The 455,631-nt window shown below is 55.3% G+C and overlaps 35 protein-coding genes, 1 long non-coding RNA gene and 1 other non-coding gene across 63 annotated transcripts; 20 read left to right on the forward strand and 17 right to left on the reverse strand.

Annotated features, from left to right (window-relative positions):
* Window positions 1-7,247: 7,247 nt before the first annotated feature.
* On the reverse strand, window positions 7,248-11,155 carry LOC104055688 (prolactin-releasing peptide receptor-like). Its single transcript, XM_054068104.1, has one exon. It carries the CDS (start codon window positions 10,558-10,560, stop codon window positions 9,469-9,471), a length of 1,092 nt encoding a protein of 363 aa, XP_053924079.1. The 5' UTR covers window positions 10,561-11,155; the 3' UTR covers window positions 7,248-9,468.
* A 3,921-nt stretch (window positions 11,156-15,076) lies between these two features.
* Window positions 15,077-19,015, reverse strand: CCDC32 (coiled-coil domain containing 32). Its single transcript, XM_054068264.1, has 4 exons — window positions 18,917-19,015; window positions 18,093-18,345; window positions 17,461-17,617; window positions 15,077-16,341 (listed from the first exon to the last, which is right to left on the reverse strand). Exons 2-4 carry the CDS (start codon window positions 18,334-18,336, stop codon window positions 16,203-16,205), a joined length of 540 nt encoding a protein of 179 aa, XP_053924239.1. The 5' UTR covers window positions 18,337-18,345; window positions 18,917-19,015; the 3' UTR covers window positions 15,077-16,202.
* A 15-nt stretch (window positions 19,016-19,030) lies between these two features.
* On the forward strand, window positions 19,031-24,908 carry LOC104055681 (protein-L-isoaspartate(D-aspartate) O-methyltransferase). The gene is made up of 9 exons (XM_009556845.2): window positions 19,031-19,102; window positions 19,471-19,598; window positions 21,008-21,112; window positions 21,584-21,615; window positions 22,062-22,166; window positions 23,007-23,127; window positions 23,706-23,791; window positions 23,981-24,150; window positions 24,440-24,908. The coding sequence occupies exons 2-9, from the start codon at window positions 19,484-19,486 to the stop codon at window positions 24,450-24,452; spliced, it is 747 nt and encodes a 248-aa protein (XP_009555140.2). The 5' UTR covers window positions 19,031-19,102; window positions 19,471-19,483; the 3' UTR covers window positions 24,453-24,908.
* Window positions 24,909-25,714: 806 nt separating this feature from the next.
* Window positions 25,715-31,139, forward strand: RPUSD2 (RNA pseudouridine synthase domain containing 2). Its single transcript, XM_054068265.1, has 3 exons — window positions 25,715-26,656; window positions 27,286-27,582; window positions 28,200-31,139. Exons 1-3 carry the CDS (start codon window positions 25,865-25,867, stop codon window positions 29,064-29,066), a joined length of 1,956 nt encoding a protein of 651 aa, XP_053924240.1. The 5' UTR covers window positions 25,715-25,864; the 3' UTR covers window positions 29,067-31,139.
* TRNAS-GCU (transfer RNA serine (anticodon GCU)) lies at window positions 30,430-30,511 on the reverse strand. The gene has a single exon. It is a non-coding gene; the product is annotated as a tRNA-Ser (tRNA).
* Window positions 31,140-31,403: 264 nt separating the features above from the next.
* KNL1 (kinetochore scaffold 1) lies at window positions 31,404-55,866 on the forward strand. Its single transcript, XM_054068722.1, has 26 exons — window positions 31,404-31,822; window positions 33,128-33,182; window positions 33,516-33,555; window positions 33,783-33,842; window positions 34,023-34,084; window positions 34,549-34,604; window positions 35,075-35,114; window positions 36,171-36,208; window positions 36,805-36,857; window positions 37,637-42,700; window positions 43,154-43,298; window positions 44,247-44,314; window positions 44,440-44,538; window positions 45,551-45,666; window positions 46,930-47,020; window positions 48,019-48,135; window positions 48,739-48,826; window positions 50,427-50,489; window positions 50,903-50,942; window positions 51,060-51,161; window positions 51,592-51,692; window positions 52,394-52,462; window positions 52,596-52,705; window positions 53,234-53,352; window positions 54,563-54,685; window positions 54,799-55,866. The coding sequence occupies exons 2-26, from the start codon at window positions 33,148-33,150 to the stop codon at window positions 54,902-54,904; spliced, it is 7,005 nt and encodes a 2,334-aa protein (XP_053924697.1). The 5' UTR covers window positions 31,404-31,822; window positions 33,128-33,147; the 3' UTR covers window positions 54,905-55,866.
* Window positions 55,867-57,409: 1,543 nt separating this feature from the next.
* Window positions 57,410-66,374, forward strand: RAD51 (RAD51 recombinase). Of its 4 annotated transcripts, none has more exons than XM_054068821.1 (10): window positions 57,410-57,658; window positions 58,284-58,396; window positions 59,036-59,173; window positions 60,160-60,277; window positions 60,790-60,881; window positions 61,193-61,287; window positions 61,897-62,010; window positions 62,945-63,074; window positions 63,322-63,443; window positions 64,270-66,374. In XM_054068821.1, the coding sequence occupies exons 2-10, from the start codon at window positions 58,310-58,312 to the stop codon at window positions 64,391-64,393; spliced, it is 1,020 nt and encodes a 339-aa protein (XP_053924796.1). In that variant the 5' UTR covers window positions 57,410-57,658; window positions 58,284-58,309; the 3' UTR covers window positions 64,394-66,374. The 4 variants fall into 4 exon arrangements, with proteins under 4 accessions (XP_053924796.1, XP_053924795.1, XP_053924797.1 ...); XM_054068820.1 differs by having other exon boundaries at window positions 57,410-57,623; XM_054068822.1 differs by having other exon boundaries at window positions 57,416-57,547.
* A 3,104-nt stretch (window positions 66,375-69,478) lies between these two features.
* On the forward strand, window positions 69,479-71,319 carry LOC128852312 (cytochrome P450 1B1-like). The gene has a single exon (XM_054068173.1). The coding sequence runs from the start codon at window positions 69,612-69,614 to the stop codon at window positions 71,154-71,156; it is 1,545 nt and encodes a 514-aa protein (XP_053924148.1). The 5' UTR covers window positions 69,479-69,611; the 3' UTR covers window positions 71,157-71,319.
* A 1,538-nt stretch (window positions 71,320-72,857) lies between these two features.
* Window positions 72,858-95,721, reverse strand: RMDN3 (regulator of microtubule dynamics 3). Its single transcript, XM_054068438.1, has 12 exons — window positions 95,556-95,721; window positions 93,984-94,179; window positions 92,910-93,056; window positions 89,416-89,683; window positions 87,813-87,915; window positions 87,004-87,064; window positions 81,454-81,529; window positions 80,410-80,487; window positions 78,158-78,256; window positions 75,879-75,932; window positions 74,895-74,975; window positions 72,858-73,960 (listed from the first exon to the last, which is right to left on the reverse strand). Exons 1-12 carry the CDS (start codon window positions 95,680-95,682, stop codon window positions 73,907-73,909), a joined length of 1,344 nt encoding a protein of 447 aa, XP_053924413.1. The 5' UTR covers window positions 95,683-95,721; the 3' UTR covers window positions 72,858-73,906.
* A 2,819-nt stretch (window positions 95,722-98,540) lies between these two features.
* GCHFR (GTP cyclohydrolase I feedback regulator) lies at window positions 98,541-105,959 on the forward strand. Its single transcript, XM_009558566.2, has 3 exons — window positions 98,541-98,943; window positions 101,413-101,507; window positions 104,985-105,959. The coding sequence occupies exons 1-3, from the start codon at window positions 98,908-98,910 to the stop codon at window positions 105,109-105,111; spliced, it is 258 nt and encodes an 85-aa protein (XP_009556861.1). The 5' UTR covers window positions 98,541-98,907; the 3' UTR covers window positions 105,112-105,959.
* Window positions 105,960-106,107: 148 nt separating this feature from the next.
* DNAJC17 (DnaJ heat shock protein family (Hsp40) member C17) lies at window positions 106,108-123,876 on the reverse strand. 2 transcript variants are annotated; one of them, XM_054066848.1, is made up of 11 exons: window positions 123,294-123,868; window positions 121,405-121,474; window positions 120,211-120,269; window positions 118,798-118,885; window positions 118,260-118,342; window positions 117,715-117,811; window positions 117,005-117,054; window positions 116,430-116,507; window positions 115,680-115,760; window positions 114,318-114,446; window positions 106,108-106,322 (listed from the first exon to the last, which is right to left on the reverse strand). In XM_054066848.1, exons 1-11 carry the CDS (start codon window positions 123,369-123,371, stop codon window positions 106,200-106,202), a joined length of 936 nt encoding a protein of 311 aa, XP_053922823.1. In that variant the 5' UTR covers window positions 123,372-123,868; the 3' UTR covers window positions 106,108-106,199. The 2 variants fall into 2 exon arrangements, with proteins under 2 accessions (XP_053922823.1, XP_053922824.1); XM_054066849.1 differs by lacking the exon at window positions 106,108-106,322 and adding an exon at window positions 106,340-109,565 and having other exon boundaries at window positions 123,294-123,876.
* Window positions 123,877-124,514: 638 nt separating this feature from the next.
* LOC128852226 (uncharacterized) lies at window positions 124,515-130,079 on the reverse strand. Its single transcript, XM_054066845.1, has 2 exons — window positions 129,396-130,079; window positions 124,515-127,311 (listed from the first exon to the last, which is right to left on the reverse strand). The coding sequence occupies exons 1-2, from the start codon at window positions 129,471-129,473 to the stop codon at window positions 126,172-126,174; spliced, it is 1,218 nt and encodes a 405-aa protein (XP_053922820.1). The 5' UTR covers window positions 129,474-130,079; the 3' UTR covers window positions 124,515-126,171.
* A 159-nt stretch (window positions 130,080-130,238) lies between these two features.
* Window positions 130,239-134,327, forward strand: LOC128852227 (arginine/serine-rich coiled-coil protein 2-like). Its single transcript, XM_054066846.1, has one exon. The coding sequence runs from the start codon at window positions 132,002-132,004 to the stop codon at window positions 133,019-133,021; it is 1,020 nt and encodes a 339-aa protein (XP_053922821.1). The 5' UTR covers window positions 130,239-132,001; the 3' UTR covers window positions 133,022-134,327.
* Window positions 134,328-134,915: 588 nt separating this feature from the next.
* LOC104057231 (SITS-binding protein) lies at window positions 134,916-146,709 on the reverse strand. Its single transcript, XM_054066850.1, has 10 exons — window positions 146,193-146,709; window positions 143,840-144,011; window positions 142,663-142,870; window positions 142,407-142,557; window positions 141,098-141,286; window positions 139,941-140,209; window positions 138,422-138,558; window positions 136,609-136,730; window positions 135,645-135,824; window positions 134,916-135,160 (listed from the first exon to the last, which is right to left on the reverse strand). Exons 1-10 carry the CDS (start codon window positions 146,649-146,651, stop codon window positions 134,987-134,989), a joined length of 2,061 nt encoding a protein of 686 aa, XP_053922825.1. The 5' UTR covers window positions 146,652-146,709; the 3' UTR covers window positions 134,916-134,986.
* A 5,843-nt stretch (window positions 146,710-152,552) lies between these two features.
* LOC104057233 (ras-related and estrogen-regulated growth inhibitor) lies at window positions 152,553-164,346 on the reverse strand. The gene is made up of 4 exons (XM_054068260.1): window positions 164,186-164,346; window positions 159,544-159,600; window positions 157,940-158,013; window positions 152,553-154,739 (listed from the first exon to the last, which is right to left on the reverse strand). Exons 1-4 carry the CDS (start codon window positions 164,280-164,282, stop codon window positions 154,254-154,256), a joined length of 714 nt encoding a protein of 237 aa, XP_053924235.1. The 5' UTR covers window positions 164,283-164,346; the 3' UTR covers window positions 152,553-154,253.
* Window positions 164,347-171,320: 6,974 nt separating this feature from the next.
* MRPL21 (mitochondrial ribosomal protein L21) lies at window positions 171,321-187,383 on the reverse strand. 2 transcript variants are annotated; one of them, XM_054066790.1, is made up of 7 exons: window positions 187,286-187,383; window positions 186,938-186,998; window positions 182,392-182,477; window positions 178,553-178,716; window positions 176,368-176,420; window positions 172,269-172,372; window positions 171,321-171,553 (listed from the first exon to the last, which is right to left on the reverse strand). In XM_054066790.1, the coding sequence occupies exons 1-7, from the start codon at window positions 187,326-187,328 to the stop codon at window positions 171,489-171,491; spliced, it is 576 nt and encodes a 191-aa protein (XP_053922765.1). In that variant the 5' UTR covers window positions 187,329-187,383; the 3' UTR covers window positions 171,321-171,488. The 2 variants fall into 2 exon arrangements, with proteins under 2 accessions (XP_053922765.1, XP_053922766.1); XM_054066791.1 differs by having other exon boundaries at window positions 182,342-182,477.
* Window positions 187,364-219,469, forward strand: IGHMBP2 (immunoglobulin mu DNA binding protein 2). Its single transcript, XM_054066786.1, has 15 exons — window positions 187,364-187,496; window positions 188,713-188,882; window positions 189,032-189,224; window positions 190,216-190,313; window positions 196,834-196,997; window positions 197,360-197,560; window positions 200,513-200,660; window positions 202,992-203,166; window positions 208,982-209,164; window positions 212,662-212,780; window positions 213,166-213,260; window positions 214,051-214,174; window positions 215,471-216,289; window positions 216,603-216,787; window positions 218,990-219,469. Exons 1-15 carry the CDS (start codon window positions 187,423-187,425, stop codon window positions 219,185-219,187), a joined length of 2,946 nt encoding a protein of 981 aa, XP_053922761.1. The 5' UTR covers window positions 187,364-187,422; the 3' UTR covers window positions 219,188-219,469.
* A 1,916-nt stretch (window positions 219,470-221,385) lies between these two features.
* Window positions 221,386-231,403, reverse strand: SYT12 (synaptotagmin 12). Of its 2 annotated transcripts, XM_054066787.1 has the most exons (8): window positions 231,299-231,403; window positions 228,041-228,105; window positions 226,372-226,568; window positions 225,212-225,604; window positions 223,055-223,270; window positions 222,861-222,981; window positions 222,201-222,334; window positions 221,386-221,922 (listed from the first exon to the last, which is right to left on the reverse strand). In XM_054066787.1, exons 1-8 carry the CDS (start codon window positions 231,322-231,324, stop codon window positions 221,749-221,751), a joined length of 1,326 nt encoding a protein of 441 aa, XP_053922762.1. In that variant the 5' UTR covers window positions 231,325-231,403; the 3' UTR covers window positions 221,386-221,748. The 2 variants fall into 2 exon arrangements, with proteins under 2 accessions (XP_053922762.1, XP_053922763.1); XM_054066788.1 differs by lacking the exons at window positions 228,041-228,105; window positions 231,299-231,403 and adding an exon at window positions 227,100-227,452 and having other exon boundaries at window positions 221,390-221,922.
* A 4,147-nt stretch (window positions 231,404-235,550) lies between these two features.
* PTDSS2 (phosphatidylserine synthase 2) lies at window positions 235,551-262,524 on the reverse strand. Its single transcript, XM_054068023.1, has 12 exons — window positions 262,294-262,524; window positions 255,440-255,541; window positions 251,936-252,018; window positions 249,047-249,114; window positions 246,898-247,032; window positions 245,944-245,994; window positions 244,514-244,627; window positions 243,035-243,153; window positions 242,356-242,470; window positions 240,231-240,376; window positions 235,880-236,065; window positions 235,551-235,697 (listed from the first exon to the last, which is right to left on the reverse strand). The coding sequence occupies exons 1-12, from the start codon at window positions 262,461-262,463 to the stop codon at window positions 235,553-235,555; spliced, it is 1,434 nt and encodes a 477-aa protein (XP_053923998.1). The 5' UTR covers window positions 262,464-262,524; the 3' UTR covers window positions 235,551-235,552.
* Window positions 262,525-262,675: 151 nt separating this feature from the next.
* ANO9 (anoctamin 9) lies at window positions 262,676-285,211 on the forward strand. Of its 3 annotated transcripts, none has more exons than XM_054068936.1 (24): window positions 262,676-262,765; window positions 272,629-272,694; window positions 272,918-273,034; window positions 273,312-273,448; window positions 273,750-273,799; window positions 274,353-274,411; window positions 274,951-275,033; window positions 276,578-276,712; window positions 276,824-276,920; window positions 277,628-277,688; window positions 278,725-278,807; window positions 279,217-279,321; window positions 279,822-279,986; window positions 280,075-280,111; window positions 280,575-280,686; window positions 280,900-280,957; window positions 281,142-281,239; window positions 281,443-281,594; window positions 282,079-282,231; window positions 282,513-282,660; window positions 283,408-283,521; window positions 283,713-283,806; window positions 283,917-284,029; window positions 284,567-285,211. In XM_054068936.1, the coding sequence occupies exons 3-24, from the start codon at window positions 272,981-272,983 to the stop codon at window positions 284,592-284,594; spliced, it is 2,136 nt and encodes a 711-aa protein (XP_053924911.1). In that variant the 5' UTR covers window positions 262,676-262,765; window positions 272,629-272,694; window positions 272,918-272,980; the 3' UTR covers window positions 284,595-285,211. The 3 variants fall into 3 exon arrangements, 2 of the variants coding, with proteins under 2 accessions (XP_053924911.1, XP_053924910.1); XM_054068935.1 differs by lacking the exon at window positions 262,676-262,765 and adding an exon at window positions 267,197-268,102; XR_008450215.1 differs by lacking the exons at window positions 262,676-262,765; window positions 283,917-284,029; window positions 284,567-285,211 and adding an exon at window positions 267,197-268,102 and having other exon boundaries at window positions 282,608-282,660; window positions 283,713-283,738.
* A 2,370-nt stretch (window positions 285,212-287,581) lies between these two features.
* On the forward strand, window positions 287,582-293,044 carry SIGIRR (single Ig and TIR domain containing). Its single transcript, XM_054067994.1, has 11 exons — window positions 287,582-287,716; window positions 288,874-288,981; window positions 289,895-290,012; window positions 290,302-290,488; window positions 290,581-290,711; window positions 290,895-291,035; window positions 291,149-291,292; window positions 291,364-291,466; window positions 291,546-291,696; window positions 292,207-292,387; window positions 292,464-293,044. The coding sequence occupies exons 3-11, from the start codon at window positions 290,006-290,008 to the stop codon at window positions 292,661-292,663; spliced, it is 1,245 nt and encodes a 414-aa protein (XP_053923969.1). The 5' UTR covers window positions 287,582-287,716; window positions 288,874-288,981; window positions 289,895-290,005; the 3' UTR covers window positions 292,664-293,044.
* A 975-nt stretch (window positions 293,045-294,019) lies between these two features.
* Window positions 294,020-305,583, reverse strand: PKP3 (plakophilin 3). The gene is made up of 14 exons (XM_054069170.1): window positions 305,273-305,583; window positions 301,492-301,672; window positions 300,464-300,540; window positions 299,547-300,268; window positions 299,022-299,145; window positions 298,666-298,870; window positions 298,246-298,420; window positions 297,864-297,981; window positions 297,504-297,671; window positions 296,983-297,168; window positions 296,534-296,687; window positions 295,909-296,101; window positions 295,386-295,473; window positions 294,020-295,006 (listed from the first exon to the last, which is right to left on the reverse strand). The coding sequence occupies exons 1-14, from the start codon at window positions 305,468-305,470 to the stop codon at window positions 294,971-294,973; spliced, it is 2,625 nt and encodes an 874-aa protein (XP_053925145.1). The 5' UTR covers window positions 305,471-305,583; the 3' UTR covers window positions 294,020-294,970.
* A 2,197-nt stretch (window positions 305,584-307,780) lies between these two features.
* On the reverse strand, window positions 307,781-332,746 carry B4GALNT4 (beta-1,4-N-acetyl-galactosaminyltransferase 4). Of its 2 annotated transcripts, none has more exons than XM_054068697.1 (20): window positions 332,416-332,746; window positions 322,352-322,461; window positions 320,562-320,672; window positions 319,873-319,968; window positions 319,486-319,576; window positions 319,038-319,138; window positions 318,459-318,526; window positions 317,916-317,994; window positions 315,839-315,905; window positions 314,277-314,420; window positions 313,938-314,047; window positions 313,502-313,602; window positions 313,057-313,139; window positions 311,166-312,426; window positions 310,695-311,002; window positions 310,283-310,436; window positions 309,878-309,950; window positions 309,637-309,790; window positions 309,154-309,280; window positions 307,781-308,630 (listed from the first exon to the last, which is right to left on the reverse strand). In XM_054068697.1, the coding sequence occupies exons 1-20, from the start codon at window positions 332,564-332,566 to the stop codon at window positions 308,516-308,518; spliced, it is 3,504 nt and encodes a 1,167-aa protein (XP_053924672.1). In that variant the 5' UTR covers window positions 332,567-332,746; the 3' UTR covers window positions 307,781-308,515. The 2 variants fall into 2 exon arrangements, with proteins under 2 accessions (XP_053924672.1, XP_053924673.1); XM_054068698.1 differs by lacking the exon at window positions 332,416-332,746 and adding an exon at window positions 327,713-328,592.
* A 5,572-nt stretch (window positions 332,747-338,318) lies between these two features.
* LOC128852366 (dispanin subfamily A member 2b-like) lies at window positions 338,319-339,668 on the forward strand. Its single transcript, XM_054068747.1, has 2 exons — window positions 338,319-338,600; window positions 339,193-339,668. Exons 1-2 carry the CDS (start codon window positions 338,385-338,387, stop codon window positions 339,379-339,381), a joined length of 405 nt encoding a protein of 134 aa, XP_053924722.1. The 5' UTR covers window positions 338,319-338,384; the 3' UTR covers window positions 339,382-339,668.
* A 6,858-nt stretch (window positions 339,669-346,526) lies between these two features.
* On the forward strand, window positions 346,527-348,254 carry LOC104057241 (interferon-induced transmembrane protein 1). The gene is made up of 2 exons (XM_009558577.2): window positions 346,527-346,835; window positions 347,979-348,254. Exons 1-2 carry the CDS (start codon window positions 346,527-346,529, stop codon window positions 348,144-348,146), a joined length of 477 nt encoding a protein of 158 aa, XP_009556872.2. The 3' UTR covers window positions 348,147-348,254.
* Window positions 348,255-349,014: 760 nt separating this feature from the next.
* Window positions 349,015-350,712, forward strand: LOC128852281 (dispanin subfamily A member 2b-like). Its single transcript, XM_054067972.1, has 2 exons — window positions 349,015-349,273; window positions 350,269-350,712. The coding sequence occupies exons 1-2, from the start codon at window positions 349,097-349,099 to the stop codon at window positions 350,419-350,421; spliced, it is 330 nt and encodes a 109-aa protein (XP_053923947.1). The 5' UTR covers window positions 349,015-349,096; the 3' UTR covers window positions 350,422-350,712.
* Window positions 350,713-350,906: 194 nt separating this feature from the next.
* On the forward strand, window positions 350,907-353,065 carry LOC104057226 (interferon-induced transmembrane protein 5). Its single transcript, XM_009558563.2, has 2 exons — window positions 350,907-351,716; window positions 352,410-353,065. The coding sequence occupies exons 1-2, from the start codon at window positions 351,540-351,542 to the stop codon at window positions 352,626-352,628; spliced, it is 396 nt and encodes a 131-aa protein (XP_009556858.2). The 5' UTR covers window positions 350,907-351,539; the 3' UTR covers window positions 352,629-353,065.
* Window positions 353,066-354,115: 1,050 nt separating this feature from the next.
* PGGHG (protein-glucosylgalactosylhydroxylysine glucosidase) lies at window positions 354,116-371,751 on the reverse strand. Of its 6 annotated transcripts, XM_054067617.1 has the most exons (15): window positions 366,956-367,450; window positions 366,695-366,786; window positions 365,143-365,340; window positions 364,234-364,444; window positions 363,340-363,775; window positions 362,117-362,236; window positions 361,821-361,952; window positions 361,383-361,494; window positions 360,761-360,833; window positions 360,072-360,208; window positions 358,728-358,861; window positions 358,284-358,379; window positions 357,381-357,478; window positions 354,720-354,934; window positions 354,116-354,592 (listed from the first exon to the last, which is right to left on the reverse strand). In XM_054067617.1, exons 2-15 carry the CDS (start codon window positions 366,750-366,752, stop codon window positions 354,528-354,530), a joined length of 2,085 nt encoding a protein of 694 aa, XP_053923592.1. In that variant the 5' UTR covers window positions 366,753-366,786; window positions 366,956-367,450; the 3' UTR covers window positions 354,116-354,527. The 6 variants fall into 6 exon arrangements, with proteins under 6 accessions (XP_053923592.1, XP_053923591.1, XP_053923595.1 ...); XM_054067616.1 differs by lacking the exons at window positions 366,695-366,786; window positions 366,956-367,450 and adding an exon at window positions 371,651-371,751; XM_054067620.1 differs by lacking the exon at window positions 366,695-366,786 and having other exon boundaries at window positions 366,956-367,093.
* On the forward strand, window positions 368,058-369,470 carry LOC128852263 (uncharacterized). The gene is made up of 2 exons (XR_008449996.1): window positions 368,058-368,209; window positions 369,242-369,470. It is a non-coding gene; the product is annotated as an uncharacterized LOC128852263 (long non-coding RNA).
* An 83-nt stretch (window positions 371,752-371,834) lies between the features above and the next one.
* On the reverse strand, window positions 371,835-382,751 carry PSMD13 (proteasome 26S subunit, non-ATPase 13). The gene is made up of 13 exons (XM_054067621.1): window positions 382,593-382,751; window positions 381,526-381,604; window positions 380,456-380,490; window positions 380,329-380,384; window positions 379,402-379,445; window positions 378,813-378,899; window positions 377,247-377,418; window positions 376,741-376,820; window positions 376,535-376,660; window positions 375,911-375,973; window positions 374,563-374,643; window positions 373,199-373,315; window positions 371,835-372,541 (listed from the first exon to the last, which is right to left on the reverse strand). The coding sequence occupies exons 1-13, from the start codon at window positions 382,685-382,687 to the stop codon at window positions 372,446-372,448; spliced, it is 1,131 nt and encodes a 376-aa protein (XP_053923596.1). The 5' UTR covers window positions 382,688-382,751; the 3' UTR covers window positions 371,835-372,445.
* Window positions 382,752-382,996: 245 nt separating this feature from the next.
* Window positions 382,997-388,912, forward strand: SIRT3 (sirtuin 3). Of its 8 annotated transcripts, none has more exons than XM_054067807.1 (9): window positions 382,998-383,145; window positions 383,515-383,638; window positions 384,825-385,025; window positions 385,195-385,230; window positions 385,313-385,427; window positions 385,893-385,993; window positions 386,263-386,424; window positions 386,815-387,024; window positions 388,125-388,279. In XM_054067807.1, exons 2-9 carry the CDS (start codon window positions 383,516-383,518, stop codon window positions 388,143-388,145), a joined length of 969 nt encoding a protein of 322 aa, XP_053923782.1. In that variant the 5' UTR covers window positions 382,998-383,145; window position 383,515; the 3' UTR covers window positions 388,146-388,279. The 8 variants fall into 8 exon arrangements, 7 of the variants coding, with proteins under 7 accessions (XP_053923785.1, XP_053923782.1, XP_053923783.1 ...); XM_054067808.1 differs by having other exon boundaries at window positions 384,828-385,025; XR_008450020.1 differs by having other exon boundaries at window positions 382,997-383,145; window positions 385,195-385,427; window positions 386,263-386,338; window positions 388,125-388,261.
* Window positions 388,913-389,172: 260 nt separating this feature from the next.
* RIC8A (RIC8 guanine nucleotide exchange factor A) lies at window positions 389,173-400,936 on the reverse strand. The gene is made up of 11 exons (XM_009558564.2): window positions 400,797-400,936; window positions 400,186-400,370; window positions 397,411-397,458; window positions 396,102-396,716; window positions 395,073-395,167; window positions 393,750-393,900; window positions 393,275-393,370; window positions 392,673-392,817; window positions 392,081-392,225; window positions 391,074-391,193; window positions 389,173-390,325 (listed from the first exon to the last, which is right to left on the reverse strand). Exons 2-11 carry the CDS (start codon window positions 400,267-400,269, stop codon window positions 390,205-390,207), a joined length of 1,620 nt encoding a protein of 539 aa, XP_009556859.2. The 5' UTR covers window positions 400,270-400,370; window positions 400,797-400,936; the 3' UTR covers window positions 389,173-390,204.
* BET1L (Bet1 golgi vesicular membrane trafficking protein like) lies at window positions 400,934-404,537 on the forward strand. Its single transcript, XM_054067791.1, has 4 exons — window positions 400,934-401,859; window positions 402,491-402,582; window positions 403,201-403,257; window positions 404,224-404,537. The coding sequence occupies exons 1-4, from the start codon at window positions 401,388-401,390 to the stop codon at window positions 404,389-404,391; spliced, it is 789 nt and encodes a 262-aa protein (XP_053923766.1). The 5' UTR covers window positions 400,934-401,387; the 3' UTR covers window positions 404,392-404,537.
* Window positions 404,538-404,559: 22 nt separating this feature from the next.
* VPS51 (VPS51 subunit of GARP complex) lies at window positions 404,560-412,501 on the forward strand. The gene is made up of 10 exons (XM_054067789.1): window positions 404,560-406,057; window positions 406,517-406,646; window positions 407,137-407,283; window positions 407,689-407,911; window positions 408,400-409,150; window positions 409,563-409,781; window positions 410,381-410,602; window positions 411,094-411,215; window positions 411,483-411,570; window positions 411,960-412,501. The coding sequence occupies exons 1-10, from the start codon at window positions 405,866-405,868 to the stop codon at window positions 412,218-412,220; spliced, it is 2,355 nt and encodes a 784-aa protein (XP_053923764.1). The 5' UTR covers window positions 404,560-405,865; the 3' UTR covers window positions 412,221-412,501.
* Window positions 412,502-413,915: 1,414 nt separating this feature from the next.
* On the reverse strand, window positions 413,916-426,818 carry INCENP (inner centromere protein). The gene is made up of 17 exons (XM_009558584.2): window positions 426,612-426,818; window positions 426,408-426,521; window positions 425,130-425,809; window positions 424,640-424,691; window positions 424,450-424,483; window positions 422,879-422,951; window positions 422,390-422,441; window positions 421,966-422,083; window positions 421,744-421,878; window positions 420,101-420,210; window positions 419,613-419,730; window positions 418,727-418,846; window positions 418,086-418,258; window positions 417,720-417,807; window positions 416,173-416,274; window positions 414,694-414,853; window positions 413,916-414,241 (listed from the first exon to the last, which is right to left on the reverse strand). The coding sequence occupies exons 1-17, from the start codon at window positions 426,794-426,796 to the stop codon at window positions 414,027-414,029; spliced, it is 2,529 nt and encodes an 842-aa protein (XP_009556879.2). The 5' UTR covers window positions 426,797-426,818; the 3' UTR covers window positions 413,916-414,026.
* A 372-nt stretch (window positions 426,819-427,190) lies between these two features.
* LOC104057248 (inner centromere protein-like) lies at window positions 427,191-446,749 on the forward strand. Of its 4 annotated transcripts, none has more exons than XM_054069178.1 (19): window positions 427,191-427,715; window positions 428,004-428,117; window positions 430,252-430,952; window positions 431,947-431,998; window positions 432,582-432,615; window positions 433,667-433,766; window positions 434,424-434,514; window positions 434,597-434,729; window positions 434,803-434,937; window positions 435,365-435,376; window positions 435,956-436,065; window positions 436,397-436,511; window positions 437,241-437,351; window positions 437,690-437,823; window positions 438,297-438,372; window positions 439,276-439,380; window positions 439,587-439,694; window positions 441,310-441,466; window positions 445,875-446,749. In XM_054069178.1, the coding sequence occupies exons 1-19, from the start codon at window positions 427,408-427,410 to the stop codon at window positions 445,940-445,942; spliced, it is 2,664 nt and encodes an 887-aa protein (XP_053925153.1). In that variant the 5' UTR covers window positions 427,191-427,407; the 3' UTR covers window positions 445,943-446,749. The 4 variants fall into 4 exon arrangements, with proteins under 4 accessions (XP_053925153.1, XP_053925150.1, XP_053925152.1 ...); XM_054069175.1 differs by lacking the exon at window positions 445,875-446,749 and adding an exon at window positions 442,135-442,451; XM_054069177.1 differs by lacking the exon at window positions 445,875-446,749 and adding an exon at window positions 442,135-442,451 and having other exon boundaries at window positions 437,241-437,348.
* A 1,674-nt stretch (window positions 446,750-448,423) lies between these two features.
* LRRC55 (leucine rich repeat containing 55) lies at window positions 448,424-451,505 on the forward strand. 3 transcript variants are annotated; one of them, XM_054068221.1, is made up of 3 exons: window positions 448,424-448,669; window positions 449,165-450,033; window positions 450,520-451,505. In XM_054068221.1, the coding sequence occupies exons 2-3, from the start codon at window positions 449,421-449,423 to the stop codon at window positions 450,753-450,755; spliced, it is 849 nt and encodes a 282-aa protein (XP_053924196.1). In that variant the 5' UTR covers window positions 448,424-448,669; window positions 449,165-449,420; the 3' UTR covers window positions 450,756-451,505. The 3 variants fall into 3 exon arrangements, with proteins under 3 accessions (XP_053924196.1, XP_053924195.1, XP_053924194.1); XM_054068220.1 differs by lacking the exon at window positions 448,424-448,669 and having other exon boundaries at window positions 449,285-450,033; window positions 450,520-450,755; window positions 451,119-451,505; XM_054068219.1 differs by lacking the exon at window positions 448,424-448,669 and having other exon boundaries at window positions 449,285-450,033; window positions 450,520-450,755; window positions 451,122-451,505.
* The last annotated feature ends 4,126 nt before the right edge of the window (window positions 451,506-455,631 follow it).

Raw genomic sequence — 455,631 nt, forward strand, 5'->3', positions numbered from 1 at the left:
TATTGTGAGAGGACATAGTGACTGTGGAGGGTAATTAAGGATCTGCTTGCCATCTGCTAGGGGAGCAGAATGAAGGGTAAACCGACTGAATGAAAAGTAAATGGGGGTTTAAGACATCTTCGGTAATTTGCTGCAGCGAGAGCTTGTTCTGCTTAAAGAAATTAAAATGCGAGCGCTCAAAACCATCTTGTGGTGAGCCGAGGAGGAGGAGGTACCGGGGGAATATGAGTACATTCATCAGCTGCGGCTCTGTCAATAATTCACCACCGCTAACGGATGCAGCAGTTCACGGAGAGGCAACATCCACATGGAGATCTTCAGTTTGTTCGATCCAACGAGATCCAGGGCATTTTCCTGCTGCCCTTTGTGTGTTGAGGAGGGAAAGTGGTATCCAGGTGGTCCCAGGCGAGTGGTAAAGCAAGCAGTGATGCCCGATGCCAGGAACGGACCACGCGCCTGCTGGAAACTGCCGCCCACCGAGTCACCAGTGCTGATCTTGGATTCGGCCCTCAGAGGGTTCATCATCACAGGATTGTAGCTTTGAGTTAAACAAAACAATTTGTTTGAGTTAAGCAGAATAATTACCCCAGCTCTCTGGCAATCGGGTTTTAAGCGTCTGCAGAGGCAGCAGGGGTGGGGAGGAGCACGGGCTGGAAGAAGAAGTCCATTTTGCAAGGCAGCAGCAGGAGTACAAGGAATAAAAGTAGGCTATTCTATATATTACATAGGTTATCTACATCCATTATCAACCCAAGGTGACTATCTGGATGCTGGGTAGGTGCTTTGCCTGCAAGCGATAGGTTGGGTTTCAAAGATGCTTCTCCTCCACAAGCCCTGCGTGAGCCCTGCCGAAGGCTGTGGAGGTGCCCGAGGCATTTCCCAAGCCCTAAATTCACCAGGTGAAGTAATGAGGGAAGAGAAGAGAAGGTGGTGCTTCAAACGACTCCTTGTTAGAATGCTGCTGTGTTCCCTTCTGAATGTTGTGGGTTTCATTCTCCGCCTGTAGAAGCTGCACTTTTAACGTTGGTAGAGGGACTCTCTCCATGCAGCATCAGAACTCTCCTTCGGTGCTGCTGGTGCTGCCGGGAGAAGCGATAGCTCATAGTTCTCACCTGGAGCCCTGCGTGTAGGGGGCCTGCAAGAAAGCTGGGGGGACTTTTTACGAGGGCATGGAGTGACGGGATGAGGGGAAGTGGCTTTGAATTGAAAGGGGAGAGGTTTAGATGAGACATTAGGAAGAAATTCTTCATGATGAGGGTGGGGAGGCCCTGGCCCAGGTTGCCCAGAGCAGTGGTGGCTGCCCCATCCCTGGAGGGGTTCCAGGCCAGGTTGGATGGGGCTTGGAGCCCCTGATCCAGTGGGAGGTGTCTCTGCCCAGGGCAGGGGTGGGACTGGATGGGCTTGGAGGTCCCTTCCAACCTGAACCATCCCAGAATTCTATGAATTCTACGATTTTAAGCAGCTGAGAATTGAGATTTGTGTGTGATTCCATTGCCATCCCGGAGTTGCCCCATGTGGAAGGTGTTGCCTACCACGGGTTTCCCTGGATCCCCTTCCCTCCCCAGCCTCGAGCTCTAAAATCCCAGCTGTGTCTGAAGCTTTGCTGGGTCACAGGTACGAGAGGGAGATGCTGTTACAGTTGGCGTTCCGCAGACTGCAGAAGCGGCGCTGGTCCTTTCACAGCTCGCCCTGACGGTATCGGTTTGCCACCGAAGGGATGACACTGATAATAGTATTGATGAGGAAAACTGAGGTCTGAGATTGGGAGGGAAGATGTGTTGGCATTGATTCCCTAAGCGCTTTGCTTGGTCTGCGGCTTGTTTCTTGTCATCCTGCGGCCACTTAGGGAGAGCAGAGCTGGATCAGTGACAGCTCGGATGTTTAGCAGCTGTTTGGAGAACACCAGCAGTGGTGGCTCCCAGAGGAAAAGCTGTGACTCCAAGGAGCACCAGGGCAGCTACAGACGATGGGGCAATCACTGATGCAGTGCCTGTTGAGCGTGTTCATCCATCTACATCCCTGTTCTACTGCCACAGGCCGTGTAACAGCATCTCATCAAAGGCTTTGTAATTCAATTAACCGAGAGCTCGCGCCTGGAGGGGACAACCAGGCCAGGTGGCTGGGGGGCACCAGCCTGGCCGTGTGGGTCTGGGGGCTGGCAGGGAGCTCAGCAGCTTGCCCAGCAGCTTTTCCCAGGCAGGAGGTGCGTGGTGCCGAGCGGTTGGACGGCAGCTGGAGCTGGCGGAGGCAGCCCGTGCGCTGCCTGACCCAGCCAGCATCCTGCACCAAACACAATGACTCATTTTTTTCCCCCCAGGGTAAATGACTCGTTATTTCTGGAGAAGTCGGAGCGCTCTGGGCTGCCAAACCCCACGGGCTTTGGCAGGGAGCGAATCGCTGGAAGAGGAGCTCGACTGCGTGAGGTGGTTCAAAGCCAATTTGGCGGATGATGACAGCTGAGCAGAAATGGGGCCAATTGGCTGCTTTAGGGGTGTTCTCCTGGAAGCTCCAGCCCTTTTGCTGCCTGAGCCTCTTGCTCAGGGCCCTCCCAGCCCTTAGCAACCGGCGACTGTGGAGAGGGGCAAAGTGATATTGGTTTTATGTGACTCCTTCCTCCTCGCCTGTGCTGGATCATGGAATGGTTTGGGTTGGAAGGGACCTCAAAGCCCATCCAGTCCCCGCCCCTGCCATGGACAGGGACACCTCCCCCTGGATCAGGTTCCTCAAAGCCCCATTTCAACTCAAACCATTCTATGATTTCCCTTCCGCTGCTCATCCTGGTGATCCTTTTCTATTTTAAAATGGTTAGGTTTGGGGGTAAAGAAGAGCCCCCTTGGGAAGGCAACTGGCGAGAAGAGCCAGGAATGTAATCCTTACTGGAAGGCTGACTTCTAGTAGCTCCATTTTTAGCTGAAAGAAGTGAAAATCAGCCTATTTTACTCTCATCCATGTTGCAAATCTTCCTTTTTGGCTTGAACCAAGACCTGAGAAGAGAGAGATGGGCATGGTTTGTTTGGCCCATGAAACCTCTGCTTGCAAAGAAATGCAAAAGCTATTTTGCAAGACCTGTTCAGGAAACCAGACATGAAGGGATTCCCGACTCGAGCCATGGAAACGTTAATAAAAGTAAATTAATAAAGTAAATTAATAAAGTAAAATAGATCAACATTTCCCAAGCATTCTCTAGGCAGGATCCTCCATGAACAAGGTTTGTCTGATGATGCCAGTGGAACGGAGGAGGTTCTTGTTTACTGGCTTTTGTGTCAACAGCAATCGTCTTCGTCACCGATGACAACAAGACAAGACAAACATAGCAGGGAGGGGGCTAAAACCAGTGGAAAATTACTGAGCTAATTTTGTTTGCTGGGCCTGATTGGAAGACAAAGGAGGAAATTTCCAAGAGGCAATTCAGTACACATGAAAAAAAAAATCTGAGATCCTTCATGTACATTTATAGCTAATGCCGCATCTCCATTTATTCGGAAAGGCAGGACAAAGGATTTCATCATTTGCAGCTCTGGGAGAAATGGGAACGGTAATCAAATAATGGTGGTAATACCTCACATATAGGTAAGCTCTTTGAAATTATAATTTCTCAAGTGCTTTCGAAAGAACAGCAGCATAATAAATCATATTATCTTCCTCTTAGAGCTGTAGATGTTGGAACAGCCCAAGGCCAACAGCCTGAGTCCTGCCTGCTGTGAAACCTCTAGGGTGGTCCCTGAGCTTTTTGCTTTTGAAGATCTCTGGTACAACCCTGTTGGTGGTACCAACCTGCTTAAAGAAGGTATGGGGCAAGACAGAGAAAGGTGGGATCAGCCTGGGGAGAAGGGCTGGGGGCGCTGGGGAAGCAGAAGCTCAACAGGAGCCGGGAACGTGCGCTCCCAGCCCAGAAACCACCCGTGTCCTGGGCTGCATCCAGAGCAGTGGGACCAGCAGGGAGGGAGGGGATCCTGCCCCTCTGCTCCGCTCTGAGAGACCCACCTGGAGCCTGTGTCCAGCTCTGGAGTCCTCAGCACAGGGAGCACACGGAGATGATCCGAGGGCTGAGCAGCTCCTGTCCGAGGCCAGGCTGGGAGAGTTGGGGTTGTTCAGCCTGGAGAAGGGAAGGCTGTGGGGAGAGCTTAGAGCAGCTTCCAGGGCTGAAAGGGGCTCTGGATCAGGGAGGGCAGGGATGGGATGAGGGGAATGGTTTTGAGCTGAAAGAGAGGAGACTGAGATGAGATCTTAGGCAGAACTGTTTTGGTGTTCAGGTGGGGAGGCCCTGGCCCAGGTTGCCCAGAGCAGTGGTGGCTGCCCCATCCCTGGAGGGGTTCCAGGCCAGGTTGGATGGGGCTCAGAGCCCCTGATCCAGTGGGAGATGTCCCTGCCCATGGCATGGGGTGAGACTGAATGAGATTTGAGGTCACTTTCTTCACAAACAGTTCCATGGTTCTAAGATTCCATGAAAATCTGCAATGGTCCTACTGAGAAGGAGAATCATCTCCTACCTCATCCTGACAGTTAAAAAGCCATTGATCCCAGTATTAGGAATAACTGAGACACACGCAATACAGAACTGAGTGGACAGCTGCAATGTGAGGCTGAAAACCATCCCATGCATCCATCCTGGTGGTACCAGGGGCCGTAACCAGCCAGAAAGCCACTGATGTCCTCCTGCCAGCGCTGCTGGATGCTGGTGTGCGTGTTCACAGATCTGGGTGTGTTGGCAGCAGTGACCAAGGCTTTTACTGGGAAGCTCCTGCTGATTGAGCTGGAACTTGGCCTCCCCACCCTCACAGCAAAACATTTCTCCCTAAGATCTCATCTCAATCTCCCCTCTTGCAGCTGAAAACCATTCCCCTTGTCCACTCCCTGATCCAGAGCCCCTCCCCAGCTTTCCCAGAGCCCCTTTCAGCCCTGGAAGCTGCTCTAAGGTCTTCCTGCAGCCTTCTCTTCTCCAGGCTGAACAACCCCAACTCTCTGATGGCAGAGGTGCTCCAGCCCTCTGGCTTTGAGCCTGATTTTGCCTTGTGTAGCAGAAAGCTTTCAATCCATGTGGTGAATTAAAATGAGCGACGCAATGGATGAATAAGGATGCAAGGAGCTCCACGTTTCTTTTTAAAACAGAGGTCAGAAAATCGAAGATGAAAGGATGCTTTTGATTTCCCGTTTGAGCTGTGTTGGCTGCCAAATACAATGGAACAGGCGATTTTTTTAACAATCTAGGAGAAAACCTCATCTCTTTGGGCTTTATTCTTGTTGTTGATTTGTAGGCAGTGGTGAAACTGCGCTTGCTGTGTCCCCAAAAGCTCAGCTTTGCAGAGCAGTGGAAACCACCGCCTGGAGAAGGTGAGCTCCGTGACTAACCTGTCCGTCTGTCTGTCCTCCTCCCGGCTGCCCACAGGGCTCCCATCAGGACAAACAGCCTCGTATTGCCTGTGCCGCTTCAGCGATTCCAAATCTCAGGGCAGGAACCTGTTTGGTTTGAAATGCCTCAATTTAAAGAAGCAAACCTGAGCGTTTTGCTGATTCTGACCCGACTCACCTTCTTCTGGATTTAACGGTGTGAGTGAACCTCGGCTGGGAAACGCGAGCCTCGCGTCCCTGACAGGGATTGGGTGACTGCATCACCTGTGCTTATCGCTTTTCCCAGCTAATTAAAGGTAGGAATTATCACGTCAAGCAGGAGCTGCTCGGTGCCGCTGGCGCTGGCCGTGTCCAGCCCTCGGCTGAGCAATTCCCACCGGGTTTGTGCCTTCGCCAGCACTCAGCCCCAGATTAGAGGGAATTTATCACCCAGGTCCATTTTCCCTGCTGCGGCTGCAAGAGGTGGAAATGCTTTTAGTACCTCTGGGCAATTCCGTTCCTTCCCAGGGCCTCCATCAAAATGCTAAATGGAGAAAAAGCCTGATTTTGCTCAGGGGAAGATGGGGTGATGGTTCCCATCCTTAGACGCTCCGAGCTACTCTTGATGCCGCGGAGGCTCGGGGGTAATGCTGCTGCGGAGAAACTGGCTGGAATTTGTGTATTGAATAAGAAACCCTCATAGTTTGATGCTGAAAAACTCCAGCTTGAGTGTAGCAGTGCTAAAAATGGCTTTTAAATGTTTTTACCGATTTCTTTGCTAGCTTTTAGCATTGACTGCTGACTTTCTGCTATCAGCTTGGGCTTTATCTCATTAATGGACAACCCTATTGCAGGAGAATGTGCCCCAAGGTCTGGGGTCATCCCTTTTCCTGCTATGCCAGTGCCTCTCGCTTCACCTCGCAGCTCATGGGATGAGCTCTGGCTCGCTGGCAATATCCTGACCTTGTGTCTGAACGTTGCTTTTCTGGTGGGACATGTTGGTGTCACCCATCCCAAGCCAAGGCTGCGAGGTTAAAGCAGCTGCTGCTGGAAGCAGAGCCCCGGGCAGGACGTGCAGCAGGAGGAGCCTTAATGATGCTAAAATCCAGGGGCAATCAGGACATCCCAACCTTCCCTTCCATCCGCAGGCGGCTCGGGGAGCCCACCCACTGAGAAGTGCTACCTCAAGTGTGGCCTAAACCAAGGCCAAAATGAGGTTGGAATAAATACCATCAGGGTTCAACCAGCCATGCCTGCTTGGTAAACCTCCTTCAGCTCCAGACTGAGCTTCACTTGAGGAATTATAGAGTCATTAAGGCTGGAAAAGCCCTCTAAGCTTATCCAATCCAACCACCAGCCCAACTCTACCGTGCCTGCTGTGTCCTGAAGTGCCACATCTGCATGGGTTTTGAACCCCTCCAGGGATGGAAGCTCCACCACTGCCCTGGGCAGCCTCTGCCAGGGTTTCACCACTTTGTTAGTAAGGAAATCTTTCCTATTATCCAATCTAACCCTCCCCTGGCACAACTTGAGGCCATTACCTCTCATCCTACCACTTGTCACTTGGGACAAGAGACCAGAAACGCTTTGGGTTCGGGGTTTATTGATGCAGGTGAGGGTGTGACACCCAGTGCAGAAGAGACCACGAGGGCTATGCGAGAGCCCATGAGGATATCCCAGTCACGTACCCCCAGATCCGACCCTTCAGCTGGGGCAGGGCTGGAGGGCAGCGGCTCGGGGTCTATCCCGGCTCCGCAGCCCCCTCGTTTGCCTCTGCAGGTTTCAGATGGATATTTTTGCTGGTATTTGTAGCGCTGTAGTGAGAAATCAAAGTAAATGAAAGCACATCTTGAGTCATTACCTTGTTAAAAAGAAAAGCGCATCCAACCATTTTTTTTTTTTCCTCAGGCAGAGCTGTTTGATGGCAAAGCTCTCCCGGAGCCCCAGCGGCCTCATCTCTCCAGCCTGTCCCCCAAGGATCTGCCACCACCGCTGACAGCGACAGAGACAAACGTGACCGGATCGATAGGCTTCTTGGGATGTGGTTAAGCTGCAGTCAAGAATCGCTTATTTTGGTTGGATTCGAATCAATACCAACACGCAGCCTGAGCTTTTGAAGCCTTTATTAGAGGGAAGGACAAGCCACGCGCCTCCTGGTGTGCTTTGCTCCTCCAGGATGAGCGATCCAGCCTCTGGCCCGAGCACAACCCTGTGTGGCTGAGAGAAAGCTGCGAGAAGCAAACAAAAGTTAGCGGCTTTGTACACAACAGAGGTCACGAGCGTCCATGTAGCATTGCATTTGATGGCCCCCATCTCTGCTGGTTGCACCACAGGAGATAACATGGTCCTTCTAGGACCGTTCTGAAGGTCTCAGCAGGAAGGCAAAGGGCAGCAGCTCATGCCTGGGCATAACAAGAGAGGATTAGGGGTCCTCTTAGCATCCATCCGGCTGTCGCTGCACCAGAGGATGCCAAGCTCCTCACCGAGAGCATGAGTGAGGGCCAACCCCCTGGACAGCCTTCAAGCAGCGGTGAGGACATGCCATCTGGGGCTTTAAAGTCCTGTCCTCAGGCATGAAGAGTGGTGGGAGATATGTGGCTCAGCCCCACGGAGCACAGCAGCAGATGTTGGATTAAAGGCATGGCTGGGGGGGGGGCAGAAGCTGTCATGATTTGGTGCTTATGGTGACTCTGGTGCCTGTGGGCTGTCCCCAAAGGCTTCTTCCTGGGAAAATCAAGAGGTTAAAATTGAGATGGGCATCTGGGTGCAAGGAGATGTTGCCTTCTCAGTGTGCTGCTTGTGTGGACCTGGCTGATGGGCCACAGATGCAGGAGATGCCAAGCAGCATCCGACAAGCAAACCCAGCCTTTATGCGGCAGTTTCGGGGTTACAGCAGGATTCCCACCTCCACCCAAGGAGCGTGACCAAGGATGTATACAATCTTAAACTACCCTAAGAGCAAAGATTGAGACATCTTCTCCGGCAAACCCATCACTGGGCACCCCATCCTCTTGAGTCCTGCTTGGCTATGAAGAATGCGATGGTTTCACCGATGTGCCCAGCTGCATCTGCTCTCTTTTGCTGCGCACTATGGGCTGGAGAAGCTGGGAACAGATTGTTACAGAGGTGGCTTCTTCAGCAAGTCAAGAAGGTAATAGAAGTTGCCCCCATTCAAAACAAGCCGTCTGCCGCGTGCTCCCACACTGTCTCTGACTGAAGAATGCACATTTCTGGGTGTTTATTGTCCTTTCACCAATGAACCGCGATTGAAAAACACGCAGCAATTCAACTGCTACCTGAGAACCAGTGTTCTTCCAGAGGCAGAAAATGATATCTGTTGCTTAGGAACGATCTTTATCCTACAAAATGAAGACGCATGCTCTCCAAAGAGTTCTTTAAACACACCCGATGTGTGTTTGCTTGTCTTGTTTAGAGGCTGACCCGCCTTCTAAATGAACTGCAGGAGAGGACTTTGTGCATTAAAGACAGCCCTGGCTGCCTGGTATACCCAGCCATGAGGTGGGATACGGGGACTACATCCCATAATCAGCTGTGAGGTGGGATATGGGGTGTCCACTCCATACCCAGCTGTGAGGTGGGATATAGGCTACATACTCCACACCCAGATGTGATGTGAGGTAAGGGCTGTAAAAGCCCAGTGAGAAACTTTCTCGTCCCAGGCAGCGCCTGTCTTCCCACCGCCCGACACGCGGCTCTTGCTCCACGAGCCTTGCAGGGATGTGGCTCAGGCATTCCCCTTCCATTGTTCCATTTCCATGAGCCACCAAACGGTTGTTTCATTGATGCTCACGTGTTCCCAGCAATCTCTGCAATTGGGTCAGGTGGAAACACCCACCGCTGCTTCTGCATGTGGGCCAGCAGGGACGTCCTGCTCCGAGTTGCTCTGTCTTCAGTGGCTGTAGCAGTTTGTTCTCCCCAAGGAACAAAACATCCTGGAGTTGCCCCTCGGGGACACAAAACACATCAATTTTTTGCCTGGTGTTCACTCTCCTTGGCAGGCAGAAGAGACTTCTGGGAACAGCAACTTGCCACCACAATCAGCCACCAGCTCCTGCGTCCAGTCTAAAGGAAAGCGCACACCAGGTCCAAAAGCAAAACTGATCGCTTGGAGTCCTTCAGTTAAGATAATCTGGTTTGCAAAGCTATCTTATCTGAGACCCCAGCAGGAGCATCTGCCAGGGTGGAGCAGGTATTGAACCGAGAAGCCTTGCAGGACATTACACTGGAGCTCTTCTTCTTGCGGTAGAAGTAGCTGCTGAGGTGGAACCAGAACTTGTCATGGAGGGAGGCGTAGATGAAGGGGTTGTAGCAGGCAGAACTCATGGCAATCAGGTGGCATGAGACCTGGATAACATTGATATACCGCTTGTCCAGGATGATGAAATCCTCGTCGATGTCTCTGATGAAGTTCACCACCTGGAGTGGCAGCCAGCAGACAGCAAAGCACACCACCGAGATGGTGAGCACCCGGAAGGTCTTCTGCTTTGTCTTGGTCCATTTATCCTGGCAGGGATAGGCAACACCTGGGACGTTCCTCCTCCGCAGGTGGTAGGTGATGGCACAGAAGGAGGCCGATACCGCCAAAAGTGGGAGCATGTAGGACAAGAGGAGCATCAAGCACGAGTACAGCAGCCGCTCTCTCTCTTCGTGCTTCCAAAACTCTTCGCAGATGATCATGTCATGGCCAATGCTGTTGAGATCCAAATAGTGGGTGTGCAGCGACGTGGGAACAGAGGCCATGATGGAAAGCAACCAGATGCAGGCAACGAGGCAGATGCAGGACCTGCAGCTTATCCTCCTGCGGATGGGGTACGCCACCACGACGTAGCGGTCAATGGCAATGGCAGTGAGGGACAGCACCGAGACAAAGACGGTGGCCGCCTGCATCAAGGTGACAAAGTAGCACATGAACATCCCGAAGAGCCAGCCCCGCACCTCGAAGGCGTAGGAGACCGTGAGGGGGACGCAGGCGAGGCACATGATGAAGTCGGCTGCCGCCAGGTTCCCGATCAAGAAATTGGTGGTGCAGTGCAACTTCTTGGTGAGAGCGATGAGAAGGATGAGGAAGAGGTTCCCTGTGCATGCCACCGCCACCAGCATGGTGTAGAGTGGGATGAAGAGGGGTTTCAGCTCCAGGAGGAGGTCCAGGCCAGTGAAGAGAGGGGCTGAGCTGTTCTGCCAGGAGTCATTGGGCAGCTGACTGTGAGCCATGCCGTGTCTCTCCCGCAGCCCACGCTGCTTCTCCACACCTTGAAGTCAAGCAGAGATGAGACCGTTAATCCCAAAGGGAACAGAAATGCGCTCTCATTGTACTTTTGGGCAGAAGAACCCATCCCCTGGGTCTGCGTCATCTCCCCGAGCCCCGTGGTGATGCAGCTCTGGCTCAAAAGATGCTGTGACTTTTAAGCATGACCGTGTCCCGTGGCAGACGCAGCGGAGCTTCCGCACAGAGAAAACAGGGAACACGGCTACGAAATGGTTAACCAGCAGAGATCCGCCAGGAGCAGCCGGACAGGCTGAGCAGTTTGGGTGCTTCGTGGAAAGCAACCCGGGAGCTGTGCTGGCAGAAAGCAGAAATCAAAGGCATTCCTGCAGTTTTCCTTCCCGTTTTCCCCCACCAGCCCTGCCGCTGCCCTCTGGCCGCCCCGCTCGGCACAAGGGTCACCCCGTGTCCACCTCCATCCCATGCCCCTCTCCATCCCAGCCCACCCCAACATTCCCCATCCCACGGGGTTATTCTACCCCGGCGGTTGTTTCTCCAACACCTCTCCCCATTCCTTTGGCTGATTACCTTGGAGCTTGGGCTTCTGCCTGGAGTGGTTTTCTCTTGCTTGGAGTGTTTTTTCTCCTGCTCGGGTTGGTTTTCTCCTGCCTGGAGTGGGTTTTCTCCTTCCCTCGTAGCGACGGCGTCGGAGGGCGTGCGTGGCTCCCTGGACACATCCACACAACCGCGAGCAGTGCGAGGCGGGTGATGTCAGCGGGAACCCAACGGATACGGCGAGGCACGAAGCGTCACCCCGGGGGTCCCGCGGCCCCCACTCTCAGACCCACCGCTCCAGCCCCTCTCCAGGCCCCGGACCACCGGATCCCACCCGGGCAGAGTCAAACCGGCGTTAACCAAGCAGCTCTTGTAATGAACGGAGAGAAACCCCGGGAAAACACCCTCGGGATGGGGCTGTGATGAAGCCCTGGATCCCTGGGGTGGGGCTGGGATGGGGTTCTGGGATCTCCCCGGGATGGGGATGGAATGGGGTCCTGGGATCCCGGGATGAGGTTGGGATGTGGTGCTGGATCCCCGGGATGGGGCTGGGATGCGGTGCTGGATCCCCGGGATGGGGCTGGGATGCGGTGCCGGGATTCCCCCGGGATGGGTCTGGGATGCGGTGCCGGGATCCCCTCGGGATGGGGCTGGGATGCGGTGTCGGGATCCCCTCGGGATGGGTCTGGGATGCGGTGTCGGGATTCCTCCGGGATGGGGCTGGGATGCGGTGTTGGATCCCCGGGATGGGGCTGGGATGCAGTGTTGGATCCCCGGGATGGGGCTGGGATGCGGTGCCGGGATCCCCCCGGGATGAGGCTGGGATGCGGTGCCGGGATCCCCCCGGGATGGGGCTGGGATGCGGTGCCGGGATTCCCCCGGGATGGGGCTGGGATGCGGTGCCGGGATTCCCCCGGGATGGGTCTGGGATTCGGTGCTGGATCCACCCGGGATGGGTCTGAGATGCGGTGCCGGGATCCCCCCGGGATGGGGCTGGGATGCGGTGCCGGGATCCCCCCGGGACGGGGCTGGGATGCGGTGTTGGATCCCCGGGATGGGGCTGGGATGCGGTGCCGGGATCCCCCCGGGACGGGGCTGGGATGCGGTGCCGGGATCCCCGGGATGGGGCTGGGATGCGGTGCCGCCCCCGCCCCTGCCCGGGGGCGCGGTGGGGCTGTGCCGGTCCCGCAGCCCCGGGAAGGCGCCGCGGAGCGCTCCGTTCCGTCCCTCGGTCGCTGCGGAGGTTCGGGTCGGTCCCGCCCCGCCGCGGGGTGTCGGGGGGGCCCCAAAACGCCCTGGGGAGGGAGGGGCGGAGCTGTGGAGGGAGGGGAGAGTGGGACGAGGAGGGTAACGGGGTGCGGGCAGACACGGTGATGGTGCTGTGGGGCGAGGGGAGAGTGGGACAGAGGGACGATGGGGGGGAGGCAGCCGTGGGGCGAGGGGGCAGTGGGTGGGCATGAGGGGAGTGTGGGGTGAGGGGAGTGTGGGACACGGGGAATGTGGGGTGCGAGCAGCCACGGGTGATGCCCGGAGCAGGGGTGGCTGCCCCATCCCTGGAGGGGTTCCAGGCCAGGTTGGATGGGGCTCGGAGCCCCTGATCCAGTGGGAGGTGTCCCTGCCCATAGCAGGGGTGGGACTGGGTGGGCTTGGAGGTCCCCCCTCTCATTTCAAGCTTTCAGCCCGAGGAAAGCCCTCTTGCCGCTCTCCTGCACCCACCCCACGGGCACGCTGCTTTTGAGGTTCCTCAGGTCCCAGTGGGGCGAGGAAGGGGATGCAGTGGCTCTGCCCTCAGGCGAAGGTGGGCAAAGCCTTGTGGGGAAGCCCTGGCAGAGGCTGCCCAGGTGGAGTCTCCATCCCTGGAGGGGTCCAAACAGTGCTTAGATGTGACCTTGGGGACGTGGTTTAGCTGTCGCAGTGGGGTTGGACTGGATGAGTTGAGAGGGCTTTTCCAACCCTGGCCTTGGACACCCCCAGGGATGGGGCAGCCACAGCTTCCCTGGACACCGGGTGTTATCCCTGCACTGGAGGATGCACACCCTGAGGTGTCGGAGCAGTTTGTGCCGCTGCAGGTTGTGTCTTCCCTTCCACAGGATCCACTTGGAGCGTGCACAAGCTCAATTCCTTTCCCATCCTCTTCCCACCTTTTCTTTCCACCTCTGCCACATCACAGATGCTTTTTTTCACTCTAATTTTCCTTTTGGAAACGATTCACCACTTATTTGAAGTCAATAGTTGCTGCACCATCGATTGATGCTCAGATAAGGACTTGGAAACGGGGGCTTGGGAGAAATTACCCTTAATTGGGCTTTTATTACTGTAAGGCGGTGGCATCAGGTGATTAAGAGGAACTGAGTGTTATTCTGGTATCAATTTTGGTGGCCGGATGAAGTTAACGTACAGCTCCTAACAAGATTTGTGTGGCAAACAATTATATTGGTGTCCGGTGACTGCGGTAATTACTTGGTTTCCATTCCATTATGTGAGAGTGTTTATGGCCAGCTTGGTGGCAACGAGAGGTGCAATTAAAGGTGGGCTAATTGCCACGCTGACCCAGGCACAGGGCATAACAATAAAAGCTTTGCACCCTTTGGTGTGGAGGGAGCTCGTGGAGATCAAGCCGTGGAAAACCTTCCTTTTCCTGGGCTAAAAAAGCTCCCAGATGAGCTGGGAGGTTGTTGGTTCCACAAGTGTGGAGCTCCTGGCTCTTCCTAGGGAGAGGTTCTGGCTGTGCCGGGCTCTTTGCACCCATGGGTGCAGCCTGGTGCGTTGCCCTCGGGGTCATAATGGGATCGTCAGGACTCCACAAATCTTTTGATTTGCCTCGAGAAGGGCAGGATTTGTGGTTCCTTGGTAGGACTTAGATGCTGGTCCCAGCTGGACAGGGAAGGAGTTGGAGCCCTATCCAAACTGGCCTTGGACACCTCCAGGGATGAGGCAGCCACCACTGCTCTGGGCAACCTGGGCCAGGGCCTCACCACTCTCCCAGCAAAACAGTTCTGCCTAAGATCTCATTTCAATCTCCCTTCTTTCAGCTCTAAACTGTTCCCCTGGTCCTCTCCCTGATCACAAGCCCCTCCCCAGCTTCCCTGGAGCCCCTTTCCGTACTGGAAGCTGCTCTACGGTCTCCCCAGAGGAAGATGTCCCTGCCCATGGCAGGGGGTAGAACTGGATGGGCTTTGAGGTCCTCTCCAACCCAAACCAGCCCACGATTCTATGATCCTCCAGCACAAGACGCTACTCAGAGTAGCTGGTGTTTCGGACTGCCCTCCTCGGTCAGCTGTTCAGAGGTACCTGTAACTGAAGGACACGAGTTCCAACGCTGACACCAAGAGCTCGGGTAATTCCGTATGTGCCCAGCTCTGCCCAGGCCCTCTCCTTGAATTCTGAGCTATTAAAGACAAAATAGTAGAAGCTGCTCTCTGAAGTCCATCCTCTCCATTCGGTGGACTCAGAGCTGGAGATGTTTCAGGGCGATTATTGTTAGCAAGTTTCTTTCTCAGCTGTAATGGGAACAGGGAAAATAACACAGAATGTCTTCGCAGTCACAGCTAATCACAAGAAGGGAATGTTCTGACTGCGAAATAGCCCTGGTACGGACAGGAACAGCTCCTCGCTCTCTGCACGCACCACTTCTGGGAAACACTCAGCGGCGTCTTTGTATCACAGCCGAGAGACTTGCAGCATTATTGGAAAGCTGACTTATTTTTAGAGATCAGTTCAAAGGGGCACTTAAAGATGACCAAACCCACCCTGCGGTGAGGCAGGAGACCTGCCAGTCTCCTGTCACTGACGCACACGTGAGTCCCCTTGTGTTTCAAGCCTTAAACCAGTGTTTGTTCTGACGGAGAATAATGACCGTGAGCTTTGTGACCGCTGAACCTGGGCATTATCCCAGTAACGGCAATGTTGGAACCAAACACGGGATGGAGGGAACAGCCCCGTTTGAGACGGGGCGCAAAGAGAAGGTCACACAAAGCTACTTTAAAATGTATTTTCATACAGGTACAGAGCGAACGTGGTGTGAATCCAGTGTTAGCAAACTAAAGCTGCCCTCACAATCGCTGTCTCGGAGAGCTTTATCCCACTGATGGCGTACGCTGCTTCCCTCTATCGACCTCTGGAGTCAGCGTCACAGAGGAGGCACAGGTTAGAGGAGCTTCTGCCTTCACACGAGTACACAACTATGGGTTCTTTGACTAGATGTGGGAAATGACCCTTCGCAGAGCAACAAAGGGTGGAAAACAATGAACTGCTAGAAGACATTTAACATCAGATAATTCTACGCAAGCCTGTGATGGAAAAATGTTATTTGTAGCCTCCCTGGTCACCACTCTTGCTTTCCCCATAGACAATCATACCTGACCCTCTTTTGGAGAGGCTGAAGGAGATAAAGAACGGATTAAAAATGACCAACAAGACAGAAAATGTATTTTTTTTTCCTGCTCCTCCCCCCATTCTGTAATACTGTTTGGCCAATGAAGGGGACATTGTAGGAGGGAACTACACAGCAAGGAATGTGAAATAGTTACAATGACACCATTGATTTAAGATCACAATGACAGCTTCCTTTAAGGTGCCAGATCCACGTAGGTGAAAAATCTGTCCTCCTCCAGGCGCAGCTGAAACAAATAGGAAACATCTCCAGAAAACAGCACGGGGGACCTTGCAGGAAAGGGAAACAATGTCCATGCGGAACAAAATGGGGCAGGACAGGGAGGAAACCAGGTTCGGTGGCTTTATCAGTTCTATTCTTGATCATCACGGTTGCTGATGCTTCCAAAGAACTGCTTTTCTTTTGTCACTGGTGTCTCCTGATGAACTGCAGACAATCCATGTTCAGACTGGAATGGTTGGGTTGCTACAAGCTGGGAGAAGGCAGAAGTGAGATTTCAGTTCAGCACGCGCCGCCGTGGGCATTCCGCTCTTGCCCCTAATTCCATTTGCTGTCAGTTCAGAGCTGGGTTTGTGTGTTGGGGTTCTTTCATGACTGATAACCGGCACTTCTGCCTCCCCTACCCCCTATTATTGTTGTCAGCGGTACGACTCCGTCAGAGCTGGGACAAGAGGCAGCTCTGCGGCGGGGCTGGCGCGCGTCTCACTGCTCTGCGGCCGGAGGTTCCTCCTCCGCCTCCTGCTTCTCCTGCTGAGACTCCGGAGGGATGAGGTACTGCACCTCCTCGGTGTTGATTGCCACTTTATCAGGTTGCAGCCACCGCTTCAGATGCTCCAGCGTGCTGAGGGAAGGAAAAGACACCAAGTGAAACAAGGGATTCCTCACAGGATTGTATGAAAAAAGAATCACAAAAATCCCCCACATGTATTTCTTCCACCCATGCGGGTATTCCTGCTGCCACAGAGAAGCTCTAGCACAAGACTAATCTGTGTGTCAGAGAAGCATGCGGAATCATTCATTCCACAAAGCCATTATGCTGTCGTTGGGCTCTTCCAGCTCTTGGAAGACAGGTTTTGTGCTCAGATTCCTCTCAATGAAAAGAATCCCTAGCAGGTACATCAGCCTTTGTGTTCCTGAGGCACCAGTCTGCCTCAGTAGCCAAAGACTACCCTTACAATTCCAGCTTTCGGGGCTGGAAGTAAGAAAACTAGCGTTTAACCAACGCAACCCACCCCAAAACTGCCTCGTGATGATTAGGAAATATCAGAAGGGAAGGAAGATAACAAAACCAAAACAGGACACGCATATAGATATATGTGACCATTAATAAAAGCAAAAGCCTAAAGAAGGAAAAGGCACTGTGGATTCTACACGTGTTTATAATTCTACGCTAGCACAGAATCATGGAGCGGTTTGGGTTGGAAGGGACGTCAAAACCCATCCAGTCCCACCCCCTGCCATGGGCAGGGACACCTCCCACTGGATCAGAGGCTCCAAGCCCCATCCAACCTGGCCTGGAACCCCTCCAGGGATGGGGCAGCCACCACTGCTCTGGGCAACCTGGGCCAGGGCCTCCCCACCTGAACAGGGAAGAATTTCTTCCTCATGTCCAATCTAAATCTTCCCCCTTCCAATTTAAAGCCATTCCCCTTGTCCTATCGCTCCAGGCCCTTGTAAAAAGCCCCTCCCCAGCTTTCCTGGAGCCCCTTTCAGCCCTAGAAGCTGCTCTAAGGTCTCCCCGCAGCCTTCTTTTCTCCAGGCTGAACACCCCCAACTCTCTCAGCCTGGCCTCGTACAGGAGGTGCTCCAGCCCTCGGATCATCTCTGTGGCCTCCTCTGCCCTCGCTCCAACAGCTCCATGTCCTTGTTACATTGGGGATTCCAGAACTCGGGACACAGGGTTCCAGGTGGGGTCTCACGAGAGCAGAAGGGAAGGTCTCTTCTCATCGCCTGCTCTTACCTCTCGTCAGAGTCGTGCCCCTCTACATACAACTCGGACTCAAACTTCTCCTGCAGGAACCGGTCCCAGCATTCCTTCTTGGCCTGGGAAAGCGTGCGCAGCATGTCCTTGGAAGTCACCTCCTGCGACAAGCCTTTGATTCGCATCAGTCTTCTCTCTGTGAAGGAAAAGGAAGCATCTTTATCTCTAATTTGATTTTCTAAAAGGGAAGAAAAGAATCCGGACTTCTGTTTCAAAGAAGCTAAATGAACTTATCAAGGCTAAGTCTTATTTTAGCAGTAATTTCCCCCCTTTATTCCAAGTTCATGTGACTATCTCTGGCATGGGCATCAGATTATATTTTTCAGGTGATGCTTCTGAAGGAAATGAGGTTTCTGCCATTGGCCAACTCTGCCCACTTTTGAGTTTGAAGAACTTTTGCAGTTCTGTTTCCATTAAATCACACAGGAAGGTTCAGATCTCATTTCCACTCAAGCATTTGCGGTAAATGAGCGAGATGCTCCATTAAAGAGTCACAAGACCCTTTCCCAGGCAGAGTGGTGAGCACTGTCACCTCAGCCACATAAATGGAGCCACAACTGTCACCAGACACTTCAGCGAGTGGAGAAATCAAAGCCTCCCCCAACACTCACCCAGAGACGCCAAATACAACTCGGAATCATGCAGGGGTGCCCAGGGCTTCAGATTTACTTGAGAAGAGCTGTCTGATCCGCTGCCCTGGCCTTCTCCTCCATTGGTGCAGAAATCCAGGAAGGAGTCTGTGAAAGCGTTGCCAGCATCCTTCTGGTCAGGGTGTGGCAGGCAGGAGCAGATTTCAGCCCAGAGGTCTTCGCTGGGCCTAGTGACAACGGAGTCGACGCTCTCAACCATTCTCATGGTGAAGTCCTGAGGCGAGGGGATTAAATGGTGAACACTGAACAGAAAGCCCTCTCTCCCAGGCCTCTCCGTCCACCCTAGCCACATCCCCAGGGGTTTCAGGGAGCCCTCAGCCCCCCAAGGATGCGTGGCCTCCCTCCAGAGCGTGGTGAGGGAACCCCTGAGCCACCAGTGAGGGCCACCTTAGAGACCCTAATGAAGGACCTCTGAGATGGATGCCTGAGAGACCCCTGAGGGACCCTAAAGAGGGACCCTGAGGGACCTCTGAGTGATCCCCCTGTGGGCCCCCCCCAAGGGAACCACAAGAGCCCATCAGGGAACCCCAATGACGGAACCATGACGGATCCCCCTGAGGTTCCCCCGTGAGGGCCCAAGAAGGGACTCCAAACCACCCCTGAGACTCCAATGAGAGACCCTCGAGGGTCCCGTCAGACCCTAAAGAGGGACCCTCGAGGGAGCCCCCCAGCGGACCCCTGAAACCCCAGTGAGGGGCCCTTGAGGAAGCCCTGAGGTTCCCCCCGAGGGATCCCCTAATGGACCCCAATGACGGCCCCCCCGCCACCGCCACCGCTCGCCGCACCTGGGCCTCCTCCGCCCCGTAACACGGAAGTGGCGACCGCTTCCTCCCATTGTTTGGCGTCGGGCCTGGCCAATCGCCGCGCTGCTCCGCGAGCGGTGGGCGGGGCATCGGCCGGAAGCACGGGGCGCCGGTGCAGCCATGTTTGGGGAGGGCAGAAGTGTCGCTGCGCGGGGCTGGGGCTGCGCGGTGAGGGATGGGGCGTCTCGGACCTGCGTCGCTCGGCCTCACCGTGGCCTTTCCTTCCCGGAAGCCCCGTCCCCTTTCCAGAGTCACTCCTATACTGGAGCTCTGTCCCTTCCCTGCGGCCGCTTCTTCCCGAGCTCCCTCTTCGTCACCGCGAGCCCCGTCCCCTCCCGAGCTCCCGTCCCCTTCTTGGCGGCTGCTCCTTCCCAGGAGCCGGACCCCCCTGTCCCCTCCGTTCCCGGGCTCCCCGCCCTCTCCCGGCGCCTGCCCGTGATCCCAAGGGCTGCACCCCCGCCCGGTGTCGGGCTCTGTCCCGTTCAGACGGTGGCGGCGAGGGGAGGCGAAAGGCTCTGAGCTCCCTGTCTCGGCAGGCGGCTCCGTGGGATGCGCTCGCTGCCGCCCTGCGCCGCGCTGGCACTCATGGGCCTGCTCTTCGCCAGGACCATGGCCTGGACTTCCAGCGGGAAGACTCACCCGGAGCTGGTCAACAACCTCTACAGTGAGTACCGGCACACGTGAGAGCTGCCGACGGGACCTGCTGCCACGCGTGGGTGCTTCGTGTTGGGTGGGACACGCTGTGATGCTGCTTTTGCTGAAAAACTGGATAGGTATTGCCTGAATTTCAGTATTTGTTTCCACCTGGCCTTGTTCCACCCTGGCTGCATCCAGAGCAGTGGGACCAGCAGGGAGGGAGGGGATACTGCCCCTCTGCTCCCCTCTGGGAGACCCACCTGAAGCCTGTGTCCAGCTCTGCAGCCCCAAACATAAGAAAGACATGGAACTATTGGAGTGGGGGCAGAGGATGCCACAGAGGTGATCCGAGGGCTGGAGCACCTCTCATACGAGGCCAGGCTGGGGGAGTTGAGGTTGTTGAGGCTGGAGAAGGGAAGGCTGTGGGGAGACCTTAGAGCAGCTTCCAGGGCTGAAAGGGGCTCCAGGAAAGCTGGGGAGGGTCTCTGGATCAGGAAGGGCAGGGATGGGACGAGGGGAATGGTTTTCAGCTGCAAGAGGGGAGATTGAGTTGAGATTTTAGGAAGAAATGTCTTCCTGTTCAGGTGGGGAGGCCCTGGCCCAGGTTGCCCAGAGCAGTGGTGGCTGCCCCATCCCTGGAGGGGTTCCAGGCCAGGTTGGATGGGGCTTGGAGCCCCTGATCCAGTGGGAGGTGTCCCTGCCCATGGCAAGGGGTGGGACTGGATGGACTTTGAGGTCCCTTCTGATACAAACCATTCCATGATTCGAGTTATAATTGTAAACAAGATGCTATGCCAGAGGTAGTGGGGAAGGCTCTCCACAGCCACCGGATGAGGAGGATGTGTGGCACCTTTTAAAGGACTGACATTGTGCTGGGCAACTTGGCAGCCAATACGTGGCCTCTAGCGAGATGCCTTGGGATGGAGCAGTTCTTGGTGCCACCGCTCCACCCTCAGCTGCCGCTGGGACACGCTTAAAATCTCTCTGAGTTTCCCCTTCTGCTAAAGCTGCCTCCCCCCTGTGAACTCCCCTAGAGACAAGGCGTGAGGGCACGTCAGATGTTCAGTCGGCGCTCCAAACTTGAACCTGCTCACCCTGCCAGCGCTCCCGAAACCTGACCCGGAGTCTCCATTTCCAGGAGGGAGGGCGAGACTCTGTTGGTCTTTCCATGATGTCTGACAGCCCTGGGAGCACTGGAGGTGGAAGACTTTGTTCTCTGAGAGAGACCAGGCTGATGGCTGGGATGTGATTTCCTTGGGAAGGGATGTATCCTGCTTCCATGTGTGGCTCTGTTCCCTTTCCTTTCTTGGATAATGTTCTTATGTTGAACTCTCCTGGTTCCACTCAAACTTCCCGACTGTACTCCCCCTTCCAAACCTCTTCTTGCAGGGCTGAGAATTTAAGTCCTTCCTGTCTTTGTTTTCCTTCTTCTCCTAGAAAAAGGGATAATTAAATCCCAGCGAGTCTTTGATGTGTTGCTGGCTACTGACAGAGGTCACTACATCAAATATTTCCCATACATGGATTCTCCTCAGTCTATTGGTGAGTAATTACGGCAAATTATCACCACGTTACTGTGATTACACTGGCACGCGGTGGCTCGGCAATCGGAGCTCTCCCCGCTGGGCCCTCTGCCCAGAAGAGCGTCTGAGTGCTAGGATAGGTCAAGCAGAGCAAATCCCATCCGTATTAGCTGTGGGATGCAGAGGAAAGAATGATATGGCTTTTCCATGTCCAAATACCTGCTGGTTGCTACAAGTCCAGCATCAGGAGTGGGTGTGGACTTGGGGAGCTACAGAGTGGTTTGATGAAGGACCTGGGGCTGGAATGCTGGGGGACGGCAATGCTGCTCTCCTTAGTAATCGCACAGGAGGAGATTTTAAGTTAATTATGTGCTTTAGTAAGGCAAAATAGAATGTTTTCATAATTTTAGGGATGGGTGAGAATAAAAACCATTGGCCCTGGTAACTTTAACTGACTTTTTTATCACTTTTGTTGCTTGTTTCCTTTTAGGCTACAAGGCTACAATCAGCGCACCGCACATGGTGAGGAGAAACCTTCCCCTTTTAGCACAAATGGACAAATTTGCTTATTTGCCGCTTTTTATTTTACTAAATCCTGAAGTAGAGAGGTGAAAAGGATCCCATGGATGTGATTATCTACTTGTTTCATTAGGCACTCTGTGTGTGAAGCTTTTTTCTTTCCAGAGTGTTTGTCCTATGCCCTTTAAGTTATTTTAGAAGTTTGCTAACCATTAATGTTGTCCAGTTTTTGCATGAGGCCTCTTTTCCTGCTGCTTCCCATCTTGTTTCTACCCCCCTCCATGAATCCTGTTGTGCAATAAGAAGCCCAGATCCAGCACTTGGGTTTCACTGCAAACATACGAGACAAAATGCCAGGTGTGCTGTGTTTGGATGGGAGCAGACAGGAAGGTTTTAGGAGAGCAAACTGAAACGGGATGTTTCACCCCTACTTGTACTTGTTCTCACAGCACGCCCACGCGCTGGAGTTGCTGAAGGATCAGCTTGTGGAAGGTGCAAAAGCGCTGGATGTTGGCTCTGGCAGTGGATATCTTACTGCGTGCTTCGCCAGGATGGTGAGAACTCACAGGACTCCCTTTCAAGCTAGCAAGAGGCATCGTTTGCCCAGAGCAGCGGTAACTGCTCCATCCCTGAAGGAGTTCCAGGCCAGGTTGGATGGGGCTTGGAGCCCCTGATCCAGTGGGAGGTGTCCCTGCCCATGGCAGGAGTGGGACTGGGTGGGCTTTGAGGTCCCTTCCTGCCCAAACTATCCCGTGATTCTAGGCTCAGGATGAGTAGCCTGCTATAGCTGCCTGTATTTGTGGGGAGTGCAGGGATTTGGGGAAGGGACAAACTCTTCCCAGAGCACCTTGTAGTAAAAAGAACTACAGTTCTTTTGGGGATCCACATGGATGCTGCAGCTGCTGCGAGATGCTTAGTGTGTTGACTCTGTTAAGATTGTGAGGAGTGTGTTAATCTGCTGTGCAAGTCCAGCGTAGGTGCTTTAGTTTGCTTACCGAGGAGTCACTGTCCATTTCTCTGGTTTCTAAACTCCTAAAAGTCTTTCCTGTGAAGTGCTGGAAAGCTGGTCAAGTTGCTCTTCTCAGGAGGTTTGTCAGTCAAGAACTGGCCCTGCCACGGATGCTGCTTTTTCTACCAAACAATTATTTCCTTGGCAAGGAAGGATTTGTGGGATTCCCTGTGGGCAGTGCCTGTCTGTCCCTCAAGTAGCAAATATTACTGAGATAACTTGGCCTTAAAATCAAGGGGGCAGAGCATTTGCACCTCCTGTTCAGAAACTCTGCTCCTAAGTTTCTTTCTGGACATTTTCTAATCCCCGCGGTATCTTGCCCTGTTAACCACCCTGCTCAAACATTTGGGAGGCATGAGGTGTTTGTCTGCTCTTTCTCTTTTAGATTGGGCCAACAGGGAGAGCCGTGGGCGTGGAGCATATTAAAGAGCTGGTACACGAATCCATCAGAAACGTCCAAGAGGACGATCCCACTTTGCTCAGCTCTGGCCGTGTCAAGCTTGTGGGTGAGCTCGCTGGGATCGCAGTGCCCGTTCTCTCCTGTGCATGAGCTCTGCCTCTCTGCACCGTTGTCCCAGTTTGTGTTGATCCTTGCAGCCTCTGTCTAGGGAGGCACTGTGCCGCGCTGACCCAAACTGGGGTAAACCAGCAATGTTTAACGTTACAGCATGTCTTATCGCACCATCCAGGTGTGTAGTGACCACCTTAATTGTGTTAGAGGCGCTCTTGGAAGAGGGTGGTGGAATCACATCTGGGGTTTAGTTGATTGGGATGGGTCTGCACACACCGTTGAGGGTTTTGGGGAGGATAGCTTGGGTCAGCTCTTCTTATATCTGGAATCTCAAGCCTGCCCAAGGCCCCTGTGGTACTGAAAGGTTCTCCTGGCTTTGACCGCTCCATCTCATGTGGGTCAGCTCCACAACTGTCCCTTCCTTTTTAAACTAACAGAATTCAAATTCCCATCACAATCTCGTTACAAGGTTTTCATCATCAGGATTTGAGTTGTGAATATATAGGAAGAATTATTTTTGTGTGGAGCCATCTGAACTAAAAAGTCTTTTCTGTGTGCTCTTTCCTCCTGTAGTTGGGGATGGCAGGCAGGGATACCCCGAAGAGGCTCCTTACGATGCCATTCATGTCGGAGCAGCGGCAGCGACTGTACCCAAGGAGGTAAGAGTGATCGTGCTGGATGTGTGCTGCAAAAGAACTCATAACTAGGGAACCACTGGATTGTTTTTTCCTGCCTGTTTCATAGCTACCAAGACTGCGCTTTTCAAGGTGTCATGACTCTCGCAGTTTGGCTTATTTCTGTTGTCTTTTCTTTCTGGCTCCACTGATTCCGATTTCTCTGCTTGGCAGCTGCTGAATGAGTTGAAGCCGGGAGGTCGGCTGATCCTGCCTGTTGGCCCCGAAGGTGCAAACCAGGTTCTGATGCAGTATGACAAAACCAGCGACGGGCAGATCATCGAGACGCAGCTGATGGGCGTGATCTATGTCCCTCTGACAGATAAGGAAAAGCAGTGGCCTCGGTAAACCTTTGCTTTCCTCAAGGAATGCTTCTTTCCTCACAGCTGTCCCTGTGAGCTTGCTCTCCTTGACTGCTGGCTTTCCTGACGGAGCTCTGGATTTGTAAGAGAGAAGAGAGGCTTGGCTGGTGAGGCTCAAGAGGAGAGCGGGATCTGTTTGCTGTTAGATAGGACTTGAGCTTTTCTTTTTCCTGCTTCTGGAGCCTGGCACTTCCATGAACACCGCGGCCGTGTTGATTCTGCACTGAACTGAACGCCGCATGTAGTAACTGTTGGTTTTTCTTTGCCTCAGGGATGAATTCTGACAGACGGATGGATGGATATCTCTAAAGTGACCTCAGAAAGCTCCTGAATGGGACTTGTGACTGTAGCTGGTCTGTATAGTTTCGGTTTTCGGACAGAAGCTTTGCCAGCGGACATGCTTGCAAAGGCAGGTTCTGCTTTAGCTGAGCTTGTATGGAGCAATGGAGAACAGGCAGTTCTCCCAGCATAGGAGAAGAGGGAAGCTCTGGGGGCCCACGTCCGCTTCCTGACAGCTAGTGGGTCCAGCTAACTCCAGCCGTCCTCTCTGATAAGCTATAGGTAACATCTGTGCACAGAGAATTCCCAAGGCAGATGGGAATACTTACACCCTCACTAAGAATGCTCTTTAATATTGACTACTCTGCCTAATGCTTGAAAAAAATAAGGTGCAGTTACTGTGTCAGAGCAGCAACCTATCCTGATTTGTCGAAGTTTAATTACAAGAGTGTGTTCTCTTCCTCTTCTGCATCAACTAATTTAATTTCTGGTAGAAATACTGAAGCTTTTGGCTTAAAATCCCCATTTTGTGGCTTTTCCGTGATGCGCCCTTCCCTCTCTCACAGGCACTTGGCTGCATGGGCAGCTGAGCCAGGAGCGTGATGTGGGAGAGATGTCAAGGGCTCTTTTGGGACAGCTGAAACCATGTCCTGGGCTGCATCCAAAGCAGTTTGACGAACAGGGCGACGGAGGGCCTTCTGCCCCTCTTCTTTGCTACAGGCTTAGGCAAGTGTAGCTGGAAAGCTGCTTAGTGAGAAAGGACATGGGAATGCTGATTGACAGCGGCTGAACGTGAGCCGGGGTGGCCCAGGTGGGCAACAGCATCCTGGCTTGGGTCAGAAACAGCCTGGCCAGCAGGAGCAGGGAAGGGGTTGTGTTCCTGGACTTGGGGCTGGTGAGGCTGCGCCTCGAATCCTGGGTTTGGTTTTGGGTTCCTCACTCCAAGAAGGACCTTGAGGGGCTGAAGTGCATCTGGAGAAGGGAGCGGAGCTGGGGGAAGGGTCTGGAGAACAGGGGTTATGAGGGACCTGGGGCTGTTTATCCTGGAGAAAACGAGGCTGAGGAGAGACCTCAACAGTGTCTATAACTGCCTGAAAGGAGGTTGTGGTGAGGTGAGTGCTGGGCTCTTCTCCCAAGTCACAGGCAATAGGACAAAAGGAAATGGCCTCAAGTTGCACCAGGGCAGGTTCAGATTGGATATAAGGGAAAATTTATTGACAGAAGGGGTTCTCAGGCCCTGGCAGAGGCTGCCCAAGGTGGTGGTGGAGTGTCCCTGTCCCTGAAGGGGTTTAAAAACCGGGCAGATGAGGTTCAGGGGTGTGGTTCAGTTGTGGGCAGTGACGGTTGGACTCAAAAGATCTCAAAGGTCTTTTCCAACCAAACGATTCTGTGAATTCATGATGAAATTTCAGTGCCTATGGGAAAACTGGGGAGGGGCTCTGGATCAGGGAGGGCAGGGATGGGACGAGGGGAATGGTTTTCTGCTGCAAGAGGGGAGATTGAGATGAGATCTCAGGGAGAAATGTTTTGCTGTTCAGGTGGGGAGGCCCTGGCCCAGGTTGCCCAGAGCAGTGGTGGCTGCCCCATCCCTGGAGGGGTTCCAGGCCAGGTTGGATGGGGCTTGGAGCCCCTGATCCAGTGGGAGGTGCCCCTGCCCATGGCAGGGGGTGGGTCTGGATGGGCTGTGAGGTCCCTTCCCACCCGCCTTGCAGGCGCTGAGGACACGAAAAGGGCGGGAAGCGACGTTGGGGGCGTGGCTTCGGACGGAGGGGCGTGCTCTCGCGTCGTCGGCCCGCGCGGAGTAATGACGTCACTGGGCGCGCCGCTGTCCGCGCGGCTCCGCGCGGTGTCCGGTGCGCGGTGTGTGCTCCGCTGCTTCCCCATGGCCGAACCCGCCCCCAAGAAACGGCGCCTGGCGGGCGGCGAGCGCTTCGTGCCGCCCCCGCGGAAGCTGAACGCGGGGGTGAGCTTCGGCGCCGAGCATTTCGCCGAGACCTCCTACTACTTCGAGCGTGGGCTGCGCAAGGTGCGCCCCTACTACTTCGATTTCCGCACCTACTGCAAGGGCCGCTGGGTCGGCCGCAGCCTCGGGCACGTCTTTAGCACCGAGTTCCGAGCGCAGCCCATCGCCTACTACCGCGCCGCAGCCCGAGCCGGCCGCCTGCGCCTCAACGAGGAGCCCGTGCGGGACCTGGAGGTCGTTCTCAAGGTGGGGATCCTCGGGGAGGGGCGCCCCGGGCACCGGAGGAGGCGGGGGGGAACGCGCCGGGGGAGGCTAGAGGGGGCGTTCCGGGCACCAGGACCTCGCCCTGGGCACCAGGAAAGGCGGGAAGGGGCGCACCGGGAGCTGCAGGGGGAGGCGTTCCGGGCACCGGGACCTCGCCCCAGGGCATCGGGAGCGGCAGGAGGAGGCAACCCGGCACCAGGACTTCACCCCGGGCACAAGGAGAGGCGCCACAGGCACCCGGAGCCATGCCCCGGGATTCCCCGCTACAGGGCAGCCCCCAAAGGTTGTGCTGGTGTCCCTGGTGTTCGTTCGGGGCTGTCGGGTCCCCCAGGGAAGCCCCAGCTGGCCTGAGAGGATGTGGATCCTGCATGGAGCCAGTGTTGCCCCACAGGCTCTGCTCAGCCCCCTGAGAGCAGGCCACATGTGGCGAGATCGCTTAACACACATTATTGAACTGGAACGTCGATGAGCAGGGTTGCTGGGCTAAATCCCAGATTCCAGGAGAAAGGGGCTTCCGTATTACCCCCAAAATGTCAAGTCCCCATTTGCGAGTGGCCCAATGGGGTAGTTGTGCTGGCTGCATCCATACTTGTTCTCCATCTTTTTTCCAGAATAATGACTTCCTCAGGAACACGGTGCATCGCCACGAGCCGCCAGTCACCGCCCAGCCTATCCAGATCTTGGTGGAGGACGATGAGGTGGTGGTTGTGGACAAACCCTCCTCCCTGCCAGTGCATCCCTGTGGCAGGTTTCGGCACAACACGGTTATCTTCATCCTGGGTAAAGAGCACAACCTGAAAGAGTTGCACACCATCCACCGCCTGGATCGCATGACCTCAGGAGTGCTGATGTTTGCCAAGACCGTAGAGGTGTCCAAGAGGATCGACGAGCAGGTTCGGGAAAGGCAGGTGAGAGCTGAGAGGTGAAAGCAGAAGTTTTTTGGAGTCTCTTGCATGATATTGTCTTGAAACGAGTTAACTGAGGGTGGAACTGGATGGGCTTTGAAGTTTCTTCCAACCCAAACCATTCTAGGATTCTATGATTCCTTCCCTAAGGGCTGGGGTTGTGCAGATGAGGTAGAGAACACGTTTATTTATCAGTAGATACACCAATCATCTCACACCTCGTCAGCTTTAGAAGGCTTTCTCATTTTTCTTATGACTCTCGACCCAAGCAGAGCTGTAGCTGCAAGGCACTGGCTTCTAAGATTCATTGAGGCATCGAAGTGAAGTTTGCAAGCAAAAGCATTGAGACTACACTCTTGAATGTAACACAAGGAAGACAGATGAGCTCCTTATGTGCTTGATTTCTCAGTGAGTTGGAGAAATCCTGAGTGGAACTGGGCTTTAAATAACTGGGGTTGTTTAATTTTCTTCCCCATTCTTGTTCAGTTGTAGTGAATTTTGAGTATATTGCCTGTAAGTGTACTTCGTTGAAGAGAAAGAGAGGAGCCGCTCGGGTGTCACGGGGACAGAGAGGGTTTTCTGCTGTGTTTTCTGAGCACTGCTCCTGTGTTTCCCTGCAGCTGGAAAAGGAATACGTCTGCCGTGTGGTGGGGGAGTTCCCGGAGCATGAGGTGGTCTGCGAAGAGCCCATCCTGGTGGTTTCCTACAAAGTAGGAGTGTGCCGTGTGGATCCCAAAGGGAAACCCTGCAAAACCATCTTCCAGAGGCTCAGTTACAATGGCAAAAGCAGCGTGGTCAAGTGTCTGCCGCGTACGGGCCGCACGCACCAGATCCGGGTCCATCTCCAGTATCTGGGACATCCCATTGTCAATGATCCCATCTATAACATGGAAGCGTGGGGCCCCGACAAGGGAAAAGGGGGCAAGATCGATAAAACAGATGAGGAACTCCTGAAAGCACTGGTAGAGGAGCATCGTTCCAAACAAAGCCTGGATGTCTTGGGTATTGTGGAGGAGGACTTGAACTCCAGTGCTGAAAACAAAGACCGTGGTGATTCCAGTGACTGCACCTCTGCACAGGCTGATCCAGGAAATGAGAGTTCCTGTCCTGCCAAGGAAACTGTGGAACCCGGGAGGGACACTGGAGATCCCAAGGGAAATGACATAGGAGCTTGTCTGCTGAACTCTGATACCAACATGGAAACACTTGAACACAGTAAAGAACTTGGTTTGTGTGAGGATCAGAGCGCGGAAATGGAAGAGAAGAGCTCGGGAGGGCAGAGCTCGGAGGAGAAGAGCTCGGGAGGGCAGAGCTCGGAGGAGAAGGACCCTTTATGCATGGAGTGTAAAATTAGCAGGCGGGACCCGTCTCCCAAGGAGCTGGTGATGTTCCTCCATGCCCTGCGCTACAAGGGAGTGGGGTTCGAGTACTGCTCCAAGATGCCCGAGTGGGCAATGGAAGACTGGGAGGAGGATGAGGACACCTGACCCCTACGGACACTGCTGGCCTGAAAAGCATCTTGTGGAGACCCGAGATGGGCTTTGTCAGTGTGGCTGAGGTGAACAGGCTGCCCGGGGCTTGAGGTGGGGTGGGATTGCTGGGCTGGAGGCCTGTCCCAGAGATTCTTTTGCTGTTTAGTGAACTTCAGGACAACAACCATCGCTCACACAGGCGTCTTTGCCTGTTCTGGGTCTGCTGTTGATTGTCCCCACGGGTAATTAAGCGCGCTCATAAAGCCAGCGCCTGACCTTCTGGCCCGCTGTGTGAAGTTCTTGTACCTTACCATAAGAGCTGCGGGGGTGCCGTTCGCTGTGCTGGGTGCCACACACACAACTCTTCTGCCTCTGCGTTGTTGTCAGGCTGATTTCAAACCTCAACATTGCCACTGCAGACGCTGCTGGGGGCAATCTGGGCACAGTGTTGCCGGTCTGTTTGCTGCTCTCTGCTTGTCGGCAAAGCAAGCTTGGCTTTGAAATTGCCCTGTCGGAATTGGTTCAATTAATTACTTAATTTAAAGTTAGGAACTCTAGGGACACATCATAAAATGGGTTGGGTTGGAAGGGACCTTAAAGATCACCTGGTTGCAATCCAGCCTCTTCATGCTGGGCCTGATTCTGGAGGTCCTGCTGCCCAGGTTTTGTGTTTATGGGATTTATGAGGGAGGTGATGGAGCAGATTTTTGCCTCTTGTGCTGCCTCCTCTGTACCTTGCGCATCCCCAGAACCTCTGGCTTCTCTTTGGAGAACCTCCTGACCTCTAACCCTTGTGCCTCACTGGAGATGGCTTTGTACTTCAGCAGGAACCCAAAGCCAAAGTTGCTTTCCTTCTGTTGGTTACGTTTACTTCCAGCTGTGCTGTGGGCGGGTCGGTTCCAATTTGTGTGGAATTGTTTTTAATTGGCCAATCCTGTGATGATTGGCTCTAAAGAAAAACTAAAGCTCTTCTATCAACCATGAGAGTTTTAAAGCACATTTTATATCACTGAGTTCCCAGGTGCAGATCCAGGGCAGGATCCCCTCCCTCTCTGCTGGTCCCACTGCTCTGGATGCAGTCGAGGACACGGGAGGGCACGTTGTGGCTCCTGTGGAGCTTCTCCTCCCCAGTGCCCCCAGTCCTTCTCCCAGGGCTGCTCCCACTCCATTCTCTGCCCAGTCCATGAAAACATTAACCAGCCCTGGTCCCAGAAAGTAACAAGTTCCTGATGGCAACACTGGGAATGAGCTCGCCAAGGCTGTCGGTCCAGCGGAACCGGCAGCGAGGGGTCAGTTCCCCGTGGAAATGGGATTAGAAAAAGCAGCAACAAAAAAAAAAATATTTATTGAAGACACTGGAGGCAAAAGGACTATTTGCCGACGAGGATGGGATTCGAACCCACGCGTGCAGAGCACAATGGATTAGCAGTCCATCGCCTTAACCACTCGGCCACCTCGTCGCGATGGCGCTACGGTAGGCAGAGCACATAAGATAGTAACGAAAGCGCCCCCTGCTGCTCTGTACTGTGTGCGGGACGGGGCAGGCGGAACAAGGGACAGGCGGCATCCCCCGGACCCACACTGCCACCAGCGCTGGTTAACGTCTTCATCAACGACACGGACAGTCAGAGCACAGAATCGTTTAGTTGCAACAGATCTTTGAGATCATCGAGGCTAAACATCCCCGTCACTACCGAACCATCCCTGAGCACCTCATCTGCCCGGCTTGTAAATCCCTCGGAGCTCGCAGTCCAGAATCCTCACTGTGGATACAGATTAGGAGATAAAGAGGTGGGAGCAGCCCGGGGAGATGGGCTGGGGAAGGAGAAGCTCCACAGGAGCCACAACGAGTCCTCCCAGCCCAGAAACCACCCGTGTCCTGGGCTGCATCCAGATCAGTGGGACCAGCAGGGAGGGAGGGGATCCTGCCCCTCTGCTCCGCTCTGAGAGACCCACCTGGAGCCCTGTGTCCAGCTCTGGAGTCCTCAGCACAGGGAGCACATGGAGATGATCCGAGGGCTGAGCAGCTCCTGTCCGAGGCCAGGCTGGGAGAGTTGGGGCTGTTCAGCCTGGAGAAGGGAAGGCTGTGGGGAGAGCTTAGAGCAGCTTCCAGGTCTGGAAGGGGCTCCAGGAAAGCTGGGGAGGAGCTCTGGATCAGGGAGTGCAAGGATGGGATGAGAGGGAACAGTTTTGAGCTGAAAGAGGGGAGACTGAGATGAGATCTTAGGGAGAAATGTTTTGCTGTTCAGGCGGGGAGGCCGTTGCCCAGAGCAGTGGTGGCTGCCCCATCCCTGGAGGGGTTCCAGGCCAGGTTGGATGGGGCTTGGAGCCCCTGATCCAGTGGGAGGTGTCCCTGCCCATGGCATGGGGTGGGACTGGATGGGCTTGGAGGTCTCCTCCCACCGAGACGATTCCCTGACTCTATGGCAAGCAACGGGCTGCCAAGGGGTCTGTGTTGTACGGAGCCCTGGGGGCCGCCATGTTGCACGGAACGCCGCGGAGTGCACTGTGTGTTGTGCGGAGCCCTGGGGGCCGCCATGCTGTGAGGCTACGGCTGCCGTAAAGCGCGGCGACGTTGTCGTGAGGAGGGCGGTTTGGCGCGCGGCGGTTGAGTTTGAAAGGGAAGCGACGTCGGGGGCGCAGCTCGGCCCCAGCCCTGCCCGGGAGGGCCCTGCCCGGGGACGCGGCGGGACAGCGGCGGGACTACCCGGTGACGTCGCGGGACGGCCCGGGGCAGTGGCTGGTGCTCGTGTTTGCGGCGGATCCTGCGGGTAAGGGCGGACAAAGGCGGGAGGGGATCAGAGGCTTCCCCGCTTCAGGCCGGGAGCCTGGAGGAGGGGGCGGGAAAGAGGAGTGAGGGACGCTGGGACCGGCCCTGAGGAGAGGTCACTGCGAGGGGATCTGGGGCAAACGTGAGGGGGATCTCCTGAGGAATTGAAGGGGCAGATGGATCCAGAGGGGTGTGAGGTGGATCCAGAAGGGAGGGGAATTTTCTCTCTGGTGACCAGTGACAGGACCCTAGGGAGTGGCAGGAAGATGCGCCAGGGGAGGATTAGGTTGCACAGTAGGAGAAGGGTTTTCCCCAAGAGGGTGGTGGAGCACTGGAACAGCTCCCAGGGAAGCAGCCGCGGTGTCAAGCCTGACAGTATTCCAGAAGCATTTGGTCAACGCCCTCAGAGCCACGGTGTGAGTCTTGGGGGTTTTCTGTGCAGGGACATGAGCTGGACTCAATGATCCTTGTGAGTCCCTTCCAAATCGGGACGTTCTGTGATTCTGCCCGGAGGGAAGGGGATGGCATCCAGAGGGACCTGGACAAGCTGAAGAAGTGGGCTTGTGAAAACTTCATGAGGTTCAACAAGGCCAAGTGCAAGGTTCTACACCTGGGTCAGGACAATGCTCACTGTGGATACAATTAGGAGATAAAGAGGTTGGGAGCAGCCCTGAGGAGAAGACTTAGGGTACTGGGGGATGAGAAACTCCATGTGAGCAGGCAGCATGCGCTCGCAGCCCAGAAACCACCCGTGTCCTGGGCTGCATCCAGAGCAGTGGGACCAGCAGGGAGGGAGGGGATCCTGCCCCTCTGCTCCGCTCTGGGAGACTCACCTGGAGCCTGGGTCGAGTTCTCAAGTCCTCAACATAAGAAGGATGTAGAAGTGTTGAAGCAAGTCCAGAGGAGGCCACGGAGATGACCTGAGGGCTGGAGCACCTCTGCTGTGAGAACAGGCTGAGAGTTGAGGTTGTTCAGCCTGGAGAACAGAAGGCTCTAGGCTGACCTTAGAGCAGCTTCATGTATGGAAAGGGGGCTGATAAAAGGGATGGGGAAAAAGTTTTTAGCAGGGCCTGTAGCAATAGGACAAGCAGTAATGGTTTTAAACTAGAAGAGGGGAGGTTGAGATGAGATCCTAGGAATAAATGTGACTCGAGAGGACTTGAGCGGCCTCTTGAAGTTCAGCGTGCTCCTGTTAATAGAGAAAGATGGAGAGAGAACTTGCAGCATTGAAGGTATTGTTGGGGTTGGATGCTGTTTCCTTACTGAGATCATTAATGGTTTTGGATTTCGGTGCTGTATTTTATAGGAGAAGCACCTCCTGCAGAAATGGAGAAGATTTATGCAGACCCTAATGTGGAAAAGTAAGTTGAAACCTTCAAAGAGTTTTATTGTGGTGTAAATGTTATCATTCGGAGGTAAAACTTTTTTTCATCCCTGCATGCTCTACAGTGTCTCTGGAATGAAATGTGCTCTCTATTGCACGGGAGGGCAATTGGCTGGGTTTTCTGAAGCTTAGATTTGGGGACTGGTGCTGGAGTAACTGATTGATTCCAAGCTAGCTTGTTTATTTAATTTCACATTGGTAAAAATAAGGGAGAAATCAGTTTATTTACCTTAAAACCAGCAGTGCTTTCAAGAAATAGGTCTTGGTTCAAGTGTACTCCCTAATACCTGTTTCCCTCTTTCCCCTGCAGTGACAACACAGAGCACATCAAAGGGAAGCGGCTCTCCTCTGTGAGTACCTTACAGCATTTCTCTAATGAGAACCCTGGGAGGGGAGGCTGTGAAGGGGAACTCATTTTGTGCTCATGGTGGAAGAGAAGCATTCCCAAAGCCCACAAAGACCCTGTTGGTTTGATACAATTGACTGAGGCATTGGTGGCTCTTAGAAACTCTCTCCAGCTGAGTAATCGGTTCTTGTAGTTGCAGCTGATCTTCTCAACTATTTTATTTCCTTTTAGATTTTAAAGGCTCCGCGAAATCCTCTGGATGATCTGGGAAACGGGAATGAGATGACGCAGGTAAGTCTAGTAAGGCCTTTCTTGACGATACTTTTAACATATTCAGTTTGCTCCCATGTTATTATTTTGAGGGCTCTGGCGTTTCATTTGGGTTTGTGTTCCATGAAAGCTGCGTTTATTGTATCTTATGGAATCAGAACAGTTCTTTGGATATCAAAGGGTCGTGTTCTTTGTTGCCAGGATAACAACGTAGAAAAACGTAGGAAGAACTCTCGCCGTGTCAGTTTTGCGAACACCATCAAGTAAGTGGGAGCTGAAGGGTGCGAATCTACATCCTTTAATTAAACTTTCAGTTAAGTTAGCATGAACTGCAGGGTGTGGTAAGAATCTGCCCCCCCTAAAATTGCCATTCACACACGTTTGTGAGTATTCAGCAAGGGCAGACTGCTGATTGTTATGTTGAGTTCATTCTGAGCGCTAAAGGAACCGTTGTTCATTTTCTTTTTTATCTACGTTAAAAAAGGGGTTTTGTTTCCCATTACATTTTTCAGTGATTTTCATGTTAAGTGTGACAATGACATCTTCCTGTTGGAAAATATGGTTGAGTTCAGCACGCTTCTGGCTCTCGATATCTCATTTCAGAGCAAACCACATGGAAAAGACTGAAATTAGGGCTGATTCTTGTTAACTCCTTTTTTAATTAGCTTCACGATTGATGTTCTCGTGCTTTTCAAAAACTCGGTTGTTCTGTTTTGTTTTTCCTTAGCTGCAGAGTCTTCCAGCGAGATCTTAAGAATAACAGGGCAGAAGAAGAAAGCACAGGTAAAACTCCTTTCTCTCCTGATAGGATCACAGACTGTCAACGACAAGATTTTAGCCTGAATTTAAAGCGTCAGGCCTGTCACTCACAGCTAAGGAACAACATGCTCACGGGCTGGCTGAAAACTTGTTTGTTACTGCTGATGTGGGCCTGGTCGCTCAGCAAAGGAATTATTCTTTTAGACAACATGCCCCTAGAACAGATTCTAGGGAATTTCGATCAAGAGGAGGCTGAGTAGGATGCCATAATCACTCTTAGAGGTGACCTAGAAAGGATCCTTCAGATCCTTACCTTGAAGATCAGCTCTTCAGGCTAATGCATTCCTAAGTACTTTGCTTCTCTGGGGTTTTGCCAGAAGGCACGACTAGAGTGAGAGCTTCAGAACATTGATTTCCATGCAGTTTGCTCTCATTTCTGGATGTTTTGATCCTGCGTCTCACATTGTAATCTCTGATGTTATTGCTCTTTTTAGGGTGCGCAGCAGATACAAGGAATGATGTCCTGCTTAATCAGTAAGTTTGGAAACAGTTCCCATGACTCCAGAGCTCTGTCCTGCAGATACCTTTCTTCATGTGGTGTGCAGCCATCAAAATATTGCTCCTCAAAGAAACACAGGATGCGTATTTAGTCTAGCTGTGTTGGTCACTCACAAAAAGATAGCGGTTCCTGAAATTTGAACCATTATGGCTTGAAACTGCCTTCTTCCAAAGCTGGCGGCAAGGGAATGGTTTCCAGGGGAGACCTACTGCTTTCCAGCCCTGACAGAGAAGGTCTTTACTATTTCTTACTATAACTTTGTCCCTCAGAGGCAGATAAAGTGTTGATCTGGCCTCACTGTTGTTGTCTAGATAAAACACGATGATGGGATTCTTAAAATTAAATTGAACTGGTAAGGAAAATAATAGATTTAGATAATTTCTGTGTGTGAAGGGAAATGTCTTGCATTTAAAATATCCAGCAAGGGAACAGCTTATGTACAACTGTGGTTAACTCCTGCTTTTAAATTATCAGCCCAGTACAGTAACACGTACAAACACATGTGTGCGCGCGCACACACACATATATATATATAAATGTAAAAATCAGTGGTCTACCTAAGGTTTCTTGATCTTGAAAACACAATCAAAAAAGCAGTGGAGAGCAGAAGGCATTAAAAGTTAGACAGAAACCCACATGAGCTGGGCATTGCATCCAGCTTTTTGTTTTACAGAGGAATGCTTTGGGGCGTTAGGAATGCAGCTTCGGTTCCCAGAGAAAGAAAGAACTAAAAGCGGACAGGCTGAGTTAAAAATAACAAATTAATCTTTTCTCATTATTAACTTGATGGGGAATTAAAATACTATCTGTGTGTTGAACGATGGCTTGTGGTGAGCTAAGGTGAAAGAATCTTGTGGGGAAATAAGATTGCAGCTGGAATTCAAATATATTGGAGAACTTTAAGCGGTGTCTGGTGTTGCTGCCTGGTCTGTATGAGCGATGCCACGAAATCCCCTGCCTCCTCAGTACATGGCTGAAGCTTTCTGTTTGAAATCTCTTAACAAACTGTTTACTTCACCCACCTTTTGTAGAAATGAAGACCCTGAAGCTGTTCCATGCGAGATCACTGGTGAGTTTGGAATTAGATTTAATAACAAAATGACTCTCTTTACTGAAAGCTATTCATTCTGTTTGAATAATTTAAAGACACTTAGAACAATCGCCCTGACCAAGACGGCCACTGCAGAAACAGGCATTCTCCCCTAAAGCTGTTTACAATCCCTGTATTGTAGAGGGATGGGTCGTTCTTCCACGTGCTGAAGGGAGTTCTGCAAATACATAATGGCTTTAAATTGGAATGGAGAAGATTTAGATTATGCATTAGGAAGAAATTCTTGACACTGAGGGTGGGGAGGCCCTGGCCCAGGTTGCCCAGAGCAGCCGTGGCTGCCCCATCCCTGAAGGGGTTCCAGGCCAGGTTGGATGGGGCTTGGAGCCCCTGATCCAGTGGGAGGTGTCCCTGTCCATGGCAGGGGGTGGAACTGTATGGGCTTGGAAGTCCCTTCTGATACAAACCATTCCATGATTCTACATTTCAGGATAGATTTGGTTTGCATTGTACTTACTCGGTCATATTTGTAAATGGAGCACCTGGATCTTCAGCTTGGTGCACAAAATAATAAGAAACTAGTGCAACAAATGGAGTGTTTCCTTTTCTTTTGACAGGGATGAACACTTTGCTTCATGCCCCCATCCAGGCAGTTTTGCAACAGACTGAGGTATGTGAATCCTTCTTTATTTTTTTGGTGCTGAAACTATCAGTGTCCCAAATATATTCCAGTAATTTGTGGAGAAAAGATGAGAAATATAACTCAGTTGCCTAAACTCAAATCTATTCTCATAAAATTCTTCATAGATTTGGAAGCATTTTTCTAATATGAAAGTTGTTATTCTGCAGTAGTCATAGAATCACAGAATTGTTTGGTTGGAAAAGACCTTGGAGAGTCCAACCATCCCTGTCCTCTGCTGACCTGGATCCCTGAGCACCTCATGTGCCTGGTTTTAAACCTCTCCGGGGCTGGGGACTCCACCACAGCTCTGGGCAGCCTCTGCCAGAGAACCCTTTCTGTGAAGAAATGTTTCCGGATATCCTATCTAAACCTGTCCTGGTGCAACTTGAGGCCGTTTCCTCTTGTCCTGTCACTTGGGAGAAGAGCCCAGTCCCCACCTCACCACAACCTCCTTTCTGGGAGCTGCAGAGAGCGATGAGGTAACCATCTAGGCAAACAGCTTCAGGTCCCTCACTGCTCCCAGAACCCCTGTTCTCCAGCCCCTTCCCTCAAAGCTCATTTCCAACCAAATGATTCTATGATTCTTTGTGTCATTGCTTATCCAGGAGTACTGAAATCAATAATTGCTTTATCAAATAAAAAAGATGAAAGGATAAGCTATACCTTAGGGCTGTGTTAGTTGATGTATGTTTTAGATAGACTAAACCGCTGTATTATTTGTTTGCCATATCAGTAACTGTAGTTTCTCCCCTTTGTCTGATTTTCAGTGGCACGACATGGACAACGCCACTCAGAGAACAAACAGGCATGACACCACCCTCATCTTCTCAGATGAAAACGAAATGGATATGACAGCCAGTCACACTGCCGTGATTGCACGCAACCAGGCCAGCAGCCAGGCCGACAACACCGAGAAGATAGATATCACATCATTTCTGACGGGGTTAAACTCTAACAGTGGAAAGGCAGAAATGGGCAAAGAATTTCATTTTTTCTCTGACCGCCCACACCCATCTTTGGAACAGAAGGAACATGCAACTACTGTCAAAAAAATAGATTTCAATGAATTTTTGATGAGCTTGAACTCAAATGAGAAGGCACCCATTCCTGCTGAGGGGCCTGAGAAGGAGAACGTGTTCTTTGACCCTTCACAAGTCACAGAAGACGTGGCACAATCGTCGGCACAATTTGTGTATTCCCATGAACCACTGGACACCTGCAATGTAACAAAAGTCTTCAGAGGGCACAACGATGGGATGGAAATGACAAAATGCCAGACGTCTGATGTTAAAGCGGTGTTTTCTGGTGTTTGTGATGTTCTGCCAGAGCATTTCCTGCATGCTGATGTTACCGAGGCGTTTGTAGATGACGGAATGGATATGACAGTAAGTCACACTGCAAAGATGTCTTTTCCCTTCTCTAGTGTTGGGAATCAAAGTCTCAACTTCAAAAAGAGTTTCCCAGCTGCAGAGTCGGATAAGTTGATATTAAAGACAGCACCTAATCAGCTCTTAACTGTTCAGCAAGACCCTCAGCTTTGTACAAACAAGAAACCAGTAACTGTTGAAGACAGACAGGATCTGACAGCAGTGCGGACTGTTAAACCGGAGGCTGGAGCAATGTCTACCATCCCGGGTTCTGTGCGTTCGGAGACCGTCTTCCGAGGTGATCAAACTGTCATGCTTTCTATGTGTGATGACATGGAAATCACTGGGAATTACACTGACATAATCCGTAATGACAGAACCAAAGAAATTAGCATTTCATGTCCTAAACCGTCTGAAAAGCCAGTTAATACAAACTCTTCACTAGCAGAAAACAGGCACCCAGCGCTTGGTGATGAGGATGTTACAAGGAGTCTGATGTCTTTAGATAATCAAGCGTCTGTGTCTTATAGAAATAGTGCTCTCAAAGCACCTTCGGGCTCAGATGAGCAAATGGAGAAGGTGACCCGTGATCACAGCGCTGCTGGGTTCGATTCGCGTACCAATGCTCCTAAGATGAGAGCTCAGCACAGAGCAGCCAACTCTCACCTTCTGTCTCTGCCAGGTGACAAGACACTAGTCTTCTCTGGAGAAGATATGGACTTGACCAAAACCTGGGTTGTCAAGTATGATGGGAAGGATGCTGAAAATGAATCTCCTCCTGGAGTGTTCACCTCCATCACCTGCAAACCTCATTTTCTTGACAACAGAGCTACATCACGCACTTTAAATGAACAGGAAGAGATGGAAATAACAAAATGCCATGCTGTTGTCATCGATGACCAAAGCAATGGGACGACTGCAAAACAAATGCACTGTAACACAATTCCAAGGAAGAACCAGAGCAAAGATGTCAGTGAAGATGCAAATTCTTTAGATATGGACAAGGAAAACCTTGAGGTGATTGGTATCAATGGGAATACTAAAAGCAGCCAGGCTAGAGAAATGAATGCTAAAGGTCTTGAGATGATGATGGTTGATCAAAAGCTTGGAAAAACAAACTTCCAGACAAGTGGTCCAAGTTCCGGCACAAAGAGTTTGTATGCATTGCCAGAGAAAAAGAGAGATGTCCCTGAGAGTACTGTCACTGTCACCCGCTCGTTTGTATCTCTGCAAAACCAAAAAGCTGTTGCATCTCAGCCGCTGGGAAAAAACTTTCCAAATACTTCCGTTTCCTGCACAAATGACAGAAGGGACAGGTTTGCAGATGATGAAAACGTGGACATAACCAGTACTCATCTGGTTGCCTTTGATGTTGCTCCTGTTGATGCGGTGCAAAAATACGAGAGTAAAGATCAAAATAAAGTGATATCCAAGCAGCTGCAAATCCAGACCTCCCAGTTTCCTGGTAGTTCTTGCGTAGACATCACGAGTCAGAGCACAGCAACAGAGTGTGGGGACTTGAAAATGAGCACAAAGCAGCAAACTCTTCCTCCTGGGGCTCCGAGTGGTTCACTTCTTTCCAGTAATGACCCTGCTCCCTCTGGGATGAAAGGAAAGCAACAACTTGGAATAAGTGCAGGTTGGCAAAGCGCTGACAGGCAAGAGGCAACCCACACTGTGAAGGCAGTACACAAGGTATTGACAACTCACATAGATTCTGAGGGGAATTTTTCAGTTGACAGAACAGTTTCTTCAGAAGAGGGGTTTCCAGATCCCCTCTCAGTTCATGGCCTGCGCTCCAGAGATGCCCAAGAGCTGTTGGCGGCCAATCTGTCAGAGCCACATAAGGGAAGTTCCCAATTGCCTCTGTTTTTAGAGAAGTCAGTTGTGTTTCCTTCTGGTGAAAACATGGACTTGACTAGAAGCTGTGGGGTAGTGGTTCCTGATCACAACATCAATCCTATTTTATCGGAGAGAAAAGCAGTTCCTGCATATCTGGTTCAAGGTGACAATAAAACAATGCCCCTAAAAACAGGGGTCGTAGTGATCACGAATAGTCAGGAGCAGCCTGCGTGTGACATGTCCTCCTTTGCTGCTGGCAAGAAAACATCTGGTTTAAAACATTTGCCTTTTGCAGATGAGAAAACGGTGGTGTTTTCAACAGATGCTGATATGGACATCACCAGGAGTCACACCGTGTCAGCCGACAACAAAATCATTCTGCAGCAGAGAGGTCCAAGCAATGATGTAGCCTCAGCATCTGGAGATAAAACTTGTGTCTTTACCCACAACAATGATATGGAAATAAGCAGAGTCAGTGCCGTCACACTTGATAAACCTATGGAGGAGGCTGGGTCTCAAAAGATGCTTAGCATCGCCAAAAAGACTGGAAGGAAGAGCTTGAGAGGACCATCAGGGGAAAGGACTGTATTATTTTCATTGAATGATGAGAATAATGACATGGAGATCACAGAGAGCCACACAGCCGCGATAGGCCATGAAATGGCCTTGCAAAGTGAGGGCGGGCTTCACTCTGTCCCAGATAACAAGGCTGGACAGCAGGCGCTGCCAAACAGTGAAATGACTGTGTTTGCTCTGGATGATATGGAAATCACCAAAACCCACAACACAGCTCCAGAAGGAAATTCCCTGCAAGGCAGGCAACCCAACCAGCCCGTTCCGTTCACCTCCACAATTCTGTTTACGAGTTACCAGGCTGACATGGAAATGACTGAGTCTCCCTCTCTGGATGAAAGTAATGAAGTCTTCCATGAGGGTGGATTAAACCAGGCTGAGCAGGTTGGACAGAAGGCTGGTTCCTGTAGCAGAACCATTGTTTTTCCTTTGGCTGAGAATATGGAGCTCACTAAAACTCACGCAGCTGCGTTGGGTGAGAAGACGGATGTGCAGGACAGAGGGGCCACTCCAGCCCTTCTTGTTGACAGAACCATTGTGTTCACCCACAACCAAGACGATATGGAAATAACTGCATCTCACACCACTGCTCTTAACAACAATGTGAATGGGTTTGAAAACCAAGAAGGGTCACATCAAAGCATTCGGCAACCAGACGTGCCTAGAGTGTTGTCTTCTTGCAGCAAGGAAATGGATTCCCTGCACACAAAAAAACTGAATGGAGAACATCACACAGAATCTGAGGATAAGCCCAGTGTTCCCTCTTCTGCTTCATCAGCCTCAGCATTTCCCAGTGAGAAAGGAGCTGTTGAGATCCACAGTGACACAACAGCAGATCCCATTTATTCTCTTCCACTTCCAGAAGAGAAGATGGATGTGCAGGCACCACAGGACCTTGACCTTCCTATGGATGATTCTGTCCCTGTAACCAGTCAGCAGGATCCAATACCTCCTGAAAACCTGCAATCCCAGAGAGTATCTTTCAAGCTGCTGAGTAATGAGCCTACAGATTGCAGTGAACAAGGCGGTGATGTGGAATCCTGCGTGTCGCTTGCCATCCAGCAACCGGATCCTTTGGCAGGTCCTCCAGATGCGCACGCTACTCGGAGAAATCAAATGCTGAAAGAGGATACCTCTGGATGCAAAGGCTTATCTACACATGGAGGTGTGGCTGGAGCCAGCCTTGGTCCAGTTCCCAGTGAGGGATTGAAGGAAACTGCGGGGCTGTTGGCTGCAGCAGAAACCCCTCCAAATGACCTGCAAATAAACTCGGAACCAAGCAAGCAGCTCTCAGCTGGTAAGAGCCCAAGAGATAAAACACACCCCACTCTCGCACCAGAATTATCAGGAATTTTAAACGTTTGTTCAAAACTGAAAAATATGAGAAGGAAATCTATAGTTCTCTCCATTTCTGAAACCGCTTTGTCTGACTCGGTGCCCAGTTCATCCACTCAGCCAGGAGACCCCTTGAGGTTGGGAACAAGCACTGCAAGTGAACCAAACAATGTATTTTATCCCAAAGAGCAGGAGGATGCGTGTCTCGAATCCAGAGCTGCTCATGTAGATGCAAATTTGGGTGTGGCACTGAGCGATAAATATCAAGGACTAAATGTCCCTCTAGGTATCTTCCAGCCAAAATTACCAAGCAGAAGAACTCCCTCTGTCTCTAGTGTACAGGACACACGTGACAAACCTTCAGACAAAGCTGAGGCAGCAGTTTCAGAAGTCGGTGTCAATGCTGCTGAGATGCCAGGTAACAAGAAGCCCCGTTGGCAGAATTTCAGCCCTTCTCAGTCCATAGCAGATGAATTTCTTCCCATCTGCCTAGAAGAAATGGATTCAAATGAATCAGTCAGCTCTGAATTCATCGAAAATGCTTGCAATGAGATAAGCAAACCCCACATCTCCCACAACGAGAAGAATCAATTGGAAGAGACGAAAGCTTGTAAAAACACAAAACGAGCTTTGGAACAAGAGGACAAGGTTCAAAGCCCAAAGAAGCTCAAGAGGGATGAAAACTTGGATGGAAAGGACCCTCGAGACTTGCAGGTGAGACCATCGCTCATAAGGACATAATCTAAATCTTCCCTCTTCTAGTTTAAAGCCATTCCCCCTCGTCCTCTCCCTGCCCTCCCTGATCCAGAGCCCCTCCCCAGCTATCCTGCAGCCCCTTTCAGTCCTGGAAGCTGCTCTAAGGTCTCCCCGCAGCCTTCTCTTCTCCAGGCTGAACAACCCCAGCTCTCAGCCTGTCCTCATGCAGGAGGTGCTCCAGCCCTCCCTCCCTGCTGGTCCCACTGCTCTGGATGCAGCCCAGGACATGGGTGGTTTCTGGGCTGGGAGCGCATGTTGCCGGGTCCTGTTGAGCTTCTCCCCCAGCACCCTCAAGTTTGTATCGGTAGAAACAACTTTGAATGTCAAGAAATAGCTACAACAAACCACTGACCGACTTCTTTTATTGTTTCATATAACTCTTAATATTGTTTCCAAACTCACTGATATTAGGTTGCTTTTGACGCTGTGTCCCAAAGCCAAGTAGAAGTTTGTGAAAGCGAAAATCCTCCAAACCTGTCAACTAAAAGCCCTGACTCCGCTCATGCCAGCACCAGCAGCTCCCTGGATTCTGTTAAGGTTGACACAGAATTAACAAGTAAGTTTTCCACTGTGGGAACGGTCTCAAGCGCTCTTGTTCGTTACGCTGAATCAAAGCCGAGCCCACCCATGGTTTGTGTTTCACATGGAAGAGGTTTGGAATGCCTGTTTCACAGCTTCCTACCCAATCAGTGCTTTTACCTTCTGACTGAGTCCGAGCTCTTCGAGGACAACTTGGATGGGAAGAAGGAGTAGAATTTAAGCAGGACTTTGTTTCCCGGGACAGGTTGGGCCAGTGCGGTCACAGAGCGGAGGCTCAGGTTGAACTCTGCTGGCCCAAGGCAGATTTAAGGTCGTTCCAGTTAGAATGAGTCTGCACGTCTCAGCGCCGTGCTCTTGGAAAAGACTCCTCACAGGGATGCTCTCTAAGCAGATTCTGTCTCCAGGTTTAATGAGCTCTTGCTAATTAGCTGATACCTAACAACGAGGCAGAAATCTGCCAGTCATCTAATAAGGAATATCTTCCCTGTCATTACAAAACCAATTCCAGTTATGGATGTGAAAGCACGTGCCTCATCCAGCAGAAGCTGAGCTCTTTCCTCTGAGTGCAGAACTGACCCTTGTGGCCTCAGAACTCAAATGCCATGGTTTTACCTCAAAAGCCACTGGCTCTTTGGTCTCAGTCTATGCAGATGCCCTCTGGGGAGTGGCTGGAATCTCCTGCTCAGTTTTATTATCTGTCAGTATGTTTGATATGGCTTTTCTCCCCTTAAGAAGTCATTTCATGACCACTCTGACACAGATTTTATTGTATTTTAAATTAGATTCTTAATCCAGTCCTCCTTATGTGTCCCATTGCTTCCTCAGTTCCTTCATTCAGCCCTGGAAATGCACGTAAAAATCAAACTACATTAAAACTGCTTTTTTTTCTGGAGGTGACAAGCTTAGGTTCATATTTCCATAAGAGTATTATTAACCTCAGTAATATCCCCTTCTTTTTGCCTAGTTCAGCCAAGCAGTCAACTCGAGTCTCAGCTCCTCACGGACAGCATCTGTGAAGACACCTTGCGGGAGGTGCGTAAGTGGCTAAACAATGCCAGCTTCTTCTCCTAACAGGAAAAATACCTGTGCGTGTGTACACAAGTAAGAGTTCTTGCGTGAAGAATGCACTAATCTGTACATTTTCCTCATCTTTACAGAAATTTCAGAGCGGCACTATCACTGTCGGAGAGTTTTTCACGCTTCTTCAAGTCCATGTTCCGATTCAGAAGCCCCGGCATAGCCATGTGCCAGCCAATGTGAGTGTCTGCCCTTTGATACGCATAATATCATTGACTTTAAATTAGATTCCTTTGTCTCTTTTTAATTTCCATCAGCTAACCGATCTGTATTCAGGGCTCTTAGATGCGTTCACCCAGAGCTTGGTTCCACCTTGACAAGCGTGTTAGATGCTGCATGCTTCCTCTCGCCTTGCTCACTCACCTCCAAGCCTGATTCTCTTTTTCCCTCAGTACTGAAAACCAGAATGGGTTTCAGTCTTTTCGTGAAACACTATCTCTTCAGAGTGATCTGCTCTTGTTGACTTTGAAATCTCTTCCGTTGTTTTTTGAAATGCTGAGCTCTCTTAGTTACTGCTCAGTTTATGCTTCCGATACACAGTTGTTCACACCGAGCTGTCTCTAAATATTCATCGGGCTTACAAAACCCTGGTACCATTCACTACTGACTCATCTCTGATAAAAACCAAATACCATCACTACCCCCTGACAGCTTTCTTGGAAGGGATGGAATTAACATCAGTTATTTACGTGCTCTGCTCTGTAGGCAGCTGGCTGAAATCCCCCAATCGTGTTTACTTGACGTGCTCAGACTTGTTAAAAATCAGGAACTTCGATTCCAAATCAAGCACGGCTGCCTTGTTTATTCCAGAGCACTCTTGTTCCCTGGGTAATGTACCATGTTTTTCAAGGCTTCATCTAAAAGGACATTAATCTCTTCCAATCATATCTAGGTTTTGAGATGTAGTGATGAATTCTATGCTCCGAAGGGAGGAAACATGAGTTGAAAAAGCGGGATGAGCTGCCTAAGGTTCTATGACTGACTTTTGTCAGAATCGAACCGGACAAGTCCATAGTGGAAACCAGCATCGAGGTATCTCAGGCTGCCTCTGTGAGGGTTTATTTGCCCCGATTTGCAGATATAAAGCATCTGGGCCCTTGTTTTCTGCACATGAACTGATAGGACTTACTGTCTTGGAAAAACACACTGCTTCTTTTCTTTTCCTTCATGCTCTCCCCTCTCTTTCCACAGGGTGGGATCAGTGCACCGCCAACACCAGAAGACCTCATTTACAGCCAGTACATTTATCGTCCCAAGCTGCGTATTTATGAGGAAGACTGCCAGGCCCTCTCTGAGAAGATAGAGGAGTAAGTGGGTTTTCAGTCACAGAGTGTATTAGTAAATCTAATTTTCAGCCCTGGTTGCATGTAAAGCGGCCTGGAGAAACTTAACACATTACATACGTGAACCGACAACGTGTGATATCGAGCCAGGAATGTGCGCTCCCAGCCCAGAAGCCACCTGTGTCCTGGACTGCATCCAGAGCAGTGGGACCAGCAGAGAGGGAGGGGATCCTGCCCCTATGCTCCGCTCTGGGAGACCCACCTGGAGCCTATGTCCAGCTCTGGAGTCCTCAGCACAGGGAGGACACGGAGCTGTTGGAGCGAGGGCAGAGGAGGCCACGGAGACGATCTGAGGGCTGGATCAGCTCCTGTCCGAGGCCAGGCTGGGAGAGTTGGGGCTGTTCAGCCTGGAGAAGGGAAAGCTATGGGGAGACCTTACAACAACTTCCAGGGCTGGAAGGGGCTCCAGGAAAGCTGGGGAGGAGCTTTTTACAAGGGTCTGTAGTGAAAGGATGAGGGAAATGGCTTTAAATTGGAAAGGGGAAGATTTAGATTAGACATTAGGAAGAAATTCTTCACGATGAGGTGTCCCTGCCCATGGCAGGGGGTGGAACTGAAAGGACTTTGAGGCCCCTTCCAAGCCAACCCATTCCATGATTTAATGATATGGGGAAAATAAGAAATGACAGTTAATCCACTTTCTGCTGGTCGTTGGCTCATTACAGATTTAGACAGTGTTAGACCAGCTCCTAGGGGAGGAGTGATGGATTTGGACATAATTCAAGGTTGATTTTCCTCAGGTAATTAATCTTAGAGGGTTTCAGCTGCATGTCAGAAGAGAGAGTAAAACATTTCAAATTGAATCAGAAATTATGAAATATAGAATCATAACAGGTTGCTGTCTGTTTGTTCCAATTTTCCAGAGTTTATTAGATTGAAATACAGGTATCGTCGTTTATTTTCTTGTCCAAAGGCCACTTCTATCTGACTCGTTGTGCCTCTTACAATTTATTTCTGTGCAAAATGAAGTTTTATGGCAAAATTCAGAATCAGCAGTGAGATTTCCCCAGCCTCATTAGCACAGCTTTCAATTTCTTTAGCTCTCCAGCTCCCCACCTCTTGTCCAAGGGTCTCTCCAAGATGTCATACCCAGCTAAACAGAGAGATTTCCATTTCCTTGTTTTAATTAGAAAAGAGGAATGAATTGTGTATGTGCCAATGTGCTTCTTCACACGCTCATCACAGTTGCAACAAGACTTATAACCTTTTCTTTTTTCCCCATTTCAGGTTAAAAGAGTACACAACTATCCAGGACCAGCTCCTGGTGAATGTGAACAGGAGTTTGTGGGAAGTGATGCGGACCTGCTCTGATGAAGAGGTAATAAGGCGTGGAAAGATAATGTTTCGTACATAACAAAGCAGTAAGGTTAATTTATGTATTCAAATATAATAAACCAGAATGGACACAGAATAACAGTAGGAAGATAGGTGATACACAGCAAAATATCTTCTGAATGGAAAACTGCTATGAGAGCTTCCAACACGTCAGAAGAATGCAAGGGTATTTCCCCTTTAAAATGTATCAAAGGGAAAGTCCTGCGTTCAGTTCTGGAGTCCTCAGCACAGGGAGGACATGGAGCTGTTGCAGTGGGTCCAGAGGAGATGATCCGAGAGCTGGAGCACCTCCCATATGAGGCCAAGCTGAGAGAGTTGGGATTGTTCACCGTGGAGAAAAGAAGGCTGCAGGGAGCCCTTGGAGCAGGTTCCAATGCTGATAGGGGCTCCAGGAAAGCTGGGGATGGGCTCTGGATCAGAGAAGGCAGGGATGGGACGAGGAGGAATGAATTTGATCTGCAAGAGGGGAGATTGAGATGATATCTTAGGGAGAACTGTTTTGCTGTTCAGGTGGGGAGGCCCTGGCCCAGGTTGCCCAGAGCAGTGGTGGCTGCCCCATCCCTGGAGGGGTTCCAGGCCAGGTTGGATGGGGCTCGGAGCCCCTGATCCAGTGGGAGGTGTCCCTGCCCATGGCAGGGGGTGGGACTGGGTGGGCTCTGCAGTCCTTTCTAACGCAAACACTTCTCAGACGAGTGGGGTGAGAGATGTCTGATGTGCTTCATGAAGGTGCTTTGAGTAAAGTCTTGCTGTGTCTTTGCAAAGAAAACCAATTAATTTAGGAGGCGACTGTGCTTGAATCAACAGGGATTGTCCAGGTTTAAAACTGATCGGATTTGCAGGTGTGGTGTAACACTGCTGCTAGGGAATGGGATGCTGGGAGGAGCAGAGAAGGGAGAAAGAGGCAGAAGAGTTGATGGATGGACCAGTCTTTTGTTGCATATTCCCATTCACTTCCTATTCTGTCTTTTCCATTCGTTGCAGCTCAAGAATTTTGGAGTAGAACTGAACAAAATGAAATCCTATTTCACCAAGGAGAGCAAGATCTTGGCGCACAATGAAAAGGCAACGTTGTACAGCAAATTGCTGCAGAGCGCACAGGTAACGTGCCACCAGGCTGCAGAGGTAAAAAAGGAACCTCTACCATATTTCATCTGTCTTCGCCTGTCAAGGGTAGGAGCAATTATTGTGTGAAGCGTGCATTTGCTCCAAAGTTTCCTTCCTATAAAAGTAGTTTCCTTTTATTTATACGCAAATATAAACCACATTGAGACATTGACTTTCTTGCACTTACACTGTAGGAACCTTAGAATCCTGGAATAGTTTGGGTTGGAAGGGACCCAAAGCCCATCCAGTCCCACCCCATGGCAGGGACACCTCCCACTGGATCAGGGGCTCCAAGCCCCCTTCAACCTGGCCTTGGACACCTCCAGGGATGGGGCAGACACCACTGAATGAATTTATTTCCGTGTCTTCTCTCATCCCTTCGTCAGAAAAGTGATTAGGAAGATGCTTTGTTCAGTATTTAGTACTTTCTCCCACGCCGCTACTGCCTCAATGTTTGTCAGGCTGCCTCTTCATTCAGTGATGGGTTATATCCACCTCTTTAGTTTCTTGGCAAGCAAAGACCCTCGTGGTGGGCCCAGCAGACAATTCAGCTTCTTAAAACGTGTCATTGACTTGAGTACAATTTTCTCATCGCAGGAACAACATGAAAAGCTGAAGTCCAGAATGGAGAAGCTGGATGAATTGATCGAGGAGGCAGAGAGTTGCCTGGCTGCTCTGGAGTCAGGTATGTGTTTCCAAAGCGGTGACCTAAATGCTTTCATTTGTGTCTGCAAACCTGTCTTGTGGGAATCACTTTAACATCACGTGAAGAGTAGGAGCATATCTGCACCAAAATCATGGAATCATGGAATGGTTTGGGTGGGAAGGGACCTTAAAGCCCACCTAGTCCCACCCCCTGCCATGGGCAGGAACACCTCCCACTGGATCAGGGGCTCCAAGCCCCATCCAACCTGGCCTTGAACCCCTCCAGGGATGGGGCAGCCGCCACTGCTCTGGGCAACCTGGGCCAGGGCCTCCCCACCTGAGCCATAACAAATTTCTTCTGTAGCCTATGAACATGGAACTAAGCTGGGTAAATCTAGTGATAACGGCATAGTGCTGGCAGCACGCAGCTCACAACAGCTGCAAAACCTGCCAGCCAGCCTGCAGGCAGGCGAACCTGAGCTTTGTGCTCCAGGTCTGTACTATTTCAGCATCCTAACTTGGTGCTTTAAAACTCGTGCTGCTGTAGGGGTGTTGGTTGACAGTGACTGAACATGAGCCAGCAGTGTGCCCAGGGGGCCAAGAAGGCCAATGGCATCTTGGCTTGGATCAGAAACAGCGTGATCAGCAGGGCCAGGGAGGGGATTCTCGCCCTGGACTTAGCACTGGTGAGGCCGCACCTTGAATCCTGTATTCAGTTCTGGGCCCCTCACCACAAGAAGGATGTTGATGCTCTGGAGTGTCCAGAGAAGAGCAACAAAGCTGGTGAGGAGGCTGGAGAACAAGTCTTACGAGGAGTGGCTGAGGGACCTGGGGTTGTTTAGCCTTGAGAAGAGGAGGCTGAGGGGAGACCTTATTGCTCTCTACAACTACCTGAAAAGGGGTTGTGGAGAGGAGGGAGCTGAGCTCTTCTCCCAAGTGACAGAGGACAGGACAAGGGGGAATGGCCTGAAGCTCCACCAGGGGAGGGTCAGGCTGGACATCAGAAAAAAAATTTTCACAGAAAGGGTCACCGGGCACTGGCAGAGGTTGCCCACCTGGTGACAGGTGGATGAGATGCTCAGGGACATGGTTTAGTGGTTGAGGGGAATGCTTGGACTCAATGATGCTGGAGGTCTTTTCCAACCTAGTGATTCTGTTATTCTGTAATCAGTGATTGGCATTGCTGCATCACAATGCTCTGGGTATTTTCACTTCTTCCAACTGCGTTTCCTTCCAGTGCTGTAAGTAGAAATCAAATCATAGAATCATAGACTTGTTAAGGTTGGAAAAGCCGTCTCGGCTCATCCAGTCCAACCGTCAGCCCAACCCCTTTATGCTGACTAAACCATGTCCCATAGTGCCACATCCAGACGTTTTGAACCCCTCCAGGGACAGTGATTCCACCACTGCCCTGAGCAACCTCTTCCAAATTGCCCAGCAGTAGTTTTGAAACAATGCAATAAAAGGCGTTTCCTTCTTGTCTGTTAGTTTTTGAGGTTTTTCGTAGATGCTTTTCCAGCTTTTTGTATGTTTTTTAGTTCAATTTATAATACTAAGACTTACAGAACCCACAGGCAAATGAAATAGGATCTCAGCGTTGACTCTGGGCGTTCTGCAGGCCTGATTCTTCTTTCCCACAGATTCCGACGACTGGGAAGCAGACTGCAGTGCTGGAATGACTGAAGGGAAAAACCTGAAGAAAGGTAACAGCAGCGGCCGAATGCACTTTGGAGTTGTCTTTTAAATTCTGGGGAGGGCGGTACTCAACCGCCACCCTGATTTATTAACTGTGATGTGGATGCGAACACTGTGCCTTTCATTTCCACATTGGATGTAGCTAATGACATACATGTTAAATTATGAAAAGGACTGCTTTTCCTTGGCAAAATGGGGTTTAGAACTCCGTACAGTGTGACTTGAAGAGTGTGTGCTGGCTATCGTATTCAGCACTTTAATTGTTCAATATTTACCAGCCTTTTCTGACCACGTATCTGTATCCAGGCAGGAGGAACAGCCATCAACCTGAGACCTTTCATATTGCTAAGAGCAGTGAATGTGCAGCAGGTTAGGGCTTGCTTTGCTCTTTTCTCTCATCACTTCTTTCCTTTTCTCTCAGAATTGAAAATCCTCGAAGCCGAAGAAGAGGAACTCCAAAGGTGAGGGGTCAGAGAGGATCTGCATACCTTAAACAACACGCGTTCATTCTGGTTTTGGAGGGTTGGTGGTGCTTTAACCAGTGTGCTTCATTCCATGGGGTTGGTTTGTCTTTGCAGAGAGCTGTTGGATCTGGAGACTCAGAATGAGCAAATGCTTGCTGAGATGGACCAGCTAAGGGAGGAAGAAAAAAGATACCGGGACCTCTTGGAGAGCTATAAGTAAGGAAAAGACTCAGGTTTTATTTTTACCAGCTACTTCTGGGGCATTCGTATGTAACTGTTTCTGCGGTTGGTTTTCCTTGTTTGATTTGGGAAGCTTTTGGATGCCCATCTCTTCGCAGATAAGCAATAAAGCCTTGGTGAGCTTCCGTGTGTGATGCACTGCTGTTCTGTCAACAACTTTGCAGTGACACTGCGTTCAGTCTTTTTAAATCCAACTCTCCTCAATTCCAAAATGAATGATTTATGTGAAATGAGTAGTTTTATGCTTGCATTCCCAACAGATTCTTACATTCTATTGGGAAGTGGAAATTGCTTTGGTAATTATATGGTAATATCTGTGTATACACTCAAGCCCCTGCTCTTTGTCCTTCAGGTAGCTGTGTTGGTTGGAATTTAGGGTGATGGTGTCTTTTTTTCCCCTTTTTAGCTTCACCGAGTGGGAGATCATAGAATGGAGCGAACAGCAGGCAGTCTTCACTTTTCTTTACGACTCAATTGAACTCACAGTTGTGTTTGGACCTCCAATAGGTAAAAGCGCACAGCTGGTAGCTATCCTTTTTCTGAACTTGAAAGGTGAAATAGTTACCTGATAGACATCTAAAGTGTCTGCTAGAAGGAAACAGAAACCATACTATAGTGGGAGCCTGTGAGCTGAGAGGCACTTCTGGATGTGTTTATCGGTGCTATCTATGAATAATCAGAAAAGAACGTAATCATAGAATCATATAACATCCTGAGCTGGAAGAGACTCAGAAGGATCACTGAGTCCAGCTCCTGTCCCTGCACAGGACACCCCAACACTCACACTGGGGGGCTGTTTGGCCAAACGCTTCTGGAATGTTGTCAGGCTTGGCACCGCAACCGCTTCCCTGGGAGCTGTTCCAGTGCTTCACCACCCTCTGGGGGAAGGGCCTTCTCCTAATGTCCAACGTAATCCTCCCCTGTCATCTTCCTGCCATTCCCTGGGGTCCAGAGAAAATAGCTCAGCACCAGCTCCTCCTCCCTGTGTGAGGGAGCACTAAACTGCAATGAAATCTCCACTCAGTCTCCTCTTCTCCAGGCTGAACAGACCAAGTGGATTCATCCACTCCTCCTATGGCTTCCCCTCTAAACCCCTGACCAACTTTGTGGTCTCCTCTGGACACTCCCTTTCTGGAAAGGAAGAGCTGTGACTCCAGAACTAATATGGAAATAACTACTGTCTATTTTTTATTCCTTTTCCTTCCCAGACGGTGACACTTTTGGTGAAGATCCTTCCAGAAATATAGTTAGCCTGAGCTTTGAATCCCTCTTGGATGGTAAGGTTTTACCAGTGGCTTCAAAGTAGCTGCCCTGATGTTCTTGGGAAGATTTCTGTAGATTTGGGCTTTATCTGCTCATGCTTTAGCTTCTAAAAACTTTCTGGCAATGTGTTTTCCTTTTGTGTTACAGAGGAAGAAGCTCCACCCTCCTCCTGTTTGGTCCAAAGACTCATCTTCCAGTTTATTGAAAGTCAGGGGTGCTGGCAGGAGAAGTGTCCCATGCTGCAGTACCTGCCCCAGGTAAGGGAGGCTCTGGGAGGAAATTTAATCTCTTCTGTCACAGAGAGTGGGGCTTATACTGAGAGGAAAGCATCTGAATGGATGCTTCATCGATGCAAACAAAAATCTGTCTCAGGTGCGAGGGGTGGTACCTGTTCCTGAAGGCAAGAGGCCTAAACCCCATGGTTTCCTCTTTGTTTGCTGTGTTAACATCTGAGGGATTTCTTAAAATACCATTTTTCCTGCTAGTAGAGATTAAGAGAATAGAGCTGCATACCCCTCTGCTGCCTAACGAATTCCTGCTGTGGATCACCAAGCCAGGCTTGGTGTTCCTGCGTCCGTGTACGCCTGTCAGCAGAGGGGAAGGGAGAAATTAGGGCAAAGAATGTGCATCTGTTATGCTTGTACAGTTTCATTTCCACATCCAACCTGAGAGAGCAGTTAAACTACTCGAGTTTTGTGTACTTTCTAAAATAAACTGCATTTTTAAGCGTGGCACAGTTTACCAGCCTGAGGGCCCGGGTGATTGCTTTCTGCTTGCCCACTTAGGTTCTTCACGACGTCTCCTTGGTGGTGAGCCATTGCAGGACCCTGGGAGAGGAGATTGAATTTCTGGAGAGATGGGGTGGAAAATTTAACCTTCTGAAAACGGATATCGATGACACCAAGTGAGTAACTCAGGTGGAGTCCAAGCCCTCAGAAAGTGTCACTGCATAATGAGGAACAAAACAATACAATATTGTCAGTCAAGTTTGCTTGAAATTTAGATTTTATGCAACAATTTTAACAACAATCTTAATTTATTTTAATGCAATTGCACTCTAATACCCAGAGGTATTGAAATTAAACTGCTCTTGGGTTCAGCCACCTTCCATACTATGACATTAACTCTCCTTCCTCGCTGTTCCCATTTACTTGTCTGACTTAAAACTTGAGGCCGGAATGCAGCAAAGCAAAGGAAGCAGAGCCCAGAGCTCACCTGCAGCTTTGTGCTTCATTGCTTTTAATCTTCTGTTTGCTTCAGCCAAGCAGAATCACTGAAAGATGAATGCACTTCAACCTTAGTTTATTTTTTTCAGTTTTCATTTTCCCATACAACTTCCCAATTTTGTGGTGTGTCCCGGTGGAACAAGATAAATACTTCAGCTTGGGATTATAGAATCGTTCAGTTGGGAAAGACCTTTGAGATCAAGCCCAACTGTCCCTGTCCACTACTGAATGAGATCCTTGAGCAACCTGGCTTTTAAACCCCTCCAGGGATAGGGACTCCACCACCGCCCTGGGCAGCCTCTGCCAGGGCCTGAAAACACTTTCTGTGAAGTATTTTGTCCTGATATCCAATCTGAATCTTCCCTGGTGTAATTTGAGGTCATTTCCTTTCATCCCATCCCTTGTTACTTGGGAGAAGAGCCCAGCACCCACCTCACCACAACCTCCTTTCCGGGAGCTGCAGAGAGTGATGAGGCCCTTCCCCAGCTCCATTCCCTTCTCCTGCTACCGATGGGTTCTTAACGAAGCAGTGCACGTTGCCACAGACAAGAGCCATGTGCTGAAATTTGGCCTGATTTAAATAGGATTGGATTCATGAAATAATCTTAGAATTCTGGAATTGGAATCAGTCCTACTTGGAACTCCAGAACACTTGAGCTACCTGGGAATATTTTGTGTTGACTAGAAAACAGAGTTTTGATTTTTACTTTATATTTTCCCCTAAAAGAGGTTCTTTTACCCTTATTTCTGAAGTTCTACATACTGGAACCCTTTAAAAGTTACTATTGCATCAATTACAGTGCTTGTTTTCACTCTGGACACTGATTTGAGGCAGCAGTGATACATTAGAATGTTTTATGTTCACTTTTGTGTTTATTTCCCTTGCAGGGTGAAGCTTTTGTTCTCCTCCTCCACGGTGTTTGCAAAGTTCGAGGTGACGCTGTCCCTCTCTGCCAGCTACCCATCTGCCTCGCTGCCTTTTGCTGTCCAGAAACGGATTGGGAATATTGGGTGAGTGAAACAGAAAGAATCACTCCATACAACTTCAGTTTCCAAGTTGGGGATGGGGAATTGGCTGCTCCGCATCCTCTCAAATACACGTGTGGTAATTCTGCCTTTCCCAGGGAGGAGGAGGTCTCTGCTGTGCTCGCCGATGTTCCGACTGGGCACCACTACCTGCGAAGAATAGTCAGCTCAATCCATCAGACCCTGCTGCAGGATCCCCGATGATCCACTGGATCCACCTGCAGGACCAAAGAAATCGCATCGGATGTTATTTGAGTTTAGTCTTGCGAGAATTCAAGCTGTTTCTCACCAGAAAGGGAAAGCCGTTGGCTCCTCGGTGACCTTGTCCAAGAACTGGTTGCTATCCAGGATGTTTGGCCACAAGCAGAGGGCTCTGAAGAGGAGGAGGAGGAGGAGTATCTTAGGTCTTATCCTTCTAATCTGCCTCTTGTCGTCTTCCAGTCACCAGTGGTCTTGGCCTCCTTATCTTTCCTGGTATGGATATTCTGATGTAGCATGTTGATTTTGTTTGGGGTTGATTCACAGAGCTCTTGTTTAAAACGAGAAGCACTTCCTACGTTAACGTGGCTGGAATTTGCTTTCGCTCTCCTCACTTCTCTACATCATGGCGTTAGAACAGATCACATCACGTTTGATTTTTATCTGTTCCCTGGAACCCTCCCAATTCACGCAAACTTACAATCCTGCTTCCAATTAACCGAACACCCTGCCATAATTAACCAGGTGAGAAGCCAGCAATACTTTTCTTCCAAAGATGAGAATCCCTGTTCCGTAGACTCCACAGTGTGATGGACTCCAGGTCATCGGGTTCTGTCTGGGATCCTCTCCAACCAGCCTGTTCTGACATTCAGTGCCTTTGTCCCGTACGATCCCTTTCTCAGTTCCAGCACATTGTTTGAGGTTGTGATGCGTTAGGACTTTAGTGAGGAGGCCAAGCTGTTTAGCTCTAGGAGGTGTCTGTGGTGTTGGCGCGGCCTGGGAGGCGTTTGTAAATGTCCTGTACATTCGTAGACCGAGCTGACCCAACTCGAGGTCACATGCAGGTGTGTCCACCATCTCTCGTCTCTCCCTCCCATAGGCAGAGGCAAATCTTTGATCTCTGTAAAATATGTTGAGTTTTAATAGGTTTTTGTGTGTTTGTGTTTATATTTTTTTGTCTTTTTACACATTTTCCTTCTGTTTGGAAGGTGGACATTCATTAAACATTTGAATTATTGGTGTTCTTCACACTGCTCTGTTTAAACTCAGAACTAGGAGTCTTCCTGCTGCTGTTGCAATTACTTTGTTAGCTCTTTGTGAGGGCTTGCAATTTGAACTTGTAGTTTTTCTCCTCGTGTCAGCTTTCCATGGCCCAGCTTCCGCTTTTTTAATGAGGAAACAGCATCTAAAATGCAAATCATAGAAATATAGAATGGGTTGGGTTGGGAAGGACCTTGAATCCCACCCAGTCCCACCCCCTGCCATAGGCAGGGACACCTCCCACTGGATCAGGGGCTCCAAGCTCCATCCAACCTGGCATTGAACACCTCTGGAGTGTTCCATCTATCACTTGGCTATTCAATCTGGATTCATTTCAGTTTCCAAAGGCCATTCTGACCAGCAGAGTGAAGACTGAAGGGAGTTTTTACTGGTTTATTATCATGCTCTGGACAGTGAATCAACGGAGCAGCTGAAACAAAGCAAAGCCAGGCATTTGCAGCAGGAAAAGGGGGTTCGGCAGGAATCAAGCCATTCCAGGTTTGTGTTTAATTTATATTTGTATGTGACACTTCTTTTAACTCTCCCAGGGCTCAGGACTTAAAAGATCAAAACATTACGCCATTGCGGGTTTTGAAAGTGAGATAGAACGTGCCTCTGAGATCAGGTTTTTTTATAGCATGTTTTCTTTCAGTTTCTTTCCCAGACATTGTTCATTCCTTGGAGACCATAACATCTTGTGTTCAGCAAGATCTGTGCTAACAAAGTCTCTTCTGTGATCCTCACTGGAGCTTCTTCCCATCTCCAGTGCACGGTCAGGCAGGACTGGAGCCAAAGCTCCAGATCAGCGAGAGTTGTGACCGTTGTGAAGTTTCGTAACATTAAATTCAGACCTTGGAAAGTAACAGAATATGCATGAGAATCCTAGGAACATTTATCTGTGTGCATGGAAGTGGGAAATCTCTTCTGTCCCAGCTCCCGTCTCGCTGCACGCGTTGATGGAGGGGGAGCACTCCTCCTTTGCCAGCTTTGATAAAGGGAGCTCGGCTCCTAAACTCCAAAACGAGTCTCAAAGAGTTGGATTTTGGTATCGCCACTGTGCTGCGGGGCGCTCCGCCGGCTCTGCCTCTGCTGGCAAAGGCCGCAGCAGGGCACTTAATTACATTTCAACAATTAATTTTGTTTTCTAAGGGGGGAAAAAAAAAAGCTATAGAAGACAATTCTTATTTTGTACACGGAGCACTCGTGGCTGTGCTGGGGTTTGCCCGGGGTGCCCGCGATCAGGTGACGCTGCCCGGTCTGGTCCCAGCGCTCGGTGCCCACGGACCGCCGCACGGCAGCGGAGTTTTGGGTGTGCGATCACGTGACGCCGCGGAGATGCTCTTAGGGCGATCACGTGGCTCTGAGCGCGCCCTGGATCACGTGACGCCGCGGCGGGACTATGCGAGAGCGATCACGTGAAGCTTCGGCGGGGGCGCTCGGCCTGTGGGAGCGGTCACGTGACGCTGGGCGGTGGCTGCGCGCGCGCGCGGTCACGTGACGCCGCGGCGGGCAATTCCGAACGGCAGCGATCGCACCGGGCGCTGCGTGTGGGCCCGGCCCGGCCTGCGGGGCGAGGAACGGGGCCTCCGTCGGGGCCCAGCCCGCGGGGTGAGGAACGGGGCCTCCGCCGGGGCCCAGCCTGTGGGTTGAGGAACGGGGCGTCCGCCGGGGCCCAGCCCGCGGGGTGAGGAACGGGACGAGGAACGGGGCCTCCGCGGGGTGAGGAACGGGGCGAGGAGCGGGGCCTCCGCCGGGGCCCAGCCCGCGGGGTGAGGAGCGGGGCGAGGAACGGGGCCTCCGCCGGCGGCCTCAACCGGGGCTTGGCCGCCGCGCGCCGCGTCCGAGGCGGCACGTCGGGGCGGGGTCCGCGGGGAGGCCTTAGCGCCCCGAACGGAGTGGGGGTCGGCGGGCACAGGGGTTCCGCCCGGCGCAGGGCAGGCGTGGGGGGGTCCGGCAGGAGGGGTCGTTGTCCTCAGGGTATCTTGGGCGCAACCGAGCCAGAACACCTGGTACCAGTTTTAAGCAATGCGTCTTCCCACATGACAGCATTAATTTTGCTGTATTGTACACCTAGAGGCTGTCGAGTGCTCTGTTAAGCCTCTTACTGTTCTTTATCAGCCAACACAAGAGTTGTTTTGGGATCTTTTGATGTTTAATACTGTGTTGGAAAATACACGAAGGAGATTTCTTGCAGCACTTGCATACCACAAACTAAGAGATACAGGAGGGGAGAAAACCATCACGTAGGACTTTAGAGGATCTCTTAATGTAGTTTGAAACACTTCGCCTGTGTATCTGGTTTGAGTGGTGTACATTGTGTCAGAGTTCTTTGCTTTTCCCGCAGTTGCGCTGTGCGTGGTACCTGCTACAATGGCCATGCAGATGCAGTTTGAAGCAAATGCAGATACGTCAGTGGAGGAGGAGAGCCTTGGGCCACAGCTCATTTCCAGGCTGGAGGTGGGTAGGGGATCAGCTGTGGGGTATGTTTTCAAGTAAGCTGCTGGCCTATTTGCTTGAACACAAGTTGAATCTGAAAGTTCTGTTGTTGATGTCTTATTTGGGTTGAAAACCCAAAACAAAGCCCCAGCATGTTAACAGGTAGGATTTATATTATGTTGCTTTACCACGTCCCTTTCCTAAAGTGTATTGGTCACCTTCAGTGTCTTTAAACCAAACAGAGAATGTGATATTGTCTGCATGTTCTGTGCAGAACTGTTTTGCTGTTCAGGTGGGGAGGCCCTGGCCCAGGGTGCCCAGAGCAGTGGTGGCTGCCCCATCCCTGGAGGGGTTCCAGGCCAGGTTGGATGGGGCTTGGAGCCCCTGATCCAGTGGGAGGTGTCCCTGCCCATGGCAGGGGGTGGGACTGGATGGGCTTGGAGGTCCCTTCCAACCCAAACCATTCTGCAATTATGGCAAAAAGACGTTCTAGTTGTGCCTCTTTTTGTGTGAGTGAAGAGAGTGTAACAGTCACTGTGCTGGCTTGTCACAACAGAGTCCGTTCGCCATCCAACGAGGGCCATTGAAAGTACTCTGTGAAAGCTATGCTAAGGTCTTTGTGTCTGAGTGTGTCCTTTTTCTCTTCCTCTCCCCTTTCAGCAATGTGGCATAAATGCAAACGATGTGAAGAAATTAGAAGAAGCTGGATTTCACACGGTTGAGGCTGTTGCTTATGCCCCCAAGAAGGAGCTGCTCAATATTAAAGGCATCAGTGAGGCCAAAGCTGACAAAATCTTGGTGAGGACATTATGGAAACCCTTTAACCCAAAATATTTAAGGAGTTTTAGTTCTACTGGCTCAAAGTGTTCTTTGAAAGGTCTCCATTAATGGTACACTGAGAAGGACAGGAGAGGTGAGTAGAGGTGTGAAGAGAAGAGACACCAACCACTAGGACAAGAAGCAGAGAGGGAGGAACTGTTGGAAAGGTCAGTAGAAACCATGGAAGTGAAAGCATGGAGAATAAACTCGAGGCAACTGTTGCTTCTAGATCGGTATTTCTTGTGATCAGAAGGCTTGTGGTAGGCCTGGAGCAAGGGAAGTACTTTGTGAGACAGGTTGTGATGAAGTTATGGAGCCGTTTGTCCCTTATTCCCTGATGTCTTTCACTTTTCCTGAGCATCTGCTCTTGGCTGTTGTCTGGGCAGAGGATACTGTGTTCCCAACACCTGGACTGACCCCGTGCTGCTCTCCTGATACATTCTTGTGAAGCGTACTGTGTGCCTCGGGCAGGAATTAACCCTGAGACCTGGGCTTTGCTCCTGGGACTGAGGCTGAAGCCTGAGCTGTGACCTCACAGCATCTCCTGGGTCCGAGTGCAGTGTTTCTGCCAAACGAGCTTTCATTTATCACAATCTGACCTAGCACAGTGTTTAATACTTTCCTTACTCTCTGTATTTAGTCATTCTTGGTAAGACAGCATCCCTGATGGGCCATTTGCCGCCCCCGAGTGTTTCACCCTTCACAGGGACCAAACTGAACCAAAAGGGGTGGGGAAAGATTTCCATGAAATACACAAACTGGGGGGGTTGAAGCTTTTTCTCTGAGCAGAAATGATTTCTGTTCAGGGATCCCAACTAAAAATGGTCTATAAACTAAAACGTGTGCACCAAATTAGATAGGGGCTTCGCTCTTTCACAAAACAGAAGATTACGGTACTAACTGCTAATGGGGCTAAACAGGTGGGGTGAACACTCCTTGCAGCACTGAGCTTGGTTCTCTTTTAGGCAGAAGCAGCTAAACTGGTTCCCATGGGTTTCACCACTGCGACGGAATTCCATCAGCGAAGGTCAGAGATCATCCAGATCACCACTGGGTCCAAAGAACTCGATAAACTTCTCCAAGGTAATCATTTCATTTCTCTCTATTGATTAGCCTTTGTTATCTGCTTTTTTTTCTATGAGCGTGATCCTTGCACACGAGTTCTGGTTGAAGGCGGATCTCCTCGAGCCCTGCCCTCTTTTCTCCCAATGGATTTTCTTTGAAAAGCTGCAGAAATAGTTTTAAAACCTTTTGGTCCTGATGCGACACCCAGAGCTGTTTGTTTAGATGGTTCTGATTTATTCCAGTCTGTGATCTGTGTCAAGAAAACAAGACCAAGTGTTGTCTTCTCCCCATTCCTGCTTGTGACCAAAAAATCAAACCAAGTCATTGCAGCTTTTTGTGTTCTTCAAAAATGCACTTACCAAAACTTATCTGCCACGTGAACAAACCACAGTGTGAAAACCAGGTTTTCCAATTAGAGTTTTCTTGAAATGATATGTTTAACTGAGCCCCTGTGAATATAATACTTCGTACGTGTGGTCTTTGTTTGAAGTATGTGACCTCTTTTAATTATTTTCCTATTTTCCCTTCAGGAGGAATAGAAACAGGGTCCATAACAGAGTTATTTGGGGAGTTCCGCACTGGAAAAACACAGCTGTGTCACACCCTGGCCGTAACCTGTCAAGTGAGTAGCCCACTTGATTAAATCAAGTGCTCGGACAGCACGGCTTTTGGGTCTTTGCTTATTTCTGTGCTCTCACACATGCCTGAGCATTTAATTTGTTCACAGAGTCCCCAAAACATTTCAATTGTTGGGTCCAACCCATTCCTTTGACTGGCTGCATCTTTTTCTTTTCACTTTTCCCAGATAAAAGTGACTTCATCACAACAGCTCAGTGTGTTATTTGTGGGATGGTATGAGTTGAGGGCATGAGGCAATAACTGGATTATTTGTTGATATTTTATTTCACGTTTGTGCATTTGCTTTTCCTTTAGCTTCCCATTGACCGAGGAGGCGGTGAAGGGAAAGCTATGTACATCGACACAGAAGGGACCTTCCGCCCAGAGCGCCTTCTTGCTGTGGCTGAAAGGTCTGTGTGCTCGACAATGAAGGGAATGCTTTTACTCATGGTCAGCTTAGTTAATTCGGATCACTCTGTGAACCAGACAGTCTCCTTAAACTCATGGGGCTGTTGCAGTAAGAACTGTCCCTAAACAGTTTCTGGTTTTATCCAAGTATGACAGTAGCAAAGGTCTTTGTCTCCTGGAATGTGATGGCTTCGCTTCTTCCTAATGTCTCTTCCCAGCTCAGATTTACTCTTTGTGAAATACAGGCAAAGATTTTCCTTCAAATCATAGAACTTTTTGGTTAGAAAAGACTTTTGAGATCATAGAGTCCAACCGTCCCTGTCCACTACTGAATCAGATCCCTGAGCACCTCATCTACCCACCTTTTAAACCCCACCAGGGATGGAGACTCCACCACCGCCCTGGGCAGCCTCTGCCAGGACCTAGGCTTATCTCTAAGGCTCTCCCAGGTTTACGGTTGGACTCAATGATCTCAAAGGTCTTTTCCAACCTCAGTGACTCTGTGATTCTGTGAATGTGAATTTTTATTGTGGTCGTAGGTAACCCTCCCAGATAACTCCCGTCAATGAATTTGTCACTTTAAGGTGTGTGTTGTTCACTGCTTTTCCCAGATACGGCCTATCGGGCAGCGATGTCCTGGATAATGTGGCCTACGCTCGAGGTTTTAACACGGATCATCAGACCCAGCTCCTGTACCAGGCATCTGCCATGATGGCTGAGTCACGGTAACGACACTGACTAAGACGGAGTCATTTTTGTGGCAAAACCTATCGATATTGTAAAGCTACCTGTAGGCCATGAGCAAGAGAAGCACAGACCGCATAACTGTGAAATCATTTGGGTTGGAAGGGACCTTAAAGATCATCTAGTTCCAACTCCCCTGCTATGGGCAGGGACATCCCACTGGATCAGGCTGCCCAAGGCCCATCCAACCTGGCCTTGAACACCTCCAGGGATGGGGCAGCCACAACCTCCCTGGGCAAACAAATTGTCAGTAACTGTTTACTTCCAAAGCTAACTTTTTGGCAGAGTCCTCGCTTTCTTCAGCGCTTTGCTCCATCAGCTCCGATTTTGTTATTTTCGACCTGGATGATGTTTTGGCCCATCCAGACGAGAAGCTTCGTCTGCCAGCAGCCAGCCGGGAGTTAATCCCTCTTGCTGGTGAAATGGTACCTGACAGTGACCGACTTGAACTGCAATGACTGATGCTACCTTGTGAAGAACAGGTGCCAGTCTGAGCAAGAGTTTTAAAGATCGGTTTATAATTGCGTTCAGAAATAAGGAGTGTTGATCTAGAGCGCATTGAGCACCAAAGAGACCTGTGCAGGCAGCTTTAATTTGAAACTAAGATGTGTGGACCTGTTTAGAGGGAAGGAGGTGGTGGCTTGGGGTTTACAGGAACCTGTCCACAGAATATCTGTGGTATCAGAATGTTAAATTCTGAGCTAGTTTATAAGATATGACAAATCTAAGCTTTTAACCATGCAGCAACTTCCTTCGGGTGTACTGGGTTTTATTGTATAGTTTGTAATCTGAATGTTACAGATCAAGACCCTTCCAGTACTGAAGGGGGATCCAGGGAAGCTGTTGATCAGGGAGTGCAGGGGCAGGACAAGGGGAACGGTTTTGAGCGGAGAGCCTTGTGCTTCCCTTCTCCAGGTACGCGCTGCTGATCGTGGACAGTGCCACAGCCCTTTACCGCACAGATTACTCGGGAAGAGGCGAGCTGTCAGCAAGGCAGATGCATCTGGCCAGATTCCTGCGCATGCTGCTCCGACTCGCTGATGAGGTAAACTGGGAAGCCTTGTTCTCTAAAGGTCTGGCAAGTGGATTCTTTTCTCCTGTAAAGCTTAGCCGTTTTGTACAGGTGGCTTTCTCTCTGTTCCGTGTCTGCTTCCATTTGGTTTTGAGAGGCAGGACAGAGTGGTTACAGACAGCAGAGGGGGCAGTGGGAGAGCGTGTGTTCATTCACCCCTCCCTTTGTTCATATTGAGGAGAATAAACACATTTTTATTTGTTTACTTTTCTCCTTGCAGTTCGGTGTGGCCGTTGTGATCACCAACCAAGTGGTAGCACAAGTAGATGGAGCAGCCATGTTTGCTGCAGATCCCAAAAAACCTATTGGAGGAAACATCATAGCACACGCTTCCACCACGAGGTGAGATAACAGCTCAGCACCTTCCCTGGGCCACTGAGGTTTGGGGGGCCTGGCTGAGGACCATTCAGCTCTGGGTTTCACTGCAGTCAGTCACCAGTGAGTCCGGGCTGCTTCTCAACCAGCAAACGCCACTCCGAGCACTTGTTAATCTGCAGTAAATCATAGAATCGTGGAATCATTAAAGGTGGAAAAGACCTCTCAGCTCGTCCAGTCCAACCAGCAGCCCAGCCCCACTGTGCTGACTAAACCATGTCCCAAAGTACTGCCTCTACACAGTTTTTGATCCCCTCCAGGGGCTGAGACTCCACCACTGCCCTGGGCAGCCTCTGCCAGGGCTTCACCGTCCTCTCTGTGAAGGAATTGTTCCTAATATCCAATCTAAACCTCCCCTGGCACAACTTGAGACCATTCCCTCTCGTCCTATCCCTTGTCACTCAGGAGAGCCCAGCACCCACCTCACCACAACCTCCTTTCCAGGAGCTGCAGAGAGCGATGAGGTCTCTCCTCAGCCTCTTTTTCTCCAGACTAAACAGCCCCAGGTCCCTCAGCTGCTTCCAGAATCTTTGTTTTCCAGCCCCTTCCCCAGCTCCGTTCCCTTCCCTGGATGCCCTCCAGCCCCTCACTATACTTGTAGTGAGGGGCCAAAATTGAGCCCAGGATTTGAGGTGCTCCTGGCGACAGATTTTCAGAAGTTCAACACATGTTGGGGAGTGCTTCCAGCTCCGCGCTGTGCTGGTCTCTAGCATAATGTTTTAATGATTGTAATAGTGGTGTCCTGAAAGCAGGCTGTCCATCCTCACCTGTGGTGTTTCCTTCTCCCCTTCAGACTCTACCTGCGGAAAGGCCGAGGTGAAACCCGGATCTGCAAGATTTATGACTCTCCTTGCCTTCCCGAGGCTGAAGCGATGTTTGCTATTAACGCTGATGGAGTAGGAGATGCTAAAGACTGAAGGCTCCATTTCATTTCCCGTCTAACCCAGGACTCGGTGTCCGTCAAAGGCTCCTTTCCTCATGGCACCTTCTGGATGCTTCCGCAGCACAGCTGCTCTTCAGATGCTGGGCGAGGACTCTGCTGTGTTTCAGCATGTACGTCCCTTGCATGAATATGCTGAGAGGTGTCACGAGGTGCTGCTTGGAAGAGATTGACCCTCTTGGGCTTCATTCACACATTAGGTTAATGAGTTTTCTTGGGAATGCTTTCCGAGCACCATAGCCTTGATGTTGTCCTCACAGATGTGAGGACTCTCACGTCTGGCTGGATTCTACTCGTGGACACAGCGCGGTCGTCTAAGAGCACACTGTGATAGTTCCCGACGTTGTAAATTTGAGGTGGGTTTATCCAAAAAGAAAAGCAGTGACTTAAATACTGCCTGGATGTCTTTAATTATAAAACAAAGCAGAATGGCATTCCTCGATAAGAGTTTGAAGGCGTTGCTGGGATTGGTGATGAGGACAATCCTTGTTCTTTATGTTAATCTTGGTTTGATGCTGCAACGCTCTGAGGTTTGGGGACTGTTAATTTGCATTTCAGTGACTTCTTTTGTATTTTGTTTTTTTCTGATGGAAATCTGCTTTTAATAAAAAGGACCATGAAAATACGGGCGACGTCACGGGTTTCTTGGAGCGTGAATCTTCAATGAATCTCAGTCTGGATTGATCATCTCTGTGATGTGCAATGCGTGACGGAACCGTTCCCAGTGCCCTCTTGGTCTCTTTTACAAGGGTTTGAGGTTAAAAACGGTTCTTTTCTATTATGCAGTATTTTTATAGGAGCTGCGCCGTTGTGAACTGCTCTAAACTTGATTAAAAAACAATATCGCAGTGGTGGTTGGCAGCTGATCATGTTTTCCTTGTTCTGTTCCTCTGGCCCAGTTTTTCTGGGACAAACAAATGAGGAAGATGCGCGGGGGCTCCAGTTGGCTCTTGCAGGTGCTGCAGTCGTTCGGGTACAGAAACATTCGTGTGCATCGAGTACTGAAGCCGAGGAGCTGGTGCGTTCTCTGCTCTCCTCTTCAGAGGGCAATGCCTTTGCTCCTTAACTCTGCATACCCGCAGGGCGGCTGCTCTTCCTCGTCCACAGATGAGCACAAGAGCCCGTTGCTGTCACCACTGCCTGCAGCTGATTTTCAGCAATCAAAGCTCACGTGAAAATGTCAAGTAATTGGGGGGTTTTTGTCTTCTTTCTCTTAAACGCAGAACCTGTTTTGAAAGGTCTTTCTCCAGTTCTCTCGGGGTGTCGCAGGAGCAGCACACAGGTCCGTGTGTCCCTTGGGGCTTCTGTTATGGGAAGGAATCTTTGTTAAAGGTCATGACCCAGCCCAAAACAGTTGGCTTGGTGGGGGTTCGATGTGCCCAGTGCCTCAGTTTCCCCACTGAGCCCTGAGGCTGCAGCATCAGCCTCTCACCGACACCTCCATCGCCTTTGCCAACTCACGGTGCTCCAACTGGGGAGGAGACAAATGGCCAAAGGACCTGAAAAGACATTTGAGCAGCTTCCAGGACTGAAAGGGGCTCCAGGAAAGCTGGGAGGGGCTCTGGATCAGGGAGGGCAGGGACAGGATGAGAGGAATGGTTTTCAGCTGAAAGAGGGGAGACAGATTGAGGTGAGATCTTAGGCAGAAATGTTTTGCTGTGAGGGTGGCTGGATTTACCAGCAGGAAGGTAAAGCCTCCGTATCACTCGACTCTCACCCTTGTCTTGACCAGGAATCCAAGATTTTTTGGGTCACGGTGAAACAAAGGCTCTGGGAGGAAAAAAAAAAATCTGATTTTAGGGAGAGATGGAAGCTCAGTCCTGAACGCCCCCAAGGGAAGCGACAGCGGGAGCTGCGTCTCTGCCGGCTTCCCGGGAGAGCCCTCATTGGGTCCCACTCACGCCCTTCGCCACCCTCTTCTCCAGACTGGCTGAGAAGCCCCTCCACAAAACGCACCGTTTAATCTGCAGTGAGTTGGAGAGTTGAGGCCCTCCGAAAGCACCGAGGAGGCGGTGAGGGGCCGAGAGCGAGCGCTGCCGCAGCACAGCCTGGGGGGGAAAGGCTGGAGCACCCCAGGCTCAGGGAGCCGGTGGGAGGGGACATCCCAAAAAGTGGTTAAAGCCAATTCTCTTTCTAGTTCCCCTCCAAAGAATTGCAGTTCAAGGAAGCCGCCAGGTGCTCCCAGGAGGCTGCGCAGCCCCAGATCCCGCGTGGGGCTCCTGTAGGCTCCGACCCGGTGAACCCAGACACCAAACCTCCCCCGGAGCAGCTCAGAGCCAGCGCCGGACACGGGGGAACAAGAGGGAGCACAGATTTATTCTTCCAATGTGTTTTTCATTTAAATAAGAACCCCTCTGCTCCCATCTCACACTATGGGTTTTTTAGGCACTTAATTCACCTGTGTTTGCTTTCCTGCCCAGGGTTCATAGGTGGCCAATGGCCCAAGGGGCTTGGATTGGGGGTTGGGGTTTTTTTTCCCTTCTTTGATTGATTTCCCAACCATCTCCTACCTGCATTTTTCTACTTATCTTATCCTGGATCCAGAGCTCACTGCAATGGGAATCGGCACAGTCGGACCTCAGCCAGTGTTGACCTCAGCTTCTTGTTCCTCTGCAGCTCCTGTGGGCTGTGTTTTCGCGTTTCTGTGTGGAGATTGATGAAAAAAACCCGGATTATGAGAACACCGCGGCATCAGCGGCAGCCAAGGCACCGCGGGGGGACGACGAGGGACCAGGGTTTGCTGCTGCAAAAGTAACAGCACCAGAACCCCTTCAGCACCTCCTTTTCTTGGGGACCACACTAAAAAAAACCCCATAATTGTAAGCCCTTAAACCCTGAAGGAAGCTGTGGCGGCGCCGAGGGATCCATCCCAGCTGCGGGCACCGCAGAGCCAACAGGGGAAGCAGCTGAATGGCAGTGACAGTCAGCGGGTGTTAAAGCAGAGGGATAAAGCCTTGGTAGGAAGCTGAGAGCAGCTTTGGTTTCTCCTTCAGGACAACCCTTGAGGAGCAAAAAAAGTGGGAATAAAAAGCAACAGAGTCTGTAAGTGACCAACAGATTCGAGGAGCCCCGCAGAGAGGAAAAGCTGAGCTAACAGGGGTGGGGAATGCCTGGGAGGGAACAGAGCCACCCAAAAGCGCTGCCAAGCACCGGCAGAGGCCGCGCAGGGAGGTGTGGGGTTTAAAACAGGGCTTTAAGGCCCTTTCCAACCCCAACCACGCCCTGGTTCTGTGATCTCCTGCCCTCAGGAGCCTGTTCAGAGCCGGGTGGGAGCAACGCGCGGCCGAGGGCAGCGGAGGCTGGAGTGGGCAACGGCTGAGACGGCTTCCCATCTCGCCCGGGTCCCGGCGAATTCATTTTCCTTCCCCCAGGCAAAGGGGATTTACTCCTTTGCTGTGACCAACTCACCTTTAGAGCGAAGCCTTCGCAGCGCCAGGCAGCTCACGAAGTAAGGATCGTCTCGTTTTGAGTTCAAGGAGAAGCCGATGGGAATTGCAGCCTAACCCCACACCATGCACTGCAAAACAAAGCTTCACACGGTGGGAGCCCAAAGACTGCAGCTTCATTTAACCCAGCGTGATTGTCCTGCGCACTCTGGCTCTGAGGAAATCAAGGACGGTTTCACCCTGGGAAGGTTTTCCCCTCGCAGGCGGCGCGGGGCTCCCTCAGCCCGACCGAAGCTCCGCGTGATGGGAGGTTTTGGCCCCGAAAAATTAGATTTGATCGCGGCTACGATGACACTGGACCGTTAAATGTGAAACCCACACACCAGCTCCAGCCTGGAGCGACGCCGCCAGGGGAAGGAGGAGGCTCGATCTGCTCTTCGCTCCATCCCAGCGCCGGCTCGGGATGCTCTGCCACCCCCTCATTGGCACACACATGCCTGAGATTGGGGTTTGCGCTGCTGTTCCCTTGGGATCTGCCAGAGGACTGCCCGTTCCCAGCCTCAGGCTCTCGTGCAACCCCCAGAAACCCCAGCTTTCCCAGGAAAGTGAGGCCAGTACAATGTCCCTCCTGGAATGACAGACTCACAGCTGCAGCATCCGACACCACGGGCTTTGCTCGGCACAGGCAAACACGCATCTTCATTCTCCATCCATCCCCGAACACTCTGGGGCTGTGGTTTCAGCTTCCCGGCTCCTCTGGGAACACGAGCACATCCTAACGGGTTTTTTCCCTCCATAGTTTCCCTCCGGCTGAACTGCGTGTGATCTGCGGGGCTCACCTGCCGCGGGGCTCGGATGGCGACAGCATCCGCCGGGAATCCCTGCTGGCATCAAACCTGGGGAAGTGCCTCCCCACCTCCCTTTAATTCAGCAGCACAACGCGACAGCCGCGTCGTTCCGCCCGGGCTCGCACGCTCTGCTCTCGCTTTTTCCATTCCCACCAACACCAACATCCCTTTCTTTAGGAGAAACCCAGTTTTTCCCTTTGGGAGCATCACCACGACCCAACTTCACCCCACCGTATGCCCCAGAGGGGGACGAGGAGGAAAATGCTGATAAAAATAACCCCGTGGGTCACTCCCCGGACACTTGGATCAAGCTATTTGGCAGGAGACTGCCGGGAGAAAAGGGGACCGGGAGATTTCCGCCTGCCCGGCAGCACAGTGAACCCAAAACGCAGCCGCGCATCCCCCCGGTGGTACCCGCAGCCTCACCTCCGGCACCCCGGGCAGGCGATGCTCAGGACCACGGGCTGCCCAGGAGCGGCCGACATCCAGCGCCAGGCGCAAAAACACTCCTGGAGCACAAATTCCATGGAAAAGCCGCAGCTCTGGAAAACCGCAAGTGCTGAGGGGCCCTCGGCAGCCCCGGGTGGGGAAACGGAGAAGAGTGGTGAGAGCTGGATGGGGAGATGGGACGTGGAGCCTCCTCCGCTCCGTCGCCCTGCGTTAGGGAGGCAGCGCTATTTTGGGGGATAAATGGGTCGTTATACAAATCCCCCCTCTCTGCTGAGCCGCAGCTGCTCTTTGCCGCTCCGCAGCCCCGCAGCGCAGCTCGCAGCCGGGCAGCGAGCCCAGCACCCCCTGTTCCAAGCCCCCTCCCTCCTTCCTCGCTCCCCCTTCCCGCGTGCGCCCCGTCGGGGTGAGCTCAGCGCCCGTCCCCCCGCGGAGCGGCGGGTGCCGAAGAGGCTCAGCCCCCTCGGAGGCGCCTATAAAGCATCTCCGAGCGGCAGCTCCGGGCAGAGGGGCCATGGCCACGGCCACGAGCGCGGGGAGCCCCGACGGGGCGGCCGCGGGGCCGGCGCTGCTGCTGGCGCTCGGGGCCCTCGTGCTGCTCGCCGTGACCCGGCGCCGCGGCGGGACAAAGCGCGGGGGCCGGCGGAGCCCCCCGGGGCCCTTCGCTTGGCCGCTGGTGGGCAACGCGCTGCAGCTGGGCCGCCTGCCCCACCTGGCTTTCGGGCGGATGGCGCGGCGCTACGGTGCCGTCTTCCAGCTGCGGTTGGGCCACCAGCGCGTGGTGGTGCTCAACGGCGAGGCCGTCATCCGGCGGGCGCTGGTGGGCTTGGGAGCCCGTTTCGCCGGGCGCCCCGATTTCCCATCCTTCGAGCTGGTGTCCGGAGGGCGCAGCGTGGCTTTCGGGTCCTGCTCGCCCCGGTGGAGGGCGCGCCGGCGCCTGGCCCACGCCGCCCTGCGCGCCCGCTCCACGGCGGCCGAGGTGGAGCGGCACGTGGCGGCCGAGGCGGGGGACCTCGTCCGGCTCTTCCTGCGCCACAGCCAGGACGGAGCCTACTTCGAGCCCTCGCGGCTGTTGGTGGTGGCCAGCGCCAACGTCATCTGCGCCCTCTGCTTCGGCCGCCGCTACAGCCACGCCGACAGCGAGTTCGCGGCTCTGCTGGGGCGCAACGACCGCTTCGGGCAGACGGTGGGCGCGGGCAGCGTGGTGGACGTGCTGCCCTGGCTCCTGCGCTTCCCCAACCCGGTGCGCAGTGTATTCCGCGACTTCCAGGCCCTCAACCGGGAGCTGCACGGCTTCGTGTGTGCCAAGGTAGCGCAGCACCGACAGACCTTCGACCCACGCATCCTCCGTGACGTCAGTGATGCCATGATTGCCGCCGTGGAGCGCAGTGACAGAGTCCCTGAGGGGCTGGGACCTGAGGATGTGGATGGTGCCATGACCGACATCTTCGGCGCTGGGCAGGACACCACATCCACGGCACTTTCGTGGGTCCTCCTGCTGCTGCTGAAGCACCCGCAGCTCCAGCGGGACATCCAGGCAGAGCTGGACCGGGTGGTGGGACGTTCTCGGTTGCCTACGGCCGAGGACCGGCCATGTCTGCCCCTCCTGGATGCCTTCATCTACGAGACACTGCGCTACAGCAGCTTCGTGCCCATCACCATCCCACACGCTACCACAGATGACGTGGAGCTCGAGGGCTTCCACATCCCCAAGGGCACCGTGGTTTTCATCAACCAGTGGTCGGTCAACCACGACTGCAGCAAGTGGCCCGACCCCCAACGCTTCGACCCCAGGCGCTTCTTGGACGCGCAGCAGCGCCTGGACCGCGACCGGGCCGGCAGCGTCATGATCTTCTCAACTGGGCAGCGGCGCTGCATCGGAGACCAGCTCGCCAAGCTCCAGCTCTTCCTCTTCACCGCCATCCTTCTCCACCAGTGCTCCTTTCTCACCAACCCAGCGGAGAACCTTACCATGGACTGCATCCACGGGCTGGCGCTGAAGCCGCGGCCCTTCGCCATCACCGTGCGGCAGAGGCAGCCGGCGCTCATCCAGCCCTGACGCTGCCGGCAGTGGTGCTGGGGCCACCCATGCCGTACCCTTGGCTTGGAGCTCCCTGGGCCGAGGGGTGTGAGATGGATCCCGCTTTGCCCACAGGGGGATCTTGCCACGGCGCGTTCCCGCAGCAATAAAAGCCTTTGACACAGGACCCGGCTCCACTCCTTTCCCCTGGGGGTGGCCGGAAGCATTGTCCACACCCCACCCCCCATCCTGCATCCCCTCAGCTCTCACCCCACAAGGGGGAAAAACTCACCTCCCTGCCAGGACCAGACCCCCCCCCTTCACCCCACGGCGCACCAAGGAGTATTTACCTCCATCTATAACGGCAGAAGGCTGGAGGAGGATATTTGGGGGAGGAACGCACGTCCCAGCGTCAAAGGAGCCAAGGGTGGCTGGGGGGGATCCCGATGGTGGAGCTTAGAAGAGCCCAAGGACCCTTCGCCAGGGTGTGGGAAGGTGGTCCCACTGCTCCGAAGCCATGAGCAAGTCTCCCTGCTCTGGTCTGGGTGCAGAAGGTTTGGGGAGGTTCTGGTGGGGGATTTCTCACCCTGCATCCCCCCAGACTCCAGTGGAGGCTCGTGGCGTGGGGTGGAGGGACACCTCCCGGGGGGTGGAGCGACTGAGAGGACGTGTTCCTCCTCTACAAGCCTCTGCTTGCAGCGGGAAGAGGCTTCGGGCACCCAAAAGCAGGCGCTGACAGGGTGCATGGAGTCTCTGCTGGAATGGGGCATGGCCCATCTCCAAAATCAAGGTTTCCCATTAAAATTCAGCTCCCGAATGGCACAGGCGGCACAACAGGAGGCAAAGGCCCTGGGCTGGACAAGTTGCGCTGCCACTCACTCCCAGGTGTCAGCAGAGCCCCCGGTGCCACCTGCCCAGCATGTGGCATGATTCCACGGCCACTGGCGCATCCCACCCTGCTTCCCGGGCCTCTGTGTCTCCAGGTCCTACCCTTAAAGCTACTCAAGCTGGGGCTCTTGGAGCCCAGAGTGCGAACATCTCGGCGTAGGTGTTTGGTGCAGCTGCTGCGCAGGAGGTCGCAGCGCTGGCATGCAAGCGTACGACCGCAGCTCTTCTATCCCTGGTGGGGGAGGAATCTGCTTCCAGCACTCCCTCGGCTAATTTTGCAATGCTTTGACCACCTCATTTCTCATGTTTAAGGAGCAAGGCTGCCAGGAACTATGATTTCTTTTCAATCTTGAACTGGGATGCTGGAAAATGTGCTGTGTATTCACAGTCCTGTGTCCAAACCCACTCCCGCTCCTCATCCACGACAACAGCCACCTTCGTGTGCAGGCAGGTACAGTGCTGCTCCCACCACAACTCTCAAGCCATCAAAACATGGAATGTTTTTTCCCCACAGGACATGGAATAGTCCCTGTTATTTGGCAAAAGACACACGAGAGACCTGGCTGCAGAGCTGAGCCCTGTACTAAGAAGAGAAGCAATCGCTTCATCGTTCACCTCGCCTTCAAACCAGCTCTCTGCAGGTCTGCAAACACCCAGCACAGGCAGCTGGGCAGACCCGAGCTTCCTCTGATTATTGAAACCCGATCCAAAGGGCCTTGAACTTCTCTGTCCCGGTCAAGCTGACCTCAGGCCAGTGAATAAGAAGTCCATTTTCACAACGGGATACATTTATAATGACGGAGCTCTCCAGAGAGCGCGGACAATCCTGTCTCACCCTGTTCTCCTTCAGCATCCTGAGCCCATCTCAGTTTTACTTTGGAGAAAGCAAGATTTCAGCACATCTTGGCACGAGAACTGAATCTCGGGCTACTGAAGTTACTGCTATCGTGTTTCCACGCCTGGTTCTGCTGTGCTGGCCTGTGCGTGCCAAACCAGAAGCGTGGCAAGTCTAAAGCAATTGCTCAATCTTGTTTCTCCCTCTCTTCCCCCAACATTTGACCTCGGTTTCCCTTCACAGTGAAAGCATCACCCCGAGGTCAGCCTTTTCTCCAACTTTACCCTGTGCTTTGCACACAACACTCAAACATCAGCCAAGTCAACTTCTGGAAATTGTAATTCTACCCGTGTTTTCTGCTGAGAAAACCCCAACAGTTTACTTATGACAATAGCCAGGAGACTTTGAGGTGGGCTCATGCCAAGTAACACCAAGTGAGCACCCCAAGTGCCTCCTGCTGCTATAACCCAGCAGCGCTCCAACCACCAAGCCCAGGAGCTCAAGATCTCATTCCACCTAACAGCTCCGAAAAGTGTGTGATCAGTTATTTCAACTGATTCAATTATTCAGGTTAAGGGGAAACAGTTAATCCAAAAAAGAATTTAGGCTGAAGGAATCAGGTGAGATCCCACAGGAGCTGGGCTGAGGTCAGGCTGTCAGACGGGGAGTTTGTGACATAAAATCTAGATGTGTATATAAATATGGATATATTTGTGCATATTTTCTTATATCACATAGTATCTCTCACCTAGAGCTATGGTACACGTGTATCACATATTTTATATCACAAACTCTACCTATGCCCTCCCCCCATCTGTTTTTAGGAATTGGACAGTTTTTAGGAATTCTAAAATCAAACGTGCCATAAGGAGGAAAAGAATGCAGAATTTGATCCGGTTCAATCCCACCAAGATCTTCTCCTGGATGTGCTGGTGAGGCTGCTGCGTGTTTTCCCCTGTAAACTCTTGTGGCTCATCCATGAAGTGCAAAGTCATCAGGATCACAAAACCCCTCAAACTGGAATGTTACTGTCGTGCAGTATCCAGTGGGATGAGCCTTTAGGTATTCACTCCTCCCAGGCTGACTGCATCTCTTCAAGTTCTCTCTCGCTTTCTTCATCCTGGAAATGTGATAAAAGAACAGATAAATACACATAATCGAAAAACAGAATTTCCCTTTTGTTCTCCAGTCCCATATTGGGTTTTAAACACACCTCAGCCTCGCGTTTCTCCTCCTACCGCTTTCCCCCTCCCCACACTTTCCTCTCAACACACTGTCCTTGAAGCCCGTTTTAAGTTTTCCGAGTATTAAAAAGTTTCTCTCACGTTCAACCATGGCAGGGGGTGGAACTGGAGGATCTTTAAGGTCCCTTCTGACTCGAACCATTCTATGAATCTGTTCCCTTTTGCAAGACGGGACTGACAAGCCAGAGCAGCCGAACCCAAACCTCTGCTCCCTCGCTGACTTCCACAGGCTGGATAAACGCCTTTGTTTTTCCTTCTTAGCACAATGAAGTTATTTGACTGATGATGAGCGTCAACATTTGCAAAGACTTACCCAAAGCCTCTTAAGCGCTGGCTTCCTTACTCGACTCCCACTTTTAATTTCAAAGGGGAGAGAGAATTAACTGTTGGCGACTGCTCTGCCTGCAGCTCCTCTGCTCCTTCCCCAAAACCTCAGTGCTTTTCTGATTAAACTCTGCCTCCAACACATTTATTTCTTGTGCTTTTGGAAAAAAAAAAAACCTTTCTCTTTATCAGACAAACCACTCTAACTCTGCCTAGAGACTTCCAACCAGTGTGTGGTGAGGAAGCTCCTCATCAGACACAGCTCAGAGATTTTATTCTCCAAGAAGGGGACAAATTCTTCTCCTGCAAAGCGACCTGCATGCTTCAGGCATTTGGGTAACAGATCCCAAGAGAAGAAAGAAGTCAAAGGAACAAAATACTTATAAAACCTGGGCTTAGAGCTGGAACACCATTTAGAAAACAACTTTCTCTCTGCTCCCACTTCATCTCTGCTCATCATCGATGTGTGCTTAAGGAGACCGCTACCTCTTTTGTGTGAGCTGGCAGTTCCGAGGCCAGGTTCATCCAAAGAGTGGCCGCAGAGTTGTTTCCCAGGTCCTTGTAGCACTGCAAAGGAAAAACAACAACGTGAGAAGAGTTGAATGGGAAAAAATAGGCAGCAAATATAACAAAGCAATTATGGATCCTGGCAACTGAGGTAAAATAGACACACACACTTTCTCCTTTACTTTTCCCCACGATTCTGTGTACTCACAGAAAACCACAGCGGCAGTGGGATTAAACCTCCAGCCAGCGGCTGACAAGTTACCAGCGCTGCTTTAGATGGAATTTGAGCTGTACAAACCAAGAAGGATGCCTTCTCCCAAGTGACAGGTGATAGGACAAGGGGGAATGGCCTCAAGCTGCGCCAGGGGAGCTTCAGATTGGACATCAGGAGAAAATTTTTCACTGAAAGGATTCTCAGGCCCTGTCAGAGGCTGCCCAGGGAGGTGCTGGAGTCCCCAGTCCTGGAGGGGTTTAAAAGATGGGAAGATGAGGTACTTAAGGATAAGGTTTAGTGGCACATAGCTATGGTTGGACTTGATGATCTCAGAGGTCTTCTCCAGCCTGGTGATTCTATGACTCTATGATTCCCCTGGATGACTCAAAGGCAAAACCACCCCTGAATTTTAATGCCTCTGCATGAGGTGATTTGGCCTTTTTCAGCAATCACAGAATTGTTTGGTTGGAAAAGATCTTTGAGATTATCGAGTCCAACTGTCCCTGTCTACGACTGAACCAGATCCCTGAGCACCTCGTCTGCCCAGCTTTTAAACCCCTCCAGGGACGGGGACTCCACCACCTCTGCCAGGACCTGAGAACCCTTTCAGTGATCTTGAAAAACCTTGTTTCTGCACGGGGTAACTCACACCTCACAGGTTTGGCGCTCTACAGCGACAGATCCATTTTTGATACAAGCATCTCTCACCCAGGGAGCACATGGCTGACCCAAAGGAAGCCCCAAGTTACCTTGGCAATGTAGACTCTTCCTGCTTTGGAAAATCCTGGGCTCAGCTCCTCAACCTACAAAGAACAGAGGAGAGGTGTAAGAGACTGATTCACTGCAAACCCCACGCAACAGGCAGAGAAGAGCAGACATGAGGCTGTGCAAAGGACACAACGCTCACATCAGCCCTACTGCATCTCTAAAAAAGACAAGTAAATGAAAGTGTCTTTTTGTTAAACACACAGCTCAGGGTAGGAGCTTTTCACAAGCTGGTGAGTAACGTTCTCAGACTATCACAAAGTGCCTGTGACTCAACGAACAACATCCACACTCTAACCTAAGAGAGGAGTCACAGACGAAGGGTGAGGTGTTGATGTCGAGCACTCGGAAGCCAAGGGAAGCTCAGGACCAGCCCAGCGACCCCCTCACACACAAATGTGCACCCTATTTTTGACCTCCCTGCCTATTCAGTCTCATCCACTTGGGCTTCTCCTGAATATTCAGCTGCCAGACCTCAGGAATCTTCCCCCGGCTGTTTATCTTCTCCTTCCCAGCTATTAATTCCCAGTTTCCTAGTTACTCACGTCCCCCTGCCTTCTACCATTCATCTCGGTTCCAGTCATCACTCCCCAAGTACTTTGTTCCAGTACGTTCCCATTACAAACCCTTGGCTGGACCCGTATCCCATCTGTGTTCTCACTCCTCAATGTGCTCTACCAGGAACCCTGAGCCCAGACACCAGAGGAAGCACCGAGAGCACGAGATGGACAATGTTTTCCTCTTCATCTGTTGTCTGGCCTTACACTGAGTTCAGTTTGTGCCTAACCCAGGGCTGCGAGGCGCAGGAACATCTCCCTTCTCTGGAAGTGAGCCAGCTGCAGCCGAGGGCTGAAACAGGCTCTGCTGAGCACATGAGCAGTGCTTGTGGAGGGGATAATGAGCTTCCAGAGGGGTGGAGTTGTGTCCTCTCAAAATTCTCTCTGCCTCTGACCAAAGCTAAACCTCAGGAAAATGCAAGCTCCTGTTTCAAACCACAGCACTGCTCGGACTTAGCAATAAAGGTGCCAAACTGTTTTCTCTCTAATGAAAAGAATCACAGAACGGTTTGGGTTGAAGGGACCTCAGAGCCCATCCAGTCCCAGCCCCTGCCATGGGCAGGGACACCTCCCACTGGATCAGGGGCTCCAAGCCCCATCCAACCTGGCCTGGAACCCCTCCAGGGATGGGGCAGCCACCACTGTTCTGGGCAACCTGGGCCAGGGCCTCCCCACCTGAACAGCAAAACAGTTCTGCCTAAGATCTCACCTCAATTTCCCCTCTTTGAGCTCAAAACCCTTCCCCTCGCCCTATCCCTGCACTCCCTGACCAAGAGCCTCTCCCCAGCTTTCCTGGAGCTCCTTTCAGAACTGGAAGAAAGCACTTTGTCCCAAATTTACCTCTGAAATGATTTGCTCCTTTTGGCTGAGCAGTGCATTGCCCAGGACAGACACCAAACTTCCCTCACAAACCATGACATTGTGGCAAAACTCTAGGAATCTGAACAGAGTTTGCCTTTCCCCAACACTGCAGAACTGCTGTCCCCATCCATGAGTTATAACATGGTGGGGCAACTTGTTTCTGTAACACCTGATCAGTGCCCAGTTCCCACAGGCACAGCCAGAGACCGGTGGTTTAACTCATTCATCTCATGCAGGCCCTTGAAACAAGAGCGATGCACTCAAAAACACATCTGAAATTCATTTTCATCAACAGGAGGACAAAAAAAGCTACTCAGAGGGCAGGATTCTTATACCGGAGGAAGTACCCTAAGAACTGCTTTCTCGAAATACATAAACAATACATCCCCAAAGCCTTAAAGCAGTTGTCTCCAAAGGTTTGAGTTGGAGAAGTTTGACCTATAATAAAACATTCTGAGAGAAATTAAAAGGGTAGAATATTTGAGTATCTGCAGCAGTGGTTCTGGGGATGAGCTTAGACAGATCTCACAGACCCTCAGAGCACAGACCACACAGATTTAGCATTGAGCGATGAACCACTCCACTATGCAGCCTTTAAAAGGAAAGCCAAGTCCCTTAAACACATTCTGAATGCTTTGGATCCAGTCCTGAGGTCTTTAAACCCATGTTCTGGTTGGCTGTTCTGTAACAGAGGCTCCAAAGCCTTCGCCTCCACCAACTCCTCTTTCCCAGGTCCCACTCCATGGACATGTATCATGGCGTAAAGAGGTGAAGCAGGACTCCCCATTCCCCACCGGGATTGCACCTGTCAGGGCAGCGATCCCCTCGCTTATCAATTTCATTACCCGTAAGAAGTTTTGCAGCGCATCCTGCACAGTGGCTGTGGGGGGAGCTTCAAACAAAGCAGAAGCCGCCTTTTTTTCAAGCCATCCTAGATGGGAAACCTGCAGAAACAGAGATAAAGCTGTCAAAGCCACAAGGCATATGCAGAAGTGTATGGACAAGGAATAATCCAGTCTCCTGTATCTGGCTCTTGGACTGGGAGAAAGCCAGGGACCTCGGTGGTGTCACCAGATTCTGGATGAATATCCTAGTCTGGCCACAGAATTGCTTTTCCTTCTCCCTAACTAGGTACTTCAGGTCAGCTTTTGCAGTTGGATATGTCAGCCGGCACATCCATGGTGCTCAAGGAAGATTTGTCTCTAGAAGTGAATTTTACAGCCGCGCAGCAGCGAGAGTGGTCCAAAACTCCAAACCCTCCTGCAGCCACACCAGTTCCTGGCAGCTCCCACCTCGCATCGGAGAAAAGGCACACACGGAGCCCTCCCATCTCCCAGCTTAAACGTTGTACAAGAACGTGTTCTCACCATGCAAAGATCCCTCGGGAGAGGCAGGTTGAAGCCTTCCCATCAGCAGATGTTCACCTGTGGAGAACTAGGTACCTGCCAGTACCTGCTGGTACCCCTCTCTCTAATCAGAAAGGCCCTGACATTCCAGCGGGGGCAAGGACGCACTGTCACTTCGGATAAAATCTTCTTTAATGCTGCAGAATTCCTACAATGCAGACTAGCAGAGCACTAACATATTCCTGCATCCATCTGGGTTTGTTTCATAGCATGAGCTATGAAGAGCAGTAAAGCTGAGCAGAAAGAACAGCACTATGTAATAAAGAGCCGTGATTTAACCTGCCCCTCTGCAGCGACCTGTGCCGATGGTCCCAGCCACCCTCCCTATAAGGGGACTTCACTTCTGACAGCAGCAAAGCACTTTCAAATGGTATAAAGGGAAAAGTTACTGCAAACCCTTAGTGCTTTTTATAGGCACTAAATCTGATTTATAGGATTTGACTCCAAGCTTTTCCTTGTCAAGAAACATAAAGCAGCTGCCACGCTGCTTCTAACACCTCCGATACTTCGTGTGCAAGGGCAGAGGAAACACATGCAAAGGATTACACAGCTATACTGTGTGCAGCAGCTCTTTCCAGACCCAAAATGTCCTTGATCACATCCATATGCGCTTAAAGGACTGAAGGCAGTTTGGTTTTACTGAGTAAAGCTCAGGAAACAGGGAGCTAGTTTGTAGGTAGTGCTTTTCCTAATCCTTTCTTTGCCGTTTCACCTCCCATCCCGCCTGCAGTGACTGAAAAAAAACAAAGTCTGGAGCCCTGAACTCTTCAGAGCAGCTCAGAAACAACAGTTCTAGCAAACAGCTTCCCTCTGGGAAAGAGACAAAAACCAGGAGAAAAATGAAGAGCACAATAGTGGCAGCAAATAAACGGAACAGCAAAAACCCATCAGTGTTTTTTTCTATTGCAGCAAGAACTTTTAAAGCCTTTTCCTGATTTGGGGACACACGTGTTACAATAGCAAGAGCAAACAACCCTGCCAATACACTCTTCAATCTTTTAAAAGCTCCAGTGTGTCTTCTATACCACAGAACTCTCTGCCTTCAGGCCTTTGCTGGTTAGTACTGGAAATGGGCTTGGCCAGCATTTGTCCCTGTCACCAGCCCACTACTCCTGCAGTCTCTTTCTCTCCTGCTCCACCACTCGTATTAAAACGCTGCACCTTGTAAACCTCCTGCTTCGAGTGGTAACACCAGTACGAAGGTGGGCACTTCAGGTTCAATGGGAGGCGGACAGGAGGGAAATGGACTGCCACGACTTCTCCACTGCAGTTAAAAAAACAACAGAGATGAGAAGCTGAGAGACCAAACAATGCTGTGTCCTGGCAGACAAATCGTTTCACTAGCGCTTTTCTAACAGCACCTCTACAAGCACATGAGCTTTTACATCGCAAGAGGTTTCTGAGTGCAATGCATTTCTGGTATTCCTCGGGGTGGGGCGTTCTCAGCGCTGTTTCAAGATTGAAATGAAGAGATTCCGGGTCCCACTCAAGTGCAACTTTGAAACTACATCTCCATCAAGGAGGGCACTTCCATATCAGAACTTTCTGACACAATATCCGAGTCCAGCAATTAAAGATAGTGTTCCCACTCCTTACGGCTGGGGGTTTGGATCCACTCATCTTTCATTCAAACAGGGAATTAAATTCCAAGAAAGATGAAAACGGCAATAAGCAGTGATGAACTCTCTTACCTGGTAACACCACCTGCCCAGGAGATAGTGAGACTTTGGGTCCTCTGGTTTCAGCTCAATCGCTTTGTCAATGTGTTCCTGTGGAAAATCATCAACAACACACGTCACATTTATATTAGCAGCAAATACAACACCCACAAGAGCAAGGGAATGAATGTGGAAAGAGGAGAGGAAGGTGCCCACAAGCAAAGCATCAGTGGCAAAGAGATTCCAAATGTTCTTGAAATGGTTGCAGTGATCAGAGAAAAGCAGCATTTTATCAGCCTCAGAGACAAGGATTGCTACACACAAAATAATGACACCGCCCTTCATTTTACTCTACCACCTTTTCACAGCTTGAACACAACCAAACTACTGGTTGCGTTGAGCTGATGGGGGAATAATTCTATGTGTGGTAACGGTTCAGGCACATCCTCTCCCCTGTAACATCCCCTACACGTGTGGAAGGTAAATAAAGAAACCAGAGGCAGATTAAACCTCTTTGAGAAAGAACTACTCTGCCTTTAGGGAAGAGTGCAAGCATGCTCACAGGCAGCTACGGAAAGAGAGCTGGTGCTGTGTCTTATCTCCACAGGGGGATTTCATGTTTCAAGCTCTCAGTCGCGTTGTGTACAAACACTGCACTCACAGGACTGCTCTCCTTTTCTTTCCTGAGATCACAGTGTGCAAAAGCGTGGATCCAGATCAGCCACCTCACTAGAACCACCTTCCTCAGCCCAAATCACACACTCGCAGCATCTCTTTGAGACCTCTCGCTTTCCTAATACAAGCTGGAGCCAATTTTCCTAACTCGCTAATATCTAAATAAGTATTCACAGAATCATAGAATAGTTTGGGGTGGAAGAGACCTCTAAGCCCATCCAGTCCCACCCCCTGCCATGGGCAGGGACACCTCCCACTGGATCAGGGGCTCTACGCCCCATCCAACCTGGCCTGGAACCCCTCCAGGGACGGGGCAGCCCCCACCGCTCTGGGCAGCCTGGGCCAGGGCCTTCCAGTATTTTTCAATACTTACACAAAAAACTGCACATCCTTTCCACTCACCTTAAAAACATACCCGGTTTGGATGCGCTTCTGAATGCTCTCGTGCTCCGACAGCTGCCCACAAAGAACAGCATACCTGCGGAGGAGACATTGGCATGGAACCAGACCATCAGGCATCTAAACACATTCACATTTTGCTGATATCTTCAGGAGGAAGTTACGTAAAGGCATTAAAGCTTCACAGCCTACTGAGGAAAACTAGGAATACTGGACAGGGAAGAGACATGTGCAGCAAAATTCTAATGCACAAGAAGGGATTAAGTTGAAGGATGTTGGCAAGTCAGCAGAAGCAGCTTAATGTCATGGAGGTTCATTGCACCAGTGGCTGGAAAGCTTTCCCTCTGCGTAAAACAGGGGCAGCACATGCTGCTACACCCAAAATTCTTCACTCAGTAAAGAGGCTCTGTCGAAACACAGAGCAACAAGGAAGAAACGCTACCGCAGTGTGAGCCAGACCTACACAAAGCTCTAACTAAGGTGCCTAGTATCGCCCCCACACAGCGCCCGATCCACAGCACGCGGTTGTCTGCTTTGGGGAGGGTATTGTGGAAACCTACCTCCATCCTGCAGCCCCGCAAGGCCGCCAGTCTTGGGGAACAAAACAACGCGTTGTCAGTGTTGGGCAAAGCCATTTAATTGGGTGCAGTAAGACTAAATCGTAAAACGGGTTGGGTTGGAAGGGACCTCCAAGCCCATCCAGTCCCACCCCCTGCCATGGGCAGGGGCACCTCCCACTGGATCAGGGGCTCCAAGCCCCATCCAACCTGGCCTTGAACCCCTCCAGGGATGGGGCAGCCACCACTGCTCTGGGCAACCTGGGCCAAGGCCTCCCCACCTGAACAGCAAAACATTTCTGCCTAAGATCTAGTCTAAACTTCTCCTCTTTTAGTTTAAAAACATTTCAATCCTGTGCTGAGAAGCCCAGGATCTGGCAAAATAAGTTATTTCATGAGCTGTGAAATTAAGGAAGGTTAATTACCCATGGATTTGCACCCTCCCGTCTCAGCTCCCTGCACCACAGCGGCTCCAGCCCCCTCCCGCCCTGCATGGCTTCCCAAGAAACCAGAAATGGCAGAGACGTGCTGGGGCACTGCTGCCCAACGGAACCCGCGGGCTGGTGTCTCCGTTGCACTCATCTGGTTTGTGACCCCTGCCATCTCGCTGGAGAATGCCAGAGGATCCCCCATTAGCTCCGAGCTGGCTCAAAAACCATCAGGAGAGTGCAGGGACAGATTGAATAACAAGTCCTATTCTTTAAAAAAATGAAACTGAAAAGAAGAAAGCTACATGAAAAGCCCCCTTGAGGTTTCTCTTACTATCCTCTCGCTGCACGCTATCCCGGAGCAACCCCAGGGATGCTGAACCACACCAGATGTTTGTGCAGGAATTTGTCAGCAGCCTCTGACTCTCCAAGCGCACTTTCTTCAGTGTCACGCAAAAGCCCACAAACATTTCACCCTCACTGCTCCTGCCCGGAACAAGCTTTCCACAGGGAGTCACCATACAGAGAAGCTGCGGTATGTACAATGTCATCATTCAATCTCATTCCTTGAACCTTTTCTTTTTCTTGTGAAATAACTCTGATTCAGTACCAAAAATCTTATTTTTCATGCTAACACAGATGACCAAACCGATGCCTTAATCCTCTCCCCTCGCCGAAGCGGCTCACAGCTGCGCTGCCGTAATCTGTCACCGCGGGGGATGAAGGAAGCGTTTTTATGATCCTCTCCAGTTTGTTGCACAACAAACAGCAGCCTGGGCTCAATATCCCTAACCACAACACGACCAGGGCATAGAAATACAAGCCAATAAAAGGTTTATTTGCTAAAATCACAAGATAAAACATTCTTCTGCAGTAAATCATGTAGCTCTTTAACATACAGGACCTTGCTTTACTGGACTGTAGCTCCATAACCACAGAATCATTAGTTGGAAAAGACTTTGGAGATCGAGTCCAACCGTACCTGTTTAACTATACTGTTTAGGCTTTCGAATACGTGAGCAGGCGTTAAATCCAATTAGGTCAAGTTTAAGGTTAATTAAACAGGGAAACACCGTGCCTTTTTACCACGGAACCTGAACTGCTGCCTAACTGGCCCTCATCCTGCCTCGTCCTCCAGGAAAAGCCTGACGAGCCCTCAAAGCAGGGATAAATCCAACAGGACGTGAAGCCTGTTCACTCTGATCCCTCTGCCAAGCAGTGTGTAAACATCAAGCAGGGCGTTGCGCAGCCAGCAAGGACTGTAAACACCAAATAATTGTTCACAGCCTGGTGAAATGGGGCACAAAATACACAGTAAATAGCAGTCCTGTCTCTGGGTCATGAAATAAATTTAATCTATCTATCTATCTATGGTAAGAGCTGCCTGGACTGGTTTTACCTGTGGCCTCAGGAAAAGACAACTCTCCCCAAACTGTGTTGGGCTCAGCCCTGGGCATGAACCTTCCTTTTCAGACGGTGCCTCGAGGCCCTGGGCCACCAGCCTGGTGGTGCATTTTATATGCAAGACTGCAGCACCGAGGTTTCAGGCTCTGGAGTTCTTCAGATCTCGACTGCCCTTCCGCACTTGGCAGCACCAACCTGTTTTTTCTGCCTTTGTCTCTTCCGCTCGTTTGGCTTTGCTTGCTGGAGCCATTGCTTGTGGTTCATCTTGTGAAACGGCTCGGGAGGAATCATAGGATCATGGAGGATCTCCAAGTTCATCCAGTCCAACCAACAGCTCAAACTCACCATGCCTGCTAAACCATATCACGAAGTTCCACATCTACATGATTTTTGAATCTCTCCAGGGATGGAGACTCCACCACTGCTCTGGGCAACCTCTGCCAGGGCTTCACCACTTTCCATAAGGAAATCTTCCCTAATATACAATCTAAACCTCCCCTGGTGGAACTTGAGGCCGTTTCCTTTCCTATTACCTGTCACCTGGTTAAAGTGATCAACCCTCTCCTCACCACAACCTCCTTTCTGGGAGCTGCAGAGAGCGATGAAGCCTCCCTTCAGCCTCCTCTTCTCCAGACTAAAAGCCCCAGTGCCCTCAGCCACTCCCAGAATCCTTGTTCTCCAGATCCGTTCCCTTCTCTGGACATGCTCTAGCCTTTCTTCTCCAGCCTGCACAGCCCCAGGTCCCTCAGAATGACACGAAGGACACAGTCAAGGTGCAGGACTGACCAGCAGAAACAGGACAGAGTAAAAACAATGAGTCGGAGAAGGGGATTTTCAGCTGTAAACAACACATAACCTCGGAAGCACTGCTCAGATCCCTGTCTCAGCAGTTACCGAAACCTTCTATTATGATATCGCTCGACTAATTATTAACCAGAACTCCCCACCAAGCTGCCCACACCGGTCAAACTGCAAGTCCCCACAGGAATCTCAGCTCAGTATGGATTTCCCCGTTGATTAGAAAATAAACTCTGTGAAAGCAGCCCCGACTGAAAGCGAGACCATCTGTTCTTCCAGCTTAAACCCCCAAGTTCGGAACAACTCCGAGGAACCATCCCTATGAGGCTGCACTCTGGCTGACTCCATTGACGTTTGGCCCCTGCACACAAAACACAGCCCTGCACAGCCCGGCACCTCCAGCTCCGTGTCCAGGACTGCCAACCCAAACACATCTCTTGTCTCCTTTAACTGTTTCAAGGTCTCGCGAACTGAGTGTGCCAACGCTCCGTTCTGCAGCAGGAAATCTGAAAAAGGATGAGGGGGAATGGTTTTAAAAGAGGGGAGATTGAGATGAGATCTTAGGCAGAACCGTTTCGCTGTTCAGGTGGGGAGGCCCTGGCCCAGGTTGCCCAGAGCAGTGGTGGCTGCCCCATCCCTGGAGGGGTTCAAGGCCAGGTTGGATGGGGCTTGGAGCCCCTGATCCGGTGGGAGGTGGGACTGGATGGGCTTGGAGGTCCCTTCCAACCCAAACCATTCTGTGATTTTATGACGAGTGAGAAGACTTTCTGGAAGTCCCTCCCAGCCATGTGTTCTAGAAACCAAACGCTGTTCTCCCTTTCGTGCTTAATTCCCATTCCTATAAACACATTCAGGTTCCAAGCAGGCCTGGCGAGCTATGGTACCTCTTAGACAGTAGGAGTTTGCCCACGACATGGCTAACCCCAAAATTAATGTTCATTAGGGATTTCAGTCAAAATCCAAATGACTGCCACAGTAAAGGAAGGCTGAAACATCCCCTGTCCTGCCTCCACTGCAATCCACCTTTCCTGGATCCTAATAAAGTTATAATCTTTGTTAACTCCCTCAACTGGGACACAGAATTCCAGTGGTCCCAAGAGTCACCAGCAGAGCTGGATGCACCTGGTGAGATGTTCAAGCTATAAAAACCAGACTGCAGGAACCACCAGCGCGTTCAAGGAAGGCACCACTCCAATCAACACTGGTGAGAAGAGCTATGAAACGAAGCCTTTCCCAGTGCAGGAGCTGTTTTTCACACCTGTACCGTTATCAACTGTGATATGAGAGCTTTTTACCAACATCCTCATACTCCTCACTTCTCAGAGCTTTGCTTTTCTTTAACAAATAAAACGCAGCCCACAGATGGTAAATGTCAAGTTCCTTCACCATTTCCAAGAGAAGGAGGGAACACTGATCCCTGCTGAGATTTCTTTTGTCCTTGCTCATACTTTTCAGTGCATTCCCTGCCTTGGCTCCTCTCCGGTGTCCCAACTCCTTGGGACCAGCCGACTTCCAAGAGCCAGCAACCACAATAACAGCTTTGCACCAAATCTGATGCCAGGGAGACCCAAAAGATCCATGGAAGAACTTGCCTCCATACTTGGGCAGATCCCAAGGTTGGTCCAGACACAGTCCCAGACACTTTCTGCCTCCTCTCTCATTCCTGAGCAACCGCTTTCTATCCCGCTGCCAAAGCCTCCAAAGCATCCGGCCACAAAGCGCTCTGAAGCTGCAGCCCGTCACGCTCCGCTCAGCGCTGCCATCGCCAGCACACAGAAATCCCTTCTTGCTCACAAAGTTCTTGGCTTTGTGGCTTTGTCAGTCATTTACTGAGATAACCATGAGGCACAGAGAGAGGGGCAAAAAGCTGTACTTACACCAATGACTGTATAAAACCAGACTTCTGTTTGTCTTGACGAGCATCACAGCTTCAAGCCAAGAAAACAGGGAATTATTTGTGCAACAGAAGCAAGTAATAGAGCATGGAGAACAAGGAATGAGCACCTAAAGGCAGCATGACTGCATCTTAAGTAATTCATAAGCATTAAGTGGCAACGAAAATGTAGAAAACTGTGGTCAACATGGAATAATGCACACAGGGAAAAAGGCGGCCCTGAATACCCACAGTCTGGGGCTTCACCAGCCTGTACAGTTATTACTGTAATCACAACCAAATCTATCATCTGTCAAGCCATTACTTCCACCAAAGCTGTTAAAAATGGCTTTTTACGTTTTACATTAATGTAGCATATGCCAAGTAGAAGTAAATAAGCTCACTTTTCAGCGTTTAAACACAGCTCAGCTCACAACGATCTCCAAGTCCTTTTCCTGTGCTCCCTAAAAGCAAGGAGTAAAGAGCTACATACCACTGGTGGCACTCGGCGCTTTGGTCCCATTTCTGTAAGGCGACTTCCAGCTCTTCTTTCCCTGCAAATCAGCAGGCAGAGGTAAGAAATCCAGCCACGTTCTCTCTTAAAACCTCTTTCTCTGAGGCTATAAGAGTGCAGTAACAGGATGACATGGAAGTCAGAGTTAATTTTACAACACACTGGACTGAAAAATGTCCCATAAATGATTTCACTTTTGCAGGGATGTGGAATGCACCAACCACTTGGAGATCACGCTAATTATTAGTACAGCAGCTAATTGTGCTGAGCTGTCAGTATGGTTTCATCTCATCTGGAAGCACAGTTCTCTCTAATGAAAACGCCTTCCATGCCATGGTAAGAGAAGTTAATAAGAGCTTCCAGCAGTTTCATTCCAATATGTTTCCCTGGCTTGGATCTAGAACTTACTTTTCTTCCCCCTTTCTCCTCCAAGAACCTGCAGTTCCAAAAGCTGAAAGCCAAGCACCCAGCAAAGGCTACAAGGGCTATAAAATAAACCTAAAACCTCAAGTTTTAATGGCTGCACTGATTTACAGAAACCAATAACTACATTAGAGATAGTATTAACTAACAAGATTGACTTATGTGCATAATAAACAGGGCAGAAGTTACCCAGAACAGCATCTCCTGTTGCACATCCCTAACTAAACAAAAAAAACCATCTTTGTTACATTCTGACCCACACGGCATCTTGCAACCAAAGCACATTCAAAAGAGGGAAGAACAAGGGAATGAAACTGAACTGATTCCTCCAGTAAATCCCCCCCTTTGCCCCCCACACTTCTTACCGTCATATGCATACGATCTCTTCTCTTCCGTATCTTCCGCAATTTCGCACATATCGCTATGTGCTCGCGCCAGGCGCCAAACAAAGTCTTTCTGGTCAGCGTACTGTGGTGAGAACATAAATGTGACACAGTGAGACCCGCTCTGTCAGCGACAAAGAGCAGGAGGAAGAAAACTCAAGTAGGAGCAGACACTAGAAGCTACACAGACATGGTTTTAAACCTTAAAAGGCCCAAACTCTGCAAGAACTGAAGCAGAAACACAAAGGAGCAACCTGGATGGCCAAATTTCAAGTTAAGCTCACAGTGACGCACTACTAGAACGTGGCCCGTTGTTGCCACCTTCTGGCAAGGAGCCCCTCCACGTCCATGGTTGCACTGGGAACAGTTCCTCAGCCTGAGAAAAAGTCACCCCAAATCTCACCACTTCATGCAAATTCTCAGAATGAATTTGACTGTTTCCACACTTCATTCCGCACTCAAGCAGTTTCACCTCCTGGACTGTTCTCAAACCCAGGACAGCCTCGTAGGCACTGGTACACTTGAAGTGGATGTGTTCCAAAAACTCAACCACAACCACCTCACGATCTGATTTCTTTTGTGATTGTATTGCATATAAAATAAAGTGGGAGAACCACAAGCAAAAAGCAAGCGACAGCATTTCTGAAGCCAACAGGTCTGCGCTTTCTTCCCTGTGGAAAGGAAGAAACAATCTCCTTGAAATCAGAACTGATCATGTTAGCTGTTGGGTTGGGCTGACAGCTGGACTGGATGAACTTAGAAGTCTTTTGCAAACTTAATGATTCTACAATTCTTTCCTTCTACTCCTCCTGGAAACAGAGGAACTAAACACTCTTTAAAATGCCAGTAGCCCAAAGGTTTTCTCTGCTGGCCACGCCGTACGTACCAGAGGCCGACACTGTGGGCCACCCCAGCGGCAGCAGGACACATCCCAGTACTGGCACCTCGCCACAGGTGGCCAAAGGTGCAGGCCAGCTATCGGCAACAGCCGGAACAGAACGGCCACTGCCCCTTGCTACGCTCTCACAGGCAACAGCAGCGCCAGTGTTCACTAATCAGGGGATCAATTCCCAAATAGGATATAAACCAACACATTAAGGTGGCAAAACACCTGCACCAGCCAGGTTTTCAGCCTCACTAAAACAAACACGTTCCCTAACCCTTTTGTTCGAGGGTGCAACTTGTGTTTCACCATACACGGGAGCCAGGCAGCCCGCAGAGAGACGGAGCTTCCCCATCACAGACCAAGCCGTTGCATACATAGTGAGGTAAACATTCCCAAAATGTCTGCCGAGTTTATTGCCTGCGCTCGGTGCCGTTATTTTACACACATGCAGTGCGTTTGCTCAGGGAAAGTGATGATGTGCTGAGACACGGAGTTCCAAGACAAAGCACGACTGGAAACCGCGTGAACAATCCTGGCCTTCAGTTGGCTCCCAAGCTGCCCCCGAGAAGAGGGAGCCTCTGGCAGCCGTCCCAGTTGTTGTGTAGGGCCTGGCCCCTGTTAAGATCTGCAATTTCCTCCTTCCCAGCTCTTTAGCTGAAAAAAACAAATCACTGGAAAATAGAAAAAGGCAACCTTTACCGCCAGTTTATTGTTCAGCAGCAGCTGGAAGCCCTCTCTCTTCTCCTGCTCATCCCCGTCGTGCAAGCGGTCAGCCTGCTGCAATAGCTGACCCAGTCCTTCCTCCAGCGAGGAATCGAGGAGTAAATGTGTTTCCTCCTCATTGACGAGGTCCAGCGAATCCCGCCGTGCAGTCCTCACTGTTTCACAGCTCACTTCATCTTCCCCTTCCTCACTCTCTCTCTCAGACTCTCGGTCGTAATCAGACTCAGCGTTGGCTGTTGTGTACCTTTCAGAAAAGAAACCCCCAACACAAAGTTAGTTTGAGGAGATACTGTGAAGCCTCGGTATTTTATACTGCACAGAGAAACCAGCTCTTCCTACCAGAGGAACAGCTATCTCAGCTGGTCCTGGAGCACACAGCACAATCCCAGCGTCCCACATAACGCCCCTGTTGCTGTTTCTCACACAATAAACACAACCTCAAAGAGCTGAAGAAAGAAGGGCCCCAAAGCTCAGTAGAACCCCATCACGAGTGTCCACGTCTCACTTGCACATCATAACAGCTTCTCTTGGGCCCTGGTTCTATCAGAGGATGGAACAACTCCGAGCAGAGTCACGACAATTCAGTTAACAGTATGGATTCTAAAAGAGCATCTCAACAAAAGATCTCACACACTCATCCACGTGGAATATGAAACTGGAGGATTTCAGCCTGTTTCAGGGTATTTCCAACGCAGCGGCTATTTTGGCAACATCTCCAGTCTCCAGCATCTCGTCTGAGCGCTAAAACACAAACCAGCTTGTTCACACCAACATCTGAAAAGGTGCAAACCAGGAGGAGACCAACTGAAACTACTTCACACGAGCAAGAAGTCCAGCGAGGAGACAGAAGATGAGCCACAAAGATACCACGTGTGCAAAACTCAGGCAATAATTAGCTGCTCAATTAGTCAAATAAATCAGGGTAAAGCTCAGATCAAAGCTTAAGAAAATGCCTAAAATTAAGCTCCTCCAAATCACATACACACACCTAAGCTGGAAATTTAAACTACCACGATATATTGACCAGTGCCGCTGCAGTGGGGTCCTGATTACAGAATCAGCTGCTTTTTAAATTAGACTCCCTCTTCGTGCCCCTCAGAGTTATCTGTGAGCTCTTAACTGAAGGATAAGCACGAGACAGCTGGGAACTGAAGAGTGTGCACTTGGACAATAGAATCCTGGAATGATTTGGGTTGGAAGGGACCCCAAGCCCACCCAGTCCCACCCCCTGCCATGGGCAGGGACACCTCCCACTGGATCAGGGGCTCCAAGCCTCATCCAACCTGGCCTGGAACCCCTCCAGGGATGGGGCAGCCACCACTGCTCTGGGCAACCTGGGCCAGGGCCTCCCCACCCTCGCAGGAGAACGTTTCTCCCTAAGATCTCATCTCAATATCCCTCTTTGAGCTCAAAATTGTCCCCCGTCCCTCTGCCCTCCCTGATCGAGAGCCCCTCCCCAGCTTTCCTGTAGGCAAATACATTCAGATTCTGTTGGTTTATCAAAACAGAAAGCACTTCCTGAAGCAACCTACTACCAACCCCACCGATGCCTGACTCCAGGGGGGTGTCTGTAGCTGTTGCACCACTATCCTGTGCCCAAGCCATGGGCTGAAGTCCACAAGTTCTGCTGGAACCAAGAGGTTCTGCAGTCCATGATCCCTTTGTCCCGGCTGAGCTTCTCCTCTGAGGGCGAGCCAGCCACTCTGTGGGTGACGCTGCCTTTGTCTGGAGACCAAGAGATACAGGCCCACAGTCCGTATCTGAAGAAAGCTGTCCCAGTAACGTGGCCGCACGTAGATAAAAAGACACGTGTGGCTATCAAAGCTGCCCTTTCTTGAGCACCATCAGTAATGTGCAGACATGAACACCCACCACGGCCTCTCGCTCTTACCCATTGATCCAAAACCGCACTACTCCATACTGAAATGCTTTAAGACAAGGAAACGAGAGTTGTTCTTATCTCTGCCACGCCAGGCAGGCCGGCACCACAAGAAGACATGCTGGAGGTTACACAGGCAGCACTAAATTAGTGGATAACGTAGCAACACAGTGCGAGGTGGCACTGGCGCAGCTCCCTCTCAGATTAAAGGCTTTGTTTCTTGATAGTTCCTTAACATTCATTATATTATTAGTTCTCTAGTGCTGGTACTTGCACACAACCTCCTCAAATCCTCCAGTTTGACAGAATCATTTGGTTGGAAAAGACCTTTGAGATTGAGTCCAACCGTCCCTCCCCACTACTGAACCAGATCCCTGAGCACCTCATCTCCCCGGCTTTTAAACCCCTCCAGGGATGGGGACTCCACCACCACCCTGGGCAGCCTCTGCCAGGGCCTGAGAACCCTTTCAGTGAAGAAATGTTTCCTAATATGCAATCTAAACCTCAGCTGGTGCAACTTGAGGCCATTTCCTCTTATCCCACTGCTCGTTACCTGGGAGAAGAGCTCAGCACACACCTCACCACAACCTCCTTTCAGGGAGTTGTAGACAGATTTCCTAGGTTTCCTGCCCTAAACTCCGAGGCAGCAGGGCTGAGGGCTCCACGGCTGCGCCACAGTCTCACCACGTTCTACTGCAGCTGCAACATTTCAGAACCTCAGCTGAAAAACACGTCCTACACTGATGGCTCCCAAAACACAACATGGTCTTCCAACCCAGACAGCAACTGAAGGCTCCTACACAGCTTTCTTCTTCTAGTGGGAGGTGTCCCTGCCCATGGCAGGGTGTTGGAACTGGATGATCTTTTAAGGTCCCTTCCAACTCAAACTGTTCTATGATTCTTCACCACAAACACGGGGTATCTCCAAGACAGCTCAGACAAGCTGCTGCCAGTATAAGATGATAGGCAATATCATATATAACTTCATAAACTTGGCATTTACAGAAAGATTAAGGGATTTAGATGTTATCAGCCTGTTTTCTCCAGTTTACGCTGATGGAAAGTTCTTAAATGCTTCAGTGTGTTGAGGCTTTGGCTCACACACATCCTGAACAGAACTGAAACCAGACTCTCTGGAACAATAAAGTACACGGAAAGAAGAGGCAAAGCAGACCACACGACCAATGCCAAGACAAGCAATATAGAGAAATCAAGCAGCCCAAAAGCCCTGGGCTCCCCAAAGCTCCTGATGATCATTGTGAATCGTCTGTGAAATCAGAGAAGATGCTTAGGGCGATGTGATTTGCAAAATGAAGCTGAAATGCAAGTTCTTCTGCCCAAGCCTCATGAAAAGAACACAAGCACCAGAAATGAACACAGGACTGAAATGTATCTGTGAGAGCAGTCTTGTTCTTCCTCACAGTGGCTGCTAAAAAGCTGGAGTAGGCTTTTCCAAAATCCATGTTTCCTACCATGATTTTTTTTCTAGAAAACGTTAGTATTTACATCTCTAAAAGACAATATTGTGATGTAAAGGCAGCTAGTCCAGGATAGACCACAGAAGCTACTTCTGCCCCGGAGCTCTGCTTACCCTCCTTCGCTTTCCCCATCATCCGTATTGGCGGCTCCCGAGCTGGCCGTGAAATAAATCGAACTGGAGCCTGTGGAATCGCTTCTTTCCCTAGGAAATGGGAACCGCCTCCGGCGAGTTACTCTCTGCGTTTCCTCCAGATGGGACCTTTGAGGAAGGCAAAAAAGGAAACGAATAAACATTTGACAGTGAAACGTCTGCCGCCTCAATTCCTTTCTCCTCTAGCGCATCTTATCCAATTTGCTTTATATTTCAAGAATTCACAGGGTCACTTTACTCGTGCTTATGCAAACATCCCGCTGCCATACGGCAACCACTGTATCCTGTGGTTAAAACCACTAGGACCCAGACTCGGCCCATGTATGACCCACATGTGTGATCCGTATGCAAAGGTGATTGCATCAGAGAATCACAGAATCACTTGGTTGGAAAAGCCCTTTGAGACGGAGTCCAACCATCCCTGTCCACGACTGAACCAGATCCCTGAGCACCACATCTGCCTGCCCTTTAAACCCATCCAGGGATGAAGACTCCACCACCTCCACATCCACGTCTCCACCTGGGTCGGGGAAATCTGTGGTTTCTGTACAGGATGGGGGATGACATGAGTGAGAGCTGCCCTGAGAAGAAAGACCTGGCGAGTAGGGGTATGAGAAGCTCCACACAAGTTGGCAACGTGCACTCACAGCCCAGAAACCAACCGTGTCCTGGGCTGCATCAAAAGAAATTCTTCACAGTGACGGTGGAGAGGCCCTGGCCCAGGTTCCCCAGAGAGGTTGTGGCTGCCCCATCCCTAGAAGTGTCCAAGGCCAGGTTGGATGGGGCTTGGAGCCCCCGATCCAGTGGAAGGTGTCCCTGCCTATGGCAGGGGGTGGGACTGGATGGGCTTGGAGGTCCCTTCCAACCCAAACCATTCCAGGATTCTATGAAAGACACTATTTTTGACATTAATCCCACTGGCGGTCAAGTGGGAACCAGAAATTCACATTTTCTCCAGGTGTGGGTTTGGAATTTAATGGCTGTTTCACCACGCTGGGGAGCAGCAGTAGAAAAAGGAATGGGCAGGGCCAGTACCTGACTTCACTGACAATCTCAGCCGCCAAGCGCTGCAGGCTGCTCCGCAGCTCCTCCACTTCTTTCCGCAGCTCCGCAATGTTCCTCAACACGAAGTCCAGGCGCTCCAGCAGGTCCACCTGCTCCTCAGGCTGCAGGAGAGGCACAGACACAGCCCCACTGCCCACCTCGACGGGAACCGGCACTCGAGGCACACCTTCAGGAACACAAGAGGAGAAAAAGGTCAAATGGGAAAGGATTTCCCACAGGAAATCTCCATCCAGCTCTGTTTTCAGAAGATGGACGAGATGAGGTTTGGTCTCAAGTGTCACTGTGTGCCCTGGCCAACGTTCTAAGTTCTCCAGCTGCTTTACTGCTCCCTTCCCTGACACCGGCATCCAGCCACAGATTGGCAATCGCAGTCAGGGGCAAACAGAGCTCTCTTAGCTACACTTTCATAAAAATCCCCTGTCAACTTTCCTTTAAAAAGAGCAAAACCCTCCCTGAATATCACAGAGACAATTACAGAGAAGGGAACTGCTGCTTTTTTGGAAGTCCTTACTGCAAATTAATTTAAATCTTCTTCTACATCACACAGAAAAACTACAACTCTGCTTTCAGCCTGAGTCACCCCCGACTCAAGGGGCAGCAGCCAGGAAAGGAAACAGCCTAGGAGACAACAGGTGATGAGGAACAAGGGCAGTGGAAACCAATTCTGGGCAAAAAAGACCTATTACTGAAGAAAAAAAAAAAAAAAGAGAAAACCAAACACAAAACCCCTCTGTGTTCTTATTTATGGGGGGCGGAAAAAAACAAACATGTAAAGCAAGAGGGGCTCCACCTCCTCCCCTCCCTGACCCCATCCTCACTACCCCCACACCTCCCCAATCCCCCCCCACCCCCCGCTCTGCTCCTCTGTCTTCCTTCACCCTCTCCCCCTTCTGCCTCCCCCTCCCCTCTCCTGCTTCCCCCACCCTCCTCCCCTATCTCCACTCCCCCATTTTATCCCCTCCTCGTTGTGGCCTCTTTCTCCATCCTCTCCCCTTTCCTCTCTCCCCACTTCCGCCCTCGCTCTCCCCATCCCTGCTCCTCCTCCCCTCTCCCTCAGCCTCCCCCATTCCATTCCCATCCCTCCATTCTCACACTCCCCCTCCTCTCTTCCCCATTCTCCCCTCTTCCGCCTATCACCTCTCCCCCCTCCTCTCCCTTCGTCCCCTCCGCCCCTCCCCATTTCCCTCTCCCACATCTTCTCTCCCTGCTCTTCTTCCCCCTTTCCTCCATCCTTCCTTCCCCTCTCCATCCCCTCCACTCCCCCATCTCCCTGCCAGTCCCCAATCCCCTCTCCTCCATCCTCCATCCCTTCACCTACATCTTCTCCCTTCTCCCCCATCCCCACTTTCCTCCCCATCTTCTCCCTCCTCCCCTCATTAACCACTCCCCTCCATGCTTCCCCCCATCCCCTCTCTCCCATCTTCTCCCCCTCCATTTCCCTTCCTCTCCCCATCTCTCCCTCTCCTCTCCCCATCCCCTCGTTAACCGCTCCCCTCCATCCTTCCCCCTCCTTCTCCTGTCTCCCCCCCTCCCCGCTCCTACCGTTCCCCCGGGCCCGGCGCCGCTCTTCCCGCTGCCGCCTCGCCCAGAGCAGCCGCAGCCCGAGCACGGCCCCGGCCGCCCCCAGTGCCAGCGCCAGGCCCGGCACGAGCCGCGCGGGCGGCGCCATCACGAGCGCCGCGGGGCGCGACGGGAGGGGGCGGTGCTAGTGAGCGGGGGCGGAGCCAAATGAGCGGAGGGGCGGGGCCGAGGGGGCGGAGTCACGGAAGCGGGGACGCGGAGTCATGAGGGGGAGGGGCCAGACCGCCGGAGCAGAACCAGGTGTTGGGCGGAGCCGGGGAGAGGGGGACGAGTCAATTGAATGGAGGGGCGGGGTCAGGGTGGGGAGAGGGAGCCGCGAGCGGGAGGGGCCAGGGAGTGGGGGCGGGGTAAAATGTGGGCGGGACTAATGATGCGTGGTGGAGTCACGTGACAAGGCGAATCGAGTGGGCGGGGTCTGTGGAGGGCGGGGCCAATACAGGGCGGGGCGATACCCGTGGGGACTTCAGAGCCGCCCGGAGTGCCGTGTCTGCAGCCAGAGCGGCTCTGAGGAGGGCTGGGGAGGAGGAGCTCCACGGGACCCGGGAACGTGTGCTCCCAGCCCAGAAACCACCCGTGTCCTGGGCTGCATCCGGAGCAGTGGGACCAGCAGGGAGGGAGGGGATCCTGCCCCTCTGCTCTGCTCTGCTCTGCTCTGTGAGGCTCAGAGTGCTCAGCACAGGGAGCACACGGAGATGATCCGAGGGCTGAGCAGCTCCTGTCCGAGGCCAGGCTGGGAGAGTTCATCCTGGAGAAGGGAAGGCTGTGGGGAGACCTCAGAGCAGCTTCCAGGGCTGAAAGGGGCTCCAGGGAAGCTGGGGAGGGGCTCTGGATCAGGGAGGGCAGGGAAGGGATGAAGGTGTTCAGCTGACAGAGGGGAGACTGAGATGAGCTCTTAGGCAGAACTGTTTTGCTGTTCAGGCGGGGAGGCCCTGGCCCAGGGTGCCCAGAGCAGTGGTGGCTGCCCCATCCCTGGAGGGGTTCCAGGCCAGGTTGGATGGGGCTTGGAGCCCCTGATCCAGTGGGAGGTGTCCCTGCCCATGGCAGGAGGTGGGACTGGATGGGCTTGGAGGTCCCTTCCAGCCCAAACCGTCTATGATTCTACCTACTCCTGTATCTTCCCCTCCTCCCCACACCCCAATCCCTACAGCTTCTGATATCTCTTTAATATCAGGATAAATGCCACAAGAGCCTCTCGCTCTTCACCCGCGTCACCCTGTCCCTGTCCCTCCACCTGGCGAGCGACAGCCGTGGGCCCCAGTGACGAACCTTTCCTGTGGGCAGTTACGGAGCCGCTGAGTTTCTCCTCATGGTGATGCCGTCGCTCTGGCTCTGTGGATATTAAAGATGGTATCTGGGTACGCTGCGCCCCTGCCTCGGCTTGTTTCTCCCGCTGGGCTTTAATGAAACTGATAAAACTCAGCTTTTGGAAAGAAATAATTTCCGGGCAGAGATGGTGCTTTGCTCTTTCCCTTTAACCCCTTTATACCAGCAGAGAACAACCACACGCTGGTGGGTAATTGGATTAGAAATCCCCATGGGATTGCTGCTCCGAAGGCGCTGCCCCCATCCCATCAGAGATGTTCCGTGCAGGGAATTGAACTGGGTGCTGTCGGAAGAGGGTGTTAATTAGAAACAGCAGCAGAAAAATAAAGCTCTTTGTACTCCCCTTGCTTCTTGCGAGGTGGGGATCAGGGTGGTGATTCCTGGTGGAGCCAAACAACCTCTGGCTTTCATTTCTCTGAGTTCCTGGCAGGGAGTCTGAGCTGCAGCTCCCCTGTTCCTCTCCGACTGCTTGGAGCCAGAGGGGCAGCACACGCTTTCCAATGATGGATGGCACCACAGAGATATCTCACACTGTGTTTTATAGCTGCCACTGCCAGGCTGGCTCCCAGATTTCCTTATCGCATTAGGAAATTCAATTCCAAAACGTTGTGTGCAGGCTCTGATCTCATTTTCCTCTCTCATTTCCCTCCCGCCTCCCAGGAAAGAGCCAAAGCGACCAGCGAGTGCCGGGCAGGCGCCACGCAGAGGACCCTGCCTGCTGCTCCCTTTAATTCATGCGTGGAGCGAAGGGTTTGGGGTTCCTGTCTGCATTGTTTGTGGGTGGGATGGTTGTTACCAGCCACGCTCACCCTGCTGAGGTCCAAAGGGGTGAAGGGGCTGAGGACAGGGGTTATGAGAGGCGGCTGAGGAATCTGGGGTTGTTTAACCTGGAGAAGAGGAGGCTGAGGGAGACCTCATTGCTGTCTGCAACTGCCTGAAAGGAGGTTGTGGTGAGGTGGGTGCTGAGCTCTGCTCCCACGTGACAGGTGATGGGATGAGAGGGAATGGCCTCAAGTTGCACCAGGGCAGGTTCAGATTGGATATTAGGAAACATTTCTTCATGGAAAGGGTTCTCGGGCCCTGGCAGAGGCGGTGAGTCCCCTTGCCTGTAGGGGTTCACAAGTTGGGCAGATGAGGTGCTCAGGGATGGCTCAATAGTGGACAGGGACAGTTGGACTCAATGATCTCAAAGGAAAATGTTCACTTTCTCCCCGTTGGGGTTAATCAGTAACGGGGGCAGCACAGGGAAATAGCCCCGGGTGACGCAGCCTGGCCAGGCTCTTGGCTCTCAGGAGCAGCCCTCTGCTTCCTCACAGTCATTCGTTTCTGAAGATCATTAGCAAAATTAGGAACCGATTACAGCCCTTCCTCTCCCTGTCCATCATTTCCCTCTTCACTGTCTCCTGGTCCTTCATCTCCCTGTTTGTGATCTCCTTGTCCATTAACTCGTGGTCCTTCATCTCCTTCTCCCTCACCTCCTTGTCCCTCTCCTCCCTCTCCATCACCTCCTGATCCCACTCCTCCCTCTCCCTCATCTTCTGCTCCCTTTCCTCCTTCTACCTCACCTCCTGCTTCCTCTCTCTCCATCATCTCCTGGTCCCTCGTTTCCCTCTCTATCACCTCTTGCTCCCTGTCCTCCCTCTCCATCACCTCTTTCACTATCACCCCCCTCTCCATCATTTCTTGCTCCCTCTCCTCCCTTTCTATCATCTCCCGGTTCTTCCTCTCCTGCTCTCTATCTCCCTGTCCACCATCTCCTGGACCTTCATGTCCCTCTAAATCATCTCCTGGTCCCTCTCCTCCCTCTCCATCACCTCCTTGTCCATCACCTCCCTCTCCCTCTTCTCTTGCTCCCTTTCCTCTCTCACCATCGTCTCCTGGTCCTTCCTCTCCCTGCCCTCTTCTTCCTCTCCCCCCTCTCCATCCCCTCCCCTTTCCCCCCGCCGGGACGGGGCGGGTGGAGCCTCGGGAGCGGCGGGATCGAAGGGCGATGCCGTACCTGCTCATCAGCACCCAGATCCGCATGGTGAGCCCGGGGGGGGCTCTGGGGGGGGGATGCCCTGTGGATTTGGGGGATCCCGGGCACGGGCAAGCTGTGTCCCAGCTGCTGGAATGGGGTGTCTGAGGCTCTGGGGGGGGAACCCTGTGGATTTAGGGGATTCCGAGCACAGACAAGCTGTGTCCCAGCTGCTGGAATGCGGTGTCTGAGGCTCTGGGGAGGATCCCTGTGGATTTGTGGATGGACAAGCCATATCCCAGCTGCTGGAGTGAGTTGTCCGGGGCTTGGGGGGGATACCCTGTGGATTTGGGGGACCCCTGGCGTGGCCACGCTGCTCCTCAGCTGCTGGAGCCTGGTGCGATGTGTCTGCCATCCCCACGCTGGGACAACCGCCCTCTCCATCCCGTCCCATGGGGGCAGGAGGGCCCCTGCGTGCCTATACCCCATCTCCTAACTCCTGAGGTGGTGGCAACCCCATCCCCGGAGGGGTTTAACAGCCGGGCAGACGAGGTGCTCAGGGATCTGGTTCAGTCGTGGGCAGCGACGGTTGGACTCGATGATCTCAAAGATCTTTTCCAACCAAAGGATTCTGTGATTAAAACCCTCCCCTCCTAAACAGCGAGGAACAAAACCAGGGGAGTTTGTTGTGGGATCCCATGGGTGTCAAAGAAACTCATCTCTGGGTGTCTTCACTCCTGTTTTCCCCTCTCTCCCAAAGAGCTGCTCCAGGGTGACACCCGCAGCGGAGGCGAAGGGAAGGGCGCTGCGGGCACCCGGGCTGTTGTGCAGCGCCCGGGATCTCCGTCCGAGCCTGGGGCTGTGGGCACTGCCCGTTATTCTCCTATAAAGACAGAAAGGAAGCGCTGCTTCCTAACGATTGCAGCCCCCAGAGCGGCTCCGCCAGGGCTGTGGGCACAGACAGACACGGATCTGCCCGGCTTCTCCTCCTTCTCCAGCACCAAGGGGAACCACGCGTGTGGAAGGCAAAGTAGGGAGATGTGGGTTTATGCCAGGAAGGGGGTGACAGTGAAAAAAGCAGCTCAGGAAGCGGGAAGGAGGCTGGGAGAAGGACCTGCTGCTGTTGGTGTCCCGTTCCACACACATCATGGACCAAAGGAGCAGGGAATTGAGAATGAGGACATGGGGGGCTGCTGACAGTGGTGTTTGGTGTCATAGAATGGTTTGAGTTGGAAGGGACCTTAAAGATCATCTAATTCCAACCCTCTGCCATGGGCAGGGACACCTCCCACTGGATCAGGAGCTCCAAGCCCCATCCAACCCGGCCTGGAACCCCTCCAGGGATGGGGCAGCCTGGGACAGGGCCTCCCCACCCTCACCATGAGGAATTTCCTCCTTATGCCTGGTGTAAATCTCCCCCCTTCCAATTTTGAGCCGTTCCCCCTTGTCCCATCACTCCAAGCCTTTGCAGAAAGCCCCTTCCCAGCCCTCCGGCAGCCCCCTGCCTCGCTGGTGATGGGCTGGGATGCAGGAGCCTCCCGGCCGGGGTCTGCAGCACATTCGGGGCAGTGGGCGGTGGGGAGGGCTGCATTATCTCCCCTCAGCTCCTTCCCCCTCCGGAACTTTGGGAACTCTGCTCTCTCAGACAGGCAAAGCAAACATTTCCAACCTGACAGCTGGCATCGAGCCGTGGCTGCAAACAGCCCGTCCTGACCTCGTGGCGGGGATGGACTTTGGTGCTTTGGCTTCGGGCAGGGAGGAGTGACCGCCTTCCACGTCCCCATGGGGCTCATGGACAGGGGGGGCTGCAGGGGAGCAGAGGGGGCTTATCCCCTCCGAGAGGGGACAGAGAGGAATCATGGAATCATTAGCTTGGAAAAGATCTTGGAGATAATCAGCCCCAACCGTCCCTGTCCACCACTAAATCATGTCCCCAGGATGGGGGGAAACGGTTTTGAGCTGAAAGAGAGGAGATTGAGATGAGCTCTCATGGAGAAATGTTTTGCCGTTCAGGTGGGGAGGCCCTGGCCCAGGGTGCCCAGAGCAGTGGGGGCTGCCCCATCCCTGGAGGGGTTCCAGGCCAGGTTGGATGGGGCTTGGAGCCCCGATCCAGTGGGAGGTGCTGCCCATGGCAGAAGATGGGACTGGATGGACTGTGAGGTCCCTTCCAATCCATTCCATGATTCTACCATCTTCTCCCCCTTTCCAGTTAGTGGACCCATTCCCGAAGCTCTGTTCTACGAGGACATCGAACGGTCCCTGGGTGGCCTGGGGATGCTCATTCCATGGCAAACCACACAGATGTGCTGGTTTTGCCGGGAGAGGCTGTGAGCAGCACCTCGTTGCTCTCCTGGAGACTTCCCAGTGGTGGATCCCGGAGGGCTCAGCCAGCAGGTGGCCCTCCAGGAGCAAAGCCACCAAGGTCCTCTCAGAACAACTCCTTTCCCAGTAAAGCTCTTCCCAGTGGGTGCTGGGGAGCGGGGAGGGGGTGGCCGTGCTGGCACACGTTGCTGATAGCTCTGCTGCCTTTCCCTGCAGGAGGTCGGCCCCACCATGGTGGGAGATGAGCATTCGGATCCCAGCCTGATGAGCTTCCTGGGGGCCACAAAGAGGAACATGCTGGGGAACCACTTGTAAGTCCTTCCGTGTGATGTTTCAGGCTCTCCCCTCTCCTTATTTTCCCAAGAAAACATGGAACATTTTCACTTCTCATGTTCCCCATGGCACCTCCAGGTGTACGGTTAATCCCAGGATGAGTTTGATGTTGAAAAGGCACACGTGTCCTTGCCCGTGCATGACAATGCTCACCCAGGGAAACCCTGCCAGATATTTGATGATGATCCGAGGGCTGAGCAGCTCCTGTCCGAGGCCAGGCTGGGAGAGTTGGGGCTGTTCAGCCTGGAGAAGGGAAGGCTGTGGGAAGACCTTAGAGCAGCTTCCAGGGCTGAAAGGGGCTCCAGGAAAGCTGTGGAGGGGCTCTGGATCAGGGAAGGCAGGGATGGGATGAGTGGAACAGTTTTGAGCTGCCAGAGGGGAGATTGAGATGAGATCTTAGGCAGAACTGTTTCCCTGTTCAGGTGGGGAGGCCCTGGCCCAGGGTGCCCAGAGCAGTGGTGGCTGCCCCATCCCTGGAGGGGTTCCAGGCCAGGTTGGATGGGGCTCGGAGCCCCTGATCCAGCGGGAGGTGTCCCTGCCCATGGCAGGGGTGGGACTGGATGGGCTTGGAGGTCCCTTCCAACCCAAACCATTCCAGGATTCTATGATCCCCAGGATTTGGGTGAGAAGAAAGGCAAAGTGAGATTAAACGCCTCCGCGGTGTCTGCCCCGCAGCCAGGGAGGAGGCACAGTGTTATAAAGGAACACAAGTGCCGCGTTTTACTTGTTGGGGAGAAGGAATCTGAGCTGTCTCGGGGATCACTCCATCAGGGATTCACCACCTTCCTTCCCTCACTGCGCTCAGGAGCATTTTGGGCTCCCTCTTGCCCCGCCTGTGCCCAGGGTAGCTCCACTCTCTCCCTGCTGCATGTCTTCCCTGTTTGCGCTTGAGCAACAGGGAGAGGAGAAAATAACCGGGCTGGAATGTGGCTGCCGCCACCCCGAGAGGCAGAGCTGCACGCCAGCACGCTGAGCCAAACCCCTGACCTGGCACGAGAGCTCCTGAATTCGCCCGATGGCCGAGTGGGTTTTCCATCGCCCGCTTCGCTGGCAGCTCGCTCAGCTGCAAATCTCACCCTTTCAGACCACTGTGGTCCCCAAAACCTTCAACAGGACTTGAGAAAGAGCCCGAAAGGAAAGGTCTAAGCAGTACGGACCTGCTGGTGCACTGTAATATCCAGGTGAAGTACTTTAATTGCCTCTAATTGGAGAGCACAGATCCTGTTGGGCAGCTCTGCCGCGGCTCCTGCAAAAGCCCCATCATCACGTTCCACCAGCCGCCAGCGCAGGCTCTGCTGCTGCCCCGCGGGCACCGGGGCTCTGGCGAGGGGCGAGCCGGGCTCTGCCCCAGCCTCTGTGTTCCTGGTACCAAAAATCAACCCCCTGACCCTTGGCTGCTGTGGATAACAGGGTTCTGCGGGTCCACCAGGTGGAGGCGGATGGCTGCAGGGCCCCCGGCATCTCCTCTAATCATAAACGCTATCAGCACTGCTCGGTCTGAAATGAAACCCAATGTCCTGCTCTCAGATTTGTGGAGCTGAGCACCTGGAATTCTGCGATGGAGCTGCTCCCCAGGGCAGAGCCGAAGCCCATCCTGAAGGCAGAGCCAGGCAGGGGTCACCAGGGCGTTCTCCGCTCCATCCCCAGCTTATCCCCAATGCACGCCCACCCGGGCTCTGGTCCTGGGAGGCAGGGCAGCCGGGGATCTAAGGATGTGAGAGGGCAGAGTCCTCCCCAGTCTTGGATGCCATTCCTGTTCCCCGCTGGCATTTTGCTGGGAGGGACGGCTTTGCCACTGTCTCCAGCCTCTCTATCCCCATCCAGACCAGTTTTACACGCAGACAGCAGCGAACCTGACCCGTGTACTTTTGTTTCACTCGATGCGAGCTGTGTATGAAGCCCTGGGCACTCGGTTTTCCTTCTGCTCCGAGCTCAGCCGCTCAGTTTTAGGTTCCTACCAACCATCCCTGCCTCGGCATCTTCCTCTGCATAATGGGAATAACATTTACCCACTCCAACGTGTGGATCTGAAGGGCACGGGCCAAGCGTTCTGGAGAAAGCGTGAGGTTCAGAGACATTTCTAGTAACGCACATTATCTCCTCACCACAGCCCCAATTACAGCAAAGCGGAGTTGGGCTTGGGAAAGTGGAAAAAAGCCTTGGTGTTATTCCATGCTTTAAAAGCGCTCACCTCTCCATTAATAGTTCGCAATCCGAGCAAGAGCAGCTTTGGAAACGCTTTTGGGTCCTTTTTTATTGTGATTAGTATGAAAATCAGGGCAGGCTTTGCTAAGGTGCCCGAACGAGATCACCAGGGATCTCAGAGCCCGTCATTACCAGCTTATCTGGCCCAGTGAGTCACCGAGGAGCTGAACTGCCATGTGGCTCATCCCGTGTGCCCCAGTAAACGCTGCACCCCAAGGAAGGGGACGGAGGAACAGAAAAGGTGCCGAACCCAGCAGGCAAAGTCCCACGGCAACTTCAGCCCAGTTCGTGCCTGCCTGGTGCCACTCTCCCCTCGGAGCCTTTTCCTTTGTGCTGGGAGCAGCCCCACAGCCCTCAAGGCATCGGGGAGCAGGGGGAGGGAAGGGAGGTCCAAGTGCAAAGCCAGCAGAAACTGCAGAGGAATCAGAGCTGGACAAAGATCCCAAGCACCAGGTCCGAGATCCACGAGGTGCAACTCTGAGCTGCCGGGGTAGAGGAGCCTGGGCTCCACCTCACCTGGCTGCGCTGCTGAGGAGCGACGACTCCTGGACCTTCCGAGGCTTTAACGCCTGGCTGAAGGCAGCACGATTTCCAGTCCCCAGGCTCTTAGAACCACCCAGCTGAGAGACCAGCTCTGACACAGGAAAACCATTGGGTGTTCATTCCTTAGAAACACTGGAATAATAGATTCTATAGATATTAGGAAGAAATTCTTCACAATGAAGGTGGGGAGGCCCTGGCCCAGGCTGCCCAGAGCAGGGGTGGCTGCCCCATCCCTGGAGGGGTTCAAGGCCAGGTTGGATGGGGCTTGGAGCCCCTGATCCAGTGGGAGGTGTCCCTGCCCATGGCAGGGGATGGGTCTGGATGGGCTTGGAGGTCCCTTCCAACCCAAACGATCCCTATTCTATTCCATGATTCTCCCCTGCTTTGCAGAGATTCTCCATGAATTCCTTGCTGGGAACGCTCTCTGCCGCAGTGTCAGCCTTGTCTCAGCACATGGCTTTAACAACCAGGCCCCAAGCCACGTTTCAGCTGAACATGACCATTCTGTTTTGGACAGGCTCCTTGGTTTGGGAGCTGTGGGTTTGGCTTTTCCCCGCCTGGTTAACCGAGCCATCACCTCGCACAGCCAGATGTGGTCACTGCCGCGTCCTACATGGGTTTAGGAATGAGGCAGAGTCACTTCCACAAGGGAATTTTTGTCTCTTCCTTCTCCATCTCATTTAATTTCTCCTCTTCCCTGCTTGCAGCTGGGAGTACTATGTGAACGACGCTCCGCGGGTTGTCCTGAACAAGCTGGAGAGTTGTGGATACCGGGTGGTCAGCATGACTGGCGTGGGCCAGACGCTGGTGTGGTGCCTCCACAAGGAACAATGAGGAAATTTTTGGAGCTCCTCCTGGACAAGATCCTGGTGGGAATCAAACCACACAGGACTGACAGCAAATTCTTCCCTTTAAGCCCTTTCTGTCCCAGACTCCAGGCCCTTGGGCATAGGGGGAGGAGTGGTGTAGGGGGAAAACTGACCCAATGTCAACTCCCACCCCTGCTGTTTCACAAGCCCAGAGGGAGGAATATGCCCAGTCCAGAAGAAATCACAGTTCTACCCCCATGTTCCTCCGAGCGGCAGCCTGGCGAACGCCGTCTCTTTACATTTGAATCATCTCCTGTTTAGCACACATGAGGAAGGTCAAACGAAACCTGTCTGCCTGTTCCTTGGGGCTGCCCTGGGGAGACAGGCGCTGAGCTGCGGCAGCTCCAGGCATGCCTTCTCCCAGACCATGGGGTCAGGGAAGGGAAGCCACGCATGGATCGCACACTATCCCATCCCTGAAATGGAAGCGAGAGCTGCTAAACCCACCCAGATCTCCCTGAGAATCCCTCACTCGGCAGCAAGGCCAGTTTCTCTCCCAGACAGGGTTGTGGTCAGCAGCACCATTAGGCTGTCAGCCCCGAGCGAGCCATTCCACACAATGCGTCGCTCCTTGGAGCGGCACAGAAAGGTCTCGTCAGCATTCCGGTACGGGCTCTGTCATCTGAACAGCAGCGGCTGCAATGCAGGGACGTCTGGGACTGCGCATCAATCCTGCCGTGGGGGTAACACCAATAAAACATTTCTCTGAAGAAACCGACGGCTGTCTGTGGGTTCTTTTAAAGCCTTCTGGGTCCCCAGCTCCCGAACACGCTGTCAGGAATGAACAGCAGCTCCCAGGCTTGGTGTTCCGATAGCACCTCTCAGCCCCTGTCCCCAGTAACTGCTCCGAGGACACAGGCTGAGGCCGATACCCTCGCTTGGAAGCTGATGCAGCCTTTATTTTCACCCCCGCTCTGGAAAGGGATAAGAGCTGGGCTCACCATGAGTTTGTATTCCTACCACAGTTCTAAAAGAGCAGTTTATTGACTTAATTTAAGAAACAGCTCTGGAAATGCAGAGCGATGGGGTGGGGAGAATCCATACTCGCTCATGCTAGGTGCGAGACTCTTCCTCCTCTTCCCGCTTGAGCTGCTCGATCAGCTGCTGCCTCTCTGCCGCTTGGCGCAGCCGCATCATCACCAGGCTCTCGTAATCCCGTTCCGATACCACCGATGCCTGGGAGGAGAAAAACAAAACAACCCGTCACGGGCAGTGCAAACCCTCCATGAACCACCCTCACCGCAGGCCCGTTCCAGTCAGGGAAGTGGCTCAGAGCAGCACGACCCTGGAGAAAGGAGGAAAGGTGCAAAAGGTGCCTGGCCTGCAGAAACGTTTCTCCTCGTAACGGCGTTAATAACGAGAGAGCAGGACAGACGGGGAGCTGGAATTACCCTCCTGCTGCTGCTATTCCCTGCTCACAGGAGGGGGGATGAGAAGTGCGGCTCACCCCGCTGCGGCTGGTTATTGCGGAGGACAAGCTCACTCTGCAAGCACAACACAAAGTCTGGCCTACACCTCATTCCTTACAAATGCCATAAAAAAACCCAATCAAGGCTTTCTGTGGTTTAGTCATGGAAGCGGCCACAGGAACTGCCCCCCAGGTGCATTTCCAAACCTGACACAAGAGCATTTCAGCTCTCAAAAGCTCTTGGAGGCCTATGATGGCAACTGTCACGTCAAGCGGTGGCTGCAGACTCTACCTAAGAGACGTAGGCAGCGCTGACAGCTGCTGTCGCGGGGGAAAGCGGAGGCTCTGGCTCTGCTTTCCAAGCCTTCGAACGTCAGTAGGTGGCCTTGCTATTTCAGACGTATTCAAAGCTCTGCAGTGCTTGGAAACATCCACCCCATTTGTGTGACAGCTCAGGTAGAAATCAAAACATCCTGAGGGAAGGTGAATGGGAATATCTCATGCTCAGTTTTCTAGGAACCGGAGTCAGTGGTGATTTAAGGATCTCTGGAAGCAGAAGGGAGGAGGAGGCAAGAGAACAGCTAAGACTCTGCGTGAAAATGGGGCATGAGTTGATTTGTTATCATAGAATCCTGGAATGGTTTGTGTTGGAAGGGACCTCAAAGCCCATCCAGTCCCACCCCGTGCCATGGGCAGGGACACCTCCCACTGGATCAGGGGGCTCCAAGCCCCATCCAACCTGGCCTGGAACCCCTCCAGGGATGGGGCAGCCAACACTGCTCTGGGCAACCTGGGCCAGGGCCTCCCCACCCTCAGTGTCAAGAATTTCTTCCTAATGTCTAATCTAAATCTTCGCCCTTCTCATTTAAAGCCATTCCCCTCATCCTGTGACTACAGGCCCTTGTAAAAAGTCCCTCCCCAGCTTTCCCAGAGCCCGTTCCAGTCCTGGAAGCTGCTCTAAGGTCTCCCCACAGCCTTCTCTTCTCCAGAATGAACAACCCCAACTCTTCTAGCCCATTCTCGTAAAAGAGCCGCTCCAGCTCTCGGATCATCTCCGTGGCCTCCTGTGCCCTCACTCCAACATCTCCGTGTTGTCCCTGTGCTGAGGACTCCAGAGCTGGACACGGGCTCCAGGTGGGTCTCACAGAGCAGAGCAGAGGGGCAGGATCCCCTCCCTCCCTGCTGGTCCCACTGCTCCGGATGCAGCCCAGGACACGGGTGGTTTCTGGGCTGGGAGAGAACATTGCTGGCTCACGTTGAGAGAGGAGAACTCCTCCAGCACCCAAAGTCCTTCTCCTCAGGGCTGCTCTCAGTGAGGTCCCCCAGCCTGTATTGAAACTGCAAATTGCCCTGACCCAGGTGTAGGACCTTGCACTTGGCCTTGTTGAACCTCATGATGTTCACACAGCTCCAGTTCTCCTGCTTCTCACGGGCCAGGGAAGCGGTTCCTCCAGCTGCAGTGAGGGCAAGACAGAAGCCCACAAGATGACAAACCTGAACAGGGGAATTAAGAGACTAATATGCCATAATTGGCATCTGGATGGATGAAACAACCTTTCAGTGCTGCACAGCATGGATTTTGACGGTGCCTGAGAAGGCACCAGATTTTATCAGTGGCAGAACAAAGCTTTTCAAAGCTCCTGTCCACCAACCACACACTCGCTGCCATTCGCTCGGCCAAATGGAGCAGCCTACCTGAGCCTCATGCAGATGAATCACCTGTACAAACCGGAATCACTACCTCACGCTCTGGATTTACATTTAAAACAGACAAGAGATGATTCCCAGCCTCGTTTGGGAGCCGGGCTGATGGAAGAAGCCACCAGAAGTGGCAGAAGGACGAGCACCAAGAGAACAAACGGTCAGAGCCAAGGCGGGCCACGAGTGGATATTGGCGGTGCCGGTCCTCAGGCAATCCGGATGCCTCCAAAGGAGCTCGCTGTCTCCACAGGCTGAGTGTGGGCCGATGCTTTGCTGCTCTCCACACCTACTTCCTGCAATCCTGGCAATTACCAGTAGTGTCAAACCCAGTTCCTGACGTGGCTGACTCAGCAAGGGCTTGGCTCACAACAAACGCACACGCACAAGAACTGCAGCCTGGGAAGTGGTGACAGGAGGCTCATGAAGAGAAGGAGGCATTGGGGATTTTTAGCATTCCTGGTCCCACCTGGCTGAATTGTCCCTGGATTTGCTGCTTCTGACATCCCAGCATCCCAGCGAACGTGGTGCTCACCGTTCTCCGAGTGCTTCCACAGGTTCTCCTCGCCACCCACTGGACCCGGGTGCCGCTCCGACACAGCGTAAGTCTATTTTGCATCCAATTTTCCTAACGTTCACCTTTTACATCTGTGTTTTGTTGCTTTTTAAATTCCATTTGACTGCATCTCCTTGCTTTCCCTCAATGCGACTGAGTCACCGTCTCCCTTCCCAGCCGCCCACTGAGATTTTTATACCGTGGCCCTCACCACGAAGGTGCCTGGTTACCATGGCACCGCAGTGCCCTTCTGTTCTAGATGCTGGATTAAGTCTGTTCTCATGGTGACTGTGCGCCTTCGCTGTTCTTCACCAGTTTGTTTCTGCAGCACATATTTAATAAGCTCAGACACCGCCGTTCCTTCTCCACGAGAGACAGAGACTCCTTAACATCTAAGCCAGGCCATAACACGGGGACGTTAACGTGAAGTTTGCATTTCCTGCAATACCAGCCTCTCTGTTTTCCTTCCAGCTACGGGAACGGGGAAGGAAGAGGTTGTTCCTGTTGCGTGGCTCGCTGCTCATCCCGCAACTTAAGCCCAACGCCCGACTGTGAAGAGTCAGCAGTTTCCTTCTTCTCGCTGCCTTCCATCAGCATGGATACTTGGCGGAGAGGGTCCCTCAAGTCCACAACGTTCTTCAGACGTTTCTCACTCAGGAGACACAAAAAGCTGGGCAACCAAGTCATCATCTTGAACCAGAACAGCCACACTCTGGACAGTGATGGACAGTGCCAGAAGAGAGAATGCCTGAGGGAACTGAAGGACAAGTCCGATTACCTGTCCTGTCAGAGCGAGCAGAACCTGGCCAAGGCACAGGCACCCCCCAAGCCTCCCCGGCTTTACCTGGACAGTTCCAGCTGCCCCAACATCATTGATCGCACAGATTCCCACTCCGACATCTCCTTTTCTGGTGCCGCTCATCAATACCACAAAGCCACCCAAACCCAGTTCCACAAGGACCAGGCTACAGACTGTGGGACCTCAGAGCTGGGCTCCCAGAACGGCACTGCTCTCTCTGACCTCTCCGATCCCTTCCTGTCCTTCAAAGTGGATTTGGGGCTATCGCTTCTCGAGGATGTTCTGCAGACCCTCAGGAAACAGAACCCCAGAGATTACGCCATTTGAAGGTATTTCTCATTTAACACACCGCCTTCACTCACTGCTGCTGCCAGTTCCTCTGTTCCCAGTGGGATACCGCAGCATTCCCGTTGTGTGTGGCCTGTTTTGCTGTTCTCGCCCTACCCAGACTGTCCTTGTCCTTGCCAAGGAGTTCTTCTGAGCAGAGCTCTGTGCTCAGATGATAGCACTGTCTGCTGGAACCTCGCGGGCAAGTTCCAGTTCTCCACACTGGGAATTTCCCACTCTTGACTGTGCACCTCCTCCTCACAGAAGAATGGCATCATTTGGCTAAAGACTTGTTATTTTGGGGCAGCAGAACATGGACAGAGAGGGACATGGCACTCACTGCGTGGAGAAGCAGGCAGCTTGCAAGGAGCCAGCAGCATCACACCTCAAAGCCATAGCTACGGCAACGGTCAAGGGCCAGAAACTGTTGTTTGTTTCTTCTCCCACCCTGTCTGAATGTGAAAAATCAGAGCCGTTCCTCCTTTTTATGTCCTTGTGGGTTTTTTCTCCCCTAACTCAAGCGCAGTTGGCACTCTCAGCCTGGAAACAGGTAAGCATCCACGTAGGTTTGTAATGCAGCACCACCAGTTTATTTATCCTACTGTGAGGAGAAGGAATTTCTGTGGATGCTGCTGCACGAAGCATGCGCTGATCTATCACCTGTACAGATATAGAAGAATAAATGTCTCTGTGACTGGAAGCGTCTGGTTGCCTCATTTCATTGGTAGGAAGCCAGAAAGATGCTAGGCACGAAGAGCAGAGGTCTGCAGCAACCTAGATCCATCCTCTCTGGCACGCTGGGTTTTCTGAGGGTGGGAAGCAGCCTGGGTCTGCTTTTCCAGGCTGGAAGTAGGAGGGAGCTGCTGGATCTCAGCCTGAGGAGAGCGCGTACAGCTCAAGTCAGGAGCCAGGGTTAAAAGGATCGGTTCTCCATGTGTGAGCTAAACACGGAGAAGCGCTCCGCCAGGCTGAGAACGGGCAGTATTGGGGCAAACTGCTAACAGGGCACCGCAGAAACCATGGTATCACCCATTCTTAGCTCTTTCGTAGCCAGATTAGATACTAGGGCTCTTAAAAAAATGAAACAATAAACTCTCCATGCACCTAGTTAATTATAAGCTGTGGATGTCAGCTACAGCAAAGAGCACAGAGACGCTTGAGAAGGCACAGACGGCTCAAACCTCCTAGATTCACGCCAGGCTGTAAAGTCAGATAATAGGAAACAGACTCTGTGAAACCTCAAAGGAGCTTAAAATAGATGCAGGAGTGCCAGACAGGCAGCTTCTCTCAGCGCTTTAGTTTGGCTGAATGAATGGCCCCAGGTGACTGAGGAGCGCTGGGGGAGATGCCACCACTCGAGGTGCAATGAAGATCTTCCCAGAGTGAGTGTTTCATGCTGTCAAGAATGGTAAAATACGCTCTTCCCAGCACTGCACAGCTGTTGTGTGCTCTGAACCACCCAGAGCCGCAGCAATCAAAGAGCCTAATATCTAATACCCAGCGTAACACTGGCCAGTCCACAGCTTCTGTAATTCACGCATAAGGTACCTGTTGGGCTCCAGCAGCTCACTGGGAACTGCTGGACAACGTGCAACCATTGCTGGAGAAGAAAATGAGCCAATCAGGACCATGGGGGCAAGTTTTTTGCAATTTACTGCCTCCTTGCAGCACAACTTTTCCATAATGAGCCTTGATTTCACCCAGGAACTGCTTTCAAAGGCCCCTGGTCAAGTTAGTGGCTGTCCTTTCTTTGAAGGCTTTGGTGCCCAGCTCCTGGCTGAGCACCCCAGGCAGGGAGCAGACACCACTCCAAAGGGGATGAGTAGTGAGCGCGTTGCCATGAGAACACTGCAGGGCTTCAGCTGCTTTTTGAGGCAGAGCAGGGAAGGAGCTCCATTTGCACAGAGTAGCAGTGAACATGGGGGCGGATTTGGACAAAAATAGGAGAGACTCGAAGGGAGCAGCAAATGGGAAGTGAGGGCAGCTTAAATCAGAATGACATTAGAGCTGCTTGAAAGCAAGAATGTGGACCCTGATGGCTGGGAAGCCAGACTGGGCATTGAAGGGTGAGGCGGGAAGCAGGTTTAGGCGGTGGCAAAAGATACCTGAAAGAGCTCATTTTGCATAGTCTAGAGCTGAGGACAAATAATATAGCACTCTACAGCTGCCAGAAAGGAGGTTGTAGCGAGGTGGGTGCTGGTCTGTTCAACCAAGTAAGAAGCAATAAGATGAGAGGAAATGGCCTCAAGTTGCACTAGGGAAGGTTTAGATTGGATATTAGGAAAAACATCTTTACTGAAAGAGCAGAGAAGCCCTGGCAGAGGCTGCCCGGGGCAGTGGTGGAGTCCCCATCCCTGGAGGGGTTCAAAAACCATTTGGCTGTGGCACTTCAGGACATGGTTTAGCAGACACAGTGAGGCTGGGCTGACGGTTAGACTGGATGAGCTGAGAGGGCTTTTCTGCCCTCAGTGAGTCTATAAGAGCCAACTGGAAGCAGCACAGCCGAAAGAAGCTGTTACCACAGTACAGGTTTTGGAAGCATCCTAGCGGAAGCAGCAACAGGATTTGGGGAGGGTGTGCAGGAAGAACTAGGAAGAGCACGGAATCGGAGCAGCTTGGACATATTAGACTGGACAAAAAGGCTGCAGTGTAATCAAAGGAACTGACATATAAATGCATCTACTGTAAGTAGAGCACTTAAGTCAGGAGAGTGAATATATGGAACAGCCTCCCAAGGTGCCGAAACATCCAGGAACACACATGCACACAGTGGGATGGAGACGCAGACTCAGACCAAGGGCGCCTGTAAGCAGGAGGCAGGAGTCCTCTCAGCAATTAGATCCTTTTGATCTCTATTCTCCTCTCCTTCTTCCCTGGGGAATAAGTGTAAGATGGAGCTTGAACTGGAACTCAGCTAAGCAGCCAAGGATCTCAGGTCCCTTCACAGCAGAGGAATTACTAACGAGATCAGAAGGCACGTGGAGCACAAGATGAATTCTGTGCTGTAGAGCAAAGTGTAAGGTAACACACTCAGAAGAAGCAGATACACCTTGCGCTCCAGAGCACCAGCAGAAGCAAGGGGTGACAGAGCCAAGGGTTTGCTGCAGCTGAGGTTGGTTTTGGTGCTTTAACCACCGATGTTACTGACTTTCATGTGTTTTGTGAGTGGAATACACGGGTTAGACAAGAGCGACAGCTTCAGAGGGATCATCTCGTGAAATAAAGAGGGAGAAGATAGAAGTTAACAAACACTGAATCACAGAATGATTTTGTATGGAAAAGACCTTTAAGATCGAGTCCAACCACTGATCCAGTCTTGCTAAGTCTACCGCCAAACCATGTCCTGAAGGACAACGTCTACTCGTCTTTTAAACCCCTCCAGGGACAGGGACTCAATCACTGCCATGGGCAGCCTCTGCCAGTGCTTGAGAACCCTTTCTGTGAATAAATGCTTCCTAATATCCAAACTGGTGCAACTACAGGCCATTTCTCCTTGTCCTGTCACCTGTTTCTTGGAAGAAGAGCCCAGCACCCACCTCACCACAACCTCCTTTCCAGGAGCTGCAGAGAGCAATGAGGTCTCCCCCTCAGTTTCCTTTTCTCCAGGCTAAACAGACCCAGCTCCCTCAGATGATCCTCATAAGGCTTGTGCTCTAAACCCTTCCACAGCTCTGTTCCCCTTCTCTGGATGTGCTCCAGCCCCTTAATGTCCTTCTTGGAGTGAGGGGCCCAAAGCTGAACCCAGCACTCAAGGTGCGGCCTCACCAGTGCTGAGTCCAGGGGAATTATCCCTTCCCTGCTCCCCCTGGCCACACTATTCCTGATGCGGGTCAGCATGCCATTTGCCTTGCGCTCAAAGTAACCACACTGGTAGAGAGGAATCAAGAGAGACAAGATCTCTCCAAGGACATTTAATTCAATACTGCTCTCCCTACCCTCCTGTAGGCCCTAAGAAGACAGGTTTCATTTTAGCACTGAACTTTCACCCTCCTGTGAACACAACAAGTAACTCAGTCTCTCTAAAGAAACCTTCTAGAGTCCCACTGCAACCCCACAGGATCCCCACAGTCAAAGTACATCAGAAAGACTTTTGAAAGGATGGCATTGGAGGACTTGGGCTGAGCAAGGAACATCCTTGGTTAAGAGCGAGTGAGACTGTGCAAAGATCTCACCATCCAAAGTTTGTGTTGTCACTGTGCTGCTGCTCAGGCAAAAGGTCCTTTAAGAACACCTCTGCTTTAGCACAAAAAGGTTCATGGAAAGCTAGGCTGCTTTTCAGCTCTGTGGGAATCGACACACGTCTTACCAGACATGTAAAGCACACTGGTAAATTCAAGTTGCCACAGAAACAGATTGAAATAACAGCAGTCTGTGCCTCCTTACCTGTGAGGTCCTGGGCTGAGCGGCGCTGTTAGGAAGGACGGTGCTGGGATGGTTCTGGGGCTGGCCCTCCAGCCAGGAAATCTTCAGGGGATTATTTGTCAGGCCAACTTCATTCTTCACAGCCATCTCCTGCCAACACAAATATTCATCCATCACCAGCTGAACGTCAGACCCCACACCCTCACAGGTCACCAGCAATCATTCTGGAATCCCAAGTGTAAAAATGAGATGGAGCTGTTGGAACGGGTCCAGAAGAGGCCACAGAGATGATCTAAGGGCTGGAGCACCTCCCGTACGAGGCCAGGCTGAGAGAGTTGGGGTTGTTCAGCCTGGAGAAGAGAAGGCTACGGGGAGACCTTAGAGCAGCTTCCAGGACTGAAAAGGGCTCCGGGACAGCTCGAGGGGAGCTTCTTACAAAGGCCTGGAGTGACAGAATGAGGGGAAACAATTTTGAACTGTTTTGCTGTTCAGGTGGGGAGGCCCCAGCCCAGGTTGCCCAGAGCAGTGGTGGCTGCCCCATCCCTGGAGGGGTTCCAGGCCAGGTCGGATGGGGCTTGGAGCCCCTGATCCAGTGGGAGGTGTCCCTGCCCATGGCAGGGGGTGGGACTGGATGGGCTTGGAGGTCCCTTCCAACCCAAACCATTCTGTGATGCTACGGTTCTATAAACATTTCCCACCTCAGCCTGTCATCACGGCCAAGCAGGGCACAAATAATGAGGATTTCAGTGGTGCCCCACCAGAAGCATCCCCAAAGGTCTTGGTCTGCATCAAACAGGGGCAGAACACCCAGAACATCCCTGCCAGTGCTTTTGATATCCAGGTCAGACAGTTCTGAGGGTTTTGATTATTGGCTACAGGAGTGAAAGGTTGGGTGACATGGAAGAGAGACTCTTGCACAGTGTGAGTTCAAGCTGATGGAACCACTAACATTAAAAGTAACCAGTGATTTCGGTTCCCACAGCACACAAATTATTAGAACTCACAGGAAGTCAAGACATTTTGATTTCTTTTAAACTGCAAATGCCTGCTATAACCTCCAAAGCTCATTAAGATCATTAAGCCCATCTCCACAATGGGTAATTCTCCTCCAGTGAGAGCTGATTAAACAGCTCAGCACCTGCTCTTTAAAGCAGTGTCTCTTTCCTCAGCTTTTCACCTGCACAGCCTGCTCGTTTATGTGCCTCGTCTGCTGTGGGTTTGCGCCTCCAGCTTTGCCACTCCCTTCGTGCATCAAGACTCTCATTACCCTTCTCCACAGCCTTAATGACAGGGCAGCACCTCGAGGCTGCCAGGCTGCTCACCCTTTCCTCCCGCACCCCCTCCTTGCCAACTCCTCAAATCTGGGGTCTCTATCAGACTTACAGCGGCCTTAGCCGTAGCGAATTCCACGACGGCACTCCCAGTCCTCCTACTCGAGATCACCAAATTGAGCACATCGCCATACTGGAAGGACAAAGGCAGAAAGAAATGTTAATTACAGACCCAGAGGAGAAAGCTGGTTCCTCTATGGAACCAGCGCAGAGAAAACGTGTTTGCACAGATGTAAGGCTTGAGCGGTCACACTTTCTGCTGCATGTGATGCTTCCACTGATCCCAACCTGTCATGATTTCTGTCCCTCCAGGAAAGAATTCTGGGGAGGCACGGAGCAACAGTTTCCTTTCAGCAAGCCCCAGTGCAAGAGGGCTGTGCAGCTCAGAGTCAGATCTATAAGCTGCTCCCATGAAGGGAAATAAAGACCACATGCTGGGATTAATCAGATCAGAGGCTTCTCTGTTCCAGTCTCTGAACTCCCACAGCAGCTAATGGGCTTTAAAAATGCAGGAGAACCACAGAGCCGGCTGTTTTATACAGCACACAAACCATTCTGTGGGAAGAGCCTGCAGTTTCTCTGTTTGAGCTGGAGCTCCTGCTGAGAACGAGGCAGAGGTGCAAGCTGGGGAACAGCTCATAGCTAACGGATCTCTGAAAATGGCACAAGTGAGAAAGCTGGACAACAGAGCAAAAGAAAAGAGCCACTCCGGTTTATACGTAGCTCCCCAGAATTCACTATCCTCCCTTACACCACCAAGAGCAGGGGAACATCAAGTAGAGGAAAGAGAGACAGGCAGGACCTTCCGCAGGATCCGCAGCAGAACATCTTCGGAGTAGCCCCCTCTCGTCTCATCTTCTTTCCCGCATTTCCATTTTAGCTAGGAAATAAACACGACAAGTTAATTTTGTCCATTTGCACCCTGCCACACCCAACGAGGGTCCCGCCACCTGCACAGAACAGAGTTTGCTCTTCACTCCCAAATTGCCAAGACAGGGATTACAACATCAGACTGTGCAAAGGGAAGGAACCACTGGAGGATCAGAACAGGGAAAAACAATGCTCACCAAGATAAAAAAAGATATTACTTGAAAGCACATTAAAAAATGGCTCTATCACAGTAATAAGCAGATGTTTGCCTGTGCCTCAAGCAGAGGCAACTCAATCGCAGGCTCAAAAATCCAAACCAGACAGCAGAGACGAGGGCGAGGGAGTTTTCTGAAGGCAGTGACAGGAGCTGTTTGTGTGCAGGTTACGTGTCTGATAGACACAAAGGGACAGGCCAGTTCACCAGAGCCAAGCGTCCCTCCTGTTTTCCAAAGCTGCACAATGTTCTACCAGTAGTCACTAAACCCCAACTTTATACGGAATTCTTACTTTGAGTTTGGGAGTTACTTTGCCTTCTGCTCCATTTCTTTCTTGCTTGCCTAAAGAAGGAAAAGGAAAAAGGTGGAAAGGATGTGGGTAAAAACTCCACAGCTAAAGAGCGTTTAGCACCAAATTCACCCTGAGATCACACACATGGCAACAGCAAACACATCTGGATTTCCACAAGACCATGTCAACCCCAAAAGTCTCATCCAGCGCTACCATCGGGAACTGAAGCGCAGGATGAGCACTGGATGTCAGCACTGTTCCCTCCTCTGATGCCCAGACTCGCTGCGATCAAGGCTAGAAAGAGCGAAGTGAAAATACAGGCAGGAGACTTGTTAAAGTTTGGGACATTCTTCCTTGCAAGAGGGCTAGGCTGGTGGTAACAATTGTGGAAGAATTAAGGGTAGACAAAAAAAAGGACAGCATAGCCCAAGAACTTAATCTGGCCCTACAACTAAATGCATCCTCCCCAGTTCCTGATACATGAAATTATGAAAGGCTGGGAGGCCCGAAGGACCGAGCGCTCTTCAGGTTTTCAGTTCATGAGAAGATTTATTGTCTCTTGCTTCCTAACCTTTCATTCCGGCAGAGGTTACAGGAAAAACATTGATCTACTGAGTTAAGAAAAACACCACCAAAGGTCCAGATGTAGAAGCTTTTTGGGGCCACCAGGCTTTTCCTGTCTGACTGTGTCAGTCCTCATTTGCTCTCACCGTGGATGTGCTGCTCTCTCTCAAGCCGGATCTGTTCTCGGATGAGCCTCTGCTGCTCCTCAAGCTGGCGGGAGCCTTCTTCACGCAGGCGAATTATCTACGGCAGAGGTAGGAGCAGGGACACCTGAGGGCACAGTTCCACAGCTGGTGCACGCCAGCTAATACAGACTGCCAAGGAGAGCTCTTGTCCTATGCCATCTTCTGGGACAACCCTCCTGCTGGTTCCCCTCTGACAGCTCCAGCGCTTGTAGAACTGCACCCCTCATGCTCCTAGTGACACAGTTCCCATCAGCCAGCACAAAAACAACTGGCTGCTGTTATTATCTGCTCTGCAATGGGAAAGGCCAGACAAATCAAATCCCGGCATCGACACATTTGCCAGACTGCTACGAAACCCCTCCTGTGCGCCTCTCCTTCAGAGCCCATTAATCTAAGGGGCAGAAGGACTGTCCTACAGATTTCCTGCATCCTATCTCATGGTTTTCATCATAATTGTAAAGATTTCTTTCCAAAAGAAGCAGAGAAATCTAATAATTGATCATTACTTCTTGTTCCAATGATCTTGTTATCCCAATCTCCTCCTCTTCGCTCTCATGGGCCTGGGCTTCTCGCTCTCTGGCTTCAAGATCTGCAGAGAATGAAACAAAACTGAATCAGTCCAAGGTGAATTTTTGCTGCGGATGGAAAGGTCACAAGCTCAGCTACACCTGCACCAGCTTCAGAGCAGAGTCCTGGCAGCTCTGCTGCCTCTCCTCTGCCCAGGCAAACCAACACATCAGCAGCCTGAACAGTCACCAAACTCCAAACTCCTTTCCAGAGCAGGATCACCCCAACACGAGATAGCAGGGGGTTGGAATGGGATGATTTTTAAGGTCCCTTCCAACCCAAACCGTCTACGATTTATCTATAACCATGGGAGGCGGTTTCAGATGGCTGCTATACGTACTGGGCCTAAACAAACTGCAGCCATCACACGTGCCCAGTGGATAAATCAGCGCTTTGAATTCTAGCAGCAGGAGAAACACAACCACCCAGGCGCAGGAGACTTTAAGCAAACAGAAAATGAAGTTCTCATTTTATTACCAAGCTTGACTTTCTTTCGCCTCTCATCGAGTTTCTGTGTCCTTTCTGCTGCCTGCTTCTTCGCCTTTCGCACTTTGTCATACGCCGCCTGCCAAAGAGCCAACACAACAGTGTGAAACAACATAAAGCAGAAGAGATGAAACTGTAAGTGGTGAATAAGGCGAGATCAGATATTACAGCACTGTCAGCAGCATTTTCTGCTTCTTGCTAGCATTGCTCTTACAAGTGTTCAAGTTAACACAAATATCCAGAAAACATGAAGAGAGGCCCGAGGATGGAGCCTGAAAGGGTCAGGAGGTCCACAAATACACAGTGCAAAGTGTACCGCAGAGCATGCCTGTGCCACCTTAAGAGGAAGGAAGAATGCTTTTTTTCCTGAACGTGCCAAAAGTAGCTTAGGGGGCACTGGTAACAGATCAGGTTTGGTTAAATAGAAGTTTTACAATGAAAAAGGTCTATTTTATATGAAAGATTTATTCACAGGACAGATGTTTGACTCATGTGAACATATGAGATCAAACAACACCAAAACTCTTCAGCAGTAATAACATAGCAACATTCCTTTAGCACTAGAGACTTAACTGGGGTAAACCGGCAATGTCATGGGCACCTGTTCAACCTAGTTGATAATCCTAGAATCGGGGAATGGTTTGGGTTGGAAGGGACCTCAAAGCCCATCCAGTCACACCACTCCCACTGGATGAGGAGCTCCCAGCCCCATCCAACCTGGCCTTGAACACCTCCAATCTGTTCACCTGACAGAGAACCCTCCTGTAGGGGGTAAAGCCAGCACAAATCCCCACGTATTACATGTAGAACAGTGTCACGAGAAAACATTACTTTTGTTGATACACTAGAAAAGCTGATATTTTACCTTCCTGCAAAGGAAGGGTTTGCCAAACACTTCTTCCTTTTTAAATGTAGAAGCCAACAAGTTCTTAGATGCTAAAAGCTTAAATTCCACCTTGGAGGGGAGATTACAAACTGCCAGTACTTGAAAGAGGAGAGTTATTTCATGTTTTGAAACATTAACAGCTGAAACTTTAATCTGCCTTCTCTCCTGAGTTTACACAGATAGAATTACTAGCTCATTCTTATTTTGTTGTCATTCTTTCCCTCCCACGTCCAGATCACTTTCAGGCCTTGAGCAGCAGGCGCTCAGCCACTTCCTCCCAGCAAGAACAGAGGCCAGGCCACATCTGGCAGCCTGCAAAGGTCCTGCAGCAAAAAAGATGCTCCTGTAGATGCTCCTCCAGGACAGAGATAGTGGCTGTGATTCAGCTTTTCTGCTTACAAGTCCCTTTGCCCCACAGAAAGAAAGGCTTTGAGCCTTAGTGATGGCATTTAGATATTATTCATGCGTATTTACGTGGCAGAGCTTGTGTCCCACCTCCGAGGGGTGCGGATCCTTACCCTTGCTGCTCCATCTGTCAGCACGGCCAAGGCCTGAGACAGCTGGTGGAAGATTTCCGCTGGGAATTAGAAGAGAAAAGGGTAAGATGCCGAAAACCATGGCAGCGGCCTGGAGACGAACCAGAAAAGATAATCCCTTATGGAAGAGACCTGCAGGACATCAGAAAGAAGAATCATCTTTCCAAAGCATTTGCACGCCAACCCATATCCAGGATCTCCTCACGTAAAGGGATATTTATTACATGAATTCAGTGTAACTCAAGAAACAAAACCCGGCACCATTTCATTTCAACAGAAACCTTGAGAACATGAATTCAACAGAACAGAAATGCATCGCTCAGCCAGAAACACGTGGTCACAAACAAATCCTCCCTTTCCTATGAGCAGCTTTTCAGCCCAAGGTTGAAACTTTGCATTTTACACCAATATTGCTGACCCTCACCCTGGGAGGTTACACACAAAAGTTGGATACACACACACACTTCAAATCACTTCTCAATCCTCTGCAGGTATCAAAGCCCTCAGCTTTCCTCTCACTGCTGCCAAAATCTTGGTTTTCCTGGTAGAAGACTTCTCTCTGTACTACAGTTGTAACGTTCAGTCTATAAAATCGCACCCTTTCAAAATGGAAAAGGCAAAACACAGGATGATGCTTGTGTTGAGGTGTCCTGATGTGCAGTGTCCTTTTAATTATGCTGCTGCTCACCGCTCTCTGTAGCCACGGAACTCGAAACAAAGAAGCTGCAGAAGCCAGACCTTGCTAACTCAGTTCTACAGCCAGGGACTTGTTTTTAATGGACAAGAAAAGGCATTGCCCATAGATAATATAATTTATAAGCTTGGTGTTTCAGCTGTGAGAGGTATGAATTAAGAGAGTGAGCAGGCAGGAAACACCGGAGACAGCATGGCCAAAGGTCTGGGATTCAAGAACTCTGTGGGAGGATTTGGAGAGGTGCAACTATAATGTCAGCACTGACCTAACACTGATGCTTCTAAACCCAAAACATACACATTCAAGCTTAAGACACAGCTAACAGTGATGAAAACAACTCTCAAGTCCTACATACACACACTTCCCATGACATCCAGCCATCCCTTAATTCACGCAAAGACAGACCTGGAGTTAAGCTGAGCCACTTCTAGGAGTGAAAACAAACCTAGAGAGTTGCCTGTGCCCACACAGCTCCATCGTACCTGCTCTGGGATTGTCTGGGTTCTTATCTGGGTGGCAAGTCAGAGCCTTCTGCCGGAACGCTGTCTTCACCTGCAAGAGCCAGAACTGAGCTTTACTGGTAGGTGCCTTTCAGTCTGTGTTGAAAAAATCAACTTCTGGGGAAAAAAAAAAACATTGCTGAAACAAAAGACTACTGTTCGTTCAGGGTTTATTTTGCTGTCGTTTTTGCTTAACTTAAACCTCATTGCCTTATTGTAAACAGAAAGCTATGGTGGGACCATTAATTCATTTCATGACGAGATGTCCCGCAGGCCTGGCAGAAAATAGAGACCAATTTGGAGTGTCGATAGCCTCGTTTCCCCTCATACTGAAAGGTGAAGCAAGAGACCTCCGAGGAGCTCAGTTTTCCAACTCCACACAGTGACCTATCCTTTCCAATCACATCGTACCACAAAGATAAAGCATTTGAGCACAGGATGCTGAGCAGCCACATTTTGAGCAAATCTAAGGTTTTCAAAGTCAGAAGTTTTCCTTCTGGGTGCGTCATGTCACAGCAGGGAAACCTCACGATGATCAAAGCCAGGGCTGGATCGCAGAAGCAGTTTCCAGCCAGGAGAATACTGTGTCCCTTGCAGCTGCAACTTTGGGACAGACAAAACACCGTTCTCTGTGGAGCTTGGGGAGGTGAAGCATTTTTGACCAAGGACTGTTTACTCCCTTCAACACTTCAAAACAGCCTGACAGCTTCCCCAGCAAAGTCACTTTTAACAAGCTGAGCTGCCTTTGTCAGGGACACATCCACATTCACGAATGAGAGGAAGAAAAACTGCTCTGTTAACTGCCAAGCGGTTCCTGCGGAAACGAGAGGAATAAGTGGTGGCCTGGCACCACCCCGTGGCCAAAGCTCCTGTAAGGCAAATGTGCAGCTACAGCCTTGCGGGATGATCCTGCACAAGACTCCAGTTGGGAAGAGGGAAGTCTCCTCCCCGTGCATCAGTCACAACCGTTACAACAACCGTTCTATGTGGCAAGTTCAGGTGAGGCTTTTCTAAACAGTGAGGGTTATTTACTTTAATCATAGAATCGTGGAATGGTTTGGCTTAGAAGAGATCTCAGAGCCCATCTAGACCCACCCCCTGCCATAGGCAGGGACACCTCCTACTGGATCAGGGGCTCCAAGCCCCATCCAACCTGGCCTGGAACCCCTCCAGGGATGGGGCAGCCACTACCTACCTCTGGGCAACCTGGGCCAGGGCCTCCCCACCTGAACAGCAAAACATTTCTTCCTCAGATCTCATCTCAGTCTCACCTCTGTCAGCTCAAAACTGTTCCCTCTCATCCCACCCCTGCCCTCCCTGATTAAGAGCCACTCCCCAGCTTTCCTGGAGCCCTTTTCAGTCCTGGAAGCCGCTCTAAGGTCTCCTCTCAGCCTTCTCTTCTCCAGGCTGAACAGCTCCAGGGCCCTCAGCCGCCTCCCACAATCCCTGTTCTCCAGCCCCTTCCTCAACTCCGTTCCCTTCTCTGAACACGCTCCAGCCCCTCAATGTCCTTCTTGGAGTGAAGGGCCCAAAACTGAACTCAGGATTCGAGGGGCAACCTCACCAGTGCTGAGCCCAGCGGGACGATCGCGTCCCTGCTCCTGCCGGCCTCCCCGTGGCTCATCCAAGCCAAGACGCCCTTGGCCTTTTTGGCCTTTTTGGCCACCGCTGCCTCGCGTTCAGACGCTGTAGCCGCGCCCCCCCCCCCCCCCCCCCCCCCGCAGGCCCTTCTCACAGGCGGGTTCCGAGCCCCTGGGGGGCAGCAATCGCTCAGCTGGACACGAGGCAGCAGCGACGCAGCCCCGACCCTGAGCGAAGAAAGGGGCCCCGCTCGAGCTCCTCGAGCCCGGCGAGGCTCCCGCAGCCCTGACCTCCTTCTCCGTCGCCCTCTCGCTGATGCCCAGCAGGCCGTACAGGTCCAGCTCCAACACCTCCTTCCCCACCGCCATCTTGGCGCGCACCTCGACCCGCCCTGTCGCGGGGCACGCCGGAAAATGTAGTCCTGCAGCGCCGCTGGGCCACTCTACTCCGCGCGTGTGTGTGGGGCTGGACTACAAACCCCAGGATGCACTGCGCCGCTCGTCGCACTGCGCCCTGGGAAACGGCGTCCTCTCGGCAACCGCCCTTAGCATCTGCAACAGCCGCTGGACCACATGTCCCAGGATGCATCGGGGCCGCCGCAGCGCAGCTCTGGGCCATTGGCGGTCGCTGCGGGGCGGACGCGAACCGGGGGCGAAGCGTCTCCGTGGGGCGAGGAGCGCCTCCTGAGCTGAGCATTCCTCCTTCCTCTGGGAAAGGAGAGAACGCCCTGCGGGGAATGGCCTGCAGCGAGCGGCTGATCCCGGTGTAGATCCGGCTGGGAACGGCGGGTATCGCGGAGCCCATCATGGATCAGACTTTGGTCTCGGCTCATGGATCCAACCTGTCCAGATCCCTCTGCAGAGCCCTGGCCCCTGGATCCAGCCTGTCCAGATCCCTCTGCAGAGCCTTGGCCCCTGGATCCAGCCTGTCCAGATCCCTCTGCAGAGCCTTGGCCCATGGATCCAGCCTGTGCAGAGCCCTGGCCCCTGGATCCAGCCTGTCCAGATCCCTCTGCAGAGCCTTGGCCCCTGGATCCAGCCTGTCCAGATCCCTCCGCAGAGCCTTGGCCCCTGGATCCAGCCTGTCCAGATCCCTCTGCAGAGCCTTGGCCCATGGATCCAGCCTGTCCAGATCCCTCTGCAGATCCTCCCTACCCTCCAGCAGATCCACACTCCTGCCCAGTTTAGTGTCATCTGCAAACTTGCTAAGGGAGCGCTCGACCCCCTCGTTGAGATCATCAATAAAGACATTGGACAGAAGTGGCCCCAGCACTGAGTCCTGGGGACACTGAGGACACCGCTTGTGCCCGGTCCAACTGGGCTGAACTCTTTGGCCCCGCCACCCAGCCCAGTTTTGTACCCCGGAGAGGCTGCATCTGCCCAGGCCATTGGTGGCCAGTTTCTCAAGCAGAACGCCGTGAGAAACAGCGTCCAAGGCTTTACCAAGGCCCAGGTTCACCCCATGCACAGCCTTTCCCTTGCCACTGAGCAAGGAACTTCATTTAATTCACACAAGAGACAGCAGATCAGGTGTAACAGTTCCACCATCAGCTGGAACCCTATGTGAGCGTTTAATCATATTGCTAAACCTTCCAGGGACGGTTTAGGAGAATGAGGGCACTTGGGTCTTGCCTAGACTCTATCCTGCCCCAAATCATGGACTCGAGGAGGTGGGAAGGGACCTCTAGAGTTCATCTTGTCCAAGGCTGCTGCTTGAGCAGGGGCAGCGTCCAGGCAGGCTTTGATGATCCCGAAGAACGGAGTGCGTGGACCTCTGTCCAAGGTCACCTTGCTGGGACCATCTGGGAGTGGGGCCGCTGAAGAGCTGTGCGTCCCCTCTGCTGGTGGACTTTTCACCACCTCTTCCCGGCACTGGGACCTTGCAGCTATGGGGGCTACGGTATCCCCGCCTGTGACCACAGTGGGCGATGTCCACCCCGCCCTGCTGAAAGGAGGCAGCAGTGGCGTTCCTCAAGCCGCAGCTCTTCCAGAAGAGGCCACGACACTGGTCACCCGGCAGCCCCAGAGAGGTTCTGAAGCCGGTCCCTGAGGTGGCCCCATGACGGCCACAGCCAGGCTCAGTGTGCTTGGGGCTACGACTCCCCAAGAGGCAGGAGGCATCAGTGGAGCAGGGCTTGGGATGCTGCTCGTGACGGGGGCTGAGCTCCGGGGCCTGAAGGCTTCAATCCAGCGTCCTTAGGGAGAAGCAAGCACCAACAGCCAGGCTGGAATTCCTCCAGGGAACGGCGCGGCCAAGAAACCGACCCCAGCATGGGTCCTGCAGCTCTCCAGGAACAAGCAGGGTGGGGCTGGAACTCGGTGGGCTTTGAGGTCCCTTCCAGCCCAAACCGTGCTGTGATTGGCTGAGTCTGGGCACGGTCTCCGAAAGCTCTGTGATGTCACAGAGGGACCCCAGTGACTCTCTCCTCTTGAGGTGTGCAGCAGCCCCGCAGGGCCACTGTGCTGTCCTCACGCGTGGAGGACAGGTGTCTGACAGGGAGGGGGCGAACGCCCCATCCTGCGAGCTCTTTGCCGAGAGCACAGACAGGTTCTGCTGGACGGGGACACTGGCAGGACCAGGGCGCTGGTCCCGACCTGCTGTACCCCGATCCTTCTTGTGCTGCCCTCGTGGAGAGGCCAGGAACCGCTCTCCTGCCTTCCCGATTCCTGCCAGCACGTGTTGGAGCAGAGCAGGAGCTCACCGAGACGTTCCTCGTGTGATTCGTCTGCTCCAAGACACCCTTGGCACTCACGGTACCACGAGCGCAGCCTCGAGGCCGAGCGAGCGCCTATTCAGCGCATCCCTCCATCCCCTTTGCTGCTTCCCGCAGGCTGCGTCTCCAGGGCCGGCCATCAGCTTGGCATCATTTTCCTTTGCCGCGTAAGATGGCATCGGAGCAGGACGTGGTGGAACAGAGCACCTCTTCTGCAGTGGCCAGCACCAGCTGGGCGACCCAGGCCGCGGAGCCGGATGCTTCCGCGGTCCTACACTGCGTGATTTGCCTGGACGCCATCAGTCAGGAAGCCTGTGTGAGGCCATGCCAGCACAGGTTCTGTTTTCCCTGCATCTGGGACTGGGGCCACCAAAGAACCACGTGTCCCCTCTGCCGGCAGACTTTCCACTACGTGTTCCGGAGGCTGGGGCCTCGCAGCTACGAGATCTACGACATCAGGCGCCACGTGTGTGGGCGCAGGTCTCAACCCCGCTCTGACACAAGGAGGAGGCGGCGGCGTTCCTCAAGCTTTTCCAGAAGAGGCCAGGATGGTGGTCACGCAGCGGCTCCAGAGAGGGCCAGAGACAATTCTCCGAGGAGGCACCACCATGGCCACGGCTGGGCTCAGCGCGCCCGTGTCTCCAACTCCTCAAGAAGCCAGAGACAGGAGTGGCACCAGGCTTTGGATGCTGCTCGTGACCACGGCCGAGCTCCAAGGCCTGAACGGGATGACCCAATGTCTTCAGAGAGGAGCCAGCGGGCAGGCAGGCATTCCTCCAGGGAACAGCGGGTGTCGAGGAGTCGTTCCCGACACAGATCCCGCAGGGAGCAGCAGCCATCGAGAAGTCGCTCCCGACACAGATCCCGCAGGGAGCAGCTGGCATTGAGGAGTCGTTCCCGACACAGATCCCACATGGAGCAGCGGCCATCGAGAAGTCGCTCCCGGCACAGATCCCGCAGGGAGCAGCGGGCATCGAGGAGTCATTCCCGACACAGATCCCGCAGGGAGCAGCGGCCATCGAGAAGTCGCTCCCGACACAGATCCCGCAGGGAGCAGCGGGCGTTGAGGGGTCGTTCCCGGCACAGGTTCCACAGGGAGCAGCGGGCGTGGAGGAGTCGTTCCCAACACAGATCCCATAGGGAGCAGCTGGAGTGGAGGAGTCGTTCCCGGCACAGATCCCGCAGGGAGTAGCAGGCATCGAGGAGTCGTTCCCAGCACAGATCCCCCAGCATCCAGAAAGCACAGTGACTGCCGCAGAGGAGGAGGGGTTAGGATGAGGAGTGAGCTCCATGACCTGAACTGGACATCTTATCTTCCTCTGGGAGAGGACAGCGTCACCAGTGAGGAGGCCACGATTTCTCCAGGGAGCAGCAAGGAGCCAGTCTCTGCGGAGGGTCGGCAGCCGTGCAGGGTGCAGGCACCGGTAGCAAAACCAACCAAGATGGGTCTCCAAGGCGGCACCACGATGGCCCCGGCTGGGCTCAGCACGCCTGGGGCTACAACTCCTTGAGAAACCAGAAGCGAAAGCAGAGCAGGGGTCGGGATGCTGCTCGTTAGGAGGGCCAAGCTCCAAGGCCCGAATGGGACATCCCGCCTAAGTCAGACAATCACCGAGCGGTTTGGTTGGAAAAGACCTTGGAGGTCATCCGGTCCCACCATAACCGTCCACTACTAAACTACATTCCTGAGCACCTTGTCTGCTGTCTTTTAATTCCCTCTGGGGACGGGGACTCCACCACCGCCCTGAGCAGCCTCTGCCAGTTCCCAAGAACCCTTTCCATGAAGAAATGTTTCCTAATATCCAATTACACCTGCCCTGGCACAACTTGAGGCTGTTTCCTCTTGTCCTATCCCTTGTTACTTGGGAGAAGAACCCAGCACCCACCTCACCACAACCTCCTTTCAGGCAGTTGTAGACAGTGATGAGGTCTCCCTCAGCCTCCTTTTCTCCAGGCTGAACAACCCCAGGTCCCTCAGACGCCTCTCAGAATCCTTGTTCTCCAGCCCCTTGTCACTTCTGGATTTTACATTTGTCTCAAATGTTGTGTTTGGTGAGGCTGGAAGAGTAAATAAGCCCCTGAACTGCTCAGTCCGCTTGCCTTGTGGCAGCTTGGGCACAAAGGGCGGGTGGACGGGCTCTGGCTCACGGGCTTGGTGAAGGAGATTGGTTTATTTAAGATCTTGATGTCCCTCATCCTCTTCACAAGGGGCGTGTGAAGGGCAGAGACAGCTCTGGCAGGGGTTGAATCAAACAGGAAGGTGGACTCACTGATACGAGTCCCTCCACCAGGGCTTACTTGCTTTGGACAAAGTAGGAAAATTTGTAGTAGGAGAAAATTGTTTCCTGAAGCACTGACAGAGAGGTGGGCCCGTGCTCTTCTGCCTCACTAAAGACGCAGACAGCTCAAAGTTCTCAAAACCACAATGCCTTGCAATGGGTCTGAAGGCAGGCGTGATGGGCTGTTGAGAAACACTAATTTCACGATAACCAACGCTCCTGGTTGATCTCCAAGGCACCTTAAAGGTGTCAAACACCTCAAAGACCAAAGGTGGCCATGGGCTTCTACACAGGAGCGTGGATGAGGGATGAAATTCCTAAATCAAACGGCAATGAAGGGGCGGCAGCATTGCTTCTGCTGGTGGGAGCAGCGGCAGGGGCTTCAGCAAATTGGAGGTGGAGAACCCACGAGATGAAACACGGCAGCAGCGCTGGAGAAAACAATGTGGTCATGGAATGGGTTGGGTTGGAAGGGATTTCAAGGCCCATCCAGTCCCACCGCCTGCCATGGGCAGGGACACCTCCCACTGGATCAGGGGCTCCAAGCCCCGTCCAGTGTGGCTTTGAACCCCTCCAGGGATGAGGCAGCCACCACTGCTCTGGGCAACCTGGGCCAGGGCCTTGCACTGGGAAAACCCTGGAAGGATGGGGGTTGACATTCTGTATGGATGTATGTTAGTACCAAGGCTGTATTTCCTCTGGTTTAGAATAACAACAAATAACAACAGATTCCAACAGTTCCTGCTGAAATACAAAAAAACCAAGTCCTTGGAAAAGTGCAAATGGGCTGAAATAGTCTCAAGGGAGCGGGATCTGTCAGCTCAAAACTGTTCCCTCTCATCCCACCCCTGCCCTCCCTGATTAAGAGCCACTCCCCAGCTTTCCTGGAGCCCTTTTCAGTCCTGGAAGCCGCTCTAAGGTCTCCTCTCAGCCTTCTCTTCTCCAGGCTGAACAGCTCCAGGGCCCTCAGCCGCCTCCCACAATCCCTGTTCTCCAGCCCCTTCCTCAACTCCGTTCCCTTCTCTGAACACGCTCCAGCCCCTCAATGTCCTTCTTGGAGTGAAGGGCCCAAAACTGAACTCAGGATTCGAGGGGCAACCTCACCAGTGCTGAGCCCAGCGGGACGATCGCGTCCCTGCTCCTGCCGGCCTCCCCGTGGCTCATCCAAGCCAAGACGCCCTTGGCCTTTTTGGCCTTTTTGGCCACCGCTGCCTCGCGTTCAGACGCTGTAGCCGCCCCCCCCGCCCCCCCAGGCCCTTCTCACAGGCGGGTTCCGAGCCCCTGGGGGGCAGCAATCGCTCAGCTGGACACGAGGCAGCAGCGACGCAGCCCCGACCCTGAGCGAAGAAAGGGGCCCCGCTCGAGCTCCTCGAGCCCGGCGAGGCTCCCGCAGCCCTGACCTCCTTCTCCGTCGCCCTCTCGCTGATGCCCAGCAGGCCGTACAGGTCCAGCTCCAACACCTCCTTCCCCACCGCCATCTTGGCGCGCACCTCGACCCGCCCTGTCGCGGGGCACGCCGGAAAATGTAGTCCTCCAGCGCCGCTGGGCCACTCTACTCCGCGCGTGTGTGGGGGGCTGGACTACAAAACCCAGGATGCACTGCGCCGCTCGTCGCACTGCGCCCTGGGAAATGGCGTCCTCTCGGCAACCGCCCTTAGCATCTGCAACAGCCGCTGGACCACATGTCCCAGGATGCATCGGGGCCGCCGCAGCGCAGCTCTGGGCCATTGGCGGTCGCTGCGGGGCGGACGCGAACCGGGGGCGAAGCGTCTCCGTGGGGCGAGGAGCGCGTCCTGAGCTGAGCATTCCTCCTTCCTCTGGGAAAGGAGAGAACGCCCTCCGGGGAATGGCCTGCAGCGAGCGGCTGATCCCGGTGTAGATCCGGCTGGGAACCGCGGGTATCGCGGAGCCCATCATGGATCAGACTTTGGTCTCAGCTCATGGATCCAACCTGTCCAGATCCCTCTGCAGAGCCTTGGCCCCTGGATCCAGCCTGTCCAGATCCCTCTGCAGAGCCTTGGCCCCTGGATCCAGCCTGTCCAGATCCCTCTGCAGAGCCTTGGCCCATGGATCCAGCCTGTCCAGATCCCTCTGCAGAGCCTTGGCCCATGGATCCAGCCTGTCCAGATCCCTCTGCAGAGCCTTGGCCCATGGATCCAGCCTGTCCAGATCCCTCTGCAGAGCTTGGCCCCTGGATCCAGCCTGTCCAGATCCCTCTGCAGAGCCTTGGCCCATGGATCCAGCCTGTCCAGATCCCTCTGCAGATCCTCCCTACCCTCCAGCAGATCCACACTCCTGCCCAGTTTAGTGTCATCTGCAAACTTGCTAAGGGAGCGCTCGACCCCCTCGTTGAGATCATCAATAAAGACATTGGACAGAAGTGGCCCCAGCACTGAGTCCTGGGGACACTGAGGACACCGCTTGTGCCCGGTCCAACTGGGCTGAACTCTTTGGCCCCGCCACCCAGCCCAGTTTTGTACCCCGGAGAGGCTGCATCTGCCCAGGCCATTGGTGGCCAGTTTCTCAAGCAGAACGCCGTGAGAAACAGTGTCCAAGGGTTTACCAAGGCCCAGGTTCACCCCATGCACAGCCTTTCCCTCGCCACTGAGCAAGGAACTTCATTTAATTCACACAAGAGACAGCAGATGAGGTGTAACAGTTCCACCATCAGCTGGAACCCTATGCGAGCGTTTAATCATATTGCTAAACCTTCCAGGGACGGTTTAGGAGAATGAGGGCACTTGGGTCTTGCCTAGACTCTATCCTGCCCCAAATCATGGACTCGAGGAGGTGGGAAGGGACCTCTAGAGTTCATCTTGTCCAACGCTGCTGCTTGAGCAGGGGCAGCGTCCAGGCAGGCTTTGATGATCCCGAAGAACGGAGTGCGTGGACCTCTGTCCAAGGTCACCTTGCTGGGACCATCTGGGAGTGGGGCCGCTGAAGAGCTGTGCGTCCCCTCTGCTGGTGGACTTTTCACCACCTCTTCCCGGCACTGGGACCTTGCAGCTATGGGGGCTACGGTATCCCCGCCTGTGACCACAGTGGGCGATGTCCACCCCGCCCTGCTGAAAGGAGGCAGCAGTGGCGTTCCTCAAGCCGCAGCTCTTCCAGAAGAGGCCACGACACTGGTCACCCGGCAGCCCCAGAGAGGTTCTGAAGCCGGTCCCTGAGGTGGCCCCATGACGGCCACAGCCAGGCTCAGTGTGCTTGGGGCTACGACTCCCCAAGAGGCAGGAGGCATCAGTGGAGCAGGGCTTGGGATGCTGCTCGTGACGGGGGCTGAGCTCTGGGGCCTGAAGGCTTCAATCCAGCGTCCTTAGGGAGAAGCAAGCACCAACAGCCAGGCTGGAATTCCTCCAGGGAACGGCGCGGCCAAGAAACCGACCCCAGCATGGGTCCTGCAGCTCTCCAGGAACAAGCAGGGTGGGGCTGGAACTCGGTGGGCTTTGAGGTCCCTTCCAGCCCAAACCGTGCTGTGATTGGCTGAGTCTGGGCACGGTCTCCGAAAGCTCTGTGATGTCACAGAGGGACCCCAGTGACTCTCTCCTCTTGAGGTGTGCAGCAGCCCCGCAGGGCCACTGCGCTGTCCTCACGCGTGGAGGACAGGTGTCTGACAGGGAGGGGGCGAACGCCCCATCCTGCGAGCTCTTTGCCGAGAGCACAGACAGGTTCTGCTGGACGGGGACACTGGCAGGACCAGGGCGCTGGTCCCGACCTGCTGTACCCCGATCCTTCTTGTGCTGCCCTCGTGGAGAGGCCAGGAACCGCTCTCCTGCCTTCCCGATTCCTGCCAGCACGTGTTGGAGCAGAGCAGGAGCTCACGGAGACGTTCCTCGTGTGATTCGTCTGCTCCAAGACACCCTTGGCACTCACGGTACCACGAGCGCAGCCTCGAGGCCGAGCGAGCGCCTATTCAGCGCATCCCTCCATCCCCTTTGCTGCTTCCCGCAGGCTGCGTCTCCAGGGCCGGCCATCAGCTTGGCATCATTTTCCTTTGCCGCGTAAGATGGCATCGGAGCAGGACGTGGTGGAACAGAGCACCTCTTCTGCAGTGGCCAGCACCAGCTGGGCGACCCAGGCCGCGGTGCCGGATGCTTCCGCGGTCCTACACTGCGTGATTTGCCTGGACGCCATCAGTCAGGAAGCCTGTGTGAGGCCATGCCAGCACAGGTTCTGTTTTCCCTGCATCTGGGACTGGGGCCACCAAAGAACCACGTGTCCCCTCTGCCGGCAGACTTTCCACTACGTGTTCCGGAGGCTGGGGCCTCGCAGCTACGAGATCTACGACATCAGGCGCCACGTGTGTGGGCGCAGGTCTCAACCCCGCTCTGACACAAGGAGGAGGCGGCGGCGTTCCTCAAGCTTTTCCAGAAGAGGCCAGGATGGTGGTCACGCAGCGGCTCCGGAGAGGGCCAGAGACAATTCTCCGAGGAGGCACCACGATGGCCACGGCTGGGCTCAGCGCGACCGTGTCTCCAACTCCTCGAGAAGCCAGAGACAGGAGTGGCACCAGGCTTTGGATGCTGCTCGTGACCACGGCCGAGCTCCAAGGCCTGAACAGGACGACCCAATGTCTTCAGAGAGGAGCCAGCGGGCAGGCAGGCATTCCTCCAGGGAACAGCGGGTGTCGAGGAGTCGTTCCCGACACAGATCCCGCAGGGAGCAGCAGCCATCGAGAAGTCGCTCCCGACACAGATCCCGCAGGGAGCAGCCGGCATTGAGGAGTCGTTCCCGACACAGATCCCACAGGGAGCAGCGGCCATCGAGAAGTCGTTCCCGGAACAGATCCCGCAGGGAGCAGCGGGCATCGAGGAGTCGTTCCCGGCACAGATCCCGCAGGGAGCAGCGGCCATCGAGAAGTCGCTCCCGACACAGATCCCGCAGGGAGCAGCGGGCGTCGAGGGGTCGTTCCCGGCACAGGTTCCACAGGGAGCAGCGGGCATGGAGGAGTCGTTCCCAACACAGATCCCATAGGGAGCAGCTGGAGTGGAGGAGTCGTTCCCGGCACAGATCCCGCAGGGAGTAGCAGGCATCGAGGAGTCGTTCCCAGCACAGATCCCCCAGCATCCAGAAAGCACAGTGACTGCCGCAGAGGAGGAGGGGTTAGGATGAGGAGTGAGCTCCATGACCTGAACTGGACATCTTATCTTCCTCTGGCAGAGGACAGCGTCACCAGTGAGGAGGCCACGATTTCTCCAGGGAGCAGCAAGGAGCCAGTCTCTGCGGAGGGTCGGCAGCCGTGCAGGGTGCAGGCACCGGTAGCAAAACCAACCAAGATGGGTCTCCAAGGCGGCACCACGATGGCCCCGGCTGGGCTCAGCACGCCTGGGGCTACAACTCCTTGAGAAACCAGAAGCGAAAGCAGAGCAGGGGTCGGGATGCTGCTCGTTAGGAGGGCCAAGCTCCAAGGCCCGAATGGGACATCCCGCCTAAGTCAGACAATCACCGAGCGGTTTGGTTGGAAAAGACCTTGGAGGTCATCCGGTCCCACCATAACCGTCCACTACTAAACTACATTCCTGAGCACCTTGTCTGCTGTCTTTTAATTCCCTCTGGGGACGGGGACTCCACCACCGCCCTGAGCAGCCTCTGCCAGTTCCCAAGAACCCTTTCCATGAAGAAATGTTTCCTAATATCCAATCTACACCTGCCCTGGCACAACTTGAGGCTGTTTCCTCTTGTCCTATCCCTTGTTACTTGGGAGAAGAACCCAGCACCCACCTCACCACAACCTCCTTTCAGGCAGTTGTAGACAGTGATGAGGTCTCCCTCAGCCTCCTTTTCTCCAGGCTGAACAACCCCAGGTCCCTCAGACGCCTCTCAGAATCCTTGTTCTCCAGCCCCTTGTGACTTCTGGATTTTACATTTGTCTCAAATGTTGTGTTTGGTGAGGCTGGAAGAGTAAATAAGCCCCTGAACTGCTCAGTCCGCTTGCCTTGTGGCAGCTTGGGCACAAAGGGCGGGTGGACGGGCTCTGGCTCACGGGCTTGGTGAAGGAGATTGGTTTATTTAAGATCTTGATGTCCCTCATCCTCTTCACAAGGGGCGTGTGAAGGGCAGAGACAGCTCTGGCAGGGGTTGAATCAAACAGGAAGGTGGACTCACTGATACGAGTCCCTCCACCAGGGCTTACTTGCTTTGGACAAAGTAGGAAAATTTGTAGTAGGAGAAAATTGTTTCCTGAAGCACTGACAGAGAGGTGGGCCCGTGCTCTTCTGCCTCACTAAAGACGCAGACAGCTCAAAGTTCTCAAAACCACAATGCCTTGCAATGGGTCTGAAGGCAGGCGTGATGGGCTGTTGAGAAACACTAATTTCACAATAACCAACGCTCCTGGTTGATCTCCAAGGCACCTTAAAGGTGTCAAACACCTCAAAGACCAAAGGTGGCCATGGGCTTCTACACAGGAGCGTGGATGAGGGATGAAATTCCTAAATCAAACGGCAATGAAGGGGCGGCAGCATTGCTTCTGCTGGTGGGAGCAGCGGCAGGGGCTTCAGCAAATTGGAGGTGGAGAACCCACGAGATGAAACACGGCAGCAGCGCTGGAGAAAACAATGTGGTCATGGAATGGGTTGGGTTGGAAGGGATTTCAAGGCCCATCCAGTCCCACCGCCTGCCATGGGCAGGGACACCTCCCACTGGATCAGGGGCTCCAAGACCCATCCAGCGTGGCTTTGAACCCCTCCAGGGATGGGGCAGCCACCACTGCTCTGGGCAACCTGGGCCAGGGCCTTGCACTGGGAAAACCCTGGAAGGATGGGGGTTGACATTCTGTATGGATGTATGTTAGTACCAAGGCTGTATTTCCTCTGTTTTAGAATAACAACAAATAACAACAGATTCCAACAGTTCCTGCTGAAATACAAAAAAACCCAAGTCCTTGGAAAAGTGCAAATGGGCTGAAATAGTCTCAAGGGAGAGCGGGCGTATTTGGCCAGCGCTGCTCTGGAGAAGGTCAACCGTCCCAAGGCTGCGGCAGTCTGTGAATTCATGAGGTTTTTACAAACACTGGCACCTCTGCGAGGCTGGCAGAGAAATTCCCGAGGACAGTGCCTCCGTCAAACACACGGGCAGTGCTGGTGTCCATCCACAGGTGCCCTGCTCCAGGCAGGTAGATGTCTCGCCGCGTTTGTCCTTTTTCTGTTATGGGAGCAACCAGGACCTGCAGTGGGGAGGAAAGAGAAAGATGAGGGTGGGGTTGTTCAGCCTGGAGAAGGGAAGGCTGCGGGGAGACCTTAGAGCAGCTTCCAGGGCTGAAAGGGGCTCCAGGAAAGCTGGGGAGGGACTTTTTAGAAGGGCCTGGAGTCACAGGGTGAGTGGAATGGGAAGGAGGGAAGATTTAGATTAGACATTGAGAAGAAATTCTTGACGCTGAGGATGGGGAGGCCCTGGCCCAAGTTTCCCAGAGCAGTGGTGGCTGCCCCATCCCTGGAGGGGTTCAAAGCCATGCTGGATGGGGCTTGGAGCCCCTGATCCTGTGGGAGGTGTCCCTGCCCATGGCAGGGGGTGGGACTGGGTGGGCTTTGAGGTCCCTTCCAACCCAAACCATTCCATGATTCCATGAAAGAGGTGGATGGGCGAGCGCAGGAGACACCTTGTTTGCTCCCAGTTACCCTTTGAGGGCACCCAGTCCCTGCAGTTCTTACCTCATCTCCAATGAGAAATTCATCCTCTATGGTAAAAGCAGTTGCGTCTGTGGGACTGAGCCACCACACTGGGCGGAAGATGGGGTGCCCCAGACTGAGCCATTCCTCACTGTATTTTACGAGGAGTGGCACAACGAAATCCTGGTGCTTCTTTATGCATTGCCGGGTGAGGTTCAGGACCTGCAGGGCGGGGGGAGAGAAAGAAACCCATGACATATCTTTCATCCTATAAAGAGCGAAGGAAGAGGGGAAAAAAAAAAATATATATATTTTCCCTTGGGAAGAGAAATTGCTGAATTGCCACATCCTGATCAAGTTTCGGCAGCCAACAAGATGCAAACAGGGTTGCTGCGGTGGGTTTGTTCCTATTGAGATGGGAGAGCTGGGGACAGCCTCTGGCAAGTGACAGCCCCCAGGGTGTTGAGGTCTGACGAAAGTGATGAACTCTCTTGCTGCTCCAACGAAATTTAATGACATTTACCCCTGGGATTTGAAGAATCGCTCTCCTCTTTTACTCCCCTTAAGGTGACTTCAAGGCCAGGTTGCGTGGGCCTGGGGCAGCCTGATCCAGTGGGACCTGTCCCTGCCCATCACAGCGGGGTCAGAACTGGATGATCGGTGAGGTCCCTTCCAACCCAAACTATTCTATGATTCTATCACTTCCCTGGGAAGATGTCTTCAACTGTTCAAAGATACCTTGGATGCGAATCTGCAGGTGGTAGAAATGAGCTGTTAGATCAAACTGTAATTAAACAGCAGCTACAGGGAGGGTGAGATACATGATGGTTGCCATCATTTCTACAGCCTGCAGCAATCTCTGGTCCCTGGGGCAGAGAGCAGGGTTTTGCAGGTACAGAACAGTGATTTTCAGCCTCAGCTTTCCCCACTGGGGACCGTAATGGCTTTTGGGGGTGTTTGTCATAGAAGGGTGCCCATGTCCTCTGCTGGAGTTGGATTTACGTACCCAGGCGTCGCAGCAAAGCCAGGGCGGTGTGCTGAAGGCCATCACAGGGAGAAACGTCACGATCTGCAGCCACCGCACATATAGCTCCGGGTCCGCTGGGGCATCGCTGGCCAGGCTCCCTCCTGTGGGGACAAGGAGCTGCATGAAGGTTCTCTAGGGCATCTCATTGTGGGAAGAGTCCCAAAGCACCTGCTCTGTGTTACCCCATTGCAAAAGGAGCCAAATTCTCCCTGCCCTTGTTTTATTTCCTTGAGCATCATCATAAAACATCAATCATCTCTGTTCAGTTTAGGACCAGACATAGAATCATGGAATGGTTTAATGGACTTCAAAGCCCATCCAGTTCCATGGGCAGGGACACCTTCCACTGGATCAGGGGCTCCAAGCCCCATCCAAGCTGGCCTTGGACACCTCCAGGGATGGGGCAGCCACCACTGCTCTGGGCACCCTGGGCCAGGGCCTCCCCACCCTAGAACAGCACAAACCACCCCAAGGCCGAGGACTTACCCAGACCACCCACAAAGCCCCATCCCCCCAGAGGCTTTTCCCATCCCAAGTGACCCCTGTGCACTCTTGCACCTCCCAGGCTGTGGGGACACAACATGATGGACCTCCTGCCCCAGCAGCGAATGCACCGCCAACCCTGCTCCGTGCAGGGGAATCTGTGCTCTCATCCAACACCGTTGACATAAGCCAATGGGTTCAGCATCGCTTTGGGGAGGGAACAGCCGCGCTGTGATCGCCTGAGCCTTGTTTTTCAAGGAAAACTGGCTAAAAATAGAGGCCAAATTGACAAATTGCTCAACAAGTGCCTCTTTCAGGGCTGTCTGTGCAGCTCCGCTCTCTGGATCTGACGCTCCACATGCAGCCTCTGTGCGTTTGGGGCACATTTTCAACACAAACAACCCGATCACCTCCAAGAAGAGGGCACAAACGAGCTGCTTGGGCCCCATCAAAGGATTGTTTCTTGACTTTTATAATGCCTTTATTTAAGGATTTCTCAAACCATTGTGCTGTGGAGCAGAAATGCCAGCTTGGAGCGGGAGCATCTCTTCGGAACGTCTATTAGGATACATCTATTTAGGAACATCTCTTTCCCAGCCAGGAATCTGGGCACGTGCTTTCCCAGCTGCGGGGTCCCTCTTGGCCTTTGCTGGGTGGGTTTTAGCTCAAGCAGAGCTGCTAGAGGCGATGGGGTGCCCTCAGCCTGCGGTTCAGGAGCGCCATGAAGGGCATCCCCAGGGACCTGGCTGCTTCTGGAGCTGCCTATTAAGATTTACAACATGTTTATTTGTTTTCAATTCCTCTGTCAATTCCCTAGTAACGTTCGTAGAATTGTGGAATGGTTTGGGCTGGAACAGACCTCAAAGCCCACCCAATTCCACCCCCTGCCATGGGCAGGGACACCTCCCACTGGATCAGGGGCTCCAAGCCCCATCCAACCTGGCCTGGAACCCCTCCAGGGATGGGGCAGCCACCACTGTCTGGGCAGCCTGGGCCAGGGCCTCCCCACCTGAACAGCAAAACATTTCTGCCTAAGATCTCACCTCAATCTCCCCCCTTTCAGCTCAAAACTGTTCCCTCATCCTGTTCCTGCTCTCCCTGATCAAGAGCCCCTCCCCAGCTTTCTTGTAGGCAAGAACCCAATCAAGGCAGCGTGGTGGAAAATTGGGTACCAGGAACAACGATCTTTGAGCCTTCACGCAGCACCTAAGCCAGATGGGGCAAACAGACCTCTCGTGCACCTGAACAGAGCAAAAATCTCTGCAGAAAAGCCAGAAATAGGGGGAAAAGGCAGAAAAACAATGATTACCTACTGCATCAGGGATGAAGAAGTTGTAGCCCAGGAGGCTGTAGTGCAACACGGAGGGAATGAGTCCCTTCAGCCCGGAATAGCTCCAGTCCGAGTGCAGCGGGCTCATCTGGACAAAGAGCGGGAGGTGGCTGGATCTGGGGGGAACAAGCACAAACCTGATGCTTTGACACCGCACAGAACTCTCCTATGCCTGGGTGCCTCTGCAGTTGCTGTGGTCAGATATGGGTTTCCTCAGCCATTTGGGATGTCCACACTGGAGAGAAATTGATGCTCCCTGTCCCACACCCACCTGCTCTGCCGAATTTGGCAGCCCCAAGCCTACCTTTCCCCCGATTCCCTATTCAAAGCTTTTCTTGTCCTGGCCTGATCTCACAAAGACCACCATCTGGTGGCCCACCATGATGGCAGCACAGCTGTGCTCTGGGTTGTAGCCATCTTCTTGCTACTCATGTATGGTAACACCAATTCTGGTGGGAAAATGCTCACAAAAAGACATAGTTGGGACACCAACTGGGGGATCCCGACAGCACCCTCAACCCTGGGTCCATGTGGTTCCCCCAACACAAAGCACCAACCTCTTTTTGGCATGGAAGGTCTGGAGGCCACATCCTGCAGGGAGGATTTCTCCTCCTGGTTTTCATTTATGCTCACCTGTTTTGCCTTGAGCGGCTGCCATTCCTGACAGCGAGTCTGTCTGTCAGCCAAAGGAAAACAGGATTTTCCTCCCATTTTTTTAGACCTTTTCTTTCTCATAGTGTTTCTGTGCCCAGGGTTTACTTGGGGCATGAGGGGTCATGTCATCAAGCAGCCTGGCATGGGAGATGGTGTTTCTGGCAGGCTAAAAGGTTCAAATCTGGACCTTCACTAAGAGCTTTGGCTGGAGCATTTCTATTTGGTCTGAGTCTGCTTGGTCGTAGAGTTTGTTTCATCCTCATCACCAGGAGAAAAGGAGGCTGAAAGGAGACTTTATCACTGTCTACAACTGCCTGAAAGGAGTTACCTGGAAGGACTCCAGCACTGCCCTGGACACCCTCTGCCAGGGCCTCACCTCTCTGTCAGTAAAGACATTTTTCCTAATATCCAATCTAAACCTCGCACGGTACAACTTGAGGCCATTTCCTCTTGTCCTATCGCTTGTTCCTTGGGAGCAGAGCCCAGCGCCCACCTCACCATAACCTCCTTTCAGGAGCTGCAGAGAGCGATGAGGTCTCCCCTCAGCCTCCTTTTCTCAAGGCTAAAGAGCCCCAGGTTCCTCAGCCGCCTCTCACAACTCCTGTTCTCCAGCCCCTTCCCCAGCTGCCCTGGACATGCTCCAGCCCCTCAGTGTCGTTCTTGTACTGAGATGTAAGAGCATCCCCTCCCTCTATGTTGCCCCAGACCACCTCCACGCTGCTTCCCTGGGCACTGAGCGGTGTCTTAGCATCCCAAAGGCCTATTGAAAGCATCACCTCAACCATCTCCCAAGCAGCTCGTGTAGCCATCAGCTCCAGCAAAGCATCTTCTCCTTGGGACCCACCTGGCACCAGCGCTGATGATGGTGGCATTTCCCAGTGTCGCCAGTGCTGCTGCCAGTGCCTCGGTGTATCCATCGCCCGCCAGCTCGGCGGGAGGTGGGACAGCTTGCTCCAGGAAGGCATTGCCCTCAGCACCCTCAAAGACCACGTACGCAGCCCCCAGAGCCTGCCGCAGGTGCTGGGCACGTGCCAGGAACCAGCTCAGCGCTGCCTCACTGGTGACGTTCAGGCGGGCGCAAAGCTGCCCCTTCCACGTGGTCAGCAGTGGGACCTGCGGCACAGGATGGAAATTGCTGTCAGACACACAGAATAGCCCAAAACCCCGGGGTGTGAGGCTTTAGATGCTCACTCTGCCTTCATCCTGCCCTACCGCCATGGGCACCATCGCAGTGCAACTCAAAGAGGTGTAAACTCCCTCTCAACCCCCCCAAAAATCTCCGAGTTTGTGGGAAACCGGCAGAGTAAAATCCCAGCAGAAAGGGAATGGGGGGATTTTATGAACGCTGACTTGACAGAATCACAGAATCCTGGGGTGGTTTGGGTTGGAAGGGACCTCACAGCCCATCCAGTCCCACCCCTGCCATGGGCAGGGACACCTCCCACTGGATCAGGGGCTCCAAGCCCCATCCAACCTGGCCTGGAACCCCTCCAGGGATGGGGCAGCCACCACTGCTCTGGGCACCCTGGGCCAGGGCCTCCCCACCTGAACAGCAAAACAGTTCTGCCTCAGATCTCATCTCAATCTCCCGTCTTGCAGCTCAAAACTGTTCCTCCTCATCCCATCCCTGCCTTCGCTGATCCAGAGCGCCTTTCCAGCTCTCCTGGAGCCTCTTTCAGTCCTGGAAGCTGCTCTAAAGTCTCCCCACAGCCTTCTCTTCTCCAGGCTGAACAACCCCAGCTCTCTCAACCTGTCCTTAGATGGGAAGTGCTCCAGCCCTCGGATCTTCTCCGTCGCCTCCTCCTGTTAAAATATCTTTTGGAACTGGACATTTGAAAGCTGTTTCCTTAGGACCCAGGAGAAAAGCTGCTCCCTCAGCATCAGTTTGCCCCCACAGGGTTTCCCTAACACCAGAGGATCAGGTTGTCCCCCTCTGCAGGTATTGATCCGGTTTGGTTTTGGTTTTAGGTGGAGCAGCAGGTTCAGGGGTTGGTCTCGTACCGCACAGCTGCCAGCGCGGGGCTGCAGGCTCAGCCAGTGGCTCGCGGTGTCACCGTCCCGGAGCGAGCGCAGGAAGAGCGGGGAGGCGATGCTGGTGTACGGGGACAGTGTGATGGAGAGCTGCAGCGGGGCAGCGTCCCAGGCGTGGGCCACCTCGTGCCTCTTCCTCCGCTGTGCAGGAACGTCATCCTGCAGGGGGGGAAAGGTGGGAAAAGGGGGTTGGTGGCAGTGGCGAAGCCATCAAGCATCAGCTGCTTGGCTTGACATATCCCTCTCCCGAAGCTGCTGAAGAGGGTGACTGCTTTGCCGAGATGTGGGGTGGAGGGGAGACAGAGGTGTGGTGGCCACATCAAAGCCCACGCGTGCGGCAAGGATGAGTGGGGCAGAATGAGCTCGCCATGATGTCTCTGCCACTCATTTGCCTATTGGGATGATCAAAGTGACCCTCAGTCCCCTCCCGCATATCAACACACGTATGGGCAGAGTTCCACCATAGCCACAGGACAAAGAATCAGAGGTGACCCTGAAAATGGGAGTATTAATAAGATTTATGAATAGAAACCAATATATGTTGTACTTGGGTGACTTGTGGTAACTGTGGGGTTTGTGTGTTGGGAATGGCTTGATGTATGACCCTGGAGTTTTTCGGATCCCTACATGTTGGTGGAGGCTGCGCCGGCAGGGGATGAAGCAGCCCACCGTGTCCCTTACATGCAGCACCACTGACCAAAGGGAAAGAAGATAAGGAGCTGAACAGACTGATACCCGAGCTGTTCTCACTCTAGAAGGGACTATAAGAGAATGAGAGGAGTGGGTCATCATCACAGCTCTTTCTCAGCTGGTCTGAAACCCCCACTGATGTCAACATCCCATGATGGATCCAATCCCTCTGAGCCCTTGAGTGGCTGCAAAAGCTTCACCTGCAGGTACTTCATGGGAACATCTGAAAAGACTTTATCACTGAACTCCAGACAGGTAGTAGAGTCCCTCACAAACACTTATAGGATGCTAATATCAGTCTAGACTTAAACTTATGCTCTTGACTTAGGACTGTAACATCATAGGTTATGAACTAAATGTTAGGTGCAGTTTTGAGTCCTGCTCTGTCTCCCTTGGCGTGTGACAGGCATCACCGCCTGTGTGGGATGGAACCCCAAACCGAGCACCCCTTCCCTGGCAGGGGAGGCCCCCGTGCACCATCACAGCCCCCGTCCCATAAAACGAGTTTGTTTCCATTCTACATGGAGGGATTTACAGGGAGGGCAGCTCTCCATTTGCCTTTGGAGCCCAAGGGCAGGACAGGACGTACCGCAGCAGCCAGGACAGCAGTGCCGTGCTCCCCCAGGGCCAGGACCCCCTCCTCGAGGTGATGCCGCTTCAGTCTCTTGGCCAGTGCCCTCAAACCTCGCTTTATTTTGGCAGCCGAACCCTCTGGGCCGTGGTAGTGCCAAATCGGAGACCTGCGTGGTGGAAAGAGTCGTGAGGGTCACACCTCGTGCTCAGGGCGGTGACCAGGACAAGGGTTTGGAAAGCAGCCCCCTACCAGGAGGGAGGGAACATCTTACCCCAGGAGAGCCGTGTCCGGCAGCGCCCGCGCCCGCCCTGCGAGCCGGCTGCCCACATGCTGGTGGGCAGCCACGACGTCGGGGCTGAGGCAGAGCAGGTAGCGCAGGGGCTCCGCCGCTCGCCCCGCCGGCGTCTCCAGGCAGAAGTGCCTACTGCTCTCCAGCGAGAGGAAGAGGGGCACATCAGGCGCCACTGTCACCGTCACTCCTTTGGGGAGAGAGGAGGAAAATGGGGTCTCAGAAAGCACCTGGCTCCTCTTGGTCCTCACGCCGGTGGCCACAGGGCCAGGGATGCCCAGGGCAGAGCTTAAGTGGTACCAGGACCTCCCAGATAGATCCCAGCCGTGGATCCAGCCATGCAAGCAAATCCTCGCTCTCTGCTTCTGCCATCCCCTTTTAACCTCCAAAATGCCTTTCGGAAGGGCTGGATTTGCTCCATTTCTTGTTTAGCTAAGGCAGTGGCCACAGCTTCATCAAGGCAGGGTGACTCCCCCATTAATTTGGGGGAATATCTGAAGTTTGGTGTTCTGCAGAATAATAGAATCATTGTAGAAATCCTGGAATGCTTTGCTTTGGAAAGGACCTCCAAGCCCATCCAGTCCCACCCCCTGCCATGGGCAGGGACACCTCCCACTGGATCAGGGGCTCCGAGCCCCATCCAACCTGGCCTGGAACCCCTCCAGGGATGGGGCAGCCACCACTGCTCTGGGCACCCTGGGCCAGGGCCTCCCCACCTGAACAGCAAAACAGTTCTGCCTAAGATCTCACCTCAATCTCCCCTCTTTCAGCAAAAAGCCACTACCCATTGTAATCCAAATATCCACCCAAAAACTACAACAGCAAATAAACTTGTGCCCACATCCAGCATCCAAGACCGGTGCCAGGGATCTGCAAGCTGGGATGGAGACCCTGCGGTTTCCCTGGTGTCACTTGGGCTAATCCACACTCTCAGGCACTGGCTTGTGAATGCAGCTGGTGTTTAACATCATGGCCTTTTCCACAGGAATGAGGATCCATCCCTTGTGTCCCGCTGCCAGGTGTCATTACATTTGTAGGATGGTTTAATCTTGGAGACACCTCCCCTGCTCTTAAACCAGTTGCTCTATAGATGAGGGAAGGGATGGAGAAGCACAGGGATTAAAGCTCTAGGATGTTGGACAGGGAAGGATGCAATTACCTGTTGAGCCTAAGAAGTATCTCTCCAAAACGGGCCCATAGCCAGCGGGGTTTTTGCTGAAGTCACCGCTGACGAAGGGCTGCGCGTGGCTCTCGGCGCCATTGAGCGGCCAGCGCTGGGTGCGGACGCTCCCCCCTCCGTACCAGGAGATGTTGGCCATGGAGAAGCAATCCTGCAGCCGGGACAACATCATCAGATGGTGAAAAACACCTCAGGGTGAGGACAAAGGAGCGAACGGTTGCATTTAGAGAGGCAGAAGCCCTGTGTACTACTCCAGTGTTGTCAGAGCAGCTGTGGCACAGGTCATTTCCCAGGGAAAAAAATCCCAGTCCCAAGAAATTTAGGTGTTTTCTGCAAAAAGCGTGTGCTCCCTCTTTGCTTTCTGCCTCTACCGTGGTAGGGGCTACCTGGGTTTAAGTTTTCCATGCACAAGAACGGGGCTTCCAGGGACAAAATGATGCTGAAATCCCACTTGCCCACTTGGTTCCTCAGCCTGCGGGTTTATCGGAGTTACCCAGTGGTGGAAGAGAAGGAAGAAATAAGAATTCATAGCAACAGTTGGAAGTGCAAATTCTGCCCTTTCTTCACCTTGAAGACCACAAAAATCCCTTAACTTTTCAGTTAAAGCTAAAGACGACGAGATCAGAGGTGACGCCACCACGCCATGCCCTGGGTTCACAAACCCGGCTTGGAAAACATCATAGAATCCGGGAATGGTTTGGGTCAGAAGGGACCTCAAAGCCCATCCAGTCCCACCCCTGCCATGGGCAGGGACACCTCCCACCGGATCAGGGGCTCCAAGCCCCATCCAACCTGGCCTGGAACCCCTCCAGGGATGGGGCAGCCACAATTGTTTGTTTATTTCTTTAAATACAAAGAAGGAAACCTCTCCATGCTCCATCCCACAGTGTCTCCGGGGGAATTATCACTGGAATTCACAGCTCTCCCTGCCTGCATGTGCGCAGGAAAACCTTTAACCCCACCATGAAGATCTTTAACCTCACCCTGAAGGCACTGCTGCAGCCCTGGGGGAACCTGAGAGTTTTCTTCTAAGGCAAAGCCCCCGTTCTCCGAGGGCTGCTGATAAAAAGCACTTCCCTTGGCCAGACAGATCTCTTTGGGGATGTGGGGCGCTTCCCACAGGGCTGATGGGGCAGCAGGGGAATGAGGCACCCCCAGAAGCTGCTGGCACATCCCCCTCTCCTTCCAGAAACCATCCATTTTCACCTCAAAGCCTCTAAAACTCACTCCTTTCTGCCAAAGCTGGGGATCACGAGGACTTATCCTCCCGTGTGACTTCCCACGTGGGAACGGGCTTCCCCGAAAGCCTGGGAATTTGGGGCTGCGGAGGGAGGCTGGGACCCCTGGGCAGAGAAGGACCCAACTCAACACAAACAGCTGCTCAGCTCAACCTGACGCTCTTTGTTGCCCCCGATCCCAAGGCTCCCCGAGCCCTGAGCTCATTCCTGCAGCGGGGGCAGAGACAGGTTAAGTCCCTTGGAGAGGAGACGTAAATTATTAAAGTGGAAACGCTGGAGGCTCGGAATAGCTCTACCAGGTATCAGCGGGGAAAGAGAGGGGGTGTAAAGCCTGTTCTGAACTCTTAAATTTCACTGGGTCATATTTTCCAAGAGTTTGAGGTTGGGTTAGTGGGGAAAAAAAAAACCTATTCCTTCTTGCTCGCCCTCTCAGCTGCCCCAAAGCGATGTCAGCAAAGGACGCTCAGCCCCAAACTGATGTCAACAGGGGATCACGGCTAGAGGAGAACAATTCCCCATCTCCGCAGGGTCCCATCCTGCTCCCTCACCTGTCCTGAGGGCTCCCCTCGGACACGATGGCATGACAGGGTTTTTCTTTCCCCTCCCTACAGCTCAATTTCAGGGTCAGCTTTTATTTACCTGAGGGAGAAAACTGGGGAGGACACAAAAGCCAAAGCCCCCGTAAGGTTTTGCAGCGTGGATGTGGACGAATCCCGTCCTGAGGGAGCTGCCGCATTCTGTCTGGGGTTGAAGAGACCTTTCCGGGCGCGTCGCCAGCATTGTGATCTGAAGCAATTATCTATCCGGTCTCTATATAAACACGGTTTTCCCACCGTGGGGTGACCCCTGCGGCACCGGGAGGAGTGACCACTGCTCCTCAGTGTTTTGGGGGCTCAACGTCGGGCCATGAGGCTTCCAAAGGCACTTTTCCCCTCTGGGACCCTCCAGCTGCTGGAGGCTTCGGATGCGGGGTGCCCTACCACAGTGTGACCTCGTGGTGCTGGGAAATGGTGTGTTCAGGCCAGATCCTCCCCACTTTGGCTCGTTTTACACCAAATGCCACATTCAGAGAAGGGCACAGGGGTCCCCATTACCTTCACTGTCACGTCGGGGCGCAGTGGGGTCCAGTGCACTCCGTAGCACTCGGTGCCGGGGGCTGGCGAGGGCTCGAGGGAGAGCCGGAGCTCGGCGTCCTCCTCCCAGGCGTAGCAGAACTGCCCTCCATCGTGCCAGCAGCGATCCCGTGGCGGAGGCGGCTCAGCGGCCGGCACGCCACCCACCGCGATCACCGCCACCGTCCGCCCTGTCGGCAGCGCCCGCAGGAGCAGGGCACCGCGCCGGCGCTCCCACAGCATCCCGCTGGCCTGGCCCCGCAGCACCCACTCCTCCGGCGGCTGCTCCAGCGCCTGCCAGGAGATGATGCCGATGGTCATGGCGAAGAAGACGGCCACGCCGAGACAGCCGAGAGCACCTTTCCAGGGCTCCGTCATCTCCCTGATGCCCGTGGTCCAAGCGGCGTCGGGGATTTGGCGCGTGGGGCGGGCGAGGGGCATGGTGCAAGCGCAGGGGGATGCTCCGACTCCTCTTTCTCTCTCCTCCTGCAGCAGCACAAGAAGGAAAACACTCTTCTGGGATGGCTCCCAAGGAAGAGTAAAATATGAAAGTTTCAAAAAGTAAAGCCGCAACTGTCTTCTCTTTGCTGGAACCCAAGGGTAGGGAAACCTCTCCTGAGCCTCCGTCTGCTCGCTGCCGCATGGCAAATCCCTCTGCGGGCTCGGGGCTGGCTGCGACGGCAGCTGCACCGCCAGCCCCGTGCTGGGTGTCAGCTCAGCCCCTTGGCACCCGCTCAGCGATGCTGCCCGCGGCCGCGGAGAAGTTCACGCGTGGCCAAAAGCCACAGAGCAGCAGCCGATGGGAAGGGAGGCACCGCGGGAGCCTCCGAGAGCTCGGGGCTTTCCTTCGCCAAGCAGCGAAGCTTTGCTTCTCGGTTTGCAAAATAGCTCCAAACAGCCAGAGGGGGCAGAAAAAATATTGTTGGGGAAAGAAGGGGGAATGCAACACCAGTTTTTCAACCCCCCTCCCTCTTGCCTGTGAAAGAGCAGGGGGAAAAACGACCCACACGCGCGGTGCGGCAGCGCTGGTCGAGCCCTCGCTTGAGGGAATGGGACCCAGCGCTCAAGGGCTGTGACCTCGTGGCGTGGGACCAACTTCTCCCCACATCCCAGCTGCTCCTGCCCCGCTGCCGCTCTGCCCGGCTCAGCGCACCCGCCCGCCACCTCCCAGCCCCAGTTCTTTTACCTAAAGGTGGATTAGAAGGCGCTTTGGCAGCTCCCAAAAGTGGTCAATGATGACTGCGCGTCCCAGCCTCGGTTCTCGGTCGGGTCAGGCTGCGGGTCTTTCTCCTGGGGCAGTTTTCCCTCCTGGCCACGACTGAGACCTTTGCAGCTGCGGCAACTTGATCCAAAGGAACCTCAGAGCATTATCTAGGACAAGACGCTGTGTGCGCCCTCCCACCCCGCTCCCCTGCACGCTGCACGTAGCCTCAGGGAGCTCCGTTATAAACAGGCAAGGAAGGTAAGAAAATAACTTCAAAAAGCATTTATTTATAGGGGAATCATTTTAAAGGGATGTTTTGCAGTTATTGAGGGGGTGGTCTGGGTGAGCCCTTACTACACACCTGCGAATCCACATGGCAGGAAGCCCTGCCAGCCTGAACTTCCCAGTTCCACTGCCTGGGCAATGATGTCCATCGAAAGAGAGCAGGGATCACCTGGGAAACGCTCTCCAGCTGCCGGGTTAGCAGGGAATCACGGCCAAGCTATGGGTGATGGAGATGGGATTGGGTGCAAAGAGTTAAAGGAAGGGATCACAGCTCTCACGGGACCCCCAAAACCAGCTGTCAAGGTTATGGACCAAAAAGGAGTTAAAATAAAGGGGAAAATATTAAAAAAGAAGGAAGAAGAGATGATGCTTCTACCAAAGAAGTTACGGGCAGGGCTGCGGGGCTCGCACTGCTCAGCACACCCCAAGACCTGGAACAAGGCAACGAGTAGATGTCAATAAAGTCCCATCCATGGTGACTCCAAGCTGTGCAGCTACAACCTAAACTGGGGCTCCCAGATTATTGGGGTGGGATTTGCCACTCCTTTCCCCAGGCTTTATAAATCCCCCTGTCCTCAGGAGAGCATGGCTGGGCTGACAACACACAGAAATGGGGCAGAGGAGCTCAGAACAACGACCCGTGGGCTGGGGCTGTGGTCCCCAGCTTCCCAGAGGGTTTAATCCCCCGTCCAGGGGAGTGAGCGAGCGATGGGGATACAGTGCGAGCCCAAAGAGTTCAGAGAGCTGCAATTCCTCATTCGTCACCCCAAAACGGGCTGGGGGGTGTCTGGTGGGGTTACTTGGAGCAGCAACGGCTCAAGGCAAAGCTCTGTCACAGGGTTTGGTCCCGGCTGTGGGATGCCAGGGGGGTGCGAGTCGTTCCCAGACGGGATTAGAGAAACTCAGGGACAGGGAGTCCGGTGGCTGCCGTTAGCGGGGCCGATGTGAAGGGTGGGAGGCTAAAAGCTTTGCTTAGAAAGCAGCTCAGCTCTTCCCAGCACACTGGGGACAAATCCTGCCAGAGGGTTCAGCAATTCAATACTTTCCTACATTACCCACTCCCAGGAACAGGCAGCTGCCATGGGGTTTGGGGCTGAACCCTCTCCCCACCCTTCCAGCACATCCTTTTTCTGGTGTGGAGGCTTTCCCACTCGCTTTCCCACCCAGCACAAATCGCAGCAGGGTCCGGCTCCCTCGAACAGCTGGAAGCTGCTTCACCTCCCTTCATCTTCCTCAAACAGCCAAGAAAAACCATGGCTCCTTGACTGGTTGGGAGAGGAAGCTGGGAGGTGGAACTGGATGATCTTTAAGATCCCTTCCAACCCAAACCATTCCATGATTCTAAGAAAATACATTTTGGGGCGGTTGGGTTTCCAGCAAGCTGAGCTGCCCTTGTCTGCAGGATTTCGAACAGGTTTAAGTCTCCTCCTCTGCAAAATGGGGCATCTTTTCCCCCTTCCTGACTTTGCAGGTCTGAAAAGACCTCGAGTTTCCCAGTTTCCATCCAAGGGCTTTCCCGTGGGGTCTGAGGGCCACAAGTACCGCTACTGAAGGGCTGGGGTTTACAAACCTTCCAGGGCTTCTGCTGGGATGGGTGGGATGTAGCTATCCCAGGAAGGGACGGGGTGGGCAGATGGAAATGCACTTAACCCACCAGCATCAATGAGCATAACTTGGGAACTGAAGCTTTTTGGAGAAACACCAGAAAACAGAGACTAAGGCTTATTCCCACGGGGATTTAGGATCAGCTTCCTCTGCAGAATGACCTGCGGATTGCTTAGAGCATCCTTTGGAAAAATCAAAGCATCAAAGAATGGTTTGAGTGGAAAGGGACCCATCCAGTTCCATGGGCAGGGACACCTCCCACTGGATCAGGGGCTCCGAGCCCCATCCAAGCTGGCCTGGAACCCCTCCAGGGATGGGGCAGCCACCACTGCTCTGGGCACCCTGGGCCAGGGCCTCCCCACCTGAACAGCAAAACAGTTCTGCCCAAGATCTCATCTCCATCGCCTCTCTTTTGCCAAAGCAAATTGCCCCGAGTCTGACAGCACAGAGCGCCCGTACTCCTGCCCTCACCTCCACCGTAGTTCATCTCACCTGGTTCATCTCCTGCTCCTAATCGGGAGGAGGACCCTTAAAAATCAAAGCTGGATGGCAGCTGTGGGGCTGTTTTCCTTCTGCTTCTCTCCTTGCAGTTCCCAGCCTTTCCTTTCAGGGCCAGCAAAAGCCTTCGGCTGTGCTGGAATTCCCTGTGCCAGGCAGAGCCTGGCTTGTTAGAGCTGAGCTATCGAAGGGTTAAACAGAAAAGGGGCCATGGCTCCTGAAACCCAAATCTCAGCCCCAGATTTCCCCCTGGAAGGCAATCTCGAATTTCCATGAACTCACGGGCAGCTTCCCAGCTGTTTATAAAGACAATAAAACGCAGCGAGACTCGCATTGAAAATGTGGGCGTAAAAATAGTAACGGCCTTTGGAGATGAGAGCTCGGGACCATTGTCTCCTCATCCCCCACCCCACCGTGTCCGCCGAACTGGGAGCACCCGGATGCCAGGAGTTGTTTGCATCCATCCATTCCCAACCCATGTGAGATTTGAGCGCGGTCTCACCACCAGCATCAGCTTTCTGGGCAGACGTGGGCTGGAGGACAGCATGGAGCTCCCCAGCTTCCCCAAACAGTTGGATACGATGATCTCCAAGCCTTTTCCAACCCAGCAATTTGACGATTCTAGATGAGCCTTGGATGAAGAAATTCTTCACTGTTCAGGTGGGGAGGCCCTGGCCCAGGGTGCCCAGAGCAGTGGTGGATGCCCCATCCCTGGAGGGGTTCCAGGCCAGGTTGGATGGGGCTTGGAGCCCCTGATCCAGTGGGAGGTGTCCCTGCCCATGGCAGGGGGTGGGACTGGATGGGCTTGGAGGTCCCTTCTGACCCAAACCATTCCATGATTCTATGTCCAGCAGGTGTGGAAGCTTTTATGAAGGATGTTTCTGTTTTATTTGTCTCTTCCAAGCTTCCCAAAAAATCTGGTGAGCAGATTTGCTGCCTAGACACTCGCCAAATTAAATCACTGCTCTGCAGATGCCTTTTGGATGATGACACCAAAACTCATCAACTCCTCTCTTTGAAGCTGAGCCATCACTGTCCAGATGTTGAGTTTCAAGGACAGATGGTCCCCAGGTGTAGGACAACTCTTGGGACATCATCCTTGTGTTCCCGGATGACGGCATTTTCAAACACACGGCACTACTTGCCCAGTAGGGGATACTCCAGCTCCATCCATCTCTCTTTCCTGTGTGGGTTATTAAGCAGCCCCGAAGCCCGATTCACCCCAAGGGGGTTTGGGTGGGTTTTGGAGGTCTCCAAGGCAAACCAAACCGCAGCCTTCCCTCCACGCACCCCTGGCTCCCATCCCAGCAACGCCCTTAAACGTTGTTTCAGTGGCATCGTCCTCCTCAGCGAGGAGGAGGCTGCTGCCCGTGCACCCCACAGGACCAAACACCTCCAAGGGAGACCCGGCACCTCGTCTCCAAGGACCTGGATTCAACCCACCCCTCCAAGCCCCTGAAGCTGTAGGCTCTACTCGGAGGAAGGCAAAGACCTTCCTCTTCCCCCTCCTCTCCCCCCCAGCCCTGCAGAGCCCCCGCAGCAGGGATTCAGCATCGATTGCATCGTCCCCGCGTGTCCCCCCGCTAAAGACACCTTTGGCCCCCGGGACCCCTCAGGGGGACCACCCCGAGGGCCACCTCAGGGCTTTCTACCTGAGCGGGGAAGCTCTCCCTGCAGAGGCACCGAAGGCTTTCGGTAATTAGCAATTAGCAGCCCTGATGAGCTCTGCCCTGGCCCCTCTGGAAGCAGCTGAGCCTGACACAAATGAGCTCTCTTGCTAATTATAGCGGGTGAGCGGGGCCAAGCAGGCTCCTGGCCTCAGCGAGGGGCTGGGATGGCAGCGACCACACCGAGCTTCTGGCGAAAAGCCTTTCTGAATTCCTTGGGCGTAAAAAAAGCACTGGGGTGAATTCGGGACAAGGATCCCCGCGGTGCCGAGCACTCCTCCATTCCCAGGGCTGGGAGCACCGGAGGATGCCGCTGGCCCGGCTTTCTGCTCGGGCTGATCCTCCTGCACTCAGCATCTTGAAGAAATCGTGCTGAATAAAGGTGGTTTCTGCTGTGCTCGGCGTTGGACTGACCTGGAGCTCAAACCAGCATGGAAACACTGACCAAACTGAGCCGGGAACGTGCGCTCCCAGCCCAGAAACCACCCGTGTCCTGGGCTGCATCCGGAGCAGTGGGACCAGCAGGGAGGGAGGGGATCCTGCCCCTCTGCTCCGCTCTGAGAGACCCACCTGGAGCCTGTGTCCAGCTCTGGAGTGCTCAGCACAGGGAGCACACGGAGATGATCCGAGGGCTGAGCAGCTCCTGTCCGAGGCCAGGCTGGGAGAGTTGGGGCTGTTCAGCCTGGAGAAGGGAAGGCTGTGGGGAGACCTTAGAGCAGCTTCCAGGGCTGAAAGGGGCTCCGGGAAACCTGTGGAGGGGCTCTGGATCAGGGAGGGCAGGGATGGGATGAGGGGAATGGTTTGGAGCTGACAGAGGGGAGACTGAGATGAGATCTTAGGCAGAACTGTTTTGCTGTTCAGGTGGGAGGCCCTGGCCCAGGTTGCCCAGAGCAGTGGTGGCTGCCCCATCCCTGGAGGGGTTCCAGGCCAGGTTGGATGGGGCTTGGAGCCCCTGATCCAGTGGGAGGTGTCCCTGCCCATGGCAGGGGGTGGGACTGGATGGGCTTGGAGGTCCCTTCAACCCAAACCACTCCAGGATTCTACGACCCACCCTCACAGGCACAAGAGCATCACAGGTGGTTGCTTACTCGACTTTTATTGTCACCGGGCGCAGCAGCGGGCGACGGGACAGTCGCTACGGGGGGACAGGGCTGTGCTCTGCCCGCACGAGCACCGGGAGGGCAGCGCCGTGCACGGCCTCACGCAGGATCGATGCCACGGGGCGAAGCTGCTGCTCACTGCCACCCCTACTCCTTCCTTCTGCCGCCCCGACTCTGCACAGAGACAAATCCGCAAGCCACAGCGATTTTCCCTTTGGATTCAGGGCAACGGATAAGCAAGGCAGGGGAATCTCTGCAAGGAGCATCATGTGCACCTCTCAGCGTTGGCTCTGTTCGATCCGCTCAGTGGTTTTGCTGGCGCTCTGCTGAGTCGCAGGGCAAAGGCGTTCACGGGAGGAGCTGCCCCAGAAACACACGGCTCCTCTGCGATGGCAAAGCACCATCCCAGCCTGGGGTCCCAGCACCCGGCACGAGTGCAGCCCCTGTCGCCTTCGACTGCCCCGAGCGAGCTGCAGGCAGAAAATAAGGGGCAGGAACCCCTTGGGCAAAGGCAGGAACCCCAGCAAGGTGCCGAGCATGAGGTGCCTTCAGCCTCAGCTGGAGCAGCAAGATCTGCTGCCTTCACCGCCCTTTACCGGGGGGTTTATTTACAGTGGTGTTAAAGGAGAGAGCGCCAAGGAGCCTGAAATGTTAAAAAATGGGATTTTAGAAAAGCCAGGGATTAACAGGCTTTTTTTTTTCCTTGCTCTCCACTGTAAACAGAACTCAGTTCTGCTTTTAAGCGTTCCCTTGGGGCCAGGAGGGAGCAGAGCTGCAGCAGCGCTGGGGGGACGCAGGGTCTGGTGGGGATGCAGGATCTCCTGCGGGGATTGGGTCTGCCAGGGGACGTGGGGTCTGCTGGGGGCACAGGCTCTGCCCCTCTGCAGCAGCTCCAGCTCACAAACCCAGGGGGAAACTGGGACGGAGACACCGCCCCAGCTCCAAAAGACGCTGGAGGCTGCAGGTGGGCACACTGCCGCTCCAGGGAGGACCACAGCGAGGGCAGAAGGTGACGCAGCCCTCGCCACCCTCTGACCCACACGGTGGCTGGGTCTGGGGGCACCGAGGGGTGGATGCGGGCAGAGACCACCCTGCCGGAGCAGCTGGCCAGGCTGGAAGTGTTTAAAGCAGCCACTGCTAAAGACGGGACTTTACTCCCTAAAACACTAAGCAGCAAAAGCGATGGCTGTTCTCCCCAGGGCAGGGATGGCAGATGACAGCCTGGAGCCGGCGTGGCCCTCGAGGTCCCCCCGGCATTGTGGGGGCAGAAACAGACCCAGCAAGGTTTTTTAGAGGAATGGACAAACCCATACAGACGTATCTGTGCTGGGTCTGATCCCCACTGAAACACTTCTGAGCCTGCAAGAGTTGACCGGACCCCACTGAAGTCACCACGAGCCACCTTCAGAACTGACTTCAGCCATGTAGGATGAGGAGGAGGGAGAAAAGGGGGAAGGTGGACAAAGAACATCCTCCCTGCTGACACAAAGCCCATTAGTGAAAGCCCGTGGTCTTTAAAAGGCTGTTGGACCCAAATTCCACCCTCCCCACCTCTCAACCTTCCCCTCCTGGAGCCAGCACAGCCCCATGAGCTGCTCCTCAACCCAGCGGGTGCCCTGGCAGCAGGGTAGCCTGTCCCTCAGTCCCAGCTTGGCTGTCACTCTCGCCTCCGCACCGAGGATGCTCACTCGGGGATGTAGTCCCTGAAGGAGTTAAAGCTGAGGCTGCGGCCAGCCGAGTTCAAGGTGGAGCTGGCTTGCATCTTCGGGATCTTCTCCATCAGCTTCGACACTGTCCTTCTCTTGAAGGAACCCGGGGAGAAATGCCCCTGCCTCATGAGCTCCTGGTAGAGAGCATTGAACACCCCCACGGTCTCTTCATAGCTGTCCCGGGTGGAGATCTCGTAGAAAGGAAGCTTCAAGGCTTTGGAGAGGTTCTCACCATCCTCTGTGGACACCATCCTGTCGAACTGCAAGTCCTTCTTGTTGCCCACGATGACCACGGGGGGCTGCTCGCTCCCACTGCTCCGCTTGGGGCTCGAGTGGATGTGGTTGATGAGGAAGCACAGCCGCATGACCTCATCGAAGCTGCACCGGTCCGTCACTGAGTAGACCACGGCGAAGCCATCGCCCCATTTGATCTTCTCCTCTATCTGCAGGGAATCCTCCTCCTGCCAGGGCAGAAAAACTATTAAGACCAGAAGCCCCAACATCTAAATACCAACACTGCTGGTTGCAACCTAGAGAACCTCCCAGGGGAGCCCATCACCGTCTCCCTGAAGGTCTTTGACCACAGGCTGCCACAAGGCAGCAACTTGCAAAGCCGCACAGGTACCTCAAGGTGCGACCTCCAAGCCCACCCAGTCCCACCCCCTGCCATGGGCAGGGACACCTCCCACTGGATCAGGGGCTCCAAGCCCCATCCAACCTGGCCTGGAACCCCTCCAGGGATGGGGCAGCCACCACTGCTCTGGGCACCCTGGGCCAGGGCCTCCCCACCTGAACAGCAAAACAGTTCTGCCTAAGATCTCATCTCAATCTCCCCTCTTTCAGCTCCAAACCGTTCCCCTCATCCCATCCCTGCCCTCCCTGATCCAGAGCCCCTCCCCAGCTTTCCCAGAGCCCCTTTCAGCCCTGGAAGCTGCTTTAAGGTTTCCCCACAGCCTTCTCTTCTCCAGGCTGAACTCCAAAACGCTGGATGGAGGCAGCGACCACCCCAGCCATGATGTGGACAAAGGCAGAGTCAGCGCCGCTATCGGGGTGCACGAAGGCAGAGCTGTTGCCTGGTGGGAATCTGTCCCCGGGCTCTCCATCACGCCTGGGATTAAGTGATCATGAGATGATAGGGTTTTCAGTTCTAGGTGGGATTAAGAAGGGGGTTAGCAAAGCAGTCACATTAAACTTCCAGAGGGCAGACTTTGGCCTGTTCAGAAGGTTGATTAGCAAAGTCCCGTGGGAAACAGTCCTTCAGGGCAAGGGAGCCCATGAGGGTTGGGCGCTCTTGAAAAATGAAATCCTATCAGCTCAAGAGCAGGCCATCCCTGTGTTCCGGAAAAGGAGCCGGCGGGGGGAAAAGCCAGCTTGGTGGAGCAGGGTGATCTCAAGATGCGTCAATAAGAAAAAGAAGCTCTATGTGCTCTGGAGGAAAGGACAGGCATCTTGGGTGGACTACAGGGACGAAGTGAGATCGTGCAGGGAAAAAATCAGGAGGGCCAAGGCCCAACTAGAATTAAAACTCGCTAAGTCTGTAAAAGACAACAAAAAGTCTTTCTACAAGTACATTAACAGGAAAAGGAGGACGAGGGAGAATATCCAGTCTCTAGTGGATGCAGAAGGAATAACAGTGACAGGGGATAAGGACAAGGCTGAGGTACTTAATGCCTTCTTCGCCTCAGTCTTTAATAGCAAAGAAAGTTGTTCCTTCTGTTTACAAATCCAAGAGTTAGAGGGGCAGATTGAGGCTCCCGTGATCCAAGAGGAGGCGGTTAGAGACTTGCTTGCCCAGCTAGACGTCCACAAGTCTATGGGGCCGGATGGGATCCACCCAAGAGTATTGAAGGAACTGGCGGATGTCCTTTCCAAACCCCTATCCATCATCTTCCAGAGGTCCTGGCTGACTGGGGAAGTTCCACTAGACTGGAGGCTGGCTGATGTTGTGCCCATATACAAGAAGGGTTGCAGAGAGGATCCGGGGAACTACAGGCCTGTCAGTCTCACCTCAGTGCCAGGGAAAGTCATGGAACAGGTGATCTTGAGTGCTATCATGAAGCACACGCAAGAGAACCGGGTGATCAGGCCCAGTCAACATGGGTTTACAAAAGGCAGATCTTGCCAAACTAACCTGATCACCTTCTATGACAAAATCACTCAACTACTGGATGGGGGAAAGGCTGTGGATGTAGTCTTCTTGGACTTCAGTAAAGCCTTTGACACAGTTTCTCACAGCATTCTGCTGCAGAAACTGTCAGCCTCTGGCCTGGACAGGCGCACACTCTCCTGGGTTGAAAACTGGTTGGATGGCCGGGCCCAGAGAGTGGTGGTCAATGGAGTTAACTCCAGCTGGAGGCCAGTCACAAGTGGAGTTCCTCAGGGCTCGGTACTGGGTCCAGCTCTGTTCAATGTCTTTATCAATGACCTGGATGAAGGCATTGAGTGCACCCTCAGCAAGTTTGCAGATGACACTAAGCTGGGAGGAAGTGTCGACCTGCTGGAGGGTAGGGAGGCTCTGCAAAGGGATCTGAACAGGCTGGACTGCTGGGCCGAGACCAATGGGATGAGGTTTAACAAGACCAAATGCCGGGTCCTGCACTTGGGGCACAACAACCCTATGCAGCGCTACAGACTGGGGGAAGAATGGCTGGAGAGCTGCACAGAAGAGAAGGACCTGGGGGTGCTGGTTGACAGCCGACTGAACATGAGCCAGCAGTGTGCCCAGGTGGCCAAGAAGGCCAATGGCATCTTGGCTTGTATCAGAAATGGGGTCACCAGCAGGTCCAGGGAGGTTATTCTCCCTCTGTACTCGGCACTGGTGAGACCGCACCTCGAATACTGTGTTCCGTTCTGGACCCCTCACCACAAGAAGGATGTTGAGGCTCTGGAGCGTGTCCAGAGAAGAGCAACAAAGCTGGTGAGGGGGCTGGAGAACAAGTCTTATGAGGAGCGGCTGAGAGAGCTGGGGTTGTTTAGCCTTGAGAAGAGGAGGCTGAGGGGAGACCTTATTACTCTCTACAACTACCTGAAAGGAGGTTGTGGAGAGGAGGGAGCTGGCCTCTTCTCCCAAGTGACAGGGGACAGGACTAGAGGGAATGGCCTGAAGCTCCGTCAGGGGAGGTTCAGGTTGGATATCAGAAAAAAATTCTTCACAGTAAGAGTCATTGGGTACTGGAACAGCTGCCCAGGGAGGTGGTCGAGTCGCCTTCCCTAGAGGTGTTTAAGGAACGGGTGGATGAAGTACTTAGGGACATGGTTTAGGGAGTGTTGGGAGCGGTTGGACTCGATGATCCAATGGGTCCTTTCCAACCTTGTGATTCTGTGATTCTGTGATTCTGTGATCACCTGCAAACCCAGTGCTTGGTGGCTCCTTTGACCCAGTGCCCTCTGGCTCCCTGTGGCTCTTCTCCCTGACGTCAGGATGCTCCACTGACGCAGGAGCCACTGACGCCACGCGCCAGCAAGGGGAGTGGGGAAATATTTAACTGAAGACACACCGTAATTCTGTTAGAGAGACGGGAACCCTCCAAAACATCCTTTTTTTCTGAGATAAACATCAAGGAAACAATAGATAAAAGGTGGTGGAGGACCAGGGATTGCCTTCAACTGCAAATTGCCCTTCCCCAAGAGTGTTTTCCAGGCTCGGCCAGTGTGAGCTCACCTGTCCTGCCGTGTCGAGGATCTCAAAGTGCACCATCTCCCCATCGATGACGGACACGTGTCTGTAGATCATTTCTGGAGGAGGGCAGACGGAAAAGCCTGTGTGAGAGAAGCCCCTGGGCAACAGAGGACAACCCAGGCAGCCTCGGGGCAATTGAGAAGTTGATTTTCACCCACAGCCTTTGTGGCCTCTGTTTGAAGCCCACATCCTAACCCAGTCCGGGAAGGGCAGCCCACCACCGAGCCTGGTGTCGGCATCAGGCGGCAGAGCCCCCGCCAGCACCCGGACGGCTTCCACCTCACTGGAAAGAGAAGGGCAGCGGGACCGGAGCGTTTGCCAAGCACCGGAGCAAGAGGGGGTCACAGAGCGGTGCTTCTGCAAAGAGGGGCTCAGCGGGAGGGCAGGAGGAGTTGGGTTTGGTTTCAGGCTCTGCTCCTGCTCCGAACCCAGACAGCGCTGAGCTCCGGCTCCGAAGCAGCAGGGAAGCGGCTCCTTTCTAACCAAGCAAGAAAAGCAGCTGCGTGGCGTGTGTCTTCCAGCTCAAAAACCACGTCGAGCTTCACTAACAGCGTCAGGGAACGAACTCGCTGGCTCTCTGCTTAGCAACCGCTTGGCACAGTGAGCCTGGGGCTCGTGCGCTGGTGGAAACCCGCTCGGCTTGGCTATCTGCGGGATGAACCGGGCACCGTCCCCCTCCCGGGACGCGGGAAGCCCCAGGTACCCTCAGCATATGCTCTCCGTGTTCTACACCACCACACGGAGTGAGCCCGGACGGAGGGAGGACCAGCAGGCAGAGTAAGAACAAGGTCCATTTAGGGGGGAAGAAAAGCATCGCTCAGCGTAACAGCAGGGATGTGAAGGATGGAGGGGGCAGCGGCAGGGTTGGGTTTCAACCCAAGCTTTTCCCTTGGGTCCCCTGGGAAGCAGCTGGGTTAGAGCTTCCCAGATTTCCCAGCCTGATGGGTGACAGCAGGACAGTGGTGGAGCCTCCACCGCTGGAGGGATTAAAGGCTGCAGCGCTTGGGGACGCGGTTTCGCAGGCGTGTTGAGGTGGGGCTGGGTGAGCTTAGAGGTCTTTTCCAACCTTAATGATTCCATGATTCTCTGAGCTAGGCAGAAGGATGCACAGCCAGTGACCAGCCATTCCTGGAACACTTCAGCAGGGACGTGACCTCGGTGCCCAAAAAACCTCAAACCCAAAGGAAAACAGAACGGACCAAGGGGACAGGAAAGCACTGGCCACTGCCCAGTGGCTCCTTCCCCTCAGAAGCCACCTTCCAGCAAACGGAGGATGACTGAGCACGCTGTGCTTCCTTGTGCTGTGCCGAAGGCTGCTCACAATGGATTTTGCTTTAAGATCACTCACTCCAATGGATTTTGCCTTAAATAAACAATAGGAAGGGAAAAAGGGATGCAAGAGCCAAGGAGGTGTCAGGATGGCTGGAGTCTCCAACTGCTGCCCATTTGGCTGAGAGGAAAAAGGAGTGGATACGGTGAGTTTGGGAGCAGAGTTGGCCCTGCTGGGAGCGGCACGGGGTGCCCCGGAGACTCCAGACTGAGCCAGTGGCACCGGCAAAAGCAACAAGAGAAAGGACTTCACCTACCTAGGGTTGGGTCGTAGTCTCCAATGAACCTCCTGGTGATGAACCTTACGGTCAACGCTGTAAAGAAACCACAATGAACGCAGTGAGATCAAACTCCCTCTACACCACCGGCGCCGACGGGGGAACTGCCCCATGGTGCTCGTGGGTGTCAGCGCTGTTTGTTTAACCTGACCCGGGCATAGAGAAGGGAAGGCCAGAGCCATCAAAGCTCATCAAATAATGGCCATCATCGGAGGAACACAGGGCACGGAAATCCAGGAGGTCCTCCTCACCCGGCCATGTGCTGCAGCAAAGCCAGCCCTGGAACAGCGCTCGGCAGCGTTAGGAGCTGGTGGAACCAAAGCTGAGCAGATGCCACAAGGATCAGCCCACCCTGGCCGGACACATCACCCTCCTGCCGTGTCTGAGCCTGGGAATTCACATCCCCAGCCCAGGGATGCAGGGAAAAGCAGGGACCATTGACTCTGTTTCATCCTTGCAAGCATTCCTGCTCCCAGCAGCTCCCCAGGAGGGGGATGAAGCAACCCCTGCCACAACACCACCCCTGTCCCGTGTTGACAGAGACTGAGTCCTTCATCCCGATCCCTTCCTCCTTGCGAGGGCAGGGCAAGGCAGGGACAGGCTGAGCCCAGCAGTGCGGGCAATTAAACCTCTCTTATCCAATTACTGCGTCTCCCTGCACCAGAGCCCGGGAGCTGCGAAGCCCAAATTACGCTGTAATGCGAGGCTGGAGGTCTGCTGGCGCTGGAGGTTTGCCCGACAGCTCCATCAAACATGGCAAGAGCCTTCTCCTCCTCTCTCCAGCTGGCCCGGCTGCACAGGCAGAGCTCGGCTCCGGCGCAGCGACTGATTTGTGGGGATGAGCTCTCTCGGGGCCGCAAAGATCAAAGAGACTCCTCAGGCTTCTCTGTAAGGGGCAGCAAGAGCTTTGCCACTGCGCGGGGTCTCTGGACAGGTGTTTCCAGCCAGACGATCCCTTCCCTGCTCCTGCTGACCCAAGCCTGTCAGAGAAGGGATTTGATGGAAAGAGCTTGTAATTTAGGAAAACTGCTCCGTGGAGACCAGCGAGGATCCCGCGGGAGGGGCGCAGCGGCGTCTTCAAACCCAAATTGCGAAGGGCCGAGCGGGACGGGCCAGGCTCGGTTTCTAGAAAGCACCTGATTGTGTCTCACCAGCGCCAGAGCACGTGGTGCTGCGCGAAAGAGGAGCCAATTAGAGTGATTAAAACTTGGATGGAGTGCAAGAACACAAGCGGAGCCGCGGATCAGGAGCAGGGGATGCGGGCGGCAGCGCAGCCTTATAAGGGATTCTGTTTTCCCCATCTTGAACAGAAGTGACCTCAGAAGGGCTCTCCAAGGAGAGCCCCACAGCTGAAGGGGTTCATTCCATGTTCCGTTTGGTCTCTAGGAATGACTATGGGATGTTTCCGTGGGCTGGTTCCCCCCAGGCTCGCTCGGAGCCCCACACACCCGCGTGCTGCTCTGTTTACGCCGCCGCTCGGCGCACAGCGAGCACAGCGCCGGCAGCCCCGATTCATCTCGGGTTCCATACGCAGAGCTTTCCTCGGGAGCTCAGCGACGTTTCCTCTGACCAGCATCAACAGCAGGAGGCAGAGGACAACCTCCCGCACGTGATTTACACAGCTTTCAGTGGGGCTGCACCCAAACCCGGCCCCACTCGCAGGGCTGGGACCTTGGACCACTGGATCTGGATGATTTCCACACTGCTCCAAAAAACACCAGATTAATTCGCTGAGATTTGAGTGTCGCTGGGTGTGTTTCCCTTTTACAGCTGCCTGGGTTTTAATTGCGCTCACACAGCTCGGTCTCCTCCACTCTCCTGGCTCCCGAGGGCAGATGCCACCAGCTCATCCATGGTGTAGGGTCCATTGTATCCTACCAGGACCAGGAGCTCAGCAGCTCAGGGATGGGTTCGGATGGAACCCACCTCACTGCCCCCTGCTTCCCGAGGGGCAGATGCTACCAGCTCATCCATGCGATGCTCCGGGTGCTCCGGCGTGGGGCCCGGTTGCATCCTGCCAGGACTGAGAGCTTAGCAGCTCTGGGATGGGTCAGATGGAACCTGTCTTCACCATCCCCTGCTTCCCCTCCCCAAAAGGAGGATCCCTGCTCATCGCACCCTTTCCTGGCTCCGTCAGCCCCACCTCTCCCCTGCCCTGAGGACCAGCACCCCACCACCTCCTGCATCCCACCCTCCCCAGCCCATGGGAGCTGGAGCCATGATGTTCAATGCTTTTGACTCCTTCCTCGCGAGGTTGGACACTCGCGGTCGTTACCCAGGGTGAGCCGCCCCAGCGGGAGAGCACGCAGAGGATTCCTCACCCTCGGCTCCATCTGGCGCAGGAGCTCACAGGCAGCAGGACCCACAGGCACAGCGCCCAGGGAAGAGGACGCGCCGTCCCTTTGCAGGACAGGACGTCACTTTGCAGCTGCTTGGGTTTGAATTGCCCTTGCACAGCTCAGCCCCTCAGCTCAGCCTGCATCCCGAAGGAGCAGACGCCACCAGCTCGCCCGTGTGATGCTCTGCGTGAGCTCCAGCGGCATCCTGCCAGGACTGGGAGCTTGGCAGCTCATGGATGGGTTCGGATGGAACCCACCTCACCCTCCCCTGCTTCCCGCCCCAAAACAGGGGATCCCTGACCATCGCACCCCTTCCTCTCCCAGCTGTTTCTGCCACCCCATCTCTCTCCTGCCCTGGGGACCAGCACCCATCACCTCCTGCATCCCACTCTCCCCAGCCTGTGGGAGCTGGAACGATGATGCTGATGCTTTTGACTCTTTCCTTCTGTTTCCCATGTTCGATTCCCTCCCTCTGCTCTGATTTCATGCCCTGCGTTACCACCCCAGCCTGAGAGGACGGCAGCCACGCGCTGCCGAAGGGCACGAGGGCTTCAGGCCATGGAGCTGCTCCAAGATCGGCCCCACACGATGATTCCCAGACACCGAGGAGGGATCCGGGGCCAAACCCGACAGGAGGAACCTTTAAAGACCCTCAGCACAACCCAACCCTTTGGAGGAGGCACAACAGCCTCTCGCTCGTGCGCAGGAAGGCCCCAAAGCTCCCAGGCGCCCGCTCTGCGCTGGGTGGGATTAATGCCGGCGGGGAAGCGCGTGTGTTCCGTCTGGGGTGGGACACGAGCCAAGGCGCTTTGGACGCTCTGTACAACCATCGCTCACAGCTCCATCTGCTTCCAGGGACTCAGAGGCCAAACCCCACGCACGGACCCCCCTGCGGTGCTCTGGGTGTGTGCGGAGCTGAGCTCCATTCCCGTGTTCCCACTCCCCAGTGCCGGGCTGCTAACAAGATCTGAGAGCCGCAGCCTTTAATTTAATCAAGGAAATGATGATTTATCGCTAATGCTGGGCAAGAGGCTCACCGGCTGCTGTAGGTGGAAAAGCAACTTCACAGCACCAACGGCCAAAGCTACTGACCCCGAGCCAGGAGCTGCCACCGTGGCAGTGGACTAAACGGCTTTTCCGGAGCAGCTTCGCCCTGTCTGCACGGACACAGCAATCCAGGCTGTGTCCCCCCAAGCTCTGCGTGGATCGATGCTCCCTGTGATAAAACCCACGCACCTTCCCTCACCAGCAACCGGCACCTCCCAATCCCATTCCTGTGCAGAAACGGAGCAGAGGACACCTGTGGGCATCGCAGCCCAGGACGGAGAATTGGGAAGGGATGGAAGGATGCTCCCCAGGCAGGAGTGAGGGTGAAAGAGAGAGCTCAGGTGCTCCCAGCGCAGCGTCGTAAATCCCAAGCCCAAATCCCCAACATCCCAAATCCGCAGCAGCCCAAATCCCCAACATCCCAAATCCCCAACATCCCAAATCCGCAGCAGCCCAAATCCCCAACATCCCAAATCCACAGCAGCCCAAATCCCCAACATCCCAAATCCCCAACATCCCAAATCTCCAACATCCTAAATCTCCAACATCCCAAATCCCCAACATCCCAAATCCGCAGCAGCCCAAATCCCCAACATCCCAGATCCCCAACATCCCAAATCCCCAACATCCCAGATCCCCAACATCCCAAATCCGCAGCATCCCAGATCCGCAGCCTGGCAGCCGCAGGAGAGCCCTGAGCGAAGTGCAGGGAAAGGAGAGTTTTCCTGCAGGAAAAGTAAAGGCTGCGGCTCTGGACGAGGCTCTGCGGACTCCGAGCAGCAAACTCAGCGCCCGCTAAACACGAGCCCGAGCGGAGCGCCCGTCCCACCCTGAGCCGCGCTCGGGGGCGGCGGCGGCGCTTTGCCTCGGGACGGAACCCTCGGGACGGAACCCTCGGGACGAGCTCCCGGCGGCGAAGCGCCGCTGCTACAGCTCGAGCGGAGGGAGCCCCAAAGCCCGGCGGCCCCCGGGGGGGACCCAGAGCCGCCCCGGAGAAACTCATCCCCCATCCCCGCGGAAAGGGTCCGCGCTCCTGGAACAGCCCCTGCCCGGGGGACTCCTGCGGGGCTCCATCGCCCTTCCCAGGCAGGAGGGACGGGGATGCGGGGGGAGGGATGCGGGGGGGATAGAGGGAGGATCGCAGGAGGGATGCTGGGGGGATGCAGGTGGGATACAGGGAGGGTACAGGTGGATGGCAGGAGGGATGCTGGGGGGCTGCCGGGGTCCCGTCCTACCCGTCTTGCCCACGGCGCTCTGCCCCAGCACGACGAGGCGGAGGCTGCGGGCCGGGCTGAGGCTGACGGAGCGCCGCAGCGGCCGCGGGAAGCTCATCCCGCACCGGCACCGGCGGCTCCGCCGCGATCCCCGCCGAGAGCGGCTCCGCCCCGGGGCAGGCACAGACCTGCCCTGCTCCTCCTCTTCTTCCTCTCCTCCTCCTCTTCTTCCTCTCCTCCTCCTCTTCTCCTCCTCTCCTCCTCCTCTTCTCCTCTCCTCCTCCTCCTCTCCTCTCCTCCTCCTCTCCTCTCTCCTTTTCTTCCTCCCCTCCTCCTCTTCTTCTTCTACTCCTCTTCCTCTCCTCCTCTTCCTGGAGAGCTGCTCAAGGCGGAAAAGTAGGGAAGGAGCTGAGGAGGGGTGGGAAACAGCCAGGATGCTGCCTTTCCCCCCAAATCCCTCCTTGAAATCCCGATTTGGGGCACCTTTGTGTGCAGAAGTTAACAAAGACAGGAGGGGTTGGGTTGGCCCCCAGCCTTCCCCAAACCTGGCTGGAGTGGAGCACATCACAGAATCATGGAATCATCGAGAGTGGAAAAGCCCTCTCAGCTCATGCAGCCCCCCACCAGCCCAACCCCACAGTGCTGACCAAAACACACCCCAAGTGCCACAGCCGCACGGTTCCTGAACCCCTCCAGGGATGGGGACTCCCCCACTGCCCTGGGCAGCCTCTGCCAGGGCTTCACCACTCTGTCCATGAAGGAATTGTTCCTCATATCCAACCTAAACCTCCCCCAGCAGAACTTGAGGCCATTTCCTCACGCCCTCATCGCCCAGCCCTCACCTCGACCAGGAGCATCTTGGGGAGTGACCCCAGCTCCGTGCAAATTGGAGACCAAATCCCCATGGAGAGCAAGGCTTCGGCTCAATCGCTGCACCAGACTTTGTGCACGCTTTGTTTCAGCAGTGGAGGTGGAGGTGGGCACCAGCGTGGGCGCAGGTGGTGTGGAACCACAACCTGGATGGGCGCTGAGGAAGCACAGAGTGCTGGGAAGGAGGGAAATGCCCTGCGATGTCTTCACTGTCTTCAGCAAACTTCAGAGTCATGGAGGGCACCAGCACTGCAAACTCCAGCAGAGGAGATGAAGGAGTAGTCGAGGGTGCCATCTCCTTTCCGAAGGTTTTAGCCATTTCCCTGGGATGGGGTCGCTTTCCCTGATCATCTCAGGCAACTTTGCTTGCAACAGACCAGCCACGCTGCCTTGGATGAGGCTCAAGGTAACAGAAACCCACCCAGTATCACAGAACGGTTTGGTTGGAAGGGACCTCACAGCCCACCCAGTCCCACCCCTGCCATGGGCAGGGACACCTCCCACGGGATCAGGGGCTCCAAGCCCCATCCAACCTGGCCTGGAACCCCTCCAGGGATGGGGCAGCCACCACTGCTCTGGGCACCCTGGGCCAGGGCCTCCCCGCCTGAACAGCAAAACAGTTCTGCCTCAGATCTCATCTCAGTCTCCCCTCTGTCAGCTCCAAACCGTTCCCCTCATCCCATCCTTGCACTCCCTGATCCAGAGCTCCTCCCCAGCTTTCCTGGAGCCCCTTTCAGCCCTGGAAGCTGCTCTAAGGTCTCCCCACAGCCTTCCCTTCTCCAGGATGAACAGCCCCAACTCTCCCAGCCTGGCCTCAGACAGGAGCTGCTCAGCCCTCGGATCATCTCCGTGGCCTCCTCTGCCCTCGCTCCAACAGCTCCGTGTCCTCCCTGCGCTGAGGACACCAGATACATATTTATAGACCCTATCTGGTGTCACGAGCCAACGGCGCTGATGTCCACAGAAGGCATTTTGATGATTGCCCACAAGCAGTGCCAAAGCATTTCCTCACTTGCACAGCAACAAAGGTTATCGGAAGCATCGCTGCCAGCGGGAGAGCTGGAGCTGTCAGAGCTGCTGGGACAAAGCTCTGCCTGGAGAGAGGGGCCCTGGATAAGCAGGGACAGTCCCGTGGAGGCCAGAAGGGACACCTCACCCAGAGATCCACCTGTGCTTCCCCGTGTCTCCCTTCCTGTGCATCAGCCACTCACAACAAATGTTCCCGCACCGCTTCTCCAAAGCTGTTGGGAGACATGTTCGCAGCCTGACTCCATCTGGAGCCCAGAAGACAACAGCAAGAGCAATAAACCTCTGATTTCGGGACAAGAGCTGATTCCCAGCTGGAGAAAGGGGGGGATGTCAAGAAAAAGAAGGCTCCATTACATTCCTTTCCTATTTTTAGCCCCATTTCCTAAGGAAATGAGATGCCTGCAGTCAGCTCTTCTCTCTTGCCTGACTCTCTTCAATCCCATATTTTAATATGTTGCTCAATTTCAGCCAAATCTGACAGCGAGGGAGAAGCTGCAGGGAAAATTCTTTGCCTGCAAGTTCTGTGATAAAAAAATACAGTCACATTTTATGGAAAATCAACCCTGGTGCTTCGCCTGGCATGTTCCTGGCTGGAGAATCCTCAATACCTGTTCCGGGGGCTGTCTGGGTTCCTCTCACACGGAGAAGGAGTGGGCAGCACTCACCCTTTTCTTCCAGTGCCAAGGAAAAAGAACCATGGAGTCATGAAACCATTGAGGTTGGAAAAGCCCTCTTGTCTCCTCCAGTCCAATCGTCAGCCCAATCCCGCCGTGCCTGTTCAACCACGTCCCCAGGTGCCACATCCCTCCACGCCCCATGTAATTTCCCTCATCTCCGAAGCACAGACCGGAGCAGGCTGACCCAGGCCCGCGCTTGTGTAAATTCATTCCTTTTCCTCCTTGATTTAAGTCAACAACCCCAAGAGTGCTGCCGTTCCCCGTGTTCCGCTGAGCTCCAGCGTGGTGGAGTGCTGCCCTTGGGGACCTCCGGCTCAGCACGTGCTGTTGAGGATCCTCCTGCGGAGAGAAAATTGCTCTACACCCTTCAAAGCCACCGACCCTGAGCTGTGAGCCCCCAGCCCAACACCAACTGCTTCACCAACCACGCAGAAAAACACATCCTTCTCTCTTTCAGGCGGGCGTGAGCCCCGGAGCCGGGGAGTTCATACCCCTGAGAGCACCCAGAGAAACTCCTACTCACCTCACACCCAGATGTCCTTGGCACGGTGGGAGATGTCCTCCCACACCGGCATTTGGCATCAGCATCCATGCGGTCCCACGCGTGGTGGGGACCTTTCAGCTGAATGACAATGGGAACAGGACTTAATCATCACCTGTAATCGCTGAATAAGCCACCTCCGGGGTAACCGAGCACCTGTGGCACAGCTGGAGGGAAGAAGGTGGAGTAGATATTGGTTTCTGTTGAGATATTTGTGGCCAGGCTATTCCATACTTGCAGTTTGTGAAAGACGTGGAGTCTGTGCTGGGAAAGAGGCCAAAAGCACCCGTGAATCATGTCCTGCAAACATGAATCTACCTGACATAAAAAGTCATCCTAAAGCCAACCAAACCACCTCAGGCTGGAGCCTCGGATCCCAGGAGTCCCACACCGTGGTCCAGACCGTGTGGCTGAAGGCGTTGGCCCAAAGTGCCGGGTTTTGCCCCTGGGACACAGCAACCCTGGGTGTCCAAACAGGGCGGGGAGTGCGAGGCTGGAGAGCCCTGCGGAAGGGCATCGGGGTTCCAGTCCACGTCAAGCCCTGGTGGCCAAAAGGGCAACCGTGTCCTGAGGGGCATCCAGCGCAGCGTCGCCAGCCAGGGAAGGGAGGGGGTTGTCCTGCTCTGCTCCACACCTCGAGTACTGTGCGCAGTTCTGGGCACCACAGGATAAACAGGATCTAAAACTCCTGGAGAGCATCCAGAGGAGGGCATGGGGTTGGTGAAGGGTTTAGAGGGGAAGCTGAGGAGCAGCTCAAGCCACTTGGTCTGTTCAGCCTGGAGGAGACTGAGAAGAGACCTCACTGCACCCTGCAGCCTCCTCACATGCAGAGAAGGAGCAGGTGCTGAGCTCTCCTCTCTGGACCCCAGGGAATGGCAGGAAGATGACAGGGGAGTGTTACGTTGGGCATTAGGAGAAGGCTCTTCCCTCAGAGGGTGGTGGAGCACTGGAACAGCTCCCAGGGAAGCGGTCGCGGTGCCAAGCCTGACAATATTCCAGAAGCATTTGGCCAAACAGCCCCATGGTGTGAGTGTTGGGGTGTCCTGTGCAGGGACAGGAGCTGTACTCAGTGTGCTCATGCCCACCATCGCTGCCCGCCTGCTCCGTACAGACTTTGTACCAGTCCGGAGCCAGCGGTGAAGTGTTCCCTTTGTCTCCTTAATGAGAGGGCATTGGTTTTGGCCACAAAAGACAATAAAACCTCCAGCGCAAGAGACAACAAACCAGCATAGCGTCCTGGTGGCACCCTGTCTGCTGTGGGTTTCAAGCCATTATAGCCAGAACGTGTCCAGATCACACTGAGAAAATAAAGCTGGTTCCGCGTTTGCGTTCAAAACTGCCTTCACAAAGCTGACAGGGACAAAAACACCCCAAAGGGGCACATGAAGAGCGCTTCCCTCCCATTCTAGGGGTCCCAGAGCTGTGTCCTAGGGACTTTTCAAGCTGCCTTGCCGCTGCGCCACGTTCAGCGCCTACAGCCCGTGACACAGCAGAGCACAGAGGCTTTGAGTAGGTGCAAACACCGCAACCTGTGGGTCCCAAAGAGGGAGATCCGTGCACTTCTGTCTCTCCACAGAAGCTGCAAGGCACTGCATCCATCACGCTTCACTTGGCTGCCCATGGAATGGCTCCTCGCAACGGGAAGCCTTCACGCTGCAAGCAATCGCTTTGCTTGTGAAGCTTATTTTAGAGCGTGGAACGACACACTGAGGGAAGGGAGAGGAACCCCACCATGCAGGTAATGTAAAACCTGTCCAGACAGCGCTCTGCAAACACACCAGAGGCAGCGTGACCAGCACGGGCTGCTTCCCCTTCAATCCTGACGATGATCTTATTGTTGTCGGGATGGGAAACCCAAACCCAAGCACCTCGAAGCTGCAGGCTTAGCATCCAAGTGACCACCGCATCCCATTGGAGGGTTTAGAACAGCATGAGCCTTCTGAACGATGGAAGCCGCACTCTAAACGAGCTCTTGAGAGCAGCTGCGTCTGACGGGGTTGAAAAAAAACAGAGCCACAAGTGAATTAAGGTGTCACGGTCCATCACTCTTCAAAGGGCGAAGGATGAGGTCACGGCAGGGCTGATGCACAGCCAGGCTCACGGTTTGCCCATCTCTTGTGCAACAGCGCAGACCGCTCGCTGCCACGGTGCACGCCGAGGGCTTGGCTAAACATCTCCCTTCACTGGAGGACCGCACCGGACACGCAGAGCCCGGACCCTGCAGCACCGAGGCATTCCTACTCCACCTGGGGACGTGTGAGTGCTGGAGCCCCTCTGCCATCAGGCAACGCTGAGAGAGTTGCGGTTGTTCACCGTGGAGAAGAGAAGGCTCCAGGGAGACCTTAGAGCAGCTTCCAGTGCCGAAAGGGGCTCCAGGCAAGCTGAGCTTTGGAGAGGCTCTGGGTGCGCTGCAGCCCTTCGGCATTCTTAGACTGAGGGGCCCAAAACTGAACTGAGGATTTGAGGTGCCGCCTCACCAGCACCGAGTCGAGGGACGAACCTTTCCCTGCTCCTGCTGGACATGCTATCCCTGATGCAGGCCAGGACTCCATTGGCCTTCTTGGCCGCCTGGGCCACCGCTGGCTCACGTTCAGCCACTGCCACTCAGCACCCCCAGGTCCTTCTCTGCCAGGCAGTTTTGCAACCGCTCTTCCCCAAGCCTGGAGCTGCACGGGGTTGTTGTAACCCACGTGCAGGACTCGAATCAACACTAGGCTCTTCCTCTCTGTTCTTTCCAAATGTGGCTCCAGCACCAGGAAGGACAGAACATTCCCCTACATCCTCTAAAGCCAAGACATGGATGCTGTTCCCTACCCCCAGCACTCGCCTGACTTTGGAAATGCAGACGGACCACATGGCTTCCAGAATGGCTCCGGCTGGCAGCGCTGCTTCCGCCCGGGCTGGGAACAGTCTGTGACGGAAAGGCGGTCGCTGCCACAGCCTGCACCATATTGTGACTCGCTGCTGCTGCTGGGATCTCTGGTCCCAGCACGGAATCAGAGCCGCCTTTGGGAGAGGAAGAGGTGGGAGATGTTTTTTGGAGGATGCGATGGTCAAAGCTTTCCTGTTACCATCAGCTGTTTAAAATCCAGGTCTCCAGGCACCTCACACAGTCACCAGGGAAGAAACGGCATCTCCTCAGGGCTGCCTGTGCCAGCCGATCCAAAAGGGGAAGGGATGAGTCAGCCTCTACGATGACCGTCTCTCCAGCGACTGGAGAACTTGCTTAACCCAAGCACGCCTGGACCTGCCTCTCACTGAAGTCAGGCAGGATGAAATGTAGCCTGAGCTGCTGAGCTTGTGTTTCCAGCACGTAAAGTGATGTCCACAAGGTTTATATGGACTTTGGAGATTGGAAAGGCAAGACAAGACACAGATAGGTTCCAAACGAGCACTCCCTGTCCAAGGCCAGGCTGAGAGAGTTGGGGTTGTTCAGCCTGGAGAAGAGAAGGCTGTGGGAAGGCCTTAGAGCAGCTTCCAGTCCTGAAAGGGGCCCAAGGAAAGCTGGGGAGGGGCTCTGGATCAGGGAAGGCAGGGATAGGAGGAGGGGAACGATTTTGAGCTGAAAGAGGGGAGACTGAGATGAGATCTTAAGCAGAAATGTTCTGCTGTGACAGTGGGGAGGCCCTGGCCCAGGGTGCCCAGAGCAGCGGTGGCTGCCCCATCCCTGGAGAGGTTCCAGGCCAGGTTGGATGGGGCTTGGAGCCCCTGATTCAGTGGGAGGTGTCCCTGCCCATGGCAGGCGGTGGGACTGGATGGGCTGTGAGGTCCCTTCCAAGATTCTATAAACTAAGACAACAACTGGCTCTTTCAATTCACTAATTACACACAGACTCTGCTTTCCAGGCTGGGAGCCGTGGGACAGAGGCAGCGAACAGCCCTTCTGTTCCACAACCATCAAAGCACAGGGTATTTTAAAACCCAGCTGTAAGCCTAAATTCCTCAAGTCCACAGAGGTGTGCAGGGAAGAACAGAGCCAGCCCAGCAGCTCACAGTGGATCCAAGTCCTGACAAACAAACACCAGCAAGGCCACAATAATAGCTTAAAAAAATAGTTCATTTGGGGTTTTTTAGGAAGAAAGTACATACAGATTTCCATTTCCAACTACTGCACCAAGTCCAGAACCTCTCGGTGACAAGGCAGGTTTATTTCCACAACTGCCTAAAACAAGAACAAACCTAAGCCTCGCAGCACCCAATTGATGTGTTATGACAAGCAGGGGAAGATGTCGATGCTGTTAATCCGGAGGACGGTCTGCGGGTGTACGATGACTGAAAGAGAGGGAAAAGAGAGAAAAAACAAACATCAGACACAGTACAAACTCATTACATACCGCTCAAAAGGCTCCTGCCGGCTTTGCTGGGGTTAGTCCATGGTGTGCCAAGGTGTGGTTTTCAGCCCTGGAACCTACTCTAAGGTCTCCCCACAGCCTTCTCTTCTCAAGGCTGAACGAACCCAACTCTCTCAGCTTGGCCTCATATAGGAGGTGCTTCAGCCCTGGGATCATCCCCGTGGCCTCCTCTGGCCTCCCTCCAACAGCTCCATGTCCTTCCTGTGATGAGGACTGCAGAAAGTCCTCAAGGCCTGAGCATCCCTTGGATAAAACATAGTCATAACATTTCCCTCTCTCAGCTCTGTATGAGAAGAGGCAGTCATTAAAGCCCACCTCACAATATCGTTAAGACTTGCTAACATCTGTGCTTCTGTATCGGATATTTAAGGCTTTGGAAAGAGAACAAGATTGTCTTCCTGCCCAGGATATGATTTTCAGCCAGGTCTTTCTCAGGGTGCTGGAGCAGGGAAATACTAAGTCACGGTGCCCTGAGTGCCGCAGGCACTCCTAGGGCAGTGGGCTGGGAGAGAGGTGCTGTGCCTGGGGGTGAAGGACGGGGAACGAGCCTCCCTCCCCAGCACTGCCCTTGTGTTGCGGCACGCCCCCCTCCCACATCCAACAGGGAAGGAAGCTCTGTATTCCCTTCATCTTACTTTTCTTCCGTTGATAGTTGTGCCTCTTCCAAAAGCGCATGTTTATCTTTGGCCATGACTCCGTCTTTTCAATCACAGTAGCCTCCACGCGCACCAGCTCCTTCCTTAAAAACGATTTGCAAAGGTATCACTTTTTAATTACTTACATTCACCTCCTGTTGGTGAGCAGGTCTGGGGGCAAAGCAATATGCAGGGTCATAACCTGCCTTACAGAGCCCGTATCCACGGGAATGGCAAAGTCACCGTGGAAGGAGGGGACCTGGCAGGCTTCAGGGCACAAAGCCAAAAGCCTTGAGGTGTTCTACACGGAGCAGCCGAGTGATGCGACAGTTTGCAGGGCAGTGAAGGAAAAGATCAGGAACAGCTAAAAGGAACCTGCAGAACTTGTAGGATCACAGGTACATAAATGCCCCCGACACATACCTATGACCCGGTGTGCCCTGCTTATCTCTCGGGACAGATTAAACCCACCTGTGGCCCCTTCTCCTGCACTGGGCTGGCCAACACAGAAGTCCTGCCTCCTTCTATAAAGCATCGCAGACAGTTGGAAGAGTCCTCTCACCTTACTCACCTGAGTAAGTCCTGGCAAAGGCTTAGGGAAGAGGGATTTGGCCCACTGTTTCCAGCAGGAAGCCCAGCTAATTGGCTCCTGGAGCAAGTCACTTCTCCCACACTCCTCTCTCCCGCCTCCCACTCTCAGTCTGTCCTGCTTGTTTACCCCAAGCTGGAAGAGAAGCTGGAGACTCGCTGAGGGTTTCGGTACCACTCCCTGCCCTGCAGCTGGCAGAGATCTGGTTCAGTGGTGAGAGCACTCCAAGACTCCAATTATTCCTAGAGCTCATTTCTACCCATGGAATTCCTCAGCGAGTAAACATCCTCCCTCCCCAAGGATGGAGATGAAGAGAAGAACGTGGCCCTTGCTCCTTCACAGATGAGCAGAATCACTGAGTAACTCAACTGACACAGGAAAACCCCACACCTGCCCACCCAGGATTCAGCAGAGCTCGGAGAGAACAAGTCCTGCTGAAGCTGGAAAGAGCGCTGGCAATTGGAGTTGCTCTCTGGAAACACCAGAGCTGGGAAGTGAAGTGGTGTGAAGCAGGTGCTGGAGGCCCAGCTAACTGTCTGCTACAGCTCCGCTCTGGGAAGACGAGCGTCCCCAGACAAGAGCTTTGGGAAACATAGTTTTAATCAACAGCCACCGCGGAGGAGGCAGAGGCACTTCTTCCATGCAGCATCGCTGCAGAATACCATTAAAAACTCATTAGCATCCTCGCTTTGCTGCCGGAAGGCACTGAGAGCACATCTCCCAGACAAGCGACTCCGTCTGTGCTTAAGGAGGGCATGGGGGGAAGCCCATCCAGCCCAGCTGTCCCAGCAAGGTCAGCAGGAGGCCAAAGGCTTGGAGATATTTTTCTCTCCACACTCACCACCCCTTCCTGCGTTCACCATCTCTCTCCTCACATTGGCCCTCTGGGGCGTAAACACAACAGAGACCGACTCCTCTGGGCAGGCGGAAAGGACAGTTGGAGGAGAACACTGGCGTATCTGCCTTTAGTGACCAGCCCAGAAGAAGACAGACATTAAATAATCCAGATTTTAAGAGACCCCGGGGTGCCCCTGCATCCCAGCTGAAGGAAGCTATCCTGACCCAGCACAGTGCCAGGGCCCGACAGCACTATTGGAACACACAGTGAGCTTTGCTCGCCACGAAAGAAACAACAAACTGGACTGTGCTCCAGGGGCTGGTGGATTTCACCACTACAACTCGGGAGCTACACCTTCTGGATCCAACTCCTGCCTGCTGACGGCACATGGAGAGCTAAACTTCCTGAGCACTCGCATTATGGACACAAAAGGCACGTCAGAAACTCGTGCTGATCACATGGGAAAACTGGAGAGCAGCCAGGCCAGATAAAGTGACCCGGTCACTGAAATCGCTGCTGCTCTCAGGAGAGCCAGGGGTTGCAGCAGCACAGCCGAGCTGCCCTGGCCCAGCTCTCGCCACTGGACTGAGGCCTTGGGGAGCACCCAGCCCAAAGGAGAAACACCAACACAGAGCTCTTGAGGAGTCCCCGACACGTGGACTCACTTGCAAAATCTGTCAGGGTATTGGTGACACAGATGAGTGCCCGAGCATGGCTTCGCTCTGCAAGTCAAAGCTTACGGCAAGTGGCCCCAGTAAGTCCCAAATCACCGGACAAAGCACTGGGCCCTGCTGGGTGAAGGGCTAAGGCACAACAAAAACCAGCTCATCGGTGAAGTGCACAGCAACAGCAAAGTTCTCGACAAAACAGAACCCAAGGAAAAGAAAAACCTTTATCCCATGGTTTAGGTATGACTGGAATGTCCATACAAATAAAGAGAGGGGTCACATGCTTCCCAGAGCCCAGTGCTGTCAGGGCTGCTGCTTTCGGCAGCAAAAGACTTTAGGACAAAGCAGATCCATCAGGTTTTCACAGGAGGCAAGAAAAATCCACACTGAGATCCAAGTTGGGCTGAAAGCTGCTGTCATTAAACAGCAGAAAAGATCCAGGCATCCTACAGCCCCAAAGGATCGCAGCTCCAAGGTAATAATTCCAAGTGACGAGCTCACTCGTTCCCTGCAGAAGGTAAAGGAATGCCAGCCTGGCTGCTTGGGAGAAGAACAGGTCCTAGGCCCTTTGTCATTCCCACCAACACCCCTGCAACACTGGGCAGGAGAAAGAGCAGGGGGAAAACATTCCCAGCGGCTCTAACTGGTCTAGAAAGCAGCTGAGCTTTCTCACAGAGGCACCACACGTTTTACTGGGGTCTAAATCAGCCGAGAGAACTCGACCGATGGCCTGAAACACACATCTGCCCAAGGTTCTGCGAAGTTCCCATCACACCTTTAAAAACGCGTGGTTTTTTTGTGTTGCAGAGCTACACAAGGTCCAGCCACACGCTGCCCGGTGCCACGGTGCCAGCTGAGCAGAGACCATCACTGGAACAAACACAAACCCCACAGACTCCGGTGCAGGAGGCAGATGGCAGCTCTAGAACAGCCGCTGCCCACAGCTCGGCTTTGCAGTGCTGCTGATTTTAAGGCTTTAGAGCAGTGTCATCCTACGAGGCGTCCAACTGTGGCAGAGAATGAAAACACCACCGCCTGTCCAAACTGGGACAAGTCCCTGCCCGCCTCCAGGTCTGAGCAGGGAGCGCAGCTGTAAGGAACAGGCCCAAGCAGACATGGATGTGTTTATTTTTAAAGCAGCAGGAAAATAAACCCGCTTTTGTTCACATCCAGGTTCTGATCTCCCCTCCAAAACGCCTGCAGTTCAGGCACAACTGGGAACTCTGCACAAAAGCCACAGCCCATGGTGCCTGGGCTCTACTTCTTTCTTACAGTCCATATTAGAGAGCTGTGGACTCGGGAGGTTTCCCTACAGCATTTCTAACTTGAACCTACAAGTCACCAAGAACTGACTCTGGACTGTACCAGTCCCTCCTGACCTGCCCATCCTCTGCCAAAGCTGCTCAGTCAAGCTAACCCCTACCTGTGCAGCTCAGCCTGTGACCAGACCACCACCAAAGCCCTTGGATACTCACAGAACATCCCAAGTTGGAAGGGACCCAGAAAGATCACTGAGCCCAGCTCCTGTCCCTGCACAGGACACCCCAACACTCTCACTGTGGCGCTGCTTGGCCAAATGCTTCTGGAATATTTTCAGGCTTGGCACCGTGACCACATCCCTGGGAGCTGTTCCAGTGCTCCACCACCCTTTCGAGGAAGATCCTTCTCCCAATGTCCAACCTACCCCTCCCCTGTCATCCTCCTGCCATTCCCTGGGGTTTTATGGGTGCTGCCACTTTGCCCTGGCACTGCAGTGACAGTGAGAGCCGGCAAAGAACAGCGAGTTCGTTTTATTGCTCCATCCTGGCACTACAGCAACGCTTAGAGCCATCAGAGAATGGTGAGGTCATTTTATTGGTGACTCCTTCAAAAGCCTGGGGCTAGGAAAAGAGCTATCACTGATAAATCCCAGTTTCTCTTCATTTTCAGGGACTGCAGGAGCCCTGAAGCTACAATTAAGTACAAGAATTGTCTTGAAGATGATTCCTGTAAAAGACATCTTACCCTAGGATTGGCCTTCCAATGAGAGTGAAGTCATCAGCACCAACCAGCAAAACCTACAGGAGATAAATCAGGCACATATCACTGGTTCATCCTCCCAGGAGAAAGCTCCAAATCCATGATAAAGGAGTCAAAGCCAGGCCTTTACACACCCCAAACCCAACACTGCTCCTGGAGTAGGGTGGTGGGAAAAGGCACCGAACACATCACAAATAGATTCATTAATCAGATTGACTTCCAGGAGTTTATCCTGCTCAAACATCCCTCAGAAGTATCTTCCATGCCGATCAGAACACTCTGAGCCTTTCTGTTCCAGTGGTTGTAAAAGATACGAAAAGCAACCAGGGAAGGAGAACAGAACGCCTTGTGTGGGATCTGAATGGATGGCAGCTCCTAAAATCACTGGATTTTTATAGCAATGGCTCTGCATCCCAGAGGAGAAACTTTCCTTTTTCTCCTCCATGGCTCACAGATGAGTGATAAAGATGTGAACCTCACAGGGATTCGCCACCGCAGGGACCAGCCCTTTCATTTCAGGACATCTCGACCTCGTGCTCAGCTAAGAGACCCAACAAGATAAGAGAGAAGATGTGGTGGGAAGAGGCAGCGTTCCTCGCAGGCCACCTCCTTCCCCACGCTGTGTGGTGGCATTAAAAGCAACACAGGAACAGGCATGAGATGTTCCAACTTTGGTTTTAGACAGAGACTTGCCAGTGAAATCCCGCAAGGGTTACAGTAGGAAGGCAAGTTCCTCACTCCCTTCATTCCCATCTCGACCTCTGCATTCCCAGCCGGCCACTCCATGCAAACCGCTCTCCTTGTACACAAGGATGTTGGACACGGCTGCCTGAAACGCTGACTCAAAGCTGGCCTTTGAAGCAAGGGATGAGTGGGAAAACTGCCTGGCTCTGCTTATCTGGCACTAACACCTATAGAATGGTTTGGATTGAAAGGGACCTCCAAGCCCATCCAGTCCCACCCCCTGCCACAGGCAGGGACACCTCCCACGGGATCAGGGGCTCCAAGCCCCATCCAACCTGGCCTTGAACCCCTCCAGGGATGGGGCAGCCACCACTGCTCTGGGCAACCTGGGCCAGGGCCTCCCCACCTGAACAGCAAAACAGTTCTGCCTAACATCTCATCTCAGTTTCCCCTCTTTCAGCTCAAAACCATTCCCCTTGTCCTGCCCCTGCATTCCCTGATCCAGAGCCCCTCCCCAGCTTTCCTGGAGCCCCTTTCAGGACTGGAAGCTGCTCTAAGGTCTCCCCACAGCCTCCAGGATGAACAGCCCCAACTCTCCCAGCCTGGCCTCGTACAGGAGGTGCTACAGCCCTCGGATCATCTCCGTGGCCTCCTCTGCCCTCGCTCCAACAGCTCCGTGTCCTCCCTGTGCTGAGGACTCCAGAGCTGGACACAGGCTCCAGGTGGGTCTCTCAGAGTGGAGCAGAGGGGCAGGATCCCCTCCCTCCCTGCTGGTCCCACTGCTCTGGATGCAGCCTGGGACATGGGTGGTTTCTGCAATGTGAGCGCACGTTGCTGGCTCATGTGGAGCTCCTCCCCCAGCGCCCTGTAGGACCCTTGAGGGCCTCCACTCCAGCACTACAATTAAGCCAACAGAATCCCACTTCATAATCTTTCATATGAGATTTGGATTAATGAGCCTCTGCAGGTTCCTGTTGGTTAACAGAGTCTACAGATAAGGATATTGAACCACATCTTGGCAAGACTCCCTGCGGGCACCACCCCTCTGCCTCCACCCACCCCCCAGCCTGATAAGGATCTTGTGGAGCTGCGACAGTCCCGCTGGGAGCACTGCAAATATTTTGGGTGTTAGAGTCTCGAGGTAAACACAGGCTTTAGCTGCTGCCTCTAGAAACAACAACTGTAATTTCAGCTTCTTTTTTTGGATGAAGTTGGAACAACAGAACTCTGTCTCCTGGCAGAGTCTGGCACGGCTCATTCCAGCCCTCTTCGGCAGAAATCATGTTATCACTAAGAACAACTGGAACTGGAACAGAATTAAGGGAAAGTAAACGTCTGGAGCACAAAAGGGAGATCCTACAGGCAGGAGATCCGACAGGAGCTCCTCAGGACATGGTTTTAAAACCTTGTTATGGGTTTTGCCTCCAGGAGCGTTGGAGGTGATTTGCTGTGGCCCCATGAGCACCGCAGAAGTACAGGCTGTCACCTTTTCCAGACGGATTCTGTCTCCGCACTCTGCCTCCAGAACATTGTCCATCATTATCAGGTCTTCACTGGTGATTTTCCACTGCTTGCTGGCGAAGTGGACCACGGCAAAGAGCCGTCCATACTGCCCCGCTGCGATCATCTCGTTCACTTTCTGGACCACCTCTGTGGGCAAAGAGCAGGGATGGTGTCAGTGTGAGAAACCCGGCGGGGTGTGAAGAACTGGTCAGGGCTAACTCAGCCTTGCTGCTCTCCCACCCTAATTCTCATCCTTTGGGAATCCTTACGCAAGGATCAATAGCAACGCTGTTTCCCACAGGGGCTTGAGCCTCCCTTTCATAAACTTAAGGACCTATTTACGTTTCATGGAAACATAGAATCATTAAGGTTGGAGATCTCTAAGCTCATCCAGACCAATTGCCAGCCCAACCCCACCGTGACGACTGAACCATGTCCCCAGGTGCCATGGCCATATGTTTTTTTAACCCCTCCAGGGATAGAGACTCCATCCTAAAATGCCCAGTACATGGATATAAAGCATTCCAGAAAAGAGTGCTCGTCCATGCATCCTGCATTGTTCAAGGTTGAGAATCCCCTCAAGGCTGGATGGGGTTTTGAGCAACCAGATCCATTGGGAGGTGTCCTTGCCCACAGCAGGGGGTGGAACTGGATAGGCTTTGAGGTCTCTTCCAGCCCAAACTATTCCATGATTCTATGAATTTCCAAGTAACATGCAGGAGGCCCAGGACTCCTAATGCTGCATAAGGCGCACAGGAACACCAGGAAGAGTTGGCAAAGTGCACAGGAAAAGGGCTCCAGCTGACTAACAAAGCCTGGCCTGAGAATGTGGATCTGTAGCCAAGGCAGGAGAGACCTTCCCCTTGCTCTGTTCCAGAAAATCTCTTCCCATCTGCACATGGATGCAGAGCAGGAGCAGCACAGATCCCAGGGATGAGGTCCTGTGCAACAACAAACTCAGTCTTCTGTGACTGGCTTCCCGAGCAGTGAAGCCAAGACCAATTTTTATGGGAACATCAAAAAGTATTGCTCAACGAGTGCCGCTCTGCTTCCAAACAGCAACTTTCCACTCTCTCGAGCTGCTCAGAAAAAGAGCAACTTTGCTGTAGCTGCAAAATAAGATTTTCTTCACTGTCCTCAAAAACGGCTGAATAATTTTTTTCTTGGAATGCGAACAAACCAGCATCCCCTCGGGACAGACAAGAACTCAGCAGCCCATCACAGAATCACAGAATCACAGAATCCAACCAAACCCTCTCCTTACAGGAACACCGAGTGCCCAAGTTTTAACCCTGCAGATGCAAACCGTTAAAGGCAAGAACAGAAATGATCTGCAAAGCAGCACTTGTTGCGGTTCCCACTGTGACACGTTTAGTGTCTGCATTGCTGGAATTGCTGTCTTGGAAGGAAAATCCTCTGTGTGCTCTTCTCCGAGTCACAACGGCCACTACAAAAATCATAGAATCATTGAGGTTGGAAAAGTCCTCTCAGCTCATCCAGTCCAACTGCTGAGACAACCCCATTGGGCTGACTGAACCATGTCCCCAAGTGCCATGGCCACACATGTTTGAACCCCTTCAGGGATGGAGACTTTCCCCACTGCCCTGGGCAGCCTCCAAACCTCCCCTGGTGCAACTCAAGGCCATTTCCTCTTGACCTATCACTTGTCACTTGGGAGAAGAACCCAGCACCCACCTCACTAGCACCTCCTTTCCAAGAGCTGCAGCGAGCGATGAGGTCTCCCCTCGGCCTCCTTGTCTCCAGGCTGAACAATCCCAGAGGAATCCAGAACCCCTTCTCTCTGTTACACCCTCAGACACACAATGGGGACAATTTCCCCAGCCCTACGCTGCTTCTCTTAGTGTGTCAGCTCTTCTGTGGTCAACGTTTCAACCCCAGATTTCAAAACACTGGCCTACAATCTTCTCTGTTAGCAAATCCCATGCAGAGCCATGCCTTAACAAGCGCTTTTTCCCTGTCAAATTCCAGCTTCCCACCCATGCAGCTTTCTCATCTTTTTGCATTCAAAATGGTACATTTTCCTTGCTGTTCCTGGGCTCTGAAGTTGTCGATAACTCTGCCAGACACCTCTAGTGACAGGAAACATCAAGTGACGTTACCATTTGATTGTCAGAGTGGTTTGTGTCTCAGCACCCTGTGGAGAGACCCTTCCTAAAATATCCATGCTGCTTCCACAGCCAGCGGGAAAACAGAAGGCGGAATTCACTGCTCTCGCTGTTGTTTGCGTTGGATAAGCACAGCCAGGAGATAACAATGCCAGCTCATAAACAGTGGGAGGTGACAAGGGATGGAAATCACAGCAGCCCCACGGGTCCCATGGGAATCAGGCAGGGGAACATGGGACTCGCTCGCCACAGGGCTCTGGCAAATCAAACCACGGTTCACTGCTGGGTCAGATCGCGCTCAGGGATGCAACATTCCATTCATCACCAGAGATAGCCCAGAAGCTCAAGGGAGATAAGGAGCAGGATGATGAGAGGAGCTAGACACTCTCCTCAGTGTAAAACAACTCCTCTCCTTTACTTCCTCTCTCATGTGAAGCAGAGAATTCAGGAGGCTTTCATGGATGTCCCAGAGGCTCACACAACTAGACAGCGAAATTGCTGGTTAATTAACACAGGGGCTTGTTACCTGCATGAAGTGCACACTGCTAATTGCCATCGTCACAGTGAACGTGCAAGAAACTCACCCGCTGGGGCTCGTTACTGCTTGGTGCCGAGGAACATCCTGGCCGTGTGAATGACAGCAGCCCCGCCTGGGCAGCACGGGGCTGGACACGTGTGCCTTCCCAGGGCCGGATTTTCCCATCTCACCTGCCCATGTCTGGTTGCAAGTGGAAGACACGTTCTAGTGAGGGTCATCAATAACGATGGTTGCTAAATAGCTACGGGCACTTCGCTCACAGACTCATAGAGGGAACCCTTGTACAGTCCAGGTGCTCCTTTCAGGACTGGCTGTGTTCTACACTCCTGACAAGGCGTGGGGACAAGAACGTGTTCACTAACGCTGTCCCCTCCCAGCTGCTCCTTGCCTTCTGTCCCACCTCTGCAGCTCTGCCCTGCGCCTACCACCCAGCTGCTCCTGCTGGCTCCAGCACTCTGTTTCATGCACTAAAACATGCCAGCCCTTGAACGTGCCCACCACCCAACTGTTTGCGCTGGCTTCAGCTCTTCAATTTATCCATTAAAAGGAAAAGAATTGGTTTCTCCTGTCCAAAAGGCTTGTTTGATGCTTTAGAGAGCAACACATCGCATCAAGCAAGGTTCCTCTGGGAGGGTTAAAAGCTCTCCTAAACAAATGAGACTTCATATTCTACCTGAATCTCCAATATCAGCACTTGGAGCACAAGTGGGGCCTACAGAGAAGCTGGTGGGGAGAGCTCTTGATCAGGGAGGGCAGGGATAGGATGAGGGGAACGGTTTTGAGCTGAAAGACAGGAGATTTGGATGAGATCTTAGGAAGAAATATTTCCCTGTGAGGGTGGGGAGGCCCTGGCCCAGGTTGCCCAGAGCAGTGGGGGCTGCCCCATCACTGGAGGTGTCCAAGGCCAGGTTGGATGGGGCTTGGAGCCCCTGATCCAGTGGGAGGTGCTGCCCAGGGCAGAGGGTGGGACTGGGTGGGCTTTGAGGTCCCTTCCAACCCAAAACATTCTGTGATTCTATGAAGCACAACACATGTAAGAAACGAAACAGAAACATAAAGAACAACAACTAAATCTAATCATTGAGACATTCATGCTCCATCAGCTCACCAATGGCGATATCGGAGTGTGAGCCTTCACTTGGAGCTTGACACCTTTACCTGCATGATGCTTTGCTTCTTCTACTGGATCTGGAAGTTTCACTTCAGGCCATGGGGGAGAACTCAGCGATGTTTTGGCCACAACTCTGTGAATGATAAGGCAAGAATCACTTGCAGCAAACAGATACGAGCAAGACATGGAAAATATGAACAGAGGAAAGAAAGGAAAAGCAGCTGGAGATGGAGCAGAAAGCAGCTTTGGACACAAAGTCCCCAGACCTTCCTCCCAACTTTTGGTAGAAGCACTCCAGCCGGACAAGGAACACTGCCAAGGAGCTGAAGCTGCAGCCCAGATGTTCAAACCACACAAAACCACTCCGTCTCATTTCCAAGCCCAACCTGAAACGCTCTCCCAAACACAGTTGCTGCTCCCATGGCCCAACACCATCTTGGCCCACCAGGAACAGCAGTGAGCCTTCAGAAAAAGAGGAAAGTGCCAGGGCGGGTGGTTTGCTTCACTCTCATCCATCATAAAATTCCACTTGGGTGCACACAGTACGGCACGGCCAGGCATGTGAGGGAGGGGATTGTCCCACTTGGCTCTGCAGTGGGGCAGCCCCACCTGGAGCACTGGGCACAGTTTTGGACACCACAGGAGAGAAAGCATCTAAAGCTGCTGGAAAGCATCCAGAGGAGGGCATGGGGTTGGTGAAGGGTTTAGAGGGGAAGTGCGTGGGCTGCGGCTGAAGTCACTTGGTCTGTGGAGAAGAGGAGACTGAGGGGAGACCTCATCGAGGTCTGCAGCTTCCTCACACAGGAAGGAGGAGGAGCAGGCACTGAGCTCTTCTCTCTCACCCAAGGGAATGGCAGGAAGATGCACCAGGGCAGGTTTAGATTGGACATTAGGAGAAGGTTCTTTCCTCAGAGGGTGGTGGAACATAGGAACAGTTCCCAGGGAAGCAGTCATGGTGCCAAGCCTGACAATATTGCAGAAGCATCCGGCCAACGCCCTCAACCCCACGGTGTGAATGTTGGGGGTGTTCTGCGGAGGGACAGGAGTTGTGCTCGATGACCCTTGTGGTTCCCTTCTGACTCAGGTCTTGCTGTGATTTTATGGGGAAGTGGATTTATTAGTTTTGGTCGCTTCCTACCCCAGAAAGTTGCTTGAAATTGTTGGAAACACAGGAAAAGTGCAGAAAGACTCAGGCTGAGGAGTAACTGGAAATTCAACTGGTTGATTCATTGTTCCTGACACTGAGATCTGCAGCTGCATGTGCCAGTGGTGCTCCTGCTCCACGAGCACTGGTGACTTTCTACCACCCAGCATGTACAGACTGGAATTCCACCACCAGCTCCAGTGGGAACAGACCTACCTCAAATCTTGCTTACATCTGGGTTTTAGAGATGAGGCTCTTGCTAAGTTTTTCTCGGTACGAATAAAGGCTTCCTCCACTGCAGCCAAGAGGCTGAACACGTAAATGCTCCTCACTCCACCTCAGCACCAAGCTCTGAAGGAACAGGATAGCAGGGAGCATCCAGGGGGAGGTAACACGTCTTTGATGGGAAGAGGGGCTGATGAGCGCTCCAAAGCCAGCTCAAGTGCTATAAGTGAATGACTCGCATGCACCCTTTCCTCCTCTATTTTCAAAGCTCCTCCCTGTTCAATAGACGGTTTAGAGAGGGCCCTAAAACCACAGCTGGATTCTTTACAGGAGAGTGAGGAGGCTGCTCCACTTTTGTTGCTTCCAGCTGCATTCCCTGAATGGCAATAATAACAGCTTCTCCCGCCCCGGCGCGATTCAGCATCTCACACTGCAGACACGAACCCCAAAGACTCTTCTGTGCCATTACCACATCTGTCTACTCTGACAGCACCGCGCTGCAGAGGGACAAGCAGAGGCCTCTCACCAGACCTCTCCAACCAAGGCTCAGGAAGGAGCAGGAACAGGCACCATCCCGCACCCAGACAGCCAAGCACACGCTGCATTCCTCATGCGACTTTGAGCACCAAGATGCTAAAGGTGCAAATGATCACAGAATGGTTTAGCTTGGAAGGGACCTCAAAGCCCATCCAGTCCCACCCCTGCCATGGGCAGGGACATCTCCCACTGGATCAGGGGCTCCAAGCGCCATACAACCTGGCCTTGAACACTCCAGGAAGGTGTTAAATCAGTGTTCGTCTTGAAACAATCCTCCCACTCTTGTGAGCAAGAATCTCTTTAACACCCTCTCCTCTCAAGCACTCCGTAGCTGAACCACTGAGACAAGAGTCTCTCCGTTCCACGATGTCACAGCAGTTCCTGAAGACCTTTCTGGGGACTCCTGAACAACACAGACACGTCCTGTTAGGATCACTCAGCACTGACAGAATAAGGGCAGCAGCTCTGGAATTGTGCAGTGGCACCTGAATGGCAAACTCCGTGGAGACATTTTACCTTACCAACACAAGAAAGACACGGAGCTGTTGGAGCAGGTCCAGAGGAGGCCACGGAGATGATACAAGGGCTAGAGCACCTTCTGTACAAGGCCAGGCTGAGAAAGCTTGGGTTGTTGAGCCTGGAGAAGAAAAGGCTGCAAGGAGACCTTTAAGCAGCTTCCAGGGCTGAAAGGGGCTCCAGGAAAGCTGTGGAGGGGCTCTGGATCAGGGAGGGCAGGGATGGGATGAGGGGAACGGTTTTGAGCTGCGAGAGGGGAGATTGAGTTAAGATCTGAGGCAGAAATGTTTTTCTGTTCAGGTGGGGAGGCCCTGGCCCAGGTTGCCCAGAGCAGGGGTGGCTGCCCCATCCCTGGAGGGGTTCAAGGCCAGGTACATCCATTCTGCAGGTACTCACATGTACCTGCTGCCTTTGACAGCTAAAAATTACAAGAATCTCATCTAAATTATCAGAGCCAAACAATTAACTTCACTCAAATGCACTGTGGTGTGTTAAATCACAACTGAAACAGCACACAGAACCAGAGTGGGAGGCCTGAGCAGAAGAAATGCAAACTGTTTTCCAGTATCTCCGAGACAGGGAGACATGGCACAGAGAGCAGAGGCTGCTGTTGGCATCCCTGTGTGAGAGCCAGTTACACAAAACAGGGGTTTGTTCCCAAAGAATGGGAGGGAAAAGCAGGGCCAGGACTTTGCAGATGTAGGGCTTTCACCAGAACTGCGGCACGCGCTTCCAGGGGCACAGAAATGAGAGACGAATCTAGCTAGCAGCACTCGGGGATCATCCCGAGAGTGCCAAACACCTTCACTCAGAGACACGGGGCCAAACCCCATCGGATCACACTTCCCTATTAAGTAGGAATCAATGATACCACAAAGGTAATCTTGGATTTAAAGAGGAGGGAGATTCCCGCTGGATCTTGATGAGACAACCAAAAAGGTGCTGGTTTCTCCAATCTGAAGAAGAACGAGCTGCTCAGAGGATGCCACTTCCATCACAAATGAACAGTTCAGAATTCCCTGAGTGCTGAGATTCACGCTTCCATAAGCAACAGAGTTTGTGCCACCTGCACAGGCTAGTCAGGACAACGCATCGGGTGCCGGTGAACAAAGGCAAAAGTCAACTCCACAGCAGTTGTGTTTGCTTGGTTTATCCTGCGAGACTCAGCAATGCCTCTTGCAGAGGTGTAATTCCATAGAAACTCCAAGCGACTGTGAGCCTGAACAGAACCATGAGTTCCAAGGCTCTGCTCTGGGGTCAGGAATAACACTGTGCTGCAGAGGCAGAGATCCAAAGCACGGTCCCTCACACCTGAGGACCAGCAAGAAGACACCCTGCACCATCAGCAGCACTGAGCGAAGGAGCAAACCTTGCTGGTGAGGAGAGTTCTGCTTCCACAGTGTCCCCTTCTGGTTAAAGTGGAGCCTAGAGTTCTGTCTGAGATCCCAGCAGAGGAAACACAGCACGGACACAAAGAAGCAGCCTCCAAAGCACGGAAACAACCAAAGCCTGAGGTTTCCTGGCCCAGTGTCTGTCAGCACTTGGGCTGTTAATCATGTTTTATCAGGGAGGGCAGGGATAGGACGAGGGGGAATGGTTTGGGGCTGAAAGAGGGGAAACTGAATGAGATCTTAGGCAAAAATGTTTTGCTGTGAGGATGGGGAGGCCCTGGCCCAGGTTGCCCAGAGCAGTGGTGGCTGCCCGATCCGTGGAGAGGTTCAAGGCCTGAACCATTCTATGAAGCCTGCAGTACAAGTCCAGTATTTACCGGATATCAGAACCTCCAGGCCAGAGATAACCCTTGCCTGAGAAGCAGACTGCCTGCACCTACAAAGATGCTGAAACTTTCTGCAGCTGAGGACTCTGCGATGTCCTGGCTTGAGTGGCTTCTCTACTGTCTACATCAGGCCAAGCTCACACTGCGGCCTTTCCCACAGCAGAGGACCCAATTCTCCAGCCCTGCAGCTTCATCTCACACATCCATGGAAGCATCCTCCCACTAAAGGTGACTGTGGGCAGGCAGAGGGGCCAAAATCTACTGGGAAGTGCCTGCCAGACTGAACAGAGCAGTCAGAGGCGCCTCTTTCCCGAAGGGAAACTCAGCTGCTCTCCCCTCCCCACCAAGAAAGATCAAGGGGCAGAAAGCAAAGCAGAAACCCATGTGACGTTACCCTTGCTGCAGCGACGTGCTCTGGGAACTCTGGCATCGAACTGCAGACGGAAGCAGGAAGGCTGAAAGGGAGCAAAAAAGGATTAAAAACAAGCAGCCACTGAGGGGTTTTTAGTCTCTGGTGAGGCCATCTTTTCCCTATCCCATCCTAATCTCCGTTTTATCCCCATCTCATCCCTGTCTCCACCCCATTTTATCCTCTTCCCATCTCCGTCCCCATCCCACACCCATCTTATCGCTATCCCTACGCTATCCCCGCCCCTATCCCCATCCTCAACCCCGTCCTCATCCTATTCCCATCTCTATTCCCATCCCCATTTCATCCCTGTTCCCATCCCAGTTCCCTCACCGGCCGCCCTCAACCTCGCCCCCGCCGCCAAGGCCGCCGCCATCTTGGCAGCCCCAACTCCCTCCGACGTCGCCGGAAGAGGAAGTGCCGCCTGAACCGGAAGTGCCCAGCACTGTCCGGAAGTACTGAGTGCAGCCATGGCGGCGGCGGCGGCGGAGAGGATGTTGGATCTGTTGCGGGAAGAGCGGGACAGCGAGGTGGAGCAGAGCAGGTGCAGGCGGGGCGCGGGCCCACGGGAACCCTGCTGGCACCTACAGGGAACACTAGCACCTATAGGAGACCCTGCTGGCACCCCCTGGCACCTCTGGGGAACCTTGCTGGCACCTATAGGGCTGACCGTCACCTACTGTCTGCCTCTGGCTTGGACAGGCGCACACTCTCCTGAGTGAAAAACTGGTTGGATGGCCGGGACCAAAGAGTAGTAGTCAATGGAGTTACCTCCAGCTGGAGGCCGGGCACCAGTGGTGTCCCCAGGGCTCAGCACTGGGTCCAGCCCTGTTCAATGTCTTTATTAATGACCTGTATGAGGGGATCAAGTGCAGTCTAAGTAAGTTTGCAGATGACACTAAGCTGGGTGGAAGCGTCGAACTGCTGGAGGGGAGGGAGGCTCTGCAAAGGGATGTGAACAGGCTGGACCGCTGGGCTGAGACCAATGGGATGAGGTTTAACAAGGCCAAATGCTGGGTCCTGCACTTGGGGCACAACAACCCCATGCAGCTACAGACTAGGGGAAGAGTGGCTGGAAAGCTGCCTGGAGAAGGACCTGGGGGTGTTGGTTAACAGTGACTGAACATGAGCCAGCAGTGTGCCCAGGTGGCCAAGAAGGCCAATGGCATCTTGGCTTGGATCAGAAACAGCGTGACCAGCAGGGCCAGGGAGGGGATTCTCCCTCTGTACTCGGCACTGGTGAGATGCACTTTGAATCCTGTGTTCAGTTCTGGGCCCCTCACCACAAGAAGGATGTTGAGGCTCTGGAGCTTGTCCAGAGAGGAGCAACAAAGTTGGTGAGGGGGCTGGAGAACAAGTCTTATGAGGAGTGGCAGAGGGACCTGGGGTTATTTAGCCTTGAGGAAGCTGAGGGGAGACCTTATTGATCTCTGCAACTACCTGAAAGGAGGTTGTGGAGATGAGGGAGCTGGGTTCTTCTCCCAAGTGACAGAGGACAGGACAAGGGGGAATGGCCTCAGACTCCACCAGGGGAAGGTCAGGCTGGACATCAGAAAAAAAATTTTCACAGAAAAGGTCATTGGGCCCTGGCAGAGGCTGCCCAGGGAGGAGGGGAGTCACCATCCCTGGAGGGATTTAAAAGACAGGTGGATGAAATGCTCAGGGGTGTGATTTAGTGATTGATAGGAATGGTTGGACTCAATGATCCTAGAGGTCTTTTCCAACCTACTGATTCTGTGATGCCCTTGTGTGGTTTCCAGGGTGTGGCAGGAGAGCGTCTCCCTGAAGGAACTGCAGAGCTGCGGCGTCTGCTTGCTGAAGCTCCAAGCTGCCACCCAGAGAACCGGCCTCTACGGGCGCCTGCTTGTTACATTTCAGCCTGGGAGACACGACTCCAATGCGGAGCTGCCCTGTAACAGCTTTGGCCCAGGTAAGCAATGGCACTGCTGCTGTGAGGAAGGTGAAGAAGTGTTCCTGCTGTCCACCCTGGAACATGCGTGGTCACTACTCTCCTCAAAAGAGCTTCTTTTCCAAATGTTCGCTCCGTTTCAAGCTCTCTCTTCAAACTTGTCTTTGCAGGAGACATTGTAGGCCTTTATGAGGGCACCGGCCAGGGCGAGCCGCTCTCTACTGGCGTCGTAACACGCATCACCTCCAAAGCAGTGACTGTCGCCTTCGAGGAGTCCCGTGATGGCTTGCTGAGCTTGGACCAAGAGAGCTCGTTCCGCCTCCTGAAATTGGCCAATGATGTCACCTACAACAGGCTAAAAAAGTAAGGACCTGCTGCTCTCCTATGGACACTGCTCCAGAGGGCAACAACCAGTTAGAAATGGTCTGGTTTATTATGGAGAAGCTCTTCTGAGACAGATCCTAGAGTCACAGAATGGTTTGGATGAGAAGGGACCTCAAAGCCCATCCAGTCCCACCCCCTACCATGGGCAGGGACACCTCCCACTGGATCAGGGGCTCCAAGCCCCATCCAGCCTGGCTTTGAACACCTCCAGGGATGCGACAGCCACCACCTCCTAAGCAACCTGGGCTAGATCTCCATTTCCTTCAGTGGGTTGAGTCTCTCTCCTTTCCTATCATACTCCACTCATTCCGATAGCAGGTCTGCTGAGGGGAGTTGTGCACTTTTTGGATGTGCCTTCCTTTTTCTGCTGAGAGAACCCACACTAAGGTAACTCAATTGAATATGTTACATGGCGGTGTCACAGCAGCCTAAATTTATCCACCTGCTGTTTGGTGGGGTCCTGTTCTTCCCTCATCCCACACTCAGCTATTTTCATCCCATGTTTGAATCATCTCTGGTCCTCACTGGATTCTGTATGGAGTCATTTCCATCCCAGCAGGAGAAGGGAGTAACTCTGCTGAATTAATGTGCTGGAGGGGTTCAAGGCCAGGTTGGATGAGGCTTGGAGCCCCCCCGATCCAGGGGGAGGTGTCCGTGCCCATGGCAGGGAGTGGGACTGGATGGGCTTTGAGGTCCCTTCTAACCCAAATTACTCCATGATTTTGATTAGCCCAGGCTCTGACTGCTTCAAAACAGAATAACAGCAGAAAGTGGAAGATTGGCCGGCGTAAGGAGTGTGTGTGAGGACTGGGGGAAACAGTAGTGAGATAGGGTTGTCCTGCTGTGGAATAACACTTCTCAGCTTTGAGGAGCTGAATCCATGCCCAGTCTTCTGTCTCCAGGCCCTAAAGCACATGGGGTCGCTGAAGGAGTTCGTGCTGTGCAGTAACCTGGCTCTTTTCTTCAACAGAGCTTTAAATGCACTCAAGCAGTATCGCGGCGGCCCGGCCTCTGATCTGATTGACGTCCTCTTCCTTTCTGCTGATCCAAGTGCTTTCACCGAAACAAGTAAGGGTGCTTCTTTGTAAGACTTGATACCAGGGGCTGGGTTGATCCTGCTAGAGGAGTCTTCTGCAGCCTGAGGGTCAGAGCTCTTGGACTCTCAACAGCCAAGCGCGCACTGACCCTGCTGCGGGCTTTGGTCTGCTTTGGTCCATGAAGCCGAGTTACGCAGATAGAGAGCTCTTCCCAAGAAACTGGAGAGCGCAGAGAATGTTGCTGCTTTCATGCACATTTTAAACAAAGATATGGAAAGTTATGGTAGGGATGGGGGCCAGGGTTGGAAATCTTTGCTGTCCAGAGCAAGCACTGAAGCCTGAAATTCGCTGCCTGCGGGATAAGGGCTCTGCGCTCTGTCCCTGCCCAGTGAGCAGGATGCTTACCTCTTCAGCTGTCAGATCTGACAGAGGCCAAGAGCCAGAGCCCCAGGTGACACTGGTATGGCCATTTCCTACACTGCGCTGCTGTTACAGGAGAGACACAAATATCAAATGTGAGTAATGGTGTTGTAACTGACAGCAGTGAACACTTCATGCTGGTTTATGGGTCACTACTCAGCTTGCTAATGCTTGCTTTTCTCAGTGTACCACATAAAGCCAAATCCTGGCACGAAATAGGCAGGATTTGCGATGTGGGAATTTGTTCGCTCACATTCATGAGCGTGAAATTCAATTTAGTTTAGGAGGCATTTTGTATTTGCTTCCTGCCCTGACCCTATCCATAAATTTCAAAGATCAGCAACTGCCAGCGCTGCTTCTGCATTGAAAACCCAATAACTCTGCCTTCACGGGAGTTAAATGGCTGTGGAATTATTACAGCTTGAAACAGCATGGGCACACTTGTGTTTTCATTTGTATGGCCCGATTGTGTTCAGTCCAGCTGGAGATGCAGCTGTCAAAAACCTATCAGCAGAATCCCCTTTTACTCAGGTCTTTCCTGATGCAAGTCTTTGGAAAAATGGAAGATGAAACTACACATCTCACCCTTTCAGAGAAGCTGTGGGGAAACCAGGGCCTCTGATCAGCAGAATATCCAAGGGCTTAGCGCAGCTGTTGAATATCAGCCCTCTGCAGAAGGGAAACAGCAGCTGCAAAAACCTTTGTCCCTGCAAAAACCAGGGGACAAAGGCAGAGTGGGATCCAGCTGCCTGGCAGGCTCGGGCTGACAGCCTTGATCCAAGCCATGGAGAGCACTCAGGTCTCTCCTCTCCTTGAAATTATTCCATGGGTGGCACCATCCATCCTGGTTGTTTGTTGGCCAGGACTCTGCTCGGTCTCCTCTCAACACAGCTCCTTGCAGCTTTTGGCTACTGTTTGGTTGCCCCCAGTGGTCCCTCTCTTCCAGACACTCCCATTCCCCACCCTCCAGGCCAGCTTTCTGATAGGATACACCAAGGACAAAGGATTTATGTCCTTGCGAGTCTTATCTCTGCAGTTCTAAGCGCTGAGCTTAGTTTGAGTGAGAGCTCTCAGGCTTTCGGCTCTCCTGGGGCTCTTGTTGCACTCAGGTTTTTAATATTAGATAAAAGCATTAAATGTTAATGCACGGGCTTTTGTAGCAGCTTCAACTCTGCTTTTCCCCTTGCAGTAGCAGAGCCACAATGATGAGGCTCTGCTGAGGAGAGTGAGGAAATTCTCTGATGAGGAAAAATTCCTTTTCCTCAGTCATGTGGATGGGCTAAACTGAGCACAGAAATGAATTTAGCAAGTCCCCAGCACCAATACTGTGGATCAGCAAGAACATTCAGCCACAGCAGACAGAGGAGATGCGATCCAAGACAGCGGCAGAGTGCTCTGGCAGGGTAGAAAGGGTTTCCATTTACAGAACAATCCTTATGAGAGGCGGCTGAGGGCCCTGGGGCTGCTCAGCCTTGAGAAGAGGAGGCTGAGGGGAGACCTCATCACTCTCTGCAGCTCCTGGAAAGGAGGTTGTGGTGAGGTGGGTGCTGGGCTTTGCTCCCAAGTAAGAAGCAATAGGACGAGAGGAAATGGCCTCAAGTTGCACCAGAGGAGGTTTAGATTGTACATTAGGGAAAATTCCTTCATGGAAAGGGTTGTCAGGCCCTGTTAGAGGCTGCCCGGGACAGAGGTGGAATCTCCAGCCCTGGAGGGGTTTAAAGGCTGGGCAGACGAGAAGCTCAGGGATCTGGTTCAGTAACGGACAGGGATGGTTGGACTCTATCTCAAAGGTCTTTTCCAACCAAGCAATTCTATGATTCACCTTCTCGATTTATAGCTCCTTTCCCCTCACCTTGAAAGGTGCTACACTAGCCAGGAATTAAATAATGACCAGCTTTAAATGGGTGCCTTGAGCTGCCAGCTTCAACCAAGCTGAAGGCGAGGGCACTCAGCAGCAGCCGGATAAATCCCATCTCTTACTTCATATGGTGCATGTGCCATTCCCCCAGTGTCTTTGGGACACAGGGATTGGTCTCTCCAAACAGTACAGAAACTTGCAGAGGGGCAGGTGTCTGCAGACAAGTGCTTCCAAGCTGGATGCTCTGACACAGAAGGGTAGAAAAACAGATAACTGAGCTGTTGGTGCAGGTCCAGAGGACACCACAGAGATGATCGAAGGGCTGGAGCACCTCCTGCATGAGGCAGGCTGAGAGAGTTGGGGTTGTTCAGCCTGGAGAAGAGAAGGCTATGGGGAGACCTTAGAGCAGCTTCCAGTCCTGAAAGGGGCTCCAGGAAAGCTGGGGAGGGACTTTAAGATCCTTTCCAACCCAACTCATTCCATGATTCTATTTAAATCCTGCTCTCTACTGGGGGATGAATCCTCTCCCCGTGGCAATGGGTGCAGTGTCCTGAAGTACTATTTTGGGGAGTGGGCTCTGTGCAAGATGATTGTCTGTAATTAGGGAACAAAAAGTCCAAGGGTTTGACCCCAAGAAGCCCGAGATGAATCTGCACCAACCTTCTCATCAGAATAAATCTCCACAACCACTGGACAGGCTCTGGGAAGAGCAGCCCATGAAACAGTTGGAAGGAGCACACGGAGGTGCCACCAGTGGGCAGATGGGGTCTGCAGCTATGGATGGGGCTGTTCCCCACCACAAAGCACTTCCAACCCCTACTTCGCTGCCTCCAGAAAGGCACCAAGTGGGAGTGCAGGCTTTCCAAAAGGCGAACTCAGCTTGCCAGCAGAGGCCAGCATTGCTCTGCTCACTGGATAGACACATTCCCTATTGGTCCAGGGATAAGGTAATACCTTATTGCAGGCAGAATCCTGTGGGAATCGCTGCCAGCTTGTCCTGGTCCAGAGGAAGTGAGGGGGGTTTGTCTCCGTGCCCAGGCACTGGCTGGCTCACATGTGCTTGTGTGCAGTGCAGAAGCCACGGCTTGTATCCAATTACGCCTAATGCTGTGGAAAGATGGTTGAAAAGAGAAAGGAGGCAGTAAAAAGCCTGGTTTAGAGGCAAGAGTGTGCCAGTAGAAGCTGTACCAATAGACAGGAACCATCAGGGTTTCGACCAGAACTCCCTTGGTTTCACAGCTTATGTCCAATGCATGTGAAAAAGTCATCTGCAAAAATCTTAGATAATAGAATCATTCAGGATAGAAAATACCTCCAAGGTCATCATGCCAAATTGTCAGGCCAAGCCCACTGTGCCTACTAAACTATGTCCTAAAGTGCCTTGGCCACATGGTTTTGAATCCCTCCAGGGATGGGGACTCCACCACTGCCCTGGGCAGCCTCTGCCTGGGCTACACCACTCTGTCAGTAAGGAAGTTTTTCCCAGTATCCAATCTAAACCTACTCTGGCACAACTTGAGGCCATTCAGTGTTGTTGGAGGACCAGCCTTTGTGGCTAAGGTGATTTTTTTTTTTTTTTTTTTCAGTGCTAACCTCCTAAATCAAGTTGTGCATCAGGAATTACATGACACTAGGGAGACCCATCCCTGCTAGACCCAAGGATGCAGACTTGCATTTGTCCTCTCCATGGTCTGTCTCAGGAGATAAGGTGGAAAACCTCGGGCAGAGCAGCAGGCAGGGTCAGTGCCGCTGGGCTAGGGAGAGTCTTCTGGAAGCATCTGGACAAGTCTGATGGTTATAAAGAACACTTGGGCCACCCAGAGTGGATAAACTGCATTTCTCCAGGTGAGCCCCTTTGGGGCCCAGGTGGTGGATAGAGAGGAGCTTAGAGAGGCCACAGCATCCCTTAAAATCATCAAATCAGAATGGTTTGGGTTGGAAGGGACTTTGAAGCCCATCCAGTTTCAATCTTCTGCCGCGTTAGGGACACCTTCCACCAAATCAGGTTGGTCCGAGCCCCATCCAACGTGATGCTCCATCCTCTTCAGCGCTGGCTGCCCAGCGAGGCACATCGCCCAGCCTGCCAACCCAGCAGCTTTCGGCAGCCTGTGATTAAGAGGGAAGCAGGTGTGCATGCATGAGGAGAAGCCCATTTCTCACCTCATTCCTTGAGCAAGGAAGCATCAATGACTCCCACAGCCCGGCTGTTTCTTCTTGTGGGAAATGCTTTTCAGTTTTCAGGCTGCTGTTTCTCCCAGCCCATGGGATGTTTCCTGCTCTTTTCTTAGTCATCAGCACATGGACTCCAACGCGATGTGTAAAACATGAGGTGGGTTAACAGCAAAAACCACATTCAGTCATAGCATCCTGGAATGGTTTGGGTTGGAAGGGACCTCAAAGCCCATCCCCTGCCATGGGCAGGGACATCTCCTGCTGGATCAGAGGACTCCAGGCCCCATCCAGCCTGGCCTCCAACCCCTCCAGGGATGGGGCAGCCTGTGGGCAATCTGGGCCAGGGCCTTCCCACCCTCATCATGAAGAATTTCTTCTGAATGTCTCATCTAAATCTTCCCCCTTCCAATTTAAAGCCAGTCCCGTGTCTCTTCCTCACCAAGCACTTTCTGAACACACAGTTTAACCCAGACACCTCATTTTGTTGTGGAAATCAGCACCAGAGGTTATGTGGGAGCTGCGTGCGAGTTAACCTGCCTGAAACCAGAAGGAACCTTCATGTTTTCATCAAGCCCTTAGTGCTAAGGTAGAGAGATAAAACCCACAGTGCCCGGAGGTTCGTGTTACGTAAGCTTTTGTGGGAATGATATTTTCAGTAAACCTCAGTGTAATGAGTCACCATCTCTGCTGTAATTAACTGCATAACGAACAAGGAGCTCAAAAGCAGGATTAGGGAGGGATAAGGATAAAAATGGGTTTGAATTAGATAAACCTGGGAGGCAAAAGGCAGCTTGGAAGAATTCAGTCTGCACTGAAACCCATTCTCTCCTAATGCAATTTGTGTATTCCTTTTCCCATTTTCCCTTCCTGATCATTAAAGCCCAAGCTAATTTTAGTTTTCATTATTTCTATTGCCTGTTTTATCTCTCCCTGCCGTCCCCTTTGCTGTTGAGCCAGACAGGACTGCAATTCCCTGCTCAGGGATGCTGGGGTTCTCCTGTTGCCTTTTCACTAGTGCTGTGTGGGGTTTAATTGCAACGGGAGTGATTTGATTGCAAGATCAAGTGCTTCCTCCCCCCTTGTTATTGAAGATTTAACTAAATATGCTGGCTCACCTTTAAAACAAGTCCAGAACACCCTCTACACTCAGGAGATGCTGCGTGGCTGGTGGTGTAGCCAGTAAATGGGTCTTTAATGCCAAAAAGTCCTCATACAGACACACTATTCACAACTGAATAATAGGGTGGTTTGGGTTGGAAGGGACCTCAAAGCCCATCCAGTCCCACCTCTGCCATGGGCAGGGACACCTCAAACTGGATCAGGGGCTCCGAGCCCCGTCCAGCCTGGCCTTGAACCCCTCCAGGGATGGGGCAGCCCCCACTGCTCTGGGCAACCTGGGCCAGGGCCTCCCCACCTGAACAGCAAAACATTTCTGCCTCAGATCTCATCTCAATATCCCCTCTTTCAGCTCAAAACCATTCCCCTCATCCTGTCTGTGCTCTCCTTGATCCAGAGCCCCTCCCCAGCTTTCTTGGAGCCCCTTTCAGTCCTGGAAGCTGCTCTAAGGTCTCCCCGCAGCCTTCTCCAGGCTGAACAACCCCAACTGTCAGCCTGGCCTCATACAGGAGCTGCTCCAGCCCTTGAATCATCTCCGCAGCGTCCTCTGCTCTTGCTCCAACAGCTCCATGTCCTCCCTGTGCTGAGGACTCCAAAACCGAATGCAGGGCTCCAGGTGGGGGTCTCGCAGAGCAGAGGCGCAGAATCCCCTCCCTCACCCTGCTGGCTTTCCCAAAGGCAGGAACAACCCTAGGTCCTGTGCTGACCTCAGTGTAATGCCTGCTCCTTCTGCAGAAGAGCAGGAGAGAGGAGGGGAAGGACATGGATGCAGGATGGGAGCCTTTTTGATTTGGAAGCACAGCACCTGGGTTTACCACCCACGTAGCTAAAAAGGCCCAGATTGGCACACAGGAATATTATCCTCATATCCATTCAATTTGGGCTGGCTGCTGAGAACTGCTGGTTTGCGTTCATGGGTTTGTGCTTCTCTGCAAGTGCCTGGGTTCAGGCTGAGGCCCCAGCAAATCTCACGCTGTCTCCCCAGAGCCTCTGAAGCTTTACAACAACTCACTGGATGCATCACAGAGGGACGCCGTCGCCTTCTCACTGGCACAGAGGGAGCTCGCCATTGTCCACGGGCCACCTGGCACAGGGAAGACCACAACGTTGGTGGAGATCATCTTGCAAGCTGTGCAGCAAGGCCTGAAAGTGAGTAGCACATCCATCACCTCAGGTTATTTTCCCAGCTCACTAGGCTTTGACAGCTGGAGCAGGTTCAGTAGCAGCCATGCTATGCTGCAGCACCTGGCTTGGCTTGCAAGGACCAGGGAGCTTCATCAGCTGAAATTGGGTGGAAGCAGAAGCTCCAGTGCTCAGGTTTGTTCCTTATCAAAGGCCCTGCACTATTGCTTAAAGCAAGGGGAGAATTTCCTTTGGTGGAGGTGCCAGTGGTTTATTCCCACTAGATGTGGTGGTTTCCCTCTCTGCCGAACGTCTTCCTGCTTGGACAGTGTTGCACCCATGTTTTGCTGTCCTTTGCAGTGACAGGCGGGTGGTTTCTCCCTTCGCAGGTCCTGTGTTGCGCCCCTTCCAACATTGCGGTGGATAACCTGGTGGAAAGACTGGCTGGCTCCAAAGCCCGCATCCTGCGCCTCGGGCACCCTGCTCGCCTGCTGGAGCCCATCCAACAGCATTCCTTGGACGCAGTCTTGGCCCGGGGCGACAACGCACAGATTGTTGCAGATATCAGGAAGGACATCGACCAGGCCTTTGTACGTGTCCCTACAACAGCTGTGTGGGTTTGCTGAGAGCCAGCTTCAGATAAGCAGTTCCCAATCTACTAGACCGTGAAACTGCTTTGTCCATAGAACCAAGGAACAACCACCACTTCTTGAGTGTTCTTAGATCAATCCCAGTGCTCTGGGTTGCCCCAAAATCAGTGGCTAGAGGCATGTCATGGTAACTCTTGCTGCAGTGCTCTACTCTCCAGGTTCTATCTGGCATTGTTCACGCAATCCTCTTCATCAGAGGAACATTCCTGTCATTAATTCACTTCCTAACGAGCTGTCTGGCTGTTCTGACACTCCCTCCCACTCTCAGCCACCTCAAGTGGCAAGCAGAGTGCACTACAAAAACACATCCTTAATTTCCCCTTTCATAACCTAGTTTTCCTAAACTTAATTTACAAAGTAGCTCTCTTACTTGAGATTGAGAGGCTTTGATGCTAATTAGATGGCCACTCTTTCTGGTGGCAGCGTTGTCCAGAGCCTTTTTGCAGATGCACTCAGCTCTCAAGAGAGATCTTGTTCTGATCAGAGATGCAGGAGGGCATCTTCACACCCTTGCATGTCTTGTGTCATACTCTCCCAAGCACCTCTCTCTGTGAGGCACTGAGCATTCGCTTTTTCAAATGACACAGACCACTCGTGGCTTTCAGCTCCGCAAATGTTAATCCAGAGCCACAATGGCAGCAGCTTCAGCTTTCCCAGACATGGTTACACATCATGTAATGTTTCTGTTGCTGAGTGGCTGGGGAAGTCGCTTAGCGGAGAAGTCATGTAAGAGTAAGAGCAGGAGGAGGTTTTTTCCATTGCTGATTTTCCATGGCAGAAGGGAAATTAGGGACAAAGCAGAGCCTTCAGCACTAACGTCTCTACCTCCTTCCTCCCTGAGCAAAGGGTATACAGTGACAGAAGATGGAGACTGGACTGCCCACTAAGGCTTGTTCTGCCCTGAAATGCCAACCAAAAGCCAGGAGCTAACAGACTGCAGCAGTTCTGCTCACACAGTGATACTCTGAGCTGCACACGACCAGGTCTTTCACAAAAGGTGCACCTGACTAGTTAGCAGCTCTTTCTCTGCAGAGAGTTCCCCTCTGAGGTCCTGGCCCATCCTTCATCCTGACTCAGTTCCTCCCCTGCAACGTCCTATACTCTCCCTGTAATGATTTCTTCCTTTGACCACTCTACATTTTGACTCTTCTCACTCTTTGCCTTCAGCACTAACTCCCAACCACAGAAGAGCCAGTAACAAAACCAAAAACTCATGCTCTCTTCACGTGGTTTCTACCCCTTTGTGTCTCCTTCCCTCACCTGTGCAGGCTCCAGGCTTCCCAGGACATCAAGTTCTAGATACTCTTTGCTCCAAGGACTCAGGCCCCAGTACCTGGGCAGGAAAGGCAGTATGGGTCCAGTGGCGTTGAGCAGGGTCAGCCAGCAGCCCAGACAACCACACAGGTCCAGAGTCAGCCCAGAAGGAAGCCAGACCTAAGATACAACCCCTATAGCTCAGGAATAGTGTAAGGTCTGGCCTTAAATGCAGCTCCCAACCAGTGAGTGTGTGGGTGGGGGCCCAAACGAGGCAGATGAGGACAATTAGAGCCTGCTGGCACCCACGGAGCCCTAATGAGAAGCAGGGGGGCATCCAGGCTTGTGCTGTGCGGTATCCTTAGGACTAGTGTTGCTGTGTTACCTTGGGATGGGCTCCCTCCTCCCACAGCTGTTTCAGAGCTGAGTTTCAGTTGGAATCTTGGATCTCGGCACCCTGATCCAGTGGGAGGTGTACCTGCCCATGGCAGGGGATGGAGCTGGTTTGCCTTTGAGGTCCCTTTCAACCCGAACCATTCCACAATTCTGTGATTCTATGATCTTCACGTCACCAGCCAACACCAAAGAGCAGTTGCTGTCATTAATTTACTAATTAGATCTCTTTTGCAGAGCAGACATGAAACTGGGGCATTTAGTTTTGCTGTCTAATCTTCCTCTGTTTCCTGCCGAGAGGAAGCAGACGCTGATCTGCTTTGTCCCTTCAGCTCAAAGAACGCTGGGGCTGGTGCCCACCCTGTCCTGTTAGACCAAGTGAAGGAAAAGACACTTGTGTGATCCCATCATCCTTGTAGCTGTCTGTGATCTTTCCCCTGTAATTCTGAGCCAATGAGCCTATTTTGGCTATGCTTGGCAGACGCGTAGAGGTCTCACGAGTATTAAGTACCTGCAAGTTTAACCAAAACAGGGAACTGAGTAGAGCAGCAGGACCCTTTTCCTGGAGAAAAGGCTGAACCATGTTTGACACTAGAAAATCCATCCATACAGAGGATGATTCTAGGACCTAGCAGGTCTTATTGGTTTGGCTGCTTATAAAAGCTTCTCTCTGCACCCTCTTCAGCATTGTCAAGCCACCAGCCTTTCCTCCAAGGAAACAATCCAGATTCTCATCTGGGACCACGGGTGGTCGCCTCAAGGTGACTTGCAGCAAGGGATAGCTTGGCTGGTGTCTCGCAGCTGCTGCTCTGCAGTTGTGGCAGCGCTGGCGACCAGTGGTGATGTGATGTGTTAGATCTGTTTAATAGGTGTCGCTAGCAGAAGCCCTGAGCCTGTTTCGATATCGCTCTGAATCGTTCCCAGCAACTCAGAGGCACCTATTTAGGAACGTGGAGGTGCTGCTTTGGCTGGATGCGGTGTAACTGGCTTGGGCACCCCTCCTGCTTCAAGGTCACTTGGCCCCACAGCCCTGCGTGCCCCAAGCAGAACGAGATAGGAAGTCCCGGTTCCTCACCCAGCAAAGGCACAAGACGAGCACAAATGCTCATCATGGGGCTGATGGTCATGAATCATGGTGAGCATAGAGGAGCCATGCTGTGTCCATGTTCTCTGCTTATCTGGGCAGCTAAACATGTCTCTGGGACCGGAAACACTTTGTTCTTTCTTGATTTTTCTGTTTTATAGGCAAGGACCAAAAAAGCTCAAGATAAGGGAGAGCGGAGCCATTATCTCAGTGAGATTAAGGTGCTGAGAAAGGAACTAAGGGAACGAGAAGAAAGTGCCATGGTTGCAGCCCTTACCCATGCCAGTGTCGTCCTCTCTACGAATACAGGTGAGAGACCATCTTTTTCATTGCGGGATTGTACCTGACTTGACAGGACTCAGGCGAACCATATGTGTGCAGTGCAGCATCCTGCCAGGCTAGGAGGGAGACCTGATCTTCCTGCTTCAAGCTCCTGTGAGCTCAGTCAAGCTTGGTGCATCCTCTCCCAACTCCTCCACCTTGGGATTTTCCCTGCTTACATTCTGGTTCATGGTGGTGGTGTTTAGCAAAGCTCTGGGTCTAGAAGAGCCTTTGGTTTGAGCCCGCAGTAGGAGTAGGAGCTGAGCTTCCAGTGAGAAAACAAGCGCTACTGGAGGTGTGCAATCTGCTTATTGATCTCGCCAGGCACGTGGGATCGCTTTCCTGCTTGGATGATTTCCATGACTGATGGAATACAGCACATGTTGCTACAGCCTGGTCTCTGCCTGTGTTTGGTTGGGTCTGTGAGTCACCAAGTGATGTCAGCGACACGGGATTTAGGGTACAGCTCCGGGTATTCTTCAGGCAGCGCGTGCGGACACGTATTGACAAGAAGGAAAGTAATTCCCCTGTGATCGATGGGGAGCAGAAGGGCTTCAAGTTTACCACATGCTGAAGTGCTGTTCTAGATCGGATGTGTGATCCTCCAGGGCTCACTTATCCTCCTCAGACTTAGTTGCTCAGGGATTATTTGTAGAAGGGAAACATGAACAATTTCAGGTCATAGAAAAGAGCCTCGTGGGCATTCGTGAGTTACCGGTATGGAGGTTAAAGTAAAGGAAAGATGCAGAATCATGGAATGGTTTGGATTGTAAGGACCTTTACAGGTCATCCAGTCCAAGACCCCTGCAGGAGCAGGGACATCTTCAACCAGATCAGGTTGCTCAGAGCCCCATCCAACCCGACCTTGGATGTTTCCTGGGATGGGGCATCCACCGCCTCTCTGGTAGTTCTTCCAGTGAGTTATTTGCTGGGTGTTGTCCTCTCACATCCTTTAACTTTGCTTAAAAAGGCAGGAGGAGGTTTACATTTCCCAGTAAAACTGGGTTTCCATGCTGATTGGATATGTTTTCCCCAGGACACTGGGCTTGCAGGCCTGTGCGGAGATCTGGGCAGTTCTGCTTCAGCAAAAGGTGGTGGACAAACAATGGGGCTGGATTTTGTTTTGTCTGCAGTTAAGCAATCCCGGTATCTGTCTGGAGCGGCGTGGCTTGATGGGAATTGTTCCTGTTGCAGGGCACAGCACTGTTGCTGGGTTCAGCATACAGAGCTGTATTTTAGCAACACAGGGAAACTGGTGACCTTCAGTTAATGGGAGGTCGATAAATTCAAGTCAAACTACGAGGCTGTAAGGGAATAAAACCACCTGCACAGCTGCGTGCCGTGTCAGTGTGGGCTGTTTGGATAGAGGGAACCCTTCCCACTGATTGCTTTTCCTTCCCCCTTCAGCATGGCAACATCGGCCAAGCTCAAACTCTTTGCCTCATGTTAGCAGAGAGGATTGACATAGGCTGGAAGGAATTGTTTTGAAGGAAAACGCAGTGTCTCAGCTGGCAAACGGTGACATGTGAACAGATGCAAGGCTGGAGAGGCAGCAGGATTTATGGGGGCGAAGCAAAATCCCTCCTGCTCGAAGCTGTGCTCAGAGCTTTATGGCAATAACACAAGAGCATCCTTTTCCTTATGAGTTGCAGTGATACTTCTGATGCCTCTGAAGTACCGTTGTGACTGATGTGCAGATCAGTATTGGTTCACATCTGGGCTGTAGCAGGACCTGTGTGAGGGTGTTTGGCTGCTTCTGCAAAGGGACATCTGATGGAAAGCCATAGTAGCTGTCTGATCACAGCCTCCCATGCGTTCCCTTCTCCTGCTTCCATGAGTGAGGGAGCAGACCAGCCTGGGGCAGCGGGAGTCAGGGTTTCCACTGATCTCTCTTCTCACTGCACTAGGTGAGGGAAATCTCCCAGCCATCATCCTTTCGCTTTTGGTGGTGGAAATCACTGTTTGCAGCAGAGAGCAGAAGGAAGGTGGGTGTTGATCAGTGCCTTTGCTCTGCTCCTGCTCTGGGTGCGGGATCCAAACATGTTGGGTTTTGCTGCTGTTTTCAAGGATACTTGGAAGCATTTGGGCCCAGATACCAGCGCGAAAGAGGACAAATAGAGATTGGCAAAAACAATTCTGATGTATCCAGATAAATGTGTGTGCATTTGGCATGAACTGCAGAGCTGAATTGCTAAACCTCTGCAAAGAAACATCATTTCTCTCCTTCAGTCACAATCAAAGCATGCGGTTTGTTTTACAGACAGGTTGCTTGCTCTTTCATGCTTCCCTGCTAAGCTGTGCACCCTCTCCCTTACCCAGGGGCTTCCTTGGACGGCCCGCTGAAGCTGCTCCCTGAAAATCACTTTGATCTCGTGGTGATAGACGAGTGCGCACAGGCTCTGGAAGCCAGCTGCTGGATCCCGCTCCTGAGGGCGCCCAAGTGCGTCCTGGCCGGCGACCACAAGCAGCTTCCACCCACCATCATCTCGCACAAGTAAGGAGCAGGTCACAGCTCTGGGTTGTTTCTGCAGCCAAATACTTCCTCAAGTGTCAAGACACGTCATTAGTGCAGATTAATTGTACAGACCCCTGAGGGACACCACTTGTCGCAGGTCTCCATCTGGACATCGAGCTGTTGACCACTACTCTCTGAATACAACCATCCAAACAGTTCCTTGTCCACCCAACAGTCCATCTCTCAAACCCATCTCTCTCCAGGTTAGAGAGAGGGATGTCGTGGGGGACCGTGTCAAAGACTTTACAGAAATGCAGATAGGAGGGGGCCGTGAAGATGATCTGAGGGCTGGAGCACCTCCTGTCCGAGGCCAGGCTGAGAAAGTTTGGGTTGTTCAGCATGGAGAAGGGAAGGCTGTGGGGAGACCTTAGAGCAGCTTCCAGGACTAAAAGAGGGTCTAAATCAGGGAGGGCAGAGGTAGGACAAGGAGGAACTGTTTTGAGCTGCAAGAGGGGAGATAGGGATGAACTCTTAGGCATAAATGTTTTGCTGTGAGGGTGGGGAGGCCGTGGCCCAGGTTGCCCAGAGAAATTGTGGCCTTGTTTTAAATTGCTGCCGAGTGAAAGCGTTTGCTTTACTGAACCCAACCCAGCACCCTCCCTGCGGCACTGTCCCCTGCACAATGCAGATGGAGAGAGAATCACTTTGTGCTTCTGCAGTCCCCACAGGTTGCGAGATGCACCACGAAGGCAAATTCCCTCTCCCTCCATTTTGTCCGGTATTTTCAGGGCTCTGAATAAGGCACCAAATCACCACCAGCTCATCTTTGGTTAATGGAAGTGATAAGCTATTTCCAGGGATGATTCATGCTGAGGACTCCAGCCCTTCCGCCCACCTTCCCCTTCTCCATTGATGACAGCAGACCCGGAGTGGGTGGGCTCCTATTTTTGGGGCCTCAGGGAAGGGTCTAAAGTTAGCAGCAGGGCTGAATGGGGCTGGCAGAAGGACGGGCTGTCACTATGGCCTGGGAAGGGAGCCCTGCTTAAGTGGGAAGCCTCGGTTCAGCAGGAACACTTGGATGCCTTGAAGGACCATGCTGCAAGTGCTATTGGACAACGAGGCTTCCGCACAGCCTGTGCTCAGCTGGGGCCCTGGTTGGTGTAACTGCCCTCTTACCTGCTTTTTCCTCCATGGAGTCAGCATTTAGCAATCCCAGCACAAACCCAGGCTGGGCAGAGAATGGACTGGGATCAGCCCTGAGGAGAAGGGCTTGGGGCGCTGGGGGAGGAGAAACTCAACAGGAGCCGGCAATGTGTGCTCCCAGCCCAGAAACCACCCGTGTCCTGGGCTGCATCCGGAGCAGTGGGACCAGCAGGGAGGGAGGGGATCCTGCCCATCTGCTCCGCTCTGAGAGACCCACCTGGAGCCTGTGTCCAGCTCTGGAGTCCTCAGCACAGGGAGCACACGGAGCTGTGCAGAGGAGGCCACGGAGATAATCTGAGGGCTGGAGCAGCTCCCGTCCAAGGCCAGGCTAGGAGAGTTGGGGCTGTTCAGCCTGAGGAAGGGAAGGCTGCGGGAGGCCTTAAAGTAGCTTCCAGGACTGAAAGGGGCTCTGGGAAAGCTGTGGAGTGGTTCTTGATCAGGGAGAGCAGGGGTAGGACCGCTTTTCGACATACGTGGAGTTATGTCAGGATGTAGAGGGCATCTCCACACACCCCTTACAGTACATTCACCTGCATCTTGTCTGGGTTGGATGTGGTACTTCTGGAAGACCTCCCCGTGATGGCAAATGCTAGTCGCTGCTGTCCCCTTCTCGCTCTAAAGCTCACAGATATCGCCTTGGAGCCTCCTGCTGGGTTTTGGCCCATTCCCAAGGGGCATCTTAGGGCACTTTCTGCTGCCTGACAGGAACATTTGTTTTCCTTTTTTTCATTTTAGTCCTCATTCTGTCCTTCTCCGACATCCTAATTAATTGCCCTCCACATAAGGGCTGTGATTTATTAGTCTGTTGTTACACTCTGCAGGTTCTTACCAGACCTCTTGCTCTCAACTCATTCCTTGGCCAAGCGCAGAAATATTTTGCCATCTTGTTTGTTTGCTGTCAGTCTCGACGTCTCCACATCCCAAATCCACGTGCTGGTCCCTCATGCTCAGCAGTTTGCTGCTTCGCCCGTCAGATCCATACAGATTTGCTTTTGCTTTGTCACTGAGGAGCATCAGGTCTTGGTTTTCTTTGGTTACCTCTGCAGATGGAACAACCAACCTTCCCTCCTCCATTGTATTTGCAAGGATTGATGAAAATCCCCAATATCCAGAGGCGGGGGTTCTGCGCAGCCTCACTGTGGGCTGTGCAGAGGTGGGCCAGGAACAAAGCCATTGCGTGGGTCCAGGATCCATCTAGATAGAGCTGGAGACAAGATCCAAGTGACCTACAATATTGATCCAAGGTCTGTAGATCCCTCCGTCCAGGAGGTAGAGCTAGGACATAACTCAGAGAAGGACCAAAGGGGCAATGCTGAGGTTAAATGGGACCCGTGGGCAGGGGGTGTGGGGCCAGGTGAGGCTGGTCAGGGTGGTTGAGGCCTCATGGTGCTCACCTGGCCCCGAGAGACCCATCACTGATGGGCAACTCAACGTGTGACCTGCATTTTCATTAGCCTGGCAGGAGGAGATGGCTGGTGGAGGGAACCTGAAGCGTTTTGACTTGGTGAGTCCCACAGGTTGACCAGGGAGGCAGTGGAGTCCCCATCTCTGGAAACACTTGAGATTGGATGGGGCTTGAAGCAACCTGACCTGGTTAAAGATGTTCCTGCTCGTGCGGGGCTGGAGTGGACTGGATGACCTGTAAAGTCCCTTCCAACTCAAACCATCTCTGATTAAGGCGTTTTGGTGCACCCAAGGGCAGAGCAGAGTGGGGAGGATTGGGCTCTCAGTGCCTTCTCATTCACCGGTGAGCCTGGAGGGAGAAAAGCTAATTCCTGGTAACTGGAATGACCTCCCCCATCCTGCTCTTTCCCTTTCCTCTACCGAAAGCCCAGCCGCTGCTGGCAAACGGCTCTTTCCCCCGACCCAGCTGTTGCCCAAGCCTGGGAGCACAGGGGCCGCTGTGAGGGCAGCCCAGCCATGCCAGCAGCAGCACTGGGGCTGGGGAGCTGCAAAGGCTTCGTGTTAAGTCTCTGCAGTTCAAGGGCAGCAGCAAAATGCACAGCACAGCTGGAAACCTCTGCTGTGTGATACACAGGATCCATTCTGCAAGCCTGGGCACCCATGTGTGTTGTTTGATGTGCCTTAATGTTCCCCCAGCCTTCGAAAAGCTGCACTGTCTCCCAGGTCTGGTAGTTGTGTCGATTTGGAGTTTATGACCCTTTTTCCCCCCGTGCGCTGCACGCTGTGATGTGGCAGAAGGAGAGCTGATGAGACATGGCTTCTCAGTGAGATTGACCCTCGGTGCACTCTTCCACAGCTCTAATGGATGTGCAGTCTCTTGTTTACCGAGTGCCCTACTGTTTACAGGGCCGGGACAGCAAACGAGGCCGTGTGTAATGTATTGCTTCCCACGGCAGGAGCTGGATGTGTGCTGTGCCCTTAGCCTTGATGGAAAGAATTTTCCCGAGTTATTCCCTATTATCATTTCATCATCACGGCGCTGGTTCATTGTGTTCTGGTGGCAATCAGAACCCCGCACCGTGAACAACAGCTCTGCACCTCATCGCTCCCTGCAACTGCCTGAAAGGAGGTTGTAGTGAGGTGAGTGCTGGGCTCTTCTGCATCATAGCCAGTGACAGGACAAGGGAAATGGCTTCAAGATGCGCCAGGGGAGATTTAAGTTGGAAATTGGGAGGAATTTCTTTACTGGAAGGGTTCTCAGGCACTGGCGGAGGCTGCCCAGGGCAGTGGTTGAGTGCCCATCCCTGGAGGGGTTTAAAAGACAAGTAGATGTTGTACTTCAGGACATGGTCTGGTGGCAGAATTGGCAGGGTTGGATCAATGGTTGGACTCTGTGATCTTAAAAGTTTTTTCCAACGGAAACGATTCTGTGATTCTATGTACAATGTGCTGGATGCGCAGAATGGAGAACACTTTATGGTCTGACATGCTCAAAATGCAAAATCAAGGTACAGCGACTCTCATCCCTCCTCAGGCAGCGCCGTCCGTTAGGTGGTGTGTCTCACAAACCCTTTCTGTACAGCGAAGAGAAAGCGATGTGGCTCCTGAAAACCTTGTTCCATCAGAAGCTCCATTAATTTATGTCACAGATACAAGCCTGGAAGCACTGCCAGAAGCGCTGGAGTGTTGGTTTTCTTAATGGGCAATAAAGGCTGAAAAGCACGAGCGCATTTGTATGGGGTGAGCAGGCAGGGAGCAGTGAGAGTGCATGAGCAGCTCCATGAAACATTAGGTCTGGCTGGGCTGGCACCAAGTGTTTCAAGATCTGAGGTCAAGCTCTGATGCAAATGCATTGGGTGGCTCTGAAGAGGTGGTGCTGGAGAAGGTGATGGATCTGGGGAAGGGTCTGGAGAACAGGGGTTTTGGGAGCAGCAGAGGGAGCTGGGTTAGTTTAGCCTCGAGAAGAGGAGGCTGGGGGGAGACCTCATCGCTCCCTGCAGCTCCCAGAAAGGAGGTTGTAGTGAGGTGGGTGCTGGGCTCTTCAACCAAGTGACAGGTGATAGGACAAGAGGAAATGGCCTCAAGTTGTGCCAGAGTAGGGTTAGATTGGGTATCAGGAGAAATCTCTTTACTGACAGAGTGGTTAAGCCCTAGCAGAGGCTGCCCAGGGTAATGGTGGAGTCACCACTCCTGGAGTGGTTCAAAGATGTATGGCTGTGGCACTTAGGGACATGGTTTAGGTGACATGGTGGGGCTGGGCTGACAGCTGTACCGGATGAGCTGAGAAGTTTTTTGAACCTTAATGATTTTGTGATGCTGTTGCTGAGCTTGCAGTTATGTGAGTGCTGTGACACTGCCAGATGCAGTAGAAGAGCTTGCTATGAGCAGTGGGACTAGGGATGGGGACGGGATGAACTTACAGGCTAAGAGGGTTTTGTTCTGGAGCTGCTCCCCCAAGCAGAGATCTTGGGTGTCCTTGCTCATCTTATTCCAACCATGCTGAGCAGATCTGGGCCGGAGAAGTGACCGGTGCTGCCAGGGATGCCTGACACTGTTTGCATGACATGGGAAAGGGAAGCTGGCATTTCTGAAGATTTAGACTAGACATTAGCAAGAATTTCTTCACTATGAGAGTGGTGAGGCCCTGGCCCAGGTTGCCCAGGGAAGCTGTGGATGCCCCATCCCTGGAGGTGTTCAAGGCCAGGTTGGATGGGGCTTGGGCAGCATGATCTGGTGTGAGGTGTCCCTGCCCATGGCAGGGGGTTGGAACTAGATGACCATTAAGGTCCCTTCCAACCCAAACTATTCTATGATTCTTTCTCCCTGCTCTGAGCAGTACAGGTTGATCAGATCTCCATGCAAGGCAGAGATCTCTCACTGAGGGTCTTTCCCATTGGGGAACCTGGAGTGGAATTTACCTACCCTGCAGCCTTCTTCTGCTCCCTTTCCACTGCCCGCAAGTGCCCAAGGGAGCCAGAGCAGGAAGAGCAGGGAGGTAACGCCGTCCCAGCATCAGGGGCTTTGCAGGATCCAGAGCCGATCTTGTGGTGCTCCAATGGCCTTGCAGCCCAACCCCATTAGCATGGATCGATGCCATGCTCAGTCTCAGCAGCAGCGCTGTCGGACTGTGTCCGTCGGGAGGAGCTGCTGGCTGAGGCTTTAGCCTACAGAGGGTTAAGGCTGAGCCTTAGCTCAGTGCTTGGGCTCAGACATGAGACTCCACTTCTGACTTGCTTTTCCCGTGCAGGGCGGCTGCCGAGGGCCTTTCGCTCAGCCTGATGGAGCGTCTCATCGCAGAGTACGGCGAGAAGGTGGTGAAGATGCTGACGGTGCAGTACCGCATGCACCAGGCCATCATGCAGTGGGCTTCCTCGGAGCTGTACGGTGGCCGGCTCACTGCTCACCCCTCGGTAGCCCAGCACTTGCTCAAGTAAGTGACTTGCTCCACGCTGGCATAGGAGCAGAGAGGTCATTGTCACCCCATCGCACGCAGGGTTTCTGCCTTCCCTGTGATGGAGTTACATGTTCCTCCTGGTCCCACCGTAGCATTTCTGATGCATCCTTTATTTCATTGAGGAAACATTAGCTCATAGAATCATGGAATCACTGAGGTTGGAAAAGACCTTTCAGCTCATCCAGTCCAACCATCAGCCCAACTCCACCAGGCCTGCTAAACCCTGTCCCCAAGTGCCACAGCCACACACTTCTTGAACCCCTCCAGGGATGGGGACTCCACCACTGCCTTGGGCAGCCTCTGCCAGGGCTTCATCACTCTTTCAGTAAAGAAATTTCCCCTGATATCCAATCTAAACCTCCTCTGGCACAACTTGAGGCTGTTTCCTCTCATTCTGTCCTTTGTTACCTGGGAGAAGAGCCCAGCACCCACCTCACCACAGCCTCCTTTCAGGAGTTGCAGAGCGCTCCCGTTGAAGGTCTGATGGCGTTGGATCTCTTCCTTGCCTGCAGTTGTTCATTTTAATCTGGGAATTCAGAGGAAGCGACTGGCATTTTGCTCTCACTGCATGCCGGCACAGACCGTTGTTTGCCAACATAGCGCTGCGCCTGTCAGTAATTGCTGCTGTCTGAAACTGCAGGCAGCGTGGGGCTGGGAGGGAAGCAATCCTTCTCTCTGCTGGACTTGGAGAAGCAGGGAACTTTGCAGCGCTTGCCAGCTCCATGCGCTTGTATTTTAAACAATACAATTTTAAATGCAAATGTTTAGGATTTGGAAAAACTGCTGGTTCCCTTCAATCTCTCCATTCCATAGACAATCCAATTTGGGCCAGAGAGGCCGTTTTATCATACTTGGTTCAAACCAATCTTCCTTGTGAGCAGTGCTGCCAGGCTGGGCAGAGCCAGCTGTGCACTTGGGACAGCCCAGCTCCCTCCTCTACCTCAGCTGCAGCCACCACAGGGATTTCAGCTCTCTATTACGGCTCCAGGGTGAGCGAGGCATCGGCTCAGTTCACAGCAGGGAAGTTATCTGGCTCTTGTCTTGGTTTATAGATCCATTCCGATATAGACTGAACCATAGAATAATTTGGGTTGGAAGGGACCTCCAAGCCCATCCAGTCTCCCCTCCTGCCATGGACAGGGACACCGCCCACTGGATCAGGGGCTCCAAGCCCTTGAACCCCTCCAGGGATGGGGCAGCCACCACTGCTCAGGGCAACATGGGCCAAGGCCTCCTCACCCTCATTGTAAAGAATTTCTTCCTAGAAGTGTAATCTAGATCTTCCTCCTTCCATTTTAAAGCCATTCTCACTGGTAATTGTACGTGTGGTTCTGTGGGTAAGAGGAGGCAGGGCTGGTTCATGGGTGCCAGGAGGAGCCCAGCTGAGGTGGACGGGACTCAGTCAGCAACGTTTCGGCCATGCAGATCTCATTTCAAGATGGGGCCATACAAAACCCTCTCCTTGATTGTTCTTGTTCCTTGCTACGCTTTTTATTCTTTCCATTTAACTTGCAAATTGAAAATATCAGCGACGAGCCCTGGGCAAAATGGTTTGAAACCATTAAATTGAGAAGTTGAAGAGGCAGCTTTGTTCCTCTGCTGAGCTGGTTTATTTTCCCCCAGCACACGGGACAGCATTTCTCTGAGGTAACAGCCAGTTCACTGCAATCTCGCTGGTTTAGAAGAGTAGGAACTCTTCTCTCACCTCTAAGACTGTTACAGATAATGACTCCTCTGAAGTGGCATTCCCAGGTTTGAGAGTTTTCCTGGCACCGAGAGGTGCTGGAAGGGCTTTCCAAGCCACTGCGAGCAGACAGAATTGGGATTATCCTCATGGAGAACTTGGCTTTTGCTCAAAGCCTTTTGTCTGCAGAGGTGCAGACAGAGGTAGGACAGTAAGGGGAGCAGGTATAAAGGAGATGGAAAGCCCATGAGGTTTGATGTTGCAAAGAGATAAGCCTGGCGTACCCTCCCGAGGGAAAGAAACACTAACACAGAGCTGGAGGTGGTCTCATTCTGGAGGAGATCGTGGAAAGTAAAGTTGGTTGCTTTGAAAATGGGGAATGTACCTTGTGCCTGGATCCAGTCACTGGGCTGAGGTGGGCGAAGCCAGGGAAGGGCTCTTCCTTTGGGTGCTGATTTGTAATAGAAGCAGGGGAGGTGCATCCTGGGCTCCTCTGCAGTGGCTTTGGCTCTCCGCCATAGCTGCATCGATCTCCATTCCTTCCCAGCCGTGCGTTACAACAGCGATGGCTTCAGACAGGAGAAAAATGAGTTCCAGTCGAGAGAGGAGACTTTTGTTGTCAACAGAGTGAGTAACGTCTGGAGCCCAGGGCATTGGTGGCGTACAAATACAGAGGAGCAGACATGCAGTGCTGGGAGTACTGGGAAGGACTTGTTTTGGAGCTCTCCTGCCATCTCCAGGCTTTCCTTCCTGCCCCGCATTGCCCGTCCTCTTCCTGGGCTGTGAATCGAGCTGGCAGCTTCCTTTGGGGGTGAGAGTATGGTTCATTAATACTGATTTTTGAACACAGCAGCTTTAGATGTAGGAACGCTGTGAAAACCCAATGCCTCTGTGGTTCCTTGTGCTGCACTTTCTTCTCTTGCCCACCAGCGCTCCTGTCAAGTCTCAGCTGATACTCGAGGTGCCTCTCCCCCTCAACTCCGTGCAAACCGGAGCGTGGCTGCCACACCTCTCTGGGTCCACATGTCTTCCTCTTTGAGAGCATTTAAGCAAGACACGACACCCACATGCTGTGCCCTTGTCTTGCTGGAAGCTGCTGAGAAGGCCCTGCTGGCTGGCCCTGCCAGCATCTCCAGGACCTCCGCTCTTCCTTCGGGAGAGCATTTAAATGGAATCCCATGGTGTGGAGTGATAGTAGCTCTTCAGCCATGACTTTCTGGTGTTGCAAACTCCCCTGTGCCATTGGCTGTGGCTGCTGTCCCAGCCTTGAACCCAGGAAGCCCAAGGACCCCAGAGGGCGGTGGAGCACAGGAACAGCTCCCAAAGAAGCAGTCACAGCGCCAAGCCTGACAATCTTCCAGAAGTTTGGCCAATGCCCTCAGCTGCGTGGTGTGAATGTTGGGGTGTCCTGTGCAGGGACAGGAGATGGACTTGATGATCCCTGTGGGTCCCTTCCAACTCAGGATGTTCTATTGATTCTATGAAGGGCTCTGCTTACCTAGTGCTCTACGTGTTGAGTTCCTCAGCAGGATCACTACAGTTGTAAAGGGGATCAAAGCCTGGTGGAGTAGAAAGCTCAGGTCTCCATTTCTGTCACCTCCAGAGCCAATCTTCCTGTGGTTTCACCTTGCAGTACACCACTGGTGGTCCATAGCCTTGTCCCTCTGAAACAATATCCCACTGGTTATCCCTCTGTCCTTGCAGTGTTGTTGGGAGGAGTAAGGAACAGCACAACTGCCCATCCCATTCCAGCGTGGTTAACTGGCCATTTCCCGAATCCCTTGTGCAGGGACCTGGTGGGTGTCACCGCTACAGAAGAAACCACAATTCCCTTGTTGCTTATAGACACTGACGGCTGTGGCCTGTTCGAGCTGGAAGTGGAAGATGAACGGTCGAAGGGGAATCCAGGTACTGGCATTCAGAAAATGGTTGTTGAAGGTCCTCAGCCTCCCGTGGGCTTGGACACTGCTCCAGGCCAGAATGTTCCCCTCCAGAGCTGGTGGGGGGGAGGCAGGGTCCCCAGGGAGCTTTGCTTCTTTGAGACATCATTTCCTCTCAAAATCCTCAAGCTCAGAGGACTCCAAGCCAGGGTGGAGTGGCCACAGGGCCACCGTGATGGAGTGCAGCTTACGTGTGGCCATGCTGGCTGCCTTGGTCCCTTGCAGAGACATTTCTCTGTGCCATGGACCAGCGGAGGATCCAGGTGATGGATGCTGCAGTGTGTCCAAGCTGGCAGCTCTGGCTTCTGCCTGCCAGCCTGGCCCCTTACCACCCTGTCTCCTTTCTGCCTTAGGGGAGGTGCAGCTCGCTGGTTTGCACATCCAGGCCTTGGTAGACGCTGGTGTGAAGGCACGTGACATTGCTGTTGTCACCCCTTACAACCTCCAGGTGAGATGACTCCCTCCTGGCATCACTGTTCGCTCCCCATGTGCACACAGAGCGTTTGCATAGAAGTGGATTCATAGAATCGTGGAAAGGTTTGGGTTGGAAGGGACCTCCAAGTTCCACCCCCTGCCATGGGCAAGGACACCTCCCACTGGATCAGGGGCTCCAAGCCCCATCCAACCTGGCCTTGGACACCTCCAGGGACGGGGCAGCCACCACTGCTCTGGGCAGCCTGGGCCAGGGCCTCCCCACCCTCACAGGAGAACATTTCTGCCTGAGATCTCGTCTTAATCTACCCTCTTTCAGCTCAAAACCATTCCCCTCATCCTGTCCTTGCTCTCCTTGATCCAGAGCCCCTCCCCAGCTTTCTTGGAGCCCCTTTCAGGCCTGGAAGCTGCTCTAAGGTCTCCCCGCAGCCTTCTCTTCTCCGTGCTTAACCCCATCTCTCTCAGCCTGCCTCATATGGGAGGTGCTCCAGCCCTTGGATCATCTCTGTGGCCTCCTCTGGCCTCGCTCTGCAGATCTATGTCCTTCCTGAGTGGAGGACTCCAGAACTGAGCCAAACTGTGTCATCAGTGTCTGTGGCCATCTTCTCTCCACATTTAAGCAACTTGAAGAGATGTTTAGCTGGGTATTTTCCACTTCCAGCCTCAGCAGTCGGTGTTTGACAGTCAGGAGATGTGAGCGCCCATCCTTGTGGGTTTGAGAGGAAGAGACTTTACTAAAACAGAGCCATTTTAATGCTTTTCACCTCGCCCTGCTCTTTAGAACATACCTGTCGCATGTTTTTTAGGTGGACATGCTACGAGAGCACCTCTGCCACCGGTACCCAGAGCTGGAAATTAAATCTGTTGATGGCTTCCAAGGAAGAGAGAAGGAGGCGGTGATCCTGTCGTTTGTGAGGTCCAACAGGAAAGGTGAGTGCTGGCTGCGGGAGGGGGCGTTACTGCATGGGGAATGGGAGAGAAACAGGGACGGTGTGATTGCTCCACAGCCTCTTGTCACGTTGCCAGGTGCCATGGTTTCATTGCAGTCTCCAGCGCTTTGCTCTGGGTGAATTTACTGGCAAGAACCTTCCTTTTCAGCCTCTTCTTTTAGTGAATGTATTTGCTGTCTTGGTAGCAGAGGAGGCTCCTGTGCTGGGCAGCAGGGAAAAAGGAGGCCAGAGCTGCTTGGTTTCAAGGTTTCTTGGCTTCTAAGTCCTCAATTTATTGAGTTTAAGGTCTTAAGAATGGCATACGTTACATTAGCGCCACGTTCACAGGGGTGCTGAGCAAAAAGCTGAAAATTCCAGCTTCTTCCTTGGCTTTGGAGCCTGGTTTGGGTCACTTCCCCAAAGAACGCAAGCGGGAGCTGGCAGCACAAGCCACACATGGAAAATGCTTCTGTTGGGAGCAAAATCTAGAGCGGAAAATTGAATTCTTCCCGATCAGCAGCTGCAGTGAAAGTCAAGAGCTGGAAAAAAGCTGCTGCCCTAGAGCTGTGCGGCTCCTTCGATGGAGCCATAAGCCTGGAGGGTTTGTGGCAGCTGGCTCGAGTGGACGGGAGGGCGAGACTCTTTCACACCCAGGGACCCCCTTTCACACCCAGTGACCCAGCCCTCACCGTGCTGCCTTGGCTGCAGACACTGAGGCACTGGGTGTGCACTGGGAGGGCTGGAAGGCAAAAAAGGGGAAAGGATGCACGGAAGGAGGCTTTCATCTTTTTTAAGAAAGCCCAGAGGAAGAGAAGCAGTGTTGAGGGGAGAACGGAGGTGGGGGACAGCACTAAGAATAGTCCTCATTCATGAGTGACTCACCTCACTGTGCAGCAGGAGCTGGTGTCTCCTCCACGAAGGCGTGCAGCCCCAGCCCTCTTCCCTGGATGCCAAAGCTCAGCTCCAGAGCAGGGATCACTCGTTTTCCTGGGGGCACCAGGCAACTTCCCCTGGTGTGTGGGCATGGCTCTGGTCTGCATGGGGCACAAGAAGTGTTGTTAATGCCCTCCAAGACCCTCAGGAGAAATCCATATCGTTTTTGCAGCTGCATTTCCCACTTCAGGGGACGCCAAGGACCTTCACCGCTAGTGCCTGTCCCTCTGCAGGCATTACCAATCTAGAAACCCTCTTGGTGGATTAGAGGAGCAGGATTTGTTGTGGCCCAAGTGCAGGACTCAGCACTCAGCCCTGTTAACCCCTATTCCTCACCCTGTGCCCCTCGATTTCTTTCTTACAGGCGAGGTGGGCTTCCTTGCAGAAGACCGTCGGATAAATGTAGCGGTGACCCGTGCCCGGCGCCATGTGGCTGTCATCTGCGACACCCGCACCGTCAGCAACCAAGCCTTCCTGAAACGCCTGGTGGATTATTTCGGCCAGCACGGGGAGGTGCGCACGGCCTTCGAGTACCTTGACAACATCGCCCCTGAAAACTACGCTCAGGAGGGACGCGGCGAGCGGCAGTGGGGCCTGAAGCTCCCTGCAGCGTCTGAGTCCAAAGCACAGCCGCCTCCTGGGAGGAAACCCAAAGCGGTGGTGCCCAAAGCTACGCGTCCAAAAACAGAAGCACATTTGTCCCCCAACACGAGCGAATCTGGGAGAGACAGCACAGGGACAAAGGACGGTGCCAAGAGATTCAAGGCCATGCTGGTGGCCTTCCTGGAGAGCAGCGAGCCGCAGTTGGATTTCCCCCCATCCCTCAATTCCCATGATCGGATGCTGGTTCACCTCATGGCGGAGGAGTTGGGGCTGCAGCACGTGAGCACCGGTGAAGGGAGGAACCGCTACCTCATCGTTCGCAGGAAGGAACCTGCCGAGCCTGTGCTCCCTCCAGCTTCTCCCCACAGCGAGCAGTGCTCCCCTCCTCAGCCGCAGAATCCCGGCAGGGAAGCTCCTGTTCCTGCCGAGCCAGGAGGAAGCAACAGCAGCCCAGAGAAAGTGGACCTGAAATCGCTGCACCTGGAGAGAGTTCAGAGGGAGAAGGCCAGGCAGGAGGCAGCAAGGAAGGCGCTGGGCCCTCAGGGCAGCGGCAGGAAAAAAGACAAAAGCGAAGCCAAAGGTAGGGCTCGATCTTTGTAACCAACACTGTTAATGGTCGTGCTTGAGTGGATGCAGCTATTTAATCCCTGTGCTTTTGCATCCAGGCCTTGAGATTTGTCTGTGCGTGTGAAACATGGGAGGTGGCTCTAGGAAAGCTCTCATGCTTGTCACTGCAGAGCTGGCAGGAGCGGCATCTCTAGTCCCTCGGGAAGATAGGGGTTGGGTGCCTGGAGGCCTGTTCCTTAAGTCAAAAGAAAAACACTGGGGACCCTTTCCCAGGAAGGTGAATCAACGGCTGGATCTCTTCATCTCTTCCCTTATCTTCTCCCCAGGAAAGCCAGCGCTGAAGAGCACAGCAGGGAGCATGGCAGAGGAAGATATCGACGCTCTGATCTCTGCTGCTGTCAAAGCTGACAACACCTGTGGCTTCCCCCGTTGCAAAGTCAGCGTCACAACCCTGGGGCAGCTCTGCCTGCACTGCAACCGGCGCTACTGCCTCAGCCATCACATCCCGGAGGTACGCTGGCTGCCTGACGGTCTGAGTGCTGAGGGGCTGCAGAGGGGTGGGAGGTGCCAGGCAACAAAGCTTTAGCTGGGAATTCTCCCCATCGAGCTCCCTTGGCAGGATTTCAATTAAAGCAGAACCCTGTCTGCCAGAGCTGCAGGTAGGAAGGGCTGCCAGGCATTCACACATGGGTTCTGTGTGCCTCCTCCTGAGCTTTTTCTTCCCCTCCTCTTGCTTTGTGCCTTTCTTTACCACTTTCTGACATTTACACATCCAGGTCTTACAGATAAAGGCAGAGAGGAGAAAGGAGGAGGCAGAAGCTTAAAGCAGTGACTTGAGGGAGCCTGGACATGCGATTCCCAGCTCTTTGCAGATTCCATTTGCAGCTTGAGGGCAAGTCAAGGCGTGGGCCAGCGTAGAGCTGCCTGCCTAATTTGCAGTTGGGCATTTCCTTAAGTGCCTGGAGCTGATTTGCTCCATGCTGTGCAGCCTCCCGTCCGTACCCACATCCCAGCAGTCCCTCAGCCTCCCTGCGCCACTTCCTTGCTGTGAAGGACTCTGGAGCAGGCGACACCACAGCCTTGTAACGCCCTGCACCTCTGGCGAACAGTGGGGCAATGGCCACTGAACCAACAGATTCTGCAATTTCTGCTTGGCAGCCCTTTCCTTCCAGGCTGGAATGGGAGGAAACAGCTTAAACTGGTATCAGGCTTCATCTTTCTGTTCAGGTGCAGAGGTGGGTGGTTAAGTTAAAGCCTCCAGGGTTATACTTCATGATAAACTGGCTTTGGGGTCTGAGTCCTGGGGGCAAAGCTGATGTAGGCACATGGTGGCTGAGATTTTCCATTCAGCCGCAGCCTCCTGCACCTTATGCTGCATCACCCAGGCTGAGTTCCTCGCTGTGCGGAGCCTCCCCAAGCTCAGCAGTGTTCAGCGCACTGACCTATAAATCCTCAGCACAGATTTTCCCCTTGTCAAGCTCGATCTGTTTCCATGGCAAAGGATGGCTGCGTTTATGGTCAGTCACAACCCAACTGGGATACAGACTGATTTCCTGCAGCATCACCTCTGCCTGCTGCATTGTGAGGACTCTGATGAGAAACAATCAGGAAGATAAAATCCATACCAATGAGTTTTTCCTGCTTTTAAAAGTCCAGCCCTTTTCCCAGATGCTGTCAGACTTCAGTGTGAAATAGCTTTGGATCTCCCACCCATCCCTGCACATACCTGGAGCTGTTTTAAAGGGGCTGGAGCCTCGGCGTACGGAGTGTTCCTGTTCAGGAGGAGCTCCTGGTTCCCCCCTGAGCAGCCCCAGCTGACGAACCCCTCCCCATCCCATAGAGCAGATGCTCTGAGGGCTGCTCAGCCTGTGCTGCGGCACGTACTGGTGCAGGAGTTGGTGCCTGTTGTAAAGCTGGTCTGAGTGTCCATCAGGTACTGCTGGATTCGCTCAGGCAGGAGGCTCGGGAATGCCAGTCCTGTCTGGGAGCTGCAGGCCAGGCAGGTCCCAGCCCTTGACAACCCCATCCGGCAGCACGAGTCGGGACAGGAGGGTTTGTCTGAGCACTCGGAGAACGGTCTGGGATCGTCAGATCAGCTTGTGTTCCCGAGAACAGCAAATGACTCCAGGATGGACCAATAGAAGGAGGAAACTTTTAGGCTCTCTAATTTAGGCCTGAAGGAGATGACTCTGGGTGGGGTTGAACTTAACACACCTTAAACATGACCTAGGCTTCAGCGCAGACTGAGTTTGGAAAAGGTTTGCCTGCACGGAATGAGCATTAACAAAGCTTTTTAATTCCAGGAGGCAGATTGATTACACTGAAGCAGCAGATCATGGCTAAAAAGATCTCTGATTCCCCAAGTCACTTCCCCGCTCTCACTCCTTTGTCCCCAAGTCTCTGTTTCATTCCTAGCTCTCATGCGGGATCCGGAAGAGATCCTGCAGTTCCCATCAGGAGTGTGAGCTCCCCCCAGATGCTTCAGGTTCTGGAAGGAACCAAAAGACATCCAGAAATCGATTGACCTGCCATGCAGATTGCAGGAGGAGAAACATTGCCTTTACATACTGTTTTCTGTTAGAGGGGCTGTAAATAAATGGGAGATGGTTTTAGCGGAATGGGAAGCAGGGGGAAGAGGAATTCCAGGCTCAGTTCCCATGTGGGCGATGGCTGCCCTGTCTCCCCCTGCCACCAGTGTCCATTCTCTCCGCAGGTTCATGGCTGCGGGGAGAAGGCCAAGGCCCACGCACGGCAGAGGATTAGCAGGGAGGGGGTTCTCTATCCTGGGAGCGGCTCCAAAGACAAATCCCTGGACCCAGCCACAAGAGCGCATCTCCAACGGCGCCTGGACAAGAAGCTCAGCGAGCTGACCAGCCAAAGGAAGAGCAAAAAGAAAGACAGAGAGAAATGAGGAGCCCAAATGCTACTTTTTGACCTTGAAGTCACGGGTCTAAGTCCCGACACCAAAGATGCTGCTCATTAAAACTACGGTGCTGAGCCGAACCGAGGAAAACGTGAGCATTCGGTTTTGGTGGCAGACAGCTTGGAGCCAGTGTGCCCAAATACAGAGTCACTGGGCTTCCCCAAACCGCAGAGCGGAGACAGAGGAAGGCGAGTGGCTGGCTTTGTCCAGTTCCCCTTATTGACAAAGCACTGGTGCACGTGGAGAGGCCGGAGGGTGCTGGTAGGGATGGGAATTAAAGCCGCTAAAGCCATCAGCTCTCACTGTGACCTTTTTCCCTGCTATGCTAAAAGGTAAATGAGAGCAGGAACATGGGTGGAACAGAAAACCCCAATGACCCTCACCTCCAGGGAGGAGAGCTGAGAAGACAGACACCTCTGGCTCCCTTGCCCCAGTGCCCCAACCATCGGAGCGCGGCTTGGATTCAGAGTGGTCTGGGGTGTCCACACAGCAGCCAGCAAGACCCAGCGCTCCAGGTGGCCCCTGTGGAGCAGAGCTGGGCTGCACCCCTCCCTGCCGCACAGAGAGGCTCAGCCCTGCTGCAGGATGTGGCCCCTGCAGGGCTTAGCCCTGCTCCGGGGCTGCGTGGGGATGGAGAGGCCTCCACTCCTTACCTCACTGCTCTGAAACGCCCAGCCGGCTGCTCCAGGCGAGCTGCCAGCCCCTGCCTCCACTCGCATCCCTCCCAGCACTGCTGGCGAGGGCTCTCCCTCCTCGCTGGGCACTGTGTCCTTCCCAGACCTGCCGGGGAAAGGAGTTTCTCCCTGTCAGGCCCTTCCTGCAAAGCTCCTTGGAGGCCGATGTCCACTGGGAAAGCCCACAGCGGGAAGGCAGGTTCTTCAGGGTCATTCAGTGTACTCAGCATCGTCTGTCCCTGCTGGACCCATTCCCTGATCCTGTTCCAAACCCAGTCCATCTCCCCCTTTGTTTGCCACCTGCTGATCCTCTTCTCCAAAGCCTCTCTCTGTCCTCCCCAGCCCCTGCCCCATCCACTCAGTGATTCCGAGCCATGCGTCAGCCTGTGGAGCGATGGCACCGGTTCCCGTGGCAGCAGATGGGACACGGGTCCTCCTGGAGGGAGAGGCGTGAGAATCTGTGCCGGGCGTATTGGGGGCCAAGAGCCAGAGCGGCGCCTGCGAGGGCTGCGAAGGAGGAGGACGCGGCCTCGCGGCCTCGTCCCAGTGCGAGGGCAGGCAGAGCCAACAGGAAGGTCGCTTCCACTCAGGCCACAGTGCTTGTCAGCAGAGATAAAGGGTTTTTTGATCCTTTTTTTCCTGCTCACATCATTGAAGCAGACCCATCCCTGCCCACCCTTCAGCTCTGGATCTCTGCACCCCCATGTTTCCCTGCCTGGCTCTCCTCCACCGGGGTTCCACGGACAGGGGAAAGCCGAGGCTGCAGTGCGAGTGAGGGCAGTGTCCCCGGTGCAGCCGCTGCCCACCCGCACAGCCCCCAGAGCCCTCCACCATCACCCTCCAGAAAACAGAGGGGCCATCGGCTCCCAAAAACCCAAACCTCACCCAGGGCTGGCCCTTGCATGGGTGGTCAGAATCCAAATGGATTTATCCCTTCCTTCCTCCTGAAACAGAAACAGGAGTTGGGCTTAAAAACAATGAAATCGGGGGTGTCTGGTCTCTGGCTCCGGTCACAGCGCAAAGATGTTCACTCTGCACCCAAATTTAGGCTAAAACTTGGGATGAGCGAGTCAAAGGGTGACTCAGAGACCAGAGGCTGTAAAAAAAAAAACGCCTGGTCATGAGATTTGGGTTAAAAGGGCAGGAATTTGCTGTGCCCTGAGGGTGAGTTTAGACAGGCAAAGGGGCTGGGGTGGAAAAAGCTGATCCCAATCACAGTTGGACCTTTAGGAGATGACTGGAAAACGACTTGTCCGGTCCAGATCCCGCTCTGCAGCAGTGAAGCCATGGGCAGGGATTTGCTCTGCTTGAAAAAGGTGGGTTAAAACCCAAATATGAGAACAATCGCCTCTCCTGCTGCTACTTCGCCCTTGTTCCATTTCAGTGCACTAAAACCTTCTGAATCCCAGCAGGAAAACCACACGTGCCGAGAGAAACCACACCGTGCCAGCACTTTATCAGCCCCCGAGCCATTCCCACCCCCTTCGACCAAAACCTGCCCTCCATAGAACCCCCTTCTCCCTGGAGCCCTGGGTCCTCGTTTGGGGGCACCACGGATTCCGAGGTGCTCCAAGGAGCACACGGGATGCTCAGGAGCCCGGCTGGCAGCCGGGCAGCAGTTTGGGTCCATTGGAAGGGAGGGCTCCTTTCCCAGCAGGCCCGTTCCCCCGGGTGGGCAGAGACGCAGTCGAGGATCCGCTCCAGCCTCCAAGTGTGTTGGCAGCTCCGGCCACGCCGGCAGCGCTGCCTTCTCAGTGCGGCAAAGTCTTGCTCGGCCCCTGCCCGGCTGCCGTCACGGTGCTTGGCGAGCGCACAGCCGAGCCCCTCTCTGCCTGTGCCGGGGCGCGGGACCCTGGGGACGCCCCCGCCAGCAGCTTAGTTTCTCCGGAGCGGGTGCCACATGGAGACGGGCTTCCTCAGCGTGGCCAGCATCTGGTTCCAGTGCGTGATGCCCATGCCACTGGCTGCTGGGCCGATGAGGACGTGGCCCGTGTTGTCGGCGTGGCCATCCTCGCCGCACTCGGCCACCGTCACCCGTAGGGACAGGTCCTGCGGGAAGCACAAGGGCATCGCAGGGGTCCAGCATAGAGCGGTGGCTGCATTGACACCGTCCCTGTGGATCCGCAGCTCCCGTCCCTCCCCAACCAGACCTGGGCACGCAAACGTCCCTCTATGCTTCCCTCGGAATCACCCAACCCACGCATTCCCATGGACACCCACCCATCCCAAAACCCCCTGCCCCATGCACTCATCCCCCCATCCCACCCACGGCTCCCCCAGGGCCCGCACTAGCGCAGGGATTTGGGACCCCCGGAGCCAGGACAGACCTGGAGCACGATGGCCGGCACCGAGAAAATCATGGCCTCGTTGAACACGGGGTTGGTGTCATCCCTCTTCACCGCTGTCTTCTTCTTGCTGATCTTCCTCCCGTCCTGCAGCAGGTACACCTTGACGAAGGGATCTGGTTGGGGTGGGAGAGAGGAAAAACCCAGGGTCAGGCATGCATTTCCCCTGCGATACAGAGAAACCATGTCTGGAGGACCTTCCTGGTGGGTCTGACCTCAATGGGAGCTGCCCCAATAAACCCCTCCACAGCTCCCAGAAAGAGGTTGTGGTGAGGTGGGTGCTGATCTCCCAAGGAACAGGCGATGGGACGAGCAAACGGCCTCAAGTTGCACCAGGGCAGGTTTAGATATCAGGGAACGTTTCATTACTGACCGTGGTGAAGCCCTGGCAGAGGCTGCCCAGGGCAGCGGTGGAGTCCCCATCCATGGGTGAGGACTGTGTAGATGCGGCACTTTGGGACATGGTTTAGCAGGCACGGTGGGGTTGTGCTGACGGTTAAACGGACTGAGCTGAGGGGGCTTTTCCAACCTTAATAATTCCATGATTCTAAATATCTGTGTAGGATAAACCAGGATGAAGCCCACCTCCAGCCCGCAGAAGACCAGGAGCCCCCCGCACCCACCAAGCCCCCCAGCCCCAACCTGCGGTCACTTTGCCGTTGGTCCACACGAGGTTCTTGGCTTTGACCACCACCACCGTCAGGCGCTCGGCCGTGGGCAGGTAGCTCAGGGAGAGCAGGATCTCACCCACCGTGTCCACAGCCTGCGGGACACAACACGCCGTCACCCCCCGATCCCAGCCCCGGGGAGAACCCCCCAATGAGCCCCCCACTCGCCTTGTTCATGTCCTGCAGGTAGAGCCAAGCGTTGAAGGGGCGCACAGCCAGGTCCAGGTCGGAGAGCTTGAGCTCGGCCACGCCGGTGCTGACGTTCCTCTCGTCCTCATCGATGCCGAAGACGGAGAAGCGCAGGCTGTTCTCGTCCAGCGCTGCCGGGTCCAGCGGGATGGAGAAGCGCTCGTCGAAGGCCACAGCGTAGGCGCTCCGCTGGATCTGCCACGGGGAAGGGGGGGTGGTTTGGGGCCACATCCGAGTGCGGTTCTCCCATGGGAGCCGCGCGGAGCAGAGAGGGCGGCGCATCCCCTGCCCAGAGGAGCTTTGGGTCCCAGCCTCGGTGGGGACAGTTATTTCCCACCGGAGCACGGCATCCACTCAGCAATTGGAGTGAAAAACGGACTGTTACCTCCGTCACCCATGAATTCTAATTAAAAACTAAGGTTAACGGTGCTCTCGGATGCAGGAGCCGGGCATCCCGGCGGCTCAGGTGTGTGGCTGACTTGGGCACCACAGGATTTATCGAGGGGGTGCAGCCACCAGCCCTGGTCTGAGCCTGAGCCAATGGGCTCCACGAGCCCCAAATGTCCCAAACGCGATGCTTTTTGCCGGACACCGTCCCTGTCACATCGTCACTTGGAGCAAGGCGGCAGCGGCGCGCGGGGCCCCATCCTGCAGGGCACCGGCCACTGCCTGCTCCCGGGGCGCTGGCGGAGGGAACGGCGCTGGAGACTGGGGTTCACTGCCCTGTTTCAGCACCCAAGGCCCTAAAGGAGGCCCCGTGCTCCCACGGGATGGGAAGCCACAGCCTTGGATGCACAAGCAGAGCAAGCAGCTCCTCATCTGAAGGGAAAAGGGGTCCCAGGGAACTCCTTGGGCTGCAGCATCCCAACAGCCACAGCACGGAGATGGTTCCTCTCATCCCATGGACCTTCTCACGCTTGACTGCTTCCAGACTTGCTCCATCCCCAGGATGAAGGTGGGATTTTCCATCACCTCCTTCCTAGCACGGCAATCCCACGCTCTTCCAACTTCTAACACTGATCCCTGGAGTCTCCGGGGGATGGAATCATAGAATCCACGATTTGGATTGGAAGGGACCTTAATGACCTTAAAGATCATCCAGTCCCAACCCCCTGCCCTGGATGAAGGTTCCCAAGGGGGAAGAGTAGATTTGCAACTATTGGTCTGTGTTACAGCGCCGACACCTCTTCCTGCGGCCGCTGTTGTCTTTGGGGTGTTGGGATGGAAGGAACAGAAGCGGCTGCTGCTGTTTAAACCCATTCCCGTGAAGCACTCGGGGCACAGAACCGGGCGGGTCTGCACGACTCGTCTCGGGGCAGCAGAAGGCGGCAAACAGCGCTGGTGAATTATAAATAACGGAGCTAAATAATGAATCTCTCCGGGGCATCAATAAAGAGCCTGAAGGCTGGGTAGGAAAATGCTCCTAAAAGGGCGCTGTGGAATATTTGAAGGCGGTGGTTTCGTGCTCTCTGGAACGGCTCCTCCAGCCCAAAGGGTTGCTTTGGCAGGATGAAGCCTTCCGTTCCTTGCTGGAATATCCTGATCAAATCAAACTGACCCTGAGCTCTGTAAAATACGAGGTTCCTGCTTTGCGAGAGTGGCATTTGAGGCACCTAAAAAGGGAGGTTTCACCCCAAACCACCCCTGGCTCAGCACCAGCTGCCCGGCTCCCCAACCGCCGCGTCCTGCGCAGGGAGGGGAAGGATGCGGCCGCTGCAGACAGAAGAGGTGGCTGCGGGCGCTGTGCTCGGGCTCCATTTGGGTGAACCGTGTGTGTGGGGACGCAGCCGACGCCGGCAGCAAAACACCCCCTCTCCCCAAATCCTGCCCCCTCCGTGTCCTGCAGCAGCCCCCGAGCAGGGAAGGTCTGGCAGGAAAACTTGCTCAGAGACAAAGAAAGCATCACCCATCCCAGTCAAGAGAGAGAAGTCCCTGCACAAACCCACCTGGGACCCCTCTGCACCGCAGAATGGTGGAAATCACCCGAGCAAAATGCACCCAACGCATCTGGACCTCCCAGCTCTGCAGAGCCCATCGCCATCCCACCTCCCAGAGGTGGCCCGGGGACCTCGGCCAAGGGACGTCACGACCCAGAGGCGCAGGCTGCGAGCACGGGGCTCGGGGCGAGCGGCTCACCCGGGAGATGCCGACGATCTGCTCGGCGGGGAGCAGGCTGATGCGCATGAAGCAGGACTCGAAGCGGGCGTCCTCCTTCTCCAGCAGGTCCTTACCCTGCAGCAGCGTCACGTGCAAGGTGGCCGCCTTCGCGTCATACTCCATGGAGACCTCCACCTGCCCCACCGTGAAGTCCTGCCCAAAGTTGTTCCCGATGGAGGAGATGGAGCTGAGGGAGTCGGCCGAGATGGATTTCTTCAAGGGGCCGTAGGCGGCCAGGCCCAGGTCTCTGCTCATCAGCTCCAGGCTCCCCAGCTCGTTGATGCTCTCGAAGGTGTCGTCCGCCCGCAGGCTGCCCTTGCGGCTGGGGCAGCTCCTATCCAGCGGCCTCTGCGAGCCCGGGGCCATCGCTCGCTGCCAACAGGGAAAGGAGAAACCAGGCGATGTGATTCCGTCCCTGCAAACGGCGGCGGGGCCAGCTGGGATGCACCAGCGCCCGTCTGGACGCTGCACAGCTCCCGCGCGGCCTCGAGCTGCTGCTGCAGCGAACCCTGCGCCTACTGCAGCCCCCAGAGCTGCTCCCGCGGCACCAGCTCCTCGCCCACGGCTTTTCATGGCATCCTGGAGTGGTTTGGGCTGGAAGGGACCTCCAAGCCCATCCAGTCCCACCCCTGCCATGGGCAGGGACACCTCCCACTGGATCAGGGGCTCCAAGCCCCATCCAACCTGGCCTTGAACCCCTCCAGGGATGGGGCAGCCACCACTGCTCTGGGCACCCTGGGCCAGGGCCTCCCCACCTGAACAGCAAAACAGTTCTGCCTCAGATCTCATCTCAGTCTCCCCTCTTTCAGCTCCAAACCGTTCCCCTCATCCCATCCCTGCCCTCCCTGATCCAGAGCCCCTCCCCAGCTTTCCCGGAGCCCCTTTCAGCCCTGGAAGCTGCTCTGAGGTCTCCCCACAGCCTTCTCTTCTCCAGGATGAACAGCCCCAACTCTCCCAGCCTGGCCTCGGACAGGAGCTGCTCAGCCCTCGGATCATCTCCGTGGCCTCCTCTGCCCTCGCTCCAACAGCTCCATGTCCTTTTCCACCCTTTTCCAAACTTCCCACCCTTTTCCAAACTTGCCACCCTTTCCCCCCAGAGACAGAAGTGAACCCCCAACATCCCCCCCCCCCCTTTTTACCTTGTGTTTGGAGTCCGCGTACGCCGCCCCGTACTTCTGCTCCAGGTACCGGTAGTCGTAGTTGGGGAAGGGGGACGGTGCCGGGTAGCTGCCGGAGCGCCAGAGCTTCCAGAGGTTGACGGCCGCGATCCCCAGCAGCGCCAGGGCACCGGCGGCGTAGATGCCGATCTCCCAGCGAGGTGGGCTCGTGGCGAGGGCTGGGGGAGAAGAGGCACCGTCAGCCGGCCATGACCTCATCCTTAGCTCCTTCCGCACCAGAAACCCGGCTCTGAGCTACGGGATCGGCCACGGTGGGGATAACCCACGGCGTTGCACCCGGGCAGACGTGCTCAGGCAGCGGCTTTGCGAGCCAAAAGCATCCCAGTCCTCGCTTGGGGAGGTGGGAACACAGGAATCGCAGCCCCTCTCCCCAGCGAGCGAGGAAAATCGGTGAGTCCCGGGGTCCCATCACCACCTACGGACACATTCCGCTTCCAGATGTGCTCAGTGCACATCTGCATCTCTCTCCCCATCCATGAACCCTTCCTGCTGCCTGGAAAATCCGGGAAGGGGTCGGGGGCGGGGAGGAAGTAAACCAAAATCCAAGCGGAAAGCTTTTGGGAATAGGGAAAAAGCGCCCTGCGATGCCGGGAGGAGGAAGCCTGGCGTGCGGCTGCAGCGCCGGAGCGCTGAGCAGCGCTGCTGCATTGCACCAGCCTCCATCACAGCAGCGACGGACCAGCACCCACCGCTCAGCCGACACCGAAAAAAGGGGAAAACCAAGGATTTCTCATTGCAGAGCGGTGCTGGGGAGCCCTCCCGCGTCACACTCGGCGCTCCCTCCTTCAGCAGCGGCTCCAGAGCAGAAGAAGCCCAAGGAAGGCTTCTTCCCACACGGCATCCGAGCGGAGGGACAGCCCTCTGCTCCCCAAACCTCCGGGAGGGAGAGAAGGGACCGATTCGTGCCCAGGACACCGAACTGTGACCCCTCCAGAGGGTCAGTGGGTTAAAGCCTCGGGGCAGGAGCCAAGTCCTGCTTCCTCCACCCCAACCCAAACCCCTTTGGGGCTGTGATTTATCCCCGCATCCCCGGCTGAGGATGCTGCGAAGCGCTGCAGCTTTCTAGGGCGCTCCCACGCACCGGGGTGCGCGGTACAGCTCAGCACCAGGCAGTTCAGCCGCTCCTGCTGCAAACTGGGGCAAAATAACCCTTCACTGGCCCTGCACAACCCCGGGGACAAACCCCAGCTGTGCTGCACACCCGCCTCCCCCCACGCCTGACCGTTTCTGGGGCAGAACAGGTGGTGTTGGAAACCGGGGTCGGGTTTAAGGGTTCAACACTTGCATTCGGAACCCAAACCCCATGGGTGTGCACATGGAGTGCTCCGGCAGGGAGCAGCGAGGACTGGGAAACCCTCCCAGAGCAGCGGAGTGGGCAAACCCTGCCCAGCTCTGCTCCCCCAACCCCTGCCCAGCTCTGCCCCCCAAACCCTGCCCAGCTCTGCCCCCCAACCCCTGCCCAGCTCTGTCCCCCCAAACCCTGCCCAGCTCTGCTCCCCAAACCCTGCCCAGCTCTGTCCCCCCAACCCCTGCCCAGCTCTGCTCCCCCAAACCCTGCCCAGCTCTGTCCCCCCAACCCTGCCCAGCTCTGCCCCCCAATCCCTTCCCTCGGAGGCTCCATCATACTCACGGCCCGAGCGGTATCGGCTCCCATGGCCGTTGTCCATGGCCAACGCTCCCCGCTCGCCGGGCAGCCTGCAACGCGCGAGATGGGGAGTTAGGAGAAAGGGAGAGAACTGAGCAGCCACTGTTTTGGGGTGGTTTCGCGGGGATGCTCAGTGGCCTCCGCTCCTCTTCCAGGAGCAGCGCAAAGGGGCGCTTCTAAAGCGCCTCATCCCCTCGCAGAGGAGCGAAAGGGGAGCCGCAAAGCCGCATCGTTCATCTCCGGAGCGTTTAATGGGCGACGTTTCCAATCGCTCTGGGCACGGATGCTTCCCCTCCAGGAGCTCTTTAAGCCCTCTGCTGCTTTTCCAACCTCTTTTCCACGTGCGAGCGGAGCAGCCCGAGTTCAGGGCTGCTGCAGGGTTTGGGGGATGCCGTGACCCCGGAATCGATTCCTGCAGCGGGAAAGCCCCACTGCCTTCCTCCCCAACGGGGTTTTCCCAGGTGAGTCCTACGTGAGATCCATCCTAAGCAAGAGGAGGCTGCTGGTCCGTGGGATCCCAGAGAAGGCATCCTGCGATGCCAAGGGGGATTTGGCCAACTCGGGTATTTCCCGCTATGAAAAAGGAGTGGGATCCCCCCAAAACCACCCAGAAAGCAAAATCCAACACCAACTGGGCCAGCAAACCCCTTGCTCCCTAGAATCTGAGAGATGACGGAGCAGGGAACGCTGGAGCGATCCCACAGACCCTGACCCCCAAGCCCAGGGGTGCACCTTCAGCCCCACACTTCACGTGCCCCCCATCGCCGTCAGAGCCCCCCAACTCTCCACAGCCCCAACCGCCTCCCCCTGCGGGAGGAGAACCTGTCTGTGCCTCCGAGGGGCGGCCAACCAGCGACGGACACCAGCTCCCAGCTCCCCTTGGCTGCTCCGGCACCGGGGGGGGATGGACCCCCCAAACCACCCAGCCTGGGCTTTAACCGGCAGAGGTGGGAATTGCAGCACATTAGAGCGTCAAAGAGCAGCCACGCTGTTGGGGGAGCATCGTCTGCAGGGGCCACGCCGCTCCGCTTGGGATGACAGCCAGACGGGGGGTTCTTCCCAATGGAACTGAGTCCCGAAGCCAAACTGGCCAGGAAAGGGCTGGGAGGGGCCCTCAAACTCCTTCCACAGGGAGAAACCTGTGTGTGCAGCGGATAAACAGTGAGAACCCGGCTGAGAACGTGCTAAACTCGTGTCACGTACGGTCTGAGCTCGGCTTAAGGTTCACATTGCTGTTTAGGGCTGGAAATCCACCCGGATATCTCAACAGTGCCACGTGATGGAGATCTACCCAAAACAGCCTCTTCTGATGCCCTGAAAACCACCGCACCTGATCCCGAGGCTCCGTTTCTTTCTGTTTCCCGATGGCTTTTGTTAATATGAAAGCACAGAACTTTTCCAGAACCACTTTCCCTGCAGGAGGGCAAACAGCCCTTCCAAAAACCTTCCAATTTCTTTTTGAAATTGGAGGGAATTTCCACTTTTCCATCTCTTTGACAGGTTTCCCCCCCCCCCCAAAACCATTCTTTTCTAATAAACTCTAATCAGATTTCTATGGCATCACCCAGAGAGCCAGGAGCTGCCGCGGTGCCCGGACGAGGAATTCGCTCGGAGAGGATTTTCCTATTTGCAAAACAATATTAGCGAGCAAACGAAGGTGCTCGGGGAAGGGGTTTATTGCATTTTCTATTAACAACGCTCTTCCCTGTGAGCCTTCACCGAGACGCTCTGTTGTCACCCCCGCCTGCCTTTCCAATCCCTGCCGGGAAAATCAAACCCGAGGGATTCGGAGGGGATGGAGCCGCTCTCCCTGCTCTCAGAGCCCCCGGGTACGGCTGTGCAGACATCCTCCAGCGCCCCGCGGGCCCAAAACTTCACAATCTGAGTTATAAAGTGCAGCAGCGATCTCTGCGTTCCTCCTTCCCTTCTCACCCCAACACCGATCCCCCCAAGCCAGGCTGAACTCTTTTCCCTCCTGCAATTCCCTTCCTCTCTTCCAGCCCAGCCCCTGCTGCTGGCACGCATCCATCCCGGGGCCGAGCGAGGCTTTTCCATCCTTCTCAGGGAAAGCCCTGTCTGGCCTCGATCCACGCAGCGGAAAACCTGGATCGAGTCTGATCGTCAAAAACATGAAAAATGCAACCAAACCTTTGATGAAATGCAAAGATTCAGGCTTTGACCCCCCTTCACCCCGAACTCGCTCACCCATGGCCCTCCCCATCCTGACACCAGACCCGCACCCCGACTGCGCCAGTCCCCCCGATTTGCACCCGAAGACGACTCTGCACCATTCTGCACCTCCACGAGGCTCAGCACGGGAAACGCCGGCTCTGCCACCACCAAGAGCATGGATCCATCCCAACGCCCATCGCTGGTTTACCCGGGCAGGGAACAACCCCCACAATAAGGTTTGGGGCTCCGTGTGGAAGAGTGGGGACACTCCAGGTTTGTGCCCCTGGATCCCATGGGCTCAGGTTGGGATGATCCAGTGCAGGAGGTTTGTGCCCCTGGATCCCATGGGCTCAGGCTGGGATGATCCAGTGCAGGAGGGAGGTTTGTGCTCCTGGATCCCATGGGCTCAGGCTGGGATGATCCAGTGCAGGAGGTTTGTGCCCCTGGATCCCATGGGCTCAGGCTGGGATGCTTCGGGATCGGCTGCCAGGCTTTGCTTCCTTCCCTTTGGAGCTCCGGCTGGGATCCTGCTCACCGCTGCGATGAGCTGGGCGGTCTCAGCACCCTCCAGGCTGGGACGCGCTTTCCCAGGTTTTGCTCCAACCCATCCCAAACCTCCTGGCAAAGCAGCAGAGGAGAAGCACCCCCTCACCTCTCTGCCCCCCGGGAGCCGTCAGGATCGGCCGGGAAAGCCTTTCGCCCCGGTTTCTCCCACCCGGGGCTGACGGAAGGATGCAATGGGCTCCGCTCCGCTGCCCGCGGGCGCTCCTGGACCGCAGTCACGGATTTATGGCATCATTAAGGCTGGAAAAGATCTCTGGGATCATCCAGTGCCCCGGGGGGACGCAGGCAGAGGAATTCCCGGCTCCGGGGGTGGCGAGCAGGAGCCAGGGCAGGGTCTGGGGGGTCCGGAGGCTTTAGGGGGGCTTCAAGGGGGCAGAAGGGGTCTCAGCGCGCAGCTCGGCGGGTTGGCAGCTTCCCAAGGGACGTGGCCGTAAAAAAGACCCTCTCCAGCCCCAGCGGGGGCGCTGCCAGCCCCCCCCCCCCCCCCCCCGGACCCGCCGCACTCACCGCTCCTCGGGCAGAAGCGGCCGCATCTCGCGGTGCCGCCGGCGCTGAGCGCCCCCCGCGCTGCCCGGGACGGGGATCGCCGCCCTCTGCTCCTCCCCCGGCACCGCCTCCCTCCCACACCGGGATTTCGACCCTCCCCCTACACCCCCCCCCGGACCACCTTTCCCATCTGGACCGCATCCCCTCCTTTGCCTCCCAAAGGATGCTGCTCCCCTCCCTAAATCCACCCGGAATCCATGATCATCACCCGGGAGCCAAATCCTTGGATCCCCGCCTCTCCCTAACGCAGGCTTCCAGGCAGAGATCCGAGGGTTTGGCTCCTGGGATCTGCACATCATCGCCCGGGAGCCGAATTCCTGCATCCCTAACACAGGCTTCCAGACAGGGATCCAAGGATTTGGCTCCTGGGTGCCGCTCTCCTCCTCAAAGCCATTTGGGGTCCACAAGCCATCACCCGAGAACCAAATCCTTGGATCATGCAAGGCTTCAGGCTGAAGGGAAGGGGACACGAGCCTCCTCCCTCCCCATCCCACTGCGGCCCCGGGTGGAACTGGAGCTGCCCAGTGGCTCTGCCACCTCACAAAGCAAAGCCATTGGAGTTCCAACTGGTTTTCCCATGTTTTTTTTCCTCCCACTGGAGATCTTCCCTCTTCCCTTATCCTACCTCATCTTCAGAGCCGGCTTCAGCCTCTCACCTCGCACACCAGCGCAGGCTCCAGAGGAGCAGGCAGAAACAGCAACAGGTTCCCTTTGATTATTGGTTTGAGTTTTTTTTCCCAATTTGAGCACAATTTTGTGGGGAAAACCCACCTCAAGGCAGGACAGACTCCACTGGCACAGAGCGTGAGGCACTCCGAAGGACCTGCATCCAGAGGAACACCCGCAGGGTCAGCTTACCAGCTCCTGTGCTGGGTCCACCACGGAGTGACAGCACTGGGAGATGGTCCATGATTTTCCTGCAGGGATCAGGGCACTCCCACACGAGGACCAGATCTTGTTCCAGGTCCCCGATCCCCGACAGATGTTTGCAGAGGTGGGAGACTGCTGCTCCTCTCATGTCCATCACTTGACGCCACCCCAGATGTTGTGGGGTTTATCAGCAGTCTTTTCCTCTGCTGCTTTTGAGGTCTTCCCTGAGAGATGATCCCAAACAGATCCTTAAATCCAGGCAAGACTGCAGCGATGCAACACCACATGCTGGTCTGTAAGGGAAGGGCTGAGACCGCCCAGACACTCACTGCATCACGTGCGGCCCAAGCCCAGCTCAGAGCAGGAAGACCACGCTGGAAATGTAATGGGAGAGGCAAATTCCGAATTACAGCAGCGGACCAAGGGCTTGGAGCATCCACTGCTTTAATGCCCAGGATCCCTTACATTTGCCAGCCCTTCTCCCAGAGGGGAGATCGAATCCCGCTCAGTGGCTGATCCCACAGGCGAGGTGATGAGACAAAGCACGAGCACGCACCCATCGTACAAAGAACACTCCGGCAAACATCGCTTTATTACACAGGTCAGTTATCCAGACTAACCACGACAGCTCTTTAGACAGACGTAGACAAACGAGTCAGTGTTTATGGTTAGGTCCAAGCTCCGGAATCGCCCCTGGGGAACAGGGATTCCTCACCAGTTGTTTCCACAGAGAAGGTGGGTCTTTGGCAGGCAGGGAGGCAGCGCAGATCCTCCCGGGGCACTCCTGCTCCTGCCTGGAGATGGACCCAGGAGGCTGCGCTGCACAGAGACCGGAGCGGGGCACGGAGCTAATCAGACAGAACGGAGATAAACCGACCCCAGCCTCGCTCAGCCGGGGCGACACGAGCACAACACACTGAGACGAGCTACCAAACAACCGGTTCACATTTCGTACGACGAGTCTAAAGCTGGAACTAGAACAACTCCGGGTGAAAGGCATAGGAATAAATAATGCTCAACTCGGCACTCTGCCCATTTACAACCTGTCGGCATCTACTCGCGCAGCCGTACGATCCTCACTACCTCACAGCAGCAAACACTATCACCTAAGAGCAGCTGGCGCGCTCGCCACAGTGGACTGGACACACTCGAGAGGTGCCCGAAGCTGCCTCTCATCCTGGTCTCCCTCCTTCTGCGCCTGCTGAGCAGCAGAGGCAGCCCCGGCCCGAACTCTGCTTGTGTGGAGGTTGTGGATGTCCCCTCCATGGAGGCCTTCAAGGCCAGGCTGGATGGGGCCTTATCAGCCTGGTCTGGTAGGATGCGCTCCGAGGTCCCTTCCAACCCAAACCATCCCATGATTCTACGATTCATCTGCCGAGCTCTCCAGACACAGCCAAACCACTGGATTGAAAAGCCCGGCTGCTCAGTGCCCACTCCTTACATTGGGAAGGATGTGGGTCACCATAAACACGGGGAAACGCAGACTTTGGTTACCAAAGCAGATCGAAAGTGCAGATGTTTGCTCATCAGCAGCTCTGCCAGTCTCCTGCCACTCCAAGAGTCAGGGGTTCCTTTGTCAGAAGTTTACTGGGGGGTTGTGTCACTTTTCTGGATAAATACTTCCCTGAAAAATACCCTGTAGCAGCCAGATTAGGTCACAGTACTTCAAAAATGAAAGGGTTCTGGTTACGTCAGCACCTCGGACGCCAAAGCAAAGGCTCGGAGCGGAGGTTACAGAATCAATGCTCAGTGCAGCAATCACAGTTTGGAATAATGACCTGGAAAAAATGCAGCCAAGGTTTGCAATTTCTTTTCCAAGATGCTGAGTCACCAGCAAAACGCTCTCCAGCATGGCCTGCGGACCTCGGCTGCTGCCCAGCACTTGGGGAGGGCAAACCATGCAAGAGCGATGCACCCTGCCTGTGCTGGCACCCACCGTTCGGAAAGAGCGATGCACCCTGCCTGTGCTGGCACCCAGCGCTCGGAAAGAGCGATGCACCCTCCCTGTGCTGGCACCCAGCGCTCGGAAAGAGCGATGCACCCTGCCTGTGCTGGCACCCAGCGCTCGGAAAGAGCGACGCACCCTGCCTGTGCTGGCACCCAGCGCTTGGAAAGAGCGACGCACCCTGCCTGTGCTGGCACCCAGCGCTCAGAGAGCGATGCACCCTGCCTGTGCTGGCACCCAGCGCTCAGAGAGCGATGCACCCTGCCTGTGCTGGCACCCAGCACTCAGAAAGAGCGACGCACCCTGCCTGTGCTGGCACTCAGCGCTCGGAAAGAGAGATGACCCCTGCCAGAGTTTGCTCTGTCAGGGACAGCGGCACGTTAACAGCTTTGTGCGTGACTGCAGAGAACGTCTCTTCCTCCTTGGCCTTGGGAATCACTCAGCCTGGAGTTACCCTGGGAAGAACAGAGCGGCTCTGAAGGATGGCAGAGCCTGACGTGTCCCAGACAGTGGACACCAAGAGTGAAACCCTCCTGGTAAGCAAACTAGAAGAGCCGAGAATAAGGCAAATAACTTAAGACTGATGGAGTAACTCCCAGTTTTCTGCTTGTAATACATTTTGCTCCACAAGGCAAAGGAAAGGCAGGTTGACCTCTCTTATTTGACCTTCCTTTATACTTGAGGGATGATCAAGACTAAAAGAACAATAAGAAAAAGGACTACAGAGAAGTCGCCTGTCCCCCTAGCACTGCGATACAACGTAAACCTATCGTAGGCTATTCCAGCAGGCAGAAAGTCAGTTTAGAGAAAGGCAGTAACCCTGTAGGACAGGGGCTGTAACAGTAGTGTCTTGTACATCCTGTGCAAGTTACGCAGCTTGTTCGCCAGCTCCAGTTTGTCCATGCTTACCTCGCTGCCGCTCTGGCAAGCGGCGGCTGAACACTTCACCTCATCTTACTCCACAGCTCAAAGCAGTTCCAGCAGGAAGAAAACCATTGCTTGCCTGTATCTGCACACTCCCAACCAGGCATTCCTAATGCCCAAAGGTCAAAATGAAGTCTCACAGTTTCCTGGGAATACCACCTTGATTCCCTTTACACTTTGTCTTAAAGCCCCTTCTCTCCAAACCTGGTTTTCAAGGAAGACATAACACGCTCAAGTGAAGATCCCACCTCGCGGCAGCGGTGTTGGCGCTGGCTTCCCCTTACACAGACTTTCTCCGACTTCAGCTGGGTGCACCGAAGGAGAAAGGCTGCGTATATCAGAGGGAGAGCTTTCCCGAGAGGGTTTTCACAGGCTGGAAAGCTAACAATGACAATTACGAGTTAGGTAGGATAAGGTTGAAAGTCCATCGGGCCACCCTGAGCGCTACAGGTTCCTTCCAGCCCTTTGTCTGGGGCTCAAAGCTTCCTCTCCCTTAGTTTGTTTCCAGTTTGTTCATCCAGTATCGGTGAGTGTCCATCACCATTGCTCAAGCATTTGTCCTTTTCGTATCGGTGCTCTTGCTTCTGTCGTCTGATCTCCTTATACCGCAGAGTGATGTCACTGAAAAGGAAAACGACACAAGGTGAACCGGTGATAGGAATCATCTTCACCCATCCAGGAGCATCAGGTGCAAGCGGACACTTAACTATTCTGTTTCTACAGCAACATCAACCCCAGCAGCCCCACAAAGACCAAAGCTACCAGAGGGCTGATCCTGAAAGAAAAGAGCAAATGCCACTCACCGAATGAAGAAACGCCAGGCTGTCCAGGTGAGCACAAGGATAATCCCCAGGATCCAGCACTGGGTGATGTAAAAGGGAAGAGAAAGCGTGAGAGTATGGGGATCGTACTTCACGACAATCAGAAACTCTGTGGCAGTGATGGCAGCAACCAACCACGCCTGCTGCCCCAGCTTCTTATGGAACTTCCTGCAAAACAAAAGGCACAGACACAACAAAGACACTGCTATAAAATAAAGCATGCAGAGAAATACCCATAAAAACACAGTCAGGGTAATAATTTCATCCCACTCTGCCCAAATCTAGATGTCTGGTTTGGACTACACATTACTAAGGCTGACAAGTTTCATGGAGGGGTTATTTAAGCTTCCTCTCAAAGGCTTTGAGAACACAGAAGTTAAATCCCATCCTCACATGATGCACAGAAGTATCCCCGGTTTTAAGATATTGGTAAATCCACACAATATAATTCTCTGACCAGCTTGAGATCAGCTGAGGTTCAAGGTAGGTACGAAATAGGAGCTCTAGTGGATTTCCTCTGCAGATACCAAGTCACGCCACATTTAACCTCTATGTAACTGCATTCCCAAACTTCCTCTCTTCCCAAGAAGGCATTCCATGAGCTGTCGCTAACGATCTCCGAGCGGATTTTAAAGAATAAAGCTTACTAACATAGATAATGGAAGACACCAGGATGGCGTTTCACTTCCAGGACAACACAATCATGAGGCAAACACACAATTAATCCGCAGGTGCTGTCTCTAAGCAGCACCAGACAGGGTACCAAGAGGCTGCAGTGCTACGTGAAGCCCAGTGAGGGACTTGTCAATCCCTGCTGCCAGAAATTAAACCACAGGCACCTGTTCAGAGACTCCACTTGCAGAAGGGGAGACTGGAAACGCACCGCCTTTTGGGTCACCTGCTCCTGTATGGGAAACACGTAAATCCAACTAGCCACTGCCTGCCTTTCAGGAAGCCTCATTACACCCACAGGTAAGAGCATCAGTAGAAACCCGGGTAAGCCGCATGATCCAACCCAGCCAGATCCTCCCCTTCCCAAAACCGGTCTGTTTAGTCATTTCAAGACTGGACATTTCACAGCTGACTGACCTGACAGACCCGGTGGTTCACTCGTCAGTAATCGAAAGGGGCTCTCTGGGGAAGGAATGAGCCCTTTTGTGCACTGGATCACACCAAGACCCTACCTGTCACAGCACCACTGGCACACGCAGACATGCTGCCCAAGAGCGCAGAGCCAAATGCATCACTTCCCATTCGGTAAAGGTTTGCTCTTCCATCACCCACCTTCTGAATCTCAAATGGGATTTTATTCCCATTACAAGAGAGAACCAAGAGAAAGCTACCAGACCTTGTATGTATTTCGTACTTTTTTTGTCCCCGAAGGCATGATTTAATTAAATCTTCCCTGAAATCCAACTGATTTGATCAAGGCAGATGAAACTTGAGAAGAGCAATGCCCTCAACCACCACCATCACCAACTGTTTCAGCAGCGAGCACACATGACCGGCTTTTCTTGCCAGCCTTTACATTGCATCCTTTACTTAAACCACATCAAGCAGCGTTTCAGTGCACTTCCCTATTAGCCTTTTTTGCCTTCTGCTCCCCCTTATTCCATCTGTGTTCTACATCTGCTTTAAACACAGGGAGTGTCTATTCCGCAGAGGCCTTGCCCTCTTATTTAACAAGGTGTACTATGAAGCCCATTTCCTACCAGGTCCTTCCTTGTTTGTCCAGCTGTGTTATTCCACCCTTACTCCAGCGTGAGATGCGACATGAAACACAGCCAAGAAGAATCCCATGTAAAGCTGTGGAGGACTGGGGCAGGACAGAGGAGATAAGGAGGAAAGCGATGTAAGGAGCCTGCGGAGGGCTGCAGGGAGAGCTAGCTGTGCTAAGGAACCTTAGGAATGGGAATTACAGCCTGGTCTTGGGCTGCTGTGATGATGGACAGTCCTCTGCCCAGCTGAGGCACTGACTCAGTCAATGCTGTGAGGCTCAGCAGCCACCGGAGCCCTTTGGGATGTTTTCCTGCCAGTTTTGCTGTGCAGCAAGCAAGAAAGAAGCCGCCTAACAAAGCCCCGATTAGGATTTCCTTGGGGAGGGACTGCTCTGCCAGGCAGACACGAGTCTGCATGCCTGCCTGTCTGTCGCTCTAGCCTGCATGCTGCCCTGTTTACACTGTCAGAACAGGCTCCATGCAGCTCCAGTGGTGCTGGGACATAGGGAGCTGCAGCTGGGGCAGAGGGAGCTCCAACTGCACGTCTGCTTCTGTTTTCTCCTTCCCTCTCTCATTAGATGCTGGTGGCCACACTGGGGAGAGCGCTCTTCCTTTAGCAGGCGCTTTCCTGTTGCTCAGATCTATCCGCTCCACTGCATCCCCTTGGACTCACAGTATCTGGGCAGGGATCTAAGTAAGGAGAGCAACCAGAGCTGCTCTTCCTGCTCCTGAATGCAGGGGAGCCACGGCAAGTCAAGCGCACGGAACGCTGGTCCTTAAACAAGAGGCCTGACAGTCGTGTTTGAAACCAATGGCTAAAAACGACACAAAATCATCCAAACACAATGGAGAAAACCTGATGCAGTAACTCAAGTGTCAGTTACTGCTGAGGAGATAGGTGAGCGCATCCGTTTTAAGAAGCTTCCTGCTTAGACCAACAGACTTGAAAGAGTTTCAGGAACTGCTCCAGGCTGTTCAGCTGCTCTGATGAATTAAACAGGCAGGAAGAGCCTTAGCACACAGGTAGAGAGAAAACACACAGTGGCAGGTCTCTCGCTATGGACTAAAGCTGCTCAGATGACTCGGTTAGCTCTTTGCTTCGCTGACCTGTGTCCTCGTCTGCCATCAGTTTCTTTCTCTCACTCATAACAGCACACTGACAAAGGAATTATCAGTAACCCCATCAGAAGAGCTGTGCAGAACCTCACACTGCGGGGGAAGAAAGCTGGTTTCCTGCCTTTCTACCCATTAAAGATTTTAAAGAAAAGTCTTTTCTTCACTTGGAGATGAAAACTCACAGCCTCAGTGCAGGCTGCTCTCTGGAAGAAGCAAGGATCAGAAACCAGGAAAATATGACAAGGTCAAGCACTACAGGCTCTTCCATTGGACATTTCTGGCCAAGAACATTTCACAGAATCAGTCCCTCAGCACTCAAGAGGCAGCATCTCGATCACAACAGGAACATGGTCTGTAAGAGCTGGGCAGCAGCTTCAGAACCACCTTCTTGGATTATTCCAATTCCAAAGATCTCATGCTTGAACTTCACTGCTTTCCAGACTAAATATTGCAAGGCTGGCTGAAGAGATCTGATCAGACGATCTCATCACTACCCAAAAGGGCAAGGAGCCACGTTCCTGGCAAGGGAGGTTAATGGAATATTCCATTCTTCGTCCATCAAGAAGCTGAGTGTGTTTTCAAAAGGAAAAGGTCAGGAAGGTTCCTTGTGATGTCAGCTGGGAGCCTCCAGCACAGCCTGCTCTTCCCCAGCAGCTCTTCCCCTGCTCTTCCTTGCACCACAATAGAAGGAATCCAACTGGTTCCCTGCCCAAAATGATGTGCAAGTGAAAATACAGCCGGGTACGTTCTGAGCCCCTAAACTCTGAGCACAGACACTTGTTGTGTTGGCCAGTGACAATGAGCACCCCCCTTTGAAGCCAGGCGCTGCCTCAGCCTTAAGATGTGGGCTCAGGCAATTCGTGACATTGATACTCAAAAGAAAAGGCAATTTGGAGAACAAAGTATCACAGTTCATGCGTGGTTTGCAGAAACAAAAGCAGTGCGGACTAATACGATGCTTGAGTAAAACAGCCTGAACATGCATGCACTGTGTGTACAGGTGCACTCTACCTTCCCTGGAGAGCCCTCTGCTCTGCCAGAGGATGCCACGAAAGCTCAGGAGGACCGGGGATCAGCCATAAGACAGCTTGAGAAAAGAAGTGCCTGTGAGGAATGTATTTTTTGAGTCTAGGCCCTGTTGCCCTTATGAGGTACCCTAAGGACCGTGGTTCCTGGCTATCAGTCTGATAGAGGAGCTCAGGACCCTGCTGCCCAGCAGCCAGCCACACTCGATTTACGCATGACATTCCCAAAAGAGCGCTCGGTTATCAAAAACTGAGGTTACAACCATTGAACACGCTTAACAGCAGCTGTTCTTGAACCAGACGCAAACAGGATTTTACCTCCAAACCCAAAGCACACAAAGCCGGTGCTTTGGAATTAGGTCTCCCTGTTCCCGCCATGTTGAGCTACTGCCATGAGATGGATGCCAACAAGCTGGAGCAAAATCAAAACAAAGTGAGGCTCAACATGGTATAGACACAAGAGGACTGGCTTACGGGTCATCCATGAAGTCGTAGATCTCCCTCATAGCCACACCTCCCACATTGACAAAAAAGACAAGCCGCAACAGGACCAAGTAGTGTTCTGGTGGCATCCAAAGGACAAACTTCAAGTAAAATGTGTTCAGCTCTGCCAATAGAAACTGAGAGAAAGGACATTTTAATTACAGTCAGGAGACTTCATTGGATGAAGCCTGGATTCTCCCTCTCTCTCCCTGCGCCACTCCCCCTGCTGTTCCTCTAACACCACGGCGCCCTGCTCAGCGCTACTGAGCATACCGTCACCAACTGCATTCGTGACTGAACGCGGTGTTTAAAGGCTTTCTGTGTGTTGGAAGAAGGATTACAGAATACAACAGAAGCCAGGACAAGCACTGCCTCCGATATGGAACCAGGTTGTCAGGAGGCTGGAGTTCCTGCAGAACTACTGATAGCAAAACCCTAAAAGCAACCCCTTGCCCTTTCACCAGGATTTCAAATCTGGCTGAAGGAACCCCTGAATAACAAGAGGTGCAGCTGTACACCCCGGGGTTTTGCTTGGTTTGGGTTTTCACAGTTTATTTATAGCAAACTATGCTCAAGTGCACTGCCCCGGCACTGGGATGAGGTGAGAGAGTAGATCCAAGTTTCTCACTTCAGAAGATACAATAACAAATTGCACTAAGTAGTGTTTAACCCAAGAGTGAGCCAATACCTGAGGCTGCGCACGAACTGCCGGCTGAAGCTGGGCTTTGCTAAAGAAACAGGATTTTATCACAGACTGGGACAAATCCAGCGGAATCTCTCAGCTGCAAAATCTGTCCCAGTTTCTTTAGGGTGCAAAGAGTCTGCACGCAGTACTCACTCGTGTTTTATCTAGGCAGGCACATTCTCTTTCCTTCTCCCATAACTCTGGAAACCTCAGCAACCCTGTCATTCATTGTGACCCTGGTTTCTGTAGCGGAAATCAGGTGATGTGGACTCATGTTCAACTGACCGAGCCTGGGAACTGCCTGGCAGTCAGGGCCAGCCCTGCCGTACGCCGCCTGCGTAGCCATCTGCTGTGCCCTGTCCCCAGAGCACACTCAGGTCTGCAGGCTAACATCAGCGCAAGAGGCAATGGCGTTATGAGAGAGAGGCGGGGGGGTGGCTGCCCAGGCTGTGTCCCACCCGGCAAATCCTAACAGGGAACCACACTGGGCAGCCCCCCAAAACCCCTGCCAGATTTCACATCCCACGTCTCAAGATGGCTAAAGCTGTTCCAGCAGCTGTGAAAAGGCACAGTTATACTCTGTGTAGTACCCTCCAGAAGTGGTTAATGCCCATTGTCTCTGCAATCACTAGCAGCGTCACAAGGGTTTTTTAGTTAAACTTCACACTTGCTGAATTGAAATAACTTTGAGTTGCTCAAAGCAGAGACCAACGATTTCCCTGGGGCAGCACAAAGGCCAAAGTCCCCCAGCTGGCAAGAGGCAGGAGTGGGGGGGAAAAGGCACTCTGCACTGTCACGTTTACCCTCCACGTCAGTGTCCCACGAGATACCTGTGACGGTGAAATGGAAGCAACGAATTCCAGACGATGCATCCCTGTACTAGGGGTTCAGACACTGGGATAAAGGAGGCAGGCAGTCTGTCACGCCTGCCAGAGAAGCCAGCTTCTTTTTTTCTCTAGCAGAGGGAGCTGGCTTACCTGAACTGGACACTGACAAGCCCATCATGTTCTTCAGTGAAACACCAAAACGAAGAAGGGCTAACTGAATTATTTATGTCTTCATAAAAGTGTTATATGAGGCAGAACCATGCGCCTCAAGAGCTGACGGAGGAGCCCATGGCTGTGGTTGCAGATCTCCCCAGCCAGTGCGACATGACCTGCCCAAGGCCCAGACACGAGAGGCTTCCATCCAAAGCCAATGTGTTTGGGAGTAGCAGTTACTGAATTATGTGCAGATCACGATCTGTAAAAGATATCAGAGATGTGGAACAGTCAACTTTTCTGCCAGATTTGGAAGTGATCTCTTCCAGTCTCACCTAAAGGAGCATTGCCCTGTCAGAGTTCCAGCCTAAGTTACTGTCTCTACAGCTGCTCATGTGTAACAAAGCATTAAATCAAGTGATAGAGAAAGGAAAAAGAAAAATGTCCTTACTACAAAGATTATGCCACAAACCGCCAGCCATCTGCGCAGGCTGGATGCCGGCTTCCACTCGAACTTGACCCAGCTGTAGGGGGTGAACTGGAAGACAATTCTCTTCATTTTCCCTCTGCAAGGAAGCAGAACGCATTCTCTCAGTTTAAGAAACATCACACGAGGTGTAAATAGATCTACTAACACTTCCATTTCAGACAACAGCTCACATGTGCAAATGCTTCCCCCTTCACCCCGTAATAATTACTACTCAATGAGATGATTTATTTCCTTTCAAGTTTCGGTGTCCCCATGACGACACAGTTCTGATTACCCAGAAATGCGCTGCTTGCACAAGGACCAAACAGACCCTTACTGTGAACAAGAGGATGATTCAGACTTGGATTCCTGCGTCTCCTTTAATGAGTTCACTAAATAAGCCCATTTCCACAAGCTGCCCTCAACCCTGGACATCAGGCAATGCTCCCAACAGGTACATTTCCAATTTCATTCCAGTTAAACAATTCTCCTAAACAAGCTTCTGTGCAGCAATGAATTTAGTAGATACTCAAGTCATCCTAACACAGGTGAATTCACACTAACCCTAACAGAACAGCCCGGTAGCAACCAAGATCTTTCACCCCAGCCCCAGCTTTGTGCCGTGCTGCTGCTCGCAGAGTTACCTTCCACACTGACTCACTTGTATGTAGGGATGTTCCAAAGTCCTTGCCATTTGTACGTCTTCAGAGAAAGCCAGGATAAGGTCTTCATCCCACAGTAGATTCCTAATCCATTACATAAGATCACATCCATTATCCACTGAAAGAAGAAAGAGAGGGTGATGCTGGAAAAGGAACAGCAAAGCTTGGAAAGGGAAGGTTCTACGGATAGAGACATGCAGAGACACTCGGTCACAAGGACTGGACATGCCCAGAGGAGAGAGGAGCGTGCGTGGTCAGGAGAAAGGATCTCAGCTGCCCAGGCCTGCTCAGACAAAGCAGAAGTGCTCGACAGACCATGGCTCTGGGCTCTCTTTTGCTGTATTCATTCTGCTACAGAACAGAGTTCTTCCTTACTATCAGCCCAGCTCCACTGTTAAGCGGGAGCACTGGAAACACCAAAACCAACCAGACCATGTTCCCACGGACTGGCTCTGCTGTGCCTGATCTCTGAACACACTCCTCAGGCTGCAGGTTGCCTCCTCGTGCTCTGCCTTAGTGCCAGGCATTAATTCTGGAGATGGAGCTCTTGAGCTGAAAAAGCCCTGGCTGCCCCTCACATTTGAAGCAGCAGAATGGTAATTTTGTGAGTTTTTTTGAAAGCAAAATAGTTTTCCTTGATATCTCCATACAGAATGCATTTGCTGTGACAAATACATGCAAGTAGCAAATCATTACAGGCTTGGGAAAGATTTTGTACTGTAAGAATAAACGCAAGCTGGAATAACGGAAGAGCTGTAGCTGTGTGCCCTGAAGGCCAATTATTCTCATCGCTCTGGGAGCCAGTGCACATTTCATATGAAAAGAAAAAAGAATTAAAAATATGTGTCACTTGAAGTTAAACAGCTCAGTTTTTCCACAGAGCAACCCAATTGCAGCAGCGCCTCTGGTCTCACAAGATACAGGCAAGCAGGGCAAGAATGGTTCTGGACAATGACGTGCAACGACCACACAGCTTTTTGGTAAGGCCAAGCACTGATCTCCAAAACCTGTTTATAAAGCAGGAATTCTAAACACAGCCATATTTGCTGCTTTCAGAAAAGACTGGAGATCAGTTTGCACAGAACAAAGAGGCGAACACAAGCTGCACCGAGTCTGTTTGGATATCTCAATAGGGAAGAAAACTCCCCATCTGAAACTCTACACACAGGGCATTACCTTTCTCTTAATTCCTGTTTAAAGTTTGCACTGTCACCAACTATTTGGTCATGTTCAGGTAAAGCTTTAGATTCTCCATTGTGAAAGGAACCCAACCACATATTTAACCATGTGCCATAATCTGAAACCCCACACAAGCACACAAACAGTGATGGACTCGCTACAAACCCACCATGAGAAGCGCAGTCACACATATGTCTTTGGCCACGTGCATGCGACGTCATTTAGCTGCTGCCACTTCCCACCCCCTCCCCTAGGAATACACACTTCCCTCAGACAAACACGAACTGTGCGGTACGTACATGATCCCACCAGCATTCGCTGAAGTTTGGGAGCTGGTGCTCCAGGCTGTACTCCAGAAACTCAAACATGACGCTGATGATCATGCACATCCACCAGTCTCGGATCATCAATGTCTGCAGAAAGGGAGAAAGGGAGAAAGAAACCTCTCACATACCCACCCAAGTCGTGTGATGCACTAAAACCAGCACAGAACTGAGTGCTTGCTCACCAGACCAAGCAGAACCAGGCACCACTCATACCAGTGGCTTTCAGACAGATAAATACAGGGGAACCTCATCCATACTGCAGAGATGCTGCCCAAATCTACAGCTTTGCAGCATCGTATGGAAAACCTGTTATTTTCCTAATTCCAAACCTGATCGCTTAAGGACTCAAGACAAACCCCTCTGGACTCTCAACACAGAGGGCACACGTGATGCGCTCTGCCAGTTATTCCTACAGTTTAACATCTTGTCTCCGGTGTCCAAAAAAGGATTAGAAACTCAGGATAATCTTATTTTATCACATGACAGGCAATACAGCCAAACACTCCCCAGCCTCTGACAGACAGAGAGACAGCGAAGAGTGCAGATGATGGCATTAGTACCATTACATGGAAGAGCAGAGGCAGGCAGGGTGGGATTCAGAAGGGAGAGAGTCGAAAGAATAGTATTACTGGGTGCTCAGCCACCACAGGCAGCACCGTTCCAATGCTGCTCAAAACTAGCTTTTCAGAACCTGCTTAAAGCATACTTTTAAGAGCTACCCTTCAGCCCTGGCTGTGCTGGGACACCTGGGGCTGTTTTACACCAGCCAGCAGCATGTGAGGGTGAGCAATGTGGAGCAGCCACCTCTTCCACGCTCAGCACACAGATGCAGCTCAGTGCAGTCCTAGAACACACGTATCATCTCAGCCTACTGACAAAAGCAGGTGTTGAGGTGTTCTGCCGGAGACCAGCTTCCATGGCTGATCAGTACTGATTAAAAAGTCACAGGAATTAAACCACCACCCATTGAATGGTTTAAAATCCCCACCTGGGGTCCACTGGGAAAGCCAGCCTTAGGATGGCAGCAGTATATCCTCACACATCTATGTCTGCAGACTTTCCCTGTCTCTCTGAACACTCCCTGCTCTGCACTCTGCATTCAGAGTCCATGCAAGCACTTATCTTGCTACTGGAGCACAGGTTTTCCATTCATCATCCGTTCCAAGGGCGGATCAATAGTGAGAAAGGAAAGCCTGTCAGTGTAATGCTACTGCAGAGAGAAATGAGGCAATCTGACAGGGTCCAGGGGAAAAAGCCTTTCATTTATTACACACTCAGTCAAGTTCACTGGTGACAGCCTGATGTAATTGATGACAGACATCAGCATCGCTAAACCAGCAGCAGCCGAGCTTTAGGAGGAGCACAGTGCTGTGACAGCAGCATAACAGGAGAGACACCCTTACCTTCAGGTACCAGCCAAAAAAGTGGGCAGGAACAAATCCGTCCAGCTTGTCCTACAAACCAAGAGGAGAGTGGGTCACTGCACTACAAACAACTGCCCGTTCTGAAGGCTCACTCTTCTCCCTCAGAAAAACACAGTGACAAACTCCAGTTTGTTTGCAGTTGCCTTCAAAGTGAAGTAAAACATTCACAGCACTTGGAATTAGGATCATAATGATAAAGCGGAGGCTACCTCGTTAATGCTAAATGTCACATTCCTCACTGTTTGAGGGGACAGAATAAGAACATGTGTGAAAGAAAGAATATTTGTTCATCAGCCCCTGCCTTGTCTCTACAGAGGTGCTCGAATCCCTGCAGTCCTGGCACCATAAACCCTGGACAAAGCTGGTCTTCCCTCCTCCTGGCGTTGTGTGAGACCAGAAGGATGCTGCAATGGCTCACAGTTACCCCAGTTCCTGACACACCAAAGCCTCACATGGCAGGCCCAAAGGAATCAGTGCTCCTCACTACTCAAGGAGCTGTAAGCAATCCTAATTCCTTTCCCCCTGAGTTTCATGTCTTCTGTTAACAGCAAGAAACACTAACTGATGGGTTCTGGCACTCAGAAAAGCGCAGCTTTGGAACCTAGTGCCTCAAGGCGACTGCGAGCAGCAGATTTGTTAAGCACATCAATAAACTTTTTCCTCTAGGAGTCTGGTTTAACAACAGCAATGTGAGAAAGAAGGGTGGTTAAACGGTTTACCCTCTCTCCCAGGCAATGGAATTGGAATACAGAGACATTGCCATCCGATCAACAGGAAGGGCAATAAAAGAGAAACAAGAAAGCTAAAGTCAGCCGTGACCTGTTCTCTCTTTGACACTCATAAGGACTCCTGACTGCACCCTGAAAAGCTCAATGAAGCAACCTTTTACAAAACGAATAGACTCATTAGCAGGTAACTTTGATTGTTCCTTACCCAAATGTTGTGAAAGGGATCAGTTTCATTGCCAGGGTCATAAATGAGGCAGTTGCCGCCGTAGTCTCTCTCTGGCAAAGGGACCCCTAGGTGCGGGTCAATGTACTTCATGAACTGTCTGCCGTCTTGCACCGTCTACAAAGGGAACACAAACCCCACAGCTCCCTCTCAGTACAGATTCACACACAGAAAAGGACAAAGATAGTCAAAATTAACGCTGTTTTCTTAAACAGGTCTTTTTTTTTTTTAATTAAAACGTGTTGCAGAACAACACATCCAGACCTCAAGGCCTCACACACCATACACACTGGACTTTCTGGGCCTCTGACACTAACTATCAAGGGAAAAAAATAACTGCAGAATGAACTTAGTGATTAAAGAGGAGAAAGCAGAGCTCTAACTCAAGTTTCCTAAGCCACTTCTCCATGCCCCCTCCCTCCCAAAGGCTTAGCACTCCAACTGGCTATGCTCCACCCTGCCCAGTGACCCTCTTGCCCTTCCTCTCCCTCCTCAAGCCTGATGAGGGGAAAGAGAAAGCAGCCAGCAGCCCAGGAAAGGCTCACTGAACGGCTGTGCCTCCTGTGCCAGTGGCCTTCTGCTCCCCACAACGGGACAGATCCAACAGCACTTTAGAGACAGCAAGAGCAGACAGTGGCAGCTTGAGCACAGCAACCATGTGCGCCTTGAGCAAGAGGAGTCATGCACACACATTCTGCTCACAGCAGCTACCGAAAGTCCAGAACTGCGGTTCTTGCCAGAAAAAACTCAGTGCAGCTTGCAGAACAAGCAGTCATTTCAAATAAGGAGGCATGGGATATAAAGGGGAAGGAAGCAGCAAGGAAGAAATTGTCAAAATGTGAGTTGTAAACAGTAACAAACTCATTCACTACAATTCATACACACATTTGCTGATTAAGAGAATGGAGAAGCGAAGGCTCCGGGGAGACCTTAGAGCAGCTTCCAGTATGGAAAGGGGCTTCAGGAAAGCTGGAGAAGGGCTCTTGGTCAGGGAGAGTAGGGACAGGATGAGGGGGAACGGTTTTGAGCTGAAAGAGGAGAGACTGAGATGAGATCTTAGGAAGAAATATTCTCCTGTGAGGGTGAGGAAGCCTAGGCCCAGGTTGCCCCCAGGAAAGTGGTGGCTGCCCCATCCCTGGAGGGGTTCCAGGCCAGGTTGGATGGGGCTTGGAGCCCCTGATCCAGTGGGAGGTGTTCCTGCCCATGGCAGGGGGCGGGACTGGATGGGCTTTGAGGTCCCTTCCAACCCAAACCAGAAGGACAGTTACCTCTCATGGTTCAGTATCTCTATATTCGCTTTGGGTTTCCAATCCTGTTGCTGCCTGAGGAGATGACTGCAATAACTGGACTGAACAACTGAGGAGAGGATGGATGTCCTTCAAAACCTTGAGCTCTTTTTCGGTGCTCCAACTAGATTTGCAGTGGTGTAAGCAGACACAGAGGAACACAATGGCTTTAACAGTGCCAGGTTTATGGCTCTGCCTGATCTCAACAAGTTTTGCTTCAACTGCTGCATTTCTGAGAAGCCATGGAACTGTAAAAGCCAGGGGTAAAGTCTTGATTCACTGAAGTCCAAGGATGTGGTTAAGAACACAGCTGCATTATTTGGAAGGATCATAGCATATCTGTGTGGAAAAAAGCTCAGCCGCAGTTTGCTGCTGCTGCACAAAGTTGTGGTTTACTGCAAAATCCACTGTTCAAAGCACCTACTGCTCAAGGTAGAAAGTACTTCAAAAGACTAAACAAGAGGAATTCACCTCACAACCTGCAAAATCTCAGCAGCTACAGCTGTACACAACTCCAGTGAGTCAGGTCAGCCTCGCAGAGCGGAGACTGAGTGTGAGGAGCACCAACTCTGATCATGTGATCTGAACCAGAACTCCAGCTTCTTATCAACAACTTGAGGAACACTTCCTTGTGGTGCCTGACTGAGACCAGCTGGAGGTCAGACAGGGTGAAACACTTCTGTAATACCTTAATTTAATGAGACCTGTAGGTCGAGGAAAAATAGCAGAGGGATTTGATTTCACAGAAACGAAGAGCATCTCCTGCAGTCAGCGATAATCCTAAACAAAGGGTTTTCTATCCACATTAAACTGGCATTCGGGAATGAGAGGTCTAAGTCACTTACCTGGAAGAGTATAAAGATGAGGAAGAGCTCATACACAACGCTGACACACAGCCAAAAGCGCCAGTATGCTGTGGGAACAGATAAACAAGATGTTAGCAAGATTCCCAGCAAAACAGAAGTCAGGTGTTCACTTACTGTAATAGAAGGAAACATTTCGAGAAGCGACACTCCTACCTAGAATTAAAAGGGTTGGTGTTCAAACACAGCACCACCATCGCGCCTCAGGAGCGCAGCCAGAAAGGCTCTCGCTATCAGAAAGGCTCTCCCAGCTCTGTTTTCCCAGCACTACTCAACTTCTGCCTGTGTACTGCTACAACAGACAAGATCAAGACTGGCAAGAGGAATTGCTTTTACTTCTGTAAGCCCATCCTTTTCCCCCGAGTATCTCAAGTACCAAAGATGTTTTCACTTTTACCAGGAATTAAATACAGTTTAGTGAGTGCTGGATGCAAGTCCTATGGGATCACGTGAGACTCTCCATGACAAGAGCAATAACATGCAAAGCTCAGCTGCTTTGGAGACTGCAGTTGGTTTTTACCCTCCCAAGATGCGCGATTACAGATTTCCTCACGCTGAAGCAACACCTGAACCTCAAGGATGCAAAAATTAAAGCATTTGCCCACTTCCAGCTCCATTGTTGCCTCAGTTCTTCCACCACACTCAGCCCTCAGATTCCCCAACTGTCCTGCGCACCTGCTTTATGGCCCACCAACTGCATCCATGCCCCTATTTCATTCCCTGGTTTGGTCTTTGTTTGGTGATTCCCGAGCTCTGGAATCTCAGCCAGTGTTTGAGTTAACTCCTACACAACAGGAAGCTGGGTGATGCAGAGCCAGCATGGGTACAAAGTGCTCCAGCGCTTCTTCCTAACCCCATCCAAAGGCTTATACAAGGCAGTGCAGCAAAGCCTGCCTCATTCCAAGTAGGGATTTCCATCTCCCATGAACATTTCATCCTGATCGTACTCTGGAACGATTTCAAGTGTTTCCTGTTGACATTCATAAACCAGAACCTGTTTACACTCACAAATCCTTCTGTGGTTAGATCCAGGTTAGAGTTCACCTCTGAACTCTCTGGGGCAGATTCAAACTGAGTGGAGGCAGCAAGTGATCTGCCTGCACGTAGGGGCTCGGCCGGGGAACGAACCCCCACCTCCCTGCAGGCCCAGTCTGGGCATTTCTCTCTCAAATTAGGTGTGTTAGCATTCAAAAGTAGGACCAGAACACAAATAACACAAGAACTACATGCACTCCAGCTTGCAACCACATTTGTTTAGCAGCTTAGAACCTGAATCCAGCTGCCCACAGGCAACCATCAGCTCTGGTTGGAATCTAGCCCACTTTCTCCCCAGCTGACACATGCACACAGGAGGTTTTGAACACTGCTTCATATCTGCACGTGCACCCCAGACACGAGATGTCTTCCACGCTGTAAAACACCATGCTCCCTCTCACCCTGGACTGCCCTCAACTTTAGCAATAGTCACTGCCGGCAAACATCTACTATTTGTCTTCCTTAAACACACTCATCACTGTGACCTTCCCTCCAATTAAGACGATCTCTCTGATTAAGTAAGCTTCACCTAATTATTTACATAGCTGATTGTTTAGTGATAACTACGCTTGAACTCTGCTGGTTCAGGGAGAGATGAGAACAAGAGATGAATCCTTGACAGGCATGTGCCGCCTGGCTGAGTGCGTGACCAGTCCCTTCCCCATTTATCAACAGTCCACGTTTGATCCAAAAGGTGAAACGAAGAAAGAAAAAAAACCTAAGGAAACCAGACTTGTGTTGAGGGGGGAGACTAAGAGCAAAACTCGTTGCTTTAGCCAAATCTGTTTGCTTTGGCAAAACCAGCAGTGAGTTGGCACAGTGAGCGGCGTGTAAATAAATCAGGGGGATAAACACCGAGTCAGAAGAGCTGTTTAAACAGAACAACACCCTGAGGCACAAAATTAAGACCAAAACATAAACCAGTTCTGAGACGGTCACAAATAGGCAGCCACATCCTGAATAACGGGCTCTAAAAGCCACCCAAGATCAGCAGGGCATGAAACCCAGCTGTTTTTAAGAGCCTGTGAAGTTCCTGTAACAGATCCGATGTGTCCGTATGTGACCGCAGGACCCGGCTGACCCTAAGGCTTCCTTCTGCCCTATACATGGAAGCAGCGCACACTGGCGGCCTGTGCTGCCAGTTCCTTTGAGGTGAGATCTTTCTCCTAGAACAGCACCATCAAGCTAAGGTCAGAGATGCGACTGCTTGATGGAAAATCCCGATTCACTCTTCTGTAACCAGAGCTGCCATTCAGTCTCAGGGGGCTGCAATGCCAGGCCCTTCGTTGCCTGCAGGAGCCTTCCCATGGGAGAGGTACAGAGAAGCACAGCCGTTCTCCTTTACTAGAAATCTTCAAAACCACAATCAAGGCTTCTAATCTACCAGTTACTACGGATAGTGGAATATAGCAACAGGAGCGTAGCGCTCCAGGAACAGCGTACCTGGTCAGAAGTGCAGTACCACCACGGAAAGGAGGGGATAGAAAAGGGATAAAGAAGGGAAGTTAAGGCTTAAGCTTTTCACTAACAACAAGAAGCCAAAACAGAGAGAGCCAGGAAAACACAAGCCCTGTCTGGGATGCAGGTTTGTGGACAGACAGGACAGGAGGATCCCTGAGGTGTTCAGAGGCTGGGTGGAAGCTGGGAGACTAAGTGATACGTGTGCCGCGTTAAAGAACCTGTATCATTATTATTTAAATGACCACTGTCAATATTACCATTATTACCGAAATTACCATTTACCTTCTCTACAAATAACACAAATAATTATTTACGTTCACCACAAATGATGCAACTCATCAGAAACACCTGAGCGACTTCAGCAACTCGACATACCTGGGTGAGGTCTTGAGAAGGGCCCATCCTTTGCTTGTGTCACTCCGAAACATAAGAAAACCAAGATGCTGGCAACGATGCCTCTGCAAGTGAAAACAGAGAAAATGGTCAAATTGCTTCATCTTAATGAAACTGTAAATTATATTCTTCCATATGAAAAACAGGGGGTGGAACTAGATGGGCTTCGAGGTCCCTTCCAAACCAAACCATTTCATGATTCCATAACTCTAAGACACTAGCGTGTGCCCACAAAAATAACTTTAGCACTTAACCCAGTAAGAAAGGAACACCACAGCACCAGTTCCATGAATACAAACCAGCCATTGTCTGTGTTATTTTCAGAGTCGCTGCAGAGACAAGGGACAGTGCAGCTTGTCTACCAGTATCTGCATGTCCCCTTTGTTCCAGGCTCTTGAGGAGCCAGCTCCTGCTCCCTGTCCCTTCCCTGGCTGTATCCACGGGAACACTAGTACCACAAGCAGGACTGGCAGAGGGAGGTGCAGCCACCGTGTCACCCCATTTTCTCCATGGGTGTCCAGCGACAGGAGTGGGAGGTCACTGCTCTGCACACAGACACCCCTGGGCCTGTCACGCTGGCTGAGCAGCAACCACTTACTGCCAAAAAACAGTGTATTGCCCCGAGGTAGCTTAGAAGAGAGGTTGTTCCAGAGCTTGAAATCCAATGTACCACCGTGACGTGCAGAGGATTTTCTCTCTAAACCTGTCACCCCTCCAGGGCACTCAGTGGCAGAGGAGAAGCTATCAGGATGGGCTGTTTCAGGGCTGCTCGAACTGCTATAGGAACAGGGGGAATAACAACTCTCATTGATGAGAGTTTCTGCAGCCCAACACCTCTATGCCTCTGTTGTAAAGACTGTTGAGAATTCACTTTGTTAGCCAACCTGATCCCATACATCTCACAATCACCTCAACACTCGTGTGTGTGATCCTAAGAAACTTTGACGAGACTTACATATAAAACATTCCTTTAAACCTGGCTTATAAAAACTTTCTCCTTTAACAGTCCTAACATGTTACAGGAAGGAAATGGCACTCAATGTCAGCATATATCAGATGCACACACAATCGTAGCTACGGATCCCACACTCCATGATTTCGCAGGCTCGTGCCCTTGCTTTCTGCCCACCCTTTCTCCCGATGGCTTATTGTGTGATTCCAGCCCCTCGTTGGATGCAGCACTGTTACAAGTAAGAAGCTGGGAGCCTTGGATCACTTCCTGCTGCTTCAGCTAGCCCAGGAAGCACAGCGACACACAGCTAATTGTATGCTTGGCTTCAATTTAACGTTCGGCTCTAAGCACCTAACGCCCTTCCCAGAGTCTGGCACCTCTCAGCAAGAGCTGGGGAACAAAGCGAGGGTTGAAGGTGGGGGTTGAGTGTTTGCAAGTAAACATTTAGACCTCGCACCCAGAAACAGTGCTCCACTGTCATTGTGCAGTGCTTGGAAATAAAGAAGCATGACAGCTTGAGACGCTGCTCCCTGGCAATAGAACAACTTCTGCTCATTACGCAGGGAAGCATCCCCATGGAATATCTGCACACAGAGACAGCCTCATGCAGGCTAAAATCTAAGATCACAACCCACAACAGCTCCACGTTAGCCCTAAAAAAGATTCCAGGGCAGGACGAGGCATTCTAAGCTGTGGAAGCAAAAGGAAAAACACAATGGTGAAAACTGGGGATATGCATACACTCATGCGCGTAGTGACCATTGGACTCCTGCTCTCAAACACCGTGTTTTGTTCAAACACACACCTAGAGAGCCACATAAAACTGGTCAGGAACAACAAGATATAAAAGGCATACGGATGTTAAAGAAGGTAAGAATTCAGGACATGAATTGAGCTGTAATCCTTCACACTTAATGGTGCTGAAATTGGCACAGCACTTGCCTCAGAGACCGCAAAAAGAGACTGAACCGAGACCAGAGAGGAGGTCACTGAACAAGGAGTGTGCTGAACACACAGACTTCCATCTGCTCTGCATATCTGGGCTGAGGCAAGGGGTAAAGCTTAGGAAAGCCCCGCAGGACTCATGCATTATGTCTGCAGCAAGCTTTAGCTTGGAAAAGCTGTGATTTGGCTGAGTTAACCGCTATCTTGGAGTTTGTCATGGAGCTTGAATGACTATGGCCACAGCATAAGCGGAAACTGAGACAGATCCCTCAAAACCCAGAACACAACCCAGTATCTGGAAGTCGTTACATGATTCCCAGGACGCTGCTTTTTAAGTATTTGTACATCTCAATGTTTTGGGCAGTATTCTGTGATCAGGGATGCAGGAGGGGTTAAACAGCATTCACTGCTCATTGCTCATATGATAGTGCTACATTGATTTTAACAGAGACATTGTTCCCAGCACTGAATATGCAGAAAGCAGCTCTTCTTTCATGCAAGCAAAGTTAATCTGCTGATTAACCTTCTCTGGCTCTGTTTTTGTTACCGCAGCAGAGGCCCTAATCCCAATAAGAAGATATTCCACTGAGTCACCTTATAGCTGCATTACTCCCTAACGATGTGTCATCATCTCTCTCAGCTCTGCCCCTTCTCTGTTTCCAACAGCCATTCCAGAGGGTGTCCTGCCTCCAGCTGGTCCCTAGACTTATAATTGGGAATACAATGGCCTTTGTTTACACCAAAGCCTCATAGACGCTTTCCCAGCTCCAGATAGGGCAGCATGCTTCCATTTCTTCCTCATGTGCAACAACACAACTCAGCTCGGCACAAGGTGAGCATGGATTCTTTGAGCTGCACCACTAGTGTGAACAAAAACAACCACTGTGATCAGCTCAGGAAACACCCCAGTTCCTGCAGCTCCACCGCAATGAATGTGACATCCTGAGTCAATTTAAAATGTACAAAAATAGGAAGAAACCCTTTAATATGGGGAAAAAAAAATCATGTTGCATTTAAGAAACCAGATTGGTAGAAAAGAAAGTGATTTTCACTGTTAAACCACCGATGCCTTGCACTCGGTAACCACCCTCTTAGTTTAAAAATACACTTAGATTTTTAAAAGATCACTTTTCTTCCCCCTTTTTGTTTCCTACTGTATTTCTTTAATAAGAAGAGAAATTCAGCTACATTTAATCAGCTTAAATTACAGTAGAAATGGATCACATGTCTAAGACACCTCATTCCTGTTTTCCTTTCGGCTACGAGTTCTCACATTGATTTTTCAACAACAAATAACGATCAGCACTGAGATCTTGAACAACTCTACAGAGAGCACTTCAGCCAACACAACTTATTCCCAGCTCCCACGGTTTAGAAAGCCAGCTTATTTTAAAGAAGAGAGGCAGACATTGCCACAGTGACACAGCCAGCACGTGAGGCCTCAGAAAGAACGTCAGGTTTTGCTTTCAGTCACACTCATTTGAGGGAGCTTACTGCTCACCCACCAGGTAAAAGGAGCACAGTAGCTCATTTGGAGCATTCCCCTTTTCTAACACACATCTTACGGAAAGGCTTTGACAAACATTTACCTCTTGGTGTTGTAGGCTGTATCCTGTGGCGTCTCCTCCAGCAAGGTGACGTAGCCCAGTGCACAGGTGAGGATGAACAAGACTGTTAAGGTGTGAGCTCTCCTAGAATCGAGAAGAGAAAACTGACATCAGAAAGCAGAATGCTTACATCTCTGCCCATCAGCGAGGCCTCGGTAGGTCTCACGCACAGACAGTGGGCAGTAACGCAACAGAAGGGTTCCATATCGTACAGGGCAGAGGTCAGAGCTCACAACAGCACTGTTTTCAGTCCTCAGCCCACTGCACGTGACAAGAAGCCAAACACAAGAGCAGGTCCTGCTCATTTCCCCCCAGAGCTCTGCATTCAGGGAGACTGGGGCAAGCACCGGCCAAAGTGAACAACAGCAATGGGAAAAAAATAGCACCAACTATGCTAATACTGAGATCTAAAGCCTCCAAATTCCCCCTGCTTTGTTGGGTACACATGTGCCGGTGCTGCCACACAGCTCTGCTTTGAAGCTCATTAATAAAAACTGTGCCAGACTGACAGACAGAAGAGAATATACTCCAGACATGGGAATCACACTACAGGAAAAACTAGTGGTTCAAACCTTCTGAATGCAACAACTGCACTGGTAAGATCGGTGCTGTTGCCTCTAGATGCCTTATTCCTGTAATCTTGACGATTCCATTTCACCTTAGGCCTGAGGGCAGGCACAGGCCGAGGTTGATGCCTGTGGAACAATCTGCAGAACATCACAGCCTGAGGGCAGGCACTGAGGGCCATCTCCGCACACAGGTTTCTGTTGGAACCACCCTGCCAGAGCTCTAGCAGGTAGTTCCTCCGTGCTGTTGAAGCATGCAGCTGTGCTGGTGTCATACACAGCAGAGGCAGAGCTCGGCAGGTGTGCAGGGAGGCAAAGGTTCTTGTCTTGCAAGCCGTAAGCCCATTTCCTTACACTGATTCCAGCACAGCACGTAGAGGTGAAGGAAAAGCCGAGTACTGGCAGCCAGACCTGGGAGTTGAGCAAGACCCCTTCCCACAGCCGGTCAATACCATACGTACATGCCTACTGACTGTGACAGATAAAACGCCCTTACAGGGCAGCATCTGCATTGTTTTAACATTGAAAATCTCTTTCCCAAAGAGAAGACATTTATTTTCAGTGGAAAGCTAGCCTCACACAGCTCATGGGAAGTCTGGCCGTTCAAGATCAAATCAGAGAGACTCGAGCTCTGTTTTGGAGCTACATCTCTCAATATGAACAATTGAAACAACACAAGTATAAAGCACCAAGCTTAGAGAACAGAGAAACTGTGAATGAAAGGACTGTCTGAGACAAACAGTTGTACAGACTGGGTCTTCTACATTTTCCTTTTATTTTCTACTTGTACAGAAACCAGCAGTACATTCCCATTTTACAGACCGAAACATCTATACACTCAACTTGTACAGAGCAGGATAAACCAGCCATCACCACGGATATCTAAGAAGTCCTCGGACTCACCTTTAAACACCCAACCCAGTCTCATCTACCCCAAACCACTCTGAAAGTTAAGGTGTGTATTATTAATTTGAAACACAAATTCACTCTAATCCACAGCCACATCCCACAGCATCCTCTTAATCCCACTGGAAAAGACAAGCAATACCTCATAAGCAGACACAATTCACTTCTGCCACCGCTGAAAAGCTGTCAGGCATCTAACACTGTCCTTCCTCGTGGGCTAGACGACGTAGACTAACCAGGTCCAGAAAAAGAGAAGGATCCAGAGTGTTTTCAAACTAGCAAGGAACCAACGCGTCCAAAAAGCCAGGCCGAGGCTTGGTGACAGCGAGCTTCCCACCTGACGGATGCATTTCCCTTGGAGCTGCCTCCCAGGATGCCAGCAGCAGGCGATTTGGGCACTGCACACCCCAGGCACTGTGCGGCCACGTGACGGGCACCTATGTTGCAACCTGCAGAGGTTTAGAACGCTGCACACGGTCCCCAAGGACAGCTGCACAGCAGGGATGGGATGGAACACTCCAGGCTGCTTAAATCAGACCAGAGGCTCGCACACTGCACTTCTATCCGTGTATCATCAATACAAAACCACTCATATTTTGACTCAGAAAAAGGTTACATTAAATGCAAGGCTGTGCATTATTGTTCTTCTTTGAAGCTACTCGAATAAATCTAGAAACGCTGTCTGTCCTCCACCTAATGCTCTCCTCCACCTCACCATTTCACCATCTGAACATCTCTATGAAGTCAATTACTTTTTCCAGGCATTGTGTTGTATAAATTGCCAAAAAGTCCATTATTAGCCCGTCCTTGTTTAGATAAACACCTCTAGAAACGCGACAGTCTGGTTTCATTCAGCCCCGTGGAGAGTTCGCAGCAAAGGAACTGGGCAGTTTCGAGCACCTCGTCTGCTCTGCTTTAGGCTTAGTTTTGGTGCTGCAACCATCAACATGACATTCAACATTTAATGAGGAACAAGAGGCTGCATCTCTTCTCATTCCTTTTCAGCTCAGTTGTCATTTCCTGCTGAAACTTGGTTCTCCTGCAGCAAGTTTTCCAGGCGCTGAGTTACATAAATGTATTTCCAGTCCAGCAAGGAATCCAGAAACCAGGATGAAAAACCTTCTAGATTGGTTTATCCTCTGGCAAGAGCAAGCCAGCAGCTCCAACAAGAAAACTGCATGTGGTGACAACATGACGGTGGCTGCTGGAGGTAGCGGAGCATCCTGCAAACCAACCCGTCAGAGCAAAACTATTATGGAAGCAGACACACCCCATGTCTTTCCAGGGCTGGAGAAACAAAACAAAATCCCACAAAGATTCACAAAACAAACTGTTAAGCACTTGTAGCAGCCAGGAAAACAAACAGGGCACAGAAGCACTTGTAGGAGTGAAGCCAGTCAGGAAGAAATTGCATAACAGGGAGGATTTCAGTCTCCAAGAACACGCAGCCCGAGGAAGATGACACCGCTAAGACCATCCCCAGAAAGGTAAGCACAACAGGAATTATGCAGACAGGCTTATGTTCCAGCGTGGGGTCTGTGGGGACTGGAAAGGCCACCCTAAGCACACCAGTATCCCCCCCTTGGAACAGGTTTGGGCGACACCCCAGAAGCGAGGGGGTATGGATCGCAGTCAGTTCTAGGAGGGGTTGTGCCAAAGCACCCAGGAAAGCAGCGCCCAAACACACGTACAAACACAGTGAGGTCCAGGAGGTCAAAGAGAACTCACACCAAATCCCAAGCCTCTCCAAAGCTGGAACACTAAGTAGCTTATCTTTCTGCGCTAGCACTTTCCTGTCTCTCTGCACCTTGCACCCAGCTCTCCCTCTTTGAGTACTGGAGTATTCGAGGGAAAGGACCCAACTCTGGTTCTAACAAAACCACTTGGTTAGATATTGAGTGAGACCACTTTGAGTAGTACTGCTGCAGCCACAGCACCTCTCCTGGGAAACAAGGGCTCTTCCAGTGCGTGGGATGAAGCTCGGCTCCAATTTCAGGGCAATTCAGTCTTCTGTGCCATCAGAAACTGCAGGTTTGCCAGGGAAATGACTGTCAGAGCTTCCATTTTCCACATAAAGTATATCACAAAAATGACCTAAGCATGTCTTTTCTGGGAGAGGCTTGGACAGATCAGCTCCCAGGATGGACAGGCAGGAGTCAGACCCGGCAGAATGGGCGATGGCCTCTGTGCAAGTCCAACTAAAGGGAAGGGGATGGGACCCTCCTTATTGGTGGCCTGAGGGTTCCTGATGGGCATAAGGATGCCATACATTGAAACAATAATGATCCTGAGAACACCAGGCCAAGGATGGAACTATTAACCCTTTAGTCAGGCCTCCAAGGAACAGGAGAACGTAGAGAACAGCCCACAGTGTTCACCTCTGTGGTTTAAGAAGTTACTTTTCACAGCTACTGCTAGAGAAAGAACCCGTCACCACAGTCCCACCTCAGCACGTCATCCGTTCTGTCACAAAGAAACAGCTTTTTTTTTCTTGATTCCAAGTAACAGGAAAGGCATAAAAGCATTTCTGAGGGAGATTTTGCAAGATGAAGGAATGTCAGAGCTCCCCAAACCAACACATCTGGTACATGCTGGGGACTCCAAGGAACCACAACAAACTGACAGCACCACAGATCAGACAGAGCAGTGTTTGAGTTCTGCCAAGAATCAGATACGGGGAAAATACAACAAAAAGCTCATAACTAGAACAGACCGATACTTTTTTCCCAATGACAAAAAGAGCTGCCAAAGCCCTGACCGAGCAGGTTCTCACCACATCATTAAAATATAGTCCTTCCCAGTTTCAAGTCATTAAGAGGGAATAAGAACAGAGTGCTATAGAGCATGGAACTTCCTTTGCAAAGATCTCAAAAAGCAGGCAGAGCGCTGGGAAGCGCCACCTTTCCCAAGGATTGGATTTATACCTGTAAATTACCTGTGTGAACTGAATCACTTCTGGGATGACTGCAGTGTCTACGAGTCCCAGACTCTCCAGTTCTTCCAAACGGAGCAGGCCGTGGGGGTAACTCCATCCCTGAGCTTCTGAACTTCAAGGAGACAAGGACTTCCCACACTTCTGCACAAGGGCAAAGGGCACCGGCTCTCCTGAGCATCCGTTTTCTGCAACACCTCCTGAACACACAGCGCAAGAGTGGCACCAAGGGCCATGGATGAAAACTATTCCCTGTGTGATTATCCTTGGCCACTGTAAGACCCGAGTCATGGCCAGCGGATACGCTCGCACACTCAGCGCCATCACGCACAGAGCAAAAGCAGCAGTAGGGAAATCCTGAGACTCTCACAAGCAATCAAACCCCCGGCTGCCAGCAGAGGAATCGGTGTTACCCTGACAACATAGCTGAAAGTAAAGGAAAACTCTGATGCCGCCTGTGTCTGTGCTGCCCTCCTGGAAGGGAGCAGTCAGGACAGGGTAAGCTCCTTAAAGGACAGCAGTACATTCAGACAATCCGTGCAGACAAACGAACAGCAGCAGCGGCCTTTATCAAGGATGACAATCCCATAGCAGTGGCAGACTGTGCTGGACTCACAATAGGAAAAAGGTGCAAGAAGGCGAGATAACACAATAAAAACAGCATTACATGTTTCTAAGGCATCACAAAACACCCGGCAGGAGCCATTTAAAGCAAGAAAATGACCATTTTACCCATTTTCCATGTATAAAGTGGCACCACTCTGCAGACTTTAGCAGGATCTAGTTATTCAGACGCTCGCTCAGCCTACATGTGGCAACACTAATGTGCTCTCCAAGGAAGCTTCTCCGCCTCCTAGGATGATGACGACCCCGACAACCATGTGCTGGGCTACTGCGGAGACCACTCCGCAATCCAGCACTATCTAAGCGATCCTTTGCAGGTCGTACTGGTAGGAATATCACCAGGAATCAGCAGCTTCACCAAGATCAACCCCCCTGCTGCCCAGGGTAAGAGCCAAGCACCCTCCCTCCTCACCTCCTTCACCTCGGACTCCAGCCAAACCACACTGCTCTCAGCTCATGTTCCAAACAAGGGACCTCAATGTCAGCATAGCCTCCTTACCCAAAAGGGTCGTGTGTTTAACACATGCGGAGAAGCTATGGACACACACACACACATACACGCTTAAAGCCGACTTGTGGAACAACTCCAGCAAAGACGGGATTTAGAAGCACTTTTCTAGGTGCAAACACACTGTTGCTGTGAGGATGGAATTTAACAAAGGCTCACTCGCCCCACACACAGAGTCGTGGTTTTCTGCTCTGGTTCTCCAGCTAGAATGTACCACAAAACCATATGAAATATCTGACCAGTAGAACTCGGGTGTAACAACTTCAGCCTCAGGAAACAACACTGATAGAAAAGGCCTCTTCCAAGACCAAGGGAGGGGAAAGAATCCCATAATGGTGGGGTTGGAAGGGACTCTGGAGCTGATCCAGTCCAATCCCCATGCTGAAGCATGGCCTCCTCCAGGAGTGCATCCAGGTGGGTTGGATCTCTCCAGAAAAGGAGACTCCACACCCTCCTTGGGCAGCTGGTTCCATGCTCCCTCACCCGCACAGGAGAACTTTTTCTTCATGTCCAGGTGGAACTTTCTGTGCTCCGAGTTTGTTCCTGGTGCCCCTTGTCCTGTCCGGCCACCACTGAGCAGAGCCTGACCCCACCCTGTAGCTACCGATAAGCATTGATGGGATTCCCTCTCGAGGCTGAACATCCCCAGTTCTCTCAGTCTCTCTCAAGAGATGCTCTGTTCCCAAACCATCCCTGGACTCTCCCCAGCAGCTGAACCTCACCCTAATATGACAAGATCTCTTCCTAGCTTTTTTCTCTCCAGGCTGAGCATCCTCAGATGTCTCAGCTGTCCTCAAGAGACGCTCCACTCCAAAACCATCCCTGGACCCTCTCCAACAACTGAACCTTATACAAACGTGATCAGATCCCTTCCAGCCTTCTTTTCTCCAGGCTGAACATCCCCAGGTCTTTCCTCCCAAGAGATGCGCCACTCTCAAACCATCCCTGGACCCTCTCCAGCAACCAAACCTCATCTGAACACAATCAGATCCCTTCCCAGCCTCCTCCTCTCCAGGCTGAGCATCCCCAGCTCTCTCAGCCTCACCCAAGAGATGCTCTGTTCCCAAACCACCCCCAGACCCTCTCCAGCAGCCAAATCTCACCCAAACACTGCTGATAGCGTAGCAAGCACCAAGGAACGCTGACCCACAGACACCGAGGCTCCCAAGGCACGACAGAAGAAGCCTTTGCGGTGCCACCCGGGTCTGTGGAGCAAGGGAGGGGGGCTTTGCAGCGGCGGGGCCGGGCAGGCGGGGGACGGATGGGGGGACGGGAAGGGGCCGTGAGGGGCCGCTCTCACCAGAAAAAGGTGTTTGTGCCATCATCGTAGACCTCAGACTCGGTGCTGCGCCGCAAGGCGGTGGTGTCCCTGTCCGCCCCGCCGCTGGGCTGCTCCGGGGGCGGCAGCTGTTCCTCCAGGGCTCCTTTCCCCTGGGCCCCACCGGGTCCCCGCCGCTCGCCGCGCCTCATGGCGGCACCGGCGGGGCCGCGCACACGGGGGTCACGTGACGGCACGCACGGGCGTCAGCAGTGGGGCGAGGAAAGGGGGCTGGGCCAGAAACCACGTGACGGTACTTGAGGGCTTGGCGCAGGGAAGGGGCGTGGTCAATAAGATCACGTGACAGCAGACACGGATTATATAGTAAGGGGCGAGGTTAAGGATCAGGTGGTCGTATGGAAGGGCGTGGCGCAGAGGGAGAGGCGGGGAAGCGGCGTGGTTAGTGCGGAACACGTGATCCTGCGCGCGGGCTTGAGCCAGAGGGAGAGGCGGGGTAAGGGCGCGGTCTCTGCGACCACGTGACGGCCGCGCGGGTCACGCATATAGTGCAAGGCGGGGAAGGGGGAGGCGGCCACGTGACCGAGCGTACAGGCATAGGGAACGTGCGAGCAGCGGGAGGGGCGGGGAAGGGGCGTGCCCGGAATGATCACACGTGCGGGCGCGGACCAGAGGCGGAGGATGGGCGGAGCGAAGTGGAAAGGGGGCGTGGCCAGGACGACCGCGTGACTGCGCTCACGGGAGGCGTGGCCAGAGAGGCCACGTGACCGCTCTTACAAACGGTGGGCGGGGCGAGGCGGCAGCGTCTTCTGTTGCCGTGGCAACAGCGCCGCCATCTCCCTCGCGGAGGGACCGCTCCGCCATCTTCGCCCTGGACCCCGCCGCCGTCTCCCCTCCCAGAAAGGACCTCCGACACCCCCTGCCCCTCGACCGCCGCCCTCCCCCTCTCACGGGAGGGACCTGGGCTGATTCCCACCATCATCGGTGACACCGACAGCGAGACCGGGGCCCCCACCCTCAGCAAACGTGTGCGGGACCCCGGGCTGAGAGGAGCGGAAGTCACCCCAGGAGGGTGGGATGGCATCCAGAAGGAAGGGAGGCGGTCCAGAGGGACCTGGGCAAACTGGGCAGGTGACCCCGTGTGAACCGCATGAGGATCAATACGACCTGCCCCTGGGTCAGAGCAATCCCAGCGCAAACCCAGGCTGGGTGGACAATGGAGTGGGAGCAGCCTGGGGAGAAGGGCTGGGGGCGGAGAAGCTCCACAGGACCCGGGAACGTGCGCTCCCAGCCCAGAAACCACCCGTGTCCTGGGCTGCATCCAGAGCAGTGGGATCAGCAGGGAGGGAGGGGATCCTGCCCCTCTGCTCCGCTCTGTGAGGCCCACCTGGAGCCTGTGTCCAGCTCTGGAGTCCTCAGCACAGGGAGCACACGGAGATGATCCGAGGGCTGAGCAGCTCCTGTCCGAGGCCAGGCTGGGAGAGTTGGGGCTGTTCAGCCTGGAGAAGGGAAGGCTGTGGGGAGACCTTAGAGCAGCTTCCAGGGCTGGAAGGGGCTCCAGGAAAGCCAGGGAGGGGCTGTGGATAAGGGAGGGCAGGGATGGGATGAGGGGAACGGTTTTCAGCTGCAAGAGGGGAGACTTAGATGAGATCTTAGGCAGAAATGTTTTGCTGTTCAGGTGGGGAGGCCCTGGCCCAGGGTGCCCAGAGCAGTGGTGGCTGCCCCATCCCTGGAGGGGTTCCAGGCCAGGTTGGATGGGGCTTGGAGCCCCTGATCCAGTGGGAGGTGTCCCTGCCCATGGCATAGGGTGGGACTGGATGGGCTTGGAGGTCCTCTCCAACCCATCTACGATTCTGGTCACAGCAGGGACGCCCCTGCTCCGCCCGGTGCTGCAGGGGCGGTTGTGGCCGCAGGACGGCAGCAGCAGTCCGGAGCACCGCCTCTGGGTGGGGGGAGCTTTGGCTGCGCTGGTTCTGCTCTTTCTTTCTCACTGAGCAAAGGAAGCTTACGTTGTGCCCTTGGCACATCTGAGCGACATGATTGCACCCAAGACTCCCTGAGAAGGTGGAATAGTGCCACCCTTTGAAAGAGAAGCAATTCTGCAGATGTACGAGGTCCAACATAAAAACCCCACGACTCATCCTCCAGTTTGGGAGCCAGGAGTGGGAGGGGAGACACAGAGATGAGCGTAGAGCGTGTTCTGACCCGTCACAGCAAAACAAGGCTCAACACGATTATAGAATCACTGAGGGTGGAAATGACCTCTATGCTCCTCCAGTCCAACCCCACCCATTCTGTGCACTCATCGCACCCACTGAGCTGCAGTTTCTACCGGTACCAAGGGTGTCTCCAGTGCCGGGCATTCACACAGAGCTGAGCAGACAGATCCTGTCTTTGTTGGAGCAACAACAAACCTGGGCAGGAGGGAGAAGCCCTGCTTCAAACCAGCCATGTGAAGATGGCTCACGGAAACAGCACCGCCTGCCAGAAAGCTGCACTTTGGGGCTGAAAACACATCTCAACAGCCTCTCCCAAAGGTTCTCCTTTGAGGTCCTTCTCACCAGACATACAGGAAGGCAATGCCTTTTAAACTCCTGGGAAAGAAAAGGATCCAAGACCCTGGAGGTGAAAAGAGCAAATGAGATTTAAGCCTCAGCGTGATTTAGGGATGCTTGCCTGCAGGATAGCCCTGGCGCACTCGGAGGAGGAGCTGCCCGTCAGGGAGCATCGCTGCCAGGTGGGGAGCGGGCAGGCAGCCTCTCTCCAGCTGAAGCGGTTTCCCACAAAAAAGCCTGCAGCAGTTTGTTACCACTTCTCAGCTGGAAATGACCTTTTCCGCATCCAGGCAGGATTAATGGCTGAAGGCAGCGCTCCTAGACAGCTTCCATGCCAGTGCGGGTCAAACCACTGCCCAGCGTGGTGGGAGCCCGTCGGTCTGATGTGATACCACAGGGATTAGGATGGGGACACAGGAGATTGGGGCAGGGCCACTGGCTGGTCCCAGCAGCCGAGGGTGATAACATCTTAAATCTTTCCAGCCGCTCACATAGCGTTCCTGCGGGTGCGATACCTCAGCACACGTATGAACCAGAGCTCCACAGCACTGCACATCCTGAGCAGATTTCATAGAACGTTTTGAGTTGGAATACACCTTTAAGACTGAGTCCAACCATCAATCCAGACCTGCTAAATCCTCCACCAGACCATGTCCCCAAACACAACATCTAGTCATCTTTTAAACTCCTCCAGGGATGGGGACTTGACCACTTGACTCTGCCAGTGCCTGGGAACCCTTTCAGTTAAGAAATTCTTTGTTATATCCAACCTAAATCTCCCCTGGAGCATCTTGAGGCCGTTTCCCCTTGTCCTGTCACTGGCTATGAGGCAGAAGGACCCAGCACCCACCTCACTACAACCTCCGTTCAGGCAGTTGTGGACAGTGATGAAGTCTCTTCTCAGTCTCCTTTTCTCCAGGCTAAAGATCCCCAGCTCCCTCAGCTGCTCCTCATAAGGCTTGTGCTCTAAACCCTTCACCATCCATATTGTCCTTCTCCGGACATGCTCCAGCATCTCAATGTCCTTTTTGTGGTGAAGAGCCCAAAACTTTATTATCTCCCTCCCAGATTTTAGTTTTCCATGCTGTTGTCCCCCAGAAAGCGATAAACGCCTAGGTGGGGCTTTGCAGGAGGGTTGCCGGAGGGGGAAAGTGCTGAAAGAGGAACACCTTTCCCACTGGCTGGGAAAGCCGGTGAGTTTTCAGGATGGCTTGTGCGCCTGCCGTACTGCAGAAGGACCTAAATCTCACCTGGGCAAAGCCAAATTCCTCCTAACCAGGAGAAGAAAAAGCACATAGGCTCATCCGAGTGCCGTGAGAGATGCTCTGGGGGTTGGATACCTTGGACAAAGCTGATCTGCAGGCACTGGCTGGGAAAGCCGGTGAGTTTTCAGGATGGCTGCTGGATGCCCACATTTAGCCACCTGGCTTGGTTGGGGAGCAAAGTTCTCCCGGTCCTGCTCTGCAAAGCCTGCCTGAAGAAGGAGCGGCCGTGCAGGTGCAGCGATGGGGCTGTCCCACCTCCACCTCACCTCACTTCTGCTTAACCCAGCGCTGCTCGTGTCGCACACGTCTCCCATCTGCTGTCAGGACACACAGAAAGCACCATCGATCCTGTCTTAGAGGGCTTCTCTCTCCCTCCAGGTGAATACCCAGATGTCCTCCCACACCCATGGAGAGCTGCTGGCAATCAGGACAGCTTTCCCTCCTGGCCAGTCCCGTGGATATAGTGCCATGAGGACAGAAGGACAGTTTTCCCTCCTGGCCAGCCCTGCCGATTGCCTCTGGGAAGCTGAAGCTCTGCCCATTCTTCCCTTGCTCCGCTCCTGGTTTCACACAGGAGGAAACCTGGAAAATGACTTTCTCTTTTCTTCTGTTCATTTTAAGTTCCCAGGTCTGATGAGGAGTCCGTTCAAGGCACTTGGCAAAGCCACAGGGTGATGTTGGTTGGCTGGGAACTCCAGTCTGGAAGTGCTGGCTGCCTTTGCTGCCAGGACACAGCCGGGTGATCCCCCAGGATGGATTTAACAGTGACCCAGGGCAACACTGCTGGGGAGCACAAGGGAATCACAGTTAGTGGACCCTCTGCTAAACCCAGGAAAAGGGAATCTAGACTGGTTACAGAAGAGAAGGCTGCGGGGAGACCTTAGGGCAGCTTCCAGAACTGATAAGGAGTCCAGGAGAGGTGGGGAGGGGCTCTGGAACAGGGAGTGCAGGAGGAGGACGAGGGGAATGGTTTTGAGCTGAAAAAGGGGAGATTGAGGTGAGATCTTAGGCAGAATTGTTTTGCTGTTCAGGTGGGGAGGCCCTGGCCCAGGGTGCCCAGAGCAGTGGTGGCTGCCCCATCCCTGGAGGGGTTCCAGGCCAGGTTGGATGGGGCTTGGAGCCCCTGATCCAGTGGGAGGTGTCCCTGCCCATGGCAGGGGGTGGGACTGGATGGGCTTGGAGGTCTCTTCTGATACAAACCATTCCATGATTCAGTAATTATTGGCAGGGCCAATCAGGGAGGAAAAGGGCTGCTTTCAAGTGGAAAAAGCTATGGAGCAAAGTCTCCTCACTTATCTGGAACCTCGTGCTTTGCCTCTTTTCCTTGTCCTGGCTGTTCACAAACTCACCCCTGACCTCATCCGATCCGCTCTCCGTGCCTGTGCTGCTCCCATCCCCTGCCTTTCGCATCCCATCTCTTCTGTGGGGCTCAGCCTGCGCCCCAGGAATGGGGCAGGTCAGGCACAGCTCGGCTTCATTTTCTCTTTTGAGGTTCAATTTTCACCCCTCTCTGTAAGAAACAATTTGAAGCTCTCTAGAGCTGCTCTAACCCCTCATTCCTCCTTTTGGCCCATCTGTGAGACCTCTTTGGGGATGTTCGAGGAGACAGCACCCATGGCTGGCCCCAGAGGGGACAGCAGGGTGGCAGGATGCTGGAGCTCGGCAGGGTTCCTGCTGGCTCTGCTGGGCGGCACTGTGCGTGCCACTCCTTTGCGTGAGGGTGAAGGGCAGCTTCCTCGCCTCCTCCTCCTCGATATCTGCCCATGCCAGGCAGAGGCAGCTCCCTCCCAAGGCAGGCAAGCGTCCCACACGGAAGTCAAGTCATTGCTGGGTTCACATGAGACCTCAGGCAAAGGAGCTGGGGAAGGAAACCACACACTGAGAGAAATCCCTGGAGCCTCGCGGCTTGTCCTGCCTGCGGCTTCGGTGTCACCACCACAGCCAGCCCTGCAGGGACCTGCCTGGAGGAGCAAAGGGAGACAAGGGGGAAGAGAGGAGCTCTTCACCATGCAGGTAGGAAACTGAAACTCCTCAGCTCTTCCTTTTCAGCACCTCTGAGCCACCTGCAGCTCGGAAACATGGGACACTGAGCTCTGCTGCTCGTGTCCTTTCAGCCTTTAGAGCACTCAAGAAGTGCTACTAAACTCCAATTCCTCTTCCCAGCAAGCAATCTCATTCCTACCAGGAATGTAGGATGGGGAAAGTGGTGCCCGCGCTGCTGGCTCTGTGGTTTCCTGCAGCCATAGAGCGAGACACAGGGTTGGGATCAGAATTCAGAGGTGCCAGAACAGGGATCAGAGAGGAATCGTTTGGTTCAGACCTTTCACTTGTGTGAGCCCAGGAAAAGGCAGAGGTGAAGAGCAGCAGCTGTGAAGTTTTGTCTCTCTAGCTTCAAAAAGCCAGGCAAGCTCTCAAAGATCAGGAGAGGTAGCAGATGTAGATGCACCATCTACCTGTTCCATTGTAGACTGCCACATTTCCTAGGAAATGGAGGTAAGGTGGTGGTGCTCCCAGGGAATTGTTTATAAGACGCATCCCCAAGATAAGAGCCATTTGTTCATCTCAGTGTGGGTGATGGGAACCACCCGAGCCCTCATCAATCTATGTTTAGAAAGGAAAGCGAAGCTGCCAGATCCTATCTGGGTGTTTTGCCTGGTTTACTCACCGAGGTGACTGCACTCCCAGCCCGAGGGTGGAATTGGGGGACAAGGACCAGAGAGAACCCAGGCACACCTCAGGGCACACAAACCCTTTTCTAACATCGAAATCCTTGCATCTCACTGCGCAGGTTGCTTCTCCAACACCTTTGCCCAACGGGTCTCCAACTCTGCTCCAAACACAAGGCAGGGAAGAGCGGAACAGGCGCCGTCCTCCCTGATAGCAGGGATTAGAGTCCAGGGTCTACACAGCTGCTTGGCCTTGCCTGCACACGGGGCCGATCCGGCTGCCTTGTGACGGTGCTGCTGGTCCCTCAGAACAGGACCTGTAGGTGTGGGAGAGCCAGGGACCCCAAATCCCTACCCTCTGCAGCTGTGCAGCCACATCTGGCCCCGGGAGCAGGCTGGGCTCTGGCACAGCAGCCCCAGCAGCCAAGGCGTGAAGCAGCCTTTGCTTTGTGTGGGTGCCAGCAGCCACCATAATTAATTGAACCCACGGAAACACTGCTCTTCCCTCATAGACTTGTGGAATGGTTTGTATCAGAAGGGACCTCAAAGTCCATCCAGTCCCACCCCTGCCATGGGCAGGGACACCTCCCACTGGATCAGGGGCTCCAAGCTCCATCCAACCTGGCCTGGAACCCCTCCAGGGATGGGGCAGCACCACTGCTCTGGGCACCCTGGGCCAGGGCCTCCCCACCTGAACAGCAAAACAGTTCTGCCTCAGATCTCATCTCAGTCTCCCCTCTTGCAGCTCAAAACTGTTCCACTCATCCCATCCCTGCCCTCCCTAATCCTGAGCCCCTCCCCAGCTTTCCTGGAGCCCCTCTCAGCCCTGGAAGCTGCTCTAAGGTCTCCCCACAGCCTTCCCTTCTCCAGGCTGAACAGCCCCAACTCTCCCAGCCTGGCCTCGGACAGGAGCTGCTCAGCCCTCGGATCATCTCCGTGGCCTCCTCTGCCCTCGCTCCAACAGCTCCGTGTGCTCCCTGTGATCACAGGTTTGCACATCCCCCTCTGGATCTGAGTGCAATTGGTATCCGTTAGACTCCGGAGGTGGGCGCTAGGAGTCATCTGTGTTCATCTGCACATTAATCACAAATCCATCCCCATTTTTCAGCCCTACGGAAAGGCACTCGCAGTGCAGATGCAGAGCCTGCAGACCTGGTACCAGGCACTAAATTGTTGCTATGGGAACACAGGGAAAAGCCAGACCCTGCTGCCACAACATCCTTATTGCCCAGAGCCGCACATCCCCACCGGTTCTTAGGCTTTAACTGGAAAATTAATAAGCAACAAGTCCTGAATGGGATTAAACTCAGTGCTTGCTATTTCGGGAACGGGGAGCAGCAGGGGCAGGATCCGGCTGTTTCAGGTCTGAGAGAGCAGCAGCGTTCCAGCTGGGAATGCTGATGGAGGAAGGATGCTCCGCTGAAGCTCTGCAGGCTCAGCGCCAACGCTGTTCCCGTGGGGAAGGCCCTGAGGCTCCGGGGGTGACAGCCCCATCATGGATCCGGGGGTGAGGCTACTGCAGCCCCACGGACCAAGGCCCATGGCTGGATATGTCCCATTAGTGAGCCTGCCTTACTAATCCCACCAGCCTTTTCCCCAGGGAATGGCTGTGGTGCTGAGGATGCTTTGCCTCCCGAGCAGGTGACCATTCCTGCAGGGAGCGGGGCTGGAAATGGGAGCCGTGATGTGAGCAGGTCCATTCCCCTCATCCTGAGTCCTGTTGGGGTCAACACCAATGGGACATCTGTGCAGAGATGCTCGCCCCAGTGGTATCTAGGAACCCCAAAGGGTGATTTCCCCTCCCTGTTGAGGGATCACCGGCAGAGCCAGAATGCTGGCAGCCCCCTCTGGGTGATCTTTGCAGGACGAGGTGCACACAGGCTGAGAGGAACCAGGCAGGCAGGCAGGAGACACCGTGACCTGCACGGAGGTCCTGCTGAGCTAGAGCTGTGCCAGCATCAGAGCATCAGCAGTGCGGCAGAGCCCTGATGGGACCCCTACTCCCTCCCTGTGCCCAGAGAGGGGCTCTCAGACAGGGACAGCAAGAGCTGCCGCACCAGCTGGGCACTGAGGAGACCAACTCGAGCCAAAACCCACCCCAAAGGCTGCTCAGGGTGGTGGTGGAGCAGAGGAAAGAACCACAAACCCCCCTCTGCATCATGGCCTAACCTGGGTACCTTTTAGAGGTGGGAAGTGCTCATCCTTACTGCAAAAGCATCCTGGGGGGAACATCCCTCTTCCCAAGCCTTCTCACTTTTGCATCCTGGTGGGCATCTCCCCTCAGCCCTTTTGCTTTAGAGGAAGCTGTCAACCTGGCTCCATATGGAAGACCATTCAGCAGAGTGTTTTGTCCCTTTCCTCATCCCGGTCTCTCACACTCCCACGGCCTCATTCTTCATTGGAAGCTCACTGGCCTCACTTCATCTGGAAGGATCCAGATCTTGCATCAGGACATGGTTGCACCACCACCATCGCTCTGCTCCCAAGATTACAGCTGGATCAACTTGTCTGTCTGGCCGCCGTTCCAGGTCACGTCATCTTTGGTGGCAACGCTGACGATATTCCCATCTCCCGGCAGCTCCTTCCCCCTCGTGCTGTGTCACCGTGCCCTCAGGAACAGAGGCACCACTGTTTGTGGGGCTGCATCATGGGTTACTTCGGAGAACTGCAAAAAAAAACCCCAAAATACTGTTTTTAAGACAGGATCCACTCCCTGTGGGAGTGGACAGCATGCAGGGTGTCTCGTTATTGAACTCCCTGTGTTCGCTGGGATCCGAAGCCTGGCTGTTCTTGCCGACTCATTGAAAGACCGGTTGGATCAATCCCCTTCTGCCCAAGAGGGAGCTATGGCTGCAGACCCAGGCTGAGGTCGCAGCGCATAGAGGACAGGGACGAAGTGGTTTGAAGATGCTGTGCTCTGGTTCTGGGTGCCCACCCAAGGGTGCTGTCTGCGGCACCAGTAGCAGAGGGGAGCCGCTGCCACAGGGCCACCTGATGTGCTTCGTGCACCCCAGAACCACCCAACTCGAGTGTCTGAGCACAGTCAGGATTAAAGAGTGCAGGTGAGCATCAGCGTTCGCTCCTGCGTGGCCTCTCCCTTGGGAGCAGGAGCGCACAGGAGGGAACCGGGCAGAAGCCGAGCACCAGCAGCTCATCTTCACTCTCTGAGGTACCCGAGATGCTTTCCAAGAACTTGTTTTCACCCGCTTTGCTGCAGCCTGCGGGGTTGTGCAAGGCTCCCATTGTCCGTGCCCCGCTCTCCCTTCACTGGGATTTGGAACAGCCCTCCCCACCCTCGCCAAGAAGCCAACAGTGCCTGACCTGAGAGGAGTCCCTAAGGAGGGGAAAGGCTGATTAAAGATTGTAAAACCACTGTTGTGTGGGGAGTAGGATGTTGACACTTGTCAAGGAAAAATGTCAGGGCATCAGGCGGATAAAGGAGCAAAGTCTGGACCAGAGGGAGGGTTTTCCCCTCCTGCCTGGCTCCCTTGCGATCCCGGGTGCCAGAAACACTGAACATTGCGTGAGTGCAAGCGGAGCTGCACACCTCACAGAGCAGCAGTCCCTCCAGGATCCCTTGGTCCAATATTGAAATGCGATTTTATCTACATGGGCTCTGGCTTTTCTGAGGTGCCATGCTGATAATGCACCCCTGAACACCCCAATCCCTCGCCGATGGGAGGTTCCTGTGCCCCGAGCAGAGCGCTGCTCACCCGCACCCACCACTCGGAGCGGGGCAGCTCGATCCCAGTGGCTCCGGCAGGCTCCGATCCAGGCCATCACGATGCCAGCCAGACTCTACAGGGAGAGGTTTGCTCCATGCCCAGACACAGGATCTCCCGATGAAGCCTTCCCTGCTTTTCTCTTCCGCAGGATGAAATTCTGCTGACTCCCTGGAGCAATTTTCCTGAGGAAGACAGGAACCCATTTGTCCCCCGGGTAAGCTTTGCTCCCCCTGTGCTTCCAGCAGATTCTGCTCCAAGAGGGGAGCAGGCAGTGGCAAGGCAGTAGCTGCCTCAGTTTCCCCATCCCTGTCCCCATGCTCACTCCCGGGTCCCAAGGGCCCTCTACACCATTGCGATGAAGGCTCAGCCCTCCAAGAGGAAAGGGTGAGCTTTTGGCCTGCCACTCCCATTCATCCCCTGGTGTTTTCTGGAGGCAGGATGAAGAGAAGTGGGATTTCGTCCTGGTAAGCAAAATCCATAATGTGGGCAGTGAGAAGGAGATGAAGAGGAAGAAGTTCCTGGATGAGCTGAGCAAGAAGGAGTTCACCATCAAGGTGAGGGGCTGTAGGAGGGAAAGGCAGTGGGCACTTGGCTATCTTGTGGTACCCAGGATCCAAGCCTGGTCTGGACTCCTGCAGCCCAGCAGATGGGAAAGACCTGAACTACGGAGCTGATCACCTTATCAGGGCTGGAAAACAAACCCCTTGCTGAACCAGGGGAGACCCCAGCCCCAGGACTTGCCCAGTCCCTGGCCCTTGCAGCTCTGCCTTGTTCCCAGCCCCTCTGGCTCTGCTGGTGTTGTTCCAACAGTCCTTCTCTTCCACCCACCAGAAAATTGAGGACAATGAGTTATTTTATGGAGTCCGTGCCCCACAACATTACTTCCACAAGTACCAGTGGCTCCTGAGGAACCGCAACAGCAGGCTGCACACGCCCGACATCTACGGCGATGTCCCAGCAACCACCAGGTGGGTGCTGAGCCAGGTACAGACCACGGCATCCCTCATTCCCCTTTCTCCACACCAGCATCTGTTCTCCAGCTCAGCTCACGCTCGTGGCAGGCTCTTCGTTGTCCCCAGGTGGCCACCTCCACCTACCATGTGCAGAGCTGCCAGGTTCTCACTGTCTACAGCCAGCTCCCTATTTCTTCCCCGCTTCCTTCCTTGGCTTTTGGCGCACACCTTCTCCCTCTCCTCCTGTTTTCCAGGGCCACACAACACAAGTCCATATCCCCAGAGCAGCCTTTAACCCTCGTTTCTCTTTGCTCAGGATACGGATTGTGAACTTCATCCTGAACAAAACAGTGACGTCCGACTTCGGTAAAGGAGGGGGACTGGCAGGGTGATGGTCAGCCTGGATCTGGATGCTCCTGCCCCGTGCCGGGCACGGGCAGCCCCAGCTGCTTCGCCACCCCCGGGGAGGGTGCAGGAGGGAAGAGAGAGCCAGGGTGCAGCGCAGACAATTCCTGCTGCATCCAGAGGCTGGGAGATTTGGACAGCAGGGACCAGCAACAGCCCTCTATCCCCTCTACCCAAACCCTTGCCCTCAGCTGCCCACCACTGCTCTCCTGTGTCCCCAGAAGAGCTCACTGACACACTGGGATGAGCCGGGCAGGGTGCTGGCAATCCAGCTCTAAGGACCTGCCTACCTGGCTCGCTCCCAGAGCCAGCTGCAACGCAGCCCGCAGCTGCCTGGCACAATGGCAGGATTAGTGCTGATCCCTTTGGAACAGCTCAGCCTCTTCCAGGCAGGTTTTTTTTTTTGCCACCTTTGAAAAGCTCCAGAAGACGTTTGGGGTGATTCTGCCTGGCAGGGAGCACCCGGGGCAAGAGCAAATCTCCACTAACCCTCCCCGTTCTGCTCTGCTACCAGAGAATCTGCACCACTTGATGAAGAAGAAGGTCTTCAAGGCAGCGTTTCCCCTGCACGAGGTGAGGCTGAGCACACGGGGCCCTGGGAGGAAAAGCCACGAGAGGAGAATCGTGGAACAGAATCATGGAATGGTTTGGGTTGGAAGGGACCTCACAGCCCATCCAGTCCCACCCCTGCCATGGGCAGGGACACCTCCCACTGGATCAGGGGCTCCAAGCCCCATCCAACCTGGCCTGGAACCCCTCCAGGGATGGGGCAGCCCCCACTGCTCTGGGCACCCTGGGCCAGGGCCTCCCCACCTGAACAGCAAAACAGTTCTGCCTAAGAGCTCATCTCAGTCTCCCCTCTTTCAGCTCCAAACCGTTCCCCTCATCCTGTCCCTGTCCTCCCTGATCCAGAGCCCCTCCCCAGCTTTCCTGGAGCCCCTTTCAGTCCTGGAAGGGAGAAGGAGCAGGGCTGGGTTGGGGGCACTTTGGGTAACTGGGGCTACTTCAAGCCCTCTCTAGATGAAGGGGGTGCCGGCAGCAGCGTGGGAGCCAGGCTGGGGCTTAAGGTTGCCATAATATTCCTGCGTCTGACCACCTCCTCTGCTTTCCAGCAAGAAGAGCTAGAGGAGATCCTAAAGGAGAAACGGGCTCACTGGAGAGATTTATTTTGCCAAGAGCTGATTGAGAAGTACAGGTAACACAGGCAAGAAAAGGCACGGCAGGTCCTTCTAACTGTGAGGTCCCACCTGAAACCCAGAGAGCTTTTCCTTTAAATCATAAGCTAGGACCTTGCATGCACTGGGCTGCTTCCGAAGCCTCCAAAGCCCTTCCCTGCAGGGCCATCCCTGTGCCACCCACTGTTCCTTTTGCACTTTGAAGCAATCCCCACAGCTGCCGGGTTTGTGATCAGCCCGTTCTGTCCGCAGGCATGTGCTCCCCTGTTCAACAGGGAGCTGAGATGGAAACAGCATCCGTACAATGCATCCAGCCCGAGGCCGAGCCCAGGGCATTACAGGCAGTGAGGGGCTCCCACTCAGTGAATAAAACTCAGGGAAGAGCACAGCTCTTTTTTAAAAGGGAAAGAAAACGAATCATGCGGCTGGGGAAGGACAGGAAGAACCTGGTGCTTCACCAAGCTGACAGTGGGCTCCGTTAGGGAGAGGAAACATTCAAATGGGGATGTGTTCTCCTTCCTTAAGGGGTTATTGCAGGGTCCGGGTCTGGCAGAGGCACTGGGGACTCCCAATGCCTCCCTGGTGCACAGCGTCAGACAACTCATCATTGCCGAGGTCAATGCTCCAGGACCTTCTACTCTTGTGGAAGGATTAAAGGGCTTGAGCATGAAATTGAGAGTTGGGGGCAAGAGTGGTGGGGTTTATGTTTGATTTAGGCAAAGGCCAGGGAGGACTTCCTCACTCTTGGCTGCTGGTAGAAGGTGAGTTCCTCTGGAACATGGGAGGGGAGGCAGATCCAGCAGGCACTGATCACCAGCAGTTCTTATCCATGCCTCCAGCCCTTTGCCCCACACCAAACAGACACTGCCACCACAAGAATGAGACATGAAAGCGCTGCCAGGAGATGGCTGAGCCCAGAGGGAGAAATTGCTCTGGTTTGAGAAACATCACACCCCACAGCCCACTCATCTCCTGGCTTTCCAGAACTGTTCTGTAGGCACTGACTGGAACTCAGTCTCTGAACCGTCCCCTGCCCTCCTACCTGGCATTTGGTCAATCTGACATGGGCAGGCGTCTCCCTGCAGCTGCAGCCTCCGTGCTTCCTTCCCAGAGCGGCAGAGCAGCACCTGGGGACCATGCCCACCCTCTGGCAGCGGCAAGGGTGGCTTTCCCTGTGGGATGTTAACCAAAGGAGAAGGAAACAGGAAGCCAGCTCAGTCCTGGCAGCCTCACGCTGCTCTCCATCCCACACTCACCTCTCGACACAGCTCTGCTCTCAGCACCTACGCTGCGCAGCCCCACAGTGATATCCACAGGCACATCCCTGTGTTCCCACACAGAGCGCAAGGAGAGCTGGCTTTCTAATCCCTTGGGAAACGCTGCATGCTTTTGATTCCTCCAGCTCCTCCACCCAGGAGGACTCTTCCAATCCCAACAAAATCCCCAGACATGCAGGCAGCACTGCCCATCCTGGACCTTTCGGGGCAGAAAAGCATTTTCTAGTGACCCCTGACAGCGCAGTCTCGTCTGCCGGTCCCAAAGCGCACCTCACCTGTCCTTCCAGGTGCTACTTCGGTGAGAAGGTGGCCCTGTACTTCGCCTGGCTGGGCTGGTACACGTACCTGCTGGGTTTCGCCGCAGTGGTCGGGCTGGTGGTCTTCGTGGCTGGGATTACGGTCTTCAACACCAGCCAGGTGAGGTAAGGCAGTTGGGAATGCCGGGCGCACATACCCTTCATGAGCCCTTGCTACTCATGTGGTGTTGAGCCACATTTTTTCTCCTTTGCTTCCCTCTACACCATCGTGCCCAGCAAGGAGATCTGTGAAGCCACTGACACCATCATGTGCCCACTCTGCGACCAGAAGTGCTCGTTCTGGCGGCTCTCCGAAACCTGCACCTACGCCAAGGTGGGCAGCCCCTTCCCCAGAGCTCAGGGCAAAGGATGGGGAAGCACTCCCAGCTTGTGCTGTCCCCGCTAGAAAGAAAAGCCCCCTGAGCAAAGGGGCCACAACACGCAGGAAACCTCCCCTGCCCTCCGTAATAAGGAAGAGGGACAATCGAGTTGTAGTCTCCATCACCACCAAGGGAGAGTTAGACAGTCATGGAATCCTGGAATGGTTTGGGTTGGAAGGGACCTCAAAGCCCATCCACTTACACCCACCTCCCACTGGATCAGGGGCTCCAAGCCCCATCCAACCTGGCCTGGAACCCCTCCAGGGATGGGGCAGCCACCACTGCTCTGGACAACCTGCTCAAAACTGTTCCCCTCGTCCTGTCCCTGCCCTCCCTGATCCAGAGCCCCTCCCCAGCTTTCCTGGAGCTCCTCTCAGCATTGGAAGCTGCTCTAAGGTCTCCCCAGAGCCTTCTCTGCTCCAGGCTGAACAACCCCAACTCTCCCAGCCCATTCTCATACAGGAGGTGCTCCAGCCAGAAGGTCGTGCAGGACAGTGTCAAATGCTTCTCACCACTCAAGTCCCATTGTCCATCCCCCTCCTGCAGCATCTTTGCCCATCTCAGGACAGGGCCAGGGTGGCAAGAGGAGCACTGGACGCAGCAGCCTCTCCCCAGTCCAAGGGGCCGTAGCCCCGTCACGCTCTCCCTTGATCTTCTCCAGGTCACTCACATGATCGACAACGAGGGGACAGTTTTGTTTGCCATGTTCATGGCCATCTGGGGTAGGTGTCAATGTCTTGGTGCCAAGCACACACAGCTTGGAAGAGGGATCAGCTGACTATGGCTTAGGGGAAGAGGAAGGAGAGGAAAATGGGACGCCAACACAGCTTCACCATTTAGAGGCTTTTTAGTCCTTATCTCCTCTTCTTCCAGGGCCATCAGCTCCCTTCCCAGATAAGGCAAGGGACAAAATCACCCCAGCAATGTCCTTCAGCTCCCCAAACACTCCTTGCCTGTCCTGCTTGAGAACTTCTACTCGTTCACTCACCACAACCTCCCACAGAGCACCCAGCAGCCTCTCTAGATGGGCTTTTCCAGCAGTTGCAGGCAGAGGGACCACCAGATCCCTCCCCGAGATGGCTGCATGACCTCCCAGCTGCAGTGGGATAATCAGGGGACACCACCGGGCTCCGAGCTGATATGATCCCATCACCACATCAGCTACACATCTCCTCTGGCTTTCCCCCAGCCCTGTCAGTTACAAACACCACTGCTGGGCCTTTCTTCAGCGAGACCTTGGTCTGAGCAGGTCACGGACGTGGTGCTGCGTGTCGCTGCAGGCTGGTTCACACGGGGATGAGCTCAGCAAGGTCAATCCTGATTAACAGAAGGGTGGGTGTTAATGGACTGGCAGAGGCGCAGCCGTGCCGGGGGCAGTGCAGGGTACCCGCTCTGCTTGCTGTGAAGCCGAAATGATGCGCCCAGCTGGCGCAGTGTGAACGTACCCATAGCAGCGGGACAGCTTACTCCGGTTCATGGCAAATCCCCTGTGGACACCAGAGGTGGCCTGAGCCCAGGGAGCGCTCACCCGCACACCTGCAGCCCTGCGTGGGGTCGAGTGCTCGCTGCTCATGTCCAGGGTCCTTCCTGCTCAGGGAGATGCAGAGCTGACTTCCTGTCCTTCATGGGCCGAGGGCAGCGCAGGCTGATTTGGATGGGAACGTGACCATCCATTCCACTCTGTGGGATGAGGTGACTTCATCTCCGGAGCCACCCTGAGTGTCACAGCGCTTTCTCCTTTCCCTCTCCCCCCACAAGCCACTGTGTTCCTGGAGCTGTGGAAGAGGCGGAGAGCCACCGTGGTCACCGACTGGGACCTGTACAGGTGGGACGAGGAGGAGGTGAGGATGGCATCTTTCCTGCTCAGTGCTTACCATATCAAGGCAGTGGTCAGCTGGACCTACAGAAGACATGTCATGGAGCCCACTTTGGCCAGCCTGGCTCTCTGTAGATATGAACATCTAATGGAGATGCTTAAACAGACAGCAAAGTCACCTCCTGACCATCCTTGGAGAGACAGAGCTCTCCAGAGAGTTAAGCAGATGCTACCTCCCTTTCCACCTGCCCAAGGGCTTGAACTCAATAAGGACTGGTCACACTGTTGTGGACTGGGTTGCATTGGATTGGGTTCATCCCTGTCCTTCTCTGGTGCCACTCATCCATTAACACACAAACCGTGGCCTTTCCCCCCCGAACAGCTCTGTTGGCTCCTTTCTTTCCAAATTTTGGTCTATTTTTGTTTCATTTCAGGAGGAGCTGGCTCTGGAGCTCATCAATAATTTGCAGCATGAACCCAGCAAGTACCAGCACTCCTACTTCCGCACCGCCATCCTGCTCCTCTTGGTTCTGCTGATGGTATGTGTTGGGGTGACCATAGGAAGACCTGGTTTAAGGGCCTTGCCTCCTTCCTTCACTCCCCTGTCGCAAGAGAAGCGCCTCAGCACATCCTATTGCTGGAGCAAGGTCAATAGGGCAGGTTTGTGCCCACCACAAGGATCCAGGGGCCTCCCTACATTTACAGCTCACTGTGGCAATGGTAGAATCCCACCACCCTTTGGGGATCTGGGCTGAAGGCTCTGCCCTTGCAGTGGAAGGCAGTAACAGAGAATAGGAAGATTCAAAGCCTCGATCCCCTTGTTTCTCACCATGGAGAGAGTCTAGACGAGTAGTCCAGGTGGAGGCACCCACCTTATGAACCTCTCACCCTCAACTGAAGAGCACTGCCTTGCATTTGAGGCCACGTCCAGATGAGCTCTGATGAAGGGAGCCATGGTTTGAAGGTCTGGTGGTCCTCAGGCGGGATGGAGCATATGCCCTCCTTGCAGTTTCTCACCATCTCATGCCCTCTTCCGCAGATCGCTGTGCTGATAGGCATCACCCACGCGCTCGTCATTTTCCGGGTGATAGCAATGGCTCTCTTCGCCCAGAGCAGCTTAGAGTTCCTCCGTGAGCAGGCCGACACAATGGCAGTGATGGCAGGGGCTGTGCTGCACTACGTCACCATTGTCATCATGACCAAGGTGCGGATGAGACACAGAGCAGGCAGCGGGTCTTCTCCTTGGCCACCATCCATCCTCCACTCTCATTTCATACCTCTCTCTCCTGCAGGTCAACAAGCACGTGGCCCGCTTCCTCTGTGAGCTGGGTAAGGGAGCAGCACACACTTGGTCCCCAAATGCAGCCAGGCTCCTGGTCCCGTCCCTTCCCTTCCTCCACCATCACAAACCATCTACCGAGAAGGTCCCTATGGGAGGCCTGCAGCCCCTAAACCCACAAGCCCATCTGTGCCAGCTGGCCATCCCACAGCCACATTCCATGTTGGAGGGGTGATTGTCCCTACAAGGAAGCCTCCACAGCTACAGCAGAGCTCGCAACATGGTTTTCCTCCCAGAGAAGGACCCCTTCTCCCCGAGCTCATGATTTTGAGGGATCTCCCAGCTTACCTGGGCTCAGCTCCATCAAAGAGCTCAGGTGAAGGGCAGGGAAGGCTCTGTGATGAGCAGAGACACCCTTCCAACCTTCAAAGAGTGTCTGTAGCGTCCAAGGGGGAGGAGGGCAAAGTCCTACCATCCTGTGACCAAGCCCCTGGGCCTTGCTCCCTTTCCCAGAGAAACCACGGACCTCCTCCCAGCATGAGAACAACTTCACCATGAAGATGTTCACCTTCCAGTTCTTCACCAACTTCTCTTCACTTATCTACATCGCCTTCTTCCTAGGACGGTAAGTGATGACTGGGAGTTCTGGGTGGAACAGAGGGGAGCTGGGTTTGGAACATATATCCCCAAGGCTCCACCGAGTCCAGGGACAGCCCAGTCCCTCACTGCCAGGCACCAGGATCCCACTGGGAACTCAGGAGGGCCATGACTGGGTGTTCATCCAAGGGGGTCAGCAGCGGGGCTCAACCAATATTGCTGTGGTTGCTTCCTTGCTCAGGATCAACGGACACCCAGGGAACTATGTGCGCATTGCTGGCAAGTGGAGGCTGGAGGAGGTGAGCGACTTGCCATGAAGCTCTCTCATCCCCTGCCACAACTCCTGCTCTTCCTTTCCTTACAGCCCAGCGAGGCTCGGGGAATCTTGGCTTCCTCCTGTAGCCCTTGCCTTGGCCACGCAGCCCCTGGGGCCAGGCTGCTCCGCTGTCAGGGCACAACTCCTCTCCTCTTGTCCCTTTGCAGTGCCACCCCAGCGGCTGCATCACCGACCTCTTCATCCAGATGGCCATCATTATGATGCTCAAGCAGACCATCAGCAACTTCTTTGAGTACTTTTACCCGTAAGCTCTCCTCCAGCCCGCAGAGTACTTGGGGGCAATCCTGGTGTTCAGGACAGCTTCCCAGCTCTGGAAGAGAGCAGCCCTGGTCTTTGGGCCACAATCTCCTCCTTCTCCTTCCTTGGGTCTCCAAGGCTGTTTGTGGCAGCAGCTCAGCCCTGCTGTCCTCTGCACGCAGCTGTACAAACCGCTCCTTCCCCTTGCAGCTGGATAAGGTACAAGTTCCGCAAGCTCTGCAAGAAGCAGCGAGAAGAGGAGGAGGAGGAAGAGGAAGACCCCTGCAAAAGGCAGTGGCGGGACAATTACGACCTCAACGAGGTTGACACCTCCAGCTTGTTTGATGAGTTCTTGGAGATAGGTATGCAGGGCAGGGGGGCGAGCGAGGAGGGGTGCTGGGAGCAGAGCCGTGTGGCTGGAGAGAGCCCGGTGCTGGGGAGCTCGTGCGTAAGTGAAGGAGAGCTCCAAGACCCAGCTCTGTGCCCAGCCCTGCTCCGGGAGCTCGGGCACACTGAGGAGATCATTCCCAAAATGAGAGAAGGCAACTGTGCTGGCCTTGGGCATCTGCCTAGGACCTTCCTCTCCTCCCAGGAGTGTCGAGGTGATGGCTGTAAGCCCAGAGAGATCCCTCTGCCCGGCTGGCTCAGCCAGTGCCCCCCAGACCCCCTTTCCACAGCCCTGTGAGAGGCAGGAGTTCCCTGTGGGGTGGGGGGTCCCCAAGACAGGTCTATCTCTCCCTTTCACCCCTGAAAAGCCTCTCTGACACAAGCCACAAGCCAGAACTCTGCAGGATGTCCCCTCTGCAGAGGCTTCACCCCAGTGCCCGGCGTTTTCCCCCTCTGTAGTGATCCAGTACAGCTTCACCACCATTTTCGTCGCTGCCTTTCCCCTCGCCCCGCTGCTGGCGTTCATCAACAACCTCATTGAGATCCGCCTGGATGCCAGAAAGATGATGCAGCTGTATCGGCGCGCAGTGCCCATGAAGGCCAACGACATCGGTGAGGTGGGGCTGGGGAAGCACCCTCCCCTCAGCGCTGCTGCTCAGGCAAACCCCTTCCCCAGCATGAAGCCCTCAATCATCCCTTTGCCAGCTCCGCTTCACCGCGGAGGCAGAAGAGCCTGGGGATAACTGTGGGCTGGGGAAGGAGAAGGAATTTCAGACCCTACTAAGGCTGAGAGGCAGCTTGGAGGTCTCCTTCCTTGACCCCTTCTGGCCATGTCAGACTTGTCCCTGGGCTGGATCTTGGTCTGCAGCCTTTGAACCGCTCCTCTCCCACAGGCATCTGGCTGCAGGTCCTGGAGGCCATCGGCATCCTGGCTGTCATCGGGAACGGACTGGTGATGGCCATCACGTCCGATTTCATTCCCATGCAGGTCTACAAGTACATGTACAGCCCCTGCGTGACAGAGAACAACACTGACGTGGAGTGAGTGCTGTGGTCAGCTGCTCACAGACCTGCCGCCAGCGTCCCTGCTCGCCTCAGTGCCACTGGTGTAGACACACGGGAGGCCTTGAGCCCCCTGATCCAGTGGGAGGTGTCCCTGCCCAGGGCAGGGGGTGGAACTGGATGGGCTTTGAGGTCCCCTCTAACCCAAACCATTCCATGATTCTAGGATTTCCCACACTGGGGCGGAGGGAAAGGGGAGCAAGGGAAAGGTTTCCACATGGCACCATCTCCCGCATCTCAGCTGGCCTCCCACTCACATCATCCCCATGGTGGGTAAACTGCTCCTCCTGTATGGAAGGAGCACCGTGAGCGTGGGAGAGCTATGGGACTGCCTGAGTGTCAGCCCAGGCTCTCTCCTGCCCTCCCCCTTCTCCGTCACACCATGGCTCACTGGCCAAGTTTGGTCAGACTGGACAGGAACCTCAGAAACATTCATTTGCCCCAGGTTTTGTGAGAATAGGAAGCCAGGGAGGACAGGGAGAGCCCCGATGGGTACTGGCTCCCCCCATCAGTGCTCAACCATAGCACCAATCACCTGAGAACCCACACACCAGGGAAACCTTAGAACCAAAAGCTGCAGGCAGACAGGCTGGGTAGCAATTGAAGGACTTTACATCCCCTAGAAAGAAACGGGAGCTGCAGCTTTGGTCAGGGCATTGCACAACTACCCAGCACCCCCTTGCCCACCCAGCCAACACACCCAGACACGATCTTTTCCCCCTGCAGCTGCCTGACCGGCTACATCAACTACAGTCTCTCCACCTTCCGCATCCAGGACTTCGAGCCAGATACCGAGGTGCCCAAAACGCAGCTGGACAGGAATGAGATCAAGGAGTGCAGGTAACAGCAGCCCGTGGCCACTGCTCAGTAACATTCCCCCACCCTCAGCCCCTCACCGTGGCATTGAGCCAGGGATCGGGCAGGAGGAGTCCACCAGGGCTCCTCTCCAACCCCTGTGGGGAGAGTGGAGCCAGGGCACGACACCTGGCACAGGGGGAGCCTGGGCTGGCACCCACGGGGCTGTGCTGCAGGTACCGGGATTACCGGAACGCTGATGACTACAGCTACACCGTCCAGTTCTGGCACATCTTGGTGATCCGACTCGCCTTCCTCATCATCTTTGAGGTGAGCACACAGGGAAGCAGGAGGAGGCCGGGGCAGCTGAGGAATGGGCCAGGGCAGTGCCCCTCGCATCCCAAGGAGCTCCTCACCCTCCATCACTTTGCTTCCCACAGCACGTGGCACTCTGCGTCAAACTGATTGCAGCCTGGTACATCCCCGATGTCCCTCAGTCAGTGAAGAACAAATTCCGGAGCAGAAAACACAACAACGTTCGTAAAGAACTGAGGTGGGTGATGCCAGGGGCTGCTGTGCTTGGAGATGGCTCCAGAGCCCCATGATTGAGCCAACACTCACCCATCAGGCACAGAGCAGACAGGTTCATCTTCCACAAGCCCATGCCCGCTCCTGAGCCCAGGTGCCTGGCTTTTAGGCACTCAAGGGCAATGCAATAAGTCCCACCTGAGGAAAGTCAACACCAGAGCAAGGGTCTGCCTGGCTTTGGCTTTTCCTTCAGAGAAATAAAAGCTCCAAGTAAAAATAAGGAGTGATTTTGCCCCACTTTTCCATTTATATATTAAGTATTTCAGCTTGTGACAGCACCAATGTGGCTGAGAGCCACGGGCTGGGCTGCTCGGGTGCTGCCGTCCTCATGGACGGAGCTTCGCTTCAAAAGAGGGCTCAGCCTGCCCCTCCTCACGGCCACCTCATTCTGTCATGTCGTTCCCTCTCCATTTATTTCTGGCCAAAGGCACTGCTCCCACTCTGAATCCCACACCTCCCCATTGCTTCCTGATTCCACAACGCCCTCTCCTTTCTCCCCCAGCATGATGGAGTACTCCACCACGGTGTAGCCACAGCTCATCCAGGAGGAGAAACACAGACTTGACCCCCTTTACTCAGCGCGGCGGCACCGTGGGCGCAGGAGGAACCACAGTGGCACCACTCACGGAGATGGGCTGCGTGTCCCGGCTCTGACTGACCTTGGATTTGAGCTGGGAAGCAACAATGAGACAGTGGCTTTGTAGGAGCAGGATGCTTCCCACCACACACTGTGTAGCTGTGGCACTGGAGACAAATTGGGGCGCAGAATCCAGATGCCGTTGGGTGAGCACACTGCTGGTCTGCAGGAGTTGACCCAGCTTCCTCACTCCATGTGCGACTCTGCATCCCAGGAAAAGCTGGTTACCTCCTTCCAGATTCCCTCTCCAGCTCTTTTTATGCGCTGTGGCCCCTTTTGACCTCCCTGCTCTTGCACCACTGAGAAGCCCAAGTCCACAGCCAGCACCATCCTCCTCTGGGCACAGCACTGCTGTTTGCATGGACACTGGGAAGAGGCAGTTGTTATCCTGCCTGGGTTGTGCTCCAGGCTCAGCCGAGCCTCTGCGTTTGCCCTGCGCGCAGCCGGCAGCTCTGCCGGGCTCGGCTCCGCCAGCACGATGCCAAATAAACCTCACACTGCTGTGGACACAATGGCCAGAGTTTTGGCTGCCGGGGAGTCGCTGTACTCACAGCAGCATTCCTGCCTCTCTCCTTTGCCACCCACATCATCCCAAGAAACCCTTCTTTGCCTTAATGTGGCTGGAGCTGAGGCACCCGTGCACAGCCCAGAGCAGCGCTGGGTGTGCGTGCTGGCTGCAGACACCCTTGGAAGTTGGCCCTTTGGCCACGCACAGTGGGAAGCTCGCCCATTAAATGTGCCGGGCCAACAAAAACCCTGGGCTACACCAAAAACTCCGAGAGATGGGGCTGGCAAGAGATGGGGACCTCTTGCTCCACAACACAACCTGCTAGCCAAAGCCAAGCCCTGCCAGCCTGGTAATCCTGCCCCTCTTCGCTTCCAGCCTCCTTTTCCTTGCAACCACAGGCAGAGGGGTTTGTCTGCAGTGGAGCAGGGGCTGCATTCCACAGCGACCACTGCCCCAGCCATCGCTGCTTCCCTAGCGTGCGTTCCCAGCCTCCTGGCTATGCCAGCGACGAGGGTCACTCAGGGAACAAAGTCTTCGTTCATTGCTGCCCAGGGATGAAAGTGCCCACAAACACACAACTCCCCACTTGGCATTGAGGGCAGCGGCCACACTTTGATGCCCCGTGTGATTCCCCATGACATTAAGCCCCTGCAGCGGCACCAAGACAGCGTTGCAAACGCGTGGGGAAGCAGCTTTTCCCTTTGTTTCTCCTCCTTTCAGTTACTGAGCTGGGTAACTTGGGACAGGTGAGAGCAGCTAGGTTTCCAGCTTTCTTCTGTCCTTGTAAACTCTGGGGCAAATCCCCTGGAGCCTTTCAGCACTGCAATTTTTTTCCTTTGCAAGAACTGGAAACTTTTAACCCATTCATTAGTTAAAGCCCAAGGTCCTCCCTTTCATCCCCTCCTCTACAGAATGACAATAGGTGCCCTCCTGTGTTGGGGGTGATTGTGCGGATAAACTCAATGAAACGTGGAGTTTACAAGGATGCCACAGCATGAATGTGAGTTGTGCACGCGTAGCAGCTGCGACAGCTCAGAAACAGCTCCCTTGAGCTCAGAGCCAGAGAAGAAAATACGAGCACTACGGGTCAGGAACAAGCACTTTATCAGGGCTGATTTGTCTGGTTCTGTAATTAAAAGTCAGGTCAGCCCATGCCCTTCTGCAGCGGGAGCCCTTCTACCGTGCAGAAGCCTGCACAGTTGATGCTTCCTCCTGTAACGAAGCCGGTTCTCGCTGTGCAAAGCGCCGTGAGCGCTGTGTGTGCTGGGAGAGGCCACAAAGCTTTCGGCTCGCTTGAAGGGTCAGAGCAGCCCCAGGCTAAGAGCAAAAAGCCAGCGCCTGCTGTGCCTCCTTGGACCGGAGCAGCGATCCTGATTAAAGCTCTATGACCAAGTGGCGCCTCATCCTGCAGCAATATTCTCGCTTCCAGAAGCCTGGTTTCATATTGGTATCGATGGTTTTGGAACACATCACCTGGCAGTGCTAAGCAGCTTAAATTTAGTTATCAACAACCTGTTAAATGCATCAGGAATTGGCCCTTAGCGAGTTCACACCACGCAGCAATTCCCATCCACCTGCTGGTTCACAGGGAGACGTTCCTGCCCGAGCAGCGCTCGCTGCCCATCCAGCCTGGCCTGGAACCCCTCCAGGGATGGGGCAGCCACCCCTGCTCTGGGCACCCTGGGCCAGGGCCTCCCCACCTGAGCAGCAAAACATTTATGCTTCGGATCTCACCTCAATCTTACCTCTTTCAGCTCCAAACCATTCCCCTCATCCCATCCCTGCCCTCCCTGATCCAGAGCCCCTCCACAGCTTTCCTGGAGCCCCTTCCAGCCCTGGAAGCTGCTCTAAGGTCTCCCCACAGCCTTCCCTTCTCCAGGCTGAACAGCCCCAACTCTCCCAGCCTGGCCTCGGACAGGAGCTGCTCAGCCCTCGGATCATCTCCATGTGCTCCCTGTGCTGAGCACTCCAGAGCTGGACACAGGCTCCAGGTGGGTCTCCCAGAGCGGAGCAGAGGGGCAGGATCCCCTCCCTCCCTGCTGCTCCCACTGCTCCGGATGCAGCCCAGGACACGGGTGGTTTCTGGACTGGGAGCGCACGTTGTGGCTCCTATGGATCCTCTGCTCCCCGGTGCCCCCCGGGCTGATCCCACTCCATTCCCCACGCAGCCGGGGTTCGTGCTGGGATTGCTCTGACCCAGGACCTTGCCCTTTTTTTTCCCCTCTCTCTTTTTTTCCGTTCCTCTCCCAGGGTTATTTATTCCTTTCCGGCACAGGTGGAGGTGGAGCAGAGGGAGGGACGGACACCCCTCCTGCAGGCCTGGCGCCCGGCGATTGGGGCGGCGGCGCCCGGGGGAGGCCGGGGCTGAGCCGGGGACGGGGTGAAATCAATTATTAATAAAAAAAGGAAAGCGAGAGACGAGGGCAGCCCGGCTCGGGCGGGTCCGGTGCGCTCCAGCGGCGCCGGGCAGGAAGCCTGCGGCCGGAGCACCGGGGGAGGCTCCGAAGGTAAAAGCAGCTCCGCTTCCCTTTCCGCGTCGCTGCTGTCTCGGAGGGGGTCGGGGCGCCCTCGCCGTCCCCCGCCCCGGCCCCGCTCGCTGCCTCGGGACACGCGGCCCGGACCCGCCTCGCCTTCCCCATGGCCGCGGGGAACCCTCAGCGCCACCGCCGCCGCACGACGGCCACGGGGTTCCCTCTGCCGCGCTCCGAGCACCGAGAGCCCCGGGGGGGAACGGGGCCGGCGCTGCTGCCGTGAACCCCAGCTCCGCCCTGGCACCCGCTGCCCGTGGGGCGTCCGTCGCCATTTCGTGCCCCGGAGCTGGCGGTGTCCCGGCGGTGTCCGGGAGCGGTGCGGGGACTCCCCGGCCTCGACGCCCGGTCTGCATCCCGCCAGGCTTCCTTGTTTCCAACTATGGGGCTGAAACGGTTTACGAGCGAACCATCCAGGCAGGAGCGAGCAGAGCCGCAGCATCGCTGCCGGGCAGAGAGAGCCCCGCGCCGCCCCGTGCAGCGTCTCCCGTGCCGTTCCTGTGTTGGGTGGGCTGAGCATCCCCATCCCTCGCTCTCCCGTCCCAGGCCGCACAGGAACCCAGTTATTACTCGGGGTGTGAATCTCCTTGTAAGCGTCCCTCACGTACCTCAACCCCCCGTTTCCCCCGCGCCTGGCACTGGGGAAGCAACACGCCTGCATCCCTGGTGCCTCCATCCCTGGTGCCTCCATCCCTGGTGCCTCCATCCCTGGTGCCTCCATCCCTGGTGCCTCCATCCCTGGTCACGGCAGAGCAGCGCAGAGCCTCCCCCTTTCCCATCTCACCGGCAGGGATGAGGGTTCTCCAGGGATGACCCCAGCCTCCCCATCCCCGCTGTTACCCCAAATGAATTTGCAGCCGAAAGCAACGAAGCTCTGGGCCAAAGAGGCAGCTGAGAGAGCTTTTTATGCCTCCTGGCCCCAGCAGCCACTCTGATGTATTTACAGTCACGCTGCCTGCAGAAACTCCAGCAACAGGAGTTCCTTATTATTCCTACACCAACCTCAGCCAAGGACCCACACCAGGGGCTCTGCGGGCGTTCAGGGCGGAGGAGCCCGGCTCCTGTGCAAGCTGTGAGTTATCGGTGGGCTGCGAGGCGTCCGCCCTCATCCCCCTCGTCCTGTGCGGCTGTTGCAGGAGCGCGAGGGTCATGAGGAGCAGCTGAGGGACCTGGGGCTGCTCCGTCTGGAGGCTGAGGGAAGACCTCATCGTTCCCTGCAGCTCCTGGAAGGAGGTTGTGGTGAGGTGGATGCTGGGCTCTTCAACCAAGTGACAGGACAAGAGGAAATGGCCTCAAGTTGTGCCAGGGGAGGGTTAGATTGGATATTAGGAAAGATTTCCTTACAGAAGGAGTGGTGAATCCCTGGCAGAGGCTTCCCCGGGGCGGTGGTGGAGTCCCCATTCCTGGAGGGTTCGAAGGATGGGCAGACAAGGTGCTCAGGGATGGTTCAGCAGGGGACCAGAACGGCTGGGCTCTGATCTCAAAGGTCTTTTCCAGCCAAGTAATTGTATGATTCACTGCTGCCAACACACAATTCCAGCTGGGGGATGATTCCCCCCTGGTCGTTGCGCTCACCGCTTGCCTGTGTGGGCAGCACGGCCTCAGTGACGCCTGCTCCGGGCAGAGCCGCAGGGCAGAGGCACACGGAGCCAAACGCCCTGGGCTCACGAGATAGGGAGCCTGTGTTGCTATAAATAAACCGCCCCGCTGTTTAATTAGCAATTCCAATGGGCACGTCAGGCTGGAAGCGGCCAAGACAGGGTGGTGGTAGCGTGAAGGTTGTCCTGCTGGGAGCCCAGCGCCCCAGTGTCACGGGGAGGTGCTGCCCGCCCTGCAGCTGAGCTGAGCGCAGCTCCTTTCCCCTCACTGGCCCCTGGCTCGAGCCCGAGCCACGCTCTGAGTGTTCTGCAGCCCTGGGTTGGTCATTAATCACCTCCCGCCTGTAAATTCACGGTTGGGAAAGCCAGGCTGCACGCTGTCACGGCATGGGGAGGGCAGGTGGCACGGTGGCCACCAAGCCATGGCAGGGACCTGGCTGTGGCTTTACCCTAGAGCAGCACCCGCCGCCCCCGACCGATGGGGACCACTGAGGTGATCCCTGTGCCAGCCCAGCCCGGAGCAGCCCATGCTCACAGAGCCGTTTCTGACCTGTTCCAGGTCCTGCCCGCCCTGTGGCAGTGGCAGGAGGACTTCGCCCCCTGGAAGACACCACACCGTGAGGGCCTGCTGTGATGCCAGCAGCTTCCGTGCACACTGCCTGAGCGTGCCATGGCAGGTAGGCGGCAAACCCAAACCTTTCACCCCTTTTCAGCTGGCAAGGACCCCTTGCTGCGGGCATGGCTGGGGTCTTGCTCGCTTTGCCTGGTGGGGGGTGGTTGGGGTCCATCCCAGCCCCGCAGAACAGCTCAGCCTGCTGCAAAACAGCCACAAATGTCGCTCACTGCCAGCTCCCTGCAGCAGAGCTTGTTTGTCTGGGGAAGCCAGGAAGGCTACAGCAGTTGCCTACCCAGCCAGGAGCTGGATCAGCTTTCCCACCCAACCCCTCCTTCCTGCTGTGCCCCCAGCCCTCTGCAGCGTGCCCCCTGAAATCCTCGTCCCGGCCACCAATGAGACACTGGAGCTGGCGCTGGGGAGCCAGGTCGCGCTGAACTGCACCGTGCGCTGGGCAGCAGCTGAGCCCTGCGAGCCCATCCCCACCTGGAGCAAGGACGGGCAGCGGCTGGGCGGCGAGAGCAGCCAGGACACCGCCTGGTAAGGAGCCCACGCTGGGGTCCATCCGTCTGTCTGTCTCTTGGGGTGGCTCAGCACACAACCCAACCCACAGTGGCCCCATCTCCCTCCAGGTTTGCCCAGAATGCCTCGGAGAGGCTCCTCGCCAGCGTCCTGCAGCTCAACCTCACGCACGATGCCGACTTCGGAGTGTTTGCCTGCTGGGTCAGCAACGCCACAGCCACCTTCACCCTGCGGCGAGTGGGTAGGGACACACCGGGGAAGAGAAGGGACACCTCCACGGTGGTCCTGCTTGCAGGGGGCAGGAATGGCAGCTCCACGGGGATCCTTGCTAACTCTCCCAGGGCAGTGTAACACGGTGCAAACCTGGAAAATCCTGGCCAGGGGCCACCAGCCACACTCACTGTGCCCTTCCCTGTCCTTGCAGAGGCGGTGGGGCACGTGCCTGCGGTGCTGGCAGCCCTCATGGTCCTGGCGCTCCTGTTGCTCCTGGCTGGGCTCTATGTCCGCTGCCGCCTGAGTGTGCTCCTCTGGTACCGGAACCGCTACGGCGAGCTGGAGATCAATGGTGAGCCACCAGGGAGGGGCACGGAGGTGGAGGGGAAGGCCTCCCTGGGGCCAGGGGCTCACCGAGGTGCAGAGCTCAGCATCACACTGCCCTGTCCCCACGGCTCTCCCCAGATGGGAAGCTGTACGATGCCTACGTCTCCCACACCACCGCCCCAGATGACCGCAAGTTTGTCCACTTCATTGTGAAGCCACAGCTGGAGAACCGCTACGGCTACAAGCTCTTTCTGGATGAGCAAACCATCCTGCCTAACGCAGGTAGGCACCGACCCGCGCGGGGTCAGGCAGAGGGGCGACACCAGCACCTCTTGAAACCCCTCTGCCTCCAGAGCCATCGGCCGACCTGATCATGAACGTGAGCCGGTGCCGGCGTCTCATCGTGGTTCTCTCCATCGCGTACCTGGAGCAAGACTGGTGCAACAGCAGCTTCAGGTAGGAGCAGCTCCCGCCTGCTCCCTGGCGAGAGGAGCCGGCACAGCCTTCACCTTCCTCCCACGCTCCTGTCTCGCAGGGAAGGGTTATGGAGGCTGCTGGAGCTTTCCAAGAAACCCATCTTCATTGTCTTCGAGAGCCAGTACCGGGAGATCTCCCACCCTGCCATCAGCCTGCTGAAGCAACACCGGAGCTCCATCACCTTGCTGGTGTGGCGAGCTGGCTCCATGGTGAGCACCGAGCAGGATCCCGTCCCACCGGCACCCCGACTCTTATCCCCGGCACCCCGGGCTGTGTCGGCCTCCCGGGGATGCTCCAAGGACACTCCCTGGGCTTCACTGCTCCGAAAAAGCAGGTTGGAGCACCTGTCTTTTGGAGGCAATTGTAAACAACCAGCAGACGCAGCCCCAGAGCTGGGTGCTCGCTCCCCAAACTTGCTGTATCAGGAGCACCGTGCCGCTATGGGGTCCCCCAGCCGAGGCGCCAGCGCGAAGCCTCAGCGTGAAGCTTTGCCCGTGGCTGCTGTGGCCATTGCAGGGCCAGGCTGGGAGCGTTCCAGCAGGTCGGGCTGGTTTCTCCACGGGCGCTGCCACGCCAGGAGCACAGCCTTCACCTTGGCTGAGCTCCCAGAGCTGGGAAGAATGAGCCGAGCCCTACAAAGGCTTCCCCAGCTCCGTACGGGGCTGGCCTTGGCTTTGTGGTGATCCCAAGGTAGCTCGTGTCCTCCTCATCCCATGCAGACCCCTTCGTCGGACTTCTGGAAGGAGCTGTGCCTGGCCCTGCCCCGCAAGGTGTCCTTCCAGGGGACCATGGGGGACCCGCAGACCCAGCTCATGGAGGACAAGGACCCAATGCTGATCCTGCACAGCAGCTACCTGGACACCAGTGAAGACCTCCACCCAGACGGGGACCTCGGTACAGGTTTGTGTCCCCGTGGTGGGAGGGATGAGTTTTCCCCTTCCCCGCCACCTAAACCCCAACTCCCCGTTCCTTCCAGGCCTCCGAGGGGCTTTCAGAAGCCCCCCGCCTCCCCGCATCGGTGGCCCCCGCACCCCTGTGGCTCCGTCTGCCGGTGTGACAGAGGACGCACGGCTGAGAGACGGCCAAAGATCTGAGCTCGACATCTCAGATCTGGGATCGCGCAACTACAGCGCTCGCACAGACTTCTACTGCCTGGTGACGGAGGATGACATCTGAGTGGACCCAGACCTTGGCCAGAGGAGCCTTGGCTTTGAAATGGGACTTAAACCAAGGTCTCGGTGGGAAAGATAGGAGCTGGCTCCTTCTGGCAACACACTCCATGGTGGAAAACCATCACCAGGCGACACCCCTGCCTGCAGTGCCTGGGACCACTTCGTGCTGGGTTCCCCCTTCCTCTACATGGATGGCAGGGATATTTTCCCTGCATGATGGACGAGCATTGGGATGGGTGATGCCCTCTAAGGAGGAACATGCCCCTGCCTCACTCCCAGCAGGAGCCTCACTGCCCAACAGGAGCAGTTGCAGCACCCCCTCTCCCACGCACCCCCTGTGGCAATAAAATGCTGCTCTTCCGAGCAGGTCTTGTCCATCTGCAGGTGCAGACTTGGTGGGTCTCTCCCTACCATGGGCAGTGGGATGGGCAGCACTGTGCTGTGTCATAGAATAGTTTGGGTTGGAATGGACCTTAAAGATCATACAGTTCCAACTCCCCTGCCATGGGCAGGGACATCACACTAAATCAGGCTGCCCAGGGCCCATCCAACCTGGCCTTGAACACCTCCAGGGATGGAGCAGCCACAACTTCCCTGGGCAACCTGGGCCAGTGTCTCACCACTCTCATGGTGAAGAAATTCTTCCTAAATGTCCAGTCTGAATCTGCCCCTCTCCAGTTTATACCCATTCCCCCTCGTCCTATCCCCACAAGCCTTTATGAACAGCCCCTCTCCAGCTCTCCTGTAGCCCCTTCAGGTACTGGAAGGTCACTATAAGATCTCCTCTGAGCCTTCTCTTCTCCAGGCTGAACAACTCCAACTCTCTCAGCCTGTCCTCATAAGGAAGGTGCTCCAGCCCTCCGATCATCTTTGTAGCCTTCCTCTGGACCTGTTCCAACAGCTCCATATCCTTCTTACATGTCCCTTCACTGCAGCACATCCTGACCCTGTGTAGCATCCTGTCCCCACACCAACACCCCGTCCTCCTGCTGGCATCCTCACCACGCTGACTGGAAGCAACGCCTGGACACAGCGAGCAGGGTGGTGACCTCACACTCACGCCTGTCCCACAGGACGCTCTCCTTCCCTCCAGCTTTCCGGCAAGTGGGTGTCATTCATGGCCTTTATTTCAGGGACACGAGGGGCTCACGGAGTTTGTACACAGAGACTGGAGGGGACAAACATAGCGTGACAATCCAGCCCGGACCGTGCCAGATGCCAGCACACCGAGAGGGTCACACCAGACTGAGATGTGGCCCCTCCTGGCACCGCTGCCCGGTCCCCCCTGCCCTCCCACCCCTGCACCTACTCTACCTCATTTCCCAGTCGGGGTGCTCTGCCCCCCAAGCGCAGGGACTCCCCACCCAGCCCCAACCCTGCCGGCAGAGCGAAGCCACCCCGCAGCCCACCCGCGCACCACCGCAAGGAGAGCTCTGGCCCTGCTGCCCCACCTGCGCCAGCCACAGCGGGCACCGAGGGCATCACCCCACCCTGCTCTCATCCTGCTTACACAGCACCAGCCTGGCCCAGCCCCGAGCAGAGCAGTGGCTGCTCTGCCCTCACCGCGATGGTCCCTGCGGGGTGTACAGATGGGGTGAGGTGGCTCTGACACCCCCCAGCTTCTTGAAACGAGAGCATGAGCAGCCTCGACCACAGCCCCGGTAAAGGGGGGAGCTCAGCACCGCGTCTCCAGCGCAGCTTCCCAGCTCCTCACAGCTGTGGCACCAGCCCTGTGAAACCTTGGGAAGCCACCTCAGATGTCCTGAAAAGCCCCTGAGCTATGCAAAGCCCCGTCCCTGCCCAGCCAGGGCAGAGCACGTGCAACCCATGGTGCGACCCACAGCGCAGCACCCGCACCCTCCCCACACCCGGTGTGCTGCGGCTTGGGGAGCTGGCACGGGTGCCCCCCGAAACCCCTTCCCCACCAGCATTCCCAAAGCCCTGCAGCTCCTGCCCCTCTGCTGAGCCATGGGACAAGCTGAGTTTGCAGCCTGTTCCCCAGGAGCAAGCAGTGTCCCTGGGGGCTGAGCACCCTTGGGTGCCACTGTGGTGGTCCCAACTCATGGGCATCCCAGCAGGGCCCCACAGCAGAGCCAGAGGCTGTCATGGGGTTTAAGGCTGTGGCAGGAGAAAGAGGAGAAGTGTCCCCCGCCCAGGGAAGGAGGATACGGCGAAGGCGTGAGGGACGCAGTGGGGTCTACGCTATGGAGCGAGGGTCCGTCGGCGAGCATCCTCCCCAGGGCACGGCTGGCAGCGAGGAGCATCCCGGGGGGAGAGATGGGGCTGGGCAGTCTGGATCCCGGCGTTGTCCTCACAGGCCGAGGAAGTCCTCCTTGCGGTACCCCTTCTGCAGGGAGGCACGAGGCCATACGAGGTCACACTGCGGGGACGCCAGCACTGTCCCACCCAAGGACACCCCTGCCCACACCTCGCAGGGAGCGCAAACACAAACCTGCTCCGCTCCGGCACTGCCAGGGCCACTCTGTCCCCACCCCAGGCACGGGGCTGTCCCCACCCGGCTCCTGCAGGTGCCACCCCAGGGATGATGCTCTGGGGACCTCCCCATTCCTTACACAGGGGAAGGTCTGGAGTCAGGGCCTGTTGCATGCCTGGAAGCGTTTGGGTGATGTGGGATGAAGCCCCCAGCCCCGACTCCCTTGGGATCCCCCTTCCAGATGCCCCCCAGGATCCCGCTGGCTGGAGGAAGCCCCGGAGCATGTACGTACCATCTTGAAGTCCCGGTGGAGCTTGGTGTACTGCCACATGTTGCCCAGGAGGCTGGCTGCTGCTCTGGAGGACTTCTCGTTGTCTGGGCTGGGACAGGGACAGAATGAAATGAGCTTTGGGTACTGCTCGGCGTGCAATGGTGCCCATCAGCCCAAGGATCCCACCCCAGAAGGGTCTGGAGGGGCTGAGGACTTAACACTGGTAGGAAGAGGCAGAAGACTAAAGGCTGGAACCAACCACAATGGGCAAACGCTCCTGGCAGGAGAAGTGAGAGGCACCCAGATGGGAAGAAGATGGCTGCAGCGATGGTAACCCCATGTAAGTTGTCCCAAGGAGGTGGCAAACAGCTGGAAGGTGGCCACGAGGCCACTCTGAGCCCGTGTGGGGACTCCCAACACGAAGCCTTGGGAAGCAAGACTGGATGTGACCCTCTTCCATCTCGCTGGACCAGGGGAGGAAGGGGAGAGCAGGACTGGATCCCCAGTGCAAGCTGGGGTGGCAGAGTGGACAGGGAGCTCTCACCTGTCCCTCCTCTTCTTGATGAAGAAGAGCTTCCTGAGGCCATCAAAGTACACGATGTCGCGGGCAGCCATGGGGCTCTCCACCACCAGATTGTTGAGCACCGCAATGATGTTCACGATAACATCGACGGGTGGTACCTTGTCCCCAACACTCCCCGGCAGCTTCTCGATCAAGTGGCTGACCACCTTGGTCGCTGGAGGACAAAGGTATCACATCAGGGCTGGTGACCAGACCCAGCGGCAGGCACGCGGCAGCCTGGGGATGAACCTTGCAGTCTCCCAGGGGCATTGATAGGGCCTGCAGGGCACCAGTGAGCTTTTCAAGCCCTTTGCTCTCTGGAGTTCCTACTGAGACTCCTTGGCACCCAGGAGAGGAGTTGGGGGCCAAGGGGAAAGCCAAGGGAGACAGCGGGGTTGGAGCAGAGCAGAACGTGTTGGACATGTTTGGTTACTGGTGATGCACCGGCCACCACACTCGCAGCTGTGAGCAGAAATGCAGCAGGTGGGAAGGTGCTGAGATACTGCTGGAGGCAACTGGTGGCCAGACCAAGGAGGAAAAGGGTGGAGAGCATCCATCCTGCTGCTGCCCATGGCCCCATCCCAGCCCGTCCCTCCCTGGCACTCACACATCTCATCCTTGTTGCGGGCATGGCGGGACAGGTTGCGGATGAGCCCGGTCAGCGAGCGCAGCTGGTGGTGGTCGGCGGTGCGGACGCGGTCCAGCACGGGGTTCAGGATGCGCTCCTGCTCCAGGGCCAGGCGGCTCAGCACGCCCGCCCACTGCCGAGGCAAATACTCGCTTGGAGACTCCTGCCAGGGACCCACCGGCTGCCGCCTCCTCCTCCCACCCCACCGTCCTCCTCCCACCCCATCCTCCTCCTCTTGCTCAGCAGGGCCAAGCCAGGGCGACCCAAGCCCAGTACCATGATGGCCACATTCCCCACACAGGAAAGGTTGGTGCCGACACACAGTGAGGTGTGTCCCCTCCCCGGGCATGGCTGCAGCTGGCCAGGTGCTGGGGACAACCAGGCAAGATGGGACGAGCTGCAAGGGCCATTCCCCTCTGTGCTCTCACCCTGCGGTCCCCGGCAGTGATGTTCTGCAGGGCGCCTGAGGCCGCCTCTGTCGTGTGCTTGTTGAGCTCGCAGCGCTGCAGCAGCCGGTTGTAGATGCCCACTATCTGTGGGTTCCAGAGCCACTCCATGCCCTTGGGGTCCTTAGAGACCTCCGTGAAGGTAACGATGTCTGCATTCAGGTAGTGCTGGGGGGATGGGGATGGCACCGTTAGACTTGTCCCCTCTGCAGCATCCCTCGCTGCTGGTGTCCCTTTCTCCCTGTGTCCTTCAACCGTTGGGCAGCTCCATGCTGGCAGTGACCCAGCAGGTCTCCCAGGCTGTGTCACATCCCATGGCATGGAAAAGCTGGGGTTAAGCACCCTGATTCACCCACACACCTTATTCATCCTCTGCTGAGCTCACCCATGTGTCTCACCCATCGCCCAGCGTCCACCTCCACCCCGGCGTCCCCAGCTTCCCCATGCCGACCCCACCCCGGGTGACACAGTGTCACGGTGCCCACTGCTTCCCCACCACTGACCTCTCGTGCTTTCTTGCTCTGAGGGCTGAAGCAGCCCACCAGCTCCCCAGTCACCGTGCTGCTGTTGTTCCTCCTGTGGCCTTCCAGGCGCTGGAGGGAGGACGGGGGCATTTCGTCGTAGAGGCGGTAGGAGAGGTTGCGCAGGACGCAGACAGCATTTTCTACACTCTGGGAGAAGAGATGGGGCAGGAGAACATCAGCCCTTGTGCTGCCCACCAGGGCATCTCCAGCCAGCATGTCAGATGGAGCCGGGCTGGTGTCGTCACCGGGACACCCAGATGTGCTTTTGCACCGTGATGGCCCAGTGGCTGCCAGCAGAGAGGGAGCAGCACCCAAACCCTCCCAGCACCCATGGCTCACCTTGTCCTCGGACTTGCCCACTTCCAGGGAGCTGTTCACATAGTGGATCATGGCATCCACCAGCCCGTGGCACTCGCGCATCTTCTGCCGGGTCTGCTGGCTGGCAGAGCTGAGATTCCTGCACAGGGAACGTGGGTCCATCACGGCGAGAAGGGGCACCCTGTGGCCATCCCATTCCTGCCACCAGTCACCACTACGAGGAGAGCAGCTAACAACCCTCCTGTGGGGCTGACAGCTTTGTGCTGGTGCTCAAGTGCTGCAAGGGATGGGGACCTCAGAAATGGGCCCTGGTGACGTTGCTCCCTATGTACGCAGCACAGATGGTGTCTCCTCCTCCACCCAAACCACTTGGAGAGGGTCAGAGCTGACCCAGAGCAGATACCTGAGGAAGCCCGTGGAGTTGTAGAAGATCTCTGCCTCTGAGGGGTTCTGCTGGATGACACCTGAGCCCCCCAGCCCAGACAGGGGGACCAGGACCAGGTCTGTGAGCTGCTCCAGTGTGTCCCGGGCCAGGCGGTCCTTCAGGTTGTCACTGGAGGAGAGATTCCACAGGATCCCTGCGCGGAGGGGGATCCTCAGTCCCAGGGATGGCTGGAGAGCACTTACACCCTGACCCAGCTCCTCGGGGGGGGTTTCACCAACCACCCACAGCCAGGAGCAGCCACGGGACAAGGGGGATAACAGTGATGCAAAGAGGTCACCCCCCATAGAGTGCCGCCCCAGCTTTACTGATGGGATGGGGTGACCATGTGCCATCACCAGGGGAGGAAGGCCCCTATCCACCCCTGCCACTGTCCCCAACCTGTGACGTTCTTGCGGAGCTCATCGTCGGGCTCCCGCAGCGTCCGCATGAGCTCGTAGATGCCGTTCTCCTCCACCAGTGCCAGCTTGTTCTCAGCATTGTCGTAGATGAGGTTGCGCATGGCGCCCGTGGCGTGGCGTTGCACCTCCTGGTTGGGGCTGTTGAACAGCTTCACCAGCTTGGGCATGGCCTGAAGGCTGCGGGCCTGGGAGGGGAGAGTCCGGCTGGATTGAGACGCCCAGACGCATTCCCGTTCAGCTCGAGGCTCCTTCCAGCTCCTCCGCTCTGCCTGGGGTGCCCCACCACGGCAGAAGGGCTGGGAACAGCCCCTTCTCCTTGGGCTCCTGGTTGCTCACCTGCTTCTTGGCGTTGCTGTCGCTGTAGCATTTGTGCTGGAGGTAGGCAGCGCCCAGGACCTGCAGGTTGGGGTCACTGGCTATCAGGTATTTCACTGCGGAGGGCAGGTCGATGTCGTCAAACCTGGAAGCCACAGGCAGGTGAGGAAGAGCCCAAGCAGAGCATCCCACAGGGATCCTCCGCCTTTGCATCCCACTGTGTCTCAGGGGAGACCCATCAACCCATCACCCTCCCCACCATGCTCTTGGGGCACGGGACTTCAGAGATGAGCATCTTTCCACCTCACGTCTCAGCTGTGTCCGTGAGAGAAGCTCAGGCCACGTGCAGGACACACATGGAGGTCAACCAATGCTGTGGTCCATCACTATGGGGCTAAACTGTGCCCACCATCCCACCTCTCCTCCCGCATCCCTGGCAGCAAGGCACTGCCAAGCAAGAGATGGAGGGGTTTGCCCTCAACTGGCCGAGTGACTATGGGGGGACAGGGACTAATCCTGTGTCGGAGCAGCCCCACCGGCACTCACCCTCCTGACTGGTGGCTGAGCAGTGTGCTGTGCCCATTGTACATCTCCATGGCGCGCTGGTCCTGCAGGCGGTGGCTGGACTCGGCCAGGCTGCGCACGGAGGGCGCGCGGGAGCTGTGCTCCCCCATCCCCAGGTAGGAGCTCCCGACGCCCATCTGCGAGGCTGCCTGGATGCTCCCGAAGGAGCCGGTGCTGAGCCGCGAGCGGTTGTTGCTCTGGAATCGCTGGAGCGTGCGCATGGCGGGTGCCCGGATAGTGCGGCTCTGGGTCACCTCGCTGCCATCCAGCCAGTCGGGGGCAGCTTTGGCATTGGAGCCAGCACTCATCTGCCTCTCGAAGGTGTAGGAGCGGGCAAAGCCGCCGTTGCCTTGGCTCTTGTAGAGGGAGCGGTGCCCCATGGGGTCCAGCTGCTCCGAGATGACGCTGTAGCGGTCGTCGGCGCTGGGCGGCAGGGGCCCGTCGGCCAGCCGCAGGGAGCGCAGCGACAGCGTGTCGAAGTTCTGCCGTGCCCGGTAGTTGCGCTCGTGGAAGGAGCTGGGCCGCGGCGAGGTGTTGGCTACCTGTGACGCGGCGTAGCCGGCGCCGTAGCCCCGGCCCTTTGGCAACCCCCCATTGCTGATGGTCGCCATCCTCTTGTGTGGGGTGAGGTCGACGGCTGAGCGCGAGGACCAGCTGCTGCCCTTCAGCGTGCCAAAATCCTTCTTGGGCAGTGGCTGATAGAGCTGCGGGGCAAAGCTGGGGGTCAGGGGCTGCCGGTGATCCTAGCCCTCCATCCCCAACACAGGGAGAGGGAGAGATGGAGCCGAGAGCCTTGGCACAGCCAAAGCTACAGCCAGCATTGGGTCTTGGCCACCATCCCCAGCTGCCACGGTGATGGACACCAGTGTGGCATGGGGGTCCAACCCTCCAGTACATACCGGGGCTTTGGGGTCCAGGCCATTGCTCTGGGAGCGGGAGCTGAAGGAGGACCGCAGGGTTGTGCCATACTGACCGCCTGCGGGACAGAGACGGAGGGGGCAACGTGAGCACCGGGCTGGTCTGGGGGACCGAGACCAAACACATCCCGGCGGGGGCTACAGCAATGCTGGTGGCATCAAGGAGGATGGCAAGCAGGAGGACATTGCCTTCGCCTGCTGGGTACAGGGAGCAGGAAAGGTGGCAGTGGTGCTGAGCAGCGGGCTTTCCACCTTTCATTGTGCCCCAACAGAGAGGACAGTAATTGTCACCCTGGTGGGCACACAATAGCACCGTAGCTGAGTCAGCAGCCCAGGCATCCCCCCAAAGATGGTCCTCATTCCGTCACCCTGGGGAAAGGAGCTGGCAGGGCCCTGGGTGCCCCCACGCCACTGTCTCACCTCACTACCACGACGCGGTCAGGGACAAAGCCACCACTGCCAGTGGTGGATGGGGACGAAGCCACCAGCCCTGGTGGTGACAGGGACGAAGCCACCAGCTGTGGTGGTGACAGGGACGAAGCCTCCAGCCACGGTGGGGACGGCAGCCTGACACAGCCCTGTGCCGGCTGAGCGGGGTGTCTCCCCAGCGCCGGGGATCGGGGTGCAGCCCCGCGCCATGGGTGAAGCAGCAGGGCGGAGGCTGCCGCGCAGACGTTAAATGGAGGCGCTTGGAGCCCGGCCAGCGGCGCAGTTCAGAGGCTGGCGGGGGCCAGGAAGGGATCTACCACAAAAAACCACCCCCTCCCCAGCCCAAATTGGGGGACGGGACCCCCGCGTGCAGACCCCCCCAGGGGCAACTGAGGCACAGCCCCAGGGCGGTGAAGCGAGCCCAGGGTGCGGGGGGAAGGCGGCTGCCGGCGGGCTCGCGGACGGTGCCGGGGGCACCAGGGGTGCTCGGGGGGTCGGCGGGGCGGGCGCCACCCCCACGCCGAGCCAGGGGCCGAGGGTCACCGACGCGTGAGCACACGAGGGCACGGGGTTTCTCCCACCTCTGCTGCTGTCGTCGTGGTCGTCGTGGCGGGCGGCCGCCTGCCCCCTCAGCATCATGCGGATGCGAACCTGCTCCTGGACGCGGGCGCTGCGCAGCCGCTGGGCTTCGGCCGCCTCGCCGCTGCGGCCGTCGAGCTGCTGGTCCGAGGGCAAGGCCAGTGAGCAGACGCCGGCCTCGGGCTGCAGAGCCGACAGCAGGAAGGCGTTAGTGGCGTCCTGCATGGCGGCACGGTGGTGGCGAGCCGAGGCGAGGCGAGCCGAGGAGAGCCAGGCCAGCCTGCGCAGGTGAGCGCGGCGGCTGCTTCCCTGAAGCCGAAGGGAGGCTCCCAGCCCGCCCCGCCGCCGCCACGCCTCGGCCACCGCACCCCGCCAGCAGGGAGGGGGCCCTGACAGCCCCACCGCCATCGCTCGCCCAACGGCGCCTCGCAAGGACGAGGGCAGCAGGGAGGTGGGTGGCAGCGGGGGTCCCAGGTGGTCGCACCTGTGGCCATGGTGGCTAAAGGCTGATCCCCCCTTGGGGAGGCACCCCGCTGACCCCCAGGCTCCTGGGCAGCCCCACCGGTGAGACCCACGCCTACCCACGTCTGGTTGAGAGAGCCCCGGACCCCCCCATAGCCCCACCAGCCAGGGCTCACTGGCCCATGGAACCCCAGCACTGTCCCTCTGGCAAGACCTGCACCCCCGCACAACCCCACCAGCAAGCCCTGGACCCCCAACATTGTATTTCTAGCAAAGCTTGGACCCTCAACATTGTGCCCCTGGCAAGCCCTGGATCCCCAACATTGTCCTTCCAACAAACCTTGGACCCTCAACATTCCCCCCCTGGCAAGCCCTGGATCCCCAACATTGTCCTTCCAACAAACCTTGGACCCTCAACATTGTCCCTCTGGGAAGACCTGGACCCCCACATGGCCCCCCAATGAGCCTCAGACCCCCAACATTGTCCCCTGGCATGTCCTGTACCCCCAACACTGACCCTCTGGCAAGCTCAAAACCCCTACGTGGCCCCGCCGGTGAGCACTAGACCCCCACGTTGTCCCTTTAGCAAGCCCTGGATCCCCCCTCAAAGCCTCCCAGGACACCCCCCGGGTGAGGTCCTCAGCTGGCCCCTGGCCCCCCCATGTCCCCACCGCTGAGTCCTGAGCAGCCCCCCCAAACCACCAGGCACCTCCTGGGAGAACCCTGACCCCCAGGCAGCCCCACCGCTGCCCCAGACCCCTCGGCTGCCAAAGGGCGGGAGCAGGGGCTAATTGGCAGTAATTAGTGGCCAGGGTCCCCCTGCTTTGCTTTTCAGATCAGCCGGGGAATTAAAAAACAACAACAATGCTCATCGAAAGAAGAAGGGGGTGGCTGAGCGCCGGCAGGGCTGAACACAGGGTGACTCAGCCGCTGCTGCTGCACAGGTACCAATTAGGCTCACTCCACCCGACGAGCCGCCCCGGACGACCCCGGCACAGCCAGGACGGGGGCACAGCGTCCCCCCGGCCCTCAGCACTCAGGAACAGCTCCCGGCATTCCCATGGAGCTGTTTTGCCTTGCTCTCCCTGGCCCTGACTCGCTAACTGAGCCGCTCACTCCTGCACCGAGTTGTGCCCGGTCTCAGCCCCGTTTGCATTTGGGCTCTGTGCTGGGCACGGGCCTCGCTGCCCACCGGCACAGCGCAGCGGCCTCAGGAGCCGGCACTGCCTTTGGTTGTTTGAAGGCGAGCGTGGCGACGCGACCTCGGCTCGGCACAGCTCAGCGCGTGGTGTCACCGCGCCGAACCCGCCTGGCAGCAGCGGGATGGGCTCTGCCGGCCGCACCTCTGACAGCCGGTGACGACACCACCAGGATGCTGACGGCAGCACCGGGACAGCATCGGGGCTTCCTTGGAGGGTGAAAAGGGCGGCCGACCCGAAGGAATGTGCCGCCGTCAGCAGGAGCAGCGCCCAACGCCAGGGCGGAGCGGCAAGAGCTGCGGGCGCGTGTTTTGGGGTGACGATCCCTACCTTGACGGCCTTCCCAAACCCCAGCGGGCTGCAAGCCCCGTGCCATCATCACATCGTACCTGGGACTTCATGGTTTACTGGGAGCCCCCTCTTTTTATTGGGAGCCCCCTCTTGATGGGGAGCAGCCCCGAGAAGGGCTGGGGGCAATGGGGGAACCCGCCTGGCAAGGAAAAGCTCCACAAGAGCCGGCAACGAGTCCTCCCAGCCCAGAAACCACCCGTGTCCTGGGCTGCATCCGGAGCAGTGGGACCAGCAGGGAGGGAGGGGATCCTGTCCATCTGCTCCGCTCTGGGAGCCTGTGTCCAGCTCTGGTAACCCTAACATAAGAAAGAGCTGGAATTGTTGGAACAGGTCCAGGGGAGGCCACGGAGATGATCCGAGGGCTGAGCAGCTCCTGTCCGAGGCCAGGCTGGGAGAGTTGGGGCTGTTCAGCCTGGAGAAGGGAAGGCTGTGGGGAGACCTTAGAGCAGCTTCCAGGGCTGAGAGGGGCTCCAGGAAAGCCAGGGAGGGGCTTTTTAGAAGGGCCTGGAGCGACAGAATGAGGGGGAACAGCTTTAAATTGGGAGGGGGAAGACTTAGATGAGATCTCAGGTTTCCCAGAGCAGCAGTGGCTGCCCCATCCCTGGAGGGGTTCCAGGCCAGGTTGGATGGGGCTTGGAGCCCCTGATCCAGTGGGAGGTGTCCCTGCCCATGGCAGGGGGGGTAACTGGGTGGGATTTGAGTCTCTTCCAATCCAAACCATTCCAGGATTCTAAGATTCTTTGCCCAGGGATCCCACCTGACCCTTTTGGGATACAGCACCCAAGGGCCCCCCATCTTCTCCCCCCATGCCCCCACCCAGCCAGGCAGCGTTGGCGGGTGCGCCGAGTTTGGCAGAGCTGAGCGGGGCGCTCCCAAGCCTCCGAGCCCGTATGAATCACGGGTTCCCCCCAGGAGAGGGTGGATCGCTCACCATGCAAGCCCATGCTTGCCTGTTGTCCCTGTGCCAGCATTGAGGGTCTTGGGGATGGCCCCCAGAGCCCCCAAGCCCACTGTGATCCCCATTCTCCCAGGCTCTGCCTCCCTTCCAAACCCCTTTCGCTCTGCCACAACCCTGCCCTGCAGCTGAGGGATGGATCTGGGGGGTCTTGGGGAGGGGTCAAGGCAGGTTTGAAGACAAAACCGGCAGCACTGGCCTCATGAAGTGGCTCGTTGATAGTGAAAAGTGTTAGATGGGAGCAGGGATGCTTGAAAATCAGAAAATTGGGAACAAAATCCTCATATCTGGAGCAAAATTGGGGAATTCCGAAGGGGATCCGGCCACAGGCAGGGTGACAATGGCACAGGGTCAAATAAAGTCAGCCCGGGGGTCCCTAAAGCAGCTGTTTAACCCCCCAGCCTGGGGTCACCCATCTCCCTCCCGCCGTGGTCAGAGAGAGCCACGTCCCCAGGGAAACCCCAGTTTGCAGACGCACCCCATCCTCTCTCACCCCCCGAGCACCACAGGGTGCCTGTCCCCAAATCCGGGTCCCCAGGGAAGCCTGCAGCTGCTGGTGCCACCGGCACTTTGAGCAGGGAGTGGCTAACGCGGCACATGTACCACGAGCCACGCTGGGGAAACTGAGGCATGAGGAGAGCAGGGACAGAAAACCTCTTGGCCAGTGGTGGCCACGAGCTGGCAGCTGCTGGATCCAGCACCCATGCTGTCCCCTTCCACCCTAGGGACCGATGGCACGGTGGGTGCCACTGGCTTTCCCTGGGAACCCACATGGGGACAACGACGCTGACACATGCAGGACTGCCCGCCACGTACCTTGTTGGGTGGTGCCGGAGGGCCGTTGCCCTGCAGCATCCTCGCGGGGTGGCGGGTGCACCCTTGGGTGCTCCACGGGTGCCCTGGCACGGGGTGGGTGATGCCGACTGTGGCGGGGCCGGTGCGGCAGGCGTGGGGCCACGGCGCAGACCCGCCCCGGGAGCTTACCCAACCAGTCTCCTCGCCGTTGTTTTGCATGTGCGCTCCAAACCCGCTCGCCTCGCAGCCAAGTTTGCGCTTTTGGGGCTTGTGGCAGCTCCACGAATGCCTTGGCACAGCCAAAATGCCAACAGGGTGCCCAGGGGTCCCGTTTGCCCCATCTCACACATCAGCCCTCTTTGTGATGCTCCAAAAAGTCGCTTTTGGTCCCACCACCATGGCCATGGTCCAACACATCCCTTCCACCGCACGCCCTTGAGCTCCACAGCACCCCACGGTCTTGGGGCTGCCGAGGGGAGGTGGAGGGGAGGCAGCGCTGGGGGGTGGGATGGGTTTTGGGGTGCAGAGGTGGGGGGTCCCTCAGGGGTTTGCAGGGAGCGTGTTTGTATGCGTGGGATGGAGCAGGAGCCCTTTGAAGGCAGATAAGCCAAGAGGGAGCGTTTGGAACGGGCCAAACCAGTTTGGGGGCCATCGATTCTACCGGCACCACAGCTGGGGCTCTGCGCTGCACCCGGCACTCACTGGGGGCTGCCGAGAGGTGACCCCCCCGACAAACCTTGGCACAGGACTCTCCACCCGGTCACTGCTGGCATGCTTGGTCCATTCTCAGCCTGGAGGTGCCAGGGATTCTCCTGTGGTCCCCCCGACCTCGCTCAGCCCCACCACTGGGGCAGCTCTAGAGCAAGGCTGCTCCGGGTTGGTGCTCGCCTCCGCTGCCCGAAGAAGCCTCGATGCCTTCGGAGCATCTCAGGGCAGGAAGGCTCACCCCAGCACCGGGGCTGCTCCTCTAAAAGTGGGGACCTGCCTATACCCCACTGTCACCTGGGGCTCCAACGCCTGGAGAGGCTCCTCGTGGTCCCCTATGGTCCCCAGTGGCAGATCGGCCACTGCTGGAGAAACAAAAAACCTCACGTTGTGCTGCCCCGAGCAGACACCATGGGCCGGCTCCGTGTTATTCCCAGGGTTTTGGAAGGAAAACCCACCTGGCAGGGCTGGCACTGTGGCAATGGCTGCACCATCACAGCAGCAGCTCGCTGCCCGCTCCAATGCTTTGCCAACCTGCCTGGCTGCAAAGCCGCTGGAAAAGCCATGCCTAAGGAAAGGCGGCTTTAGGATCCCACAGGCCAATTCCCAGCTCAGCGGGCAGAGCCCACAACAAAGTGTTTCCAAAGCTCTTCAAAAACCAGGCAGCAGGCGAGTAAAGGCAAACCCACTGCCGGCCCAGCACTGTCCCCTCCCGGCACATCCCTGGGCCACGAGTACCAAACCTGGGGGAAAAGAGCCCCAGATTGGGGCTGCCTTCTGCTGGCAAAGCAGGATGCTGAGCCCACCACCTCCATCCTCACCCCCAAAGCCAGCAGATGCTCAGATCCTGGCAGATGGGGAATAAAACACTTGGGGAGGAAACTCCAGGGCTGTTTCAGCTCTCCAAGGGTGCTCGCGGCTGTTGGGAGCTCATGGTGGAGCACAACAAGGATGCGGTGGTGGCACCCAGGGGATGCGCAGGGACAGAGAGACACAGCTGTGGAGCAGGAGGAGCTCATGGAGCTGAGCCCGAGGCAAAGCGGGTTTGCCAGAGCCCACGAGGTGCCACGTGTGGCCAGGCACGTCTGCCTGCACAGGGAGAAAGCGAGCAAGGAGCTCGGGCACAGCCACCAACATCCTGCAAAGGCACGAGGGAGCGAGCAGAGCAGCTCGTGGCTCTCCCCACAGCTCCCCAGCCCCGGGGGGCATCGGGGCGAGCCCCCGCGCAGCGTGTGGAGCGCAGGCGGTTCCCCGGGTGGAGCCCAGGTGTGGGGTGGAGGCTCAGCAACCTCCCTGCAAGCCTGGGCGTGTGGCCGGGCACCCGAAACACGGCTGCTGCCTCCTCCTCCCCTTCGCCGCACGGAGCAGCAATGGGGCCCCTTGCGACACCGCTGCCGCTGCTCCCACCGAAGAGAGCAGATCTCTGTCCCGTACCCACCCTCCTCCTCCTGCTCGGTCCCAGCAGGAGGTGTTTCTGACCTTTCCTCCTCAGCTTTCTGACCTTTCCTGGCCAGCCAGGCTCAGACCAGCACTTCCACCATCAAGCTCCCCTCACCACAGCTTGACTGCCCCTCCGGAAACCCAGAGGCTGGGAATCCCCAAGCCCTCCGAGCTGTCAGGAACAGCAGCCGTGACTTCAAGCAGGCAAAAGCATCCTCATGGCCAGCTGCCACCGCCACAGGGCTTGGAAGCAGCGAGGGACAGTGTCCAACCTGGCTTTTCTTGCCCCACACCGGCTGGGGACCGCATCCCACCAAGGCACGAGGGTGGTGGAGGCGGGGAAGGAAATCCCAGCCAAGACATCGATTTTATTTCTCCATAATAAAAAAAAAAACAACCGAGACAGACAAAACTTCCTGAAAACAGCTTCCTACCTCATAATTTCACAGAAATTAGCTTGGAAACATCATTCGCTCTCCCGCTGCTCCTGTACCTGCTCCACGCTCTGCCCTTTCCATCCCAACCTGGCTCCCCTGGGGCAGAGGCAATGCCAGCCCAGTGCCAAGGGCTCTGCCACCAGCCCGTACCGCAGCGCCGTGTCCCCACGTGGCAGGGCAGAGCTGAACCCCTTTTCCCCTCCGCGGTGGCTCCACGGATGCCAGCGAGGGGAGCAGGAGGCTTTGGGCAGTCCCGTTCACTCCTGGCGGTACCGACTGCCTCACAAAAAGCTCAGCTCAGGCACAGGGACAACGTGCTGGGAATCTGGGGAGTGACCCAGCCAAAGGGGTGCAGGGTGGGCGCTGGCTGCGAGCTCAGGTACCACTTTTCCACCTCCGGCATCGCCAGCCCAGCACAGCCCTAGGGATCCGCCGGCTTCGGGATGGTCCCCTCTCCCAGGACGCCCCTTGTCCCAGTGCTAATGAGTTAATAAATTCATTTCTGACTAAGAAATTAGACCCTTAAAAAAAGACCACCCGCTTTCTCCCTCCCCGCTCCCCCCCTCCCCAGAATAACCGCGCTTCGTTTACGGGTGGCCCTGTGCCAGCACTGCGGTCGGGGACGGGCGGGCGTCTCCGGCGGGCGTGAGGGGTGGGCAGCTGCGGGCTGGACTCGGGGCGCTCACTCCTTGGGTGGCTTCTTGGTGCGGGCATTCCACATCCCGCGCTTGGAGTGATAGTAGTGGTAGAAGTTCCTGAGACGCAGGCGCTCCACCTCCAGCCCGCTCTGAAGGACCCTGCGGCCAGATGGAGGGAACGGCACTCAGGATCCGGCCCCGAAAGTGAGGCTTTGCCCCTTCGCCACCACCTCACCCCAGCTGGGAGCCAGAAAAAGAGAGCGTTTCCCAAGGGATGCACCCAAATCCAAGCACCCTCCCAGTATGGAAAAGGGCTGCAGGAAAGCTGGGGAAGGGCTCTTGACCAGGGAGCGCAGGGAGAGGATTAGGGGAATGGTTTTGAGCTGAAAGAGGGAAGATTGGGATGAGATCTTAGGCAGAAATGTTTTGCTCTTCAGACGGGGAGGCCCTGGCCCAGGGTGCCCAGAGCAGTGGTGGCTGCCCCATCCCTGGGGGGGTTCCAGGCCAGGTTGGATGGGGCTTGGAGCCCCTGATCCAGCGGGAGGTGTCCCTGCCCATGGCAGGGGGTGGGACTGGATGGGCTGTGAGATCCCTTCCAACCCAAACTGTTCCAGGATGCTGTGAGATCCATGGGCCCAGCCCTGCCCTGGGGGTTGTGGGGCTGCAGGACCCCCAGACTCACCTGTCCAGGAGCTCCCAGTCCTCCCCACCCCAGCGGTCTCGGAACTCCTCCGTGTTCATCCCCCCCACACGGTCAAAGTCCGACTTGTAGATGCCGAAGAGGCCGAAGCCGTTCACCTCCCAGTAGCCTGGAGGGGGGGAAACCAATGAGGAGAGGGAACGCTAAAACCCAAATCCATCACCTCTGTGCTCTCCACGCTCTCTGAGATCCACCAGAATGCCTCCTCCCAACCCTTTTCCCCCCCTCAGGTCCATCCCCATCACTGCCACCTCCTGAGGGGTTGCACTGGGTGACAGCCCAGTTTTGGGGACATCCCACCCAGCACCCCAGGCTTGACCTTCCACCTGGTGGAGCAAACCAAAGCCCTCCCTCGCGTGCGCCCCAGCCCGGCTGTGACCCAGCCCCAGCGCCGCGGCTCTCCACGGGCAGGCAGGGGATGTTTTCCAGCTGGGAAGGGGTCACAGCAGAGGGGATGCCCCTTACCGTTGGGCTCCCGTGGGGAGCTGCCACAGCTGAGCCTCATGACGATGGGCGCATAGGCCAGCTTCCCCTCCACGCAGTGCTTCCGGATGCTGTCCAGGATGTTGGGGGGGAAATGGATGTGCAGGTCGCAGAGGAACACGATGCTGTGCCCATCCTGCAGGAGGGAACAGACACGAACGGGAGGATCAGGGCAAAGCAGCGCCGGGAGAGGGCTGCACCAAGGTGAGAGCTGGTTCCTCACCTCAACCGTGTCCACGCCAGCCTGCAGCCCCGCCGAGCGCTCAAAGTTCCCCGTGCGCCGCAGGTATTGATAGCTGAGGAGAGAGAACAGTGGGGTTGGTGGTGGTGACTGAAAGGGACACAGCCAAGAGGGGGACGGGGACCAGCGATGAGGAGAGGGGACCTTCTCAGAAGGCGGGCAGGTGCCTACAACTTGAGCTCAGTCCCCTCACACTGGCAGAGGTTTCTGCATCCCTGTTTCCTCCAGGTGGGAAATGAGTTTAAACTCCCTAAAAGGAGGAGGAGAGGGGCAGCGAGGGAGAGACCCGGGCTGGGGAAGGAGTGGTGCGTCTGTCCCACCATGAGGAGCCCTTGGCAGCCTTGGGAGGAACAGGATGGGACCTGGAGCTCATCTGGGGTGGGTTACCGGGGCAGGTGGGCTTCCCGTAGGGCCTTCTCAACATCCATGTCATCGCTGTCAAAGTCCACCAGGATGACGTTGAAGTTGGCGTCCTTCGTAACCCTGTACAGCTGGGCCATGTCCGAGATGAACTGCTGGACCCAGCGGGCTTGGTTTTTCACTGCCAGAAACAGCCACAAACATCCCTCAGGCTCAGCACGGAGGTCTTATGAGCACCTCTTGCCCCATCCAAACCAATGCCCCTTCTGATGAGAAGGGACAACCTCAGCATCTTATGAGAAGAGAGAATCTCCCCCACCTTGGGCCAGCCTGGAGGATGCAACAGGGGAGCAAAGCTGTGGCCTTCCTCCTGCTGGAGGATGCTGAGGGCAGAGGGAGCTGCAGAGACCCTGGAGAGGCATATCCCACTGTCACCTACCGGGTACCACGAAGTGCACCATGACGTCCTGCTTCCAGCTGAGCCGCAGGGGCCGGCACAGGACAGGTCTCCCGTAGAGGATGCTCCAGGTGCTGGGCTGGGGCTCGGTAGCCCCCAGGGCTGGCCCTTCGGGGTTGGCCTCGGCGCTGTCATCCTGCTTGCCCTGGTGCAAGAGGACATAGACGTACTCGGAGAGCCGCACCGTCCGCTGGCCCCGCTCCGCCAGCTCCAGCTCCAGCAGATAACGGTTACCCCGGGCCGTGTCTCGCCGCTTCTCCACGTTGATGATCCTCAGAAGGGTGTAGATGCTACAGGGAAAGAAGCACTTGAAAGCACCACCACTGTGAGCTCTGCTCCCCGATGCTCCCTTGCTCAAGATGTTTGAACCCACCATCCAGCTCACCCGGCCCCAAGGAATGGGGTGAAGGTGCGTCACCCCAACCTCCTTCCCCTGCTCTGCTCCCTCCCTACCCTCCGTTCTTCTCGTTGAGCTTCTCCATGTACTGTGCCACCACGTCGACCACCTCGCTCTCACTCAGCTGCAGGTTGCCTGACACGTTGCAGCGCAGGTCGTTCCAGTCGGAGCGCAGGAGCTCGAAGTCCACTGAGCTGACACTGAACGTCCTCTGCCAGTTGATTGAGTCCTCCAGCCAGCTCTGCTGCAGATCCCCGGTCTCGTAGCTATAGTCTGACACCTCTTCTTCCTCCTCCTCCTCTTCCTCCTGGCCCTTTCCCTCCTCCTGCTGGGACGCTGTTGTTTCTGACATCTTCAGAAAGGATGTCACCCGTGTCCCCTCTGAGCGAGTCGCCTCAGAGGAGTTGTAATCAGTGGTGGCCACTGTCCTGCCCGTGGCAGGAGTCGTGTCCTCACGGGTCTCCCGGCTGAAGAGCCCTTCGGTCCCCAGGGTGAGGAGGCCGGGCAGCTCCCGCCGCTCAGTCCCCAGCTTGGGCTGATGTTCCCACCTCTTGCCACCTGCCCGCGTGCTCTTCCGCCTGGCAGGGTCCTTCTCCTTGGAGATGTTGCTCAGGAGCCAGGGCGTGCGGCGGCCAGGGACGGCCCGGTGCTTGCTGGAGGTAACGAGATGCTTCTGAGGGGTCCTGGAGCGAAGGTGGACCTTCCTCAGAGGCTTTGGGTAAACAAAGATGCCAGGGAACACCGTCTCCTGGGCTGGGGCTTTGCGCTTCCCCGGCTGCAGCCTGGTCACGTAGACTTTCTCCTGGGCTTTCTGGAGCTTCGTGTCCTCCCTGGTTGCCGAGGCCTGGCTGGGACCTGGCGTTTTGGCTTTGCCCCCAAAGATGGGAACAGAGTGGTGGGGTTGGAGGCTCAGAGTCCCTGCACGCTTCGAAGACGTCAGCAGCCCCAGCTCATCCTCCTCGACAGGATCCTGGGGAACCCAACTGAGCCCCCGCCCACGGACCCGCTCCGGCACGGGGCCCAGGTCCTCCTCGCCACGGAGCTCCTCGGGGCTGGCCGCTGGGCTGGCGCTGGCCTGGTGGGATGTGCTCCATCTTCCTGTCTGTCCAGGAGTGGTCACCTTGTCCCGGGCCTGACCCCGCTTGCGGCGAAAGCTGTAATAGTCCAGGTTGTCTCCATAGTCCCCGGTGACCAGCGGGGTCTCTTTCCCTTTGGCTCCGGGAACCGGCCCAAAGCTCTTCTTGGCTTCAGGAGGCGGGTCTGTGGGCTCAGGGCTGTCCACTCCTTCCTCCTCCTCCTCCTCCTCCTCGAGGAAATCTAGGTCATAAAGTCAGAGATAAGCACTCTGAGGGTCCTGGCCACTTGGCACAACCCCATAGTGGCCCAAGTCAAGGAGGCAACCCTTGTCCAAGGCAAGGGATTAATGTGCTGGGTGAGGGCAACGGAGAGTCTGGGGCACTGACTGATGTCCACCAGGGTTGGCAGCTCCAGACTCTGCCCGGTAACCTCTCCAAACCTTGGCCACGTCTTGGCACCACTCTTAGTCCATCCGGGAGCAAACCGAGCCTGCCAGGGCTTTGCCAAGCCACAAACCGATGGCGAGGCAGGCTCTGACCATCCCAGCTCCTAGTGGGTTCCCATGAGCATCCCCAACTCCCCACGAACTCTGGTCCTGTCCAGCCGCCACCCAGGAGATGCTTCCAGAAGTAGGGAGGGCGAATCTCACCCCTCGAACCCCTCTTCCCACCTCCCACTTTGTGGCTGAGCTGAGCGGGATGCGTGACAACGGTGTGCACGGGACAGCTCGGAGGCGCTTTTCCCCGCAGCCCGGCCCTCCTGCAGGCGTCCTGAGCCGCATCGCCGAGCGGCCGAGCGAGGCTGCCGGAGCTCTGCCTCGTGCCAGGGCGGGGAGAGCCACGCAGGGCGCCAGCGGGAGCGGGGACTCACTGTCGGGGCTGAGGAAGAGAAACGCTCGGTGGCGCGGATCCTCCTCCTCTTCATCCATCTTCATGTACTTATAAAAACCAAACCTGGGAGCCAGAGAGGAAAGAGGAGGGCGCAGAGATAAGGGAGGGGGGAACGCGCAAAGGGACGTGCTCACACCCACACAAGGAACATCCCTGACTGCAGAGCAGGCACCTGGGCACAGCCCGGCTCCGAAGGGAGCTGGGATTCCCAAATCCAGGAGCGCTGCCAGGTCTCAAGCTGCTACGGCCCAAGAGGTGGGAAAGAGCCAGCCTGGAGGTGGCCCTTCCACGGGGGATGGAGCGTGGGGACACACAGCAGAGGCTGCATCGTCCCAGCACCGTCCCTCCAGCTCTGAGCACCCTGTTGGCATTGGTCCCGTCCTCCCCATCCTCGCTCCACCCGACGCGCGGCACCCAGCACTCACTTCTCCAGGTAGAGGGGTGACTCCCGGTAGAAGCACTTGTTCTCCGTCTCCATGTGAGTGAGGCGTGTGAAGTCGTTGGGGTACACGAATGAGAGGTAGACCTGGGGAGGTGACCGCACTGCTGTCACCCCTGCGCAGAGCAGGCTCGCTCCAAGGAGGGAAGGGCCACCAGGGCTAGGAGCCAGGGACTCGAGGCCACCAGCATCGCCCCCCAACAGCAAAGTGACCCCCAGCATCTCAAACACCCCACAGGGCTTTAACTCAGCCCCTTCAGGTCAAGATGGCAAAGCTCAGCCTGATCCTCCAGTGAGGGACGTCTTCTCCTGGATTTTAACCAAGTGGGAACATCCCTGCCCTGGGGTGGGGGCGAAGCGTTCGGCTTTGCCGTGTCTCCCATGGGAGTGCGGCCCCGTCCTCATCACACGGAAGCACTTACAAATTGCAGGCCCTGGTAGCGGGCGATGGGGAAGTCCTTCACCACGTAGGTGGGGCTGTAGGCACAGGGCACCAGCACGTTCTCCACTCGGGAGGCCTCGATCGCTGGGGCTAAGGAGAAGAAGCTGCTGCTTAACCTCAAACCATGTCCTACCACCAGGTAGCCCAAACCATCTCAGCTTGCCCATCACTGAGCCAGCAGAGATGCCCCAATCCAGGAGATGGGCAGAAGGTAGGAGGGATGCTCTGGGTGGCCCTGGCAGCCATGTCCTCTTTTGCCTGCCTTTTTTCTCCCCCAAATCCCCTGGAGATGTGAAAAGGTCCAGTCCCAGCCACTTACTGAGGAAGAAGGTGTCCCTAGGGTCGAGCTTCAGCATGTCGGCCCCGTGCTCGTCTTGCTGGGCCTCCCAGAGGTAGCTCCCGCTGTGGCTAGCTAAGGTCTGCGGGATGTGCTCCACATGGTTCATCTTCAGGGATGATTCATCTGGGGGAGGCGAGGACAGGGGCAGAAGCCCATGGGCACACAGAGCACTGGCCTAGGAGCACCCTCTGAGATGGCACCTCCCAACCTCTCCATCCCTCCCACCAAGAGGACCTGGAGGAACACGGATCCCTCCTGCTCCCAGGAGAACGAGGGGAGCCGATGCATTTGCACCCTCCAGCCCTTTCACCCGCTTGCAGACCTGGTGACTAATCAGCCTAATGATTATTGCCATCAGCTAATGAGCACGAGAGGACAACGGTAAAACTGATCTCAGTCAGGCAGCCTCTCTGCAGATGCTGAGAGACAAAGGGTGGGAATGTGCCGGGGCTTTAACTCCCAAGGACACAGGAATTAAACCCTGAGCGTTCATCCCTACAGAGGTGCAGGTAACTGCAACGTGAGCTTTTCCTCCTGCTCAGGGATGAGGGTGCCGTGCTGCCCCTGGCGATCACCCAGACATCCCGGAGGGAGGTCACCTTGCTCTGGTCACCTCAGCCACGCGTGGCAGCTGCCTGCCCCCCGTACCAGCGAGCCGTGGGGAAACAGGCAGGTCCTGAAGCAAGCAGGAACCCCCTTCCTGACCCCAAATTCCTCTGCTTGTGGGAGGCAAAGGCTCCTCAGATGCCTCTGTGCAGGTGCTGGGACTGGGCTGCACCCCATGGAAAACGGGATGGAAGGAGGATGCTCCGAGTGCTGCTGGCAGCCCCCACACCACGGGATGGGCTCCTCGTGAAGCAAAGGGCTTCACCCCAGGATGCTGGGGTCCAATGGAACCGGGAAGTGGGAAAGAGAAGCAGAAAGAGGGAAAGCAGCCGGGGCGGGGCGGAATTTATCTGCACATCATCAATCTCACGGGTGTCAATGCCAGCAATCCCCCTCCATCCCTCTTCTCCCCATTGATCCCTGCCTGCCGCCTCCTCTCCCGCCTTATCGACACCTTCCCGGGCGTGTTTGATGACCGGTGCTGAGCACTGGGGCAGGACTCATCTGTCAAATCCTTTCTTCCTGCCAGGGAAGGGGCAGGAAGCAGAAGATCTATAGATTTAATTAAAGCTTGCGCCATCCATCCCTGCTGACGTGACAGCTCCTCATAACTCAGGGCCAGGCCAGAGAGCCAGCGCTCCATGTTCTCATCCGCAGGGACGAGGCTGGAGCAGCGGGAGAGCTCCGTTTCCATGGCACATCCTCTCTCTTCTAAAAAGGTCGTGGCACACTCCTAGCATCCCCCCTCCTCACTGCTGCCCTTCTTACACCCAGGAGAAGCTCAGCTGAGTTTGAGAGGCTGAGATCTTCCCCCAGGAGCTGCTTTCCCAGGACCTGGTTTCATTCCCAGGCCCTGGTGCCGCTCTCCCCGGCCGCACCGACCCACGCAGCCCCTCGGGAGCCGGATTGCCGTGGTGAACGCACACAACTCTTACCGGTGTAGAGAGAGATGTAGGACGAGTCAATCACCTCGAACTTCAGGCTGGGGAGAAAAACCCTCCACTAGGGAAAAACAAAAGGAGATGGAGACTGAGTGAGAGGGCAGCAGGGGATCAGGATACGGCCGCCCCCCCAGGCACTGCAGGACAGGTCCTCCACCACCCTCGGCTCCCAGAAACTCGCCTGTGTTGACTCCAGCCCCGACCCTGCAGGAGAGGAGCGAGGAGCGCTCCTGTCCCAGCACACATCCTGGCCCATCTCCTGCCTCTCCCCAGGTGATTTGGGGTTCGCAGGTGTCCCCTGTGTGGCCGGAAAGGGGATGGCTCCTGCAGACGGGACACAGGCTCACGCTGCTTCCCCCTTGGCACGGCCCCCACGGTCCTTCATGGCCAGCGCCAGCCCTGCCGCAGCATCCCCAACACCCCTGAGGCAGCGCAGCCGCGCACCCCACCTCGGAGGGCGCGGACGGTGCCGGGCGCGGGGCAGCTGCTCCCCTGCAGCCTTCGGGAATGGAGCACAGCACCCAGCAAGGACCTGAACCACAGCCGGTGCACGCCAAGCCCTACAGCACCTCCTGTCCTCCCCACGCCTGGCTCTGCTGCTGCCTGAGCCCACACGGACAGCAGAGGAGATGGCATTAGAACCATGGAATCATTACGGCTGGAAAAGCCCTCTCAGCTCATTCAGTCCAACCACCAGCGCGATCCCATTGTGCTGACTAAACCATGTCCCTAAATGCCATGTCTACGTGGGCGTTGAACCCCTCAGAGCTGCAGAGAGCGATGAGGTCTCTCCTCAGCCTCCTCTTCTCCAGACTAAACAGCCCCAGGGCTCTCAGCCACTCCCAGAACCTTTGTTCTCCAGCCCCTTCCCCAGCTCCGTTTCCTTCTCTGGACACGCTCCAATCCCTCAATGTCCTTGAAGTGAGGGGCCCAAAACTGAACCCAGGATTCGAGGTGTGGCCTCACCAGCACCGAGTCTAGGGGGACGATCCTTTCCCTTTTCCTGCTGGCCACCCCATGGCTATCCAAGCCAAGATGCTGTTGGCTTTCTTGGCCACCTGAGCACACTGCACAGTGGCCTCAGGGTCCTCGGAGCTGCCTGCCTGCATTCAACCACACACATCTTAAAAGCGTGTCCCAAGCCTTTGTCCGGACAAGCCCTTTGATCCCCGCAGGGGGAGATGCATTAGGGTCCTGCTTTCTTCTTGCTGTTATTTCTTACTGAACATCTGAAAGGTTTCCCTCCCTCCCTCCAGCACAAAAACATCTCCCCCGTCTATTTGTTTTTCACGTAGCAATGCAGATCTTATCGGGATGGAGCTGAAGCCCCGGGAGGGCGAGGAAGGGGTGTTGTCAGCCTCTCCGATGCTTTGCTGGCACCAGTCTGGCTCCAGTGATTAATGAGCGCTTGGGAGAGAGGAAACCTTTGCTAAGGAGCCAACAGCTTCCCCTCCCGACACACACGCTGCGGGCTCTGCCAGGGCTGTGCAGCCAAGGCAGCCAAGTCCAGATTTGAAACTCCTGGCATCTCCAAGGGGGAAAAGGAAAAAAAGGGGTCCAACTCCATCACCTCAGCTCTCTCCCACCACTGCCCCTGGAACGCAAGGTGGGCTGCTGCTCCACATGGTGGCCTGGCACCTCCCTGCTCTGATCTCTCCTTGCTGTGGCAATGAGCTCTCCGAGAAGGAACCCATCGAGGGCTTTCCCTCTGCCAGAGCTCCTGCAGGAGGCCAAGGAGAAAGGAGGGATGGCACTGGCCGTGCGGAGCTGGGCATCCCATTGCTACTGGAGCCCGGAGCAGAGGGGCTGCTCTGTTAGCATCCACCACCGGAGCACAAGGGAAGAACAGCTGCGCAGGAACAGCACCGGGAGAAGTGGGGATGAGCCCCAGCTCCATCAGAGCGACAACAACTCCATCCCCTCTGCAGACTGTGCCGCTGGCAGCTGAGGGAGGGGGAATCCTGGCTTTGCTCCAGGTTAAAGCATTTTAGCACACACCGGGAAAAGCCCCAGCTCCAGCTCTTGGCAGGACAAGCCCTGAAAGGAGGCCGGGATGAGGGCATTTACTCACGCCAACTTCCACATGGTCTGAACCCCGGTCGTCTTGTTTGTGGAGCAGCTCGAAGTAGTAGCGCCTGGAGGACATGAGGCTGGGCGAGAGGAGAAGAAGCCAGTTAGAAACTATCGCTGCGCTGGCTGCTGCCTCTCTGCCAGGGCTCCGGGAGCTCCTCTGCTGGAGAAGCCATCTCAGGAACCCCTCTCTGTCTTGCTCACGCGTGGCTAAACCTTCCTGGGGCAAGGAGACCAGCAGCAGGGTGTGGGCATCTGCTCCCCCTTCCCACTGCAGAGAAGCTTCATGAGATCTGGGGGATGCTCCGTCCCCACCTCGTTGTCTGCAGAGGTGGCTGCAGCCCTCAGCCCCTTCAAGCCACGGGGGCACAGTTGGATGAGCTCCTGTCCCACCCAGAACCCGCACACCCTTTAGGAAAAGCCCAAGGTCGGGGTCTCCTCCTGGGGAGGAGAAGGAACGGGTCAGAGTCAGTGTGAGGCCAGCAGCAATGTCTCCCTGTCCCCATCCACCCAGGATGGGCAGCAGGAGCAAGGACACACTCACCGGAGAGGCTTTGAGACCTGCGAGCTGAATTTGGTGAACTCGCCTGGCGCCGTCCACTCGGTGCCCAGCTGGGGAGGGAAAGAGGAGCGTGTGAGAGCATCCAGGGCAGGAGGCCCAAACCCTCTCTTCCAACTCCACCAGTCCCTCTGCCACACTGCAGAAAGGCTCTCCAGGCAGGAGATACCCCAAGAGTTCAGTCCTGGGGCCTGCTTGTCCCCAGCTCCCAATCCCATCACAAGAACACATCACTGGCCAACACCAAGACGCCCAAAACGCACGTCTGCAATGATGGACCACAAAGTTTCCAGTTACAGGAGTCACCGCCCAGAAAATCCGGGGCAAATATTACATCTCCCATTCTGGGACTTTGGTAGCTACAACAAGGATGGGACCAAGAGGCAGATGGTCCTTCAGAAGAACAGACTGGGCCTGGCCAGCGCAGAAATGGGATTGAACTGAAATGGATGGTCGGGATGGTCATCAGTGTGCTGGGAGTGGGGAGCAAGGCACCCTCTCTTGGTGGGATCCCAAGCATCCCTGGTGTAGGAAAAGCAGAGGGTTGAGGACAATGACGGGTACCTTGCCCACGAACGCAGCCAGCCGGGCGTTGGATGGACTCTCATCGGAGCTAAGCCAGAACTCGGAATTGTCATCGGACGCCACGGAAAACTGGAAATCCCCTGCGAAGCGCAAAGGAGAAGGTGAGCACAGAGGGATACAGCAGCACCGGTGGCGTGGGCTCAGCCCCAGAGCCTCACTGCGAGATGGGGAAACAGGGAGGGATGGGTGGAGGTGATGGAGCCACCCTGGACCCCATGTCGTGGCTCTGGGTGGGACCAGGGCTTTGCCTCCCTTTGGAGCAACCAGGGAAAAGGGTCTTTGCTCCAGAAGGCCCCTCCTGCCTGGGAGCAGGGGTTTGGGCACTGTCTCCAAGAGCCTTTCTGTCCTCACGTGGCCTGAGAAGGGGGAAGGAGACGGCTCCTCCACATTGCTGCAGGGGCAGAAGAGGCTGAGCTCCATCACTCACCATCCTTGAAGGGGTGGATGTAGCCAAAAATCCTCAGCCCGTAGTTCTTCCACTTGGGCGACACGGCCAGCTTCTTCACTGTGGTGCGGGTCTGCGGAGGAGAGACGGAGATAGGAAAGAACAGACAGGTCATGCTCAGGCTCGTGCCTTGCACCAACATCACCCAGCCCATCTCCTCCTTGTTATCGCGGGCTCCCGTGCCCCTGGCACCAGGACATGGAGGTCCCATCACCACCCACGTCATCCCTGCTCTGCTGGGAATCACCTGTCTTGAACCAAACCCTGCAAGTAAAGCTCTTGAGGACCAAGCCCACAGCCAGTGGGGATCCAGTAGCACACAGAGAGGGATGAGTGGAGCCTCCCACTGCCATCAGGCCCGGGACTCACGTGGGGAAAGAGCGGGAAATGGAGGTTCTTCCTCAGGTGCCTGACAGCCCCTCCACACCAGTCTTCGAAGACGTGCAGGTTTGCCTTCCCTTTGTACTGTGGGAGGAGAGAAGGAGATCAGTGGGATGTCCTCCTCACATTCCACCTTACCTCCCAAGAACAGCAGTAGTGCAGGATAAACATGGATGTCAAGCCCTACGTGACGCTGTGGAAGGGCTGAGCTCCCATCCATGCACCAACCCCAGGAGATAACCCTCCTGCTGCTCCTTCAGGTCCGAGCACACTTGGACAAGGGATGTTTTCTGGATACGGCACCAAAAGCTCAACCCCATCCTTCACCTGCTCCCAGCATCCATCCCGTGGCACACAGCCACCACCAGGAGACGGGTGCAGCATGGACCCATCTGGAGAAGACACGCAGCAAGATGTCTCCTTGCACGCCCATGCAGACTGATGAGGGGGCTGGCGCACACCCATCCTCGTGGGCACCACCTCGACCCAGGACCAGGCAGAACCTCCAGGGTGGGTAATGGAGAGCGGGGATGAGGATAGCTGGAGGTGCCTTGGAGCCTGGCACGCTGCGGAGCCATGGGCTGCAGGAACCCAAGGAGAGACCTTCCCCTTCTGGGACCTCATTCTCCTCCTGAGACCTCCTCTTCCTCCTGCTCCATCATCCTCTGCCCACCCACCTGCTCATTCCAGGGCAAAGCCTGCTTGGTCAGGTTGAGTTTGGGGTGTGCGGTGACTTGGTCTGACCGTTGGCCTCGGGAAAACCATCCGTCCCAGTCCTGCCTGTCGCCCTGCCAAGGAAGTAATAGAGATGAGACGGTGGGGATCATGACCAGCCCGGCCACACCTGCAGGAGGTCAGCCTAGATCCAAACATCTCATTAGGGATGCCAAGTGCAGCCAAACGGAGGTGAAAGCTTTCCAGGCTAACGGCAACAGAAAGCAGGGGCAGGAGGAGGCAGAGAAATGTTGGCAAGGTGTCCTGGGGAGTGGAGTTCCAAAATGTTCCAGCTAAACTCGTTTCCCTTCCTCTGCCAAGGAGAGAACCTGCTCCCAAACAGAGAGGCTTCTGTTCAGCCACGTTTGCCTGGGCTGACAGGCAGCTGGAAAGGGAGCATCATGGGCTGCGTCTCCAAAAGAGGAGAAGGAACCTTTGCATCCACACAGGGAAACGAGATACTTCCTGCTCCCGCTCTTCCTTTACAGGGGATGAGGTGGATCTGATCGATCGTGTCCTGTAATTTAGAGGGATGAGATGAGCGTGGAGCTGCCCCCAGCCTGCCAAAAGGGTGACGAGTGGCAAGGAAGAGCCGGGTACTCCTGGAGCCTGCCTGGAGCATCTTCCTCCTCCACCGCGCTGGCAGCTGGAGCAAACCCACATCATCCCATGGGCACTGTCCCAACTCTGCCATCCCGCCCCAGGGACTGCGGATGAGGGAGCAGCGAGCACGTGGGGAAGGAAGAGGCACCGAGATCTCCAAAGGGAGCGCTGACTTGGCACCTTGTCCCTCGCTCGGTGTGATGGAAGCTGTGCCAGTCACACAAGGACCTGGCTGGAGTCAAAGCCCATTGGCATCCCAGTGGTGCCCACACGCAACACCAGCCCGCGCCGGGGCAGGGATCAAGGAGGGACGGACATCCCTGCTGCCTGTCCCAGAAGGGTCCACCAACATCGTCTTCCATGGCCTTGGCCAAGGAGGGAAGGACCGTGCCACCCTGAAGAGCAGAGCCAACCCTCTTGGAACGCAGAGCCTGGCTCCGAGCCCAGGTGGGAAGCACAGCATCCACAAAGCACACCCCCTCGTTCTTCTTAATAAGAAATAATTGGCAAACTTTGCCTAAATGAACTCACTAGCGTAACAGAGGAGGGGAGGGGTGGCCTCGGAAGCTGTTACTAGGGAGGTGGTGTAATTGTCCCACACCTGTTGGAAAGATCCACCCTCCTACCAGGGAAAGCCTAGATGCAATTCCTGCCGTCTCCCTCCACCCTCCCCCTGCACCACTCTGTGCCCTCTCCAGGCACCTCCTTTTCCCTCTTTGTCCGTGGTTCATAAGGGGCTGGGAGGGATCAGAGCAGGGATTGTCCAGTGGGATGGGGCTTGGAGCCCCTGATCCAGGGGGAGGTGTCCCTGCCCATGGCAGGGGGTGGGACTGGATGGGCTTGGAGGTCCCTTCCAATGCAAACCATTCCATGGTTCTACAACGCTAGGTCCTTCCCAGAGCAGCACAGTGATGAGGCAGGAGGCACAAGGCGCAACACGAGATATTTCAGTGGGATTTTAGGGGGTTTTTGATCCGCCACAAGTGCTGCTGAGCAGAACCGGAGCGGCTGTGCTGTCTCATCCTTGGATTGGCTCAGCTGGCCCAGGCTTGGAGCGCCCTGCTCTAGTGGGCCATGTTGGCCAGAGGACACAGACCAGCGACCTCCACGGATCCTCTCCCACCCAGCCACGCTCCCACTCTTCCATTACCATCAGCTCCTCCTCATGGCTTTCGCTGGAGTCCTCGGCTTTCCTCTGACGTGCCGATGCCGCCGCCGGCCGCCTGCCGGGATCAGTCACCTCCACCAGCTTCTCACCATCTGCAAGGGGAGCAGCAGAAGGAGTGAGACCACAGCCACCTCCCGCGTCCTCCTCATCCCAACACGGCTCTTTGTTTGGGGAAAGCCTCTTGCCCCCAGACAGGGAAATCCTAAAGGATGATGGCAGGGGCTCTGGCTGCGATTCACCTCATTACATCTGTCCTAAGCAGCAGCTTATCAGCATTAGGTTTAATTACACCCCCACAGTCTCCAGATTGTGGCTCCTGACGTGAATGGTGGCCAGGATTATCTCCGGTGGGATCTCACCGTCGGGGACATCCCTGCTCCCTGGCTCTCCTAGAGTATCCTTCAGCTCCAAGCCCCCCAAACCCATCCTCCCCAACTAAAGGCACCATCACAAAGACTTCACTAGCAGCCTTCGTTACCATGCGCTGCATTAATTATTCCCAATCTATGGATTCCTCCCTGCACCTCACACCCATCCTCCTCGGGTTGTGAGGGTTTATTTCAAACCACTCTCTCTTCTTAGCATTAAAACCACTGCCATGGTTCAACCATCGCTTCCAGCATCCCCGTTTCAAACCAGCGCCAATGGAAGCTCGATGTGGTGCTCGAAGCGAGTGGCTGAGAGCCTCCACCACGAACATCCCTGGGTTCCCCCAGAATCCAATCCGCAACCCCAGCTGTTCCCCAGCATCACGGCAAAGGGGTCACCACCCCCCAAGGACACAGCGGGAGCCCCCCCGTCCCTCCACCCCCTCCTGCCCCCAGCACCAAGTCCTGGGGGGCTCCCACTCCCCCAGAGCAAAACAGCCTCGGGAGATGCTGGAGTGGCTTCAGACCCCCCAGTCTGGCCAAGGAGGTGCTTGGGGCGCCCCCGGAGCCCCCAGCCACTCGCCTCGCAGCCCATTAGTATTCCAGCGGCCGCGCAGCCAGCATCTCCTTGGAGATGGCAGCACAAATCCCATCCCCAGTGCAGGGACAGGAAATTAAGCTCTAAAGCCCCTTCTTCTGCTCTCAGCCATTCTTCAGCCCCTGGCAGCTCCGGCGCGCTCCTGGCAGCTCCCTGCCTCCCTCCTCCCCTCGCCAGCCTCATCCCCGCGTCTCCTCCTGAGGAGGGTGATGGGGAGCACTGCAGGCAGGAGTGGCCACATCCAGCACTCTCCGTTTGCCTCCTGCGCTCCCGAGGCTCCTGTCGCTCCTAGGGATGCTCCTGCCAGCACAGATGTGGAAATAAAGCCAATTCCTGCCGTGCTGAGGCATCAGTGCCGCTGCTCCCGCATGGAGCACTGGGGACAGCATAATCACCTCTGGTTTGTGGATTAATCACAGCCATGAGCTGTTTGATGCTCCCAAGGGACAGGATGCAGTTTCTGGCTCGGCAGGACACACGCAGGGTCTCTCTCCCACAGGATTTGCCAGCTCGGCATCTGTTTGCGGTGCCACGCTGCAAGCCCTGACGCTGGGACGGCGTAACCTCCCCCTCACACCGCTGCTGCCGAGCCCCGGGTCCTGGCCAGCAAACCGGGGCCACCAGCAGCCCCGGCTGCATCCCCAGCGGACAGCGGGATGTGGTCCCTCTCCCTCATCCTCCCCTCTGGGTATCGCACCCTTCCATAAGGCACTGGGCTACACTGGAGAGATTATTTGATATAAATTGGACCAAAAGTGGGGAGAAAACATTGCCCGCATCGAGGCTGTGCAGGCTCCATCCTAGGAGGCTCTCAAGACCCAAAGGCATGACTTCCTGGCTCGGTCTCCATCCCCATTGCTCCCTCCATCCTCACCCAGGACCCTCTCAAGCTCACACAACTCCTCAGGCACCGCAAAGGAACAGGACAGGGCTGTTCTCCACATTTGCATTGAAATTCAGTGCCACTGCTGCTCTGACCTGGTTTTGGTAACACCGAGGCTCAAAACCTGCGCATCTTCAGCAAAAAACCCTCTCTGTTCTTGGCAAGCGCTCACTCCGAGGGGCACCGGCGTCCCAGGTGGAGCAGAAACAGAGGAGCAAAGCCCTGGAAAAAGGCTTCCAGGCTTCTGCACCGCTGTTTATTCTCCTGCAGTTTAAACACTGGGTAGGAACAAGGGCAGCCGCAGCCACACACCCAGATGCTAATCAGCCTGTGCGGGAACGGGAGGTAAATCCTGTCCTTGACAAGGGAAAGGCCGTCACCTCGCACCCGCAAGCATCCCTTTGTGCCCCTCAAACCGAGCCCCTTCGGTATGAACCTCACCCTGGAGAGAGAAGCAGGTCAGGGGGACGAGAAGAGAAGGGGAGAGCAGTGCTGGGAGGGAGGGGGGTTTGGTTCACCCTCGGCTTGGCTTCCTTCTCCGCACCGTCCTGGGGCACCCAGCGGCCGCGCCCAGCCCAGCTCCCCCCCAGCACCCCCAGCCAGCCCCGTTCTGCTAAGCTGCCGCTTTCTCTCTTCCAAGGAGCAGAAAGAGCCGCACAAAGGCGGGTGGCAGGGGTGAGGGGCTGGGGAGGTCTGGAGGACGAGGGAGGGGGGGCGGCGTTACCGGGGGGATGCTCGGCAGGGATGCTTCAAAAGCTCTTCCCCCAGCGAGCGCGGGAGCAACGCCGATGCTTCCAGAGCAGCACAAGTCGGGGGCAGGAGATGCTCACTCCACTCCATCGCGCCAACTGCCTCTGAGTCACCACGGCCTCCAGACCAGGAGCTCCTCGGGATGAGACCACGAGTGCAAGGGACCAAGCACCGACCCCACCGCAGGGCGCAGAGCCCAGGGTGATGCCGGCCTGGAAGAGAAGAGTTATCCCGTTCTCCTGGCCATTCCCACCCCCTCGCGCTGCCTCCCCGCTCCGCTGGGAAGCACAGAGCGCCTTTCACGCAGCAAAACCCCTTCCTCCCACCTCCCTTCTCCTCGGCTGGCAGCGTGCATCTCGCTTGCCCCGAACACAGCCCCTTTCTTCGGGTGGATTTCGGAGCCGGGGTTTCTCCTGCAGCTTCCTGGACCCTTTCCAAACACTCCAGCACGGGCAGAGATGCCCTTCGCTTACGCTTCCTCCCGCGTCTCCCAGTTGTTTCCAAAGCACCACTTGCTGAGAGCAAGCTCTGCTCTCATCCACCCTGCTCCCAAACCAGACTCCCCGGGATAAACCCAGCCCCAGCCCAGCAAGCCCAGCTCCCTCGGCATGGATCAGGACGTGTCTGCAAAAGGATCAGGGCTGGGATTCCCGACATCCCCAGCTGCTGCCCTCCAGTTGAACACTTGGCCCCAAGAAGCTCCTGCTGCTCAAGGGAAGGTTCCCACACAAAAGTTGGGTGGGATGGGTTGGTCTCAGCCATCTCGTAGCCGCGTATGGAATGGATGGAGCCAGCGGAGGACTGCCCAGGACCTCACAGCACCTTCCATCCTCAGAGTCCAGGCTTTGTGTCCTGGTGCGCGATGCTGAGCCCTTGGGCCTCAGGGCTGGGACTTCTTCCCTCAGGAGAAGCCTCCAGCAACTGCTGAGGGACCCTTCTTCTCCCTCTTTTCCCCCCAAAACAAACCCTAAAGGACACCAAGTGCCTGGGTTCAGGCAGCAAGAAGAGAAATGATGTAACCCAGCCCCGAGTTCCCAAACGCACACGCTGGGTGGGATTCAGGGCACCTCCTCCGCATCGCGCTGCCGTGCCCAGTGCCGGCTCACCGGGACCCGCCTGCCCCTCGGCCACTCCGCACTCCCTCAATCGCCTCTTTGACGCCGGTGGCACGGAGAGGGCTGTGACAGCAGCCAGCTCCCAGCTCAGGACGCGCTCACCTCCCCACATCCCTGAGGCGGACATGGCCAGCGAGCCACGGTCCCCGTCACACCGGATCCCTCGGGATGCTGTGCTGGATGAGCAGAGCTGTGGATCCCCTGGTGCCCTCGCCGGGATGCTCTGAAAGCTGCCCAGCTCCTGCTGGTCACAGCATGCCATGTGCCCAAAGGACCTGGCTTTCCACAGCCCCTTCCGTAGGGATTTGCCTTTTCTCCCAGCCACGGAGGAGAGCGGTACTCCTGGCTCGCTGCAGAGCAGCCGCGGCTCTGCCGCTGAAGGAGACTTCAAACGAAGCCCCAAGAGGAGGAAAACAGTGCAGGGAACAACTGACATCAAACACCCGCGTTGAAGGGGATGGAGAACAATTTTTACCGGTTTGTTTTATGTCGGTTTTCATGTTTTCAAAAGGACTCCAGCTGCCAGGTCTTGGCAGAGCCTCCGTGGCTGAGGAGCGATAAAGGGACAGAGCGCTTTGCTCTCCTCTATTTCTGCTGTCACAGAGGTCCAGAGGGACCCACTGGCACATCCTGCGCAGACACTCGTGCTGAAACCACCCCCTCCGCCCGGGACCCGGGGGTTCTGCAGGGACCGGAGCGACGAACGCGCCCACAAGAGCCTTTCCTTGCTCTCGCACTCAGCTCCCAGAGGGTGAAGCAAAGGGTAAAGCATCCCTAGAAATAATGGTTTTGAGCTGAAAGAGAGGAGGTTGAGATGAGATCTTAGGCAGAAATGTTCTGCTGTTCAGGTGGGGAGGCCCTGGCCCAGGGTGCCCAGAGCAGTGGTGGCTGCTGAACCCCAGGGATGGGGTTCAAGGCCAGGGTGGATGGGGCTTGGAGCCCCTGATCCAGTGGGAGGGGTCCCTGCCCATGGCAGGGGTGGGACTGGGTGGGCTTTGAGGTCCCTTCCAACCCAAATCATTCCATGATTCCACAAAATAAAGCCGTATCTCTGCTCCCGCTGTTGCATGCTCAGTGCCAGAGATCCTGGGGCACCAGGGTGAATCCCCAGGGATTTGCTCCCACCCAGCCCTTACGAAGGGTTACAAAGCCCTTTTCCCTGGATATGGGGTTGGCTTTAGGCTCCCCTCACACCCTGCCTCACCGCCACGGCTGCAGGCAAGAGGATTGGCTCCGGCAGGAGCAGAGACAGGATCAGGCCCCGTCCCAGGGGTGGGGGCAGCACGGCGAGCCCCCAGCCCCCCAAATTAGCGCCAACGGGAGGGCAGCGTCGCGGATAAACCACACCGGCGCAACCCACTGGGTTCCGTTCACCACCAAGCCCTGCGCTTCCCTGCCTCCCCCCGGCTTTAAGGGACCTTTTCGGAGACCCCTTCCTGGATGCCCAAGCCAGAGGATTCAGCGGCGGTCAGGCAGGGGGAGGTGATGCCATGGGATGTCGAGAGGCAGCCGTGCTGCTGTGTTAACAAAAAATAAGTGATTCCCAACATTTTCCCATATTTGTCCTCCACCCCCTGCCAAACCGCCCCTCCCGGCCAACAGACAGGGCTCGCTTCTCCCTCCACTCACCCTCTTTTCCGTCTGGCTGGCTCCGAGCGGGTCTGGACAAAGGGCCGATTCAGGGCAGTGAGGACACCCGAGCGGAGCAGGGCACGGAGCCCAAGGCAATCCGGGCGAGGAAGAGGAGGCTCAGCGCTTCCTGACCGGAGAAACGGAACCAGTGACACCAAAACCAGCCCAGTCCCCTGGCTCCAAACCTCCTTTAGGCAGCAGGGATGGGATCAGCTTTATCCCTGGCACCAGGACTGTGCGTCCATCTGGGAAAAGCAGCCTTTTCCAGCAGGGTTAGGAGAGCAGGGCGATGCCAAGAGGGAGGAAGGCAGCACCCGGCCCCCCATGGCAGGGGGTTGGAACTGGATGGGCTTTAAGGTCTCTTCCAACCCAAACCATTCCACAACTGTATGAAATCCCACTGCTCCTCTTCAAAGGGCTCTTTCTCATCCCCTTCCCTACCTGCTCCTGGCATTCCTGACAAAAGGAATGAAGTCCACGGCTGTTTGCAGCGGGTTTCAGCCTCCCAATTAAAAGCAAAGATGACATCGCAGGCGCTCTGTCCGGGAGATGCTGTTCAAGGGTAAACACTGCTGCCCCATCCCAAACCTCCTCCCTCCAACTCTCCCGGCACGTGAGCTCCCGAAGGACGAGTCTCCAAGGAGGGACGGGCGAGGGCTCTGCAGGAGCTGATGGGCTGAGCAGGACCAAGAGCTCCCACCCCATCGCTGCCTCCAACTCAGAGCGCTTGGGGACCCCCTGGACCACAGCCGAGGGGCGTCCCTGCTCCCGCGTACCAAAGCTCACAAAGATGCACACATCCAGACCCAGTCCTCGTGGTATCGAGAACCCGGCTGGGTTTTCCTCCACAGTGACCCCGTTTTGGCCATGGATTGGCTTTAGCACCGTCCAGCACAGATCCTGCGTCCCCCCCAGTTGCAAAGCCCTCCTGGAACCTGGCTGCCAGCACCACTGCGGTATCGCACCCCCTGGACCACTCTGGGAAGCAGGAGCAGGAGCAGAATGAGGAGCAGGACCACAACCAGGAGCAGCAGCAGCACCAGCACCAGGAGCAGGATGGATTGGGAGCAGCCCCAGGAACAGCCCCACATCCCTGCTAAAAGCCAGATCCTATTTTCACTGTGATATTTTCCCCTTTCTTCCTTTTCTTTCTCCTTTTTCCCTTCCACCTGGCACGCCAGCATTTCCAACCCACTGACTGCGAGCAGTTTCCAGCCGGGAGAACACCCTAATGGCCTCATTATTTCAGATGAGGAATTGTGTGTTCAATTAGGCAGAGAAGGGTAATTATCTACTTGTAGAAGATAAGAAAAGGAGGGGGGCATTTTATCAGGGATGCAGCACCAGCACAATTCCCAACCAAGCCCTCGGATGCTCCAGCTCCATGTGTGTTGGCCGGCTGGGCAAGGGGACACAGGTACCCCCAGATGCTCCAGCTCCACGTGTGGATGCCAGCTGTGCTGAGGGGACATGTGTACCCCCAAATGCTACCCCAGGCTTTCGCTGTGCTCCCCAACACACGCAGACCCCATGGTCCATCCCAACTTACATCCCCAAGCCCCCAAAAAGCCTCATGCCCTGCTTCTCCAGCCTCCGGACATCACATCTGTTGGGTGACATCTCATTTAATGAGTAATTAACCCTTTTCCATCACCTTCTGCCAGCTGGTGGCCAAGACACCGATTGTCACCTCCAAACTACAGACCCCTTTTGGGTCACAGCCCCTTGCAGTGATGCCGAAGGGCCCCACATCCTCCCCAGTCACCTCTCCCCCTCCAGGGACAAGGGTTCCCCTCATCCAAAGGGATCTGGGACCAGGACACACCAGAGCTCCCCATGGAGACGCAAGAGCCAGAAGGACACAATGACTCCTTCTCCTGCCCCAGCCCAGAGGCACCCGCCAAGCCCCGGGGAATATCAGTTACCGGCTGCTTTCTGTTGGGAACGCAACGCACACCAACAGCCGTGCTCCGCCACCGGCTTCGGGGACATCTCCTATGCCAGCGGAGCGATGGAGAGGAGCAACCCCATCACCACTGCACGGGAAGCGAGCTCTGTGCCCAGCACGGTGCGAAGGCAGCTGCGGCACAAGGGAAGGGGAGACATCCCAGGGCAGACAGGGATGCTCCGGAGCACTCCTCCAGCACAGCTCAGCCTCAAACCCTTCCCCCTCTACCGCACTCGCACACCAAACGTTATATTTTTTCCCTTCAGGTGTATATATATATATTTTTTTTTTTTTTTAATTCCTTTCAATATTTTTCCAACCAAATCAGCTCCATGGCTCTCCCATCCCGGCTGGGTGGCAGCAGCAGGATTAGGGTCCATCCCTGTGTGAGTGAATGCCAGCCTCCTCCCAACTCCTCTCCATCACCGTCCTTTCAAAAAGAGATCCAAACACCCAGGATTAAGGCACCAACTGGAAAATCCCAGGGCAAGGAGCAGCGTTTCCCTGCAGTCGGGTCCCAGACAGCAGAGAGGGGCACGATCCAGCCCTGGTGCGCTCCCACTGCCCATCCCACCACACCCCAGCCACAGAAGACGCCGGTGCTCTCCATGGCACAGGGTGAATCCAAGCCTCGTCGCCAGAGCAGTGGAAAACCCTGCTGGAGTGCGGTCCATACCTGGCACCTCCCAAGCCGCAATGCCCCCGCGCCGTCCCCATCCTTTGCACATTCCCATCTCCTTTCCCACCTCCCGTGAGCCTCTTGCTCCGCAAATCCGGACTCTGATCTGCCCACGGCTCACAGGCTCCCTACAGCCCCCTCAGAGCATCCCGAGGGATGGGCTGGGATGCAGGGCACGTAGGGAGGGGGTAGGAATAAGGGCCACCAGGCTCAGCACCCAAACGTGCCCCGGGAAGGCAGGGAACACGGACATCGTCCTGTGCATCCTCCTGGGATGAAGGCATGGAGGAAAAACTCATCCCACCCTCACACCACTGCATCCCAACGCCTGGAGGGACCCCGATCCACAGTTTTCACACCCAGCCATCGCAGGCTACCCATCCTGCCCCATCTCTCCCCTGTCCGAGGATGAGATCTCGAAGGACGAAGGACCCGGCCCTGTAAGACCCAAATAACTGTGGAGATCGGGAGCAGAGGTTTGCTGTCGGGGCTCTTCCATGAACCCGAGGAGCAGCGAGCAAGCGGTGTGCCCTGCAGTGCCCACAGCCCCACCTCCCCGTGCCTCTCAGCCCCAGTTCCCCAATTTAACCATAAAGACCCTAAATCGGAGGATCCCACCGCTGCTACGGTCAGAAACTTTGGGTTTTGGCTTTCACCGCACCCCAGAACCGCTCCAAGCTGCTTGGGAAAGATGTTTGTGCCTAAAAGCCCACTAACTCTCCTTTCTTTCTCATTTTTGGGGACCAAATCCGTTAGGAGAGCTCAGTCCAAACAGAAACATCGCGGTTCAAGTCCCATCTGGCAAAGATTCCGTGTAGCTTTATCCCGCCCCAACGGGGTCTGCAAGGGGGAAACCAGGAATGAGTCCTCACGAAGGGCAACCACCCATGCCTGTGTCTCCGGAGCATCCCAGATCTCATCCCCAGGGATCAATTGAGGCATGGAGGAGGGAAAATTTCTTTCCAACAGAAAAGCCCGGGCTGGAAAGCGTTGGGAAGTCTGGGAGGGCTGGGATCGCCCCTGCCAGGCAGCGAGCAGAGGCTCTAAATGGTTTTCTTTGTCAGTGCAGCCAAGGCAGCGGGCGGAAAAATGAGGACGGAGCCACTCAAGGCGGGGGGGAATGAACACCCCCCCCCCGACTGGTTTGGGGTCCCTGTTGGGTCCCCTCTGGTCACCCTGGTCCCTGGAGGTGCAAAACCGGGGCGCAGTGGGGTCCCGCTCACTCCAAACCCCCTTGGGTGGGAAACAGTCTGTGGGATGGGGGTCCCACCAGGGGTGGATGGGTGACAGTGGCAGCCAAGGGGCACTCTGGGGGGACACCCCAAACTCCACCGAGGGGTGATGGGGGTCAGGGTCCTACCAGGGATCCCAGCCCACCAGGGCTCGATGACGGGGGGTGTGCACCCCAAATCCCACCAAGGGGTAACAGGGGTTGCGAGGATGTCCAAGGGGCATCCCACCTCGTGAATGTTGGGGTCCAGGGGATGCTCTGGGGGTACCCGCCTTTGGGGGGACACCTCAAATATCATGGAGGCCTCACGCCGAGGGGTGATGGGGGTCAGGGAGAGTTCCTGGGGGGTCCCACCTTGTGAATGCTGAGGTCTGGGGGATGCTCTGAGAGCACTCACCTTTGCAGGAGGGCACCCCAAATCCCACCGAGGGGTGATGGGGGTTGTGCAAGGGTCCCACCTTGTGGGTGCTGGGGGATGCTCGGGAAGCTTCCACATTTGGGGGAACACCCCAAATCCCACCGAGGGGCAACAGGATTTGCAAGCGGGGGTCCCACCTATTGGATGCTGGGACCCAGGGAATGCTCTGAGAGAACCCACCTCGTGGGGGTCACCCCAACCTCCCCGAGGGGTGACGGGGGCCGGGAGGGGGTGCCCGGGGAACCCCACCGTGTGATGCTGGGTGATGCCGGGGCCCGGGGGATGCTCTGGGAGCACCCACCTTTGCGGAGGACACCCCAAACCCCCCCGAGGCTTCGCACTGATGGGTGGTGGGGAGCGAAGGGACCCTCCCGTTGCCGCCCCGGTTGTGGGGGGGTGGTCCCCCCGCCTCCCCCCCCGTTACCTCTGCCGTAGGCGAAGGGGAGGCGCAGGGCGCGGCCCTGGCGCACCAGGCTGATGTGGAGGTAGGTGAACCAGCCGGCGAAGGTGAGCAGCACCAGCAGCACCAGCAGCTTCAGCTGCTTGCGGAGCTTCTTCACCGGCAGCCGCGGCATCCTGCAGCCCGCATCGCCCCCGCCGCGCTACCCCCGGCCCGTCGGGGCCCCCGGCCCAGCCCGCCGCGCTAGGGGCCGGCTGCGAGGGCAGCGGGGCGGCGGCGCGGCTGGGCGCTGCTCCCCGGCCGCCCGGTTCATCGCCGCCGCCCCGGCACCGGCGGGTGGGGGAATGAATGAACGGGGCTGCGGCGGCGAGAGGCGCGAGGCCCCGCCCCCAAGGGAGTGGCGGCGCCGCCGGCCAATCGCGAGGGCGCAGCGCGGCGCCGCTGCCAATCAGCGCCGGGCTCGGCGCCGCGGGCCCCGCCCCCCGGGCTGAGCGACAGCGCCGCTACCCAATCGCGTTGGCGCGGCGCGGCGCCGCAGGCAATCAACGCCCAGCGGGGTAGGGGGCGCTGCCACGCCCCCCGCTCTGAGCGGCGGCCCGCCGGCCAATCACAGCAGGCGCGGCGCGGGCGCTCAGCCAATGGGAGGGGCCCGCGGAGGTCCCCACGCCAACGGGCTGGCCCTGGGGGCGGGGCGGGCGAGACCATGCGGGGCGCGGGGGGGACTCTTTGTCCCCGTTCCCGTTTCCCTCCCCATCTGTGTCCCGGCGCGGCGGGGGGGTGGGGACGCGCGGCGGGACGGAGAGGCTCTCCGTGCCGCGGGGCTCGGCGGGGCCGGCTGCGCGGGGGACGCGGGCTTCGGCGGGGCGGACCCCGAGCATCCTCCCCGCGGGGGGGATGGTGCGTTCGGCGGCGGGGGCTGCGGGGTCTGGGACGGGAATGCGGCGGGGCGAGATCGCAGAGTTGGATTCAGGGGTCCCGGGGGGGGTCCCCAGGAGCCCCTGTTTGGGTGCAGGGATGCCATGGGGTTGGATCCCTCGATCCCGCTCTCTGGGTGCGGGGATCTCCTAGGGGCTGAAATCCCGGTGATCCTCTCTCATTGGGTGCAGAGACCCCCGGGATCCCTCTTGCTGGGTGCAGGGATCCCTTGGGGGCTGGGATCCTCGGGATCTCCTTTGCTGGGTTCAGGGATCCCCAGGATCCCCCTCGCTGGGTGCAGGGACCCCCAGGTCCGAGGCCGCTTCTGCCGCCTGGAATTGCGAGGGCTGTGGCTCACCCTGCACAAAGCCCAACAGTAATTAACAATCAGACTTAATTACGCCGGCAGCGACCACAGCCTCGTTGACGGAGTGTTCCAGACTGCCGACGGTGCCTGTGCCAGGGCTGCACCCCGCGGCCGCGGGTGGGAGCCGGGCTGAGACCGGGCACAACTCACTTCACCGATGGGCGGCCCGGGTTCTCCCTGCGCAGCGCGGGGACAAAACCCATCGGATTTGGGTCGCGCTCCTTTCCCTCCGGCTGAGGCCGCAGCTCCGCCTCGCCGCCGCTCCGCGATGGGACGAAACCGGGCGAGAAATCAGTTATTTGCAGCAGGGAAAACTAGAGGGCACCCGCGCTCCGGGTTGTGGTTCCCCGCTCCCTTACGGACGGGGAAGGTTAATTAGCTAGCAATTAAGCCTAATTTAGAGAAATAGGCAGGGAATGCGGGAAGCTCTGTCCTGGTTAGGAAGCAAAACCCCTCCCAGGCTGTGGCGGGGATGCTCAGCCGGGAGAAGGAGAAGGTTGGGATGAAGGGGGTCCCTGCACGAGCTCTCCAGATGGATGTGGAAGATGCGCATCCAAGCACATTATACTGTTCATTCCCCATTTTTTTCTTTTGTCTCTCCAGCACAGGGAGAAGGGCACTGCTGTTGGCACAGGGGACAAAATTCAGCCTCTTTCCACCCTGGCAGCGTCCTTTTGGAGCCGGGAGCTTTGGAAGCGCCAGAGGGATGTCAGAATCAATAGTGACTGGCCGGTGCCAGCTGAGGGGAGAGGCCAGGACGCAAAGTACAGAATAATGACGGCAAATGTTGATGTGCCCACGGTGTCCTGGCAGAATCGGGGCACCTCGAATGCCCCTTGGCACGAAGTGTTTTTACTCTCTCGTCTTCCAGGAACAGGACGATGCCCATGACTCATCCCAGGAAAAGCATGCAGGTCCAGGTCCACCTGGTCTTGCTCCAGAAATCCCCGGAGTCACCGTGCTGTGACGCCAGGGCAGCTGGATGTGTCGTCAGAGGGGCTTGAAGGTGGTGTTATCAGTTGTCCATGAAGGATAAACAAAATCACGAGACAGCTCAAAGCTGCTGAGAAGCAAAGTCCATGCTTCCGGGCCCGAGCTGTGCTTCCCTTTGTTTTATTTAAACATCTGCAGGTTTGCAGATGACACTAAGCTGGGTGGAAGTGTCGATCTGCTGGAGGGTAGGGAGGCTCTGCAGAGGGATCTGAACAGGCTGGACCGCTGGGCCGAGACCAAGGGGATGAGGTTCAACAAGGCCAAATGCCGGGTCCTGCACTTGGGGCACAACAACCCTATGCAGCGCTACAGACTGGGGGAAGAGTGGCTGGAGAGCTGCACAGAGGAGAAGGACCTGGGGGTGCTGGTTGACAGTGACTGAACATGAGCCAGCAGTGTGCCCAGGGGGCCAAGAAGGCCAACGGCATCCTGGCTTGGATCAGAAATGGGGTCACCAGCAGGTCCAGGGAGGGGATTCTCCCTCTGTACTCGGCACTGGGGAGACCGCACCTCGAATACTGTGTTCAGTTCTGGACCCCTCACCACAAGAAGGATGTTGAGGCTCTGGAGCGTGTCCAGAGAAGAGCAACGAAGCTGGTGAGGGGCTGGAGAACATCTGACGAGGAGCGGCTGAGAGAGCTGGGGTTGTTTAGCCTGGAGAAGAGGAGGCTGAGGGGAGACCTTATTACTCTCTGCAACTACCTGAAAGGAGGTTGTGGAGAGGAGGGTGCTGGGCTCTTCTCCCCTGTGACAGAGGACAGGACAAGGGGGAATGGCCTGAAGCTCCGCCAGGGGAGGGTCAGGCTGGACATCAGAAAAAAAATTTTTCACAGAAAGGGTCATTGGGCACTGGAACAGCTGCCCAGGGAGGGGGGGGGAGTCACCATCCCTGGAGGTGTTTAAGGGACGGGTGGGTGAGATGCTGATGGGTATGGTTTAGGGAGTGTTAGGAATGGTTGGACTCGATGACCCAGTGGGTCCCTTCCAAGCTATTCCGACCTTGATTCTATGATTCAATGAACCTTCCCAGAATGGCCAGTAAAAGTTTATTACCTTGTTACGTGACAGGGTATAATGAGACTTGACAGGATAATGAAGTTAACACCAGGATAATCACAAGGGGTGCAGTGCCCATGGGGGTTTCCCAAACCAAGTGCCCAACAAGCTGCACCTTCCAGCTTCATCTGTGTTTGGGGGGGATGGAGCCAGGCTTGGGACATGGAATCATGGAATGGTTTGGGTTGGAAGGGACCTCAAAGCCCATCCAGTCCCACCCCCTGCCATGGGCAGGGACACCTCCCACTGGCTCAGGGGCTCCAAGCCCCATCCAACCTGGCCTGGAACCTCTCCAGGGATGGGGCAGCCACCCCTGCTCAGGGCACCCTGGGCCAGGGCCTCCCCACCCTCATTGGGAAGAATTTCTTCCTAATGTCCAAGCTTAATCTCCCCCCTTCCAATTTAAAGCCATTCCCCTCGTCCCATCCCTGCCCTCCATGATCCAGAGCCCCTCCACTGCTTTCCTGGAGCCCCTTTCAGTCCTGGAAGCTGCTCTAAGGTCTCCCCACAGCCTTCTCTTCTCCAGGCTGAACAACCCCAACTCTCCCCGCCTGGCCTCGGACAGGAGCTGCTCAGCTATTGTGTTTTGCGGAATCAAACCCTATAACCCAAAATGAGTTATAAAGCAGGGATGTTTATTTCCAGCGCGGGGGTGCAAGGGGGTTCTCCTCCTCGCTTGCACACCCTATAGCTTAACAAGCAGCTACTGATAGTGTAAAGATGTGCATAGGTCTAAGTGCCTACTACATATTCATACCCTTTCCCCGCGTCGTATTATAATTAGATCTGGAAAGTTCGCTCCAATCTTGCGCCTGCGTAGTGCCTCCTGATGGTTGTGGGCCAGGGTCTTAGGGATGGAGTAGGAAGTCTTCCTCGGGATGAATATATTTCTTTTTGAACTTTGTGCAGATTCAGTCTCCTTTGGCTGTTTTCAAACTCCCGAACCAAATGCAGCAGCTTTCTGCATTCCCATGCCCACTTATCAGTAAACTGCTGCTCGCTGGCTCCTTCATGATCAACTTCCAAGGTCGGTCTTCAAGGCGACCAACGTCAAGCTCTAATGAATGCTCCCAGCCCCCACTTGTCTGCTTTTGCACATCACTTGGATCATCTCTGTGTCCTCGTCTGGACTTGGATCCCTCCACAAGAGTGGGGTTTGATCCTGGCTGCTTGGATCCCATAAAGGAGCACTTTAGGGCGGACGGAGCTGGAGGAGCTGAGCTCGCAGCCAGCCACAAACTGCACCGGTGCTGCTCAAAGCCGCTCTAACCCCCGCACCAGTGGGATTTGGGGAATTTCCCAAGCCCTTTGCACGACATCCTGCTGCCCCACGCCTGCAGCAGAAACCTCATCCTAAAAATCAGGGGAGTGGCAGCTGGTGGTGTGCCAACAGGACGATAACAACAGCCAGGGCTGCTGGCCCCCGAAACCTTCCTCCTCTGAACCTTCAGGGGCCAAGAAGTTGGGTCCCATCAGCCTTGACTGCTCGCACACCCCCAAAACCCAACCCGCTGTCAGTGAGGGCTTAGGGCAAAAGAGGGAAGGGGGGTCCCAGAGCTTGTTTAGGGTTTGTTCACCAAGCACCCCAAAAAAAAGAGGGCAAAGAGGGCAAAGAAGGGGATGACAAAGAGGACAAAGACAGATGGGGTTAAAGAAGGGGAAAGAAGGGAGCAAGGAAATGGGGAGAAGAAAATAATGGGACAAAGAAGGGGGTAAAGAGAGGGACAAAAAAAGAGGGAGACAAGGAAACAGTGGGACAAGGAAAGGGGCAAAAAGCAGGGGGACGAGGAAGGAAGGAAGGAAGGAAGGAAGGAAGGAAGGAAGGAAGGAAGGAAGGAAGGAAGGAAGGAAGGAAGGAAGGAAGGAAGGAAGGAAGGAAGGAAGGAAAAGAGAAAGAGAGAGAAAGAGAGAAAGAGAGAAAGAAAGAGAGAAAGAGAAAGAAAGAAAGATGGGGCAAGAAATGAGGCAAAGAAAGAGTAGAGCAAATAAAGAGGGAGTAAAGGAGGAGAAGGAAAGAAGGGGCAAAGAATAAGGGGGCAAAGAAGGGGGTAAAGAAGCAGAGAAGGAAAGAGGAGGAGAAGGAAAGAAGGAGGCAAAGAGAGAGATGAGGAAAGGGGGAACAAGGAAAGGGGCAAAGAGAAAGGAGGGAAAGAAGGGGACAAGGAAAGGGGTAGAAGGAAAGAGGGGGACAGGGAAAGAGGCAAAGAAGGGGACAAGGAAAGAAGGGAAGAATGAAAGAGGGTGAGAAGGAAAGTGTGGGACAGGGAAAGGAGCAGAGAAAAAGGAGGCAAAGAAGGGGATGAGGAAAGGGGGGTACAAGGAAAGAAGGAAAGAATGAAAGAGAAGGAGAAGGAAAGAAGGGCAGAAAGAAGCAGGTAAAGAAGGTGATGAGGGGAGAAGGAAAGAAGAGGGCAAAGAAGGAGGCAGGGACAGGGGCAGAGAAAGAAGGGAGCAAAGAAGGAGACAAGGAAAGAGCGGGACGGGGCAAGGGGGAGAAAGAAAGGAGGAAGGAGGAAAGAGTGGGGCAGGGACAGGGGCAGAGAGAGAAGGGGCGAGGCAGGAGGGGCGCCCGGGGGCGGCCCGTGCCGGGGGCGGGAGCGGCTCCTCCCGCACAGGGGTCCTCCTCCCCCCCACAGCTCCATCTCGAGAATCGAAAGCGGCGATGGAGCGGGTGGCCTGGCCGGGACCCGCGGCGGCGCCGCCCTACGAGCCGCTGGGCCCGCAGCCCGAGGGCGAGCGGAGGGCCACGAGCGCCGTGGTGGTGGTGGAGCCCCCCCGGCAGCCCCCGCCCCGCGACCACCTCGCCTGGTCCCTCTGCTCCGCGCTCTACGCCAACGTCTGCTGCCTCGGCTTCCTCGCCCTCGTCTTCTCCATCAAGGTGGGCGCGAGCGGGGCAGCCCGGGGGTCCCGGTGGGGAGGGGGCACCACCGGGGGAGGGGGTCCCGGTGGGGAGGGGGCACCACCGGGGGAGGGGATCCCGGTGGGGAGGGGGGGTCTGAGCTGGGGATGGGGCATCACTGGGGAAGGGGTGTCCGAGCTGGGGAGGGGGCACCACTGGGGGATGGGGATCCAAGCCGTACGGGGTCCTAGTGGGGAAGAGGGTACCACTTCGGGGGGTCCCGACTGGGGATGGGGGTCCGAGCTGGAGGAGTCCTATCTGTGCCAGTTAGGACGCCCATTCTCTGCAGCTGGGACCTCCGTCTTCTGGTGGGACCCCTCTCCAGTCCGGCCCTCCCAGCTTGGACCCCCATCCCCAGTTGGGACCCCCCCCAGGTGGTACACCCCCCTCCCCTTCCGGGACCCCCTCCAGTCAGGACCCCAGTCTCCCGATGATACCCTATCCCCAGTTGGGATGCCCAAGCTGTGACCCCTCCAGTTGGGATCCCCCCAAGCTGGAACCCCAGTTGCTCCTCTGGGCACCCTCTCTGCTGCCCCCATCCCCACTGACCCCCCTCTCCTCCTCCCCGCAGTCCAGGGACCGCAAACTCCTAGGTGACTACAGTGGGGCGCACAGCTACGGCTCCACCGCCAAGTACCTGAACATCACCACGCAGCTGCTCAACATCTGCCTCATCATCCTGGTCATCATCCTGCTCGCCAGCGGCGTCATCGTCCTGGCAAACCCCTTCCGCCCCGGCGGGAACCTCGGCCCCTTTTAGCCCTCGCCGTGCCCCATCTCTCGCTGCACCTGCCAGGAGCCCGCAGGGATCCCCCCTCGCTCCTCCAAGCCATGGGGAGCCCTTCCTGATGAGCGCCCACACTGGAAGCGCCTGCGGAGCCCTCTCCTCCGGCAGGAGCCGCACACCCAACACCAGCAGCCAAGAGTCACACGTCCTGCTTGACACTTCTCTGGCGTTTTGTAGCTCCAAGTGCCTCTATAAGTAACCCCGCGGAGAAGCCTCCTTTGGAGAAAAGCTGGATCAATAAAGGTTTCTTTCACTTTTAACCCATCTCAGTTTCGTTTTGGCGGGGGGGGGGGGCTTGGGGTCCCCTCCCAATCGCGGCATCTGTCCTCAGGATGCACCTGGAAAAGGGAATCGCCCCTTATTGTGGAGGTGATGCCGAAGGGTGCGCTAGGCTCGGTGAACCCGGGTGTCATGTCGTAACCTCAGCCCTGTGTAGCCGCTCGCCCATCCGTGCCACGGTGGGAGAGTTCAGAAGGGTGAAAGGCAGGGAGATAAGGACAGTTTGATAGGGAAAGGAAAAGACACACACACACAAGCAGAAAAGGAATTCGTTCCGTTCCCATCGGCGGGCAGGCGTTCCACCATCTCTGGACAGCAGGGCTGCATCACACCTGGTTCCTTGGGAAGACAAACATCATCACTCCAAACATCCCACCCTTCCTCCTTTTTCCTCCAGCTTTTTACGCTAAGCCCAAAGCCCAAGGGTCCGGAATATCCCTTGGGGCAGTTGGGGTGTGCTCTCCTGGCTGTGGCCCCTCCCAGCCCCTTGCACACTCCAGCACTTGCTAGTGGGGAGGGAGAGGAACAGGAAAGGCCTGGATACTGTGTTCAGCGAAAACATCCCTGTGTTCCCAGCGCTGTGTCTGGCACAAATCCCAAACAAGCCCCATCCTGGCTACCGGCAAGAAAATTAACTCCATCCCAGCCAACCTCATGTTCTCCAGCCATTAGTCCATACCTTTAATGCCAGGTTCAGGTCCCACACTACCTGCCAGATCCTCATTAACCCCTACTCTTCCCATCCTTTGATGCCATACACAGAGACCACTAATGTCCACACTGTCCTCAAAATGCCCGTTGCATTCATCTGCTCCATGAGTTTGGGCCCCATCCGCTATGGATGCCACGCAGGATGGGAGAGATGGAATGCTGTGTGGAGATCCTGGGCATCGCAGCCAGCTCGGGGTGGCTCCCTCTACGGTAATTCCCACAACGTGCATCCCAAATCCCGGTTACACCGACGCAGAGGTGGTTCCACGCCAATCTCCACTACTGGTCCCTTTTGAGCAGACCGTAGGGTTTAACACTGCAATAAGCTCCGGCTTGGCTGTATCCACAGCCTGCAGTCCCTCAGAGGTGTCCCTGCTCCATGTGGAGCCTTCCCAGGGAGCCACACTCTTTCCTGGGACAGATCTGCTGCAGGATGGGCTTGTCCACAGCCACAACCACGCTGGTGGCCAGGGCCACCATCCCTTTGGAGGGACTGCAGCACAGCCACAACCACAGGCGCTTCCAGATGACCGTGCCCTGGGGTGGATTTGCCCCCAGCCACACCAGGGTGTCCTGCTCCCGCGTGGCCTCATCCACAGGTCCCGGTCTCTTTGACTGGAGCTCCCACTGGAGCCACATCCTGCCCAGTCTGGCAGTGATGCCCTGGCCGCCCGCCAGCCCTGGCTCACGGCCGCTGCCGTTATCGCAGGCATGGCAGGGTTGGGCGGTAGCGGCACAGAATCCCGGCAACCTGCCATGGCCAAAGAGAGCCGCTAACGGGCACCGCTAAGGGGCACCGCTAATGGACGGTGAGGCGAGCAAGGCCCATGGAGCCTCCTGATCCATAGGAAAATAGCCAGGACAGCCGTAAATTCCACCAAGAACATCCCCGTCAGATCTGTCATCATCTAGAACCCTTCGAGCAAGCACTGGTCCCAGGACAGACCCCTGAGGGACACCACTTGTCTCATGCCTCCATCTGGACATCGAGCTGTTGACCACTACTCTCTGAATGAAACAATCCAACCAATTCCTTATCCACCCAACAGTCCACCCATCAAACCCATCTCCAGTTTAGGGAGAAGGATGTTGTGGGGGACCACGTCAAAGGCTTTACAGAAGTCCAAGTAGATCACATCCAACGCTTTTCCCACGCCCACTGGTGTGGTTGCCCCATCATAGGGTCACTCCACTAGGTTGGTCAGACAGGACTTGCCCCGCTGAAGCCACGCTGGCTGCCACTAACTACCTCCCCGTCCTCTATGTACTTTAGCAGAGCTTCTAGGAGGATCTGCTTCATCATCTTCTCAGGCACAGAGGTGAGACTGACAGGTCGGTAGTTCCCAGGCTCCTCCTTTCCACAGTTTTTAAAGGTGGGCACAACGTCACCCTTCTTCCAGTCACCAGGGACTTCTGATTGCCACGACTTTTCAAGTAGCGTGGAGAGTGGTTTGGCCACCACATTACCCAATTCCCTCAGGACCCTGGGATGCATCTCATCAGCTCACAGAGACTTTGATATGTTCGGACTCCTCAGGTGGTCACAAACCTGATCCTCCTATACAGTGGGAGGGGCTTTACTCTCCTGGTCCCCTTCTTGTTGTCCATTGACCCAGAGGGGATGAGGAGAGCGGTTGTCAGCAAAGACTGAGGCAAAAAAGTTGCTGAGTCCCTCAGCCTTCTCCTCATCGGTTGATACGAGGTCACCATTTTCAGCCATCAGTGGGGGTACATTCTCTTTAACCTTCCACTTCTGATTGACATACCTGTAGAAGTCCTTCTTGTTAGTTTTCACTAAGTTCAGCTACAACTGTGCCTTGGCCTTCCTGACCCCATCCCTACACAACCGGGCAGTGTCCCTGTACTCTTCCCAGGTTCTCTGTCCCTGCTCGCACTGCCTGGGCAGTTCCCTCTTGCTCTTCAGTTTGACCAGCAGGTCTCGACTCAGCCATGCAGGTCTCTTCCCTTCCCTGCCCAGCTTCCTACATCTGGAATCCGAGTGCATTCAATCCCAGTTGAATGAAAAGCATCCTTAAAGGTCTGCCAGCTCCATTCTGCTCCCTGAGGACCCTTTCCCAGACGGTTCTACTGACCAATTCCTTGAAGAGCTGGAGGTCTGCTTTCCTAAGCTTTAGCTTCCTGACTCTACTCATTGCCTGTCCCGTATCCCTCAGGATCTTGAGCTCCACCAGTGTGTGATCACTGCAGCCCAGGCTGCCTGCGATCTTCATGTCACCGATGAGTTCATTTGCGCTGGTAACCACCAGGTCCAGTATTGCGACATCCCTGTGTTCTCAGCACTGTGTCCGGCACAAAGCCTAAACCAGCCCCACCCTGGTTCTGGGAAGGAAATTAACTCCATCCCAGCTCAACTCGGCACCCTTGTGGGGAAGAGGCATCTAGATGGGCTGCAAAGCGCTTGTAAGTCTCATCCTGAGGGTGCAGGTAATGTCTCCTCTTTGCCAGGGGGTCACCAGGAGCATCCCCATCCCAACCAACCCTCAGGAGCAAGCGGAGCTGAGAGCAAACAGTTCTTGCGTTGAGGGGCTGTGCAAGGGGCTTGGGCAAGATCACAGACCATGGAACTGTAGATGGTTTGAGTCAGAAGGGACCTCACAGCCCACCCAGTCCCACCCCCTGCCATGGGCAGGGACACCTCCCACTGGATCAGGGGCTCCAAGCCCCATCCAACCTGGCCTGGAACCCCTCCAGGGATGGGGCAGCCACACTGCTATGGGCAGCCTGTTCCAATAGGATCCCATCGGATCATAGAAAAGCCGAGCCCAACCGTGACCCTGGGCAGACAGACATGGGACAGTGGCGCCAGGAAAGGCTTCCAGAGAGCAGAGGAAGCTGGAGGTGGTGTTGGCTCTGTCCCAAGTCACCTCCCTGCAGGAGTGAGCTGCACGACTCAGCCCTGGGAATGCCGGGTGATGGGGATGCCCACCACGGTGAAGGGAAATGGTGACCCCCTTTCCTCCTCTCCACAGCTCTACCAGCATCAAGCCTTCACACCAGCCGCTGCTGCGAGAGCTGGATGGGAAAAGGGCAGCAATTCCCACATCTTGGGGCAGCCACACAGCTTCAAGGGTGCGCCAAGTGACCCGGGCAAGACCCTGCACAGAGTCCCGGCTGCAGCCCATCTGGCAGAGCTTCAGGCACGCAGCTGGCCTGGCTTCCCAATTGTCTGTCTTGCTGGAAGCCTCTACGCTCCTCATCCTCAGCTCCTCAGAGCTGGAGCCCTACGAGAACGGGAAGAATACCTCTTCTTGTTTGCCTCTTCCCAAGAACATTGGGCTCTGGCCAAAGAGCCTTGGTCATGAGTAAGAAGTCAGAAATCCCGCCCACGAAACAGAGCGGATATTTGTTGCAGGATCCCTGGCACGGGCTCCGGGTGAATCATTTATTCCATTGCTTCTTCCCGTAAGAGCAACCAAGCGTGCGGCCCCGGGCAGGACAGGGCTGCTCACTGCCTGCCCGGCCACGGATGCTCCTGCCAGCGGGATGTGCGACCCAACATCCCATCCAGCGGCAGGCTTTTAAAAGGGCAGCAAAGCCCTGCTCGCATCAACCCTCCTGACCTCTCAGGCTCTTGGTAGCGCTGGAAACAGCCGCATCCCATTATCCAAGAGGCCGCGGGGTGTTCTGGGTCACTCCCGTGCCTGCACGCTCCCTCCTCTTCCCGCTTTCTCCGTGACCCATTGACGACACAACAAGGAATCCAGCCTTGTTCTGCCCAAATCCCTCACCGCACATCCCTGCTCCAGAAGGTTTTGATGCCCACAGGGCTGTGGGCTCATTGCACATCCCAGGAGATCTCCCTCCCTCCTTCCAGCAGCCAACACACGCACAAAATCCTGGGACACACCTGCCGAGGGATGCTCTGCAGCCAAAGCCCCCGTGGTCCCCGCCCGATGTCCCCATTGGGAGTGGGATGGAATCAGACAGAGAAGCAGCCCCTCGCGCTCCGCACAGCCCCACAACCCTCCCATGTCTCCCCAAAAGGCAACTGGGGGGCTCAGCACAGGGACGCCCCTCGCCTCTTCCTAGGGATGCTCTGCAGCTAAAACCCACCAGGGTGGTCCCAGTCCAATGTCCCCATCAGGAGCGGGATGGAGTCAGAGAGGGAGAAGCAGCCCTTCACCCTCCACAACACCCCAAATCCCTCCTGCACCTCCCCAAAGGACAACTGGGAGTTCAGCACAGGGATGCTGGTGACGAGCGGGAGGGAGCTGCGAGGGACAGCGGGAACCGTGAGGGCTTCGAAAGCAGGGAGAGCAAAGCCCTTTTTCTGGGGGAAAATCCACCCGACGTGGGGCTGCCGCCCCGCCGCAGGGAGAGGCAGGGTAGGGTTGTTCTGAGGACACAAACAATCCGTTCAGGCTCTTATGGCAATTGCTTCAGGCTGTTGGAAAGTGGCCACATAGTCCTTTAACTCCCAACCACACTGCGAGAAGTGAGTGGTGGGAGATGCGCCAACCCTCGGCGAACCGCGTAACCCAGCAAGACCCTCTCCGCCAAACTGCCTTCCCCCAGACCTCATGGTCCCCCATTCACCTTGAGGACCCTTCCCTCCTGGTGTCCCAAAGCCACTTGTCACTCCAGCCTTTTACTTTCACCCCCACGGCACCCCCTCCCTTCCGCCCGGCCCCACTCACCAGCACCGCCGGGGACCGATGCAGCGCCCCAAGGTTCAGCAGTGCAGGGTGGACATTGCTTCCCTGACCTCCAGCCTCTCGTTTGTCCAGGTGCAAAAGCAAATCAGTGAAATAGCTGGGAACACAGGCAGGGAGGCAGGAATTTCATCAGGCAGCTGGCCCTGAGCTTGGGTTGGTGAGAGCAGCAACCACACTGATACCGGGAAAGGGGATCCCCAAAGGGACACTTGGAACCGATGGACAAGGAACGAACGGGCTGCGCTCAGCCCTTGTGGCAGCTGCTTGCCCCCATCCAGCATCCTGACACCGCCGGGGTCAGGATGAAGCAAGGGGTGCCCCGTGGAGGGAACCCAGAGCCCCAAGATGGGGAACCCGTGCTGGGTTCCTGCAAGGAGCTTTTTTGACACTAAACATCCCCAACATCCCCACCATGCCCTCCTCCATCCATCCTTTTGCCCACCCCCACCACATCCTTCTCCATCCATTCCCTTGCCCATCCCTGCCAGCCTCCCTGCTTCTAGCAGTAGGGATTTCTTAATTGTCCCTGCGACCTAATGAACCTCATTAACTTCAAAAGGGAGAAAAGGAAAAATAAAACTGCTTTTCATTTCCTGTGGATCTGGGACAAGTGACGTCAGGACCAGGACTTTCTGATCCTCGCCAGCAAACCTGTGCGGCGCAGGTGACAAACGCCTCTGCCCTCCTCCTGCCCCAACCCCTCTGCTCTTCCGGAGCAGGAGCAGGGAAAACCCCGTTTCTTCCAGCACTGTCAGGACTGGGGCTTTGCGTTATCACACCTTGAGGAGCGGCCACCAGGCAGGAAGGATGCTGACGTTTCTGAAACCCATGTTTATAGCTCTGTGCTTTGGTGGTGGTTTTGGGTTTTTTTTTGTTTTGTTTTTTTTTTTTTTTTATTCAGCTTGGGGTTTACTTCCCTGATGCTTTCTTGAAGCTTTCTTCTCTTTTTTACCAACCTGCAAACTGTGTTTTTTTGGGGGCCCACAAGCCCCCCCTTGCCCCGGCTGCAAGCCCTTGTCATGGCGGCAACACCCAAAGGGAGGAGAAAAGCCTGGAAACCCAGTGTGCAAACCCAGCCATTGGGCGATCCCTGCTGGCTTCAGCCTCCACGGGCAGGGATCGAGCCCTTGGCGGTGGTTTGCAGGTGGGAAGGGGCTCTCAGGAAGGTGGCACTTCCCTGCTGTCCCCCTGTGCCGTGTGTCCCTGCTGTCACTGAATAAACTCACGCACGGCTCTGTCCAGGGCAGAAATCTCTTATCAGCCCAAGAGGACCTAAACCAGAGGACTGGGTGAGGCGCCCAACCCATGGCATCGCCCAACCCATGGCATCGCCCAACCCATGGGCATCGCCTCCCGCCTGCCCCCAGCCCATGCCGGGGAGCGCCCCCTCCCTGCCCCACAACCCACCCCTGAGACCCGGTGCACCCGCCCTGGTGTCCTGCACGGTGTCAGATGAGGACGCCCCACCCTGGCAAACCCTTCCCCTTGCCTATAAGTAGCACAGGCGCCGGTGCCCGTTCTCACCACCGGTGCCACTACACAGCCATGGAGAGCTCCCCGCAGTCCGTCAGCATCAACATGCAGCCCTACAGCAAGAACACGGCAGGTAGCCCGGCCACCGCCTTCGGCCCCACCGTTACCACTTATGTTCAGCAGAACCCTGACCCCAGCCCTCAAGACTTTGTCCTCTGGTCCCTCTTCAACACCATGTTCTGCAACGTCTTCTGCCTGGGCTTCATCGCACTTGCCTTCTCCGTCAAGGTAAGGGGAAAGTCACTCCCATCCCACAACCCTGCTGCTCAGCTCGGGGCTCCCATCTTCTGCCATGCCAGGGCTCCCTAATCCCATCTTTCCCTCTGCCATCTTGTACCACCCTCTCTCACCTTGTCCCATCTTGTTCCACTCCACCGAATCCCATCCTGTCCCACCCTATCAAATCTCATTGTATCCCATTCCATCTCGACCTGTCCCATCTTGTTCCACCCCAACGAATCATGTCCTGTCCCATCCAATTTCACCTTGTCCCATCCTGTTCAATCTTGTCCCACCCTGTCCCATCCTGCCCCAAACTGCCCCATCCCTACCTTGCTCCCCATCCTTCTGTCCACGAGACGTACCCCTGCTCCCTCCTGCCACATCCAGCCCCACCGCGCTGCTCCACACCCAACATCCCTGACAAAGCCACCATCTGATGGCCACCCATCCTCCTTCAGTGCTCTGGGGAAGGGGGACCCGGGCAGTGTGGTGGGTCCCTATCTCCTCCCGCAGACTCGAGGGAGCCCCAAACGTCTCCTGACGTGGTGATAAGATGGGCAACCAGGTCCCTGCTCCCTCCCGCGGCACGCCCACAACCACGGCAAGACCTTGCCCCTACCTGAGATAAGGAAGAGCTGCTCCCTGCTTGTTTCTCCTTTGTTATCTTGAAAGCAAATAATTTTTAACGAGTGCCTTGATAACCGCAGAGAGGCGCAGGTTGGCATCTGCCAGCATCGCTGCAACCGCCTCACCGGGCGTTCTCACCTAGAGCCCCGTCTTCTGCCCGGTGGTCCCCGCTCTGAGCTCCTGCTCCGGCCCCGACAGCACTGGGTGAGAGGAGCCAAGCGTAATTGCTTTTAATAAGCCATTAGGAGAGTGGTTTCAGGTTGCTGTGAGCTCCATTTCCATTGCATTGGGATGAGTTTCTTGGGAGTGAGGCAGAGCCCCACCAATGCCGGTGCCAGGCTTTGGTGATGCCATCTGCACGATGGCAAAGGGGTGTTCCCTTGGGCCACCGCCACCAATCCCCTAAGTCCCTCTTGAGTGCCTCAAGTTCCCTTTGAGTCCCCCAAGTCCCCCTTGAGTCACCATTGCCCTCGGGCTTGCATGGTTTCCACACCCATCCCATCTCACTTTACCAATCCGCAGGCCAGAGACAGGAAAATCGCCCAGGACCCGGCCAGCGCTGTTGCCTTTGGGAAGACAGCCAGGTCTCTGAACATCGCAGCCCTCTGCCTGGGCGTCATCACCATCATTATAGGCATCGTGCTGCTGGTCATCACCAGCAGGACCATCATTGTGGACAGGCCCTACTGAACCCTACCCACCAAGGAGCGGTGGCACCACGGCCTTGTTTTTCCTTCCTCTCCACTCTGCTCATCCCAAAACCACCCACTTTGCTCGTGATAGAGACGTACGGTGCCCGTGGGTTCGTACTCCTCGCTCCCACCAGCCAAGGGGGTGTCCTCGGGCAGCCTTCCCGGTGCCCCCTTGCTGGGATCACCCTCTTCAGCATGAGTGCATGGGGGAGCTCGCAGCAAATAAAGCTCCTTCTTCACCATTCTCCTCGGAAACATCGTACTCTTGGGTCCTGGGAGGTGTTTTCACCCCAAGCAGTCACACCGCGGGGGGCCGGGGCTGCCCTGTGACTCAGGCGTGGGGGGAGGCAGGGGTCGTGAGGAAGAGCAGCAGAAAAAGGGCTTGGAAAGGGGGTGCCGTGCCGGTGCTGTTGGTCAAACAGAAACATCCCACCCTCCAGGTCCAATTTCTGTGCCCTCTCTTGCCTGTGTCAGCCACGGCGGAGGTCCCGGGGGCGGTGGAGAGAAGATGACAGAGGGTGTGTGATGGGGGGACAGTGGAGGAGGAACACCGGAGAGAGGGTGATGGGGTAGGGGTTCCCGCGCCTTGGATGGCGGCGCCTCCCACTGAGGATAGGGGGTGGTGGGGACAGGAGGATGGAGCGGGAGGTTGGGGGGATGTGAAGGAGGAGGGTGATGGGGGGGTGGAAAATGGGGGAGTGACGGAGGGGGGATAACGGGGAAAGGGTGACGGTGGAGAGAGGGTGACGGGCAGGGGTGTGAGGGGGAAGGGGGCCACGGACGGGGATGACGGGGCGCTGGGGAGGGGGACGATGGGGGACAGGGTGGCGGGTGGGGCGGTGAGGAGGGGGCGGTGTGCGGGTGTCCCCGGCCCCGCCCGCCGGGAGGGCTCTGCCGGCCGCGGCCGCCCCGGCGCTGCCTTCCGCGCTGCCGCCGCTCGCTCGGGCCATGAAGCCGCGGCGGGGGGAGGTGTCCATCGCGCTGCAGCCCCACGAGCCGGGGGGGGACACGACCCCTGAGCAGCGCCCCCAGGACTACTTCGCCTGGTCCTTCTTCAACGTGCTGCTGGGGCACCTCGCCTACCTGGGCTGCCTCTGCCTGCCCGCGCTGCTGCTCTCCATCAGGGTGAGGCGGCGGGGACCCCCATCGGGACCCCCAACTCGGGACACCCCCACCGCCCCCGGATCCCCGACCAGGACCCCCACTCGCCCTGGGACCCCCAATACGGACCCCCCAACCAGGACCCCTAACTCAAGAACACCCTCCCCTCCCCACCCCGGACCGCCGACCCGGGACCCCCAACTCGGGAACCGCCCAGACCCCACCGCCTACCTTGGACCCCCGACCCAGGACCCCCAACTCAGGTCCCCCCCTCCCGGGACCCCCTGACCCACCCTCCCGGCCACGGCCCCGTGCCCCAGGACCCCCAACTCGGGACCCCTCCAACTCAGCTCGGACCCCCTACCCGTGCCCCCTCCCCCCCCCCACCCCCCCCGGACCCTCCACCCGCTCCAGCCCCACCCCAGGACCCCCGACTCACCTCGGACTCCCTACCTGCCCCCCAAGGACTCCCTGACAGAGCCCCCACAACCCCATCCCTGCGCTGAGACCCCTCTCCTCTGATCTAGCCTCTCCCCCCCCAGTCTGTTTCTCCCAGCCCATCCTGCCCACACTGATCCCCCTCCAGTCCGGTCCCACCAAATCACCCCAACTGGGACCCCACCACTGATGTGGACCCCCACCAGCCAGTTCCCCTGACCCAGCTTCTCCCCACAGACCCAGAATCCCGCAGTCCTGTCCCCCTGACCCAGCCTGACCAGGAACCCCCCCCCCAGCCTGGACCCCCAAGTCCAGCACCCCTGACCCAGCCCATACCCCCACCTCACGACCCCCCAATCAGGTCCCCTGACCCAGCCTGACCCGAGATCCCCACATCGGTTCTCCCCCATACCGGAACCCCCCGATCCGTTCCCCCTGATCCAGCCACCCCCCAAGCACGCTGTGGCTTCACCTGCTGCCCCAGGGCGATGAGCCCCCGAGGTCCCACCATCATCTTGCAGCCCCTCGCAGGCTGGGACAGACCCCGACGCCCCTCTCTGAGCCTCCCATTTGCCCCACAGGCGCGTGACTGCAATTTGCTGGGGGACCTGGAGGGTGCTCGGCGGCACGGCCTCCGTGCCAAGGTGTTGAACATCATCTGCACCGTTCTGATGGTCGTCGCCGTGGTGTCCGTCGTCGTCCTGGCCATCATCCTTGTAACCTCTTCCCGGTGATCACTGCGTGGCCACCAGCCTGCTGGCTTCCACCCTGGGGGGTGCTTCTCCCCCCAGGATGTCCCTTTGGCCCCGCTTTGGGCGCGGGACAGCGGACACGACGCCCTGTCCCCGTGCTGCCTGCACCCTTGGGTGTCCCAGCACGGCCACCCCCTGGAAGCAGGTGGGTGGGCCAGGTTGGGACATGGGGCACAGCCCCACTCTCTCCTTGGCTCACACGCCTGCCAGAGACCTGCTGGCCTTCCCAATGTCTAACTCAGCTGCGCTGCGTGTCAGTGTCACTGCTGCCACAAATAAAGCTTGTCCTGCCAAAGCTCCTCACCTCTCGCCTTGTTCCCAGTGGGGAAGGAGAAGAGGGTCCTTGTGCATCTTCGGGACAGCCTCCCCCTCCTGCCACCGGCACGTGCTGCCCACCGGCACCCCGGTGCTGCCACCACCGCTGCGCTGCCAGCCCAGACCACGGAGAAGAGTTCCTAGAGGTTCAGGCATGGCAGAAGCAAATGAACCCCAAATCTGTGTGCTCCTCTGGCCGCACACACCCCCTGTCCCACCACACAGCCCCGTCTCCCTCTAGAGAACCCCACAGAGCTTTGCCAGAAGCAGCTCGTCCACTTTTTAGTGTTAAGTTCCCATTTAACGCAGCCCAAACGCACTGTGAATAAGGGGACCTCCCAGCCAAGACCAGCTCACGGCACCCTGGCACCAAGGGGTCTCCTCAGTCAAGTCCATTGAGGGACTGGTCTGAAGGCATCCTGGCAGCAAGGATCTATCTCGTATCAGCCCCTCGAGGTGATGGTCACTTCTTTCCAAAGTCATCCCATGGCTCCATCCTGGCAGACCTCTCCCTGGCTCATGCTGGAGCAGTCTGTGCTCCTCATCGCAGGAGGAAGGCTGGCTATAAAAAGCCTGTAGGCTTGTGGAACCAGCTCTGTTTCTCACAGCTGCCAGCCAAGCCTTCCTGATAACCACAGCGCGCCGAGGGCTGTAATTTCCCAGGTTTATATATAGAGGAGGGGAGGTCGTGCCAGAGAAGGGGACCATATAAAGGGGCCACCCAGCCGCGCTGCCCAGCCGCGCTGGTGGAGCGGGAGAGCCGCGGGGTGCCCCTGTCCGTGGCCATGGACACCTCTTACCCGCGGGAGGATCACTTGCCCACGCCAGCTCACAAGCGGGAGCAGTCTTCCACCACTCGCATCTCCCTGCCGCCTCGTGATCACCTCGTCTGGTCGATCTTCAACACCATCTACATGAACTTCTGCTGCCTGGGCTTTGTGGCGCTTGCCTTCTCCGTCAAGGTATGGGCACCAAGCAGGGATGGGAGAGGGAAGGTTTGGGGTTGCCTGGGAGCCCTCTCCATGCCGATGCCATGGCTTCCAGAGGAGGCACGGAGCATCTGAAACAGAGGCACTCTCCAGAGGAGGCACGGAGCATCTGAAACAGAGGCACTCTCCAGAGGAGGCACGGAGCTGGGATGGGAGATAAGAGCCCAACACCTCCAACAGGCTGGTTGCACGCGGTGCTCTCTCCTGGTAGAGCCCCCCCAGTTTTCCTGCTGCCCATTAAGGAGGCTGTGAGACCCCCCAGCCTCACCACCTGGGGACCAAGGGCTGCTCCCTAGAAGATGCTGTGGGGCCGTGGTGTCCGCAGTCTCTCCACTCACCCTCTGGCAGGAGCAGCTCCAGCTGGACTGAGCCAGGGTGGGGAGACGAGGGAAAGCCAGGGCTGGAGCCGGCCAGGCTCCCAAAGGAGCAGTAGGGAAACCCCAGTGGCAGTGACAGCAGGGCTGGTGGGAGCACGCAGAGCCAGCGGCAGCCTGGGATGGGAGGATGGATGGGTCCGGTGGGGGGCTGGCCAGCAGCGTGGCACTGCCTGGAGGGGCAAATTGCGGGCTGTGGGGTGCTGAGCCACATAGTCAGGCTGTGAGGAGGCACAGGGAGGGAGCTGCGGGCAAGCCTGCGCACCGCTGCCCTGACTCTCCGCTGTTGCAGGCACGGGACCGGAAAGTGGCTGGGGACGTGGAAGCTGCTCGGCGCTTCAGCTCCAAAGCCAGGTGCTACAATGCCCTGGCCACGGCGGGGAGCGTGGTGCTACCGCTTCTGCTGGCCGCCCTGGTCATCACGGGTGTCATTCACCTCTCCAAGCTCGCCCACGAGTCCGTCGGCTTCTTCACCTACCAGTTCAGCGGGAGCGATGATGAGGACAAGTGACCAGTGGGCAAGGGGCGGCATGGAAACTCCTTCATATCGCAGCTGGCCCCCTACAAAGGACCACTGGTCCAGCATAACCCGGCCACCACCCAGCTCTGCCGCCCAGGGCCACATCTGCAAGCTCTCGTACCCCCCAGGCAGTGCGAGGTCAGGGAGACGCAGCCCCACTTTCCCCACACCGCTGTGTCCTCCACCCCTGGCCCCAAGAGACCCAACTCTGGCTCCCAGCTCAGTTCTCTGTGTTCCCCCTGTGTTTTCGTATCTTCCTCTACCCCAAGTGGAGTCCAGAATCCCCAGTTACTATTTAAATCATTAAACCGTGTTACACACTGCAAGTCCTCCGTGTGCGTGTGTGCAGGGCAAGGCGGTGCTAAGGGGACGCCATAAATACAGCTTTTCCACTTTCCTCTCACTCTTCGTGGCCAGGAGAAGGAATGATCTCCGTGATCCTCAGAACCACCCAGCCTAAAACTGCCCCAGGCCCTTCCCAAGATGAGCTGAGACCTGCAAACTCATTGCAGCAAAGCAGAAGTCTCCCAGTACATCTCTGGGTGAGGAGGGAGAGGATAAGCCCAGGATGTAACCGGACTGCTCCGTGCATTCTCCCCGCTTCCCAGAGCCAGCTCACATTGGCAACTGGACTGAAAGGATCCTTTTGGGGGGAACAACCCCTTTCAGTGCCCCTGGGACCTGGCTTGGAGCTGGGATTTAATCCCAGCCCCCCAAATCCAAAGTGCAGTGCAACCCTCAGGGCTGTTATGGGGGGCGAGCAGACGGAGGGGTCCTTTCGTCCTGCCCTGCAGCCAGAAATGCTGCTAATTAAGGGTTGAATGACTTTTGACAGGCCTGAGGGACAGCCAGTGTAATTATAAGGCAGGGGAGGCACTGCGCCTCCTTCCCTAAGTGCTTCCACATGCTGACTGCAGCAAGGAGCAGCCACAGCGCTTTTTATAAACCCCGCGGGCTCAGCGAGATTCCTGGGGTTTGGAGAGGGGCAGGGAATGGCCCCGGCTCTGCCCCACATCTGCCCCAGCCAAGGCGTGGGGCTGGGGAACAGGAACCGCCCCCAGAAAGGGGGATGCTGTAGGGTGAGAGCAGGGCTGGGACCCCCAAAGCCCCTCTTTGCTGGGAGGAGGGAGGGATGGGGCCGAGAGGTGGGGGCTCAGTCACAGCATCACGGAATGGTTCCGGTTGGAAGGGACCTCAAAGCCCATCCAGTTCCACCCTCCCACTGGATCAGAGACTCCAAGGTCTCCCTAGAGCCTTCTCTTCTCCAGGCTGGACAACCCCAACTCTCTCAGCCTGGCCCTGTGCAGGAGGTGCTCAGCCTCGGATCACCTCTGTGCTCCCCTCTGAACTCACTCGAACAGATCCATGTCCTTCCTTCTCCAAAGCTCTTTGAGCCCCTGCAGCGATTCAGGGGGCTGTGAGAAGGGGAGGATCGGGGCAGGACGCGCAGAGGACATGAGGTCAACACACAGGCAGGCTGGACTGAACATGGGTTTATCAGCTGGGGGCATCCTTATAAACAGGGATGTTGAATGCATAAACAAGACATTGGTGTCTAGAAAACTCGTTTGAAGCAGTCTTTCTCACGGCTGAATTCTTTCCTCTGCTAAGGGAGAGAGGTTGGAGGCCTGCAAATGGGGCTCAGTGTCCCCCAGCACTGACAGGGATGCTCAGCTTTGCTGGGAGAGCTGCTGCCACCCCAGTTAGGAGTCCACCATCCCTCTCCTGTGCCACAGAGACAGCACAGTCCCACGGGGCACAGGGTTTATGGTCCAGCGTGGGAGCCCCACCTTCCACACCACTTTTACCTTTCCTCTCTGTTGACATCAACTTGTTTTGGCTCTTCAATCCGTTTAGTGTCTGCCGTGTAACACCCAGATCAGTCAAGGGTTAAACTGCCTTGGTGGACAACCTCTGGATCCATCCAGCCACCACAGGGAGAGAGATGCTCTGCCCTGCAACACAAACCAACCCGTGAGAAGGGTGGGAACAGTTTCTCCCCCAAGGGACTTGGTGATCTTGGAGCTCTTTTCTGACCTTAATGACTCTAAATTCCCCCAGACCCAGGTGGTGGCTCCGTACCTTCATGCAGAAGAACCCGCTGCCCTGATTCCTCCAGCACGGCTTCCAGGGGAGATGCCGGAGGGTTCAGTGAAGACTCCATCACTTTGATCCTGATCTCTTCTTTGGTGATGGTGAACTCCAGTTTGTTGCCAAAGTAGGAGACGCCGGTGATTTTCAATTTGTGGATGTCATGGGGAAAGGCAGGGTTGAAGCGGAGGCAGGTCTTGGTGATCCTGGAAAGGCAGGAGCTCATCAGCAGAGGAACGAAGGCTGGCCACAAGGGAAAGCAGCTTGGGGCGAGGGGGGGGCTGGCCACCTCCCCAGACACCCCATGCATCCCAAAGGCCTCTCCCGTCACTCCGTGTGTCTGCGAACAGAAAAAGTCCTTGGTGCATCCCAAGGATCTCCAGACAAATCCCCAACATGCCGTGAAGCATCTGGTGGAGAGCTATTCGGGATTTCACAGCCCAGCACCTTCAGGCATTGCTGTCCCCCTTCCCGTTCCTCGGTCAGGGTCTGTGGTTTCCATGAGGATGGATTTTGTTAATAAAAAAAAAAAAGAGTAAAATACTCTACTTTTCCTTCCAAGGCAGCTCAGTCCCCCACTCGGAGGGTGGCTCGAGCAGCAGCTATGCTGGGAAAACTTCAGGAATGCCCCGCTCTGGCAGGGGCAGGGAATGGGGCACAGGAAGGAGCAGAGGAACCCATGGACCCCAGGGGGGAATCACCATTGCCATCTGGTCACGCCAGCCTGGAGGCGCGGGCTCTGGGCCAAACCCCAGCCTTGGGAGGAGCCCGGGAGGTGGCTGGAGCTGGGAGGGTGAGGATGCAAATCCAGCTTCAACCAAAACACCTCACAGCAACTGTCCGCTCCCACCTGCCACAGCTCGGGAAGCTACACCACGCTGGTGGGAGCGCGCCTTGCGCCCAGTGGAGATGCTGCTGGAAGTGCTGCCTGGTTAAACCATGAGCCTGACCGCTAGCACTGCCCCTCTCCCCGGTAATTCCCCATCTCGGCAAAGATGTGTCTGCACAGCTCGGTCTCCCCACTCCCTCTGGGCTGTGACTGAAGCGGATCGGGCGAGGTGACATTCAGAAACCCACATCAGTCCTGCTCCTGCCTGGTTGAAGGGCTTTAAACTGAGCACTACTGGGAGAGCTCCAGAAGTAAAAAACCATGCAAACAGCGCGAATCCTTTCTCCAAGCATTCACCCAAACACAGCTCATTAGCACGGCTTAGCTTTGGATTAAAAAAGACAAAGGTCACTGTTATCTCTTACTCATATCTCGACACTTCAGAGCCCTTGACCATCACCTCCAGTCTGCTGCGTTGGCCCAAGAAGCCCACAAGGCTTCTGAGCATGGGATTCCACCAAGCTGTGATTCTGTCTTGGGGTGCTGCCTGTCCATGGCTTCACACCAAGACTCTCATGCTGAGTTGAGAAGAGAAATGAATGTCTTTGCCTTGTCAAATACTCAGGTAGAGCAAAACAGATAAAATTAGTTGGCTTCTGATTTGCATCCTGAAAATCACCGTTTTTTCCTTAAAGCAACTGGAAAGACCTCCTTCTCAGAATATTTTTGAGAACCTGTGCCTCCATTCATTGACAGTTGGTCTTTCCAGGTCACCAGCTTTTGTGGGCCCTTGAGTGGGCTCAGTGGGCTGGAGAGGACTCCAAAGAGGCTCAAGGGAACCAAGGGAACCAAGGGAATGGAGAGCCAATGTACCAGCCAGGGCCAGGCAGGAGCGTGGCCTCGAGGGCTGCACAAACATCATCTCAACATCTGTGCTAAGCTGGCTGGAGCCCCACAGCCTGCGGCTCGAGCCGGCACCGAGAGGGGCCCGGTCTGACACACACGGAGCGTCTGAGGACTGAGGGGTTCCGCAAAAGCTGAGATTATGGGTTCCAGCTGGGAGGATGGCAGCTCACACCCAGCTCCACCAAGAGACTGGTGGATTTCTCAGCAGCTCCTGGCCACACACATGGAGCGAAAACCCATCGTTAGCACTAGAAGGTTTCACTGGGAATCAAAAGGCTCCTCAGTTTGATCCCTCCTCAATAACACGAAGAATACACTCCAGAGGCTGCTGCTCCAGGGCTCAAACCACCGGGCTGCTTTGGATTCAGGAGGCAGCTTTGAAATTATAGGAACAGTTAATGGTTTTTCTGAGCTATTTTAGCGCTGTGACGCTGCCAGCTGAGCCACGCGTGTGCCAGTGGCCGCTGCTTCAGAAGGTCTTTCCACACCACATCCAAAAGAGAGTGGGTGACGCTGTGGCCAAGCCAGAGAACAGGCTTGGGGAATGACATCCAGCTTCCCAAATGTGTAGTTCGCTCGTCAAGTTGACCTGGAGAGTCTCCTACCTGTTCCAAATCTGTTTCCAGTCATTAAAGTGGCAACAGACCTACAGCAGCTCAGCGTGGTTGCAGGGGACCAGGGTCTCCATTTAGAAAGATCCCCTTAGAAAGGCCACAGGGTGTGATGTGTAACAAAATACAGCTTTGTTTTCACCTGCAAGGTGATCTTATGGGCTTTCCTCTCCAGTGTTTGAGCAAAAGGCCAGCAGAATTGGTGGATCATAGTCTTTAAGCTGAGAAACCAAAGCTACATCCACCAATGGAACTAGCAGGTCTGCTAGTGCTTCAATATTAAATGAGGCAGAACGTAGGTCTCACCTGAACCCTGTGTAGCCAAAGAGAACAGCTTGCAGGAATCCACCCATGCCGGTCAAGAAGTTCACAGCTCCTGACCCATCCGAGTTCTCCACCCAGATCTGTTTCAGCAAGAGAAAGAAACCACTCAACAGGTGCATCAGGACTCTTCATACAGTTATAGGGGTTTGGATGTGTTTGTCATCATCGTTATCCCATAGAATCACAGAATGCTTTGGGTTGAAAGGGGCCTTGACAGGTCATGGAATCCAAGACTCCTGCAGGAGCAGGGACATCTTTAGTATCACAGAATGGTTTGGGTTGGAAGGGACCTCCGAGCCCATCCATTCCCACCCCCTGCCATGAGCAGGGACACACTTCTGCCTAACATCTCATCTCAATCTCCCCTCTTACAGCTCAAAACTGTTCCCCTCGTCCTGTCCCTGCTCTCCCTGATCCAGAGCCCCTCCACAGCTTTCCTGGAGGCCCTTTCAGTCCTGGAAGCTGCTCTAAGGTCTCCCCAGAGCCTTCTCTTCTCCAGGCTGAACAACCCCAGCTGTCCCAGCCCGTCACAGTTGGGGTGTTGCAGTAACTGTGCCTTATTGCCCATCCTGGTGTGAGGCAGTGGGTGGGCTCTGAGCTTCACCATCTCCATTCCTTTTCCCATCCCTGGCAAGCAGAAGGAAGCCTGGAGTGACCACTGAGCTGTGGCTTTGCATTGCCTGGCAGGAAGCAGTAGAGAAGAGACAGGGCGTGCTACCGCCTTGCTCAGTACAGCAATAACCCAATAATGTGGTGCCCACAAGCACAGTCAGCACGGGCACCAGTCCAAGTGATATCTCAGCATGATAACACCTACTTGGGAGCAGGTAAAGTGGAAAACAAGAGGTCTTTGTCACAGGGAAGAAGCCGCGCCACACCACTAACCTTGAAGGGCTCTGTGATGTTGCTGAAGCACTTGCTCAGTTGGCTCTGGGCTCTCTGCACCTCCTTTAGCTCCAGCCAGCCCACCGCAAACATGCTCTGCAGGAGAGAAAAACGGCTTTCTACCACCTTCTGTCTACAATAAAGGTGACAATACAGCAAATCATAGAATCACGGTTTGGGTTTGAAGGGTCCTCAAAGCCCATCCAGTTCCACCCCTGCTCTGTCAGCCTGCCCTCATACAGGAGGTGCTCCAGCCCTCGGACCATCTCCAGAGCAGGCGTCTTCAAGGCTTGTCTCTGGCTCCACGCGACCTGTCCTCACTCCCATAGACTTCAGAGCAGGTCTGGAGGAGCGTACCCAGTGCTGGGGCTGGCAGGGACCAACCCAGCTGGAAACACCCTCCTCATGGATGAATCCCACCTCAGATGTTGCCCTTCTGCTCACCCAGGTCATGGCTGGCCCATGCTGCTCAGTGACGGGTTCATACATCTCCAGGTCATTTCTCCGGACCTCAGGGCTCATGGGGTGCATCAGGGGGTATCCAAGCAGCACAACGTCAGCCTGTTTCACAGGGTCTCCTGCAGGAAGGGTCAGACCATGTCTGCCGCTGGGAGTAACGCAGACGGGCTGTGTGCTCATAGGGGAACAAAGGCAGCTCACACAGAACCTGAGGACACGATGGGGCACCCAAACTAGTGTCACCTAAACTTCAGGTGCAAAGGAACAGGCCTCATGGTCCTGTGCACCCACCCTGCCCGTAACTGGGAGAAAGGGAGCACTGAACTGGGCATGCACCTCCACTGGAGGCAGCCCCTCACTCCCAGAGGGCAAGGACGGCAGGGAAGCAACACCTGGCACAGCCTAGGAAAGAGAGAGCTCCCCATCAGCAATGGGTTTGCAGCAACCATGTCACAGAATCATGGAATCACTGAGGTTGAAAAAGCCCTCTAAGCTCATCCAGTCCAACCATCAGCCCAATCCTGCCTAAGCCATGTCCCAAAGTGCCACGTCTACATGTTTTTTTAACATCTCCACGGGTGAAAGCTTCACCCCTGCCCTTGGCAGCCTCTGCCAGGTCTTCGACACTCCCTCAGTAAGGAAATGTTTCCTGATTTCCCATCTAAACCTCCCCTGGCACAACTCGAGGCCATTTCCTCTAGTCCTATTGCTTGTTCCTTGAGAGAAGAGCCCCACCCCTGCCTGGCTCCAAACTCCTTTTCGGGAGCTGCAGAGAGCGATGAGGTCTCCTCTCAGCCTCCTTTTCTCCAGACTAAACAGCCGCAGGGCCCTCAGCCACCTCTCATAACCCCTGTTCTCCAGCACCTTCCCCAGCTCCGTTCCCTCCTCTGGACACGCTCCAGCTCCTCAGTGTACTTCTTGGAGTGAGGGGCCCCAAAACTGAACCCAGAATTCGAGATGCAGCCTCACCAACGTCAAGTCCAGGTGGGGGCAATCCCTTCCCTGCTCTTGCTGGCCATGCTATTCCCGATCCAAGCCAGGATGCTGGTGGCCTCATCTTCAGCTCCACACTAAAAGCCTCTCCTCACATTCTGCGTTCCTAAATTTACTAATTTTATGAGCTCACTAATGAGAAAATTCCACCAAGAGGCAGAAAACACCTCTACAAGCCGGGCTCTCCACGCTGGCGATGCCAGTGCCGCACTGGGAGAGCACTGCTAGAGACAGACGCTGCTGTTTCCATCTTTGAAGCGGGGCGTCCACACCTTGCAGGCTGCCAAAGCGCGAGCAGCAGTCAGCTCAAAGGTCTGCCGCTGCCTCTCCGCTCACCTGGGCTGTACCCATCATACTCAGGGTGATATTTCCTCTCCGCATCAAAGGGCACTTTGACTTTCTCTGCACAGTCCACCCACTCCTCTGGCACAGGGATGAAGAAGTCCCGAGCAACATCAGCTGCAAAATTTAAGCTGAAAAGCAGAAAGGAACTGTGGTTTCTGTCAGGCCTGGGCGCCTCTGACCCCATCAGAAAGAGAAGAAATGAAACAGAAAGCACTAATTGAGTCACAACTGCAAAGAAACAGCTACTGAGTCACTTTGGGGAAACCACTTCTATCGCTGGAGCTGGGAATCCGTTCCTCCAGCTGTAGATGCCTCCAGCTAGCTAATTGCATGGACATCTCAAACTGCAGGAGAGAAGCCCCCTGAGAGGTGAAATTCCTCTCAGTCTCACGCGGAATGACGGTGCCTTGCTGCCCATCCCAGCACGAAGCAGTGGATGGGCTCTGAGTGGTCTTTAAGCACCACCATCTCCGTTCCCTTTCCCATCCCTGAACCAGGTCTGATGAGCCACCACAGGACCACCTCCTTCTCCCTGCTGATAGTAAAGGAGAGCAGCTGGGATTAGGGCACGTGAAGAGAGGAGAGGTGGATCCCACGCCAGAGCCCCGCTGCCTCCTACCCCTGCTGGGCAGGAGAGAGGAGCGATTGAGGCCAGTGCTCCAACAAGGCACACGCGTTACCTCCGCTGGGCCACGGTGTTGGTGTAAACAGAGTTATCCACCTGGGAATGATACTCATCGGGGGGCATGACACCTGGAGGAAGAAGAAGGGAATACTTCACACTGCGGCACAGCCATGGCTTTGTGCCATGGGAGGTGGCATGAGAAAGAGAATCTCTCCCTGTGTGGCAGCACCTGTGAGGTGTTGCATCTCTGCTTCTGGTGGGATCCCACCACAAATCTCAATGAGATAGAGAACATGAGTGGTGCTTGCTGTGAAGGGGAAACAACTTTGCTTACAGTGGTGGCTCAAGGCATCTCCCTCACTTCACCAGGAAGGTGACCTTCAGGTCATTCACTCTTTTGAGTCATTCAGCCAAGCCATTAAACCTTTCCCCCTCTGCTGCTTTTCTGTAGATCATCCCCAGGAGGAGGTACAGCTGCCTCCCAAAAGAAACATGAGATAAGGTGTTCCATGACTCCCCCACGGCTGCTGCACAAGGTCTTTCACACCAAGAACCTGCAACGACCCCAGGGGCTCTTCCAGCCCCGACTGTCCCAGCTGCATCACGAACCCTTAGCCCTAACCCAGCCTTCTCCTCCAGAACCTCCGGGCAAACAGGTCTGGCTGTTACAGAAGTACCTTTGATGTGGTAGCACTGCTCCTCCTCGCTCCACACCATCCTGCTGCACCAGTACTGAGCCACAGCACCCACCAGCCTCCAGCCTCCATCCTCCCTGAACAGTTTCTCGTCCTGCAGGCAGCCAAAGCCAGGGAAAAACGGGGATGTGAGGGAAACTCAGCCAAGTCTGAACTCAGCAGGAGGACAGGAGCTCTGAGGAGATGGAAGTAGAGGCAGAAAAGGTCAGAAAACTGGCCTGGACTGAGTCAACAGGGTGCTGAGCCACCCACGAGGAGCAAGGACAGAGGAGACAGGGCTGCAGAAAGGGCTCTGAGGCGCTACCAGCAGTTCCGAGAGGAGCAGAATGGCAGAGCTTCTCTGGGAAGGGAGAGTGACAGTCAGAAGAGGACCTGCAGGCCGTGCCACCGGGCCATCCAGGCAGCACGCGCTCCCATTACCCGTGTGGTGAAATAATACTGCTCAAAGGCCATCGAGATGTCCCCGTTGATGTGGATTTCTTGGGCTCCGTAGATCTCCTCGGGGCAAACCTCTCTGCCAGTGGCTGCACTCTCCCATGGGAACTTAGCACCCTGCCAGGAAAAGATATCCAGGAAGCAGCTGAGCACAGCATCCTGAGATGCTCTCCTCACCTCAGTCCACACCCTGTGGACCGTGCCCAGGTCACAGCCTGCAGGGAGAGCAGAGCTCAGCCTGCTGGGTTGCATTGCCCTCAGCCCAACATCTCCATCTCCACCTGGTAGCCTTGCTCCCTCGCGTTCTGTAAGGCTCCTTCCAGTGTACGAATCCGGTACTCCAGGATGGCACGGGCAGCTTCAGGATAAAACAACAGGATATTTGGAAACATCCAGGTGTCCTAGAAACATCCAAGCAAGGCAGGGTGGTGAGATTATGCTGGTGGGGCACCCAAATGTTCCCACCAGTTTCACCTTTCAGGTCCACCCCATCCCAAGTTCTATGACCATGATTTTGCTACTCCTTAAAGGTGCTATCCCATAGGATCATTAGATGGGATAAATCCACGAGGGACTGTGCCCATGCCCACCACTCTCTGGTATCTCACCAGGGTGATCTCAGCAGGACGTCCCATCACACAAGAGGAAGGAGGCAGGAATCCTCCAAAGCCAGAGGCTCTAGAGAGGGTCAGGGCCACCCACATGACTAGGAGGAAAGCACACAGTCCACAGCACCAAAAAGCTTGTGTCCACCAAAAGACCAGGCTGGGTTTAGCCCAGGAGCCTCAACACCATGCAGTGGTGCCTCCTGCTCATGTCATCCAATAGCTATTGAGCTGCAGAGCTGCACACCCATCCAGCGTGGTGGCTCCCAGGGCAGATGGGAGCCTCTGGCTGAGGCAAAGCCACCCTTCCCAGCCATCTCATTGAGTACACACCAAAACTACATTCAAAAGCTCAGTGTGCTCATGACAAACCACCTCTGGTTCTCAGTGGTTCAGGCACAAAAGTGCTTCAAACACCACCAGCCCTGGGAGGAGCAGGGCAAGTTTCAACTTGCCTCCTTCTGAAAGGCTGACAGTTGGTGGCCATGCTCTGAACTGGTCACTGAGGCTCCCTTGGGTGAGAAACCAAGCTGTCCTGGCCCCAGACCCCAGCCTGGGGAAGGGGCTGCCCTGCGGTGGAGTCTCTCCCAGCTCCTTGTGCAGGGGTGGGACAAGGGGAACGGTTTTGAGCTGCAAGAGGGGAGATTGAGAAGAGATCTTAGGAAGAAGTGTTTTGCTGTTCAGGTGGGGAGGCCCTGGCCCAGGGTGCCCAGAGCAGTGGTGGCTGCCCCATCCCTGGAGGGGTTCCAGGCCAGGTTGGAGGGGCTTTGGAGCCCCTGATCCAGTGGGAGGTGTAAGGCATAAGAAGGAGATGGTGTCCTAGAGCCTCCTGCTCAGTCTCCTCCATCCCAGTCACTTGCAAAGCCCCCAGGCTGCCAGCCAGCACAGCCCGCACCCACCTGGTCCCAGAAGACGTGTCCCCAGTAGTCCTCGCCCCGCGTGCCGTTGGCCAAGCCGCCAGGGCTGATGCCGTGGAAGAGGAAGCCCGGTCTCCCCTGGGGTGGGATGGCACTCAGCAGGTAGTAGAGACATCCGTAGAGTGCCTGCCTCAAGGGCAGGGCTCCATCCAGGTCTATGCAGCAGCCTCGCCACAGCATGGCCCACGCGTGGGCGTGGGAGGCGTGCAGGGAGCCCGCGGCAATAAGGGACAGCCCTTCATTGTAGCTCTTCTTTGCCTCCTCTTCGCTCTCGGCCACAGCCGTCAGGAACTCCCAGGACTGTTCCTGCTCCTCCCCACACAACATCAAGGCTGGTGGCACGGGAGTCCAGAGCATATGAACCGTGGGCCGGGGTCCTCCCTCCACCTCAGGAACCAGCGTCTGCCCGTAGACATAGCTGTGGGACATGGGGAAAGGGAGAGCAGAGCTGGTGGGGCTCCACGCACATCTGCTCGCATGGAGGGTCCTCCCCCAGCAGCTGAGCACAGGCTCCCATTCCCATCTAGGATGGAATTGCAGAATCATGGAATCATTAAGGTGGAAAAGCCCTCTCAGTTCCCCCAGTCCCACCATCAGCCCGACCCCACTGTGCCAACTGAGCTGTGTCCAGAAGTATCATGGCCACACTGGTTTTGATCCTCTTCCCCACCACCCTGGGCAGCCTCTACCAGGGCTCCTCCACTCTGTCAGTAAAGAAATTGTTCCTCATATCTCATCCAAACCTCCCCTGGTGCAACTTGAGGCCATTTCCTCTAGTCCCGTCACTTGGCAGAAGCAGTGGTGAAGAGGGCAGTGTGCAACACCCCATGAAGGATGTACCCAGAACAATGTTCCTCCCCTATGATCCCAACTCACTGCGCTCCCTGGAAGTCTGGTCCTTGGTGCAGGTCCAAATCCTGGCTCTGTGGCACAAAAGGAGTCTGGAGCTGGATCGTGATGGGTTGGGTGGTGTGAGCCGATCGCCGAATGGTGATGCTGAAGGCCATCAAGTTGACAAGGGAATGGTGAGCGTAGATCTGCTGGGTGGCAGTGCAGTCAGTGGTCTGAAGCTCATGGCTGAAGGTTCCTGTAAGCACAAGAGAAACCATTCCCTCTCGTCCTGTCGCTGCACCTCCTGGCCAAGAGCCCCTCCCCACCTTTCCTGGAGCCCCTTTCAGTCTTGGAAGAATGATTTGTGCTGTAGAGCATTGTATCAGGCTTCATGATTAAACAGTGTTTTGCCAAGCTCCAGCAGGGATGGAGCTCCAGTCTGAAATCACTCTTATTCTCACAAGAAAGGAGGAATTTTCCACTTGTTCCAACACAACTTCAGAAGAACAACACACCACGGATGAGTGGAGAATGGGACAGGTGCAGAACGAGGGGAATGGTTTTAGTGTGAGAAAGGAGATTGAGGTAAGATCTTAGGCAGAAATGTTTTGCTGTGAGGATGGGGACTGCCCAGGTTGCCCAGAGCAGTGGTGGCTGCCCCATCCCTGGAGGGGTTCCAGGCCAGGTTGGATGGGGCTTGGAGCCCCTGATCCAGGGGGAGGTGTCCCTGCCCATGGCACGGGGTGGGACTGGATGGGCTTGGAGGACCCTTCCAACCCAAACCACTCCAGGATTCTATGAAAGATGCCACCTTGTGGAAGACAGGCAAAGAGACTTCTAACTCCTAGAAGAGGGCCACCAGCGGTCAGAGGGAAAGAGCTGTGTGTGCACAAAACGGAGCCCTGGAAGGAGGCAGCAGGACAACGAGGTTCCTGCCCACCCTCGGCTCTTTACCCGTCCGGGTGTTCAAGGTGAAGGTCTCAGCCAGGTTGTCCGCACCGGGCACCATCATCCTCACGTTGACGGGGCTGGGGATGTCGGCTCGGTGCGTGTCACCCACTGCCCCGTTGTACACACCGCTGACATGGAGGATGTCCCGGTAGACACGAGTGCCCAGGTAGGCGTTGGTCACCGTAGCCAGGAGCCGCGGGTCTGAGGGCAGAGAGGTGGAGGTGAACACGGCGGGGTCCTCATCTCCACCAGACATTCCCGTGAATCTGAGCTGCAGAACAACAATGATGACAGTGTTGCGTACAAGGGTTGAAAGGACAAAGTTGGGGCAGCCCAGCGCGCTCCTCTTGGATGGCAGCCGACACAGGGGCTGCAGACGGCTCCTCTCTCCATAACCTTCCTGCAACACCTCAGACGTGGGCAAAGCTGGCTGCTCGCTGCCTATGGCCTCGCTACATTCCTAGGGTCTCCATTTCTTTTACACCCCCTCCCGATCACCACCAGTGCCTCTGCCAGCAGTTTTCCACCATCCCAGCTTTCCGCTCGGTGCCTGGGCTGGACCTGCTCCCTCCAGGCTTGTTTTGTCCTTTACAGCTCCCCTGGTTACTGCTTAGCTCTGTCACCTCCAGCCAACCCAAACCTCCCCACTCGTGCGCTTTGCTGCTTCTCCAATTTCGCTCCCCCTTCCGCTCCCCACTCTGTGACGGGACCTCACCAGTTTCTCACCGTACAACACAGCCACTTTCTTCTTCTGCCCTCCTGTCCCTCCCAACACTGTTCCACGAATCTATCAAACACCCTCTGGGGCCTCAGCATCTCCCCACGGAGTGGTTTGGGTTGGAAGGGACTTCAAAGCCCATCCAGTCCCACCCCTGCCATGGGCAGGGACACCTCCCCCTGGATCAGGGGCTCCAAGCCCCATCCAACCTGGCCTGGAACCCCTCCATGGATGGGGCACGCTCCCCATCTCCCTGCTCGCTGTGTCCCTCTGCCTCTTTTGTTGTTGCATCTCTGACTCAGCTTCGGTTACTGCTTGCTGGGGTAGGAGCATTTTGTTTCATTGAAATATATATAAGCATATAAAATAATGTATTTATGTAACTATATATCAAAAAATACATATTTAATATCTGTAACTAGCACCTTGCACACTGAGCTGCAGCTGGCTGTGCTGTGCCGGGATCACATGGGAAGGATAAAGGCGATGCAGGGAGAGACTCTTGAGCGGAGCTGGAAAGCAGCACCCAGCCGGGCTGGCGTTCCCAGAATCCCTCCCGACGGCACCAGCCGCTCTCAGGGATGGCTTGATTTCTCCAAGCGAGGACAGAATTGTGAGGAAATTCCTCCTTTTGCCTTCAGGAAAGTCAAACCTCGGGAAGCTGGGGTGCAAGGCAGGGGGATCGGCTCCTGCTCCGGGCTGAGGTGGAGCGTTGGCCGCGCCACGGAGGCTCCTGCACAGGGACGGACGGAAGTTGCCCAACAGAGAAAGAAGGAAGGAAATCACTTTTTTTCCCCCCTCCTTGAAAAAATAACAACACTAAAAAAAAACCCTAACCTTGCCCGGCAGGCATTTGCCAGGCAGAGCTTATTGCCCACAGCTGGAGTTTTGGCATCCTGGGGCTGTCCCGTGCTCCGGGGAAAGAGGAACTGGGAGAGAAAACCCCATTACTGGTGATTTATCACCCAAAGCTGCCCAGGAAAGGCGGAAGGGCTGCGGTGGAACTGCAGCTTCTGCTGCGCACGGCTCCGCAGCAGAACTCACAGACGAGTCACAGCTGCGCTTCAGCTCCGGCCACATTCCCACCCTGCTCCTCACCTGCTTTTGGAAGGCACAGATCCGGGCTTCAGCTCCAGCACGCTTCTCCTGGCTTCCTTCCCGTGCCCTCTGCTCCTACTACCACATCCTTTTCTGAGCGCCACATGGGTGCCTCGGCTCCTGCAAGGCACCACCCGCTCCCAGCGTCTCGCATCACTTCCAAAACCCAGTTGGGGCTGGAGCAGTGTTTTCCCAGGCTGTCCTCAAAGACAGCCAGGTTCTCCGTTCTTCCCTGGGCCAAGATCCACCAGCACCAGAGCCACAGAGCCTCGGGCACAGCTCCTGGTTCTCCAAAGGGATCTGTGACTGGTGTGACCCCTCGAGCCAGCCAGCAGCCACTGTGCCACACACATCCTCAGACCATGGAAAGGCTCCGAGCATCCCTTTCCCTGTGGGCCTCCAGCAAAGGGAGGCAGCAGCACCGCATGCACAATCCAACACGGATGTTTTTCCAAAATCCAGCCCAACTTGGAATCCTGGAATGGTTTGGGTTGGAAGGGACCTCAAAACCCATCCAGTCCCACACCCTGGGGCTCCAAGCCCCATCCAACCTGGCCTTGAACCCCTCCAGGGATGGGGCAGCCACCACGGCTCTGGGCAACCTCAATCAGACCCCAGCCACGCACAGTCCACGGCCAATGGTCTCCCTGAGAGGACACCACAACGCAAGGAGGAACCTCTGCAAACACGGTTTTGAGCCTGTGTAAATGACAAACCACAAAGAAAGAAGTAACTATCGGCACAGGACAGATGAGCGAGGTCCTGCTCACCGTGATCCAATAGGGGTGGTCAAGCATCATATCTGCAACGGTTTAAAACCAAAGCACACTGTGGTTCTGGAGCATTAGAAACCTTAAAAATCCTGAGAGAAGAAGTTTTCTGCTCTCCACGGCAGAGAGGTCCCATCTGGCTGGAGGGGGACATGGGTTTTGACCTTGGAGTTGAGGGGAGTTGGGTGCTGCTGGTGGGGGGCAAATCCCAAAAAGACAACATTGACAGGAAGAAAAACAATTAAGTAGGGACAATTTGGGAAATTCTTGCCTTTTAAGGGCTGCCCGGTGTCGGTGTCGAGGGGCGGTGGCAGTGGGCACGGCCGAGCAGCTGCAGCTGGTGCAGCGTGACAGCAGTGTCACCCTGACAGCCATGTGGGGCCTCCAGCGCGGCTCTCGCCTGCTGGCCACCGCGCTGCGTGTCCCCTGCGCCCCCCGCGCCCCCGTCACCTCCAAACCGCCCGAACATCCCCTCTCTGCCGCTGTGAGTAACTTGGGGGGCTGGGAGAAAGGGGGAGCCACTTGCTGCCCCCCGGATTACAGCCAGACTATTTGTGTTGGGAAAGCAAAAGGGGAGGGGGGAGGAGGAGGAAAGGGCCCCCCGAGCTATGCAGACCCACAGGGGGCTCGTGCTTCCGTGTTATTTTATCCTTCCACCACTTTCTGGGGTGTAGGTACCTGAGGGTCCCCTGCTGAGGTCCTCCACGGGCTGAGAACTTCAAGGAGGAGGTGGGAGCCCCTCTAGGCGCCCCACCAGCACGGGGACAGAGCTGGGCACGTCCATTCCATGGGACACTCACCCCAAAAGAGGCAGCCCTGGGGTGAGGATGGGCTCTGCTGCCACCGCACAGCAGCTGCCTCCACCATCCCTCCTAGGAATGACCACCACCAAACCAGCAGCTGCTGCGACCCTCCCAGGCCGGGTGGGATGAGCTTGGAGAAGGAAGTTCTTCCTCACCCCTTGCTTGTGGAGTTCACCTCCCGCAGCCTCTCCAAGGCCTGAAACAAAGACCTTTATAGGCCCAGAGACTAATTCTAGCCAAGTAAAAAAGGAATAAAGGTGGCAGTGCGAGGGGTTAAACGCTGCCCGGGTGCACCAGAAACGTAAGAGGCTGCTGCTGGTTGTAATCCACTCCTCAAAGTCATCTGAAAGTCAGGCATGGCTGCCTTTTGGAAAGGCCCCGCACCTCACCTCGCTGCTGCCTGAAGGTCACCAGCTGCTCTGGTTTCCCCACGGGGATCATGGCAGGGATCCACGGAGTGATGGAAACAAACCCAGTGAGCACCCAGCTTGCGCCGCTGTAGGTGGAAAGGGCTCTGCTCACCCACCTCGCCCTCCCGCAGCCCCAGGGTGCATCCATCCGACAGTGCATAGCTGGGAAGGGCAAGGAATGTGGACAGGAGCGCTTGATCCACTGCGCTGGGCACAGCATGGGTGTGTGACCATCCCAGGAACCCCACATCCAGCAGGGCCATCGTGCAGCCATCCCACTAATCCCGTTTCTTCTGCCGGCAGGAGCAAGCCATTGCCTTTGGTGTAATGTCTGCGTGCTTCCTGCTGCCCACAGCCTGGATCCTGGCACACGTGGAGCACTACAAGAGCAGACCGGAGTAAGAAGCAGCAAGCAGAACTTCCACAGCCCATTAGGAGCAGAAGTATGAGCGCAGATAGAAGCACAGAACAGCCCTTCAACGGGAAGGAGCACTCCAAGTTTGGTGATTAAAATCCACATTAGCGTTCGGCATAGTGGCTGTGGGTTTTGGGTTTTTTTTTGTCCACAGGGAAGGGATCCACAACCCATCCAGAATGCCCAGCAATCCACCGTATTTCTCCATGAGCTCACAGCAGGGAAACGCTTTTGCCACTCAAGCTTTTACCTCACGTGGCTGCAGCAAAACAGGGGGCAGATGTAGAGGAAGTGCTCATGGCACTGGCAGGGAAGCAAATTCAAATTAAATTCCTAGAGAGAAAATCCTCGAGGGTCATAAGCAACATTTAAAATGCACTGCAGTCTGGGCACTGTGTGCCTGACTCCTCTTCCCACATGGAGAGCCTCAACACCCCCAAACACACACATCCCCTTATTGCCCCTATGCTCCACTCTGGCGAGACCCCACCTGTGTAGCCCTATGTCCAGCTGTGGAGTCTTCAGGAAGGATCTGGAGCTGTTGGAGCAAGTCCAGAGGAAGCCACGGAGATAATCCGAGGGCTGGAGCATCTCCCATGTGAGGCCAGGCTGAGAGAGTTGGGGTTGTTCAGCCTGCAGAAGGGAAGGCTGTGGGGAGACCTTAGAGCAGCTTCCAGGACCTAGAGGGGCTCCAAGAAAGCTGGGGAGGGGCTCTTGATCAGGGAGGGCAGGGATGGGATGAGGGGGAATGGTTTTGAGCTGAAAGAAGGGAGATTGAGATGAGATCTTATGTTTTGCTGTTCAGGTGGGGAGGCCCTGGCCCAGGTTGCCCAGAGCAGTGGTGGCTGCCCCATCCCTGGAGGGGTTCCAGGCCAGGTTGGATGGGGCTTGGAGCCCCTGATCCAGTGGGAGGTGTCCCTGCTCAAGGCACAGGGTGGGACTGGATGGGCTTTGAGTTCCCTTCCCACATAAACCATTCTGTGATTCTTCGATTGTTGGTGCTGGGGAAGCAGCCCGTGCCAGCTCCCACAGGAAGGTTTGGGAGGCAAATGCTTCCAGGTGCATTGGAAAGTTCTGTCACAGCTCAAAGGCTGAAGGTCTCTACACGCCAGGGCGCTGCTCAGGAATGCGTGGGCGAGGGAGTGCTCCTGGCAGCACAAAGGCTGGCACAACCTCAGGACCAGCCCTCAGTTCCGCTCCGACAGCAACACCACAGGGTGCCCGATGCTCTCTAAGGCACCAGCTTTGTGCGCGGCTGGCATGGCGTTTGCTCCCGATGCTGCTGGGGAGATCGCCCTTCCTGAGCACTTCTCCTCTCCTTGGCTGTGAAAGGAAGGAAATGTTTACCTTTCTTCTTCCCCACACACTTTTCTGAAGGTAGGAAAAGGCACACCAGGACAAGTTCTGGAAGATGGAACATGAACCAGGGGAAGTCAAACTGCACCACTAAGGAAGAGAAATCGATGTGGCCAAATGTGTGCTCCAACAGCCGAGCAAACAGGACAGCACAAAACACTGGGGCGGACAGGGAAGAGGAAGGCAATCCCAGAGGGAACAAGGAGGAGGTTTCGGCCAGAAGTGACCAGAGAGGCAGAAGGGTGGAGGGAGACTGGGTGGAGAGTTCAGCAGTTTGGGTTTTAAAGACCTCAGGTCTCCCTCGCTGAGAGATCCTGGCATCCTCACAGCTGCCCAGCACCACCACGTGCTCTTCCTGTTCCACTCCTGGCACTCAACCCACAGAGCTGGGGCAGCAAATCAGAAACAGCACATGAAGTATCGCAACTGCAGCACTACGGATCGTCAGGGTGAGACAAGAGAACCACATCAATAATCCAAGGTCCTGAGTTGCACAGCAATCCTGCTGGCACTGCCGAGTGGGAACAGAGCACGGACACACAAGCAGCAGCATTTAGAAAAGCCACTCGCATCTCAGATGTGAACAGGACCCCACACAATTTAAAGTTCCTACCACAAACCTTAGTGTAGCTCATTATTGCTGCCTCGTAATTAGGGTTATGCATCCTAATGGATACTCAGAGGCAGCCATTCAGATCTGCATTTGTCTCAGAACACACACAATTATCCACCATCCCATAAAAGCATCGTCAGGGCAAAGGGATTGCACTGCTGACAGCTCTCCCAGCAGCACCACCAGGAGCTTCTCTGCTCCTGCCCAAGGCCTCATTTGGGGCTTCATAGCCAGCGACGCTTCCTCAGCCTGAGAAAAGGCAGCGGGGTCACAGTTCCCCATGGAGCTGGACAAGAGCGCACACGGCAAGGCCAAGCATAGCACATACCGATCCCACTCGTGGCTAACAGGCTGCTGGCATCCACGCAGTGCTTGGACAGACAGGGTTGTGAGGTAAAATGCAAAAGGAAGCACATTTTTAACGGATCAGAAGCTCAGCTGCAAGTTGTGACAGCGACAAACATGTAACTACAGGAAAGGGAAGGCAGAGAAGTTTATTCCGGCAACGCTGCTGCACCTCGCTTCAGCACGTGTTCCTAAGAGAAATCCACCCCAAACGCATCCAAACCCCATTCATCAAGCGGCAACCCTGGAAAAATGGAGTAAACACTCTCTTCTGCTGCAGACACAGAGCAGGGGCAGTGGAGAATGAGGCAAAAGGAGAGAGGGGATTTTGGGAACGCTGCCTTTGGTGAGAGGCTGCCAGGAAAGGCCACGCGCTCCACAGGCCAGCACCACACAGGGATCAGGCACCACCCTGGCAGGTTGTCACAGCCGCCTCTGCTGGCCCTTCACCTGCAAACGCCACCTGCACCACACCCTCCCACAGCCACTCAATAGCGAGATCCATAACGCAGCCACCGCAGAGCCCTCATCCTCCTCTCATGAGCACAGGACAGGAACTTGCGTGTCAGTGCCGCCAGCGTCGGCACAGAGGCAAGTCTTGACTCCAAGCACCAAAGGGTCACACACAAAAGGCCACTCACCCCTCCGGACAAGCACCGGGAAGCGGCTCCCCCCCCTCTGCCCACCCACCCCCATAGTTCAGCACAGAGCCAGCGGTCGGAGCGCTGCCGGCCTCCACAGCAGCAGGAGTCACTCGCCAGGGGCAGCGCCAGGTCCTCTATGTCAGGATGTCATGGGCTTGGTGCTCCACCAGCATCTCCATGCTCCTCACATCCGTGCACCAGAACTCCAGGCGGTCCTTCATCCCCTTAATCTGCAAGGCAAGCCCACAGTGACTCCAGTGCCTCCTGGAAACACCGACATCCAGCCTTACGAACAGAGATCCCAAATCCCACATATCCCAGAAAGGCATTGCTTCACATCTTTTACCACCAAAACAGCAAGGATGGAAGTTAAACTGAGGTGCACAAAAGGAATTGTTTGCAGCCACTATTCCAGTATGGGTTTTTTTAAAGGTAAAGGCACCTACAGACTCTCCTAAAATGTTGGGAGGATGAACTGGGGAAGCTCCACCCTGAACTCTTGTCTTCCCAGGAGAATTTGGCCTACAGCCCAGAAACTCTGAGACTCCCTTTCACTCATTCAGGGTTGCAGACACTGGCCTCGTGGCAATCGCAGCCACAAAGCTCCTGTTTGATGGGTGCTGGCACGGCTCTGGGACACGCCACCAACACCCTGTTCCACTTCCCAACAGGTTTCTAACTGCTTACTGCAAAATATGGACAGAAAACGCACGACACACCCCCAGCAAGAGCTGCAAGCGGCAATGTCCGAAGATGAGGAAGGGTTGATAAGCTTCCTCAAAGCATCTTCAGGGAGATGGGTGCTCAGACCGTCAATGACCCTCCACAGCTCTCATTTAACTTCCAGGCCACCTCATGCAAGAGAAAAACTTCAAGTTGGCCGTTACCTGCTGTAAATCCAGCACGCGTGGCTGCACCCACGTCATGTGCACTCGCTTATCGACTTCATCGATGCTGCCTTTCACCAGGCCCACTGAGAGAGCCTTCATCACCAGCAGCTCCACCTACAGCAACAAAACAATGCACAGAAATTATGAGCATTGCCCAGCTTCCTCCCAGGGTAAACAAAGCCTTTCAACAGGATGAGCTTGTTGAGCACACACAACAACGAAAGGAGCAGCTGCAGCTTCTCACCCGTCCTCTTTCAGGCTGAAACATTGCCTGGAGACTCAACATCTAAATACACAGGGGGATTTCTCCTCCCAAAGAGCTGATTTTTCTTTTCTCTGAAATCCCAGGAACAAATGGTTAATTTGAAGAAGTCAACATGGATTTACCACGAGCAAGACGTGCTAGAGCAATGACTGACATTTTAAAGCAACTAACTTGCTCTGTGGTCTAAGGGAGCTCTGTAAGCACCCTGTTCCTTTCCTTTACCGAAACACTCGGCAAGATCTTCTACCACATCCTTGTTGACAAGACGAGACAGAAGGACCACAAGAGGAGTGGAAAATCAGCTCATCTACCCAGCTCCAGAGGTAGCGGTTAGTGGCTTGGAGCTGAACTTTGCAGCTGGTCACGAACAGCACTCCTTAAGGCTGACACCGTTTAATCATCTCTAATCATCTTTAAGCCAGCTGGATGATAATTCCACAGATGACACGAAACTGGTAGGGAGAGGTCAAAACTAGAGCCTTGCAAGGGGTCAGGATCAGGAGGCTGAGAGCTGGGTAGTGTAAAGTGATGTTATTTGTTCAGCGCAGGTAAGAGGCAGCTGGGGACACCTCATCACAGCCTTCTCTCTCCTAGAATTTGGCAACTCAAAAGGGAAGAGGCACTGCTTTCGCAAAGATGCAAGGTAACTCGGAAGTGGCACTGGTTTCACAAGAACGCATGGTTGAAGGACAAGAGACTACAGGCAGGATTTGCTTCAGCCCAGATTCCATCTGGATAACAGAGGGAAATTCTTCACTGTGAGAAAAAATAAACACCAGCGATGCTTCCACTCGCTGGAAATACTCCAGTCAGCTCAGGAGGGCCCTGTGTAACAGCATTCCAGAGCAGGAGGAAACAGATGAGCTACTGGGTTCTCTTCCAACTTCAGAACATGGCTAAGCATCTTCAAATGTCTACCTACCACAACAGAGGAGCAGTGAGCAGTCAACTACTCTTTGAGAAATGAAGATTTCCAAAATTAGAGGAACAGGGGAAACATTCCTGCTTGGGGTTCACCTCTGGGAGTGGGTCTATCCAGGCATTTTTGGACCTTCATGACTTAGACATCAACACATTTTTCTGATTCCGAACTCACCTCGTTTACAGTGACTTTGGCACTCTTGGCGATCTCTTCGAACGTGAGCTGTCGGTGGTTGGCCGGCCGGGTGAAAGTCATCTGAAACCAGGCAAACAAACAAAAAAAACCCCAAAATCAACCTCACACGGTTTGAATTCTCCCCACAGCTCCTCTCGTGCTGCCCTGCTGAGCTCTCAAACTCCAGCAGCAGCTGCAGTTCACATATTTCATCAGAATACTTCAAATATGTGTTTATATCAGCAGAAAGGAGCAGCGTGGCACCCCTCACACGGTCCTTATTGCTACGAGCAACAGATTCCTAGACAACAACTTAAACCTCCACAGGAAGCAGAGGAATCCTTGTTGATAAGTCTCAGTGTATCAGATCCCTGAGGGAACATGGTGCCTATGGGTGGGGTAAAGCTCGCTCACAGTGGAACACTGAAACTGGAATGGATCCTTCCATGAAGATACGCATGCAGCGGTACCCAGGCAAATACACACGTTACACTGCAGACAACTCGGTATTTAAGTGTTTGAAAACCTGCCAGGGCCACAGGGGTTTATGCACCAGGATCTGGTAACAACAGAGCCAAAGTGGCTCCAGAGGAGGCCACGGAGGCAATCCAAGGGCTAGAGCACACCCTGTCTGAGCAGTTGGGGTTTTTCAGCCTGGAGAAGAGAAGGCTGTGGGGAGACCTTAGAACAGCTTCCAGGACTGAAAGGGACTCCAGAAAAGCTGCGGAGGGGCTCTGGATCAGGGAGTGCAGGAAGAGGAGGAAGGGGAACACTTTTGAGCTGAAAGAGGGAAGATGGAGATGAGATCTTAGGGAGAAATGTTTTGCAGTGAGAGTGAAGAAGCTGAACTGGATGACCTGTAAAGGTCCCTCCCAACCCAAACCATTCTGCAATTCTGAAACCTGCAAGCGACAGGAAAGAAAATTTAAACGTTTGTGGTTTCCTATCAAGGCCAGGGTTTTCGGTCCTGAGGAAACCAAGATTTTAACTGTGCTTTAGAAATCTGCATTACACCAGAATATCCTGTAAGGGTTCTGTTTCGTACTCCATCCTCAAGACAGTGCTTGCTCTGCTGCTCCCCCGTCTCCCCGCCCCGGCCCCCATTCCCGCCAAGTATCATTTTGAAGGAGCTCAATCCTGGAAGGATAAACTCACAGCATGTCCCCAGCCATTCTCCAAGCAGCCTGTGCCGTTTGGCACCACCCAGAGGCAAAATTTACAGGTGGCAACTGACACCCCCTGGTTTCAGTGAGCAGAGGGGATGAGCACACCCAGAGAACGGGATATTTAACAGTCCTGTTGGAGTCCCTCATCATTCCCCACACCCAGCACGTCGCTCTGGGCTCACCTCCATCAGACACAACAGCTGGATCTTCTGCAGCAGGAGCGCTTCGTTTGCAGCGAGGTCCAGCTGTGAGAGGATCAAACGGAACAGATAAGTCCATGATTGCTTTTGCTTTCCCACAGGGAAGAGCAGCAGTCTGCACGCAGGAGCGAGCCGTGGAGGCAGGAGGCATCTCAACCCTCCTGCTACCCTTAATGGATCCATAAAGCAATCCATAACAACTGAACAATTAAACACAGGCGGGCAATCCTTTATCAAACGTTGCAGCTTTTCCCCAAACTTCTCAGAACAAAAAGGGAGAGCCACTATTCCACACTGGAAGCGGTTCAGCACTGGAGTGAATGGCATGATGGACACTAAAGCAGGCATTATCTCCCTGCACAGGACTGCACGGTGTCATTGTTTGCTTTCCCCTTGGATTTCTCTTTACTGCTTTCCATCAACCAGACAGAGGAAGCCAAAAGAAACCAGATGCTATGTATCACAATAAAACAAACCTTTCCTGTGTTCCACTTACAGTCACACCAACACGTCAGAGCCAGCAGTTCTTAAAGCAAAAGCCCACAGAACCCGAGTCCTCTGTAAATCTGAAGCCTGGGCCTTACGCAACACAGCGACTCTGCTCACCTGCTGACCCCATGCTGACTTCAGAGACTGGAACGTCTCCACATTGCCACTGTTGAAGGCGTAGAGGGTGTCGATCAGCCACTGCTGTTCCGTGTTCCTCAGGGACTCCAGGACAGGATGCATCAGCTGCAGAAACCAGGCAGGGCAGAGTTAATGGGGCAAAATCAAGTCCTGGTACTCCACAAGCAAATGGAGCATTAACTTACCAGCTCCCCAAAGTTATAAACACCCTCTCCCAGAAGCCCAGCCAGTCCCAGGGTAAAGGCTCTCTCCTGCTGCTCCGAGACTGAAATAAACAAGTAAATACATTAAAAATACCCCCAAAGCACACAAAAAAAACCCCAAATCAACAAAAATAATTTGGATGAAGCAGCAGCCTAAGCCACATCAACTCATGCCTCACCCTCCTCTCCCTGCCCATATTAAATCATTCCCAGCCCACTTCTCAGTCTGAAATTCAGATGTCTACACCGACAGCAGCAGCACAAAGGGGCCAAGTGGTGAGCCTGTAGTGAAGGCTTGGGAACTGGAACAAACCATCTCTTCTGGTGGGGGGCACTGCTCCCTCCCATCACCTCAACGCAGCTTAGGAGCTGAACGCAACTCAGCAATTCCCCTCGCAGGCTCCTCTTCTTCCTAGCTGGATCCTGGCCCAACTACACCAGATCCCAAACAACATGGAGAACGCCTGTGCTTGGCAAAGAGGAGTTACCTGGTAGATCTTTCACATCGATGCATCCCAGAAACCGCAGCGCATCCTTATAGTAGGAGGCGTGGTTCCCAATCGTCTGGTAGTACTTGCTGGAGAGGTCGTAGAAGCGGCTGTGGACCGAAGTCACCCCAGGGAGGTTGTTCAGCATCTCCTCAACCTCCTCAATGGTCTCCTAGAGGAGCATGAAACTCATCTGTTGCAAGTGGAGGCACAGCTCTAACACACCTGCGCTCCAAGCCTTCCCACTTACCACCAGAAGGTGGAAGAGGTAACACTCGCTCTGCAGGGAGGCAGATGAGACCATGGCCAAAGCCACCACCACTGCATTAAAACCAGAACAAGAGCAAAACAGTATGCCCAGGTGGCCAAGAAGGCCATCTCCTGGCTTGGATCAGCCATTGTGTGACTAGCAGGAGCAGCGAAGGGATCGCCTCCCAGGACTTGGCACTGGGGAGGCCACACCTTGAATCCTGGGTTCAGTTTTGGGCCTCTAACCCCAAGAAGGACATTAAGGGGCTGGAGCACATCCAGAGAAGGGGAACGGAGCTGGGGAAGGGGCTGGAGAACAGGGGTTGTGAGAGGCAGCACAGGGCCCTGGGGCTGTTTAGTCTGGAGAAGAGGAGGCTGAGGGGAGACCTCATCACTCTCTACAGCTCCTGGAAAGGAGGTTGTGGTGAGGCAGGTGCTGGGTTCTTCTCCCAAGAAACAAGCAATAGGATGAGAGGGGAAGTTGTGCCAGGAGAGGATTATACTGGATATTAGGAATAATTCCTTTACCGAAGGAGTGGTGAAGCCCTAGCAGAGGCTGCCCAGGGCAGTGGCAAAGTCCCCAACCCTAAAGGGGCTCAAAAGCCAGGTGGCTGTGGCATTTGGGGACATAGTTTAGTCAGTACGGTGGGGCTGGGCTGGCAGTTGGACTCGAACTGTGAGGGCTTTTCCAACATCAATGGTTCTATGATTCTGCCTTCACAAAGTAGCTAAGGGTAAAAAAAATGGCCCCTAAGCCTCCCAAAATCGACCCTGCAGCCATATTACACAGGACCCCCAAAACCATCAGACCACACACTGGCTCTAAGACATAAAGCCACACGGCATGAAAAAAAATGAGCTTTGAGATCCAGATCTAAAAGAAGCCAGGAAATAAAAAGCCAAGGTGCTTGGCAGAAGAAAAGCTGCCCTGGTTCAGCCACCATCAGCAGCACTGATGCTGCTGAATTCCAGCATTGTAAGTGGGCTACTGGAATATATCCAGGCATTTCCCCTCTCCTCTGGGAATGCCAACAGCTGCAGTGATCAGCTGTGGTCCGCAAAGAGCACCAGCCCTGCACAGGCCACACATCAGAGCCTCACTGACGCTTCAGAGACTCGACCCTGAGTACCACACACGTGTTTTCACAGCCTCTAGGATGTAAAGCAGAGCCGCAGCTCCTCGTGGAAACCCCAGGAGCTGCTGATTCATCTTCTCCTCATCCCAAACTGAGGCACAAACACATTCATGCTGTGGTGACCACTGAGCGCATCATGGTGCCCCAAAGGATCTGAATGTCCACCCCGGCACGGCCTCACCTTGGTGACTTGCAGGTCCCCGATGTTCAGCTTGAGCGCCCCAATGGCTGTTTTGCACAGGATGACGGCTTCATCGCTGCTCTTGACCTGCAGTTACAGACACACGCATCGAGACAGCATTGCCAGGCAGGCTCCCAGTGCCCAGAATGTGATGTCTGTAGCCCATTTAACATGTTCCTGCACTGAGCTGTTCACTGGGAAAAGAGGGAGGCATGCTGCAGTGCAAGTTTACACACACACGGAGCCACCTCCTCAGTTGGGAGTGTAGGGATAGGACAAGGGGAACAGTTTTGAGCTGAAAGAAACAAAATCTGACAGAGAAATATTTCCTGTGAGGGTGGGGAGGCCCTGGCCCAGGTTTCCCAGAGCAGGGGTGGCTGCCCCATCCCTGGAGGTGTCCAAGGCCAGGTTGGATGTGGCTTGGAGCCCCTGATCCAGTGGGAGGTGTCCCTGCCGATGGCAGGGGGTGCGACTGGATGGGCTGTGAGGTCCTTTCCAACCTAAACCATTCCAGGATTCTATGATATGTGCTCACGTTCAAAACGATTCCTACTGGCAGGCTATCAAAAAAAGGCAACTTCAAACATACCTTTTCTCGAGTCTTTTCCAGAAAAGTAAGGGCCACATTGGGATCTGGAGAGGTAAAAAACCAGCAGCAATGTCAGGAATTGCCATGGAGCCAAATCTCAGCCTAGAGAAAAATCCCTTTGCTGGATTCACAAAGACCAGAACACTTTTTTCCTCAGCGTTCAAAAGGTGCTGCTGCCTTTTCCCAGTTATTCCAGTAGCTTTTGTCCCACTTTGAATTTATCTTGCTTGGATATAGAGCAGCAGAAACTGCAGTGCAGCCATAGGTTGTTCCTTGCCTATTTCCACCTTACAATGTCATTATCAAGTATCAGTCCTGATCTGCTGCTCTGTTTTATTTCATTTACTTTGGAAAAGGGTCACTGAAGAAAGGGGCCAACAAGTGATTTGAAAGGAATTGGGTAAAGAAGAAGAGAGGTCGTGGCTGCCCCATCCCTGGAGGTGTTCAAGGCCAGGTTGGATGGGGCTTGGAGTCCCTGATCCAGTGGGAGGTGTCCCTACCCATGGCAGGGGGTGAAACTGGGTGGGCTTTGACATCCCTTCCAACCCAAACCATTCTATGATTCTCTGAAAGCCTGAACTGGAGACAGTTCATTTGAAGAAGTCATCTTGGAAATCCCCCCGGGTGGGAATCATGAGAATCAGCACAGGACAGAAAAAAAGGTTTGCTGTATTCAAAATCTCGCAGTTTGTTCAATTAGCCCTAGCTTTGCCCCAACTCCTTTGGAATGGATACACCTTTCTGCCTCTGGCTGGTTCTCCACGCAGCAGCAAAGCTGCCACTCTACATCATAGTCGTTACTGAAGCTCTAAGTCACTGTTTCCCGTTCCAATAACCCAGCAGGACCGGAGCAGGACAGCGCGGATCAGGCCGTCACCATTCACCAGGTCCCAGCTAAAAGCGCTAATTAAGGGTAAGGCCACATACCTGTCATCTGCCTGACGACATGCAGGATGATCTCCACCAGCGACAGGGGGTTCACCCTGCAACACAACCCCTCGTCAGAACAGCCTGGGCCCCCCACAGGGCCCAGACTCCCCCAGAACGCCCTCACCTGTGCTCAAACTCGCTGATGAAGTTCTCATAAAGCTGCGGGCACAGAGACAGACAGTCAGGGCAAACGAGAGTCCAGTTCAGCCACCACATGCGTTTCACTCTATCCCAATCCCAGAATCGTGGGCATCCCACGCAGACAGATCTACACTGTACAGGACCCCAGACCCCATATCCCTCATTTCACATAATCCAGTCCCTGCAGATTCCTTCCACCTGCAGGGAGGCATTTGAGATAATCGGAAGCTAGGTGGTACCACAACACCCGCTGTGAGGGGCCAGCCCAGCACGCATCTCCAGGCAGCACTGGGCAATAAGCACAGCTCTGCGGCTCCCAGCTTTCTGCCTGCATGCAGTTGGAGAAGAATCTGCCCCAGGGACCCAAGGCTCTGCCATGGAAAGAATTCTCACCTGGGGAACCCAATTCTCTCCTAAAGACCTAATGGAGAGGGAGCATAACTGCTTGCATCGCAGAGCCAATAGGCAACTCAACTGAGCACACAGTAACCTCTCACAAAGGGCAGGAGCTTTGGACACCTGGCCAAACCCCTCAGAGTGTCCCTAAACACCTGATGGTCCAGCCCAAGCTTGTAGATAGAAACAAGTGTTACAAAAGGGAGAAAAAAAAGCCCCCCCTACACCCTCTCCCAAAACCACCGCAGTGAAAATGAAAGAATTAATTTGAGGTTTCCAAAAGGGATGCATTTGATTTCAGCTGGATTCTCAGGCACCAACCAAGCCCCACGCATCCACAGTGAGCGCAGAAACCTTCTCAGGTTGCCCTGAGAAGCAGTGGCTGCCCATCCCTGGAGATGTTCAAGGCCAGGTTGGATGGGGCTTGGAGCCCCTGATCCAGTGGGAGGTGCCCCAGCCCATGGCAGGGGGTGGAAGTGGGTCGGTTGGGAGGTCCCTTCCCACCCCAACTCTCCAGAGACAAATCTCAGGCCACTTGTTTTTCACTGGTACAAAACCACCATCACCTGTTCTTGCTACGGGAAAAGCAAACCCCTGGGAAGAAGCAAGTGCATCATCTTGATAAGCCCCTTCTTGCCCCGATGAGCCCCTCCTCACCTTGATGAGCCCATCTCCCTGGGCGAAGCAGGGGTCCTGGACAAAGTCCAACACCTGCAGCGTCAGCTGGTGCCAGAGCCTAAAGATACAAAAAGGGCACCAGGTGAGCTCACGCTTTGCACCAGTTCCTCTGCTCTGGCCGTGTCCTGCATCCCACGCTTATGGCCTCAACCTGGAGACAAGCCAGAAAGGAAAACCAACACCACAGATCCCTCAGACCACTAAGACAAAGTAACTCTAGGGAAAACAGCTCCAGAATCAGCTCTCTGCTTTCTGAAGCTACCAGATAAACGATTGCCAGCTACTGACAGGACACAGGAGCCACCCACTCCCATACTGAGAGCTCAGAGCCACCCGTCCCAAGAAATAGGACACGCCAGCATCCACTCAGCCACACGTAGCCTGGGGGGCTTGGCCCCACAGCAGCACCCAGGCACGCTGGAGAGAGGCGGTGGGGAGCTGGGCCGGCCCCACCAGGGGAAGATGGAACAGCACAGCTCCACCAAGGGGCAGCAGGACAGGGCCCCACTGAGGGCACCAAGACTACAACCACTGGATACACTAGGAGAGGTGGCCGAGGGCTGTGGGACAGGAAGCCACTAAGGGCACCGGGGAAAAGCAGCTGGGAGTGGGACAGGATCCCGCAGAGGGCAGTAGGACAGAAGCAGGGGCACAGCCGCTGGGGGGCAGCGGGAGAGAACAGCCGGGTATAGTGGGGCGGCTCCACAGCAGCACCTGAGGACGCTGGGGAGATTTGTCCGGTAGCCGGCCTAGCCACATCGAGGGCAGCGGGGCTGCAACCGCCAGGCGCACCAGGGAGAGGCGACCAGGAGCGGGGCAGCCACGTCAGGGGGCAACAGGGCCGAAACGGCCGGGGACACCGGGGCGGCAGCATGGGGTCAGCGGCACGGCCCCACCGAGGGGCACGAGGCCGAAACGGCCAGGGGCACCGGGGCGATCCTACAGCAGGGCACGGGGACTCCGGGGAGAGGCGGCCGGGAGCGGGGCCCGGCTCCAGGGGGTGCAGGAGCCCAAAGCTCCCGCACCAGCGTCCCGCCCCGCCTCACTTCTTGTTGTAGAGCTCCTCCAGGCGGTGCCAGACGGCGGCCTGACCCGGCCCCGCGCTCTGGCTCTGCTGCAGGAACCCCGGCACGTCCTTCATGGCGGTGGCGGCGGCTGCACAGGCCCTACCGGCCGGAAGTGCACGCTCACTTCCGGTGCTGCGCGTGGTGCACTATGGGTACGGCAACGCCGCGAGGTGCAGCGCACGGTGCACTCTGGGTATAATAGTTACCCGAGGCGCCGCGCGCAGCACTATGGGTATAGTAGTTCCTGGAGCACTGCGCGGGGTACTATGGGTACCGTAATGCCGCGAGGCGCCGCCCCTAACACCGCACGGTTACCATGGCAACGCCCCCTCCGCCTGACCCCCACTCCTCCACCGCACACAAAACGCTCGAAATGAGCCCAAGTGGTGTTGGGGAGGGTGTCGGGGCGCTGCTGGGCAGGGGGCGGAGGGAGACGGCGCGGCTACTCGGGGCGTTACGGTAGAGCCGCGGCGGGGAGCGCGGCCGGGCCCGGCAATGGAGCGAAGCGCGGGGCAGCGGCTGCTGGCGGCGGGTGGGAGCCCTGAGCGGGGGCTGAGGGGGTCCTGAGGGTCGGGAGAGGTTCCTGAGCGGGGGCTCAGGGCAGGGAGGGGGTCCTGAGCTGCGGAAGAGGGTCCTGAGCGGGGGCTGAGGGGCAAGAGGGGGCCCTGAGCAGAGGCTGAGGGGCGGGAGAGGGGCAAGAGCGGTCCCTGATGGGCAGCATTGGACCCTAACGGCGGGGAGAGAATCAGGAGAGGGCACTGAGAGGGGAGCTAAGTGGCAGGAGGGGGTGCTGAGGGGTAGGAGTGGATCCTGAGGCGGGAGGAGGGGCGGGAGAGACACCACCACCGCGCTGCTGACCCCCAGTTCTCCCCACACACGCCCATTCCCTGCTTTCCCACAGCATGGAGGAGCCTGTGGGAGCGCGGCCCCAGGCCCAGCGGCTGCAGTGGGGTCCCGGCGATCCCAGCCCGGCTCTCCCCTTGCCCTGCAAACAGAGGAGGAATGGCCGACTCCAGAGCGGGGAGGTAGGGCTGCATGGCTTTGTGTGCCCATTGGTGCTCACTGTGCCTCTGTGCAACTGGAGGGAACAAACCAACGATTGCAGTGAAACCATGGGACGGAGGACATTACCTCTCGAGTCTGAACAGGCGGATGGGGCGCAGTCCCCATGGCCTGGGAGCTCGAGGAGTAGAGAAATCACCAGAGGAATCAGTGTTGTGTTGGCCAGGTTGAGCCTAGCTCCTGGGAACCTGGTGGGGCAAGGACAGAGTCATGTTCTTGTGGGACTGGGTCAGCACTTACAGCTTGGTCATTGCTCCTTGGTGAGTGCTGATATCCAGAGCTCCCTTGGTTCACCACATTCATAGAATCATGGAACCGTTTGGCTTGGAAGGGACCTCAGAGCCCATCCAGTCCCACCCCCTGCTATGGGCAGGGACACCTCCCACTGGATCAGGGGCTCCAAGCCCCATCCAACCTGGCCTTGGACACCTCCAGGGATGGGGCAGCCACCACTGCTCTGGGCAACCTGGGCCAGGGCCTCCCCACCTGAACAGCAAAACATTTCTGCCTAAGATCTCATCTCAGACTGCCCTCTTTGAGCTCAAAACTGTTCCCCCTCATCCTATCCCTGCCCTCCCTGATCAAGAGCCCCTCTCAGTACTGGAAGCTGCTCTAAGGTCTCCCCGCAGCCTTCTCTTCTCCAGGCTGAACAACCTTAACTCCCTCAGCCTGGCCGCATACGGGACTTGCCCCAGCCCTTGCATCATCTCCATGGCCTCCTCTGGACTCGCTCCAGCAGATCCATCTCCTTCCTATACTGAGATCCAGCAGCTCTCCCTTGGCTCTCCACATTCCTACGCCTTCCCTGAGTGGTTCATAACATCCCAGACCAGCAAGCAGTGATTATCTAGGGAGAAGCTGCTCCTGGAGATGATCCTGACTGCTCCCAGCCCCGACTGCGCTGTGCCAGATTGTGGCTCCCATAGACATTTCCCATTTACACACAGAGCTCTCTCCAGGCAGAGCCCTTGGGGGAGGCAGAGAAAAACACTCCAGGGATTCCTCAAAGTGCTCTCAGCAGGATTTTGTACTAGCACTGAGCAAGGAGAGCTCTCTGTGGAATCCATGGGGGGGGCTCTTACCACTAAGCAGCTCCCAGCCAAAGCCACTATCCATACTTGACCTGTCCTGTTTTCTCCCCATTCCCAGCAGGAGCCAAGGATCCCGGTCCTTCTCGCTGTCCGCTACTGCCAGAGCTGTTCTGGGAATGGGCCGGTGGGGAGGAGATGGTGGGAAGCAAAAGCTTTCCCTGCGGGATGTGGCAGAGCTAATTCGGAAGAAGGAGTGTCGCCGAGTGGTGGTGATGGCTGGCGCAGGGATCAGCACGCCCAGCGGCATCCCAGATTTCAGGTAACGCCTCCCTGCTTCCATTTGTGCTTTCTCAGTGCTGGGAGGGCCTGGATCTTCAGCTCAGGCAACACCAGTGCCTGCTGCTCCTCTGACCCCTTTGTTCTGCTCCGTGGGGTGGAGGCCTCTCTCCCTGCATCCCGACTCCAGCCCCGCTCCCCTCTCTTTGCAGGTCCCCGGGGAGCGGCCTCTACAGCAACCTGGAGCAGTATGACATCCCCTACCCCGAGGCCATCTTTGAGCTGGCCTATTTCTTCTCTAACCCCAAGCCCTTCTTCACCTTGGCCAAGGAGCTCTACCCCGGCAACTACAGACCCAACTACGCCCACTACTTCCTGAGGCTCCTGCACGAGAAGGGGCTGCTCCTGCGCCTCTACACCCAGAACATTGACGGACTGGAGAGGGGTGAGTTACCCTTCCCCATCCCTCAGGCACAGAGTGCCAGGAAGAGATGAGGGTGAGGAGAATGGGAGGCAGAACTACAGAAATCATGGAATGGGTTGGAAGGGACCTCAAAGCCCATCCAGTCCCACCCCCTGCCATGGGCAGGGACACCTCCCACTGGATCAGGGGCTCCGAGCCCCATCCAACTTGGCCTTAGACACCTCCAGGGATCACCTCCAGGGAGCAGCCACCACTGCTCTGGGCCAGGGCCTCCTCACCCTAATATTCTTCCAATATTAGGAGAATATTTCTGCCTAAGATATCATCTCAATCTCCCCTCTTGCAGCTCAAAACCGTTCCCCTCGTCCTATCCCTGCACTCCCTGAGAAAGAGCCCTCCCTAGCTTTCCTGTAGGCCAGGGAACATGGAGTTCCTGGTCCAGTCGTCTCCCGCTGAGCTGCTCCTCTCCCATGCACTGTATTCCAGTTGCTGGGATCCCTCCTGATAAACTGGTGGAAGCCCACGGCACCTTTGCCACTGCCACGTGTACCGTCTGCCGAAGGAATTTCCCAGGAGAGGAATTCCGGGTGAGTGGCTGCAGTTGGGCACTGAGACACAAGTCAGTGTGCGGAGGAGAATATGCTTGTGGGGCTAACGCTGTGCTCACATGGCCTAGGGCTTTCTTTAGAAGAGACCAGACCTGGGGCTGGATGCTCCTCCAAGGAGGTGGTGTGGTTCTGTCCCTTCTTGTGCTGTCCTGTAATGAGCGGTGTTGGTGCTCTTGCTCCAGGGGAATTCATGGCGGACAGGGTCCCTCGCTGCCCCATAATGTGCGGTGTTGGTGCTCTTGCTCCAGGGGGACGTCATGGCAGACAAGGTCCCTCGCTGCTCCGTCTGCACCGGGCTCGTCAAGCCTGACATTGTGTTCTTCGGTGAGGAGCTCCCACAGCGATTCTTGCTCCACTTGACTGACTTCCCCATGGCTGACCTGCTCTTCGTCATCGGAACATCCCTGGAGGTCTGAGACCGAGGGAAAGTTCCGCTCACACGGAGAAAAAGGCACATGGAGAACAGGGCCTGAGGGGAACTGGGAGGAGAGGGAGGTCTTAGAGGAGCTGAGATGGGTTATGGGCGTACAATTTGAGGTGGCAGAGTAAGAAGTGGGGTGCCTACACTCTGAGGGCCCCTCCAAAACCAGATATGCTCCTGGTGAAGGTGGACACCTGCCCCGAGAGAGAGGTTTTGCGGCTTCCTGCAGGAGGGCCACTGGATCCCTGGTGATATCCACGCCCTGCTCACAGCTGGGCGGCAGGAGAACTGTTCCAGTGGTCCAAGTTCCACGTGCAGTGCATTCCCGCCGCAGCGAGGTGACAGGTGCTCTGTGCCCCTTGGGGTTGCCTTCCTTTAGGTGGAGCCGTTTGCCAGCCTGGCAGGAGCCGTCCGCAGCTCCATCCCCCGCGTCCTGATCAACCGAGACCTTGTGGGCCCCTTTGCCTGGCAGCAGCGCTCCAACGATGTGGCCCAGCTTGGGGATGTGATCAGCAGTGTTGAAAAGCTGGTGGAGCTGCTGGGTTGGACTGCGGAGATGGAAACGCTCATCCAGAAGGAGAAAGAAAAGGTGGGAAGGGGCTCAGAGTCCCATCTCCCTCCCTCAGCCTCTTCATTCCGTGCACTGGAGTTATTCCAGGGGGAGCACATCTGTGCTTGCAGCCTGTGCTCAGGGAAAAGGGCCACAGGGGAGGGCAGAAAGGTTAAAGGGGTGCACTGACAGGCTGAGAGGGAACAGTTTTGAGCTGAAAGAGATGAGAGATGGAGATGAGATCTTAGCTAGAAATGGTTTCCTGTGGTGGCAGGAAGCTCTGGCCCAGGTTGCCCAGAGCAGTGGTGGCTGTCCCATCCCTGCAGGGGTTCAAGGCTAGGGTGGATGGGGCTTGGAGCCTCTGATCCAGTGGGAGGTGTCCCTACCCATGGCAGGGGGTGGGACTGGGTGGGCTTTGAGGTCCCTTCCAACCGAAAAGGTTCCATGATTCCATGAAAAGTCAGGCTCTGATGGTTCAGAGCAAAGTTGTACAGAACTGGAGCACCGTACTGCTGAGCGCTCCAGCGGTGCAGAAGGGGAGGATATGGATGTGGCAGCCTCAGAGGAAACAGGGAGAGCAGGGAAAAGGCCAGGCTTTGCACTGAGAGAGGGCACTTCAGGGCTTTCTCAAGCAGCAACCCACTCGGTTACTGCAGGGCTTTGTCCTGATTTCCTCTGGTTGGATCCCAAACCAGAAAAGGCCCTCCAGAGGCAGGCAGGATTTCCTGGACCTGGAGGCGAGCAGCCAAGAAATCTCCTGCAGCTGTATCCCACTAACCCAATACAGTCCCATCACCTGTATCCCACTAACCCAGTACAGTCCTGTATAGCAGCAGAGGAATCGCCCTCACCCTCACCCCTCACATAACTTTTCAGCATTCAGGCTGTCCTTGCTTTCCCCAGCTCATGGATAGGGAGGAATGAGAATGATCAGCCTTTGGGGAGGATGTTGATTGGTCACTAACACCGGTTTGCATCTGTCCGAGATCCATGGGTGGATGCTGGCACTGGATGCAGACAATGGGAATGTGGCAGAGCCAGAGAACCCAGCTGGGGTGGTAGGACATTGGTGTCCATCACTGCAGAGCTGGGAGGTTTCCAACACCCTGGCAAATGCCGTGTACTCTTTCTGTTCCCAGCTGGATGCGAAAGGCCAGTAGCAGAGCTGGCTCCCAGTGGCCAGAGAGCAACAGGCACCTGGAGGAGGAGCCGGTGTGGTGCCCAGCATGGACCAGGACAGGGAGCTGTGGAAGAGGCCAACAGCTCTGCAGCAGCAAATCCACACAGGACTGGAGCACTGGGGAGAGGGTGCTCATGGCTCATCCTGGAAGCGGAGTCGAGGCCGGCACCCACAAGAGACAGGAGGACAAAGGGATCGGTGCCCAAATGCCAAGCTGCAAACTGGTTCTGCACACAAAGGTTTTCTTAACAGAGACTTCAGTTCAAGCTGCTGCGGGAGCCCCCGAGCGCCATTCTTTCCTTGTGCCAGTGCACTGGAGGAGCTGTGCATGCACAGCTGTCTCTTGGACCCCTCTCCTGGACCCTCGGAGGGCCTGGATCGCAAGGAGCTGGAGCTGGAAAAGCCACACTGGTCAGGCCTTAGGGCAGGACAGTCTGGAGCCAGTTTTCCAGCTCCCCCACCAACGCCTCTCCCAGCTCCTCCTCAGCCACTCTGCTCCTGGTCACGATCAGAGTGATTATTTCTCAGGTGAAATTGCTGCTGATTGAGGGGTGAAAGCTGTCCTGGGGGACTGCCCCCCGTCCTGTTCAGGAACCTTTCAGGGGGAACTGCCCTCTATTCCCATTCAGGAACCCCTGGCAGGGGAAACTGCACCCTGTTCCCATTCTAGAATGCCAGCTTGAGCTGCTGGAAGGTTTTTCAATCAGTCCAGTGCTAATAATTTTAAATTATTTACTAATAAAGAGCTCTAATACTTTCACTGACGTCCTCCAAGGGTTTTCTCTGAGCTCCACATGTTGGAGTGCTCTTCGTGTGTGTCCCCTCCTCCTTTCACCTCTGATTTTACTGTTTTCCTGTCCCCGAGTGCCGTTCCTCCCACCATGCCAGCCTGTGTGGCACAGCTCCGCAGGGACGTCCTGCCCTTCCCCAGCTGTGCCCCTGCCGATGGAAGTGCTCCTCGGAAACCCCAGGCTGTTTCCTCGCTCGTCCCGAGCCATCGCGTGAGAGGAATAACCACCATGCGCCCGATGTCAGGTTGTCTTTATTCTAGCATCGCTTGCATTCCTACTCGCGACAGGACAGTTGGAGCACTGCTACAGGAGACAAACCGGACCATTTCCTTTAAAACACTCTTCCTTAAAATGAAAAAAAAACCAGAACCAAAGCCTGATCTAAGCCATAGCGAAGGGTGGGAGCAACGCCAGCGCCTGGTGCGAGAGGCAGTGGGGAAGGCAGGGGTGGAGGCGGCAGGCGGAGCGCGGGCTCTGCCCTTTCCTTCAGAAAGTGCAGAGCTGGGGCAAGGCTGAAGGCAGAAGCTAAACTCTGTGGTCACAGGGACATCGAGACCTTCACATTTCCCTCCAGTGGCCAATGGGAATGCCGGAAGCTCCCCACAAAGGCTCTGTTCACGGCCCACAGCACCCATCCCGCTGCTCCCTCTGCCTCAGACACGCTCCCAGGTCTGCACGCTCCCAGTTCTGCACAGCCATCGTGCTCACAGCCATGCAGAGCACGCGTACAGCTGCCTCCTGCTGCACTGCACCAACACCGCTCCCAAAGCCGCCGTGAACAACCGCTCGCCCATCTCCTGCAGCCCTTACCTTCCCGGGAACAGCTTCCCCACAGCCAGGCACAGCGGCGCATGTGCTGCCGAGCAGCCGCACACACACGAGATGCTATGCAGGCCTGGGATGGTGTGACAGAGATCCTCCCGTCCCCTCTTCTGCCCAAACATCACCTATTTAAAACCAAAATCCTACTGGGAAGTCCTGGAAGCAACGTGGAGTGTGAAATCCTCAAGGCTGCCAAGAGGAGACCAAGGTGGAGCCAGGCCATGAAGGCGCTCTGGAAGGAGAGGTGGTTATGGAACTGGGAAGCAGGCAGAAGGTGTTCCTTGTGGCCTGCGAGGGGTCCAGGCTGGATCCAGATCCCACAGGGAGGGTTCTGGCCCAGTACGAGCCTCTGGGTGCAGCGTCAGTTCCGGAGGGAGAGGGGACAGAGGCTCCCCAGCTCTCCAAGGCCAGGGCAAGAGGTCGGGATCAGTCCAGGCCCAGGTCGGAGTCGGAGGATGACCGATCGTCTGCCATGTCGCGGATGGCGTTCTCCATGGGGGCCAGGTTGCCGCTCGGTGTGATGCCCATGGGCTGTATCACCTGCTCTCTGCAGCCAGGGAGGAACAGGGAAGGAAACACAAGGTTGCAGGGATGCGTGGCTTGAGGGAGCCACAAACCACCCCGGCCACCACCAAGAACCCCATTTTAGAAGCAGGGGCAGCAGTAGCCTCAAAGCCTCCAGCACTCTGAGGTGGTGGCTGGAAGCACTATCCGTTCTCATGTTTCCTAGAATAGGCTCAGGTTTGTGGCCCTGTTCTCAGTGTTCAGGAATTCCAGATGAAAACCAGCGCTGGCATCAGCGTTCCTCTCCCTACCTGCAGGAACCGTGCTGCCCTTCTCCCTCTCCCGTGGGATGCTCAACTCCACTGGCAGAGCCTGTGCTGCTCTGTGGCCACTTTTCACAGCAGACGAGAGGTGACTGGAGAAATGACTCCCACAGGGAAAAGGACTGGTGGAGCTGGCTGCCACCTGCCCCAAAGCGCTGCTTCCCAACAAGCAGCTGGGAGAGCGGTGCCATTCTTCCCAAGCACTGCCTAAACCTGGAGAGGCGGGAGGTGCTTGGGAACACAGAGGAGAGGAATTTTGCAGTGTGCCATCATGCCAAAGCTGGTGGGGGGGGCTCAGAGAGCCTTCCCTGCTCCTAACAGAGCCTGGCTCATAGAAATCCTTCCACACGTGTCTCCCCGGCTCTCCCTCACATCCCTTCAGTTGGCAGTGGCCTCGGGAATGTGCTCAAGAAAAGGTCTGAACTGGAAGCGCTTGTGCTGACAGGGACAAACACAGGTTTCCAGTACCTGGACAACTTGTCAAACATGTTGACTAACTTCATGGCTTCGTACTCCTTCTGCTCTTCTGTCATCCCTTCCATGGGGTTGGGCAGTTTCTCCTCAATGCGTCCTGTCACGGGGTTAATGCTGCAAGAAGAACAAAGGGAGGTGAAGCAGAGGAGGGAGAAAAAAGCATTTAAAACCCTTCCATGCCTCCAGGCAGGGCTGGTGGTCAGTGCTGCTTGTCTCATAACCTCCATGTTCTACCACAGTGCAACATGGTGCTTCCAAACTCCTGTACGTCTGATGCATAGGCATTGGCCCTCACCAATCCCTCCCTTCCCTCTGCCGTGGGGAGCATCCCCATCCTGCCAATCCCACCAAGCTATAAGCCAGGTGGCCAGTTCTTCCCTCTCCTCAAGTCAGGAGGCAAAAAGCTGACACAGAAAATACCCAAACCCAATCCATGGGACACACGGAACAGGATGCTGGGAAGTACAGAGCCTGGAGCAGAGTCCTGGAGCACTCCCTGCCCACTCTTCACCCGCAGTCACCACTGCCCGTGAGCAGGAAAAGCACAACAGGACAAGGAAAAACCCAGCTCTGCTCCCCCTGAGTAGCACAGGGCTCAGGAGGTGGAGAGGACCACGTCCAGCCCTGCTGTGAGCAGGCACCACCCTCACCCCCATCCCAGCACGCAGGAAGAGCAAGACACTGGACTGGGATGTGCAGATGCCGAAGGAGTGGGAGATAGGGATTGAAGAGAGATGCTGTGGCATGCACAGCATGAAAGCTCTGCAGCAGAATGGGCAGAAAGGACCCTCCTCGCTCCAGAGCCTCAGCATCCACCCACAGCACGAGCAGCTCGGCCACAGAGCCACAAGGACCAGGGAGAGAGGGTGGAACTGCTGGGTGATGCGGAAGGAAATGGGTGTGTGGAAAAGCAGGACGAGGGAGATGGTGGGGCAGAGAAAAGAAAGGGACAGAGCAGGAGCAGGAAGAAGGTGTAGGAAGAGTGGAGCAGATTTCTTTACTTGGGCTTTGCCTCCTTGTACTCCTCAGTGTCTGTGTCCTCATCTTCCGAGTACTCTCCCTCTTCACGGCCACCAGCCATGAGGCCTCGTGCTGCCAGGAGCCCAGCCGCGTTCCCATACCCCGTGTACTTCACAAAGCGCGACACTGCCAGAGAGGGGAGGGAGACCACCCTGTGCTTCCCCGCCATCTGCCCCCAGGTGTCCGACAGCGACGTCGATGCAAGGACACGGAGACCCAGAATGCCGACGTCTCTTTGACCTCTGTGGCAGGGCGCGAGGCCCCAGCACTACAGACCAGGAAGGGTGGGACCAACACCCTGGGACGTGGTCTGCATGCAGGCCAGGCCGCCTGCGGGTGATGGGGTGTCCTAGCAGAGCTTTTCACTCTCTCCAGAGAAGACATGGTGACTCCTTCCCACAGAGCACCTGGATGCTCTCTGCTTTTCCCTTCTCAATGTATGCAGCCCAAGGGGAGGCAGGAATTTCTGTTGGCTGCCAAGGGTCACCCACTCCATGCTCTCCAGCCTGCTCGGAGGCCACACTCCAAATGGGATTCCCCATCCCGAAAGCGCAAGGAGCCACTGCAGCTCACCACTCTCCTTGCAGAGCACAAAGAGGAACTCTGCCGCGCAGTGCTTCACATCAGTGTCGATGTGTGTCATCAAGCGCACCAGCTTGTTCCTCAGCGAGTTCCCCACCTCCGGACGATTCCTGACATCCCGAAGCGGCGGCAGCACCTACAGGGCCACAGTGAGGGCAGTCAGTGGAGCAGGAACAGCAGCGGCAGGTCAGACAGGGGAACGCAGAGAGGTGGCCTACAAATCAGCTAAAACAGAAATAGGAACAGGAACGAGTTGCCCAGAGCAGTGGTGGCTGCCTCATCCCTGGAGGTGTCCAAGGCCAGGTTGGATGCAGCTTGGAGCCTCTGGTCCAGTGGGAGGTGTCCCTGCACATGGCAGGGGGTGGGACTGGATGGGCTTGGAGGTCCCTTCCAACCCAAACCATTCCACAATTCTACGATTCTATGAAAACCAATAAATCCACAGAGCATGTGGAAAACCATGGTGGGCACTAACAGCCTCACCTGCTGTATGTCAGAACCCAGCAGGGACAGAGGAGGTCTGGTTGGAGGTTTGCTATGCTCCCGTCTCCTCTGTATGGCACCATCCCACTTCTGCCTGGCCCACAGCATACCTTGGCCTTCAGGAACTTCCTTGTCTGGCGGTGGACACGGGCACTCTCGGTCAGCAGGTTCAGCACAGGGGTCAAACTCTCCTTCAGCTTATGTCCCTGCAGGAGCACCACAAACGAACACCTCGTTAGTCACACGAAGCATGAATGGAGAACAGGAGTATGGGCAGGGAAACATGAACACCATCCAGCCCCTGCTACAAGAATTCCAGCACTTTAGCACTCCAAATGGCATTCCAAGTCCCATTCTGAGCCACAGCAGTGCTTGAAAGAGTTGTGTGGGGCATCTGGAGTGGAGAAGCACAGTGGTAAGATTTGGAGGCCCTTTGGAATCACTCCAGAGACTGAAAAGCATGGCCAGCTTGGCAATAATGCAAAGATCCCACTGCATTGCTGCTGAGTTGAGCGGAACTCCACTCACCCAGTGAGCTTGCGAAAATGAGTGGTGACGACCTCACACAGCAGCCTCTTGACTCACCCTGTCGAGGCGTCGCTCCAGGAAATCCAGGAGGATGCTGACTGCATCCATGTTGACACCCATGTACTCGAGTGAGCCTGGCTGGACTTTCGGGGTCAGGAGGACATCCAGACACTTCAGGGGCAGGTTGCCCAGGAGGTTCACCGTGTGACTAAAGAGAAGAGAATACAGCCTCAGGGATCTCTGCTCACAGAGGTTCTTCATCCACCCAGAAATAAAGGTTCATTATCAGCATGTGGAGGAGGCCAAGGAGATGATGCGAGGGCTGGAGCACCTCCCATATGAGGCCAGGCTGGCAGAGTTGGGGTTGTTCAGCCTGGAGAAGGGAAGGCTCCAGGGAGATCATAGAGCAGCTTCCAGTGCTGAAAGGGGCCCAAGGAAAGCTGGGGAGGGGCTCTGGATCAGGGAGGGCATGGACAGGATGAGGGGAATATTTAGATTAGACATTAGAAAGAAATTCTTCACTGTTCAGGTGGGGAGGCCCTGGCCCAGGTTGCCCAGAGCAGTGGTGGCTGCCCCATCCCTGGAGGGGTTCAAGGCCAGGTTGGATGGGGCTTGGAGCCCCTGATCCAGTGGGAGGTGTCCCTGCCCATGGCAGGGGGTGGGACTGGATGGACTTTGAGGTCCCTTTCAACCCAAATCATTCCATGATTCTATGAACTTCCAGGAGTGCAAAGAGCCCAAGATCCAAGCTGCCTTTGGGCTGCATCCCAAGCTCCTCACACTACTAAAAGGGAATAAATTAAACTGCTTTTTGGGTGGCTGAACTATTTTTTGTGAGTCTGAAGAGATTTCAGTGACAACTGAGAAACCAAGGATCTTGGGGTATTCCTGGGGACAGGACAATGTCCCTGCCCAAAGCTGACACCTCGTGGCCACCTAAGCTCAGCAGTGTCACACTGACAATTTCTCATCAAGAGACACAGTTAATTAAGGACTCTCTAATTAAAGCACCAAACATCTGCTCTGGCAAGCAGTGCACTGATGTGGGTGGCACTGCTGCAAAGGCCCGATATCAATATTGAAGATTAATACCAAAGATCAATATTGAAGGGTATTGAATGGGACCCCTGGGCTCGGGCAGGCTCAGAGCCAACGTCTCCTCCTACAGATCAGAAGGCTGCAGCACCCGTGCACATGACACGACTGCCAAGGGCAGGGCCATTCTGGAGCTCCAGCAGCACCAGGGCCAAACCAGAACCCGGCTTGCCAGCAGCGAGTTGGCCATCGGCAAACAAGCCAAGGCTGTCAGTGCCGAGGCTGGGCAGGATCTGCCCTGGGGAGATTCTGCTGGGGCTTGTGACCCTGTTACCCGACAGAGACCTGTGGAACTCCTCCGTCCTGTCCTCTCCGTCAGCAGAGATCATCAGGCAGTGGCGCAGAAGGGCGCCCAGGTGCCGGTACAGCGCAGCGTCTTCCTGGCACCAGAAGAGAGAGCAAAAGCCTCTATCAGGAAAGGGGACCCCGCGCATCCTAGAGCCCACTGCCCCAGCAGCCTCCAGCATGTCCCACCCTCCAGTGGGTGTTCCAGTGGAAGCAGCCTCCCCATTACACTCTAGAAGTCAATCTACAGCCTTCCTGCCACCTGATAACTTCCCCTCACTCTACAGCACTGAGTCAGGGGCTGGAAGAAGCCCCAGAACCGGCCCATGGATAAGCTGTAGATGTTCACCATCCCACCACCCTCTGGCCTTGTCCAGTTGAAGGACTGACAGGCCACACTCAGAAGTGAGTTACCTTCCAGGATTGAAAGAGGCTCCAGGAAAGCTGGGGAGGGGCTCTTGATCAGGGAGGGCAGGGGTAGGACGAGGGGAACGATTTGGAGCTGAAAGAGGGGAGATTGAGATAACATCTTAGGCAGAAATTTTGCTGTGGGGGTGGGGAGGCCCTGGCCCAGGTTGCCCAGAGCAGTGGTGGCTGCCCCATCCCTGGAGGGGTTCCAGGCCAGGTTGGATGGGGCTTGGAGCCCCTGATCCAGTGGGAGGTGCTGCCCATGGCAGGGATTGGGACTGGATGGGCTTGGAGGTCCCTTCCAACCCAAACCATTCCAGGATTCTAGCATTACTTGGAGGCTCTGCTCTCCCACTTGCACAATGAATCACATTGTTAGAAGGGAAAATACCCAACTTTTAAACTTTAATGCTCTAAAAGCCTTAAGGTTTAAGAATGCGCCGGACAGAGGCAGCGCTCTGGGGAGGAAGGTCAGGACACACAAGTTTCTGATCCCCTTACGCGTACCTGGGGCTGCAGGAGGGCCAGTACAGAACACCAGGAACCAGAGGAAAAGCCAGTAGTCAAAGCACAGCCTGGAGACAAGCGGATGCCACATTTTGGGACACACACAGAGCTTACCTCATCCACCTCCCTCTTGCTGGAATCAAAGGTGATATTGAAGAGCACTTTCAGGATCTCCATGGCTCGCTCCGTCTCCTGCCGAGGCAAAGGTGGGAGAGGTCCCTCCTCAGTGGCAACTTCATAGGGGTCCATCCACTTCACGCCCAGGGTCAGCTCCAATGTGTCCGTCATCAGGCTGATGCCCCGGAGCTCCTGGGCGAGCTGCTGCCGGATGTCCACCCTCAGCGCTGTCAGCAGGAACAGCAGGCGCAGGTCAAAGAACTTGACCTCATGAGGAAGGCTCCCCTCGTTGTACAGTTTGATGCGCTTGGCCAGCCCCACCACCAGCCGGGCTTCCGCCGTCAGCTCCTGCGCCCTGGAGCTGCTGAAGACAACGTTGCAGAGGCATTTGAGAGATTCCAGGATGACATCCAAGTCTGGCACCTCCCGGATGAGCTCCTCCGAGTAGTCAATGCCGGCATGCCTGGAGAGGGTCTTCAGACCTTCCTTGGTGGTGAACGGGTCGAGGCAGTGTTTGTCCCGGGACAGGATGCGGATGCTCTCCAGACACGTCACCCGGCAGGACGGCTGGAGCTCCCTCTCCAGGAATTTGATCAGCAGCTGGGCCATTTTCTGTGCGGTTGGAAACAAGGAACACTCATGAAGTAACATGTCAGAGCGCTTCCTACCACCCTGTCCCGTGCTGCACATGGCAGGGGGGTGGGAACTGGATAGGCTTTAAGGTCCCTTCTAACCCAAACCATTCCACGATTCTGTGATGAAGTATCCCCACAATCACACCCTGGGGAAGTGATAAAGCAAAAGGCATTTCCCTGCTCCTTCCATATGAGGTGACAGGGAGCGACAGGCACAGCCATAAGTATCCCAAGCCTCTGGCTGGCCGGGATTAGAATCATAGTATTGTTTAGGTTGGAAGCGACCTTAAAGATCATCTAGTTCCAACCCCCCTGCCATGGGCAGGGACACAGGCTTCCTCTGTAGACTTGCCCGCTGGCGTGGTCCTTGCCCAGCAGACTCAAACACCAAGGATCCCACTGTTATACCCTGTGGTGGAGACTGTATCCATCACAGAACCCAAGGGGCTGCTAACGCTGGAAGGGTGCTGATCTTTATCCTCAAGCACCAACTGTTGGTGGCAAAACCAGAGCCAGACACCCCGAGCGCACCGTTCCCTGGCCAAGTTAATGGAAACGGACACACTTCTTCCCCGCAGGACCTGTCACTGCCAAGCCCCACTGGATGCAAGCACAACACAGCAGCAGATTTACACACCCCACGAGAAGAAGAGAGCAAAGAGGACGCCTACCTTCCGCTCTTCCCGCTCTTCATCATCAAAGGTGAAGCACTGAGATTTCTAGGGGTGCAAAACAAAACGAATCAGAAAAGTAGTGGGTTAAAAATCCATAAATCTTGTCCCCCAGCCAGAGGCGGAGTGCTTGGCTGGGAAGCGGCAGGTCCAAAAATACACTGCAAACAAGCCCCCCTCCTCAGAACGGTCCCACCCGGAGGGAATCAGCACGGCAAGAGTGCTGATGTGGTTGGAGAGGTCTGTGATACCTGGGCAGCGCAGGCTCCTGAGGCACAAGACAAAAGAAAAACTTCCCTGCTATTGGGGTGGTCACTTCAGCCTCGCCTTTTCCTTCCCACACCATTCCTACCTTGGCACTCCAGCTGCCTGCGCCACAACCAGGGGGAATGAATCCACTTGGAAAGGCACGGAGACAGCTGGTGCTGCCAGGGCTGAGGCGCTTCCCTCGACCAAGCCCCACTGCTCCACAGGCCCCGTTCCTCTCTCTTCCCTGACAAACACCCATGGTGAATATTGCCCATTGCCCTCTCCCGACAGCTCCGCAGATGAGGCTGAATGTCACCAGCCGAAGCCGTGCCCACCTGACGGACAGACTTCCATTCAAACATAGCAGTGGTAAAGTGGGTGTTTGCCCTAATCCCAATGTCCCGTAACACTTGGGAATTTCTTTGCTCCGTAACACCTCCAGGCTGTGCCTACACATTTCTCCCCTTGGTATTTACCATCCCCATTCCTGACCACAAAGCACTGACTCCTTGTTACTGGCCAACAGGTCCTTGTGGTTTTCCAGGTCATTTGCATTGAGGACCTGATTCTACACCTCCACCCTGTCCAGTTCCTTAACAAATGGTGGCTCTGGCTTCGCATTCGTGGGAAGCATTTCCATGTCCCTCCCTGCTCTGGCTGCCCTTCCATGGACAGACTCTTTCCTGGCAGCGAACTAGCCTGCACGGGAGATCGATCGCAGGCACCCTGGTGCAACACAGCCACTCCCAGTTAAGGATTTGATCCTCCTTTACCCCAGGAGAGCGTTTGGTCCAAGCTTGGAGAACGAAAGCATTTAAAGCATATAAAACATACGTACAGAAGCAGCTGAATCAATATAGATTAAGATCTCCTGTGGTGTTTGCCACCCTACAAGCTGTTCAGCTGTCTAATTCCACCCAATTCCTTGCCCAGCAAAGCCCAAATGGTCCATGCTGAGCTTTTGGAGACTGGAGATGCTCCCAACTCACCCACTCTGCAACCACCACCTCCCCTACCATCCACTGCCAGTCCCTCTCCATTTAAACACAGACGATGCAGTTTGTATGGTAACCGTGTCCTAGTCACCAGGATCCCAGGCATGGCTTTGGTCTTTGGCAAGCTGTGACAGATGCAGCGATGTTGAGGCATCGCTGGAGAAGCCTCTGTGGAAGAGGCTGGAGAGCCGTGCTGCTCCGGTGCTGCACGAGGGCCCCTCAGCGCAGGCTGTGGCATCACAGCAGGATGAACCGGTGGCTCAGTGCTCTTTGTGGGCTCCTGTCACCTCACTCCTGGATTTTTGCCATCCCTGTGCTTTTGCTTTAGCTGTCCTGGCAATCCAAAACTGCATGGGTATGGAGTAGCAAAGTAGAACATATCCCCCAAAAGCACATATGGTACCGTCAGTCTTCACAGTGACAACGCAAGGCAGTTGCTCGGCTTCTCCATGGTTTCATAATCTATTTGGATTGCTCCATTTCTTTCATTCAGGCTCGCCAACACCTGACGTTCCCACACGCTCCTTCCACTCCATGCACCGACAGAGGCTCCGGCTGGAGAAATCCCACCCAAATCCCTGTGGGCTGGTGCCTCAGGCCTACTCCACATCCAGCTCCGTTTGCACCCCGAGTCCCTCCAGCACCACAGCTGCTGTGGGTGCCTTTAACCGTGCGGATCGGCTCCAGCAGGGACCTGCTCCTCCTTTGCTCGGATCTCCCCAGCCGCAGATCCAGCTGCTGCCAGGTGCCACATGCTCCCCCTCGTCCAGAACATCCACAGGTTTACCTCCAGATTCCCACCCACTCCCAAATGGTGCAGAATGAGTCACAGGGAGCTGCAGGACCCAGCAGAAACCCTCAGAAGGGAATTCCCCTGACAATCAGAGCCCATTCCAAAAGGGATTTACCCCACAGATAATCTCTTGCCACTTTAAGGCTAAAAACGCTTCCATCTCTGCTTCCCAACCACTCTTTTTTGATATACTATATTGCTTCTTACTGTCAGCTTCCAGATCTGGCACCGGTATCAGATTCCAGCAGCCCACCCCTGGCCGCCTTTAATGGCCTTTTACTTGCAAATCACGACAACCATTCCATCTGCAGCTCAGGTTGGTAACCTCCAAGCTTACCTTAATCGCAAAGCTCCTCCTACCTGTTCTGCACACAGAGGCTTATTTCCCTACCAGGTTTTACTTGGGATCTGAACGATGATAACTATGATAACAATGATGATGATGATAATAATAATAATAATAATAATAATAATAGAAATCCCTTCTCTACGCTTTCCTTCCAGCACACAAAGGAACCAAGACAGAGGGAGGCTGCTCAGCTGCGTCCTAGCAAAACCCCAAGCAATAAAGCATCTGCACGACCAAACAGCCTGTAGCGTGTATGGCAGCAGCGCGCAGGCAGACGTGCTCCGAGGAGCCAGAATGGATGGCACAGGAATTCCCCAGCACAGCCAACCTGCTTCCAGGCTGGCAAAGAGCCTCCGCCACTGGCAGGCACAGGTAAGGTGCTTACTCACCTCCCGGTTGTAGATCTGAAGCACCCTGAGAACCGTGTCCTGCTCCCCGCTTTCCACGCTGGCTACCACGCTCCTCAGCTCCATTATTGCAGCAGCTCAGCTCCAGCTGGAGGTGATGCCAGAAGGAGGGGGATTCCAGGGCTCCCAGATCGAAGCAATGCAAAAGGCCCTCAATACACAGCGAGCTGAGAGAGAGAAAGGGGTGGGGAAAGGAAAACCGCACCAAATCCCCCGTGAGGTTGCTCACGCTGCTGCATCCGTAAAAGCGGAACAGATGGACAACCCCAGTAAAACCAGCAGCCAGGTTCCTCTCTCTCATGCTAATCCTCTTCTTCCTCTCTTTGCTTTTCCATGTTTAATATCTGCCCTCCTGGTAAAGCACTCTGGGAAAGACTTCCCCCCTCCCCAGCCAGGGATTAGCACGGAGCAGATGACAGCCGCTCCCCAAAATAGCTCCCTGCCTCCTCCTCCTCCTCCTCCCTGGCTGCCCTGATTCCTGCTGCTGCACAGGAGGCAAATAAACACATCCAGAAGCATTCCTGGGAGTGAAAAGGGCTGGAGAGGAAAGCAGATGGGGAGGAAAGCATCCTCCTGGCTGGAAGCAGAGCTACCTTTCCAGGTGGAGGAGAGGAGGAGGCGATGAGGGGTCTGATCCGCGTGGTCTTGGTCTGGGTGGTCTTGGTCCAGGGGGTCAGCACATCGGATCACGGCATAGGATGGACAGACAGACAGATGGGCTCAGAGCTCAGCACCACTGTGAGAGAGAACGTGCTCCTTGGAAAGCTGCACGCAGCGGATGTGTGGGTGACGGGGTTTAGACACAGGGACACGTTTCACGGCCACACGGGAGAACAACTCCCAGTGGTGGAAAAAAAAAAACAAGAAAAATGAGTTGTATCCACGAGTGGGCGCATCCCTGTGGCCCTGGGGAGCTGAAACGGGACATCCCTTAGGAACAGCTGAGACGGGACAAGTGCCGGGCCCAGTTTGGGGGTTAAAGGGAACCCCCTTCTGCCCTACACAGCCCAAGGGGCTGGGAGCCAGGAAGGGGGCCTGGAAGGAGCGGTGAAGCAGCACTGAGAAGAGCTGGGAAGTGGCATCAGGAAAAATTGGGAAGTGGGGTGAGGGAGAGCTGAGAAGCAGGTTTGAGAGGGAAGTCAGGAAGTGGGTTGGGAAGAGATGGGAACAGCTGGGAAGACGGGATGGAAAGAGCCAGGAAGTGGTGTTGGGAAGAGCTGGGAAGCAGGGTTGGGAAGAGACAGGAAGAGCTGGGAAGAGACAAGAAGAGCTGGGAAGTGGGTCAGGAAGCAGGGTTGGGAAGAGCTGGGAAGCAGGGTTGGGAAGAGCTGGGAAGCAGAGCTGGGAAGAGCTGGGAAGAGCTGGGAAGAGCTGGGAAGTGGGTTAGGAAGAGAGCTGGGAAGCAAGTCGGGAAACAGTGTCAGGAAGAGCCGAGAAGCAGGGTTGGGAAGACCCGGGAAGAGGGTCAGGAAAGGAGTCGGGAAGAGGGTGGGAAGAGCCGGGAAGAAGAGCTGGGAAGCGGAGCCGGGAGGAGCCGCGGGGATCGCCGGGAGCAGCCCGTTACCGTCCTCCCCGCGCCGGCCCCGCGCCCCGCCGGGCGGAACGGGAAGGGGCGGTGGCTCCGCGGCTCCGCCCGGGCGGGCGCGGCCGAGAGCGGTGAGGGGGGACCGGGGGGAGCCTGAAGGCGGGCTGGGGGATCCCAAACGGTGGGGCTGCGGGACCGTAAAGTGAGGGAGACCCTAAAGTGAAGGGCTGAGGTACCGTAAAGTGAGGGGTGAAAGGGGCCCCAAAGTAAGGAGTGAGGGTCTCCAAAGTGAGGGGCTGGTGTCTCTAAAGTGGCAGGTGAGGGGGACCCTAAGGCGAGGTTGAAGGTCCCCAAAATGAGGGGCTGGGAGACCCTAAAAGTGAGGGATCCCCGAGGTGAGCAGCTGGGACCCCAAAGTGTGGGGCTGGGGGACCCCAAAGTGACAGGTGAGCGGGACCCGAAGGTGACGGGCCCTGGTTCACTGGGTTTCCCCCCAGTACTCCACCGGACACAGAGCCACTGTTCCTCTTCCAGCTGTGCTGGGCCGTGGTGGCGTCAGGGCATGAGAGGCTCCGCATCCCGGCTGTTTGGGGCAAATCAGATGTGTTTTGGTCAAAAAGATTTCAGGAGCTGTTCACGGTGTGAGGGAGCGGTGGCACAGCCATCATGGCAAAGACAGCAACCAGGCGAGGTGGACGCCACACTGTGAGCAGGGACACAAGCGCCGGGCCAGGTAAAACTCTGTCTGTTCTCTTTGCCCAGGCCAGTGTCCGAGTGCCATGGAGGATCTCCTGGATGTGGAGAACAAGCGGATGGCAGACAGCCTTGCCAACAAGGTCACCCGGCTAAAGGCGGTGAGTGGCCGGCACCATGGCGAGGGAACAACCAGAAGCGCTTATCCGGGCCATTCACACAGGGGGTTGAGGGAGAGGTGACGCAGTGGGGTTCCTACGCATTCCTGGCTCCTGGTTGTGGTGATCCAGTGGGTGACGGTCACTTGTGGAACACCAGGGACTGCTGCATGGATTTCCACCTCCCTTTGGCGGTTTGGTGACATCACCTCATGGGAGGTGTGGTTTTGTGGCACTCGGGGAAGGAGTTTTGGGTGCAGAAAGGAAGAAAAAGGCTGCATGGAGGGGTGTTGCAACGCACAGCTCCTTGGATAATAGGTGCAATAAAAGGGCAGAGGAACTGGTTTTGAGAACTGGTCTGTGTGTAAGCATCCTGCACCTCGGTCCCAACCACAGACACAGGCTGGGAAGAGAACAGATTGGGACCAGCCCTGAGGAGAGGGACTTGGGGTGCTGGTGGGTGAGCAGCTGGACATGAACCAGCAAAATGCGCTCAGAAACCAAACGTTTCCTGGGGTGCATCCATGCTTTCCTAAGGTGCATTCCCAGTTTTAGCAGCAGTAGGCGCGTGCAAGGTTGGAATTTCATAATTTCATTAACACCCCTTTCCTCCCTGTGCAGCTGGCTCTGGATATTGACAAGGATGCTGAGGAGCAGAACCGGTACCTGGATGGCATGGTAAGGTGCCGGTGGGATGGAAAGAGCCATTCCTGGTCAGCAGAGCCGGGTAGATCCCAGCAGGTGGTTAGGGAATGAGGGAATGTGACTTGGCCCATTTCCAGTGGCACAGAAACATGGGATACTGCGCAGCTGCTGTGTCTGAATGGGTGATGCAGTTGGCATGTGGCACCTGGGAAGGTGGAGGTGGGACAGAGCACTCCGGAATTACCTCCCGGCTGGAATGAAAGTACAGCCTCCTGTGGCCGATGCTGGGAGAAAGGCCTGTTCCTCGCTGCCCCTACAATTTTGGCTGGTGCTGAGTAAATTGGTCAGGGTTGCTGCTCACAGCATCTGGAACACAGGCTGCCTGCCAGGGCTCTGGGTTCCCTGATGTCCATGGATGCCCTGGCTCCACTCGGGTTGTACCATGCCTGGTTCTGTCACCTTCCCAGCACACAACAGCTGGTAAAACCAAAACCTCTGTGGATTAACCAGCTGCTTAAGCTCTGGTGGTTGATGGAAAAATCACAGTGCAGTGGGGAAAGGCTGGAGCAGCGGATTCCTGCAGAGAGGGTAGTGGAGCTGTGAGAGGGCAGGGATGCAGCACAGGGATCCCATAACCCCGGTGCTTGGAGAGCCCCTTCTGCCTGTGCCGTGTGTTGGAGAGCCAGTGTGTGGAAGTGAGAGGAAAGGGAATTGTGTGGAAATAGGCTGAGCCAGTGGTGAGAGTTCAGCTTGGAAGTACAATAACAGTGTGTGTGGACAGCATTGGAGTGTCTGGATGGGTGTTTGCCCAGCCTGGAAACTGGGAGAACCGAGAATTGGAATAAAAGAGTGACATAACAAATGGCCATAAAGGAGAAGCCCTTGATCAGTGTGAAGTTGTGCTTCTCATGGAGGAAGGTTTGCAGCGTTTCAGGAGCAGAAGCAGGAATACCCTCATCTGTGGATAATGCCTCCGTTTTCACTTTCTTCCCCTTCCAGGATTCAGATTTCCTGAGTGTGACAGGCCTGCTGAGTGGCAGCGTGAAGCGTTTCTCCACCATGGCGCGCTCCGGCAGGGATAACCGCAAGTTGCTGTGCTGGGTTTCGGTGGGACTGGTCATTGTTTTCTTCATCCTCTACTTCCTGGTGTCCAAAGCGGGGACCTGAGCCTGGTGCTCCGTGGGCTTTCCCAACAAAGCCAGGACAGCTGCTGGACTCACTGGGCGCCTCCCTCGCTCTATGCGTGGGGCAGGCTGGGATCTGCTGGGTGCTTGCCAAACTGCTTTCCCTTCAGCCAGCATTCCGCTGTTCCACGCTCCGACATCTCTAGACCTTGAGTGTGCCTCATTCCAAGCGGATTTCCACATCCAACATGATTTTGATGTTGTTAAATACTCGCACCTTTATCTCTCACCTCGTCGCCTGCGTCTCGTGGCCCAGTTTAGGGGCCACTTCCGCGTGACTGCCTGTTCTGGCACTTGGCGCTCAGCTCCTGACGGGCTGTGGGTGGCAATCAGAGTCATATCGGTGGTCCCGGGTTTAATAAATCCGCTGCCGACTGCCGGGAGCTTCCCTTCAGAATTCCTAATTTGTATTAGAAACGCCCTCATCCTTGGGCTGTCCCAGGTCCAGCTCCGTAAACGGGTCTTGCTGTCTGTACCAAACTGCTAACTCAAAATGGATTAGGGGTGCTTTCTCACGTGTTTGTTCTGGATGCTGATTTATGGGATTCGGAAGCAGGAATGTGACGTACATCCCAGTGTGGCCACTCAGCTTGTGCCTGGCCCCTGTCTCCCCTGATACCCTGGTGTCCCTGGGCTGGAATGCAATCCCGCTGCTTTGGAATGGGATCAGCGGTGTGTCCAGATCCTGGTGCACTCCAGTTGGGGCAATGAGGAGTGGGAGAGGAGCAGGGCTCCATGTAAACGCTGGCTCTGTTGTCTCTGTTATCCTTCTGGGTGAATCTAGTCTGATTTACAGAACTATGGGGTCTCCCGGCCCCCTTCCTCGCGCTCTCAAATGCCTCCGTTGGGCTGTGGAACTGGTGCCGGGGAAAGCTGACTGGAAAAGGCCCAGCTGCATTTGGTTACTTTGGCCCCTTGGTGTTGGAGCCGTTGGGAAGGTCCGGATGGAGGAGGAGCCGACGGCGCTGCAGGAGCAATCCCAGGATCAATGCTGGGGTTATGGGATCGATCACGGGATTGGTCACGGGATCATGAGATCAATCCCAGGATCAATCACCAGATCACGTGGATCAATCACAGGATCGAACGCGGGATCACGTGGACCACGGGATCGCAGAATCGACCGTGGGATCAATCACAGGATCACGCGGGTCACATGATGGATCACAATCAATCGCAGGATCGGTCACGCGATCTCAGGGTCACGGGGTCGCTGACAGGATCCCCGCACGGCAATTAGCGCAGCCGTTAACTGCCGGGGGCGGTGGCCCCGGCGTCCGGTTACCGCGGCAACGGCGGGCGCCGCGCCGGAAGTGACGAGACACGGAGGGACCGGAGGCGTCTGCCCAGGGAAGGACCGGAAGTACCTCACAGGTATGGTTGGACCGCCGGGGCGAGGCCGGATGTGACGTTACGGGAGGGCCGGAAGCGAGCGCAGAGCCCGGAAGCGCCGCGCGATGGAGGAGGTGGAGGCGCCGCTCAGCGGGGCCGCGGGCAGCCCTGAGGCTGGGGGCGGAGGATGGCGACGCCCGCACGGGCCTCTCCAGCGCTACTACGGGCCCGGCGCGGCGGAGGCGGCGGCAGAGGCGGCCCCGGACCCCACCGACATCGACAGCCCCCACTTCGACCCCGAGGCGTTCCTCAACAAGGCGAGCTCGGGCCCCGCGGCGGCGCTGGGACCCCCCTAAGGAGCCCCGCCCCACCCTTTACCTCGGAATTACCCCCCAGGGACGATCCCGCAGCACAGGGGGCCGCGGGGCCTGAGCGAGGCCGGGGGCAGTCGTGGGGGCCGAGGGGTCCCAGAGCGCTGGCGGCGCCACCCAGGCGGCTCTGCGGGGCCCTGTAGGCCTCATTCTATAGGAACTTCCTAAGGTGCCGCGTGGGTCTCTGGAGGGACGCTCTTGGGGCGCTAGGGAGCAGCTGTGGGGGAGAGGCAGGAGCAGGTGGGGAGGGCTGGGAGAAACTGGGGCGCGTTCAGGCTCCTGGGGGGCAATTAGGGGTTCAGGGGCAGCTAGGACCCGAGGAGGGGCAATTAGGAACTCCTGTGGATAAGTGGAGGGCCTTGTGGGGGGCTGTTGTGCCACTGTTGCTGCCCCCCACTCCCCCAGGTGCGCAGTGAGTGCCCCCTGGGGCAGCTGCTGGCGCGCGAGGCCGCACTAGGACGAGAGATCCGCGCCCTTGACAGCGACATGCAGACACTGCTCTACGAGAACTACAACAAGTTCATCTCTGCCACTGGTGAGGGGACACTGGGGGGATCCTGGGCAGCCAAGGGACCCCAGGCATCCAGGAGGGTCCTGGAGGGTCCGAAGCAGCCGAGGGACCCAAGGAACTGGGGGGTCCTGGGGTGATCCGGGGCATTTGGGGAGATCCTGCAGGGGATCCTGGGCAGCCGAGGGACCCAGGGGGATCCTAGGAGGGTCCCATGCCACTGAGGGACCTGGGCATCTGGGAGTCCTGAGGGGATCCCGGGAGGGAACTTGGGCAGCCAAGGGATCCAGGAAAATCTGGGGCGAGTCTGAGCAACTGAGGGACCCAAAGTTCCTGGATGGAGTTCCAGGTGTCCAAGGGGATCCTGGAAGGGGGTCCCAGGTGCCTGGGGCAACCAAGGGACCCATGTGTCAAGAGGTGACCTAGGGAGGGGGTCCCAGGCAGCCAAGGGACCCAGGGAGATCCTGTGGGGGTCCTGGGCAGCTGAGGGACCTTGGGGTATCTGCCCTCTCCCCAGACACGATCCGCAAGATGAAGGTCGACTTCCGGCGCATGGAGGCAGAGATGGCTGACCTGGCTGCCAACATGGCCGCTATCAGCACCTCGAGCGCTCGCGTCAGTGCGGCACTCCAGGACCGGCACCGCCGTGGTGCCCAGCTTGCCGGTACGGGGTGGGCTGGGGGACACCCTGGGGGTGAGATCTGGAGGGCTGCAGGGCAGATGTCAGGGTTGAGGGGACCCTCTGGGACAGGTCTAGGGGTCAGGGGCAAATCTAGGGAGGCAAGGAGACCCTAGGGGTGACAGATCTGGGGGGTGGAGATAGATCTGGAGGTTGGGAGGCCCTAGGGGTGATACCTGGCTTGTTGGGGCAGATACAAGGAGTGAGGAGGCCCCAAGGGGGGCAGATCTAGGGGTCGGGGCAGATCCAGAGGAGTGAGGAAATGCTTGCATGGCAGATCTGAAGGTTTGGGTGCAGATAATGCGGTGGGGGGCAGATCTGGGGTATGGGCAGGACCCAGGAGGGCAGATTGGGGTCCCATCCCTCCCCTCACCCCCTATGCACCCCTAGGTGTGCAGGCACTGCTGCGGAAGCTGCAGTCGCTGGTGGAGGTGCCGGGGCGGCTGCGGCACTGGGCAGCACCAGGGGGGGAGCCTGCACGGGCCCTGCGTTGCTACGCCCGTGCCCGTGCTGTGTTGCGCCACTACCGGCACCTGCCCTCCTTCCGTGCCATCGAGGACGAGAGCCACGCCATCATGGCCGACCTGGCCCAGCGCCTGCGCACGCAGCTGCGGTGCGTTCACTCTGGGGCCTACTGAGAGTGGCTACAGGGAATGGGGGGCTGGGGGCGTTCACTCTGGATCCTTCTGATGGCGGTGTTCACTCTCGAGCCTACTGACAGCAGTTCTAAGGAACATTGCGGGTGTTTACCCTGGAGCCTATTGATGGCAGCTCTGTGGGGCGGGAGTAGGAGGGGTGTTGTGTGTGTGTGTGTGTTCATTCTAGAGCCTACTGATGGCAGCTCCGGGGAACAACGGTTTAGAGTTGTTCATTCTGGAGCCTCCTGACAGCAGCTCTGGGCAACTTGAGGGGTGTTCACTCTGAAGCCTACTGATGGCAACTCTTGGAAACAGGGGCTTAGGGGTGTTCAGTTTGGAGCCTACTGATGACAATAGGGAAATAGGGGTTTGGGACTGTTCACTCCTGCCCCTACTGACGGCTTTTATTCCCTGTTTCCTCAACTCATCGCCCCCTATTAACCCCTGCTTTCCTGCCCCACAGGGAGGACCCATTGGACCCCAAAGAGCTGGCGGAGTGCGTGGCGATGCTACTGCAGCTGGAGGTGCCGCCTGCGGAGCTGTGCGAGGAGTTCCTGAGCCGTGCTGGTGTCCGCCTGGACGCCGAGCTGGCCACACTGGAGGCTGAGCTGCCCTCGGCCAACACCTCCGGCACCAATGCCGCCACCACACCACCACCGCCCGCCTCTGACATCCTCGACTTCGTTGACCGCGGCAGCTCAGCCTTCGTGGGCAACCTTTGCGTGCTGGCGGGCTCGTACCGCAGCCTCTTTGAGGGCCACCCCGGCGTGGGCGAGGGCCGCCTGGAAGCCTTTGCTGCTGCACTCACCGGGCGCTACTTTGCGCTGCTGGAGCGGCGCCTGGCGCTGGAGCGCGGGCTGGGTGACACGTCACTGCTGGTACGGGCACTAGACCGCTTCCACCGCCGCCTGCGTGCACTCCTCCAGCTCCTGCCAGCTGCTGGCGCCGAGGCGGCTGCTGAGCTGGTGGCCCGTGCTGCACGCGAGCGGGTCGACCGCTACCTGCGAGCGCTCCAGACCTTCTTCCTGGGCTGCCTGGGGGATGTGCGCCAGGCGCTGGCGGCACCGCGGCCGCCTGGCAAGGAGGGGCCTGGGCTGCCTGACCTGCTGGCCACGCTGGCCTCCTCGGTGCTGGGCCAGCTCAAGGCCGTGCTGGCCTACGTGCAACTCTTCACCGCCAAGGACGTTGCCTTCGCCAGCCTGCCCTACTTCAAGGTACGCTGCAGTGTGGTTTGGGGCTGGCACAGGGCAGTCTGGGAGTCCCTGGGGCAGTTTTGGTGTTCCTGGGGCAATCTGGTTTTGGCATGGGGCAGTTTGGGGATTCCTTAGATGATCTGGAGGTCCCTGGGGTGGTTTGGAGCTCCCTGGGGCAATCACGTCAGCATGGGGCAGTTCGAGGGTTCCTGGGGTGCTTTGATGTCGGCATGGGGCGTTCTAGGGGCCCGTGGGACAGTTTGGGTCACTGGGGCGATCTCAACATCCTTGGAGTGGTTTGGGGGGCACTGGGGCACTTTTGGGGTTCCTGGTGCAATGTGGGGTTGGCACGGGGTGGTTTGGGGGTCAGAGGGGCAGTTTGAGGGCCACCAGGGGGTGGGTTTGGGGTGTAACCCCCCTGTTTTTGGCACAGGGGGAGTTCTGCGTGGCAGGAGTGCGTGAGGGGCTGGTGGTGGCCTTCGTGCGCTGGCTCTGCCGCACGGCACGGGGCTTCGCCGAGGGCCCAGCCGAGAAGGGGGCCCCCGCAGCGCCCCCAGCCCTGCTGCTGCTCCTTGCCCGCCTCTGCCTCGACTATGAGGCCACCACTATTGGTTACATCCTCACACTGACTGACGAGCAGTTTCCCCCACCGGTGAGTCCCAAAACCTGCCTGGCCAGCCCCAGAACGGCTCCCACTGCACCCCCTGGGACCCAGCGCCTGTTCAGGATGCAGTGGTGAGGACCGTGGGGAGCTTCCTTCTGTCTGTGTCCTCCAAAACAGGGCCCAAAAATGGCCCTAAAGGCGTAACAAATGTCTCTGTGGGACTTCAGATGGCCCCAAATTCTTCTGTGGCCCTGTGTCCACCCAAGAGGTGGCAGTTGGACAGTGGCATGTCAGGGGGGAACGAGGAACTTCCTTCTGTTCGTGTTCCCCAAAGTGGCCTGATTGGTGCCAAAATGGCCCCAGGGGGTTCCTGAATGGCCCTATGAGACCACCCTGGATATGGAGGCACAGGGGGTGTCCCTGCCTGTCCCCATGTCCCCAAGGATATGAGGATGGCAGTGATGCTGTGGTAGGGTGGCCTGGAGAGCCTCCCATGTATCCTCTGATGTCCCTGTGCCCTCAGGACACCAGATGGTGGCCCAGGGGATGTCCTGTCATGTCCCCAGGCTGTGGGGACAACGCTGTGTGTGGAGGTGCAGGCCTGTTCCTGCGCATCTCCACGTGTCTCCTCGTCCCTTGCCTTGCAGGACACAGGCCCCGCGGTGACACCGGGGCTGGCGCTGTGTGCCGAGGCGCGGGGGGCGGCGCAGCGGCTGCTCGACCACTATGTGCAGGTCCAGGGCGCCGCCGTGGCTCAGATGCTGAGGAAGAGCGTAGAGACGCGCGACTGGCTCGGCACCGTCGAGCCCCGCAATGTGCGTGCCGTCATGAAGCGTGTGGTCGAGGACATCACCGCCATCGACCTCCAGGTTGGTGTGGCACCGGGCTGGGGGGGCCTGACATCCCTCAGGGGGTCCCAGATGTCTCTGGAGAGGCCCTGAGGTCCCATCACGTCCTTGAGGACTTCAGGAAGCCCCCAGACGGTCCCCAGAGTGGCCCTGTGGGGATCTCTTGAGGTCCTCTCTCAGTTCCCAGCTGTCTCAGAGGGTCGCTAGAGAGGCCTAAGGTCTCTGTCAAGTCTTTGAGGACTTCAGGACACGCTCAGAGGGGCTCTGCAGGGATCCCTGGGATCCTCTCACAGTTCCCAGCTGTCCTAGAGGGTCAATGGCAGGAGGTGATGCCTGAGGTTGCCAAGTAGTCCTTGAGGACCTCTGGGTGCTCCAGAAGGATCTGGGAGGGTCACAGGGTATTTTGGGGGGGGGGGGAGGGGGGGAAGAGGGCTTGGGCGGGGGTGATCCCTGGGTGTTCTGGGAGTGGTTGGGGGCCGGGGGCCACAGATGCTGAGGGGTCGGTGCCGCAGGTGGGGCAGCTCTTCGAGGAGGGTGTGCGGCGGGCACAGAGCAGCGACTCCAGCCGCCGTGCCTTCTCCGTCTACAGCAGCTCGCGGGCACCGGGGCGCTATGCCCCCAGCTACACCCCCAGGTCAGCCTGCGTCACCCCCCGGGTCACCCCTATGTCTCTCACTGTGTCCCCAGGCTGTCGCAGTGTCCCATGCTGATCCCCACATGTCCCAACCCATCCCTATGTTTCCCCGGTCTCCCAGTGCCCTCGATGACCCGTGTCCCTTGTGTCCCACCTTGGCTGTCCCCGCATTCCCTGACTTTCCCCACATCCACCACCCATCCCCAGTTTCCCATCTCAGTGGCCCCATCTCCATGTCTCTGACTCTCCTGGTGTCACCATTCCCAGTGCCCCCATGGACACCCACCTGCTCAGCAACATCCAGAAGCTCTTCTCCGAGCGCATTGATATCTTCAGCCCTGTTGAGTTCAACAAGGTGAGGCCATGGGGGTGTCGACAGATGTCCTCAGGTCCCTAAGCTGCCCACTTTCTCATCTGGTGTCCCTATGGCCTTGCTGATGGGGTTCAGGGGGTCCCCAGGACAAGGATGTCCTCATTGCCCATGTCCAACTGTCCTGTGTGTCAAGGCTTGGGGTCCTTGGAAGTAGCACCAGAACAAGGATGACCCCATGTACACGTTAATGGAATTTGGGACCTCCCTGCACTGGAATAATATGAGCTGAAGGTGCTTGTATACCCACATCCCATGTGCCAGGAGTCAGGGAATTCCTGGAGACTGGGGACCAGGGTGGGAGCATCCTAGGAGCTGCAGAAGGTCATCCCCAGCATCCCCACATCCCTGTGCCGTGTGTCTCCGTGTCGCAGGTATCGGTGCTGACCGGGATCATCAAGATCAGCCTGAAGACGCTGCTGGAGTGCGTGCGGCTGCGGACGCTGGGCCGCTTCGGGCTGCAGCAGGTGCAGGTGGATGGGCACTACCTGCAGCTCTACCTGTGGCGCTTCGCCGCTGATGAGCGCATCGTGCAGGGGCTGCTGGACGAGGTGGCCGCCAGCGCTGCCCACCGCTGCCTCGACCCCGTCCCCATGGAGCACAGCGTCGTTGAGCTCATCTGCGAGCGCGGGTAGGACATGGGGACGTCTTGGGGAGAGGGACTTTTCTGAAGCCTTGGGGGCGCCCCGGTACCCCAAGTCCCCACATGTCCTCCCTTGCATGGTGACACACAAGGATGTCCCCTGTCCCCACCCCATGTGATCACCCAGCCCTGGGAACCCCCCCACCCGAGTGCCCCCTCACCATGTGCTGTCACCCTGTGTTTCCCTACGGCCCCAGTGACACCCCCCACCGTGGTGACATCCTCTTCTGCTTGGGGACACCCTGGGCACAGCCTCTCAGGGACGATAAATAAAGTACGTTGTGAGCTGTGCCTTATGTCCTCTGCCTGGGACAGGATGGGACAGGGCTGGAAAACTGTGGGGGAAGGGACACAAATGGGGACAGAGACTCGGGGCGTGGAGGGAGGGCACATGTGGATGCCAGAGTGTCCTCAGGAGGAGCAGGGAGTGAGGCAGGCGCAGCCTCTCGCACAAGCACTTTTTTCTCCCTCACTTAAAGCTCATCCACAAGAATTGGCATGAGCGCCCAGTGAGCACCCACCGCCTTCTCCCCCCTCGCTGGATCAAGGGGATCCCGGGGGCCTTTCTGCCTTTGGGATCCGCAGAAAGAAAAGGCAGCCAGAGTGGGGGTTTGGGAAATGAGGAAAGCACATGAAGAAGCAAAGAGCTAATCCTGAAGCAAAGCCCTACTGCAGCCGGCTGGGATGGTGCCAAGCTCTGGTCTGGGGTGTCCGGTGCCAGCAGGCAGCCAAGGAGGCACAGAGGTGCCCCAGGAAAGCCTTTCCTGCTATGAGGGTGAGGAATCCTGAGCACAGACTGCATCGGAGAAAACCAGATGCCATATGGACAGGGTCCTGGGCCAGTGGCTCGAGGTGGCCCAGCCAGAGCAGGGTGACATGGCCAGGCACCCTCCAGCAGCCCCTTCTCCCTGGTGCTGGGTGCTGGTGCCTTTGTGCTCTCCAAAGGGAAGGCTGTGAAAATTCCCTGTCCTGTTCCTCATGACCCCAGGGAGAAGGAAACTCCCCTAAAAGCTGCATTTGGATGAAAATGAGTTTCCCCAGCCCTCAAAGGGACCTGCAGTGGCCCTGGAGGCAGAGTTTGGGGAACACGGAGCCCCTGGCAAGGGCCTCTAAGCTGGATTTTCCCCATAAGCTACTTAACGGCATGGGGGATTTGACTAAAACTGCGTGTTTTGGTGGTTTTCTCCTGCTGGTGACATTGGCGTGATCAGGGCACCAGAATCCATTTTAATTAATAATAAAATGTTAGAGATGATCCGTGAACAATCCCAAGGCAAAGTCGGGGGGTCAGATATTGCTGGAAAGCCTTTGGATTGTGTTCCAGCAGCTCAGGGACAGCAGCCTCTCCCTGCGTGCACCCAGGAGGGGACGGATCGGGGCTGGAGCAGGAGAGGATGTGGAAAAAAAAAAGGATTTGGTATCTGTTTTATGCTGGCCTCCCTCCTACCCTGCAAAGCTGCTTTTGCAGTTGTCGCTGTGCCACCTGCTCCCTCCAGTGCCACATTCCCAGGGGGGAATGCAGGCTCTACTGCTTCCTGGGCAGGAAAACCCTTGGGGAATTAATACCAGTGGTACCATCCTGGCTTACGCACAGAACTGCACTGGAGGAGATGAAAGGCCACATCTGCCAACATCTGTCTCTGGAAAACACCAGAGGCTCAGTAAAACAGAAGATTTTTTTATTCAATGCCAATACCTACAGCTTTACAGATGCCAAACGGTGGCTCTTTTCTCCCCTAGAGAGATGGGAGCACGCACTCACAAGACAGAGACGCTCAACAAGGAACAGCGTGGCCCCTCAGTGCTTCTTCAGGCCATATGGCAGCCCCAGCGCCATCTTGGTGCCCGGGAAGGGTGGGGAATTCCAGACGGCAGAGCTGGTGCGCTTGAAGTAGCGTGGTTTGTTTTTGTAGAAGATGTCCTCCAGCTTGGGGCTGGCAATCGCCCCAAAGAGCTCGTCAATGTTGGGCGGGTTGTAGTACTGGCGGATCACGGCCTGGCTGAGCAGGTTTCCTGCGGAAAAAAAAGATAAGGGAATCATGGAAACATTTGGTTTGAAAAGACCTGTGAGATCACAGAGTCCATTGCCCCTGTCCACCACCACCACTCGCTCCAACAGATCCATATCCTTCTTACGTTGGGGATTCCAGAACCGGATGCAGGACACCAGCATTCCTTTGCTTTTTGGAGCCAAATCAGTGTCAAGTAGGCTCACAGCTGGAGTCCTGGCTCTTAATTACTGCTTTCACACTAACAAATGACACCAGCAGCCAACGCTGAGGCTGCGTGAAGGGGTGTTTGCTCCCCAACACTGCCATGAGATCCCGCGGTGGCGGAGGAGCCCTCAGCTCAGCGGCCCAGCCGCACTGATCAAGATGTGTGCATGCAGCAGGAGGGACAGGTGAGATCTCACTCCAGGTCTTGCTGTCCGAACTCCAGACGGACCTCAACCCGATAACACCTACCACTGGCCCAGGCAGGGATGGGCTTGCGAGGGTGGCTTTCATCATCCGTGGAGTCATCGCTGTTCAGGTCCAGCCCATAGTTGTTGGGATTTTCCATGGTGGGCTTTGGCTCCTTCGGGGCCTGCGGAGTCATCTGGTACGAGGTGCATGCAGGCAAATTCTGGAAGAGAAATACATTCCCCAGGCGTTAGGTGTGAGCACTGCTACGCTTCTGAGTCACAGGAGACATTTGTCATCCCAATCACCTCAATATCCACCTCCTGCCTCATCCCATAGCAGCAAAATCAGAGGATGAGTGGCTCTAACGTTTTTACCTGAGTATGCCTTTGCTTTGCCTTCTCTTGTTTAATCAGGCTGCTTAATTGGCTACAAACACGCCAGCAATGGAGGCACCTCCAGACAGGCAGCAGTTCCATTCAGCTCAAGACAGGTTTAAACTGAGTCATGAGAACAAAAGCCTTAAAACTACAAATTTCACCAGCCACAAAACATCTCTCTAGCGAGCTGGAAAGAGTTTTCCTGCCCCTAAGAGGCTGCACTCGTGGCTCTGTGCCCACCAATTTGTATTTCACTGGTTTTTGCATTTAAAGGTTGAAACGCATTGCTTTGCAAGCAGTGAAACAGCCGCTTTGTTTTTAGCGCCCCCCTCGGAGGTTTTTCCCGGGTCCATCAGCGCTGAGTCTAAATCCAAGGCTGTTCCCGGCTCTGCTGCCATCCCGTGGCTGGACCCAGCTCTGATCATAAACACTTCCAGCATCTCTTCTGCCTGGGAGGCTCATCCAGTGTTTAAAGGGAAGGAGCAGGAAAAGGCAAGGCCTTTAACAGCCACTGCCTTAACAACCCCCTGGCAGATGCTGCTTCCCTCCTCTCCTTGTCACTCCCTGAAATCAAAACAAGTTCAGTTCTGGAGTCCTCAGTACAGGGAGGACGCGGAGCTGTTAAGGAGCAAGTGCAGAGGAGGCCACGGAGATGATCCGGGGGCTGGAGCAGCTCCTGTCCGAGGCGAGGCTGGGAGAGTTGGGGCTGTTCAGCCTGGAGAAGGGAAAGCTGTGGGGAGACCTTAGAGCAGCTTCCAGTGCTGAAAGGGGCCCAAGGAAAGCTGGGGAGGGGCTCTGGATCAGGGAGGGCAGGGATGGGACGAGGCGAATATTTAGATTAGACATTAGAAAGAAATTCTTCACTGTTCAGGTGGGGAGGCCCTGGCCCAGGTTGCGCAGAGCAGTGGTGGCTGCCCCATCCCTGGAGGGGTTTAAGGCCAGGTTGGATGGGGCTTGGAGCCCCTGATCCAGTGGGAGGTGTCCCTGCCCGTAGCACAGGGTGGGACTGGGTGGGCTTTGAATCCCTTCCAACCCAAACCATCTATGATTCTATGATTTGAACACTCCAGGCCACCACGTAAAGGTGCCGGCTCTAACAGCACCTTAAGCACTGGAGCCCCAGTTCTCTGTCAGCCCTGAAGACATTTCAGACAGCAGTTACCTCCTTGCTTTCCAGGTGCTGTTCTCTCTCCTTAGCCTTTTGCTCCTCTGACAGCGCCTTCTGCTCCTGCCTCTTCAGCTCTGCCAGCCTCTGCTGCTCCTCCTGGCAAGCCGACATCACAAACGGATTAATTTTATGAACTGTACCATTATTTTGATAGGTAAAATGGAAACCTAAGCCCCTAATTGCCAGCCTTTGTTGTTTGTGGTGCTAAGGAACACTTGGACCACAGTGAGGGTGTTGAGCAAATGCAACTCAACAGCCTAAGTGCCCCTCAAAGCGGCACCAACAGATGGACCTTCCTTCTTAGAGCATTAGGTGCTTCCTCAGATAACGCAGCAACCTCACAGTTGGGAAAACCTGCTGCTGACTCTGTCTTCAGGATAAAAACATCACAAACCAGCAGCACAAGACTACACCATGGATCTTGGCCACCTTTTAAGGGAATAAACAGCATTTTTAGAGGCCAAGCCTTCCCACCGTACCGTTGCCATCCCACACGGGCCAAAAGGATCATGCCCTGTGAATGCCAGTTTTCCTTCTGTATCTAAATGGAACCAAGAGGCTAAACCCAAACAGCAGGCATCTAAAATCCAGCAGAATATAACCTACCTCATCTATAACAGCAGGACAAGGTGTGCACAGGGCTCGCTGACAGTCGAGGAGCTCGCTGGGCCATAGGAATCCTTACTGAGGAATTCCATGCCCAGAAGGCAGCTGGACCACTGCTGTCCGCACCCTACCATCATAGCTCTGCTCCATGATGATTTAAGGCAAATGCTGGGGAGCTTCCAACCAACTATCCCAACTTTTTCCAACTCCAACCAACTGTTCTGTTCCTTCGCACAAAGCATGTCAGCAGCGCAAGCTCCCCCAGATCTCATAAAAACCAAATGGCTACAGGCAACACAGCAAAGGGCACTGCTGATTCCATCAATTCCTGCATGCAGATCCTTCAGAAGGGACATTGCGAAAGCTGCCTGAACACTCCCTGCAGGCTTCATATCTGCCCTGATGGAAATGCACACTGCAAGCTAAGCAAAAACCTGGGCCTGTCCAGCTGCAGTTGCTTTATTCAAACAGCACAGACTCCTAAGGCCTCCAAAGTTCCCTTCTCCCAACACAAACCCCCTGTTTAGTTCATCTGTGCAGCAATGACGACGGCAGAACAGAACACAACGATGTCTGCAGCCTGTGCGTGGGTTTCTGCTGTGGGCAGGAAGTCTGGGATTGATTATTGTTTGCTGTCACAAGGATGGATAGCCCCAGGCACAGAGAGGGAGGAAAGCCTCAAACCTCCCATCAGTCCCTCACGTGCGCTCCCTGCCCTTCCTGCCTGCACCACTGCCGTGTAAAGGGAGCCGGCACGTGCTCTGGAGGGGACAGCGAGCTGCCACGGAGGCACATGCCCCTCTGCATGGCTCACGTTCAGAAGGACAGCAACTCCTCAGGGTCCTGAGCAGCTTCACACCTCAGCTGCTCCTGACCATAGCGGCTGATGAACTTGGTTCCACGCAGCTCTACCCATTGACAAGCAGAGTACTTACTTCTTTCTTCTTCGTCTCCTTCTGGAGCTGTTCTTTAGCCAACACTTCCTTCTGCAGGTGAGCAGACTTCTCCTGCTGTTCCCGCAGCCTGACCACCAAAGAATAGACCTTTTATTCTCAAACCCACGCAGAAGCACCCTCCCAGCCTGCACCAGCTGCAAATCCCTCTTGTCCCACAGCTTTCCAGGATGCTCCACACACTGCTGAGTCCAGAATTCCTTGGCAGCTCAGACCACAATGGACTAGGGTTGTTCTGGCAGCACAAAACAGCCCTTCCCTGCTTGGGCCTTCCACCAGTGCCCTCTCTTCCTGCTTCTTTTCCGAGCCCCAGCACAGAATCCAGTACACAGGTGGATATCGCCTTACTTCTCTGCCTGGATCCTCTCCTGCTCCTTCTTCCTCTCCAGGTCTCTCTCGGCAGCCAGCCGCTTCTCTCGCTCCTGTTCTGCCCGTCTGTGCTCAGCAATCTTCCTAGCACGTTCCTGCTCCTCTTCCTTTCTCTTCTGCATCAGCTCTCTGCGCCGACGCTCCTCTTCTTCCTGTAAACAGACAAGGTAGTTACTCACCTTACCTTGCCCAGGACCGTGCTCCAGAATAGAGGAGCAGGAAGGTGCTATTTGACCCAGGTCCCTAGCAACTATCCCTAACCCAGCAGAGAAACCAGGTGGGGCTGAAGTCCTGGTGCTGCCAAGGGAGGAGCATCATCTTTCCCGCTATTCCGCTGATGCCCTTTCCTTGCCCACAGACTACCCCGAAGAGCCTAAAGGCCACCACGCTCTGGGTCTCTGAGACACAGGCTTAACAGGGATATTTTAGTACAAATTAAGTAGCAGTCTGCCCAGAGCTGCAGCAGAATCGTGGATTACAACCACCACCACCTCCCACACTGCAAGAGGAAGAACAGAGCTTTAAGGACACAGCCTCTCCACTTGCTCTGCTGGTCCGTGTGAGCTCTCCCACTGGCTCCCTGGCTCACAACCGCCATGGTGGTGGGTGCCAGTGCAGACCTGCTGCAGTGCTCTCTGCTTCCTGGCCTCCTCCTCCTGCCTGCGCCGGGCCTCCGCTTCTTCCCTCTTCTTGGCCGCTGCTTTCTTTTTGATCTCTTCTGCCAGCCTTTCTTCCCGCACCTACGGCACACATGCAGCTGGGTGAATAACCAGCCTGGGACGGGGCAGCTCTCTGTGCAGGGGAAAGATCATCGTAGTGGGGCTCAACAATGCTGAGCTCCCACCTCTCAAAGGGCAAAAGCTTCCTTTTTTGCCAGCAGGAGCCAACAGGACCTGTGCTTTGTTTCAAAAGGGTAACATTTAGGGCATGTACCTTCTTTCAAATCTCTGCAGGAAGAACTGACCCTGCGCTGGTGTTTCAACATCTTCTATCACAAAAGCCATCATAATATACGCTCAGAACCATGGGACAAGAGGAGCAGATAGAGGTAATTAAAGCAGACAAATGGCTGCTGTAGTCATGTGTGCAAATTGAAAGTCTCAGCTACCAGAAAGGGCTGGAGGACGCACGCCGACTTCCACCTCCATCTACTATTCAGGTGGGAGAACAGCTTCGAGTAGATAAAGCCTCGGGGCCATTAGGCTGGCTTTATCTACATGGAGCTCTTCTCCCATCTGATGGACGCAGCTCCAAAAACCCCATTTAGACTCATAATTCGGGAAAATAAGGGGTTTCACATGCCATTTGCTGTAACCAAGAGAGAGGCGGTCACTCAGAATCACTGAGTTTCTGGAAAGATCTCTATTCCGCTGTTCTCCAGTTCATTCCCCCCTTCTCCTGCAGCCTCAGTTCCTCTCTCTCTGGCAGACACACTCATATGTCATCATCTACCTCAAGGGATTATCCCTTCTCTCACACCAACTCCACAGGGACACTGGTCCTTACCTTCTCGCTCTTCTCAAACAGAGCTATCTTCTGCTCTATGCGCTTCTTCCTCTCCTCCTCCAGTTGCTCTGCCCGTTCCCGAGCTTGCAGCACTTTGCGCAGGCGCTCCTCACGCTTCCTGCAGGACAACAGCCCGACCTTGTCACTCCACGAAGCTCCTTCCAGCTTGATGAAAGTCCAACAGACACGCTTGGGCAGCACGGAATTCAATGAACCAAACACACCATTCATCTAAACATTACGAATGCTTTTTAGCTCCACCTGCAAGAGAACTCAAGGCAAAAGCTGAAGCAGCAGCCAGCTGGGATAGCAAACTGTTTGTGAGGATTCTGGACAAACACCGGGAGAACAAATACTGTCCTTGGGGTGAGAGCAAGCAGACAAGACTTTTTGCTGGATGCATGGACTCTACAAGTTGGAAGAGCCAGGTCTAGAGACCTGCAGGTGCTGGAAGTGCAGCCCAGCCAAGGGAAGAAGCGCATACTTACAGCTTGGCCTCTTCCAGTCGCCGTTTCTTCTCCTCCTCCAGTTTTTCTTTCCTCAGCTGCTCAGCTTCTTGCTTTCTCCGCAGAGTCTCCAGCTTCTGCCTCTCCTTTTCCTGAGGTAGATTGAAATGGGATTATACCCACCTGCCAGGGATTCCTTCTGCCTCAGCTTGCTCAGCTTAAGTCAGGGCCCAGAGGTCACAGTTAGGGACCAGAAGCAAAGGATGGCAACAAGCCTGAAACGGAGGTCAGGCAGCCTGCAATGCATTTGGGGATGGCTGGGAACAGAGGCCATGGAAAACAAGGCAGTGGAGTCAGTCTTAGAGAGCAAAAGAGAGCAAAGGAAGTAGAAAGAGAAGCACCAGCTCCTGAAGTCCAAGCAGCATCCAGAGACAGCACAGCCAGCACTGATTTATGTTGGCAAAAAGAACCAAACGGTAAGATGAGTCATTGCATCAGGGAATGGTTTTGGTTGGAAGGGACCTCAAAGCCCACCCAGTCCCACCCCGTGCCATGGGCAGGGACACCTCCCACTGGATCAGAGGCTCCAAGCCCCATCCAACCTGGCCTGGAACCCCTCCAGGGATGGGGCAGCCACCACTGCTGTGGGCAACCTGGGCCAGGGCCTCCCCACCTGAACAGCAAAACATTTCTGCCTAAAATCTCATCCCAATCTCTCTCCTTTCAGCTCAAAACCTTCCCTCTCATCCTGTCCCTGCTCTCCCTGATCAAGAGCCCCTCCCAGCTTTCCTGGAGCCCTTTTCCATACTGGAAGCTGTTCTAACATCTCCCTGGAGCCTTCTCTTCTGTAGGCTGAACAAACCCAAACCCTCTCAGCCGGGCCTCAGATGGAAATTAAACCTGGAATATAACATTCTCTGAAGTGACAGCAGCAAAGGAGGCCCTGGTCCAAAGACTCTTCTCTCATCATGTCATCTCTGCCAACGCAGGCACTGATGCCAGCAGAACGCAGTGAGACTGAAGCTTGGACCCTTCCCTCCTCCCCAAGGACAGACTCCTCTGTTTGGGGTGCAGGCGCTTGCCCTGGGTCGCTGCAAACTCCACTGCAGTGTTGCACAGGCAGAGGCATCGCCTGCAAACAGCGAAGGTGCATGGTTTGCCTTTGCTGGTTGCGATGGTTCCAGCACATGGATGCGAATGCCTGTTAGATCCAGACACCTGCACACTGGGCTCACACTGGACTCACTGAACCAGCCATCTCCTTCAGCACAGGCTTGTGGCTCTTCCTGCTTCAAAGGTCTGAAACTTCAGCATAGCATATCAGAAGCCTGGGGTTAAGAGGCCTTTGCTCAGATCTACTTAGAAACACCCTAGAATGAAGATTTTGGGTGTGCAGACTCCAGTTACACACACATGTCACGGCAGTATTCAAAATCCCCTTGATTTTCTTTTCCCCAACTCTCATTCCTGACTGTTACTTGCTAACACACAGGGGAACGCTCCAGTAACAGAGCTCTGGAGTCCAAATTAGAACTCATTAGGAAGCTGTCTAATTACATTATTTATTTTACCTAGGTGCAAACAGACAGCTTAGAGTTACTTCTTTCTTTAATATGGGCTGAAAAGTTCCCTGTGCTTCAACCTGGACACTTGGCAGATTGTCATGCACAAGAGCTTCCTCTTACCTTGGGATCAGATCGGACAGGAGTGTTGTATCGGATAAAAGACTTTATTACTCCATTCCTCCCCACAGAGCTCGGCGTCATGAGGAGTTGGTTCTTCTGCACAGTGTGCAGGAACGTTTTGAAAGGACGCACAACCTGCGAGGGCAATGCCAGAAACAATCCTCAGGAGTGGGAAGGAGGAACAAGGCCTGGGGAGTTGCAGCAGGGTCACGATCATCTTACCTTGCTGGCTGGAAAGACAGGGGACAGAGTCTTCCTTCTCAGAGGAGAGAGCCCTCCATCCACTGCCTGCTGATTGTCATAGCATTTGTCCACGGCTCTCTTGTAGCTTGGCTTCCTCCTGGGAGAAGAAGAGAGTCCAGCAACCACAGCATATCTGACTGGCTCATACTCAGGGTCACAAACCCATCCTAGCTCCTAAGACATTCTGTTGTATGCACACAGGCAGTTGTCAATTCAAACACTTCTAATGTGGCAGAAGATACAAACAGAATCTTTTCCTCATGGAGGCAGAGAAACCTTCCTGCACAAGTGTCCTAGTCAGAAAACACTGACACCGTCTAGCAACATCTCGGCACTGAACTTGCTCTGAGCTGCGCTACAGATCTTGAGGCACCTTCTGAGCTGAGCGACCCTACGAACATACCTGGCGCTCTGGGGTGGTTCCAGGGTTTCTTCATTCTTATTTGTGTCGCTTTCTGAAAGAAAACACAGTTACAGTTTGTTCTAGGGGAAAAAAATCCCTTTCAGTGCTGCTTTGGAAGCAGATTTAGCAGCTCCCTGAACAGCCAAACCCTGCCTTCAGCAGCACCCGCACAGCACCAGGTTGTGTTCTGCATGGACACACAGGGACTGCTTGCTCCAGAAATGGGGTTCCACTGGGCCCCCCACAACCCAGGGAATGTGCATCCCTCCATCCCCATTGCATCTATTCCCATCACTTCCCAGGGTGGGAAGTAATCCCAGCAGCAGATTTCCTAACTGCTGATCTCCTGAAACACATCCTCGCTTGTCACAGACTGGATTAGCCTTTCACACTAGGCTCTCAAATTAACTGGCCACTCCTTTCAACTTCCCGGTCAGCCTCCCAAGAGTGATGACTTTAAAATGCTGCCCCAATGTCCTCCAGAGCTACCATTGCTGCTTGCCGGCTGGTCATTTTGGGTGATGGTTCGAGAGCGAAGCGACATTCGCGGACTTTGGGGACTCTGTGGGAAAAGCAAACTGGTTTCAGCACAACTGACACACAGAAACAGCCGGTTATGATTTAAATGGTTCTGACAAGGATACTGCGGCATCACCAGGGAATGCAAACCTGCAGGTGCAGCAGAGAGCACTGGTACTGACCAGTACCAGAGCAAAGCCCTGACCTCCAGCTGTGGAAGACACCTCAGGACATCATTGTGCTGAATTCCTTGATGTCCTGCCAGTGCCAGAGGCACAGGCAGTAACAGCACACAGCTATCAGCAGGGAGGGAGCGACTGCTTGAACTCAAACTCATACACTGTGAGGGACAGAAGCATTCCAAGTCAGAAACCTGTTTATGCTTGCTGGGCTTCCAGCAAGGAGTCAGGCAGTGCTGAGCAGAGAAACAGGGAGAGAGCAAAGCCAAACAGCTCATTCCCTCCATTTACTCGTTCCTGTTACGTGATAGGCACTGCTATTTGCCGCCTTTGCATTTAACATCAGGATAAAGTTACTCCTGCTGTGATAATGGGTTTATGTGCCCAAGAGAGCAAGCAGTGGCTTCTGGAACCTGCACTCTGTTGGCATCGCAGGCCACTCCACTCCCCAAGCCCTCATTGGCAGGTGCAAGGCACAACGGAGCTGGGAGAGAAAGAACAAAGAAGTGGGGAAACCACCCTCCCCATACGCTTCCGTAGGGTCTTATCCTTTGGCGAGGTACAGGGAGCAGCAGGACATAGAACTGATTAATTCAAAATCAGGCCAAGAAGAACCTGATCTTTACATGATAGCCCACAGGCAGGTTCTGTCCTTACACGTCCCTACAGACCCAGGTATCTTCTGTTTTGAGAAGGCTGCTGGGTCGCTGCATTTCACTGTGCTCACAGCTCTCAAAGGAGCTTCTACCAGAAACCAAACCATGTCTGGTTTGCTGAGAAAGCTGTTGGTAGAGAGGTAGAGAGGGGCAGCGAGAGGGGCCCATATCCAGGTACCTGGACAGGGTACATTAAGCTGGTGACTTGGGCTAAGAATGGGACAGACCACAAGGTCCCACTCCCAAAAGCAGCAGTGCAGAAATAAGAGACAAGGATTATGGATGGATCAGACACCCTGCACGGACTGGACTTTACCAACTACTCATCAGCATACAGAAAGAACCGATCTAAGCCCTTCCAGCACTGATGTACAAAGCCATCCGTTCATTTTCCTCCTCTCTTCACTTCCCCTTTGCGCCTTCTCCAACTGCACCCCAGGCACACTAAGAATCCAGTGGCACCAGAAGAATGGAGTTTGTTTGAGCTGCTGCAGATTTGCTGACAAGCCCTGCCACGAATGCTTGTCTGAGCCTGTTCTTGATTACAGAAGGCCACACACTCCGCTCCATTGATGCCGTCTTGGCTTATTATAACTATCTGGGAGCAAACACTGACATAATCCAGGGGTTCCTTCCTCGGAGGAGGGGCATTTGGCTCACAGGTCCACACAAATACAAATGGTTTTAACCTCTGCTCAAATCTTACCGACTTGGAGGGCGTACACGGTCCAGGAGAAGGCCTAGAATAAAAACCAAAGGCAGTCACGTTTAATAAACGAGAAAAGTGGGAGGGCCCTTGGTATCTGCAGGCAGTGTGCTTTGTACCAAGAGTGGCAACGTCAAACATCCCCCCAGCAGGAAAGCAAGGGTAAAGAAAGATCTTAAAGTGGTCTCACTTGGTTTCGGAAACTGCTTCCTCATGCTCCAGCACCTCTCCAGAGCTGGGGGCTGCAGGGCAAGAGAAAACACCACTGTTATACCAGACAGGCAGAGGCCAGGGCCCTGCAGGAGTGCGGAATGCTGTGACGGCTCTGCCCTGCCTCCTGTCACGACCTGTGGCTCCAGCAGGTGCCAAACCACAAAGCCTGTTCACAGCTTCTCCTCTGACTCCATGAGTTCCCACTTCAGCAATGTTAAAGCTCTTCTCCCAGTGATTTACAAGGCTGAATTCCCAGGCTGGGAACAAGTAGAGTTTCCTGGGTTTCCCTATTCATGCCTCTAGAAAGCCCGTTAGAACACCTGCGCTTAATTGCAGCTTGCCCAGCCTAGGACGGTCAGCTGCTGCGCCCAGACCGAAGACCCAGTCCAAAGACTCAGTCCCGTAACGTTTTCTTTCAGCAGCAAAAAGCAGCAGGTGATAAAAAGCCTGGTGACATTCAAACTTACCATCTGCATGCCCGGCGGACACGGATAACTTCTGTGCCGCCTTCCTCTTGGCCATTGTCCGGGCAATGGATTTCCGAATCATACTCTCCCTCTTGCTGGCCAGCGAGTACTTCTCTGCCAAGGAGGTTCGGTGAATCACAGACGTTTTACCCAACAGGCTTCTGCGCACGGAGCGCCGGCTCAGCCGGGAGCTGGTCGGAGTTCTGGGGCTGTCCCTGAGGTGCTGGGGAAGCTCCTGGACTGGAGCAGAGCTGCCCACCACCTCGCACCCAGGCTCTTCGCTTAGAACGAAGGTAGCATCAGCAGCCTTTGGTGTCACTGGCGGAGACGCAGCAGCTCTACTTTCCCTGGGAGAGGCATCGTTCAAGCTCAGGATGGAGGTGGACGGCAGCTCCGCTGGTTTGGCTGCACTCTTCTGGAGGTGCAGCTCAGCGCTGACGCGATCACTGGCACCGACTCCGACCAAGAGAATCTTTCCTACTACTCGCTGGGCAGGAGGCATCTCAGGAAGGGCCTCGGATCTTTTGGCTGTCGCAGCCTGGGATCTTGTCACACGTTGAGGTGGAGAGTCTTGAGTGACCCCAGCCCCAGCTGGTTCCAGGTTCTCCTTATTCTGGAATCGTTGGGAACGTCGCGTGGAGGACACCACCTTGAGGCTGCTGTTCTTCCTTCTGGATAATCTAACAAGGGAACCAGTGTGTTAGACTAGGATGGGATTGGAGAATAGACCAAGCCCTTCCGTGCACAAACAGGAACGCACAGAGAAACAAGGCAAGAAGATCTGGGATGAGCCTTCTAGGAGCATGGCACAGACAGAGCTGTGGGAAGCGGCTGATGCAGAAAGCACCCAACACGGTCATTGCTTAAGAGAGGAGGGATCATGAGAAAGGGGAAATGCTGGGATGGAAGAGGCACCAAGGAGCAAAGCTCATTACTTTTTCCAAGAATTGAGCTGTCACAACACCAGGATGAGTGCTCTGCAGCGTGATGTCATGCTGCACCTTTCACAAGGATGGCACAGGGACATCACGGGGATGTCATGGCAGGAGGGGGGCTCCCCGGACCTGCTGCGGACATGCTTTTCAGCCTCCCGTCAGCCCCAGCCTTTCCCCAGTCACTCCTGGTCTCCTCCCAGCCCCAGCCCTTCCCAAGTTCCTCCCAATCCCCGGCCAGCCCCAGCCCTTCCCCAGGCACTTCTCGATCCCTCATCAGTCCCAGCCCCTCTCCAGTCCCCCCAGTGTCCCCTAGCCCCGCTCCCAGTTGCCCCGTCGCGTCTACCTCTTCCTGCCCGCCTCCCAGCCCTCCTCCCGCAGGTTGGACGGTCGCTTCCTCCGCTGCCTCTTCTTCTGCGACGGCGTCTTGGGCATCAGCTCGGGCTCATTGCTGCAGCGGCTGCGAGGGAAATGGGCAAGGCGGTCTCAGGGCCCGGGTCCGCCGGAGCGGCCTGGGTCGTTCGGGGGGTCGTTCGGGGGAGGGCAGTACCTGCCGAACATAAGGGCCGCCTCCTCGCGGATCTCCCGCAGCCACACCAGGTCGACGCTGTCCACCCGCCGCAGCACTTCGGCCAGCCGGCGGTTGCAGAGCTCCGGCAGCCGCGCCAGCCCTTCCCCGGGTTCGGCCCCGGCCTCAGCCCCGATCCCGATCCCCATCACCGCCATCGCCGCCATCGCCGGCACAACCGCCCGCGCGCGCGGCTCAAACTCCAGTGACGTCACAGCCCGCGACGGCCAATCAGCGCCCGGCGCGCCGCTAGCCCGCGCTGTCCATTGGCTGCCGCTCCGCGCGGGACCGCTCAAAATAGGACTCCGCTCTGCTCGCCCGTCTCTGTGGTCGCGGAGGACTCCGCCTCGGGCCAAGAAGCTGCGGAGGGGGCGCTAACGGCGAGGTGATGGGCGTGGCCCGCGGCCAATGGCAGGCGGCGGCTCGGGCAGCGCCTATAAAAGGCGGCGGCGCGGGGCAGTGCGGTGTTCCGGGAAGGGGCGCGGGCTGTGGGGGTGGTGGGGATTGCGTCGTTGTGTTCAACCCTGGTTTTTTTTTTTTTGCTCCCTGCGGTAACAGCGGGATTGAGCATCGGGGGAAGCAGGCAGAGGGGTCTGGGGGCCCTTGGAGGCAGAGTGGGGGCTTGTGCCTAACCAGGGTGCAGCATCAGGTTGCTCCCCACTTCTTTTACCCCTCGTCCCCCCTTTTCTTTGCAACTTGCACCCATGTCCTGAGGCGGGAGTGGGCTTGAGCCTCAGGGGGGAGCAGGCAGAGGGGTTTGGGGGCCCTTGGAGCCAAAATGTGGGCTTGTGCCTGCCCAGGCTGCCCCGCTGGGGTGCTCCCCCTGCCCAGGGCACCCCCCTTCTTGCCCTCCACCCTGCCCCGAGGTGGAGGCGATCCTGGCGCCTCTCCTCCTGCTGCCGGGACACCCCCGAGCTGCTGTCTCTCCCTCTGTGTTCCAGGCAGGGCCATGGCGGAGGCCGATGGTCCCACGCGGCTTCTGGAGGTGTGCGGGCAGCGGTTCTCACGGTTCCTCCACAACGCCAAGCACAAGCACTTAGCCTGGCTGCGGGAGGTGGAGGAGCAGGGCATGAGGCTGCTGGAGAGGTGGGGGCTGCGTCCGGGGTTCTCCCTGTGCCCTGGGGAAATGGGTGATCCCAGAGTGCTTCCAGCCCCTGCGTGTGCCCAGCCCTGGCACGAGGGCCAGCAGGCGCTAGGTTCCACGACGGTGGGCTCGGCAGCTGGGTTTGAGCCTGGGTGCCGGGTTTTGGTGCTTTTTGCTCTTCTTTTTCACCCAGTACTCCACAGCGAGTTCCCCCTTGCGGGCTGGGTCGAGGGTGGCGTTGCTGCAGGCAGCAGGGGAAGCAAACCCTGTCTTCTGTGTTTGCTCAACAGCAGCTTTGGGGCTGAACCCACTTTGATGCCCAAAACACCTTCGCAGAGGAGACGTTCCAAGAAAAGGCAATCTTCTTGCCTTAAAGAGGAGAACAAGGAGCCGAACAGGAGGAGGTGGGTGGGTCCCTTTGTCTTGGCTCAACGTCTCCACCTGTAGCAGACATAAAATAGCCGCTTTATTCCCTGAGTTAGCAAATACATTTAAAAGGGCACATAGAGACCAATCAACTCTTTTTGGTTCCAGTCAATGTTTGGGATGGAGGTGGCGGGTTTCCTTCTCTCCTATTCGCATTTTTTTCTGGTTATAAACAAAGAATAACAAATACCCTCTTTTCTTGCCCGTTTGCATTTGGGGTTTTTTTATTTGTTTTGGCCTGAGGTTGCTCCTGGCGTTTGCTTCCCTAAACTTCTGGGCTGGTGCCTGGGATGGGAGAACCTGGGAATGGAACTGGCCGCTAGCTATTTGACCTGGTTGTGGTTTGAACTGGTGGGCAGGAAGGCTCTGTGGGATTAGCGGTGAAACAGAAGTGGGAATTCCAAGCAATTCCAAACTGTACTTAAGGTTTTTAAAGCCAGTCCTGAACTGGCAACGGTTCCCTGCAAACGGATGTCAAGGCAGGGCGGTGTCAGTGAGATTTAATTGTCTGTGTGATTGAGGATGGCTGCAATTCTCATTAACTTTTGTGATGCCGCTGCTTCCCCCCTCTTGTGGCCAGTGGTGGCTACGGAATCCTCCCTCTGGAGAACACCTTGTGAGCCGAGGGAGGGACGCTGACAGCATGATCCAAAGCGTTTGTGCGAATAAGGCACTTAAATGTTGATAACCGTGGTGAAAAACCCACATGAGTTGGACGGGAAGAGCTGGAACTAAAAGGCCGTCAGAAAGCAGACATGGAAGATGGAGAGAAGAGCAAGAATAGCACGGCAGCGTGGGCGGTTCATGTACGTGTGGTGAGGGAGGGCAGGAGAACACTGCACCTCGAAGTGGGGAGCTCCTTGGACATGCTACTGGTTTTCAGGTAGGAGCTGCTTTGCTCCCCAGAGGAAGATGGATCTTGCATCTGATTTTCCTCATTTAAACTCTGTTTTGAGGAAGCCCTGCTGATGTGACAATGCCTGGGTGGGTATTCGGCAGCAGGAAGCTCCCGCGGCAGTCTGGCGTGTTAGGCTCTTCCACGTGAACTGTTTCATCTTTGCCTCCAGCCTCCACCCTCTGGCCCACTTCAGCATCAGAAACCGCCTTTCTCTGGAAACAGCTTTGTCCTTTCACTGTGGGTTTGTCCACCTGATCTCCTTGACTCGCTGATCCCATGTGTGGCTCCATCCTCTCGCAGCAAGTTCCCTAACGGATCAAAGGGGATTTCTCTGCTGAATCCTCTGTGTAGTTGGTCATGTTTAACTGAAACAATAGAGTGAAAGCTTTACTATTCCTGGTAATTCTTTTCTGAAATAGCAGAAACTCAAAGAATTCCCGAGTCCTAGCTGTACCAGTGGGGTTTTGAGGCGTTCCTCAGGATTGCACTGGCTGGTGCCCTGCATACAGCAGTGCTGCTATTTCCCATCCTGTTCAAACCCAGCATTTAGATCTGTGGATGTTTTCTCAGCACTTGGGTCCTTCCCCAGCGTTTAGGATCTGTTTCACACTGTGCAGCCTGCTGAAAGCAGCACACTCTGCTGTTTCTAGATGGGGTCTTGTAAGGAGGCTTCCACACCGAGCTGATCGTGGCAGACTGCAACACCTCTGATCTGAAATCCCTCTCTGTGTGGGTGTCTGTGCCTTGCTCCAGGTGAATGGAGCGGAGTTGGCTGTGCCAGTGTGTCTTTGCTGTCCCAGCACCAGCTCCACCCGGGGCTGTGGGTGCAAAGAACAGCCTCAGGTCCTGCAGTTCATATTCTCCAGCTTTTGTGGGTCCACCCCGTACAGCCAGCTGGATTGGCTGCGGCGGGGGGGGGGGGGGGGGGGCATGGGCCCCTCATTGCTGCCTGTAGCACAGAGTGGAAACATCCAGCAAAAATCTGTCTCGCAGGCAGCGGAGAGCAGCAAAGAGCAATTCCTAAGCCCTTCTGGCTAAATCTAAGCCCTCAAGGTCCAGCTCCTGTGTTTCATCACTGGTAGGACATGGGTTGCAAGGGAATGGTGGAGAGAAGAAGCCCGTGGGCTCGCTTCAAAAATTTGCTCTTTTTTCCTCTAAAAATTGTTTGGGAGTGGGAGACTTCATTATTTCATTTAAAATTGTATTTATTTAAGGTTGTCCAGAAGAAGAAGCAACGTCAAGCCAACAACTTCCAAGCTGAGTTCCCAAAGGCGCCAGAGCAAGGAGCAGCCCCAGTACCCTGGCTGTCAGGGGGAAGAGGTGGCTGTGCCAGACTGCACAGTGGGGTCTGAAGCTGGTGTGAAAATCGAGCTCCCTGGACCGTCTGGGAAAGGGCTGATGGAGGTGCAGGATCCCATGGAGAAGGTGAGCTGTCAGGACAGCCTTTGGGATGCCAACAGCAGCAGCACAGCCCATGCAGAGCAGCCGTCACCCCGGGGGGATGCAGGCACTGAGCATGCTGGTGATGCGTCTCGTTCCACTACGGTTCCTGCTGCCTGGGCAGCACTGGAGGAGGAGGAGCAGCCCCTGAAAAGAACAGTGAGGACCTCCGCTGCCAGGGCTGCTAGGAATGGAAATTCTGCCACGCTCCAAGGAGATCAGTCTCCTCAAGGTCTTGAAGAGGTGCTTTTCCAGGACTCTGACAGCAAGATGACGACAGCAAGATCCAAAGCGCACTGCTGCTCTGGTCGCCGGAGCATTGCCGGTGGCTCCCACAAGAGCCGCAGGGCTTCCTTGGCAGAAAAGTACTCTCTGGCCAGCAAGAGGGAGAGCATGATCCGGAGATCCGTCAGTAGGGCCATCTTGAAGAAGGCAGTGGCACAGGCATCCTCCTCTGCCTCCAGCAGAGTGAGCTGTAAGTGCCTTAAAGTAGTCAAATGTGTTGGTTTGGTTAAATCGGCTTTGGTGTGGGGAGTAAGTGCAGCTCACCCATAGTAACTCTCTGGCTCTTGTGGATTGGCCCTGTGGTTTCCACCCCATTGGGATATGATCTTCAGGTCCTCACCTGCTGTCAGAGTCTGCTGGTGCACAGGCACAGTGTTTGGAGGGTGGGTTCTATAGGTTGTGGGTAGGCAGAGAAACGTGGAGCACCAAGGAGAATGCGGTCTGTCTGGTTGCAGCCACACGTGCAGTTTGGCTGGTCAGAGACTCCTGCGTTCCCTGGGGACAGGCTTTGATTTTGGTGTCTTCTGCCAACTCTCAAAAAAAAAAAAAAAAACAACAAATCAGAGCTGAATGTCTCCACCCCTGAAATTTGGCTGGAATTGGCAGAGGAGCTTAAATGATTTTGGGAGGAAGGCAGAGATGTGCATGGACTGAGAACCAAACAGCACAGTCATCGGAGGAAACAAGATCTGGGCTGTTCCTGGTAGCATTAAACTCCCCATATCCTCTATTCTCACTGCTCTTGGGAAGGTTTTGCCATTAGGACTTCATAAAATCACTGCTCTGGAGGCAGATTGGCCACTAATAAAGCACCAAGGCCTTCAGTGTTTGGCTTTGTCAGCTTTGAGTCACGCTGTATCCAGGCATATTCTCTAATACTTTCAGCAAAGTGGTGTTGGGGGGATGAAATCAGCCTAAATAGCCAAATCTCTGCACAAAGCCATGTGGGGAGGCAGGAGCCACAGTCAATTGACTGGAAAATGCTGTCCCTGGTGCAGGCAGGAGCGTTTGTGCAGCTGGAGCAGCTCATGGGCAGAGGCACTTGGGGAGGAGGTTTGGTGTGGATAGCAGGGGTGAGCGGTGTTCCCGGGTGGAAAGCCTGCTCGGAGCCCTGAGCTCTACCACATGCGCTGCTGCTGGGAAGCCTCAGAATGGAATCACCAAGCTTGCATTTTCTTCTCCAGGTCAAAGCTCCTTGGAGGTTTTTGTGGAAGAAGATGTGACCAGCAGCACAAGGTGAGGTTTCCATGCGGAGCAGACAGGAAGAAGCCACAGTAACCCCTGCAGGGAAGCTCTCTGGGTGGCTTTTGTGTTCCCGTGATAGGACTGGTTTTGTAATGGGCTGTTTGGGTGCTGGTGTCACCTGGGTTGTTGATATTTCAGTTTGTGCTGCCCTGGCACAGCCCTTCCTTTCCAGAAGCCTGTTTTGAGCACTGTGAGGTCCAGCCCGGACCAGAGTAGCTGGGACAGCAGTGGTGCTGGCATCGAAGGAGGTACTCCTGGCTGTAGCCAGCCTCCGAACACCCACTGGCAGGTGGCCAGGGGTGCTCTGACCTGGGAGGTGGATGGGTGAGACTCCACCAGAGGTCCATGGAGCTTCCTTGCTACGTGCAAGTTCTGTGGGAGGGGACCAGGCTCAGCAGCACATTGATCAGTGATGCGCTGGAACAGCCCAGCTGAAGGATTCTCAACTTCGCCTGTGTGGCCTGGCTGAAAACCCCTTGTGCTTCTGGATGCATTTAGATCTTTGTGCTTTCCTTGGTGTCCATGTGCTGGTTCCATCAGAGTCAAAACAATTAAACCAGCTCTTTGTTTGCAGGCCTGAACCAGAGCTGGATCCCCCAGGTGGAAAGGTAAGTTCTAAGGAACAACCCACAAGCATCTCCGGGCATCTTGGTACCTCTGCTGATCCTTGCCACTGGATGCAGGGAAAGCAGCCAAGGATGGTTCCATCATGTCCCACTGAGCTGGGTGAAGGCACTGCTGAGCCGAGCAGTACTGCCCTTGTAACACAATGCAGCCAGCTGAGCCGGCTGGTGCTCTAGCTCGTGGTGGGCAGAGTCATTGAGTGTCTCCATAAGGTTTCTTCAGGATGGAGTGTTTGGAGGTTCCCGGCCAGGTTCCCAGGAGCTGGCAAGCTTTTCCCTGTCAGCTGGGCATGGGAACTGACTGTATTCTTAGCCTCTGTCTGCTGCAGGACTGGTTTAGCTCCAGAAATCATGAGGGCTGTTCAAGTTAATGTGCTTTCCTTGGCCACAGAGGCCAGTGTGAGCCTGCGGTGAGGAAAGAAGCCCCAAAAACATCTTGTGTGGTTGTGCTGTGAGCCAGCGGATGTGAAAGCCAGCCCAGCAGAGGAGTGGGCTCTGCTTCAGGACGGCCCCGGTACTGTTGGGAAGCAGTAGTGGGAGCAGGCGTGTAGCTCTGCTCTCGGAGGTGGTAGCAGCGTAGCAGGTGGGGGATGGCTAGCAGAGAAAGCGCAGCCTGTGCAGGCAGCCTTGCAACGCACGAGAGTGCTGTGCTGTGGTGGTTTTGCTTGTTCTTCCGCAAAGACGCGCTGCTTCAAGTGCCTGATGATCCTGTAACCCGAGACATTTCACAGGAGTCCTCTTTCAGGACTGGGGTGTCTGTAGCTTGAGATTGTAGTCTCCAAGGTGGGTAGGTGGGAGCTGCCTGTCTGTGAGGTGCTGTGGCATTGGAGTCCAGGCTCACAGAGCTCCTGCTCTGGTTGAGAAGTGCTGGACAAGTCTCCCACAGAGGCCGGTGGTCCCTCTGCAGACCCCTGAAACAAACCAGCTGGTGCCCACACAGCTGCAGTTGTAGAAGCGACCAGCTTTCTCAGGGCAGTGGGGCGGTGGTAGCTGTGTTCTTTGGTGCTAAGAGAATGCTTGTTTCCCCCTCCTGCAGGCTCCTGAGGACACTCTTGCTTCAAGTAAAAGTACCCGGGCTGCCAACCCTCCCGCATCACCCTTAGCTCCTTCTGAGCAGCAGGCAGGGAGCAACAAAGGTAACTATTTGGTCTTGCTTTCCTTGCATGAAGCCCCACGGACACACAGAGCAGGGCGAGTCAGCGTGAGGGCTTGTGGAGAATCTGGGGCTTGTGTAGGAGCAACACCACCTCAGACCAAAGAGAGGGAACCTTTCAGGTGAACTGTTGATCTCCTGAAGATGCAGTTGGATAAGGAAGGACATCTTGTAAATGCATCCAAGCCTTGAGACAAACGTTGTCCTGTCCAGCTTCAGGCTGCACAGGGAGGGGGTGGGGACACTTTGGAAAGAGAGCACTCTTAGATCTGAACCTTGCACGCAGTACAACCTTCTGTTCAAGCGCCTCAACGTCCCTTTCTCCTGGGTTTATGTTGCATGAAGATCCATGGGTCCTGTTGATTTACTATGCCTTGAAGCAAGGAAGGGAAGAGATCCGGGCTTTGATTGTCCCCTGTGGAGCTGTAGGATCTGCCCAGCAGGGCAGAGGGAAGAGCAGCAGAGGTGGAACAGGCTGAGTCTGTACAAGACGCATGCTGTGGGTGCTTCACTGTACACAGTGATGACGTCCTGGCGAGCCCCAAACTCCTGGGCTTCCCGTTTGGTTAGGGGCTGAAAATGGGTATTGGAGCCCTACTGGCTGCTTTGAATGTGGTGCTAACTCCAGCTTTCTTCACAGGAAGCTGTGTGAACCCAACCAGTGAAGCCCAGAACGAGAACCAGAGGCAGCCCCACTATGTCAAGGCCTGGGAGAACCGCTCGGGTGTCTGGTAGGGGGTGTTTGCGTCCTGGACCTGGCCTTCAGTGTGTGGAGCAAGTGTCACCTAACGTGCCTCTTGCTAATCCCTGCAGGACAAGAAGCTACAAACAAGCAATGGGTGCCCTGTGGAATGGGCAGCAGTCAGGGGCTCACACCCTTTCCCCGGTGGATGAAAAGCAGAACTCATCAAACCAGGCTCCACCTTCTTTCTCTTCTGCCAGCAAGGTGAGTGGGTGCCATGGCCCTTTCCCTCCCTTTCCCAGACAGATACAGAATTCCCAATGTCTCCTCCTCTTAGGTTGTTAGACCATTGAAGAACTTCCTGCAGGCTGTGCAGCAAAACCAGCTGCTGGCAAGCCCAGGGCCCAGCGGACGTGGGGGAGTCATAAAGAACTTCATCAAACGCAACACTCCCTCCCGGCCCGGTCTGAAGGTGCGTCTGGGTCCCAACTTCCCTCATAGGGATGGAGAAGGGAGTGGCAGGAGGGCCTGTTGCTTTGAAAAGCATAAACATATCCCTGGTTCTTTCTGCTGACGTGGGTCCTTGTAGCAGACTGGACTCGGTTCTGCTTTAACCTCCCTGGGGAAGGGTCATGGAGGTAGTGCAAGGGCTGCAGCACCGCCTGTGTGAGGACAGGCTTTGAGAGCTGGGGCTCTTCAGCCTTGAGAAGAGAAGGCTGCAGGGAGACCTTAGAGCAGCTTCTGGTACTGCCAGCATGGCAGGTAGTGAGGGGTCGGACAGGGGTGTCTCTACCATGTACGGGTAAGGAGCTGCAGCTGAGAATGAGGGGGGCTGTTGTAAAGGGAGTTCTAGTGTTACTTCCAAACCATTAATCATTTGTTTTGTCTCTTCTCTACAGGGGGACTTTGTTGTAAGTAATGACGCCCTTTCCTGTGGGGCTGGAAGGCTGTAACGGCTCCGCTTGCTTCCTAGCACTGACAGCTCTTTCCCCTCACCCTGGCTCCCTCACAGCTCTCTCCAAATAAACCACCGGCCACACGGCAGGGAGGTGGCCAGACCTCTTTGTGGATGTATTCTTCTGGGGCTGGGAGCTGTGGGGAAGCCTGTGGCCTCTACACAAGACAGCTTGCACTGTTCCTTCTCCTTCACTCTGCCAGCTGCAGGTGTAGGTAGCGCTGTCCCAAGCGCAGAGCAATTGCTACGGGCAGTCACTACAGTGGGGATGTGCTGTTCCTTGCCCATAAGTATCCTCTACAGCTGGAGGGCTGGGGTGATTCCTTCCTGTACCTACGACTCTTCTGCTCCGATTAGTTGAATAAGCGCTGTCGCCAAACTGGCATTCATTCCCTGCTATCCCCTTCCCATTTGGGTGTTGGGGGGGAATGACTCTGAGGTGACTCCTTTGTGGAGATGCTGCCTGGGCACCAGCAACCTGGGGGCAGAAATAGGTCCCAGTGACCCATACAGCCTGAACTCGTCTTCCCCTCAGGAGAAGGAGCGGCAGAGACTGGAAAGCCTCAGGAGGAAGCAGGAGGCTGAGGAGGAGAGAAGGAAGAAAGTGGAGGAGGAAAAGAGGCGGCGGCAGGCAGAGATGAAGCAGTGAGTTGAGTCCCTTTACTCTTGCTCCTTCCCTGGCTCTGCAAAGGCGCCTTGGAGCCTTTCCCACCAGGATGTACCCTGTTCCTTGCCTCCTCCAAGGAGCATTTAGTGAGTGATGCTGCCTGGGCCCTGCTGTTCCCGAGTTTGCATTGATGCAAAACCCCTGCCAATGCCTGCTCTTAGTGCAGACGTGAGCTGAGGTGATGCTCAGCCAGATCAGGGCAAGCGCAGGAGCAGGTTTCCTGAACTCCCACAACAAATCCCTGCTCCCCATCAGCCGCTGGGCTGGAGCAGACAGTTTACCAGCCCGTCTTGCACCTTTGCTGCCCAGGAGGAGAGAAGAGCGCCTGAGGAAGGCACTGCAGGCTCGGGAGCGGGTGGAACAGTTGGAAGAAGAGAAGAAGAAGAAGCGGATGGAGCAGAAGATTTTACAGAATGATGAGAAGGTGAGAAGGCTTTTGGACCATGCAGTACAGTGATGTTTTTTCAGTGAGCTGTGAGGCCGTTGGAGTGCAGGGAGGCCACTGGCATGATGTGTGTGAGCCCAGGGTTGCTGCTGGCGACTAATGAGGTGGTGGGTAACTGCATCAGAGACACTGAAGTACTCTGACAAGAGGAGGCTTTTATTCTCCTCACCTCTGCGGTGGCTCTAGACATTCCTGTTCCAACATGCAGTGTTTGTGGTGCTGTGCTTTCAAGGAATGTGGCAGCATCCCTGGTGTCCTTTGTGCAGGCAGCCTTACTCAGTGTACAGTGTGCTCGGAGCAAGCTGTTGGCACACAACGTAGTGGGAAGGAGTAGACCCAAGCACACAAGGGGTGCTGATGAGGAGCGGACTTTGCTGTGTGTCTGTACTGTTTGGCTTTTAAAGCCTTGTCTGGCCCTCTTTTGGGGTCAGGTAGCAGACGGGGAGTGTGCTAGGATGGGCTGTGCTGGCTGTGTGTAGCACTGCTGCTTGTGCAGCTCCGTGCAGGTTCTGCAGCATTAAGGGAGCTGCACCTGATCCACCTGGAGTCTTGGCAGCCTGTGGCAAGAAGATTCCTCCCTGAATGCCTGTAAGGATGGGGCAGCCACCATTTCTTTGGGAAACCTACCCACCCTGACAGGAAAACGTTTCTTCCTAAGATCTCATCTCAATCTCCCCTTTTTCTGCTTCAAACCTATTCCTCCCTCAGGTACACCTCTCGCAAGGGCGGGAAGAGAAAATACCAGAGGAGCGGAGCAAGAAAAAGCTGTCCAAGAAGCACAGGGAGGCTGATGCCCAGAAGCAGAAAGCACCAAAGGTGGTAAGAGCAACTCCAGGTCCCTGCCATGTGTAGAAATGGAGAGGAACAGCAGGGAACCCGTGCCCTGTCCCAACGGATGGGACAGGGAGAGATTCCTGCCTCTCCTGACTCGGGGGTTGGGGTCCGTGCTGCAAGATTTCTGCCTGGACAGTCGGTGTTGGGTTTGAGCACAAGGGTACCTGTTGGGACAGAAGGGAGGTATTTCTCCATGGTGGTCGCAGCAGGGAAGGTGGGAATGGGATACAACAGGCACAAGCTGTCTTGGAGCATTTGTTACACACCCTCCCATCTTTCCTCACTGGGTCTGAAGGGTTACGAGGGTTTTCTTTCTTCATCAGGAGGAAGGTGAACTTGAGCACCAAGAGCCCCTGCAGAAAAGTAGAGAGGATGAGGTGAAAGAAAAAGGAAAGAGAGTCTGGGAACTGAGAAGTCTGGCAGAGCAGCAGCAGCAGGCGGAGCAAGGGAAGGAGAGGTATTGGCTTGTCCTGCCCTGGAGGGGAGGGGACCTGGAGGTGTGATGAGGCAGTAAAGATAAACGGTGCTGCTGGATTGGGACTGTTCCAGGTCTCCACTACCCTCCGGGTGAGGAACCTTCTAATGTCCAACCTACCCCTCCCCTGGCATCTTCCTGCCATTCCCTGGAGTCAGAGGAGAGCTCAGCGCTTGCTTCTTCCCCCGCCCTATGTGAGGAAGCTGCAGAGCACAGTGAGGTCTCCCCTCAGTCTCCTCCAGGCTGAACAGACCAAGTGACATCAGCTGCTGCTCACACGCTTCCCCTCTAAACCCTTCCCCAGCTCCGTGCCCTCCACTGGACACTTTCCAGCAGCTTTAGATCCTTTTTATCCCATGAGTCCCAAAGCTGCCCCCAGTGCTGAAGGTGGAGCCGAATGCTGGTGCGGGGCAGGTGTGTGCTCCTCTAGAACTAAACCATATATCCTTCCCCAGGGATCACAAACAGCGAGAGAAGAAGGGCCCCCAACCCCAGCTGGAGTCAGCAGTGCCTGCTGAAAAGAACAGAAAGGTGGGAGCTGAAGTGGGCTTGGGACCTTCTCTGTTGTGAACCAGAGAGACACAGGAGGCACAGACTTGTTTTAAGATAAGATTTGGTTTTCATGTGCTGTGTTAATGTTTTAACACTTGCTACCACACTATTTAGAGGAACAAGTGCAATAAACGTGACTACAGGCCAAATATGTTATTGTATAGAGCTGGGGCTGTGCAGGATCAAGCCAGCTCTGCTGAAAGCATTGGAATTGGCTGTTTTCTCGTTCACAAGTGAGCTTTCCCAGCCTCCTCCGAATGGATGGCAGCCATACAGTGGTGCTTTGAAGAGACCCTCCAAAGGGCATTCACTGACGCTTAAAGGAATACAGAAATTAGTGAGATATCTATCTTTTCCCCTGCTACGCTCGTTCACTGTTTGGAGGATGTGATCCCCATAATCTTCAGATATTGTGGCTTCATGTGACTCCAGCTGTACTCACGCAAGTAGTGTTGTGCCTTGAAGTCAAGGCAGTTTGTCTCAAAACATCACAGTAACATTTCCTTTTTAGTCTTAACATCACTCTTCCTTCTGCCTTCTTCCTTGGTTAAAAAACAGCCTCCTAAATGCTGCGCTTAGGAATAAATTCCTCCTCCTGCCTTTGCTGCTCTTACTCACCAGGTCCCTGACATTCAGACTCCTGTTTGTGCTGCACGATTTTAATGAAGGTCTCGATTGCTCGTGTGTTGCCAAGCTCTGGTCTGAGGGAGCTGCAGTGAAACCCCTCTAGATGAGAGAGAAGCTGAATGTAACTCGGTGCCTGCAGCTCTTGCCTCCTCTTAGCTTTTCCCTCCTGAGAAGTGCTGGAGAAAAAAATGCATGGCCTGGGCTGAAAAGGTGTTTAAGCACTGACAGTTTTACCTCTATTTTCTTCTCTATTAGGAGGCAAGCCTGAAAATGCTGCAGCAGCAGCCTGGGCAGGAGAAGAGAGCCAAGCAACCGGAATCCATTGCTGTAGCTTCCAATCCCTGGCTCAAAGCAGCAAAGGTGAGCATGGGCTCTAGACACCTTGGTGTGGATCTGAGGAAAGACAGGAATTGCTTTGTCTTGGAGTTTGGGCTTTTTCTGCAGAGGAAGACAGAGGGACTGAGGATTTTCTTGCAAGGTCCCCAGAAACTGTGGCTTGGTTCCCAAGATCTGTTCTTCTGCTTGGGTGAATGTGAATAAGTGACTTAATTCTTGTGGTTTCGCAGGAGGAAGGTGGTCTGCGTGAGCCCCTGCAGGAGCTGGGAGAGGGGAAGAAGATGAAGCAGCCAGAAGCATTGACTGCCTCTGGCACATGGCTGAGCAAAACTGTACAGGTGAGCCCTGGCTCCAGCAGAGGCCTTGGATGTAATGAGCCTGTGGTGCCTAATTGGCTCCTGGGGTCTGGAGCCAGCCTGCAGATTTATTATCCATCAGCAGTGGAGCAGGAAATGAGCTTCCTAAATGCAGGCTGCTGGGGTTTGACAGGCATCTGTGCAGAGGATGGGGCTGGCTGCCCGTGCGGGTGCTCGGCTGAGAGGTCGGTGCAGGGGGTCCTAAAGGGAAAACAAGTGGTTTGGCTCGGCGAGGACACTGGAAGTGACTGCAGAGTGGTAGCTCATCATGAGCCACCACCTGTGGCAGCTCTGATCTCAGCCTGCTGCTGGATCCTGGCTGTATTCGAGGCCTGGTACTGGGAGCAGTGGGGGAAAGCTGCTCGCATGCAGACAGACTTGAGTGCTGCCTTTGCCTCTTGGGGCTGAGCAGATCCTCTTCCTGCTCAGCTTCTCCACGCTGTGACTCATGTCAGAGCTCGAAAGAATGAAAACCGGCTCAGCCAAGAGCTCAGCGCAGGGAAACCCGAAGGAAAAACAAGTGGTTTGCCTTGGTGAGGATGCTGGAAGCAGCCGCAGGATGGCAGCCCATCATGAGCCACTGCTTGTGGCAGCCCCAGTCCTGGCTGGATTGGAGGCCTGGTGCTGGGAGCAGTGAAGGAAAGCTGCTCACATGCAGACAGACTTGAGTGCTGCCTCTGCCTCTTGGGGTTGAGAGGCTCTTCTTCCTCCTGCTCGGCTTCTCCATGGCGTGACTCATGTCAAAGCTTGAGAGAATGAAAACCAGTTCGGCCGTGAAACATGTGAAAGGGTTCTTTGGACTCGCTACAAGAAGGATGTTGAGGCTCTGGAGCATGTCCAGAGAAGAGCAACAAAGCTGGGGAAGGGGCTGGAGAACAAGTCTTATGAGGAGCGGCAGAGGGACCTGGGGTTGTTTAGCCTGGAGAAGAGGAGGCTGAGGGGAGACCTTATTGATCTCTACAACTACCTGAAAGGAGGGTGTAGAGAGGAGGGAGCTGAGCTCTTCTCCCCTGTGACAGGGGACAGGACAAGGGGGAATGGCCTCAAGCTCCACCAGGGGAGGGTCAGGCTGGACATCAGGAAAAAATTTTTCACAGAAAGGGTCACCAGGCCCTGGCAGAGGCTGCCCAGGGAGGAGGGGAGTCACCATCCCTGGGGGGATTTAAAAGACGGGTAGATGAAATGCTCAGGGGTGTGGTTTAGTGGTTGATAGGAATGGTTGGACTCAATGATCCAAGAGGCCTTTTCCAACCTAGTGATTCTGTGTGCCTAGGGATGAAAATGAGTGTGAGGGATCCTCCAGCAAGGCCCCGGTCAGCTCAGGCTTCTGGCTGCCTTCCCATTCCAGTGGAGTCCCTGTGGCACTGGGAGTTCTCCTCTTAACTCACAGCTTCCCCTTGGTGTGAAGGTGATGCCCTGATCTGGTGGTGGGACCTCAGCCGGGGCTTTGGCACAGCCTGGTTCCCTGGTGCTGGAGCTCTGCCTGCCTGCAAGGATCAGAGTGTTTGGATCTCGGCCAGCCTTCCCTGGCAAAGCGAGCCCTCCTGCCAGGCTGGAACGTCTGCTTCCTGCACTAATCACTGCTCTCTGGTTGCAGAAATCCATCTCCGCATCCTGCTCAGGGCCCCCCAAGGGCACAGAGGAACCCAGGTCCCCAACGGTGAACGAAAATAACTATGGGATGGACCTGAAAAGCGATGACTCTACGGACGATGAGAACGATCCGCGAAAGCCTGTCCCCGCCTGGGCTGATGGTAGGTGCCCAGCTTGGTTTGGCTTCCTGCGATCCCTTCCCTGGGAAGCTGGAGCTTTCCAGACACTGTTGGTGCAATCTCAGCTCCCCCAAAGCGCAGCCCAGGAGCGCGTGAGGCTCTGGCAGCACTGGAGCTGCTGGCTCTGAGTGCAGAGTGGAACTGAGCTGCCTTCTTGCAGGAGCTGTTGTGTCAAGTGAAACCAAAGTCGTCCATGCGTGCGTTTGTGGGTGTGAGAAGATGAGTGGGGGCTCATGGTGCTGAGGCAGCTCGTCCTCCTGAGGGAAATAGAGGTGCTGGGTTTGGAACAGGCCTAATGTGCGTTGGAGCTGAAAAGCAGTGCTGGGGCAGCCTGAGGAGGCGTGTGGGGCTCAGAGCTTTGTGGTGAGCAGGGAAGCTGTTATCTATGAATCATAGAATCATGAAATGGTTTGAGTTGGACCTCAAGGCCCACCCAGTTCCACCCCCTGCCATGGGCAGGGACACCTCCCACTGGATCAGGGGGCTCTAAGCCCCATTCAACCTGGCCTTGAACCCTTCCAGGGATGGGGCATTCCCTGTAACAGCTCTCCAGGCAGAGGAGACAAGTCCTGTTGTGCTGGCACAAAGGAACAGGTGCTCAAATGTCATTTAGAGTGGCTCTGCCTCTCTAAACATGGTTCTTTCCACAGGGCCTCAGCTCAACCAAGCCATCATACACCAGTACTACCACCCGGTGAATGTTGACCAGCTCTTTGGTCTCATTCCAAGCCCGAAGCTGGAGGATATTTTTGGGAAGAGCAAGCCCCGATACTTCAAGCGCACGAGCTCAGCCGTTTGGCACTCCCCACCGGGGTCCTTGTCCACCTTTGGTCCATCTTGCTACATCAGCAGCTGAGAGCGCAAAGAAATGCATTTCATGGTGATGTGCTGTGTAGTTTTGTTTTCTTAGAGTGCAGCACATTTACTCTTTTAAGCCTTTTTTTTTTTGTACAGAAATATTGAATAAAATCCCGTTGCAGTAAGCAAAGTCGATGTCTGTCCCTCTGCTTTCCCCGCTGCCATCGGGAGATGCTTCTCCGTGGCTGCAGGTGACAGTGGTGATGGTGGAAAATAAGACATCGCACTAGTACGTGTCCCCTGACACTGCTTGGTCTTGCACGAGGAAGCTGTGAAGCTGCTGTAGAAGGTAAACCTTTTAATGAGCCTGAGGGCTGACGTCTGCATAACCAGTCCTGTGCGATGTTGATGTATTTAACTGTGATTTCATGTGCAGGTATTGCAGTTCTTGTGACCTCTTGGTACTCTGAGCCCGAATCAGGGAATGGTTTGGGTTGGAAGGGACCTTGAAGCCCATCCAGTCCCACCCCCTGCCATGGACAGGGACACCTCCCACTGGATCAGGGGCTCCAAGCCCCATCCAACCTGGCCTGGAACCCCTCCAGGGATTGGGGCAGCCCCCACTGCTCTGGGCAACCTGGGCCAGGGCCTCACCACTCTTACAGCAAAACATTTCTGCGTAAGATCTCATCTCGATCTCCTCTCTTTCAGCTTAAAACCATTCCCCTTGTCCTGCCCCTGCCCTCCCTGATCAAGAGTCCCTCCCCAGCTTCCCTGGAACCCTTTTCCATAGTGGAAGGTGCTCTAAGGTCTCTCTGCAGCCTTCTCTTCTTGGGGGTAAGGAGACCTCGCAGCACCAGCCCTGTGCTGGGTGCACCAGTTGGGGCCAAGGACCATCCTCCTCCTCAAGGCAGGCTCACAGCTCTGAGGATGTGCATTTGGTCCCCAAAGGCAGGAGAGAGTCCCCTTACCACATCCTTGTTAGCACAGCCTGAGAGGGGAGAACTGCAGAGGGAGGAAGGAAGGGTTATTATGGCAAGTGTGGGGGATTCTCTTCCCACGTGGGGGCTTTCCCTTCCTTGTGGCTTGTGTCAGGGGCATTTAGCTGGCTGCTGGCAGCTCTTGGCACACCGCTGGTGCACCAGGAGCCCTCTGTGTGCTGGAAGGGCAGGCAGAGCTCAGACCTGTTTTTTCCTGTGTGGCAGCTCCCCCCTTGGTCTTTGTTAGCTTTGCAGGAGGTGTTTGGGGAGCCCCTGGCACTCCTTGGCTCCCCTGGGTGCTCCGGGCTCCCTGGATGCAGCACTCTGGGCCTCTCTTGTCTTCACCTGGGCTTTCCTGCTCTCTCTGGGACCCTTTTGGCACCACTTGAGCTCCCTGGTGGTTATTTTTCCCCAGTCTGAGTTTCCTTGGAGTCCCTTCACCTCTCTCTCTCCTGTCTTTCTTGGGTACTTTCTCAATCCCTGCAGCCTGAGGTGCTCGTGCTGCCCGCTTCCCCAGGCTCCTCTGGTGTTCCTGGGCTGCTCCCTGCCACCTGCCTTCTGTCTCTCATCACTATCCTCAAATTTCCTGGTCCAACAATGAATTCCGGACCCTGGCAGAGACTGGGAGCGGGATGTGGGGGTCACTGGTGGAGCTGCCTGACTGCAGGAGGCTCAAGGTTTGCTGGCAGGAGGGGATGGAGCCCCTTGGTCAGGATCTTGGGGGCAAGCAGGGTTTGCAGCCCTACGCTGGCACAAGCAGCACCAGTCAAACCACAGACGGCTTGCAGTTTGGCCCCTGCTGTAATAACCAGAGCTGCTCTTGAAGCCTTTCCAGGGACAGGTAATAACAAAAGCCATGAAGCAACCGGGGAGGGAGTGAAACCTGCTGGGTCAAGGAGAGGCTGCACTGGGCCAGGGAGCTCTGGTCCCCTGAGCAGCTCAGGCATCAGGTAGGAGTCTGGCAGCTGGCGCTCCTGCCTCTCCAGCTCCATATTCCCAGCGCCTGGTGGGAAGAGCGACTGGTCCCACTGCTGCAGGACTCTGTGCACCCGGTGGGACTGGGGTGCAGGGACAGAGGGGACCCTGGTGTCACCTCAGCGGAGAGATGGACTGGGGCTGAGAGCCAGAGCTGGGGGCTGCTGGGAGGAAAAGGAGCGATGTCCTTGCCCGGGGCAAGCTGCTCCCTAGGGAAACAGGGTGGTTTAATGGATCTGGGCTGCGTTTCCCCAGCTCTCTACTCCGCTGCCCAGTGGTGCTCCTTGCCTCGGGAATATCCCAGGGTGCCAGGACCCTGGCAGGGTCTGGGACATCGCTGCCAGCCAGGAATGAATGGCAGTGCCACGGCGTGAAGAGATCCCCTCCAGGAACCTTTATTGAACGTGGCTGTGACACCAGCATGCCAAACAATAAATAATAGGCCAAAAAGGCAAGGGAGACAATGTTGGAATGCGGTTCCAGCAGAAACATGGAAACCCTCCTCAGTATGCAAATTGCAGCGAAGGAACTGTGGGTAGTGAATAAACATCTCTCAGCCAAGGGCTTTGGGCGCTCCCAGCAACGAAATCAAACGCAGAGGTGTCAGAGTCCTTCATTGCCTCATCCTCGTCCTTAGAGGTGGTCCCAGCTGGACGTGAAACCCACCACCACCTCTGCTCTGAGTGATAATTCCCAGGCTACCCAGGGCTATCAGCCAGAGCCCACCTGGGTCTGTTTGAATCGCCTCCCACACCCCTCACCTCCTCTCTGTGACAGAGCTGAGCCAGAGCCCCTTGCTGAAGCAAGTCCTGCATGTTGGATGTAGCTGATATTCAGGCTGGGTTTCACCTCTTTGAGAGCATCCAGCTTCTGTAGCGTTGCTTTGCTTAACCCAGGTTTCTTTAGCCTTTGGAGAGGAGAAGGGAAGACATTGAAGCCCCTTGAGCTACCTTTGACCCTGACATCGCACAGGTCAAAAGGATAAGAAGCAGCCAGCGTGGGTTTCTCTCTGTTGCTGCTTGGCCCCCTGACCAAGCCGCCTTTGGCTGCTGCAGAGAGCAGGGGGAGGCTGGGGCTTCTCCCTAGAGACCCCCAATCTGGGCAACAACAGCTCCAGCAGCACCTCTGAAGCAGCTTTGTGGGCGATAGCAGCACAGGGTGTGAAAGGAAACCAAGCGCGGGAGGTGCCCCATCGCTGGCTCCCGCCTGCCCCACAGTGCTGGTGCTAATGGCAGAGGAAAAGTGGGGAGTCCGGGGGGAGCTCCGGCCACCTCTGCTGTAGCAAAGACCAACCCCCCAGGAGCAAAACCTGCTCAACTGACAGCAAAGCCCTGTGAAGCTGGGTCCCCTCGCCTTGGCATGCAGGCACCACATGGGGTTTTGAGCTGAAAGAGGGGAGATTGAGGTGAGATCTTAGGGAGAAATGTTTTGCTGTTCAGGTGGGGAGGCCCTGGCCCAGGGTGCCCAGAGCAGTGGTGGCTGCCCCATCCCTGGAGGGGTTCAAAGCCAGGTTGGATGGGGCTTGGAGCCCCTGATCCAGTGGGAGGTGTCCCTGCCCATGGCAGGGATTGGGACTGGGTGGGCTTTGAGGTCCCTTCCCATCCAAATCATTCCATGATTCTATTCTATGGTTACAGAGAGCGTCAGCCACAAGGAAAAGGAGTCCTGGGTGGAGAGATCCTGTGACGACTTGGTGCTCCAATAGCAGCTTGGTGAGCCCAGGGCCTGTGGCTCTCACCAGTCGCCCTTACCATGAACTTCCTGCACCACTGGCAAACGCTGGTGGCAAACAGCCTGAAATGAAACCACCCTGGTCCCATGCCGGCTGCCAGCCAACGGTGGAACCTGTGGGCAGTAGGACCAGGAGAGGACCCGCAATGCACCCAAGCTCTCCTCCATCTCTTCCTGTTTCTCCCTAGCATGGGAAAATGTACAGCCACTGGCATCACCCGCAGCCCCACTCCATGGCCGGGTGCCAGCGGAGGAGGCGGACACCATAAACACTGTTTGCTTTTGAGAAGCCGGAGGCACTGCTCCTGGACATCGCTCTCTGCAGCTCCTGAAAGGAGGTTGTGGTGAAGTGGGTGCTGGGCTCTGCTCCCAAGGTGCAAGTGATCAGACAAGAGGAAACCGCCCCAAGTTGCACCAGCTGAGTTTTAGATTGGATATCAGGAAAGATTCCTTCCCTGACCAAGCGGTGAAGCCCTGGCAGACGCGGTCGAATCCCCGTCCCTGTAGGGGTTCAAAAGCCAGGTAGCCACGGCACTTTTGGGACGTGGTTCAGTTGTCATGATGGGGTTGGGCTGAGGTTGGACTGGATGAGCTGAGAGGGCTTTTCCACCCTCAATGATTCTATGATTCTATCCCTGCCTGGCCAGGGGCTGTGGGATTCAGCACCGAGGGCTGGAGGATGGGAACTCCAGCCGTGGCTCCTGCCACTGTTCCATGCAGCAAACGATGCGCTGCGCTGCCTGCCGACACGCCGAGGGGCAGCTCCTCGTGTGACCGGCAACTTGGCCACCCCGCAAAGGGAGCAATGGAATCCCTCCACTTCTCTTCCTCCTTGCCAGAGCCTGAATGCACGCAGAGTAAACAAAGGCACTGGCAGATGCTGCTGCCCTGGAAGAGATAAAGCCCTGGATGGAAGGCAGATTTATCGAGCCAGGCTCCTGGCGACCAGGCTGAGCCTGGCTGGAGGCTGTGGGTGAGCGTGGCCGAGCCCCAGAGAGCTGGAGTGGGGCTGCCAGTGGCTCCCCTGGGAAGGGCAGGGGGAGGAAAAGCGAAAAGGGGGGCAGGAAGCAAGCGTGGAGCAATAGCTCTGAAAGCCAATGCTCTCCTGCCGCAGTTTGGTCCCACAAATGCTGTTTCAGCAGGGCTGGGCTCTCGGGGGGCTCTGTGGGTGAGCGGGCGGGGGGCAGCCCGGCTTCTTCCCACCCCAGGTGAGCATCCGCATCCTGGCTACCTCAGGGATGCTGCACAGCACTGTGGGGCTGGGCGAGTGGGCCACGAGCGAGGCCCTGAGGCCAACGAGTACCCGTTGGGATAATTTATTTGGTTTATTTTTTTGCTGCCAGCGTAGCCCGGAATGCTAGGGGGCTGGAAACCCCCTCGGCGCTGGGAAGAGATGGGCCTGGGTGTTATTGCTAATTATGCGTGCGCCGTGCTGGCTCCGGGGATGTTGGGGCGTATTCAGCTCCTGGAGATTCCCTGGGAGCTTCGAGCAGTGCCAATGAATCCCAGCACGGGGAGAGGCGGCTGCACACTGTCTGCGAGCGAGGAGCCGTCCCATGGGACGTGGGGTGCAAACAGCAACACTGCTGCCCCACTGGGATGGGGCTTCCAGCTGGCAAAAGGAGACAAAAGGAAAACAAGGGAACCCCCCACCCTGAATGCAGGCACGAGTGGGGTTTGGAAGGGGCTCCTTTCCCAAAGCAACACAGCTGTGAGGTTGCAGTCCTTCCAAAGCAAAATAGGAGCATCCCTGTGACCCAAAACAGACATTTTAAAGGGAAAAGCCAGCTGTGGGGAGGAGGGTAGCTCGCTCCAACCCCCTGCATCCCCTGCCATCCAGGAGGAGAAAGGAGACAGAATTATTCAGCTTGTGTGGAGCAAAACAATCGGTGTCAACCTGAGGCGTTTTCCAGGTCTTCAAGCAGGGAAAAAAGAAAACCAGCTCAGGTTGAAGCTCCCGGCAGGCTGGAGGGGGCCGAGTGCCGGGGCAAGGGGGCTGTGCGGGGAACACTGATTTTCAGGGAATGCTGATTTTCAGGGAACGCCGCCGTCCCTGCGGCCTGGGGTGCAAACAGCCGGGGAACGTCGCTCCCGCTGTGATCCCGCTGCCTTGTTTTCCCCCTCTGCTCATACGTAATCTGTTTCTGCTCCCAGAGCCCAGGAAATCCTGATTCACCCCATTGCACAGGGGATGCTGCCCAAAGCCAGGGGCGCGGGGAGGGCTGGGGACCAGTTGAGCCGGCGGTTGGGGCGCTGGATGACACCCGTCATCCCACTCCATCCTGCCCGCAGGTCTCGGGGGTTCGGGCGCAGATCCCTCAGGGCTGGGGTGTCCCCAGGGCGGGGGCATTTCCACCCCGCGCCATCTCCATCGCTCCGGCAGCTCCGCATCCCGCTCTCCTGTTGCTCAGAGATGTGGAGGCAGTTGCTAAGAGACACCGAAACGTCAGTATCTGGCCCTCAAGGAAAAAAAGAGACAGAGAAAGAGAGAGACAAGGGAGGACGAGGAGGAGGAGGGGAGGAAGGAGGTGGGGAAAGACCTGCTCCCATTACCAGCCTGGCAGCAGTCTTGGCTGTGGCTGCAGGAGCCCCTCGCCCAACTTGGTGGCCCTGGGGGCCAGGGTGGCCACCTGGGGACCCTGACCCCACCGCCTGGGCCCCGCAGCCGTGGGAAGCCAAGCCCCACTCATCCCTGGCCAGCGTGAGTACCCGGGGACCCCGGCATTGCCAGAAGGGTGGGGGGCAGCGGACAGGGGGCGGCAGGGGGATGGTGGCCGCGTGCCCCCCACACGGTGGAGAGGATGAAGCTGGGGAAGGAGGCACAGAGATGGCCAGGCGATGCGGGGCAAGGGCAGGCTGGGGTTGTGGAGATGCCTTGCTGGGGGGACCCTGGGTGGGTGCCAGGGAGGCGGGGGTGGGTGGGGAGGGCGTCCCCGGCACCTGGCTGTGCCGGCGGTGCTGGGGTCCGGTGGGATGCTGGGCAGCAGGCGCGCTCCAGCCACTGCTGGCCGGGCTGGGCGGGCATGGTCAGCAGGGCTGGGGGGTCTGGTCCAGCTGAGACCCCGGGCTGGGGCTTTGGGGGAGTGGCGTGGCCCCAGCGTTGGAGGACGGGGACGGTGTAGGTGACATGGCACGAGCCGCGGCCCTCACAGGCCGTGTGGCCACCAAGGCTGTCTCCCACTCCTCTTCCTCGCAGGCAACCGCCAAGAGCCTGCGGCCGGCCCCGCCGTTGCTCCCAGGCTCGCAGCCCGCCGTGTGCTGGGGGGCGATACCACGTGCCCCCTGGATGCCGCCGGGATGCCCAGCGCGTCGCTGCACTAGCTTGGAGCACGGTGCCGACCCCCGCCACCCGTAGCCCTTGGCGTGAACGCGGCATCGCTCTGGCACCATGGCCCCAGGCACCCCGTGAGGGTGCGAGCCTCGCCGCGTCGGGGCTCGGCCGCCGCCCCGCCATGCTGCTGGGCCCCTGGCTGGTGGCGGCGGCGGCGGCGGTGGCGGCGGGCGCCGGGGAGGGCTGCCCGGCGCTGTGTGCGTGCCACGGGCAGGCAGTGGACTGCAGCGGGCAGCGGCTCTTCTCAGTGCCCGCTGAGCTGCCGCTGGACACCGGCAACCTCAGCCTGGCACACAATCGCATCGCCAGCATCCCGCCGGGCTACCTGGCGTGCTACGGGCAGCTGCGCGCCCTCGACCTGCGCAACAACTCGCTGGCCGCGCTGCCCGCTGGGCTCTTCCTGGGCGCGCGCCGGCTGGCACACCTCGACCTCAGCTACAACAACTTCAGCCTGGTGCCTGCCGACATGTTCCGAGAGGCCAGTGGGCTGCTGCGCCTCGACCTCAGCCACAACCCCGGGCTGCGTCGCGTGCACCCGCTGGCGTTCCGCGGGCTGGTGCAGCTGCGCGAGCTCGACCTCAGCCACGGGGCGCTGGCGGCCATCAGCCTCGAGGCGCTTGAGGGGCTGCCTGGGCTCGTGGGGCTGCGCCTCGGCGGCAACCCCTGGCTCTGCGGCTGTGCCATGGAGCCCTTCCTCAAGTGGCTGCGGGGACGCATCCAGCGCTGTGCCTCGGGTAGGTGCCAGGAGCCCCGAAACCCTCTGTACCCCGATTTCTGGCCGGCACTGAACCTGCTCCCTAATAACCCCATGTCCCAACCAGCAATGACCCCACTCTCCTGTACCCTAAATTCCAGCCAGCCCTTACCCCGCTTCCCCAGCACATTCACAGGTGGCTGATTGTTGGGCCCCCCAAGTCCGCCTGCACCCTACATCCTGGCTGGCACTGACCCCATTCCCCCATACTCCAAATTCCAGCCAGCATTGACCCCACAAGTGCTGCATCCCCAAACCCCCCTGTACCCCACATTCTGGATGCTGACCACCCTCTCCCCAGCAGATTTGCAGGCAGGCAAGTGCCAGGTCCCCCCAGCATCCCTCCCCCCCCCATTTTAGATGCTGACCCCCCTCTCCCCTTTAGATCTGCAGACATCCGAGTAGCACCCACCCCCAAGCCCCCCATACCCCACATTCTGGCCGTTGACCCCCACTCTGCTGTCAGATTCGCAGGTGGCCGAGTGCCGGGCTCCCCCCGAGGTGGCGGGGGCCCCGCTGCTGTCGCTGACGGAGGAGAGCTTCCAGGCCTGCCACCTCACCCTGACGCTGGACGACTATCTCTTCATCGCCTTCGTCGGCTTCGTTGTCTCCATCGCCTCGGTGGCCACCAACTTCCTGCTGGGCATCACCGCCAACTGCTGCCACCGCTGGAGCAAGGCCAGCGAGGACGAGGACGTTTAGGTACTGCTGCCATCGCCGGCGTCCCCCAGCACCGGCCAACACTGCGGGGACGCTGACCGTGCCTTGTCCTCGTCCCCTCCCACCACCCCCCGTGCTGGGGCGGCCCTCAAGACACCAGTGGGGGACGCCAGGAGACAGAACCTCCTGCTTTTGCCCCAAAATGGGGAGTTTTCACCCCAGCAGGCACCCCTGGTGCCAGGACCCCTCTTGCTCCTGCTCCCGGGGCTGTGGAGTGTGGGACCGTGTGGGAGCCGTCCCACGGTATCGGTTGGTGAGACTGGGGGCTTCAGCCAGGGACAAACCCCCCTGCTTGGGGGAGGCACCCCTGGATCATCACAGAAACCCCTGCTTTTGACCCCAAAGCAGCACCGGGGGAGGCTGTTCGACTCCTGCCATGCTCGCCAGCCTTCCCAAAAGGATGAGGGGCCAAGCCCAGGACCCAGTGCCAGCACCCAGCTCAGCACCACTGCTCCCGTGGCACACCGGCGCCTTGCTGGTGACACCAGGCCACGCCGCGACAGCACCGGGGATGCCGTGCCAAGCTGCCAGCATCTTCTGGGGATGGATTTCCCAGCCACGTTTCCATCCTTGCCTTTCTCTTCCAAAGCCTCACACAGGTTTGAGGCCAAACCGGGCACTGCGCATCACCTGAGAGCTGTGAGACCCTGTCACCCCGTCCCTGCTCCCCACGTGGGGACGCAAAAGGAACGCCAAAAAAGAGACAAAAAAAAAAGAAAAAAAAATAAGAAAAAACCCACCCCAAAGCGAGGCCTTGAGCCCTCTGTTCGCCAGGGTGCCCACATCCCCGTGTGTGGGTCACACCAGCGTCATGGCTGGTCCTGCCACGTCCCGCCCTGCGTGGGCGTTCAGGATGGATGTGGGTGCAGGGGTCAGGGCACTGGATGCATGCTCGGGGATCTGCGGGTGGGGCGGAACAGTGGGATGTCGCCTCGCAAGGGTCTCCTTGTCCCCGTGCTGCAGCGGGCGGTGCAGGGACAGGGCACCCTGAGCTGTGGCGGGCGGTGCAGGGACAGGGCACCCTGAGCTGCGGCGGGCGGTGCAGGGACAGGGCACCCTGAGCTGTGGCGGGCGGTGCAGGGACAGGGCACCCTGAGCTGCGGCGGGCGGTGCAGGGACAGGGCACCCTGAGCTGCGGAGGGCGGTGCAGGGACAGGGCACCCTGAGCTGCGGCGGGCGGTGCAGGGACAGGGCACCCTGAGCTGCAGCGGGCGGTGCAGGGACAGGGCACCCTGAGCTGCAGAGGGCAGTGCAGGGACAGGGCACCCTGAGCTGCGGAGGGCGGTGCAGGGACAGGGCACCCTGAGCTGCGGCGGGCGGTGCAGGGACAGGGCACCCTGAGCTGCAGCGGGCGGTGCAGGGACAGGGCACCCTGAGCTGCGGAGGGCGGTGCAGGGACAGGGCACCCTGAGCTGCGGCGGGCGGTGCAGGGACAGGGCACCCTGAGCTGCACGGGCGGTGCAGGGACAGGGCACCCTGAGCTGCGGAGGGCAGTGCAGGGACAGGGCACCCTGAGCTGCGGCGGGCGGTGCAGGGACAGGGCACCCTGAGCTGCGGCAGGCGGTGCAGGGACAGGGCACCCTGAGCTGCGGAGGGCAGTGCAGGGACAGGGCACCCTGAGCTGCGGAGGGCAGTGCAGGGACAGGGCACCCTGAGCTGCAGAGGGCAGTGCAGGGACAGGGCACCCTGAGCTGCAGAGGGCAGTGCAGGGACAGGGCACCCTGAGCTGCAGAGGGCAGTGCAGGGACAGGGCACCCTGAGCTGCGGCGGGCGGTGCAGGGACAGGGCACCCTGAGCTGCGGCGGGCGGTGCAGGGACAGGGCACCCTGAGCTGCGGCAGGCGGTGCAGGGACAGGGCACCCTGAGCTGCAGCGGGCGGTGCAGGGACAGGGCACCCTGAGCTGCAGCGGGCGGTGCAGGGACAGGGCACCCTGAGCTGCAGAGGGCAGTGCAGGGACAGGGCACCCTGAGCTGCGGCGGGCGGTGCAGGGACAGGGCACCCTGAGCTGCAGCGGGCGGTGCAGGGACAGGGCACCCTGAGCTGCAGAGGGCAGTGCAGGGACAGGGCACCCTGAGCTGCGGCGGGCGGTGCAGGGACAGGGCACCCTGAGCTGCAGAGGGCAGTGCAGGGACAGGGCACCCTGAGCTGCGGCAGGCGGTGCAGGGACAGGGCACCCTGAGCTGCGGAGGGTGAGGCTGCGCCCACGGCCACGTTACACCCACTGTGAGGATGCACTCGTGGCGAGGCTGCACCCACCAGCCCCGCCGCAGGTGCCTCTGTACAGCCCCTCCTGTCCTGCGGTGAGCGGGGACATCTGCCTGTGTGCTGCCCCGACCCCCAGCTTCTCCTTCCCCCGTCTAGCACTCACCTCCTTTTTCCTTTTCCTTTTTCTTTCTCTTTTTCGTTTATTTTTTTCTTATTCTTATGCATATTCTTTTATTCTTCTTAGTCTTTTCTTTTGTTTCTTTGTCTTTTTATTGTTTCTGTCCCCTCCCCCTCCCCATCCCATCCCATCCCCATCCCATCCCGCCACCTTCTACAACCACAGACTTTCCCACCCGACAGTGCTTTTTCACAGCCCAGCCTCAAAGAAGGAGCAGCAGTGCAGCCCAGCGCAGTGCCAGGGACACGCGTGTGCAAAGGGACACATATCTGGAGGGACACAAGTACAATGGGACACACACGTGCAAAGAGACACGTGTGTGTACGTGTGTGTGCACGCGTGTGTGGACACGCATGCAGCGGGACACATGGACTGCAGACGCACGTTCAGCAGGGACACATATGTGCAGGGGGCACACGTGTTCAGGACACATACGTGCAGCAGCCACTCGCATGTGCAGGGCACACAGATGTGCAAGACACACGCATGTGCAGGACACACACATGCACGGCAGCCACACACGTGCCCAGGACACACATATGCATGGCAGTTATATGTATGTGCGGCCGCAGGCAGGGCCCATGGCCTGCAGAAGGCATCAGCCGTGTTTTTCCCTTCCCGCGCTTCCTGTTTTTCCTCCGGCCGCTCCCGGGGTCCCATGGAGCCTCGCTGCCGGCAGCTGGGTCACCACGGGTCACCTCGCACCGGGACCCCCAGCACGGGCAGGGGCTCAGCACCATCCTGCTCGCCAGGACCTGGTGCACTTGGCATCCCTGCCGCCTCCTGCACCGCTGCTGCCAGCCCACCCACCCACATGTCTGTCCGTGTGTCCTTCACCCATCCACCCCTCCCTCTAGCTGTCCATGTGTCCTTCCACCCGTTCATCCACCCTTCCAGCCCTCCAGCCACCCCTCATCCCTCCAGCCTTCTGTCTGTCTGTCCTTCCTTTCCTCTAGCCACACTCACCTCCCTCTTCCAACATTTGTCTGTCCATCCATCCATCCCTCCATCTGTCCATCAATCTATCCCTCTATCCATCCACCTTCTCACCCATCCCTCAACCCCTCCCAACCCTCTATTCACGCACCATCTTTCTCTCCCTCCCAGCACCTCCATCCATCCTTCCATCCCTCCAGCTGCTTCACCATCCCTCCAACCTTCTGTCTGTCCATCCTTTTATCTGTTTCTGTCCATCCTCCATCCCTCCATACATACATCCATCTCGCCTTGCTTCCCAATACATCTCTGTCTGTCCATCCATCCATCTTCTCACCCATTCCTCAACCCATCCTGTCTGTCTATCCACGTACCCATCTCTCCCTCCCTCCCTACACGTCCATCCATCCACTTATCCATCCTTCCTTCCACACACTTCATTTCCACCTCCATTCCTCTCACCTCCCTCCATCCCCTTCCCAGCCTGAGGGACACACAGGGATGTGGGGACAGCCAAACCCTCTGTGGCCCTGTGTTGTGTCTCTTCCCAAGCCTCGGCAGGCCAAAGGCAGTTCAACTTCTGGGAACCCAGGAGAGCAAACACCCCAAGCTCTCCCCTTCCAGTTGTTCCCGTTTCCTCCCTTTTCCCCCACAGGGACAGGGATCCCCTGGAATGCTGCCCTCCACCGCCGCCCCCAAAAGCCGACAGCTCCCATCCCATGGTTATTTTTTTGGCTATTTCCAAGCCATGAGCTCCTCAGCGAGGAAGGGTAGCCTTGGCAAATCCATGTTTTCCCATGCAGACCCCCTGCCCACCGAGGCAAGGGTCCTGTTTACTGGGGGTGGGACATGAGAAGCGTCCAGAGCAGGGCTGTAAACAAGGAGGTGACTTCAAAGGGGACACCTGGGGACAGCGGCCGGCTCAGCAGCCGCCAAATCGCTCCGGCACCCCTGGGGCAGGATGGGGCGCTCAGCCTCCTGCTGGGCCGTTTGGTGGCCTGGGAGAGTGGCTCAGGGGTGGGGGGCTCCTGCAGCACGGGGGGAGGTGGGTCCTGACCCCATCCCTGTCCTCATCCCCATCCCTGGCCCCATCCTTATCCCTGTCCTCATCCCCATTCCTGTTCTCATTCCCATTCATGTCCCCATCCCCATCCCTGTCCCCATCCTTGTCTGCACCCCTGTTCCTGTCCCCATCCCTGTTCCCATCCAGATTCCCCTCCTCATCCCTGTCCCCTTCCCTCTCCCCCTCCCCATTCCCATTCCCATCCCGCTGGCCGTGCTGGTCCATCCATCACCTCATGTCTCCCCGCTGCAGCCCACACACATGCTCGGCTCCAACCAAAGTCCCAGTGTGGGAAAATCTCCTTCTTTTCCAGCACTACATCCCCACCACCAGGACCTGGGGACATCAGCTGTGCCCACCAGCCCCCCCAAAGCTGGGACCCCCCGCGGGCTGCTGCACAGAGTCACTATTTCAGGATGGAGGGTCCCAGATTCAGAGAATCACAGAATGGTTTTGGCCGGAAGGGCCCTCAAAG

This window comes from Cuculus canorus, chromosome 5 (assembly GCF_017976375.1).
Source record: "Cuculus canorus isolate bCucCan1 chromosome 5, bCucCan1.pri, whole genome shotgun sequence".
Classification (NCBI taxonomy): Eukaryota; Metazoa; Chordata; class Aves; order Cuculiformes; family Cuculidae; genus Cuculus; species Cuculus canorus.

Excerpts from the sequence above, each read along its gene's own strand:
- PTDSS2 (XM_054068023.1), bottom strand. The coding sequence starts at position 262,463 with ATGAGGCGCGGCGAGCGGCGGGGACCCGGTGGGGCCCAGGGGAAAGGA. Across the intron at positions 247,033-249,046 it reads TCATCTTTATACTCTTCCAG|ACGGTGCAAGACGGCAGACA; the intron begins GTAAGTGACTTA and ends TTCCCTTTGTAG. Across the intron at positions 243,154-244,513 it reads GCGAATGCTGGTGGGATCAT|TGGATAATGGATGTGATCTT; the intron begins GTACGTACCGCA and ends TTCTTCTTTCAG.
- SIGIRR (XM_054067994.1), top strand. Across the intron at positions 290,712-290,894 it reads CTTCACCCTGCGGCGAGTGG|AGGCGGTGGGGCACGTGCCT; the intron begins GTAGGGACACAC and ends CTGTCCTTGCAG. Across the intron at positions 292,388-292,463 it reads AGACGGGGACCTCGGTACAG|GCCTCCGAGGGGCTTTCAGA; the intron begins GTTTGTGTCCCC and ends CGTTCCTTCCAG.
- RPUSD2 (XM_054068265.1), top strand. The coding sequence starts at position 25,865 with ATGGGAAAACTGGGGAGGGGCTCTGGATCAGGGAGGGCAGGGATGGGA. Across the intron at positions 26,657-27,285 it reads ACCTGGAGGTCGTTCTCAAG|AATAATGACTTCCTCAGGAA; the intron begins GTGGGGATCCTC and ends TCTTTTTTCCAG. Across the intron at positions 27,583-28,199 it reads AGCAGGTTCGGGAAAGGCAG|CTGGAAAAGGAATACGTCTG; the intron begins GTGAGAGCTGAG and ends GTTTCCCTGCAG.
- LOC104055681 (XM_009556845.2), top strand. The coding sequence starts at position 19,484 with ATGCGCTCGCTGCCGCCCTGCGCCGCGCTGGCACTCATGGGCCTGCTC. Across the intron at positions 19,599-21,007 it reads GCTGGTCAACAACCTCTACA|AAAAAGGGATAATTAAATCC; the intron begins GTGAGTACCGGC and ends TTCTTCTCCTAG. Across the intron at positions 23,792-23,980 it reads CAGCGACTGTACCCAAGGAG|CTGCTGAATGAGTTGAAGCC; the intron begins GTAAGAGTGATC and ends TCTGCTTGGCAG.
- LOC104057241 (XM_009558577.2), top strand. The coding sequence starts at position 346,527 with ATGAGGACGCCCCACCCTGGCAAACCCTTCCCCTTGCCTATAAGTAGC. Across the intron at positions 346,836-347,978 it reads CACTTGCCTTCTCCGTCAAG|GCCAGAGACAGGAAAATCGC; the intron begins GTAAGGGGAAAG and ends ACCAATCCGCAG.
- SYT12 (XM_054066787.1), bottom strand. The coding sequence starts at position 231,324 with ATGCGGCCGCTTCTGCCCGAGGAGCG. Across the intron at positions 226,569-228,040 it reads GAGCCGATACCGCTCGGGCC|CCCTCGCCACGAGCCCACCT; the intron begins GTGAGTATGATG and ends CTTCTCCCCCAG. Across the intron at positions 222,982-223,054 it reads ACCTGCAGGACATGAACAAG|GCTGTGGACACGGTGGGTGA; the intron begins GCGAGTGGGGGG and ends TGTGTCCCGCAG.
- SIRT3 (XM_054067805.1), top strand. The coding sequence starts at position 383,109 with ATGGAGCGAAGCGCGGGGCAGCGGCTGCTGGCGGCGG. Across the intron at positions 385,994-386,262 it reads TCCCAGGAGAGGAATTCCGG|GGGGACGTCATGGCAGACAA; the intron begins GTGAGTGGCTGC and ends CTCTTGCTCCAG. Across the intron at positions 386,425-386,814 it reads TCATCGGAACATCCCTGGAG|GTGGAGCCGTTTGCCAGCCT; the intron begins GTCTGAGACCGA and ends GCCTTCCTTTAG.
- LOC128852312 (XM_054068173.1), top strand. The coding sequence starts at position 69,612 with ATGGCCACGGCCACGAGCGCGGGGAGCCCCGACGGGGCGGCCGCGGGG.
- IGHMBP2 (XM_054066786.1), top strand. The coding sequence starts at position 187,423 with ATGGCGGCGGCGGCGGCGGAGAGGATGTTGGATCTGTTGCGGGAAGAG. Across the intron at positions 188,883-189,031 it reads CTGTAACAGCTTTGGCCCAG|GAGACATTGTAGGCCTTTAT; the intron begins GTAAGCAATGGC and ends TTGTCTTTGCAG. Across the intron at positions 212,781-213,165 it reads ACGGTCGAAGGGGAATCCAG|GGGAGGTGCAGCTCGCTGGT; the intron begins GTACTGGCATTC and ends TTTCTGCCTTAG.
- LOC104057248 (XM_054069175.1), top strand. The coding sequence starts at position 427,408 with ATGTGGGCTTGTGCCTGCCCAGGCTGCCCCGCTGGGGTGCTCCCCCTG. Across the intron at positions 434,730-434,802 it reads CTTTCTCTTCTGCCAGCAAG|GTTGTTAGACCATTGAAGAA; the intron begins GTGAGTGGGTGC and ends TCCTCCTCTTAG. Across the intron at positions 439,695-441,309 it reads GGCTGAGCAAAACTGTACAG|AAATCCATCTCCGCATCCTG; the intron begins GTGAGCCCTGGC and ends CTCTGGTTGCAG.
- VPS51 (XM_054067789.1), top strand. The coding sequence starts at position 405,866 with ATGGAGGAGGTGGAGGCGCCGCTCAGCGGGGCCGCGGGCAGCCCTGAG. Across the intron at positions 406,647-407,136 it reads CAAGTTCATCTCTGCCACTG|ACACGATCCGCAAGATGAAG; the intron begins GTGAGGGGACAC and ends CCCTCTCCCCAG. Across the intron at positions 411,216-411,482 it reads GCCCCCAGCTACACCCCCAG|TGCCCCCATGGACACCCACC; the intron begins GTCAGCCTGCGT and ends CACCATTCCCAG.
- DNAJC17 (XM_054066848.1), bottom strand. The coding sequence starts at position 123,371 with ATGGCGGTGGGGAAGGAGGTGTTGGAGCTGGACCTGTACGGCCTGCTG. Across the intron at positions 118,343-118,797 it reads GCGAAAGAAAGTCAAGCTTG|ATCTTGAAGCCAGAGAGCGA; the intron begins GTAATAAAATGA and ends CATTCTCTGCAG. Across the intron at positions 115,761-116,429 it reads TGCTGCGGATCCTGCGGAAG|TATGGCGATGTGCTCAATTT; the intron begins GTCCTGCCTGTC and ends TTGTCCTTCCAG.
- RAD51 (XM_054068821.1), top strand. The coding sequence starts at position 58,310 with ATGGCCATGCAGATGCAGTTTGAAGCAAATGCAGATACGTCAGTGGAG. Across the intron at positions 63,075-63,321 it reads TGCTCCGACTCGCTGATGAG|TTCGGTGTGGCCGTTGTGAT; the intron begins GTAAACTGGGAA and ends TTCTCCTTGCAG. Across the intron at positions 63,444-64,269 it reads GCACACGCTTCCACCACGAG|ACTCTACCTGCGGAAAGGCC; the intron begins GTGAGATAACAG and ends TCTCCCCTTCAG.
- PSMD13 (XM_054067621.1), bottom strand. The coding sequence starts at position 382,687 with ATGAAGGACGTGCCGGGGTTCCTGCAGCAGAGCCAGAGCGCGGGGCCG. Across the intron at positions 378,900-379,401 it reads TGGAAAAGACTCGAGAAAAG|GTCAAGAGCAGCGATGAAGC; the intron begins GTATGTTTGAAG and ends CTGTAACTGCAG. Across the intron at positions 372,542-373,198 it reads GCGTGCTGGATTTACAGCAG|ATTAAGGGGATGAAGGACCG; the intron begins GTAACGGCCAAC and ends CTTGCCTTGCAG.
- LOC104055688 (XM_054068104.1), bottom strand. The coding sequence starts at position 10,560 with ATGGCTCACAGTCAGCTGCCCAATGACTCCTGGCAGAACAGCTCAGCC.
- KNL1 (XM_054068722.1), top strand. The coding sequence starts at position 33,148 with ATGGAGAAGATTTATGCAGACCCTAATGTGGAAAA. Across the intron at positions 33,183-33,515 it reads GCAGACCCTAATGTGGAAAA|TGACAACACAGAGCACATCA; the intron begins GTAAGTTGAAAC and ends TTTCCCCTGCAG. Across the intron at positions 45,667-46,929 it reads CTCTCTGAGAAGATAGAGGA|GTTAAAAGAGTACACAACTA; the intron begins GTAAGTGGGTTT and ends TCCCCATTTCAG.
- RIC8A (XM_009558564.2), bottom strand. The coding sequence starts at position 400,269 with ATGGAGCTGAGGAGCGTGGTAGCCAGCGTGGAAAGCGGGGAGCAGGAC. Across the intron at positions 393,901-395,072 it reads AGGACGGAGGAGTTCCACAG|TCACACGGTGAACCTCCTGG; the intron begins GTCTCTGTCGGG and ends TCTTCTCTTTAG. Across the intron at positions 392,818-393,274 it reads GGAAGTTCCTGAAGGCCAAG|GTGCTGCCGCCGCTTCGGGA; the intron begins GTATGCTGTGGG and ends GTGGCCCTGTAG.
- PGGHG (XM_054067616.1), bottom strand. The coding sequence starts at position 371,738 with ATGTGCTTCCTTTTGCATTTTACCTCACAACCCTGTCTGTCCAAGCAC. Across the intron at positions 361,953-362,116 it reads CGAGGGAGCAAGGCTACCAG|GGTGCTAAGTTCCCATGGGA; the intron begins GTGGAGATGGAG and ends TTTTCCTGGCAG. Across the intron at positions 360,209-360,760 it reads AACACCGTGGCCCAGCGGAG|CTTAAATTTTGCAGCTGATG; the intron begins GTAACGCGTGTG and ends TCTGCTTTTCAG.
- INCENP (XM_009558584.2), bottom strand. The coding sequence starts at position 426,796 with ATGGCGGCGATGGCGGTGATGGGGATCGGGATCGGGGCTGAGGCCGGG. Across the intron at positions 418,847-419,612 it reads TGTTTGAGAAGAGCGAGAAG|GTGCGGGAAGAAAGGCTGGC; the intron begins GTAAGGACCAGT and ends TGTGTGCCGTAG. Across the intron at positions 416,275-417,719 it reads AGGAGACGAAGAAGAAAGAA|GAGGAGCAGCAGAGGCTGGC; the intron begins GTAAGTACTCTG and ends TCGGCTTGCCAG.
- PKP3 (XM_054069170.1), bottom strand. The coding sequence starts at position 305,470 with ATGCAAAACAACGGCGAGGAGACTGGTTGGGTAAGCTCCCGGGGCGGG. Across the intron at positions 297,169-297,503 it reads AGAGCAAGAAAGCACGAGAG|CACTACCTGAATGCAGACAT; the intron begins GTCAGTGGTGGG and ends CCATCCCCCCAG. Across the intron at positions 296,102-296,533 it reads CCGCAACAAGGATGAGATGT|CGACCAAGGTGGTCAGCCAC; the intron begins GTGAGTGCCAGG and ends TTTGTCCTCCAG.
- LOC128852366 (XM_054068747.1), top strand. The coding sequence starts at position 338,385 with ATGGAGCGGGTGGCCTGGCCGGGACCCGCGGCGGCGCCGCCCTACGAG. Across the intron at positions 338,601-339,192 it reads CCCTCGTCTTCTCCATCAAG|TCCAGGGACCGCAAACTCCT; the intron begins GTGGGCGCGAGC and ends TCCTCCCCGCAG.
- LRRC55 (XM_054068221.1), top strand. The coding sequence starts at position 449,421 with ATGCTGCTGGGCCCCTGGCTGGTGGCGGCGGCGGCGGCGGTGGCGGCG. Across the intron at positions 450,034-450,519 it reads CATCCAGCGCTGTGCCTCGG|ATTCGCAGGTGGCCGAGTGC; the intron begins GTAGGTGCCAGG and ends CTCTGCTGTCAG.
- LOC104057226 (XM_009558563.2), top strand. The coding sequence starts at position 351,540 with ATGGACACCTCTTACCCGCGGGAGGATCACTTGCCCACGCCAGCTCAC. Across the intron at positions 351,717-352,409 it reads CGCTTGCCTTCTCCGTCAAG|GCACGGGACCGGAAAGTGGC; the intron begins GTATGGGCACCA and ends CCGCTGTTGCAG.
- ANO9 (XM_054068935.1), top strand. The coding sequence starts at position 267,362 with ATGGAGCAAAGTCTCCTCACTTATCTGGAACCTCGTGCTTTGCCTCTT. Across the intron at positions 276,713-276,823 it reads TTCAACACCAGCCAGGTGAG|CAAGGAGATCTGTGAAGCCA; the intron begins GTAAGGCAGTTG and ends CATCGTGCCCAG. Across the intron at positions 282,232-282,512 it reads CATGAAGGCCAACGACATCG|GCATCTGGCTGCAGGTCCTG; the intron begins GTGAGGTGGGGC and ends CCTCTCCCACAG.
- MRPL21 (XM_054066790.1), bottom strand. The coding sequence starts at position 187,328 with ATGGCGGCGGCCTTGGCGGCGGGGGCGAGGTTGAGGGCGGCCG. Across the intron at positions 182,478-186,937 it reads AGCACGTCGCTGCAGCAAGG|AGTTGTGGCCAAAACATCGC; the intron begins GTAACGTCACAT and ends TATCATTCACAG. Across the intron at positions 178,717-182,391 it reads AGAAGCAAAGCATCATGCAG|AGGTGGTCCAGAAAGTGAAC; the intron begins GTAAAGGTGTCA and ends CTTTGCCCACAG.
- LOC128852281 (XM_054067972.1), top strand. The coding sequence starts at position 349,097 with ATGAAGCCGCGGCGGGGGGAGGTGTCCATCGCGCTGCAGCCCCACGAG. Across the intron at positions 349,274-350,268 it reads CGCTGCTGCTCTCCATCAGG|GCGCGTGACTGCAATTTGCT; the intron begins GTGAGGCGGCGG and ends TTTGCCCCACAG.
- RMDN3 (XM_054068438.1), bottom strand. The coding sequence starts at position 95,682 with ATGGCGCCGCCCGCGCGGCTCGTGCCGGGCCTGGCGCTGGCACTGGGG. Across the intron at positions 93,057-93,983 it reads GAGATTGTCAGTGAAGTCAG|GTCCCATCTGGAGGAAACGC; the intron begins GTACTGGCCCTG and ends CCTTCCTCAAAG. Across the intron at positions 74,976-75,878 it reads GAAGAGTCTACATTGCCAAG|TGCTACAAGGACCTGGGAAA; the intron begins GTAACTTGGGGC and ends TTTCCTTTGCAG.
- GCHFR (XM_009558566.2), top strand. The coding sequence starts at position 98,908 with ATGCCGTACCTGCTCATCAGCACCCAGATCCGCATG. Across the intron at positions 98,944-101,412 it reads TCAGCACCCAGATCCGCATG|GAGGTCGGCCCCACCATGGT; the intron begins GTGAGCCCGGGG and ends CTTTCCCTGCAG. Across the intron at positions 101,508-104,984 it reads AACATGCTGGGGAACCACTT|CTGGGAGTACTATGTGAACG; the intron begins GTAAGTCCTTCC and ends CCCTGCTTGCAG.
- LOC104057233 (XM_054068260.1), bottom strand. The coding sequence starts at position 164,282 with ATGAGCTTCCCGCGGCCGCTGCGGCGCTCCGTCAGCCTCAGCCCGGCC. Across the intron at positions 159,601-164,185 it reads GAGCGCCGTGGGCAAGACGG|CGTTGACCGTAAGGTTCATC; the intron begins GTAGGACGGGAC and ends GTTTCTTTACAG. Across the intron at positions 154,740-157,939 it reads TCCTCGACACGGCAGGACAG|GAGGAGGATTCCCTGCAGAT; the intron begins GTGAGCTCACAC and ends CTGCCCTGGCAG.
- LOC128852227 (XM_054066846.1), top strand. The coding sequence starts at position 132,002 with ATGGCATCGGAGCAGGACGTGGTGGAACAGAGCACCTCTTCTGCAGTG.
- LOC128852226 (XM_054066845.1), bottom strand. The coding sequence starts at position 129,473 with ATGGCGGTGGGGAAGGAGGTGTTGGAGCTGGACCTGTACGGCCTGCTG. Across the intron at positions 127,312-129,395 it reads AGAGGGCGACGGAGAAGGAG|GCGGGATGTCCCATTCGGGC; the intron begins GTCAGGGCTGCG and ends TGTCTGACTTAG.
- BET1L (XM_054067791.1), top strand. The coding sequence starts at position 401,388 with ATGGAAAGAGCCAGGAAGTGGTGTTGGGAAGAGCTGGGAAGCAGGGTT. Across the intron at positions 401,860-402,490 it reads GGCGGGCGCGGCCGAGAGCG|GCCAGTGTCCGAGTGCCATG; the intron begins GTGAGGGGGGAC and ends CTCTTTGCCCAG. Across the intron at positions 402,583-403,200 it reads AGGTCACCCGGCTAAAGGCG|CTGGCTCTGGATATTGACAA; the intron begins GTGAGTGGCCGG and ends CTCCCTGTGCAG.
- B4GALNT4 (XM_054068697.1), bottom strand. The coding sequence starts at position 332,566 with ATGCCGCGGCTGCCGGTGAAGAAGCTCCGCAAGCAGCTGAAGCTGCTG. Across the intron at positions 314,421-315,838 it reads CTACATCTCTCTCTACACCG|ATGAATCATCCCTGAAGATG; the intron begins GTAAGAGTTGTG and ends CGCCTCCCCCAG. Across the intron at positions 310,437-310,694 it reads GGTGCACTTCGTGGTACCCG|TGAAAAACCAAGCCCGCTGG; the intron begins GTAGGTGACAGT and ends TGTTTCTGGCAG.
- LOC104057231 (XM_054066850.1), bottom strand. The coding sequence starts at position 146,651 with ATGCCCCTCGCCCGCCCCACGCGCCAAATCCCCGACGCCGCTTGGACC. Across the intron at positions 138,559-139,940 it reads ATCATCAGCGCTGGTGCCAG|ATCCAGCCACCTCCCGCTCT; the intron begins GTGGGTCCCAAG and ends TGTTCCCCCCAG. Across the intron at positions 135,161-135,644 it reads AATTTCTCATTGGAGATGAG|GTCCTGGTTGCTCCCATAAC; the intron begins GTAAGAACTGCA and ends TCCCCACTGCAG.
- CCDC32 (XM_054068264.1), bottom strand. The coding sequence starts at position 18,336 with ATGAGAATGGTTGAGAGCGTCGACTCCGTTGTCACTAGGCCCAGCGAA. Across the intron at positions 17,618-18,092 it reads GTTGTATTTGGCGTCTCTGG|AGAGAAGACTGATGCGAATC; the intron begins GTGAGTGTTGGG and ends TTTCCTTCACAG. Across the intron at positions 16,342-17,460 it reads GGGCACGACTCTGACGAGAG|CACGCTGGAGCATCTGAAGC; the intron begins GTAAGAGCAGGC and ends TCCTTCCCTCAG.